Raw genomic sequence first — 531,568 nt, forward strand, 5'->3', positions numbered from 1 at the left:
TTGAGCGATTGAGTAAGCTAACAGCCTAGTTTCGTCATGAAGGAATTCGTTTTTTTGCAGCTCCTCGCGAGAAATATCGAAATGACGGCATTATTCTTATAAGAAGGCGTTATATTCGAGATAAAAACCCAACATGACATAAAAGATTGCTTACTTGCACGTAAACACGGTAGAACTTGTTCTGAATCTAACAACTCTCCTGCTAGCTTCGAATACGTGAACCGACATTGACGAAAATACGTACCACGAAGCACGAGCCAATGCCATGGATCTCGAGTAGATTTGCCACTTGAAATTCGGAACAAATTTGAGCCTCTGAGCCAATCAGATTGCAGAAATTCGGAACAAGCTAGACACTCAATTTGTTCCGAATTTCTGCAATCTGATTGGCTTAGAAGCTCAAATTCGGAACAACTTGTTCCGAATTTAAAGAATGCTTCAATTCGAAGAAGATGACTTTTATACGATGATAGACCAGTCAGAAAAAAGTTCTTCTATGGAAGAAATCTATTGTACAACCGATTGTAATCACCAATCCAAGAAATTTTGAAGTGTTTATATTCCGGATTTATATAATGGAAATATGATGATCAGATGATCAAAGTATGATGGAAATATTATAGTGTAAACCTTTACCTGATATAAAACACTTTATATATTCATAGCACTACAAAGCTTTCTTCGTGAAGTCATTGAAATACAGGAATCATTTCCAGGTACATGATGTGAGGATCATAAAAGAAAATTAATTCTGAATTCATTCATTAACACAGCAAAATAAATTTATGCTACAAATGAGCGAGACAGTTTAAAAAACAAATAATTTTGTAAGTGATGTTTCAGTTCAAAAATTTTAACTAGCTCGACTTCATCAATTGGCAATTCCAGCATAAACATCGACAGGGAATGGAAAGACTTGGCTATGCAACTCAGACGTGCCAAAGCTTGAAAACACCAAATTTTAAAACTAAGTCCTTGACCCGGTGTTTCATACTCTTCAAATATAGGAAGCAACACATACACGCACATGGAATTTAAAGCTTTACTTGTTTTCACTATACAAATTTATCAAAAATGTCTTCTCTTCCAAATTTGAGTTGCTTTTCAAGCACGTTGAGTTGCTGAATTTTGGCATTGCTAGTTATGTTCAACCACTTATTCTTGAGTTTTACACCTTTTCATAAACAGAGTGTCTGTACTTTAATTTGCAGTTTTCCAGTAAGCATAGTTTATTTAGATTAACAGCAACCTGCTATATTATAAATGTTTTATCTATATGCAATGCATTTTCTTCTTCTCAAAACTTTCCTTTTTCAAAATCATTGTTCCAACCTTTTTTCAATATCCGTTTTAGGCAAAAAATCCCCGGGAAGGGGGCATTCCCATACTTGACCTGATGATATGTGCCCCGGGACAGGCAGTTTCCCCATAAAAATTCTGGGAGAGTGTATTATCAAGATTTTATCTTGGTATTATGAATTGCATAAAATTTCATGCACCTGTTCCCATGGTCAAATCTTACTCCAATTATTTATGGGCCTGTGGCAGTTCTTAGAATGGGGAAAATAGTCTGACGGGAAGTGCTCCACTCAGGGTGTCGTTGGTAGTGACCTTCGGGGGGGGGGGGGGGGGGGGCGCAGAGCTTACAAACTTCCCAAAAACGGATTTTAAATTAATGACGCCATCAAATGCATATCTAGCTTTTTGAATGCTTGAAGCAAGGAAAACATTAAGAATCTCTTGCGGCGTTTGTTTAACTTAACCTTCGCTCAATTACTGGTTTCAAAAAGACGGCCAGAGAAAAAGCAACACCAGAATTGGAATTTTGTTTAATAATTATTATCAGCAATAATCGGCATCTGTAATGGATAGTAAAATACGCATTAAAAATCGTAAAAATATAAAGAAATGAACTGGACGATTTCGGTGCAAGAAAACGGTCTTTAGCAATGGTGTGTTGTGTCAGCAAACTTGGCGAATACTTCACAATAACTACCAATACCATATCTAACTGTGTTAGTTAAGTTACGCTCAATATATATATTAATTGAGGTTTAACCATTTTTGGCCGATTATTGATCACAGCCAATGATTTTATACTTCGAAAAGGCGGCTCACAACTAGCGGAGCCAAGTGGCAAGGTTCCAATTATCTTATACAAAATGTACGGATTTGAATAGGCAGACAGTAAATCAAATGAAACCAAATTTGACTGTCGTCAGAGGTTTTCCTGTCCATTTCTCTCTTGGCAACCTCATACTGACTTGTTCCTTAGAAACTGTCATAGTTTTATAAACAACCGTTATTCTTCAGCCAAACAGATACAAAACTTCAACGCTTTCCGAATGGTTGATGGCACAACGCGCCTGGTTTCACTAGAGTCGACCAGTCATTAAAACTTTGCACCAGGATAACTCACTGCAAAAACCGTTTTGAAATAATTTCTAACTAGTAGGTCCAGGTTATCACAAAGTAATTCATAAACCCAAGAAACACAAAATAACAACTGCTTGTCTATTTTCATAGTTCTCTCTAAATCCATTTTTTCTACTTCATGAACTTTGTAAAAAATGTCACTGGTATGAGCCATGTAAGGTATTCCAGCCTGTCAGAAACTCCAAAATTAGAACTAAAACGTAGCCAAGTATAACTAAAAGGATGCACCTACACAAAAAATATATATCTCAAAAACCTGTCTTACTTTTTATAAACATACAAGGGTCCATGGGTCAATGTCAAGGACTAGATTCCTGTTAGGATGCATATTATTTCAGGTTGCAAATCAAGTGCAACTTTAAACTTGAACAAGAGTATTGAATGGGGCCATAAAATTCCAAGTCCTTTCTATGTAATTTAAAGAGAATCAGATTGCTCAATAACAAACATAAAATCTTGGGAACAAGATAAACACATTTTTTGTGCATTAGGATACAATACAACTCAAAGATAAGACTATAAACAACTAATTTAAATATGTACAATAATACAAAACTCAGTTTCTTTTGTTCATTCCCTCCAGAAGACGATCCTCCTGCTCCTGCCTCTTAACATATTTCCCAGTTTCAGGAGGTGGGGCACTTGGATCGTTAGGGCAATACTTGTACCCATAGTATGGGAAATGCCCATCTGAAGCTGTTGCCTGCTTGAAAAATCTGCAGGAGTATGTCTTCTGGTCTTTGATTCTACTTCCTCTTTCCAGGAGTCTATGGTGATGCGAAGCAGAGGTTCAAGGGTCATCTGCAGAGCTCAGGATGAAGACTAGGGAGCTGAAGACATGCTGTGGTTCAGACAAAGGAATGGCTCATTGGGGCACAACTGCTGCTGCTGGAGTAACTATGGCCTACTGGTGCTTGTGAGCTAGGCTTATCTGTTCTTCTACAAATTGTAACCTTTCCTGATTTCTGGGTCAAAATATTCACAAGGTCATGGCACAGGCAGTGGAGTTATGGTTATCATCAGGCTCTAGAACAAAACTCTCCCTTTGAAGAAGCATTGTGACCTCTTTGAGCCAAGTCTTATTTTTGAACCAGTGACTGAGCTAGGCCTCAGATAGATTGAACAGGAGGATCATTTTTGTGATACTGAGCAGGTCATGGCTGCTCAACAAGCAGCTTATAGGTTGATGGACCATTCTCATGGCAGCAGTTTGTGTCAGTGTACGGCACATCGGTTGGGGCAACCCATACTGATCCATTGAATCCTCTGCCTTTGGACAGAGAATGGTGGATGATTCTGAGCAAGTTTTGACTGATTAAGAATCTCTCCTCGTCCATTGCAAGACTGAGAGCAAAAAGTTGCAGAGTATGAATCACTGCTAGCTTTTTACAAACTTTCTTTGTGGCAATTATATTGGGGACAGATCCAGAGATTTTTCTAAGAGTGTAATGACCAATCCAGTTCTGATCTGACAGGGACTTGGTCAAATTGAATCTTTTCGGGAGCAATGAGCATAGGTGTTTTCGTACCTGGCATTAAGTTGGTGACATTGCTTGTTCCTTTCTAAAAAGAAATCAAAATCAACTTAAGCCATATAAGCAAAAACAATGTTAGCTAACACTGCAAAAAAGAACAACTTTTTGTGTTATGTTATTAACATACTTGAAAGAATATTATAATTCATAAGCATACCAGCATGCAAACTAAAACAAAATAAATGAATTAAACTTAATATGATAGAAGAAGAGTTGTCTCAAACAGCTATTGATGGGACACTGGAACTAGGAATCTGAAAAGCTGAAAAAAAATTAGAAAAACTTAAATTGAACTTATAGAAACCTGTCACAACATACTGCACCCTATCATTTTAATGAACGAACAATGGCAAACTAACCCACCTATTTTGAAAACCCTGTCACCAGGCCAATCTATTGCCAACCTTTGTAACTCACATTGCTGGTTTTTGCTGAGGAATACTTACCAAAAAAAGTTTCTAATTTAAACAAAGCAAAACTTAATAAATATAGCACCAAAAACGGAACTTTGAATTTATATAATTACATGTACTATTTATTTGATTCATTCTAGAAATCTCAAAAGAATTTATCTCTTAGTTTTTAATCAATAAGTTTAAAAAAATGCTTTAATTTTGAAAGCCAGAGGAATTCAAAAATCCTTTAATAAATACTCTTTCCAGTAAATTTTACATTTTTTACATCTTTTCATTTCCAATAAATAAAATCTCTAAACAATCATTTTACTATCAATCAGGAAATGCCCTTTGAACAAAAGGGAACGTCCCCAATTAACACCTTGCAAGTGAATAAAAACCCTAATGCTGCTGTTTTGGTTTCTCTGGTTACATATCAATTACAAAATAAAAACATTGATAAATACCAATCTTGACAAAAAGTTAAGGTGCTTTTAGTGCATTGTTTAGCAAGATTACAATGATTAAATTCACTTAGGTTATTTGAAAACAGACTGTGGTCTCCAAATGTAGGCCTACACGACATGACGATGCATACGATGAACTAAAAGAAAGATAACGAAGGAAAGAATAAAAGCGATGACTGTAGTGCATAATTATTCATGAGATGTTCAGAATGTTTTTGAATGAGGGACGTACCTTGAGCGATTGAGTAGGACATCCTAGTTTCGTCATGAAGGAATTCGTTTTTTTGCAGCTCCTCGCGAGAAATATCGAAATGACGGCATTATTCTTAAAAGAAGGCGGTATATTCGAGATACTAATCCAACATGACATAAAAAATTGCTTCCTTGCACGTTAACACGGTAGAACTTGTTCTGGTTATAAGAACTCTCCTGCTAGCTTCGAATACATGAACCGACATTGACGAAAATACGTACCACGAGATACGAGCCAATGCCATGGATCTCGAGTAGTTTGCCACTTGAAATTCGGAACAAATCTGAGCTTCTGAGCCAATCAGATTGCAGAAATTCGGAACAAGCTAGACACTCAATTTGTTCCGAATTTCTGCAATCTGATTGGCTTAGAAGCTCAAATTCGGAACATCTTGTTCCGAATTTAAAGAATGCTTCAACTCGAAGAAGATGACTTTTATACGATGATAGACCAGTCAGAAAAAAGTTCTACGATGGAAGAAATCTATTGTACAACCGATTGTAATCACCAATGAAAGTAATTTTGAAGTGTTTATATTCAGGATTTATTTAATGGAAATATGATGACCAGAGAAATATGTTCAAAATACCATGGAAATATGAAGGAAATATTATAGTGTAAACCTTTACTTGATATAAAACACTTTATGTATTCATAGCAATACAAACAGGGACGGACTTAGCGGGGGGGGGGGGGTGTGTGGGGTGCGACACCCCCAATATTTCTGTTCCCTTAGGTAAATTTGGTTCCATTCGGTAAAAACCATTTTTTGGTAGTCAGCAGTAACATAATTGCCCCCAATCATTGTTGCCTATATCCACCCCTGACTACAAAGCTTTCTTCGTGAAATCATTGAAATACAGGAATCATTTTTACGTACATGAGAAGATCATAAAAGAAAATTAACCTTTTCTTAATTCATTCATTAACATAGCGAATAAAATTTATTCTACAAATGAGCGAGACAGTTTAAAAAACAAATAATCTTTGTAAGTGATGTTTCAGTTCAAAAATTTTAACTAGCTCGACTTCATCAACTGGCAATTCTAGCATACACATTGACAGGGAATGGAAAGACATGGCTAAGAAACACAGACGTGCCGAAGCTTGAAAACACCAAATCTTTTAAAACAAAGTCTTTGACCCGGTGTTTCATACTCTTCATAGATATAGAAAGCAAAACAGACACGCACAATGAATTTAAAGCTTATCTTGTTTTCATTATTCAAATTTATCAAAAATTTCTTGTCTTCAAAATTGAGTAATTTTGGCATTGCTAGTTATGTTCAACCACTGGTTCTTGAGTTTCACACCTTCTTGAGTTAATTTGCAGTTTCCCAGTAAGCATAGTTTATTTAGATTAACAGCAACCTGTTGTTCATATCGTTATCAGAGGGGTTCGCCATCAGAGCTGTTTTTGTAAAGGACCATATATAAATAACATTGTTCAAAACGGGAGTTAAACCCACGACACCACCCTATAAATATTTCAATCCAACATACCCTTTTCCAACGTACTTCAAAAATAATTTTTCAATGTGCAAAAATAGATATTATCCGTTGCAAAAATAATGCTCCACTCTAATTTTGTCAACAAACCTTATTCTCTGGTCTTCCTTCTATCGTCTTTGCCGTCCACTTCATTTCGATAATTCGACTTCGTTCTGAAGGTAGCCTTTCTTCAATACCGAATCCATATTTGAAACAGGCATAGTTATTTGCAGGTGACTTTAAGACCCCTTGCACCTATTCCCATGGGCAAATCTTACTCCAATTATCTATGGGCCTGTGGTAGTTCTTAGAATTAAAATTTTGCACCTAAATAACTCACTGCAAAACCCGTTTCTTAATTAATTTTTAACAAGTAGGTCCAAGTCGTGACAAAGTAATTAATATATCCTATAATTAAAAAAAGCTGTCATAGAAATTGAATGAGCCGTGCATATTGAGACCAGACTGTCAGAAACTCAAAAATTAGAAACGTGCAGCGAAAAAATCTCCAACATTAGCATCTCTTTGGTTATCACAAGATATCATTAATTACAAGACTAATCGATTAAATATTAAATTGAATTTAAAAGAAATAAACATCTCATCAAGAATGAATCTGGAAACGAATCTTTACAGGCTTGTATTGTGTAAATAAATGTAATTCACAAGGAAAAAAATTCCATTGAGAAGTCATAAAGGGCTATTGAAGAAACAAACAGAATAGCAGAATTGTCAATTAAATATAGGGTATTGAACAAGGCTACATTTGGAGTCTATTCCATGCTATCTTAGAAAGCTTCAAAACAGTGATGGGGAGCCAAATCATTCAGCTGATTGCCTAAACAGCAACCAAAGATCTTAGGAACAAGATAAACACATTTTCTGTGCATTGGGATACAATTCAACTAGACATATAAAACTAGAAACAACTAATTTGAATATGTACAAATATACATGGCTCAGTTCATTCTGTTGAGCTGTTCCAGAAGACCGTCCTCCCCCTTCTTTCTTCCTTCGCAGCTTTGCAGACTTCAGGTGGTGGGGCATCTTGGGCATTTGGGCAATATCTAAACCCGTAGTATTGGAAGTGCCCCTCTGAAGCTGTTGGCTGCTTACAAAATCTGCAGGAGTATGTCTTCCAGTCCCTCATTCTTCTTTCCTCTTCCAGGAGTCTTTGATGATGCCAAGCAGTGTTTTGAGGTAGGTCATCTGAAGAGCTCAGGATGAAGACTGGAGAGGTGGAGACTTGCGGCTGTGCAGACACAGCTGTGGCTGAACTAAGGCCTACCCTGGTCCGTCTGTTGGGTCAGGATGTCACTGGTTTGGCAGATGTAAAATGTCGCTTAACAGGTCATGGCACAGGCAGTGGAGTCATGGTAATCACCAAACTACAGGACAAGACTCTCCCTTGCAGAAGCATTGTAACCTCTTTGAGCCAAGTCTCATTTTGAACCAGCAATTAATCTGGGCTTTATTCAGGGTCAGGCTGGAAGGAATTTTAAAATATTTAAAACTAGAAACCATGTTGGAGAAAATTATTTTGAAAAAAGTTATTGTAAAAACTATCAAATTATCAAGCAAATTGTAGAAGGAGCAGTAAAAAATTAATAACCAAATAAAAGATGCCAACAAGATTTCAATGCTTTTGACAGAAATGTAACTGTACAAGGAAAAACATGAAATTAGGCAAAGATAGAAAAAAAGTTGCAGGACTGTAGACATTGACCAGGTTGTCAATGACCTCCTCAGTGGACAAATTACACTGCTTCTACAGAAATTCCATACAAAAAGCCTCTCTCGTTTCTCTGGAAGTTGGGTCTTGGGTCTATAAGAGTATTTCACTACAGAATATTTCAGTAAGCTCTCAGCTGTCATATGGCTGGAACTTGCTCATACATTTTTCGGTAGCCACTTTTCTTGCCATATTTCACCTTGTCACACTATGAAGGAGAAAGGCCTGGAATGGGCTGCGTTTGCAGACTGTGCGGGTGGAAAGATTCCAGTGATCTGATAAAATGGCAGCAACTGGCCTCCTTTACTCACCTGTCTGTTGATTCTACAAAGTCATAACATACTGCATGCTTTTATTATAATGAAGGAAAAATAATTAATCAACTCCCTCTTTTGAGGCGAATCCTTGATAAAGTATCAATCTTGGGAACTCACATTGCTGGTTTTTGCTCAGGAATATTTACCAAACAAAAGTTTCTGATTCAAACAAAGCAAAAGTTATCAAATACAGCATAGAAAATGGCAGAACTTTGAATTTAGTATAACATACAATAATATATTTATATGATTTATTTAATTAATTTAAGAATTTTCATTAGAATTCATCTCTTCAGTTTTTGACGACCTTTAAAAAATGCTTACATTTTGTAAGCAAAAGGAATTCAAAAATGCTTCCAGCAATGTCATCGATGATATTTCTTCCAATAAATCTCTATTTAACAATTGCAACTTCATCTATTATTGCAACAACATTGGATGCTCATGGAGCAAGACAAGACAATTCAGTGGTGGTCTCAGCTAATGTAGGGTTGGTGGTGGGGGCAACAGGGGACAAAACAAAATTGTTTAGGCAATTGCCATTTTACTGTCAGAAAATACCCTACAGTAGAGAATGTTCCCAAATGAATAAATAATAAATATATGTAATAATAAATAAGCAAATGAAAAAGAAACATAGATCCCACCCAATAATGCCCCACCGCTGGTGCTTCCATTGAGATCATGATTTCTGCCATGTAGGCTGTTTTGGTTCCTTTAAAAAAATGTTGCAACATTTTCAGGCAAAGCTATACAAAAATATACAAGGTGCAAATCACTCCAAAAAAATCTCGTACACCTTTTGTGAAAATCTTATTGTTTTATATGAAAATCCCCAGAAATCCTTTTGTTTTAGGGAAAAATCTCATACGCAAGAGGGAATTGCCCCTGGAAAATATAGATACCAGTAAGCCCCCTGCCTCAAATTGGGCAAGTTGTTTGACAAGGGTTTGGCTAGTTCACACATAGGTTGATGTGCCTCTGTTATTTGCTAGGTCTTTGTTACTGTTTTTGTTTTGTTTGAGGATTTACTCATTGGAAACCATAAGCAAATAATTGTTACCAATTTTTCTTGCATCTTCAGGAAAAATCTACTAATACTTTATCTGCAATCCTCGACAAAAGTCCTTGGAACACCCTGCAATGAAAGATCTTGATGAAATAAAGGTTACCAGCCATAAGATACAGAAATATCCCCCCTCCTCCCAAAGCAATGTTGGTTGAAAAGCCTATTATTTACCCTAGCTGATGAAATAAAATTGGATGAATTTCAAACTTTTAAACTGTTGTTTCAAGGGTTTTGGGGCATGCTACTGAAGTTATGCAAAAATATAGCTTAGTGTACCAAGACCTATGGCAAGGATTCCATGTAATTTGTAGAAATGCCTTTTAATTGGTAAATTGTCCTGTGCTAATTCCCTTGTTGATCTAATCAACTTGAAAATGAAAGGAATTTTTGCAGATCTTGCCCACATCATTGAGATTTATATTGGCCAACAATCTAGCAAAGACTCTAAGTCCACTGGCAATGTTCATTTCAGTGTAAACTTGTGACCCACAATGCGTCAATAAACATCAATTATCGGTAATCAAACAATTTACACGCACCACTGATGTCCCATCACTTAGCTGATTTCCCATCACTCAGCTGATTTCAGACAGAATGGGCCTAGACCTTATGCCAGTGTGTTTGTGCTTTTATTTTTAAAAATAAAAATTACAAAACGGCAGAAATATTGTCTGAAAATGTGGCAGCAACAAGAAATTTGTACAAAGAATCACAAACACTTCTGGAAAGACGTCCAAAGGCCTACCGACGTTTCAAACTAATTTCAACGTAAAAATTCACGATTTTTACATAGAAATTTACGAAAAACGAAAAACAGGAAGAATATTCCAGTTAAAATCCCCTTTAGACGCATGCGCTCGTGGAAAAAGAGCACTACAAAAGCCCTTAACGTTGACACGTGTTGGGGTTCAAAGTTATTAGTAGCAAAGGGAGCTACCCATGAATGTGCAAGCTTCGGCTTCACATATAATAAAATTGGAACGATACAGAGAAGATTAGCATGGCCCCTGCGCAAGGATGACACGCAAATTCGTGAAGCGTTCCAAATTTTTGCAACCTTTAAAGAAATGTCGCCATTTTGCAAGAATCAGCATACAATTTTTGAAAATTACGAACGCTTTCAGTCAAATTTCAATGAATTGCCAACTGTTTGCGTGCGAAAATAAATAATGCAATCATTACTTACAATTCAGCTTCGTATGTCTTTTGATTTAGTGGTAAATCTCAAATCTAACCGGCAGTTGTCGTTACTAACTTTTTGAAAACACATCGCAGGATGCCACACTAACCCCCGTCCAAACCACAATACTTTTAATGACACGCTATCGAAATCAAACAATCCAGTATAATCCGCTAGGCTTCCGCGCCCTATGAAGGGTAACCCTGTGCCCATAAGCCGTTGGATGCGGTCAGGGTATAAGAGGAAAAGGTCTTGTAGTTCCAAAAATCATTGAAAAAAGTGAATAAAAATTTTGCTGGGTCGAATTTGAAAACTATTGGTCGCAAAAAACTTTAGAAAAACCCAATCCTAAATTTCAAGCCGCGCTCAATGGTGGGCAAATTTTGGTGACACTTCCGATTTCGCTACTATCACGGTATCCTACATCTGCTTTAACCTGAGGTTAAGAATTACAAAAAATGTTAAGTAAGATATATTCCGATAAAATTTCGATACATTAGGCTATATGCCAAGTAAACAAGCTCAGTAAACAATGGGTGGGAATTAACACGGTTGACAAGGCTCTCGAGGTTTCAGCTAGCTGCATTCCTTTGAACCTGCAACTCGGATCGGAAACTTTATTACACCTAACACTGATTCTTGATAAGTTTAAAGTCCTTCAAAAATGAAGAATTTTATCAAAAACTCAGCTTACCAGTACATGTTCTGGTTGTAGCACTCGCCTTGAAGGGAAAGCGAAAACGGGCGAAAACACATTGCAATACATCACGACACCTCAACCAAAATGTGCAATTAGCTATAGGTGTGACCAAAGTATGTCATACCTCTGGAAGGATTTTCACGTTGCAACTTTTAAAAAAGCAACCAATCAGATTGTAAAGCACATCAAATTGTTGGTGTGCTGATCTCTTGTAATCCAATCAGTTTGAAGCCCCTTTCCCGCAGCCAGGCAGGGATGACACAGAAATCAGATGGCATGCATCCGAAATCCAAATGCGCAATTAACGGCATGTAACCCCAAATGGGACACCTCGGGACATCCACCTATATGGCCGCAACGGGACAAGATGGCCCAACAGCAACCACGACAAAATAAAATATTTGATACAACAATGAACCAAGTTTTCCTCTCTCGACTTGGAGTAATGTTCTTTAAATTTGAAAAAAACGTTTCTTGCTGAGTTTTTTAAACCGCTCAAAGATTTTTTAAATCCTTGAGTCAAGGACAATCTCTATATGCACATTTCCAGATGAAACACATTTTCTCAAAAGTTTTAAAGGTAAAAGCTTTTTTTAAAAAACTGTTCGCAGGCAATCCTTCAAGAAAAGTTTTAAATTTCTAGCGTTTTGGAAAAGGCTACTGGAACTTCTTGTAAACCGTTTCTTATAAAAGATGAGAGTCTCCATAAATAGGAAAAGGTGGAAATTGCTCCTGTCCCTTCCTTCTAAATTCTTTAGTGATTTGACAAACCTAGCACCTTCAATTCAGTGACAAGAGTTTTAGTTAAGGGGGAGTAAGGCGTGTGTTACCCCCCCTTTTTTAAAAAAACGAAAAGTTTTTGCCATCTAAGGTGCATTATCAGCAAATTCATAAACATGTCAGTAAACAATGGTTGAACACCCACTGTTTGTAAAACAGACCTGGAAGTCCCCTTAAGCTGGGCTTATATATTTCCTAGCTTAGAATTTTCCAGCATTTTTTGATGTTTCAAACTCTGAAGAGAATAAGAGGAAAATCTTCAATATTTATTTTTTTAAATGTTTGCTTTTTCAAAGCATTTTTTCAGAATCCACACCACCAAAAATTGTTTGTAAACTATCCCTTAAGCATTTGTAACTTAACCATCTTATTCTTATTTTCTATTCATGTGACCATTTATATTATTTTTATCTTATAATCACAATTGAAATAATTATTTTTTGTCTTTCTTGGGTATTCTCTTTGGTATAAATCCTGTCCTAAAGGTTTGGTTTTCCAAACTTAATTTCAGAATTTCAGACAAGAAGAAAATTGTAATTACAAACCATTGAAATCAAATAAGCATAAATTTCTTTCCTAATAACAGCTTAACAAAGGAGAGCCAAACAATTTCTCAGCAAATTTTATCACTACAAAGGCATATGACGAAGTTACAATACACAGCTAAGTACAACTCGCTAAATTTTGGGCAAGCAAGGCTTTGATCTGTTTGCCACACAGACTAATCTTCTTTGACCAAGTATTTTAGCTTTGGAAGATCCACATGGTCCCCACATAGAATGCTCCTCATTTTTATAGAAATAAATATGGCTATGAAAGTTGTGGCTTTAGCGATTCCAAACTATTGTCATTGATGTTCACTATGATTCATTACATTATGCAATGTTACGGAAAGACCTGTTTATAAAATGTTACATTTATCAACTTCTGAGTCATAAAATTATCCATAAACAAAAACTATCACAGTGGTGTAGGAAGCATAGAATTGTTGGGAGCATAATTGTTCAAAAACAATAGGAACAAAACAGATTGCTCATTGGAAAAAAAGGATTTGTTATCCTTTTTTAAGCGACTGGCACCCCTCCCAAGAGCAAATATAGTTATAGTCTTGCATCATAAAGAGGTACAAAAAATTTTCCTTAACTGATTCTATATTTTATCTTGTTGGCAAAGCAGCTTTTGGGAAATATTTCTTCAAAATTCATTTTAATTGCTAGGGAAAAAGATACTAGGAATCTTTATGAAATGATTGCATAATGCAGAAAAAGACATAACACATTTCTTTTGGAAATATCAAAAAGCAACCATGGATACCTACTTCTGACATACAAGGACAAACCAAAGAGAATACCCAAGAAAGATAAAAAATAATTATTTTAATTATGAATATTAGATAAAAAGAATATAAATAGTAAAATGAAAAGAAAATATTTTGGAAATACCAAAAAGCAACCATGGTTACCTACACTGACATACAAGGACAAACCAAAGAGAATACCCAAGAAAGATAAAAAATAATTATTTTAATTATGAATATTAGATAAAAAGAATATAAATAGTAAAATGAAAAGAAAATATTTTGGAAATACCAAAAAGCAACCATGGTTACCTACACTGACATACAAGGACAAACCAAAGAGAATACCCAAGAAAGATAAAAAATAATTATTTTAATTATGAATATTAGATAAAAAGAAGATAAATAGTAAAATGAAAAGAAAATATTTTGGAAATACCAAAAAGCAACCATGGTTACCTACACTGACATACAAGGACAAACCAAAGAGAATACCCAAGAAAGATAAAAAATAATTATTTTAATTATGAATATTAGATAAAAAGAAGATAAATAGTAAAATGAAAAGAAAATATTTTGGAAATACCAAAAAGCAAATGGTTACCTACACTGACATACAAGGACAAACCAAAGAGAATACCCAAGAAAGATAAAAAATGATTATTTTAATTATGATTATTAAACAAAGTGACAATCTTGATGATAGCACCAAAGAATCAAGCTTGCATTGCATTGATTAGTATTACATGATTATTAGCAAAATATGTTTCCCTTGGTGATATATTTTGTCAGTGTAGTCAGTGTAGATAACCATGGTTGCTTTTTGATATTTCCAAAATATTTTCTATTCATATGACTATTTATATTCTTTTTATCTAATAATTTATTACTTTGATCATCAAGATTGTCACTTTGTTGCTTTGCATTTCCACTATCTTGTGACACAAATTTGAATCATGCTTGGCTTGAATATGATAGAAGGTTTAAAACTCAACTCAAGGAACATATCTGGCTAACTGCTTGACCTTGCAAATAGTTAGGAATTTTAGGCGATAGATAAAACTGACCATCAAAGCAATACTTGAATGATGAAATATTTTTGCCAACCAAAACAAAGCTCAAAACACACAAACAAACAAACAGGATACATGCTTCAGTTTTCTTTGTATATATATATTGGCAGAAAACCCCTATGATTCTACCAAAATGCAATACCTTGTTGCGTGTTGTTAACTTTGTCCACCTGACTTTCAAAAGACCTGAACAAACATTCACATACTATTTACATTTAGGGTTGTTGCGTACTAGATTAATTGTTTGGTAAGCCTAAACGAAAGAAATAATAAAATTTACAAAACAAGGTGGTTAGGTGTACTGGATTGCTAGGAATTCTGGCTCTTGTGTGAATGAAGAAAAGGTCACTGTAGCAGGCTGCTCGACGGGCTCCAAGGAGTTCTTTCGGGGAAAAGTCGATAAAAATGTAGCAAATAAGAAACACCGCAATACGCCGAGAATAAACAATAATAAATACACGTAAATAAGTGAAGGCTAGGAAATTTGGCTCTTCTCTACAGATATTCTCGTTTGGTCCTACCAAAGTTGAAAACTGGTTAGGAGTCCTGGATTGCTAGGAATATTTACTCTATTCTATAAAAATCTTCGTTCGGATTTGGCCTACTTGAAATTTCTTCAACATTGAATAAAATAATATTGTGATAAATTACTTCAAAGAAATATTTGTGCCATCTAATGGCATCATCGTTTTCTTCTACCTAAAATAATTCCTGAATTATGAAAAGTTGACCATAAACTAACCTTGGAGTCTTCTCGCAGCTTTCTCCAATGGACGGCAGCCATCGAAAACACGTACCATTAGAGCAACTGACTGAGTCATGTTTCTCGAGAAGGTTTCAGTGGAAATTCGGAACAAATTCGGAACAAACTAGCCAATCAGATTGCAGCAGATGTTCCGAATTTGATGTTCCAATTTTCTCAAATTCGGAACATCTTCTGCAATCTGATTGGCTGGTTGCTCAAACTTGTTCCATTTCTTTCAATTTTGTTCCGAAACGACGCGGTTGCCATGGTAATTTAATAGGTCTTCTCCGTTACGGGGCAAAAAGGGGCAAAAAGAAGGGGCAAAAGCAAGGCTTGCATCTCCTCCAGATGTATGTTACACCCGTCGCGGATGTCCAAAATTACGTAAGAGCTTCTCCTCGAGCGATATTGAAATTGTTCATCTGCATTCTCTTTTGTTTTTGAATAAAGGACCACCACTTCGAGTCCAGTCCATAAAATATTCCAGTGCATAACAAATATGGCTAACAGGAAAAACAGGAGAAATTTTTCTGTTCTTTTTGCAACAACATGGGGACTGATTTTATGAATATTCACCAAATTCTAATTAAGATAATTTCAAAAAATGAAGATAATTTTGACATGGGAAATAAAAGAGAAAAAGCAGCTCAAGGGAAAATCCCAATTAACAAATTTAGAAGGGTACAAATTTAACATATTTTTTAACTAAAAATGTTATTTTCATTATCAAAATTGTACTTAGAAATACTAACAACATACGCTTAATCCAGTTATGAGATTTATCAAAGCCTTTAAAGGAAATAGGATCAAATCATAGTCATCATAGTCAGTGGCGTCGCGTGACCATTCTCGCTGGGGGGTGTAAGAGGTGCAAAATCATATTTTACCGACAGAAATTATTTTGTTACATTAATATTTTGCTACAAATTCAATTCTACCGACAAGCTCTCTGAAAGTTGGGGGTTGTACACCCCCCACACCCCCCACCCCCGCACGCTACGCCCCTGATCATATTATAAAATAATATATCCAATGCTAGAGTTTGCAATAGTTAGTAAACAGTTTTCAAATATTAACGCCTGCTGGGTTAAAGTTTCAAAATTTCAAATGAGATGTGGAAATTTCTATATGTGGAAAAACAAGCTATATATGCAAATTCAACAGTTACTTGTTGCAGCTATTACAGAAAGTTGCTATGAATAAAACAACTTAATTTTTCTCTAATTGTAATTCTAATAAAACAACTTAATCTCTCTTCTCTAATTCTGTTCTCTTCTGTAAAAATATCATGGCAGCAATGAATGTAATGGGAAACGAAGAAAGACATCATTTCTGGCCATATTCATATCATATAAGAGAAAAAGAATTATACAGTAGTTATGTATGCATGTAAAGCATACAATTAATGACGGTAGCTCTTCAATGTGAGCTGATTTTCGAGGGGCCATCTTAATCTAAAAATGCTTCAATTACCCAATTTCTTGTTTCAGGTATTAAATACAATAAACGAAAATAATTCTAAAATTGAAAGCCTATCACAATTCAAAAATCGTTGCAACATTGAAAGGAATGAAAGCTTTTTACAATGGATAACGAATTAAATCAATAATTTATGAATGTAGATTTTAACGAATAAAAAAGTGAAGGACTGGTTGAACTTCTTTCTTTCAAGGACACATAGAAACATGTATTGTATAACAACGTTGCTTAACAAGAATCTAAAGGTTCGGTTTTACGTCATTTTCAATCAGGTAAATAATGCTTTTATGAAATTAATTTATATCTGTATCATATTAGTTTTAGAATCTTATGTCCTATAATTCATTTTCAGCGCCAGTATTAATCCATCAGAGTACACAGAGCAGGAACTGAATTCGATTAGGGGACCATCTAAAGTATGATCCATTCAGAAAAGGTGGTGGTAGAATAGACTGCTTTTGAATATAGCTTGAATTTTGTTCTAATGTTCTTCTGAATTATTAGATACGTAACTTCGACATTGAGGGTTGGTCCAAAATATAAAGTGGATTAAATTGTTCATTTCCAGCTTATTTTCTATGTAGGTAAAACACGGCACAATATTGACAGAACCAGGGGAGGACTTGCTCCAAATTTAGGGCCCGGGCCAATTCGTCGGGAAAAGGCCCTGAAAATAAAAAATAAGTTTACAGGTATCCCCAAAGTTGTTTGTTGCATCACTCTTTTATACTGGCTTAAAACGTTATTGGAATATTGCTATTAATTCTAATTAGTAACCACTGGAGATTTAATTCTGACGTAGTATAAGAGATGAGAGAAAATGATGACATTGCGGGGGGAGGGAATTATTGTTTTCTAGCTGACGTTTAAAGGAGGGCCTTAGTGATGAAAAACGGCGAATTCGGAGGGGTCACCTTTTTCGATCACTGAAGCTCTGGTACCCAGGTTAGAACTTAATGAAAAATCTATGTTATTCAAGAAATATCTAAATTTTCAAAAAAATCTTGATATGTAATTTTCCAGTCAAAACATAATAGGGGTTGATGTTTTTTTTATCATTGGTTGAGCGGGCAGGTTAATTGATTGTTTGCGCAGCAACTAAGGTGGTAACATCAGTATCATAGGCAGAGTTTGCGAAACGTTAATGAAGTAGGGGAGGAGAGGAGTTCAGGGGTTAAATAAAGGCCACCACCATTTTGATCGAATTCAAGGAAAATTTTCGAAATATGACAGTACAGGGATGGCCAGAAATGCATCTAAAATATTTGCCACATCAAGTTTGTCGAAAGGACGATCTTGGGCAATACATGTAAGCTTTCATTTACAATAATTCCCCATCCCCTAATTCTTTTCAATTACCAACAAGCCAAGATCTTATTCTCAACTTTTAGCGACACACATTACCTTGAAGAAATTTCTAAACGCAATTATAAAAAACCCTATCTTGTCTATGGAAGACAGTAAAAAAATGTTCTCAGTAAGAAACTTTCAAGAGTAACGAGTCATTCCTTTCTATGTTTAGATATTGATTCATGTCTACATTTCTATGAGCATAAAGCTTGTAATGCATCTAAGTCTTCCAGTTGTATCTCGTTTCTTTTTCTTGTTTAGTTTAAAATGGGAAACACTTAAAACTTATTCACTTTTGCAGGCCTGTAGACTGCTAAACTGGAGTGGGGGGGGGGGGGGGGGGGCATGGATAGAAATATAGCTTTTTCTATACCTGCCTTACGAAATACTGTCAGATCAAGATGCGCTTATAAGATCTTCAAACACAATTTTGCAAATTATTGAGAGCATTGCCACGCTGCCCCCAGTGTCCACGGGGCTGTTATTTTGCAAAGTTCGTCAGGGCAAATCTCGCATGGTTTTCGCCACATCAACAAATTCTCGAATTACAAACTAGTACAGTCAGACCACGTCAATTGAGTTGTGCCAAAATTTTGCCGAAGAAATACACAAAAATTTGGCGTAAGTAACACATGTTTTATGCCTAAGATCTTTGGTGAATCATTCATGTTTTATATTGGAGCAAAGTATGGATGTACTGGAACAAAAATTTTGTCAGAGCTGAGGGTGTTGAACCCTCAGCGTACCTTCCGTCACCGTAAAAAGTGTACCTTCCTAGAAATTTAGTCACAACAATTTCATGTCCTGACCACCTTAACCTATGATTAAATGAAAACATTTAAACTGAGGGCCCGAAGAGAAAATTTACCAGATTTTGGAACTTCCAGTTAAGTATCATATTATTGCATTAGGGACAGTGAGCCCTGGGCCAGGGATTCTCCTTGCTTACATGGGGCCCCAAATTTTGGAAAATGCTTTTTCAGTACTTAAATACCGCAAAGTGATCTTTTTATCCATTCTGTATCCACTAATCTGATGTTTCAGGGCACTTCTAGCCCCCTCTGCCCCTCTATGGCGGAGCAGCGAATGTTCAGCAAGACAATTTACATTCTTTTTCTATAAGAACCAGTAAATTTATGTTCAGGCTGGCTGTTTTTAATTATTTTCGTCATAATAAGTCTGAGACTGGATTGTTCTTAATTTCTTCTTAAATTAGTAAGATTTAAGCAGTGCTATTGCTAACTTTTTCGCTCTATGGAGGTGCTCAAGCATCATTTGCCGACAAAGTAAGTCAGACGACCTTCATTTGCCGACAAGTTTGAATATTCACCGAAAAAGCAACCACAGATGCTGCGAAGCTAGGGTCAGGAATTGTTATAGGTAAACCGCGTACACTCGTCACCAATTTCTGAAAATTTTTCAGCACACCCATTACCAGCTGCCCCTTTTTCAAATTTGCTCTGGATCCGTCCTGCAAGAAAACACCATTTTTCAGAGAGATACTGGAACAATTGGACGCTGCAAAGAGAATCATTATTTGAAAAAGGGTGTTCTCTAGAGGAACTCCAATCCTGGTGCCCTTACTCTAATTCTGGTGCCCTTACTCCAATTCTGGTGCCTCAAATTTCAAATGTGATTAAACAAATATTCAATAAACTTTCATGCTATATAACGTTCCAGGTACAAGAAACAAACAAACTGATAATGCATGATCTAGATCACACCATTTTTCATTTTACACCAAAAGGAAAACAGTAAAAAATTTTTGCACGGGGATGACGTATTTTCTTTTTTCTGGCCTCTGACTTGAGATAAAGAATTAAGTTGTAGCTCAGTAAGAATATTTTTGCTGCAACTTAGTTTCAGTAATAATATTTAATATTTATACATGAAAAAAACATTATTTATTGCAATCGTCCTACTGGCTGCAAATTAGCTTTCCTCTCATAGCCTTTTTTCTGTTCCTCGTTTAAAATCGCCAGACCAATATTTACTTGATAATGCACCTTGAGTTTGCTTCTGATCCATTTCAGAATACTCTCGTGAAAAATAAAATGTTTTCTAAGAAAATTGTCGATGGCATGCTTCTCTGTTTACAAATTTAATTCTGAAAAATATAAAATTTTATCCTACTTGGAAGGCTTTTACGAATTTTCATGAAAGAGGATCTGCATTATTTTCAAAATTTTATTCAACCAGGTAGCATTCTGTTTTGCTAAGATCTTTAGAGACAATACGGTGTCTAATTTTCACGATGCAGCGCAAGATCCTCAACACTGTGTGTTGTTAATGTTGTCTGAGTTGTTCTGCTTGTCCTTGACTTTTGTCATACTTTTGGACGACTTGTTCCGATTTCAGATAACGGCGAAGATTATGCCCCTTCCAAGGCGAATCTATTGTTGACATGAAATTCGGAACAAATCCGTAGTTCTGATTGGGTGATTTGTTCCAATTTTAGACAAAGAGAATTTTAGCAAAGCTTGAAGTGTATGAAATTGGCAGTTGACAAAGCATGCCCAGGGAAAGCTCCGTGTTTACAAGCATATCTGTGATATGGTAGATGGCTAAAATCCCATCGAAACGTGAAGCTCATTTGCTTGATGGTAGAGATCAACTTTTTCTCGGTACGCTGTTTGTTAGGCTACCAAGTTATTTGAAGTGATATTTTTTAGGATGCATCGACATTCGAACACTTCTTATCGGCTTGTTATTATTGAAAGTTTGTTTCGACTGTGAAACGCTAGGCCTGTTGCCATTACCTCCATTTCTGATACGTTGTGCCAGATTTTAATAATGCTATTTCATTCTAAATTATTTTCAATAATAATAAAATCGTTGTTTATTGCAATCGTCATTCTGGCTGCAAATTAGCTTTCCTGTCATAGCCTTTTTTCAGTTGCTCATTTAAATCGCTAGATGTATATTTACTTGACAATTTCTGCACCTTGAGTTTGCTTCTGATTCATTTCAGAATACTCTCGTGGAAAATAAAATGTTTTCTAAGAAAATAGCCAATGCCATGCTTCTCTGTTTACAGATTAAATTCAAAAAAATATAAAATTTTATCCTATTTGGAAGGCTTTTACGAATTTTCATGTAAGGGGATCTTGCATTATTTTCAAAATTTTATTCAACTAGGTAGCATTCTGTTTTGATAAGATCTTTAGAGACAATACGGTGTCTAATTTTCACGATGCAGCGCAAGATCCTCAACACTGTGTGTTGTTAATGTTGTCTGAGTTGTTCTGCTTGTCCTTGACTTTTGTCATACTTTTGGACGACTTGTTCCGATTTCAGATAACGGCGAAGATTATGCCCCTTCCAAGGCGAATCTATTGTTGACATGAAATTCGGAACAAATCCGTAGTTCTGATTGGGTGATTTGTTCCAATTTTAGACAAAGAGAATTTTAGCAAAGCTTGAAGTGTATGACATTGGCAGTTGACAAAGCATGCCCAGGGAAAGCTCCGTGCTTACAAGCATATCTGTGATATGGTAGATGGCTAAAATCCCATCGAAACGTGAAGCTCATTTGCTTGATGGTAGAGATCAACTTTTTCTCGGTACGCTGTTTGTTAGGCTACCAAGTTATTTGAAGTGATATTTTTTAGGATGCATCGACATTCGAACACTTCTTATCGGCTTGTTATTATTGAAAGTTTGTTTCGACTGTGAAACGCTAGGCCTGTTGCCATTACCTCCATTTCTGATACGTTGTGCCAGATTTTAATAATGCTATTTCATTCTAAATTATTTTCAATAATAATAAAATCGTTGTTTATTGCAATCGTCATTCTGGCTGCAAATTAACTTTCCTGTCATAGCCTTTTTTCAGTTGCTCATTTAAATCGCTAGATGTATATTTACTTGACAATTTCTGCACCTTGAGTTTGCTTCTGATTCATTTCAGAATACTCTCGTGGAAAATAAAATGTTTTCTAAGAAAATAGCCAATGCCATGCTTCTCTGTTTACAGATTAAATTCAAAAAAATATAAAATTTTATCCTATTTGGAAGGCTTTTACGAATTTTCATGTAAGGGGATCTTGCATTATTTTCAAAATTTTATTCAACTAGGTAGCATTCTGTTTTGATAAGATCTTTAGAGACAATACGGTTCCTTTTTTTCACGATGCAGCGCAAGATCCTCAACACTGTGTGTTGTTAATGTTGTCTGAGTTGTTCTGCTTGTCCTTGACTTTTGTCATACTTTTGGACGACTTGTTCCGATTTCAGATAACGGCGAAGATTATGCCCCTTCCAAGTCGAATCTATTGTTGACATGAAATTCGGAACAAATCCGTAGTTCTGATTGGGTGATTTGTTCCAATTTTAGACATAGAGAATTCTAGCAAAGCTTGAAGTGTATGACATTGGCAGTTGACAAAGCATGCCCAGGGAAAGCTCCGTGTCTACAAGCATTTCTGTGATATGGTAGATGGCTAAAATCCCATCGAAACGTGAAGCTCATTTGCTTGATGGTAGAGATCAACTTTTTCTCGGTACTTGTTTGTTAGGCTACCAAGTTATTTAAAGTGATATTTTTTAGGATGCATCGACATTTGAACATTTCTTATCGGCTTGTTATTATTGAAAGTTTGTTTCGACTGTGAAACGCTAGGCCTGTTGCCATTACCTCAATTTCCGATACGTTGTGCCAGATTTTACAATGCTATTTCATTCTAAATTATTTCCAATAATAATAAAATCGTTGTTTATTGCAATCGTCTTCATGGCTGCAAATTAGCTTTCCTGTCATAGCCTTTTTTCAGTTGCTCATTTAAATCGCCAGATGTATATTTACTTGACAATTTCTGCACCTTGAGTTTGCTTCTGATCCATTTCAGAATACTCTCGTGGAAAATAAAATGTTTTCTAAGAAAATAGCCAATGCCATGCTTCTCTGTTTACAGATTAAATTCAAAAAAATATAAAATTTTATCCTATTTGGAAGGCTTTTACGAATTTTCATGAAAGAGGATCTGCATTATTTTCAAATCTTTATTCAACTAGGTAGCATTCTGTTTTGCCAAGATCTTTAGAGACAATACGGTTCCTAATTTTCACTATGCAGCGCAAGATCCTCAACACTGTGTGTTGTTAATGTTGTCTGAGTTGTTCTGCTTGTCCTTGACTTTTGTCATACTTTTGGACGACTTGTTCCGATTTCAGATAACGGCGAAGATTATGCCCCTTCCAAGGCGAATCTATTGTTGACATGAAATTCGGAACAAATCCGTAGTTCTGATTGGGTGATTTGTTCCAATTTTAGACAAAGATAATTCTAGCAAAGCTTGAAGTGTATGACATTTGTAGTTGACAAAGCATGCCCAGGGGAAGCTCCGTGTTTACAAGAATATCTGTGATATGGTAGATGGCTAAAATCCCATCGAAACGTGAACAGGGGCGCAGTGGCTGGAGGAGCAGGGGGGCAGCCTTCCTCTTAAAATTTTGTCGGATAGTCGGAAAATCCAACGTTTGTCGGAAAATTTGAAATATCAGACAAAATGTAAGGTTTTCATCGATTCTGTCCAAAAGGTCGCATATTTGTTAAACCTATCGTAAAATTGGGCATGCTCTACCCTTCTTACTTTTTTTCATTAGAGTATTTATCGGAATCTTCGCATTGCTTAAATTTGTAAAGGAAATTAACGCTTTGGTCTCAGTTATTTTATAAACTCCCATTTCCGACAGCTAAAGTTCAACTCAGTTCATTTCGAAATGAATTCGCTGGTGTTGTAGAAGACGCAAAAAGTTATTGTTTTCGCCATGACTTAGAAGAGCAAAATTTTGTCGAGCGACGAATACGCAGAAAGAAAAAGATGCCAGGGGAAAATTGCATGGATGAATTAGAAGGAAATAGGGAATCCGTATATCATCGTGATAGTAGATACAGCTATCAGCTCAATGAATACAAGATTCACGTCTCATAAGCAGGGCCGCGGACAGGATTTATAGGCCCCGGGTCAAAACGAACGATAGAAAGCTCGTGGTCCGAGGAAAATTGCGATGGTGGCTATTACTTCTTTGGTAATTTAAAGGGGGCCTATAACAGGGGGGGGGCAAAAGCCGCAAAACCGTGCAAAAATCAACCAAATGCCGCAATCCGCAATGAAGTTAAGAGGTCCTATAAAGGGAAATTGAAATATGAAATAATTAAAGTTTTCGGGGAGAAAATATAACTATTTAGATTTTTTGGCTTTTAAATATGAATTAACTATGGTTCCCAATATTAAATATGAAATAACAAAATAACTGAACGGTTGGTAAAAATGCCAATAGCATAGAATCTACCGCAAATAGTTTTGGCAAATAGATATATTATCTCAACAAAATAAACGAGAACATCAAATGGCATCATAAAAATGTTTTTATCTACATTAATCGTTCCACATCTTTATACTATGAATTCTTTCTAAGACCACTAAACAACAGTTTTGTAAACCATTTAAGTTGCAGGAATAATTTGATGATAAAATCTTTCCTCTAAATCTTCAAATTTCTAAACAGATATTGTTCATTTTTCAATTTTTTTTATTTGAGGCTAGACATGTTTCCCGCGAAGTTATTCTTATCTTAAACAAATTAGACGAAGCACGTAGCACACCAATTCAACTTACAGCCTCATTTCTGCATTAAATCTACAATACAAGCACAAACAATCTGAAAAAATTGTATCCAGCCAATAATGATGATAAAACCAAATCTGAGCATAAAAAGGTCGTACATAATGAAGTCACAGAATAGGAATTAGGCAGAAGGGGAACTCCTGCCTATCAGGTGAAGCCTAAAAAAACTAGCGCATGCGTTAATTTATACGAAGCTTAGCATGTTTCTGTCGGGGAAATTTTAAAAAAGAATGAAAGTAGACAACTTTATTTAAGACGAAATGCCCTATGATAGTAAACAAATTCAGTTATGTATCATAATTCATTTATAGCTGATTAATTAATGTTAATTTATCATGGCTAAGTTCGTCTAATGAAATCGAGGTTAAAGGGGAATTAAGGAATTCTATTGTTGACTCAGGCTTCAAAAACAACAAAGGAACCGACGAGATATACCCTTCTGCTTATTCCCTATTCTGTGATAAAGTTTGGTGAAATTTCCTAAACGAGGCCGTAAGTCGAATTGGTGTATACTTGAGAGAAACAAGTGACCGATATCTCATAATGTCAAAAAAAATTGTTCCTGACCATACTTTTTAATTCAATATGGCGCCAATAAACAATGCTAAAAATTGATAGATATTATGTTTTTGACGCAAGACGAAGTAACTATATTAGATCAAACTATAAGAAAAAATTATGAAAAGCCACGTGAAGGCAACCGTAAAGAGAATTTGGCCCACTACAGCTCCTGCTTTTTCACACTCGATGAGTACCCCTTGAAAAGACACCTAAAATATCTACTCTTTAGAAACATGTAGTCAATCTCTAGTTTTTATAACGATTTCTTCTTGAGAATACCGAAAGGGTGGATTTTGCTTAGTTTTAGCTTTGCATAAACTTTATTTTAACATTTTTTCTTGCTATCTTATGCATCCACGACTGCAAGTGACTAGAAATAATAGTTTGACTGTAGTATGAAGAATTGATTAAACAACTGAATTTACTGGTTATTAGGGCTCTTGGCGGTTAGTAGAGCCAAATCCTTCAGGCACATTGTCTCTCCCAGGCATGTCTATAACTGGCCCCTTCAGGTTGTACCCTCCACGCAAAGGACTTCAGACTATCAGTTCAGTTTTATCTGTGAACAAGCTTAAGCATTTGAATTTGCAACGCTTATTTCCCAATCTTTTCATTGCATTAAGTTTGTTTCTGACTTTGCCTTCTAGTGTTGCATCAGGCGAAATATCGTCCAGGAAGCTCAAATTCATAAAGTATTATCTTCGCTTTACCATTGACCAAAACAGGCTTAGCTCACTGGTTTCAATGTCCATGGAAAATGAAATTGCCGAAAAACTTGACTATAGCTCCATAATTAACCTTTTTATAGATGCAAAGCCTTGAAATTTTTTTGTGAACTATCTAAACAATTATCTAAAGCTACTAGCTCTGTTAGAGTTACATAAATGGGGTTAATACTATTACTGCTTGTTTCTATCATTGAAAGGTTTTGGTAATGTAGAAGCTGAATTGCTACTTATCAACTTTTTACTAAGTTATTATCTGTGGGCCCATAAAGTCATGGGCCCCCGGGTCAATGACCCCCCTGACCCCCCCTCTCCTCAGCACTGCTCATAAGGCAATTTCGACAGATTTTGCCTTGCTCAACCCTGAATGTTTTCAAAAAACAATTGAAAGGCAGTTGTGTGCCGTGTCATTCAAAAAGGTTGCGAAGCACGGCCTGCATGACGAAAAATCAAAAGATGAGTACAGCTCTTTCGTCAATAATAACCGTAAATTTAGGAAAGTTAGAGAGAAGAGCTGCAGGAGAAAGTCTTGATTTAAGCCCCGGCCAAACCATTCGATTTTTCACTCGGTTTTTTTACTCGACAAGAAATCGAGTGAAAAATAGAGTCGTTTGGCCACCTTGTCGAACAAGTCGATTGGCGTCGAGTGATGTCGAGTGAAGTTTGATCTCTATCAAAAAAGTCTAGTGAAAAAGGTGTTGTCGAATGAAAATTGAATCGTTTGGCCACCTTGTCGTGTGAGTCGAGTGAGCGCGTGCGCAGTTGTCATCTCTTATGCTGGGCAGGGAAGCATACTGCCATGGGGCCTTGAGGTCCAGGGGACCTTTTTAAGTGATGAATTTCATTTTAAGAATGGAATTAATCAAAAGAAACAAAATTTTGCCTGAAAATAGTAATTTATTTAAACGAAATAAGTATTTAATGGCGGTTCCTGCATGAAACGGACAAACAGGGTCTTATGTCGTTCGCGTTCTTCAAGAGATTGTAAAAGGATATTTGCACGCAAGATAAACACGGCAGCCGATTTGCGTTTATTTGCCTTCATTTTGTTGTAGTGAGTGAAAAGTCGAATGAAAAATCGAGCGAAAGATCGAATCGTTTGGCCAAGACTTTGAATAGAGAAAACTTCCCATCAGTTTTTCAGTTGATGATAAGTACAACCTGCAAAGTGCCTTTCCACAGCTGGTCCTTCTTTACAAGATTCTCGTCACTTTGCCAATAGGTTCAACAAACTATGAAAGAGCTATTTAAGGTTAAGCATAAATAAGTGCAAAGTAATTATGATGCGATTTAAACTTGCCAAAAAAACTTTTTGCTATAAACAGCTATAAACACTAACGTGACAGTTTATTGTCTAGTATATAGTTCATAGCGATTTATATTTGGTAAGTTTTTTTAGAATAAAGGCGAACAATCCATTCGTTAACGATTTCCAGATCCATTCGTGATATTGTAGTATCAAGTGTTGCAGTATATGCAGCAATGGCTTTCCATGGTCTTAACATGGTCGGATAGCAATCGTTTTATGATGGTCTGAACATGTCCTGTTAGCGATGGTTATATCATGATCTGGACATGATCTGTTAGCAATCGTTTTATGATGGTCTGAACATGTCCTGTTAGCGATGGTTATATCCAGGGCCTTGTTGGGGGGGGGGGGGGGTGAACTACAAATTTACCTGATTAAAATCATGAACTGAAATTCTTTAGTTGCTCTCACGAACCTCTGCAATACATTTTGTCAATCTAACTTTGTGGCATATAATTCACAACTTCCTGTTTTATATGATAGTAACAGACTTTACGTATTTATCATATGAAAGAAATTTCAGACAAATTGTTGTACAAATTAATAAAGGAAATAACGGACAAATTATCGTATATTTTGGAAGTGTTTAAACTTCTTAGCTGGCAATGGCGTCGGATCCTCAATCGCAAGAAAGAAAATCATCAAGAAAACAAACAAATAAATTTATTATTCATGCAGCTGAAAAGATTATAAAATGATAAATGCACACAAGCACATACGTAAGCAAAATGAAGTCAATCTAACAACGTGGGCATGGTTTGTTTTCATCTTCGACATCTCTGGGTCTAAGTTCAAGCAGTTCCAGCTGCTCGGCCTCTCTGTGTTTACGTGCGACGGATTGATCATTGCCACTTTCAAATGAACGCCCACGTGGTGGTATATCTAAATAGCGTCCTGCTACTCCAGGTAAACCTTTACAATTATGTTGTTGTTGCTGTACAATGAAGAAAACGAGCAGAACCACAAAAATCCTGAAGGAAATCATCTCTCTTCTGTTTTTTCTTCAGCACTAGAAAGAAAACAATGAAAAGAAAATCATGATTTGCGTACATTGGCTGTACTGTTACGATTATTGACAATGGCTTTGAAATAAACAAGCATTTGAGTAAACTAAAGGTTTTCCTGTGACACTCTTCAGAGTTTAAAACGCCAGAACATAGATCGAAAACTTTACGCTAGGAAATATATGACTGTTAAGGTATATATTTTTCCGTAAGCGTATATTTTTCGCTCTATGTTCTGACGTTTCAAACTCTAAAGAGTGTCAGACGAAAACCTTTAGTTTACTCAAATGTTTGCTTTTTTAAAGCCATTTTCAGGTTTTGTACCACCAAAAGATTGTTTGCATGCTACAATTCTGTATCAACGTCGAGAAAACTAGTAGCAATGCAAGGTGGTCGAAAGTTTATAAACTTTTTGGATGCAATATGAAATGCATACCCTTAAATATAATTTAAATTTGCAAAAATCAAACTCAATCAAGAAAATTAAAAAATATTACCTTTCCTTTAAAAATAATACCCCAAAATTGAAGGCCATGCTAAAAATAAATCCCAAAATTTATAAGCATATTGGTTTTTTTCCTAAAATTTATTTTCTACTTGCAAAATGTACCCCAAAAATGGTACATTCCGTATCAGGGTGTGTGGAAGCTACCCCCCCCCCTCCGGGCAAAAATATCTATAAAGCAATCGAATTCTCTACCTTCATTTGTAGATATGATTACAGAGATAGATAGGGGGCGGGGGGTAAATCTAATGTGTAGCTGAACGGGATCGTACCGCATATATGGGTGGGTTGGAAGTCTTCCAAATGCCTAGATATAGGTCTTCAGAATGCATTGATGCCAAAAGAAATGGGTCTGCTCTACTGTTGAGAACCTTAATTTTGTGTTTAAATAAAATCCTTCCTGATGAAAGCGATGTTTGCTACGTAATGTAATATGTCAGTTGTAGTTCGCCATTTTTAAGTGAATAATTTTGCTATATTTTTGGCAGCACGCTCCCGTCACTCTTTGGTTCAAGTTACCACAAGGAGAAGGGTGCTGCCAGTAGTAGAGCTATGTCAGACTGTAAAGTCACAAAAGACAGTATTTTCTATTATGCTGTGTCTAAGTCTAGCTCTTTACAGGTCTACCTATGCCAGACTGTGAAGACTGGTCTTCGCGGGGATCGTGTTTTCCACCATTTAAGCTTCTGAAAAAAACAACGAGTACAAAATCTCTTCCAAAGCCTTTGCTGCAAATTCCATGCACGTGTTTTAACGAAACGATTGTTTTCCTGGAAATTAGAGAAGCGTTACAAATTAGGATGGCTGGTCAATAGAAAGTAAGATGCCTCCTTTGTTGCTAAATGAAAGCACACTGAAATGAAAATTTTATTTTTTGTTTCGGTAATGAAGACAGCGACACTGCCTTTAAAGGCAGTCTGTCCCCTCAATGATTGGCTGATAGAGCGATTGTTCTTCCCGCCAAAACGGATTAACGGCTTCTCGCTTTGGCTGGCCTAGCTGCGGTAGTGAAACTGCGAGCAAAAAGCTATCGGAAATGGCAAGAAGATTTACTTACTAGACTTGAATCACTTATTCTTATTCTGTGATTAAATGATGAAAATGTCCAATAGCATACACTACTAACTGCAATGAACCCTGCCGATTAAGAAGCAAGCGAGTAGCTATTTGCTTCAGAATATATGTTATTTTCCACGAGGGTTTTCTAAAATGGGCAACAACCAAATCATTGATGCAGAATTTATTGAAGTACATTTCGTCTGGGGCTGTAAATGAACAACTAAGAAAATTCTTTGGTAGGAAGACTAATTTGCATTCAGAATGACGATAGCAATAAACAATTATTTGCTGTCATTGTCAAAAATTTAAACTTGATTTAAATTTGAAATCTTGCACAACATATTATGATTGAGCTATTTGATAGCAACATTTTACAATCGAAACAGATCTGCACGGTGAAAAAAAGACTGTTATGAATGCGTATAGAGAGAGATGCAGCTTACCACGATTAAATCCTGTCACTGCCTGTAAGCCAATGAGATTCACGTTTCAAGGAAACTTGTGCAATCAACGATATGCTGCTAAATACGGACGGAGCCTTCCCTGTGCATATGTTGTCGTGTTGTCAGAAGTTGATGTCATAATTTAAAGACTCATTGCTAACAATAGGCCTCTGCGGGTGTGACGACGGTCCATTAAATGCATTATGGGATGCTTGCGTGGCGCAATGGCTCATGGTTAGCAATGAGTCTTTGAGCGCTACTAGATTTGACTTTGTACAAATTTGAACAAATTATCCAATCAGAACTGCGGACTTTCTCCGAATTTTGATGTCAAATGTCAACAATCGATTCACTTTGGAAGGGGCATAATCTTCGCCGCCGAGAGAGAGGGGCAAGTGAGGCAAATTGCCCCAGGGCCTCGACGTCTAAAGAGTTAAACATAAAACAATGCATTCCGTTTTGAAATTCCATATCAAAATTAGGCTTGAGAAAAGTAGATCATTTTAAACAAATATATAAATTTGAACTAATTTAAAGGGCGTGGTCGCAACAATTTTATGCTCGCTTCCCTCGCATGGGGCATCGTCTTCCGCTGCTGTCCCAAGGCCTCGAAAACCTCTCGGCGGCAACGGAGCGGTATAAGGAACTCAGCAAAAATGAGCACCGTTCCTTTTTTTCACAGTGCAGCTCATGCCCTGTAAACATCCATGTGTTGCGTTAACTGGTAGTATAGATTGTCCGAATAATGGAGTTTGTCATGAAACATAATGAAACTTTGTAAAAGCTTGCCAAATGGGATTCTATATTTAATGGAATGAACCCTGTTTATGAGAAAGCAAGCAGTTTGCTTCAGGAAATATTTTATTTTTCACGAGGGTTTTCTAAAACGGGTAAGAAGGAAAAACACAAGCTGCAGAAATTGTCAAGTGGCATCTTTTACGAAACATCCTTCATTTGCCGACAGGTTTGAATATTCACCGAAAAAGCACCCTCACATGGCCAAAAGTCCTCGATTTCGAGAGAAAACGTTGTTAAAAATTGCATTTTGCAGAAGCTCAGCCTCAGCTTGTTCTTAATATGTTCTTAACTTTTGACCAATTTTGAGGCTCGTGTTCTTATGAAATTGTTCTTATATGAAAAAAAGAGTGTAAAGGTTTATCTATATAAATACTTAAAGCTGATTTTAGTCTTTTATGTAGCGAAAACTGGGGGTCATAGCCTCTCCTGTGGCATGAGCCCTGATTTAGTAAATTCCAATGTTTTTTTCTAAAAAGTTTCTTTAATGATACGTCATTGATGTTAACAGAAATTTCCTATATCTAATTTCTCACGCTAGAAATTTTCCAACAGAAGCTTGTTTAGAGGGTTTTCATGTCTGTGTTGTTTTCGATTGCACGTGAAATTTCTGTCTAGAGAGGTGCTTCCGTTCTAATGTTGTTCTTAGATGGGAAAAGTATATTTTAATTCTCTGAGACTAATTTTTTATGCCAGCCAGCCGATAAGGTTGAACAATTTTCACAAACTTTCTGTATCATTGCTTTTTTTTACAATGTAATTGTTTCGCAACTTTCTTGTTTCGACAGCTGACGATTCTTAAATTACTTAAAGAGAGATCTTTTAAAAAATGTGTGTAATGTCGTACTTAGCTATGAATAAATGGGAAGAGACAGAACGGGCAATATTGGTGTTGATGCCAAATCATATTATAAACACTTCAGCCGATTGTGTTTAAAAATTTTGCAGACACTTATGTTTAAAGATTGTAGCCTCGCTTCAGTTAATATACATTGCTTTTTTTTCAGACTATGAAATCAAAATTAAGAAATTCTAAAATATATTTTCGATGACGTCACATTTCGGTACGTTATTGTATCATAATTTACATGCGGCTATATTACTGCTGATTGTTGCATTGATACCATCGATGAAGGGGTTGCTATGAACCTGCCTCAATTCCATGTAGCATGTTATAAAGGTTTTTGCCAAACTAGCACGATAGATGTTCATTTCATTTATGAATACTGTAGTTTAATTTGCACCATGACTTGATTTAGGGTTACGTATTGTTTTGTTTATATTGTTTTGTTTTGCTATTTGGCAGTTTAAGTTTCAATGAAATGGCTAACAAAAATGGTTTTAGATGCCACCGTACAAGGACCGCAAACCAGTCAAATGTGGGTGGGCTGAAAAGGGCGTGACTGAAAAATTTTTAGGCCACGCACTCTAGAACGCAGGAAAACGCCCCTTCTAGAAAATACTTGCTTATTTCTACTGAAGTTTTATAACAGGTCTGGTTCTGAGAAGAAATCAATAGCTATAAAAATAGATAAAATTAACTTGGGATAATAAAACAGCAAAAAAACATCTAGAAAATAAACAAAAATGGTTCCTAGTCAAGAAGAACTGCTACTACTTAGGAGTATACGATTCAATGTTGCGTTAGAGCATAGTTAGAGTAAACTTTCCAAAAAGTTTTCTAACATATTATTGCAAAAAAGTGGAGGGGCTATAGCCCCTGCTAGCCTAATGGCAGCGCGGAGACTGCCACGGTATACTTTATGATTCGCACAAATCGTTTCAAATGGATTGCGTCGTACGATGAAATGGTGTTTGGCCTTGAATTTGTTTCTTGTTGTATTGTTAGATGTAACTTTAGATATACTTTTAATTTCGCTTCAATCTTTCCGTTTAAGTTACAATGTTTGGTCAGAGAGGGTTACCGATAACGTATGTTCTTCACCTCTTATCCGTCATGTTAAAATTGAATTTGTGTTTAATTCTATATTTTATTATGATAAAAACTGTCACAAAGTTTGTTTATGAAAAAAAGGAGACAACTTAGTTGGACGAAACGCCCTACGACTGTAGATAAAATCAATTATGAGTTATAATTTGTTTACTGTCTGAATAAATGATTTTTCATAGCTAGATTCATCTATTGAAAAGGAGACTGAAGGGAAAATATTTATTTCTTTACGTGTTTCAGGCTTTAAAAACATCGAAGGAGCCGACAAGAGATACCTGTTCTATTCAGTTTTTACATAAATGAATTATTTCTATTCATAAAACAAGCAACGCTCTATAATTATGCAGACGACAATACGCTTGCTTACTTTTCTAGAAACATGCGTGATCTTGTAAATACTTTGCAAAAAGAAACGGGAATTTCCTTATCATGGTTAGAACAAAATGAAATGATTGCAAACCCTAAAAAATTTCATGCTATAATTCTTAGGAAAAACAAGACAAATACTAGTGGAGAACAAAAAATCATGAATGGTAATAAACTTGAATCTGAGGAGACAGTGGAGCTTTTAGGAGTAACGTTGGATTACAAACTTGATTTCGACCCACAAGAACACGCCCTAAGATTTCTCTATAATGATTATAAAAGTTCGTATAACGATCTGCTTGTGAAGTCATATAAATGCACGATGCTCGTTGTTCGTCAAATAATTCTGTGCATTGAAATATTCAAAACAGTAAAACAGTTTTTTAGTTATTTATTTTTAAGTTACGTTCGTCAAATTATTCATTAAGAAATCCAAATAATTTAGCCCATGTTAGACCTAATCAAACAACATTTGGATCCAAAAGTCCATCGGGCCACAGAATTGGAATGGCCTGCCCAACAATCTGAAATCCGCAGAAAATTTGAAAAGTTTTAAGAATGTAATAAACAACGAGACAGACCGATTTGCAAATGTAGTGCCTGTCAGCTTCTGCCAGTAAATGCAAGATAATCTTTAACTTAGTATCTATAATTACTTTAAAGTACTAATTGGTAGTTATGTTCGATTTTGATTAGCCAACATTGCATATTTATGTATATATTGTTAGCCATTGTTTTTATATCCAATTAAAATAAATTTACAACAACAACAACAGCCCTTCCGCCGAAATCCTTTTCTGTGGTATGGGGGTCACCTTGGTCAGCTTTCAGACCATCCTAACATTTAATTGAATGTTTTAAGGACAGCATGATAATGAAATTAATAACCAGTACGACGAAGAAAAAAGACATCATGTATTCGTCAACTTCTTGTTACATCGTGGACAATTTCAATTAAGACAAATCCATTAAGACATTAAGACAGTTCCAATTTAGACAATTCCATTACGACAAGTCCATAAAATTAGATTAAACGTTTCGACTCTGGCTAGAGTCATCTTCAGTATAATTACAGGCGAGAGAAAATCAACTTAAATACGAAAGAGCTAAACGAAGGGAATCGTAAATCACGTGGTAAAGAAGTACGCTGGAGGAGCAATCAGGATGCGAGAGAAGACACAAGAAATAAACAACCTAGAGAAATAAACAAGGAATAAAGGCCAAACGATGAAAATAATGCGGGAAAGAAAGTCAGAACAAAATCATAGGAATAGAAGACTGTTGGGAATTAAGCGAAGGCCTGTCCCGGTGTATGAGGAGGCTTTCATGAATAAGTAGATCAAAGGGGGGGGGGGGGGGGGTTGCTTGTTTTGGAGAGAATAGAAAAATCTTCAACAGAAGCTACGTGTCCAGTTTTGGAAATATGATCGTGAATGGAGGAAGGGCTAGGGGTTTTGACACCCTGGCCATGTTGGTTGATTCCCAAGTGCTCTCTACATCGAATCATGAGATTTCGAGATGTTTTACCATAATAAATGGCGCTGCAGCCACTATACGTAAACTTGTAAATAACGTTAGAGCACAAAAGGGGAGTGTGATGATCTTTAAAGATGGATAAATGATAAATTAGAGATTGGTTTGGGTGATCTGAACACGAATCTCAGCTGAACATCAGGGTAGCATTTTTCATGAGCTTGTTAATGGTAATGAGAATGATAATGGAAGAAGCCATTTTTTATATCACATCATTACAGAAACTTTACAGACTATAAATTCATCAAAAAACACAATGCAGCCTAGCGAGTGAGCTAGAGAAATATTTCCTTAATTTACCTGTTTTATTTGATTAAAGCATTGGGAATATCGAGAAGGGGTCCCCCAAGGCTCTACTCTGGGTACCAGACTCATTATATAGCTATAAAAGTGAGTCTGGTACCCGGGGTAACGAGGCTCTTGTTTTGGTCCACCTCTTTTTCTAAATAATATCAATGGCCTTTCGTGTTCAGTAAAGAATTTCAAATTAAGGATCCAGAGCAAACTTGAAGGAGGGGCAGTTGGTTGTGGGGGCGCTGAAAATTTTTCAAAAACTGGTTTCGAGAGTTAGCTGTATACAACAATTTAAGATCCATTTTCGGAATAAACAACATAACTTTGAGGTAATCCTTGAAGCAAATTAACCTACCGGTCTCAGAAACATTTTCACCTGATTCTCATTCTTCAAAAGAGGCGCACGATTTCCAGAAAAAGGGGCACCAGATTTGCTGCAACTCGTCGAGGGAGGGACAAGTGCCTCTATCTGCCTCCCTTAAATCCGCCACTGTCTATGCGTGCAGTTGTTTTTGAACGAGGCTATAAACTTTGATCTGAAAAAACTTGACGAATGAAAGGGGAAAATTTATCACTTAAGGTGGATGTATACCTCATGCTATGTTGATAACACCGAACAGAAAAGAATGCATCTCGAAAGTGCCAATTAAGCCCCGCTAAAGCGCTCTCAACATTTCACTGAACATCGTTCAGCATTTGTACAGTGATGTTTAGTGATGTTTAGTGATGTTGAATAGGGGTGTTATAACGCTGTTTAGGTATGGTGTTTTGGAAGATGAACTTCGGATACTCTTTTGGTTTAACAGTAGCTGCCTGATGATTCCTAAAGTCAGGATTTTGGTCTTGCAACATGCTTTGAATTGCTATCTCATCCGATTTGCTTTCACTGCCAACTGTTTTCAAGCGTTCGTCGTGGTTAGCCATTAAGATTTACAAATTCAACTTCTCTCAACCTCTTGGTCTGATCTGAGATCTTGACGCGTTGAAGCCTTTTTTGGCGCGCAAAATCCAAGTCTAGTGCGCCTGCGCCGACTGAACATTGCTGTATGACAGGGGCGGATTTAGACCGGAGCAAACGGAGCAGCTGCTCCAGTCAGAATTTTCTAAATTTATTATAGTGCCTGTTTGATATTAACTTAGCTCTGTTACTTCATAAATCATCAATTAATGCTTCCTGATGCCCCCCAAACAACCCCTTTGGACTAGATAGGTGCCTTAGAGAACTGGTTTACATTTTGTCGTCTGAGTTGCTTATGTGTTGACTGTGGAGGAGATGTTCACAATTTTGCTCCACATGAAATACGTCATGGTCAAATAAACCAATCAGACCACTGGATTTTGCTCCAGTTGATGAAAATTTGCTCCAGGAAGTGCTGGTTAGCCAATCAAACTACTGAGCAACTGGAGCAAAATCCAGCTCTGCGATTGGTTTGAATCCGTTATCGGGAGCAAGTTGGAGCGCACTCTTTCGAATTGAAGCTTTCGTAACGTTCTGTGTGTAACGGGGCTTCGAAAAAAAACTGACGACAAGGATTTGAGTTTTTTGAAAGAGAGACGGCAAAACAGGTATGTTTACTAATGTTAATTATGTATGTCGTTTAAGGGAGCCCTCTTTTTGATGCTGTCGTTGTGGACGTTTATAAACCCAATGAGATAGGGGTTCATTTAGGCCTATAAGCAAGTCATGTTATTTAACAGATTACTTTCTTATCACAAAGTTATTTGGAAGTAATAATGGTACAGATCGTTTTGTCTAATCTAAAAGCGCAAAAGGTCCTTATGCCTTGGCCGCTGGGAATACTTGTGGGAATGTAGCTAGCTGTAATTAATAGAATCAAAGCTCTTGTCAGAGGCGAGGGGCAATTCACTCTTTCAGCTGCCAGTTTCCCTCCAAACAAACAGATTTCTAGGGATTTTTAAAAAGAGCTATAGGGTTTCAATTGTTGATTTGCCCCTCGATCAAGAGTGTTTGTCTCAAGCACGGAGCTCTGCTCTGAATTCAGGAGTTTTATGTAATTTTAATATTATGATTTTCTTTGAATATACGAAGAGAAAGGAATTGGTATCAAACGTTGCTAATCTGGGTGGGTCGCTAATGACTGATATGATATAATCGATTTCAATACTCCATAAATTGTCTTTCAAACTACTGTTTGTCTTCCTTCATCTAAGAGAAAATAAAATCTTCACAAATGCAGCATGTGTTGATTGAATTCAGACCATTAGCATTTTTTAGTATTACGATTATATAGCCGAGTTTTTGAAACTGATAAGGATGACACTTCTACCGACGAACAAACTGCTATTTCCGCGAAAAACCACCGCAAAGGAAACTTTCAAAGGCATCAATTTGATTAAAGGGCACATGTCGCTTTAGTAATCGGCTAATACAACAAAAACGTTTGGTGTGAAATTCCATTCTTTCGTGACTTGTCATTTATACGTCAAGAAATTTTACTGCCGTGAAAAGATAAAAGATTCAGTTTGGTTTATTATTTTAAAATTCTGAGTTAGTTGCGTGTTTCTGTTGAGAAAGAATTCCGTCAACTAAAGTACAGTTTCAAGCAGTTTTTTAACAAAATTTTTTTAACCTCTAAATTGCTACTAGCTTTATTTAAAAGACTGTGCTAGTTAGAAATTTTATCTGAGATTCGCATGAAATTAAAGTCGTTTTCAGAGAATCTAAAGGGCGTGGTCATAAAATTTTTTCGGGGGCTCCGCCCCCCAACCCCCTCAGGTTCTGCTCCACTCAGAATTTTCGCTAGATCCGCCCCCGGATGGGATGTTAAATCGCTCTCAACACCTCTCAGCAACACCTTTAACAATAGAAATGTTGAGTCTGTTCGCTGAACATTTTTGAATCTGTTCAAACTCCACAGCGCTGAACACCGCTCAACACTACTCAACATAACTGAACAGGATGTTAAAATGCTCTCAACATTTGCACTCTACAAATGTTGAGCGATCTTCAGTGAAATGTGGAGAGCGTTTATCTGCAAGTGTTTATCTACCGAGTACATGTTGGCAGCATTTCACTCCGTTAATGCGATCAGAATATTTTAGTATTGTTAATATTTAAATTTCAGCTATTACAAAGCAATTTCAGCTGTAAGACTATTGGTTTTATGAAAGTTCTAAAATAATCTTTTGTGGTCACGTAGTTTATTCAAACTTTAGAAACACTGAATAGAACGGTTGGGTCCGACGCGAATTTTTTTTTTGAAATTAAGCCTTCTAGGATGGCTAGAAATGCATCTCCCAGACTAAAATTGTCTCTGTTTTTGTCAAATATCTTGGGATTAATCTTCTTCTGTGATGTTCCTGAAAATTCTCTTCTGGATCAACTGAAAACTGAACTGCAGAACTTTTTAATATCTTTGAATGTTTTTAAAAATTACATGAAGTACAATTTTCTACAAAAAGTTTATCTTCCCGTCAAAATCCCAATTTTACCTACTCAAACACAAATGCCTATTCTTGGGGGGGGGGGGGGGTGTTACCGGCCCTGATTGTGAATAACTGACAGCACCTTGACGCTTCCAACTTACCCTTAAGGGGGCACTAGACCAGTTGCAAGCTAGAATAGCCTTAGAGCAAAAAAGGTAGATATAGTGTTATATTTGCATTATTGAATAAGAAAAAAGTTACATACTGTAATTGTATAACATTATAATCCCTTTGGTGTATAAAAAATAATTATGATTCTTATCTATGCTAATTTATGCTAATTTCATTCGGCCGTCATTTTTTCAGTAAAGTAAAGATAATTCCTTTATGGTTAAAGATTTTTGGACCGAATTTGGAACAGAAATTTGGAACATTAGTCTGCATGTTTTAAATTGAGCATTTTTGTGTAGGGCATTGCAATTTGAATAAATCTAAGAAAAACACTGTTTCCTTGGAAACAGCTGCCATCTTTGCTTAAATTTAAAAAGCTCAATTCAAATTAAAGAACGTTATTATGTTGATATGCACACCAAATTTCAAGATGATGGGTCATACTGTTGAAGAGCTGTTCTTTCCTGAAATATATTAGTGCCAAAATTGATGTCCTGAGAAAATGGGCTGTAAAGTTGAAGACATAAATCTACATTGTTCTTTGTTAGATAAGAATTGATTGAGTGAGCAAAGATTTGGTTATATCTATTTACATCTAACTTTAAGTTTCTAAAAAGCATTTTCTATCTTCTACTGTCTTTTAAAAGGCTGTATGTAATTTATAACCTGTGGGATGGATATCTCAATGTTTGTAATATTCTCTGTACTTCCTGGACATTCGGTAGCATCAGCTTTTTCCACCCTTGCCTTTTTATATTTTTTCTGACCACCTTTTTCATGCAAATCTCTCTTCCCACTGGTTGATGCAAATGCTTTTCCAGCTTGGTCAAATGCACCTGAAGCATAGTGCTTCCTTGTCTCTTCAATTTGCTTTAAAAAGCTTTTTGATTTCTGCCATCGTTGGAATTTATATTTGTCGCTTACTTTTCTTGAGGCAGACTTTATTCTTCGGCAGTTTTGTCTTTTCACAGCATCAACTGATTTTCTGCCAGAGCCCCTAATTCCTGCTGAAGCCCAGAGTGCTATTTGTGCACCAGCACCAGAGTTAAAGATGCAAACAGCTTCTGATACTGCAAGAGTAATTCTGCGTAGACCACAAAAGTTTTCCTTTGGGCAACGCATCCATATCGTGCTATTAAAGCTTTCATTTTGGTTTTGGGTCAAACCCAGTTGGCATCTTTTCAGCAAATTAGAGTCACTGAGCCTCTTGAAAGTTGGCTCTAAAGCACTAAAAAAGGATGAAGGTAGCCTCTGAGATTCATCGTAAAATGATGTTGTCTTAGCTTTATCGACCCAGAACTTGCACCATGATGATGTTCCTTTTGGGCAATATCTGTGCTGTTGCATGAGAGATGTGCTTTCATCAGATGGCTTAACCGAATGGTGTAAAATAGCTAACACTGCTTGCCTCATCTTCTCCACATTACCAATATTTGCTCTAATTGCTCTTCCATAATACCTCTGGAATTGATTGACCTTAACATCTGTCAACCGTCCTCTTCCTCCAACAGGCTTACCATCCTCTAATTTCTTTCCCCTCAAATCTTTTATCAATTTTCTTAGAGCTGTCCCCATTCTCTTTTGGATATGTCCTATACATTCCTCTTTTTCCACTTTATAACGGCTGCCATAAATGTTATCAATACACTCTTTGACTACTCTAAATGTGTCACTGTCTCCATCTCCCACAAAGGTAGTGTATTTCAATTGTCTTGTATGAATTGATCGTTTAAAAATTGAACTGGCCCCAGCACCCTCCATACTGCCAGATGACCCTTCATAGTTTAATTGACATTTATCCTCATGTGCTTTCTTCCATATCTTATATGATTCAGAGTCTTTGCTTTCTTTTTCATGCATTTTACATTCATGGCAGTAAAGTGATAGTACTTCAAAGTCCAGGACCTCTCCTGTTTCAACACTTATAGCAACAACAACTCCATACTTGGATGAAAAACCCCTTTTGTGCCAAGTCCCATCAATAGTTATAGCTGCAGGGACAGCACCATCTTCATCCTCACTGGCAAGCTCTGGATTCCTCTCTAATATGATATCCCTCACTCTTTTTGCTGCTTGTAGCATATTTTCAGTGGCTTCTGCTTTGGCTGCATCAGAAATAATGTTGAGATGCTTGGCATAAGCTTTATCTGTTACAGGAGCTGATAAATTCATGACAGAGCAGAACTTGGCTAGTGATTCTCTGCCTCCTTTCATCGAATTGCATGCCATGACTGATCTCCTGTTGATGTCAAAACATTCCAATTTTTTTCCTTCTGAGCGTCTGCTTGTCACCAACTCGGTTTCTTTGTGGCAACACGAGCAAACCATTGAAATAAATTCGGCAAGGCCAGACCTTTTGCCATCTTTTACCACCAAAGTAAGTTTTGACTTTGGATTGGTACAAGATTTGCAAATGGCCGAACTGTTCATGGCAGATTGCAATAAAGATATGTCAATTATTGAGTTTCTGGAAAGTTCTGAATCCTTTACTTGCTTCCTCGTGGTTACTTTATCACCAAATGACGATCTTATTTCAATTTCTTTATCTAGCTCTGAAATCTTTCGTGAAGAAGCGGACGAATTTTTTTCGGAAGAATCAGCTGATGTTGTGGGCCTAGCATTACCTCCTTGGGCTTCAGCCGCATTTTGGTCAGAATGTTTCAAAAATTGCTTCTGAATACCTCTGAATCCTTTCTTTTTCTTCCCTTTGCAACCCAATTTATCCTTATTGGAAGGCATTTTGACTTAAAAAGATGATTTAACGATATTCGATTCAACACAGTAATAAAGTACGGCGATGTACGGTCAATCTGAGCTTTCCCGGGTTTTGAGGTTGTCATTGGCAATACAATTTGGAAGCGAGACTAAACAGAGATGGCGTCGTATTCTATTCAGAAGCGATTCAAAGAAAATCAGAGGCAGTTTGGGGGTCTGACGATGGATTATACGTTCTTATTTCACCCCTAGAAACGGTTGCTAAGGAATAAACTCAAGACTGCTCCAACTTTAATTGTGAATTGCCAATAAACCAAGGCAGATACAGTGAAAACAAGTTTACTACAGTAATTCTCATACATTTTAACCCTATATATGACAAAATTGAAAAATATGACTTTTTAGGGGAAATTTGAAAAAATGCTGTATAGTGCCCCCTTAAGTCAACGGTCTGGTTGGCTAACGGATCCAATACGCATAACCATGGTGCTCAAAAGTCCTGCCAATAGAAGCAAAACAGGCAATCTCTTTTCTTACAAAAAGCCTTCCAAAACGCAAAGGTTGATACAATGCAATCTCGTTTACCCGAACAGCTTGGATTGTAAGGAAATGTGAGAGGAGTTGTTCAAATACGCCGAAAGTTCGGATGATCAAGGAAAAGAATTTGGTCCGGAAAAACCACACACAAGAAAAGAGAAAGAGGCAAAAATACCATTTTAGATTTCAGTAATGTCAGGGTATAAAGAATGGCATTAAAATGTTTAGGATGAATTTAAAGATGTTTGCCTTCTCTGGTAGGAAAAGCAAATGAATAGAAAATAATTTTGTGTATGCACCCAAGATGTTCATTCAAACACACAAATACGGTGGCCACGGCTAAATGGCTAATGCCACGTTTTTTGAACACTTCTTCCCCAAACTATGATTTGCCTCGTCTACTCTCACGAAACCTCTATGACGAGTCCTAAGAATGATGCTCCCAGCGTAAGGATTTAAGCATGTGGTTAGGCACAAATATTATTTATGCAATTACATAAGTACGCTTCATGAGTCTAATAGTTGGAAATGTGATTGGATAAATGTTCTGTCAAATAAAACCTATATCTAAAGCCAGGGGCGAAGCGAACAAAATTGGCATTACTGAAATCTAAAATGATATTTTTGCTTCTTTCTCTTTTTTGTGTGTGTGATTTTTCCGGACCAAAATCTTACCCTCAATCATATAAACTTTTTAGTGTGAAGGGCTATCCCCCTTAAATATTTGAAATGAAAAAATGAAAGGAAGGGGATAGATTTGTTTTATTTCATGTTGTACTTTTTAATTGTCTGATAACAGGGTGTTTGTCCTGCCCCCGCTGCTGCACCCATGCCCGGGTCGGGGGTCTACTTTGCCAACAGGGTCTCCAAAGTTAAGAAAACATCCATTTTTCACGACCACTGACCGGGGGAAGGTCGTAGAAACAAATAGAACTTGACGAAAGTGAAAATTTTTAGAAGTCTGAGGCAGTTGAAAGAAATCGTATTGCCTTTATGTTTTCAAAATACACACTTTTTATAAGAATACTTTTTTTGCCGAGCCTCAATGTTCCTAAAAATTTTCAATTTTGAGCCTAACATTTTTCTTAAATAATTCTTGCCCAACACAAGGTGCGAATTCGGCTTAAGATCAAAGAAAAATATTAAATCTTTTTTGATGTGTTGCTTCATCATAAATTTCAGCAAATAGAAAGACAAATGTGATATTAAAATGCAAAATCTAATGATACAAATACATGTATAATACATATCTAATGATACATACATACATATATATCTAGAATATTTATATATATATATTGTAAAATAAAGTATTTTACAGGACAGGTAAAGCTCATAAATCAGACTCCAGTTCGCAATAACGTTTTTAAAAAACCAAGATTCTTCAATAGCGATCGTATAATCAGCAGCAACCAACAACTACAAAATGACGACTTTATTCAACGAAAACTTCGACTAGACTGGACTTGCTCTCAAAGAACATACGCTTTTAACAACATGAGTGACGCACACAAAACCCAAATGACACAAATTAACGGCAAATGGACTAATAATAACTAAAATAGAGATGGCACGATGACAAACAAAATGACTGACGCAAACATCGAAAGACATTCTCATTAACAATAACGAACCACAAACACTATGCACGACAGACAAAACTAGTTGTATAACAATATATCATAGAGTTGAAGAAAGTAAAACTACATGGTTTATCTCTACAAGCCTGTTTCGTGAGTAAATCACTCTTCAGGAGCTCTACGTGCTAACGTATTGAGCACTGTGCTACGGAAGTATCAAAAAACGAATTTCTATATATAAATATATATATATATATATATATATATTTATTAATTATCATATTGCTGTCTAGAGTGCTCAACTTACCGGAGCGATTAGATAGACTAAAATAAACAGACTATTGTGACACAACTCTGAGTTTCATGTGTAAACAATCATCAGGTGTACACAAATATTCGAAATATACGAAACTCGGAGTAACAGAGAACATGTCTCATTTCTAGTATATATTCTATTTTATTATATATAGAAATATATAGATATGTAGAACGTTTCGAGCGAGGTCTTCAGTCACCAGTAAACTATATATATATATATATGGCGTCAAAGTGACAGCTGTTTTGCTTCGGGAGAAAACTCAGATTAAGGAAAAATTTTAGTCTTGATGGAGGTTGAGCCTGGCATTATTCTTAAATTATTCTTAAATTTTAGCAATTTTGAGCCTCAATATTCTTATAGACTTAATTCTTATAAAAAAGTGTGTACAGCAAGATAAAAGTGAAAATAATATTTATAAACCTCCGGCCGGTTTTTTATACAAATGTGTTTGAAGAACTGCTCTGCAATGTAAAACATAGACCTGGACTTTCTGTAATTTATATATTTAAATTGACACACTTTTATTATTAATTGATATAATCATGTAACCTTTCATGTGTCTAAAAATAACAATAACCTAAAAATTGCTGCTTTTTTAAAAAACGGTTTTGAAAAACAGCGTCACAAGGAAAGGGGATAAAGTCTAGTAGAGTACCCCAATTGCCTGACCGCGCTCATTTTAGACCCGTTAAAAACGAGGGAGTTTTTTAGTAAGATCTTCATGGCCCGGGAAGGTTGCCAACGGTTCTGGACTCGGAGTAATATCATTTCAGGCTGAAAATTCCGAGTCAAGGTGTCATTTCAATGTAAGTAACCTGTCTGCCCCAGCTTTTTTAAAAAAGAGTTCGTTTCCTGGATCCTATTGAAAACCGGCATCATGTTTTCAGAATTTAATTCCAGGATAGGGACATTAAGTTTTTATCTTCATGCAAATCCACGTCATTTTCATTCCAGGTTATCACCCGGGCATGGCTGCAAACCGTAACAGTTGCAAATGTCTTCTCGAATAAAATCTTTTCTGAAACGATGCAAAACATTTTTTATAATGTATGATGATGTATGTGAGCGAACCATGAAAACGAGGCTACGACATTGATAGGTGTGGCAAATGGGAACTTATTATTATCTAAACGCTAGCGCACAGACGTATCTACACACTATTGAAAACATTCATTCGAAAAAACTCTTACGAAACGTCGTTGTATTGACATTCTCACGAAGATTAAATCTTATTCGAATCATTCTTGCTGTACTGTTTCTCTGATGATTTTATGGTATTTCTAAAGACAACCAGGTGATTTCTTTCCATATTTCTCTCGTTCGTCAAACTATCAAACTATTTATCTTACATTTATTCTGAATATATACAGTCCTCTAGAACTTAACTCTTGCGAACCACTCTGTGGTACTTTTTACCCTACAGCGTTTACGCTCTTTATGTTTATGTTTACGCTTGAATCTGATTCTAAGTGGGGTTTCTTAAATGGTCCATGAACCTCGACGGATTTCGCTGTTTACTTAGTTTGACGTTCTTTTCTTAGTTACAAATTGTTGTCTTTATCTTTTGGATTTTTATTACTCGTTGCATAAATCTGATGTCATGCCATGAACTATGAACTATGTCGCAAGAGGGTGAAGCAACGGACACTTCCGTACCTGAATTAATTCAACGCCCTAAACGAAGTAGAATTAGAGCTGGTTACCGTGCGCACACTAGTAAACTCTTAAACGATGCCAGGGACGAAATATATAGCGAAAGTCCTTCAATTTTGGTTCTTCAAAAACTATCAGTTTTCTTAAAGGAAAAATCGAACATTCTTAGGAAAATTGACGAAGAGGTGTTTCTTGAAACGAAGGACGATGATATCGAAAACGAAGTGATTCAATGCGAAGAAATTCAATCTGATATCTCCGGTTTATTAGTAGAAATTGAAGATAAACTGTCAGGTCTGAAACTTGAAAATGGAAGCCAATCAAATTCGGAAATATCTCGGCCAAACATATCTACTTCTACCAACTCTTCGTATGTTGATTCTGCAGCGAAATTACCAAAACTAGAGCTTCCTAAATTTTATGGAGATCCGAAGAAATGGATTGAATGGTGGGACTCTTTCGAAATTGTCCATAAAAGTGATGCTCTCTCACCGGCTAACAAATTCAGACATTTAAAGTCGTTGTTAGATGGTCCCGCTGCAAAATCTATATCAGGCATTCAAGTTACTGGCTTAAATTATGGTGAAGCTATTGAAATTCTGCAAAATCGTTTTGCGAACCGACAAATTATCATTAATGCTCACATGGAAAGTTTAATAAATCTGCCCCAAGTTTCATCGGAACGGGATCTCAAAAACTTGCGAAAACTGTATGATGAATTAGAAGTAAACATTCGAAGTTTGAAGTCATTAAAAGTAAATCTTAACGAATACGGAGCTCTTCTTATGCCCATGCTCATGAGTAAAATTCCTGAAAGTATAACTCTATTAGTTACAAAAGCTACCCAAAAAGACGATTGGAAAGTAGAAACAGTCTTAGAAATTTTGAAGTCTGAGCTTGAGGCAAGAGAACAATGTGGTCAATTAACCTCGCAGAAATCCAATGTTGCACAAAAAGAGGGCAGTTCAAGAAGTCGAAATTCTCATTTCTATGGAAATACTCATACAACCTCGGCACTTTTGAATAATGGTGCACAAATTACTTGCTCATTTTGCAAAAGTTCGCATTCTTCTGCTAAATGTAACGTAATTACGGATACCCGAGCGCGAAAGGAAATTCTGAAAAAGCAAGGTCGTTGCTTTGTTTGTCTAAAGAAAGGACATTTGTCCAGATATTGCCCCAGTAACATTCGCTGTTTTAATTGCCAGCAGAGACACCATCTTAGTGTTTGCGAAAACAAAGCACTCTTTCCGCCGCGCGCTAATGAAAGCCAAGGTGCAATATCGGTTAATCCGATAATTCCAACACAATCTAGCGCAGCACATCAGCAAAGAAGAACAGGAGATGTTGGCCAGGCAACAACTACAATGTTTGTTGACTGCAAAAATGCGGTTCTTTTACAGACAGCCAAGGCCTATATTTCAAGGGCCGAAAACCCCGGGCAAAGGACCGTCGCGCGTTTGATTTTTGACTCTGGAAGTCAACGGTCATACATATCGAAGAGGCTGAAGGACTTTCTAGCCCTTCCCAGTATTTCTCAAGAAACTCTCACGATAAATGGGTTTGGGTCCGACAGAGGAAATCTACAAACTTGCGATATTACGCAATTCTGTGTAACAAGTCCTTATAACGACCTTAATATGTATGTCAATGCTTATGTTGTACCCATTGTTTGTTCTCCACTGAAAAGCCAACCAATAAATTTTGCTGCCAGCAATTATCGACATCTTGAGGGGCTACCTCTAGCAGATTTTCCCGCCGAAAACAACGAGCAACTGGAGGTTGACGTGCTTATAGGCTCTGATTTTTATTGGCATTATATGCAAGGTGGTTCGATACGGGGGGAGCCAGGATCTCCAATAGCACTAGAATCTACCCTGGGATGGATTTTGTCAGGACCTGTAGCTCAGTGCCCAGACATTTCGGCAACACACGCCAATTTCGTCCAATCAACTCATGTTCTGAATGTTATGCAAGATCAAACTTCCATTGAGGAGCAAGTTTCCAAATTTTGGACCTTGGAAAGTTTCGGAATATTAAAAAACGAATTGTCTGTTTACGAAGATTTCGAAGACGAAATTGAATTTTCAGAAGGCCGATATCAGGTTAAACTTCCTTGGAAAAAAGACCACCCAACTCTTCCCGACAATTTCGAGCTTTGCCAAAAACGTCTCATTGGGCTTTATTCTAAACTGAAAAAGAATAGAAAACTCTTGAACGATTATGATTCCATTATAAATGATCAAGAAAAGAGGGGTATTATTGAAAGAGTTGATTCTCATTTTGTTGGTGGAGTTGGAAAAACGCACTATATCCCTCATCACCCAGTTATTAGGGAGGATAAAGAAACCACCAAAGTGCGTTTGGTTTATGATGCCTCTGCGAAGGATAAAACTGGTGTTTCGTTAAATCAATGTCTTTACCCTGGACCGTGTTTGCTTAAAACTGTCGCTGAAATTATCGCAAGGTTTCGTCTAAACCCAATCGCTTTAACGTCAGATATTGAAAAAGCGTTCCATATGGTGTCAGTTCACCCATCTGATAGGGACGTTCTTCGTTTTCTCTGGGTAGACAGTTTAGATGACGAGCAGCCAAAAATTATTACTTACAGATTTTCTCGTGTTGTTTTTGGGATTACATGCTCACCGTTTCTGCTAAATGCAACCTTGAAAAAGCACATTGAAAGCTATTCTACAGATTACCCTGAAGTGTGTAATAAACTTCTTAATTCGCTTTATGCTGATGACGTAAACTCCGGAGGACATTCTATCGAAGAAGTTTTAAATCTTTATGAAATATCTAAAAACCTCATGCTTGAAGGAGGTTTTCGACTCCGAAAATGGCAGTCAAACTCTAAAGAAGTTAGGGACAAAATCGAAGATTTTGAATCCAATTCTAGCGAATGTATAGAAAACATTTTACCTACAACAGAAGAAAACCAATCTTTTGCGAAGTCAAGTTTATCTATGGAAGAAATTGATAACAAATCAAAATGTGTAAAGGTCTTAGGGCTAAACTGGGATCTCGAAGAGGATGTCTTTGAGTTCAAGCTGTCAGAACTTGCAAAGTTCGCTGCCGAATTGATTCCTACCAAGCGCAATGTATTGAGGCTAGTTGCAAAGGTATTCGATCCTCAAGGTTTCATTTCACCTGTGACTACTCCTCTGAAGGTGTTTTTACAGAAACTCTTTAAGGCAAAATTGTCTTGGGATGAAACATTACCTGAAGCACTTGACAAAGAATGGAAATTTCTCATCTCCAAATTAGATAAAGTAGAAACTATTTTTGTACCAAGGTACTATTTTGGTTCCATCGATGGGAAACCTGACCTCGTCGAACTTTTCGGCTTTTGCGATAGTTCTGAAAGTGCTTATGTAGCGTCGGTATATGCTAAGATAACTGTCAACGGAAAAAGTCACGTGAGCTTGGTTATGTCTAAATCAAGGGTAGCACCTTTATCTAAAACAACCATTCCAAGACTAGAGCTGCTAGCTTGTCTAACTCTTGCACGATTAATCGATTCTGTGGAAAATTCACTAAGTCCTGTTGTTAAAACTAAAGTGGTCAAATGTTGGACAGATTCGATTTCAGCACTCTATTGGATATTGGGAGAAGGAAAGGAATGGAAGATATTTGTTGAAAACCGTGTCCAAGAAATCAGAAAATTGGTCAATCCTAACCTCTGGTCACACTGCCCAGGAAAGGAAAATCCTGCAGATGTTCCTACTCGCAATTATGACGTCACGAAACTGCAAATGAATGATCTTTGGTGGTCAGGTCCAGAATGGTTAAAAGAAGATCCTGGAAATTGGCCTAACGTTGATCGTCAAGATGAAATGCCGCAGGAATGTCAAGAGGAAATCCGTAAAAATAATGTCTCACAGGAGAAGTCCAGCACGGTTTTGCTAGCTGATGCTGTGCAGAAAAATTCGTTGAGAAATGTAATCAAGTTAGAGAATTTCAGCAGCATTTCACGCCTCTATCGCGTTACTTCATACGTACTGCGTTTCCTTCATAACTGCAGAAAGAAAAGTCAAAAATTCGATGGAGAGCTTTCAGCTGAAGAGATGGCGAAGGCAGAATTGTTTTGGATCAAAGAAGTTCAAAATGATATTTCTAAACACGAGAACAAGCAGTTTGAACGGCAACTAGGTATTTTCAAGGACGAAGTCGGAATTATTCGTTGCGGAGGTCGTCTTAGTAATGCAGACATTCCTTTTGAAAGCAAATTCCCAGCACTACTTCCCAGAGAAAATCATCTTACAAAGTTAGTGATACAGGATTGTCACAAGCATGTCTTTCACGGTGGCGTGAAGGAAACTCTTTTAGAATTACGTAGTCACTTCTGGATAGTAAAGGGACGTCAAGTTGTCAAGAAAGTTATCGGCAAGTGTACTCTCTGTAAAAGGTTACAAGGAATGTCCTATGGAAATCCTAAAACCGCGAACTTACCGAGCTTCAGAGTGGAAGATTCTTTCCCATTTACTTCAGTCGGAGTTGATTTTGCCGGCCCGTTGTATGTTAAGAGTGATCAGAAGCAGATGAAGAAGGTATACATCACGCTCTTCACATGTGCTACTTCTCGCGCTGTACACCTTGAACTAGTCGACGAATTATCAGCTGATGCGTTTCTAATGTGTTTTCGTCGATTTGCTGCACGTAGAGGCATACCGTCTCTAGTCGTATCAGACAACGCTATGACATTTAAATCTGCATCAAAGAGGCTCGTGAAACTATTTCAACTACCAGAATTAAGGAAATTTTTCGCAGAACGAAGAATCAGTTGGATGTATAATCTACCCAAGGCCCCTTGGTGGGGTGGGTTTTTTGAGAGATTGGTCAAAAGTACAAAATCGTGTCTGAAGAAGGTTGTAGGATCTGCAAAGTTAAATCGTAATGAGTTGAACACTGTTCTTGTCGAGATAGAAGCTGTCCTAAATTCGCGTCCTTTGACTCATTTGTATCCTGAAGATATCTCTGAGCCTTTAACACCATCACATCTACTTATGGGTAGACGTCTCATTTCCTTGCCTTATTCGGTAGCGAGAGATTCTGAAGATCAACAAGAATGGGGAACGAAAGAGAACCTAACTAAAAGAATAAAATATCTCTTGTTAACTCTCGAGCACTTTAAAGTACGTTGGAAGAAAGAATATTTATCAGAACTTCGCGAGCATCATCGCAATCTCAAACGCGATGAACATCGATCTTCCATACATCAAGGTGATATAGTCACCGTGCACAACGAAAATAAGCCTAATCGCCTATTCTGGAATCTCGGAAGAATCAAATCGTTGATTTTTGGAAGAGACAATGAAATTCGTGGTGCAAATGTACAACTGTCAAACGGAAACGTTATAGCTCGACCGTTACAGAAATTATTTCCACTCGAAGTGACATGCTCTGAACCTTTAGTTCCGTTACAAAGTCACGACATGAACAATTCTCTAAGGACACGACCCCTTCGAACAGCAGCAGTTGTTGGTGCGGAGAAGAGACGTTTAATTGACCAGTATTTAACTGGCCAAGGGGGGAGTGTGAGCGAACCATGAAAACGAGGCTACGACATTGATAGGTGTGGCAAATGGGAACTTATTATTATCTAAACGCTAGCGCACAGACGTATCTACACACTATTGAAAACATTCATTCGAAAAAACTCTTACGAAACGTCGTTGTATTGACATTCTCACGAAGATTAAATCTTATTCGAATCATTCTTGCTGTACTGTTTCTCTGATGATTTTATGGTATTTCTAAAGACAACCAGGTGATTTCTTTCCATATTTCTCTCGTTCGTCAAACTATCAAACTATTTATCTTACATTTATTCTGAATATATACAGTCCTCTAGAACTTAACTCTTGCGAACCACTCTGTGGTACTTTTTACCCTACAGCGTTTACGCTCTTTATGTTTATGTTTACGCTTGAATCTGATTCTAAGTGGGGTTTCTTAAAATGTATCTTAAACACCATAAAATGAATCTTGTGGGTTCATTCAGGGCTCGAACCGACTTAGCATACATACATTTTACAATACGATGAAGTAAGACAGTGGTTGTTTTTAATATGCTTTTCTTTGTCGCGGTTTCACCTTTAGAAAACACGAAGTTAATTCTACTGCTGTGAACTTCACTTCATTTTCCTTTGTTTATATTTTAATTTCCGCACAAATAACTCGTTTCCCGATTTATCAATCCATCGTAGAACAACTGGGTTCACTTCTCATCTCCGATCTTGAATATCTGAACTTAAATTCTCCTTACTCGTTAACATATTAGGTTTATTCATCAAATCAATTCAAGAATTTTATATTCATCAAAGTTATTTTCTTTTACAAAATTGTAACACGACAAAAAACACACATACCACTATCAGTCAATGATTCAGTAAAAATGCGTTTTTTTAAAGTCGGAAATATCCCCTGTCATTACCAGATGCTTTAACAAAAGAAACATTAAATTGGTAATCCAATGAAATTGAACAATCATTATAAGCAAATGGTTAGAGTCGAGTGTGTTCGCGAATAACCTGCTGTGTAAGAGTTCATTGTTCCGAAACAATCGTCGTTGCTCCGTTGCCAACTTGCAGTCAAACTACCGGTCGCACTTCACATGCATCGTGCTATCTCCGACGTTGTTTAGACAAAGTTTTGGAAAGCTTGAAGAAGTAACCCAGGTTTATAAAATGGAAGAGGAAAGCTATGGAGCTGGCAACAAAGACAAAGAGTCCAACCAAGGACATCTTGTCAACGTGGACATGTTTTTAGAGCACATTGGTGAATTTGGGAAGATGCAAATTATCTTGCAGATTATGTTTTGCATCATGATGCTGCCTGCAACTTATCAAACGCTGTTACTAACCTTCGCAGCAAATAACCCGGATTGGAAGTGCACAGGTCTTTCTGCAGAATGCAACAACACGAACACGATTTTCCACAGCAGCCATGATTTCTACGAACAAAGATGCAAGTTTAAAAATCGTAGTTCTTGGGAGTTTGTTCAACCGAAAAAGTTCTCTATTGTTACCGAGGTATATTTTTTTAATCAAGTTGCTTATGATCGTTTGAAAAGCAAAAATTGTTTATATAGAACAAACCACACAGGCGTCATCGCAGTTGCTTTCTGGGAGGGGGAGGGGCGTTGTGGACAATAACGTGACGAACATCCCGAGCAATTTTATCAGAGTGCGAAAAATAGAAATTAGCCTAATAAGTTTAAGAATTGGGGGTTATAGTTAACTCCTGACCCTGCCCCCACCCAGAATGCCACTACGATAGGCCTGTCAGCTTTAGTATGTAGAGTGATGCTCTAAGGATCAGCATTTTATGTCCGGTCACAACAGGTCTCTTCTCTTGGAGTCTTGCTCGAACTCCAACAGCGTGAATGAATATTCTGATTCTTTCCAAGTTTTGTATTTGAAGAAACACCTGTAAACCTTTGTGGATTCAGCCATGACAAATACTGATTATTCTCACCAACAGATAATATCAAAAACTAGATTTTCAAGAAACCAAAAATAACTTTCCCTCCATCATCATGATTACTCCGATTTGGCCATCCATTTTCTGCGTTAATATATCAAGGGCAATTTGGCAGATCTAATTGATTTTTCATATTTGAAAGCATTCCTTGGTGTGCTTTCAAGCTCTATGTTCAAAATCCAAAAATTTGAAAATGTATTCTTTTGACCTTTTTTTCACGTCAAGAGATTCCCTTCCGTTCTGATGCTGTATTTAGATGTGGGAAGTATATTTTATCCCTTGTGTCTTGAGTTCTAGGCCAACAGGGCAATAATGTTATTGGATTCTATAAAGTTTCGTTGTTCTTAGTTTTATCACGATTTAATAGTTTCTTAATTTTTTTGCTTCGAGTACTGAAGTTTCTTAATTTTTTCTGACTGTCCAGTACCCCCTTTTTTATAGCCAGTTACTTATAAAAAGAATGAGTGTAATCTCACTAAAACTACACACTGGGTGTCAACATTACGGTCTTTTTTCTATTCTTTAAAAGAATACACTTTGACGGAAATTAATTCACCAAACTGCTCAAATGAAAAGTTGTTTTAGAAGTTTATCCCTATATCAACAAACAGAACAAATGTAATCTGCAAATCAACCGTGAAATTTTTATTAAGCGCCCTTAATTCAGTGTTGAAATGAGAAAAACATAAAGAAAAAAAAGGAAAATCCGGACATTCCACGTGTAAAGTTTTTTTAACAGATTCAAAACAGAGGAAATTGCTGTAAAATATGGAAGGTTAAGTAGAACCGATCATAAGTTGAAATCAAAACGGCCAAATGGCAACTCTGTACAGAACGAATTGAATTCAAGTGTTGTCGTGCAAAAAAATCTGATTGTGAAAAGTACAAAACTAATCTGATGAATTTTGAATCAATCAAAGAACATTCTGTGGCGTAGAAGACAACAATAGGGAATGGCTTCGCTTCGTGATCCTTCGAACCTCATGAATTTGTAAATGACTTTCCTTCATCTTTACGCAACAGAAATTTTAGGAAATCAATTTATTTTTGCTAGAGGCATCTTTCGGACTAGCTTTCAGGTTAAACGACAGAGACCTTGTATGCTTTCTTCAGGTTTAGCGTTGGCTGCATTCAGAGGAAATTTCTGCACATCTTTTGTTTTGGACAAATTAAACCAGTAGCCCATTTATCAACATGGAGCGCCAATTTTACCTCAAAGGAAGGCCGATGACCAACTTGTGGTTACCTAAAGGCAGTTTGAATCAACGCATTACCTCTTTAAACGTACGTTGCAAAAAAATTGCCAAGAAATAAAAAATTGATTCTGCCGAGAACTGGGGGGCCCCCAGTTCCCCCATGGCGCCGCTACTGTACCTGTGGCTGAGAAATTGATTTTGCTCGAATTTAGAAACCCAAACAATTTATCAAAAACGAACTTGGTAACAATAAGTCAATGGAATAGCGACTATTTGATTTTGTTTGATGCCATGACAAGCCTTGAACTCTAAAGGTAGCTATTAACGGCACAAAGCCATGTCTTTTCCCCTGTCTATTAAAAGGGGTCTAGACCCCTAGGTAATTCTTCTTTCCCCTAATTTGAGGACACGTTTTCTCCTTGGGAGGGTACCCAATTTTTTCAGGGAAGCGGGGATTTGGCAAATTTTTTTGAACGGGGCTCGGGAATCGATATTACCGGAATTCGGGAATTGATGGTCGGGAATCGGGCCAAAAACGAAGCAGGAATTCGGGATTCAGGGGGCCTATTGACTACCCTCGTTTGGAAAAGATTCCCAAGGGTCCGCTATATTTCTTGCATTGGCAATTTTTAACGAAGTGGTTAAGATAATGGCTTCAATTTGACGTGTATCTCTGTGAAAATGAGGAATATCGAGAGTGAATTAACGGTTTTCGGCATTCAGTCCATAAGTATTTCATTGGTAAAGTATCAAGTTACGAAAAAGTGTCAGTTCATTTGCTGGGAAGCTGATCAATGCGCATTCGTGATCCATGTGATCACTAGAAAAATTGTAGGCTCTGCGTATGTTATGAACGTCGATGATAAAACTATAACCAGAATAAATATGCTTGGGTATTATTAGCAAACGAAAGCCCATGAGCTCGTAATAAGTAAGCACTTATCTTTATCGAGCGCAACAACAAATAGAGTTTAAAGTGCCTTTGCTACATCCCCACCGTGAGTAAAATCCCTCTCACTCGAGAAACTTGTCATTCACAGGTTAATCCACCCTTTCTATGCTACTCAGGGGCTTTGGCTGTTTTCCACAAATCCTACTTTGGTTACTAAAAATGGCAATTAATCGTGTATGGCATGTTGAACTGAGCTCATGTTCCTCTTGTGAACAAACGCTTTTCTAGTTGGATTTTTGGCCTAGAATCCTATTCATGATTGGCAGTCAAGACAGAAGGGGGGTTCTGCCGAAAGGCTAACATTCATTGAGGTGGCCCACGTGGATGATCATTTCTACAAAATTACGTCCGAAGACGTTGTACACATGCCAAAACTCTTTCTAAAAGTTATTTGGTATTCTTTTTTTCATGTTTTCCCTTATCTTTCAAAGTTATGATATGTTCCCTTTACATCTTAGTGGGATTTGATTTGCGAGAAGAACTCACTATCATACCTGGCAAATTCAGCCCTATTTCTTGGATGGGCCGTCGGGGCCCTGGTGCTTAGTGCCATCGCCGATAGGTAAGAACCAACCCAATATGTTGTCTCTAACTTTTGTGAATTTGCACAGCTAGGAAAATCGTTTCGGTGCAGATTTTTAGATATTTCATTACATCAAACCATTTCAAGCTATTCTCAATTATTAAAGAATTTCTACAAACTGTGTTAACTATTTAGTCATAATTATTTTCAACTTTTTGCTGTTAAAACATTTCCCTTAAATAAACGACACTTTTATTGATGATCAAATGTACGGAGACGTCAAAAAAGTTGTTTTTCTGCTACTGTAACGGTACAATAGGCACTTGATTACAAGTAGATATACAAGCTAAAATATGTGGGTTCTTTGAAAAAAATTCTTAAATAAAGGTATGCAATAAGTTTACAGCAAAGGAAAACTGCTACATCATATCTTTTCCATATATATGAATTGATCTGGACCAAGACCCCGAAGCTAGTTTTAGGACAGAGAAGCCACGCTTATCGAGCTTATGTGACAACACGTCGAGATTCTTATGCAGGATAGGGAAGAATTTAGACGATGTAAGATAATGATTGGATTTTGATTACACACCTTTCAGAGGGTTGGAAAATGATGGGAGCGACCATTTTGAAATTTCATATTTATCTTTGCGCGCAGGCTATGTTCCTAGGCCAGGAAAAACAGAGAGCTGGCGACACTCCACATTTCAAGTGAAAGTATGGTCATGTCATTGGCTCGAACCACAGACCCTGAATCTGTAGTCCACGACTCGAACAACTGAGCAATGTTTTAGCTAGATTCTTTTGTTTTTGCAGGTTTGGTCGAAAGTCCGTTCTATTTCCATCTCTTGGCACTGTAATACTTTGTGGATTCATCAGCGCTTTCGTTCATAATTTCTGGCTGTTTTTCGTGTTGAGGCTAATCACCGGATTTGCCCAAGGTGGTGTTGGCCTATCCATCTATGTATTGGCAACAGAGCTCGTTGGTCCTAACTTCAGGGCTTTGTCTGGGACAATAGTTTGGTTTGCGTTCACAGCAGCGTTGTGCCTGATCGGATTAAAAGCTTACTTGGTACCTGACTGGAGAATGTTGGAGATCATCGTGTCAGCTCCTTATGCATTTGTCATAGTATTTTGGAAGTATGTATCTTGAAAACAGTTTTCTTTTCTCATGTTAAATAGAATTTTCATCGGGTTGGATTGCTTGATTTTCCAGCAATACTTGGGTCAGCAGATATGACGCAGAAATGTGATTCAGAAGCAGGGGTGCCGTCCTAAATAGCTTTGCTGTACTGTAGGCAACTTCAGATAGCAAAACCAAAGACCACACCCATGAACACGCCCTATACGCTTGAATTCATCTTTAAGATCTTTTGTTGTTTATTCGAAATAACTGAAACTATTCACCGACTCTAAAATGCTAACGTAAATTCCTATTTCAAGGAAATGTATATTGCATAGCCATAGTTCACATTGCCTAGAAAGTAATTCATCCAACCAAACATATAATGGCTTGTTAAGGAAGTGGGCCTGAGCTACTCTAATATCCCTCCAAAATTTACAGAGGGGGCTGAACCTCACCGAGCCCTCCTTCGCGATCCCTCTGTTGAGAAGTGATTTGCAATCATCCCCAGTGATTTGAAATGATTTTCTATCATCCTCAAATACCGAAAGTGACAAAGCAACGTCAATCCCCTCCAGAATCAATAGAATTAAATCGTAGTCTTTTTCCCAGGAAAAGAAATTTCCAAATCTTACGGTTACTGAGAATTGACTCCACAACATTTCTCCCAAGCCTGTCTCTACACCAAAACGCCCTCATTCCTCTACTCTTGAAACACTCTTGACATTCAAGTTTATCTGCCAAATTGTTCTGAGAAATCTAACAAGGTTAATTTGACCTCTTTTTGCAGTTTATGCTTATTTATCACACTAGGAGTTGACACTGAGCGGGGAGCGAGGGTGAAGCACCACAAGGGTGAAACACCGCAAGGTTGAAGCACTGCACTTTGACTGGGTCGGCTTCGTCTTCGGATTGATCAGCCTCTGCACCGCCCATCGCTTTGATCTCAAGTGATTTGCATTTCGAGATGACGCGTTTGATTAAAATGGCACCAAGGTAAAAGAAACATGAAGAGGATGATTTAGATTTCCACTCATGTTGAAAGTTTTAGAGAGCTTGAATCCTTTCTGATTTTAGTAGCAACACCAGACTTTTTTAATACAAAATCCTGGCTGGGTGAAAATCTGAAATACGGAAGGAAAATATAAAGGCGTTCTTACTGACCTCATCAGTTTCAAATTACTGGGACAGAAATAGTTGAAGAAACTTTATCATATTATCATTGAGCAGATCCACCATGTCATCTCATTTGCTAGAAGAAATACTGAGGTTAAATAAGGGTTAGCAACAAATGAAAATTGAAGGAAGATGTCTCATTAAAGAACGTAACTAGCTGTGCTCAGCAAAGAGAGCCTCGATACGAAGAGGAGACCAAATAGCATTGTGTATCGAAATAGAATTACCCCTTCCCCAAGTAAGGTGGGTTAGCAGTAAAAAAAGCATATTGAGCACGATGTTATGGAAAATTCTTATTCGTCGTTTAATTGCTCTTTGATAATGCATTTATTTTACTTCACATCCTGTGAGAATCGTTAAACTCGGGTTACGTAGAGGGGAGAGGAGAAGAACGAGACTCTCATCAATTTATATTTAACGTAATTGTTTATGGCTGTTCGCTGATTTTCAGGGAACTTTTTTAAATGACAAACATGTTTGCTGATTTTGAAAACTTTGTGAGATGAATTAATTCTTATTCCAGTATTTGACATCTTTCATCTTGGTCTCTCAAGATGTATTCATATCGATGAGTTGTCATATAACTGAAATTTCGCTTAGGTACTGTCACAGAGGCTACTCATCACTATGTTTAGTTAAAACTTTGCATGATTCGTTCATGGTATTCTGTCGTTCGTTACAGCTGTAGAACTTTCTATATCGATTAGAATCCCGTTATATTCACTTTTCAGCCACATATTATGATACATTTCCTGGCCTAGGCCACACCTCCATTTCCATCTTGCAGTCGTTCTAAGCTCAGATGATATCCAATGTTGCAATAGAGGAAATTATTTATTTTTTATGCTTATCTTTTTCTCATCACCTTACTTCACGGTTTGTCTGTAACTCAGTTTAAGGTAATTCATGATTTCTCCTGCAATTACAGATGCGTTCCAGAATCAGTCAGGTGGTTGAGAGTAAATGACAAGGTTGACGAAGCAGAAGTTATTTTGAGAAAAGTTGCTAAGACTAATGGCAAGATCCAACCGACCGTGAAACTTTCCACTGCGGAGAAGGACACTGCGCATGGCACCTACGCTGATTTATTTCGACCGGCGTCAACATGTAGAGACACACTGGTTCAGTCATTCGCTTGGTAAGAGTAATTCTCCCCTCGAACTAAATAATTACTTTAATGTAGAGTTTGAGTATGGAGGAAATTTTGTATAATTTCTGCCGATGAACTTATAAAGGACATATAACATACACCCTACTGTATAGGATTATTTCCACTTTTTTTCTGACCCCCTCCATCGCCTTACTACAGCTATCCTCTTAAAAATTTTGTATATTGCCTCCAACCAAACATTTGCGCTGCGTCGCGTCACACTGCGTTTCGTTGCTATATACCTACATCCCCTCTCTTCTCAGGTTCGTAAATGGCATGGTCTACTATGGTGTTTCCCTGGCATCTGATAATTTAGGTGGCGATATGTACAGGGACTTCGTTTTAACCAGTCTGGTCGAACTTCCGGCAAATATCTTGGTTATTTATCTGGGTAACAAGTAAGTCATTCTAAGCCTTATTAGTATATCTTGGAACCCTTCAATACTAGACACAATGTGCTTGTAATACACTCTTTGATTTATCGAAATATCAACAATATAATAGTGCAAGAGTACTCTCCCAAATTTCTTTAAATCGTCAAAATTAGTCTTTACAAGCAATGAAATATTTTGCCTTCAAATCCATTCACTGTTTGTTTTGTGTCAGGGCCATGTAATTTTTGTACTTCCCTGATAAAATTATCGCAATACCTAAACAGTGAAATTCTTCAGAAACATCAATGCGACGTAAAAGACTTGCAACATATTTTGTACAACAAATTGTGCAACATATTTTGTCTGCTCTTGTTTACAGAATTGGCAGAAAACCAACCACGATATGGTCTATGTTTATCGGAGCATTGTCATGTGGTGCAGTTGCCTTCATACCAAACATAGCAAGCAATTCAGGTATGCTCCTGTTTTTATGGTATATGGCATTGATTTTTATAGGAATTCAAAATTAGATGTGACGTCTAGGTACTTATAGGAGTCAAGCATTTTCCTTTAAGCATATGTGAAGATGCTGGCATTTGCCAAGCGAACTCTTTTCTAATTATAGTTCAAGCATATTATCCAATGGTAGAGCAGTATGATACTCAAAATCTTATCCAATGAGGTAAAGGAAACAACACAATCAAATAAAACATATCTAACAAAGAATGATAAATTATCAACTCCAAACGGCTCTTTATTTTTAGATCGTCTACCTTACCTTTGCACAAACACTTAAATCGTTGGTTGAACACTTGTCCTGTGTTTCCCGTTTATTCTGTGTTTCAAAAATGAAGACGTTGCCGGGATGGCTAGCTGCTTTTAGTTGCATTTTTTGGCTATTTTAATGCAACGTAATTAAGATGAAATTAATAGATGTAATTGATAGAATTAATAGGTTATAGATGTAATTAGGTTTTAGAAGGCAGAAGCAAAATATTTTACCTTCGTTTTCAACGATTCTCAGGTAGGGAATGTTTTTGCCAAAAACGGTTTTATCGTCGTATGCATCATATCTATTTACATTTTGAATCGGGCTTTGCTGAGGAGGAAAAACAAGTTTGAGGAGAGATAAAAAACATGGCATTCCAGCTGTCTCTCACAAACAAAACCGCATTGGTACCAAAAGGAAATGAATTTGTCTTTTGTTCAATATAACCTTAAAGGTCAAACTTAGATTTGTGAAAAAAACCTAGTTACTTACTGAAATATCCTATATTTAAGTACCTTTCAGTTATTCAAGAAGTACATTGATTTAACCATAATTTAAAACATGTGTTATCTAGGGTTGTCTGAGAAATCGACACCTTAATGGTTTCATGATCTTTGATAGGAGCAAATGAACCAGGAATGTCACCTTAGATTCAGTAAATTATGGGAGATTAAGGGCACCTGAAAATTTGATGGGGAAGGGAATGAGAAAAGCTGGCAAGATATTGGATCCTAGTTCTCCACTTTTTACCCATTAATGATAACGAAGAAGGATGGAAAATGCAAAAATGAGACCATTCTTAGGGTTTTTTAGACTGGAATTGTAAGTTACCCGTGTAGAACCTTAATAGGCGATGAGACGAGCACGGTACAAATTAATTTAACGGTTCCAAACAAGACCATGTTTGTGAATTAACCATCTTAATTAGTGCGACCGTCCTTAAAGTGAACGATCAATAGATTCATTTTGGCTCGTTGCTTGAAGTACAGGGTCTCAGGTAACCTTCTCAAAGTTTTACTGACAATCCATAATATAATTATCAAAACGAAGATTAAAAGTTTTTCCATTCGAGTTTTTCAAGTTCTTCTTCTGAATGGCGTGTGTCTGTTTTTAGTTTACATGGGGCTGCGTATTACACTCGGCATGCTGGGAAAATTGTGCATCACCGTATCATTCAATGAGTTGTATGTCTGGTCTGTGGAGCTGAACCCAACTATTGTCAGGTAAGCAATATAGACGTATATGTTGCAGTTAGAGTTAACGGCATCGAGTCATGATAAAATGGATTGGGTATACCCAAAGTGCCAAAATCCGCTGAGTCACGATTTTCATGACTGCGATGCTATTGGCTGACCTAAAACTGGTCACATTACGGATGCCTATATCACGTGAAACAGCAACGATCACTCCGAAACCAAATGACCCCCTATAGAGAAGGCCTATTACCATGACTCAATGCCTTTAGATGTTCGATGTGTGTTCGGTGTCGGTTTTTTCAAAGCAACACTTACGCTTAGGTCCCGAATAAGCGTCCCCTCGCTAATTTTTTTCGAAGAAATTTCAGACTCCCCGCTCTTATTAGGACCCCCCCCCCCCCCCCCCGCTTATTAAATTTTCAATTTTTGTAGGAGAGCCCTTCAAAAAGGGTGAACAACTGTGGTTGAGTTGGTGGGTAAAAATAGTAGGACATTATTGTTCTGTTCTGTTTTGAAACTAACGTCTTGATGTTAACAGATATTTTTCCTTTAACACTGCTTAGTACTCTTTTACACCAAATCCCCCCCCCCCCCCGCTTATTTCCACCCCCCGCTTATTGAATTTTAGGAAATTTTTCAACCAAATTAGCCATCTTTTATGTTAGGGCAGCTAAAGCTGTTAGTGGCCGCTTCTTTTTCTTGATTCAGCCTTTAACAAAATTTTCACGAAACACTTCTTGCTTCAGATATTAGTAGAAATAGTGTGCTTGAATGGATGATTATTCCTTTTGATTTCTTGAATATGCTTTTTGATAACTCTCTATCATTGCGGGTTATCTCAGGCCGAGAAATAGTTGGGCTTTTCATTGTTTATGTCTTCACAGATCTCAAGGCATGGGCCTACTTCAGGTCATCAGCAGAATCGGCGCAGCTACTGCGCCATGGGTTGCGCAGTGGCTGAGGCTCTACGGGGATTACCTACCGTTTCTTTTAATGGGTGGTTTGACAATGGTTGCGACATTTCTGTGCTTCACCTTGAAAGAAACCAAAGGAAAAGAGACTGCTGAAGTTTTCACAAGAAAGTCAAAACCAGCAATAGAAGGTCAGTGATTTCTCAAGTGTCGTTAAAAATTATACAGTAACTATTCAATTATCCGACCCACCGTTTATCCGGACTTCGATTATCCGGTCCGTTAAAAATGTGAAAAACCTTAGGAAGAATTTTCTGCATTTTTGACAAATATGTCGGGTGCGTTTTTCTTGCTTTCCATTTTAAAAATCTTATGAGTATTTTGAGAGGATTTGGTGCATTAGATTGTAATGTGTGCTTAGAAATAAACTTTCAAAACACTCGTCTATTTTATTTACGCTGGTTTCTGCCCTTATTCGTATATTTTCAATTATCCGGAATTTTGGATTATCCGCATGAAATCCCGTGTCCCGAGAAGACCGGATAATTGAATAAGTACTGTTGTGTTATCTTTCGATGCACGATAATTGGATGACTGTTTTTTGGGAGGCGGGAGAGGGGAGGGGGGCTACTAGAGTCAGCGTTAGGGGGAGTATTGAAAGTTCTTCAATGAGGCGCTAGATTAGCTTGGCTTTAAAGTGTCCAAAAACCTACTTGAATATACTTCACCCAATATACGAAAAATATAACCAATAGATACTTAAATAGAAATATCTGTTTTGTAGCCTAGAGTAGTGAGCATCATTCTCTTTTGTTATGTTTTGTTTTATATCCTTGTGTTATCGTGGTATTTATCTGAAATCTTGTTGCTTTTCAGAGGTAACCATGGTGAAGATGGATCATTCTAGGGTTGAACCAAATGTTGAGGTCATGGCTATTAGACGTGAAGATGAAATTGTTTTGTCTAACAAAGATGTCACAGAACCTATAATGGGATGATACATGTATACGAGACAAATTAAAAACAGTTTATAGCTACAGATTAAGTGGCTGCTTCATTTTTTTAACTAGTTGGGTATCATTGGCAACGGTATAGGTAACATCTTTTCGCCTTATGCTGAAAGAAAATAAAATGAGAGATGGCAAAAATTGACCATGTTTAATATGCAGGTTGGGATCGAGACTATAAAATGCAAACGAAGCAACGTTTGTCTTGGCAAACCTCGAAGAGAAACCAAACTCTTTCTGCATACTTAAAGGAGCTGTGTCACGTAAACGTAAACAAACATTATGTGCGGGGCGTCTCTGCGCTGTCCCTTTGGCCAAATACAGCCCGTTACGACGTTCTCTTCTCGTGTTCCCGCTGCAGTACAAACGGCTTCTTTTTCGTCGACTGATCAATGAAATAATGTTATAATAAAATCATATAAAGTCGTTACAGCTTTGGCAGTGGAAAAGCATTATTCACTAACAAAAGAAGTTAAGATCTTCCGGATGCGCTACGATTCTCTGTCCCACCAAATCTCACTTCAGTTGCTATAGTGTATTCGCCCCATTCACAAGCATCAGCACAACAGCATTGTCCCGCAGCCTTACACGTGACCTAATCCCTTCTCCGAAAGTCTTTGTCTAGGAATATTTCATACTTTCTTAAGTGGTAGACAAATGAGCTGAAAAAAAGGAATGACTTCGAACCTCGTTTCTTGTTGCATCAAATTTCTTAAAAGTTTGGGTTTTCAACGTCTTCTCCTACCATACAGGACCACTGCTAGAATTTGTTTCTCCAGTTTTTTTTTATTGCAATCAGTTATGAATCTTCCTCCCTGCCAAATGCAGAGTCATTTCATCCATTCAGATCTGGTTGCTTTTCATATACTGTAGAAAATTTTTTTATCCTAAGCTCACATAGGTGAATCCCACAGCTATTTTCATTCACTAGAATATTAATGGGACTTTTTACTCGTTTTTATCAAGTAAATCTTTTAATTCACGGATTTAGATCAAATGAAATATTTAAATAACCTAAATCCTTTGAGCGCAAAATTAATGTTGATTTAAAGTTTTCATGTTTTCTTCAGAAGATGGTTCACCCTGTGTGATAAAGGGATCTGACTGAAGCCTTTGGATTATCGTAAATATTTATGTAGACAATTCATCACGTTTGCAGAGACAGGAAAAGAGGAAACAGTCCTCCCAGATCCCATTTGCTAAAAAAGTGGGTGAGCCATCCTTTTTTGCCAACATATTTGAAGATTCGCAGATTAAGCATTCCCTATATGGCAAAAAAACTCCAGGTTTTACAATTGTTTTCCAAGGTTGGTGTCACACTTTTCCCAGCGTAGCGAAGGGTCTGGCTTGCACAGGGCAGTCTAGAGTTTTTTGATAGGCCTGGCCAATTAAAATGAATAAACTACGTTGTATTTTTAACTTAAAACATTCCATGGAGCTGCATAAACAGACTTCAATATCTTGCCAGCGCCGATATTCTTTATTTTGATCTTAGTGGTGTCGTAATTGGTCCTAGAGTCATAGTTATAATTGACCATCCTCAAGGTCATCCAAGGTTCTCACGTTGATCATTTTGCTTTAAGATGTCACCCTTTTAGAATGTAATCTAATAATGGTACCAAAACTCCAGTTTGTGTAGGATTATTTTTACGGGACATTTCAAAGTGCTCAGATCTTATTACACCATAAATGCACTGACCTTTATTTCTCCAGGTTTTCTATTCAGGTCAGTGGCGTAGCTTGACCTTCCAGACTAGGGAGTGGAGGGTGATGTGAAGTAAAATTTACTAACGAAGACATATAGATGAAGATAAATTTAGGTGCTCTTTCACCTACCGATAGACGACTACACCGACAAACCAGGGAATTTTTGCACCAACTAAACATTTACCGACAAACTCATGGAGAATGGGGGGGGGGCACTTCCGCCAGCTACGCCCCTGATTCTGGTCTAAAAATTTAACAATACGTCTGGGATTTTTATGAACTCCACACACGAAAAATATTTATGTGGCATAATGCGATTTAATTTACAAAAAAGTCCAATTGTTCGGGATAAGGAGTTTTTCCAATTCTGTATAAAAAGGGGATGTATCCAATTCTATAAAAACGTATTCGATTCTGTCGCAAATCACCATTGTAGCAGAGAAACAAGTATTTTATTCTTGGAATTATTCAGAAAGAAGTAGGTGGTGCACTAACCTTGATTAAGCCACGTTAATGGGTAAATGAGGTTGAATTCGATTTAAGTTTGAAATTTTCTTGATTTTGTAAAAACGTTCTTATATAGAAGTTTTATAGAATTTATGATTCAATTTTGTAAAACTTTCGATAAAGATTGTAACATTTGATGAATTTTACTGCTTGTTGTATTTTTAAATTTTATTGACTCAGATTTCACACTGGGTTTGTAGCAAATCGTTGTATTTATAAACGCTTAGCTTTTGATTCATTTGTTCCAAGTAATGCCCTGGTGCAGGGGCCCAATGGAAGTTGCTGAAAAATTTGGCTTTCTAAGGCTAGCTATAGCCTCCCCTGCCCCAAGGCCAATTCCCACTTGACCTGGTATAGTCGGTACGTTGATAATTAGTGTTCTTGTCAAAAACTGGGGAGAAACCTGTTATACGGTTCTGTCTATTATACATTAAAATATCTCTAGATTTGAAGTTAAGAACGAGAGGAAATTGTATTCTGGTTTGTATTTAAGATGTTAGCTACATTATCCTAGTTTTATCATGTATAGTAGTTAGTATTTGCAACTTTACCTTTTTCAAGGAAAGCCTATTGCAACGACATTCATGAGTTATCTTTTCATTGTGTTATCTTTGGAGAAATGACAAATATAAAGTGTGTTTAGAAAACAAGAATTTGGGCAATAGAATAAGATAGTATAAAAACAAAAATTAAATATGGAGGAAATGCTCACAAAATGAATTTTCCATATACTTTTTCAACATGATATTTTTATAAAATTTGACAAAAAAGAAAAGAAAACGACAAACAATTTTTCACAAGAAGCAGTTATCCATCACTTTAATTTGAGATAGCTCAGTGACAACATGGCGTATGGGTCATCGGTTCAAATTTTGATGCACGTAGAATTGACATTGTGCTTGCGAATGCTATTCAACTGGTCAACTTTTGGTTTTACAAAAACGTCCAACAGAAGCAGAAAACTTTTTTGTTGTAATTCTGAATTTTGGAAGCAACGCAAAGCCACATAGCTCAATGCCACGTGGCTGGGCAAACTATCGTTCCCATCTCTCTTACTTCCATGGACCAGCAGATTCAGAATATTTCATCTGGCTAGCCCAATTCTATTCCTGTCGATTGAGTATGAGAAAGTTTTGAAATGTCGCCTAAAAGCATCAACATTGTTTTCTGAAATAAATTTTTCTCTATTTTGAGAGAACCATGAAAATTTTAATATAGCTATTTTCAGGTTGCATTTTTGAGAGTAATTTATTCTTATAATAATTTTTCAATCTTGTTGTAAACTTTGACATTTAGCTAAGTTTTTATTATTATATTTCAGTTAACAACTGTAATAATTTGCATGAAACTTGTTTTTTGTTATTGTATCTTGTTATTATTCTCTGATAAACTTGTTATATAATTAAACTGAAGTTATGATTTATCAAAACGGCCATCAAAAACTGCAAGTAAATGATGCATGTCAGCTGTAATACACCGAGCATGCGCAGTAATTTGATTTGCAGTATGGTTTGTTTTTGGCGCAGAAATTATGGTGACCATGTGAGGAATGCTGAAGGAGATGAAATCCGTTGTCATCTATGAGAATTATTCGAAGATACCACAGAATTTAGCTAAAATCTTTGTGAGGAATAATTTTTTTGTATTTATTTTGAATCTGTTTTGGTAAATACCACTGTAAGCACAGTTCATGCATGTATTTCTCGTGTTGACTAGGCCTAGTGTAGCACTTATTGCGATGTGAGTTTCATGTGTTATTCTTTTAAAAAAAAACATTCTCATGCATTGTAAAAGTAAAGCAACGATATTTTTGCTTTTTTGCATTGCAGTTGCTTATTTGTGGTAGGCCTACTCCGCGAAATGTGCGGTCTAGCTTGCATAGCATCGCAAATCTTGACACGCGCCAGATTACCTCTGCATGCCAAAATCTGAAATTGCACACCGTATTTACATTATTAAAGAAAACTTCTGTCAACTCGCAAAATTTTAGGTAAAGGAAAGGTTGAACGCGGAAATCATAAGACGGTTTCAGACCTGTAATGGACTTTGAATCGCATTTCCAAGCCATTCTACAAGTCAAAGCATTTTGAATCAAGGGAGCTGTGGCAACTGGGCAAATTGCTCCAGGACCTCTGAAGGCTAGGGGGACCCATTCAAGTGATGAATTAGAATTTGAGAATAGAATTAATGAAGGTCAGAATGAACCTCCAGGTTGATTCATCAACCAATGACCTTTCAGCTGAGCCAAACTGCTCAAAATATGTACAAATGATTCACGATAACTTTTTTGTCATTTTTCTTAGGGGACAATGTCACTTGTTCCAGCTCAAGACATTCACCAGTTTTGCTTAAATGGTGGTTGGGTAATCTTACCCTACTGAAGTACCCAACTGGAACAGTTGTGCAGAATTGCTTTTGATGATGCCAAGGTGCAAATGGCAAATTATCCACAAAGCTTTAGAACAACAAAAAAGATTGAGACTCGCTGTGGTGAGCATGAAATCTGATTGCAGTATTTGATGACTCATAAGGTAATGTAGGATACAGTTATGATTTTCTTCGAATTTCATTTTCCAATTCCAGCCAAGTAAAATCTTAAAACAGTCTGGAAAAACAAGCAGAAAATTGAGACAGGAAACAAACAGAAAACATTTTTACTTGACCTTTATATTTGTTTGATTTTTTATTATTAGTGAGCCCGGGAAGCCCTCCAGCCAATGAGCTGGGGAAGCAATGGTTTTTATTTTTTCTAAGTATTTGTCTCAAGTCACAAACTCTGCATATATTTTGAAACATCAATACTTTCAATTTTTTTCTTGTGTGAAAAAGATTGTTGTTGGTTAAACAGCACCTCCACTGTCAAAAATAGATGCCAACCATAATTTTAAAAATGGGCAAATGGTGCACCTATGGATGAAAATACTTGTAATGAATTTAAAACTTTTCTTTTAAAGCCAAAGCTAGGGAATACAACTTTTAAGAAAGAAACATAGCTTATAAGCGGGTAAGCTAGTCTGGATATAGAAGAGATTGTTATGAAACTCATAAATAGAAGTTGGAAATATCCTCTAGAATTTTGATAATAAAGGTCATGGAAAGAAGTATTTTAGTTTTAAGAAGGGGGCAAGATTTTATTCTATTGATCCTTCAGTTTACAGTTTTGAATAACTATTTTAGGAAATCATTCTAGGAAGCAGGGTATATACTATAAAAATTATTATTTGAGGTTGTGGTAATATTTATCTTGGCCTAAAACTGTGATTAGAATCCTTTTAAAAAACTGAGTTAGTAAAACTCTTGAAAGTGTGTAGCTTATGTGACGATATCGTCTTTTCCATAGTGGCACTTGTCTGAAATAAACTGTGGATCTATCCATCTTATTTTTGAGAACAACTCGCCGTTGTAACCTTCAAACCTCTAGTTGAGTGTCCTTTCTAAGCCTGGGATTACTTGATGCTTCACCTCCTAGACGCTCTCCAAACACTTCTTTGCCGAAAGGGTTGAGCGTTAACTTCTATGGTAAGGTACTAGCGGTTTTCCCAGTACTTTAAAAAATATTCCTACAAATTCTCCTTCATAGCTTACTTTGAATCGGTGCATGTATCTGTCAAGAAACTCTGCATCTGTCCCTATCGCTTTTCTTCGAGCTTGCAAGAGGCTGTTTACATGAAGTGGGCTAACTTACTTGAGTTATCTGGTTAACTTCGGGTAATTTCCCAATCAGGAAAGGAATAAATTGATATTTGTCATTGTTGTGAAAACTGGTGTTCATCATTGTTTCCTGAATAGCTCTATAGGCAACTCAATGATTTATCCTTTCAGCTTAATTGCATTTATCCAGCTTTTTTGGTTTGGCAGAGCTGTAGTGACTGGAAGCTGTTTATATTTGTTTGCTATATACAAAACAAGAGATATCTGCACTTAGTTCTTTCTGTTGAAGTGCTCTCTTTTTTAGCTTTCTTTTTTCTGATGTTGGGGCATTCAGATTGTTTTGGCATTCAGATTGTTTAGGCAATACCTGTAGCCTTTCCAACATCCTAGCTCGAACCACTCTTTTCTAGCTCCAACACTATCTTTTGAAGATAACAGGTCTACCATTTGAAGTCTGTATAGTTTTTGATGAAGGGAATCGATCCAAAAGACCAATTATGATGGTCCTAAGAATCCTGCATTGACCTGCATACAATCAACTTTCTAACGAGAAAAGCATTGAACCATTTTCTAGTCTAGGCCTAATTAAGATTGAACAGTGTAATGCTATTGCTCTTGTTACGGTTTTCAAGAACCTGTCTCGAATCTGATAACAAGGTCACTCCACCAATTGAATAACAGTTTTTAAGTTGACAGACCATTCTCACAACAGCAGTCTCTTTCTGTATAAAGGACAATGGATGGGGCAACCCCTGCTGCATCAAACCTTCTGCCATTGGTCGGAGAGTGGCGGATGTTTCGGAGGATGTGATGACTGATTGGAGAATCTCTCCCCACTCATTGCCAACGTTGACAGCAAAACTTGCAGAGTAGGAATCACTACCAGCGAGCTTCTTGCAGACCTTTTTAGTGGCATCTATCTTCAAGACAGATTCAAAGGTACTCGTCAGCGCGGGCCTGAGAGATTCAAGTCTTTTCCACATATCCCTTGCATAGCAAGCCAGAAACCATTGGGATTTTTGAATCTCTTTGAATCCTTCCTCCTTCTGGTAAATTTGCGTTGTGCCAGCCTAGACTCCTTTTGAGTGAAGATCACACTCTCGCAAGTACTCGGCATACCTTCTTTGCCATTCTTCCGTGTGCAGCTCTGACAACATTGACTGCAAGGAACTAGGACTGTTGCCCAGCTTTCTTGAGTGTAGCATGGAAACAACTGACCTGTCACAGGCATACTGACCCGACAAAACTGAGGGCAAAAGGCAACTGTTGCAAGATCCTCTGGTTGTACTCTGAGGGGAAACGGCAACTGTTACAAGATCCTCTGGTTGTACTCTATAATGTTCATGCCACATCTGCTACATGCAAAATATTCAGAAGTAACATGACGTATCTAAGACTAGACGAACATGATTATAGAGATTCCATTGATGTAGTTCCTCTGGCACAACGATCAACTGGCAGTAACTGGCCTCCTTTAGTCTCCTGTCTGGTGATTGTATAAAGTGGGAAGTCAGGGTCTTCCAGACAGCGGACATGCTTCTTTTCGAGGGCCCAGATATTTGAGATCTCCTCCTTGAAGACTGGCACTAGGACTGTTGCCCAGCTTTCTTGAGTGTAGCATGGAAACAACTGACCTGTCACAGGCATACTGACGCGACAAAACTGAGGGCAAACGGCAACTGTTGCAAGATCCTCTGGTTGTACTCTATAATGTTCATGCCACATCTGCTACATGCAAAATATTCAGAAGTAACATGACATATCTAAGACTAGACGAACATGATTATAGAGATTCCATTGATGTAGTTCCTCTGGCACAACGATAAACTGGCAGTAACTGGCCTCCTTTAGTCTCCTGTCTGGTGATTGTATAAAGTGGGAAGTTAGTGTCTTCCAGACAGCGGACATGCTTCATTTCGAGGGCCCAGATATTTGAGATCTCCTTGAAAACTGGCACCCCAAGTGTATCTGTCATGGCCGTCATGTTCAATATGAGGTCCTCTAACAAGGATTTGATCTCTTTTGGTGTCTGTGTCTGTCTCCTGCAATGTCTCGTTAGCTCAGCAAAGGTTATTGCTTGATCCACTGCCATATCAGAGGGGTCTCTGACTCTAGCAGCAATCAGCTCCTCTTTAAAAGGAAAAGATGCGAGTAATGAAAAAACAAACTAGAATAATTTGATGGTGGTTTTGTGGCAAGCTGAAAGTAAGAAAATTATTCACTCAAGTTAAACTGCACAGAAAAGTCCATTCAATTGTTAAAAAAATTCTTTTGGCATCTATGAGATTGTAGACATTACTAGCATCCCATTCAAAGATACAACCAGACAGCCTTCACATGAAAGTACCATCAAGAGGATGCGACTCCGACGTGCATCCAACTGCCAGTCTTCTCATAAAATGCCAGACGTCTAGTCTGATAACAAGGTCACTCCACCGATTGAATAGCAGTTTGTAACTTGACGGACCATTCTGACAACAGCAGTCTCTGTCTGTATAAAGGACAACGGATGGGGTGACCTCTGCTGCAGCATATCGGTCCATCCAACCTTCTGCTATTGGAAGAAGAATGGCAGATGAGTCTGAGGATGTGATGACTGATTTGAGAATCTCTCCCCGCTCATTGCCAACATTGACAGAAAAACTTGCAGAGTATGAATCACTGCCAGCCAGCTTTGTGCAAACCTTTTTAGTGGCATCTATCTTTAGGACAGATCCAAAGGTGCTTGTCAGAGCGGACCTGCAAGATTTAAGTCTCGTCCACACATCCTCTTACCAGCAAGCAAAAAACCATCGAGGTCACTTGAATCCTCCCTTCTTCTGTTAACTCAATTCTTCAGTTGTGCCCACTAAGACTCCTTTTGAGTGAAGATCACACTTCCGTAAGTGTTCAGCAAACTTCCTAGCCGTTTTTCTAGGTGCTGGTCTGACAATGTCAGCAAGGACTGTTGACTGATTCAATTCTGTTTGGGTAGGGGCGTGGTCATATCCCGTCCTTTTGGAGGGCATTGGGGAAATGTTTTTTCTGCCTTGCGAATACTGGGGTGGTTCTTTTTCATTCTATACATTCTCTGGAGTTGGCACAGTATGCATCCCTACCTCGCTAACATGTGAGACTGATGAAGCAGTTGGCAAGGTTGTAGCCGAAACGGATGCGGCAACATGGCAGAGATATTTGCAGAAATAGACAAAATTCTGCTTGACTGTGTGCATGTTTGTATTGGCCTTGCACTTGCTACAGTCTCTCTGGAAAAGGGAATAGGGTTTTGTTTAGGCCGAGAATGCATTCGATCTCTAATCGCATCAATTTTTGATCGATATTTGAAGCGCCTTGCAAGCTTCATCGAATCGGTGAGGGAAGATGTTTCAGAAGATGTCACCAGCTGTGGCTCGGGTTTCCTTTCCTCAGCAACAGGTGGGTTGATGGCTGGGACGTTCACAGTGCTTGTTCCTTTCTGAAAAGAAAGATCATAAGAAACTTGGGTCATAAGCCTGAACATAGCTGAGACAAGTGTCGCAAAATATCCTTTTTTTCTTTTGTTATCCTTTTCTCTTGTTTACTCTTAGTTCTTTTGTTAATTTCTTCTCCTTGTTTTGTTCTTTTTTCTTATTTAACAATTTTCTCTCTTTTTATATCTTTCTGACTAGAGCATTTGTATGTTTTGCCACTTTATAAAGTGCAGATCAATTGTTCGCGGCATATTATGATAGTTCTGTAACTTCTGGCAGCAAGTCCACCAATGATCTTTTGAGTATGTAATGGATTATTAAGAAGAGAGCCAATAAATGTAACATAATATATTGTTATAATGATATTGTGGATGATGACTTAAAGTGATAAGAGTAATAGAATGACATGCATATACAATCAGGTTATGGCATTTGGAGGAAATCTGATGGTCCTTTTTTATTTTAATATTTTTGATACATCATACTCCATCTTTAGCAACAAGAATGGTGATAAATTAATGGTATACGGTATAATTTATTCATTGAATCGGAAAAAAGAAACAGGACGTTTTTGTTCTTTCAGGAGTTTATGCCTAGGGTTATCTTTGTATCCCTACAATAGTTTTTAATCTAACTTTCAAATTGCAACAGGCTGCTCATTTCTTGTCTTATCTTTGGGACACATTTCACACCTTTGCATCTTCATAGGCCATTTCTTGTGATCTCAAGATCAGTTCTTGATATTTGCAGGTCATTAATTGTCCTAGTTTCATATTTTGAAGTCTAATATCACTTTTGGTTCAGGATTTCAGGACAATTTTTTCTCTTGATATACCATCGCCCCTTGATTAAGCTTTATCAAATGTTTTATCTTAAGTACTGCAGATGGTTTTTTGTACTTGATTGGTGACAGGATAAAAGTAATTGCCCCAGATTTCCTGAGGGGATCAAGACCATCCTTAAATTTTTCCTTTTCTATCTTGTACTGTTGATCCCAATATAGGGTTGCAATATCCTCTGGTCATGCACACTAACCATCATCTTACATTGGCCACAAAGTAGTTACACGACATATCTAAGACTAGACGAACATGATTTTAGAGACCTTTAGAATTCAGGCTCCAATTGCAATTGAAACATTTAAAGTCGTACCTGTATTTCATCCTTGGAGCTCACACCAACAACCCCCTTAGATAAAAAAAACCTGGGGCAGGATTTGTCCTTCGTTGGAAGTCGTTGTCTTTTACAAATAGTAAGGGGGCTTTTTGGTGGATTGTCAAGCAATTTCATTATCTTATTTTCGCTAATTTCATTATCTTATTTTTATCTTGGGCAGGAATCGATCTTAGCCAGTTCGTTCCACCACCGATTTCCTTTAGTTGGCCGCTGCCCAGTTGAGAATTTGAAACGTCTAGGCAACAAGACGCTCCTTCCATTTCCGCATTTTGCTAAAAGGAAACAAATTCAAAAGAATTGAGCTTTCCTTCCATTCGTAAAAAGCATGCTTTATTTGTATTATATAAGTTTTATCAGAGAACAAGTACACACCTTGAAGGAACAGAAAAACACTAACCCAACCAACTGAGAAATAGGCAAAACCCCTTGCCACGAAGATCTGAAAATAGAAACAAAACTTGTAAGCATTCAATAGTTTCATACCATATATCTACAAGAAATAACTACACAAAAAATATCTACCGAGCCTACCTGATTGTCTAGCAAGATAACAGTGATCAAATTCACTTACATTTTTGCCCAAAAAGGCTGCTTTATCGATCTTATCAACAAAAGTTGACAAGATACAAAGAGAGGATGATTTTCTCAAGGCTGAAAAAAAAATAAAAAACATTGATAAATACCAAATCAAGACGAATAGGAAGGGGGCTTCTTAGTGGACTGTCTAGCAAGATAACAGTGATCAAATTCACTTACATTTTTGCCCAAAAAGGCTGCTTTATCGATCTTATCAACAAAAGTTGACAAGATACAAAGAGAGGATGATTTTCTCAAGGCTGAAAAAAAAATAAAAAACATTGATAAATACCAAATCAAGACGAATAGGAAGGGGGCTTCTTAGTGGACTGTCTAGCAAGATAACAGTGATCAAATTCACTTACATTTTTGCCCAAAAAGGCTGCTTTATCGATCTTATCAACAAAAGTTGACAAGATACAAAGAGAGGATGATTTTCTCAAGGCTGAAAAAAAAATAAAAAACATTGATAAATACCAAATCAAGACGAATAGGAAGGGGGCTTCTTAGTGGACTGTCTAGCAAGATAACAGTGATCAAATTCACTCACATTTTTGCCAAAAAAGGCTTCTGTACGAGTCTTGTCAACAAAGGTTGACAAGACACCCCGAACGATGATTTTTTCAAGGCTGAAAAAGAAATTAACTCATTTTTGCCAAAATAGGCTTCTTTACGAATCTTGTCAATAAAAGTTGCCAACTTGGCAAAGAGCGCAGGAGAGTTTGTTGCAATTATTCTTTTGGGTGATGCCCACTTAATGCAGCCTAAACATGGCTGACACAAGTGTAACAAAATATCCCTTCATCTATTTTACATCTTGGTTTACACTTCTCTCTTGTTTACTCTTAGTTTGTTTGTTAATTTCTTTTTCTTGTTTTCTTCTTTTTTCTTATTTAACAATTTTATTTCTTTTTTATATCTTTCTGACTAGAGTATTTGTATGTTTTGCCACTTTATAAAGTGCAGATCGATTGTTCGCGGCATATTATGATAGTTTTTTCAACTTCTGGCAGCAATTCCACCAATGAATTTTTGTATATGAAATGGATTTCTAAGAAGAGAAATAATGAATGTAATGTATGTTATTGTAATGTTGATATTATGGATGATAACTAACAACGATAAGAGTGGTACAATGAAGTGCATACAAATTTAATCAGGTTATGGCATTTGGAGGAAATCTAATGGTTCTTATTTATTTTGATATTTTTGATACATCATACTCCATCTTTAGCAACAAGAATGGTGATAAATTAATGGTATACAGTATATTTTTTTCATTGAATCGGAAAAAAGAAACAGAACGTTTTTGTTCTTTCAGGAGTTTATGCCTAGGGTTATCTTTGTATCCCCCAAAATAATATTTAACCTAATTTTCAAATTGCAGCAGTCTTCTCATTTGGCCTAAGGCCGCCATTGCAGCTCTTCGGGAGAAATATCGAAAAGACTTAGTTATATTCGAGATAAAAACTCCACATGATATACAAGATTGCTTGTTTACACGGTAGAGCTTGTTCTGAATTCATGAACTGACATTGACGAAAATACGTACCACGAGGCACGAGATTTATGCCATGGATCTCGAGTAGATTTTCCACTTGAAATTCGGAACAAATTTGAGCTTCGGAGCCAATCAGATTGCAGAAATTTGGAACAAGCTAAAAACTCAATTTGTTTTCATATAATTCACTTACGTGTCTTTTTACCAAAAAATGCTGCTAGAAGAATCAGTATGGTATGTTATTCCCAGAAGCTGAAAAACATTAAAAAAACTTATAGATACGAAATGATGACAAATAGGTAGGGGGCTTTTTAGTGGATTGTTAAGCAAGATTAAGCATTGGTTCAAGGGAGGTCATCTGCAGAGCTCAGGATGAAGACTGGAGAGCTGGAGACTCGCGGCTGTGTAGACACAGGAATGGCTGATTGGGGCACAACTGCTGCTGCTATTTGAGTGACAGTGGTCACCAACGATTTCGATGCTTGTGAGCTAGATTTATTTGCTGTTCTGCGAATTTTGGCCTCCCCTGCTCTGCTCTGTTTGTCGGATCAGAATACGTCACTGGTTCAGCATGAGTTAGCTGTTGCTTCGTTGGTCGAGGCACCGGTAGAGGAGTTGTGGCAATTGCCACACACTACTGGGCGAAGCTCTCCCTTTTAGAAGCATTTTAACCTCTTCGCACCGAGTCTTATTTTTGAACCAACGACTTATCTGGGCCTCATTCAGATTGTGCAGAAAATGCCACTCGGAAGCTGTTTGCTGCTTGCAAAATCTGCAGGAGTACGTCTTTCGGTCCTTTATTCTTCTTCCCCCTTCCAGGAGTCTTTGGTGACGCCAAGCAGTGTTTTGAGGGAGGTCACCTGCAGAACTCAGGATGAAGACTGGAGAGCTAGAGACTCGCGGCTGTGTAGACACAGGAATGGCTGATTGGGGCACAACTGCTGCTGCTATTTGAGTGACAGTGGTCACCAACGATTTCGATGCTTGTGAGCTAGATTTATTTGCTGTTCTGCGAATTTTGGCCTCCCCTGCTCTGCTCTGTTTGTCGGATCAGAATACGTCACTGGTTCAGCATGAGTTAGCTGTCGCTTCGTTGGTCGAGGCACCGGTAGAGGAGTTGTGGCAATTGCCACACACTACTGGGCGAAGCTCTCCCTTTTAGAAGCATTTTAACCTCTTCGCACCGAGTCTTATTTTTGAACCAACGACTTATCTGGGCCTCATTCAGATTGTGCAGAAAATGCCACTCGGAAGCTGTTTGCTGCTTGCAAAATCTGCAGGAGTACGTCTTTCGGTCCTTTATTCTTCTTCCCCCTTCCAGGAGTCTTTGGTGACGCCAAGCAGTGTTTTGAGGGAGGTCACCTGCAGAACTCAGGATGAAGACTGGAGAGCTAGAGACTCGCGGCTGTGTAGACACAGGAATGGCTGATTGGGGCACAACTGCTGCTGCTATTTGAGTGACAGTGGTCGCCAACGATTTTGATGCTTGTGAGCTAGATTTATTTGCTGTTCTGCGAATTTTGGCCTCCCCTGCTCTGCTCTGTTTGTCGGATCAGAATACGTCACTGGTTCAGCATGAGTTAGCTGTTGCTTCGTTGGTCGAGGCACCGGTAGAGGAGTTGTGGCAATTGCCACACACTACTGGGCGAAGCTCTCCCTTGCAGAAGCATTTTAACCTCTTCGCACCGAGTCTTTTTTTTTGAACCAACGACTTATCTGGGCCTCATTCAGATTGTACAGAAAATGCCACTCTGAAGCTGTTTGCTGCTTGCAAAATCTGCAGGAGTACGTCTTCCGGTCCTTTTTTCATTGGCAACGTCCGGTCCCAGCATCAGCAACATTGTTTGCAGTTTGGCTGTAGGACCACCCGAAACTAATGTTTTTCGTATAAGCACTTTTGCCAGTTCATTCAACTAACTTCACTCACGTACAGAAGTTGCATCACCTTTAATGTATCCCCGCGTGTCTCTTTTCCCCGACACGCTAGATTTTAAAACTTTTCGTGCTTTTTCGCGGCCTTCTACAACATCACGTTAACCACGTGACATTCTGTGCTTTTTTAAACTCGCTTACTTGTCTGATCAGTCCAGATTTTACTTGCTTCGTACAAGATTGGTGAGTCAATTTTCAATAATTGTATTCATTTGTAATTTTCCCTTCTTGCACAGATTCAGTTAGTATATCTAATGTATGTATCGCGTAAAATATTAGCGGAATCATTGATTCTATCAAAAATTGATTACAACGACTATGTTTATTCACCTTTGAGCCAACAGCAGTTGAAAAAACTGCAGCGACTACAGAAGGCTGTGGCAAGCTTCGTACTTAAAAGTTATGCCCATAAAAAAGATATCTTGAAACTTGGTTGGCTACCAATTGCAGAAAGACGGGAATTCAACCTATTAAAACTGACTTTCAAGGCAATTCACAACACTAACTGGCCTACAATTAATAAACTCGAGCTGCAAACTTGTAACAAAGTACTGCGAAGTAGTAACGAAACTCGTATAAGGCCATCACTAATAGCAGATACTTTTGAAGATGCCATTGCAAAGTGCTTTAATGCCTTACCTGGACCTATAAAATCTAAGTCTAGCTTTACGATATTTTGTTCCAACTTAAAGAAGCATTTATTTGAAAAAGCGAGCAACAAATTGGACTAAAAAACATTATTTCTTTTTTTTTTTATAATTATGTAACTGTTGTTAACTTTTGAACCTGTAATTTGACTTTGCTTTTAATTTTAGAGTTGAAGAGCCACACTTGTAGTGGATATGCCCGATTGTACCATTATTATTATTATTATTATTATTATTATTATTATTATTATATTATTATATTTTTATTATTATTATTATTATTATTATTATTATGGCTAATTAAGTGATTCACAGACACCTAGATGTTAATTGGTCCGGATAATATAGGAGGGAGCAGTCAGCAACAAGCTGACAAAGGTCCCATTCTGTCATCTCAAGTTTATATAGACAATGTCTGTCTCAAAATCCTGGCTGTTCCTAGCACTTTACATCCATTACCTGTAACTTTACATCAATTCCGATCTTTTCCATGTGCTCTTCAAAACAATATGATACACACCCTAATGCCCCAATCACAACAATTATTATTATTATTATTATTATTATTATTGTTATTATTATTATTATTATTATTATGTGTGACTCTCTCTCCATCGATCAGCAACAAAAACAGTATCTCATTTCTAAACTTTCCAACATTGCCATCCGTACTACGTACTACATATTTTGTTGCAAAAATAAGCCATGGACAAATCCGGAATTACATCCTTTTTAACTTTAGTTGTTTTATTTTATTTTATTTTTCTCAGTTTTTCCTTTTACCTTACGATTGTTATAGTTTTTTCTTGTAAAACCAGGCTAGCCAATTGCAAATTACCTTGTAATAGTGAGATTTGTAGTTGTAGTTTAAGTTGAATTGAAAATGAAATGTTTCCATTATTATTATTATTATGTCTAGCTTGAGGTTAGCAGCAATCTATTTCTCTTTTAAAAGCACTTTATTTATTTTTTATTTGCAATATACAATTTTCTTTTAACGTTAAACTCCCCATGTATCCTCAGATAGGTCCATAGCCATTAGAGTTGACGGCTGCCTCTCCAAACTCAGTTAATGCGGCTGTTCCACAGGGTTCTGTCATATAGCCTGTTTTATTTTCCCTTTACATCAATGATCCACTAACTTCCACCGCTACAAGTATAAATTCTTTTGCCGATGACACTTTCATTGCTCTGTCCACATAACCACATAACTTTGCTACCAACGCCCCTCTTTAAAGAAATATTTCAGTCTCGTTTCTCACAGATGACTTGGCAGTCATTTAGAGGCGTGGTAAAGACAATCTCGTTACATTTTATCAGACTAAAGCCATGCAGGCTGTCATTTCATTCAAACGCAACCCTGACTTTCCCACTGTTTCAATGAATGGTGCTGATTTTGACATTTCTACTTTTTTCACGACTAGACCTTTCAGTGTCATCCAGCCCTAAGTGAAAATCTCACATTTATTCTGTTGCTTAACATCTAGTCTCATCATCACACATTTTGACAGTTTATAAATCCTAAACGCCAGCCTTCCTTGGAGTACTGTTCTCATGTTTGGGGTCGTGCTTATAAATCTTCCCTGTGCCTACTTGACAAAATCCAATCGAAAGCAATTTGCCTCATCGTTAACTGCAACCTCACAAGGTCTCTTCAACCTCTCTTAATGGCGCAGTGTCGCCAATCTCTCAATTATATTCAAAATACCTTACTATGAATGAAAATAATGTTGACGCTTAAGTAGTCCAGTCAGAGAAAGGAAGCCTAGGTCTGCATCGTATGAGGAAGCAAACGGTTGCGACTCAGAGTTGGAAAAATTATCGAACAATTCAAGAAGATAAATTGTTTTTCTCTCCCCCATTGACCAAGGCTAATAGCCTTGTATAAATTAGCACAATCCATAGCTTTGGGTAGTCTCACAAAACACAGCTCCATGGCAGATCATATTACTTTGAAAATGCATTTGAAAGACACAATTTGGCATTAATGATATAAAGCCTGCAGAGGTTTTATATTGCTCTGGTATTTCAAGTGGAACACTGGCGCTGTGTCACCGTTTCAGGCAGTCAAAAATTCACTGTTGCCTGCAACCAATGCTTTCTCTGATACTGTCTCTGATATTTTTGTTTCGTTTTTTTGCAGCAGAAGCATTTGCAGATGGTTTAATCGGGACAATGATAGATTTTTTGAAGCATCAGTGCCTCAAAGCTGATGTTAATGCTGGTAGGAACATACCACTAACCAATGATATCAGTTCTTATCCAAGCAGGTTATTCAGTGGTTTTACCATCGGTGAAAACCAAGCAAAAGTTCCTATTTCTGACAACAGGCTTAAACCTATTTTGCCTATAACCGTAAGGTCACCCATAATTTTCGAAGCTCATTGGAGGCCTTTTTAACTCCCCTGATTAACATTCGTAGCATAAGGTCAATAGAAAATAATCCCATTTGAGTTACCCCTAGTCGGCCAACAGTATATCTACTTTAGAGAAGCTTACAGAGTTATTATGAATGAATTTCATTATGAATAAAGAAATCTTCAAGGGACCATGTTAGAATCATGCTCAAGAGGACGTATGATTATGTTAATCAGGAACAAAGTTCTGACTGCCATTTTTCAAATATAAGTGGTAATTTGCTTAACAATACCTTGCTAAAGAGGTTAAGCAAAGCTCTTTTTGCTAGTTTTTTGGACTAATATGAAATGTGAGAAAATTCCTGCATAGTTTGCCAACTGTAGAACAAATTTATATTTATATCTAGATTTAGGCACTATTTGTAATATATGCCGTAAAGTATTATTTTGTTAATTGCACTGTATTTTTCGAAAAATGATCTACTGTCATCATTCAAACCTTAGCAATAAGCCAATTTTCCAGGCATGTAGTCATCATTTTAACTGAATATGGTGCAATGCGTTTGGGATTTCTGTACGAATGAGTTGTATGTAGAGTAAAGATGAGGTTTATTAATGTGTTCACATTGAAGAAGAAAGAAGAGAAAGTTCAAGAAGAGCTTCATGACTAGGGAAGAGGCCTTTCATCTGTGACAGGTTGGATGAAGAACACAGAACGCTCCGTTGAACTGCATGCAACCATGAAGTCCCTTCTGTGAAGACTTGCATTACTGTCGTAATCGTCTCTTGGTTGAGAGATGGCTTATGTCATTACACCTCGTGGATCACTTTGCTCTGTTGTCGTTGTTGTTGTCCATCCATATGACTGTAATGAAGACAGCAGGAACCATTTTTGACCTGTCAAGGTATGCTTTGTTATATTCTATTTCATATTGTAAAAGCTGTTTTTCATACTGAGATTGACCTTTGCTAGTTCAAGAAATTTTCATACATTCTTCGAGTTCATTTATCCTCCGTTCATGTATATTCCGTCGTAGGCGTTTTATTAGCAAGATACAAGCTAAAAACAGGATTTATGCTGTGAAATTCTCTATGTTTGAAAAAATAATTTTAGAAACATTGTCTTTTTCAGGTTCTTTCATCATGTCTGAAAAAGGAATATAGCAAGTCAGACCTCAGTTCCATTGGTAAAAGGCATTGTGCCAAGAAAATGCCTTGTCTCGGGAAGCCCGTCTCTTAAATTGAAAGAATCTCAGTAGCAAAATTGTTCATAATTGGCTGCGAACACAGAAGTCAATATTCTGAGGGTAAGTTTAAAAGCATGTTACTCCGCATTCAAATATTTTCGTTTCTTGACTTTTTTGGAAACTATACCATTCAAAATTTTGAAAATAGTAGAAACACTCGACCGTGTTTAGTTGGTTGTTTAAAAGCAATCAAGGCACATTTACTTTAGCATGGGATTTGTTGGTCATTCTGGTGCAAGAGATTGTGGGGGACAGGAACGCAAATCATGCTGGGTGGAAGCAAATTGGACCCTGGCAGTTGCCAAGCCTTCTCTGACATCATAATTTCTTCTTGAATACAAACATTGCTCTTGTTTGAATAATTGCATAAAATATTGGATATTTATTTAGTTTTTATTTTTGGCAGGGTTCTGTTGGTTTTCATATTTACTTGGTTATGAAGATATCATTGCAAGAGCAGCCGACTTTAGATTCAAATAATCCAGAGATTAGACGGGACTCTGTTCTTCAAGCAAGGGTACGAAGTGTTTTGCTTCAAAACAAATCTCCCTTCTGAACACGGATAGCCAATGATTTTGATCAACTATTTCTGTCTCTGTTGAACTTCTTGTCAGAAAACTGGACCATTGAATTTATGCGGACCAACAGCACAACCAAGAGCTTTTTGGCCAAGTTGGTTTTTAAATTGCTCAGAATGCCAGAAGGTTAAGAAACTGCAAAGTTAGTTGATTTATCTGGTTCAAAAGTCTTGATTTTGTTACGGCTGCAGACTCTGTTATTTTGAGAACATTGCTACAAAGGTTTGTTACGCTCTTCATCGAAAATATCGCAGAATCCTGGATATGTTTTTATCCCCGTTTACTCCTGTGTGTGCATGCGTTATCCAGAGCCGTTGCTGTGACTGTAGACCGCAGGCTGAAAGGCAGTTTGTCGCATTCAAGGAAGAACTCGGTTCTAATATCATTGACAAAACTCGGTCCATCAAGCTTCTCATTTTCCGATAGCGTTATGTTTGTATTTTTCGTAAATACTGAATTTTGTAATTAGCTTATATTTTTGCAATTACGATAATATTAAAGACAGGAAACTAAATATCCTACAATCTTGGTCAGACGGTGACGAGATTTTACGCCTCCCCACCCCGCGTAGTTCCGTGATGATATCTTTGCTAATTTATTGCATACCCATCAATCCATCAAATAGGGAAAAGGGCGGCTGCTGGATGCATGATTTCATATGCATGCTGTCTGGAATATTTAGGCGTTTGTCTCGACAGCTGTGGCCATGCCTGTAGGTGCATTTTGGTACAAACAGTATACAGCACTAACTTATTTACTTGGCATCTTCTGTTGATATAGGTTCGCCTTTAGAAATTCTTTTAGCGTAATGCGGTCGTGAGACAGTAAACCCAGGCCTTCATAAGGTTGTATTAAGGTCTTAGTTGAATTTTCTTTTAGCAAATTTCTCTAAGGTAATATATGTATTCTCGTCAAATTTCATTTTAGATTATGATTCTATTTTTGTAATGTCTGACGTTCGATGCTAGAAAGTTGCTAGTGACCTCTAATTTAAACTTAGAAAGCAGAAGCCAGACAAAACCCAGCCAGACTCTCTCTTTTTCTCTAAACATTTTTTTCTATTTAGTCAACAATCATTTAAAAACTATCTAGCTTCACCTTCATTTTTCAACAAATGAGAGAGAGACATGAAAAAGGCGATTGGGGTTTTGAACGGCTTCTCGTTGTCTATGTTTGTATTAGCTATAGTTTATTGCCAATACCTATAAATTTTTGCATTCTGTGCTTAATATTTAGAAATAATATCTTTCTTCGTATTATTAAATTGTATTATTGATGGAGCATACTTGTGTTTTTTCTCCAAACTTTACGACATATAATTGTCCGAGATTGTTGATTCAGATTGATAAAAAACTAGGTTCGTTTCGAGAAGCGATTCTGAACACCAATTCAAATGCAAGTTGTACGGAACTTTGTTAGTTCAAAATTGAAATTAACTGAAGCAATTTAAATAATGTCACGATCAAGTGACTTTTATTTGGGAAGTTTTAAACGGAATGACGAAGTTGTAAAAGATGTTGACATTTACTTTGTCGCCAACTATTAGGGTGAAGACTTTGTTTTGTGATGAAAAAATCCCGTCGCTTTAGATCTTGTAAATTGAATGTGATATCGTTGTGGACAAATTTTTGAGCAAGATTCTAATGAAACCTGATACAACGAAGAAAGAATATAGATAAAAAGCCTTTAAAACAGAGATATGGGTTGTCTTGCAACACATTTTTAGCCGAGTTCACCAGTTAAAGCAGTATAAACACTGTTAAGGAGGCCTCTCCTTCGCAATTTGTCTGGAATGGAATTGGGTTCTAAATCTACAGTTGAGCATTTCAGTCATGTAACCCTGTCCAGGGTATGTCCATACAGAAGGACAAACTTGATCTGGAAGTGCAGAGAAACTGAAATGAAAGTCACTTCGTGAATGAGCAACAAAGTGGAATCGATGACTTTTCTTGCAAATGATTATCCAAGTTTCAAGAAAAGTAAAGTATTCAAGGCGAAAAAATATAAGAACAATTTCAAAACAAACGCATTTTGTGAAAATAGAAGAATTCAAGCTATATACAAAATATGGAAATTACACAAAAAATAAGTTTGAGAAACAACACTTAATGAAATGCTTTACAATAAAGTATGATATTTGGGGATACAATTCTTTTTTTCAGTCTCCATTCTTGTAGCCTTCGAAAATTGCTCAGCAGAATTTGCAAAATTGAATTCGTTTTCCGCAAGCAATTACAAGGGAAACAAAATAATATCAAAGATCAAGAGCTACAATGCATTGTAATTTACGAACCATACTGGGCGGCACTTGGTCGCAAAAACCATCATGATACAGGCTCTTGTCCGTCAACGATTGTAACTTTTCGCAAATAAAATTTATTGTTCGCCAATCATTTATCCTCAGGACTGAATTCAGCAAAACTGACTGAATCTTGTAAATAAGTATACGAAAACTCTGAGATGATATAAATTAATTCTGCGTCCTAAATTCTATATAACTTTTTATACAATGACTAAACTACAAAGAGCTTCAGATCACTCTGGTTATGTCTCTAAATAATAGGCCACAAAGTTATTTAAACAGCGACACTACGGTGTTGTTTTCTTGGGCTGGCATTTGAGTCCTTGCCCCTCTCGTGATTATTGTTTCCATTGCGCACTTTTGGCCTCTGTCTGGAACTCCAAGCTTTGCTGTCGCTGAGCTGGCGGTTCAATACCTCAATCCAGGCAACTCTGTCTTCTTTATTGTCTGCCGACACCCAGTATCTGAAGAAAAGGCATAAATACTTAATATATCATAAAGATAAAATATTGAAACAGTATCACTAGTTTGCTTGCAGAGCAAAATAAAAATAAACTAAACATGAAAAACATTCAATTCCTTTATATCAGCTTGTCAAGAAAATATTTTGGGTAGGTAGCGCATCTGGTCAGTATTGAACAAACGTGGGACAAAGTATGTTTGTAATTTCACGGAGAAAGAGAAAAATGGAAAGAAGTAGACATTTGTCACATTTTGATGACCCAACAGATATGAAAATTTAAATAAGAAAAGAATTGAAAATGGCATAAGATGGTCATAGGCCAAACGTTTGGTTGCCATGGTTCCACGTTAATCGGTCCATCCGTGTTTGGTAGGGCTAATGGTTTGACACAAATAGCTAAATAAAACTTTTAAGCATACTTTGTGTGAAGCTCCTTTCCCTCTACAGTTGATAGCAAAGACGGGACATCATTTTTGGTCAATGGTCTTTTTATCATCAGCTCAAACGTATTAGGTCTGGAGCAATTCATTCGTGGCACAACATCGACTAACTGATTCGAGCAATATTGCAGATTTATTGTGGCTGTCGGTGGCTAAAAAAGACAGTGAATCATATGACAAAACCATCACTATTTAGCTGTTGATCCGTATCTAAGACTTAAATAGTGTTACTACTCATTTGTACATGTGTTTATATGTAAAAATCCAGGAAGAAACATACTTGTTACAAATATCAAGGAAAAAAGATAATTTTAAACCTCCATTCATTATACTAATGAATTAAAATACCTTCTGCTCTTCTTCATCAGGGAATCTCCAGAAAGATATCAGGTCTCCATTCATGACACACCATCGTCTATTCCAAGCTGTGAACCCGCCAACTTCTTCCAATATTGTCTAAAAATGAATAGGTAACGGATTAACTCGTCTGCGATAAAACCTATTGTGTATGAATGGGGACAGCACGAAACAGTGCAGTCAAAGAGTCAATACCAAATATCCTCAGCTAAGTTCCCTGATACTTGATCGGGGCACTTGCAAAAATGCTGATTCTATTGCTAATGAAAAATATAGCTTTGAAATTATATTTTAATGCTATAAGCATTAACAGGATTAATTAAGAAATATCTGGTGCAAATAATGGTGTTTTAACTTTTCATTACTTCAACACTTTGCTCTTAAGACAAAGGTGACACTCTGATATGTTCAATACGTTATCGGATGAGGCGCTTTTTAGACATCAAAAACCCCAAGGATGACTTCAACCCTATGCACACATGATCCAAATCGAATCGGAATCTCTGAGGTAGTATAACTTACCAAAAATCCTCTTGCTGATGCGGTGAATTCAGGGAGGCAATCAACATTCAGCTCTACAAAGCCGTCAAGAGGGCAGTTCTTTGGTACCTTTATAAAAGGATGAGAAAAATTCAAAACAAACGAAGATAAATAAGCATTGGAACATTCTCAATTTCAGTCGTACTGACAAACAGAGCTACAACACTGAATTTTTGCTTAAATTAGCAGCTAAAAGCTATTTGTTTGAGCTTTCGTAGTTTCCGAACATTTGTTATTTGAAGTATATCAAAGGAGACTGCTTTCCACGTCACCAGATGTTGCAAATTATACAATTGTTTAAAGATCGATATAGTCATAACGCTCACATTCCATGTTTGATAACACTTAAGAATCATGGCGCGTGAAATTGTATATATAAGAGTACTTCAGAACAAGTTTTAAGATTTATTATTCAAAAACAGGTATCTATACGGAAAACAAATCACTAAAAATTCTTCAAAGTTTCAAAAATACTCCTAGCTTATATTAACTTTAAATTAAAATCGTTCGAAAAACAAAAGCTTCCATATAGAACAATTTTAGAAAACACGAAATGAATTAGGATTAATTCAAGGAAATGAATAGGAAAAATACAAAGTTTTAAAAAACAAACCTGATTGAGAACAAATCTTCCAGAGCTTATAGTAGAGAGGTTTAGGGATACATTTCCAACTGATGTGAAATTGGTGGATCGGAAAACAGGCTTTGGAGAAGAACCACGCACTAGAAAATATCAGAGTCCTTGTGTAAGAAGGCCATTTATGGTATAATAACGATCAATGTAACTAAATTGTACCAGGAATTTTTTTAAAATAAATAACGACGCTTCGAGCATAGCCTGTTATCAGCCATGTGTCCTTAAATTAACTCAACAATATTTTGAGTAAGAAGGATGTGTGGTTTTAAAATTCAAAAAAATGTATACCTGGTGAGTCATCTCCAGAATTCAACCTTTTCTAAAAAGGGAAAAACAGAAAAAACGTAAGTTAAAACAAATGACAAAAGAACCAAGAAGTCAAGATTTATAAGTCACAAGTAGAAGATTGAAACGAGTTCGTTGAAGCAAAAGTTAAATATAGATAGCTAGATAAACATATCTTAGCAATGCTCGAAAGTCAGAGATTAACACTAATTAAGAAAGAGACTGAGATTTTGCACAACCATCTTCAAACTCATTAAGAAATTGACAAGACCCATTCAGAAACTGAACATACCTTCTATTCTATTGCTATATATCATTCACTGTACCAAAAAATGCTTTCAGAAATATGTCACTATCAGACAGAAATGAAATTGACTTACTTTTGGTGTAAGCGATGAGAACATATTCTTTATCAGCCCAGGGCTTTCTTTGGATTGCTGAAACAAAGAGTAAGTCGCCTAATTAACAGGAACCCTTTTCTTGTTAGGAATTTCATACAGCTTGCAATTGCGTCTAGTTTATCGTGCTAGCTGATTCCTCAAAGATTCATTGTCATGCTCTTTGTGTTCCTTGTGTCTGTGTTGTGTCATCACCAAGAGGATCCCAAGAACTTTAGATCAGTATGGTGCACGTAAGGAGGTTTAAACTAAGCTTCCTTTACAGCAAGTGCATAACGAGGACTCACCTGTGACTTTTTACCACGGCTCACAACATCAGATGCTCGCTTGGTGTGCTGAAATGATAAGCTTGAGTAAAAATTGATCTACATGTGCAAGCATTTATCCTGAGCTAAAGATAGTATACCCAGGGTATATTCACACAAAACAAGTTGTATGAGATGTATATACCGTTAGCTAGTTACAATATTGACTTCATTTTGAGAACGCTATCCGTAAAGCGATCAATGAGACAATGAAAGAACGGGGGAGGGTAATTCCGTTAAATGACTAACATAAGAGAAAGGAACTTTGAACGATGAGTTTGTATTATTTGAAACATTGACAAGGGTAAACAAAACAGACGATTCAAGACAAGGTGATAGTTTGGTTTCAAATTAACATAACTGACAGAAGAAAATTGTTTCATCTTCATATTGTTGGCCAATTGCAGTCAACTATTCCACAGCCTTGATACACTTCAAAGGAGGACAATTCTAGAGTTTGATAAATTGAAAAATTTTAGTTGTTATAATTTTATCAAAAGCCAGTTTTCAGTGGTCCTGAATAAAGGAGTATTCAAATTCTCTAAAGACTGATCAACATTTTACCCACCATTCCAAAAACTTTAATATTCAAAACGAAGTCATGTGGTACATCTTTCCTAGAAATAAATAACGAAGAAAATATTCTAAAATGAAATTTCATTTGAAGTTTAAATCAACTCATAGTTTAAAGAGCTGTGTATTGAAATTGTTAATGGAATTCGACAAAAAATCAAAAGAAGAAGGAAAGAATGTAAAAGGATAAAAGAAAGAAATAAAATTATTTAGCACGAATAAGGGTCTCAGAAGCAGAAAAAGGTGGAAAAATTTGGATTTCAAAGAAAGGTTACGTTTAAGGAACAGACAAAAAATAACACCTATTATCGATACAGAACCAGTAAAAGATTTGAAGCTTTTTGCATTTAACAGCAATTAGGGGTTTTTGAGAAATTTAAAAGAACTTACAAAACAATACGGTCGTTGAAAGTAATGAAATTCCTTGTGAGTTCATCGTAAGTGCAGCGAACTTTCGTCGAATAGATTTGAGTAGGCCCATGTTGGATGAGAACAACAAAATGGAAAACACCAAGATCTTCAAAGGAAAATGAATAACATGGCTTTAATCTATTATTAAGAAAGGTCACATATCATCAAAAAGAACTGAAAGAATAAGTAGCTGAAAACTGCAGGATAACGTAAAGGAGAACTTTAAAATCCAATCCTTTAAAATATGGTGCGTACAAAAGACATGGTAGCTCACCCATTCTTCCACCTCTTAGAGCAACCAAGAAATCAGCATTCAGCGGCAACTTGATATCTAAAAAGTAAGAACCATGTCACTGAGATAAGATTTTGGTCCATTATACTGTCTTCCTTTGTCGATGACTCACTCAACCAATTGAAAATGTTATTCGTTTATTCAATACTTTCTTGATGACAGCTTCTTATGCCGGCAGAAATTAAGCTAACAAAATTTGCAAAATATATTTTCTCATATTTTGTCAAACTAACAAGCTTAATTTGTTTGATATTTGAAAGCGCATCGAGAAATAAGCTACATGCACGAAAATTTTTATATGAAGTTGAGTAGAGAAATTTAGGTACACTACAACAAATTTAGGTACTTTAGGGGCTAAGATCTCAAGTAATTTTCAGTAAATGTGGAATAGACCGGAAACGGACCAGCGAAAGCTCAGCGACGATAGAAATTGACAGAATATACCTGAAATAACGAGAGCTGCCTTGCAAGGTAGGCATGCTTTGTTCGCCGTCTTCTTACTGCGGTGGCTGCCTGGCTGCTTGAGTCTTTCAACTTCGTCGAGACATGCCGTTCTTCTTTGCGCTTTGATAAGATAAACCCGATTAGGAATAACGACTACATAGATACAATATAGGGACAAAAAGCTGTCTCAAACCCTGATGAGATGAAAGTCTATTACAGTTTAGGCAGGATCTATGTTATTAGAACTTCAACCGGAAAATAGAAACCTTAAAATATGGCGCAAATTGACTGGGTAAAAGTTTATAAACTTACAGCATCGCTACCATCAACAGGGTAAATAAATCTATATGAAAACATATATTATGAAAATCCTAAGTTTGCAAAAAAGAATCTAACAAAAAGGCAGAGACAAAAATTAGACGAAAAGACAAGTTGAAACGTTGCACCCAACCATTTAATAAGTTTGCATAATCAAATATCAGAAAAAGCTTCTATCGTTATGACGGCTTTCCCACACTCCTTGGCGCGTCTAATACCGACCGCAAACTTAGAAAATCTGGATTTAGTGCGTCAACAATGAATGTTTTGTAGCCACTTCAACGGCTTCGGAAGAGAAGTGATAGATTAGAAAACCCGTCCTGGATAACTTTGAGAATTAAAGATATTCAAAAATTCCTGTTCGTCCCTAAATACGTATGGTTACGAAGTGTGGTTACGAAGGTACATCTGCTATTTCCTTTTGCAAAACAAGAACAATACTCTTTTCGCCCACTAAACACTCTTGTACAAACCGGTATGCTTTTCTACTATAATTAAAAAAACCGGCCTAATATCTTACTGAATGAAAATACAATAACACAGTAAATTTCTCAAGACAACTGGCACTAAGAATACCGGTTGCGGAAGAACATTTGAGGCATTTATTCACAAGGAAGGTATATAGCATGCAAAACATAAAAAATGACGTCCCATTCTGAAATGTGCCTTAGAGAATAAGCTAGTAATCATCCTTGTATAGTTGATCAAAGTAAACACCCTAAAGAAATATCATCAACATCTCGTTATCGTATAGATTCAGATACATCGAATTATAAAAGATTGATAAGCAAAGAATACAAACAAGAAGGCACAAACAGTAAATACGTCATTCAAAAGGAAATTCAGGTCAGCTGGCTAATTAGCGGCGGCTCAGAGTCTAATTAAAACAGATTTCACCAAAGCTTGGGAAGAAAATATCTGCACAATGTGGCAAGAATTAAACCTTAATAGTCCTGAAATGTAATGTAGTTCTGGCCTTGAATGTCTAGCATTCGTATTGCGATTGCCATAAATTGGGCCTATTTTGTAGCAACTGAACGTTGCTAATGCCAAACGCAGGGACAACACACGATATACTTGGTGAAATTTTACCTTTTGTTCCTATTTCTACTTCTTTTTACAGTTTATTAATTTAAGTCAACAGACCAATTAAAACTTAAGTCAACAGGTCAGTTTTAACAGTACAGAATCAACTTTTTGAATGAAGGTTAGCTACGGAAATATTATTTTGTAAACTTTCTATTTACTTAGCAACAACAAAAGGCATTTAAACTAAGGAGACGTAAGAAGAATAGCTTCAAGCCAAATACCCAACACCAAATACCCTTTGTGCCACAGAAACAAACAAAACCAATCACGTGCACAATACACCAAGATAGGTAAAGGGGGATAAGTTGAGCATGGTACAGCCTCAAGATCTTTTTAACGATCTTCCACGGGGTGTGTATCGTAGAAATAATAAATCTTTTGACTAGAAGTTTTTTGTCAAAGGAGCTTAACTTCAAGCAATAATGAACAGCTCTTTCATACTCTTCGGTGCATGATAAGAGAGGGAATTCTTAATAATAGAAGGGGATTTGTTACATATCTATCATACATACGTCACGGGCACTAATCGAATGAAACAAGTGCCGAAATATTCAAAAGATGAACTCTAATAGTTAGCAGATATCAAGTTTACGGTTAAAACCTGATGAAATGACCTGCTGCAAAAGAGACATTAGCCCTGAAGGGTCGCCTTGATCCAATAATTAAAAAAGAATGAACGAATGAGCCCTAACTCTATCGATATAAAGGCCAGAACTCTTACAAACGGTATTCGAATAAAAATACCTATATCGTTACTTATTACATTACGTTAGATCACCTGAAAGGATCCCCACCGCCCCGCCCTCGTAACGTCAGATTTTTGACCTTCAATTAATTTGGTTATTATTGGGGGAGATGTTTTCAAAATAACGGAGGATGCAAACAGGACAATTCTGTTCCATTAAGAATTAATTGGAGAGGGTGGCATATGCAACATGGTGGAAGTCTCACGTTGTTCATAAAGAAAGTGTGAGACTTCCCCGCAATGACAATCTCAATACAACTCTAGAACAAAAATGTATAAAATAATTCTAATCAAACAGCAGAGATAAAACACAACTTACTAGCTAGAAGAAGAAGGCGCTCTCCCTCGATGATTTCAGGACATCCCTTTCTTTCCTCCCCATTCAATGACAAGTTCAAAGCTTGACTAGTTTGAATGACAATATTTTGCTGGGAAACACCGTAATCTAGCAGGTCCTGAGGAAAAGAAAACACGCGACCATCAGTCAATTATTGAGTCCAAGTTAGGCAGGCTCATTTCCTTACATGGCCTAACAAACTACAAGTCTAAACTAGCATTGAGTGCACTCTTTGACTAGCTAACAGCACACAAGGCCATAGAGTACCAAAACGACGACGTCACATAAATCTATTTTAAGAATTTTTCAGTTTTGACTATATAACCCAAAACAGCATTATATGAAATACAGTATACTTTCGTTAAGTGGGGCACTCAAGGGACCGAGCAAAAGTGTACTTCGTAGCGGGCGTCCTGCTTATCCGAAAGCTTGAAAAGGGTAAGCAAGTTCGAGGAACCGGGAAAATCTGTACTATACAGCGGGCGTCCTACCTATCCGGGGTCTCACTTAATGAGAGTATATTGTAGCTCTAAATGTGCAAAATCAGTTGAATGTTACAAATTTACTGAGATATGGCCACATTAGCACAGGCCCTTTCCTCATCAAATCACTATAACTTTATAAACCAGGCCAGAATAACGGTAATCCATTAGCAAGCCTAAAATCTTTCATTGACAATGCCATGCCCAGCTTTAAACATATTTAACACACTTAGGTACTCTTCAAATGTTAGCATGTGTCAACAACTTCAACTGTGGGGCGTTAAAGATATCCTTGGCGCCTATCCCTAGTAGTGGCTAGAAACCATTCTCAGGCTGGACTTGCTACAAGGCTCTTTCTCTATTTACTAGATAGTGAGACTTGTAGCAAGCAAGTCCACCCTTAGGCACACGTTAGCCGCTTAACATCACCTTACTGTCCCACAGAACAGGAGCTAACCTCTAACATAAGTAAACACCATTTTCAAGTAGCTCAACAGTTGAGACAAACAGGAAACTCAAAAGATGAGAACTGTGGTTGTAAAGACCAACTAAGAATCTTTTTCAGCTAAGAGAAAATTAATAAAATCTGGAGAACAAACCTTGATTTGATCCGATATGCTCTTTTCTTCCCCTTCTCCAGACGGAGTACAACTAGTAACAACATTGTACTTGGAGCTCATCTCTTCGTTATAACCGGATTTGTGTATAACCGGGATGATGGGAGACTGTCCTTCGCTAAAACTCATTGACCTTCTCATCCCCTTTCGTCCTTTGGACACCTTTTTCTCTCTGACGCTCTTATACGCTTGGGAGTTTGGCGAGAAAATCACCTCATTGGCAGATTCGGCACTGGACGAATCTTCTTTAACATCAGGCAGTTGGCAAGAGTATGGGCCACTATCAGAAACGATGGCCTGGAATTGATATGAAAGAAGCTTTACATAGAGAGTCACGATAGTAGGGCTAGAATACGAATGCAAATTTGTCTTTAAAAGCAATTACTTTGAAGTACCAACAGGTACTAGGGAAAGCACATTTGGTGAAGAAACAACAGAGGAGATTCTATGAATGCTGCGGGTCGGACCAAATTAAACCTATCCCATTCCAACTAGAGAAGGATTAAAAGCGGAGGGAGGGAGGAGGAGGAGGAGGAAAGTTTTTAGGCCCCAAGGCAATTGATTTGGAGCCATAGCAGCACCTTGAGAAGTTGAAAGAATCCGATACAGTAGAAACTCGCATAGGAGAACCTGTTTTTATAAGAACCTTGAGGCTGAGGTTTAATCTTTTGAAACCCCATAATTAAGAACCCCCAAGAGGCTGAATTTGGAAAGGTTCTTATATATAAAGAAGAAAAAAAGTTTCCAGAATGGTATTTTACACCCTATTCATACCGGCAAATTAAACCAGCTTAAAGTAAAGCCGGTTATGGCATGTTGCATTTTAATTGGGCAATCTAACAACACAAATTCATTTGATTGGCTTGAAATGTTAGAATTCCTGCGGTGGAAAACATTGTTTATGTGTGCAAGGCCTGTACGTATATAAGAACCTTGTTAAGAACCTTTTAGACTGGATTTTAGAATAGCAGCCTGTTAATTAAGAACCTATTTAGGCGGCCAAAAAAAATCTAGGTTCTTTTATGCGAGTTTCTACTGTATATATTTGCTGTAAGCTCTTAATCAGTAGGTAGCATTGGATTTCACTTTCAATTCACTCAGTACAGGAAATCAACAGCTAAGCCCGACCAGGATCGACAGATAGATTGTTAGAAGACGCCAGGTAAAATCTAATAACTGTTTTTCTTTGTTTCTCTAATAAAAAAATCATGGCAAAAAGTGCCGTCCTGCCGAGATGCGATTAAAAACCTATGATCAAAATGAAACAGTCTGAAAACGCTACGGCCAATGAATTTAATCAAAAACAAGAAAGTAACAAACGCTTTCTGGTGCTACAAGCAATTAAAAAATAAAATAAACTTTATGGTGTAAATGCCAAACAGCCTTCCTAAACAGCTTTGGGTCATTCTTAAAGTGAAAAGAAGGCCAGGATATTATTTCTGGAGCTTGTAGATTCTCTAAGTCATACTTCTCGTTCACAAACCAAAATTTGCGAATCAAATAAATTTTGTATGAACGGTTATCAGAGGTCAAAAAGAAAATGCTTAAATATTTTACATTGTAGACAACTATCATGTAGTTCCCAAAAACATTACGCGAAAGTTCTTGCCTAATAGAAAATTTCTCATTATTAGATACATCTTGATTCACCAACCCTTTGAGATGGACAGATTAAAATGGTAATGATTTTAAATGTTAATCATAATCACATACTTTTCTGCTTTGCTTTAGTTTCTTTGAATCATTTTCTTCATGTTTTTCACGAATCGAATATGCACCATCTCTATGGCCGGAGCTAGCCTTTTCTGTGTCAAGTACCACCGCAGCAATTTCGCCATCTCTTCCCCGTTTTCTTTTATCTTCTCCGCGTACTGATTCATTCGTATTCTGGTGTTCAAAAGTTTCAACACTATCGATCATATTGACGTCTTGCTGATTGTTTTCAAACGAGTCCTTCCCCTTTCTTGGGGGCTTAGGAGGGGCCTCTTTCTGCTCAAGTTGCATTCTTTCTTCCTTGGCATGCCTGTGTTGCTTCTGGCTAGCTTCGCTTTTCAATCGGCTTCCATTTTGAATATTTTGCTGTAATTTTAAGAAATTGGCCATTAATACTTGTGAACCTTCTTTCTTTTATGTGGATTTGCATCAAAAATTGCCAGTTTAACTTAGTAACGGAAGCTATGAGGCAAATAACATCTTCTAAATTCAACTTGGCAAGACAAGAAACTCGGAGTACTTCACTGAAATAGTCCCAGCATTTCCGTTACTAGAACACCTCTCGACTTAACAATTTGGAAAGAAATTTTACTTTTTGTAGTTGAAGATAGAGAGGCTTAGCAGAAAAAGAGTTTGAATGGGACAAAAGCTCTCTACGCGTAATAAAAATCGTTTAAAGTCATAGGGTAGTTAAAATGAAAAATCGGCTGAAACATCAGGCAGTTGGCAAGAGTATGTGCCACTTTCAGAAACGATGGCCTAGAATTAATATGAAAGAAGCTCTACATAGAGTCACGATAGTTGGGCTCAGGGCCGTAAATCTGTCATGTGAATTGGGAGGGTCAGCAGGGCGGATGAATATAAAGTATGCAGTGGGTCATGGCACCACAAGGGATTTATGGTATGTGTTATGGAAACAGTTGAGGGGCAAATTACTTTAAAAACAAAAGTCAATATTTTTGGATTTCTCAAGACTTTCTGCTCTATAGAAGGTATTTACAGATTTTCCTTAGTACATTGACTTGTGTTGATAATTGGATGGATAAAATTTTTCAGAGACGGCCCCAAAAAATTGAACCTTGGGAGCTAAGAATCAAGTTTACTGTCGTAGGAGGACCCACCATGGTTGGGTCTGACGCGAAATTTTACCTTCTAGAAAGGCTAAAAAAGCATCCCCCAGACTAAATTCAATAAAATACTAGAATCGCTCACAATATAAAGTTTGGCGTTTCTCAGAAGAACACAGATTATTGTTAATTGGGTGAAATTTTGGAGGGGAAGAGTCATGCTTAAACCTTAGTGACAGACTTTGGGGAAATATGGGACGCTGTTGTATTGATTGGTAGAAATTTACTTTCTGAACAGAAATGTGCGTCTTCCTTATTTTGACTGATTTCAGTAGGCCATGTTTACACATATAAAATGAATACATTGTAATGATACAGAAAGTGATTTACTAAATAAAAGTAAATAATAGACAAATAATAGAAATGTACGTAAATAAGTTAGTAAATAGGTCAAATAAAATGACAGATTGCTCTCTTTTTATTTCATACTCTGTTTTAAAAAATAAAACGGTAGAAAACAGTAGAAAACGGTAAAAAACGGTAGAAAAAGGTAAGTTTTTATCTTGTAAAAATTTTAAAAACCACTCTGCTTACAAAAATAACCTTTGTGACTGAGGTTTGTTGCAATAACACAGAAAACGTAGTTTGGTTCTAACCCGGCTACCAGGGATTTCTTTCTTTCAAGGAAAATGATGGTAATTTCTCCAAAAAAATCGTTTTGCTCCAGATTTTTGGGGGGGTCCAGTCCCCCCCCGTCCCCCCCCGGGATTTACGGCCCTGGTTGGGCTAGAATAAGAATGCGAATTTGTCTTTAAAAGCGACTACTTTGAAGTACCAACAGGTACTAGGGAAAGCACATTTGGTGGAGAAACAAAAGAGGAGATTCTCTGAATGACAAGAAGAAACACAGTAACCCCTGATAAATTGAACATTTGCTAAGTCGAACCGATATTGGATAGCGCTTACCATGACGCAATTAAGAAAGGTGGAACAAAGTAAGAAATTCACCTTTTGCCCGACAGTCTTTCTGTCCTGTGTCACCTTCTTCTCTTCCCTTGGTCTAACCTCTGCAGCCTTCGCTTCGACATTTTTCGCCTTTGGCAGTTCTTCTCTCACAAGATCACGCGTTTTTGCGTTCAGATTAGAATCGATCTTTTTCAAGCTTTGCTCCTGGTATGGGCTTTTGATAGCCTTCCTTTTCTTGGCTATTTCCTTCGCAAAGCCCGACATGTCTTCGTCCGCACCATAGTTACTGTAAACACTGTCTCTTTTTTGGCCTAAATAACCAAATAAAAAGTAATGTTAAACGGGCAAAAGGAAAAGAAATAGACCATTCAAAGTATAAATATTTAAGTTTAATGTCTAAGGTTTAATGAGACGAGAAATAACTGCACTTAGGGTCCTAAAATTGAGAAACTGCCTAGATTTCATGAAAGTCTTAAGCTGATGGCGGTGTTTCTGGAACATTGGTGAAAATGAAATAGCAATTAACGAATCACAATGATTCGAAATAAGAATACTCAAAAAAATTACGGGTAGGGAGAGAGGGTGAATACAAAGCGGTGTCTGGGGTTTACTGGTCTGGAGTAAATGGGGGGCTGAATAATAAAAAGAGGCCATCTTAAGTAGGCAAAAAATAACAATAAAGCCACTTTCTAGTAGGGTCTTAAACATGAAAACTTTAAAAGCCAGACACGTCAGTTCTCACCAACCCACTGTCTATATAAGGCTCCTCCCTAAATATTTATTAAGTGATTATTCGATGAACCAAATTCATTCTTACGACTTCGACAAAAACTAAGACTGAGAGAATTTGTTTTTTTCGTTGTTTTGATTTAATCTTCGGAAGATCGACCAAAAAACAGCGCAGTTGGGCACTGTATTTCCTGGTCTTTCGGCAAAACAACGCAGGAGATACTTTGAAATGAGCTCGTAATCTCTGCGTCGAGAACAGCGGATCAACAGAGACAGCAAGAATTCTATGCATCCATTAACAGAAAAACGTGCGGAAGCCGAGCAAAGTTCTTAAGTGTGATGTCATAAAAACATGTTTTGAGAATTTTTGACTGTTGTCCATAAGCACATTTACTTACAAGATAACCTTAATTTTTCCGAGCCTCGATATTCTTGCAGATTTGTGATTCTGAGCTCGAAAATAAATAACATAAAAATTCCACGTGCTAAACATTCTTCAAAGCAAGTTGATTACTCAGTCCAATATGATGTTGTTTGCAAAGAATACTTTAACGATCACTAAAGCCAAAAGGTGAAGCAAAAAAGTGATCATTTTTGTAGGTATTTATAACCATGAAGCAAGCAAGTATCTTCATAATGGATATAAGTATTATATCATTTATCAATGTTTAAAGGAAACAACGACGGCTGTATAAACCAATAATAACCTGTAATGTGATGACCGATTTTTTTTTTCCTAAAACTTAAATATCGAATCGCAAGGAAGCTAAAATCGAAATTAGTTTTAGTGTAGAAAGAAAATATCAATGAAACACGTGTGCTCAAAAAGTAAAATGTGTGCTTTTAACGAAAAGATAGATATCATATAAGTGAACGTTCTTTACAAAAATCCTGGCTGTATGTCACGAAAGCGGCTTAAAAACTGAATCAGGTGGTCATAGCCTTGGGTCATCGTAGAAGCTGTCCGATTATCGCAGCGGTGACATCCGCTTATTACGAATAACTAGTGAAAGTCCAGATAATGGCAGACAGCTACTTTAAAGGCATTTGACACAATTAAAAGTGGCTTACAGCCACTCGACCACGAGCAGTTGCCATCAAATTGTGCACAGAGAAAAACACGTGAACAGTTTCTGCCTATCTGCAAATCAGTGAAATCCTAGAGCAGCGCTCAGTGGTCTCATTTGAGCAGTTTCCAATTCCTTTTTTATGTGCGCGTGTTCTGACCAATTTGGCCAAAGTTATTTTTGGATTAACTGCACTTATGCATGTCAAATGCCTTTAAGGATGTTCCTTTTAAGACTCTAGATGACAATGGAGAGTGTTTAGGTGTTGAGAAGAGACAATTGGTCTCCGATCAATTTTTTCAAGAAAACAGTCATTTCATAAAACCTGCATTTTTTAATGTCAAGATATCAGCATTTATTCACCTTGTTTGTTTTCATTGACCTGTGGTGAATCACCAGTTAGATAATCCATAACATCCCATGATGCTTTGTTGTATTCCACAGCATTAGGCACTTGTGCTTCACCCTCATTGGCAGCTCTTAGAATTGAAGAGATGTCAAAAGGGTTCTCGTCGGAATTATAATCAAAGTCACATGATACATCCTCGTTGTTGATTGCTTCCAGTTGTGGGGTCAGTGGAGTTTTCACTTCACTCCTGTTATTACCAGGCTCTTTCATAGTACTTGTCTTCTGCAGCTTTGTTGACAACCTCTTAGATGGACTTGTGTTTGCTGATTTTTCCTCTTCCGATCTATGTGACTTTCGCATGGCTTTTGTGTCACTACTTTTGTTTGGAGAGGCATAGGAACGACTTTCATTTGCCTTTGACGATGTCTCAAATATTGCCAAACGATCACTGATAGAGCCACTCTAGAAATCAGTTTTTAAACATTATTAAGATGAAACTATAGCTAAAAAGACTGTCAAACTTCTGGGGCAATATCAAACGATGACCAAATGAGTCTTGATAACTTGTAGAACATGATAAAGATGACCCATATCATTTTTAAGCTACAAATAAGCCATTTTTGTGGACTTTACATGAGGGTTTGAGTCACAAATGTACAAAAGATAAAAATTCTGCTTTGAAGAACAAAATGGCTTTAATTTGTCTGTAGACTGAGTAAAATATTTAATGACTCTATGCACCAGGAGAACTTACAGACCCTAATGAAACCATCAATTGATATCACAATCAAAATACATCTAAATATGCAAATATAGTGAAATGAGTTAAAATATGGACGAGAAGCGGCCATTGAAAGAATCTATGCATGATAATCTACTTTTATTTTGGACCGGTTCTAAAGCTTATAGCCAAGAGCATCTTGGAGTAGCTAAATGGGAAAAAAGCATGTGGTCATCTCACAGCAAATCTGTAGCAAATTTGAAGATGTGTTACCTTTCCCTTTGAATCTCTACTGGTACTCCCTCTAGATGTAACATCTTTTCGTTCACAAGAATTAGCTCTACTCTGGCTTGAAAACTTAGACATTCTTTCCTATAAACAATCCAAAAAACAAACATGATAGTGTCGTAAATTGTTTACACACACCAGCTAAAAATATTCAAATATATTATATACTTAGGACTCTATGGTAGGAGACAAAATAATTCAAGTTTAACATTGCAAGAACTTATCATTAACTTAAACTGCCTGGGATTTCTAGAAAAGTTTTCAAAGGGTTTTAAAGAAAAAATGACAAAAACATGTAACAACAAAGATAACTTGCTCAAAATTTTACACTTGAATTTTACCTGAACAGATATGTCTTCTACATTGACATCATTATTTTGTTTTCCATGTTTTTTTGCATCACTCATCTCATTTCTTGAAGATGTGAAAATCTGAGATTTTCTTCCACTGTCAAGAATCTCTTCAAGATCTTTCCCTGGGCTTCTTCCTTCTCTATAATTTCGGCTATGAGGAGTGGATTTCTTTTCTGAGCCTCTGTCAGTTCTTGGTTTGGCAACAGGTGGCTAAAATTTACAGAGTTCTATCAACATTTTTCCCAAAACGCATATATTGTACATTGTCAGAAGCAAACAATTGAAAACAAATAGCTGGCACATAACCATATTTTTGGGAAAGAAGCTGCCCTCAATTAGAAGTTACAGTTTTGGTAAATAAAAATAGAAAAATAATATTTTTTTCTTCATATCTGCCTTGTCACAACACAGAAACTGACACAGAATGAAATTTCCAAACACTTCATCCATTTCAAAGCAAATTTGGATGCAATGCAGTGGCTTAAAAGCAATAGAAATTTTCCAAAAAAAGTTAAGGTTACAAATATGGCATAGAAGCTCTGGCTTCTGTTAAACCAAATCTGGTATAAATATATATTTCCCAGAATAAAAATATTTTGATACTCAAATACTCTAGTTACCTACAAATAAGTTAAAGATTTTGTCTAAGTGACATGCAATTTTTTGCCAAAAACCTTTTTTTGATCCAGTGTAAAAAGAACTTGAATATATTAAAAATGGTAAAAAGAAGGTAAACATAAAAATAGGTTATGTGAGTACTGGAAGAAACTTAGCAAATTCTGTTATTTCACTTGCAGTAAAAATCACACCACATTTCTTTCCAGAAGTTCTTTGATATAATATGTCCAAAAGACATAACTATAATTTGTTACAGAAGTACAGAATGTGTTCTAACCTTTATTGTCTTAAATTATTTGAAAAGACTGTCTAAAGTAAACTTTAGATAAAAATATCAATATTTCTATTTCATGAAAATTGTTTACCAGTCCGTCATAAAGTACTCAAAGCCATATGGGCAGAGCTGTATACACGCTATTTGGTGAATAAAACAGGACAGTTCTGGGCTGCTATTCCAATTTGCATGCTTCATGCAATCAGCTTATGTCAGTCATTCATCATAGTTGATCAAAGCATCAAATGTAAAATGCTTTTAATGGAATATGGTCTTATTATTATTATTATTATTTAAGTGGTTGTTACAGAATTATAACTTCAGAAGATAAAATTGGAAATCCATAAAATTCATATCTCAGCTTACCAGTTTTGCACCAACTGGGTCATTGTCATTTTTGGGGGAAAGTGGGTGTCTGTACTTGGTAGGTGACTTCTTTGCATTTGACTGGATGTCAATGCTTCTTAGTGCAGCACTAGCCTCCTCTTGCTTTCGTTTTCTCGCATTCTTTTTCTCAAGAAGTCTCTACAAAGAATAGATGCAAACTCAGGTCAGAGAGGAATATAAACAAACTTCCAAATGAATATGCAAAAGCAGCATATACATGCTTGATTTTCAATATTTTGCTCACAATGAGAACAGGTTAAAAGGCAACATTTTTATAGCCTAAATACTAGAAATATATATATATATATAGTCATTAAAAACCACATGATGTCTCAATCTAAAGAAAAGTTTAAAAAGAAACAATTTGAAGATTAGATGAACTGGTTATCATATTAAACAGCAAGGGGGTTTTGTGAACTCTATAATTCAAAGATACACTATGAATGTAGATTTAGAATGCAGTTTTTAAAGTTACAGCATCAATAACTAAAACTAAAAAGCTTCAAGCAAAAAAAATTAGAATTAATACAACAAATTTAAGAAAACTTTGTAATGAAGATCCTTAACAATATTAGTTGTTTGTTACTAGTATTCTTTAGAAAATTAAAAAAGTATTTAGTTAGTTATCTAATATTTAATTTTCTACCCTTTGAGCCCACTGTGATTTATAGCTCACATCCTCCCTTCCGTGTACCAGCCAAAGATTTTCTTCACTCATCTTTAATTTTTCTTCCTAGATAGTAAAATGTATTTTTTTGGTATGTTTAATTTTCAAATATTTTTGGTATAAAAAAGTAACGACAGCTCCGTCCCAACATCGCTCTGGTTTTGAGAATGCTAAAGGATGTTTCATTTCCGACTGGAGGCTAAAATAACGTATTATGGCTTTTGCAAACCCGAGATTTTAACAAAAATCCACTCAAAAAAACAAACAAAAACTCCAATTATTTTCCCTTGATACATCTAGAGCTAAAACTGTTATCCAAATATAAAAAAGGTGCAATACACTGGGTTGAACAACAGCAAGGCCAAACTTAGGCCGTCTGGTATTTTCTAAGATAAAATAGCTTGATCAAGACTCATTCAGTGATCTGTGGACCAAGTAGATTGTACCATAGACAGATAATTGTCATATTTACAACTTACCTGAGTAAAATCGTCCATTCTAGTCAGATTTCCCTCAGAATGCTTTAAGATATCTCCAACACACGCGCCTCTGATCAAGTTCGTTTGAGTATTGAGCACAACAGTTTCACATTCAAATTGAATTTCAGCGGCTTTGAATTTCGCGTTGATTGATTGGTCAGATTCGAACATTCCGCTGCGCTGATTGGTTGCTTGTTAGGCTGGGCACACGGTCATGCAGTGATCGCCGACATGCGCTGAATTCTTGGCCCAAAGCCCAAAAAATCCCAGCGAATTTCGTGAATATAAATTAAGGCCGAACCAAATTTTTTTTTATAGTTTCCAAAAATTTTAAAAGCTCTTTGCTTTAATGAAGCATCTCTACAGTTCATACAGCCTCAAATTAGAACAAACTACACTAATCTTTATTCTGGTATAAAAATCTGGAATTACATACCATGTAACTGTTACTTCCAAAAAAGCCTTTTGACGTCTTTTTAAACAATTTATATAAGTGATCTAAATTAATACAAATCTAAATCATCTACCACCCCTTTCCCCTTTCTTTTTATACAATTGATTTAATTTATTATTATATTTTTAATTTTTATTCTTATCATTATTATTTTGTTGATCATAAAAATGTTTTCTTAAACATTTCAGTATAAATGTATATTAATTGAACTTGATCCTAAACACGTCATAGGGAACATGTGGCTCTTTCCGTACGTCCTTCGGCAATATTCTGTTAATTCGATGTATGTTGTTCTTCTTGTTTGTGTTGTATGTGACTCTTCTCCTATGAACATTTTTAACTTTAGAAGTATTTGGTAGAGGCATTGATTGTATCTTGGTGCTTTGTCGAGAAATAATCGTGGCAATGGAGATTTCATTTATGAATTTATATAAGTCACATTTTTAATTCATATTGTAAAATGAAACAGCAAATGTCAGAGCAGACGGTACTGTGGGAACGAAATTCATAGTGGGAGGGGAGGGTGTTGGCGACTGCCCATTGTATTTATACCCATTTAGTAAACTGTTATATATTATATAGGATATTTAAATTCAGGAACAAAAACAAGTTGCTAATTTTGGAGGGGCGTGGAAGGATGAAAATTCCGACTTTAAGTGAGAATTTGTTCATTCGACCAGTAAATCTACTGTACCTACCAAATTGATATTTGTAAATAGCCCGAACACCATAGTTCTATTTTCTTTATAATTACCAAAACTTTACTCAATAATTAGCCTAAAGCATAAAAGCCTAAATCATTAAATTTTGATTAACACGAAACAAACATTTAAACTTACTGTAAGAAGTAAAGAAAAACCAGTATTAAATATACTTGATGATTAGTAGTATTCTTTCAGATCAATTTTATCTAAAATACATTTTTTTTCACGATATAGAAGCACCAAGAATTTGAGCCTTTTATTTTTTATCTTGATCGAAAAAAACTACTAACAATTTTCAAAGGGCCAATTGCCTTTTCGTTCTTTACAATTGAAATGATCATTTGAGAGCAAGCTTGTGCATATGCCTGATTTGAAAGATGAAACACCCTTCTTTGATCAAATACTTCTACTGCAGCTTTTGCAATGTGTTCTTGCTTCATAGCAGTTTTGTCATAGGAATTTATGATAAGGAGTCAAGTACGTTAACAAATAACAGGGGGATTTTAGCGTAAACTCGTTTTTTATAAGAGACGTTAAGAACTTTTAGTACTGAAAGATTCTTAATTACTTATTGAATTAAGTACTCGTAGTTTCTTAAAAAACTCCCACTCTAATATTTTCTGATCAATGCGTGTATTATTATTCCAAACTGTAAAGTTTCAAGTTTCTTATCCAGAAATTCACCTTGCCTGTTCGTAATTTGATTCAACTCCCGTCAGAAAGAAAGCAAACGGGGCAATTGTGCAATTTGGATCCAATGGAGACGGGATTCACAGTAGAAAACGATTAGTGGATGGGTCAGCTTATGCCTGTGAATTTTAATGTTTAGAATTTTTACATTTAAAATAAAAAACTTCTTAAAATATAAAATTCACAAGTTGGGTCTTAAGAAAAAAATTCCAAGTCAACCGTTGAGTTTTCCAACTGTAACTGGATTTTCCAAACATTGGGGGGGGGCGTTACGCCCCCCACGCCCCCCTATTATTTACGTGCCTGTTTAAATAAATACGATGTCTTCGGCTCTGCGAACAAAACGATAGAGATTCTGATTCTGTTAATTTACACCTGTAAATGGAATATTATTCATTTCTGAAAACTTTACATACTCCCAGCAGAAATTATATGTTGATGCTCAGCATTTTCCTCAACAGTTTCTTTGCATTTTCGTATATTTGAATGTTTTTATAGCTCACATTAAAAGACGTGGCAAGTGATTCACAGCTCAAATTTCAAAAACAAACAACCATGTCTTATAATGTATATACCACATCAAGTTATATCAAAAACATATTTTACAGGTATTTTCATAACGGATTTCTTTATTTCACAGGCTGGACATATATTCTATTTAGCTAAGCATATAAAATTACGCCAAAAAACAAAGTTCTAGTTTTAAACTTGCATAGTTAAAAAGTTGTAATGCGATAGCTCAGGTGAGGATCCAGACTATTGCGATTGATGCTCGAGCTCAAGTCAGATTTGGTAGATTTTAGGATACTTAAGCCACGTGAATTTCTCCCATAAAATCCAATTTCTTTGATTAAGACATTTCCATTCTTGTTGCTTACAACGAAAAATAAATCTCTTTTTCTTACCGTCAAACGATTTTACCAACCAGCGAAAACTATTTTCTATAAAAACACATAAAAACATAAAAACATGAAGGCTTGATTCTTAGAACGGCGTAAAAACCTGCCAAGTATCAGTCGCAAAATTAGCAGAAAAAACAATATGTTTTTGAAAGATTTTCTCTATCGACAACAAAGCAGAACATATTTTATCAGCTAATAAACTTTGATACTGAAAATGACTTGCAAAGCTGTTATTTCGTTACTCTGGGTTCCAGGGCGTCAAGAGTCAGGGGGCGTTGCCAGGCACCGCGGAGCAGGGGGGCTGGGCCTGCAGTGCCTGGGGCGTTGAGGAAATAGGACGTTGTAGGTGTGTGCGGAGGTGGAGTAGTCTTAGAAACTTAACAATTTAAACTATGTAGATTTAGGAAACCAATGTTGGAATAGGAAAGCATTTGGAACACCCGAGAATCAAATAAGAAATAAAGACATGGAACTCTTTCTGGCTCTCACAGTAGTGTCCCGCATATAAGAAACACAATTTTAAGAAACACAGACACTGGTTTTAAAAAAAGTAACCTCTTTGATAAGAAACTGGTGAAGGTCTGAAAACATGCTTGTTTCTTATTCAAAAATTTTCATATAACCTAATCATTTGAAAACAGAACAAAACATTAATTATTCTAAACTTACTATTTTGTCAGTTATTTTGATAAAAGGATAAGTGAGGGTTTACAATCATTGACCATAAGAACTGTTTGTTTTCAGCTTTCCAGATTAATCAAACTGAGCCTGGTCAAATGAAAAATAATTTTGAAGGCAAAATAAGCAAAAAACACTTTTCTGGAATAATTTTAGCTTTTCCTACGAGTGAAAAATAACATATACAATTCAAAATATTATGGTATTTTTATCACAGTCATTGAGATGGTGATCAACAGTTTAAAATGGTTTTTTGTATAAGAAACATTCTCCTGACTTTAAGTATATATTTTATTTTATAAGAAACACATCAGACCTGAAATCAAAAAAATTGTTTCTTATATGCGGGATAGTACTGTATGAAGAAAAGAGTGTAAAACTTTTACAATTTCTATCATAATAAAAGCTTGTAGGCCATAATGACTTATTGTCAGCATAACCATAAATACAAGTTGACAGCAAATAACTAACACAAAAGTGCGAATAAGAAAGGATATCTTAAGTTATACAAATAACATTATGTAGAAATGCATATAGAGCTCTTCCCAAACGATTCCAGTTATTATAAAGCCAGCGATTGATATTAGCAAATTAGCTATTGATATTACACTGACTTTATTCTCTTGGCTCAACAGTTGAAAAAGCATCCCATAAAAGCCTGTGATCTTGCTGTCTTATGCATCAATGCATAAGCTACAACTAGAATAAAACAAAATAAATTCAAATAGAATTTTCAATCAAGCAGAAAATACAAAACAGTTCTTCGCGGGCAAATTTAGCAGGACGTCTTTATCGACGAGATAGCCCTTAAAAAGACAATGAGTTATGAGCAACAAGATATGAGAGTATGAATATGTTGAAGATTCTGCAGATGTTATCAACTACAATCCTTGACAAAAGTCTTTGAAACACCCTGCGGTCAATGAAAGATTTTGATGAAATAAAGGTTTCCGGCCGTAAGATAAAGAACTATCCCCCTCCCCCCCAAACAATGTTGGTTGTTAAGCCTATTATTTGCCCTAGCTGATAAAGTAACATTGGATGACTTTCAAGCTTTGAAATTGTTGTTATTCAACATTGTTTCAAGGGGGAAAAGAGGGGTGATACTGAAGTTATGCGATATTTAAGCTTAGTGTACCAAGATTTTTGGCACGGATTGTAAACTTTGATTGAGAAACGCTGATTTGCCAATTGTTGCAGGTGCAAGATTACCCCCTGGATGTTTGATGTATATCTGACGTATTTGCGGCCCGCAAAACGAGCTTGACGTCAAGATGTTCATCTCATAAAGTCTTAAAAAAGGGTTATTGCCATCATTCATCTCCATCATGCCGTGAATATCCACTCGCTTTGCTCTTCTTAGAAATCTCCTGCTTTCATACAGACATTTTTATTACTCGTCACACGATGCCGGTTACAGAATTTCGTTCAAGATGTTGCAATACACACCTTGCTTATAAGAATACTTCAATGTTTGCCAAGCCTCAATGTTCTTATAATCTCTTATGGATTTCATATAGAATAGGTTTGAGCCAAAAATGCTCGCGAATTGAGCAACACCATAGGAGAAAATATGAAAAATCGCAATGTAGCAATTTTAAAAGTTGAGATGAGTGCAAATAAAGACATATTTTTCTTCCTTGTCTGGCAGCTGCTTTCACTATACGTTGCTTAGGCCATCTGTCAATCAGTATAAGCCAATCAATAGGCGTGCTTGTAAAATCAAGCACATTGATTGGCTGCTCGTTGTTTGGCAGCCATTCTAAGTATCTTGTCATTGTCATCATTCGTGATCCCAATGGAGATTTCAGGTGATGTGAGGTGATTGGTCATGATCACGATCAAGGCTAGCTGATACTATTCTTCAATTTGATCACCAACGGTCACTGTTGTTTAGTTTAAGAAGTCTTTAGAATATTACACAGTTTAAAGCCATGAAGAAATATGCATAATATTTAACTGCATACAGCAAAATGTCTGTTCTTAGATGAGGTTCGGTAACGATAGAAGCGAGTGCTCAAAAACTGAACAATATTTGCTGCAGTAACGGAGAATGCCGATTTAAGATTGCAAATAATCTTGCTTATCTTGTTAAATTCTAATTAAAAAAATTTGCTTCTTATGCAACGCCGCTGTATTTTGACAGAATGAAATATTAATCGCACACCTTCAGTTTCCGCAAGTGGTTTCAGATATATTGGAAGATTTAATACCTTAACTGTTACATATATTCACTAGTTCTAAGAGTTCATTACGCTTGTAAAAAAAGCACTGGGTAAAGTATAAATGGGGCATTTATTCAAGGCAATTTTAAGGATTTTCAGCCGTGGGGCATTTCTCAAAGGGGCCACGCTCAAGAAATTGTACAGTGCTGCAATTTGTAATATGCTTCTGTTTTCTCTGAAAAAATCCAGGTGTTAATGCAACAGCTAAACGGGATGACTCCCATATATTTCTTGAAGACATCTATTTGGATAAGAATTGCTTTTACCAAAGACATTAGCTGAGGGAAGTTAACAATTTAGCTTGGAATGTGGAATTGTAATCTTGGTGTTTTCATTTTGGAACATGTTCATGATATAACTATCATGCTGTTTTGATACCGAATTATTTTGGATTGACTCTCTTCAAAAAGTTTTTACAGATTGTTAATAAACCAAATGGGAACCTTTGTTTATGAAATGTTTAAGATAAGGGACCAAAGCAGAAAAAAGATTCTACTAAAAAGTTTTCTGTGAGGAATCTGGATGTCCATGAGAAATTCCTAAAAGAGATTCCAGAAAGGTTAAAAATGGTCCTAGGGCAATTTGCTTCCACCCCCGTCCTTTTTGTGGCCCTAGTTGTGAGTTTGTAGTTTGGCGTTTCTAAAAGCAGATCGCATAGAAACATTTTAGATCATGGCCCCAACAGGTCACCCTCACTCTCTTTGTTCATTTCGTATATAGCACACCTAAGTAGTTATAAGGAAATTTTTGCTTATGCAGTTGGCAAAAAAGGGCATCTTGGTAAGCTGCAAAGTACCCAGGGTAACAGAGTCTCCATAATTCAGTCTCAGAAATAAAGTTAGTAATTAGTCACAAAAAGTTGGCAAATCCATTGTTCAAACACAATAGGGATTACGTTTGTCACTATTTTGTCATGTTCCAAGTGTTAGTGCACCCAGGCCCCATTTCACCAAATACCTCGTTGGTATATTGACCAGCACATTTGCCAGTTAGTTCTTTTGAAAGGCCTACAGTGGCCTAGGCATTTGGGGTAAAAGGAGCATTTTGGTCGTCAGTAGTGGGGAAGTCGGATGACCTGGTGGGGCAATCCCCCACCACTGAGTATGTTAAAAAAATGTCCTGTTTTTATTCTTGCTTGTAGTGAATTGCATGGTACAGCTGTGTCGTTCTATACGTTAAATCTCTTAAGCAGCAAATGGTCCGTTAGTAGCTAGGACAATTCATAAATTTTAATGATCGGTGATTGATATTCCAGCTGTATTTAATGGCTCTACTTCACATAGTAAACGCAGGTGATTGTGTCTTGAAGGCGCTCGAGACAGCAAGATGTAAGTATGATAACTTTTAGCAAATTTTCTTTCTAAATGCAACGATTTATTCTGAGCAAATAAGCATCAATAAATTTGAATGAATAGAAACGTTCCATTGTTGAAAATATTTTATGTTTTCTTAAACAGTTTGCTTATTCAATCTTTTTATGAAAAATCTTTTGGCTATTTTTATGCTTGATGAAAAGTAATTTACAATCATTAGCCGCAATTACTAACAAAACTGCCAGAAAACTATTCTTCTAAGGCCAAAAATATATCGTAAAATGCTTTTAAATTTTGTAACTTAATAGTGTAACTTCGTTTACATAAAAGATTCAATAATATCAATAAAAGAGCATCAAACTGTAGGATCCAACAAATCAATGTTACTTACCAGGAAATTGTTTATGAAATAAAGACAAATCTGCTTTTGTGGTAGAGTAAAGACTGAAATACATTATGCATTTAAATGAATTACTATTAAATGAAAAGAATTTTCCTACAGATTTTTCAATAAAAGCATTCAATTATTCACGGCAGGCTTATGTATCATTTTCATATTTTTGAGACAATAGAACCTAAAAATTTTGCGTTCTCTAAGAGCTCATCAAAATTTCCCCAAGAACATTATCAAGAAACTTTGATATTCGCCACTTTGAAGCGAAATTCCTGCTAGAAGGATATTGTCAACTCCAGCTCGTCTCTCTGGATCAACAAGGGCTTAACCAAACGAATCTTTGTTGCCTATTTAGTTTTTTGCGCAAAAATTCTCGTTTTTTATAAAAAAATGCAATAAAAGCAAAGCAGCAGCCCATCCGTCATCGAAGTCCATGATGGTATGAGGAAATGCTTTAAAAGTTTAATATTTTAATTGTTTTATTTATCAAATATAAAAGGAAATGCTAAGCAAAAGATAACAATATAATTATTGTCAATTCTTGTTATACTCAGTGAAATCTGTCAAATTTTGAAAAAAATTAATAAAACTAATTTTTTATTTGAATTATGTCTCCAATGTTTAAAACAATCTCTGGACCTCACATCTGTACCAATATCTTCTGCTAACCTTAAATTTCAATTTTAAAAGCTGGACATTGGGCTAGATTGACATAATAAGTTCTATTCTGAGATTAGCGGTCAGTTTTAAATAAAAAGCAACAACTTTTTTTAAAAATACTTATGTCTTTCATTGATGTTATTATAATTATAGATAAACGATTAGAAAATTGTTGAAAAATGAGAAAATAGAAATCTTTCAGGAATTTTCATATGCTTTCTGTTGATTAACTTGGAGAATTTGTCACACACACAGCCCCGATTTACTTTGCTCTAAACATCAAAATACAATTTTATTTGAAATATGTCAAATAAAGTGAATATCCAAATAAAATGCATTACTGTCTCGAATGATAAACAACATGCATTTAGATTTTTACAGAGTTTTTTTAAAACTTTGAATACTTTCCCTTTGAATAGCAACAATTTCAACAGCGCAAAATCGAATTTCATTACCAAGAACTTTTTATTCTACACATCTTGATCTCGCTAAACTAAGTACAATTTCATTCAAAGCTTGGAGTTAGCTGGCACGCGCTTTGTTTTTATCCAAGGTCCCGCTTCGAAATATACCTTTCCTTTTTATTTCGATAGAATAACAGAACAACAGTACACTTTTGCTTAAAGTTACAATAAGGTGTAAAACACTTTATATATATGTATTCCAGATTGCGTTGTCTATTCTGACTTGACAGTGCTCTATGTGCACATGATGTGCAGTACCACAAAGCAATTGATATAGTAGAAGTAGCCTAAAAATGAGACATGTTCGCGCTTGCGCACTCATCAGACAGACTTAACCTGTCATCAGCATTTATCGCTGATTATTCATCAATATTCTTGTTTGTGAATTCAGGGAATGGTAGTCAAAGACAGTTGTCTGCAACTCTAGATACAATTATAACTGTTTTTGAATAAGAACTGTCATATATAAAGAGAATCAGAGAATCGCTTCCCACGTTGTTTTGACAGAAATTAACTTAATTACTTCTAAAGTTCATTGCTTTTGAAGATTGAACTCTGCATGTTTTCTAATAAAGGTTGAAGTAATCGATACTCTCTCTTCAACTAATTGTTCTTTAAAGCATTTGTTTTATAGTCTATCGATCAATCTTCGCAGTAGAGAGACATTACCAATAGCTCCGTCTTCAAAAATCTTTAAAAATAATCGTATCAAGTGAAAACGAGGCGCACCCAAGATAGCTCAAAGTGAGACTTGGTGAGACGACTACCAAGTGCAACGACGCCAAAGTTGACTTCCAGCGTTGTTTTTGGCTCTCCAGTCGCTTCATATCGGCAGGAGAATCACTACACCCGAACGCAAAACACCAAAACTGCCCGAAATACTTGAAGCGTTCCCACCTGGTGTTCAAAATGATTCCGATGAAATGCTTTCAGAGCTTTATGTTTTTCTAATGATTTTCAACTTGCAGCAAAAGCAACCAGCACTATTCTTTTTGCAATAAGCTTCAAAATTTTCATTTGAAAGTAGAAATATTACCAAATGTCTTAAAAAACTAGAAAATTCTTTTGAGAGCACCAGTGTCCGTGGCTAACGCCGTGGCATTAATCTAGCAGGCTAAGAATTACTAAAAATTTGTTGAAATCTAAAGTGAAAGACAAATGTTATATAAAAATTTGATTTTGCTTGCATGAGAAAAGGACTTAGCTGGAACTATTTCACTAAAAGATGTTTTAATGAACTAGTCTCAAAGAAAAGCGACGACCTTTGAAAGTAAACTTGCAATTGCCCGTGTATTATCAAATTGCCCAATATTTTACTGGGAGCGGTTTGGCCACATTGTATTCATACCAACAGAGCGCCATTTTTGTCGGCAAATCTAGGGATCTGCACCCTCCTAACAATGTTCTTTAGCTTCGCCCCTGGTTTAAGGGGGTCGTTAATTACACATTCAACGCCACACACGTCTTTTCCTTGACAGCGCAGTACAACTCCCAGAATGCAAAGCGTAGGCATTGAACAATGGGAATTGTTAATAAACACATACAGCAAGAAAAGGCCCTTGAATCTCTTGCCAGAATCAACTGTCGTTTTGTGTCGACGGGCGCATCACTCTCTCCTCTTTCTGTATTGTCTTTCTGCTCAAAATCGAGTAAGAAAAAGAAATATCCGAATGGACTTTAGGGCTAATAGAGTATCAGAACGGTGGCCTGGCTTAAAAGGTGCTGGAAAAGCGGTATATAGAATGGTAAACAGTGCATCAACCTTTAGATAGTTCCTGTTGTGATGGAGACTATGCGGATACTAGGATGGTCATATTCTGTCCAAATGAAAACAAAAAATATGATATTTTCTGATATATCATCCTTGCTTTTTGATTGAGCCTTAATGGATTTATGGTAGAGAGCGGAGAGTTCACATACGAGAACGGCCAGCAGCAGACCATGTAGCATTGAATAACAAAAACGCCGACATCATTTGAATAAGCTGGGCCTCCACACATTGTTTCTCAAGTGCTTGATGTACGTGAGAAACCCACAGGTGTAGCCGGCAAACTTGTACCTAATATAGGCTCACTGACCATTTCTAACTCGTCATAACCTTGCAACATTGGGCAATTCAAACTTAACCGGAGTTGAAGTACTAGTTCATGCAGATACAGCTCTCAACAGGCAGATAATCAATTAAGGCTTGCTTTGTTTGCTCTTGTGCGAGCATTCCTATACTGGGTAAGCGCAGAGATAATATCATTGTTTAGCACTAACATTGTTTTCATTAACGAGCAGCCAATTTTGTAACCATTGTTTAGCACTGCGTTGTATGAGAATGCTTGATACTCTTTTTGTGGTTTAAGATCAAGTATGGGTAGAAGTAACATTTCTATGAAAAGATCTGCATTGCTAACATGAGCAGGAAAATTCAGCATTCAAGGAAAGTTGCTTAGGTTTCTTAGCGAAAGAAGTTGTCTAAAACTTAGAGAAAGAACATTTTTGAGCAATTCTATAAGAAATACTCACAAACATTGATTTGTTAATGAATCTAATTGGTGTATTGATTGCATTAAACCTGACTTTTATAAACAGATATATCTGATTTAGCTTGCCCAATTATTCTAATTTTAATATGAATAGAGTTGAGTCTCACCAGATTCAACATCCTCTCATTCAGCATTCAGACCAAATTTTAAAGTTATATTTTTTATCGAAAAACAAGTCCTCATCAATTATGTGAAAATGCAAAATTAGTATTAAAATCAAATTAGAAATGTTTTACATCACTGCCCTGGAGTTCATTTGGCATATTCATATGCTTTATAGTTTTCGATTCTTTCGTTGGATTTTAAGTCAAAACAAAAGCCCTATAGACCACTGATTCAATAAGATTTTTGTAACCAGAATGTATTGAAAGGAAATTAAAAAATATGTGAATCTGCGAAAGCTTGAAGTTATGTAAGTTATTTTCAATGGTAATCCAGCATAACAAGTTTTAAAGAAAAGTAAGTTCATTTTTAATTTTCTTGTAATAAAATGACAGTAAACTAAAGCCACTAGAGAGACAAAAAGTAAACAGAATTGACACATTACCGAGCCTTGCAGTACCCCGTATGTTTGTTGATTTGCCCACACCTCACCATAGAATTTATAGTCGACGCACCTCTATAGGCAATCTAATTGTTTATAGATAGTAATGTCTGCATATATTTCCGTATGTATATCATTTGTGTGTACATGTGCTTATGTATTTTGTATACATATATGTGCATTATTCATGTTGAAGTAATTACGAACAAAACCCAAAGAGCGGGTTTCTGGTTATTGTCATGCAAGCCATTGTTATTGAAATGGTATAAACACGATACCCTCCACAAATGAACCTTCTATTTTAATTTGATTATCAACTTTAGCAATTTCCTTTCAAAGCTTAGGTATACCGTATAACAGGCACGTTGGAGCCGGGATGGCCTGCGGGCTGGAGGCCTGGGGGGCTTTAGTCCCCTCACAAGTATGATAATAATGCCGCGGCATTAAAGAAAATGGTGGAAAAACTATCATAAAAATTTTCAAATCACATCCATGATTGCTTGAAAGGTATCTTGGAAGAATTTTTAATCATCGTTTGTTTGTAAAAGCATTCTGTATTCGCAGAGGTTCTTAATTTTATTTCTCTTGGTGGGTTGGACGATTTTTTAATTGACTTTCGGCAAAACATGCTCAGGTAGCGCCAGGCACTGCTCAGGTAGCGCCATAATTGCAGGTTGTCTGTGCATTGAGCAGGGCTGAACGGAGTCTCGTAAAATAGTTGAGCATTTTTCGTTCCAACCCACGTGTTTGAGAAACGATGTTGTAGTATTTGACGGACAAAGTCGTTGAGAACAATTTGGTTACCAAAACATGGAGTTTTAACCATCAAGGAGTGCTTCGCCAGCAAATTTTCAAACCTTTCGGCAAGTAAAGAATGGTTCACCAATTTTGTCGGCAAAAAGGGTATGCAAACGACCCTTGAGATAACAATTGCTAGCACTGGTCTGGTCAAAAGATTTTTTTATTCCAAATTTTTTGTTTCTTTCTCTTTTTGTAATGGTGTGACAAGTGTAACATAACAAATGACACCAGAATACGTGTAGCTTTGTTTTTGGATCATCTGCTTTGTTAGCTTGACTTTGACATAAACACATTATAGATCCAAAGTAAATTTGAAAAAGAAATTATTTCAAATTCTAAACTATTAAATATGTCTTAGATACATTTAGAAATGCATAACGAGCGGACAAAGTTTAAGAACAAAACTGGTAATGGAAATCTGTCTGGCCAGGAAAACACTTAATTCTTGAAATTTTTCACTTGTATTTCACAACTGATAAACTTTCTAGTATCTAGTTTGTTCAAACAAGATATTTTTGTTTGTGTTTCAGTCTGAAATATCTATGATATGCAGCATGAATGAGAAATAATCGTTTCTTTGTAGAGAAATTGCTTGGGATGCTAGGTAATGAATCTGCACTCATTTCTTAAATGGATCTGCACTGAACATCCAGTAAAAATTGAGAAACTTCACTACTCCAGACATGAAATTAAGAAAAACTCTGAACTTCAAAATTCCGTGAAAATCCTTCAAAATGTTTGGCAAACTTTAGAAACAGAAAAAGTATATCCTTCCCTTGTCTAATTTCAATATTAGAAAAGAAGTTAATCCCTTGACAGAAATGTCACATGCAGTTAAAAACAATGAAAACATTGACGAATTTCCACTGCTGGCAGCTGCGAAAACACTTTCTGTTGGAGCTTCAAAAGTCACTTATCTTCTGTAATAGCTTAAATCGTGAAATGAATTCCTTTCATAGTGTGAAACAATAGATGTTGGACCCCAAACGTTAAAACTGGTGACTTTCTAATTCAGAGACCTTCAAGAAACAACGAGTATTGAAATTTCAATGGGGTTTCATCAGCGGAGCCTCTGGTTCAAGGCTACTAATTATTGTATGAAGAATGTAGCCTGTGCTCCAGACCCCTAACTTGAAAGAGTTAGGGGTCTGGGACACAGGCTAGAAGAATGAAGATGCACTGTTTTTTTAAATGATCCAACATTCTAACCTTCTTTTTCCTCGAACGAATGTTGGTTTCAAATTTTAAATCGTCAGCCTTATTGCACGTGAAGGAGCTTTTTCAGTGAAGCGCTTGCCATTTGTACAACAATCTGTTTAGTTTTCGCCAATACATTTCTAGATGGGTATTTTAGCAAATACAGGTGACATAATAATTTAATAAAGAATATAGTAGCTAGAATCAGTGAACAGCGAGTCATAAGAGTAGAGCCCCAGCAGCATGGTGTCGGTGGCTGTGAAGAAACTGTTTCGACAATAATTTCCTTGCTATTCTATTCTATTGCTTGCTATTTGCAGCAAAACAGTAAATTTTGGAGGATATGAGAAAGAACTTATTAGCAGATTCGTCCTTTGAAAGTATCACAAAGAAAGCTTTAATGTTTTCGATCATTTTTAAGAATTCCTTCAAATTCACCTTTTTTCAAAAGCTTAACTGAGGCTTTTATAATCCAGCTTTTCCTAGCTAAAGAGAAAAAATCATCATTCTTACATCTTGGATTGTGTTTCACAGCTGATGGACTGTGCTTAAAAGCGTTGGATTAGACTCTCTTACAGCTCGTTTAAAGTGGCAACGTCTCAGTTTTTGTTGTTTTTTTGAGATTCTAGCGACTTGTTCACTGCGAAACATACAACTAACTTAACTCTACGTGACGCGTGATAAAAAGTTCTACCTCAGCGATCATTAGAACTTTCTAGAAGCTTCTAATTAGCTAACAATAGAGCAGCAAGCAATCTACTCTAACAACGCGTCCTACACTAGCTACTAATTACGAAGGTCATTAGCTTACTTACAAAATCAGCAATTACGTAACTGTTGACTGCACGTTCCCAACAGTTTTTCCTTAGGCCTCCAGATGCCTCAGTTACGTCACTGGGTTTTGCTTGTTTGGTACCCCCCAAGTTCCCTCTCAACGATGGTTTACGACAAATTTATTCAATTTCCTTGATATCCTTTGCTTTTTTATTCGATTGAGACCATCAAGAAAATATGGGCATAGCAGTCACCTTTAATGGACCCTATTAACGAAAGTAAAGAAATTGAAATATTTTGTAAAGGAAAAGGAAAATTGATAGTAAAGGAAATTGAATTTCAGTATTTAAAGAATATAGTCCAATTTTAATTGAAATTTGCTAGCATTATCAATCTTTCAGAAAATGGTTTTAGGTTTTGAAATTAGCGTTTTGCATAAAATCTCTGAAACAGACTTTACCTTTTTGTCCCGCATGCATACATAAGATGAAATTATCTCACAGCACAGTAGAGAATACACGAACAAATCTTTCGTAGCTGTGATAAAAAATAGCAAGAATTATGTTTATTTTGACAGTGATCTTTCTCAAATGATCTATGACTAAAATCTGACTGTATCGACGACAAGACAAGTTTTTCCATCTTGATTAGTTTTAGTTATTAAAAACCCCTCAGGTTTTTAGCCATCTCCTTTTCCTCAAAAGTTTGCGAAGTGAAGTATGGATTTTGATTTGATTTTGCTTTGTAGTTCTCTACCACGAGCAAATGCAGGTTCCTCTGGTCAATGCTTAACAAGTTATCAGTTTTCAATAGTTTTTTAAAACTTGAAACGATTTATCCTTATGTTTAATTTTCAATCTTGGAAAATACAATAGTTAAAATGGGGCACAATGGCATTGGGACATTTAGTTTAGAATAAAAATTGTAGCTGCTCATGCTTCTTTGAAGAAGTTTTCTTGCTAGTGTATTCGAACAAGCATCCTTTTAGGACGCTTAAAACAAACTATTAGTATCCTGTGGCCGAGGCGCTTACTTGGTCATTTACAGTAACATATTATATTTCTTTTTCACAGCCAAATACAAATTTAGCAAAAATGGAACGTGCAGCAAGTTCTGAAGCTATTGAGGTCTTGACAGACATTTGTAAAGCAGAGGAAATGACAGCCAGTGAACAAGACACGAAGCATATTGCTGAAACACAGAATAACCCGCCGGAAAAGCCACAGATTGTTCCCAATATTGTGCCAAAGAAAGCAATAAATAAAAGCAAATTGTCTGAAAACAAGAGAGGGAAGCGGGCAACGCCAGCACTAAAAGTATTAACAAACAGCTCGAAGTTCTTGGGTTGCCATTCCCAGTTAAACACGCCTGCTACAGATATCACCCCTTTTCACTCGCCCGCAGATCCGTCAAAATTGAATAGCGAAGGGCCTAATTGGCATTTGTTTAACAAGAAAGTGGCTGATTCTCTTGACAAGCTTACACAACTGACAATCCAAGACGACAGAGGCAGTAGTCTTGCAAAGGAATGTTTCAGCGCAGAAGGACATATGACATGAGGAAGAGTGCACATGCAAAAACATTTCTTAAATGGTTTAAAAATTTATGGAGCTAAATGCAACTTTTGATGTATTAATAAGTCATCTTTCTGTAGTTTAAAGTAACTGTTAAAAGTGATGTTAGCTCAATGACATCACATGGCAGAAAACATGTCATAGTGTGCTGGTATTCTAAAATACATGGCATTCTTAAATAACATTTGTTTTAGGAAAAATTACGAAGGAATGCATTACCATGCAGTTCTGATATTTGAATCTTATACAAGCTCAAGTTTGCGAGAACGCTGATAACTTCATCAATATATAACAACTGCTATTTTCAATACTGAATGCCCATCCAAGATTTATTAAAGCTAAATGCAATTTTTTGCTTATATCTGCTTGAAAGCAGACCGTTATAAGCATTTTTCTATTACTGCGGCGTTTAGCATTCTGCAAAACTCTCATATATTTATGCAAATATGCATCATAGATTATAACAAAGAGCTTCAAAAAGCGGAAACCATCTTTGCTTGGCGTTTTTGACAAGACGTTTTTGACCTCATCAGGCGCCATCTTCAATAAACTTTCCTCCTACAAAATCTGCCTTGGGGCTTTTCAGAAGATTTAATTGTAATGATAGGAAACTTTAAACTGGTAACTTATGTAGTTATGACGTGAAAATTAAATTTAATGGGTTAGTTGATAATGGGTTAATAAATGAGTATCATTTAAAGGCAATTAGTGTAGCTATTGTTTAGTGGAAATTAATTGATGTTGCAAACGGTTCACTTTTTTGCGTCAACCTGATACTAGATATCGTTAATATTTGTTATATGCAATGTATTTACAGCGTTCATCTTCAAAAGAACAGAATAACCTTTTGAAGGAATTGTGCCACTTTTTTACCCCTATTGGCCCTCTCCAGTACCAGAATCTATACCCGCAGCTCGCTTGGAATTGAAAATCTAAAGGAAAGGGTATGGTAAAATCATAGAATCTCGATCCCTGTAGACCTCTTCAAAATTTGAAAGTTCGATATCATGAGTATCCACTGTCCTCTTTTATGCACTTTCTTGTCAATTTTCCATATTCTTTCATATTGGTTTACCCTTTGATGTCATCTCAGTGGCAAAACAGACTTAAATCACCTTTAGTTCAGAAACTAAGGGGGTCACATTCATTCACCATTTTTTCTATGTTATTTTACTTTAAAACTGCCATCCAAGATGTGAGTGACGATATTAAAGGGCCTCAAACCTGTATCAAATTTCAATTTGAATAAATATATAAAGTTTGTTGAATAGCATTTTATGATTTTTCTATGATTTTAAGCAATGCTTATAATTTGTGGGCCTCAAACTGAAAAATCCATAGGGACCCCGGTTGCCTCCGTTACACTATTGTGTCATCTTGTGCGGCCATGAACAATCATTTCTCGATTCAAATGTAAAAATTCTTTTATTTTTCTTTTATTTTTTAAACTCGTTCTTGTATTAAACAAGAAGCATTTTGTAGCTGTGTTTTAGGCCCATATTTAAACCAGGGGGTAGTCATGATATTTATCGTCTTCGTAGTGTTGTATAGTAATTTGTTAGGGTAAACTTTTGTATGGGATAACAAAGCATTAGGTAATGTTTCGTTCATTCAGGATGTTCAAGTAGGCATGAACGAAGAAGAGAGGTTTAGGAACATGACCAAGGCATGTGTGATGCAGCAAGTAGCTTTGTTGGGGCTGTGGTTTAAGTAAAGTTGTATCACAAAGCTTGTAACAAAAATTCCCGCTTAATGATACAAGGAAATTTATATGCAGGTGAGTGGTATATAGAAAAAAGAACCAATTTCTGATATTTCTGATATTAAAAAACAAATCAGCGATCTGTGTCAAAATGGGACAGAATTCCAAATGTCGCATTATGTTCAAACTCATAGATGGCCTCCATCAAACATAATTTCCATTAACGACCATTAAGGCTGGTTTTCATATAACGTATTTCGACGTATTTCATCGCAATTCAGAGTCTACGATCAATTAAGATTTTTTCCGTTTTATGAAAACCGACCAAATTTTATGAAAACCACCTATCGTAAAAAATCCTAATAGGACGTAAATCAACGTAATTCATCGGAAGAAATCAAACAAAAGTTTGTTTCTCCCGACAAAATACGTTGAATTACGATGAATTAAGATGAAATACGTTTTTCGGTTTTCATATACCGTGAAAATCGTGGACCCTGAATTGCGATGAAATGCGTCGAAATATCTATATGAAAACCAGCCTTTAGTACGCTCTTTTGAGACAGAAGAAAAGAAACGTAAGCACTCAAATGATAGCAGGACAGGAAACTCGATTTCTTGATTGAAAGCAGAACGGACAATGATATTCACCTTTTGAGTTTTCTTGTATAATATTAATTCATTGATAGAATCCAAAATGGCAATGAAAATACTGGCACATAGCAAAGGTAGAACAAGGGGGCATAAACCTCCATGTTTTAAAAATAAAGATATTTGAATTGATTGACTGAAATGAAAACTAAATGATTTTGTTTTCTTGTTCTTTTCTTGATAGCCTTAAGGAAGAAATCTACTTCAGTATGCTCTGTTTCGGCTAATCTGTGCCATCTTCAAATTTTGCGGTAGTAATTCAATTTAATACATAAAATGATACACCAACAGAAATATAAAACATCTGCTTGCCATTTTCAAATAAATCACTTAGGAACGACTTCTATTGAAACTAAAGGAAATCGCTAAATCTTTTTACGATTGATCGAACTAAACGATCTATTCTCGCTTAAGTGTATACAGATTTAGTTTTGATGCTGATCTTTGAATTATATTTTAAATTGAATATTCTAGAAACTACCAATCTTATTCTTCCGTCGATCTTTACCAACTGATCTGTCAGTTATCTTGTCTATTTTCAACAAGATAAATTATGGGCAAAGTTATTTAGATTCTTGTAAAGTTTCGAAGAAAATCCTTTTTATATTGGACTTAAAGGCTAAAAGTTAAATATAGATGACTTGATAGTTTATCTAATTTGCACAGTATCATCTACAGTATCATCTTTTGCATATGGAATATGTTTCACATTCTCAATTGCTTATACTTGTGGGTTAAAACATGGAGCTCACTCTATATACTGTGACTAGGGCCTAGATAATCAAGCCCAACTACGAAAGACTTTATTGATACCTTACCCAAAGTCCTTCCCTTTGATGCGATATTTTCAATATAAAAGATAAGCAAAAACCACTAATTTTCGGTTGTTTTCAGCCAAAAAATATGAAAGGTAGTGGAAGGTTACGATCTGAAAACTTGGTATAAAACAGGATATTGATCTATTTAACCGATAGGAAACCAGCAATTCGGTTTCAACCAGTCAAGAACCGCAAACCTCTTAGAGGACACAGACGGATTAGAAACCTAGCTACGCTGAAGTTAAAAATATATGAATAATATTTTAGCTTTGCATTCATTGGACACCCTACTTGCCCTGCTCCTTCAAAAAATGGCAAAAACAATGTAATGAGTGATTTCTTAAATAAGATCGATGTACAAGAAGTGTTTTGAAGTAATGGCCAGTAATGCGTGAGTATATGTTTCTTATAGAATATCATCTGTTCAATATTTGCAGCCATGTTTCACAAAAGGTACGATTTACAAACAAATGAATTCTATAAATGTATACTTACATTTATAAACAGCAGGTTCGCCACTCATTGCGTTAGTTTGGCAACTTTTGTGTTCATTTCAAGCAACTATAAGGTTTAGAACGACTTCAGCATTGACGCATAGTGCACCATAAAGACGATTTCAGTGCAATTGGTGCATCAAATTTTAAGCGCAACTGGTGCATCCTGTGGATTTCCTTTGTGTTCTTTTGGGCTCTAAATTTCAGATAATAATCGAGCATGCATTTGTGTTCTTTTGGGCTCTAAATTTAAGATAATCCGGTTGTAGAATATAGTCTTCTCCTTCACAAAAACTGGAATGCTAAAAAGGCCTAAATTTGCCATATCCTGATAGTGTTGTTTTGAAATTCCATGGAAAATTTGCTTACATATTTATGCTCAACAGGCACGAAGGTCGTTTCCTTTGGGAACTTCGATGAACAAATGTGAGTTTCGAGAACAATGGGAGTTTCGTCAGAGCAGTGGTGACCCGATGAAAATAACGAGTTCGAACACCCTCCCCCGTACCCCATACAACATGCAATTGACCTCAACGGGCTGTTCTAGTCGAGACCTTCGACTTAGGGAAAGGAAATTGGGTCTTGGCTGTAAAGAACCAAGGGAATTTTTGACGACGGAAAACTTGCATTTTTACAAGCATCATACAAATTTCATGAAAATCAATCTTAAGGTTGAGCTTCATAAGTGCCACGGAGCAAGTTAATGCCGCAATCAAATTTTATGATTCTTAATTAAGCGTGTGAAAAGTGAGAAAAAACTTTAAAATTTCAATTAGGATCTGAAATTTCATTTTGAATTACTGAGTGCAAGAAATTTTTTTAAACTGTAAAAACTTTGGGCCTGTATATTTTTTTAATTTCTGCAAAAAGATTCGTGTGGCACTAGTTTTAATATGTTTTTAGTAGATGAGAAAACGACAGTTGCTTGCATAATAGATCGACGATATTTTTAGAGAAATCGAAGGAAGCATAAGCTTCTTTAGAGGGAATTAGGACGCAGTTTGAAACATGTTTGCATTTAGCAGACAGTGATAGGTATGCAGATGGTGAAGTAGGTTTTGCATCGTTTTGAAATAGCAGATAAGCCAGGAGAAATTTTCTTTTGACTCTGAATGCACAAAAAGAACAAGTGGAGCTTCTATGGTGATCATTGCAAATTCATTTGTGCCAAAGATTTTTTTGAGGATTAATAATTGAGGAGATTGATATCAAATGCAAGAAATTTTGCTTATAATCCATCTATAGATAACCAATACCTTTCATAGCGTCTTTAAAACAGGGGACTTCAGCACCCTAATTTCTTCTGTTGCCTACGTTTATTAGATTGCTTATACATAACCAAGGGTAGGTTGCTGAGAGGCACGTTGAGTTCTGTATCATGCCAAATTGGATGTTCTTCATGCAAACAGATTTGCGTTTGTCAACAAGAAGGTTGCCAGTTCTTTTTCTGGCCATTCACTCTATCTTCAACTAGTGGTGGAACAGTTTCTTTCACCCTCTATCTTGCATAAATGGAACACACTTACCCCACAGTTTTATACATAACAGCGAGTTCGTCCAGGTACGTGATGTAAAATGCGAAATGTCAACAGCGGCATTAACCGTGAGATCTAACCTGCCTGAGGTACAGTCAAGTCAGCCTGAGCTTATATAAACAACCCCTTGATAAATCAATGCAATAGGCTTAAAACAAAAAAGAATTTTTCTATACTGTCATTTTTCATATATTCTATAGATTACAGCAGAATTAAATTTGAAAATATCTATGCTATGATCTATAGTACATCCATTCAAAAGACAATCTGACACCAATGGCAAGCTAGTATGCCATTATGCTTCAGTCCTCGTCTTCAGTCCTCTGGTAGATTTTAGAAATCGTTTGGATATCACCGAGATTAAGTTGTCTCGAGAGCTGTTCAGTATCATTTGTTGGCTGAAGACCTGAATGGAGCAGATATGTAGAGCCCTTTCAGATAGGCCCTTTATGACTCACTATAATCGAAAATATAGTATCCAACCAGGGATTGTGAAATTGAAAGGTCACAATGAACTCCAAGCCATGATCCGTTCCAGATATAATTCCATTATTTCAAGCATATTTGCATTTTTACGCAGAAGTGAATAGGGTATGATTTGCAAACGCTCACAAGGACATTAAATAAACGATATCACTGTATTGATTTGTGAACCAAATTGGATTGCAAAATACAAGAATCAATGCAATTGCGGTTGTGGTACAGTGATATGGCAGAACCACTGCCTGTTATGAGTCGCTGTATTATGCGTTTTTACTGTAGAAGACCAAGCGAGGATCATAGCAACACTATGTAGGTCTCCACTATATAGGACCCATCCACCATATCTGGGCACATCTGCCTTATATGGAGGCTAGAATCATGTATAGTTATACATCCTATCACACTGGCAGCTTAAAGATGATGTTTTATGGAAAAGGGCCTAGGCTGTTTTTGAATCATCAGATACCAGTTGCTTATATATCTGTTTCTCGGTCCATTTGAGATAAATTCGCGTAATCAAATTTAATATCGGTTGAAATGTTTGGCTTCTCGGGTTCACTTGTGCTAGTTAGCATAGTTTGGTTCAGGTTTTGGTCTATCGTACCATTCAAGCATTTGTAATCTGTTTCTGAGTCCTCCATTGAATCATCTCTGGTCTTTTTTGTTTCGGGTAAGAGAATAGATAACAGTCCGGCAACAGCGGAAAGTCCGCTCATCACTGCGAAAACAACTCCGGGATCGCTTTCAAGGCTGTAGGTGGTGAGCCATGGAGCAGCTGTACCTCCAAGGAGCCGCAAAGAATTCACAACACCGACATGTTGATATCTGCAAAAGGATCAAGCAAAATTGAAGCGAAAAAAAACTAATCCATTAAGGAATTTAAATGTGTGTTGCTATCATTGATGTACCAGCAACAAAAAATTAAGGCCACTACTGGAATCTTGTTTACCCGACACGTTACTCCGAGCGTCGGTGACTTCTTTGCAATGAAACAAATAAACAGGGGAAATTCATAACAGAAGAAAGATGTTCAATGCAATGTTATTGAAAGAGACTATGTAGTTAAATCTTATACAGGAGAAAATGCTTCAAGGCAATGTCTCAAGATTCTGTGACAGTAAATTTGGATGAGGATAAAAATATATAGTAAAAACAATTCTGACACAGTTCAGTGTAGACAGGCATAGATGTGACGTCAAACTAAAGGCAGACTAGATAACTATTTTCTAGTTAGAATTGGTTTTCAGGAAACGGCTAGATTTGAAGCATCTCTTTATATTGCTCATGTTACTAGTACCTGCCACTAAACGTATCCTTTCAATGAAAGATGGACTCAAGTAATTCAAATTGGTGCACTACAAGGATCATTTTTAGGTTCATTACTACTTACAGAAACAGAAACAGCAGCCAACCAAAGAAAAATTACAAGAATTGAATTGTAAAGTCGAATTGTTAATTCAATAGGGGAACAAGACATGAGAACAGAAATACAAAAAGATTGCGGAAAGAAAGTGGAAAAGGATGATTCCTTTTGATAGATCGAGTTTAGAGAAACCTGAAAGGAGACAGATCTACTGTAATGGCATTGACGATAAAGATAATTTATGACATACAAAAACTTTTCATCTGATACTCTTCAGACTATAAAACTTCAGTAGAGTGATTGAAAATGTTAAGTTACGAAGTATATTTACCCAGTAACAAAGTAGCGTTGGATCGGTAGAAATATAATATCATAGGGTATATATTTCCTAAAGTTTCTTCTTGTTCTTAGAGCTTCTGATCATTATTCTGATGGGTTAGGCTTTTAGGAGTTTCAGACAAAAAGCTTAAGAATGTCTTTAAATGTTTGCTGCACCAAAAAATTGTGTGCAGAAAATCGTACGAGTTTTAAGAAGAGTGTCAGCATCATCGAACTATTAATGTCCGCAAAACACAATACTTGGAAATTGAAAGCAAATTGGCAAGCCGATTGGGTTTCAACAATTACGTCTAGAAATCTTTGGAAAAGTTCCTCCATTAAATCAGAAGTTCCTGCTTTACTCCATTAAATCAGAAGCGGCAGACGTTCCATTGAAAAAAAAAGTTTGTAGGCACTCTGACAGGAAAGATGATACAATTCTATGTATTTTTATGAAATTACATGAATTTCAAGGCATCAATTTGGTATGCAAAGAACAGCGACTTATGACTCAATTTCTACATAGACAAAAAATCTTGAAGTGAAAAACTCTGGTTTATCTTATTTGTCCGAGCTGGTTTTTGATTATCTAAGTAGATAACCAAGTTTCATTTTAGAACCATTATGAAAAACCATGCAAGAAAATCATGGTTTTGCAAACTCATTTTTTATAGAAAATTAAGTTGCATGATAAAGTAGGTTTTTTCAAGAGATTTGATCGTGGTTAAGTACAGACTGAGCTTTCAAAAATATTTGGTCAAGACAAGCATTGTTTTCAAAATGAGCTCGATAAAACTTTGAGAATATGGTGTACTTTGGTGCCATGGACAAATATCTCATGCAAATTATCTCATTGGGTCGGCAAGTCTGTAAGAGTTTTTTGACAAAGCTGCCGCATAAATAAAGATATGTAGCGAGATAAGATGTTTTGAAAGCAAACTTAGTGTCAAGTATAATTGGATTCTGTTACCAAAACCACCTGAAAACCACCTGAGCCTTGCTAGAATTTAATATGTTAATGATCGCCAATCTTACCTCCCTTCAGCTTTATGTACTTCGGACGTCCAAATCATTGATGAAAGTGAGGCGACAGTAAGAGCAAATTTGCAGCATAAAGCCACACCGAGGCTAGCATAGCGCCATTCTGAGGAAAACAACATTGATACAACAATGATGCAACATCTAGTGATTTTAAAATTTGACTTTAAACCTGATCTTGTTCAGATTAAAATCTTGCCACTTCTGAACAATTAAAATCGGGGTATGCCTTATAATGAGTTAAATTACAAAACATGTACCTTTGCCTGACAATATGATTTAGTTCTGTCTCACCGAATCTTCAAGATTTAAGTTAGATTAATATGTCGCATTTATCGGCTTTCTGGGAAAGTATCACTTCTCAAGGCAGCTTAACATACAATGATAAAAAACACGAGCTTAGGTGATATGAAGGAAAATATATCAAACCTCGATCACGATCTTTGGTAATCGCAAATAATGCACCCGATATCACGCAGGTGACCAAAAAACTCAACATAACTGTTTTCTTGCGACCAAATCTGGAAAAAATATTACTTCGATAGTAAATGCAACGAACAAGCAAGATTAGGTCCTGGTATAAAATGTAGAATAAAACAAACATATTGAATAAGGTAGAGAATAGGAAGGTGTGTGGTAAAAAAATGTATACGTAATTAAAAGCTCCAAATGTACAAATTGGGAGACAGTAGATCTTACAGTAGACCTCTTCCCGCTCAATTTATCATACCATATAATGCGTAGGCATTAACTTTGATAGATTATTTGAGCTCTACGATACAAACCTTCTTGTTACAAAAATTGCAAGAAAATTGGCAGGGATTTCTACTGCAGCCATTAGAGCGAAATCAGTGTAGAGATTCCCACTGAGGTAATCAGAAACCAAGAAAAGCCCAAAGTAAGAAAAGCCGACGGCCAGTCTGTGGAAGAAATGAAAGGATTACAAAACGACATAGACAGCAACATCAAGCAAATGATGGTTTACGGCGAGGCTTAAAAAATAATGCAGAATAGTAGAAGGAACCGAGGGAGGAACTGGGGTGCAAGGATGAAGAATCACTGCAATAAACCTAAGGTGATTACACTCCAATTTAGTAAGCAAGTAACTATGAGAGGACATGATCTTATATTGATCCTCTTGTCTTATTTGGCCCATTGGGTGCTTACGATTTCCTTCCCATTTTCACAAGACAAACTTTAGAGACATAAATACTGCGAAAATTGATGTAGGTCGAGACAACCATGTATTAATTTAAACATAATGAGGGTCATGTTAAAAACCAAGTTAAACAAAATGTAACTTACGAACTGAATGCCATGGCAACAAAGTGCATCATTAGCCTGGTGCTTCGGAACAAAACAAAGCAGCCGAGCTCGTTGTCATCCGATTCGATTGACAGGACATCGGGGAACATGTTGAGTGCGTCAGACCTCTTGTTCTCGGCAGCTATCTTACTTACAGTCTTGTTCGCTTTTGTGTAGTGCCCAGTGCTCCAAAGCCATCGTAGTGATTCCGGAAAAACCCTGTGAAAGCGAGAGTATAATTTGTGACAAGCATCTTAAATTCGTCTCAAATAGCCTCTATTGTGAGTGTGACACATAAATTCATTGTTGTATAAATATTCCTGTTGACGGAATATTGCCTTCAAGGTGTATGGGCCTAGCTCTAAAGAGTTCTGGCAGAGTGCAGTTAAGGGATAAATTAGCATTTGAAGTATTTGCAATGGATGATAACTTCTGTCTGATTGGGCAGAGCAAACCATTGCTCACACGTCCAAAGGAAAATTATAAAAGAATGCAGAACAGAGGCAGTCAAATCTCTCTGCAACAGGTCAACTCTTACCATTTTTATCACCAGGAAGTATAAAAATAGTTCAGACGAAATTCATACTGGTCACATAAAGCGTGTATTATCTTACAAAACACATCATCTGCCAACGGAACACAGCGTGTTATAAAGCACTACACTTACTTAAAGAAAACACACACTGATAAATATGGCAGTGTGGTGATCAGTTGCAGATTCCTCCAATTCTGAAGAAGATATGCTTTAAGGGCTAGGACCATGAGTCCCACGGAAAAGTAGTTCCATATGAATAGGTCCAAATGAAAACGGTAAGTGGCCCCCGTTATTTCGGATGCAATGACGTATAAAGATACAGCAACGCCAGACAGGAAAAATCCGGTGAGAAATCGAGCCATTATGAGGAACCAAAACGAGTCTGCAAATGCTGACAATGTTGCTATCAGGGAAACAATTGCCAGGCAACAAAACATAACAGATTTTCTCCCTAACCTGAAAAAAATGAGAAAAAACTTACAAAATGAGAAAAAAATGAGAAATAGCTTTACTTTCAGCATTTTCAATTCCTAGAAACTTAACTAAATTATAAATCAAAGCAATTTGAACAATTTCGATGCCTTGCTTCGACAAAGAAGATCAGATAAATGGAAAGCAGTAATAATAAAAAAATGGTTCGCAAAGCGAGATGTTGATCGCATGCTTTCTGTTCTAAAACCTAAAAATGGGTCTCAGTTTACTCTATAACAATATTCAACACAACCTCATTTTGAATATTGCAGCGCCTTCAGGCACAACTTAGGCAGTCAGGAAAATGTTTTAACTTGCAAAGGGTTCGATTTGAAAGAGAGGCTATGTACCAAGCACTGATCTCTGACAAATATCCGAGCCCTTGAAATAACGAGCCTTAAAACCATACAATTAAAAATCCTACACGCACAATACGACGAAAGTTGGTCCTACGCAGTATTATAAAAACACCCACAGCAAAGCTTATAACTTTTGAGCAGGGCTAGCTTCTATAGGCAGGCTGGGCAAATATCTAATTGAAATATTTACTTATAAACTTTATTATCGTCCGGCTGTTTGATAAAGTAACCCAATAACCTTGTTTAAGTCTTGATTGCCCCATGTTAACATTGCTGAAAATAACCAAAAATCAACTTTTAATCACTTAGCGTTTCCAGGTAAAGGCCTTAGCAGGATTTCATTTCAAACCGCATATTTTATTATCTTAGATTAAGTATAGGATGAAACATCAGGTTGGAATTTTTATGAAATTTCATTGGATATTGCTATTTATGTCAATAAAAGGACGCTCTTGGAAGTGAAATATTTCGCCCATGATGGCTGTTTGCTTTAATAAATGACTAACACGAAGTCAAATTTTAAAAGAGGTATGGCAGCAAACTGGTAGCTTAACTCGAACGAAACATAGAGTATTGGAAATCATTCAACAAGTTATAGTTGTTGCATTTAATTAACTGAAATCAACGTATTGTTGAAATCAAATTTCTTTTCAACGATCGTCTCAGAAGAACTCCGCGAATACACACAAACAACATGGAATAGTTTGGCCGATTCAAATGAATATTTCAGCATATCTCAACACTCACTAATGAATAATAAAGTTGAAATGAAGCCTGAGCAGCTGGCTGCTTACAAGGAAAGGCCGCTTCCTTCTATAGGAAAAGAATCGCGGGTTCCCAATGCTCCTCCTCGGTATGAATCATTGATTTTGTTTACTGATAACAAATAATTATTTGATTATTCGTTTATGAACAATCTTGGATTATCTGTTCAACTATTGATCCTATAGAAATATTTAATTTATCATCTTTTTGGTGCAGATTTCGGTTATATTCGGTTAGAATCCTTCTGCACGCATTACACTGGACGGGGGTTTACACTCGATTTTCTTTATTTTTTTATGCTTTTAGCAATGGAAGCTTCTTGCAGGTTTCTTAGTACTAACACTAAAGAGCTACCTCTTGAAACGAAAAAGTAAAATTAGATGAAAATGAAGTGGAACATTTATAATAGTCGAAGACGAAAGTCGCAAGAAGTTTATCTTTTTATAATCTATATGAATTTAAGAGGAAGTAGGTTCCCTATCACCATTAAAGAGTCATTTTCATCTCATCTTTAAAGGAAGAATTTTCGAGCCTATATTAGTCGAAGATAATAATCAGTACTTTTTGGCAATCTTTGGGCTCAAAATCTTATAGATGGTTTGTTATGAAAAAAAATGCGTGCATACACAGCCAGCAAATGCAAAACAATGCGAATAACCCTTGTGTATTGTATCATATAATATCATATCATACTGTATTATATTATATTATATTATATTATATTATATTATATTATATTATATTATATTATATTATATTATATTATATTATATTATATTATATTATATTATATTATATTATATTATATTTTATTATATTATATTATATTATATTATATTATATTATATTATATTATATTATATTATATTATATTATATTATATTATATTTTATTATATTATATTATATTATATTATATTATATTATATTATATTATATTATATTATATTATATTATATTATATTATATTATATCATATTATATTATATTATATTATATTATATTATATTATATTATATTATATTATATTATATTATATTATATTATATTATATTATATTATATTATATTATATTAAATATTATATATTATATCAACAAGGCTGATATATTTCGATAGGGCATTTTGAACGTTAGATACTACATGGATATTGCTATGGCATGGCCCCCGCAACAGGAGGGCAGGGGGGCCATGGCCTCCCCACTTTTTCGCTAAATGAAATAATAAAACCAGCGTTAATTGTTTATATAGATAAACCTTTGGATTTCAACACATACGTCGAACCAAAGTACACAATTAGGGCAAGAGGGGTAAGAGAAAACTTTCTTTACTTTGGTGACCCCTCCAGTTTAGAGTCAGTGACGCGGGCCCAGTATGTTATGGAACTACTTCGTTTTGATTACATACGTCAATCTCTCCCCGCTCAATGTCAATCCAGCAAATAAAGATTAATCCAAAGCACAAAAGAAGCGATACCAGACACAAATATATGAAGCTCGCACAACTCAGATGATGAAGTATTATTTCTCGTTAGCTCAGAGACAATTCCCAAAGTAGCAGAGGTTTAGCTTTTTTTGGATCAAGTGAAAAGAGGCTTTGTTCCTAGTATTAAGTAAAATAAACGTTTTTCAGTGTTTGGATCAGTCTTATTAAACTCAGCATTGGCCAGACGTGTATTTTTTTCACCAGAGACGTACGTGGGCGCTTCAGAATTTGCCAACAAGATAGAGATATTATATATATATACTGATGCACAGGGGCTGCTCAGAGAGACCCTTGGAGGTAAAGATGAGGTTACTGGCGTAAAAGAAAGGGCTCAAGGGGAGAGGTATAAAGAGAACAGCTGAATACAACTAACGGGGGTTTTATTTATTTTACATCGTGGTCTTATCAATAGATGCATTTAGTATAGCATTAAACAGGCGATGTCATTGTATCAAAGCGTGTGCACCTTGATAAATCGTTAACACTTTCTGCAATGAAAGCTATTGCTCTTATGAGAAAAGCAGGCCAACTGACAAGTTATTGATTAAACTGGCAAAGAGATCAAAACTGGCTTCGTTTTTTGCATGTGGCTTTCTCAATTTCCAATGCAAAATACAGAATGGCAAAAAAGATTAAGGCCGTTGTGACAAATATCAGGAATGCTTTTAAATTACCAATTGCACCATTTCCTCTAAGCAGTGCTGCATTTTACTGTGGGCCTAGGGCATCCTGGCCTAAGTTTTCTTAGGGAAACGTACCTATAACGTTAAAAAGAGACGGATCTGCCTTGGGCGCGGTGCATGGGCCCCAGGAACGGGAGTACATATTTACGCTAAGAAAGTTCTTTATTTGATGATTTTGTTACATATTTGACGAATTCGTAGCAAGCCATGTTATGATGTGTTATGGTATGCATGTTTCTGCCTGTCTTTGCAAGAGATGCTTTCAAAATCGTACACAGCATTTTTTAGAGTGTGGTTCAGCCAACTCGATTATTCCTTTCATAAGAATTTGGGATATACTTTTCTGATGGAATTACCAGTATGATAAAACTGGAAACATAAGAACGTTCCTTTTTTACGAATTACGTATTTGAACTTAATAGATAAGAACCAGGTCAGATAATCTTTTGATAGGTTCTTTAGTTTAGAAATTAGTCGAGAAATAAACCTGTGACAATTTTTTTCAAGATTGTAAAAAACATTGCATGCAAAGATACGCGAGGTTGATGACAAATAGAAAGGTGAAGCATCAGTGATCTAACGAAAGACAAGGAACTCTTCAATAAACTTGTACAAAACTTGTTGCCTGAGAAATTTGGATGAAGGAAGAGAGACAACCAAAAAATGTGAAACTTTTGTTTCTCTGGTATTTGCTTTAGATGTAAACCCCATTAGAAGGCTTTGCATCGTCACTACAAGTTTGTTGTTGTGAATTTTTACTTTACAAGATTGTGGAAAAACTCCTATTCTAAGAAATTCGATAACTGGATGTACATAACCTTAGAAGAGCATGAAAAGGCATAGTTCAAAAACCTTAAAATCCGGTACCTTTCTCGAGGGATCGTTAATTATTTGGGGTTAAATCAAATTATACTACTTTTAGGTCTTAAAAACAAACCCCTTTTTGATATATCGTATGTCTAATTGCATCTTTTAGCCTCTGTCCTTTCCTTTCGCATTTTCCTTTACTTATCTTTATTGTTCTTTAGATGTAATATAGCTATCAGCCGCTCATTTAGTACCCCAACTTTAAAATTATTTATATGTATGCTAGAAAAGCATAATTTGACTCTTCCACAAGACAAAACCATTGGTAGACTATTCGACAGCCTCCCGTGACTAGCATAAGGACGGCTTTACATTTGTGAATATTTCACATTTAGAGGTATTTATGTATTTCATTGGGTTTATCTTGCCTAATTCATCCAGTGTGCAACGATAATTGATTTTTAACCACGTTTGAATTTTGTTTGAATAAAGTATCTCTAGTAAATTTATGACATTCCGATGAATGGTTAGTCCCTTTCTTTCTTGCTATCTTAGGCACATCTTTCAACTATTCGTTTCAGTACAACATACATTATATACAGTTTCGGATAAGAAGACCGCATTAGATGGTTTTGTGGTAGAGCAGCGACGGCCATGACCACGATTGATCCGAAATCTATCATTACACGCATGAAGTGAGTAAGTAATGATTAGCTGTCTTCAAGCGCAATTTGATGACCAGGACGAGAGTTTCTTTGGTTACCTTTTATTCCTGGCTTTAGAGGTGACCCTAACGAATCTTAAGGTTGCAAAGTTCACTTGATAAATCGGTGTTATCAGGGAATAAATGAGCTATTGTTGTACCTTGTTCATAAAAACTTGGTATCTCTATAGTGGCAGAATAAAGGTGAAAAGTTTAACTGCTGTCTAAGAGAGTGAAGGGTCAATGGATAGGGAATATTGCATGCGCCATCCAATAAACGAGACACTTGTCAAAAGAACGACACCAAGTTAATGAATCTAAAGAAGCAATATTCTTTAGATGATTTGCGCACTTGAAGATTATTCCTTCTATGTTGGAGACGAGTAATAATGACCAAAACGAGTTGAATGCACATGCTTAGCGAGGTTCGCCGCTCAAAAGGCCCCTCTTTTCCTTGCACAAACTAGAATGAATAACTGAAGAAATTCTCCGGAAATTTCCGCAAAATTAAACAGAAACAGCTAACTAAACTTTGAAATTTTGGCTGATAATCTTTAACTTTTGTATCAAAAAGGGGTTCTCTCAACCTTTTCAGAGCAGCAATTAGATTGTAAACTATTTTTTTGCCTTGCATAAGGCTGTGATTTACCTGGATATTAAGTAGCATTTAATGCGGCAGAAAAATTTAGGTAAGTCGAGAAGAAGTCAGAAAAGGAGGCTGTGTTGGTGGAGAGACTGTACAGTCTCTGGGTGACACCGCGAATTTCGCTTAATCTACTTTAATTATATGGTATTTCTTAAAGCTATATCTGGCAAACCACATGCTAGTGTGTCTTGAAACGTATTAACTACTGTTCAATATTTTAATGGACATCAAAATTTCGCAAAAAGCCTCTAAAAATCTCCCTAAAGTGCACAATCTACTTTAATTATATGGTATTTCTTAAAGCTATATCTGGCAAACCATATACTAATGTGTCTTGAAACGTATTAACTACTGTTCAATATTTTAATGGACATCAAAATTTCGCAATAAGCCACAAAAATCTCCCTAAAATGCACAGTTAAATATTTTTCTGCCTAGCACATAGAAAATACTTCAAATTTGGGTAAAAGGCGTAAATATTAGTGTTGAAATTGCATAAAAAGGCATCTGGAGTTTCTTTTATCACTTATAAGTTCTTTTAATACTTTTCATTAAACCAGAGTCAAGGTAGTCTTGGCTACTGGAAAAAGAATGAGCAACCATAAAGCTAGGATTAATAACAGAAGGTCTTTCGTAAGCCAAAGTATTATTTTCCATAATTTGCCGACCCAATTTCCCTGTTTCGCTAATGCTTTGTTTTCACATTAATATGTAAATTTGTGCACACCAAAAGAAAGTCAAACACGTTTAATAAAAGGAATAACTAACATTTACTTTTCAATATTGACAAAAAAATAGATAAAGCTGATTTATTCAGGGAGTAAACTGGTAGAAAGTTTTTAGTCGTGGAAGTCATAGATTTGATGTGGAATTCGAGAAATATTGATTCCAGAGGTAATTTAAATAACAGAAACTGCACTTTAATAGGGATCAAAATTTGAATAGGTAATTGGAGATGATTTTTAATGTTTGGTAGACTTCCAGTAAATATACTCATTGGCATTCTAGGGACCACAGCCACAGGAAAGTGCAGTCAGTACACAGGTCGAGAGGATAGGTTGGTTGGCCATCACAAAATTCTGAGAGCGTCAGAAAATGCACAGATATAAAGGGGTGTTTCTTTGAAAGGTTGCTCTAAAACATCGTTAAGCGAGAAATTATGTTTGAAATATGAACAACTAGCTCACACGAATACATCTCCTGACTCAATTGTTTTTTGAAAAGGCAAAGAGGTCTGTCAAAATAGTTTAACGTTAAAATAGTTAAAATAGTTGAAATATATTTAACGGGATGAACATTAAAAAGATTTAATGACTTTTATACTGTATCCAAGTGCAAATGAATGGAGTTGTTTAACAGCGGACTTGATTAAATCGATTTGTTTAGTTTTCTCCGTTTTTCGTTATTCCAATTCTATTTTAACAGTTTTCACAGTTTCGTTCTCTAAGGAATTTACTGCACATTAAATTTTCTAGCAGATATGATTGGTCATGGCAAAGGCGATACTGCTTTTATCACTGCTTCCCAGAAACATTTTTTATATTAATTTTGAAACTAAAATACTAATAGTGAAGTTACTAAAATATTGCGGCTTAACTGCCCTTAGTTGCCCTTTAAATCTGCCACTGAAATGGAACTCAATATGTTCTGAAAATTTTTTCTGGACAACCAACATTGCATGATTAATATGTACGTTCCATTTGAGAACAAATGGATGGCATGAGCCTTTGTAGAGGTTTTTTGTTTCCGCTATAATGTTCCTTGTCTCCTGTTTCCTATAACGACTATACAAGACCTTTAAAAAGCCAAACACGGAATGCTATGAACGGCGACTTTAAAGGATCTGCCAGAATTTTCTTCCTAAAACCACAGTGGAAATCCGGGGGACACTGTGTTTGTCAAGAGGGACCTAAAAAATCTTCAGTTTCCAAGAAATGTTTAAACGAGTCTATAGATATTCACTGAAACAAAATGAAACTCTCTTTTACCACAGCTTTATGTTAGAAGTGAAATTTTGAATTCAGTATTAAAAAGGAGATAAAAATTAGTAAAAATTCTCACCGATGTGCTATCCATCCAATTACAATTGTGCCAAGGAAACCACCAGGAAAATACATGGAATGGGCAATTTGCTCAAGGTAGCTCTTGTCGCAGACAAGCTCAAACTGAACGGAGAGAGACACTATCTCAGTAAATGATAAAAATTTGGAAATAATGCTGTAAAAATTTCGATTGTAAATTTGAGGCAATATCGAATCATAACTACCTGACGGTAGGAGAAGTAATTTCTAACTTAACGCTTGACTCAATGAAAATTGCTGTTGGCCTTATTCTAATTGGTGCTACAATGCTAAGAATTGAAAAATATAAAACACAACGCAATTTGCTGAGTGTTCCAAGTACTTTTGGCAACGATTATAGATGCCATGTTGGCGGAGCTGTAGATGCTTTGGTGTATGGAAGAAGATTGTTCTAAGCTAAGTTCAGAGGACTGTTCTAAGCTTATAGTGCTTGATGCCGTTTAGGCAGAGCTGTGTTGCAAGCGCCCCGGTGTATAGAACAACACGACTCAAGGTTGCAACACTGAATTTCACGCCCATCATGGACAACTGAAGAGCTTTCATGAATTTCTGTATCAGATAACATACGGACTTTGACAGCCTTAATCTCTTGGCATCTTTCAAAAGGATATTGTGGCCCCATTTAATGTTTTGTCCTCGCCACCCCCAAAACAACCTGGTGAATATTCTGTTGTCTCAAAATTATAACTTTTGGACCACACTAACTCAAAATGCAAATTTCAGGGAGCAATAAAGCAATGAGGACCAAAATGATTACTTAAAAAGCACAAAGACTTGTTGCTTGAGTAGGTTAAAAATAAAACAACATTTTATATTCTTCGTGGCAATAAAAATGGTCAATCGTAGATTTTGCCTTGGTTCCCATCGATAAGTAGAGGGTAACCACGGCGACATTTCATTTTGTATCATAGAAACGTAAAAGGATAAAAGGAGCTCGTCGTCTTGTCAATGCATCAAGGAAGCTAGAAATTGTAATTCAATAGACATGCTTCAATAGAATGCCTGCAGTTCCACTTTATCGTACGCCTAGGCTTCAAGCCTAATGTTTATTATAATCGCTGTGAAATTTACAAAAGAATTAGCAGGTCCTTGTTGGAAAGAACAAGGCAACTACATCTGCTGTATGGGGCCGCTGAGTTCCTTATCCAATTGCTGGTAAAAGTTGATGCAAAACCAAACCTACAAACAGAGGAAATTACCCGCACCATTTTCTGATCCCTGTGTGAAAGCTAGCGGGAACTGAAAGTTTTGAATTAGAAATTGTTGTTTATGTTGATGCCACATTTTACAGTAGTTGTTGTTGCTGCTTATATTCATTCCAACAAATGATTTGGAGTTTTGTTGACCATGTTAGGTCCTCTAACATGCAAAATCAGAAATAACGCTGCACAGGTAGGAACAAAGCTGTGCCTAGAGGTTACCTTATTTTCATATACCTATGTATTTGGTTAGCCTTGTAATAATATTCAATCGCGATGGTAAGAATCATACGATCACGAACACGACAATCACGATCACGCTCATAATAATAATAATGATCAAATGACGAAGGCTCCTCAAGGCTCTTTTCACTACAACATACTCAAGTGTCTCTAATAGAAGGGGGTGTTCATGTCGACCAGTTTTCAAAAGAAGGGGGTGCTGATAGAAGGGGGTGTCCATGTTGGCAATCCTTCTTTGAAATCGAAGTACCTTTTAGAATATACTGTCAAAATTTGGTTTCAGTTTCTTGCATAGTTTTAGAGAAAATTGCAATCATACAAAGATAAATCAAATTTACAGCTTTTAACTTCCAAGTCAAAAATCATCGGTTTCCTTTGGACGGTTTAGATTTTACAAAAACTTTGAAAAACAACGAATAATGAAAATCAAATGACTTGATTTGTAAAATTTGATAGAAGGGGAGTGCTAATAAGCGACGGGGGGAGGGCAAATTCTTCTGAAATTAATACACGAGGGGCGTCTACACTTGATTTCTCTACCACCAGGTTGTCTTGGACCCCTGAAGATATTTTTAGTCTGTCAAGTCTAGATTATTTGGAAATGTAAAATCTACAAGTTATGATTTTTTTCTCGAAATGAATAATGTGCTTATTCTGCGCTAATTTTGAAATCATCTTTGATCGTGAACCGTCACTCCTACCTAATTTGGTGAATAACACAAAGGGAAAAGTCTAATTAGGGTTTCTTGTTAAGCAAATCATACAAGCAAATTATAAGATATATTGAAAACCGATGCAGCTTTGGTTCATATCTTTGCTAGATTTTCTCGAGCACACTATTGAAATAATGTCAACATACACACCATTGGCCGGACAATCAAATGGCAGGTATTGAAATGACAGAAAGCAGCACATTATTCTCCGGAAGCCGTCCTCCGAAAATTAACATTCAACTTGTTAAAAAAGCGATGCATTGTTTTCTCTAATTTCGTTTTGGACCACGGTTAATTTGATTCTCAGTATGCATTAACAACAGGACTTGCTAGATCCTGGATTGGAACAACAAAACTTCCACTCAAAATAAACTTTTATTATGTCATGCATATTCCTAAAATCTGCCTTGAAAGTTTTGTGCAAAACTGAAGCAGTGCAAAGTGTTGAAAACGTAATTATAAATTTATTATTGTAAAAAAATCAAAATTAACACGTGTTAATGTGCGAAACAAGAACTTACCTCTGTAATTACTGAAAATTTTTCGGGTTGCATAAATAAGTATTGTCTTGAAGAGAATGGGCAATAATCTTCTTTGTGTGTGGTGTCAATTTTTCGACATTCAGACAACCCAATTTCAATGCAAATATCAGGTTTTTGCCCTGCGAAAACCATGAAAAGACTCTGACAAGCAAACGGTATCGATATGAGGAAAAACAAAACATGTCTACGAATTTGATAATGGCTACATCCTCCGATTTCTTTCAATACTTCATCCAAATTGCTGGTTTTTGCTTTGATCACGACCGAGCTTCGCCGGCTAAACCCACGTTGCAAAGGAATCCGGGCTGCCTCACCAGACATGGTGGTCGATCCTTACAAGTTTTGTTTTTTTACAATGCAAGTTTCGCACTAAGTTATGCCGTAGCCCGCCTACTTTTCCGCTCCTCGCTGTTTGACAAATTGTCCAGATTTTTCTCTCAGGCACTTCTCGACAGCTACTAATCGTATTTTGATATCAAAATAATTTGCTAATGTTGTCAACTGTCAAATTGCGAGAGAAGTTCGATTGTCACATAAGATCCATCTTCTTTCTGTTCAAAAGCTCAAATTTGTTTCAAGCATACCAAAGATCATTTGGATTCAAATACTGTATCTATACCACAACTATTTCATTTGAGAAAAAAATTGCTATTGACAAATTCCGCTATTGACCAAACGAAGAAGTAATTTAGAGAAGCATTGCAACTTCTTCGATCGTTGTTTTTACCAGGTCAGTTGAAATTCGCATCATCGAAGATTGTTAAGTTGCGAGTAAAATCTTTTTGGACACCCGTTTTGACTCCAGTTTGCAAGCTCAGCTTTTCCTTGAATTCATGAACGGAGTGTTGTGTGCTGGCGAATAGCTTTTCAGACGTTTTTATCCACTTGTTGCCAACCTCAATTGGGGATTTCAATTTGCGGCTTAGCTAAAAACCTCCTCATGGTTAATTATACTTCGAACGTCTCTGAATGTCGATTGATGGAGCAAATAACTGCTAAAATGGACACCCGTAATCGCAGTTGCAACAAGGCTGCTATATGCTACCTCCGGTTTTACAACTCCTCGGCGTCCAAATTCAAAGATTTGCTAATACTTCCTTCAACTTAACAACATTTTGACCAGAAAGCCTGCAACTTTTTGCAAATATGCCCACAAACTCAAATTTCATCCTGGAGAAATGGAAGCGTCCGGGCATTTCCGCATCTTCGCTTTTGTGTTGCTGCCCAGGAGGTTCAATAAAGAGAGAACGCGCTCACACATTTGCACACGCTAGTATAATAAAAATGTGACTTCGCACAATTAGCTGTGTTTACAATTAACCGTTTAGCAAGGACAGGCTTTTAATGCAAAGGTTTTTTATTATGTCTAGGGGCCGGAGATTATCGCGGTTAGATTCTCGTTTGAAACAAATTCTAAAGAACTGACTCCTGGCTGAGAAAAAATAAAGGCTTTGTCTCTTCTGTGACTAGATGGCGGTGACAGGGAACATTAGAAAAACTGACTGTTTTATAGAGAGAATTATTGTAAAAGCATTGTATTGTAAAAAAATTGAAGATATAATTTTGAAATTTTGACATCAAAATAAAGTTTCTCGCCGGGGGGAGGGGGGAGGGTAGATTTGGCTGGGCAACTCTAATCTAAAATGTCAGGTACTGTAACTTGCTTTCCCTGACGAAATTGCATACAGAAAACAATAAGAACTTTCCCAGAAGAGAAATACCGGGGATGTTTGCAAAATCCAAATTTTACATCAACGAATTTTCAGCACCATTATACTACACACCTTTTTTCAAGAAACTGCTCAACAAGTGAAGAAACAAAATTTTGGCACAGTCATTGTGGTAGAGTATTTTTGCCGTGTTTCTAAATTTCCGTGATTTAGAATCCTGAGAATTTGGCACTTTGTAGACATTCCCTGAACTGACCCTTCAGAAAAATAGTTTTCGGGAAATATTTGTATATAAATATCTGAAAACAACAAAAAAGAATTCTGGAGAAGAAAGAGCAATTAAATTCTTAAATTCTGCATAACCTCTGATCCTCTCTAGAAACTCTGTTTTGTAAGAACCAACTTTTGAGAACACCGGTGCTCAATTTCCCCAAAAAATTACCATAATCGCCAAGCCTCAATACGCACAAGCCAAGCTTCAGATGAAAAGCTAGATGGAAAACAATATGTTTTAGAAGATTTTCGCTCTTTCTGGTAATCAACTACCGCGTGTTAAAAATGTTATTGAAAAAGTTTTTTTGGGGTCTTAGAAACGATTCCTAGAGTGTAGATGTAGAAAATTCAATATTGAAGTAAGAACAACAGCAACAACAACACCACAGCCTCAAATGATCTAAAACATAAGAAAATCAAGCCTCGAACAGTTTGACAAAAATTATCTTGCTCTTATTAAAAAAAGAGGTAGAATTTGAAATTTTTCTGGAATATTCGTAAAAGAAGTTACTTGTGAAGTAATGATTTAAGAAATCTGGTCTAATATCTTCAAACTTGAGTGCTGGAAAGGCTGACTAAATCGAGATTCTATTGGCTGCCGTCAACATGTGATTTGACGAAAAGTGAAAATGGATTATTTAATAGTTGTTATAAAATTATCATATGAAATACAATTCTGGTCTAAATAGTTAAAGCAAAATTATGGTGTATAGGTCAAGAAAAAAAAGAGTGAACATAAAGAACATCAAGACAAATTTTTCCTCTTAGCACTGACAGATCAGAGAAAGTGGTCTGGAATACATTAATCGGCCTACACTTTTCTTTCCTTCCTTACTTACCAAATGATATTACAAATTCACTTCCAAATTTTTTTGGAAGCAAAGGCCTAAATGTCTTTGACTATTCCGCTAACGCTCTAAAACCCGTATTCGAACAGGTATAACAAAAACAAACCGAGTTTATTTCTTTCAAGAGACAGGCAGGTGTTCAAACAATATCGTGCAACAAATGCATCAATAATTTTTTCAAATGCGATTATAAAATAAACACAGCAATGTGATTTTATAGATGCAAAGGATAGCTTGACCAAGATAGCGAGGCTACAAGTCTCGTTTAAATACTACGGAAGGGGTTAGTATAATGTATTGTTGTGAGCAGAGTGGCAGAAGATTAATTTATAAAACTTTCAGATAACCAGATGATAAAAAATGTCAAAAAGAAAATTTCTATAGAGAGGTCTAGTTAATCTTTTAAAGAAAGAGACATATTTTTGGCAATTTCTTGATTTAGGTCATGTATTTTTTCAGTCAAGGTCTGTTTTCTCCTACCACATGAAACATGAAATTGGTTTGAGAATTGCAAGAAAAAATGAAATTTTCCTCGATATTTCGCGCTTCCAACGTATCATTGTGTGAAAAGGTTAAACTAATCAATTTTACAGTGACAAGTTTCAGTGATGAGCAAATTAGAATATAATTCTGCACCATGCTAATCTTTATGAAGCATTTTTAATCCTGTTGGTTTCTACAAGCATTCAAAATCTTTCTACAAAATGCCGCTTTCTGATTGTATTATAAGAACCAGAACCTCAATTTAAAGTAGCAGACTACGCCAATGTCTCAGACTTGAATTCCGATGCTGTCAAACGCAACCCAACCAAACCAATTGGTGTAGGCGACATAGGGGCCGGGGGGGCTGCAACCCAACCAAAATTTATCGAGAGTGCTTTTAACTTCATATAGAGTGTTTCATATAAATAATTGCACGAACTCTTTATTGATTCGTAAACAAAAAAACGGTTGCTAAATCTTTGGTTCATTTGCTCCTTCCTGATCTGAATTATAACCTGAATTTCTCCCGAAGCATAAGTCTATACCTGAAAAAAATGCTGAACGGTAGAATTTGGGGTGTGACCAGGGCTGTCGCGAGGCAAGCCTTGTTGGGGGGAGGGAGGTGAGGACAACAAATTTTCCAGGGTAAAAATGTTTTCCCTTAAACAATTTCGCCGTGGTCTTGAACAATACAATTTGTCAGTTGCTTCTAAAGCAAGGTAAGAGGCAGCACTGGTTGTCAATTTAGATCCCTCTTGCCATCTTAGCATGCCTTCTGGATGTTAAAAAAAATTTGGAGCTGATAGTTAATTGCAGTTGACGTTTCTACCAAGAAACTTTAGGGGGAATAGACACAAGACACAATTTTACCTAAAGAGGGCCTGGATTTCAAGATTTAGTGCCAACAAGAAATCTTCAAATCTTCAAATCATTAGTTTGTTACCTTCATTCATATCAAGGAATATCATATTTAACCAACGGAGCAACTACCTTTGCTTGATCCTTTATTGATTTCATGACATGAAGGTCTCTGAAATACCTAAAGCGCTTCTTCCACTGAGCGGATTTTACCTGAAATTTCCTATTTAGATACTATTGGGAGGGGGGCTGTGATACATCCCACACCCCCCAGGCGGCGACGCACCTGGGTGTAACATCCCCCTCCACCCCCGTTCGGGATCTCCCTGCATACTGGCAATGAATTAATTAATGTACCAAATACTGTTTGTTAAATGTTGTCTTGCAAGTCTGTTAAAAATCTAGCGTGTTCTTAACTGCTGGCTTGAAACTATTACATTCAATTCTTTAGACATTGTGTTTGAAAGGTTCGACGCCACGAGATATGAATCTTGATATCATACCCATAGTTTTAATTGAAAATTCTCTTCTCATTTAAAAGTGTTTACTGAGTTGGCAAATGACGTGCTAAAACAAACATTTCAGAACAATTTTATCAATAAAATACCAGAAATAGCAACTCAGTATTTGCAATTACATCAAATACTCCCAAAAGAATACGGTTCTTGTGGATATTTTAGCAATTCGATTGCCCATTCATGATTCGATGCCTCTCATTGAAGAGTCGCCTCGTTCTCTTTCTAGCCAGCGTGCTTCTACTTTTTTACTTGTTTCTACCTAGCATCCGAGGGTAGCTTTATTGACATTGGAAAACTAAGCTTATCGATCAGAGTCCTGGTCTTTTCTTTCGATGTGACCACACCTCATCATTCCTTTGCCTGTAATTACAGTTCGCTGGCGTCTCCCCTCACTAAAAGTAAAAGTTTGTTCATGTCAAGGATTCAAACCCCAGACTCGTGAGTCTGTTATTCGGGACACTATCTGTTTAGGCACCCTCGCACCTAAAATGATTCTAGATTTTGCAGAGATGGCAAAAAGCGAGATCCATGAAAATCGTGTCTATAGCTCTTCAAATGCAAGCATGTCTTGCTATCAAACTGAGGAAAAGGGTATCTAATAAAACTAGATTTAAAAAGAATAGTTCAACTTCTAAACTTTGTATCTTCCTTTTTAAAACTATGAAAAGCATTTTCCAAGGTTATGTTAAGCATTAACTTAACTTCCCTTCTCAAAAAAAGCAAATAATTAACTTCAAATGCAATATGTTTATCAAAAGGCTTTGATAGATGTTTGAAAGTGGGGACAAGAAGGGCAATTGAGCAACTGAAGACTCAAAACAAATCGTTATACAAAATAGCTCTTTTGGTTCAAGAAAGTGGGGTTGTGACCCATCCCCCGGCACCCAAAGCCCTGTGTACACATGCATACTTATTTTGCAAAGGGACAGTGCAAAATATTGCTGAAAGATAAACTGCAAAATCCCATTGACATTGAAAATTACTTTGGAAAGGTGGTGATGAATGCAATCTAAAATGAAATCTAATCTAATTGTTGAAATGAAATCTAAGAGGAATTTTATGATATTATAGTTAGGTTTGTTAAATAACAAATGAGGGTTTCTAATAACTCCTGTAGACGTTAGGCAGTCATCTCAAGGACCACTCTGTCAACTTTTAGAGATTCATTCTTTAACCTTCTTTGATCTCTAATGTTTTGCTGTTTCTTTTTAAACTAACTTGGCAAGAAATGAAATTCATATTCATGATTCCTTGGACAGCACATATAATCTTACACGCAATAAACTTTGTAAGAAATGTACGTTTTATGGCATACACGCCTGATATATGGCCAATGTTTTACCATAATGTCTCTATCTTTTAAAGATAAACTAGGCCTCTCTATAGAATATTTCTTTTTATTTTCTTTGTCATCTGGTAAGAGCGGCAACTTATTCTTTTGGGGATAAAATAGTAGTACTGTTTGGGATGTAATATCCAGAAAGGGGTATATATCATGTATTGCTGTGAGCAGAGTGACAGAAGACTAATGCCAAATCAAATTTGGCGTGCTGTTGTGACAACATCAGCAATATATATTGTATGACAATGTTGCCCAGTTTGGCCAAAAGGTTTAGACGGCAAAAAATCAACAGAATTTCGAACAACATGGTCGCGCAACAATGTTGCCAGTGTCGCCAAGGCTTAAGTACGTAATGTAGCACTTTAGTCCATGAAACTTTCCATCCATTATATAATTAAAAAAATACCTTGGGAAATTGAACAATTGGGATTCAGAGTAAGCAACATTTTGTTTTATAATTTGTACTAACTATTATAAAGGAGTATAATAAGATCTTCTGAGCGGTAGCTTTTGTAGATATATTCAAAGGAAAAAACCATCGACAAATGCTAAAGTGGCTTAGGCCACCTGTCAATCTTTTAGGTTTCACGGGATAGGTTTATAGAAACGAATACGACGTTCTGTTCTGTTACTTAAATTACGTGTATAGCCAATCAATAAGCGTGTGAGTGGAATCGCACTCACTTATTGGTCAATTCGTGATTGAAAGATGGCTTAAACCCATTTTTTAACTTTCGATTGCCTTTGAAGAACCGCGCTTGTGAAAGTCTTAGCTGACACATTACAAGTGTTAATTTTGGAACTTTGGAACAGTTCTAATACAACCTAAGCGCATACTGGGTGCACCGGCACATTCAAGATTTAATATATCTTGTTTTTATGGAAACTTGAAGCAACCATGGCTGCATCCAACTTTGTACTACATTTAGATCAACCTTTAGAAAAATTGATTTTCAAAAGTTAAATCTAAAAAAAACCTATCATCTAGGTCAAATTCAGATAACTTCTCTTGACCTGAATTTTGGGACCAGAAGGTCGTATGAAGAGATACTCTTTGTCTATTCTTGATAAAAATGAAGAAACAAAGCAGCAAGTTTATTAGTCCCGACTGTGCTTCTTTTCAAAACAATTTCTGTATAAGATAAAAGTGCTGCAGGTGATACCCAGAAGGTGGCTGTCAAAATTGTAAGACAGCTCACAACAAAGAGGCGAATGAAGCTGACAGTTTTAGGGTTGGCTTCAGTAAACTTCTTCATATAGTGTGGCCTTTTATAGTTATATATTAATGCATGAGAGCAAAACAAAGAGAAGTCTCTACCAGCAGTTGCGAAAACTGATTGAAAGTGTTTTATTCCTCATCAAAGTTTGAAGTGCTATTCGCGTTGTATGTAAATATTTGAGATCAACCGGACCATCAAAAAAGAAATAAATCCGCAGTTTGTTTCTTCATCGTCAGTTGTTTCTTCGTCATTATTTGCAAGCTGTTTTGGTAAGTAAAGATGTATCAGTTTTGTTTATTGTTGATTGTCTGTTTAGAATTAGGATATGAAATGTTTTACATGGCATTTCAAAAACCTTGGCTAAAGATCTGTCAGGATACCTTTTCAGCGAAATTGAAGCAGATTGAATTTGACTATTTTCATCATATATTTACTTCCTCTTTTTTATCTTGTTCCTTTTCAATTTTTCGTTTTTTTCCACAATTTTATCGGGTCTCCTGATGCACTATCTATCTTCGTGCTCTATATTCTTGTTCTTCTGTGCAATATCATATTTGATTACTACTTTTTAAGGTTCATTTCTAATCTGAAAAATTAATATTTTTCCGTTACTTTAGAGGTAGGCACGTATCTTAACCCCCGTTAACCCCCAACCTTTCAACACCATCCTGAATGATATTTTAACAATTACGTAATGCAATTTTTCAATAACAATGTAGAAGGGGAGCTTTTCAGCTAGCATTAAAATAGCAATTCTGTAAATTACGTACTAAATCAAGACAAAAGACTGCCTACCAAAACGTTAACTGTTTTATTAATACAGAGAAACACCTCTAGCGCAAAAACTGCAAAATCTCTAAGTGTCTATAACAAATAGCAACAGACTACATAAAATCATTCTATTTTAACAATAGCAGTCTAAAGCAAAATAAAATCAAAAAATTAAGCATTGGCTTATATAATTACGTTTGACAAAAAAAATTGTCTCAGCGATGGGATGGTAGGTAGACAGGCGTGCAAGGCCAGTCGTCAAAAAGAAAATTGAGACAGCCTTTTCTTTAAGAAACTTTCTTTGATATCGCAAAACCTTCTTAATTCAATCATTAAACAAAGCAGGGAACATTTTCACTAAGAGAGATTAAATTTTTGCTTGCTCGCAGATAATTGTGTCACGAACAATAAACAAGCACATGAAATGTACTATGAAGTGAAGGAAAACTTCGAATTTTGATGCGTCCAGTTCACTGGAAAATGCACCCATTGAAGCAATTTTTGCTACATTACAAAATAACCTTACTATTAGAATTAATATCCACAGGCGGAACGCTATTGGATTACTTTATTCGATCTTCTGGTAATCATTCTCGTCATTCGCCCACTCAACCACGAATCATTGTAATGTGGAGTTTGGTTCTCACTGGTTCCAGTTTGCCAATTAACAGTTAAGGTATAAACTTGCCGAAAAGCGAAGAGGATCAAATAGAAATGAGAATGGAAACAATCAAATATACCAGCACCTATTATTATTGATTTTTCAAGCTATGTCACCACAAAGTTTGACGAGTAAGCACAATCTGCTGAATAAAGAACCAACTCAAAACTTTTGCTGGGGTGTCACACCCCCCTCCCAAGCATCCCCGTAGCACCACCCTTTGTCTATCCCACAACTCAGAAAGTTTTATTTCCGCCACTGTAGCAACCTTTAAGGATCTTCAGCCAATCAAATACAAAGAACTGCTTCTCTGAATTTCATGTTTTATGAGAGCATCAGAAATGAGGCTTTTTAAGATATATTTATTCTCGCGATTGTAGTTATATGATTTTTGTTATTGAATGATTAGCTTGCTAGAGGCAAAGGAGGTAGGCCGAGCCCCAGAGGTGAAACCAAAAAACATTTTTGGAAGGGTAAAGTAGTGCTTATTGCCGACAAAAAAGGGCCTGTCGCACTCTTCAAGGGTGTGGTCAAAAGATAAATACTCTTATATGCTGCTTTTAGGCGTTTTTGTTTCCAATTTCACACTTTAGCGCCATATTTTGAAAGTTCAGATACTATGGAAATGTAATACGTTACAACTGTTGCAAGAAGGTTACAGGGTAAGTGCAAAAATTGTTTCTTTGGCCCGGCAAAAACCCTGAATGTGCCGACGGACAAATTGTTGCGGGGGTACCGCACTCCCTCCCCCCGCACCAACTTTGGCGACGACCCTTGCCAACCTCTCGTGGTTAGAGTACTGGCCTCTAAAAAGATTAATGTCAGAAATAAGTTGATCTGAAATAAATTGCATTGTTTGCTATATTTAGCTTGCACAAAGGGTTGTTTTCCAGCATTCTTTAGCGCATGACCATAACATAAAAATATTAGGGCCATAAAGAAGCTCCCTAGGAGAGTTCTACGCTACTGCCCATTATCCTGCCACCTTGGCTACGCTGTTGACGTCTGCCAATTCATTTCTAGCAGCATGGCATCATAGTACCGATTGAATAGTTTATTCGAAAGCAAAGTGAACCTAGTAATATCGAAGATTGTGTTATAAGATAACGTCTTTAGAATTTTTGTCAAAAAAGAACCAGATGTCGTGTTTTGTTGCACAGTAATTAATTGAGAAAAGAAGTCGATTTGTGCCTTTTTTTATTAGAGGAGCTTCTAATTTCTAGTTTTGAATTAATGGTCGCAGTTTTCAAGTAACTAGCACCTGCCAAACTTTACTAAAAGATGCCAATATTACAATATATGCTAATCTATTTAAGTGACTTGTAAATCAAGCAGCCAGTTAAAACAATTCCCAATATCTTCTTTATCTATTGATGCCTGGTTTTTGGCAGATTACAGAAAAATGTTTCTGAATCGAGCTGGTATTTTTATCAGGAAACCTGAAAAAATATAAATTCAGAAAAGCAGACGAATAGAACAAAAGAAATAATACAAAAAGTAAAATGTATGCGGCTATATTCGAATACCAATGTATCATGAAGATGTTCATTTGTGGTGATTAATGCTTGCCAGGCTTTTTAGTTGACAATTAATGGAGCTTTGAAAACTTTGAAAAATGTAAAGATGGAATTTTGCACAATATTATAAGAATGCAATTTAAAAAATCAATATTTCGCTTTTAGAACACCAAAAGGAGATCGTTAAGAAAGCGATAGACTTTCAGCCATATTATTGGCAATTGTATATTTCACATGATGAGAAATTGCAGTTTTATTCTTACAATAGTTTTAAGTTAAACACTTCCCATAATCGGCATTACACAAATAAAAACCTAGTTTGCCTCAAACAGTATCTTTAACCTGACTTGTGGTGTCATCAAAAAGATGACAAGTCAGAATTTCTTCAGCCCATTTTAGTTAGGAATTTAGAAATTAGTCGATTCAGGACAAATCTTTTGCCTTTAGCAATATTTGTTTCAGTATATCTTTCTTTGGAAATGATCATTTGGAGAAAAGCTTTCAGGTTGCAGAATAATCTTGATTGCATTCTAAAAATTTTGTTTTCTGCTTCAGACTAAATTGGTTTTAAGCACTTGGCCTATCAAAAAGCGTTATAACACTTCAAAAGGTTTGTGATTTGCTAATAGTTGATCGACGGATCGCCACTTCTTGTCGATTGACTCTGAGGTAATAAGGGAATGGTCTATTTATTACAAGTCGCATGCTTACTTCAAAAGACCAACTCTGCACGCATTCAGGTTTACTTTCTGCGGCTTTTCTTTCGTTCATAGTTATTTACATAAGCACCTTGACAGAAATCTGTGGAAGTGCGTAATTGTGGAATGAATCCGATTAAAGTATTGCTGATTTTATCTTGCAATTAATATCTTGATTTTATATGTAAATCTTTGACTGAAATTTCGCTTTCAAATACCTGCTAGTTCTTTCTCAATAGATATATTATTTTCATTAGATCGCCATCTGTTTCATCCCGTATAATTTTATCAGAATTGTTTACAGAAATGGGAAATCATACAGGTCAGACAAAGCAAAGCTATCCTAATGCCTCTTTTTATGCAAAAAATAAGACAGAAACTGCAAGAAAAATTGCTTCTGGAACCCAGATAAGGTAATGAAAGATTCTCCTTCTCGTGTAAGCAGCCAGGGGCTTGCAAAAGCTCTCTCTTTAAGCTAAGAAAGATATTATCATTTTTAGGAAACAATTTATGCCAAAGAAAGTGAAACATGGTTCTCTTTTACCAATAGCAAAAATGTAGGCAACGACATGTGTTTTCATTTAACATCACCGCCGACAAATAAAACTTAGAGAAAAATCTTGCAATAACAATCTGCCAAATGTGTCAGAGGTAATCTGTCACCTCTGATAGCGGACCCAAAAGTATACGGATCCAACAGTTCCCGTGTAAACGCAAGGCCTATACGTACTCTTTTGGATCCGATCCGGAAACCCGGATCCACTCTCTTGTAAACGGGGTCTAAAGTTTTTAAAATATTATACATTACATCACTATTTAAAGTTGCTTCACAAACAAAATTTTGTTTTTCAGGATTCCATATAGTTGACTTTGGTTTCTTGTGATTCTATATAACCAAGACTAACAATGGTTGTCATATGCTCGAAAATTCGAAAATTATAATGTACTTTATGATTTTGCTTCCAAGTTGAGTTAGAATCTATATGCTTTTTTGCAAATTGATATGACATGATAGACCTATTTTGGACGATTTTCTATAAAATGGAGTGTCATATATAGGCCTAAATTATATTACCGATGAGCATGGCAATTGAACCTGCTTATTAACAATATCCAAGCCTCTACTTTCAAAGGGAAGGGTCTGAAGCAGTAGCGTAGCAAGGGGAGGGTAAGAGGGCGGCCGCCCTTCATTATTATTATTATTATTATTATCAATTAATTTATAGTAGGCGCTTGAAGTGATAGCAAAATAACTGCTAACTGAAGCCTACTAAAACAAAAGCAAAAAATGAAATATATCTAACAAATCTATCTATTAAAGTATATCTAACATAAAAACGATTTTTATATATACATACATATGTTTCTGAAGAAGCTTACAGCGAAACGTCAAACAAGTTGTTTTTTCATTGAAAATCTACATATGTTACATATATACAGGCGAGTTTCGAATTTAGATGAAAGCAAGGTCAATTTTTTAAAAACACATTGACATCAATGCACAAAAAGTTGGTGTCTGAGAAAAGTGCAAATCTGCAATAAAATTAGCAATTCAAGGGGGGGGGGGGGGTTGATATTTCAGACAAAATTGAAACGTTTTAGAGAATGCAAGCAACCGACAATAAAAAATATTCTGAAATTTCAAGCAAATCTAAAGGGCGTGGTCGCAAAAATTTTCTATTCTCTTCGCTTGCAGTGTACCCTTGTCTGTACCTCTACTAAATGGTTTACAATTTTCCCCCGTTTTAGGGTTTATATAGAAAATCCCTCAAATTCTTTAGAAGTTTCTGATCAAATAGAAATTTTAATGGCAAAGCGGAAAAAACTGGATTCTGAAATGCTTCTCGGGGATTTTGCAGTTTTGCTCAAAGGATAATGAACTTAGTTTGAAACTTATGCATACTCCTTATTATTTTTAGATATTTGCTTACATCTTCGGAAAATCAGTTTTTACACGTAGCGCTTCCTCGTCTTACCCAATTGAGAATATAATCCTCGTCTTACCCAATTGATAATATATTGGAGGAAATGTGAAGGAAATAGACAGTTGAAGAATGGACTCAATCACAAAAAGCTTACATATGACGGTTACTGTGTTTGATCAGTCACTCATTGCCACGTGACAAAGCTATAGCTTTTCCAAACACATTTACAAAATGGGGCGTTTTCAAAAATTCTTAAGGGTGTGGTCAGCAAAAATTTTCCCGGGTTAAAGCCCCGGACCCTCTGTTGTCGGGCTCATCTTTCCCCTCCAATCTTCCAATCCTGGCTACGCCACTGGTCTGTTGCACCTATACCTGCGCATCATGTGGATTTTGTTTATACTTTAAGAGCCAATAATTATTCCTTCAATACAGTACTCCCGAGAAAAAATTGTAACTCTAAAATTTCTTTTATTTTGCGTTAAATCCATAGGATACAACCTGTCGAGACAATTTTTGGCACAAATTACGAAACTATTCTATGAAATTTGAATTTAACTGTTTGCAACGGCATTTATGTTATTTCGAATAAAAACAGTCCGGGATCCTAGATGAAAATTTATAAACACAATTATGTCTCAGCATCTGCTTGACAATCCGAACACAAGCTCCTTGTTAAAAAAATCATTCACAAAGCAAACTTGATTATTTCTAGCTAAAGTGGATCTCGCACCATTAACAAAGATCAAAGACAGAAGAGCTATGGCCTTTCCAAGTCAACCTCCCAGTGTTAGAAAAAATATTATTTCTATTATAAGCATATATGAATATCAGGTTTTAGAAAATATTTGTTTCCATAAGATTCCTATAAAAAATTATTCGAGCCGTAAGCGGTGGCTTTGAACTATACTTTGATATTTACGTCACGTGGATTCTTTTTCGACGCAACACACCCATTCGACTTATGGCCTCGTTTTGAAAATTTCCCCTAACCTAATTATACAACTTTTTAGGGCTCAAATTTGGTTTTATCACCATAAAGTTAGGCCGGCTAAAATTTTTCATATTGTTTGTGCTTGTAGTTTAGATTTTACGGAGAAATGAAGATTTGACCGCAAAAATCATTCGGGGGGGGGGGGGGGGACTTTACCCCCCTAGTCGCAAATCACGGTCAAATCCCTTATAAAATTTTTTATCTTTTTGTCGTTACAAAATTAATATCGTGAGCAATACCATAGTGAAAACTTCCAAGCATACTAAAATCATTGCTCGCAATCCGAATCTGAGGTCAAAAATTCTGTACAAAATAATTTGAAGAATTTTTTAAAATGAGGTCGTAAGTCGAATTGGTCTATGCTTATATTTGTCGCGTTACAAGTCTCTCGTTTGATTCGCGGGTTGACCCGTGCTCTAGCTAAATATTGTAATTCTCTGTAGGTGCGTAGCTAGCGGAGAATGTAGGGGGTGTCTAGCACCCCTCCAATAAATACTTCGTGAATTCGTCAGTTAATCTTCAATTTGTCTACAAAATCCTTAGTTTGTCGGTAAAATCAGCTATCAGTAGGTGAAATGGCACCTAAATTTTTCAATTGATGACCCTCCACCCCCTAGTCTGAACGGTCAAGCGATGCCACTGTTCGAAGTATGTTATTGTCTGAATATGTTATTTGAAGGAAGTATGAATCAATATACTATGAATTGCCATAAAAAGGAATTCACTTGGCACGTATGAGTTATTTATCCATTGGCAACTTCAGGTTCATTGCCTCGACGCAACTTGTATCCACTGCAGGTTCTTTGGTATGCGGTTTGCCAAAATCCGGAACCTTCCTTATTGAGGCATTGTTCCGGATTTTCAAGCAACAGGTAGATTGAGTGAACATTTATCAGTAATACTAGGTTGAAGGGAAGTTCTGTTATGTTACATCTTTACACAAGCTGAAGCATATTACCAGGTATCAACGTTTTTATGCAAACAGATGTGGTATTCAATTTCTAGATTACCGAGCAGAAGAGCAAACAACACCGGAATCAATCACGGTTTCACACATACGATGAATCAAGCAAGGTAATAAACTTAAACTTTACTCTCAACAGTATTATCTACTTTTTTGCAATGCCAATACCATCACTGCAACCAGTGTCGAGGTATTAAATCAAATATTAACTGATTTGATTTAAGTTGCGAGCGAATTGAATAAAAGCTGGACCACTGCAAAAAGCCAGATAAGGTCGTATATATTACAAACAAAATTGTTCCAAGTTCTGACGCAAATATATACGTGGGATTAATTCTTATTAAAGCTGACGAATAACATGAATTGTAAGAATAACAAAGAATTGGATTAGCTGGAGGTGAAATCGTAGTTTGTTAAATTTTGGTAAAGTAACATGTCTTTTAAGGAAACATGGTTTTTTAGATAATTATCTGCTTTTTATTTGATGTCTGCTACTGCCGCTACAACGTTAAACTTGAGTGATATTTAAAATTTTACGATCGGAGACTATCAACAACAGTGGGTTTCTGTCTAGTTGATTTTGTAACAAAATTTGAACCCTTGATACCAACTGTGGAGTATTTTCATATTTGTACCATCTCAAACTTTTTGTCTCAATAAGGTCATTTGGTTATACCGATTTTCAGCCATGAAAATAGCAGGCATTCACACAGTTTTGAGTTTGAGTTCCAAACATTTACCAATGTTTTTGTACTAGCCGAACATTGTTAAATAATCATATCTAGCCAATTCTTTTTTTATATTTTTCACATTATATTTGCTTTTCCGCTATAAAAAGATTTATTACTCTACTTGTGAGTTCAATTTAAATTCATTCATTGATTAATTAACCTATTTAGCTGATATAGATCAAGCAGGTGTGCCTAGCATATTTTCTGATTGTTGGTCCATTATTAGCCTAGTGACACCCTAGCTACCACCAGAGGCGGACTGGCAGCAAATCTCTCGGGTTGCTATATACAGAAAAGGGGCCCGTACTACGTATAATGCAAGCAACAGGGGGGTTGTGGCTCCTAGAAAAGGGCCGGGAGAAAGTTATCATAAGGGGGCCCAATCTTGTGTATGATATCTCCAATCATAAACCCAAGTCGCCAAAAATGATGTGTACCTGGAAACCATGCACCTATGAAATATTAAAAAGATCCCAGTTTTTATCATTTTGAAAGGTTCATCTGCTATCTTTGTTGAGGGTGTAGCTCCTTTTCTCTAACCATAGATACTTTAAGACTGCAGAAAATGAGGAACAAATTCAATGCTGTAATGCACAATTGATACTAACAAAAGTGCAACAGAAGACATATATGCACTGCGAGCGAAGCGAGGGAAAAAATTTTCGGCCACGCCCTTTAAAGTAGCTTGAAACACGATTCAGAATGCTTTTTACAGTCGTTTACCTCGCTTTACAAATTTTTAGGCATACTTTGTTGCGTTTCGTTAAAATTCAGTTCTTAATTTGAAACTCCTTGCTTTAAGAGAACCCCTAGACCTTGAGGCCCTGGGAGAGTTTGCCCCTCCTTGTCCCCCTCTTGGAAGCCCTGCTCATATTCCACTCATCTCTTTCACAGTTGCCTGTTTGTAAATTTTGACCTCCTCTAATTCTGAACTGTGAACTTGAGTATACATGTATGTGCGGCGTTTTCTCACGAAAGATTTTGTTCATATTAGATATTTTCCTGGGTTTTTCAAGCTCACTCGAAAGGGGGCCACCGATAAATTTCCCCGTGTCCCGCCTAGCCACAACGCCCCTGGTAAGCAATACTGAAATGTTTCTTTCTAAGGATTTTATCTTCATTTCTGTGACTTGTATTCTCTTGAACATAGATCCCAGGGGGGGGGGAGCACTCTATACATAGACATACGGGGGGGGGGGAGGGTAAGCCCGATTGTTATGAAGTTGAAAAGGCCCGGGTTGCGATCGCAACCTAGCATCCCTGCCAGTCCGCCACTGGCTACCACTAGTGTTTAACAGCTTCATTTTTCAGGTTTCAGGTGGCCTTTTGTCATTTTGAAGCTCTTTAATTCTGGTAGCTAATGTTTGAATGGATAACCGTTATTTTTTCTTGAAGTATTTTTCAACTTCAGCAAACTCTGAATACAATATTATTCTACGAAGCATAATTGTCACCTTGCTAAAGGCTGGTTTCCTTATAACGTATTTCGACGCATTTCATCTCAATTCATGGTCCACAATTTTCACGAAATATGAAAGTCATAAAGCACATTTCATCTTAACTCAACGTAATTTAGCGAATTTTTTTTGATGAATTACATTTAGTTACGTTCTGTTTGGATCATTTCGAAAGGCAGCTTTCATGAAGTTTGGTCGGTTCTTATTCGACGGAAATAATCTTAATTGATCGTAGATTCAGAAATGCGATGAAATACGTCGAAATTTGTTATATAAAAAAAAGCCTAAGGACTATAATCTCAAAATCAACAAAAAAGCACTATTAATCTTTTAGAAATTAAAAAATGAGCAATAATAGGATATGTTCTGAGAGTTCACTCGAAACGACTTACGCATATGAAATAGTTTGTAAAAATAAATGTAAATATTGCACTTTTGGTACAGAAATCTACGTTTCATAGTTTGGACTAGAGTAAAGTTTCCTGGAATAGTTAATTAATTCGTAATGTGGCTTTGCAGTTCTTTCTGATTTGTTTTTATCGTCTCATTTGTTTGCAGTCTTCTAGAGCATGAGTTATTCAATACAAGTTTTCGTTTGTCGTTGATTGAATTGACAGTTCTTGATCTTTTAAAGACAATTTGGCGATTCTTTTCCAGTATTTCCTTGCTTCTCCTCGTGACAATTTTCATTACAAACACAGAACGTAAGTATGATTTGCATCAAAGCTCATTTTAATTTTTAATACACAAGACGGGGAAGTTTCTACAACAATCGAGCAAAGTGCCTAACCTTGGTTTTTGCTCTTGATTTGGGTACATTCAGCTTTGTTGAATATTTTATGCCTTGGATACATTTTTGTAACACATTAGAAATCACGTGATCAGTTCTTTCATGTGACTCTGTCACTGGTTTCACAAGTATGCAACCACAACTTCTTGTCTGGACGAAGTTATTAGCCTTTATAAGAATAAATATGACAAATAACCTCTATAGCAAAACCATCTCAAAAAAATGGAGATGCACAAGATATCCGTGCTTGAAATCAAAGACAGAGATATAACTTTTTGTTTGAGCGGGGGGGGGGGGCAACCCTGATAAATAAGTGTAACAACAGCTATATTTTACAAACTTAAAATATTTTACTTATGCTACTTAAGCCCCCCAAGCCCCCCCCTCCCCCGGCTCTTCGGACTAATTCAAGGAATTTCAAAGATTTGGGATTTGACACCCCACACCCCTTCGACATTTACGTGCCTGAACAGCATCTACATTACACAGAAAGCTTTAAACTCACCGTATGACCAGCCTAGTATGACCAGCTCAGCTTAAGAATTTGAAGGGAATGTACTCTTCTTACGAATTTTTTTCTTGAGGTATAGCAAGAGTGGTAAAAAAAAATTCTACATTATGATAACTGATTTGTCGTTACAATGTTCAATTGGCCAACAAAGAGACTGATTACTGTCCAAAATGTATTTTTAATTTTCTGATATTAACAATTTTTTGCGGTACAGAATTTGATTTGGCTTTGGATAAAGCAAACATTTTATAACTTACTAAAAGCTTTTTCGTCTGACACTCTGACATTCGTCTGACATAATGGCAGTTTTGTTTCTTATGTTGGAAGGAACATGCTGTTTTATCCTATTCCCCAATCTTTAGATTGTGCGTCCTATGTAGCCCCACAAACTGCCCTTCAAAGAGAACAGCCTCCTCGATCTTGTAGGTCTAGAAACACTGTTAAAACAAGTGATTCTGCCATCAGTCAACATCTTTTAGTTAACCCAGATTGTGCAAAACTCTATAATCACGACATGTTTCGGATAATTGGCAGACCCCGGTCGTCCTTCCATCTAGCAGTTTTGGAGTCGATCTACATACAAACGAAAAACCCGCCATTGTGTAGACAGAAGGAGTTCGTTTACTCTCTTGGCCTCCAGTGGTAATTTTTCACTAGACTCGCGGCACTGATTGGTCAACTATACCGGTCTTGTGCTTGCGTTTTTCTGATCGGCCTATTTTGATCCACAACTGGGTATATATTTTACATCGTGTTCTTTCAGACCCTGATTCTGACGTTTTATGCTCTGAGGAGTGTCAGACAAAAAAGCTTTTAATATGTTGTAAAATGTTTGCTTTCTTCAAAGCCATTTTCAAGTTCTGATATTACTTTATTTTTTTGACTCGGTCCATATTCAAATTATAGGACACTTGGCTCTTGCAAGCAGTGCTGATATCTCTAAACAATTGACTGAAAGGCTGAAGACATATGACAAAAGAGTTAGGCCATATCATAACGGTAAGCATTGACACAGAAAGGCCAAGGGATAAGCAAGGCTAGGCCGAACTAATGTCCTAAATTTGCAGACATTGATTCTTCTTGCTGCTCATTTTGAAGTGTGGAACGGCAGCTTGTTGAGTTTTAAGTTAAGACAAGTTATTTTTAAGTTAAGACAAGTTATTTTTAAGTTAAGACAAGCTAAGTTGACTAAAGTATTTTACAAATACCTTTTTTATGTTTGGTGGCTCGAGATTGTAAGACAGACAGGCAGGACTGGGACACAGTCTCCAATCTTAAACTTTTAAGTAAATCATAACAAGATACAGTTGTTAAAAACGAAATTTATGGCTGACTGAAAATAGGTTGACAGCAGAATTTGAAAACAATTTGCAGATTTGTTTCCAAATTGAAAAACGGTTAGTTCAGATGGGTTGTTAGCTGCTTAGCTCATCCTAACTATCCTTGTCCAACTCAGCAAAGTAGAACAGCGGCTGTTAAATGCAAGTTAGATTTTAAATACCTTAATAACACGGCTAAACTAAATCAGGGCTAGTGCGGAGTGCTTGAATGAGCAGAGTCAATCCTTGTAAGAAATGGGGATGGACGGTATTGATAGCAATGATAACTATGACGTAATGATAGATATGACGTAATAGTGATACCCAGGTCTCTGCCTTGACCGATTCAACAAGACTCGTTTCTCTGTTCTAATTCTCACGACTCAACAACCACTGGGGTTAGGATTTCTGCTAATAGTCCGTAGAAAAATCTTTTTCATTTACCTTTTACTTGACAAAGGGGGATAAATACCTTCAAGATGAAGCTTGGATATCATGTATGGCAAGTAGACTTTTTCAACGTTGCCACCAGTAGAAGAAATTTATAAGGGGATCAAAATCATGATAACAGACAATGTGCGGTGAGCTGCAGGCAATGGTGAAAGAAATATTTATCAAAAATAAAGGAATACGGACGATATATTGTAATCTGTTACAGACTAAAATTTCAATTCATTGAATCAGCCAGTGGGATTTCAATCTGTCCAGCTTTGCTGGGCATTGTCTGAAAATAGTAAACACGATTAATTTGATATGATGACAGTAAAAATCTACTTCAGCATTTTGAAATTGGAATCTTGTGATGATATTGCTCTGTCTCATCTAGTAGACACAATTACAAAAAACTGCAAACTTTTATTGCAAGTACAAGACAGGTCCCATTGACCAGTAAAACGTATTTTTAGGTAAATGCAAACTTTCAATGCAACACAGGAACAAAAGATTGCGGGCCACATTATAAAAAAGATTGAGATTTTAAGCATTAAAACAATTTCTCTACATTACGCTTCTGATTTTATACCCTATACAGGAAGGTCATTAGGAATGTAATTAGGAATTTTTGTGGGTTGGGGAGAGGCTGCGACTTCAAATATGACCATTAGTTGATGAGAATGGACAGGCTTTTCTTAATTCTACCATCAAGCAAAGACATTGTGATGTTGGCCAGAAACAAGACATCAAGTATTTTTTAACTTAGAATGAATTTAGAAATGGTAAATAATAGTTGTAATAAAACAAGGCTTGCTTAGGAATTAGGATACAAAACGAGTGTTAATTAAAAAAAAAGATGATAGAGAACTAGAACTGCAATGTAAAATCCGACCACTGATAGATTAAACTCCTTTGTACTATGCTGTAATAAACTCAAAACTTATACCATGATGTTGCAAGGATATACTTTTAGCTCGCCCCCCCCCCCCAAAACAACTCTACGAGGCCCCCTCAGCAGCTCCCTGTTACCTGAAACTGCAGTATATCGTAACGTAGACAAAGGGTATATAAAAGGCGCAATCAGTTGAAAGTGTTTGGGGAACTGAAAGTTTCTTATTGTTTTGTTTCCAGTGTCAGCAGTAAATGTTTCCGTGAAGTTGGGAGTCATTGGTCTAGGCCCAGTCGACGAAAAAAGCCTGGTAAGTGAAATCTAATATACTTTACAAATTGCCGTTCTGCTTGTTGTTATGGATCTATAAAGCTATACTTGTCAAGCACTGCTAAAAACGCAGAATATTCTTAAGAAATATGACATTTTCAAAACTTTTTACAAGGCTTTGTACAAGTTAATTCAACTGATTTTCTCCCAACCGCGTAAATCTGTTTCCAATCGGCTTCCATAGAATACTGTTGTCCGAACAAAAACAAAAATTTTTCTTTAACTCCAGGAATATCTACTAACAACACGCCAATAAAGCACCTGCTTCCATGCTGAGCTGAAATTATGTTTCTATTCCGAGCATTCCCTTTTATCTTAGATGAAATGAAATAGGCTCAAACAGAAGCCAAAAAACAATAGAGGGTATTACTTGCTTAATCATCTGGGTTTGGACTTTCTAACGTGAAGCTACATAATTTTTTACAGCAAGCATTAGGGTGATCCGTTTTACAAAACGAGGTTCCAAAGGGACAGCAGAAAAGTGTTCCTATTAACCCTTTCCAGCGTTTAGTGTTTACAGGAGAGGGAAAGCAGTATTCTAGATATTCAGAATAACAGGGATCACAATAAATAGGTATAGATATGGAAACAGCTGAACAGTCAAAATCTTGTTTGTAGCATATTAATATCTACAACGTTCAGCATTAACCCAGCTTTTACCCCAGGTTATAGCATTCATTTATATGTTGCTATTTAATGGAAACGAAATCTTTCAGACACTTGGCCTGGACTTTTACTTACGGCATTGGTGGAGAGATGAGAGGCTTGATTTTGGAAATGAGGCATTCAACTTCAATGGTGATCCAAGTGATACAATATGGGTACCGGACACGTTCTTTCCAAATGCCGTTGATATTAAACATCACAAAACTCTTACTCCTAGCGCAAGAACCATAATAGGGCCTAACGGAACGGTTTACACAAGCATAAGGTACGAAAGGGAAGCTTTGTTTTACATATGTAGCAATCACTTATGCCATTCAATGCTAACTATTACGTGCAGATTATTGTCACGACCCAATAATTACACGAAAGCCTCGCAATTAATTTATAAGAGGCATGGTTGAATTTTAGTTGAAGAGGGTAGGAAAAAGTATATTTCTGAGTCTACGGCTTGTTTGATTCTAGAGGAAAGAAACAATAGACTACAAAGGTTTTGTGATTCCCAGTACTATAACGAACGGATTTAATCTTGAAGTCCAGTAATCCGTTTTGTTGGCCTCAACTTGATACTGTTAAATCGATAATGAGGCTGCGTTTCCATTGGAAACAGGGCCTTAACTGCAACTTTTATTATAATATTTCAAATCTGAGTGATAAACTTACTGCAGATTTAGTCTTTTTCAAACTTATTCAGTTATGTCTTGCATCTTTATGTAAATTTGGAATGAATTGAAAAACTGATCAAATAGAGTTCTTGAAATAAAAATGATCAAGCTAACTCTGAAGAAACATTATTATGCAAAGCTCAGTAACGCTTTGTTCCAGTTTAAGCAAACTGATAGAAAGAGTCCAGAAAACATTATTATTCCACGGCTGTTAGCCGGAGGAAGGTTATGCAACGATGCAGTAGTTTTATGAAAGACCAATGCATAACTTGATAAGGGTATACAGAACGAAAGGAATTTACAATTGTGCTTGAACTTTTCTCTTTTCCTGCAAAAGAGCAAAGACCGCCAAACCATTGATAGTTTCACTTATATTATATTTATAAAAAAAACTCATAATTAAAAGATACAAAGAACAAATTTGAGGAAAGCAGGTAGTAGGGCCAATTTCATCCGGAGGAAGGTAATGGTGATTTCTGGACTCTTCTGATTGATGTATTGAAACTGATTATTTCTGTTTAGGCTCACATTGAAGACCTTTTGCAAAATGCATCTCTCAAACTACCCCTTTGACAAGCAGATCTGCAAAGTTGTATTAGAAAGCTGTGAGTCTTCCTCGACTTCTATTTATTTTGTCTTAATTTTCTTTGTCTTTTATCTGATTTCTCTGGTTAAATGCTGCTGTCCAGAAAACCAAGATGTGACCAAGTTCCTTTGCACAAGCAAATCTGTACAATTTTCGTAGAAATTCCTTATTCCGTTCAACTTTTCCGTGAAAATCTGCGTCCGGCAAGTATGAATAACATGAAAATCCGTGCCATTTCTTCGAGAAATAGCCGGAATTCCAAAATCTGCGAATAATTTTGCTCAAATTCCGTTGTTTCGCAAACCCGGATGACCCCCTCGTGAAATAAATCCACGTTAAAAAACCCAGTCATTTTAACTTGCCAAGCTTTTTCAGCAACACTCTTTAACCCTATAACAACGTGACAATGGCTTCTATAGTTTGCGATGTCTTATTTATGAGTTCCATTCATGAAAAAGGGCTGAAGACTAAAACAATTAACCTTAGAAAAGCATGAGTTTGGAAAATTGCTAGACAATCTTTTGGTGGTACAAAACTTGTAAATGGCTTTGAAAAAAACAAACATTTAGTAAACTAAAGCTTTTCGTTTGACACTCTTCAGAGTTCACGCCTTATACAAAAAGGGGCAGAAAACGCTCAAATTGGTTGAAGGGCAGGATGATTTTCTTGACAAAAGCAAGTTGCCAAAAGGTCATAGCATGGGGCCACCATGATGCCTCTGCACCCCCAGACATTACACCAGAAGTAAAATTTTGATAGCGCAACTAACATTTCTTGCAGACGCATTTACTGGGAGAGAGATGTCACTCTCTTGGAAGGATGCAAAAATTCCTGTCGAGTATTTTTCTGAACATGTGCAGCTATCAGGATATGATTTGGTAAGCATTCATGGAGAAACTGACGTGACAATCTTCGATAACGGAGGTATGTACAACTACATACCTGATTTAGACTTCTTTTTCTTTACAAACTGTCTCATCATCTGAGTTTTTAAGCGTTCTTGCAAGTATATGTTGAAATTCCAGTACGACTGCTGCACTTCAAACAGATTCAAACGATAATTTGCCATGCACCAACGAAACATCTCCTGGGCACGTCATCTTTCAATAACTATTGACGCGTTCACGCCAAAATTCCCTACGGTGGCCTGACAACTTTGAAAGATGTAACAAAGATCATGCACATTTACAATCATAGGCATTTGGAAAAGTAGCAAGATTGATACACCTGGGCACAAGTTGGGCTAACTTCGTGGAAAATGATTTACAGCACGCCCCCCCCCCCCAATTTCTATCGCCCCAAATTCACATGCCTAAAGTTTAGCTAGATCAACACTTAGAACGTAAAAACAGCTCTCAAATCCTTACTATAACTAATATTTATATTTGTACAACAAATGCAAATATAAAAAGAATTGGACTAAGCGCATGTCCTTGATAAAAAGGAGTGCCAATCTGCCATTCACATTGTCGAGCCATGTTGCGTTTCTACCCGTTAAAAGAACCCTATAACCTTTTCCCGCTTCCCTCAATAAGGTTTCCGTTGAAAAAGGCCCCTTTGACGAAAAGTTCAACTGCGCTCCAATCCAATGAAGAAATCTCCTTTAAGCAAATATTGTGTACAAAGGACTTACCCTCTCTCTGCTATGCTTCAGTTACAGTGCCCGATTAATTGTAACGATGCTTTTAAAGAAGTGCTGGTGTCAAATAGAAATAATGAGCTTTAGGAAAACCCAGAAAAACAGTTATTTGTGTTAATGTGTCTTATTCTTTAATTTCCCCAGAGAAGTTCGTATCTCTTGTGGCTGCAGTCAACGTCAAACGTACATTTACTTACCATCTGTTCAGTGGGTATATGCCAACAACACTTCTCGTAATACTGACATGGGCCACGTTTTGGATCCCGCCAAAAGCTGTGCCGGCGAGGGTTACGCTGATCGTGACGAACTTCTTGTCTACAATATTTGTAATTCAACAAGAAGGCTTGAAGATAACTCGAGTTGATTATACAACCGCAATTCAGATATTTCTCATGACAAATTTGGTTTTTGTTATGCTGTCAATGGTAGAATACCTCATCGTCCTGAATACCCCTCCCAAAGTCAAGGTAATGTATGGATTTATCAAAGGTACCTTTGTATTAGCATCACCCTGTTACCCTAAAATCAGCCAATACTTCCACCTATTTGATTTTAAATGGCAACATGGCGTAATGTCAACGTGAGCAGATTTTCTTTTGATTGCTTTTACATGTGAGACAGTGAAGTATCAGCCTGTTGTGGTTGTGCATTTGCAATCATAAAAACTTTGCCATGTCTTTGTATTGATTAAAAATGACGAGAAGTTTCCCTTTACAACACATACGTTGCCTGTGGTTCAAAATCCCCATTTCGTATCGAAACTTCTCCTTACCTTGAAGCAATGTCTTATCAAAAGAGCAAGAGTTTATAAAAAAAAAATCAGCTTACGAATGTTCACAAATCTGCTAGAATGTAATTTCAGGTGAAAGATCTAAAATAAAACTTTGGTAAATCAGCCTAACCTCCTTGACAATTTGTTACTAAAAAGTTGAAGAATGATCAACAGTCTTAAAAATTAGTTTTCTTCACAATTCCTATAACCCATCATAAGAACTTTAGGACCTGCTCGTTAAAAAATTTTCTAACAATCTCATGGAAAAGATGTCATACTGAAAGAAATTACCACGCACGCCACAAATGTATTTCCTTCTTAACTGGAATGTGTAGAAAACATTCCAGGACGAATTGCTTCTCAAAAAGATCTTTCTTTTGTCTTTAGAAGAAGAAGAAGGTAATTGTGATTGCGAACGGGCTAGCGGATAGTCTTCCTAATGGAGATCAAGAGCAAAAGGAGGGAAAGCAACTAGAAGCAAGAACTATTGCTCAACGCTGCGATAAAAATTACTACTACGACGACGTGCATTTTGTTGATTATTATTCCAGATTGATAGTTCCTCTGTTATATGCTGCATTTGTAGCTGCATACATAGGATACTTTGTGAATAAAACGTGACAGCCAATATCGTTCAGGAAACACAAGACTATGCGGTGCTATCAACGTTTCAACATTTACAAACAGTTATAGATCTCCTTTTGGAACCAGTTATAGACCTCCTTTTGGAACCAGTTATAGACCTCCTTTTCAATTACTGCAAAGGAGGCTTGCAAACGACACCTGAATATGACTACAGAAGGTTTCGGGGCTATGAAAGCTTCCGTTCTACTTTGCCTCACAAGCGCAAACATTGAAACATAGTCTCGAGAGCAATTAGATTTCCATGGCCTTCCATGCTATTGATATAAATTTATCTCAATTAAACATAAATAAATATATCTTTGGAACTGGCATTATTGCATATATCTACCTATATTAAATTATAAAATACTGAAATATTTATTGGTTGAATGGTATATATACATACTTTATATTTCATATCCGTCCATATTGAAAGGATAGATTAGATCAAACATGTTGTGCTTTAACTAAAGCATTTCATCTCATATAAACAGCCATAAAGATTTTCTCTTCATAGTATTCGAAGGCTTTGTAATATAAGTGACATATTGTTGATGGACTTTGTGGAAGACAAACGATTTACTATACAGACAGACTATCGCAGTAAACAAGCGACAACGCATTCATGAAACCAAAACACCAGGGTGACAAGACAAAAACCTGAAATTACCTATTGAGCAAATGAATCAGTTCTATACAGCCATGAAAAATATTTCTTAATAATACGAGATTGGACCAATTAAACTTGATCAGAAATGTCAACAAAATCTGACTACAACTGCGGCTAAACAGCATTTCTGAATACAAAGCACGGCAGCAAAGCATAATGGATATTGTCGAAAGACAGGAGATTTAATGAATATGATCCATTGAAAAAGATGTTATGATAATCTTTCTGCTTCTTAAGCAGGTTAGAATCGTCAAGCCATTGCAGCTGCTCCTAGCACAAAATATATGATAGAAAGACAATGAAAGAAAAATAGCTTAATGTCAAAGAGTGTCAGACTCGGATAGGTATGTCAACTGTCTTGATTAAATGCTGACTCCGCTGTCTAGCAATGGGAAAAACCAGGCACAATATAATGCCACTGCCAATACAAGGACAGTGAATAGTTGATTTTGAGAATATTTTGGAGAATTGAAATAAATTATAGGAATAAATTAAAAATCATAAAAATGAAAGTAGTTATAGGCCTACAGCCATTGCAGGGAAATGAAGTAACATCCTTATAAAATTCAAAATTTACTTAAGACCAAGAAATTATGTAATTATCTAGCTTCCTTTCATTGAAAATAAAACAAACTACTTTAAAAATTCTCAAGAAACGTTTGATAAAACGAACTTACGTATCATGAAACAGACAAACGTTTTGTGAAACGAACAAACATTTCATTTCTTAACAAAAAGGCGTCTGTCCCATTTTATTCAAAGTGTTTCTTAGATGCATGAAAAATCGCCACAAAATCTGTCCAAAAATTTATTCTGGCTGTTATTCGAGGATCATCATGGGGACGACGAGCACAAGTTACATACGACAAACAAAAGAATTAGCAGCAAGATGCATCTAGACTCTAGCTAAATCTGTAAATAGGTTAAAAAGGAGACAAAAAAAACGATTACTTGGATAAAAGTTTTCCATTACATCATGATAAAAGAACTTAAGAGATATCCTTAAGAATGAATAGACGAATAAGGAAAAATAAAATGCAAAATTTCCTCTAGATGTCTTTCAAAGACCTTCCTGGAAAACAACATTTAAACAATCCTTTGCGGGATTATGGCTTTGTTTAGAAACAAAATATGATATAAAAGATATGAAGCAAAGATATAAAAGAATTCACATAATATCTTAAGGATATAAAAACAAGGACGATAAATTTGCTATATTTCATATCGAAGATGCCGCTCTTCATACAAGGAAACAAGAAAAAATAAACTGGCTACTGAAAAAACATGAGTATTTTACATTAACAAAACAAGCTTAAAAACAAACTGAACAAACTAAAATTTTGCAAATATATTTAACACTAAAGTTAGAAGAATCGATAACGACGGAAAATTCCAGTTCTGTTTGCCTTTGTTAAAAGTACTTAGTTTAACGTAATCAATCTTCGTGTGATCAGGTCTCTGTCCACGTGATCAGGCTCTGTCCACGTGATCAGGTCTTTGTCCACGTGATCAGGTATCTTTTCAAGCGATCAGGTCTTTTTCCTGGGCACAAGTCTTTTTTTCACGTGACCAATCCTTTAGCCTGGGTCTTACTCAAATCATTGTTTTATACAGCGAAAGATTTCTAGTAGATACCATGGTACCAGAACATTAGTGGGCAGCACCCTTTAGAGCTGCTTTGACGAGCTGTCTTAAAACTTTCAATGATTTTATGAATTGGTTACTGGGTTCTGTTTCCTTTAACAAAGTAGTAGCATTGTTGACTTGTATGGAAAGGTTTTCAAGAACCCTTGGCATGTGTTCAGCGGTAATCTCATCTTTCTGATCCAAAGCAGTAATAGCTTCAGATAAATAGCTGAAAAAAAATCAGGTAACAATAGAAAAAACAGGCAATCAACACGACAAACTATTGATCCATACAGACCCCAGGTCGCTTTTGTGAAAGATAAATTAACATAGTCTTTCAGCTAGGGAATAGCTAAAGTTGCAGCGATTTTAGAAACATCAAGCTGCTCTATGGACCTAACCAAGACCGCTGTGAGCGCAAGCTTTTGAATACAATAAGCGAAACTCAACAACCAGTTTCTTTTTCAGAAGACATTCTGGTGAAACATGGCACAAATTGGTTATGCTTTGTTGATATGGTGCGATAGAAGGGCTGTATAACATACTATGGATAACTAGGAAAAACTGCACAAAAAAGGGCCTATTCCGGTTTCAAACTAAAGCTGCAAAAGGTTGTTGAAGATGGCAAATAGACAAACTATAAACGCCTTGCACGACAAAGCGACGTCTTTTGTATTTAAAATTAGATTCTCAGTAAGCTACGGATAATCTATGGCTCTTGCATCTAGACTCTGAAATGCAATGAAATGGAGGACTGGCATGTATAAACAAGTTTGCCTTGGGAAAGTATAAAGAGTGCAAGACAATGTATTCCGATAATATGAATCATTCGCTAATCCTTAGTTGGGAGCAAGAGGCTGCTAAAGTGGCTGAATATATAGACATAGGTGAGGTAGGAAGTTAAGAGTGGATTGAATAATTTCAAAAAAACTGTCGAATTCTGTTTAAGGAAAATATTGCGTGATGTGATTGCTGATTTTTTTGCTGTAAATGACTTATGGAAACAATTAAAAAGGCTTACTTGACTTTAAGGTCAGTCTCAATAGTCAGCTCGGCTGAAAGCTGCTGGATAAGTGACAAAATAACGGGCTGCGACAAAGCATTGCCTTTCTTTGAGAAAAGGTCTTCCGCATCCACTCTTTGGCAAACGTACAATACCATATTGAGATCACCAGCATTCAATGCGATCGTGAAGGCATTATTGTAATCCAAAGATTCGATGTTCTTGTTTAACTGATCCTATAACAAGTTAATTATTTGTTTTGATTAACAAACTATTAGGAGAAATTTTGATGAAAAAGTTGGCTAGTGTAGGTGTATATAAAATTATTCAGCTTATATACAAGTATATTGTAATTGTGAGTATATTGACATCAAAGTTGTACTTATAAAATATGATGGTCTATTTTCAAGTGTTCAGGTGGGAAAGGGTCTTTTCTTTACCAAGAATAGTTTTTCATTCATAAGTAAGTCACATAAGAAGAGGAATAAATGTACAAAGTATTTTACAGAATCAGCCTCCACATTACCATCAAATAGAAACATGGATGCATATAAGAAATAAAATAAAACTGAAAAGCTCACATATAAAGATTGGTCGAAAAATTTAGGGGAAAGAAAAAATGCTGTATTGGATTTTATTGGATAAAAAGGAGGGCTTCAAAACAAGACGTTACAGAAAACAAAGTTCTAAACGGGTTTTGAGCTACCATTTTATGTAACGCAGAAGAATTGAAAACAAATATACATCGAAGAAAAATGAAAGCGAACTAACAAAAGGATCCTCTGAATAGCCACTTGTCTCCTTCGCAGATGCCATTCCACCAATTGAAATGAGTTCTTCTCTCATTTGGTTCATTGATTTGTCAAGATGTGAAACCACGTCTTTTTTAAGTCTAAAACGACAAAAGTAGGATAAAAGTGGTTGCTGCTTATGTATCAAGTAATAGTTTGCATTAATATAACAATATTCGGTTACATAAGATCGACATAAATTTTTGAAAAGTTGATTGAAAATAAAATTGACAAAAATTGAAAATAAATGTTTAAATAGACTTTTATTGCCTCTTTCATTGATCCCCTAGTTCTTTACATTAGATCGCCATTACCAGCTTATCAAGAGTGACTAATTCAATTTGTCTAATCAGGAGTTGCTTAGTTAACATTCATCAAACAAGAAACTACAAGTTTAAAAGAGGGGTATATGACTAAAAATAATGCAAATAATATGTAAAACTTAGGAATAATTTAGTTATAAAATACGAGCAGAGAACTCAACAAGAAATCAAAAGTTGCAAATTCCTTTTGATGTTGCACTGAAAGCAAATCTGATTAGCTTCAGAGGCAAATAAAAAATGGTGAATCTTTATCGGCACATAGGCTGTGGTCCACGAATAGTTCAAAACTAAAGATTTAACTAGAATATAAAAGCTTATCGTGCATTCGCAAAAGATTATCAGGATAAGTCAAAATTGATTAGAATAGTCAATAGCATTTTCAAGAGATGTTCATCTTTCAACCAAAACTGGACGCCTATCATTTTTTGATAAAAAAGCATTACATTATGGCAAAACCTTTTTATTGCTTCATTCGTAATATGGGGATCGCATGATATGGAATTCGCTATCTAGACTATGTGTGCTTCTGAATCTCTTTCCAAATAGCATGAAATTTGGTGAAATAGCATGAAATATGGCATAAATGTAATTTGGTGAAAAACTCGGTTCCTTCGAAGAAGGAGTCATGATCTTTCTCTTCTCATAGACTAAGGTCTGCCAGGAATTTGTCACAAAAACCTAACTGAAGCCGCCTTATAGCGTTTGGTTTTGCCCAGACAGTCCTTTTTAATTTTGGGGTCTTGTTCATTTTGAAATTACAGACAATACTTTATCCACACTACAGCATGCGGTATAACCAGTAATCTTGGATTCTAGATACCTTATGTCATTAATCGTAAAAAAATAGTTTCGACTTACTCATTCACCAAATCCTTTATTTGTTTTTCCATCACAACAAGCAAGTTGTTTTCGATTCCAGTCAGACGATCTGCTGTGTCCTGAAAAGTTTGCCCTAGCCCTTGAAGTTGCTTTAGAACCTGATCACGTGATTGCAGATCCTTTTGTTTTCTACTGTCAAAATAGGACTCCATTCTTTCAAAATCTACGGGGAGGCAAATATCCACTGACATATCAAATCCTCAAGTTTGATTATAAGTCAATGAGCCATGTTAAATTCCGTAACCTTAGCATTAGAAATGCCTCACTGAGGGTTTTTCATTTGTTCCAGACAGCTTTCTTTAAAAGTATACCAAAATGCAGTTCACAATTTTACATGTTTCTTCAAGTTAAAAAGAGTAACAATTAATTTCTAAGCTTGGAATATTGTAATTTAATGCCAACTGATACTTGAATTGACAAGAAATTGAAATTAAAATTGATCAAATAGTTTTTGCCAAAAATTGCCTTGAAACCACTATGTACTTCCCAAGTATATGCATATTTATCGGTGCAACCTACTCAGTGATAAGCTTAACTTAGAAAGCTTAACTTAGACATCATGAAAGCTAAATATTACTTACGGTGCAAAGAAACTAAGAAATTGTTATTGCTGAAAGGTAACAAGCAAAGACTCGAATATCAAGACTCGATCAAGCAAATTGCATTTAAAGACCCTTAGCATTCAAACATCAGTCGAACTGTTATCTTCAGGAATTCGAAAAAATCTTAAGGCAAAAAGAGACGTATGAATACTTTAGACTGCAAATAGTTTTGTCACAAAACGTTGCAAAAGATCTAGAAGCTAACAAGACTTTCTGATAGGCTGAAGTTTAGTCCAATTACATATTTGAATTGATGAAGGCAATATTTAGACCCACATGAAGATTAAGGTTAAATGCATGTCGACAATGACCCTGCGATTTTCAAATGATCTGCTTTGGATGTCTACCTCACACAATTAGCTTACAAAATTGCATTTTGTACAGTATTGTACTGTATTTGTACTGTATTTATATTGTATTGTATTGTATTGTATTGTATTGTATTGTATTGTATTGTATTGTATTGTGCTGTATTGTGCTGTGTTGTTCTGTGTTGTTCTGTATTGTGTATCTATAGTGTATTTATATTATATCATGCAAAGTTCTGGAACATTTGTAATGTCGGGTGTGGAGGTGACTCGATAACGTTATGTTTTTTGCCTCCATCTCAACAATGATCAACTTGAGTTTTTTTGTATTTGTTTTTATTGTGTTAAAAAAACACTACTAGCATGAAAAACACTTACGTGATCTGGTGCCTTTTTCAAATTCTCTGCTAATCTGCAAAAACATTTGGCGGCAGCTATCTTCAAATGAAGGTATCAGCACCTTCTCAAAAGCATTACGGTATGCATTTGGTAGTGTATTCTCCAGTACAGCAGTGGCACTGAATTCGAGCGACTCGACCACAGCCTGCTGAAAGAGATACCATTATATATTTGTCTAAACATATCTATTATTAAACGAAGAGAGGAAGACAGATTTCACGGCTTGAAAGAGAAAACGCAAGGGTCTGTAGATCCTTAGCCTCAAAACAGATGTGAAGTAAGGCAGACGAGGTAAAAATCAAACAAGGAAAATGTGATAAATTAAAAAATTTTGAGAAAAAACAAGAAAAACAGAAAAGGTGTAGTCACTATCACCTGGTTACTACTTTTATTTCCTTTGGTTAGTGAATAGTTAGTTGGTTTCATATAATAGAAAACGACATATGTCGACAAGCGGATCTCCGTCTCTCAATTTTGCCCCGTATCTATTCGCCCTTCGAGACTTGACCAATTCATCAACAACGCAGGTTGTTAAATTGGTAACTGCTGGAAATTAGCCAAAAAGTTAATTCACATTCTACCTCTAGGGCTGGGAACGATATCCCAGCTAATATTAGATGAATCAAAACACTGGTGCTGCAAGAACTGATAGCGCACAAGCTGCATACCCCAAAATACACCGAAACATGACACAATGGAAGGACAACCTATTACTTCTCTCATAGATATCATTTCACTCATTTAATAAGAACACACTGTATCAGGCCTTCACGGAAAATTTTCCACTAAGATGACAAAAGGGAATTCGTGTGTAAATAGAAAAAAATGTATGTGTTTAATGGCTTTTCTAATAGATCGAATCCATTTTAAATCGTCTCAAAAAGTGTGGAAAGGTCTATTTTGTCTACCTGGATCCGATTCTGCGCTACAGTTTAATTAAATCCAGTAAAATGTGCTTTAGCAAAAACTGTTTTCCTTCCCTTAGATAGAAGGGTCTTAACAGATAAAACAAATCCGACCTATCTTTTAACTACTCCATCTTGCGGGTAAGGAAAATTGTTGAGCAGTACCAAAATATTTTTGAGGGTGAGCGCTTAAAGGACAAATAATCAGATCATGTCTGGACAGTTCCTTTGATAATTTCCAAAATAATTCATAAAACATTATAAAGGACATTTGAAACTTCACGAACATAAAAAAATCATAATTTTTTTACATAAAATTAAAATTGAAATATTTTGCACTTCTTTGTGAGATCGCTGCTTGATTCGTCAGAATAAACTTTAGTTTGGAAAGGTTCCAATAAATCAGCAAGACCTAAGCCGAATAATTTACCTTGCTGGCCACCATCGCCTCCACTTCCTCGCGAAACGTCTTTTCCATTGCTGCTAATCGCTGAAATGAAGAAACAAATTTTAAAAATTGCTTTGAGAAAAGCAAACATGTTGAGTCATACTGAAGCTTTCGTCTGACAGTCTTCAGAGTAGATAACGTCAGAACATAGACCGAGAACTCTACGCTAGGAAACATATATACCCAGTTAGGGATCGAAATAGGCCACTCAAAAAGCGGTTCTTGTGTAGACAGGAGGAGTTCGTTTTCTCTCTTGAACTCCATTGGTATTTTCAATAGGCAAGCGGTACTGATTGGGCAACCTCAACAGTCATGTGCTCGCGTTTCTGATTGGCCTTTCTTGATCCACAACTGGGTATATATATTTCTTAGCGTAGATTTTTCGGTCTATGTTCTGACGTTATCTACTCTGAAGAGTGTCAGAAACTCAAATTTTTGCTTTTTTAAAGTCATTTTTAAATTTGTGTACCACCAAAAGATTGTAAACAAATTTCAACTGAATTCTGATCAATTTGAAATACAGGGATGAAATGACTATAAAATATACGTAGATCTATTCCAAACTTTGAAGAAATATTATTTAGAAATTATGAAAAGTTATACTTCTTATGTGACCACAACTCGTGGTTCCTACGCCTGGAATTACAGAGGGCTGGTGACTCTTCTCACTTTGAGGGAAAGATTGGTCACATCAGGGGCGCGATTCGCGGACCTTTGGATCTGTTTTTAACGACCCTAACCACTGAACCACCCTGGTTTGAAAAATCACAATAATTCTAAACGATTTGGGTCGTGCTATGTGTATCACAAGAAGATCAAAATACACTGCAAGAACACAGAACACGCCAAAACAGAGGAAGAGCGAACAAATGTTTCAATCCAGGTTCACTGAGCAGCAGAGAATTTACTTACAGAAGAAACTTGCGAAGTGACTTGCTCCATGGCAAGAGTGATTGGTCTTTGAAAATCTAAACAGGATAAAACAAGAACTCGATAAGAAATTTTTGACGAGACATCTTGAAAGTGACATCTTGACATCTCATATCGCAATGCTTGTCAACAAGTAGTACAGTAGAAACAGCCTTAAATTTCCCGACTTTTTCGTTTTGTACTTCCAATCAGAAATTTTAACTGATTCATAGTCTAGAAAATATAATACACGATTCAAAATAAGTGATTCTGTGATTCCAGTCAGCGATAATGTCTGATTAATGACCAAACATACCAATGAGAAATTTTACCTTATTGATCGCCTAGACAATATCATACACCATTCAAAGTAAGTGATTCTGCGATATAAATCAGCAATGGTAACTGATAAATAGCTTAAAGGCAATCTGTCACGACGTTTATTGGTTATAAGAACAAAGGGATTTTTATTGTTTCCAGTCCCCCTTTAATTTATCGCATTGTAAAAAATATGGCGGAGCGCTGGAATCGTGTTTAGGCTATTGTTCAAGCTATTGTTCTCGTTAACCAATCCACAACGAGACAGATTGCCTTTAAGCCAACCATAAGAAGTGATTCTTAAATTGAAAGCCTGTACTGAAAGCTAAATAAAAACACCAGTATGATCGAATGACAATTCGATTTGACCAAGGCAATACAGTGTTGGACGGATTAGGGCAGCCGTACAGTTTCATTACCTTCCTTGTTGTTTATCCAATGGGTATATGAGGCTGGCGTTCACATCAAATCATCAGGCATAAACATGTGACTTTTTCAGATAACATAATACAATATTCCCAGCAAAATATCCAATTGCTTTTGTATTTATATAAATAATAATTGTGAGAATGACATACCGGTTATTGAAAAGGAAGACTTACTTGGCAGCAAGTTGCTTCTGAATTCAGCTTTCAGGCATTTTTCAATTTTTCCCGTGACAGCAGTGTTGACTCCTTCGAGCAGTGCAAGCATTTGTCTTTCTTGCGCATGCTTCATATCTGTTTGCATTGTAGACGTTAACAAATCGATTCGCTGAGCTAGTTTTGATTGTCAAGGAATTCAAGACCTAACATGGTGATTCTAACAGTGCAGTACATAATTGAATCAATGTAGGCAGGAAAGGTTGAGGCCCAATTTTGGATTGTCTGATATCATTGCAGCATAACGAAACTGCCGAAAATACAACTTTCATTTTTCTCCTGTACTTTCCTAAATCGTACCCCAAACATTACAAATTGATTAAATGTAACAAAGCATTTAACAAATTGCAAATATAAAAGCAAGGAAATCTAAAATTTATCAATGATCGCAAAGAAATGACCTAAATAAAAAGCAACTCTTTTAAATAAAACAGGAAAAAATATTTCAAAAGCAAGAAACAGTTTAAGAATCATCTTTGCAAATGATCAAACCCAACAAAATATTGGGCACCAAATAATCATGAAGTCATAGAGAAGATACAGCAAGCTTTGGTGATTTCTTTTACTGCCTTGTTGAAGTTAGGCGCTGAATTCTTCTGAATTTGCTGCAGTGCAGCCTTCATGCTTTCCTTCTCTGCCAGCCGCTGACTCTCGAGCCGTTCGTTTCGTTTCATTTGTTGCTCCAAAGTTGCTGTCAGTTCCTGTACTCGCCGGGACATTTGCACCATCATTTTTTCTTGATCTTGCAATGTTTTCAAAATTGTTTCCATTTGCTTCGAATTCTATGGATGTAGAGGTTTTAAAGTCTTACTACTTCACAATTGGGCAACAAAGATATTTAATGCAACGTAGTGGAAAGAATCAGCATCTAGAACGAAATATCACAGAAACTTCACTTTACTTTTACTGGTTCATCTTACTCGGTTCAACATCAAAACTGAGCTTGCATCCAACTTATTCACAGATCCGTCAGCATCTGATTCTTGGCAAATTCCTATCTTCTTACAACGAAAACGCACTGAAAAAAGTGTTATTCGTGTCGCGAAGAGAAGAAAAACCTAATTAAGAGAGAGAGAGACAAAAACTTGAACATCTATTTTGATCAAGAAAAGGAGGGAAAACAATCGAGTTTTTGATCGGGTGCATTCTCGTTGCATATTATGCAAACGTTTCGTAAGATTTGATTTCCTTTAACTTGTTGTTGCTGCTGCTATCCATCCATATAAATTACAAACTAGCAAAATACACAGCAAACTTACTCAGCTTGTACTTACTGGGCTTTAAAAATACGATAGGCGACAGTACAAATGTTTTTTAAATGTCTACTGACCTCTTGTGCATCTACAGTGGACATTCTTACATCGGAAGAGGCGTCGCCATTTAAGCCTAGGCCTAACAAATCACCAGTCTTAATTGTCATGGAACTATCTGAGCTCGAGCCAGTTGATTTTTCTGTCACGCTATCTGCCGGCATCCTACTGCTGCCCCTGTTTGACAACACTCTTTTGTTTTCCTTCCCACTTTTTGGTGAACCAGACTTATTTGGTGAGACTATTCCTAAATCCGCCATAAGTTGTCTCCTAGCAAGTTCATTATCAGAAACAGGCTTTATCTCATTCCAGTGTCCAGCGGAGGCATTGCCTGTCATGGCCTTTTCTCCTTCAAGACCCTTAGGCCTTTCCAAAATAGTGATGATCCCCTTGCGCGGCTTTGATGGATTCAGGTCCGATGATGAACTGCTGCTCATCTGGGTAGCTTTCTTCAGCCGTGCCCCATCTTCCGAATCCTTTTCATCACTTGGCATCGCTTCACTAAGTTCAGTTGAAGAACTATCCACGGGAACTGGTTCTTCCTCTTTGCCGGTTTCAACACCCTGCTTGATACTGCTCTTCTGTTCCTCTTCAGGGGAAACGGTATCCTTTTCTTCCCTACTCAACTCCTTCTCCTCTTCCTTTGTACTTTCATCAACCTGTTCCTCTTTGGTGTCTTGTCCTTCACTTTGGTCAACGTGAATTGAGGCATTTTCATAATCTGTTGCTTGTGATATACTGGAAGTACTCTGTGTAACGCCAGTCAGGCTACTCCTACTGCTTTTTATACTTTCTTCTAAGGCTGAGATCTTTAAAGCAGCTGTGGCAAAACTATCGTTGTCCTCTTGGTCTGAAACCACACTACCTTGTTCTCCTGTGATATCTGACATACCGTCACGGATAGCTAAAAAGAACAAACCTCGATCCTTTGAGTCGTACATACAAAAAATCACGAGAACAAATTAATGTTGTTTCAGAAGTTGGAAAAACATTCTACGAACTGCGAATTAAAAAACCTAGAAGAATGGGCCAACGCACTTTTACTTCAAATACGCCCAAAATGATTCTGGGCATTTTGGAACGAGAAATTCTCGTTCTCACGGGGTAAAATTTAAGAACCTCTGCACCAAAATCAACAATTTTTGAAAAAGAGAACTGATGATGATCAATAAAAGAACCGTATCCTTCACACAGTAGTGGATTATTCGATTTGATTTAATCAAGTCATACAAGTCAAATGCACCTCCCCCCCCCCCCCCCCCCGATTTGATCAAATATCATGATACCTTTGAATGGGGTCCTTGTCAAGAAACCTGTCCATATAAATGCATAGTAAGTGAAAAAAGAAAATTGAATATATTATGGAGATATTATGATCACGCAATTACTTACACATGAAATCTTCCGAAGATACAGCCGTACACTCTGAAAGCGCTACAGGCGGCACTGAGCAAGTCGGGGTATATTTGATGTGAAGCTTATCCAACGACCTGACAAAGAAAGAGCCGGCAGTGAGAAAAGGGGGGCGATACGTGCGACACAGGCTTAGAGAAGATATGTTACTCTCCATATGGAGAGTTTCGAAATTTTAACAAGAACGATTGATGGCATCGATAAATTAGTAAACTGACAGCATTTTTCTACATTGGACAATTAAAGTGCAATCACCAAAAAAGGCCAGGGTTTATTTTGAATAAAGGCAGATTTATTTTAAAGGCTTCCTGGACCTCGCTTGCTAACTGTTTGGTACAGATAACTGAATGAACACATCTCTCAAACAGATATCAGACTTACAGTGTTATTAAACCGATAAAGTTATGCATAACCTAAGAATGGAATGGTTTTCATAACACATATAATAACAAAACTTCCGAAGATATAAAGCAAAACCATATAATAAAAATAAGGCAGAATGAGAAATCCCAGCTAATGTCACAGCTGTAACTAAATGAACATTCCCTAGTTGAATTGCATATGGAAGAAACCAAACTTCGGCTAAAAAACACAACTGACATTGGGCCTGGGGTCCCGAATATGAACGCCACTCCCCGGCCGGAGCTATGGCTTGTGTTACTGTTTTCGCATGTCAAAGTCATCAAATTGAAATAACCCTGCTTACTTTACGTGTATCCCGAACATTTTCAATGATACTTGATATGCACTACTGGCAGTGCTCGCGAGTGCATCACTGTTGTTGTAATCATCATCAGCATCTTCTTCAATGCCATTTTCATCTCGATCGTTGTGTTCATTATCATCCTCATCTCCATCTGCATTGTCCACATCTATTTCATCTTCCTGTTTCCTTTTCTTTATTGTCTTTGTATAGTGCACTGAGAAGCACAGAAGGGGTTGCGCAAGGAGGCATTCTGTCAACGAGGTGAAGTGGGCCGCACCCTCCTGACTGTTCTGGTGCAACTGTAGTACATATAAGACCTGGGGTGAGAAAGACAAAGTGTTTTAAAATCTCAACTTAATTACAACAATTTAAAGGTATAGCTACAAGACGAGTTGTTACCACTTTTTCGATGATGATGATGATGATGATGATGATGATGATGATGATGATGATGATGATGATGATGATGATGATGATGATAATGATGATGACGATGATGATGATGATGATGATGATGACGATGATGATGATAATGCTGATGATGATGATGATGATGATAGTGATGATGGTGATGATGATGATAATGATGATGCTGATGATGATGACGATGATGATGATGATAATGATGATGATAATGATGATGATGATGATGATAATGATGACCATTTCCCAAAATTCACGTTCCTTGGTTCCTTTTTCACCCTTGGGATTCCTTGGTTCCTATAAGTTTCAGGCAGAAACTCTGTCAGTTTGTTGGGGGAGAGTAAGAGTACGATGGCAGTGAGAGCAAGAGGAGCGAAAGCGAAGTGTTGGACATTTGTCTACAAGTGTTTTCCAGATGATGTTATGGAGAGACTGGAACAGCGAAGCGAAGACTTCGAGTATCTTATAGCGTCGAAGGTGGACAACGAAGGAGAAGCACAATCCCTCCGTGGATATATCATTTTCAAATGTCAAAAAAGAATGAACAGCGTTGAAACAATACTCAATATTGAGGGGAGACCAGAGCGACTGGAAATAGAAATAGCTAGAGGCTCGTCGAGGAAGCACAAGGCTCAGTGCAAGTGTGGGCAAGGATTCTTTGAAATTGGAGAGAACAAATTCAAAGAAAGAGAGAAAAGTCAATTAGAAATGATGAGAGAAAGACGTATGCAAGAAGCCACCGAAGATGCCATGCTGGAGGAATTTGGGGACACCTGGATACATAGTCAGTCCTCAGTTGACAAAAGTATCAAGCGGCAGCAAAATGAGGAATCTAAGGAACGGATTTTGGACAAGTTTCAAAATGCACTTCTACGACCATGGCAAGAAGAGGTTTTGCGTCTGCTTCGCTGCCAGGGGCCACGTAGAATAACGTTCGTTGTTGACGAAACAGGAAATACCGGCAAGACCTTTCTTGCAAAGTACATTCTGGCAACAAAAAGTTCCTTGTATTTCACCTCTACAACATTGAAAGACACTGCTTATGCCTGGAACGGAGAGCGATACATCGTGTTTGATGTCAGCAGGGAAAAATCGGCAAAGATAAACTATTCAACATTAGAGACTATTAAAAATGGCATTGTCTTTAGTAGCAAATATAAGTCGTCAACTAAAATTTTCCCTATTCCAATTATTATATGTATGATGAACACTAGACCCTACGGTAAAATGATGTCCAATGATAGGTATCACATTGTCGTCTTAGATAAGTCCCCTGACCCCCTTGAACACCACATTTCATTTAAAATTGAAGACTTTAGGTATGCCCAGGAGCGTGTATCTGAATAAAAAACTTTGAAGTAAAATTGTGAATTTTTGTCGTTCTCTCCTTTAAAAGAATCATAAACGCCAGTGGAATGCTTACACGCCAGTAGCTTCAATTCTTAAAGCAAATATTACAATGCAGAGACTAGCCCGAGGAAGATTTGTAACCAGATGATATATTCAACCTTTTAAATTGCTTCAGTGGATAGGTTTCAGACAAAGGTTCGTCTTCCAGCCTTGAAATGAAACGGTCTTATAACCTCATTGTCATTTCATTGATAGATACAAAACCTTTCTTTTGGCTGGGCTTGCATTCATAAGTTTGCAAGGATATCCAAGGCTTTTGGCCTCGTTCCCATGTTGATGGGCCGGTGTTCTCGATATCGTTGTAACAACTGTTAATATAGAATGTAGATATATCATTGGGCTGGGCTTCTATCCATAAGTTTGCAAGGAAATCCAAGGCTTCTGACCTCGTTCCCATGTTGATGGGCTGGTGGTCTCGATATCGTTGTAACAACTGTTAATATAGAATGTACATATATCATTGGGCTGGGCTTCTATCCATAAGTTTGCAAGGAAATCCAAGGCTTCTGACCTCGTTCCCATGTTGATGGGCTGGTGGTCTCGATATCGTTGTAACAACTGTTAATATAGAATGTACATATATCATTGGGCTGGGCTTCCATCCATAAGTTTGCAAGGAAATCCAAGGCTTCTGACCTCGTTCTCATGTTGATGGGCCGGTGTTCTCGATATCGTTGTAACAACTGTTAATATAGAATGTAGATATATCATTGGGCTGGGCTTCTATCCATAAGTTTGCAAGGAAATCCAAGGCTTCTGACCTCGTTCCCATGTTGATGGGCTGGTGGTCTCGATATCGTTGTAACAACTGTTAATATAGAATGTACATATATCATTGGGCTGGGCTTCTATCCATAAGTTTGCAAGGAAATCCAAGGCTTCTGACCTCGTTCCCATGTTGATGGGCTGGTGGTCTCGATATCGTTGTAACAACTGTTAATATAGAATGTACATATATCATTGGGCTGGGCTTCCATCCATAAGTTTGCAAGGAAATCCAAGGCTTCTGACCTCGTTCTCATGTTGATGGGCCGGTGTTCTCGATATCGTTGTAACAACTGTTAATATAGAATGTAGATATATCATTGGGCTGGGCTTCCATCCATAAGTTTGCAAGGAAATCCAAGGCTTCTGACCTCGTTCCCATCTTGATGGGCTGGTGGTCTCGATGTCATTATCAAAGGCCACTGCCTTGTCAAACTTTATAAGGAAAAGCCCAGCCCAACATTTTATAATGTATAGTATGGCACACCCATTCGAGATTAGAAGCCAACATCATTGCGAGGACGGAAGACCACTCACTGCCTTGTTAAACTTTATAGGAAAAAGCCCAGCCCAACATTTTATAATGTATAGTATAGCACATCCATCCGAGATTAGAAGCCAACATCATTGCGAGGACGGAAGACCACTCATTGCCTTGTTAAACTTTATAGGAAAAAGCCCAGCCCAACATTTTATAATGTATAGTATAGCACATCCATCCGAGATTAGAAGCCAACATCATTGCGAGGACGGAAGACCACTCATTGCCTTGTCAAACTTTATAGGAAAAAGCCCAGCCCAACATTTTATAATGTATAGTATGGCACACCCATTCGAGATTAGAAGCCAACATCATTGCGAGGACGGAAGACCACTCACTGCCTTGTTAAACTTTATAGGAAAAAGCCCAGCCCAACATTTTATAATGTATAGTATAGCACATCCATCCGAGATTAGAAGCCAACATCATTGCGAGGACGGAAGACCACTCATTGCCTTGTTAAACTTTATAGGAAAAAGCCCAGCCCAACATTTTATAATGTATAGTATGGCACACCCATTCGAGATTAGAAGCCAACATCATTGCGAGGACGGAAGACCACTCACTGCCTTGTTAAACTTTATAGGAAAAAGCCCAGCCCAACATTTTATAATGTATAGTATAGCACATCCATCCGAGATTAGAAGCCAACATCATTGCGAGGACGGAAGACCACTCATTGCCTTGTCAAACTTTATAGGAAAAAGCCCAGCCCAACATTTTATAATGTATAGTATAGCACATCCATCCGAGATTAGAAGCCAACATCATTGCGAGGACGGAAGACCACTCATTGCCTTGTCAAACTTTATAGGAAAAAGCCCAGCCCAACATTTTATAATGTATAGTATGGCACACCCATCCGAGATTAGAAGCCAACATCATTACGAGGACGGAAGACCACTCATTGCCTTGTTAAACTTTATAGGGAAAAGCCCAGCCCAACATTTTATAATGTATAGTATGGCACACCCATCCGAGATTACAAGCAAAGATCACTACGAGATTATAAGGCCAGAACGTCTACAAAACTGTAGGAATAAGAGCTAGTCAAAAATCAACTTATATCATTGTTAGGCGTCTGGCACATGCGTATATACGAATCGAACAGAAAAACAACTTTGTAAAAGAAATATTCAAACATTCTTCCCATCATGTATTATGATTCCTAAACGATTTCTACGACATAACTTTTCCACACAGCTTTTCATACATACAACGAAATTGATTACTTCTAACGTGTCTTAACAAAGAGTTACGTGCTCTTCCCTCTGCGAAGCACAAGCTCGGGTCCGAAAGTATTTTGCCCCATTTGCCATAACCATGTTTGTTTATTCCCTTTATCAAATTCAAGTCCTCCTTCTCAGTGAATGGTGTTATACGCTTTCGAATTGACGTCATCTGGCAGTCGCTGTCTGTCTTTGCTACAGGTTTGGTACTGCTCTGTGTAATGAAAATGTCCGAGTCCGACTCAGAGTCTTCTGCACCCGTCGAAACATTGACGAGTTTTTTCAAAGAGCTGTCTAGTTGTTCTCCAGTTTCTCCCCTCAGCTTCTTAATGCAGTGATTCCCCTTTTCGGCAACGACTCTCGAACGCTTTTTGCGATAATGAATCCTTGCAACATTTGAAGTATGTTTTTGATCTTGCGAGATCAGCTCTTGTTCTTCAAGGGATAGAACATCAGCACTCTCTGTTTCGATTATTTGTCGGTAACGTGTTGGGTGCACATACTTGCCAATAGCTTCATAGACAAGCAAACACATAGCTTGACTCAGCTTCGTAAATTGGGTTCCATTGCGCGTAAGTAACAGATATTCGCATTTTGGAAGAAACCTCGGCCTAACGTGTCTCACATAGTCGTCCAAAACATGCATGCAGACGTCATCTATGACCATGGAATCAAAGCCATACTTGTCAGCTGTTTTGAATTTCTTCTGGTCGACGTATCCGCCATTTTTTGCTGCACTACGTAGCATGCCAATTGTCAGGAATTGGTATGTCATTGGCCGAGAACCCTTGACACGTAAGAAGAGAAATGTCGTTATAAATCTCGTTGAAAAAGTTAGATCAGACGCTGAAACTTCTGCTGAATGCTCTCGACATTTGGCCACTATTTTCTTGTATCGTCCCATGTGAAACGGTATGACCTTTTGTAAGTCTTTTAGTGATGCCCAATGTCCTTTTCTCTCCAAGGTATCAACATCCAATTCTACAGTCCACTGTACACGCATCTTACGAGCAATACATCTTCTGGCGCGCTTCAAAAATACCTCTGCAACACTAAAGTTTGATAAGATGGAAGCTGACACTCCTTTAAACTTTCTATACTCCATTGTTTCCAACAAAGCATTGATGTAACTAACGCTCCCAGCAAATCCAATAGATTTCTCATCCTCCAAATGTTGTAAAAAAGCTGACAAGCATGCCATTGAAGCCAGATAGTAGTCAATTTTAGGCCCCTCTATCCCTTCGAGCATAAGATCGTCCTGAGAGTACTGAATAAACTTGAGGACACGAGAGCAAATCTGATTTGCGTGTGCCTTCGTGCGAGCACCACCGGTAGAGCTGCACATCCATTTGGCAAACGTTTCACTAAAAATGACGTCATCTGGAATGATATTCAAACTGCCATCCTTTGACTCGTTGGTCTTCTCGTCACATGTGTTTTGTGGCGCAGCTTTATCATCCATAATATCTTTTGGGTATTCGTCAAAATAGAAGAACCAAGGATGCGAATTTGTAACGTGCTTTCTGCAACCTCTTTGACTGCGGAAGCCTTCATGCTCGCAATCACCAATAGGGCACTGAAATATTCCGTGCACGTTAGCTATTAACATCAGCCTTTTCTTCAGCTTTGCAGCTCCTGGGACGTCTTTCCAACGTATTACCATCGAAGACATCTTCTAGTTTTGTGGCCAAGCTGAAAACTTGCAGCGCCTTATATAGGTTGAAACTTCTCAAGAGACATGTGAATTTCGTCTTGCTGTTTTCCGGAGAAACGTGACTAAACTCAAATGAGCAAAAGAAAATCGGCCCAAAAGTACTTAGCGCACGCAGAACGAAGGAACTTGAGAACGTATATTCAAATTTATGTTAGAATGTATAGGAAAAGCGAGCGACCAAAGGTCCGTAATTCCCATAACGGCACGTTAGCAGCATATCCTAAAATTGACGAGACGTTCCTAACACAAAGGAACAAAGGAACAGTTCCCATGGTCCAAAAGACCTATCTTAGTACCTTTGTTCTTTTATGGGGATCTATGGAACATTAACCAAATGCCAGCAATTTTTACATATGAATTTTTAAGATGCTTAAGGGCACTCTTTTCGGGAAAAAAACATCAGATGGTTGCATGAGTATGAGAGACATCTGAAAATAGCATAATGGGACTTGATAGAATTCACTCTTCTGAATAAACTAAAATATAAAACTTCAATGAAGTATCTCCAAATTTGGCAAATACTGATGACCATTTCCCAAAATTCACGTTCCTTGGTTCCTTTTTCACCCTTGGGATTCCTTGGTTCCTATAAGTTTCAGGCAGAAACTCTGTCAGTTTGTTGGGGGAGAGTAAGAGTACGATGGCAGTGAGAGCAAGAGGAGCGAAAGCGAAGTGTTGGACATTTGTCTACAAGTGTTTTCCAGATGATGTTATGGAGAGACTGGAACAGCGAAGCGAAGACTTCGAGTATCTTATAGCGTCGAAGGTGGACAACGAAGGAGAAGCACAATCCCTCCGTGGATATATCATTTTCAAATGTCAAAAAAGAATGAACAGCGTTGAAACAATACTCAATATTGAGGGGAGACCAGAGCGACTGGAAATAGAAATAGCTAGAGGCTCGTCGAGGAAGCACAAGGCTCAGTGCAAGTGTGGGCAAGGATTCTTTGAAATTGGAGAGAACAAATTCAAAGAAAGAGAGAAAAGTCAATTAGAAATGATGAGAGAAAGACGTATGCAAGAAGCCACCGAAGATGCCATGCTGGAGGAATTTGGGGACACCTGGATACATAGTCAGTCCTCAGTTGACAAAAGTATCAAGCGGCAGCAAAATGAGGAATCTAAGGAACGGATTTTGGACAAGTTTCAAAATGCACTTCTACGACCATGGCAAGAAGAGGTTTTGCGTCTGCTTCGCTGCCAGGGGCCACGTAGAATAACGTTCGTTGTTGACGAAACAGGAAATACCGGCAAGACCTTTCTTGCAAAGTACATTCTGGCAACAAAAAGTTCCTTGTATTTCACCTCTACAACATTGAAAGACACTGCTTATGCCTGGAACGGAGAGCGATACATCGTGTTTGATGTCAGCAGGGAAAAATCGGCAAAGATAAACTATTCAACATTAGAGACTATTAAAAATGGCATTGTCTTTAGTAGCAAATATAAGTCGTCAACTAAAATTTTCCCTATTCCAATTATTATATGTATGATGAACACTAGACCCTACGGTAAAATGATGTCCAATGATAGGTATCACATTGTCGTCTTAGATAAGTCCCCTGACCCCCTTGAACACCACATTTCATTTAAAATTGAAGACTTTAGGTATGCCCAGGAGCGTGTATCTGAATAAAAAACTTTGAAGTAAAATTGTGAATTTTTGTCGTTCTCTCCTTTAAAAGAATCATAAACGCCAGTGGAATGCTTACACGCCAGTAGCTTCAATTCTTAAAGCAAATATTACAATGCAGAGACTAGCCCGAGGAAGATTTGTAACCAGATGATATATTCAACCTTTTAAATTGCTTCAGTGGATAGGTTTCAGACAAAGGTTCGTCTTCCAGCCTTGAAATGAAACGGTCTTATAACCTCATTGTCATTTCATTGATAGATACAAAACCTTTCTTTTGGCTGGGCTTGCATTCATAAGTTTGCAAGGATATCCAAGGCTTTTGGCCTCGTTCCCATGTTGATGGGCCGGTGTTCTCGATATCGTTGTAACAACTGTTAATATAGAATGTAGATATATCATTGGGCTGGGCTTCTATCCATAAGTTTGCAAGGAAATCCAAGGCTTCTGACCTCGTTCCCATGTTGATGGGCTGGTGGTCTCGATATCGTTGTAACAACTGTTAATATAGAATGTACATATATCATTGGGCTGGGCTTCTATCCATAAGTTTGCAAGGAAATCCAAGGCTTCTGACCTCGTTCCCATGTTGATGGGCTGGTGGTCTCGATATCGTTGTAACAACTGTTAATATAGAATGTACATATATCATTGGGCTGGGCTTCCATCCATAAGTTTGCAAGGAAATCCAAGGCTTCTGACCTCGTTCTCATGTTGATGGGCCGGTGTTCTCGATATCGTTGTAACAACTGTTAATATAGAATGTAGATATATCATTGGGCTGGGCTTCTATCCATAAGTTTGCAAGGAAATCCAAGGCTTCTGACCTCGTTCCCATGTTGATGGGCTGGTGGTCTCGATATCGTTGTAACAACTGTTAATATAGAATGTACATATATCATTGGGCTGGGCTTCTATCCATAAGTTTGCAAGGAAATCCAAGGCTTCTGACCTCGTTCCCATGTTGATGGGCCGGTGTTCTCGATATCGTTGTAACAACTGTTAATATAGAATGTAGATATATCATTGGGCTGGGCTTCTATCCATAAGTTTGCAAGGAAATCCAAGGCTTCTGACCTCGTTCCCATGTTGATGGGCTGGTGGTCTCGATATCGTTGTAACAACTGTTAATATAGAATGTACATATATCATTGGGCTGGGCTTCTATCCATAAGTTTGCAAGGAAATCCAAGGCTTCTGACCTCGTTCCCATGTTGATGGGCTGGTGGTCTCGATATCGTTGTAACAACTGTTAATATAGAATGTACATATATCATTGGGCTGGGCTTCCATCCATAAGTTTGCAAGGAAATCCAAGGCTTCTGACCTCGTTCTCATGTTGATGGGCCGGTGTTCTCGATATCGTTGTAACAACTGTTAATATAGAATGTAGATATATCATTGGGCTGGGCTTCCATCCATAAGTTTGCAAGGAAATCCAAGGCTTCTGACCTCGTTCCCATCTTGATGGGCTGGTGGTCTCGATGTCATTATCAAAGGCCACTGCCTTGTCAAACTTTATAAGGAAAAGCCCAGCCCAACATTTTATAATGTATAGTATGGCACACCCATTCGAGATTAGAAGCCAACATCATTGCGAGGACGGAAGACCACTCACTGCCTTGTTAAACTTTATAGGAAAAAGCCCAGCCCAACATTTTATAATGTATAGTATAGCACATCCATCCGAGATTAGAAGCCAACATCATTGCGAGGACGGAAGACCACTCATTGCCTTGTTAAACTTTATAGGAAAAAGCCCAGCCCAACATTTTATAATGTATAGTATAGCACATCCATCCGAGATTAGAAGCCAACATCATTGCGAGGACGGAAGACCACTCATTGCCTTGTCAAACTTTATAGGAAAAAGCCCAGCCCAACATTTTATAATGTATAGTATGGCACACCCATTCGAGATTAGAAGCCAACATCATTGCGAGGACGGAAGACCACTCACTGCCTTGTTAAACTTTATAGGAAAAAGCCCAGCCCAACATTTTATAATGTATAGTATAGCACATCCATCCGAGATTAGAAGCCAACATCATTGCGAGGACGGAAGACCACTCATTGCCTTGTTAAACTTTATAGGAAAAAGCCCAGCCCAACATTTTATAATGTATAGTATGGCACACCCATTCGAGATTAGAAGCCAACATCATTGCGAGGACGGAAGACCACTCACTGCCTTGTTAAACTTTATAGGAAAAAGCCCAGCCCAACATTTTATAATGTATAGTATAGCACATCCATCCGAGATTAGAAGCCAACATCATTGCGAGGACGGAAGACCACTCATTGCCTTGTCAAACTTTATAGGAAAAAGCCCAGCCCAACATTTTATAATGTATAGTATAGCACATCCATCCGAGATTAGAAGCCAACATCATTGCGAGGACGGAAGACCACTCATTGCCTTGTCAAACTTTATAGGAAAAAGCCCAGCCCAACATTTTATAATGTATAGTATGGCACACCCATCCGAGATTAGAAGCCAACATCATTACGAGGACGGAAGACCACTCATTGCCTTGTTAAACTTTATAGGGAAAAGCCCAGCCCAACATTTTATAATGTATAGTATGGCACACCCATCCGAGATTACAAGCAAAGATCACTACGAGATTATAAGGCCAGAACGTCTACAAAACTGTAGGAATAAGAGCTAGTCAAAAATCAACTTATATCATTGTTAGGCGTCTGGCACATGCGTATATACGAATCGAACAGAAAAACAACTTTGTAAAAGAAATATTCAAACATTCTTCCCATCATGTATTATGATTCCTAAACGATTTCTACGACATAACTTTTCCACACAGCTTTTCATACATACAACGAAATTGATTACTTCTAACGTGTCTTAACAAAGAGTTACGTGCTCTTCCCTCTGCGAAGCACAAGCTCGGGTCCGAAAGTATTTTGCCCCATTTGCCATAACCATGTTTGTTTATTCCCTTTATCAAATTCAAGTCCTCCTTCTCAGTGAATGGTGTTATACGCTTTCGAATTGACGTCATCTGGCAGTCGCTGTCTGTCTTTGCTACAGGTTTGGTACTGCTCTGTGTAATGAAAATGTCCGAGTCCGACTCAGAGTCTTCTGCACCCGTCGAAACATTGACGAGTTTTTTCAAAGAGCTGTCTAGTTGTTCTCCAGTTTCTCCCCTCAGCTTCTTAATGCAGTGATTCCCCTTTTCGGCAACGACTCTCGAACGCTTTTTGCGATAATGAATCCTTGCAACATTTGAAGTATGTTTTTGATCTTGCGAGATCAGCTCTTGTTCTTCAAGGGATAGAACATCAGCACTCTCTGTTTCGATTATTTGTCGGTAACGTGTTGGGTGCACATACTTGCCAATAGCTTCATAGACAAGCAAACACATAGCTTGACTCAGCTTCGTAAATTGGGTTCCATTGCGCGTAAGTAACAGATATTCGCATTTTGGAAGAAACCTCGGCCTAACGTGTCTCACATAGTCGTCCAAAACATGCATGCAGACGTCATCTATGACCATGGAATCAAAGCCATACTTGTCAGCTGTTTTGAATTTCTTCTGGTCGACGTATCCGCCATTTTTTGCTGCACTACGTAGCATGCCAATTGTCAGGAATTGGTATGTCATTGGCCGAGAACCCTTGACACGTAAGAAGAGAAATGTCGTTATAAATCTCGTTGAAAAAGTTAGATCAGACGCTGAAACTTCTGCTGAATGCTCTCGACATTTGGCCACTATTTTCTTGTATCGTCCCATGTGAAACGGTATGACCTTTTGTAAGTCTTTTAGTGATGCCCAATGTCCTTTTCTCTCCAAGGTATCAACATCCAATTCTACAGTCCACTGTACACGCATCTTACGAGCAATACATCTTCTGGCGCGCTTCAAAAATACCTCTGCAACACTAAAGTTTGATAAGATGGAAGCTGACACTCCTTTAAACTTTCTATACTCCATTGTTTCCAACAAAGCATTGATGTAACTAACGCTCCCAGCAAATCCAATAGATTTCTCATCCTCCAAATGTTGTAAAAAAGCTGACAAGCATGCCATTGAAGCCAGATAGTAGTCAATTTTAGGCCCCTCTATCCCTTCGAGCATAAGATCGTCCTGAGAGTACTGAATAAACTTGAGGACACGAGAGCAAATCTGATTTGCGTGTGCCTTCGTGCGAGCACCACCGGTAGAGCTGCACATCCATTTGGCAAACGTTTCACTAAAAATGACGTCATCTGGAATGATATTCAAACTGCCATCCTTTGACTCGTTGGTCTTCTCGTCACATGTGTTTTGTGGCGCAGCTTTATCATCCATAATATCTTTTGGGTATTCGTCAAAATAGAAGAACCAAGGATGCGAATTTGTAACGTGCTTTCTGCAACCTCTTTGACTGCGGAAGCCTTCATGCTCGCAATCACCAATAGGGCACTGAAATATTCCGTGCACGTTAGCTATTAACATCAGCCTTTTCTTCAGCTTTGCAGCTCCTGGGACGTCTTTCCAACGTATTACCATCGAAGACATCTTCTAGTTTTGTGGCCAAGCTGAAAACTTGCAGCGCCTTATATAGGTTGAAACTTCTCAAGAGACATGTGAATTTCGTCTTGCTGTTTTCCGGAGAAACGTGACTAAACTCAAATGAGCAAAAGAAAATCGGCCCAAAAGTACTTAGCGCACGCAGAACGAAGGAACTTGAGAACGTATATTCAAATTTATGTTAGAATGTATAGGAAAAGCGAGCGACCAAAGGTCCGTAATTCCCATAACGGCACGTTAGCAGCATATCCTAAAATTGACGAGACGTTCCTAACACAAAGGAACAAAGGAACAGTTCCCATGGTCCAAAAGACCTATCTTAGTACCTTTGTTCTTTTATGGGGATCTATGGAACATTAACCAAATGCCAGCAATTTTTACATATGAATTTTTAAGATGCTTAAGGGCACTCTTTTCGGGAAAAAAACATCAGATGGTTGCATGAGTATGAGAGACATCTGAAAATAGCATAATGGGACTTGATAGAATTCACTCTTCTGAATAAACTAAAATATAAAACTTCAATGAAGTATCTCCAAATTTGGCAAATACTGATGACCATTTCCCAAAATTCACGTTCCTTGGTTCCTTTTTCACCCTTGGGATTCCTTGGTTCCTATAAGTTTCAGGCAGAAACTCTGTCAGTTTGTTGGGGGAGAGTAAGAGTACGATGGCAGTGAGAGCAAGAGGAGCGAAAGCGAAGTGTTGGACATTTGTCTACAAGTGTTTTCCAGATGATGTTATGGAGAGACTGGAACAGCGAAGCGAAGACTTCGAGTATCTTATAGCGTCGAAGGTGGACAACGAAGGAGAAGCACAATCCCTCCGTGGATATATCATTTTCAAATGTCAAAAAAGAATGAACAGCGTTGAAACAATACTCAATATTGAGGGGAGACCAGAGCGACTGGAAATAGAAATAGCTAGAGGCTCGTCGAGGAAGCACAAGGCTCAGTGCAAGTGTGGGCAAGGATTCTTTGAAATTGGAGAGAACAAATTCAAAGAAAGAGAGAAAAGTCAATTAGAAATGATGAGAGAAAGACGTATGCAAGAAGCCACCGAAGATGCCATGCTGGAGGAATTTGGGGACACCTGGATACATAGTCAGTCCTCAGTTGACAAAAGTATCAAGCGGCAGCAAAATGAGGAATCTAAGGAACGGATTTTGGACAAGTTTCAAAATGCACTTCTACGACCATGGCAAGAAGAGGTTTTGCGTCTGCTTCGCTGCCAGGGGCCACGTAGAATAACGTTCGTTGTTGACGAAACAGGAAATACCGGCAAGACCTTTCTTGCAAAGTACATTCTGGCAACAAAAAGTTCCTTGTATTTCACCTCTACAACATTGAAAGACACTGCTTATGCCTGGAACGGAGAGCGATACATCGTGTTTGATGTCAGCAGGGAAAAATCGGCAAAGATAAACTATTCAACATTAGAGACTATTAAAAATGGCATTGTCTTTAGTAGCAAATATAAGTCGTCAACTAAAATTTTCCCTATTCCAATTATTATATGTATGATGAACACTAGACCCTACGGTAAAATGATGTCCAATGATAGGTATCACATTGTCGTCTTAGATAAGTCCCCTGACCCCCTTGAACACCACATTTCATTTAAAATTGAAGACTTTAGGTATGCCCAGGAGCGTGTATCTGAATAAAAAACTTTGAAGTAAAATTGTGAATTTTTGTCGTTCTCTCCTTTAAAAGAATCATAAACGCCAGTGGAATGCTTACACGCCAGTAGCTTCAATTCTTAAAGCAAATATTACAATGCAGAGACTAGCCCGAGGAAGATTTGTAACCAGATGATATATTCAACCTTTTAAATTGCTTCAGTGGATAGGTTTCAGACAAAGGTTCGTCTTCCAGCCTTGAAATGAAACGGTCTTATAACCTCATTGTCATTTCATTGATAGATACAAAACCTTTCTTTTGGCTGGGCTTGCATTCATAAGTTTGCAAGGATATCCAAGGCTTTTGGCCTCGTTCCCATGTTGATGGGCCGGTGTTCTCGATATCGTTGTAACAACTGTTAATATAGAATGTAGATATATCATTGGGCTGGGCTTCTATCCATAAGTTTGCAAGGAAATCCAAGGCTTCTGACCTCGTTCCCATGTTGATGGGCTGGTGGTCTCGATATCGTTGTAACAACTGTTAATATAGAATGTACATATATCATTGGGCTGGGCTTCTATCCATAAGTTTGCAAGGAAATCCAAGGCTTCTGACCTCGTTCCCATGTTGATGGGCTGGTGGTCTCGATATCGTTGTAACAACTGTTAATATAGAATGTACATATATCATTGGGCTGGGCTTCCATCCATAAGTTTGCAAGGAAATCCAAGGCTTCTGACCTCGTTCTCATGTTGATGGGCCGGTGTTCTCGATATCGTTGTAACAACTGTTAATATAGAATGTAGATATATCATTGGGCTGGGCTTCTATCCATAAGTTTGCAAGGAAATCCAAGGCTTCTGACCTCGTTCCCATGTTGATGGGCTGGTGGTCTCGATATCGTTGTAACAACTGTTAATATAGAATGTACATATATCATTGGGCTGGGCTTCTATCCATAAGTTTGCAAGGAAATCCAAGGCTTCTGACCTCGTTCCCATGTTGATGGGCCGGTGTTCTCGATATCGTTGTAACAACTGTTAATATAGAATGTAGATATATCATTGGGCTGGGCTTCTATCCATAAGTTTGCAAGGAAATCCAAGGCTTCTGACCTCGTTCCCATGTTGATGGGCTGGTGGTCTCGATATCGTTGTAACAACTGTTAATATAGAATGTACATATATCATTGGGCTGGGCTTCTATCCATAAGTTTGCAAGGAAATCCAAGGCTTCTGACCTCGTTCCCATGTTGATGGGCTGGTGGTCTCGATATCGTTGTAACAACTGTTAATATAGAATGTACATATATCATTGGGCTGGGCTTCCATCCATAAGTTTGCAAGGAAATCCAAGGCTTCTGACCTCGTTCTCATGTTGATGGGCCGGTGTTCTCGATATCGTTGTAACAACTGTTAATATAGAATGTAGATATATCATTGGGCTGGGCTTCCATCCATAAGTTTGCAAGGAAATCCAAGGCTTCTGACCTCGTTCCCATCTTGATGGGCTGGTGGTCTCGATGTCATTATCAAAGGCCACTGCCTTGTCAAACTTTATAAGGAAAAGCCCAGCCCAACATTTTATAATGTATAGTATGGCACACCCATTCGAGATTAGAAGCCAACATCATTGCGAGGACGGAAGACCACTCACTGCCTTGTTAAACTTTATAGGAAAAAGCCCAGCCCAACATTTTATAATGTATAGTATAGCACATCCATCCGAGATTAGAAGCCAACATCATTGCGAGGACGGAAGACCACTCATTGCCTTGTTAAACTTTATAGGAAAAAGCCCAGCCCAACATTTTATAATGTATAGTATAGCACATCCATCCGAGATTAGAAGCCAACATCATTGCGAGGACGGAAGACCACTCATTGCCTTGTCAAACTTTATAGGAAAAAGCCCAGCCCAACATTTTATAATGTATAGTATGGCACACCCATTCGAGATTAGAAGCCAACATCATTGCGAGGACGGAAGACCACTCACTGCCTTGTTAAACTTTATAGGAAAAAGCCCAGCCCAACATTTTATAATGTATAGTATAGCACATCCATCCGAGATTAGAAGCCAACATCATTGCGAGGACGGAAGACCACTCATTGCCTTGTTAAACTTTATAGGAAAAAGCCCAGCCCAACATTTTATAATGTATAGTATGGCACACCCATTCGAGATTAGAAGCCAACATCATTGCGAGGACGGAAGACCACTCACTGCCTTGTTAAACTTTATAGGAAAAAGCCCAGCCCAACATTTTATAATGTATAGTATAGCACATCCATCCGAGATTAGAAGCCAACATCATTGCGAGGACGGAAGACCACTCATTGCCTTGTCAAACTTTATAGGAAAAAGCCCAGCCCAACATTTTATAATGTATAGTATAGCACATCCATCCGAGATTAGAAGCCAACATCATTGCGAGGACGGAAGACCACTCATTGCCTTGTCAAACTTTATAGGAAAAAGCCCAGCCCAACATTTTATAATGTATAGTATGGCACACCCATCCGAGATTAGAAGCCAACATCATTACGAGGACGGAAGACCACTCATTGCCTTGTTAAACTTTATAGGGAAAAGCCCAGCCCAACATTTTATAATGTATAGTATGGCACACCCATCCGAGATTACAAGCAAAGATCACTACGAGATTATAAGGCCAGAACGTCTACAAAACTGTAGGAATAAGAGCTAGTCAAAAATCAACTTATATCATTGTTAGGCGTCTGGCACATGCGTATATACGAATCGAACAGAAAAACAACTTTGTAAAAGAAATATTCAAACATTCTTCCCATCATGTATTATGATTCCTAAACGATTTCTACGACATAACTTTTCCACACAGCTTTTCATACATACAACGAAATTGATTACTTCTAACGTGTCTTAACAAAGAGTTACGTGCTCTTCCCTCTGCGAAGCACAAGCTCGGGTCCGAAAGTATTTTGCCCCATTTGCCATAACCATGTTTGTTTATTCCCTTTATCAAATTCAAGTCCTCCTTCTCAGTGAATGGTGTTATACGCTTTCGAATTGACGTCATCTGGCAGTCGCTGTCTGTCTTTGCTACAGGTTTGGTACTGCTCTGTGTAATGAAAATGTCCGAGTCCGACTCAGAGTCTTCTGCACCCGTCGAAACATTGACGAGTTTTTTCAAAGAGCTGTCTAGTTGTTCTCCAGTTTCTCCCCTCAGCTTCTTAATGCAGTGATTCCCCTTTTCGGCAACGACTCTCGAACGCTTTTTGCGATAATGAATCCTTGCAACATTTGAAGTATGTTTTTGATCTTGCGAGATCAGCTCTTGTTCTTCAAGGGATAGAACATCAGCACTCTCTGTTTCGATTATTTGTCGGTAACGTGTTGGGTGCACATACTTGCCAATAGCTTCATAGACAAGCAAACACATAGCTTGACTCAGCTTCGTAAATTGGGTTCCATTGCGCGTAAGTAACAGATATTCGCATTTTGGAAGAAACCTCGGCCTAACGTGTCTCACATAGTCGTCCAAAACATGCATGCAGACGTCATCTATGACCATGGAATCAAAGCCATACTTGTCAGCTGTTTTGAATTTCTTCTGGTCGACGTATCCGCCATTTTTTGCTGCACTACGTAGCATGCCAATTGTCAGGAATTGGTATGTCATTGGCCGAGAACCCTTGACACGTAAGAAGAGAAATGTCGTTATAAATCTCGTTGAAAAAGTTAGATCAGACGCTGAAACTTCTGCTGAATGCTCTCGACATTTGGCCACTATTTTCTTGTATCGTCCCATGTGAAACGGTATGACCTTTTGTAAGTCTTTTAGTGATGCCCAATGTCCTTTTCTCTCCAAGGTATCAACATCCAATTCTACAGTCCACTGTACACGCATCTTACGAGCAATACATCTTCTGGCGCGCTTCAAAAATACCTCTGCAACACTAAAGTTTGATAAGATGGAAGCTGACACTCCTTTAAACTTTCTATACTCCATTGTTTCCAACAAAGCATTGATGTAACTAACGCTCCCAGCAAATCCAATAGATTTCTCATCCTCCAAATGTTGTAAAAAAGCTGACAAGCATGCCATTGAAGCCAGATAGTAGTCAATTTTAGGCCCCTCTATCCCTTCGAGCATAAGATCGTCCTGAGAGTACTGAATAAACTTGAGGACACGAGAGCAAATCTGATTTGCGTGTGCCTTCGTGCGAGCACCACCGGTAGAGCTGCACATCCATTTGGCAAACGTTTCACTAAAAATGACGTCATCTGGAATGATATTCAAACTGCCATCCTTTGACTCGTTGGTCTTCTCGTCACATGTGTTTTGTGGCGCAGCTTTATCATCCATAATATCTTTTGGGTATTCGTCAAAATAGAAGAACCAAGGATGCGAATTTGTAACGTGCTTTCTGCAACCTCTTTGACTGCGGAAGCCTTCATGCTCGCAATCACCAATAGGGCACTGAAATATTCCGTGCACGTTAGCTATTAACATCAGCCTTTTCTTCAGCTTTGCAGCTCCTGGGACGTCTTTCCAACGTATTACCATCGAAGACATCTTCTAGTTTTGTGGCCAAGCTGAAAACTTGCAGCGCCTTATATAGGTTGAAACTTCTCAAGAGACATGTGAATTTCGTCTTGCTGTTTTCCGGAGAAACGTGACTAAACTCAAATGAGCAAAAGAAAATCGGCCCAAAAGTACTTAGCGCACGCAGAACGAAGGAACTTGAGAACGTATATTCAAATTTATGTTAGAATGTATAGGAAAAGCGAGCGACCAAAGGTCCGTAATTCCCATAACGGCACGTTAGCAGCATATCCTAAAATTGACGAGACGTTCCTAACACAAAGGAACAAAGGAACAGTTCCCATGGTCCAAAAGACCTATCTTAGTACCTTTGTTCTTTTATGGGGATCTATGGAACATTAACCAAATGCCAGCAATTTTTACATATGAATTTTTAAGATGCTTAAGGGCACTCTTTTCGGGAAAAAAACATCAGATGGTTGCATGAGTATGAGAGACATCTGAAAATAGCATAATGGGACTTGATAGAATTCACTCTTCTGAATAAACTAAAATATAAAACTTCAATGAAGTATCTCCAAATTTGGCAAATACTGATGATGATGATGGTGATGACATACGACGATGACGTCATGGTGGTGTCATTTTTGCAGATGTTCAGGGAAAGTTTAGAGTTAAAAGTTGACACCGCTTAAATATATTATTTGAATTTATTTTTACCTGTCGTCTAATGTCCGAAAGTATGAAGAAAACAGCTGATTTATCCAAAACAGCTTTTAGTCTTGGGTGCGGGTTCTTGCTGCTAAAAAAGAAAAGCGCAAATTGAAATTTTGATATAAACCTTTGATTTATTCTTTCATAGTTCTATAAGCCTCATTTTGAGGCAACAATGGAGAATACAAATTTTTGAGCCTTTCTCCATTTCAAATGAAGCTTCACGCCCTGATCGCAACAGCAAATGTATGTCTTTAGAGCTTTACTTGTTAATTCTGGAGTTTTTAGGATGACTCCTCTTCCAGCAGAAGTTACATTTGCTATGACTACGCGCTTGATCATTTCTCGGAAATCTCAACCCCTTTCCTCAACTACGTACTGCCCAATATTCCCTGTTGCCATCAAAAACTGGTTTACTAGAATACTACTAAGAAAATCATATTAAACTTCAATAGCTTGGTAAATACCTTTAAAGTTGTGTCTACATATGAAAGGGGTTGAAAACGATAGCAGTGTAAATTGACCTTACCTGTCAGAAGGACTTGATGAAGGATGAGGAGAAAACCTGGCAATACAAGAAATGAAACTTACAAATGTCTACAAAACGTGGACTATGGCACAGAAGATTTTCAATATTTTATCTCCAATTAACCTCATGTCATAAGTACTTATTGAAAATTGCAGCTACTCCGTTCCTTTAAATTTAAAGTACATACTAAACTTCGGATAGACCAAACTCCTAAAAAGATATGACATATAACATTCAACCATAAGCTAAGTTATATAAAATTCCTTCTAGTCATATCAGGCCTTTTGGTAAAGGAAAAACTTCCGAAAATATCAACCAAAGCTATACAATAACAGCAAGGCACAAGAAATCCTAGCCAACAGCAGAGCACAAAATAAGCAAAATTCTCTTACTTAACAGTTTGTAGGCATTTCCATGACACAGAGCACCAAACTTTTATTTCAGAATTGAATTCTGCCCCAGTTATCAGGAATCTCCATGATAACATATTTTCCTCTTGTGATAGAAGATTGTCGCAAAAGAATAGACCGGTAACTGGTTTCCCATCGTGTGGTAGCCATTCATGAACACAACTGCAAAAATAGGCACGTGCTGAACATACCAAATTACGGGGAAATTATTGTGAATATCTAACACAGAGCGCATAGTAAACACAATGAGATTCCATAACAATCATATACCAAACGTACAAACAATTTAAATAGCTGTTTTTCTCCAAGATTATATGAACAATCTTTCCATAGAATGATACTCAGAGTATTAGAGAGTTACCCACAGTTACTAACGATTACTATACTAAGTTAAGTTACTAGCAGGGAAATAATCTTTCTAAAAATTATTATGTAGTTATTACATGGTTCCTATATTTTCACAGCTAAAACATTTTAATGTTGATCTAGAAAATTATCACGGATTCCAGCAAATATCAGCTTGTTTCCTTGTTGTGCGATAAAATATAACTCACTGCCTTATTACCTTGGATCGGCTTCTGATTCAAAATTGATGTTCCACATTTTAACATATCCATCCAGACTACTTGTAGCAAGTACTTCATAGTTCGGTGAAATAGCAAGCTGTGTTATCGGCTGTAACACGAAGGAAAATTACTATTAGGGCATGACATACTTTCCTTAAAAATGTTAATATCAAATTATGATAAATTCGATATCAAATGCTACTCATAATTTGTGATACTACACGTCGGATATGACGTCACAAATTGAGCCCATTCATTCGAATTTTGGTGAAAAAATCCGAAGCAATTGAACCAGCAACAGGCGAAAAACTTCCAAACTACCCAATTTCCATGTCATAAACAAAACTTGAATTTTCGCATCCAATCAAAATGTTAAAGGGATTTTAAACTTCATTTTTAATATGCTCTAAATATGTTATAGTACATATGAGCGCGAGTGATCTTGTAAATACCCAATTTGGCGATGTAGTTTCTTGATCTTGATGGGGATAAGTCCATTTTACCGTTCAAAACATAAAACTGCATAGCCTGCTAACAGTCTTGGCACATAGCATTACAAAATGGCATCGTTGCAGTACTACCCCTTACTCCCTTGAGAAATGCTGAAAAACCAGATTTGCAAGAACCCCCTTGAAATCAGAACTTAAAGGCAATCTGTCTCGTTGTGGATTGGTTAACGAGAACAATAGCTGGAACAATGGCCTAAACACGATTCCATCGCTCCGCCATATTTTTTACAATGCGATAAATTAAAGGGGGACTGGAAACAATAAAAATCCCTTTGTTCTTATAACCAATCAACGTCGTGACAGATTGCCTTTAAAACTCATGCGACGAGGTGCATTCGGATAGTTTAAGTAATAGGATTTTCAGCCATAATTATTATGAGGGTGGTGGGCGCGGAATCTTTCAATTTTTAGAAAATTTTCAGTGACTACAGACTTTTCCAAGGACGTCTGGAAGAAATCGCTGGTTGACAAAAAGAAACATACTTCTTTATGTCCATCATGAATACTTTGTCTTCCATTCTTGATATCTTGCAGAGAGCAACTGCTTCCATAAATCTTCTTGATAGTGGTCACATTCAAAACATCAGTTTTCTCTCTGTAGGTGATAGCTACGACAAGTTCACTTTCACCCTCATCTTCACTATCATCTTCAGGTAGGTTCGGTGCCCATGAAACGAAGCTGTATTCTGTCAGTTGGGTTTCGTTTCTTAGTACCTCAAGTACCAACTCCGAGCTTTTCAAGATTAAGGTATCTTAACATTTTTCTTTTATAGCAGAAGAATACGCATTGTAGGATTGCAGCAGAACAAAATATGATTGAATACTATATAAGTAAATTTTACTACGCAACTGCTTCCAAATTACAGACAGAGATTAAACGAAGATCATGGCTAATGGAAAAATAGATATGGACAAAAACTAAGTGCCAAGGAGGCAACAACAAAACGCTAAACACTACCTCACTGAGTGCTGGAAAGCAGTTACTCGTAGAATATAGCTCCAGAATACTGTTATTGATGCAACGTCGACCACGAATAAGCAATCAAGATAGAAAAAATATGAACTTTATATGACAGTATTAACGGAGTTATTTTGCATATTTTGGCAAGTCAACCACTAAATTGGGGTTTACTTGCATCATATCTTGAAACTTTCTTCTAAAGTGCCACCAATACTGGCCAGTCTCTGGGTTCATTGTTAACAATAATAACCTGCCTACAGCAATAGGAAACGTGGCCAATCAGTGGTTTGCAATGGTTAATAAAACACTCATTTTATTGAGCTTCTTTTTCAATCTGCCGTCTTTACACTCTTATGAACCTGAATTCAAATAAGAAAGGATACTCCAAGCCTTGGCTACCTTCTGAGATCAGGAAGATTCGCAAATTACCCACTATGTCCATACAAGCAATATGATCCTCAGTTGGGCCTCCAAACGCCAAACACATCACCTTGCCTTCGAAACCTTTCAACAGAACCCTCGATGACGTAATGTGGTTTATCACACGAACATGCTCGTTTTCAGTCTTCCCTGTCATCGTGAGAGAGAAGTCAAAACTATTGACAACTGAACGAATATACAAATACAATAAGGAAAACACAAACAATTATGGCGAATCTGAAAAACAGCATTCTCAAGAGATTATGTTAGCTGCGTGTGGTTCTTTATCCAAATAACGACAACGAATACCTCCAAATATGTCCAAATAAATCAGATACTAAAATGAAACAGTCTATGATTTAACAGTTAATTTCATTTTGATACTTACTTCTTTCTTTCGCCGTATTTTTGATAGTATTCAAAGGACACTGTGATTTACTCTGAAATTTTCCTCGTTAAAATGACCCTTTCCTTATAACTATTATTACAACAAAGTGATTTTGCAGTGGTACTTGAATGCTTGCGTGTTGGTTGCTTTAAGTTAGTACCTCGTGTGTGGATAAAAATACAGTTGGAGAATAAGGTTGCTCTTATTTTGAGGAATTATGCAAGCTCTTGTAAATTTTAAGAACCATTGAAACAGTTGTTGTAAGATATGACTGGCTTTGAAGTAGTATAGACTTTTACTTCCCACTATATTTTGATAAGTCAAATGAGATGGAGTCTCTTTTTAAACATGTTGCTTAATAACTGTGTTCCTGAATTGTTCACACATTGAAGATACAACTTCTTTTCAAGATACAACAACTTTTTGGAAATAGAACTTCTTTTCAAGTAGCATAGATGTCTTATTATTTGCCAACCACTGCATTATATAAGCTCAATCAGACTGAGTCTCTTTTTAAACATGTTGCGTAATAATTGTCTTTCTGGATTGTTCAAACACATTCCGTTAAAAATTCCTCATTTAAGTCCTTGCCATCAGATCGACAATAAATCAACAAAAGTAAAAGCTGTTAATGAGGAAATTAGTAATCAGTGTTAATAGTGTTCAGTCGACTAGTGACTCCTTGTCAGTAAATAGTGAACTTGATATTTTCTTACTTACCTCCAACTACATAGGCCACATACTTTGTGGTGCTGGCTATAAGGTTCCCAAAATAATACCTCTGCTCCCAGTCATACTTGCACACTTGACTAAACTTAATCTACAAGAAGAGCAATATATAACTAACAAAGTTACAACTCTAAAATTATACATTATAGAACTTAATGGAAAATGATTATGCCATACTACACCAGATCAGCAAACATGGAAATATAGTTAGAAAAAATGATATTAATTAGTGTTAATATAAAATGTTCATACACCTCTTCATTTGACAAACCTTTAATCCTTGGGGCAGTGAACCTGATACAAAATAATCTACCATTCATATGAACAACAGGGCTTTAGCATCAAAGCCATATTCCCACAATACTGTTATCAGTCATCATTTTCAAGAAACTTTGGATTACTCTAAATTTGCATTTCAAAGTATTAGAGCAAAATTACATATCGGTCATTACATGGAAACCTATATCAATCACTTATTCAAATATCATTTGGAAATTGCATTATCATTAAAAAATCCACAAATAATATGTTGTAATACCTACAATTAACACAAGGTAGTGAGTTCAAAGTTTGCTATACAAATTAAACATATCAACTGTTAGATAGTTCTACTTTGCCAATATATCTATACTTGAAAAGTTTTTCTTAGCTTGAGATAGTCTATTTGTCAAAGTACAGTAAAAGGAATTTAGCTCCACTTTTTGCATTAATTTTGAAAGTTTAGTTTCATCATGAAATTGTTAGCGACTTTGAGTTTATGCATATTGGCTCTCTGAATGCCTGCATCCCTACCAGGCTGGAAAGTGACAAATAGGAATGAGACGTACCTTACTGCTGGCTACTGTCTGAGATGAATCATTCTCACAAGGATAAACAGTAACATTGTTGCCATAAATAGAAAATGCAGATTCTCTATCATTCCCAGTGCAATGTCTAAAGTAGAATAAAAATGAAAATAAAACAAAATTGATCAAAATTTCAATGCTGAACAGTGCTTATGAAAAATTGTGCTATAGACTAAGAATAAAAAATAGACAGTCAATGTCTGAATTCCAACTAAAAGACCTGTTAACAGAAATTAAACAACTTTCCAAAAAATAACTTTCTAAAACTAGCATGCAAAAAAAATTGCTCTGTAACAAATCCATTATATACTGTGTGAACTTCATTGAAAAAATTAAGTTTCAACATCTCAAAAATATTTAAACTTTCTCATCTAACTAGGTTAGTAAATCTAAGACAAAAAGAGTGAAAAGAATTTGGAAGTGCAGGGGCAATTTTCATAAAATTAACATTCTTGAGCTCAAATTTTGCAAAGTAATCATCACAGAAAACATTTAAAATTTCATTAAATAGGACCAAGAGAGAAACTGCATCTACATATGTTCAATAAATAAAATAAATAATTAAAGAGTAGCAGTCTCATGCATACATACATTGTTTGCTGCACTGGCTTGAGCAGGCTGAGTGGGTCTAGAGATTGTAATGACTGACTCACAGCCATCATAAGGTTCTAGGAAATGAAGATTGTTTACTAGTGAACTACAAAAATGTTAGAGAAATTTGTCCCACTTTACACAATACAACAAGAATGCTCTTAATTCAGTCAAACAACTTAGCAAAATAATTTTCGATTGAGATTTACAACTGGAAAAATAGCAGCTAATGCCCTTAAGTGGATGTGCTCTCACAAAAAAATACAGTTGAGTAACTGTGAAAAGCAGCCAATGGGAGTGCCTGCCTGCTAAGTTGTTGTCCTTCCTTGTCACTTAAACTCTATGTCTGCTTAGGGATAGCTAATCTTATGCTTATATGCTTAATTTCAAAAACTATTTCAAAACAATCAGATGACACAAATAAGTTATGCTACCTTGCAATGAATATAAACATGGTGAGAAAATATCTAATTCTTAAATGACTTACTCGTCTTCCAGGGGATGATAGCATTGTGCTTGTGGATGCAGTGAGACTACAAAAAGGAATACAAGGTGGGCTTGATACTTCTTCTTTAACAGTTAATATCAAGTTAATATCTTATGAGAGAATATCATGATATTATCTTCAGGCATTTTCTAACTTAAACTTTACCTTTCTATGAATTCATGATATATCAAACTCACAGTAATTTTCATTTATGAATAAACAGATCCAAAGCTAGAGTGAGCCATCAACTATAAATACCAAGTGATAACATGAACACCTGCAAACAGTCTGAACTAAAATACAATTAACAGGCCAATTATTAACTCCCAACTAATAAAAGGAACAATATTATGTACAAAGACTACCATACCACATAAATTAGAGACCAAAACAACCTTTCACCCAAAAGACAAAAAACTAAAGTGCTAGCATTATTTTCCAGCCATTGCCTTTTTGGTGATATCATATTTATCTTTATACAATATGGATTAAATAAAATAGTGTACATATCAGAACCATTAACATGCAAAACATACCACTATTTATATACTAACAATATATATGAAGTAACTATTATCATAAATTGATAAAACATTATTAGATAATTATTGATTGTGGCACTTTAATATTTTACGGCCAAATTTCTTGATATGAAGGGATAAAATCCATGATTAGTCATAAATTAAACAAGAGAAATTTCAAAATTCTATGACAGGTAAATGCAATACTGTAATATAATCTGGTTATAAACTATTTAAAGGGAACCAGAGATTAATTATGCAGTCCTGGTAATATGAAATTTGACGGCCTGCTGGTAATCGCACGCCTGCGATGCGTTTAGGCGTGCGATGGGGTGCGATGACGTGCGATCCACAAAATGGAGACCTTACAATTTTTATGAAGACCTGATGTCATTGTTGTATTAAAAGGTGTGTTTTAAAAAGCATATGTGGTTTTCATAAAGCCAAAAAGTTTAAATGGAATTTTAGAAGAATTTTCTTGAAAACAAAATAATTTAACAAGAAGGATATAAGTTTTTTAGGCCCTGTTGCCATTACTCCGTTTCTGTATGAGAACAAATTCGAGTGAATCTGTTTTAGATTTTGAAATTCATTCAAAAACGCTGTTCAGAATGGAGTCATCCGAAAACGGAATCATTTGAATACGCGTTGTTTTATTGGGAACAGCCAAGACAAAACGGAGTCATTCAATCTCAGTTTCAAAAAGAGCTCGAGCAAAGGATATGAACGGACAATTTTGGAGTAATGGAAACACCCACGTTATCCCTTTGACCAAGACAGAGAGGCCCGAGGTAATGTGTTCAAGAAAATACGAAAAAAACAGAGAGAGAACGGAGACACACCAAAACAGAGTAATGGAAACCGGGCCTAATGGAAATGAAACAAAAGGTTAAATGCCTCCGGGAATGCCATCAATATAACCCACGCAAAAGAAATTAAAAATTACTTTAGAGAAAATAAACAAGAAATTAAAAGAAACAAAAGAGAAAAAGAATAGTAATTCAAAACGTTGCGCATGCAATAGAAAGCACATCTCGGGAGTTTTATTTGGTGTGGAGGCTTGCGTGTGTGATCACATGCCTAATATTACCAGGACTGATTATGTTATATCTGTAGTGTCTTGTAAATAGGATACGTAAAAAATGTAAATGTATATTTAAAAAAATAGCCTTTCAACTTTTCATTGGCTACATGGATTGAAGAAAATATATTTATGGATTGTAGAAGCCTGTGAAACCGTTCTGAATAGCGTTTCTCATCCAAATACTGTTGGCTGCTGCATTAGTTTGACCAACACCTTCAATGTTTTATCCCCATTTTGGCAAATCCAGCGAACTCAAAAAAAATTGTTGTGGAACTTTGGTGCCAATTGAATTGATAAAGGAAACAATAAAACTATGTATGTTATAAACATATGTTATAATTGAGTACCTTATAAAGAGTACCTTCCTAAATGTTTTGTGTGTATCTTTTGCAGGGACTATATACAACAGTATTTTATATCTGAAAGTTTGTTATAACTGAGTATGTTATAATGGAATTATATAGTATAAAATGACAAACTGAAAAATAATTTAAATCACCTGAGGCTTTCGTCTACACTCTCTGTACCCCCTGTACCAAGATCTATGAGAAGAATATATCATCAGAAAATCAAATCATAGTTGGAAATAAAAGTTGGAAATAAGTGTTTTTTCAATTTGCCAATAACATAGTAAATGTTCAGGCTTTCTATATAACAATTAACATTTATAAACGTAACCCTCTGGATATCAGCCTGAGCTTCAACAGCAAACTTCAATGTGACTTTTTGAACATTTTAACAGAATATGTGAAAAGTCTGTCTCAGCTCTGTAAACTACCGTAAAAGCTCTATTAAGCCCCCCTCTCTCTATTAAGCCCTCCTTTCTATTAAGCCCCTTCTTATCAAGCCAAACCTTGAAATAAGCTCCCGCTCTCTATTAAGCCTCCCCCCCCCCCCTCTTTAGACTTTGTTGTCAAACATGGAAAAGGTGTGCATTTACTGGGTCTCTTAACAAGTGTGATGATAATAAAATCATGTGCATTAAATACAGCCATTTAAAGACTTACTTGTGAACCTAAAAAGTCAGTTGAAATTTGTTTAGAACATTTCCCAGGGTGATGAATTGGTCCTAGTGATTTTGATGAAGATGAGGACCTTATAATTTGCTTTATTAGACTTTTGAAGCTGCCAGCAAAGTTTTCTGAGAACATTTGTAAGACATTTTTATAACAAAATAATATACAAGGATATTTTTATAATATTTTCTATTTACCTTACGTTGATATTCAGTGTCTAAATTTTGTCAATCAAATTATCCATCCAAAGGCATTGCTAGCAAAAGTACAGCTACATTAATTGTAAATTCAGAAAGTTAATTTCCAACATGTTTTTTCTCTGTCCACCCTCACTTCCACTGACAGTGGCCCTCATAGTATTAGAAATGAAAAACTAATATCTTACTCCTGTTCACCCGTTCTTCTATCCTGGCTCATCAAAAGAAATTTAGGTCATGCAGGCCACAACAGACAAAGGAATTTTGGGGCAGTTATATTAGTTTTTGGAGGCTAATACCATGGCCAGGGCTGCTGATTATGGCATAGATTACACTTTTCAAAGATTTCAATGAGGATTAGGAAAGCTTTCATTCAACAAACAGAAAAGCAAATATAGCTTGGCTATATGAATAGAGCTGGTCGCATCGATAAAATTGTTGTGAAAAAGTGCCAACGTACAAAAAGCAAAATAGATTCCCTGCAATCTCAGAGAACCGAAGTCCCCTTCCTTTGAAAATAAAAATGTATAAAACTAATACCACCCCACAGCGCCCCTGTAAATAAGCCCCCCAAGGGGCTTAATAGAGCTTTTACGCTATCACAAGTTGTTTGTAAAAGTAATGAAAAATCTTCAAGATGATTTAATTAGACAACGTAATGGATCCAGATTAATAATACATTCCACAGTGAATTGATTAAGAAAGTGCTATAAAACTTTGCTCAATAATCTGACAACTGAATTTAAATATTTGATTACTTTGTTTAGAGTACAATCACTAGGCTGTGTGTGTGTTTGCTCAGTATTTCCAAAATATCCAAGCCGGTACTTTGCCATCACAATTTTTCACGTTAATATCCTTCGCAGTAATCATCCTTGAGATTAGATAACACTTAGCCCTTGATGACAGCAAAATGTTGTTTTTTTAAAAAATCCCATATTCCTTGAAGACATTGTAATGGGTGCGAATAAATTGTACACACTTTGTTGGCTGGTAAAAGTATACATTATTAGACCAATTTTATTATAAGGTTAGACCTTCCTGGAAAAATCAATTAATTTGATCAACCAGCAGAATTATTCATCTCATCATATATCTATCTATAAAAATAGTGTACAAAACCTATGAAATAGGTATCCTGCACAGAAGATTTAGTTACTGGTTTATGAGTTACAAAGTAAATTAGTAAAGTATAAATTGATAAATGAATAAATAAAGTTTGTGCCAAAACACTTTAAGCAGACAGTATGGGCAGGGCCTATGGTATGAAACAGCTGTGACAGGGCCTTGGGTGGAGCAAAATGTACATTTTCGATGACTTCTAAAGTGAAAGTCACTTTCAACATCAGTATAAAATATCAAAATCCTTTTTCTGAAACGGTGTATTATAAAACTTGGTCCGTACCAATTAAGTTTAGTTTTTAAAAGGCTTATGGCACAATTATTACAGTGAGATATTTCCAAAAGTCACAATTATATATATCAAAAACGCCATGGTTGTCACCCAGCCTACAGTGCAAAAATGAATTGGCCTAGGCTAGCCATATTCCATTCCATGGTACTGATGCGTTTTAAAACGGTTTTGAGAGAAAGCTTGAAACACAAGGAAAAATTGTTTATCATAAATAAATGAATATCCGTGATATTTATCTCATATGTGCTCATTTACCTTGAACAACATTGCTATCTTCGTCATGTCGATCCATTGCCTGTCTTGCTGGTACCTTCAACTTCACATGCAGTCTCACTTCCTTGAAATAAAGTATCTAAGCCTCGATTCTGTGACGGTGCCTTCACGGCGCCTTTCAAACTTCGCATTAAAGCTGTACGCACTACCGGCCACCAAAACCTAGCCTGCGTGCAGTTCTCGATAAACTTATTTTTCAAAGCAATCCTTTCCAGCATTATGTATGGCATAGCAGTTTAGGGAAACTGTGCTCCCTGAATGATCTTGAGAAATCCCATTAGAGGACTGGAAGAATCACAAAGAAGATCCAAAGAAATTTCAGAAATGAAAATGTCCTCAAGTCAGTAAACTGAAAAGACTTACCGTGTATGTAAAAGAGGAGACTGATCTGTATAGCATACAAAGCCCATTAAAATCAATGCCCAGACCCAACCAGAGTCTTGTTTATAAAGAAAGAGTACCGTCGTAAAATGAAAGACAACAAGCAAGCATAGGAAGGACAGCCTTTCAGTTTCACCCGGCTATTCTTTGGGATGAATTGCAAAAGACCTTCAAAAGTAATAGGAGATAAGAACTCTTGAGGACAAGCCTGTCTAAGAGCAGTAATCAGTAATCTAACAGAATTCTATGCATTTGACAATTTAGCAATGATCGTCAAAAAGTATTTGGATCATTTGTCTTACTGGACATGAAAATGGACAATTATTTTTCTTACTCTATATTTTATAGAGCTCGTCAAGCTCTGTAAGTTTTAATGTCATTTTTAAAACATTAAGTTGCAGGTCTACATGTGCTTTTCGTGTGCTGGGTTAATGATCTGCTGTAGCAAATGATCTGTGCATATGTATGTATTTTTCGATCGTATCGTTAAATTGTCCGTTTGGTCGAATTGTTGAATTGTGTGTGAAGTCATCTGTCGCCTGTGTTCCAGGCCCTCTACATTCAAGTTAGGGGTCTGGAGCACAGGCTAGAACAATGTGGCTGTATCGGTAGGGTCTGTGAACCAGCAAACCACACTTTCTAAAGTTCCAAAAGAGATACTGTAGATTCAGGGAATCTGCTGTTTGGCGTCTTTAGCTAATTGGTAAGTTGTGTTGTTATGCGATTGTTCATTTTGAGAGTTGTTGCGATTCAACTGCCTGATGGCGGTCATTTTAGCATTGTTTCTTAAAATTTGACAAGCAAGGACCAATCTCTGAATTGTATAAAGTTAAAAAAGACACCTGGAATGAATTTCATTAGGTTTTTGGTGGTAGTATGTTTATTAGGGAGCTAAGTATCAGCTATAAATTAGATCAGCCAAACAGCCTAGCCATTTTTCATTTCTCATTAGCCTTTTATTTCCAGTATACACAGATGACCCAAATGATGCCTATCGTTGGTTACAAGGATGGCTGCAAACCCTTTGCTACTTTAAGGAAAAGAGAAACAACATGAATTATCCAACTTTGTTAATAAGATGTTTTGATCAATTAAAGTTTTTGTATAACTGGAAAATTATTACTTACATGCCTATTTTCAAATATTCTAAAATACAATGCAAAAGTGAATATTTTTATCGATCAAAAGACATACTCACATCTTTACAAGCTCTTACCATCTGAGTTTATTTACTAATTAGCACTACCAGGGTTGTACTACGGCAAACTTGTCATCAACATAAAAACACAACCAGCGTATACAACAAATGTGATGCATAAGGACATATATCAGGCAAAACGCCAGAGTAATTTCTAGTTAAAAAGCTTTAACAGATATCGACTTCCACTCAATTTAAAATTTTAAGGATGAGACTTCAACTTGTGTAGGTTTTCAGGGTTACTTTTTTCTTGACTGTGTTGTTTGGCTATGTTTAGCTAGTGTTATTACTTTCTTAACTGTGTTAAAGGGGCAATGTTTAGTTAGTGTAAGTAACCTACAATAAGGATTGAGAATGAATAGCACAAGGATCGTGAAACATTGCCTCGTTGCCAGCTCTTTCAAGTCATGAATGCAAGGCTATCAGTTATTCCTTTGTGTCCAATTTAGTGTGTGACGTCATCTTTATGTGGATTACGACTCCACTTGCTGTAACCAGGTATAATTCCATTATGATACAAGACATCATTGAGGATTGCTTCCTGAAAGATGGATGAATGCAAAAATCATACCCTGTCAGTTATTATACAAATTGGCGAATGAATGATAGAACTTCGTAAGTATCCATTGCTTTTTTATATTAGGACGTTTAAGTATAAGAAGCATCAAAAATCAATTACTATTTTCAAAAACCATCCAACGTTTCTAGTGTAATCAAAGAGAGTTAGTCATCTCAACTGGACTCCACAGTGAATCAGCAAAAAAGACACATCTCCCTCTCTAGTCTCTATTTTCGATCCGATCCGCTCATGACTTCCACTTTATACTGTATAAATCTTACTCTGAGTGGTCTCGGACAACAAGTGCTGTAGTATGGCACAAAAATTTCCTACTTCTTCATGCAAACATAACACTTTTCAATGACAAACTTAATTCTTCGAAACTTTCCTTAAAATTGGAATTATTGATTGAAATTGATCTCGATCAGTTATGATTAAACAATGATAAGGGTGTAGAGCACGAATCTTGATTCTAAATGTTGTCTTTGAATGTTTTCTTTCAAGAATAATTCTTCATCATTACCTTCTTGGACTTCCACTCAAGTTCAGCTTGCTTTTCGACGTACTTCTTTTTTATACTCGCCTACCAAAAGAACGTTGAAGTACCGTTAATGTTTTCATATATCTATATGGAAGCCTAACAAGCAAATGGAGCACAAGATACTTTCAAACTGTTTCCTTGTACACACCTCAGCAGTTGCGGTTCCCGACGCCTCACATGTCTGTAGAAATAAAGCTCGCGTAACCTCATCCAGACCTGAAAACGATAAAATGCAAAACAAATTGGCAAATTGTTTCAGCAATTGGCTTTCTAAAATTAGCAACAGTTTCCTGCTATATGCAGCCTGGTGCAGCCTCTATCACTTCGTCAAGAATGTAGAGGCTGCACAAACGCTATGCCATATGTGGAAAAGCAGTAAACACCCTTGCATGACCTGTCTTCATAATAGTTCATAATTGGTCTTGCATGAATTGTCAATTTAAAGATAATAACGTTGGTTGTAAAGAAATGATTCTAAAAAATATTGCAGAACCTAGGATTCTTTGAACGAAAATTTTAACAACAATAGATGATGCGAAGAGGTAAACTCAAAAATCCATTTTGATTCAACTAGCATTCCACAAGGTTTAGCCCTAGGGTCTCAGCTATTCCATGCACTCTAATCACCTATAAAATGGTTAATATACGACATTTACAAAGTAATCTATACAAAAGACGACAAACCTTGGACATCCTCTAGTTCGATAGTGGCAACAAGCAATGCTGTTTCTGAAACAACAGATTGTTCTATTGGTTGGTTGAGCATCAAACTTTTCTCTCCAAAAGAATCCCCTGCTTCCAAGGTTCCAGTTACCACCTCTTTTCTTCTTTTTACCTTAAAAAAGGGGGGTTTGTGAAAATGCTACGTCATATAGGCCAGCTTATTGAATAATACTTTTCCATCAACACAAATCCGTCAAATCGTATCAAAAACCTTTCACACACGTGACATTTTACATTCTTTAAAATTGCTTTCCGAAAAATTTTCTCGATAGCTCAATATCTTATTAAATAATTTTGAAACCACGTCTTAATACAAAAAAGCTTGCTTTTTGGAAGTTATTTGCCTTGGATAGTCTAACAATCTTTGTAACAAAAGAAGAAAAGATCAAAGAAACAAAGATTCAATGATAACAGCAATTAAAACACAAGGTATTTTCAAGCCACCTATGAGAAGATCTGATAAAGGCTAAGCTCACAAAATCACAAAATCTAATGTGGTCATAACATGGTCTACTCAACGAGCTTGAATTCAAAAACCAATTTGTCTAGGACGAATTTACCTTCCTTCCATCCGGGGTAGTAAAAGCAACCGACAACGTCTTTTTCAGTTGACAGACGCCAGATTTTATAAAGTAAATGGTTGATGAGACATTCCCTTCTATGGCAAGAGCTAAAAAATTGAAGCAAGTCGTAACCAGCAAGGTGTATAGCCAAAAAGCACGAGGGTATTAAATTGAATACAAAGAAATATCGAAGATCTATTTGAGCATTGCCTTTAGCTATTTCATCGAAAAATGAATTTTGAAAACGAAAAGGAAATTGAATGCATTGTTTGGGGTTTTAGATTATAAATGCAGTAAGATGTGGATCGGTATTTTTAGAGCGTTCCTCTGTCGACTTGATAAATCTGAATTAAAAAAATTGACTTATCGTTTATTTAGAGCTAGACAACACTCAATGGTATCAACAAAATGTTTTAAAAATATTATTGCAGAAATTTGAAGGATTTACAAACGCTTTCATCTTTTTTAAGGCGCTACAGCTGTTCATAATTATGCCATGAAATAACCTGCCTAGATCATGTTTGTAAGCTTTAGCCTTTTTGTGAAGAACAGGACGGTTCTAAGTTGCTACTCCGAGTTTCACGCTTAATACGATCACCAGGCAAGGTACAGCGCTACTTAAACAGCATCGAGTACTCTATGACAGTAAACAGCTATTTTCATAAGACTTTGCATGAATGGTATTCCAACTCTGTTACAATTTAATGTTTATGAAAACTCACTTTCACCAGCAGGGACCTCAGCCCAACGTAATATTTCAGATATTCTTTTAAGCGATAGATTAGGCCAGTCTTTGAAAAGCGTACAACTTTGAGCAAGCTGCACTTTGTCGTTGTACTCTGCATCCTTAACTTGCTGTAAGACAAGAGAAAACTCACTTAAATCCATTTTTGTTCACCGATAATTTTATTAGGAATATATCACGCAATATAGGAAACACCATAAAAAATTTTTGAACATGTGTACCAACATATCTAAAATAACATTTCCCCATCACTGCAAGACGATAAATCCTTCCTTTCCAGTAAAAAAAAATTCGTAAACGGAGCTTATAAACCATGCGATGCTTTCATATTAAAATGTTTTCAAAAAATGAGGGTGCTTTTACAGGAATGCATGACAATTAATGTATATTTATATCAAAGTTTGCTACCATACGTATACTTAAAAATAAAATTAATGATAAGCAAATTCATATTTTTGCTTTACTCTCAAATTGTAGATACAATTTACATGCGAAGCTCATACTTGCTAAGGAAACACGATACATTATGAGCCGCTCAATCATATGTATGAAGAAATGACACTAAAAACATTGACCCCCTGAAACGAGGGTATGAATGGGAACAACGTTTACCTTTGCAACCCTTTCGTAAGATGTGCTTGCAAACCGTAGCAGTTCACAGTTCTCAAGCGTCGTTACGGAAAGAATCCTTCAACAGAAAACGATCAAAGCAGTGAGATGAGTATCATAAAACAGAGAAGAGGTTAAGTGGCTGAAATTTTAAACTAGATTCAAGATGGCCAACTTCGCAAAAATGGCCGTACAAAATATTTACAGCAGTTGCAGAAGTGTAGAACTTTCCAATTTTACAGCAGTAACAAAAATTTTTGCTGTAACTGTAAACCAGTTTCCAATTTGAAAAATCCAAGCTTTTTATGTTAAACCGAAATATCTTACCAGTAAACTAACCACCATAACTGTTTGTCATGCTGTTTTACAACACTCGATGTCGTGTAGGAAGTGTTGTACATGCTTTTAGTGTAGAACAGGCGGGATCCAACACAAAATAGAGTTGCAACTCTACGTTTCACGCTAAATGCAATCACCTGGCAGCATAACAGGTGAATTTTCTTTAACACGGAAAATAATATATGCTATAAAGGGGTAAATATTTTGAAGCTGTTTGGTTTCATCTGATTTATGCAAACTTAAGCTTAGATAGCAGTAAGCTTCTTTTGATTTGCTAGAATCTTTAGTCTTCAGAAAAACAACTTAGAATCTTAATGCTTAAAAACCTCAAAATAAGGGCATCAGGAGATACTGTCCGTTGTCCGGAAAGTACATAAAAAAGACTTCTGTTTGATGATCGTGATAAAAGTCGAAACTTTTGGTCCGCTTTTTGGAGCTAGAATGCCTTCCAAAACTACTAGAAATGACAAGCTTTTGGCATTGCATTTTTATATATTTCGTTTTTCCCAAAAAATTGTTGATTTCATTACCCTTCCTTACAAATTTGTTAATATTTTGAGAAATAACGTACAAATCACGCGAAAACACGATTGCCAATATTCTACGTTGTCATAAGGCTGATTTCCACGAGGCGAATTTCGCAGCGAATTCGCTGATGAAGGCATCAAGGCATGCGCAGTTGTGATTTTTGATTTCGCAGCGAATTCGCAAGAAAGTAGAAAAGAGTTCGACTTTCTCTCGGCGAAATATTTCGCAGCACCTAATAACCATTCAAAGCATGGTAAATTTGCTTAATTTGCAAGAAAACAATCTTGGAACATTCGCCATGCGTGCAATTCTGAAAATGGGCGCTTTATTATATAATTTCGCAGCGAATTCGCAGTCTCGTGGAAATCAAAGACAATTTCGAAGCGAATTTGCAGCCAATTCGGTGCGAAATTCGCCTCGTGGAAATCAGCCTATATAGCAACTTTTTCAAGGGAGAGTGGAAGACGTCTGAAATTTGTCATTGAAAACTGACATTGGTGTTACAAGACTTCTGGAAGGGGTCGTACTTACTATTACTGCGTTTCCATAAATGAATGTTACACTATATTAACAACAAAAATAAAATTTCTGAATCTTGACATACCCGGAAGCAAATTCTTCTGAATCATCAGTGTGCTCGAGTCTTCCAAAATTATCGCCAACAGTAAGCTAAAAAAGTTCAAATGAGACTTTTCAATAAGCAGTTGATTTTGAAGAAGCGGAATAACGTGCGACAGAAGCTGCACAAAGTAGGAGAAATCAAAATAAGCAAATATGACTTGAAAAAGATGGTCCTTTAGTGCACCATAACTGATAGCCATTGGTTAGTGAATTGATGTTTATATATAGAAAAGTTGTTAGCTTTAGTCTTTTGATCTTTAAAGTTAAGATGCACCCTGGTGTGGTGTTACGAAACGAATCATGAAATAGCCCTCGACATGGTTCTAAGGAAAGTTATATTGACAAACGTTTAAAAGCTTTGCTTCAGATCCCATTGGCAAAGGAGTTTTACAGCAAACCTCGAAATGTCAGCCGTTTAGTTTGGCACTTCGTTTGGAAAAGTCACCAGTGGCTAAATTTTTGCTTAATTCGATGAGTGTAAGCGCATCAAATGTTTGACATAAGTAAACCTAAATCCAATCCTTTAAGTGCTGTCAGAAGAAGCTGGGAAAAGAAAAATCGGTATTGTGCGATCAAAATTTCAATAATATTTAAATATATATGTCATTGAACACTTACTTCCCCCTCGCCTTAAATTCAAATAAAATTCGCCCTTACCGTATACATTCTTTTTGAAGAAGGACTTTCCATAGTGACATCATCAAAAAGTATCTCGGAATCTTCACGTTGTATTGCAGGGACTTTGGGGGTTTCCGCTGCTGGATATGGGGCACAGGATCCTTTGATAATCAGATAGAGTCCAGAATCTCCAAAAACTGGAATAACATAAATATTGCCATTAATACATTGATACGTGCTATTAGCAGCAATGTTTGCAATTTATAATGCTTAAACAAAAATTAATTGACAAACATTTAGAAAGCAAAAGACTATGTTAAAATAGATCTTCGATGTTTCTTTGTAGATTTAGTTACCCTCGTACTTTTTGGCTATGCATCATGTATCACTAGCAAAATCTAATAAAGTTTTTGTCAAAGTTCTTGAAGTGCAAACAGTATCGTTACAGAGAAAGGAGCCAAGAATAAGTGATTCTAGAAACACAATCTTTTAGCTGACGTAATACAATCGCAGTAAAAACAGTTGATCAAACTTTTAGGGGAGAGTGTAGAAACTTGTGACTGCTGGGTGCACGTGTTAACAATACTTAAAATCCAGCTAGATTTTCAAATCCAAATGTGTGTTCTCAGGAGCGATTCTGACGAGGGGATGGGATAGGGGTGACGCCCAACATTGTAAGCGCTGGGCGGGTAAGCCATTAAAACAAGGAGTTGATGAAGGGGTCGAGAGGGCTTAAGCTCTAAATAATATAACATCATGCATAATTCAACATGCCCCTGGTTTAGCCCCACCAAAGTTTTCAGGCCCCGCCATTGCGTAATATGCTCCGTGTTGTTTTCTAGGGAACATATTGTCTTCCTGAATGTCTCCATCACTAGATTTTCCCCCTCGTAAGCAGTCAAGGATCGCCATTGCGTATTCAGCAGTGAGCATTGCGCAAACATATCTTTAAACTCTCTTTTCTTCTATGTACTTACCAGTAAAATTAGCTTCCCACTTTTCTAAATAAGCTGTGGTGACCAGTTTTTGGAGAACTTTCCTCGATATGTGAGAAAAACAGTTGACATTTGCAAGGCATTTGAAAAGCAGATGATTATCTTTTGATGTCCGATCAAATGGTCTGTTGAAAATATAGACAAACAATTAAGTTTAAAATACTTAAAGGAATTTTAAATTGAAATTATATAAAATAATAATTATATAATATCTTAGTTTGTATTGAGGAATGAGCTGTAGAACTGAATCGTATTTTCGTATTATCGTGAAACATTAACACTTTCACGAATATCAAACACGATTGAGCATAATTTGGGATGGGGGAGTTAACAACCAATTATGCATTAAACTAATCGTATTATCAAATATGATGATTAGGGAACAATTTCATTGTCATGAATAGATAAAACTTTTTGATTGATTATTTTGAAACACTGGTATAAATATCAAATACCTAAGCCTTATTCATTGTAAACAGATTTTCACATAGAAAGAACATTTTCTAAGAAAACTCACGGTTTCCTGCACAGTTTCCTAATCTTTCTCATCAGCTCTTCTGACCTTGCTTCTTTGGTAGGGCTTGCTCTGTGTCTGTGTAGCTTAGCTAAATGCTCTGTTATGTTGTGGCTTTCAACTTTATCTACAAACATAATACATCTCTCAAATAATATTTAAATAATGCAAGACTGGTGAATGACAGATTTTAAAAAGCAAGACAAAAATCGCTATCCACATTGGTGATACAACTTCTTTCGATGACACATCGAGGTTTCCGGAAAAACCAAAGTTGAAAATTTGTCACCGATTACGGATTTCTGGTAATGTCTATGAGCAATGACGGAATGTTCCACACAGGCTGGGCACAAATATTGCCTCCATCTATTGTCTTGTAAAAAAGAACCTGGTTACTAACATCTATCAGGAATTAGGGGACGCTGAATTTTGACTAAAAGTGATCCAAGCGGCTGATTTCAACTAAAATTTGCGTGGAATGGTGGATACCCACTATGTGATGGCCCCAACAATAACAGATTTAACTAAAACGGAAAGAAGGCTGCATGCAGAGGAAAATATTACTTTGGTACCTCAACACTTGGTGGGGCAGCAAGGTTTTAATTGACAGGTCAACTGGATCTAATCAAGCTATCAAGATGCATCTACATAAGCATCTTGATGGAAACTATTTGTGAATTGGAAATATCCCTGTCATTCTAAGCTGCTTCAAAAGCAGCTCATATTTTTATAAAAAAAGGCATTTCTCATATTACAGATAAAAAAAATTCTCTTGTGTAAAACACAATTTGAAATTTGTCTTACCAAGTTCTTTGGGACTTCTTTTAGGCTTTTCAGCTAGGCTAGAAATATATTGCAAATTAAACATATTAGCATAATATTGAAGAGAGATGGAAGTCGAATAGTTTGACAGAAGCAATTCATTTTTCCCAGAAATTATAATATATTATAAAAGAATTGGTTTAGGTGTGCTGTCTTGTAATAGATAGAGCCAGGGGTGCAATGAGTGTTGAATTTTCTTTTGGGGGGAGATGAAGGCAAGATCTGTTTAAAAATTCCAAAAAAAGTAGAAAAATATCTCAAATTCTCTAACAAATTTTGTTATCTAGGGAGGTAGGCTATAGCCCCCTGCCCCTCGCCACTGCACCCTGAATAGAACTGACATTGCCATACTCATTCTCGGTTAGGCCATTCTCTATTAAGTGCAAATCATCAGAATTTTGAACTTTTAAAAATATGAAAGCATTGCAACCATTTTTGACCCAATTAGCCTTTATTTTACTGGTATTTCAATTATCTGTGAAAAATATTTTGCTTTGATGTGGCCAATATCAGCCCCAATGACATCCTTTTGCCAGAATCAGGTACTTGTAATGCAAACAGTATATGCTTAATTTTTCAAAACATTTCCTCGCATATATTTTAGTGCTCAATTTATTTCCTACCTTTCATTTGGAGCTTTGGTGATATCAGGCTTTTCATCAAATATCATATGATAATTTTCCATAAATGTCTTATGGGCTGCTTCTCTTGACAATTTTTCTCTGATAAAGATTGAATGAAACTATTACTATTTCGTGGCGGTCATTTTTCTGAATAAGATCTAGAGTAATACATTTATAAACAAGAGGTTGTAATAAATAAATGTATTTTCTACATTGCTTGTTTAAATCTTTACAAGGTACACGAATGAAAGTACATAACAAAGATTAAACATTGTATAATTGTGTCATGTGAATAAACAGGCTACCAACCTATCTCTAATTTGCTGGTCAAAGAGAATAAGATTCTCGTAATTGATTTTTCTTTCATTCTTTATTGGTGGAACTGAAATGAACAAAATATATGGGCCTGATTTTTCTATAGATGGAGCAAATAAAAATGATTTCCACTTGATGGCTTGTAAAGAAGCCACCAACATCAGCATCAATAAATGTAGATATCATATTACGCTCTGTTAATTGTTATGCCTTAATTTCTATTGATGTTAAAGCATTCAAAATAAAGAATGTAACATTTAGAATTTCGCTTTAGAATTTTTGCAGTCTATGTTGTTGCTATTTTCGTCAAAAAAATTCTGGTTCAAGCAACTGAAGATTGCAAAAAATTACATATGATACATCATAAAATACATTGTAGCAAACAGTTGAATGACTGCAATTTCTAAGCAGAAAATAAAAGTACTTATGATAGTAAGAAGGCCACTAAGGCCTTAGCTAGCAATCCCTATTACTCACGTTTTTTAAGCATGAAACCAACTTTTCGGTCACTTTCATCAAGCTTTGCTAAAGAATTACACTGAGCCTGTTTTGTATCCATCACTTTTTAGCAATGCAAGGTTATACTTCTCTGATATATTCAAATAAGCTCTTGTCACAATACAGGAAAGTAGGCTCCCATTTTATCTCCAAGGTAAACAATAAAGAAGCACAACAGCAACGACAACAATACGGACACCAACAACAGCATTGTATAAAATATCTTTAAAATGGCGGCTAATTTGGATGAAAAGGCGGCGCTAGCCCAGGCAGATGTCAGTATATTATCTTTTCTATGATTAAGTTTGTTTTAAATTAGTTCATTGGTTATTGATAGTTATGAAGGAATTTAGCTATGTAAAAGAAATCCAAGGATCTCTTACTATTGACTACCCTCATAAAATTATATTACTTATCGTTTACGTTTTCATCAATTTTATTTATTCTACAAGATATATTTAGATGTTTCTAGATATTAGCTTTAATCCAGATAATATAATCATTCATAATAGATATTTTTTGGAACTGTCATATTAATGTAATCATCTCAGTATTTTTGTTTTTTGATGTTAATTTCAATGCATGCATCATTTTCAGTGCATTTTCATGTTCCTTTTTTAAATGTACTTATTGACTTTTCGTCCCATTACAGGATGCAGTCAAATCACTTTTCCAGTTCAGAGATCACTATTTTGAAACACACGGGCTAGAAAATGCAAGGCAAAAAGCATCAGATTTGGATAAGACCCTAAAAGAGACATTAACAAAACTAGATAAACTTCAATGCAAGTCTTGTTTTATTGCATATTGTTTATGTTGTTACAGCCTGTATTATTTTCTGAAGTAATGATAAGTAGCATGCAATTGTTAGAAAGTATTATCAAACCTCTTGAACAATGAGTCTGATTGCTTTGGGATGAATTTCATTTGGAAGTTACTGTAATTATCTGTAAATATAAACTATGTTATACTTGAAAGCAATTTCAAAGGCTGAGCAGGCAAAACCAAGGACACTTATTAATTTGATTTAGAAAAAATTAGTTCAATCATATTGATCAATCCTCACATTTTGCTGCAATAAAATGAAGATAATTTTGATAGTTACCTTGTCTGAAATTTTACAATCATTCTTTTTTAATAGTCTGTATTGACAACAAGGCCTCGTACTTTAGCCTTAGAGGGAAAGCTTTAAATGTTGTTGCTGAGTATGACTCACAAGCAGTAGACTTCTTATCAAAAGCAGTCAAGCTTGATCCATCGTTAACAGAAGCCTGGAACAACCTTGGTGAGTGCTACTGGAAAAACAAAGACATTGATGCTGCAAGAAATTGCTTTATGTGTGCTTTAGCTAAGGTAATTATCATTCAGGTATTTAAATATCGAAAATGTATGTACAATGTTGACAACTCAGAGAACTTAACCAATGATAATTTTGCAATACTTATGGACACAATCAGAAATGAAGAAACAATCAGAAATAAATAAATCAGGATCAAAACAAGACATTTAGAATGGCTTTTTTATGGAGTGTCCATTCTCCTGGAATGGCTCGCCAAAGACAAAAGTTCAGGCTCATGATTTTGACATACTCAAAAAAGGTTGGACAAGCACTTAAATGATCAGCATTTAAGAATGGATTTTCAAACTAAAACTGACTTTTGTGATAATTTCATTTATTTAGTTTTTTATTGGATAAAATAAACATGAATGATAGCTACAGCATAAATAAGTATATTAAGCAAAATTGCAATAAAGATAAACTTTCTTTCCTCGTTTTAATTTCTAACAATGCCACTATAGAAGTGACCAAATTCACCTGAATATAAACTAAAATGGCAATTCTTGCAGATGATAAAGATGTCTTTGCTATATTTTGTAAATAGGATTATTAAAAGTAACTTCTTTAAGAAACAATCCTTTATGAAACATATATACAGAAAGTGAGAAACCCCTTTAGAGAAAAAAATTTGAGATTTAATGGATTTTAGACATAATTTCATTGGATCTTTGATTAAAATTGAACTTCATATTTGAAAGTCTCCTTTTGTCCTCAATAGTCTGTATACAAGTTTTAATTTTTATAGCAGCTGAACAATCCCATTGATTTTGCTTTATCAAATCTCTTTGACTTTTTTCAGAAAAGAGACAAAGTAACTCTTAGAAATTTGTCTATGGTGCTGAGACAAATTGGAAAAGGTAATTTCAAATATTCATGAAAGCTGAATTACAAATTTCATTTGTGTTAGGATGTAGTTGGAGCTTGTTAGGATGAGTAAAAAGTGAACTCTTCCTGTTCTATCCTTATAATATTGTCTGTGTATCTCCAAGTTAGAAACTTGATAGTCAGGAGCAATTTTTACTTGATTATGATATAACAATATGTTCATTGAAGGACACAATGAATAGTACAATGTATTAGAGGCATCATATTAATATAATTGTATTTTTGATAATGCTCAGATTTTTCTATCCATTTTTATCATATTTTGATCAAGATAATTTTTCTTTGAATCTAGACTCAACAGAGATTTTAGAAAATGTGAAAGAAAGTGTGAAAATTGCCAAAGAGGCAGTGGGTCAAGATTTTTCAGATGGAAGGTCATGGTGTGAGTAGCCTTTAAACTTGCTGCATACTTCATTATGAATATTCTTACAATGCAAAAAAACAAATCTTATGTCATGTCTTGCTCATATCCTCCTCTGATGCTCATGGTGCAAAACGTCTTGACTACAAAAGAAGGCTAAATCTTTTATACTTACAAAATTTATTTCTCTAGCTAAAATATTAAGAGGGCGACTGGCCTGTTGAGGAAGACAACTTAACTTGAAAAAAAAACCAGTATTCCTGCTAGACAGGAAAGCAAGTAAAAAACTGTCATATTACCAAGTCAAATTTCCTTAGAATATTTTTTAATTCAGTTGTAATGCCCAATCCTGGTCTAATTTTCAATGCAATCTCAAAGGTGTTTTAACTTCACAACTGCATGAAATTTTTACTGTAATTTGTACTGGAATTTTCTTATGCCCTGGTAGTTTCTCACACAATGACAGCTATCTGCTAATATGAACTCACCAACTTTGTTTTTTCAGTTGTTCTAGGAAATGCCTACTTGTCATTGTTCTTTGCTGGTGGACAGAGCCCGAGTTCCTTGAAACAGTCAATGGCAGCATATACAAAAGCTGTAAGTAATATTGATATTACTCTACATTTTTGTTGTCTCAACAAGAAAGGTTAATTTTGAACCCTGGGTGAGTGTACACATTGGTTGATACCAAAGACATCAAAACATCCATCCACACACTGTCAACAGGACTGAAAATGATGCTACTGGCTAATGAAGGCTTTTGAATGGCTTATGACTTAGAAGGTACAACCAGGTTTTTGATGGTGCTGTATTGATTATTTGTTACTTCTCTCTTATGCATGGACCTCCACCTTACAGTACTGATTGCATTGCCTACCTAACACACTCAAGTTACCTTTTTTCATAGGAGAAAGATACAATTGAACGAAATAATCCAGATTTACATTTCAACCGAGCAATGGTAGGGAACATTTTTATAGAAGCAACATTATTCTTTTCAACTACAACTTTTCAACTATATCTTATTATGAGAAAATCTGAGTGATGCTTTGCCAAGAAAAAATATTACAATGATGCTTACTTTGAAACAGAGTTGGTAGCCTTCCACTGAAGAATTGCTTAGCCTTCCACTGAAGAATTGCTATGCTATGCTTTTGTAGGCATATAGATACCAAGAAGAGTATGCCTTGGCTTTGGGTGGTTTTGAGAGAGCAGCACTCTTGGACCCACAATGGGAAGACCCCAGAGATGAAAAAAGGAAACTAGAAAGCTATTTGCGCAATACACTTGAGTACATAGAGGGAAAAGTAAGCATGTATCAAGTTTTCTATCATCCTGCCATAGATTTAAAATTAATATGTACGTAGTCTCAACTAGTGATATTAAGAGAGAAAAGTCATGGCCAAACAATTGAACTTTTAATTGTCAGTACTAAAAACATACAATATTTTGCTGTTTTTATGTCTTTGCCAGGGCAAATAGCCATGAAAATAAAAACAAAACTGAACAATTTTCACTGTGAACAAATACAATGATCCACTGAGTTTGTTTAGTAAAGACAGAGCAGTGACCACCATCTTTGAATATATTTTTTTGGGGTGGCCAATGAAATCCCCCAGTACACTGGACAAGCATGTTGGGAGTTGTGCAATAAAAAGTTAAATTAAATAGGCAGGGACTGAACTGACAAATGACCTGGTAAAGCTTCAGGGTTTTGGGGTGTCTAGATTTCTTGCTAGAGAATTGACACATAGCCATATGACAAGTACAAATGAATAACTGGCAATTATGTCTTGGATCAAAGAATATTTCCAAGATGAAATTTCGAAATTTCCTCTTAACTTCATGTTTTTCTTTCATGTTTTTCTTTCATGTTAAATGTCAAAAGCTCTGTGTTCTACCACATTTTTGTGGATGTTTTATTAATACATAAAGCTGTTCTAGCCTCCATACAAATCTCACAGAAAATGCTGTGATGCTTTTTCAGTGAGAATACATTTGCTTCTGTAGAAAAACAAGCAAAAATAATTCTTGTATCCATTACAGGGAAAACTCAAAGCAAAAAAGCTGCAGAACCTAGTTCGTTCTCTCAAACCATCTGATGCTGGTCCTTACAGTGGTAGTGAGTACACAAGTCCTGCTGGTAAAACCACCTCAATCACACAAGTAACGATAAAAAATTTGGAGAGAGAAGTAAACACAGGAAAAGTCATTATAGGCAAAGTGGCAGCTGTAATACCATTTGAAAATCCAGTACCTTTGTAAGTTTGTGGCTTTTTATTAAGCACCAGACAAATCATCAAAGATTTCACCAAGCAACAAACAGCGTTTAACTTTCATGTTCTGTGGACAGTTTAGCAAACATGTTTTGTGAAAATAGTCGTGGTTGATAATTTTCAGTTTTTCCAAAGTTTGGTAAAATGTTTGATGCCTTTGATCTCTCTAACTAACAAATTGGCAAAGTATTTTGTTCCCATTGTATGTCCCCTTTGCCAAAATATGTTAAATAATTTCTACTAACTGATTATCCAATTGGGCACGCCAGTTATCACATGGTGTGCATTTCTTTCTCCCATTCAGGCACTTGCTATATAATTATTTTTGTGGGGAAATTTCAAATACCTTATGCAGCCCCTCGCAATACTTAAGAGGAACAATGGTCTTTTGTTTTAAAACAATGGGGAATGTGATGTCATCTCATTAAAATAATATTTGACCAAGTGTCTGCCCCTGGCTATGAGCCATATTTGACTGACAACCTGGCACCCGTATGACTTTTAGTTCTTTTTCTCATCTAAAGCCCATTTGTGCTTGTTGATGCTGACATGGAGTGCATTGGTGTTACTGTCTTCAACTTGGTTGCTGGCAAAGGTTTCAATGTTGGGGATTCTATAGCAATACCTGAACCATACGTGCAAGAAACTGAAATCAAACTTGAGAGTGGTGAGGTAAGTTAAAGCCATTATCAAATTTGCCTTGATATAAAACTTCAAGATTTAAAGAAGATTTAACAGTGTCTGTAGTATTTTGTGGTTGATGAATATGGAAAATGTCATTTTTTCACACTCTCGCATGTATTGATCAATTGCTCAATATTCACTTTGTTGTGCTATTTTGAATGATTTTGGTAAATAATGTGTGTGATTATGTTAAGCATTTTGCTGGAACAAACATCCAATTAGGTCAGACTTTCTTTCTTGCAGATGCTCAAATTCAAAAGTATAAGAGTTGACAACCCAGTAGTAATGGCGGTTAACAAGAGAAAAATTGGAGCAGATAAGTTGGCCTTTAGCGTCCTCTCTGTGACAAACAAAAGCGACTGATGTTTCTGGTCCATCACTTAAAGAATATCACCATGCTGGAAGGGTCATTCAGCCCTTTAAATGCTCGGCAATAAATTTGTCAGAATTGGAAAGCAAGCTACCTCCTGCAGGTTAATTGATAATCATCCGTTCCCAGTGATACCCAGTTAGGAATTTATTTTAGACATTCAGTTTTTCACGAGAAAAACTTTTTTATCACAGTTTGCTTCATGGAACTATAAAAAACATTTCTTACCTGTTGTTAAGATAGATTATTTATTTGTTAAGATTTTCCTTCTATAGAAGCTAGTTCATATAGTTAAAGATGAGAATAACTAATGTAAAATTATGGTCTTTGTGCTTTGTCAGGAAAAAGAAAAGTTCAAGAGCACAACGGTAAATACCTTTCATTTTATGTACTCTGTGGTCAAGTTCAGCATTGGACTTTCTACTGCATCATTTGATAACCTCCCTCCAACTCATAGCTGTGGAGTCATGATATTTTTAGACTTTAATGCTTTTGGAATCAAACAACTCAAGTTAGAATCGTGTAACTAGTGTCAGTTTGTTATTCTTTGCTTGACAAACATTAATGTTGACATCAATGTTGGGGTAGACAATCTTTTATGGGTTATCAGTTTAGCTTTTATGAGTAAGTTTTCGATCAAAATCAGTTGTCATAAAATGTAGATAACATATTATATTTATTCGTGTCATTGTACATAAAATTGTTTGCTCGTAGTTTAAGGTTCTCTTTTCATTGTCTTCTATTGTTTACAATTTTAAAAACCTTTAGCAGGTTTAGGCCACGTCATGGTACCATCCTTCGAAGAAACCCACATTTGCATGATGATTGCTACATGATAATGGAACTCTGAGTAGCAACTTAGATCCCTTTTTGTACACATCAAAGCATATGCTGCCCTGTGCATTATTCTGCAATAGAACTGTCTATATAATGACAAATTTGTTTCATAAAAATTACTCGTGTGGTAATACCTCAAAAAACTGAAGAAGCAGATCTATCAGAGATCCCAACATGTAGATAAATTTTAGATGCAAGGGTCGTATTTGAGAATGGTACCGAGCTGCACAGAAAGCTTGTGTTTTATCAAAATAAGATAATAGAACAGTTCTATTGTGTTATCTTTGTTTTATACATATCATGAACATTAATTGATCGGCCAAATAGACAAATGACTTGGAAAGTTTTACAATCAATGCAAAATGTGCAGAGCTCAACATAACATTTCCTTCCTCTCTCTTGTTAAATAAGAGATGTTTTTCGTGTGACTTGTCTGATATTTAAGCAAACCATCAACATTATTTTCTTGTGAGGGAACAGAAATGAGAAATGACAATACAAAAACAGGCGCAACATTATTTTTCAGAGTGAGCTTCGGTCAGCATTTCAAGTCAATTTAAAATTGCATATTTGGTAAAAAGAGCTGTTCTGTTTTTCATTAGCATTGTTAAGAGTTTCATAAATGATGTTTAGTGCTTTGATGCAACGACCCAACAAACTATTTGTCTGTTAAAGAATTCTTTAAACGAAACATCATTCAGTTATAATCAAACATAACAAGTAAAGCTAAAACCTTTTTATTTGAAACATACATTTGAAAAACATACCAAAACACACCAAAACATATCACGCACAAGAAAATTTTTTCTTCAACTTTCATAATGAGATTAAGCTACTTTCACAAAACAAATTTTTTGCTTTGAAGAGGCTTTTGGCGAAAAATGAAGTGGAAAAGAATTGAAATAAAGTTAAAGAGTGGTTTTGGAGGTTTAAAATGTGGCTGGGAGAGTCGATTATAGAGTCTAATACTCGCTGAAAGCAAAATGTTGGTACAGATGGTGACAATTAGTGCAAAACTCCGTGAATTAGAAAATTACAGATAATTTTTGCACAGGGACATGTTTTTTGTCATCCCTGAATTCCTCTGGCTACGGGAAACGAAAGCAAATTCTACATTCTAGAAAGATACGACTCTAGTAAGCTATTTCTTACCAAGAAAATGACCATGAAAAGTCAAAGGAAAGTGGAAAGTGAGGCTGTTTAAAAGTATCCAATTGAATGACTTCAAGCCAACAGAAAATGCACTAATTCTATATGACATTGTCAGCTTAGGCTGCTGTGAATTTTATTTCCTTGACGCATGGATACCTAACAGTATTACGAAGCACCAAATTCAAAGCAAATATAGCCTAAGACATGCTAAATTGGCACGTAAACTGCTTCAATCACGTTTGCAGTTTCTTATAAGAAACATATCTATTGATTCTAAAACATAACATACCCTATGAGTTTTTACCGCCTTTAAACATTTTTTCAGCTTCTTTTAGTCTAGGGTTGTATTCATAAGTAACTTCGCTGGACTCTTTCAACTGTTTTTTATATCTAGCCTCCTTCTCTTTTTCCTGATACTTGATCAAAGCTTGCGCCTGTGCATTCTTGTAACCTGTAATGATGATAATGAGCTTTCACTTTCTGTGAAATAAAGGGGCTAGATGGGTAGAGGGGCTGGATGGATAGAGGGGCTGGATGGATGAAGAGCAGGTCTGGCCGTCGGAGGCGAGCGATAGCTCGCGCTCGCCTCCACACTCCCCTCGCAACCTAAGGTGAGCTATGAACTGCTCTCCTATACAGAACATGAAGGGAGAATCGCTCCCCTAAAATTTCCATTCGTTTGCCATGTTCCTATCCAGAGAACCCTGAAAACGTACAAGGGTTAATTGGTTTATTTTTGTAACAGCCATTTCTCCCGTCATTGCATTTTTTGCGATTGACTTTTTGCTTGTTGGGCAGTTTTTGTCATGATAGGCATGAACTTCGATCTATTTGGAAAAGGATAGTTAAGAGAAAGGTAGGTTTGTAGCGATTAGAACCTTTCAATCTTAAGAAAACAGGCATATTTTTGGAAGGAAAGTCGAAGAAATTGGTAGGAACTGTAGATTGGGGGATATAATAAGATGGCAGGTCCCTTCCAGCAATAGAAACAAAACTATCCCTTTAAAGAGAACAGGGTAGTCTGTCTTGCAGATCAAAAACGACAACCAAAACATGGAATTCCACTTTCTAGTGGCATTTACTGAAAAAGCCAGATTGGGTGAAAAACTATAAAGGCGACATGTTTCACATTATTGGCAAAGCCTGATGATCGTCCCATCTAGCAGTTTGTGAATCTATCTACTATATAAACACGACAGACCGCTTTTGTATAGACAGAAGGAGTTTGTTTCACCTTAGGATTCCGTGGGTAACATTTTCAATAGGAAAGCAGCACTGATTGGACAACCCCAACAGTCATATGCTTACGTTTTCTGATTGGCCTATTTCGATCCAAAACTGGGTATTTTAGCGAAGAAGTTTTCCATCTATGTTCTGACGTTTTATACTCTGAACAGTGCTAGACGTTTAACTTAAGTTTGTTTCAAAATTTGCTCTTCAAAGCCATTTTCAAATTCTGTACAACAAAATGATTGTTTGGCAAGAGAATTTTTGTTTTTGTGTTGTACCAGCTTTACATGAAACTGAAAGAGTCTGTTCTTTTAAATACTTCAAATAAAGGGGGTGCCTAAGTCACGGTTAAAGCAAATACAAATTGAAAGAAGTAAAACAGCACACTCCTGACTGAGGCTATTAAAGGCAACCGACAGATACTAAAGGGGCTTATTAAGTCATCTGTTAATTGTCTTTAAAGTACATTCTATGTGTTACTGATTTAGCTCGCCTCAGCAAATGAGGGGAGCGATTCACAGCTCACCTATAAGAATACAAACGGCCAGGCCTGATGAAGAGGCTGGGTGGAATGGCAGGACAATAGTGGGCTTGGATGCAGTAGTGGTGTGAAGAGGACTGAGTGGGTGTAGGGGCGGGATGTGCAGGAAGAATTACCAGGGATGGGGTGAAATTGGTAGAAAGGAGTAGAATTTGTAGGAGGTAGGAGATAAATAACCGATTAAATGGTAAGGGTGGAACAAGTAGAATGGTTGGGGAGGGTAAATGAGCAAAATGTAGACAGGGCCAGAATAAGTGAAAGGGCTGGATGTTGTAGATGGGCTGCAGGGGGTAAAGGATATGATAGGGGTAGAGGAGGCAGGGGGCTAGAGAAGAGGCTATTACAGGTACTAGCAGACATGGTGATGTGTTTTAGATAATTGTTCAGTAAAAGCTGTCCTTTATTGAGATATTTTCAAGTCTACCCTCAAACGGACAAATGGTCCCATCTTGTGTTGACAGGAACAGCCTTTCAAATACAGAAAAGTTGTGAGGAGTTCGATTGGTTCACAGTAACCTCATTTCAATATGCCAGTTGGTCTAAAACTTATCCCCACGTTTTCATCATTTCAAAAGTTAATCCATCCAGGGAACGTGTTGTAAAAATACATCTTGATTAGTCATCAGACTAGAAAATTTGAAAAATAAATTTTAATTACCTTTTCTCTTTTACATTTAGTCACATTCATATTAAATACAGTTATCCCTAACGAAAATTCAAAAATTTCCTATGCATGTAGCTAGCTGCTATCAATTTTCTTATTCGATATTTTTTTATAAATCTTCCACTTACCAGCCTTGAAATTATCCAAAAAGCTTCCAGAAGGCGTTTTCTCTTTCGCAATTTCTGGCTCAAGATCAGGAAGATCAACCATTTTACGGATAGTGGGATGCCTCAGGGCGAGTATTTGACCAACGGAATAGACATTTGACGTCATCCAATAAATAAAAACAGCCTAGGACGAAGGATGATCAAACTTTACTTATTCCTCCGAGACTGGCGTGCTTTGCTTGAATTCCTTTCCCATCATTACAACTGAGTCTATCGCAATTTCATTTGAAACTGGTGTTAATATATAATTAATATAGTATACTTGAATAACGAAAACATACCAATCAGAAACTGCGATGAAAAATTTTAAAATTGATAATACAAAGGTGAGTGATAGTGGTAGCTGGTGACAATGTTTAAAGGGTTTTATGATAAACTGTAAAACAAGTTAAAAGAGAGGAAAACAAACTGCTGGGAATTTTGCTGTAAGAGGAATCAGCATGAAGGCCATAAATCTCATCAAATATTTTGTCTTCTGCATTTGCTCGGAAGAAATGCCCATTTCAGTACCAAGCTGTGGGAAAAAGCAACACAAATTGTCAAGAATATAACGAGATGCCTTGAGGACTAACAAATTAATGTATTTGAAGATAAAATGGAAATAAGAAAAAAAGCATACTATGATACTCTTCATATGGCAATACTCAGAGAATACATAAAAGATAATGACTACAGGTAACAGAAAATTATATCCAAGCATAGATCGACAGTGACTAGCCGAGACTCTTTTTACTCTTGGATTCTTCAACAAGGTCTTGGATTCAACAACGAGAGGTTAGCGGCCGCTGATTGGTCACAAAAACAAAGGACCAATCAAAAGCGCTAATTTTCCTCTTGCGTTACTTTCGATGCACATCCGGATATAAACCTTATTAAAACGACAATATCGGTTAGCACATTTAGAATCATGAAAATTACTGTTTACTAGTCTGTCATAAAGTGATCGGTGCCATATCGGCAGAGCTGTACACACAGTTGGCTGTTGATAGCATTAAGCGTGAAAGTCGGAGTAACAACTTTCATATATAAACAACCCTCATATAAACATGAACATATAACAACAACGCTTTAAGATGCAGTGTATGCAATATGATACTTCAAAATATCGGAATAGAAATGCCCAGTATGATTTATAGCAGCTGTGGACAGCATACTGCTGGGTGCCTTGTTGATGAAAGAGATCATTGATCAAAAGCTAATGCATATAGATGTTAAACACTCACCTCAATTGTCAATAACATTGTAGTTGATGTCAAAATTGGTAGGACAAAGTAGGGGTCATAAGCAGTAAGGTTGGTGAACCATAACAAGCCTCCGGTGCTCATAGACTCTACAGGGAGCTGAGCCATCTTCCGCAATGCAATGAAGAAAGACAGGAACAAGGGAAGTTGAACAAGAGGAGCAATCAGTCCCTGAAAAAAGAAAGAAATAATTAATAAACAGCACCAATTTGTTTACAGTATTATCCTGGGTAAACAATAGGCATTTGGTATTGACATAATATTCACATTACACAGAAGGTATCAATCTCCTAAAAATCTTACTATTATCAAGGTTTTTGATTCTACAACTAATAGATATCGAAAATGACATATTTTTGACCATAATTCTGGCCTTTTATACCCTGAGAGTGTCAGGCAAAAAGCTCAAGTATGCTGTAAAATGTGTGCTTTTTCAAAGCCATTTTCAAATTTTGTACACTAAAAAATTGCATGTCAAATTTGGCACAACCATTTTATGGATTTTACAGATTTAATTGCAACTTTTGTCACATCAAAATTTGAAATTATGCCTTTTAAAAATTTGTGAAAAATGTGCAACAGAATCAATAAAAATTGAAATAACCTTTGCTACAACTAATTAAAACTTTATGTGAAATATCTAGCCACTTGAAGATACAACATCATTTTGATTTGCTTGTCACTCCTCACTCTGTTCTACACGTCAAGAGGTATAAGTAGTTAAAGGGAAGACAGGAAGTTGCTTATGGATACCTAAATATTCCTTTTAATATATACATAATTTCAGTATTTTAATTATGCTTGATGATCACAAAAAGCATGAAACTTGGAGTTGCAACCTAGTACCGTCTGGTTCTAAACATTGTATCAATCAATTGATAAAGCTGCTGAAATGAGGCATTGTATATAGAAGTACCTTGTGCAAATTCCCTAACACTCTGAAACCAAATACGTTGTAACACAAATCAAATTCATACACAATTCAAAAATAACAATGTCACGAAAGAAAGGAACATTGAATGGTTACAAAAACATATGCAATTTGAATAGAAGACAGCAACTGATAAGACTAAGATTTTTCACTGAAGTTTATTTGCAAACCTTCAAAGGGTGACAGTTGTTGTCCTTCAGCAGTTTTTGCATTTTCATAGCAGCCAATGACTTTTTCATTGTATCTTGGGTGTTAGCCAACTCACGCATCTCAGCCTGGATAACATCAAGCTCTGGTTTAACCTTATTTAACCGTGCTGTATTTACTTGTCCTTTCAATAACAGCGGCAACATGAGGGTTCGAAATACAACAGTACATATTGCGATAGAGCCCCACCATGGCATTCCTAGGTTAACATGAAGAACCTCTAGGATTGACTGAAGGAGTCCTACTGGGGTGTATGCACATAGGCCTAAACTTGACAATGAAGGTTCTGCTGCAGCAATTATGTCTTGTGTAGTCTGTGCTGCACTTGCTAATGTTTCAGGACTAAGAAGTTCTGGTATTTGCTGCATGCCTGTTGGTAATACCTCATCTAGAGTCGCAGATGACGTTAGCGGGTCTAAAGCACTTTCACTTGCTTCACCAGCAGATCCAACATCTACAATACCAATTCATTCTAGTTAGATTAACAAGAAAACTTGTCACCTTCAAATGCAATTTTGCACTTTAGCTACTGAAAGAAGATAATGAAAAATAAATATTAAGATTTTTTAAAACAGAAAAGACAAATCAAGTTCAGAGAAGAATATGACAACATAGGCTAACCGGTGCTGACTCCTCCTCCACTTGAAACTGATGATGAGTTCAGACGTGCCCCACCCAACTCCAATTTTGCAACTAGCAAAGCACAGACAGCAGAATTGTACGGTGGAAACGCTGTGATGCGAACATGGTCAAATACTGTTTTCTTCTGTTGGTTGAAGACATTCTGAAACACTCTTGGTTTCCCAGTTTCTGTATGAAACTAAAAGTAAAAGAATTCTGGTAATTTGTTATTCATTGATACTGACACAAAATTCACTTTGCAAGCAAGCTACTGAGAACCTTACACTTCTTGATTAAATCTTCGAAAATTTTTGGAGCTGACAATGAGTGCTTACTTCACTAAGCCAAACTGAATAACCAGGGAGAGGTTTAAGTTAGACTGAGGCATTAAAACAAATAGGCGTTTAAGAGAGGGTTGGACTCAACTATTTCACCCCCTTGTTCTGTGCAAGTCTTCTGACTAAAGCCATCATATTCTTTGGTCTTTTTATATAGTCCACATCGCAATTGAATCCAGGGCTGCATTTCTGTCTGTTTAGGCTCTGGGCCCAAAGTTTTTTGGGGCATCTTAAAATATGCCAAAAAACATGTGTCACCTGTATAATTTGGCATCCTGCTAGCATGGACTTTTATGATCAAGGCCACAATATTCAGTCAAAACCAAACAGATAAATATTACCTAAATAGTTTTATGGGTAAAAACATTAAAACGCATCTAAATTTGTCCAAACATATGCATTTTGGTACAATCCCAATAAATCTACCCTTGCCCTTATGATCCATGATGCAAATGTCTTTTGTCTTTACTCAACTGCTCCAAACTTGCGAGTAATTTGATTGGGGTCTAAAACTCTCAGAAAATCCAAATTCGCTGCCTTTTAAGGCAACAACATGCTCTTGTGACATTGAGGACTTTAGTACACACTTTTCCTTCACGCTGGAGAAACTTCTTTCACCAGAGAACTACACAAGGCAAATTGCACAAAAATTCCAAAAAGGGGGCTGGGCCATAGAAGCCACACCCATGGTTGCATTCTGCATTTGTGTTAAAGATTATCTGTTATGTACAAAAATTATTCACTGACCTTTAAAGACTAATAGAAATTGCTCATAGGAAAATCAATAGCATGCTTAAAGGCCAGTCTGCAAAGTAGGCAGAAGAATGCGCAAGGTCAGGATAGTGCTGCTTGCCAAAATTTTCTGATTGAACACCAATTTTTCTAAAGCACTATTAAAAAAAACTTATATTTGCCTGCCAAATAGATAGTAAAGAGAGGTTTTCATGCAGAATGTGGCATGAATGAGCACTGCATGCACGAGACCTTTTCAAGATTTGTCATACTCTGCAGACTCTGCAGACTGACTAAAGGGTTAATTCACCATGTTCCAAGTTAATTATTTGCTCAAACATACCAAACCAAACATATACTGGCCCTTGCTGAAGGGGTTGAGCCCCCCCCCCAAAATATATCTTTATTTCAGCAAGGGCTCTGAGCTGAGCCACCCCTCCATGGCACCACTGATTGAAAACTAATTCCCAGGCCTTCCCCTTCCCCCTTGATTCGTGAAGCAATTTACTGGCCTTTTGCAAAATAGACTAAGGACAGGCACCTTCTGCTAGAGGGTTTTATGCTGAACCAGCTGATAAAAACAACATCCACAATAGTTTCAATGGAAACTATACCCTGACCTGAATGAAGAAATTACCCATTCCAAAAAATCAAAAAATTTTAATGAACTGATTTACTTGAGAGTTTTCAGAGTGCATTGCTATGTAGATTTGTGTGATTTTTTGACGGCATAAACCCCCTTCAACTCTATTCTAACAATCTCAAAAATTCAAAACCGACTCATGTTAGGTCTAACTCTTCACGTTCAAAATTGCCCCGCGAATAATTTGAAGTTTGGCCTGGAACTCTTCCATGCAAAAATTGAAAATAAATCCAAAGTTAGATTCAGCATACCTTTTTATGAGAGCCATTTTTGGAGCCATTGAATGAAAACTTTGCTTGTGAGGTTCTAAATCTTGTGAAATTGGACCGGCATCCGCCGAATGCACGTGAAAATGATCCCACCATCTTGATAGTGTTCTATGATCAACAGCAGCAACATCAAAAAGTACTCCATGTAACGAACACTCTGTGATCATAACCTCCTTTCAAAAAATTTCTTCCCTTCTTTTCGTGGCTAAAAAGCGCGGGGCGAAACCAACATGCCGATTGTTGACAACGAAATAAAATTGGACTTTAAAGATGTCCTCATCCGTCCAAAGAGAAGTACTATAAAGAGCCGTGCAGATGTAATTTTATTTCTTCCTCGAAATCCTGTCCGCAAGGTTTAAATCGTAGACGAAACTTCGTTTAATATTTGTTAGCGGCTAAGAAAACCGGCACAAGAAGTCAGATGTTTTTTTTTGATTACACGTGTTGTATCAGTTTACTTAAGAGAATTGAAAGTAGCTCAGATCGAAGCTTTATCTAGACCTTAGATGGGCCTTAATTTCTAGAAATAGGCTGAATGTGTTTTAAATTTAATTGAAAGTAACTCTTGTCACTTCTATTTTAGGTTGATCTTGCCAGGAAATTTGCTTTCAGGCATGCAAAAAAGAATTTTCCAGAAGATGTTATACCTGTTATTGCAGCAAATATGGATACTGTTGGCACATTTGAAATGGCCGCTGTTCTTGCAAAGGTTTGTTCTTAAAGAGCAAGTTTTTTAATTAAGTTTAAAAGTTTTGTAGTCATCTACTGTGACGCTTAGTGTGTCAAAGCTTCTTTTTAGCAAGTTTGATTGTGCAAGAGGCTTCAATTATTTCTTCTAGGTTAATTTCCTATGTGAGCTTTTAAGCGTGATGTGCCAAAAACCTCATTATCATTCAACTACCATGTTTAAATTGTGCTTGATAATTGCACACAGTGTTCACAGACAGGTCAAAGGATTGCCTTTAATGTATTTTAGATTTGTTTGTCTGTTTGTAAGATACGATATAGTAAGCATTCAATTCTAACATGTAAATTTTAACATTAATTTGTACCTGTACTAATTCAAAGATGCCACTGACCAATCCATTACCACAATGCCCCTTCAATGTTCCCTTTAATTTTCAGTCCCTTTTTAATTTGGTCTTGACGACAAACAAAATTACAGCTTCTCATTTGACATGTAAATGTTCAATTTAATCATTGATCAGTGGCATCTTCTAGCACTTTTTATCCATCAATCTATGATTTCTTGCACTCTGAGCATTATACGGATACTGGGTCCTGCTCAGTATCAATGTAGATGTAGATGTAGAAAATAGATCAGCCAGACCAATAAGACTAGGAACAGGAAGGAAAAACATTCTAATGCACAAGTTGGTAATTTCCATCCTTGTGAGTTTCTTGGTGCCATAAAGTTGTATTTAAGTACCATAAGGTTTTCATTTTACAAAATGGGAAAAAAGCTGCAAACAGCACATATGCTAAGCAATTTCCATCTGGCATTCACAAAAGAGGTTTTTTGTCTGACTCTTTGGAAACTATTGGGCAAGAAGTGCCTCAATGTATGTGTTAAGTTTTAAACTTTAATAAACAATTTTGAAATTTTGTGATGTGGAAAATTCCTTTTTTTACCAGCACCTTGCTTTTTCAATGATGCAGAAAACAATCCAAGGAAAATTTTTTTTTAGAATATTGAATTTGTTAATAGTAGAAACTTTCCGAGTTATTATGTTATTCTATAGCAAACATTGTTATTCTGTCAACATAGTAAGAATCTCTTTGTTTTTGTTTACAAAAGAGTTCTAAAGTGTGACGTCACCAAAAACCTATTTTTAGAATTTTTGAATTTTAGCAACATAACAAAAGATCACCACAAAATACTTTCAACTATGCCAAATTGGCCAAATTTGTCTAAAATCGGTTGAGATATGGCCAATGAAAGATTTGAAGCTTGATAACAAATCACTGTTTTTTGGCTCTGTTAATGAAGTTATGAACAGAGACCAAAATACTGAGGTTTGAGGGGGAAAGAGCCAATATTTCATGATACTCTTTCATGTTATGGGATTCAAATTCAAAAATCCTAAAAATAGATTTTTGTGATGTCATCAGTTTAGAACTCTATGGTCCTCTTTCATTGACTAGAATTCAGTTCATTTTACTGACATGCTTCCAATTTTTTTTACAAAATTTGATAATACTTGTTTAAATGAAATACTCAATCTCGAGCCTCAGTTTTCAAGGTTTTATTAATTTTGCTCTTCCAGATCTTTTTGATATTTTTTTACCAGTAACCTACCATTTTTATCCACAAAATGCAGCTTAAACATCCGAGTTTCGTGGTAGTTTCAAAACTTTTATCAATTATTATTCTCTTGTTTCTTTTTTTTAAATAAAAAAACTACGCCTGTAATAAATGCTTTGTATTATTGTTCAGTATTATTTGAATTCTAGCACAAGCTTTTAACTGCAATACACAAACATTACTCTGTCGAGGAATGGAGGAAATTTGCAACTGCTCACGAGAGCTACCTGCCAGTAAGTTAATACAGTTTTTTAAAACCCAAATAATCTTATTGTTAATAAAACAGTAATGAATTACCTTTAGACATGGAACTTCTTAAATTCCTGCACCTATTAGTTTGTTCAACTTTGGTTTATAAACATCAATTTTTTACAATGATTTGTAAATGAAATTGGCAGAGTGCTAGATAAAAATTCCATAGGCCTAATGAACAAATGTAAGATGAAACTTGATCCATTCTGTTCTCCACACCACTGCTTTTACAGCTTATTCTATAGGACATAAAGCACTATACAATAGAAATGGAAACAGCAACCTATATAATTATCCAACATATTTGCACAAGATTATTAGCAAAGTTGTTGAGCAACATATTGGCATAACTTCACAACCAAAGTCTTGCTTTCTCATTCACAATTGAGCTGTATAAGATGTACATCAGACATTTTACACTGGGACCACTTTTGTTTTCAGTATTTGGCTGTAAGTGCAGGAATGGTGAAGAAAGATAGTGAAACAATGGATCAAATCCTTCAAGAATTCCCACAAATACCTGCAATATGTCTTGATGTGGCTAATGGTTATTCTGAACATTTTGTTGAATTTGTCAAGGAAATAAGAGAGAAACACCCAGAGCACATTATTATTGTGAGTACATAGTGATATTCAATAAATACATTATGATCAGTTTATGTTGTTAAAGACGACACAGTATTTTCTCTATTGTAAAGAATTTTCACCACCAAAAATAGAAAAAACAGCCTCTATCCACCATGAATTTGTTGCTGGTCTGCCCCACCCAAAAGATTTGAATGATTAGAACAAAAGAATTCCATCATGGCACTGCCAACTTCCAGACGGTCTATGCCACACTTGTGCTAATTTATTCCCAGGAAGCCCTGTTGTTTAAATTCCAATTTTTTTAACCATGTAGTAATCAAATTTGTAGGTGAGTCTCTTAAATCCATATCAAGTTCATAAATTGACTTCTAGGCTGGGAACGTAGTGACTGGTGAAATGGTCGAGCAGCTCATTTTATGTGGTGCTGACATAATCAAAGTTGGCATTGGTCCAGGTAAATATTTTTTTTAAATTAAGTTCATAAAAGATGAAACTAAAAGCCGGAAATTACACAACATTTTTCCCTTCTTTGAAAGATGTTTTGTCATTTATTTAATGAAAGATGCTTCGTCACCTTCTGCCTAGTACATGAACCAAGGTCTAAGTCTGTTCTGAGAGACTCCAAAACTTTACACAAACAAGTTATGATTTTTAGTGTATCAAAAAGGAGAAATAGCTGTTTGTGATCAAGACAAGCATGTTGTCAAAAGTTATCAGAATTATAAATCTTGAATATGTTCATAGTACTTTGACTTTTTCAATTTTCAAGGGTCTGTATGCACAACAAGATCAAAAACAGGAGTTGGTTATCCACAAGTAAGCGCTGTTTTGGAATGTGCAGATGCTGCCCATGGTCTGAAGGGACATATCATATCTGTATGTCTAAATTTTATTTCCATTTTCTTTTTCTTTTTTAGCTAAAAGATCTTTAATAATATTATGTTTATTTTTATATTATTTTGTTGGTACTCAGATTCATTTTGGTTTAAATTAGCTGTATTTAGTTCTTTTTTGACCGCAAACACTTTTTGTGATACAGGATGGTGGCTGCACTTGTCCAGGGGATATTGCCAAGGCTTTTGGTAAGTACCATACTTTATATTTAAAAATGTTTCATTAATTAAAATCACTATTTCAGCCACAATTTATGTGGTGTTGTCAAATCTATTTCTTCACGACCCAGCAGCCTGGACCAAAAATTTGCTTTGAAGCACACACTTTCTTAAGACTAAATGTCATTTATGTATGGTATCTGCAGGTATTAAAAACCTAATTTCAAACAAAAACTTTTTGTTAGAAGCAAAACTTTTTTGACCTTTTCTTATATTTCCAAAAAGGGTAAAATTTGCACATTTGATTTTGTTGGTGGTAAATAGGTAAAACACTCATGCCCGACAGATTTTTCTAAAACAGAGCTTTTTGCTTGATATTGGACATAATATTAAATTGGGCTCTGTACGGTTAATCCTTAAAAAGGCCAACTGCAGGCTTCTTAATATTTGGCAGTTTTGCATGGGGCTAATTCAAGGGAAGTCTTAAATGGGGAGAAGGCAATTCGTGCTAATTAGGGGTGGGAGCTAATTTGAGAGGGCTTGCATGTGAGGGGAGGAGTGCAATTCAAGGATTTACAGTATAAGGGTTTGTAAGAAATAAACAAACTTTCTCCACAGCTCTCCAACATCCAACAGCTCTCCTGATTTTATAGTGTCTTTTGTCAGCAAGCCTTGATCCATAATGGTACATAACCATACACAATTTGAAATAGAAGGTTTGAAAAAAACCTTACTTTATAAAAATCACCAAGTTCTGCTACCATCAATAGTTACTATAATTATAAAAGACCTTTTCTAACCAGTGGAAAAAGATGCCTTTCGTTTTTTAAACTGGATGTTGTTTGTTTCTAGGTGCTGGGGCAGATTTTGTCATGCTCGGGGGCATGTTTGCTGGGCATGATGAATCTGGTAAGTAAACAGTTTTGGTTTTTACAGTCATGTTGACAATAAATGTTTCTTATTTGTTTAGATTTTGTGACTTACTGTTGTAAAAAAGAACAGTTATAAGGTGATATATGCAAGAGAAGATGATTAAAAGCAAATTTTTTCTAGGGGGTGAGTTGGTGGAACGAGATGGAAGAATGATGAAAATATTTTATGGCATGAGCTCATCCACTGCTATGAAGAAGCATGTTGGAGGTGTGGCAGAATATAGGTAAGTTTGAAGCTAGATTTTTTTTGAAAATGTAATTGACTATGTTATTAGTGCTGTTATGTATGATCACTAGTAAGAAATGCCCTGTAATCAAAAGGCCCTGTAATGTTCTCTTCATTTGTCACCATGCTCTGAGCCACTGCTCAAAATATGTGATAGGTCACATAATATTAACATTCATTTGTAGACTAATGTATCAAAAGAAATAGCCAAGAGATATTACAAGCTATTTAGAAAGATGATCTTAAACAACGCATTTTATTAAATAGCAAAGAAATTGATATTCCATTGCAGCACCAACATGGATTTTTCTGTTTCAGATCTTCAGAAGGGAAGACGGTAGAGATCCCTTACAGAGGAAAAGCAAAAGACACGATTCTAGACATTCTTGGGGGCCTAAGGTCGGCCTGCACATATGTTGGAGCTGAAAAACTGAAAGAGTTGCCCAGGAGAACAACCTTCATCAGAGTCACCCAGCAGCTCAACCCTGTATTCAGTAAAAGCTAAAGTTCCAAATTGATGTCTCCTAGAACTGAGTTTTTTAAAAATGAAAACAAATTGCATTTAAAACATTATTTAATAGGTTTTTGTTGATGACTGTTCCTTTTTCCTTATTTAAGTATTACTTCAAAATTAAAAGGCCAAGGAAAAGAAAGACTTTGCATATACAGCAGCAAAAGACATTTTATCAGTATCTTCTCGTGATATTTTTGTTGACATATGTGCAGTTTCTTAGGTCACCAGTTGCTCGTTCTTTGCCATATTTATAAACCCATGTGGCAGTAATTTCAACAATGTAGCTCCACACCTCCTTTTTGATCTCACTATGCTCCTTTTACTAATAAAGTACCATTAGTATTTTTTCAGTTTTCAAGTCTAATAAAAGGCTTCTTTAGTATATAAGTATTTATCATTTCAATTTCTTAAACATATTCTAATTTCATCAACATATCTTCAACTATGGGCAAATATTTTAGCGTCATTGTTATTTGATGTCACAAAGGAGGGCAACTCCGCGAAGAATCCAATGATCTGGACTTTGCACCGTTTTCAAGTACAGATTCGTGACGTAGGTTAGATCTGTGCGTCTCGGTTTCTTGTAAACAGGACACTGATAGAGGCGGGGATCTTTTGGACCCGTGTTGTTTACAGCATAGATATGTACTACGGGGAGTGTTGTGAAGAGAACCTTTGGCGAAGGCTCGGTCAGTTTGCATCCACGCTTGTCCCAACCAGCTCCATCCAGATATAAGCCATGCACGTAGACTCCCTCCTATTGACAGTTTTATAATGTCATGCAAGCAGTCTTTAAAAACGTTTAATGAAAGAAGCTAATTCGATTACTCCTAAATCATAAACTGCTAACATATCTTCCCAAACTAAAACCAGCAAAGTTTCTTCACAAATCTCCTGCACAGTCTATTGAGCTAACGCAAATTAACATATGGGCAATCGTTTACATATTTAGGAAGAATGTTTGTTACTTTCCATTAGAGTTTATCGTTATTAATGAAAATGACTGCCTGAAAATCTTTTGAATACCGTGCTATCTTATGCTGAATTCACAGCCTCTTACCTGGGGTGGACTTGTAATATCTTCCTTCATTTGCTTAATGACGTCATTATGCAGAACAACCGAGTCTAGTGCCCAGCCCTTGTGCGCCCTGGTTACCTCCTGTCGCATGGCTGTTAAAAAGCCTTGTGGGTTGAAGAATCCAGTCATCCAAAATACATTGGGGCGCCCGTGGAATATCCATGTCGAAAACTGGCTGTTCCTCTCGATCAGCTCGGTAAACCAAAAACCAAGCGTGGCTGACTCCCATGAAACCTATTGAAAAAAGTCCGTATTTTTCTACAGTCTTTTGTATGGCTGCATATGCTATGCTATGCTATGCTACACTTGAATGCATTTGCGATGGTCATTAAACCAGTGAATTGCTTCAGAAGTAGAAGTTGAGCATATAACAAATTCATATCAATAGAGCATCCATGCAGCTGTAAAGAACTTCCCTCAAAAATTTATCCCCCTCTTAACTAGCGTACTAGATATCCCCTTTCTTGGATTAGAATGACAAGCCTGGACACACAAGCTGTGCAGCCGCTTAGATGAAATAATCTAAGCACGAACATTAAGATTTGCCGGTTAAATAAGAAATTCGATAAATAATAAACGGCGTCTTCAATTTTGAAATGGAGGAGCAATAAAGGCGAAAATTGGTTATTGGTTGCCCCAGCGTGTGCAAAGGCCCGTCCCCCTCAGAATGATAATATATCAAAATAATCGAGAGAAAGTAGTACCTTTTGCCAAAGATGTGGAACTCGGGCGTCGTACATGTTATCCAATGCATCTCTCAGATTCTGCAATGCGATAAAGGCATTAAATACTAACTACAGACTGATGCAAATCAAACTTTGAGAGGTATTTTTTATTATCTCTGATGCATACAAAACTCATTTCCCAATGGAATTGGGGTTGGGCCCCTTCCATTATAGCCCTCATAGTGGTGGAACTGTTTTCAAAGGACATTACATTAAGATTGTAAGGCGTTAGTTCACACGAACAAAAATTAGAAAGTTTTTCAATTTGCAATGATGATTTGTTTATGATCTATGGAACTATTTCAGAAAAAACTAAATTTTGACATCCTTATTGCTTTAAAAAACAACCTTGGTAACAGGAAGAAAGCACCTTGTGCCTAATTGTAAGCGCCTAACACCTCTTGGTGCTTATCTTCGATTGTTTGTGTATGTTTCTATGGCGCAGACATATATCTCAAGGTTCAAAATACCTCGCTCATAATGATGGTTCCTTCAATAGCAAGTTGCAGATCAGTCAATGTATTACGAACAACGGTTATCACACGCTGCATTCGATCGATTTCTTGTCGAAGGAAGATGTTCATTGATGAAAGTGCTCCCATCTTTTGCAGTCGTCCCTTTACCTAAATGAAGCAAGATTGAAATAAAAAATAAGAACCTCTTCCTTTCAAAAGACAAATTTGTCCGGAAAGAGTCAAATAAGAAACTCGAGAAAAAATCTCTTACTATCTAAAAACAGTAAAGATGTGTTTGTTTAGGTATCTAAAGTAATGACCCTGGAGACCGTCCCATACCTCGTGAGGCACATAATCCGGGGGCAGTTTGCTAAGCATGTCAGAAGCCAAGCGCATCACGATGCTTTCGCGTGTTTCTCCGCTTCCTCCTCCGCTGTCCTTTGGCTGGATGTTGAGGATGGTGTCGAGTATGTCTTTGGTTCTGTTGCTCTGGTAGCTAACAAACGAAAACAGACGAAATGTTGGCAATAGCGAAATTTGCATTACATAAATACTGTAACGGTTTAGGGTTTGTCAAGTTTCATAGCTTATCAATCAATAAAAAGTATTCAGAAGAACATAAGTTCTAAGCATCTTATGTCGATAATATGAACGAAACAAGCTAATAAACTCCAACACTATCGTGCTGTTAAGATAATTAAGAAATTTCTTCTGCTTTATCCTGAAATCAATCATCTTCAAAAAGATGTCATTCCCCTTCTGCTTCTGCAAATGTGAATTCAGAAATGGCAATTTTCAAGCTAAAAGTCAAGATGCTCCAAATCAATATTCAGCCACACGACGAATTCATATTATTTTTCTATGACACTGCAGACTGATCTCACTGAGGAATCAACTTTAAAAGGAGTTACGCTACGCTCACATCATGCTGTCTTTATAAATGTATTACCTTTATAAATGATCTATCAAGAGAAACATACTTCATTCGGACAAAAGTTAACTATAAACTATACTCGGACCAAAGCGTCTTGTTGCCTTAAAAGTATCATTCTTATATGCTAACGCGAATAATCGCATGATAATATCATCATGTTTTGTCCTGTAATTGTGCTGGCAATATTTATATTTCAATAATATCTAACATGACTTCCGTATGTGTCGATTATATGTGAATGCATTAGCAATGTTGATATTTCAGTTATATCTTACGCAATATCAGGGCCTCAGCAATATTTAAATTTTGATGATATCTTACGTGATATCAGCATTCGAATGCAGTCCAAACACTTCCGGTGTATCCATTGGAGGTAGATCTTGTATTGCCTCGCGGAACTGGTCAATCAGCTTCACGTTTGGTATGATATAGCCTTTGTAGAAGTTGAAGTCAGAAAGGAACATATGGTCACCGAACCAAACCTTGAAAGTAACCATCGTATGATAAGTTGGGAGAGATTCATCAGTTTAGATACCTAACAAGTCATATATATATTTAATTTATAAACATATTTAAAAGTTCTAAACTATTACAGCTTTAGCTATGATGATTTTTAACTAAAATAGAAATTAATTTTTCCTTCTTGATTCATAGATAGACCAAGATATTCATAGAATAGCCAGTGAGCTGTGAGAAACTTTAATCTGAACGAGATTTGAGGAAAGTAAGATTCAAGAAAATTTTAACACGTGATAGCTTAGAAAACCACTTGTCTTTCGATGTTTCTCAAAGATGTGTGGTACAGCCTGGCCAAAACGGAGAACAATCAGATATATTTTCTTATAGCTATCTTGAGATGATCTTAATCTGCATAAAGTTTCAGATAATCTCTCTACTGATTTCACATCATACCCTAGCATAAGTATTCAACAATCTTTTGTCAAAATCATCTGTGACACGTCCACCATATTGAACTTCTCCGATCATGTATCTTACTGTGTTCCATGAGACTCCCTGCAAGAGACAGAAGTAGGTTTAATTGAAAAAAGACCATTTTTATTGGTTGGTACTGTAACTGTGTCAGTTAGAAAATTTAGCAGGAAAGGGGTATAATCATTTTCTGTAACTCCAGCATTTCTAAGTGATAAACAACTTTTTGGCTTATGAGTCTGCACCTCAAACTTTAAGCCTTAATACTTATTTTTTGGTCATTACAGCGTCCTTTATCTTAATCAAAAGTAATGTAAACATCTTAAACTATAGGTCTGGAACAGTGCAAGATGGATATTTTATCGTTGGTCAGTAAATTCAAATGTAACTTTTGCTTTAGTTTTCACACTGCAATAGGCCTGCCATTTTACCGTAATCTTTACATTTACAGGCATGAAAATACGGAACAAAGTCTGCTAAGTATGGGCTGATCCCGAGTCGACAGCTTCAGGAGAAGTAAGCAACTTGACTTTGAAAACCTGATATTTTCTTTCTCTTCTGTCGAAATTAGCTGTTAATAGGTGTTTAGTTCACATAGTTACGTCATCTAATAGAACCCAGACTCTGATTATTCATGAAATGCCAGGAGGAAATCAATAGCGTATTTTTCTAGTAAATATAAAAACTGCAAAATATCAGCTGTGCCAATTACTGGGAAAACAGACACATGGTCATAAAGTTTCCATTATGACTGGTACTTCCAACTTCTTATAGTTTTACAAAACAATACAAATTAGTTTCAAATTAACACAAGACTTAGCTGTTGACACACAAAGCTTAAGCCACAATTAGCTATTAAGCAACTGATACACACAGCTATTGATTCACACGAGCAAAAGATATAAGCTACAAAAAATCTACAAATGATGCAGGACAAAACTGGTCAAAGCAGCAAGAGATCAAGTAACAAAATAGAAATACCATTTTAGGATCTAAGTCATCAAGATGGTTTTGAACAAACTGCACTGTTGCAGTCATATCCGCTTGGTTAAATTCGTATGGGATGTTCCATCCAAGCGGGCCAAATTTTCTTCGTTCCTGTAAAGAAGAGATTGTAAACAATGGCAATAATAAACATTTATTACAATTAACGTTGCAGTTTATCCGTAAAACTGGTCGACTTGCTTAAGATCGTCCCTAACTTGTCACATGCCACCACCTGATATTTTATACTGCTTTAGTACACATGTATGTAGTTAGATGTATGTCTAAGTTTCATGAAACCTTTCTTTTATTTCTTATGTTTAATGGCCCCGGGTAGACATAGTTTTTTGTTCTCCGGGGTATCGTTCTTAGTAGTGTTGCTGAGTAATTTCCTGTATGCAAAGTATTTTGTAATATGTACTGGTAAAATTTTGATTGGATTATACATAAAGAAGAAGAGACTTCATAATTCTTACGAAAAAATGTACTTGATTAATAGAAAGGTTTTGTGAAAGAGAACTTGATTTAAGAATATCTAAGATATCTATGATAAAAAAGAACTTGATTTAAGAAAATTTTAATTAATTTTTTTCGTCGATGTTCAATTCTTAAGTCTGTTATCAAACAAATCAATTTCAGTTATATTTCATTGCATATACATTTAAATACCATTTCTATTTGTTGCTCTACTGACTCTATTGATATAATTTCATTTGCTCTCTATTTGAGAAATAGACAGGTAAATCGTAGTTACTTGGTTTGCAGTTATCTTACAGGCAATTGACTGATACTAAAGGGCTTTAGCTATCTCTCATTTAAAGATTGACCAATCATTGAGTGTGATTCCACTCGCACGCTCATCGATTGGCTAATATTGATTGACAGTTGTTTTAAGCCACTTTTACATCTGTCAATTGCCTTCAACTACAAAACGATATCAACAGTATCAGTTACCTGGACAACAGTGTGCAGCATAGCAACCGCGTATAGTATTGGCTTCCATTGGGGCATGTTGCAGATATCGAGCTGATCTTGGCTGACTCCAGCATAAGTGCGCTTAAGACCAGCTTTCACACCCTGAGGCGGTTCATTCGTAAACTTTATTGAAGCCTACATTGACAAAATATGCCCAGTTACTTGTCGAATGAAGTTGAATATCTCAATGCACATCATCAATTAGAGGGAAAATTATGGACACAATATAATATTTTTCGAGAATATTACGAGATATTAATACCAATCCAAGAAGAAAGAGATATTACGCATCTGGCGAAATGGGCGAAATTTTGTGACAATCAATCGCAAAAACAATTCGAGGTGATGGGTTTAGTAGCTTCACTCGTTGAATGGATTTTTTTTAGAATCTTCATTGCGAGAAAATAAATTTTTACATTGCAACAACTTGACTGTAGAGTAATTTTCAACTTTCACCTTTGACTATTTCCTTTATAGAAATAGGGTGAAGTTGATACTGTATTCTGAATGAGGTTACCTGAAGGAGGCCTATTGGAAACTTTGGGTGTTCTTCAGTTGTGATCCATATGCGGAATGTGTCATGCGCAGTTTCCATCGCTAAAACTGTCTCTAGCAGCTCATCCATGAAATCAAGCCCCAAGTGGCAATTCTGTAGCAGCACCCAGCCACCCTAGTGAAAAAGGAATAACGTTTATCTTTTCCCAATAGAAAAAATACTCGCCTTGCAATAAGAGTATTGTTACCTTTAGAATTCGAAATATTTCCAACCGAATTATATTTTACTTAAAGGCCTTCAATTTCACTCACATTTGCCGTGCTTTGTTGGACCAGTCTCCTTGCGTGGACTTCTTGTCCCTGTCCCATTGATATGGCTCTACATTCTACAAACAGAAAAACAGGGTTGCTAGAAATTAATGGATAAAAATGTCATTGAGAGTTGCAGTAGAATTGTCTCTTTCGAGTCTCTAGAATGAATTATGAAGATTAAAAACAAAATCAAGGAAATGTCTTTTGTAATTTAGCATGTCTTCTTTTTTATTGATACCATAATCTTGAAATCAAAACTTTTATTTCTCTTACCAACATCCTTCCTTTTAGCCAATGCTTCGATTGCACTAGTTGGATCAGATCCCATAGACAACAAACCAATCAAAGGGGTGTTAATACTGCTTTCCTCCCACGTTGCTTCCAAATTCAAAATTACACCTTCAGCAAATCTTTCTCCAGCTGATTCTGCTATATAAGCTCTTGCTTGCGACAGTGTTCGATCTGGGCACCATGATCTACATAAGATGATTTCAGATAGACATTAATACTTATGATTTAAAAAAGTCGCTTTAATTAAACTTTCACGACCATTTTGAAACTTAAGGCCTCAAGCTTTTACATCATGATTTGAGAATCGCTGTTTTGATAGAAAAAAGTACAAAGAGAAAAGAGTAGGATTTTAAAATGTTTTAAACTGTGGAGGATGAACTACCGTTAAATCGGAAAGAAGAAGTGCGATAAGACTCAAAAGCTAAAAATCATATGGTGACTTATAAGAGGGAATGCAGAGAATCTAGTGGCAATGGCTACTACAGCATTGAGTGCACAGCAAGATCCTGATACCAAAACAGCTGGTCAATAGCTTACCTAATTAGCAAAAGCTTTTTAAAGGTATCAAGAGACGTTTGGTATCCATCAGGTATTGGATGCTCTTCTGGGGCATCTTTGTCACACCAGCTTCTCCACGCAGTTTCATTTCTGGTTACCTAGAAATTTTCATATTAATGTACCAGTAGCAGAGAAAATGGGGTCCTGTGTTTAGTCACTTGTGCAAATTTCATGCCACTACCTACATGACGCATAAAGACCAATGGCAGTAATACTCCGTCTCGTAACGTTAAGTATATAAAACCAAAACTATAGGTAATAACACTGATCACTGAACATTTACTGTAGGCTATATATCCAGAACTAGTAGTACTTTTTCCAGTCTGTTAATTACAGTGAAAATTTTTTACTAATGACAAGTTATTTTGAGTCGTTTCTGACCAACTACATCTGAGAAACTGGCAAAATATACTTTTTTGCTCATAGCTGAAACTTTTGCTCAAATATTTGCGAAAATATGAAAAGAAGTGAAATTATTACTGGGCTAATTGCTGCAGGCTGAAACTAAACGACTCTAACAACTAGAATAATGTAATCTTCTGACATATAAAAACTATATAAAGCTAACCTGCTCTAAAATCCCTTTGAATGTACCTAGTTTACTAAGCTGCACTAGATTCAACCATGTCATATCCGAGATCCATCTGTAAGGCTTAGGGTCGACGGCCTTCAAATCCAGTGCAGCGCCACCTTGGTATATCAACAGCGCATTGCATTAGAAAGGTGCATATTGTCCTAACTTACTGAAAGAAGTATTACTTAAGCCAGAAAGAGTTTGCCGATAGATGCAGTTACTTGGTAGCGAACATTTGAAGTTAGATATCGGATATTATGTATATGAAGGGATGGCTTAAAAATATTTGATGGATTTACTGTCGGAAATTTGATGATTGGAAAAGTTGCACAGTAATGACATATTTATTTCATGCTTTTCTACCATTCTGAGAATATTTACTGCACTGCTTAAAACTACCTTGCATTTGTTATATTTTACAGAAGCTGAAAATGTATGCCTTTTTTACCTAGAAATCACACAAAAACGTAAAAAATCCATTGGTCATAGTGAACACAGCAAGCTAATAAGTTCGCTGCCAATTATTGTGATTCTCGTTCTCGACACAACATATCAACAGAGATTCCAATTTTTAAAAGAAATAAACAATGCAAAACCTATAAGAAAATAAAAATATCATAGATTTAAGGAATTGCAAAAAAAACAAACCTTTGATCAGGGTTTGGAACTCTTCATGGCGAACAGATCCCTTCTGCAAGTCGATCTTTAAACAAGTGAGAAGTGTAAACATGAGCTTGTCTCTTTCATACAGACCACGTGCTGCATACTTGAATGCATCAAATGTCAAATAATCAATGATATTCTGGATTCTCTTTGAGGGTATTGGAGACCTTTCAGAGCTGCAATTGAAAAAAGTTGTGATATTCAGTTTCAAATTCAGTGGCATATTCTTTTAGACTAAACAAACTTCATTGTTATCCAGAGTCATAGTCCAGAAAAAGCTGTCCCAGGAGCATTATTAAACAAACTGGGAAAAACGGTTGTCAAGGCTACATTTGTCATTGAAACCTACCCAGTAACATACGTAAGTCTGAAACATCGCAATACAAATTTGAAAAAACAACTAATTGAACTCATCCCTTACATGTAACAATTAATAGTTGATTTGCCCATAATATTTCTTTAGATAACTCGAATTCTTCGACTTTCAAAGAAGCACCATGATAAAATTACAGTGATACTTACTTGGCCATAGAATTATCAAAAATAGAAAGGAACTGCTGCAGCGAAGTTTGGTACATGACATTCACCATGCTCATTTCAACGATCAGGAAGTACAAAATACTTCCACGAGTTGCCACTGGCCTAAACTCTTCTCTTGCTTCGTTGATTTTCACTTCAGTTTCACTGGCAACAAACAGTTTTTCACTAACTTCCTCGGCCGTCAACTTTGTTGTCTTTAGCACAGCAACGAGTGATTCGTCTTCTACTAATGAACCCTATGAAGGTCACAGAAAATTCTACATTAGAAAATTCACCATGAAAATGTCATGTTACATTATGATCTCTTGAACAATCGATTTCAATAAAGATCCATTGAAAGAAGATCTTATTTTCAACTATATAAATTCTAGGAAACACTAATTGCTTAGAGGAACAGAGGTCTGTTGCCTATTTTATCAACTTGTTTGGATCCTTCTCGTCATACAAAATCTAATGCTCTTAGCAACTACTCTTTGAGTTTCAATCAAGTAAAGCAAAGAAAAAAAATGCGAAAATGCGGCAAAATGCAACAAATGATAAATTCAAACCAGTAACAAATCATTACATGCTCTTCTACTAAAAATGACAAAATGTTTTTTAAAAATACTAGTACATTTATATACCTGTGTACTAGTCAATCTAAACAACAAATTATCCTCTAGCTCTTTCATCTTTCTTTTGTTTGCTGTAACATCCTCCATGAGCTTGACTCGTTCTGCTTCTAATTCCTAGGGAAAGATTTCATGGTCAAATTATCCTGAGTAAAATATTATCTAAAGAAAAACTTTTGGCTACAGAAATAACAGCTGTTGAACTCCTTGATCGGGGCACTCATTGAAACAAACAACACAATAAATGTCTTGCAATGACCATAGGGAAAACATTCTGGGCAAAAAAACAGAATTTAATGTCACCTGTTTCTCTGTGTTTATAACTCTACCGAGCAACTGGTCTTCCAATCCTTTGATTGTAACAGTAAAATCTATGATGGCACATTTTGCACTGATCTGAAACAATAGCAGGACATATTTAGCAAAAAGTGTACTTTTGCAAAGGATACTAAAGTATGCTTGCGAGCTAAAATCTGTCTCTAATTCAAAAGTCATTTAGGATGCATAGACAAAAAATAGCATCATCTTAAAATCGACAAGCCCAGCTGAATTCTTTAACGCATGAAATTCAAAGAAAAACGTACCTCTGGTGTGTAGGCTGGGTTTCCTAGCTTGGTTGTAATGTAAAGTGTGAAACCTTTCATGACATCAACCTCTTTATCCCCAACTTTAACCTAAATTTATAAAAGCAATGTTATGACTTTTGAAAAACTTAAATCTTAGGATAATTTAGTATAGTATATTGCTTTTTACAGTCTCGGAAAAACAGTATTTTTGACCAACGTCAAACGAAAGGAGCTTTATACTAGTCAACAATATACGTCATAACTGTCAGACAAGAATCACGTAGAGATTACAGGTACATATTACTTTAGTGCAATGGAGTATTCTAGCATAAAAAGGCATCTGGTAGTGAGAAGAGTATCTTTACAATGTGATGACGTAACACAATTTTATTGTTGAATATCTTTTGGTGGTACAAGACTCAACAATGGCTTTGAGAAAAGCAAATATTTAAGTATACTAAAGGTGGAGTTCGTTTTCACCTTAGGACTCCATTAGTAACTTTTTCAATAGGCAAGTGGCACTGATTGGGCAACCTCAGCAGTCACGTGCTCGAGTTTCTGATTGGCCTATTTCGATCCACAACTGGGTATATATGCTTTCTAGTGTAGAGTTTTCGGTCTATGTTCTGACGTTTTGTACTCTGAAGAGTGTTAGACAAAAAGCCTTAGTATTCTCAAATTTTTAGTTTTTTCAAAGCCAATTTCATTGTTCATATTTTTTGAAGATATAACCTGAAAGTGTCAGATGCAACGTTAGTGTTACATGCCAAATAATATTCTAAAGTCGGTCAAGACAGGCCAAATCAAAACATTATCAGTCAAGACACAACTTAAGCGCCAACAACCGCCATTATCCGCAATAATCATACCTTGAAGGTTGATCCTGACTTGATGAAATTCTTCTCAAGCACATTGTCAAGGGCAGGGTCGAGCTCTTCACCGACATCTTCTAACAACAGGGGTCTTCCGAGAGATAGAGCATCTTCAAGGTGCGTTCTGAAGTATTTGTGGTTCAAAGACGTTGCCTATGGTGGAAAAATAAGTCAAAGTTAGTGTTAGAAGTTGTAAAGATTTTGGTACATTGCTCAACGAGGTATTTTGTTAAAAAACACAGGCTTGTATTTTAACGTTTTTACTAACACACTGACAGATAAAAGCAATTAAACAGGACTTTAGTCTGTAATGAAGAATGATCAAGAGGAAGGAAATTTTTTTCCCCATGAGTTCTGGGCCACATCAGATTTTTATGTAAATGATTATCAGTCAAAGTTTTCCCCTAAATGGCCTCATTCGCAATTATTTAATTAGAAATGAGGATTCATATCGAGTTTTTTGTTTGTCAAATCTATTCACAATCACAAAAGCATTCTATTTTCTGAATAGCTTAAATCCATTATGAAAAATCTGAACGTCAAAACATACAGAACGTTTCAACAAATAAGATAAAAGCTATGCTCAATTTTATATTTCTCTTCTGTTGCTGATCTACAGCGTAAAATCATTCTTTTTCTATTATAGTTATACATACAAAATTGAGTAAAATACATTCGGCATACCTGCAGGTCATTATCTTTCTCTTTGTTTTTTATCCAATTTTTACCTTGTGTTTGTGGATCAATCAAGAGAGGATAGCGAGTAGCCTTTGTCACTATGATTCCATTTTGCACAGAAAGATCGTCATTGGGCAAGCCTTGCAAATTCCACTCTCCAATCTAGGGCGGAAGAGTTTCTTTCTTCGTTTGGTGTATCATTCACAATTCGCTAAAAAGACTAGCAGATCTTCAGGGAAATTTGTACCATAATTGAAACCTAGAATGTCTACCAGACTTTTAAAAATATGATATGAAATGAAAAAGAGGATGTATAAAGATTGATCCTTGCCAGTCATGTACTCGCGTTTCTGATTGCTTTCTTTCGATCTACAGCTTGTTATTTATATTTCTTACCAATGAAAATTTTCGATCATTTTTCTGTGAATTTACTCTCTCAAGAGTTTCATGGGACAAGGTTAAGTTTGTCCTGAAACGTTAAGTTTTCGCAATTTCAGAATTTTGTACCATAAAAAAAGCCCTGGGAACTTATCTATTTTTAGAAAAAAATGCCCGGAAGCATCACAAGGTAGGGAGAATTCTTCTCTAAATTAGGAAGTATTGGCTGCAAGAGATGCCTACCGTTGCATTGTCAACAAGCATCGATGTGATATTAAGGCCCTCACTGTATGGAATCTTTTTCTGAAACAACACTCTCTCCCAGCTTTCTCTCAACTTAGTTCGGAAAGTCTGATTAAAGGGACCAGAGTATGACAGAAAGCCGGTTGCAAGCAGTACATCGCCCACGAGCCTGTTGAGCAAAATAATTCCAAAATATTATCTTGAAGTCAGACAAGTGTCTAGAAAACAGTTCATGACATAAGAAAATGGACTAACGCTAAAGTATTTGGTTGAATCTAACATGTTGGCCTGGTAATTGTAAAGGTAACATATTTGTAACCTGGTTGAGGGCCCACTGAGAAAACCAATTTTTGACAGGCCACTTTCTTTATTATGAAAAATCAAATGAAACCAAATGAAATAAAATAAAACTTAAATTCGGAAAACCAAAGTCTCAAAAAGCTTCCCAAGGGCAGAGAGGGGGGCCGTTGTCGACTATTTAGGTACACAAATATAAATACTGGTAATTCTCGAGTATCGCTTTTGGGTGACATATATAATCGAGCAGTCCCTTTAGAACCAAGTAAAAAAAATGTTTTAGTTCTATTTAAGAAAGCATCATTTTTTTAGCTCTGTTGCTCCAACGTTTTAAGTGGATCTCCATTCAGAATAGATTGCTTATGATAGTTAAAGCTGGTATACAAATAAGAGGAAAACTATACTTTAATCTTACCGTCCAATTTGCTCTTGAAATTCACGACTCTGCTGGGTCCATCGCTCCTTTTCACCACTTAGGCCCTCAATCAAGGCAGAAGCGGCCTGCATCTTATTCTTGCACGACTCTGCATCGTCTAACAAATCCTGTATTAACAGAAAAAACACTCGTGAATTAATCATGATTTCATACATATGAAAGTTAACCAACTGCTTCCAAAACAGATCATTTCCTGACATAATTACATTTTGTACACCGCGATTGCTTTGAAATAATGTATCTAGCTTAGTTAGTAAAATAGTCTAATAGCTTAGAAAATAATGCTGCCATTTATCGGTAGCAACAATGCTGCAAATTTGATAGCAAGCTACTTATCGACAGCAACAATGATCAATGACGGTAAGAAAAGGAATAAGCAATCCTTCCTTGTCGTGATGTTTCCTCTTACGAATCGTTAACAGGATACACTTGTAACCATCTCTTGTGGCTCAGCAACATACACTAAAACGCTTTAGCAATGATGACATCCCTCTGCGGCTGGCAGTGCATGACCGTACCTACTTTAATCAATTCTTTGTGGAATAAAAGTTGGTCTTCCGTTAAAAATCCCCAGTAGGCAAACGGCTCGTGCGATTTCATTTAGTTCTTATAATACCAACAAAACATGCAGAATAGTTTTCTCAATTGTTATCACAACATACCTGCTTCTCTTTCATAGCAGAGTCATACATAGCTTGCACAACATCGAGTTCACTCTGCTTTTCATCAAGAATCGCCTGGGCTTTATCTAAGTCACCCTGAGCTGCGTTCAGACGAGCCTCTTGGATAACCAGATTGGCCTAAAAAGTAATGGCATAGTTACTTGAATAAAATACCCTAGAACGTAAATTTCTTTCAGTTATCCTAATGTGAATTCACTTAATTCATATCCATCTTTGTGCAAAACAAACTTTCAAGAAACAAGAGCTGCAACTGTCAAATCATTCGTGTTCCTACTCGCGTAGATTTGTCGTGAAACAGTGAAAAAACTTTCACTCAATTTTTGTTTCTACAATGCCTGAAGGTGATCTAAGTGATCAAACGTTTCTGGCGGCTTGAAAGGCAAGAGGAAGCCAGTCTTACCTTAAGTGGCAGTACTTCTTTGTTCACACCGTAAAATGTAGCCATTGCTTTAGTCCATTGCAATAGGCCAGCTACATCACCGCAACTCTAAAATAAAAGAGAACTGATAAGAGTTTGAATTGAACCTTGGCAAATCATTGTCTGGTTTGAAGACCATACTTTGCAGTAAGATAGTTTCATATAGAGACACATACGAAGATTAAACGAATAGAGATGTATTACATAGGACCAAACTTTTGTATAAATCTTGCTTAAAGCAAAAAATACTTACTATAATTTAAGTGCTTTAAGAAGCAACGCTATTGGCATGCTAAATCAGCTTTTATCAAATCAGAACTCATAGAGTAAATTTTTACTAAAAACAAATATATTGAAAAAATGTCTAGCATAGAAGAGTGGCAAACGGAGCCAATTGGAGAACGATGTTTATACCTTTTTCGCAGCCTCTAATACATAATCTTCCATCTGCAAGTAAGGTTGGAGAAGCTCCACCATCTCTCCGTTTATAGAATCTTTTGGGAAATTTTGCAATCCTTGCAGGAAGCCACCAGAGCTCATTAGCTGAAACAATGTAACCAGGATTTAGGTTTGTTAACATGATCATATAAAGTTGACACTGACAGACAGCCTGGGCAAGAACCTGAAATCCAACCAGCATATTAAATATATGGATCAAAGAAGATGAAAAGTGGCCTATCCAACTAGAGCTTAAAGGACACAAACTTAAAAGTTCTTGTAGCAATTTGTGTACAAAATGTACCTGGTTTCCTATGTTATCAGAAATTCTTGCAGTGCATTACTCGTTTTCTTTGTTACAGCTGATTACGCAAAGCTGTCTGTATTATCACACATAATGCATTGAATACAGCTTACCTTGAGTGATTCAGACCACGATGGTGTTGGACAAAGCTTTTCAGGATCCTGGGTGACAGCATTAAGCTTCATTCTGAAGAGCAGCAACACGCAGTCCATAATTCTCATGATGAGATGTGGTGGTTTGGCCAGCTTCCTTACTGTGGAAATGTGAGCTGGTTTGATCGTCTACGACATAAAAAGAACTCTTGAATACTAGCCAAACATTATTTCGACTGCATTCTAAGAAGAATCCAAATGTATAATTACTTTTTGAATATATAACAGAGAAGTTTTCGTTAGCCCCAAAGGATACAATTCTACTTGAAATAAAAGCTCTTTATATCTAATACTATAGTGGCAATTTGCAGAGCATACCAAACTCAACGATTAATGGTTAAAAGCTTAATTTGCAGAGCATAGCTTAATTCAACGATCAAAGCTTAATCCAGCTCAAGCCGCATGTACTGGAGATAAATCTATAACCAACAACGTGCAGTTCTCGCAATAACAAGAAATCGCTTTGTCTACGTAATTGCAAGGCGCTGTAAATTCTCATGTTTGATGTAACACTTCTGGGTAAATGGAATTTTCTAAAAGCAGCACACCTGTAAGGCAGCCTCAGCCTCTTCGAGAGCTGGTTTGGCAAGTGCCAGTTTCTTCTCTGCAACTGCTTTGTCTGCCTACAAAGAAAGAAAACCTTACAGCTCATCACTTTGATATTACATAATGCACTCAAACTGCATTGAAGGTTTTACCAGATAATTTCTAAAAGTGGTAAAGCCAATATTCATTAACTAGCTAATTTTTAACGTAGTTGTTAGATTTTAGGTATAAAAAACTAAGAAAACGAGGCAATCCTGTATTGACGTGATATCGAATATCCCTCAAAAATAAGCCATACCTCAATTTCAACAACAATAGCCTGAGCTTTGTCCTTCACTTTCTGCACTTCACTTTTCACTTTCTCTGCTGCTTGTGCTTTTACTGTCACGTCCTTCAAAACCTGTGATGCAGAAAGTTAATAACAATAGATGATATCTTGAGTGATTTATATATCAGAATCGCATATTAACATTCTCTAGGTTTCTGTCTTTCCATCTAAGTGAATCTTATGAAAAACCTGATATTGCAGGACCTAGGCCATAATTAACAAGGAGGGAAAATGCAGCAATGTAAAAACAATTCCCCTTCCATTTCTAGCCCCCATTGTGGAAAACGTTTTGCTAGCTCTGATGTACTTGTGGGTTTTTGTTCAATGTATTTTTTGTGATCTCCAGGTTTATCTGTATGAAAATCTGAGGCGGTTGAAATATTTTCTTCAGCAGAAAAATGGGTGGAAAATGATCCACTGTCCCCCCTGTGGTATTAGCTCTGTATTGCTAATCAGTAACTGCTATTCTGTCAATAGTATTTTTGCCTTCACGCTCTGTGTTATCATGAGCCCACATTCTGATTGCTTTATATGCTTTGAAAAACCCCAAAGTGACCATTTCACAAGCCAAGGGTCTTGTTAGGCTGATTTTATTGAAAAGTAGAAAAATTGAATGATACCGTGTCAGCTCTGATTGATGCAACAGCAAGATCCTTCTCCTTCACAACCAATTCCTTAGATAATTGAGCTACCGACTCGCTCGCCTCAATCAACTTGTCCAAACCTGTTTTCATTCTGTTTGCCAGTTCACCAATTTCTGCTCGTTTCTCTGAGTAAATAGTTTCGTATCCATTGATAAACGACAAGTATGATTTTGGTGTGACATGCGTTTGCCTTCGGAATCTGCGTAGTTGGAAGTTAGAAAAATGCATTACATGCTTCATAGATAATAAATGCGTCTTTATTTATCAAGAAACATGATTTTCATATTGAAATAGTCAAAGTAGATATAGCTTTATATGTTACAGTATTCTTACGCAAACCTGAATACCAGTCCTTATTAAGGACCCATATGATGTATAGTTTGAAAGAAAAGAGACAGAGGGAAACAAAAGGCATGGACGAGCCAAATAGTACCAGCTGCATAAGTCATTAAGCAAAGAAAGATTCCTTAACTTAAGTGAGCCTTAAAATGCTAGAGATCCACGTGAAGAGAACCAGCAATTTGCCTTACGAACACGTCAAGTCAGAAGATGAGATGCTTGTTACTTATGATATTACCGTTCAAAGTAATCGGCACAGGACTCGGCAACACCATCATGGAATATTCCCATTGCCTGTACCAGGTTGTGCTTAGTTTCTGGAGTGCATGTGATTTCGAATTTGGATAGGAAGTGATCAGCCACCGAAATAAGAGCATCTCTTGGCCATCGGCTGAACCAGTCCATCGTGCAGCCACTGATCAGTCCAGGGAATTTGAGAGCACGAGTGCGAAATTTGTCTCCAACCTGCAGTAGCAAAATATTCTAATGTCAAGAAAGGACATTCCAATAGCCTGCCTCGATAGATAAAAAATATATTTGACAGTTTTTAAAATAAAACTAACATATCCAAATATCTATTCCCATATCTTCACTTGATTACAAATATAATTTATAAAGATTTACACCGTTGCCAAATCCAAGTGAACATAAAATCAAATAAAACTACGTTACTTGGCATATAAAACTTATTGCACTTTTTAACAGCTGCTGTCTTACTCTAACTTTTCATATACATCTCTGTTTTCCAGAACCTAAAAATATTTTTCAATTGATTCACTTGCAATGTTAACTTACAGGTGAGAAACATAAAACCACGTGTAAATTATTTCGTGCGCGTGAAATGAAGTAATTGTATAAATTGTCTTGAGTTGGTGGCAATCTCGGGAACTCTTTCTTCATTACAGGAATCAATTCTTGGGTGATTTCGTCTAATTCGTCTTTTGCAAAAAGATTTGAGACCTGTAAATAACGTCGGTAACTTTAAAACATTTTAAAGCTATATACCATATTAAAAAATCGTTTGGAAACAACTCGGTTTTTAACAGAGTCCGTAAAAGTTAGAAGAGGCCTCAACGAGTAGCAAGACTTGATTCGTATATTTATCTGATCGTGATATATTAGAAAATATTTTATCTGCATATGATGAAGAGTCTAATCTGCAGAAAATTAAATCTTTAAGCAAACAAATCATTCATCATTTTCGATAACATGTTAAATATTGATATCACAGACATTTTGAAAATAGGAAAAAGTTGTACGCATTGATTTCCTAGAACAAAAAAAGTGGGAAAAGGGCTTTTGCTTTGATAACCTAACAGTTAATAAGAAGTTTCCGGTGATTACTCATTGCTCATTGTCTCACAAAACACATCTGAGATGAAAGGAAGTAGCTAACCTCCCAAAACACAAGTGTCAAGTAAGAACAACCTAGATTATATACAGCAAAGCAGCCTTACACTAATGAGTTGTTATTGAAAAAACCATCTAATTGTGAAGCATTTGCTACAGAGAGATAAGCTTCAAAATTCCATGGAGAAATATCTGCGAAGAGTCAAATGCAAATACTTACTTCCCCAGACGACAGGACGTTGTTAACATACTCCAAGAATCCCTCATCTTTGATCTCATTATCAGTGAAAATGAAAGTCATTCCATGACCTTTTCCCCCGGCTGCTCGGTACAAAAACTTTAGATCGTCCATTAAATTACTCTGGTTGTAAGTTCTAGAGTAAGACAGACATGAATGTAACTTACTATTGGTTCTAAAAATGTCAATTCCTCATGGAAGCAGGGATATTAGGCAGGGATACAGAGCAAGGTGTTCAAAGGGCTAGGCCCCGTTGTTAATACGAGAAATAGCCCTTATCTATTTTTGCTATTGTCATTGAAATGATTTAATGTAAGGACTCTTCTTGATCTCTTTATAACACTACACCCCTGTATGAAGATATCGCCATGTTCTCCAGATAAAGACTTGTTTTTAAGATAATTTTTAACTGGAATAATATTGGGTTCGGAATTTTACTTGAGGGTGCTTTTAATCGTCATCGACCAGCCTATGAAAGTGCTAGTTACCAAAGGAAACTAGAGTTGGGTAGGGTAACAATGCTCGTCTTAATTACAAATGTATAGAGCCAAGGTACAAAGAAAGATACCTGGTGAGAGTGATTTGAAATGTTTCATATCCAGCAATAAAAGACGCAAGCCGTGTAAGGCTTTGTTTGCCTGAACCACCGACTCCCACAAGCAGTGCATTGCCTCGGGGGGTTCGAAGAATACGGGAGACCTAAAAAAGGCCTAGCATTAAATCCAAGGAACTTATCAAATAAATAAAAGCTATGTCTGCAAGACTTAGCCCAAAAGAACATTTAAAGTACTTCTTGAGATTCGAACGGTAAATTAATTCATTGAAATTAAAATGAAAGCCTTGCCTTGACCAAATGTGTCATTGCATCTTTGAAAAACACTAGGTCCAAAGTGCCTCCTCGAATAACTTCGTTATAGTTCTGCATATACATGTTCAGTTTTTCTCGCAACTCTTCAATCGATGGTATCTATAAAGAAATAAGGTGCTGTTTCGATGATAACCGAATTAGAAAAAACTATAAATTTTTCATAGACAAAGCATTACTGACCTATATAAAGATCATGCCAAAAAAGGGATGGTTAACAAAAAATCCTAAAACAATAACTGATGTTCTACTGGTGAAGTGAATAGATTTACTGAGATTTACAGCCATTAAGTGGTGCATGTGTGCCTTGAGTCATAGATCTTGTGTATAAATCCTTACTCACATATTTCAAGATTACTTGATCCGAAATTCAATGAAAGATTACTTGCAAGGCAAATAAAAGTGAATTTTGAGAACAAATAATATGACAAAAGTATTTTCGCCAAAAAATTCCTTGTTTATGAGTGATTTGGTGTGAATCAGTTTGCGTCACAACTTCCCTAGTTCCAGGCTCTTTTCATTGCGCGTCTTTTTTGGTGAGTGCTCATTTTCCCCCAACTCCTAACTTTATGGCCCCAGAATTCGAAATAGAATTTACCATGAAATTTGCCATACTTAAAGTACATTATATGTAAATATCAGAAATGGCTGGATATGACCTTTTAGGTTTTCGTCCTCAAATGTGTCAGAAACAATTACAAACCCGTTCATAAACTTTGGGAGCATCCAGCTCTGCATCTTCAGCCTCGTCACCTGTCGGCTCAGGGGCATCTCTAAGAAGAAAAGTAATTTACGCAAACTTGTTTAAAGGCACCTGTACGAAAAAAATCAATAAAAGCATTTCAATATGTAATTTCTATGAATTCAGTAACTTTGATTCATTTTCTTATTAGCTTAATCTTTGTTGTTATAATAGCCATTTTCTAAATTTTTGTTAATAGACCAAAGAAATTGATAAGTTTTACCACCATATTTGCAAAATGTTACAAAAACATTAACATGATGGTATACACAGCGATTCTGTTCAAGTCACCCCATCAAACCATCCAGTTTTGTAAACAACAAACAGAGGGCGAGCCCATGCACCCTACCCACAAAATCTAACCTTAGGAAGTCAACAAAATATGGTTCCTCGTGAATCATTTTCGAAGTTTCTTCATTGATTTCTTCTTCAATAACTTGATGCAACGTCTTCTGGAACCAGTCAATATCCTTCTCGCTAGTGAATCTATCTGCTATGACTCGTGTGCATTCATTCTTCCACAAGGCAAGAATTTCCGGTTGGTCTTGAATTTCGTGACCAGTTACATTGAGCATTCCTTCCCAGATTCGAGACAAATCTCTCAAGTTGAAAACATAGTGGAATTTGGCCGGTGTGGGAAGCATCTTTACCTAGGGAAAAAATAACAGGTTTGAAATTTTGTCTGCTTGGTATGGCAGCATACAAGGTAAAAAAATGGATTCTTCGCAGTAGCTTCAAACTTCATAGGATAGCGACTGTATCTCTCCAAACCTTTTTCAAGAACAGCAAAAAACATGCCATAAGTATGGCAGCTAAAACTCTTTTTCCATTTATTTTTCTCAGAGTTGTGAGCCGTGCTAACGCCACCTTGCCGGATCATGTATAAGATACACTACACGAGGCTATGGTTGAGTTTTTGAGGAACATTTGCTAAATCGGCATTTTTGTCAAAGTGTATGCGTTACAAAAATTCTTATGCTTGTAAAATATTTGACTTGCAATTAAAAATACAAAAATATTTTTGTCCTTAAGTATGCTTTGGACTTTGATAAAAAAATTGCGATTCGTTGATGAACAAATGGCAAAAACACAGTAGCAGATTGGAGATATAACTAGAAGTGTGAAGCTGCCAACAAAATTTCTTACCTTCCAATTTGGGCAAAAGGCAAATCAAAATTAACATTTAGTCATCAAAATTGTTTGCCTCTATATGCTTCACGCACGTTAATCTTTCCGAGCAATAGTGTGAGGTGGCTAGACGAAGGAGCCAATGTGCTATTTCCAAAATTTTGCTACTTTGTCGGAGCTTTTTAAAACTATTTTCTTTAGATGTCCGGATTGTAAAATGACTATTTTCTTAAGGCTAAATACACATTTATCGTCCATCAATACTCCAGCGCTAAGTTGCTAGCATCACCTGAGCTATAAAAGTTATAATCTGCCTTTTCCAAGCTGAGTCAGTTAAAAGTGAAGAAGGCATGCAAATCTAGGCTGACAATTTTTAAAAGTACCTTCCCTTCAACTATAACCATTAGTAGTTTTGATAGTGTTTGAAAAAGTACCTTGGTTTTCTGCCATAAGATTCGAGTGCAGGAGACGAGCTTTTCCACAATACTACAGACTTCGTCATTGAACCTTGTTTCACAGAAGTATCCAGAGCCAATAACACCTGGATGAAAATTCAAAATGTTCTTTTATGTTTTGAAAGGAAAATGTTATTCAAGGTGCATATAACATAGTACTGGCCATTATGATGTTATCTGAATTTTATTAGACAGTTGAACAACCATATCAATCTGCAGGAATGCTGACAAAAACCAAAATTACCACTGCGTATATTCCTTTGATACTAAATTCCTAAATTCTAACGATACCAAAGAAAAAAGGCAGGCTGAGTTACATTGAAAAGATTTCTTGTAATAAGTTACACTTAAAAGTAAACACTGTATCTTACCAAATAGCGGAAATACCTAAAGTCCTAACTATGCTGGCTGTGCAAAAGTTCAATTATTTTAATAAGAGCTAAACCTGAGAGTTTTGATTGCCTAACCAGTTTACGAAATACAAATGAGCTATACAATTTTTGACAGCAATGATAATTTGCATTTATAAAGAGGGTATAACCTTGTCAGTACTATAAAGTAATGTCACCAACTACACATATGGTATAGGTTTCCGAGCTAACAATGTTTGTAAAAAGGGTCCTTTGCTAAAGCTTTGCTAATCTGTACCTTTAGGTTTTGGCAATAAATAAGACTGTGCTCACCAAAAATCTTGTCAATCGAATTATTTGATGGTAATGTGCAGTTGAATATAGAGAACTGCCTTTTCAGTCTGCTTGGAATATCATTTCGGCCTCCTCCAGGGTGGATCATGGCCGCAATGAACTGAATATCAACTATGTTTGTAAACTCTCCCGGTTTTTCTAAATTGTAGAATCCACTCATTTCCATCAGCTGACGCACTATCTCGTTTGTTATCTATACAAATACGAAAACCCTATGTTTATATATAGCAATCTGATTTGTTCACAATCCCATTAAAATATGAAGGCACTGAGTTCCAAAACGAATTCAAAAAAGGAAGAACTCAAGTATAAAAAATCAATGCTTGCATCTTAATGATGTACTAGCCACAGTTTATTTCATAAAACTGTTTTTCTTGAGATAAGAGTTGTAACGGAGAGAATATGTTCAAAACTAGGGGTAATGCAACAAGGTAATGTAAGGTAATTTCTTTTAAATAGACCTCCCTATACAAAAGTATTCACTTGAAATTAATATTCTCTAGTTTGAAATCAAGTTAGTGTGGTTGAATTTAGGCTCGAGCTAAACTTTACTTCGGTAGGAAAGATGTGCTGAAGAAATTTTTTTCTGCAATTAGATTTTGTCTATTTAAACAATTCTTGAACGAAAAAATGCTAGTGCAGAAATTGTTATAAAAAATATTTAGAATCATTTCTGGAAAAAAACTACAAAACTCTCAAATTAATTTGGCACAGCTTGTTGAAAGTGAAGCTGCTTTTTAAATTGTAGTAGTTTCAAGAATATCTAAGCTGAATTTAACGATTACCCACTCGTGTCAAACGAGCGACTTGAGAACAATGACACATATAATACCTGATCGCCCCATTCATTGATAATGGGCATATTGATATCATCAATAAATATGGTCATTTTCCTTCCTGCTGGTGGACCATACGTCGTCCCTACCCTCTTGTCAACATAGCTCTCGACGGTTCTCTTCAATTAAAAAGATACTTTATTAAGTGTTGGGATAAAACAAAGGCTAGTCTTTTAGCGGGGTATTTACAAAAGGAAAGAGAGAGATAAAAGTAACAAGGCGATACTACCAAGATAAAAGATTGTCAACAGAACAGACAATGCAAAACATCACCAGCAATTTTTCTGGATTCTTTATCCTAAAATTATCTTAAAAATAATATTTGTCATTATAACAGTGAAATGTACTCAAATCCTCAGAAAGATCTACTAGCAAATTAAGCCCCTTTTATTTATTCTGTAGCAAACCGAAACGTTTCTTGTCTAAATAGGCAAAAATTAAAAAGAAATGCCAGCAACATATTCAATTTAGCAAATCAACGATACTTTAAAATAGAAATGAATCAAAATTTGCCTTCACAACTTCTGCAGGCTATTCAAATTATCTTTTAGCTACAATAAAACCTTTACTTTCTTCATAGATTTTCTTTAAACAGAAACATAATTTATCATAAGCAGAGAAACTCTTTCCTTTACCAAACTCCAGTAGAAATAATGGCCAAACCTGAACTAAGAGTGGAGTTGTAGCGGATGAGAAACTGAACCCTTTGCTCATGTGCCTTTCTACATCGTACTTTGCTGTGTAGCCTTTCACCATTACTGTTTTGGCAGTGCCTTGCTCGCCAATCAGCAGAACAGCCTGTGAAAAGTGTTGGTTGGTATACAACTCGAGAGATATAGGTTTTACGGCAAAACACAGCTAAGAGCATTAATTTGAAAGTGATTGAGAGGGAATGGGGCAATGAGAATTTAAGATGGATCTCAAAATAAGTCCTTAATGGATACAGTGTTTCAAGATATTAAGCCATATATTTTTAAAGAAGTTGGCTGCTCTGTAGAGAATGCAAAGTTTAGTATGCATTATATTTCAAAGCGTTTGCACGAAAAATTTGATACAAATTTTGTCACTGAGAACATCATTTGAGTTCAGTTACCTTCATTGGAATAAATAAATACCCATTGTGAAGGTTTTCTTAAAATCTATAAAAGTATAAAAATAATTTAAAGAGGACTCCAAGAACAAAAAACCGCTAAGAGGAAAGGTAGGAAAGCCATTTGGCATGAAAACATTACTCAATAATTGTAACGAACTACAAAGAAACTTTCAACCCAACTTGAATAAAAAACGCTAGGCTCTAACTAAATCTAGCCAAAACTCTCAACGTGCCTTTTGTTGTTTGGCAATGCAATCAATAAGATAATCAGTGCGAACATTGTCAACATTTGGCACCAATATCGAAGAATACTCAGGCTTGCTGTCAGATGGATACTCATATGCTTGTACTCTGTTCTTCCAATGTTCCCAGTTGCCTGAAAATAAAGAAAAATGAAGCATGAACAATATTCAGTCCTGGAGGCATTGCCAATGAGGGTAGAAGTTAGAATTAAGACAGTAAATGCTTCTTAGTCTTCTGATACACATTAAAGGCTCTTGCGCAACCGGCATGCTTAGCGGCAGCTGTCTTGAGAAATTGATTGTGTTTTGTATTTTCATACAGTAGGATATTAGGCTGGTTTTAAAAAATATAGTCGCAAAGCATGCCGGTTGCGCAAGAGCCTTTAAAGTGATAATCTTGCTTTTGAGATAATCATTTTTTAAGGTTTTATTCAATGATTTTCTTAATGGTTGAATTGGAAACTGCATCGATTCGATTTGATCGACATATCGCATTGTCATAATATACCACTGTTAGGCAACGTGCATTTAGGGTTGTACTCCCTTTTTGTATCTCAACTCTCTCTTATTATGCTCCATTAAAGCTTAATGGCAATAAGATGTTGCAATTTTACTGTAAAAAGCAAACATTTTGGAACATAATAGAGTTTTTCGTTTGACTTTCTTCAAAGTACGTCAGAATAAAGATCGAAAACAATCAGCTAGGAAATATCTACACCCAGTTGTGAATTGAAATAGGCCAATCACACGAAAAGCCTTAAAATGTTCCAAAATGCTTGCTTTTTTAAGCCATTTCTTATTTTCTTTACGCTAAAAAATTTAACATTTGTTGTGTTGAACCTTTCTTTCTCGCTATCCATGTGATATGAGTAAATTTCCTCATCATATCCTATAAATGTAGTTCCAGCATTGTGATACTAGTCGATAAAAATAAGGAAAAGGTCTTCAGAGTCTCAAGAAAGCAGCTGTAAATGTGAGACGCTCTTCGTCGCAATCCCGCTTGGGTTCCACATTTCTTCTTCTTGTTAATACTTAACTACCGAAATTTGGTTTCAGCAGAAGAATCTCAAAATGAAACGCAAGTATTAAACAATACATACCCTCATTATCAACTGCAAACTCAAATATTGTATCACCAGAACCGTCCTCGGTCATAGGCAGACTTAGTTTGCAACTTTTTTTCATATAATCTTCCATTTTACTTCGGTCGGCAAGCTCCAACAACGCTCCTACACTCCACATCAGTGCAAAGACGACAAGTTTTTCAAGATGAGGCTTTGCAAGAATTCCAGCCTCTTCTTTGTTCGGTATAAGTCCTTCCATCAAATCAATAAACTAAGGAATGAACAAATTATATCATGGAAATCAGCAGAATACTTTTTAATTAAATGTAAGCTGGAGCAAACCCAACTTTTGCTACTGGCTCTATACGGCTACGGTTGCTCCAAAGTAAGGATCTCATTAACTGTATTCCGACACAGTTAGATAATGGCCGAGTGGCTAGGCCCTACGGTGGGAGCTGTAAATGTCACGCCAAAGATCTCTTCTAGAGCACTTTCTTCAATCATGGATGTTTTTAAGCGAAAGCAACTTGGTCCCAGGCAGCAAATAGGCCCCCCGTGCAATACAGGAGACTTCATAGTGAATGGGAAAGAGTCTTCTCTACCTCAGCCAAGGCCCATAACCTTCTCTAGTAGGAATTTTCCCTTACGAACGGGCAATATTATGTGTCAAAAGCAGCTTTAGAAATACTTAGAACTCTTGTAGCTTAGAACTTTGCATCGTCACCAGCTAACATTTTTGGATGGACACAACAGAGGCAGCAAATATAAAGATCTAATGACTTCGTAATAAAATGACTTGTTCATTTTGCCATACATAAAATTTAACTGACAGAGTTGACGAAATCAGAAAGAAGAAAAAAACTGAAATCCGTACCTGTTTAATAATATTGCACTCTAAAACATCCATCTTTGGAAAGAGATTCTGATGAACGAACGTCAACAGGCCGTCTAGTGACTCTTCTAGTAAAGCAAGAATGATTTCGCTCTCTTGTGGGACTCTAGACTTGAGCCAACCCTTGAAAAAAATCAATTATAGCAGTTAGGTTAACTCATCGATCCTGTGCAGAAAATAATTGAAGCTAAGATAGAGGCAAGAAAAATAGCAAAAATTGTTCAATTTTGCAAGATTAGCATATCGTTTGCAGAAAGGGAATGGAATTGTTCAAAGCTTTTGCAAAATATTTATGAAAAAGAACAATGCAGCCTGTCAAATGTGTATATGCGATCAAATTTCTAAGAAGGTTTAGACCGAAATTTACGAGAAGGAAATAAGGTTGAGATAGTATAAGCCTTCGAAAAAGAGTAATGTTAGCAAAGAACCTCTAGGATTGGTCTCCATTCCAGGACAGACGAGCTCATATAGACCATTCCATTCCTTGACACAGTTGCAGGTGAGGCATTGTCAATGTTGTGCACCTCAAACACGACCTTGCAGTAGGGAGACATGGGTATACGATCACCATTGGCCAGTGTTAGGGTCTTGTTATCATCCAGAACAGAGTTCAAGTTCTCAATCCAGATGGCATCAACAGGACCATCTAGCACTATCCACACACTTTCACCTATATTTTCAAGGAATTTCAGTGAAAAATATCATTTCATGAAGCAAAAAGGCAGACTTTTGAGAAAAATTTGAAAAAGCAAAGTTGTTCATCTAGAGGAGATTCTGTTTACAATTTTATACTGCAACAGTTAAAAACCACTGCCTAATTACGATTTCTGCACTTTGTTTTTAATAAATGCCAAAATAAAAAAATTGAATGACTGCTAAAATTTGTATGCCATAATTTTTTTACCGTTGTTGAACATTTAAAACTAGACGGCTTTTTACAGGTTTTGAAAACTGAAGGCATGTTATTGATTGTCACTGACGTACCTTTCTTTGTTTTCAGAGATTTTCTCCACAATGTTGAGAATATTCCGTCTGTCCAGTCATTGGTTGCTGCATCTAATCTACCAAACATCTGTGGTGCAGTAATGGCTTTTGGATTCATTCTCATTTCACGGTGTGGCTGCCCACAATCACCCATTGCTTTCATTAGCACGTTGATGCAGGCTGTTTTGCCAGCACCGCTAGGCCCAAGGGCCATCATACCATGGCGAACCCGTTGAGTTTCGTACAACTGCAAATAGATATTCCTCGAATGAAGTTACTTAAAAAGGACAAGTATTTCTACCGCCCAGTTTGTTAAACAGGACAAAAACTTGATATGTAATAGGGTACATCATGTTTACACCCTATTAAGGGTGTATAAAATATAACCAGGTGTTAAAAGATGTTGGGGTAAAAGCAGTCTACATCGTAAATATGAGTTTCTATAGTGACAGGCAAATCAAATAATACTTTTAAACGTTATTCTAAAAGGATCAATATTGCTGAAAATAATTGCTGCTTTAATTGCAAACATGCCATGAAAAGATATTTCTCTCTACTAAAATTCGACATAAGGAACTAACTATTGAGAAACAAAAATTGAGAATTAAGATAAGAGAATTCCTCTAAGCGTTGGCTCACCTGGATCAGTTTGAGAACCCAAGGAGGATGATTAACCAGACCGGCTGCCTCTGTGTTCACCTGTATAGCTGCCTCTAGATCGGGATAGCCAGCTTTATCCAGCACAATGCCAGGGAATAAATCATTGATCAAACTCATGAACAGAGGCTCATCTTCATCAACCTTACAGAAAAGAAACACGTTGTACGATTTATATAAACAAGCATATAATTTATGCAAGGAAATAAAAAAACATTTTATTTAGATAGATGGTATGGCAAATATTGATAAATTGCATCATCAACATAACTAGACTTATGACCAAGTCACACCAAGAACACGATCATGTTGTGATTCATAAGAATTGCTTGTCTTTGTTGACTAGCTTTATCATTTTTAAGAATCCAATAAACATATATCTCTAAGTAACGAATTTATTTGGCATTGCTAATACTTTTTGTGTCTGTTTGGCTACAAACTTTCTGTTATCAAAATCACACATTTGGATGTGCTTTTGATAATAGAATTTTCGTCAGTCACAATCTCAAAGCTGCTTTTATTAACTTTATGTATCTGGTCGCAATCTAACACTGAGACCATTAGATTTAGAACTTGAGTTTCATTTTAGAATTAGCAACTTAGATAAGAGCATGCATGTTCTGCATACCAAATCTCATACAGTTTTGTTAATAAACGACCAGTCACGTGATGTTCATTAAGAGGCCAAATACATATTTATCATTACTTTTGAGTAACGAGTCATAAAGCAGGTTTGTATTCATTTCATTCAAAGTAATCATTGCTAAAAGCTCAGAAGTAAATAAAATGACATTGTGTTCGACATACCAGTTTGGACAAGTTCATATCCCTCAAAACTCTCATGACTGTTGTGCTTTCACTGTCTTGTGGATTGGCTCTCTTGTTGGCGCCAAGTGTACGCAACACCGATAGAATATTACGAAGCCCAAAATCATAATGCACCTTGAAGATATACGGAAAATATTCACAAAAAAGATAAAGAATTCAATATCCACTAACCACTAAAATTCCAATAACTAAGTACTTGCAACAACACAATTCACCATTACTTATGAATTTCCGGTGAATTAATAACCAATGTAGACTAGTACTACAGCGCAAATTTTAAGAAGCTACAACTTTCTTAATGAACGAAAATTGGGAGCTAAAACTTCCATAATACACAAAAAATCGAGTTAAAATTTACCGTAAAAAATATACAACTTTGATGGACCATATACCTGTTTGGTGAGTTGTTCCTCGCAAAGTTTGTAAAGAGTGTAGAATTTCTGGGCTAGCAATACGTTCTCCAAAAACCCGCAGCTTGCAAGTTTCACTCTCATAATAATCTAAGAGAATATAGAATTGATCTTAGTTTATTTGACAAAGGAAAGGGCAAAAATATCTGCAAGAAGAGGTGATTAATAGATCTATATCTAAGCGGTCGTGATTATATTTGTTTGTCGAATAAATCAGCCCCAAGTTTACATTTTTCTTTGAAAAATACCACATTTTATTAAAGTGGTTTATGTGAATTCTGATAGCACAGTGGAAAGGTTAGAGAGCTTTAGCTAGATCAACTAGCCTTAAAAGTCTCAATACCTTTGATTTGATATTCAATAAACACAGGAATAGGAAATGAATTTTTGATAGAAAGAGAGTTTGTAGAGCATACCTGTCTGTCTGGGACCATCATAGCAACTGTTCTGAACTGGACTTTAAGATTTTCTGGCAATTCCTGTCTTCCAGCGTAACCAGGATTCTAACAAAAAATGCAACATTAGAGCAATAGCTTAACAAGAAAGAATGAACAAGAGAACTGCGCTTCTGAAAATAACAAAAACCTTATTCATAAAATCAAAGTATTTTTCTTCCGATACTTGTCCGACAATGATAAGGGTTGGATAATGTCCAAAGGTAAGAAGAAAATTTATACACAGTTCCGGGGCGAAGGCAACGTGAATAGAAGGTTAGCGCGTTTGATTGGGTTTTTTACCAATCGTAGCCATTTATCTCTACCCTAGTTGAAGAGTCGAAGAGAGAAAACGATCTCTTTCTGACTTCACTAGTCATAACCCTCTGTTTTGCTTTAGATAGAATCCAAAACGCAAATGGAGGATCCAGAGAAAAGATCGAAGAAAATCTTTGACAGACGTAGTGAAATACTATAGCATGATCATGCCTGACTTACCATGGTCAAGAAAATACCAAATTCTGGGTTCAGATCAACAATATCACCATCGGTAAACACAAATTGTTTCTTGCGTTCCTTCTTAGCTGTCAAAACAATGTAAATCTGCTGCGCAGCTACAGACAAAACTGGCAACTCGATTCGATTAAATTCATCAAAGCATCCCCAGCTTCCGGACTGGGCTAGGCCTGCAATGACACCAAAGAAAAGTCTGTAGTCCATTAACAAAGTAACAAGCGTGCAAATAGCAAAGCTGGTAAAAAAAATTCGATACACAGTTGTGTTATATACCGGATCGAAGTGCTTGGCTTGCAAAACTGACATACACTAACATTAAAAACAAACCTTTGTAGATCCTTCCAAGACCTCTGAAGTCCATTTGATCCGAGCAGTTGAAGACCACAACGTATTTTCCAAGACAGCGACCCATGTCTTTTGTAGTTTCTGAAAGACACAGAATAGACAAGTCATGGATACGTGTAAAGGAGTATTGGCGAAGGAGGACTCAGCTGGTCGACAGTGAAAAATAGAAGAATTAGAAGAAGAAGAAAATAATGAGAAGAAGAAGAAAAGAATGAGAAGAAGAAGATGGAAAAGAAGAAAAGAATGAAAAGAAGAAGATGAAAGGGGAGAAAAGAAGGGAAGAAGAAGAAAAATAAGTTGGGAAGAAGAGCAGAGAAAAGAAAAAGAGAGAACCAGAAGAAAAAGAAGAAAAAAGAAAATGAAGAAGTATAAGAGAATCGGAAGAATAAAAGAAAAAAAGAATATCGAGAATAAGTAGATGCAGTGCAGGAATCTTCAGAGTCTAATCGATTACGAAATGTATGTAACAACAGCCGAAGCATCTTTCCCTATTTCACACAGTATGCAAAAATGACAGCTGCCTTTGACATTATTTTCTTGCAATTTTAATTATAAATTCAGATCCGCTATTTGGTAATGGCGCATTGAAAAGCAATCGAGTTCTTCCTCTTTTAAATGAATTCTAGCTAATATTATTAACTAGTGTATCTTTTTATCAAAATCCTCATTAACTCCAGTTTTAGAAATATTGGGTAGTGGGCATTCGACAATGTATAGAATTGTAATTTGCCAAAAGATAGTAGAATGAAATGAAGATGCATGAAGCTAACCTGTTTTTCCTGTACCAGCAGGCCCAGCGGGAGCACCTCCCATTGACATACCAAGGGCCTGGGCAAGAGTGATGTAGCACCTGTCAGTCAAAGGGGTGATGACCAGCCTCTCAGTACACCCGAGAAACTCGTTCTGGTAGCTGAAATTGACGTCAGTGATTGACACAACGCAGTCATCAATTTCATCTTTGAAATAGAATCTGCTTTGTTTCAGCCATTCAAAGTCGGTTGAGCTGCGAATGTGCATTTTCACCTGTGTGGAAACTCAAAATAGTAAGCTGTCTTTAAAACACAAGTATAGCGCCTAAAGGACGAGGCGTGCGAAATCTTGAAGAAACGAAGACATGAGCAAAAAAATAAAGAAACCAATATAAGAAAAATATTTCCACACAATTTTGAACATGCATAGCCAAGGACAGCCTTGATATCGTTTATAAAAGGTGAAAAATTGCTTCCCCACTTTAAAGAATCTCTGCTATACTAGAATACTAGAATGCTTTCAGGGCTAATGTTTAAACTTTGCCCTCGAGATATTGAATAAGTCAGTAAATGAAAAAAACAGGATTCACGACAACATAAAACTTAATTTTTAAATTTCATAACTGATTGTTCAAGAGAACGATTTATTAAAGAACGAAGATAGGTTTATTAATATTTTAAATCGAACCTACCAGATCATCAAAAATATCGCGCTGGTGAACATGGATTGTGACAAGAGTCTCAAACTTAGTCCTTTCCATTTTGGTGAGATCTTTGGTTGTGACGTCAATAAGCGTGTTCAGCAGTGCTAAAAAGCTCTGATTCGTTTGGTGCATGATTTTCTTATCTGTCTTTGCGTTGTTCAATGCCTCCTCGGCATCTCTTGTCCATATCATTTGAATTCCCAGAATGCCAACCTGCACAAAGATAATATCAACAACGGTGCTAGGAAATGTTATAGAGTTAAAAAGAGTGTCTTTGTTTGTGAGCATCGAGAGTATGAAAAAATACAATGCAGTCGATCAAGGATGCTGAGCTATGGAATGTATAGGGTTCTTAATAGTATGGCTCAAAACTTTAAAAAGTTTTATTTATTTTCCAATAACTTTTACATTGGCAAGACATGATGGTATTTTGTATGTGCTTTAAGATTGAAAAGAAGAGAGGTTAAAGTGATGGCTAGACATTTTGGTCATTAATAAAGTTTTGAATTTGCAGCATTGAATTAAGTAAACAAAGTTTCTGTCCAAAATATCGTAAGAACTATTTAATATAGGTGAAAAAGCTTTGGCAGTTTGCAAACTAAAATACCGGTCTGGAATATATACAGAGCGTTACCTGAGCCGGAAAGCTATTGAGAAAATCCATGAGATTAAATGACGGGTCTTTAATGATAACCGACGCATCTCGAATCACAACGTGCAAAGACCACTGGGCCTGAACAAGTAAATCCATCAGCCAAACCTCCACATTGCCAGAAGCATGCAACGGCTTCTCCAGCTGTTTCAAGGAAAAATATTGCGTTTAAGTTTGCAAATGCATATATAGTTGAATCTCGTTAAGTCTGACCTTCAAGGGGTGTAAGGAAATGGTATGACTTAATGAATGTTCGACTTACTGGAGTACGACGTTATAAGGCACGGTTTTTAAATAAGGCAGGAAAATTATTTGGGAATTGAAAGTCAGTCCGACTTGTTGAATGCTCGCCTTATCGCCTTATCGTACGACTTTGGGATAGCTTGAATAAGTCATGAATGTTCAATGGAAATTGAACATCAATCTGACTTAGTGAAAGTCCGACTTACTGGGTACTTTTTGCTTGCATAAGGCTAGAAGATCCGATGGGACTTCAAATTTAGTTCGACTTTGTGAAAGTTCAGTTATCCGATGTAAAACTTACGGGGATTCAACTGTATTTAAATTGAATATTTATTACCAGGAAAATCAAAAAATGACATTTGTCATTCGTACAGGACATGCAGGCTTGTTATGTAGAGGAGATTCGATTTGTTACCATCACTTATCTTTCAATGTCTTGTATGTACGCATGTTGGTTTACCTGTGATTTTTACAGTTAAAAGATACAAACTTTATTGACAAGGTAAACAATGGCATCTTTACTTACAACTTGCTGTATCACCCTTAAAAAAACCTTCAGATGTTTATATCTGCCATTCAAGACATTTTACTGCAGATGTTTATATCTGCCATTCGCCTAACTTCTGTTGCAAAACTTCAAGTGTTCCTTTACACGCCTAGTGTTCTTTTGCGACAATAACTTGTATAAAAAAACTGACAAATAAAACTTAAGAATGTCACGCCAACATTCATTATAATTTTACGCATCAAAATACTGAAGTGCCAAATGTCACAGGCACATGTTGGTTACCTGGACTGTTTCTCCTTCGCTTGAAATGATTGATAATATCTTGCTGTAATCCTTCTCATCGAATGCCACCGACTTGGTGTTGTCAAATATCCCTAGCAAATGTGCCTGAAAGATACAATCACAACAAATTCTTTTTTGAAGCTAGCTGACAGAGTCTAAAAGCGTTATCAAGTTAATTACGTAGCCATGAGCTTTCAAAGATTACTCAGAATCAGGCTGAGTTTTAATAACTCTATTAAAAAATTTTAACAGTATCACTTAAATACCTTATTATTATATAAGCTTTACTTCATTCTATTGTTGTTTTTTGTTCTTTTTTCGATCTTTATTGATATCTTATTCTTAATATCAAAGAGATCTTGCTTTGGTAAAAGGTTAAAAATTTATTAAGATGATAATCTTAGTAGCACCAATTAAGGCTCGATAGCTTGTTGTATCTATTAGCCTAAAATTCAATTCATGCTAAGACTAACGAATCAAAATTATGTGGAAAACTAAGCACATTGGTACGTGAATCTGGCCAAAAACCAAGCCATTCTCACAGTGCCTAAATGAAACGCAAATTCAGTCTGCAGAAAATCCTTTAAAATAACTTTGTATTGATTAGAGTATCTTGGACTGCTTCTTACTTGAATAGTGTGTGGGTCACTTGCTTGGCCAAGAATCTCCAGCAATGCAGGGTCGGAGACAAAGAAGAAGCGGGGAAACATCAATCGCTTCTTTTCTAAATATCTGTAAAATAAAGTTACTTTAATGTTTGCAAAAATGCATTTTAAGTTAATTCTTAGCATAGGATCTTGCGTAACGAGTTTATTAACACAATCATTCATAAACAATTTACTATTTTAATAAAGTCTTTAATAATCCCACCATAAATACTTCTGTAATTTCAAATGTTGTATCAATTTGCCTGTGGTAATATAGAACTGTCACAGGGCACTGCGGAGCAGCATGTCTCCGTGGCGCAATCGGTTAGCGCGTTCGGCTGTTAACCGAAAGGTTGGTGGTTCGAGCCCACCCGGGGACGCAAATTTTTTACTTTGGTTGAAGTAAACATTTTTAAATAAAAAGGCAATCGGGTTCATTCCGCAATTAGTCTCCAAGCAAATCAAAAGTCTTTATGTACCATTGACCATATGATTCAAATACCAACATATTCGGTATTTCAATTCAAACTGCTGTTATTCCCAAGACATAAATAAAAAAATTAAAAAAATTAATCTCTGACGTCTTTTATTTGTGTCGAAACAACATTCTAGAGAGAGCTAAGATTAAAAGCCTTTTTTATTAACCTTAACATGACGAAAATTATTTTAGATGGAAATAGTTGCACTATGTAAAACGAGAATAATTCTTTCAACTGAACGGTATTGCATATAAAAATCCATTATTGCACACTCAACCCACCCACTAAGTGATTTCTGACAAAGTTCAAGCTGTTCTAACAGATGAGGAAGCAACTGACTCAATGTCTCATCTCCAACACAGCATTCAACGACATTGGTCGTCTCGTGTGCTCTGGTCATAATCTTCACCCATGACTTGTCAATGTTTTGGAATCTCTTCGCTTCCTACATGAACAAGTCGAAAATTAGGAAATGTTTAGCCATCGTTCAGTTTGTACTTGCAAGTTTAAATATTTTTTGAATTTTACATATCTGTTACAGTTAGCAGAACGTGTACTGTTTGAAAATATTTAAGTTACATGAAAAATTACTCTGTGAATACGAAACCATCAAGAACTACGAAACATCGTACGCGGGAAGTTCTTTCTCTGCATGTCAAAAGCCTCTTTAAAGTTGCAATACAACCTTACCTTTGGAAGTTGCTTTGCTATATCACCGCCAACAAACACAGCCTCTAGGTAAACCCAAAGATTTTGCACAACCAACCAGTTTTCGATGATATCAGAGGTGTTCGATAATTTGTGCACCCATGCTTGAATGTCTTTTTTAAACGGAGCATTGTATCTTGAGGAAGAGAAAAAATAATTTAACAGTTAAAGTTTAAAATGGCAGTAAATTTTTCAAACTGGATCTGAAGAAGCTAAATAAAATTGCTTATTTCTATAGGAAATGTATTTATTTAAAAGAATTTATATTCGATTTTACATTGCTACAGCTAAAGAAAAGTTTCTTGGAGCTAGAAAAGCAATATAAGTTTTCAAGAAGGTGCAATACGACTCTTAGAGAATAAGATAAATTATCAATATTCCTAAAAAAGGACTTGAATTAGAACTTGAATCAGAGTGGAGTAGAACTTGACTTTACAGTAAGTTCGTGTATCTCAGATTGACTCTTTTTTAAACGGTTAGAAATAATAGAGATTGCCAAATCTTTGCTTTGCGAAGAAATTTTCAAATCAAACATCGGAATGATAAAAATGATAAGTAAATCTAAGAATGCTGCATTTTGCTTAAAATACGCTGGCTGTAGCAAATAAAATATGCTGTTACGCGAAACTCAGGCAATGTAAATGTTTCATAAGCATCAGAGTTTTAATAAATACAAACATACCTGTTACTCATGAGTGATCCAAGAATCATCAGACTGTCTTCTAAAAATGCAACGATTTCCGTTGTTTCGTTTCCTTTTAGCAGCAGTTCTCCTCTGTTCTTGAACGGGGTAAAAGAGAATTCCTGTGCTCTCCAGTCAACAACAACTTGGTGAAGTTTGGCTTCAATATCCTTTTCTTTTACAGCTGATATGCAAATATCCTTCAAGAGACATTTCGTGACATTGAAATTTGAGATTAAGCTTAAATGTAATGGCAAAAATTTTATGCACCTGAAAACTTAAAATTTCTACCCGAAGCAAGATATAAAAAGCTCAAAGATCAGGGTTTCTATCCATTACTCCACAAGCCAATGTACAAATTCATGGTCCCTTATGACAACGTAATCATCAAAATGTAAAAAATAGAAAAATTCCTGTATGATATGACGATCTTTTATCGTCTCCACCACAAAAACAACTTTCATCCTTCACCAAATTACCTCGATATCCTCCTTTGAATGCAAAAGATCTGCTTCCATTATATTACGCAGTGCAAAATTCTCATTATCCACGTCAAAATGGTGACCAGTGAGTTCTCCAATGCGATTCCAATGTCGCTCTTTCATGGCCTTGTTTGACATCAACTCAAGCAAAGGGCAGCACTCGCTGAAGTCATCAATCTTTTTCTTGAGATCGTTGAATGCTTGCCAATCTTTCAAGGCTTTTGGCAATCTACGGCATCTGTAAAACCAAAATTTCGTTTTTAAACAATTTCCTTATATATTTATTATTTCCTTTCGAGGTTCTTATTCTTAGAAAACAGTAATTGCTTTTTGTATTCCTACAAACAGTTTATAGATAATAAACTTACAATCGGAACTAGCTGAAATAGAATGATTTGAAGTGAAATGTGAAGCTAGCCTTTTAGCAATAGCTCGTACATGTACCGGTAGTGGTGATAGACTGCATATCATTGCTAAAACATATAAAATAAAAGAACCTAGAGTGATAGAGCCTCACATAACTTGACAAAACCTGCATCACAAATATGCTCAAAAAACACGTTCTTGTATCGCTGGAATAAGGGCTGGTCTCCTACCTGTTCTGATAATCCAACAAATCTTGATTGATCTTTTCAATATCTACATCATGCCATAAAATATCATAGTATCCGTTCACTGTTGTAATAACTGAGTTATACAACCCGTATAGCTTCTGAAGCAGACCAAGTTCTTTCTTAATTCTCATCAGTTCTGGATAGTCTGTGATAGGTAAGCCAAAAAGATCTTCCCCACCGTTGTATGTCTGATATTGACGCCATAGTGTGTCGAATTTGGTCTAAAAAAATTAAACACATAGCATAAAAAAATAATCATTAAAATTAATTCATCAATTATATTCAAGTTAATGTTTCCGATGCTGGCCATGAGCATCCAAGGAAAAATGCTAATGAAGGCAGGGTGGAAGGCAAGGATAACACAATTTGTCACATCTCCCCCTTTTCCGCGAGTCCCCATCGCCCATCCCCTATTTTTTGTTCGGACATAGCAACATGAATCTCAAGAATATTACTACTTAGATGGGAGTAGAGAGGCACAATCGTAACCACTTCCCTGCATAATTGTGCCACTTGAAAAAACAGAGATAGTTATACTGATAAAACTGAAAATTATGCGGTTGGAATCAATAGAGGAGATACCTGGAAGGCACTTAGGCGATCGCTAGCTTCCTGTGGATGAAGACCATTGGCCATTGGTCCATTCTGAAATAAGAAAACAAAAGCATGCTACAAGAATCATGCGTGTTATAAAGAACATAATTTTCGTCTCATTTATAAATTTATAAGTCGAGGAATTCTAATCAAAATATATGTTTGACCAAGCCTATTTGAAGATTAAGAAGTTCATTACCCAGGAATAGACAGATAAATTGTATAAAATGTAGTATACAAGACGTTGCAATATCTTTGATCATGTCCAAATTGAAATGACTACGCTTGCCACGATCTTTTGTTTTTGAAGTCTGAAAAAAGATACCCTGTTCTATACTTACTGCACAACTCATCAAAAGATACAGTTTCTAACTTTCATGTGTCTGGGATTCAACCATAGATCCAATCATAATCTTGCACTATTATTTTAAACATATCGAATAGACTTTTGATGCATTACGTCTTTCTGAAAGTGTCATACACGGAATTTCCCGTTAGCAATCCCTTATAATGTCACATTAAAAAATCATGCTTGGAATCGCAAGATTATAATACACTTCCTTACAGCCTTGATAGATGTTGTTGAATTGTAGATTTGATCCAGAAAGAAAAAATCAAAGTGAGAACAATATATAAAGAAAGTAGATTTTGATTGGTTTACATACTTCATCATAATCTCCATAGAAACTGCCAGATTCTGACTTAAACGTCTCCACCCGGTCTAACAAATCTTTCTTGAATGTCGGTTGGATCTCAACAAGCTCGGACTGGACAGAATTCTTTAAGATGAAGACAAAGTAGTTAGAGAATTTTCAAATGCAATCCTGATCAAAACGAAGATTCAAGGTTTTCCCATTGATTGAAATAACTTGCAATGCATTACTAAGCGTATTTACATGATATGCTCAGAGGATATCATCCCTCCTTTTGAAAGATGAAAGACAGGCATTCTAAGATTAAATTTTACCAGCATGGGAGAAGAAGTATGTTAACAGGCACAAAATCATAATCACAAAATATAGCATACAGCATATGCACTTAAGAGTATCAAAAGCAAGATAACAGCAACAAAGTGAATTGTTTACGTACGGCTTGCTGAAGAAGTTTCTGAACAGAGTAACGCAGGGAATCAACTTTGTTTGATTCTTCTTGCGGGTAGGCAATTCCAAATGAGTTGAGAAGACTGTACGATTCCTTAAGAATTAAAATCAACAGTGATTAGAAAATTCAAAACAATGAAACAAACTCTATAAGCTAAAAGAAACAAAATTTTCTTAAAGTCAAAAAGGTCATTTAAAAATCATAGAACGCTGTCAAAAGCTTACTTGGAAAAGTACCAATAACATGTTGTCTTCGATCTGATAGTTCATCGTATAGATGCAGATTTAAATTTTGGGGTGTTACCACAAATCATTGATTTAACCTGCAATCTAGTTATTTTAAGAAAACATCTGGATAGCATATGAAGCTTGGTGAAAAAAACGGACATGCTTTTTCTATTCTGCAAGAAAGAAATTATTTAAAAGACTGGTTTATAAAACCGTTTATACCTCGATTGGACCGATTTCGGTATCAATGCGAATTTCATTATTCCGGATCTCTGTCAACGCCGCCATAGCAAACCGGACATCATCCAAATCCTTAATCGGATGGGATAGTCTTCTGGAGTAGTCAGCAATAAACTGAACGATTTCGTCTAGCTTTTCCTTGTACTTGGCATTCATGCCGCGACCTAAAGCCACTTTCCAATTTTCTGCTTCTACACTTAGTGCATACTTCAAAGGCCCTGTTCAGAAAAAGTCATTACTAACAAATAAACTGTGCGATTCTTAAAATATTGAGTATATTTTTAAATGGACTATTTACGGGTTTATTTTTAGATGCATTCTCTAAAGCATGAGAATAAGGAGATTGAGTATTCTCAAAGGTAAAGGATCGTGGGAAGCTGATTCCCAAGATGAAGACGCCAAATCACTTATCTTATTCCCATGAAACGGATATCTCCTGAATTGTCACATTTATAAATCTACAAGGAATAGCATTAACAATCTTGGGAGATTAAAAGAATAGTTCCCAAATAAGAGTATAACCTGTAAGCTTTGGCTACTTGCTCCAAGACAAATTGCTCCAGGCAAAATTTGGCAACACAGCAGCCATAAAATTATCCGTGTATCCACTATCAACAACTAGAAACAGCCAATCTGTATGCAAGACGTTTGCCAAAGGTGACCTTGTTCTCAATAGATTCTATATCCTGTATTTTACCTGTGTTGAGCTGCAGTGTTCTCTGTCCAATGACGTATTTTTCTGGCAACAGTTTGATTTCACGCTCAATATCTCGATAACGCAGTATTTCGGCTTTGAACTCAGAGAGAATGGGATCAGACTCAATGAATTCCTGGTAATAAAAAAAGATGCGTTTGGCAATACATTATTCGTGATCAATCACTTCATTTTAATTTCCTTTACGGATTGAAATACGGGAAAAGTTCTATCAAAGATTCATAAACATTTAATATTGAATCTAGAAAAAAATAATACCAACCCTAGTTATCTATATAATAGCTGATATTTGTCAGCATCAAGTGCTTTTTAGAAAATGCTGATCAAAAAGAGAAAAATTTATAAAAATTTTACAATTGCTAAAAGCAAAATTATAGATTTACTTAACCTACGACTAGACTATAATTGTTCTTACAGTTTCCTCAAACGAATAGTACCTTGATTTTCAGCTCTCGATCTTCCTTCCATAAGAACATATACTTTGCAAACGCATCCAGGTAATTGACAACTTCCCCTTTGGTAGAGCTGACAGCAGATGACAACATCATCGTGATTTTGGTTGTGTCTTTGTGCTCCGCAATGTATTTGTAATAATTCTTTTGCTTCTGAGATTGTGATTCTGAAAGAAGATGACAAAAAAATTATCATTCACAAAAGTATTAAAGAAAGTTCAATTTTTTGTATTCAAGTAATTTGAAACAGGGTTAACAGGTTTTTAATTTCAATGTCTGCTAAATCAGGAACATTTAACACAAAGTGACAAAATTATCTATGGTTCAAAGGAATGAGTTTCATATTAAGCATTTTAAAGAACCAGTAAACCAGATTAAGTCGCTAGATCTGACTTTTCTGAAGAAAAGAATTTCCAATGAACAGCATCCTAACGCAATTCTCTAGAAGTGTGAAAAACAGTTGACTATTATCATTGTTCAGGCTTAAAAAATTTTGCATCTTCAAGGAATCGTTCAACAAAACGATTATACTTTATGTAATGAGACAAGTTGCAGAATTATACAAGCATTATTTCAAGTGCTAGGTTAGGCAATTTATTCCAATGATGTGATCGGGACATTAGAAGCTACACGCAGGCTAAAACCAGGCAGAAGGTTAAATGGCAACATTTGTTAAATTAGCCGCTATATGAGATTAGATAGTTGTAAAGACAGGCCTAGCTCTACTCCGTACCAAATGGAAATCGTAAATACAACGATCTTCCGTTATAGCAATGAAATTCAGCACACAAATCAATCGCAAATTAGCAAACAAAAAAAGCTTGCATTAAATGGATTTACGGTGGACTGACAATGAGAGTGCGAAAGAGCCTCACCATTCTCCTTCTGTGACCATGAAGCAACATTCTTGCTCACATTCAGAATCAGCTTAATACCCTCATTCAAAGAATGCTGAACATCTTCAATAGTAGGTTGCACTACCTACGCGATAGATATAAATGTTGTCATATCAAACCTTTTTCTATAAAATTTCAAACAGACGCATCAATAAATGGAATAAAAGTAAGATTTGAAAGAAACTGGCGTGCTTTAGATGTAATATGAGAAGAGAGGAGAAATGATGTGGATACTGACGCGAGTTTGCTAGGGATATTCTATCAAGTTTGCAGTACTGAACAAGCTATTTATAAAATCACATGAAAACGTTGAACTAGTGCCATAGCCTGTACCAAACAAGGTCTTACTTACGATGAAAAACATATCAGGAACTCGCCACCAAAAACTTCTGGTGTCTTGGCAGCTGGATTTGAGTAAAATACATATAGCCAGATTTGTAAAAAAGCAAAAAATTCATATTTTAAATGAAGAGTAATAACTCACTACGTTGGGAATAACAAGCGTCATGTCAGCTGTGAAGCAGGCCATTTCTTTTGCAGTTAGTCCCGATACTGAGCTTGATGAGGATAGATTCCTTCCGTAGTTTCGATTCGAAGACCTAAAACACGACATGAGATTCGTATGAGCAAATGTACGTTAGCTGATCAGGTTCTAGTTACTTTTGAGTCAAGAGAAGATCAGTACCCTTATAAATGTTACTTGTAACAGCATTGGATCAATGTTTTAGTAAAAAATGAATGTCAATGGTTACGTCAAGATTGAACGAACTGGATTATAGAGCCAACAGTTTGTGAGTTCTAGATCTTATTTCTAAACCTAGTATTGTCGCTGGATATATTAATGTTGTTTGCGACTATGAAGTTAGAACTTGAAATTTCAATGACAAAAAAATGAAAATATGACATCCTCACTCTTGTTGTGGGAGTCAAAACTATCCAGACGGTGTATAGAATGGAGGTAGAAAAATCAAGTGCTCAGAGTTAAACGAAATTCAGAATTAAAGTTTTATTAAAACATTTAGCATAACTACAAAACATACGCGGGAAAGACCCTGCGTTTGATTGCGTCAAGAGAGTTTCGGATGCATCTAAGCAGACTATCGACTAGTTTGTTGTTGAAATAATTAGCAAGCTCCTTTGTCTCCTCTTCTAAGTCGTGCTCTCTATGTAGCATCTTCTCTCTAGCAACTTTGTGTTCGTGGGACTCGTTACAAGGAACAACAGATGGATCTTTGATTTGTGATTGGGCTTTTAACGTGACATGCGTGGATTTTAAGGTATCCAGCACATCACATACTGCTTCTTCAACACGATTACTGATCGCCTGAATTTTCTTTGAAGCTTGATCACATATTTCCTTCAAAAAAGATTTTGGTAACAGTTTCATTAAATAATCAAAAAGCATTTGAGAAAATGTTATTTTTCTAGGATGAGATTTTAGATAAAAATGTTATGAATATTGACATGGTTAGACAGTTGGAGACCACTTTCCTGACACAGCTTGTACTACAATAGGTAGCTGTATAAAAATGATGGCAAGCTGCCTTCAAATAACCTGAAATATAATTTACACGAAACAATTTCGGTTGGCTTATTTGATCTTATCAACATGTCACAAGATTGAAGCTGAAAAGACCCTTTCTATTATATAATCTGGCCTGACACACAAACCGAATTCAACAATAAAGACTGAATTGTGTCTAAACTCGCCACTTATTACTACTCGTTGCAAACAATCCTTCGTAGATCTGAAGTAACAACGATCTAAACCAATTAATTAGCAAATATATCGAAATTTAATCAGGCAAACCCCTTTTTCTTAATTTAAAATTATTCAGCAGAAAATGCAGCTTCAGATCCTTTTTCTCGTAAATAGAGGTTACTAAAAAATCTTGAAATTGAAGTTTATACTTTTGTGCGAGAGAGAAATTGGCCAACGGGCCAAGCTTCGTCTTCTGGCAGTTCACATAAGATAATGTCACTGATCTGTTGAAGGCCATTATCAATTCTGGCATCTTTAACGTCCAGTATCTGATAAACAAATTGAATGTTATGCAAAAATATGTCTGAAGGAGACAAGGACTGTGACAAGGATCTACAAAGAATCTGTGACCTTGGTTATATTCTAAAATTTTAATGAAAAAAAATGAATGGAAGCCTGTTCGATTGTAAAATTCATTTAGAGTGGCACTGAATCTATACACAGAAGACAATCATTAGAGTTCTATATCGTTTATAACTTTCCATTATTTACCACTGCAGAAAAAGGCTCCCTATTAAATACAATCTAAATTACTGAACAAAAAATAAAATAAAGCTGTGTTTAACAACAAAATGATCGTTTCCTTTTGAGGAAAACCATTTACAGTACAGTTTCCAATATTCATAGTTGTTGTGCAAATATTGAAAATTATAATATCTAATTTTTTCTTACTTGTTTCATCAGACGACCGACATTTCTAAGCTCTTCGTGGACACATTCGATATATCTGTTGATGTTGAGTGAATTCCAGTTTAGCAATGTCAACCCAGGACTTATCGTTGCTTCAACCTAGAATTGGAATGTCACCATAGCTTAAAACATCTGCAAAATCCACAACAATTTAGAGGCTGCTCCGAAGGCATTTAATCACATCTTCAAACAGAAAGAAAACGCGAGGGAGTGACATAACAAGGACAGGACACGGACCCACAACAACACGACACGACAAGGACACGACACAAACCCACAACGACACGATAAAGACAAGAACCCACAACAACACGACACGACAAGGACACGACACTGTACACCACTGCTCTTCCAAAGGGTCAACATATTTCCTCAAAACCTCCTCTGCACTCGATTACATCTTTGGCCCTGTTCCATAGCAGCACAACGAACCATTTTTCTTAAGCAGTCTATAGACAAAAATATGGTGCAGCCACAGAATAGAGGGTTGACATAGATACTTCTGTTACCTATAAATCTTAAGACAGTTGTACATATAACACGAAAAAAATCTGTTGAACATGAATAAACCAACAAATAGAGATAGAAGCTTCGGTAAAAGAAGTAAATGGACACCAATTTCGAAACATTTGCGGTGATCGAGATAAATTGCAGAGATTGCCTTCACTCTAAAAAAAATAGTGGCTTTATAGTAAACAGGACTTGGCAACATAGTAAAAATGAGACTAGATGCATTGGGTAGTTTTCAGCAATGACATAAAGTAACGATTCAGTAAAGAAACAGGTTCAAACTCCATGATGCTTTGAAAACTTGACTCACCTTGTTCATTGACGGCTTCATCAACCCGACAAATATGGCTGGAACGGAGTCCTTCAACTTTTCATATTCTTCAATCATTACCTACGAGTTAGTATCAAAATTCAAGTTAGTATTCAAGGAAATTTACGACTAAACAAATTTGCATTACTTAACCTCTGGTACGATACAGATAAGAATTAGTAGCTTAGAAAATTTTCTATTCATCACTTAATTACAAACTACATTCAGACAATACTTAAAGTAGCTGCCCTAGATTAAATACATATTTTGCATAGGTTTTATAACAATCAACAGACAAAATATGAGACCCTAATGAAAATATTCATGAATGGTATTTCCAGATAGATAAAAAGATGCTCACTTAAGGATGTTGATATGAGAATATAGAAATCTCTTTATCTATTCTGGCGTGCAAAGAGTGAACGCTGCAGCAAAATCAACCTATTCACACATTATACTCTCTTAATTCTCTTAATGTAACTTTTGCAGTGAGAGGTAGCCTTTCTGTAATCAGAAAACAAAATTGTGCTAACCTTCAGACGGTTCTCGGTCTTTTTCAGCCCTTCTTTCCTTAAAATAAGGTCTTTGGCCGCTTTAGGGACATCTAGGTTCATTTTGATCATACAATCAGTTTCCCTTATCAGCTCTATGATCATTGGATCAAAGTTAACGTAAAGCTTTCCAGTTTCTGGATGTCGCACCAATAGAGTTGCTTGAAGGCCTATAAAAACATGTTGGAGAAATTAGCGAGGTAAAATTTATAGCAGAGTTTGCTACCAATGGGCCGGGATGAAGATGAGACATACCCAGCAAAACTAAGAAAATATTCAAATTTCATAGACATAGACTCAGAGTGACGAGAGAGACTAAATTATCCAGGAAAGATTCGGTTCTATTTTTTGTACAGATAACAAGAATCCAAGAGATGTTTACAGAACATGTTTCCTTTGACATGTATCACGTAAGATTTGTTTTTTCGGTTATTGGAAACATGCTTAAAATTCTGTCTAGAGATGTCTTGAGGAGGGGGGGGGGGTGGCAATGGCGGAAAGGTCAATAGGTTACATTATTTAACATAAAAGTGATAAAATAAAAAAAGAAAGGAAGAAAACCGCTTTGTTATAAACCCACCACTTCTTACTCTATCAATTTGGCGCTTCCATGCTTCAACATAGACAATTTCGAATTGTAACAACGTTGCTGCAATATTGTTGAAAGTCTTAATTGTTTTTAGAGAATCAGGTTTCTTCAGAAGCTCATCGCGCTTTTCAAAATAGTTCATCGGATCTCTGATTCGCTTAGTAAGTTGCTTTGACCAAGAAATCTTCCCTGAAATTGGCGGCAAATCTCGGGCTACAGGAGGGTCTTGCTTGAATTCTTCATAAACCTAAAGAAAATGATTGTGCATAAATGTGTATGAAAGAAATAGCTTCGAATTTATTAAAGAATATTTATAAAAAACATATATTTACCTTTGATAATAGCGAAAAAACTCAATCAAGTAGCGACAAAAGAAGTATGTAGCAATGCAAGGGAAGGGAAGTAACCGGTAATAAAGCAAGTTTGGTTGCATTTAAATATTCAATTAATCTTTTAGGATAGTACAAAGAAAATTTTGAAATTACAATCTCCCGTATTGCATTAGATATAATGTTGGTCAAAATTACCTTCCCCACAATTTCGATTTCTTTTCCAAAATGATGAAACAGCTTTTCATACTTTTCATCAATCGTTTGCAATAACGTGCCAATATTGAGTTGCTCGAATCTACAAAATTTTGAGACGTCATTAAAATCAAACAATTTCTAATTTTTTTTCATACGATATTGAAAGTGCTGTGACAAAACAGCAAACCGAGATGGACAATCAAAAGATGAGATTTTCATTATAAAAAATCTTCTTTTAACTAAATATGTTGGAAAATACCTAAGCATGCACAACAAAAAGCTCAAAAACAGAACATTATCACTCTAAGATTCAAAATTCGTAATACTTAAAATCGCATCCAGTATATTTTAAAATGGGTCGAAGAAATGTGTACGAAAACGACAGGTTGAAAACACCATTTGAAAAAAATGATGCCATCGGGTAAAGATTGTAATGCAAGTATATAATTTTAGTTTTCAAATAAAATGCCTGATTCTCGCAATTGAAGTGAATCTCGCAGAAGCAACGTAAAACTGCTCTGTTCTACATCCCAAAAGCACGCATCGCTGCCTAAGTAGCACCAAACACTTTGCAAAAGACGGTTAAAAGGCATCTTTGGTCCCAGTACAAATTAAACAGCTTATGAATACATCGATTTTGCTATGTTGCCTTATATCCTTACCGTTGTAAAAGCTGCAAAGCTTGGGTAGTCGACATCTTCCTTGAGAAGACGTGGTCAATGAAATGGTGCATTTGTATCTTAAAGGAAAGGTGATATCAATAAAATGGAACGAATAGATTTAAATATTGAATTTGATATTGAAATTGTGATATTGAAATCCCATTTTTGACGTCATCTCTTTCACAGGTTATCAATAATGAAACGGTGCAAAGATATTTTTTTATTTCATAATTTTATTTATATCAAATCAGGTTTTTATTAGCAATGAAGAAACTTTCGTTACTACAAAGCTTATGTTACCGAAAGGTTGAAAGTTTAAAAGGACACATTTTTAAACACATAAAAAGTCGTAGATTTAATGGGAAATTTATCTTCTTTAGGAAACATTTGTGATGATGAAAATTTAGCTAAAGAAGCTGTCACCAACACAACGCAATTTAAAAGTTCATTAGAAAAATCATGAACAAAAAAAAATTTAATTTCAATTTACCACGTACTACAACATCAACCTCTTCGAGCAACTTAGCACCAATACAACTCCCTCTTTAATTCAAATCTCAATTTTCATACATTTAAAACTTCTTACCTCGAGTTCAGAAATTTGCCTTTTAAACTCTTCATAATCATAGTCAAAATCGATTTTTCTGTGATCAAGAATATCGTATGGCTTTTTCTGCATACTTTTGAATATGGTGGAAAATTTCTGTGCGATCCCTTCTATTCCCTCGATATTTGATCTTGCCAAAACACTGTATGTGTCCAATGTTGTCATCAGCTCAATTATCTATATTTTAAAAACAGGAAAGATAAAAAAATAAGAATATACAAGAAAATATACAGTTAATATTTTGAGGACTTTAAATTTACTACTATAAGGGACACCAGCATAAAAGAGCCAAGCTTCAAGTAAAAAAATTTTAATTTTCAGATGGGTGAAATTGAAATGCAGCAATGGTGTATATCATTAATTATTCGTTAATGTAAGCATCCTAAAAATCTACGTTGCATTTAGCAACTACATGATTGTTGATTGTTGATCGTTGCGTGGCATTTATACTCATGCATACCTTTTGAAGCCTTCTGCTAAATGTATCAAACTTTCCAAAGATGTACATCTCCGAAAATTCAAAGGGCCTCTCACTCGAATGTTCCCTGCTCTTTTTCTTCGTTCTCTGATAGCTGGCTTGGTATTCCTCATTTAGGCGTATACACTGCTTCATTTTCAGTATCAATTCTGGTCTGTTTTGGTCCCAAACACGGTATTTTCCACCGTCAGTGATATGCTGGCGACACGCTGTTACCATCTGGTTTGTTACCTGGATGCAAATTAATTCCAAGGCATTTATTTGGTATCTTACAAATAAGAAGAAGCATCATCTATATAGATATTTATTGATATAGCAAAGTCATTTAGGCCGATGCCAATTGGTAGCAAAGTAATGGACTTTAACAAGTGGCTTGGAAACTTGTCATCGATCATACAAATGCCAAAATAAAAGCAATATTTGCCTATTGGTAAGAATCGTTAAAAAAACCACTCTTTAAAGATATGACTTACCTTGATAAAGAGTGACGTCATCCTTTGAGACGTATTGTAATATTGAGAAACAGTGTGAATCATCTGGATAGCGTTGATAAGTTTCGGTATGCTATCGACCATGTTGACCTAAAGCAGGCAACGAGTATTAATAGTCTTGAGAACTCTAAATGTTGATGTTATAACACGCTCATCATAGCAAAGGAACTGACCTGCACCAGAATATCAATTCAACGTTATATACCCAGGGGAATGACAGGCAAAATTTACTGTAAATGGTAGTTTTCTGTCTCTCCATGCTTTTGTCAAACTCATAATGATTTCCACGTCAAGGGATCAACGAAAAAATACAGGGATGCATGAAAAAACACGCAAATTTAAAACACAATTGAATTTTGCAGAATAATTCCTAGCCTGCGTGCAGCCTCTACGCTCCTGACAAAGAGGTAGAGGAGCGTAGAGGCTGCATGTAGGCTTAATAATTCCCTTATTTCTATCATTCTTTCAAATTGCAAGTAAAGAATTCGCTCACCGGGTCACTCTGGTAGAGCGGTTCACAGATCTTCTCCAATGTATAGAGGTATTTCACATTGTCCTTAGCTTCGTTTGCAGCATCGGTTATTCTGTTATCTAGCACTCTCCATGTCTGTAGGAACGAATTAAAACATTGCCAAGAATAAGCTTTTGAAAGCGTACGGACCTGGTTTTACACTGATTAAAGCAAACTTTGTTAGCGATTAGGATAGGAACACCTCCCAACAACATACCTTCAAGACTTTCGATTTGGCAATTACCAATATTCCAATGGCAGTCTTGCACTGCTTAGCCTTGATCTGCTCCAGAAGGGAATTAAACTTAGCCATTCGCTGTCTCCAGTGCTGTAGTTCAGCCATAGGACCAGCATCGTCTGCTTCTTTCCGCATCTGTTCGCTTTCAACGAGTACCTGGGAGATGAGATAAAAAAATGTTGTCATAAGGTAATCAGCGATAATAAACCTGACCCACAACATATCAAAGATGAAACAATACTATAATTTGAAAGCAAAACAGCAGAAATGCTACTGAAATAATAACAGACTCATTATCTAAAAAATTTAATTTCAATCTGTATCACATCATCAACTGCTACACCAGAAAATGTCAATCCACTCACTTATCAATATGAAATTTCAAATGAAAGAAAAATTGTACGAATATGAAGTTTATTTTCTCAATGATAGCCAATAAGGTAATCTCCTATCAGGTATAAAAACACATATGCTTTCTGCTATCATTGTTTCAAAAACACTAGAGATATGTAACACATGTTGATTTTTCGTACTTGCTCAATCTGTTTGCTCCAAACATGTACAAGATCTTCTATTCCAGCCAAAAGCTCAGGGTTATTCGCAACTATCATGTAATCAGACGGTGACTGATAATCCTCAACACAGATTACTTCACATTTCTGCAATGTCACCCTATCAGTAACTCCTTTGTGTGCAACTTGAAGAGGAAAAATAATTTTACTAAAGTTACAAAAATAAGACAAAATTTCTTAAAAGTGCTGCTTATTAAAGCTCTCAAACATCACCTAGCAGTATTTGTGCAGATAAAGGGGAAAAATTCGCTAAAATAGGCCTACTTCTGGCTATGTTTATTATCATCCTATATATTGATTTTTAAACAGCGCAGAAAGAAACAGAAGTGATCAGAGGTCTCAATCATTCAAAGATTTAACTGCGCTGCTGGCCAAGTTCAGAGCAGCATGTTCATGACTGCCTTGGAAGTTTGAAAAGCTACCTACTGATTCGCAACATAAAACCTACAGCCCGAAAACAGCCAAGTACAATTTTTACACCATTCCGCACCAACGCAACAGCTAATTGTTTGCAAATTTTTATACTGAAATTAGCAGTAGGCTATTTCTTGGAGGTACTTAACAAATGTCAACCTGAACCATAATAGCATCAATTAACGAGAAATATTGAATCCCCTTTGCAGATTGTCTTCCCTTTTGTTCAAATTTCAATTTGGCAATACAGGTTTTACTTAAATTATTTTCGTTTTCTTTGCATAATTTTGCATAAGTTGAATAATTCTAAATAAAAGCTAATTAATATCTAATATAACTCACAGTCAAGATAGCTGACAAATCCGTCAGCAAACTTGAGGAATTCTTCTTTTGCTGCGATACCCTGCGGACTTTTGTTCAAGTCTCCCCATTCCGTGTAGCATTTAAGAGTTGGCACAAAAACTGATGATAGCGACTTGGCTAAAGCATGGAACAGGCTGATGTCCCCAGTACAGTCGATGCTACCAAAGCATACAACCTAAAATACATCGAGTTAATAAACAAACGGTAAAGCAAACAATATATGAAATTAATAAAGTGCGATGCAAGTACAGTAAGCAAGGAAACTTTAGCCAGAAGGACGGATGAGCAAAATCTAAATCCACAAAAGTTTCTATTTGGCGATGTTTGGCAAAGAAGTGTGAGACGAGGAATTTTTTTAAGGGTTGAAGAGTTTCACACTGAAAATGGAAAATATGTGTGACGTCATGCAATGCAATGTTCTGCGCAGAAAACTATTCACCTCATGCATGTTTCTCATTTTGATTTCCTTATTCGGCTCTGTTCGGATAAAGTACATTAATAAGCCGGTTAGCTTATCAGAGAGGCAGTCTGTCACAATCAAATGGTTCGGCTTCCCGTCTTTTGGCAAATTTTGGAGCGTGCGAGCTCTTACTTCAGTGACTGAAATGTAAAAATACAGTAGTAATAGTGATGTCATGTTTAAAAAGACCGCGAAATCCGATTTGAAAGCTAGGCATGCCTAAATTTTTTAAAACATTAACTTAACGTCACAACATTGAAAATGATTGAATTTAAAGAAAAAATTACGGACAAAAAGTCTAGGAAAACAAGTAAACTGTGATCAGTAATTTAATCTTCAAAAGTCCAACTTCTAGATTGAATCAAATTCAGGTAAAAGCAATCCCAGCATAAGATATAAAAGTTCAAGTAAATTATCATGAAACTGATTAAAGCAACCAATTTTTTAGAAATTGAAAATAGCTTTTACAAAAGCTGGGATCTCAAACTTCCTATTCAATGAAACGAAATATTTTTCATGGCACTACTATACAATATCTTAAAATCTGCAATGCCTTACCACTGCCATAGCCTTCACAACTTTGATAGAAAAATACCAGCGTTCTACGCCCATTTTCCCTTGTAAAATCTTCCATTAACTCAATTCCCTAAATAAATACATAACACCGAATTCATTTATCAATTTTCCAGTCAAGCAAACAAATGGATTTCATTAAGATAAAGAGAATTTGAAAGATGAAGAATAAAGCAAAGAAACATATAGACAGGAATAATACACTTGCCTAAACATCACATAAAGCTTTTAAGTCGGAGAAACAACTTGGAACCACCCTGTTCTATAGCATACAATGATGAAAAGGGCAGGAAAATGAAAGATGCATCATTTACGAAAAATTACTTTGCTATAATAAAAAATTCATTTTCTTGCATTTTCTCTGATCGGGGATCCATTTGAATCTTTTTCAGACAACCAGAACATTTTTTATGCAAATTTCAAATTTCCGTAGTATCAGAAAATTTCCGTAGATGAACGTATTTTCATTTTCCCGCCCTTTTCATCGTTGACGAATTGCGTCAGCTTTTACAAGGCTGTAGCAGCGAACATCGGTGAATGTGAGGTTCTCATCGGTCTTCAAGCCATTAAAATGAATATTCAAAGTACATGAGCACAAAAGAAATTTTACAATTGTAGTTATTTTAAGAGAAAGGTGAACTGCGTTTTCTCTCAGTGGAATTTAGCGATTTATTTTGTCGTTAACACAAACATCAATGCCGACAAAAAAAGATTTTAACATTGGCTTGTAAAGGTAAGTTCATAATTGTTAATAACGTGGATAAAACAACTTTTAAGGATCAAAAACTGTAATTTTTCTGTGCTCCCTCCCCCTAATTATTACAGTTTCAAGCCTTCGTAACTAACGATCGCGGAAAAATATATTTACTGAGTACAACGACAGCTTTTTCATAAATTTATTAAAGATTCAATTTTCTAAAAAAAATTAGGTTATCTTTCAGCACATTTTACACGTTTATTTTTTTTGTGGGTAGTGGTAAAAACTTTCAAAATAGGCCTAAATCTAGCTGCGAGGCACATTGATTGTCATATTCTTGAACTCTGATTGGCTAACGGACAATCGAGAATTTTGGTCGCTCAGCCAATCAAAGATTTGGAATCTATGTTCATAATAACTAGAACAAATTGTGATTAACCGTATATAAGTGAAACCTTTTAAAACATTTGAGATTATTACACCGTAAAATGTCTCACTTAATCATTCATACAATTTCACTGAATACCAAAACTAGATTCAACAACACCAAACAAGTTGTTTAGAAAAATTAACAGAATAGAAAATCTAACTGACTACGTAAATGAGTTGGAAGATATTATGAGACACTGAAATGCAAATAGGTAAAGTAAATGGGCACACCTGATCGCAGTCCAGCACAAACTCTTCGACGACTGTTGGCTCCACATTGAGTTTAAAAGCGACAATTGACATTAAATGTCGATATTCAGATGTTATCAGAGCTTTCTTAGCATCTCTTGACATCTTCTCCCTTTGCTAAAACAAAGAAAAAGAAATATTGTCGCCAATAAATTGTAAACTTGCTGTAAAAGATATGAATGCTCTCCGAGGGAGCATATAAAATACACAAATTTTTCCAATTTGATAATAGTACACTTAAATTTACAAAAACAACAATTGGTTGTATTAAAATAAACCGTAAACCTATCTATAGCTTCGGTAAACCAAGTTATTTCATCAAAGGTAGTGAAAAGAACGGCCTATAGCCTCGTTCTTTCGTCTACCACTGTCGGCTACAAAAGCTTTTGTTTCCTCTAACCTTTCAAGTTACATCGTAAAATAGTTAAATCAAAAGCTTGATACCTTCTTCTCTTTGACAGATTCAGAGCATACAGGGTGCACAGGCATCTGGGCTGAAGGGGGCTTTCTTTTAGCACCTTTTCCTCTATTGTTATCTTTTGCTGACATTGTGCTGAAAATAAACCGAAATTTAGACCAAAAATGCGATATCTAGATTAACAATTTTTCCTCTGTTCATTTTCTTATAAAGCGGCATATCCAAGGTGTTATTTCAGGTTTAAGAAATATGACAACATATATTCAAAATAATTATTTAGCTATCAAGTATTCAGAGGTGGGTAGCACACCAGAAAGTTCTTATTACCACTTAATTCAATTCCCAAGGGAAATGCTGCAAATGCACTGTCTATGAAAAACCAAACTGTATGGGACAAAAAGAAATCTTTGAGGACACAGAAGATATCTTTCTTGAAAAACCTAGCAAAAGCAAAACTGAGAAATGCTTTATTTAAGAAAGTACGAGAAATAAAATTACCTTGCTCAAAAAATCATTTGTGATATAGCTTGGAAGTTTATCAAGTTAAGATTGGTTCTCCCTCCAACATTTTGGAAAAAACTTCTGTTACATTGACTGGGTTTCCATGGTGAATAAAACGCCATCGAATACGCGTCAGCAATTCGAAGCGAATGCGCGGGAAAATTTGACGAATCCCAATAATAATAGAATACAACATCCCCTGCGGCAATTATAATAGGGAAGTTTATACTCTAGCTATAAACGAACTTACTTTTCAAGTAAAAATTATTATTTACAGAACTGAGATATTTCCACATACCTCAAGCACTGGTTGGCAATAACCACATAAATTTTAGGGATATCAAATTTTTATGCTCATAGCTCTGAACTTTGCATATTTTATAGCTGTGAACGACAGACCAAATAAGTTTATAATGAGAAAAAATTGATGGCAAAAATCTCGAAAATATCTAGAGCGGCTTTCCGTCTCTTAGAGACATGCTAGTCCAGAGTCGAGAAAACGTCTCAGCTTTCCTCCAACCATAATTTTAGCTCTCTTTGCCTTCCTCAAATTTTCCTTGCTTCTTTTGTATTTAAAGCATTTATTATTCACTCTTTACGATTTATTGGCTTTATCAAGAATTTGCCTGACTTTATCTTCGTAGCATACGTCTTTTACATCTCAATGCCGTGTAGACCTAATCTGCTGTCATCTGTGGACCAACCTTTTTGCGTTCTCAGCTAATTCTTAGGAGACGGCTGAGTGACGGCAACCCCTACTTTTTCCTCTTTTTTCTTTGTCTTGATTTAGCATGTTTATGTATTTTACCTTTTCTTTTATTGTTAATTTACCGTTGTTATTTCTTAGAACATTGTAAGGGGCATTTGCATTAACCTTGTTGTTGTTTTTTAAACTTTTGATTGAGCCTTGGAAGACTTCTGATGAACAGTGAATGCATCCGAATTATTTTCTCCAATAAATATTCAAGCTGTTACGTAATGGTACCGTTGAATTCATAACGAGAACAAAAAGGAATTAGAATGATAAAGATATAAATTGAAATACTTGTTTCAATTAGGCTTTGCCTCTTAACAAAGGCAGACAGGGGTCAATTCCCAAGGGAAATGCTGCAAATGCACTGTCTATGAAAAACCAAACTGTATGGGACAAAAAGAAATCTTTGAGGACACAGAAGATACGTTTAGAAAGAGACAAAACTTAAGGAACAATACTGGCAGCAGTATTAGTTAATGGCATAATTTCATCTACACATTATTTAAAAACTAAAAACATAGTTTTAGAACGAAAATTATTTGAATTATCCATTTACAAGGAAAAAGACTTGAATATGTACAACAAACAGCAAAAACCTAAGCTCAAAATTGCAAAAAAACTTGCCAATAACTAAGGCTTTTCAAAATAAACAAACTGATTAGAGGGTTTAGTCAGGTGGTTATCATAGGAAAATCTTCAAGATAGCAAAAAAGGGTAGGTAAGATTTATGGATATACATTAAAACCCTTGCATTAAAACCAGTTGCCTTGACATAATAACTAGTTTCCCTCACATTATAACCTGAATGAACTAAACGATTTTAAAATTAGTATAATTCTAGCCAAAAAGGACAGGGTTATCTTAAATGCTGAAAATAAAATTTATTAACTGTGACTGCTGGAAAACCTTTATCATAGAACTTTATATTCTTATGATACAATCCTATCCCCTGTTTTCTACAAAAATTTCTTTGGTTATCTGCGTCACATTTCTCTTTTTAAAAACTAAACATTGTCTACAAAGTTGTGACTTTCCATCAATAAAGGGGAGCAAATACTTTCATCGCACAAATGGTCAAAGAAGTGACACATAAAATTAAAGGTGATGCTAAAAGTTTTGGTTACTGGAGAATATGAAAATGGCACAAAATAGCAGAAACATAACTCACTACAATACTAAAAGGTGATGATATAGAATTTCATGGCTTAAGTCTTAAATTAAAATATAGTTATGACAAATCATATACAAGGATAAGAGCAAACAGAAAGATAACTAACATACAGAGACAAACTGTTAAAACCAGTTTGAGTAGAATATTGGAAGAGGAAGTTTTCTTTTCTTTGCTTGATTGTTTGAAAGCAGATTTAGCTGGACTGTTTTTCAGAGATGGTATTTGTTGTTCCTTAATTCTTTTATTGTCTTGGTCTGGTTCTTCCTTCTTGCTCTCTTCATCTTTATATAACTGACGTGCTATCAGTTGAAAAACTTGTGTTAAAATATTAAATATTTTTGGTTTGCCATATAAAAAAACAAAACAGGTTGATCAATTCGATTAAAAACTTAAATGTTAAAGTAAATGTTAAAGTATTTTCTAGTGCAACATTGACTTTAGTTAAAGCTTCACATTCCAAATTTACAAAATATTTTTTACATGACATTACATTACAAACTTTATACTTTATATTTCAAAAACTACCATTTGCACCAATTATAGAAAATACTTGTTGGTTTTCAGAATCATCTTTACATCAAACACTGAATAACAAATTTTGTACACATATAACCTGGCAGATATATAGATAAGTATAGAGCATTACAGAAACCAACCTCTGAATTTGTTGATCTGCTCTAAAATGTAATCATGGCGCTCGGGAGTCATTCTCAGTTTTGTGTAGGAGGGTGGCACGTCTTCCAGCAAGTTTGATGATTTTCTAAGCACTTTTTCTTCTGAGACAGATCCCTTCATTTCAGAGTTTGAAAGCATAGTTCTCCTTGTTTTTAATAACCGAAGGCTCCTTTTTCGTGGAGTACTATGACTGCTGTTTGATAATTTCCATGCAGTTGGAGAGCTTTCTTTAAGGTGAAGAATATTGTATCTTTTCTGTCAGAAAAAAATCAAGCAAAATATTTTCCAGAAATTCTGACAAATATTAACCACAGAACATCTTCTGTGAAATATATGTATCAAGCAATAACAATTATGAAATAAAGCAAAACTTTAGGCAGATCCTTACTCTTCTTTCTGCATGAGCATCCCTCTTATCAAAAAATGTCAAGATTGCATCTCTGCATCCACGAAGGTTTTCTTCTGGCTCCCATGTGTCATCACTTTCATCATAACCCTTCCAACGCACCAAGTATGACAAGGTTCCATTTTTAGCCAATCTACACGATATAATCTTCTCAATCTAAAAAGAATATTATGGTGGTTTCGTTGTTTACAAATAGGAATGTTTGGAGTTTAATCTCATTAAATATCACCAGTCAGGAAGCAGGCTAGTATCGCAACATTGATTTTTTTATCATTATGCACTTACCAATTAACAGTAATTTTCATTTACATTTGTATTAGACCAGATGGAAATGGCAGGGAGTACCACTTTGGTTCTTTATCAACTGGGGGCATTGAATTGTGATGGTAAATGGGGATTTGCCACTGTTTTCAGGGTAAAATGGGGGTTAGATCACGAGAAGTTCCTGTTTATCTTTAAGGGTCTAAGCAGTTGAATATATGCAGGATAATTTATCTTTTTTGGTAGAAATGAGCTTTAATTTTTCACATGATGTCTAATTACCCCCATGTTCTTATATGATTATCTTATTGAAAATAGGCTAAGCCAAATCATCTTTTCACATCGGAAATTCATTTTAGCGTGCAATTAACTATCAAAACTAAACGAAGGGACTGTCGTGGTACTCAAACTACAAAAAGGGACTTTTTATCGTTTTTGTCAATGATAGTATTTATTGGTCTTAAAGAGTATTACTATGCTAATACAGATATGATAGACGTGGAATCTTACTGCGGAAATCAAGAGCTAGAGCTACAAGTATGAATGATAGGTAGGAACAGCACAAACGACGAAAAGCAATTCACTACAAATGAGTACATTATAATAAACCAAAATTTAGCAATAAATAATAATTTTGATAGGACTTAATGCAATTTATTGTCTTTTTTGACTCATAAGGTAAAAACCTTGACTTTTACAGTCACCAACTGAAATAACTTGCATTTTTTCTTCAGCATATAGTGGACGGATCTATTGCAGACACTCTTTGTTCTCTAAGTTGCATATACAGGGCCTAAGTCATTCAGGAAAAGCATTCTACGAATTATAAGATGAATGGAACATTTGTGAATTCAATCCATAAAATCTAACCTTAAAATACAAGGCCAGATAACAAAACTTTTAACAAATGTTTACCTCGTACTCTTCAGATTCAGAATCACCGTCAGAAACCCGCGCCATTTTTCTCCACAAAAGCAACACAGGGATAAAGAGAGATGTCGCTGACCATCGTCAGACGGTGTTTACGGGCTCAAGCTATCAAGGCCAGATTGGGCCGACTCAAAAATAGAAAGAAAAATATCTTTCGAGCTAAAAATAACCCACAGGAATACAATATATTTTGCCTTGAGGTTATTGAAAAGAAGAAACAATTTCTTTAATTTTACACAGAATACCTCTATTTATATGAATACGAATATTAATCTATTAATATAAATAAGTTCTGGAACACGCCTGTTAAACTCTCATTCAGAAAGGTACCACAACTTGATTCAATATAATATTTGGAAAAACACTTTTGTATGTACAAGTCCATTTGCAACTTATAATAGAAGTGTTGGCAGGTTGGTTTCACAATGTGGTCTTTTGTCACTTATCACCATTCTAGACAAATCTATGAACCTATAAAAGTATCAATCTGACTATCTGACTAGAACTTCAGCATTTTCCAAAAATTGCAGTTTTGACAGAATCATAGCAGAGCAGGAGCTCCTGTTCACTTTGGTTTTTTTGTAAACATTTAAATCTCAGTGAAAAGGGTATAAAAAAGTTTTATATAAGTCAGAGAAAATGAGACTTTTTTAGATCCTCGGGGGGACCTCGGTTATACTGCTCAATGAGAGTGAGCACACCGGGCTGTTAATATGAATATCAACGTAACAGGGCTTTTCAATTATTGGAAGATTCGAAAGCGCGAAATCAAACAATCGTGGATTATTAGTTGGCTAATCTTTGATCCGACATCTGGTGTTGGATGAATATAGAAATCGTAGAAAAAGTTCGAGACGTAAGAAACATTTATCAATTTTTCCAGAATAAAGAATTAAACAAAAGAAAACAAGGTCAATGTTGAGTAGATATATAATGTTCTTATCCATACGAATTATGATAAATATATTTCTTTATTTAAAAGCGTTTGATTTATAGAACTGTACTTAAAGAATTGTGGCACCACCAAATGACAATAACCAAAGGAGAAACCCTCCAAACCAACTTTTTTGAGACGAAGGAAAAGCCCTTAAATGCGAATCAGGATGATTTTCAAACAATAGTGTGATTTTTCTTGAAATAAGAGCTTCAAACGGTGACAGCCAACGTCCGTGGGGTATCCAACAAAGGAGGGGGGTTCTCAAAAAAATTTAAGCTGAATGCGGCGCTGTTGCCCAAAGTCTTTTGTAATTTGGAATGTTACAGCTTTCTCCTTTCCCAATAATCTCCAAAACAGAAAATATCACGTTTTTAAAAATGTGGCTTTTTCTGTATGAGCTGGAAAATCTTTAAACGAGCAATCATTTGAAGGTGCATCAAAAGTTGAGACAAATAAAGGCTCTAGAAAATATTCCAAGCTTATGACCCTTTAACCCCTATTTAAAGTAACCAGTGTCTGTACTTAAATTGACTTTTTACAAATGGCAAATGCAAGTTTTTGCTTGCAACCTGCAGCAATCAAGTTCCTCTCTGCATCGAGATAGACACACGTGTTCTTTGAAAAACCTTGTGCTTTAATCACAAGAAGCCTTTGAAGGAAACTTCTGTAGGAAGCCGGGATATTCCACTTCAAACGACCTCTCTTGTTGATTCGAATACCTTGAGGGAAAAAGGAGGAAATTTTCATCATTTTTTTACAAACTGATTGGTGCTATGGCAAGAAATTCAGATAAGCGACCAAACTTAATCTTGTTAGTTAAGATGATTGATACAGCTAAGCTCGTTCGTTGGCCACAAACGTAATAATCTTTCTTCTGCAATGTACACACTTGCCTTTGATTACAATGCGGATCTCAACATGAATCGTTTTATTAGCGTTACTTGAAAATGCTCATATGCTGAACATTATTTTCTCTTTCGATATATTAAAATTTTCACTTTTGGATGTGCGTAAACAACTTACCAATCCAAATTGGACTCCTCCCACTTAAGTGTTTGACTGTTTGTTCTTCCGCAATCGAAACAGGAGTGTACATCGAGGAATTTCTGCGTAAAAGGCATAATATTTATGCAATACTCGTAACAAAAAGATACATGAACGAAATTCGAACTAGAAACAGCTATAGCTTATAATCAGGCCCCGCACTGTGAATTTCTAAATAAATAATAACTTGCAGATGCGATAACAAACCTTTTCTTGCAAAATTTTGTAGCTTTCCTCCAATTAATTTTTCGCTTGATCAAAGTATAACAGGTGGTACCAAAGTTGACCCAACCTTTGAAAATAATCAAACTTAACATCAATTCTGAAGGTTTTAATTATAAAAAATAATTTAGATATTATTGTACATTTGATAAATTTCATAAATCGGTTTCAGAATAACAGTTGTGTTTACAATATTTGTATTTATTTAAATAACAGCTTGCTAAATCAATATTTCAGAATAACAGTTGTGTTTACAATATTTGTATTTATTTAAATAACAGCTTGCTAAATCAATATTTCTTTAATTGTGTTCCAAAGAGCACATTAACTTTAAGTTTTTTCTCTTAATTAATACTACCAATACAGTATCCTAAAATTTTGGCAAAACGCTTATAAAAACAGAGAGTTTTCTCTGTTCCTGCATCATTGCTAATTTCCCATTACTCTCGAATTTGACGAAACATATTTATCAAGTGATGATGTCTTTATAAACAGTAAAATTGGTTGTGTTATCTAAATACTGACTCTAAATAATGAATAAAACAATACTATACATGGCTTAATAATACGTGAAAATGAGCATACCTTTTCCACAATGTTTAGTTCCAGCTTCGGTATGTTTAGTAAGGTCCTAAAGCAAAGCAGATTTCTTCGAGATGAGAGTATAAGTTGATTTTCATTAGAAGGTCAATATTAAAGAAGACCTCAGTAGCCTGCTGTAGCTTCTAGCAACGTGTGAATAGCATCACGGTTTAAAAATATGTTGATATGTTTCTTTTATGAAATCTTAGTTCTTTCTTATCATAAACTAACGCCATAGGCACATGGGAGTGGCAGACGCAAAACGTTTATGGATGCCAAGTATGGGTCTTACTTGAATATAAATACTCGTAAATTTCGTCTGATTAGGAGAGAGGGGTTTAGCCCTCCCAGCCACTATGTCTCCTACACCTCTGCATAGGCATTAATTAACTTTTAATCGTAAATTTGACCTCTTCCTTAAGACTCCCGGCACGTCTTTGGACAAATGGGTGAAAGGATAACTAAGTGCGAGGATGACTCAGTTGTTAGAGGCGCTGAGTAAAGAATCAGTTGTCAGAGAGCACACACGTTGGAGATTGCCCCATAGCCAAACTATACAATGTGACATATCTTGCAAAAATCTCGCTTTCTTTTCGTCGTAACAGACAATATCATTAGTAACCTCCAAATATGGCCATTTTACTAGAACCTTCTCCGCCAAAAAGGACATTTTTCTGCTTTCACATGAGAAACTTCCCCTCAAAGGACGAAATCTTTGGCCCCAAGGTTGTCGATTTAGTATAAATTCATTAGCTACTAAAATCTTGTCGTCAATTTACTAAATTCCGAATGGTCTCCTTAATGAGGTTCAGTCCAGCCTCTCCATTTGTTGGTTTGATGTAGGTTCGTTAGGTTGTAAGTAGGTAAGTAGATTAGTAATAGTGTTACCACATGTGCAGCCTTGAATCTCATCTTGTGTTTGTTGGGTGCAGTCCTAACAAAACTTAATGCGTGGAACTAAAATGAAACATTATATTTAGTGGTAACCAAAGTTGCTGTTAGTAGCTCAGATAAAAATCTTAGTGGAATATATTTACAAGGGAATGGAAATAAATAATTGCCAGAGATTTTGATTACATATCCAGATTTCGCTGTAGTCTCGACCAACGTCTACAAAGTGTTGCATTAGAAGTCATTAAGGTTAGAGCTAGAATGTGCAAAGGCTCCAAGAGGAGAACAAAGACTAAATTTTACGAAGAATAATTCCTCCGCTTCTTTTTTATTCTCTTTTCGGTTAAACACTAGAGATAATATCCTATAGATATTTGTAGATGGTAACTTTCGATCTTATAAAAATGTGGAAAAGACCAAAGACGAAGGAAGCATTTTTAAAGTGGGGGGACCTGCAACAACAAGGGGGCATTTCCACGAGTAAGAAACAGGAACTTTACTTCTGTGTCTAAAACGTTGGAGAAACACGTGATCCCTGTGCTCCTCCTAGTTCCTACATCTATAAAATGCCCATGTTAAAGTTTTCATAACTTATTGGAAATGGTTATTTTCGATCCACTCTATGAGATTTGTTCTAAAAACAAAGTTGAAATAAGAAAGGCGAAGACTTTGCCTTCAATACTTATAAATTAGTCATCTTTGAAAATCAGTTACTTATCAAAAAGTTATCTTTGCAAATATTAGCAAAAACCCTGTATGAAAGCAAAGATCAAAATTCCTTGTAATCAGAATGATGTTAAAAGCATTTTTTTTTCATTTTTATTTTTAATTTGAGCTAATCAAGCCTATGTCGCTCACAATCTTACCATATTGCAATAGCATTCAGTCTAAAGAGTCTGAAATGATTATAAAATTATAACATTCAAGATTTCATTGCTATATGTTATTAATCAGGGACCACGCATTGAACACCGAAGTGACGGGGACATAGAGTAGAAAATATTTGCTATTCAAATGGTAACAATACATCTTACTGAAAAGTATAGAGCAATTGCCTTGCCCACTCTCTCTGGCCTCATTTAAGACGATGCTAAAAGCAGGTGGCAATACATACCTGTTTAGGGGTTTTTTTACCAGATTTCACCGAAGTTGTTGCTTTTACTTTCGTCAAGTCTCCCTCATCCGTCTTCTTCATGGTTAAACAAGCGTCTGAAAATAAATCAAGGTTGACTAACTTCCCATAAAACATATCATAAACCCATCATATCATTATCTTCATCATCGACAAACATATCATATCGTTCAAAGAGGTCAAAAACTGAACGAACACTCTAACCTTTCAATAGAAGTTGCTTTAAACACTGTTACCAACAATCAACCAAAATTAATGGCGCATTTCCACTTGAAGAACTTTTGACCTAGAAACATACAACAATATACTTACCTTGTAATTTCGATATCTCAAATTGAACCTTGTTTCTTCCAAGCAGCGTATTAAACTCCTTGTCAATATTAACTTCAACAGTCTCATATTCCAACGCTTCATCCGCTATCTTCCAGCTCTTGGTTCTCTCGCCTGGATAAAACCAAATTCTTGTAGGAGGCAATGACTGGCTTGAGTCTGTTAACGACTTTACATAGAGCTCTACAACTGAGCCTTGACTCAAGTACCCAAGCCTTGTCAGATTCACAAATATTTCAGTCTGGCCATTCCTGCAGTCAACTGTGACGTCATCAGATAAGCTTACTATCGACCAGTTGATGTTAAATTTCACGTCTGTTTGTTTGTGGCAGTTTTTGGCTTCTATATCGAGAAGCAACGAATCAGAGAATTCTTTGTGCGAATAGTCTGTTAGCATATAGACAATCCGTTCTTTATTTATGTCTTCTTGAGTAAAATTTGTAGCCTGATGGCGTGAGTCTTTAAAGATCAATTCGCCATGAACAGGAGGCTCGATGACAGTGTATCTGAGGCTCGGGTCAAGTTTTGATGAACAGTTATAAGACAGTAAGTTTCTGTTTGTAATGACAGCACCTTTGCCGTGTCTTCTCATGCTTTCTAGTGACGTCACACCTTGATTTGTGATTACATGAACATTGCTTATGCTGGGGATTTTGATATTGATTGAAAAGGGAAACGCTTCTTGCTTCGTGCTTAGGCCTAAACTATAGTAATCTTTGACAGAAACTTCAATTAAAGCCTGATCTACGTTGGCCTTATCTCTCAACAATCTATATGCTATACGAAGCTCGTTGACTTCTGTTTGAGTGAATTTGTTTATTCCTTCCCCATCCCTTACGATCACCCCATTTTCGGGCAACTTTCTAATAGTATATACCACTTTCTTAGGGTTAAAAGTGTCCAATGCTCTTATTTCAAGGGGGGTTATCATTGTTTGGCCTCTCTCAGTAACATGCAATGTTGAAATTTTTTTCATAGTCTTCACAGTCGCATTAAGGCTTTTTGCTATGAAATGCAGGCGTCCCCTTTGCATACATTTACCGTCAGTTGCAAAGAACTTGAATGAATCATTCTTTGACAGTGGATATTCATACGGTCTGTAAGTGAGCCGCTTTTCTACCAAATCTGACAGAGAAATAGCCGTCGCCATTACATCTTTTGAGTTTGAAGTCAAAGCCAGTACTCCATGTAAGGGTTGCTTGACGATGTGAAGCACTATCTGGTCATTGCTTGCTTTCTTTCGCTTCCTTTCCACTTTTATATTCGATGACGAGATGAAGACCCTTGGTCCATCCACAGTCACGTTTCTTGTCTTTAATTTAAACTTCTTGCGGCAACTCAGACGTATCCTCATAGTGAATGTTTGATTCTTGATCACGTGCACTCCGTCACTTAGAGAAAACTTGAATGTATCTGTTAGGCCTTGTACTGGCATAATGTGATTGATGTAACTTATGCGCCTAGTGTTTACGTCATCCTGTGTAAATGTGTCGTTCACTGCCAATTTTACTGGGTTTCCCTGTACGTTGAGCCTAAAACTCCCATACTTTGGCAACTTTGTTATCCAATACGATAGGAACTGGTCTCGGGTGTCTAAGTCTTGGGCTATCAAATAGCTACTCGTTATGTTTTTTATTCCCCCAAAACGAACAGTCATGACAATGTTATTCAAAATTTTTGGCCATTGATCGTTTACCGGGATCACCTCAATATCCACTCTCGATTGTGAAGTCATTTTCCCATCAGTAGCTTCTATATAGAATGCATCAGCAAGATTCTCGGAGTCGTCGTGAATATAGATCAAAGCACACTTTTTGTAATCCAAAATTTGTAAATGATTTAATTTCTGCAACCTTGGAGAACCGGCACCATTACATTTGTAAAAAATCTGGCCATGTTCGGGTTGCTTTATCACGTAGTATTTCAAAATGTCCTTCGGTATGTCTTTGTCTTTGATTGACACATACCTCTTGTCTATAAGCTTCCATCCACCTTCTTGAACCTTGGCAATTTTTATCTGCTTTACAATGGGCTTCTCGTCATTTACAGGTTTTATATCCACATGTAGTTCGATTAGAGTAGAGTTAAATCGCCCATCAAATGCAACCAACTGTATCATATCTGATTTGGGCTCAAAACCTGTATGATTACTTTGAACGTAAAAAATGCTTTGTTTTCTTAAATCTGAACACTTGAATTCTGATATCTTCTTTCCTGCATTGCTTTTTTCTGACCCTTCCGAAGGCGAAGTATTTTCAAGGAACCCAATCTTCGGGAAAGAAATAACTCTGACGCTAATCTCATTTTTGACTGTGTCTTTATCTCCACACATAATGATTTTATCGTCGATAAACGACGATTTGCCTTCTTCAACTATCATTTTTCCTTTTGGATAGAGTATAGGGGGAATAGAGTTGACGGGTACGATTTCTACCTTGATAATTATAGAAGAGGGACAGTCCTTTAATGCTCGTATATCATCACAAACCATGATAGTGAAATTATCATGCTGTATAGAGGGACCGATTTCTTCCTTATTATGAATGTAGATCAAGAGATCGTTGCTTAATTGCGTTTGGGAAAAATTCATTACTTTTGCCCCAATCACATCCAGATGGCCCTTTGTCGGTTTGCTGATGACGTAGTATTTGAAAATCGAGCTGTCCGAATCCTTATCAACGGCTGCCAGTAACTCGGTGTCGATAACAACAGAAGAATTTTCCATCACCTTAATCGAAGCAAATTCCTTAACAAATTCTGGTCGCTCATCATTTACAGGAGTAATGCTTATGATGACGTCACCATTTCTGTTGTTTATGCCATCTGATGCCACGATGGAGAAAACATCTTGAAGTGTTTCGCTACCACTGTGATAGTACCACAGGCAATTTTGTTTAAGCTCTACATACCGTATGCTTTCATCTTCGCTGATATTCCTGCCATTGTAAACCATAACGCCATGCTTTGGCTTGGAGCTCAGTGCTATACTAAGAGATTCTATTGTAGTGTCTACGTCGGATAATGCAACTTTTGGCCAATTGATACACACCACACCACCTTCCAGTGCATTGAACGTGTCATTTATAAATATTAATGGTGCTTTGTTGTCAATAGGCAGAATGACAATTGTGCAACTTTGCAGTGGTGTTGTATTGTTGTCTCTGTCTGATACCACAAAGTCAATCTGCAAACTTTTAGAGTGTTTCCCAACTTCGCTGTCCCTATTCAAAAGCAAAACTTTGTTATGAAACAGTTGCTGCTGCGTGAAATTTGCGACGGGAACTTTTTTGTATCCAACTAAACTGACTATGTCTTCACTTTTGACGTAGTTCATATCAACCTTTTTTCCTTGCTGTATTTGGATAACGATATCTGAAGATGGAGAATGGTCGTCGACGTAATCTATGAAATTCAATGATATAGATGCCTCAGTCTCATTTATGTGTACGAGGCAGTCTCCTGCGTGTCGTTTGTACGGCGGCATGATATCAGCAGCTAATAATGTAATCCTTGCGATGTATTCTTTAGACAGATTTGGTATTGTTCCACCATCAGATAAAACAAATGCGAATTCATCTTTTGAAGGCTCCTTCGAAACAGATTCGTAATAAATCCTCCCATTCTCAATGTCAGTCTCCTTGAATTCGTCGACTAAAACGAAACTACCACCATCACTTCTCTTTACAATATTACCTTTCCTCGGTTTCGCAGTCAACTTAAACACAATCATTGTTACGTCACTATCCGGGTCGGATGCTTGTAGAACAGCAGACTCTATCTTCGAAAACCGCCCACTCTTTGCTAGTATATCTTTATGTACACTTAGAAAAGGAGGTGAATCGTCGATAGGCTCTACAACCACGTTTATGGTTGCGAATGCCAACTGACTTCGATGTGTCACCGAAATGATGATGTTGTCAATGAGATTTTCACTGTTGTCGTGTTTGTAGTTGATTCTTCCAGATGTTAGATCATCAAAAGTAAACCTGTTGACTTTTTTCCAATCTTCAAATATTCCCCCGTGTTTGGGTTCTTCAATGACAGAAAAAACCGCTGCATTACAGTTAGAGCCGGGGCACGCTACTTCAAGAATTTTTTCTGAAAGCACACACGAGTTTCCTTCCAGCACGTGCATTGGCTGGTTCTTAACGACTGACAGATAGTGTGCAACAAATTTCCGAACGAAAAACAACAGACGCAGCGTCCTTTTTGACATTCCTCCGTAGGGGTCTATCGCCTGGACTTTAAATTGTTGTAAGGAGAACATTCTTCTTTTCTTAATGGCGCTGTTTTTTGGTGCAATAAACAAAACCTTACCATTTTCAATCATCTCCTGGGTAATGCCTTCTAAAGGTTCGCTGGGGTTTTCGATAGAACCGAAGTGGCCATCAAAATTCTGTGTTAGCGTAGATACCTTTAAAATAAGGTCGGTTGGGGCTGTTTTGTAATCATATGCACGGACGTGAAATGTTTGGATTTGGGTCACAGAGTATTGCTTCACAATCAAACGTGATCTTCTGCTGTAAATGGATGGCTGCTCGTTTGCTTGAGCTCCTTGAATTCTGACTCTGAGGTGATATCTTGTTTCCTGTAATGCCAATTACTCGTTAAGACCAGGAACTAGAATCAATCAAGTCATAACATGCATTTGCTTTTCTAATGTCTATCAGAACTATGATATAAACCTTAGGCCTGGGTATACACCTCCGGACTTATGGTCTCGTTTTTATTTTTTTTTGAAAGACGGTTTTGCTCTTGAATGTTAAAATTGATACAAGATTGCAATTTGAAATCTGCAATAAATTCGAATACACTGAATTTAAAGGTTTGATATAGTTTGTCAATGTTAGCCTTGGCATTAAAATGACATTACCTTATCGCCTTCCGAAGTGTCTCTCCAGCGTATTTTCAACGGAATAAAGTCCTCGTTTGGGATATATGAGCCATCATGAAGATAGGTTGCCTTGAAATCAAGGCATTTCCAAGATGTCATGTTGGTAACTGTTGAAACTTTGCCGTTTGCCGGCCATTTTTGACCTGCAAAAATGCTGATTTTGCACGATGCTTGATGTTTCTTTGCGTTGATTGGAAGAATTTCTGACCCGAAGGACTTCATGCCACCAATCTGATTGACAATTAGCAATGGTTTTGTCAGATTTTCGTTTGGCACTAAATTTTTCACCACAACTTTTACCTTGACTGTCTGCAATGCAAATTGAAACTGATGAGTCAAACTTATCTAACTTTTTAGAAAGAGTTTCAAAACAAAAGGAGTTTATTGAAAAAGAAGTTACTATACATATACAGAAATTGTTTCCAAAAAGAATCTAAGAATTTTTAGGAACTTATCTGCTGCGTTTATAAGGTTTTATATTGAAGGGCCATTTCAATGAGCCATCCATTAGAACCCAACCCCCCCCCTCCAATTCTAGGCATCACTGGCTTCATAATGCAAATACACCTTTTAGGGGAGGATATAATGCTGCATGATACATTGATCTTGAAATTCCTTCATGCCCATTTGATAAAAAAACCCAAAATAGCTTAGAACATTTCTTTCTTTTCGACAACAAAAAATTGACAACTGCTACTTGTAATCTTAAAACTCCAAAAGGAACAACTTATTACCATTTAAGCAAGAGGTGCTTTCTCACCATTAGCTAAATATAAATATTAGTTAGCTTGATTTTTGCAGTATTGACTCAAGTCAACGATCAGTTTAATATATGCTACAAAAAATTGAATATAATATGACCGACAATGGCTTCGCTGCCAAAAGATAATTATCCAATGCTGGGATGTGATATTAAGTTATTTAAGAACTTGATAAATAAGTAAAACATTCAGTACTTTTCAACACAGAACCTATTGTTACGTTGAAATCGTTTGCACAAATCTTGGTAAGGACGTTGATGGGAAGTATCAATGGGGAAAAGCTATCTGAGCAAAACCTAAGGCCAGTGTTTCAAAGCTACATTTACAAGCAAGAAACAAGTTGTTATCAGTACGATCAAATGTTTCAGTCGATGCAGTCATTGAGTGACCAGCACATGAGACAAGAAATAAGAGCGGTGCAAAGCACAGAACATTCTTAAATCCTTTTGACAGCAAGAAAATAGGCGCATTAGGGAATGCTGCAGGCGAGTCCTTTAAGAAACTATATACCTTTGGGAGGAACCTTAGAACCTTCTTTCTAGTATTGGAGGTTCAGTCAGAAACTTTTTGTTACAACAAACAGCAAAATGCAATTAGAATTGACGATTTGTGAAGGTTTTATGAAATTTTGATTTACTCTTAAATTAACAAACATCTCCCCGCAAAGGGAGAATAACTCTACAAATTTAGCGTAGTTTTGGGTCAATGGAAGTAAATAAGGATATTTGTCATCCAAATTCCTGATATACTTTACCCCAAAACTTATCTAGGGAATTACCGCAAAAAAGTCTCTTTCTCTTTTGATTTATTGTGGTTCAATCACAGTAAACAAAGTCTTTTTCTCTTTTGATTTATTGTGGTTCAATTACAGTAAATATAATTAAGATTAATTTTATTATTTCACATGGTTTCTTCTGAAGGAACGTTCTGACTAATCCACTTGTCAAACAAATGAGTATCTGACAACTCAGCTAAAACCCAAAACAACAAATCTTTTGAGTAGAAACATATTCAAAGTAGCATTATTGTTATTCAACCACCTTAATACTGTCAAATGTAAACAATGCACACAACACAAGCTGCGAGGACAGCTAATGCCATCGCAGTGGTAAGTAGTCCTTTTAAGAAGTCAAAAGCATTTGGCAGCTATCGTTCATGATTTTGCCTCGAGTGATTGACTCCAACTCTGCTGAGGTAAAGCGAATAATGCATTTAATTTGGCTAATGCTATTAGTAATAATCACATGTGATTGTGTGACAAATTCTCCATGACCTCATTTGCCATGAGAAGAATTGCGAAGTTCGTGATCAGCATTGACATTCATTCAGAATGTTATAAGCTGCTTTAAGTAAATCCTAAGAGCGAGAGAGTGCCGAATCGTCCATTGTGATAGAATGGCAGAAAACAAACTCAAAGCATCCCTCATATCGGCAGTTGAGTTCCCTTAAGAGTTAAGTTGACTTAGCTATCAAATAATAAGTTTGACAGAAGTGGAGACTTGCAGGAGTAAGGTTTATTTCAAAAGAGGTCGTTTTACTCATAAATGTTTCTACCTTTGCAAGAACATCGACGAGTTTGATCAATCTTAAAACTGCTAGAGACTCCATAAACGACTTATCACCCAAAACTTCCTTTTTTAGTCTATACCTTTGTTTAAAAGTGTACAATTTAAATGATTAAATACCACTAAGACAATTATTTTCTAGCACCCAATCCTTAGCCTAACATATTGCTAATTAGATCATACCTTTGAAGGTAGCTTTAAGAAATTCTGCATTGTTTTTTATCAACTTAAAGGTTAGCCTCAATTTCAAAAGGGGATCTTATGTTGATCATTATTTCATGGTATCCATAATCACGGAGGTTGGAGAAATAAGAACCTGTTTGAAAGCTAATAATGTTAAAATAAATAATAAATAAATAAATAATGTCGAAACTAAAAACTTTATCTGCCTTAAATCTAATATTACTTCTTTCTATTCTTATTCAACGCCCTACAAGGTAGCAGTCAAAGTTTGAGGGACATGTTCTCAAAACAACAAGATTATAGAATTATGACGTCATAATTTATCAAATAACGATATTGGCTACTATTAAGAAACGGTGGTGCTTAAAATTAATTTTTTGTTTTTGACAAATTTTGAGACTCCTGTTTTTCATAAAAACATCTTCTATGGATAAGAAATAATATACAGAAATAGATGTAGACACAGGTGTATTCCTAAACTGTACTTGCTGGGGATTCGGGAAAAGGAGTTCTTAGATTGTTCAGGTTGTATTTGCATGAACGCCATTTGAAAACTTATATCGAATTCAAAAAGGTTTGTGACAATATCATGAACTTATAAAGAAGATCTGGTGGCAGTTACGGGGATGGGGAGCCATTGTCCCCCAATTTTTATGCACAAAAATGGAGTTTTCCACAAAACCTATTGTTCTGGGTCTAAAAATTGCCCTTGGGCCCCCTACTTTCCGATTTGTGTCGGGGTCCCTGAGATTTTGTTGTTTATCATCGCAACAAGAGGAAATAAATAGAGCTCGCTTGTGGTGTACGTAAATACATTAAGTTGATTGATGGCTGTTTACTGAGGTTCTGATCAAACTATCATTGTATCGCAATGTAGCACTTCAGCAATAAGAAGAGGAATTGAGAGGGCGATGTAACAAGGTCTTTGCTTGGGACCATGAATCGCGGTTAATGTTGAACAGTCAAAATGCGATCAATAAGAGCTTTTATGCAGAAAAAAGTCAATTAAAAAATGATTAAAAGCGAGTCACAAGAAGAGACGAAATTATATGATTATATTATGAAACCGTATGCAGTTTGTCGATTAAAAACCATCCGTTACGATTAAAAACCATCCGTTACGTTATCATCCAAAACTTAAGTTTTTTGATGACTTCTCTTCCTAGTCGTGAATTCCCAGTATGTTAATTTTTCGCAAAAAACATCCTTTTATTAGAGATCCAAATAAGACTTCTCGATAAAAAATTTCGTAGAAAAGTCAAAGCTCTCAAAACATGGCCACAAAATATTTGAAAACTGTCTGAAGATGTTGCTAAACATTTCTGAAATCCTTCAGCTCCGTTCCTTTGCACTGATTTGATTAAGGATATAGACTGTGAATGAGTCAGTCAGACTACATTATCTGTCATTGTATCTTTGCTATCTTGAAGGTCCATTGTGCGATATGCCACCTTGGAACCAGTTGTATATCAATGGGCTGATCGTTATAATTTAGCAAGTAGCTACCATAGACATTCTGTGCCATAGATGTGGATCAGGGTCATTTTCAGTTTAACTAGCAAACCAATAACCCAAACATAGCGTCGATTGGACTTTCAGGACTTTTATGAAAGCATTATGATGATGAGGGCTACAGCGAGGAGGGCCGCAGTACAATGTTGCAATCTTTCTAAACTTCATTCATTTTCGTATTGTTTAAAAGTAAAACTGTAACGTGGTATAGATCTTGCTATTCGCACTATCTTACCTGGTAAATATGACATTGCAATAATACAACTGACAGAAATAATATGGCAATGATAATGGCAACGATGGTGGTCATCATCATCATCATAATCATCATCATCATTTATCAATGTCATCATCATCATCATCATCATCATCATCATCATCATCATCATCATCATCATCATCATCATCATAATCATCATCATCATTTATCAATGTCATCATCATCATCATCATCATCATCACCATCATCATCATCATCATCATCATCATCATCATCATCATCATCATCATCATCATCATCATCATCATCATCATCATCATCATTTAAAAGTTACGTCTACCTTTCTCTATGTTCGGGATAAGCTTGTCTTTAAACAAAACTATTCCTCAATATTTTGCTTGTGACAAAAGAATTACCCTTATGCTGCAATTTGGACCGTCGTGAAATTTTGAGATCTATATCAATATGTATAGTAAAAACAGCGATTTGAATGGGTGGAAAAACAGTTTTACCTTCAATTGGAAGAAATTCATTTCTCAACACATTTTCAATAAAAGTAAAATATTACTAAATATTTAAACATTTGCTGTTGTGACACAATTTTCTAATCGAGAAATTTGCATCTGCATGGATGCCACCTACCTCAAAACCGTTCAAATATTAACGATAGCTCTAAAACTTTGACCAAATTTTTCTTGAACAACTTGTAAACGCTCTAAAATCTTACCAGATGTGTGAAAGAGACACGAAAGTCAAGTTTAATATTGATAGCGTAATAAATATATTGAATATTGAATATGATAAGCATATGGAATACTCCAGGTTAGCAAAATTATCTGCTTTAAAACAGCTTTTGAGATGATCAGAAGTGCAAATCAGGTTGATAGCCTAGCAATGTAGTTTCACTCACCTCTTTTTCTGTTCTGTTTTTATAAAACAAAAGCAGTTTCAGCTTTATGCAATCTTCATCCGATGTTAATGATCCCGAATGCAAATAGTGAACCGACTCAGAACTCAAGTCGCATGAAAATTTGTTTGCAGACAACTTTCCAAAACGAAGGCAGATCGGATCGAAAACGACCTCAATTCTGCAAACAATCGAACCATTGGCAAAAATCTCCAAGTTATTCGTTGTAATAACGGCATTAGACCCTCGTTGCACACCAAGAGTTTTTGCTTGAGCAATTTTGGCATGATTTTTAGTCGTATCAGCGACTACTGAATCTTGCCCGGCAATAATTGCAAAACAAATGATAAATAAATAACAGAGTTGCATGTTTAATAAACTGCCCAGAAACATGAAGCAAATTCACAAAGAGTGCCTCTCACGCTACGCGTTTCTGTCCGATTATACGCTGAAAATAGCGAGTAATGTTGCCAGATCATCATTATCTGCAAACTAGCCCTCCTTCTGCGTTGGTTATGCACAACTGTTCATCTCTTGACACCGCGCAACTTGAACGCCACTGCGAGAAGTCTTTACACAACCGTTTCTTCTTTAATTCGTTTGAATGCCATAACATCCGCCCATTCAAATCGCTGTTTTTACTATACATATTAACGGACAAAGCTATTGTAAACTAACGTGTACATGATATCTTCTGCAAGCCGCATCTACTCACTCGGGCGATTTCATCTCAACCCAACCGCAGGATTCCACGATACCACCTCACAATTCCAAATATATCTCACATATAACGTTGTTAAATTAAGAAAATTGAGTTGTAGGGACCTTTTTTGATAGGAAGCCTGGTTTTGATATGTATATGTAGGTGGAGATTAAATAAAGTTTTTCTCTCTTCTTTGAAAAGCTTAAGATCAATCGGACGACTTGCGTCAAAGAATTATTTCCTTTATCGGAGAAACCGTCTTAGTAAGTGGGCGGCTATGGATACTTCATTGAACGTATTTTTTTGGTGGGTGAAAATAACCTGTTTAGCAATTTGCTGCAAAATCAGGCACTTTGTGTCTTTTTCCAAATAAAAGGGGTCGCAATCAGTTCTTTATTGGTATGAAATTAAATCATTTGTTGGAACCGTTAAGCATGTATTTGTAATTTTACAATGTCATACTGAGCTACATGTTTTTTATAAGACTCTAACGAGAAACACCAGGCTGAGATTGCCCAAAAATAAGAATAATATAAAAAATAAGACAGGCTGAGATTCAACCAAACTCACGTATAAAATACAGCAAAAATACCAGAAAGACAAAAGAATAGCAACAGAGGGACAGAAAACGGTAAGCAAAATAGCATTGAAACAACAATTAAACAAACTTATTGTGATAAGATCAGTTCAACACACACAGGCTAAAACGGGGGCCAAATGTTATTATAAAATGAGCAAACGTCTATTAATAAATTCGTTGAAACAAAGATTATTTAGAATCTTTATTGAATAGGAACACATGGGTTTGACATGTTTTGTAACCCTGTTCTCTATGTACGTAAAAAACAGCAAAAAGGTGCAAAAGGGCTATGATTAACCGTGAAGCTGGCATTTTCCCCTACACTTTTCCCTACTTCCTTCCTTTTTTTATCTTTCGTTACCTCTTGCCTGTTCTTCGTCTATCTTCCCCTACCTCCTTTCCAGCTTCCGTCCTATTCTATCGCCCCTGTTTGCTTGGGTAGAGCGTGCATTCTCTCCATTGATTGACAACAAACACTGTAGTGAATTATACCTAAAGTTACACTTGAATTTACTGAGTTATTGATAGCCTGTTCCTTCAAGGAAACTATACATGAACAATTTTTATTTTGAAAGAGCCAATCAGAGTGAAAGATTCTGCACAAGCATCAGCATGGAAGACATTCACGTGTATATTTATACAAGGAGCAATTAAGTGGAAACAGACTGCCTTAAAACAAATTAGACAGTTCCAGTTTAGTGTTTTTAGGTATTTTGCATGCATCGAGATAAGCAACACATTTCAATATCGCATTTATGATGCAAACTTAACAAATTTTTATCCAGTGGTACAAAAATTTCACCCTTTTTGCCAAAGGTCAGCTTCTGCTCACTACAAAGAATACAAATTTGACTGTGTGACATACAGGGACTGCATACATGGGGGGGGGGGGGGGGGTTCTGAGGTCTTTCTATGCGTTCATTGCATGCTGGTCTGTTGTAGGTGTAATTGTGGAGATTTTAGAATGAGTCTATAATAAGTCAAACCAAGCAAGCAGATAAGATTGATATGCCATGCATCAAAATTTGAGATTTTTCCTTTTGAGAGAGCCTCTTTTGGATTCATGAAACACGAGAGAGTTTATAGTGCAAGGGCTCTCTGGCTTAGATCGAGATTACTAGTTTGACAGCTCAGCGAACTAGGTTGGTTATAGCGATTGTGTTATTTATTGGCAGGGTCTTTAGATGAGTTAAATTTGGTTCATTATACCTTGATCGATGATGAGTAAGAAATATGGCATTGTTAAGCGAATGTACCTCAGGCAGTGCAACACAATTTTGCGCCTGTAAATAGGTTTTTAAATCTTCCTTGCGTGCACTGCTCTGCACTGGATCAAAATAGATAAAGCGCTTAAAGAGATCACCAATCTTCGGAAGAATCGCAACGGAAACGACGCATTTGTAGTGGATAGCGCATTTGCATTAAACTTGAATAATTCATGGATAAGAAATGCGTTGGCCTAAAACGATTTACATCGAATGGCGCTGTATTAACGTCAGAGCGGTACCAAACAAAGTTTGTCACGGAAAGACAAAGATGGAGACAATTTTATACCAACTTTCGACTTTTCATTACGCTTTTAAATTCTGACACAACTTGAATATCGCTCTTTCACGAAAATTCTTGATATTGTGATCGAACGAACGTTTTTTCATTTCACTCAATCATGCCAGTTTCATCAAATAATTCTGAAGAAATTTTACTTATTTTTTCATCAAAGAAAAAGATTTGAGAAATTTAAAACAGGTTGTTGAAATTGTCAAGAAGGGGAACCACTCATGTCGACTTGGGGTCTATTAGGCAAAAGTCCCCAAAAGGCAAAAGTCCTCCCAGTGGTTAAGCCTGAACAATCTCAATTTTCGAGCCCCTTAAGGGCCCAGCAGTGTTTTGACTTTCATGAACTTTTAAACAAGACCACATAAAGGAATTGCCCCCGAACTTTGCCCTTGTAAGCTAAATAATTAACATACAAAAGTTTCATTATCTTGGAATCTTTTATTTTATCTTGGAATCATTTACAGTCTCAGCCTTTTTCTGGTAGATTTAAATGATAATGATTAAAGTTAGTGTTGATGTGGAGTCAAAGGTTTCCACATATCTCTTGATGGCAAATATAAAAAGTTATCCTTCATTGTTACTTTATTCATCTCCTGATAAATGGTATTCTGGTTCACATTTAAGCATTCTAAAACAGGTTTTCACAATTGAATCTTTTCAAACTACCTTGCATTTGAAGACAACAAGGTAAGAAAACGATCAAAATATGAAAACCAGCCATCGACTCGTATGAAATGAAAAGGACCAAGACTAGTACATGATAGAACTTGGAGTGCCATCGACCGCCGCTTCCCCCAATTTCCTTGCAATTACATTAAAATTCGCTGCTATAATTGTTTGACTTAACATGATTATCATTTTTGAGATTTTTTTTCGGTATTTTGGAAAAATTATCTGTTTTTTTCGGCGAACAGGGCTGACTTCGTCTTGTGGCTTTGTCGTGACGTCATCTGCCTTAAGTTCTCCTTCGCAGATCTGTCCTGTTCGTGTTCGTGCTGATGTTGTTCCGCATGCCTGGCATGGCACGATTTGATCGGTATTGGAGAAAATAAATGGATGTAAGATGACAGATGAGTATTCAACTGCTGAGAGATTGGCATTTGAACACTCAAAGGTACACTCAGAGTAACTTTGCGAAAGTCCTATTCCTTTTCAGGAACGAAACTTACGGATTTAGGTCTGGCCTCTCATTAGGCCCATTTGAATTTCGCGCCAATGATGTCTGTTTCAATCATATGTTTTAACCACGATGAAAATGGGTTTTGTATTGACATTAACGTCCTATTTTTCATGGAAATGAATCACTTAATCAATTTGATTAACGATGAACTAAATGATACAGCCTGCATATGTTGGGCCTAGGTTAGTCATGGCTCAAGAACAACGTGTTCAACCGTATATTCTCACTTAAACATGATGTCCAATCCTTTGGGTTAGAATTTGTGGTACTCTTAAGAATTTTATCTCCATGAATCAATTTTACAACATATTCTAAATATTATTATTACATATTTTTATTTAACAGTGACATTTTATTTTGTATTCCATGTAATATTTACCTATTTGATTTTTCACTGGACCTATGGAAACACTCTAGTGAGAAAAACTTTCCTTTATGAATATTGTTGTCATGATTATTATTGTTGATTGCTGTTTTCTGCTCTGATACTATACTGATTAAAATATGTACTTGTCATGATGTAAATTTATTGTGATGAGTGCCTGTCCATTTCGATGAGGGGTAAACCCACTGAATGGTCTTCCTCATTGGGAAATTACTATGTGTTGTGGTAAAACACTTGCATACCATATTTGATCAGTTTGATCCACACTTGTCTATTTGGCTTTCTTTAAAAAAACCAGGACACTTCGCTTTTATGTCAGGACATCAGTGAATGAAAATTTTTAAATTTTTCTTAAATTTGTTTCACCATTCAAGCTTGGTGCAAATTGCAAATTATAGTAAATAAATGATAGAAATGCATTAAAAACGTTAAAAAAAACATCTTTTTGTACCAATTTTAAGATTTTTGTTACTCTTTTAAAAAAGTTCAAATTAATTTATAAATACCTATTGTTACCCTGGTTCTGGAAACAATGCTTGTTGTTGTATTTTGGTTTAGATATTTTATCACAGAAGAGAATTCTAGAAGTGTAAGAAACAATGATCAAATATCTTATATATATATGCAAACAATGTCTTTATGTCTAAGATGTACTAAGACAATTATTTTGAGGCCAAGCCATTGGGAATCTTGTTGTTCTGTTTAGTCGCATCACAATTTGTCCTTCATTGCCATATTTACTGGTATTCACAAAAATGTCCTGCCCCCGAGCCCTTACCTGTTGGGTTCTCTAAATTATTCTGCTTCTATTACAGGCTATCTATGAGCTGAATCTGAAAAGAGAAAAATGGTAATTTTGTATTGAATTCTTAATTACAAAGTTTCAACTAAGAATTCTTTAGTTCTTTACACCAAATCATGTAGAACTCTGATTTTACAGCATAGGCCACTTCATGTCAGACCAATAAAGCAATAATTTTTCCTGCAGTTTCTGAATAATTTTCCTTAATCTATGGCAAAAGAGAGATGTGTTTTAACACTGAACTCAGTTCCATATTTTTTGTTAATAAATGCATACAGGTCCTAAAATTATCACAGACATTAGCTCTCAAATTAAATTACATTTGACTTTTTTGATACCAGAAGTAAACAAGCATGTTTCTTTCAAGGGTGCAGTTAAAAAAGGAATACACAGAATTGAAAGAGACTGTTACAAGTCTACCAACAAAGTTAACACATGATGTTATGGTAAGTGTTATTTACAACCTCATCTTCTTGAATTTCACTAAATTTTGATCTAGTGTTGTTGTTCATTTCTTAATTTAAATAATTTTGATCATTGCAGCAGAAGCTGGCTAACAAAGTAAGCTAGAAATACCTTTTGCAACTATAATGGTTTTATTATATAGCAACTTTTAACAGAACCAGAATGATTGTTCATCAAGCCATAAACTCATTAAGCCATTGGTTCATTAAGCCATTGGCAGCATGAGAAAAGCAGATGTCTTGAGTATTTTTCCAGGAAGTTTGCTATAGGGTTAATTGACTAGATCAGGACTCCATTATGTTTGAGAATCACTACTCAATGCATTATGGCACTCTTAATTTTGTGCCGAAAGAAAGTAGCTTTAAGGGATGCCATAGACTGAGAGAGAAGGAAGAGGTAGAAAAAGATCCATACCATTTGAAGTTTTGTAATAATGATTGAAAAAGTCTCTTTCTCTCCTTTAATTCTAAAGAGTCTCTTGCTCGTTGATGTCTTACAATCTGGAGACAACTATCTAATAGTTCAATAGCCCGAGCCTTATTTACTACCGATACTTATAGTCAGGGGTCTGGAACTCAGGCTAATAGCCTAACAAACTGAAAAATAGCCAGTAGAAAAGAAGTTATTCAAAAGAACGTCGACTGTAGCACATGAAACGTAGGGGTTAACGAACTGGAGTCATGGGAGGTACGTCCTCTTTTTAGTAAAGCGCTCATTGTTTTACTGGTTCCCTCTTAAGAACTTGTAGAGGTGACCCCATTTTTCTAGGAACCAGTTTCCCTCTTTAGCTCTCCCCTGCCTGGCTTTGCAAACTTCAACTTCCCGAGCTGGGAGTTTTGCCCGAGTCTATGCTCGAGAAAAATACAAAGCAATAAGATAAATTTCATCATTGACTCCAGACGGACCTGTCGATGAAGAAATTCACTGCATCTCTTTTATTTTTGCAACAAATAAATGATTTTTGTTCTACTTCTGTCAACTGTGACCTTATTCCTTCTGGGATAGCATCTTGAAAGCCTCTGCTGTGATCTCCATGCCCCCCCCATTACAGAGATAATTATTTGACTTGCTCAAGCTGTACATTGGTAAAAGATTTTAATCCCAAGGCTGTGATAACTTCAGTAGTCCATTGGGTAATTGCTTACATGCAAATTTTGGATCTTCATTTTGTACAGAGGATTGAAACCCTACCAGCACCATGTTTTCAGACAGCACTAGAGAACTTAGCGTTTCATTTTTAGGTAATTACTTTCTAATTGCATGGTTTTAGTTTTTTCTGGGGATTTACCGAAATTTTAATTCTAGGTTTCCAACAGGGGCAGACACTTAGTCAAATATTGGGGAGGGAGGGGAGCAAGCCTATTGTTTGGATTAGATGATGTCACATTTCCCTATTGGTTTAGAACAAAAGACCATTTCCCATCAAAATATTTGGTGGGGGGGGGGGGGGGGGGGCTGACTGCCACTGGTTTCCAATTACAGCATTTTTACACAAATAATTGTCAATTTGAAGTATTCCACAGCACATTTTTTCTCACCCTTTCCATGTCAATACAAACAGAGTGTTTACATCTCATCTACAGGCAGGTTGATCTACTTCTCTATTTAGGCAATCTTTCATTGGCAAAATATATCACTTACATTGCCTTCCTTTTTGCAGCACATTTCTCCTTTTTACTCCTACTGTTGTGCCACGTCTTTCAAAGTCTTCCTTTCACTGAAATAACTGCATCCTCCTGAGCACTCCATGTCCAAACCTCTTCCACAAATTTTTCTGTGGAATTCATCTTTCAGAAATAGCCACAGGTATTAGTTATACCAGTCTTTTTAACCAAATATAACTTGCAATCACGCCCAGTTTGATTCCTTTCCAGAAGCTTTTCAGATAGTCTTCTGAATTTCCTTTTAGCTTCCACATGCGAACTTGATACTTAGAAGAAAGAGTTCTAGAGCTTTACAGAATGTGCTTAAGCAACTGACAATGAATGTGTGCTTGGTTGTATATTTTCCCCTGCAAATCGTTGTTGATAATCTTTAATACTTGCACATATTTAGTCTAGGGAACCATCGCGTTTAGTTCTAACCAGGAAAGATGGTTTTTTATGGATTCTGTAAGTTTTTGTAGATACAAAAATTGCAATAAAAGACAAGAAAATGAGAAAGTTTTTTTCCATAGTTGTTATGATTACAATTGCATCATGACTAAGATACCAAAGTAACTATTTCTGCGAATTCTGTTTAAGAACAATAACCAATCATGCAGCAAAATCTGTGCCATTTATGGCTTTAACTTAAGCTTGTTAGCACTCTCTTGATTGAAGAGGATCAATATGGCTCAAGAACCACTAAGAAATGGCTTTTATGCTAATAATTGGTTAAGATGAAAAAGCAGTGCCAAATACATAATGCCAGACAGCAAAACCTTCCGAGCGAGTTAATGCCCTTACCATTCTAGCAGGATGTTTAAATTTATGACTTAAAGTGGATCCGCATTATGATTTTGTTGCGTAAAAGGATTACTGACGATAGTATACGGTCGTAATTTCCACGACTTGCAAGGTAGACAGAGCATAGCAAGTTAAATTGCAAAGGCATTATGGTGATGAACCATTTTTGACAGTCTTTCGAATCATTTTTTCCAAGGCTTTTGGATTTTAAAACTGGCTCAATTTTCTTACTCGCGTTTCATTGTTTTAATCGATATAGGAGGTTTTCGTAATGCTGACAAAAAGATTAAAACTGTTATGTTTATAACAAAACAAGCAAGTGTTTGTATAAGGAAGCAAATTGAGGGTGGGTGGGTTTTGAAAAAGCGAACAAAATTATATAAAAAGTTTCACCAAGCAAAGTGCGACCAACGCTATGTCATGGCCTAATATCGACTTAGAGCGAAGCAATTAAAGGACGAACGCTGATTAAATCAACTCAGAATAATTTCATTTAATCATCATTTTGCATCCTTCAAAGTTAATATACTTAGTGTTTGACCACCCCATGTTAGCATGGCCCCATAAACCTGCCTATGGTGCCCGATACCAATAAAAGTAAAAATATTTGCACACAATATGCCACAAGACACAATAGTTTATGTTTGACACGCAAGAATTCAGCTAGTGTTTAAAAGAATCCAAGAACTTGTGAAAAGGCCTATCTAAAATGCTGCTCCTCTGTTGAATGTTTTTTTTAATCTTTGACGTGTTATGAGAAGTTAAAAAGCTGCATAAGCTACCGTGCTAGCAATTTTTCTTAGACCAAATATAATTCAGGATAGATGTCTTTTGGCTCCACGAGTTTACTCCTTGAACCATATTTCCTCAGCTTTTCTCTTTTGAAGCGTAAAGTTTTTCTTCTGTCACTCTACTTTTTAAAAGTGAAGTTGTTGAGAACTTTGCCTTTTAGGTCCCAATTGGTTCCGTTGGCATGTTCCAGGGTAAACTGGTTCATACAAATGAGATCATGGTTCTTCTTGGTGAAAACTGGTTCGCGCAATGTACGACACACCAAGCTACAGAGATCATAGAGCGGCGGATCAAAAGTAAGTTGTAACCGTTTGTACAAGACCGTAACAAATATTGTACAGATACGGATAATCTAAAAAAAGAGCAAAGATGTCGCCACAATTTTACCGGCAAGAGGATTAGCTTCCTTGAAAATGGCGCTAGTAAGGCCCGTAGTTAGAATAATCTTCGGCAAATATTTAGTTTTTTCCGGCAGTATGGGAGGTGGAGGAAGGGGGGAGTGAAGCAGTCCACACCTCTTCTGGCGGCACCAGTGTTGAGAACTAGTACATAAATGGAAAACCGGGTACTCCACCAATTTTTGTAGCGGGATCTTTATCGAAACAGTAAGACGAGGAGAAAAGAACTTCGTTTATGTTTTCTGCTTCATCATCCAAATCAAAAGTCCTATTACTAACTACGTGCTGAAATATATATCCTTAAGTTAAGTGCGTCATAAGTAATATGATAACGAGGTTAATACTGAAAAGGAGAATATTCCTATTACAGAAGAAGGGGGGGAGTGAAGCAGTCCACACCTCTTCTGGCGGCACCAGTGTTGAGAACGAAAACTTTGATCCAACAAATATTTCCTTGAAAAAAACATCCAACAAATGTGTTTTTTACCGAGAGCGGGTTTTGTACCGGGAATTGAAGCTGAAAGTTACCGGACAAAACTTTTCCAGATTAAGCTGAAGGGGGAATCTCCCATTTTAAACGTCTATGTTTACTTTTTCCATTTTCAATAAAGTGGTTTTCTTTGCATGCTTGCAAAAATTAAATTTTATGAAACTAGGAAAAGCGAAACGAAATAATAAGCTGGATTTGTTTAATAAGTAGAGGCTTAACGGCTGTGATAGTAAAACGAATGTCAATTTTCGAAAGGCGCGTGGCGAAGCTTTTTAATATCTTGAATGAAAGAAGCCCTTGTTTTTTAAGATTCCTCTTGACTTCTAGGTCCAGAAACATGAATTAAAATGCTTATTAAGTTCATTTTTTGACTGAATGTCGCGGTGCTATAATGGTTTTTGAATCTGGGTTGGTATCTACATTCAAAATTTGCGGTTTCTTTATCTGTTGCAGGCGACTCAAAAATACCCTAATCCAATTATGTCTACGAATTCCCAGTCAGTTAAGTTCAGTTAAGTTATTGAAGTCAAGTTTTTGAATCCTCTCAAGGTAGCAGGCATATTTTCTGAACGACAAACATTTCTAACCTCGCTGATTTTATTTGATACAGTACAGACCAATAATCTTTTCAAAATGGTAGTGTAATTTTCCCACGAAAACCAAACGAGAAATATTCATGTAAACTGAAAGAACAAAATTAAAACCAAATCGTTCAAAAGTTTAATTTGGTGCATTCAGCAGGACTGTTTTAATTTGCAATCCCGAGATTCACATTTGATTCGATCAACTGGCAACATCATGACATCACCTTCACGATCCCAATAACCGTGAACCACCCAGGCAGGGTCCGCGCCACAGGGGGTGGCCATGCCCCCACTTTTCTTGCGAACTATAGATATTAAATCGCCCTTTTAGGTATTAAATAGATAACCCCCCTTTTTGGCCCCCTCTTTAGAATTGGTGGCGCGGGCCCTGACACCCCGTTGCAATTTAGAACCGCCCTGTTCTACGTCCAAAGCGTGTACACCTTTGCCTACTTGAGCACTATATGACAGGCCGGTAAAATCACAATTTTTACTTTGCTTCTGAAATTCTATTATTATCATAAAATTTAATTCTGTACCACATGATAGATGCCTGTGTGATAGAAATCTTCAGAAAAGTGTATATTGTTTTCGGTTCGTTTTTACGAGGCTGTGGCTTCAAAAAAGATATTTCTAGACAAAATGTTTCTCCGTCGTTTTGAGGTCTCCGCTATAATGAAATGTTCGTTTCTTGAGGTTCAACTGTAAAATCAAGCACCAAATGCGTTATTTATACTAGAGCAATCAACACCACATCAGTTTTGAAATAAAGAGGATAATTTTGCAACCTTTGTGGTTTTTGATTAACTGTTTGTTTTTCTATTGTCAAAAATGCCTGATGGTAATTTGCACTGAAGTTGTTGCCATGGCATTTTGCCTGCTGCCGGTCCAGGTTTCTCCTTGATGGTTCTTCAAGGAAAAACCTTAACATGAAATCAGAATACTTTTCGATTTTTCTATAATTTTTCACCCGGTGTAAAGTTTCTTCGATATATTCAAACGAACAAGCAACATGAGTCAAGCATACCTAATGAAGAATGTATTTCTTCCTCATGGCCATCTCACCTTGCCTAGCTTAGCATAACCTGCACAATACATTTAATGTCATGTAAGCATAACTTGTGCTAATTCACTGCAAGATCATTTTTTAACGTTGATAATTTTTGTATTTCAACAGAAATTTCCTTATGCTATTAGGGTTTACTAATAGCGTATTTTTTATTTCCGTGTGTTGACAGTCTGGATAAAGTAGATAAATATAAATTACTTCCGTGTCTGCAGAATCAAATTCAGATTCATATTCGGGTTCGCGAGTAGGTTGAAGATTTGAAGAACCGCCCAGTCGTCTCAAATATAACTGAAAACAGAATCTAATTCCTATTACAGATATCACTACACTAGTAGCTACTATTTACAACCTAATCAGTTTAATATCTTTTCCCGTTTTTCTGGAAAACGGGGTTTATACTGACCCTTAGCTGCTCTGCGTAAAGTGGAAAACTGAAAACTTGCCCCAGAGTTCAGTAATTCCTTTTGCAAAGTAACACACTTTCCAGATCATACCTAGGGAATTAAACAAAAGATATAAGCATTTCTTTCATAATGAAAAGATGTTCCTGTGGGATAAAGGGAATACTCATGACATTTACCCTGGATCCCTCAAGAGGATATTTTTCTTAAATATAGGATTTGTTCATAACTTCCTTACTGGCTGGTTTAAAAGAAAAAATCTAGTTTCTTTCAGCAAGCGTTGGTTTGTTGGAAAAACAGTTATTTTTTGATAGGAATTAAGAAAAGAAAGCATTTTTTGTAGCATGTCAGATCATTTTTGGAAGTTATTGATTGGAATCCCACTAAACAGCCCTTAAAATCTTTCAGGTTCAATAGTGGAAGAGCTTTGATTAGCCTATCATCGATTGCGTTTTGATGAAGAAATTTTCAAGTCATGGCCATTGTGAAATTCATTCATTATTTTCATTGTAAAATTCCAATTGTCATGTTGATGTACACTGGGGTCGCAAAAGTATGGAAACGGCAGGGCAAAATGGCGGCTCACGTTGACCACAGGACTAAGCCGACCAACTTCAAAATCAGAATTATGAGGCGAAGGGGCTTGGAAACGATAAGTTATGGCGGCAAAATGCTTTCCCCATTCCTTCGACTTTCGGTTTAGATAAAATTTAATGATTGGTTTGCTGTTTTGAGAGGAAAAGTCCGGCAAAACTTTGAAGCACTGCTTCAAAACAATTTTGTTAAAGATTCTCTGATTATTCATGAAAGATGACCATGAAATGTCACTTTATTGAAAAAAGATGAACGAAAAATGTTAAAATTTGAAGCAAACTGCTTAAAGCTTCTTTTGCATGAAAAATTACAACTGAAAAAGTTATGTTAGCAGTGCACTTTAATTTTAAAGTTTCAATAATGACACGAAATGAGTTGCTCTGCATTTGATGTTAGTGACTTGTTTATCTCAAACTCTGATTTGCTCATTATCTAAGCACATGACAATCAAAAAATTAAAGCGAAACGTTCAACGTTTAGTCTGCTTTTGAAATTATTGAAAAGAATCATGTACATCCAAAGCGTCTATGTTATTCAGCAAGCAAACTATTTTGATCACTAAACGCCATTTTTAGAAATTGTTCACCTGACATCACTTTTGATAACCTAAAGCCTGACATCTTAGCCAAAATGATCTTCTTGATAATATATTTAAAGCCAGAACAAAAGTGCACGTATTTAGTTTCAATTGTAATTAAATCGTCTTGTACTTTTCAAGTATTGTCTGTACTTTGAGGCATTTTTTCTATGAATCCTTCGAAAATATTTTCCAGAAATTTTCTGAAGCACCGGTCCGACGTTTCCCTAACTTTTCACCCACAAAACAGTAAGGTAATCTTTCAAATTTATTTTCATTCGAAAGCCATTGGAATTAGGCAAACAATTTCGTGGCGAGCGTTCGTTACAAAATCCACTTAGCGTTGAACTTCTGTTTCAAAAACCTGTCAGCTTACGCTTTTTCCTTCTGTGAGCCGCCATTTTTTAAGCACCATTTCCATATTTTTATCACCCTAGTGTATGCAAAATCCTAACGCTTTTCCAATTTAGTTTTTCCGATTCGTCCATCGCTATTTTTTTTGCGAAAACTACCTGCATCTACTTTATTATTTATTATTTTTTTTGTTATTTATTTCACATCAGTCATTACTTTGTCTTTTTTATCTTCACTTTCAATATATTTCTTTAGGTTCCATTGCAGTGACAGCTGGTTTTAAAAAATAAAATCTTTTAAACTCTCTGTCGATTTTGATGCACGGTTTAAGATTCAAAGCTATGTGCGAAAATACGAAAAACAGAAGCCTATGCGCAAACAGATTGCAGCTGTTCGTCTCAATTGCTTTTAATTGGGCTAGCAATAAAATTTATGATGATCGGCCACCTCAGAATTATTCTCCTTTATGCGCACGAAACTCGAGCTTTAGTTGACAAATATCGTAATTAAGACAACTGTCAATCGCTAAAGGTTTAGTTTGAAAGTTCACTGTCTTGTGTGAAAGGTTTAGTTCAGCTTATGCAGTTTTTCTCTAATCCAGCAATCGTAAGTTTATCTAATCGTTTTTCTTCGAAATTATGTTGTAAAATTTAAATCTCATACTAAACCTCATTTTTAGTAAACTCAGTTGTGAGTTTTGGAATCGATGGCGACATTGATTGTAAAATGTTGCGTATTATTGTTAAATCTGCAAATTTGTACAGCATTTTTTTCGTCATATCATTTGCTCAAAGTTGGTCCTTTTCTTTCAGTGGTAGAGAGTAACTTGGAGGAGATAATCAAGGAAATCGGTTTCCTAGAATCGCGAAAAAAAGTTACAGAAGACCTTTCAACCATGGACAAGGTAAGAAGTTCATTACCTTTTTTTATTCATCGCTCTCGAAAAGCTGTTGTAACGTTTGGCGAATTTTTATCTGAGATGAAAAATGGGCGCTTTCCACAAATTATTGTTTTTTTTGCAAAGTTTATTAAGCTTAAACGTTTTGTTACCGGAATGAGAAACAAGTACTTCTTGATACTTCATTTGCAAAAATCACTTTGCAATTGAAATCATCCATGACGATCATATTCTAAGGCCACGTGTTCTAAACCCCGTGCACAAAGTATCATAAGGCTACATTGACTCAATGCCAATAGCTAAGAGACGACTTAAACATAAACACATTGATATCAATCAATATATCGTTTTATAATTTTATTATCAGTTTAGCTGCCTACAAGGTGCTTGATTAGGTTCGTTAGTCCTGAGTCCACCTGTTAGCTACTAGGCTTCAAAGGAGATCACATGACAGTTTCTCCTGAAAGTGTTGTTGGGACATCGATGTTAAGCGTACTGGAAAGCTTTGTTTTGCCCAGAGCAGTTTCATGTTTGCTCGTTATTCTATAAATTATTCATAAATGAAAGGTGCACTGATACATTGAATAGGCTGAAATTTGTTTGAGACTTAAAATAAATTTTTTAAGTGCTAGTGTCATAAAGATATCCCTAATTAATAAGTGAATTTCTTAATTTGAACCAAATTACTTAAATGATTTATGAAATACAGCTAGATGTGTGAAATTAGTTAAATATGTGACAAATTCGTCGAGCTATGAATACTTGACCATATGCTCTTTTCCCTTCAAATCACTGTTGCTTTTTCTTACTTCTAAACTTAATGAACTAAATCAAAACAACATCATGTCGGTAGCAAACTTTTCATTTGGCATCATCTCATCTGACTTTTAAAATTTTTAACTGATTTTGCGCTTTTAAAAACGTATTTTCTGGTGATCTGTCAAGCTACTTAGCAAAGCAAAAAATTTTATATATTGAAGTATTCTTTGTGACGTCACCCTTAAGAACTCTGCTAAGTACATATGAAAACTCTCGAATTGTTTCTATGGTTTTCGTCTGTTTGGTTAACATCTCAAAACCTTTGTCCGTACCTTGGCTTACCTTGTCTTACCTTACCTTGCCTTACTTTACCTTACCTTACCCTGCCTTGCCTTACCTTACCTTACCTTGCGTTACCTTACTTTACCTTACCTTACCTTACCTTACCTTACCTTAACTTACCTTAACTTACCTTACCTTTGTCCGATATTTCAATTTTCTTTTCTTTTACAAGAGTTGTCTTATCATCTAGATAGTTTGTTAGCCTTATAGTTAAGTTGAAATGCATTTTTACTCTTCGATTTACGTTGATGGTAAGCTGTTTCCACTGAACATTTTTTAAATATTTTTAAACATTTCACAGGAGCAAGATATAGTGGAGATAAAAGAAGAAAGCAAGGAAGAAGCATCGAAGCCTGCTGGTATGTTCATTAACAGCGGTATTAATCTGTATCTATGGGTAACTAGCTTGTATACGGTAATTTCCTTGGTAATTACTCACAAGAAAGGGTATGAAACCTGAAAAATTTGTGTGATGAAGGAAAAAAGTGCCAATCTATAGGATGGATTCTCTAGAGAATACGTGTGTGGACATCTTGCAAAACGGCATAGCACTGATAAAATTTAACGATTGCTAATAATTCGTAATATTGAATCTCTATAAAATGTTTTTTCGGAGCTAAAAGGTCTGTTTCCACTATTCTTTGCTAATTATTGATATAAATATTTCAAGATATCTGTTTACCGGCCTTCCGCAGAATATCTGATACCAAGTTAGCTGACCCATACATGTTTAACTTGTAGCACACTTCCTAGAATCATCTTGTTCTATACATTTTTTTCATTTTTTCATTTTATATTCTTTATACACAAAAATCCCTTCAGCTTACAACTAAATACCAAATAAGAAAATAAATACCCTAGTTACATTAATATAATTTATCTACAGTTAAAGCTAAATTATGTACAGTAATCTATCTTATAGCAGCTGCTCTTCCAGGGAGTCGTGTTTTATGTTGCGTTCAGCTCGTAAAATAACTTTTCAATTGCTTTTTGAATTGACTAAGTGTAGAGAGCTCTCTGATATTGATAGGAATCTCGTTCCAGGCTTTCAGAGCCGAATAGTGAAAGCCTTTCTTGACGTATTCAAGGTTATTTCTTGGGATTTGTAGGTCCCTGCAATTCCTTGTTCTGTAGTTGGAGTGCTGGGTCCTATGATGATATTTATCCCAAAGGCTTTCAGGACATTGTCTGCTGATTATTTTGTATGTCATAACTGATCGATCGAACTTCGTTGTTAGTTGCTCAACGGTCAGCCAGTTATGAGACCAGTTGTCTTTTAGTCTGGCCTTATCAATAATCGAGCGTGCTCTGTCCTGCAGACGTTGGAGTGTATTCAATTTTGATTTAGGAAGACTTCCCCAAATAACATTAGCGTATATCAGATGGCTTTCGATAAGTGCACGGTACACATGGCCAAGCTGGGATTGTGAAATAAGATTTTTCAGTTTTTTAGCGACTTCAGACCGCCGTTAATCTTTCCTTTCACTTTGCTGAATTGGTCATCCCAGTTTAGCCCTTCGTCCACCATAACTCCCAATGATCTGGTCTTCGCAACTCGCTTTATTTCTGAATCATTAAGGTGCAGTGGTTTTGAGATTTCAACTTGATTTGTCCTCCGTGGATGGCCAATAATCATGTATTCAGCTTTGTCGGGTTCGCGCTTAGTTTGTTTATCCGCATCCATTCCGAGATGTTTCTAAATTCTTTGTGGGCATTTGTAAGTAGATCCTCAATGTTACTAGATGTTAATGTAACATGTGTGTCATCTGCATACATACTAGCCTTGGAGAATTCTAAGCACTTTTCAAAGTCATTTAGGTAGATGATAAACAGGAGTGGTCCCAAGCATGATCCTTGAGGTATACCACATGTTACCAATCTAGCCCCCGACTGTTGTCCATTAACTGAGCAGAATTGTTTTCTATTACTCAAGCTCCCGATATTCCCCTCATACCGAGTGCATTTAACTTTTTTATCAGTATTGCATGATCTATGGTATCAAATGCCTTTTTCAAATCCAGAAATATGGCCAAGTTGAGCTGTTTTTTGTCCATGTTGTCATACCAATAGTCAATACCATTTATCAGGGATGTTATAGTAGAATACAGTTTTCGAAAAGCAGATCGATTTGGGGTCAATACTTTGTTCGCTATGAGATATTTAACAAGCTGATCGTGAAGTATTTTTTCCAACATCCGAGAGAAAACTGAGATGACAGAGATAGGTCTATAATTGCTTCCATCCCTTTTTAAGCCTGATTTAAAAATCGATGTGACTTTTGCTAATTTCCAGATATCTGGGAAAGCACCACACTTTAATGACGAGTTGAAAATCATGGTTAGTGGTTTCCAAATGAAGTCTGCGGCCTCTCTAATTAGCGTAGTGGAGATCTTGTCCGGGCCCGGTGCCTTACCTTTTTTTAATTGTTTGATGGCATTTAGCACATATGTTTCATCAATATGTACAAATATCATTTTGTTTTGCTGAACATTGATATGGTTGAGAGAATCGTCATCAGGCCTAGACTCTAACTTGATAGCAAGTTTCGGTCCTATGGAGGTAAAATGATGATTAAGTGCTTCAGCTATATCTTTTTCTTTTCTAATTATTTTCCCCTCTACATCTAAGCTCGAAATTTCTGTTGAAGGGATTGCTTTGTCTAGCACCTTATTGATAACTTGCCACTTTCTTTTAGGATCTCCCTTATTTTCTTCGATTAAATCAAGATAATGTGATTGTATTGAACGTACACATACACGATATAACATACACGATATTTTTTCTAGATTTTGCTATTCTATCGGGCAATAGATGCAAAAATTTTCAGATATTATGTTTTCTTTGGATCGTGTTATGTCTTGAAACGTTCATCTTTGCGATCTAACAATTCGAGAATACTCATTTCATTTTCCAGAGAAACGACGTATTGCTCACAACGCTTCCCACAATGTCATACAAAGAAGTGTTAAAGATTTAGATAAAGCATCTGCAGACCAAATTAAACCCGAGAATGCTGCTAGCAAGAAAGATGATGCTGTAGAAAAGCTGTTTGCTCGTCTCAGTGAACTCGAGCTTGAAGAAACTGCTAACGAATTACAAGAGAACAGCATGAAAATCGAGAGCCTAAATTTGGGCCATGAAACACGTGTACGCTTTGAAGAGGATATTGTGGAGGGCACATCAAATGGTCACAAAAGCATGCAATCAAGTAGGGGGAAAGAAAACAATTGTATAAGGTTCAGGCATACAAGTGATGAGGAGAGAAATTCGGTGGGTTCTGTGCCCGAAAGCAAGGTATTTAGTGTAAATTTCTTCTTTTTGGATACACCAAGCTCCTGTTAAAGCCAGGTTTTTGTTGTGCTTATAAAATTAGCAGTTACAAAGTATATATAAAGTGTTCTTGCAAAGGGTGCATTTATCGATGCCAAACATGGTTTTTTAAGTAATGGCTCAGGGCACAGCAGAGAACCATGGCTATTGAACAAATTTTAATTTATGTTAACTTATGCAATTACTGTCTTGGTTAGTTTTAGCTAGAAGAGATCCCGTTTTTTAGAAAATGCAAGATTTTAGTTATCTCCTGGCAATCAATTTTCACATGGAATAATTATGAGTTTTACGTTTTTGAAGGCGATTGATCTTTTCCAATGTTGATATTTCCAATCTGTAAGTATTTTGAATCTAGAACCAAGAGAATGATCCTGGTGAGGGTAATGGCGTGCCTCAGAAATTCGTATCGCCAGCTGATATATACAATCATTTTGCAAAGCCACTGGTCGCTGATATGGAGGAGAAGCCGCTGAAATCGATACTGAAGAAGGAACGGAAATATTCTTCAGAGGGGGTGATGCCAAAGCCGATTTTAAAACACTCCCCTGAACACAAATCGGATGGATCAAGCGGAGATGAACTCGCTACCAGTGCAGCTGTCGAAGATCCAAAACCAATTCTTAAAAGTGGATCAGATGTACGTATCTTAATTCCATGAGAAGGGCTGTCAAATATCAACTTTGTATTGAAGCGTGCTGCACAAGAAAATTTTATTATACTGTACCATAGTCAATAGAAAAACCCCTTTATATTGACCAGTACTGTACCAAAGAATGAGAAATAATCGAAACAAATTCTATTCCAAGTCTTTTCCATTTGTCTCCAAACCAACCATATTTGATTTACTTAGTTTACAGTCGCCTCGTTGGAACAAAAATAGGTCCAAATCTCACGATAGCTTGTAAATTTGAGTTAACATTGACCCTTTTTGCTAAGCCTGTCCCCGTACAGAAAGAGCTTTACATAATGAGAGTTAATGGCTGTCAGTTTATGCCTCGATTTAATTGATACAAATTGTTAGTCTGCAATCAACAAAGATTTTACTCAGCCAATTAAACATATTTTGTTATTAGAATGAAACATAACTGATTTTTTCTCTATTCTTTTTTTATTTTATTGTGTGGGAATATTTTGAGTGAAAAATTTATGCATAATTTTAACATATACTTCGTTTGATATTCATTCATGTTTGGTGCAAGAAATTATGAATGACTCCAAGATTCCTTTACGAAATTTTAGAGACAGCTCCACGTAGCGAGATAACCAGTATTAATTTCAGATGACAAGGTATGCTTTTCACAGTATTAACTTTATCTTCTCCTTAACACTCCTTTGATGATACTTTGATGAATCGTTCTACTTCTCCTTAGGCCTTTTCTGATACAGTCGTGGAACGGAACACCAGTGTTATATCTGAAAAATCTGAAACTGCAGTAAGTTAATATCCTTTCCTATGTTGTATCTTTCATATTTCATGGGTAATTTTAGTATTTAATTTATATCAACTAATTTATATTGCAGCTTGATTGGTAAGGTTGATGCTGTTTTGGACTCGAAAAGGCTTGATTTTCATTTCTTTGACATCAATTCGTCAGGGAGAATCGTGTGTTCGTTTTTTGTGGCTTTCACCATTGCTTGCTTATTCGATACTTTCACCGTCTTACAACATGTACAATTGCATTAACGTCTTTCATTGTTGGTATTTTGAGACTGTATTTGTGGAAAGTATACCTTCCTGGCATGTCTGGGTTTTTTCCTGGGTGAATTCTCTTTTCAATATACCACGAACGCTCCCTTATTTCTAACGATCTTCTTAGGTAACAAAATATAGCCAAAGGTATTTGTTAAAGTATTTTTTTAGAGAAATACCTCCATTTAAAGACATTTTTCAGCCAGTGAAAAACTTCCTGTTGATAGAAAAATTCTCGCTGCTATTTGAATGCTGAATTATTTAAAACAACGATCTAAAGATCTGGTGTCTTCTTTAGAAATAGCAATTGTTTGATGTTTTTGGATTCTTTTAATAGAATGTAAAAGGTCGCCTAACTTGTCTTGGCTATCCAGTTGTGTATTTAAATGTCATTTCATTATGAACAAGGGCAAGAGTTCTTCCAATCTTTGGTGAAATTATTAATCTCTTTCTTGTGTTATATGATGTTGAAGTTATCTTGTGGTCCAGTTTGCAGAGAGACATAACTCTTTTTAGAGAGTAAGTTACTAGCCACTCCCATTAAGAAATAGTACCCCCCCCCCTCCGTTAAGAAAAAACCCGGAAGGGTCTTCATCAGTATGTCTTTATTTTGCCGTGTTTTTGTTTAAATTTGTTTAAATTAAGTTTTTGCACCATCTACTGAATATTTACTTGTCAATGCAATTATTTGGCACCAACTTAAATTTCACCATACCCAAACGTATCATCTTATTGCAGCCGGCACCCAAAAAGCAGTTGTCACGATTTAAGGCATCCAGAATGCGAAAGTAAGATTTGTTTACTCGTGTGATGGGTACTAGAAGAGTTTGCTCACTGGTGAAGGTGAATTTTGTCCATGCTCGCTGCTGAAAAGTTCCTAACAAGATTTGACAAACAGTCATCAATCTTATGACATTTTGGAGATTCCTTTAATTACAACTAGAGAATTCAGTTTGAATTTCCTTGATAGTGCTTGTGGATAATGTTTCAAAACATAAAATATGACGAGGAAGCTGATAATTTTCAGGTTGCCATCACAAACTTTAACATTTCATTACCAAGTTGTTATCTAAAGTAGATATGTTGTAATCTTGGTTTTATTTTAAAGATATGCCTAAGTGGTAAATCTATGCAGACATTTGGGACTTGAATTTGTTTTGTTTTTTAAGCCATTTCTGACATCTTTACAGCTTTCTATAAGATACAAGATTTCAATTAAATGGTATTTTATATCCCTCAAAGACAAAGCAATTCACTATGGCCTTTATGAAAGAAACAAAGTATCTGAAATGACCTCTGATAGAGATATAAAGATAGAGAACTATAAAGAAACATCTGTTCTGTTTTTTTCTTACAAAAAATATTTCCAAGATGCCCTCCTCCGCCGACAACTTAGTAAATAACAAAAATTGTATTTAGAAGGAAATGCAAATTAATGACAAGCCAGAATTTTATTGTTAGAATCTTTCAATCGTCTTTAAATGGTTTCATTTATCTATATCGAAAATTTGGTACCTCAAAGATGAAGTCAAATTTACAGACAAAATTTACATACGCACAGTACATTGCAAAGTGAATTTACAATTATGATCCTCAACCCAATGGTTTGTGCCATCATAGGCCACCATTTGAATACCATAAACGTCTTTGCATGTTGGGATTTCATCAATAGAAGATAGTGTACTTTCAGAGTCCCATTGATGTGTTTAGTTTGTTGATAAATCGATTATTTGTAAAAATATACATTTATGCTTTTCACAGGGTCGTCGGAAGCAGGGGGCTGGGGCTTGGGGCTGGAGCCCCTTAATAATTGTTAAGCTGTACTACATTTCCTTTAAAATAGTGTACTGAAGGGGAAGCAATGGAATAGACAGCCCCCCTCCCCCAATATGAATTCGTTCCGACAGCACTGTTTCATCTATTTTGTTGAAGTGTCATTATCGCTGCTTGTATTTTAATACACGACGTATTTAATGCAGAATATTCTCTTATAATGAATTTTAATGTATTCAAGTAGCTATCATTATTTTGTTTATTTTGGTGAATATGAAAAAACAATGATGAAATAATGAGAATTCGTAACGTATTGAAAATGCGAATTAGCATTCAAGTATAATATATTTTTAATTGAAACATCACTTGTTATCGTTAGTAAGAACATAAACTTGATCTTTCTTTATTGTTTTTCTTAAATCGTATTGGCAAGCATGTGGTTGAAGCATGAATGATATTACGGAACCATAGCTGTAGACTAAAAGCCATTTTAAAGCTTAAAGTCAACAGGATTAGACCCAGCTCTGATCGTTGAGGAATTTCTGATATTTTACTCTACTGCTAAAGAAGATGTAGCTGAATTATAGCCATGGAGTTTAGCGAAATTGATTACACAGCATTAAGCATTGTTGTTCATTTTCGAATTTTCTTGTCTCTGACGCCTTGTTTGGCCGATCGATAAAAACCAGCTCCTAAGCCAAAACCCTAAAGAAAATGACCCGGGAGTTGGGATAAGATCCGTGGGCCCTTTGTAGCTGCCCTCGAGCTTGGACCATGAAAAGTGTTTTTTCAAATTGAATGAACTTTTGCTTCAACTACTGATAAAAGTTAAGAGCTTTTTGAATTTTGCCTGAACGCTCTGTAATTTGATGAGTGTGAGTGCGCAGTGAACATTTTTTTGCAGTAACCCAACCTCTTCTTGAAAAAACCCAACCTCTTTTTGCATTCTCAGCCAAAATGGTGGACAGAGAAGGCACTGATCAGTGCAGAGAAGGGCCCAGTCTAGATTTTACAGTTCAAATTCTGATAACTGTTGCAACATGAGACACTCTCGTCGTGAGCATGGAATTTCAGAGCGAAATACAGTGCACAATGAAGAATCTCTTGAAATGCAAAGATCAGTGAAATGGAGTGCAGTAGACAACAATCGTGCAAAAGTTCAGGTTGGAATCTTTGAAAGATGCGCGGGGGATCTGTTTCATGTCCATGAAAATTGCGCATTTGCAAATAGCACAGATAAAGATTTTGTGCGGCTGAGATAATTTACCAAAAAAACACAGTATGTAACTTTTGGGTATACATTTCAGAGAAAAACATTAGTAACATCACCAGTGGTGATGGTATTAACAGTGGCCCAAAAAAGAGGGGATTGGTCTTCCCAAAATTTTCTCTGAGTTTCCTATGAAACCCAGACTGAAAACTATGTTTCTTGTGAGGACAAGTTTACTTTGAACATTTGAGACGGCGTGCCTAAAATCGTATATTCTTGGCTATTTAAAGAGTTAATATTGGTAAATGTTATTATCTTTGGATTTTGCGTGGCCAATATGCATAAGTGGGCAGCAAATATTGATTCTATGGCAGCCACACTTGCAAGAAATTTTTGTGAAAATTACAAGTGTGCTCTTGTACATCCGAATATGGGCATAGTTTGGGCCTGGTTTTTGCTGTGGCTCAATTAAGAACTTTCTGGCTTAACGACTTTCTTAATTTGTTCGCAACTTGGTTTGAAAAAGTGTGTCATTCTAAATTGAACGACCCCCTTGAGATCAGGGCTGCCAAAAAGTTGTTGACCTTGTTTACACTGTCCTGTTAAAAAATGGAACCACAACGGTACAAAATTTGTTCACTTTCATAGCAGGGCAAAACTGTGCAGAGCCAAATCGTCTCTGTTCCACAACAGTTTTGTCACAGTTCCAAACTTGGAAGGAGCAGTGTAAACAGAGTCTCTGTGGCCCTTGGACAAAACCGAAAAACAAGGCCTCTTGCAAGCGAAGAGAGCAGAAAATCGCTCTGACTTTTTTAAGCTATACATTAGAATATTTTTTGCAATCATTTTCTTGCGATTGTTTAAAGGTTTTTTTATTTCATTAGGCTGAGTTTCAGACCCAAAACTAAAAGTATTAGGTCAAATGTGCACATTTATCACAAATGCATTCTCGTAATCCCAGCTAGTAGTTTGTGCACTCCCAAAATCTCGTAAAAAAATGCCATGAAATCCAGACCGGTGCAGATGTGTGTGCAGGCAATATATTGCAACAAAGTTTTCAGTTTGTTACGAAACATCAAAATGGCCATACAATTCAGAATGTAGTTGGTAGAAGACCATAAATTTGTCTTAAGTACCTTTCAACTTCCCAGGGTCTGAAAATTTCATTCTTGTTTTAAGGAACATTGACAAGAAATTGTCAGCAAAAATTGACATTAAGAACTTGGATAACTTTCAACTAAGGAAAAATGGGTCATTTGCCAAGAGCTGGTTTAAAAACAGGCAATTGTGCATCTAATTCCTTGAAATATGTTACCATCATGAGTGGAAGTTTGGAGCAGCATCTGAAACGAGATTCAAGAGCTGTTGCAACTTAGAATTGGTATTGGAATTGGCCAAAAAGCTAGCTGCAACAGGCATGTTCTGTGTACCTGGTATGGTATGTCAGAGTGGTTGGCTGGGAGGATGACAAAAAGGATAATTTTTCAGGGCACACCTTTCCACTAGAGCTAAATAGAAAACAGCTTATTAAACTTTCCTTTGCCTCATGAAAGAAGAACTCATGCTATCAAAACCTTATATAGAACTTTCAATAGCAAAAAAGTTTCTCCTTGTTTTATGCATTGTATGTTTATATCTCTGTTAACCAAGCAATGCTATATTGTGGTGCATGATGCATAACACTGATAGAAAGCCGGTGGTTTTAAAACACCATTTGTACCAATGTTTTGGTACAAAAATGTTTGACAATGTTTTACAGATGTTTTATTTGTTTGGCCAGGCCTATAAGGATTTAAACATGATAAGTTTGCTCAAGGTATTCAGAATGAAAAATAATTACCCTCGCTGCTCTGTGCCTGCCTGTTTAAGAAGCAGTAACACAATAGAACCAGGAGACATCTGAGGAAATGTGATAGTTCAGAAGCATACTTGTATACCTTGATATTGCATTTCAGACAGACATAGAACAACAGATTCTGAATTTGAATGTAGATTAGCATGCACCTCAGCAGACCCTCCTTAACTGCGTGAGAAGGGCAGTCAATGGCCCACCTTTTCATAAATTTCAAGTTAACCCCCTGCCTTCAATTTTCATTGGTATTTTAACTTCAAAATTCAGGATACTGAAAATTGTTGATGTTAATCACAAATAAATATCTAAAATGTTCTCAGCTTTTTGTGTTTTTTGGACAAGTAGGAGATTTGTCTTTTCTGTAGCTTTTCAAGGCCTTGTCTACTTGCATTCAAACTATTTTTGCAGTGCAGATATTTTTGCGATTCTTGGAAAGTACACCCGCATATCATTCACTTTTAAACTACTTACATTGAAAATAAATACAAAGTGCAAAGTATAAAATACAAAGAAACACCTGTTTGATCTTCAATTACAGTGACATTTGGTTGCTTTGATAAAACTGTTGAACATATTTTGCCTTTACATCTTTTTACACTACCTCCCAGATAGAGCAAAAACATATCACAAAATTAAGATATAACACAATGTCAAAGACTTAACCAAGGCAAGTTTCACTTTGGTCTGCATCATTAATGTTCAAAGAGAAAATGTTAAATCAAACAAGACTAGCATTTTCAAAATCCCTTTTTCACTTATTCGACTTAAAAGGTATATAAGTGTTTAGATGTGAAATCCATAATAGAAAGGGTTTTCAGAAAATGGTGTTTTTGGGAAATCTTTCTGAGTCTCAAGTTTTCAATTTCATGCTTATCTTGTCTTTGGCTATTTAACATGGATCATTATAAATAAGCTTGGAGCATGGCTAAATTTTATAATTATGAAGAACAGTAGAAAAACTTGTATTTAATTTTGATTTTGTTCAGTTGCAGGAAGTACTTGATTTCGGATTTCTGTTTTTGTTTTTAAGACCAATTTGCCTTTGATATTTTCTTTCTAACTTGTGTGGTTCTCCTAACTTGGCTAATTGATTTTGACAACAATATCAACAGGTGATTTTATTTGTCTTTCCTTTGTTAATTAGTGTTGTTCATTTAAAAGTGTTGTTTTGATAATTAAACTTATCATTACTTTTCTGTGTTTCATAGGCCCTTCCGATGAATCAGTGGTGCAATTAGAAGATGGATGGTTGTGTCTCACCAACTCCAACTTTGCGACTGACCATTTCCAAAGAGAGTCTTGGAGATGAAGACTTATATGGTAAATACCAATCAAAAGAGGTCTATTCCCAAAGAAAATTAAGATGTAAACCAAGAAATTAACATTGAAGTAAATGGATAATCAGTAATGGAGCAGAGTAGGTGTTTCTTTGAGTTGATTTACTATTTTTTTTTAAATTTTATAAAATTAATGAAAAGGACATTCAAAACGATTTGAGCATCTGTTTGATATGTTGAAAAACTTTACAGTCAAGAGCTTTATAGTTATTTGTTTATTCATGTATATGAAATTAGTAAAGCCTCAACCGGTTTTTCCAAAAAGTCAGAAGGCAAAAGGTTATTCAATTAGAATAATAGGACCACCCACCTCTGAATATAAGAAGAAACTAGCTTTATCAAATAGTGTCAAGGACAATGCAAATCAAAGAAGAATCTTTCAGTATGAAAAGGAATGATTTGTTTTGCGAGATGTTATACAACTATTGAAAATAAGTTGACAATGCTTCAAAAAGAGTGGATGTGAAAATTCTTATCAACTGTGATTTATGCTACACCCATTGTCTGCTGGAATAGTTCCAGGTCAATTTGTTTTAGTAAACTTACATTTCCTTTGTTTTTATAAATATAGACGACTTCACTTGATGCAACTTTTCCCCCAACAATATTGCAAAGCAGAAATTTTAAGCTCGATAGCCTATCCTGTTGTTTTATCTAATGAAGCATGTAGCTCTCTAGAACCTAACTGCAGTGCGGTTATTTACTGCAATTTTATTAATAGGTGTCTTTAATAGCTAGATTAGAAAACAGCACTTTGGTTGAATTTGGGGGTAGGACGTTGCTTAATATAGCAGGTGGGGAAGCCCTAAAAGCACCACTTTCTCTTGTACAGGCTCCATAGTTGTGCCAAGCAATTCATATGCAGCGAACCCGAAATCTAGATAAGCTGCTTAACAACCGCAAGATGGAGTGGAAATAACACCTTGGCTGAACAAGAAGTATACTTCTTATACTGGTTAGTTATGATGGCCTTTTTCTATGAAATCTTGACACGTGCATTTTGCCTCCTGGGTGCTATTCCTCTTCAATGGTATTCATAAACTAAAGTTTACTCACAATTACTGTGAGTAAACTGTGCAGTAGTTATGTTTATATCTTGAAATCTGCACAAAGATTTCATGACAACTTGGTCGCATAAAAAAGAAGTGTATTCAACGCCTATGCTGCTTTTGCTACGAGTTTCCAAGCATTATTTCATAAAAAGCAATTGTTATTTAGGAACATGAATACAGCGTAGTGGAAAGATTCTTTGCTTTAGTGTCTAGACAACTATTAGCTTAAAATAAAATGTCAGCAAGATAACCACTAAAGCGTTGAAATATTTTGCTCCGATGATAGTAAGTTTGACGTTCACGCCATCAAAATTAAGTGTTATCTTTCTGAAGTTTTATGTGAGATGATCCAGTTGACGCAAGCCACGTTTTGCTATCAATTACATTTTGTTTTTACAAGACACAAAGATATGGACATTTTAGTCTATTTTCTTGCCCGGTTTCGCCAATAATTCCATTCACATACAGGTTGATTCAGGGGCTTTAGATTTTTCCCAAAATGACCATTTAGTTTCCAAGAAAATAATTTTCATCATAGCTAGCAATGACACCACAAATCGACCAATAACGACATTATACAAAGGCAAATTGTGGTAAGAAAATATGTTTAACTATTATTCCAAGTAGGGGCGATATATTAGTTAAATTAGTTTTTGTATAGTTAAAGATATTTTCCTACCACAAGTCATTCCTTGTTGATCTGTGATGTTCCTTCTTCCATTCGATCGTTATTTTTTATCCATGATTCAGCGAATCATGCGTAAGGCCTATCAACTGATTTCTTTTTCTACAGCAAATCTTTTGGCTGTAAGCATTTTGTATATCCAGTATAAATAAAAAAAATTTTATTAAGTGTTTTGCGTCATGAAATTTTTGCGCTGCAGTAGGCAATTCCTGTCTTTATACGGAGCGAATCGAATCCACCGACAGTGAGAAGCAGGTCTAATTTAGGGAATTTGATATCCTACTAACCGCGCTTTTTCGCTCCGATATCCTCCTAACCGCGCTTTTTCGCGCCGATTTCCGCCTAACCGCGCTTTTTCGCTCCGATATCCTCCTAACCGCGCTTTTTCGCGCCGATTTCCGCCTAACCGCGCTTTTTCGCGCCGATTTCCGCCTAACCGCGCTTTTTTGCTCCGATTTCCGCCTAACCGCGCTTTTTCGCGCCGATTTCCGCCTAACCGCGCTTTTTCGCTCCGATATCCGCCTAACCGCGCTTTTTCGCGCCGATTTCCGCCTAACCGCGCTTTTTTGCTCCGATATCTGTCTAACCGCGCTTTTTCGCTCCGATATCCGTCTAAATGTTTTTAGCTCCCGTATTTCTTGACCTTGATATTTTCTGGCGATACCCGTAATCGCAGCGATGCTATTGATCGTTAATCGCTCTGAGATTTAGGCCAATCCCGCGTTATCAGATAAACATAATGGATCCACTGATCGGGCCAGAGGTTAAAGAGCCCTCCAAGAATCGCAGAGTCTTTTGTTTTCAGTCTCTGACGTCATAACCTAGACTGTTTTTATTGGTTTGAAGTCGTTATCAATGACCCAGGATTCAATAGTGATCCTTCCAAACAATCGAAGTTTCTGCTGCGCACCCTTCTTCATTTTAAAAACTTTTTTAGGTATTTCTAAACTTACTCCAAACTTCAAAACCGTTTCGTATTTTGATACCTTGGGTTCTAGATCATTTCGTTGCATTTACGCGATTGTTAAGCTAAGAATCGAGTTACAGAAGGGAATTAGATATTGCAGCTTAATATCGACAAAAAGGCCTATTTCACTAACACCCTAAGGTATGTGTTCTGGGAGTGAGCTCCTAGTAACGCAGCTTACTGGACACGTGTCTTCTTACCCTTCCCCCTATTTACCTTGGTTTAGGATTGTATGTTATTTGAGCTTTCATAAAAGCCTGTGTATTTTCAAAACGTTATATGTTGCTAGGTCTTGGAATGAAACGCAAAGAATCCATTTGATATTGCTACAAGGGGCGACTGAGTGTGAGAAACTAACGTTTGCTATCTAGTTCTTGCTTCTTCGGCTTCTCACTCGTTAGGTGAGTTATCTTTGTTTTTCTGGCTGTTAAAGATTGATTGCACTGTACACCAGTACCGTCTTCACCGCTATCGCAGTTATAACCCTATTTGCCTGATTTTGTTTCACCGAAGCACCATCAGAAATATCGATTTTGAAATTCATCTAGATTTCTGTCTACACCTCGTTTTTGTTGCCAGTCAGAGCCCAGATGTGTAATCTTTCTTTTTCACAGTTCTGTCTGATTCTCAGCTGAACATCTTTATCAATATCCATCGACTGATGAGCCGTGGAAAAGACAAGTCCTTCAAATGTAGCCGTGTCAATTCACAATCGCTTTTTCACCAAAGATTGAAGTATCTTACCATTGAAGATCCAAGTAGTTTCCCAACAAAGACCCAAATACGAGGTAATGTTCCATATTGCTTAATTACCTCAAATTATTGATCTTTATTTTTTAATTTTCGTCCATTTTCATATAAAGTAACATTTGAACTGTTGTGAGCACTTTGCGATCTTTGGCGACTTTGAAGAATTTCCCATGATTCCATGTTGTCATCATGGTTTCCTAACATATTTGCAAACGACGTGGCTTAAGAAATAATTGAGGGAGCATTGGTTGTGTTTCTTTGCTATTTTATCGTTTAAACCTTGAAATTGTGATTATATGCGTGTGACTTGTTGGATTTAAAACAGACTAAACTCAAGCTACTACATGAAAAATTTCTTTGTTCCACACAAAAATGCTGGTTTTAGTTCAAATCGCTGTAGGAGAACATTTGATATTCAAGCAGTACCCTTAGTGGCGCCGAGATACAGTACAGTAGCCCCTTCGCACCCTCGTCATCTTAGTGGGCCTAACGATAATAACCTTTGCAATAGTTAAAAAGTTTATTTTTGGGCTGTAAACAAGGGCGAAGAGTTTCTATCGCAACAGGGTGAACCAATTCCTTTAGGAATATTTATTTTTAGACGAGGAATGATGAAGTTCTCTTTTTGCACCAAATTTTTGCATCTTGATGTGTACCAAAGTGAGAGAAAGTAATGATTTTGATAATGATCTGAGAAACTGCCTGTTGTTTTTCTCTTTTTTTAATGCTGACTTTGTATACGTATAAGCAAATGTTTGGTGCACAAACTGATATGTTTGAACAGATCACTATGTGCAGTGTTGGAGCCTTTGAAGTTCACAACATCAAACGGGCCAGCTCATGTCTATGGTCTGTTGCACGTGAAAAGTGAGCTGCTATTACATGGAAGTATGCCAGGCCGGCAAGCGAGCTGGCTTGCTTTGGTGTAAGCGGTCTGGCTCGCCAAAATGGCTGGCTCGTTTCCATGTAATCGCATCAAGCCGAGCCACCCTGGCAAACGGGCTGAAAAACACACTGGAGCATGCACAGTTTCTTTTCATCGACGGGTCACAAGAATCAAAATGGCCGACAAAGTCAGTAAATCTGCTGCTGCTGCTGCTGCTACAAAACCTAACGAAAAAGCCTCGGAAGATGAGTCTGTGTCAACAGCAGCAAAGTTTAAATGGAATAATGAAATGGTTAGAGAATTGCTCGAAAGCTTGAAGGAGTTTAAAGCGACGATGGAATTCAAAAATTTCGATTTTAACGCCGACAAACCAGGCAATACGAAGATATGAGGAGAATTTTGAGCAGAAATTTGTTTTGTTTTACTTCCACCACGATGATGCCGCTTCATTTTACTTCTACATTTCCCGCCTTTTCGCATGCAATGCGCAGAACTGTAATGCGCAGGCAAATACAGCCGAGCTGGCCCGCTTGCTGAGACAGCTCTTTTTACATATAATACCAACGTAAATTCCGTCTCGGTAAACGAGCCAGCCCGCTTACCGGGCCAGCCCACTTCCATATAATCAGGTCCTTAGAAGTACAAAAACTTTACATGAGATCATTTGTTATGTCACTGGGAGCTCTTCTTGCTATTTATCTGTGGCATCCAATCAAGAAATGGGTGTCTAATCGTCGAAAAGACTCATTTCTACCCTATCTTCAAAGAGGATTTCTGAGCAGTTGAAGTGATCAGTACTATGGCCTCTCAACTTTTTGGTTATCCTAACGCTGTTTTTCTCATAGAGAATTTCCTATAAAAAATGATTATATGTAATAACGCGAGTATCTGCCATCTGAAAAGAATTGAATAGAAGCTATGTTTTTAAATTTTGAGTTTGTTCAACGGAAAATCGACGCAGCCTCTAAATTCATACAATGGTCGCCATTTAGTCGAAGGGCGCGAGAGACAGGACCATACATTAGGGCTGCAAAGATATGGGGCTAAGTCCCAGTCCACAATTGTTTTCATTACGTCAAACACCTTATTATTTGTATTTGTTGCTACCTAGCATCCGAAGGTAGTTTTTAGGATACTGAAAGGCTTATGCTTATCGAGCAGTGTCTTGGTCCTTCCTTTCGATGTGATCACACCTCGTGATTCCTATGCCTGGAATTATAGAGAGCTGGCAACTCTCCTCACTCTAGGTGAAAGTTTGGTCATCCCAGGGACTCGAACCACGGACTCTTGCGTCGGTATAAAAAATTATTAAGGACTAATCATAAAGGAAAGTTTCATCTTGGGGCAGTTTCAGATACCTTATTTCAAACTGCAGTTGTTCATTGCATTTTGAATTCTTTTATGCTGAATAATCATCATTTGCTCTTCCATTTTGACACATCATGTTGCTATTAAAAGATTCTTCATTACTCCAAAAATTTTTTGAAGGTGAAAGAAAGTTTTTTACTATTTGGGAACACTGTTCGTAGAATTAAACTTTCTACCACGATTCCTTCTATTATTCTTGTGATATAAAATAACAATATGAAAATATATATTGTGAAATCAGTCATGAATCTTTCTTTAATAGGTTGAATCATTCTGTTTTGTGCAGAAGCTAAAATTACAGAAAGTGTCCAAGCTTAACCTTAAAACTGACACTGTGATCGACTTTAAAACGATTGAATCACACAGTGACTTTTCGTCTATCACCGGTGTCTATTGACGCGATAAAAAGCACTTGAATTTCCTGGAAGGTGATGAGAAAATGTTCCATAGTTAAGATAATAACAAAATAAAACACTTTGTATTTGGCTGATGTTTGAGATCTTTTTCAAATAAGGTACCAAAGTTTGGTTTTTCTTCCCTATGTTTACAAATACTTGAATGAAATTTACAATAAATGATTTTTCACCTGTGCCCGTGAAATCACAAGTGTGCATTAAATCCACGATCCCGTTGGAAGCTCCCATAGTAAGATCTCAAGGGTTTCCAACACAATAGCCAAAAAGCTATATCCGAAGGAGAATCAGCGGGAGGTGGATTCCATGTTCTCGGGTACTGTTTTCTGGGACATTTTTTCTGATTATTTTGAAGTGAGAATTCGCCACTGGCAGGCAAGTGGATGCAATTTCCCAATCAAAGGAAAATCTGTAGATTGCTGAATCGATCTGTGTCAAGCGATTTGAAAATGGCATATGGCAAGTGAATTTCATGTCTTCTTGTCCATTTAAACGGGAAAAAGAGCAACAGAAATGTCACTTACAGAAGATGCGGCACCTGAGAATGACCGCACTACTGAGCTTTTATCTGACAGCGCCAAAGATAATGTGGAAGAACTTCTGCAAACATGGTCCGCATATTCAGCCACTTTGCCATCAAACGATGCGACTTTGCTTGGAATCGCAGTCGAGATATGCAAGATCTTATCAAGGCGGAACAGCTTTAATGCTTTAGAAGTCTTCCTAGAAAGATTGCCGAAAATTTCTGAATACGATAGAAATGAAGACATTCTTCGCTCTAAAGTTGCACTTGCTGTACGCAAGCGACAGTCCAGGGTTGTCGTCGAAATCATCAAGGTACGTCAAATTCTTCTTATAAACATCAGGAGGCCTTGATTTCGACGAGATTTTCTATTGCGTTAATATTGAGAATCTTGAGGCAGGTTTTCCTGTTTTACGTTACGCGATCTGAAATTTATAAGGTGATCTTGAGGCTTGTATTTTTGATGGGATTTTTTATTCTTTGCGGTGAATTCTGGTGCAAGGTTCATGAGAGGATCAAACAAATATGGATGTCTAAAACTTGACATCTGTAGGTTCTCATCGTATTCGACATTTTCAATTTCCCGAGAAGCCTGGATGAAAATTGTGATATCATGTATTACAATCGTTATGAAAAGTTGTTTTTTTAAGAGCAAGTTTGAAACAACGATTGACAAAATTAACATATATAGAAATGATTTGGCCGTCTTATAGAATATTTTTGAAAAACACGACTTGGTGACATACATAAAAGAACGGTTACTTGTCAAACAACCTCGTATAAGAAGTTCGCTTTAAATTTTCTTTTGATTTTAGTACTGAAAATCAAACCAGTTTGATATTTCCGAAATTTAAATATTAGTTATTATTTAAATATTAGGAAATTAGAATAGTTTTTGAAACCATTTCAAATTTATCGCAAGCTACTTTGGGCGATCATTCCAAACTTCAAGTTGGAAATTCGAATGAGATAATGAAACCACTTAATGAAATAGTTGTCAGTTTCATACCTTCGTTGTCGATTTCCCCTTTTCTTTCCTTTGCCTCATCAACTCGGTGAGTCTGACCATTTCGTAAAATGCGTAAACTGGCCATTTTGGAAATAAATTCTTCCTTTGCGAAGAACAGCTTTATAAGTCTTCTTCGTTCTTGCGTTTCGCTAGTGTGCGAGTGCAGCGAATTTTATAGGGTAAGGATCGGTTGATAAGTCACATGACTTTTTTGTGAAGTTGTGTAGTCATCATAATGATCATGATTATTTCAGTATCAGAGATATATCTTCGCAATTTTTTGAAGCTTTGCTGTATGTCAAAGTTAGACTTTTAAAAATGCGATTTAAATAGGACCAATATAACTTGCTTGAAACAATAACTTCAGTTTTATTTGGAGAAGGGTTTTTTCATAATACTTTTGTCACCCACAGCTGCTGTGCTAAGAAAATTTCAGAATTGTATTGAATTACTATCGCAAGGATGTATTGCTTTGATCTGTCACTTTTTCATGCACCCGTCGCATAGGTTAAGGACATTGATAAGAATTAAATCGAGTATTCTAGAATCGAACCAAGGGTGACATTTTAATGTATTGCATATCGTTAAGAAGGTCAATGAATTAAGCCATGTTTTAAGATAATTTTTAGCGGATTATACGATCCAAGGTCTAGATCTAAGACGCTCTACTTTGAGTAGATAGGTTTTTGTATGCATGTCAAAGCCTTTTGTTTATATCAAAGACTTTTTTGGCTTTTTATAGTTATCGAAGTTGAATTTAGTCTTACTTGCAAAATTTTGTCTTTATATCTTGGCTAATTAATGCCAGGTTATTGTAGTATTTTTTAATGATTTGTGAAAGAAAGGTTAGGCTCAAAGTGTACCAGCACCAAGTTATTTCACACTACACCTCCCAGACTGTGGGTACTCTGGGGTGAAGGGATGTGTCACCATTCTCCTCTCTTAACACAATCGCTGGTTTAGTTTGATCTTGTGGGTAACATAATCATCATTTGCAGTGGGGCCACTTGACATTTTTGGAGGGTGCCATTGTTCAGAAGGCAGGGAGGAGACTGAGAAAGGGGAGAAGTAATACACATGGGAGGATGCGGGCCAAAAACTTGTGAGAATCTCGTCGTTTTAAAGACCTACCAAGCGTCTTTTGAATATACAGCACTCAATTTAGATTGAGAGAAAGAATAGGCATTTCTATTGCTTTCTCTAACTCCTGGCTATTACTGCTATTCTTGCTCAAAAGCTAAATCACTTGTGACTGAGGGAGAGCTAATCTAGTAGATATATAATAATATAAATAATAAATAATTTGTTTAAAGTTGGCGTACTAAATGAACGGCTGATAGCTATAAAGAAATGGTAAATGAACGGCTGATAGCTATAAAGAACTAGATTTGTAGTTAGGATGTGTTGACGAGATTTGTAGTCAATTCATGAGACAATCTTTTGTATTTGTTAACAGAACAATGACTTCGAAGATGGCGAAGACCTGATAAAGGCCTGGGACGAGGCTCATTATATTATGGAAGAAGACAGGCTTCAAAAACCTTTAACACCACTTGCGCGATTCAGGGTGAGAAAGAGACACCCTCCACCGCAGACAATTTGCCCAACTGGAGTTAGAAAAATGGCTTCATTGCCAAAAGGAGCCACAAGGGTTCTGAAGCAATGGCTGATGGAGCATTATCACGACCCATATCCGACCGGTGAGGAAAAAGTAGCTCTTGCAAAGTTATCTGGGCTATCGTCCAATCAGGTTGGTTTGCCTGCATATGTTTGTATGGTCTCATTGTGAAGCATATATTTGTTATGATTATTATTATAACCATCGCCATACGTCGCTTATCATACAAGCACTCCTTGAAAAGAGTTATTTAAGTGGTATAAGCCACTTGTCAACCAATCTTCGCCAATCAAAAGCCACGTGAGTCGAATCTGACTCAATGATTGGCTAACTATTGATTGACAGTTATGTTGAGCCGCTTCAGTATAAGTTGATTGCCTTTAATATCGTTATCAATACACAATACACATTTCAATTCCTAAAGTGATTACAGAAGTAATGACGCAGCGTTGGCGCTGTTATAGAGTTCTAAGTATGACATCATAAAAACATATTGATTTTTTTCGACCAGATTAAAAAACACAATGAAATTTCCTTAAATATGGAAAAATCAAATAAATATGTCCATGATTTGGTGAGATATGGCAACGAATGACTGCAAGTTTGCTAACGGATTGGATGGGGACGAGCCTGTGCTTTCGTCACCAAATCTTACTCAATTTTAGCCCATATCTCAACCAAATAAACACAATTAGCTGATTTCGCACAGTTAGAGATTTGTCAAGATGCTCTTATGCTCCAAATTCAAAAAATTTTAAAAAAAATATTTAAAAATAAGATTTCTGTGAAGCTGTTACTTTGAAGCTCTATTCCGAGTTGACTAGATCCGACAGGAATCAAAGCTCACAAAATTGACTTATTGTAGCCGTAATGAAAACTGGAGTTTCGTGGCAATTCTACATTAAATTACATATTCGATACCATTTCAAAGCAGCAGGAAAGTAACACTTGCTCTTAAAGGATTTTCTTCTACCTACAACATAAATATCTTGCCACACATTGTCAGCTTTTTCCGAGAAAGAACGTGCTCCTTCAACACATTTGCCAAAGGCTTGATTTGAAGCAGTGAGAACATAGACAACTTCTTTATCAATTAGATTTGTGTCATCTATGGTAGACTGATCATATATAGCCAAAATCATGAACGTTTATACTTTAAAAATGTATTTAAAGACGTTAGCATAGCTACTGAAAACGAGCTTCAACTATTGAATTCAAATTGAAAGCTACACGGTCGCTCAGCCTAAATCTATGACTACCTATCTGAAAGTACCTTCTCTAGCGAGCATGATTATTTGAATCACACAAACAATTCAAATGGATAACATCCACAACTTGATGTCAGTCATTACAAATGTAAAACACATCAAATCAGAGTCCAGAAAGGTTATGAACCTTCCTCAAGACAAAAAAAATCCCAGAAGACAGACCTTCGTTACAAAACAATAGAAAAAGGGCGTGGTTTGGGTGTGTCGTAGGAGGTTCTATTGTTTTTCGTGGACCTTCCTCCGGTCAGTGACCGTGCAACTGTAATGTTTTCCTTAGTAAGGGTTTGGCTTCTTTCTTTAAACTAATTATGGACAATCACTACCCTTTAGAAAGGGTTAGGCTCTTGCCTTTTAATTGACTGTTTCTTGTTTCTTGTATAAGATTCATCCTACAACTGTCTAAATTGCCATTTCAGGTGAAGACGTGGTTTGCTAATGCAAGAAGACGCATCCACAAAGGTGGTGGCTCTCTACCTGGTAAAGGAAGCCACAGTGCCTTTGAGATTAAGGATCACGGAAGAAAGCCGTTGATGAATCGGAGCGATGCCCTTGATTCGTATGCAAGTTTGAACTTACCTTCAGATGCAGTGAGTAGCTGTATGACTGTATTTTATCATGCCTTTCAGATAGGAAATGCAGTTTTCTTCAAACTGCCTTTACATCTTGTATCAGCTATGTTTATTTCGCTTTCTCTGTCTGGTTTACATTCATCCCGTTTTTTTTTAAGTCATCCTGACTGGTTTGAGGAAAGGCATTTTATTGTATCGTCATAAGCGTTTGCATTGAATAAATCATCTTGATAGCTGTATCCAGAACTTGTTTATCGGCTCCTTTCACCTAAGCTTGTCAGCAACAAAAGTTTAATATCGCATCTTACCTTCGCAACAAATTCATCAATGTATACAAAGAAAAGAAGTGGTCCCAGAACTGATCCCTGGGTAACTGTCCTTCTGAAACTTTCATTTAATCATTGGCACTCCTCGTATTTTCAGAGCTCTGCGTTCTCAAACTGTTTACAGTCACGATTTGAGCACACTTGCGACGTCACTGATCATGCAAAGATGACAAATTTTAGTTACCGTTGCTTGCACTCAGTGTTTAATTCCCATGCATGTTTGCATTGCAAAGGAATGCCTCAAGTTACCCCGAATTATGACGAATACGGATTAGCTGACAGGTAAGTGATTTCGTCATTATACAATTAACGTGCATTTATATAAAACCGTCTGTAAGACACTTAAGTATTAAGAAGCCATCTTACTAATCACCCTTGACCTCGATAAAATGTTCAAAGGTCCATCTTTAGCGGATAGGGCGGAAAGGGTTCGACGATTAGGGACCTGTGTCTTGTAAGATTAAAATAGAAAGAAAATCTCCTTGCAACAGATAGGGTGTTGTACTTCATATCTATCTTATGTAATGTTTTTTATTTCTAGAAATGACAGCTCTTTTGTGATTGGTATTTAAAGGCTCTTGCGCAACCGGGACGCTTTGCGACGATGATTCAAAAGACCAGGCCTAGTATCGAACTGCATGAAAATACAAAACACATTCAATTTCTCAAGACAACGTCCGCTATGCATGCCGGTTGACCAAGAGCCTTTAAGAAGCCTTTAAGAACCTCTAGTGCAAACGTCAACAATAAAAATTTAGAAAAAGTGAGTACTGATATCGAGCTTGGTTTCTTACGAGTATGCGCTTATGAAAGTATATTAAAATATGTAGTAGGATATATGTTATAGCTCCCTCGATTAATATGCTATATTTTTTGGTTGTCGAAACTTAAGAATTGTGCCTTTGCTTTTGCCAAGCAAGCCTGTGCATTTGTCTTACATTACCAAAAAAAGGTTCTTTCAGTAAACAATGTAAAATTAAACTATGTAAAGTAACTTTAAACATTTCATAAAAAGCTTCATATGCTTCGGGGCTAAAGGAAAACTTTCAGGGTGAAGTATTTTCGCAAGTACTCACTTTGGGCTCATGTTTGTTATGAGTGTTAACAAAGCCTTTTTGTTGGTATGCACAGAAAATATTGAATGTTTTTTTAATCCTTGGTAATCAATTTTTAAAACCATGATACTTATTGTTGTATTTAATCCAAATAGGTATACACCACATACCACTAACTCTGGCATTAATCTCCCAGTCTACCCAACACCTGGATATTCATTCCCACGATGGCCGTACTACGCACCTGTTCAATACAGACACGAAGGTTACAACAATCTTACTCCTTTATATAATTCATATTTTCATATTTGTATTTTGATGTTTTTCATAACATGACCAAACTGATACGAAAGCAAACATGATCTTTAGCTATTTACTGTCATTGTTATATACTGATGTAACGACCGTAGCTCTTTATAACTGTTTTTCTAAGTTTTAATTGCCTTTTAATTGCATCCTAAGTTTTGAAAAATTTTCATTTAAATGTTATAAGTCAACAGAAAACAACCTTTATAACGCTGATCAAGCAAGATCTTTTCTGCCCACTCTCTTTTTCAAAATTTCACCTGCCTTGTATAAACAAGCCAAATTGACCGCTAAAATCTGTTTCATTGCATGTGTTGAGTTTTTCTCCTCTCAGACAATTTTTTGACTGTTATATTTTCCCGATTGCTCTTTAGCTTCTGATTTCGCAATTTCGATTGATTTTCTTTCTGCAAAGAAAGACGAATTTTTGTCTACGTTTTCAGCAAATTTGACTTTTATCAATTTATTTCCCTTCACCTTCATGAATAAAAAGCTCTTTCTTAGATTTAAATGTTTGTTTTCAAGTCAAGGTATGAAAATTTATTTTTTGCGTTTATTATTGAATTTTTGAGACATTTTCCTCTTGCAAATCTTTTGTTATTCACCAGATTTTGACCCTTGGTACCGAGGCCAAAGCAACCAGAGCGATTTCCACACGCACTACCAAGATTTTGACCCAACAACGATGCCTGTTGAAAGGTTTATTCTTTATTATCTACATCCATCTCTTACTACGTTTTGCACCACTTTACCTTTAATGGCGCTGATTTCCTTATTTTCCAGAAAATCTTGATCTGCAGATTTTATTCTTTGAGGTCTCATATATTGTTGAAAATATAGGGATTTGGTCTAGCTCAAGCAAATGCCAGTCGTTCAACGTATGCATTTACAGATAATAACGAGAGATCCTTCAATACCCCATTCATAATTAATTGTTTCAATGTAAGCAAAGCCAGGCTAATTCAATATTGGTTTTCATGCTTCAGAAACTTATGACTTGAATGTGCGAGCTTTTTCATTTGTTTATTTCCAAAAAGCTGAATCCAAATTGATGTATAACTGTCTATTTTCTGTTAAGGTTACATGGTATTGGGATCGGCTATTTATAATAATTCTAATTTAATTTATATTTCGAGGTTAAGAGACTAAGTGATATTGATCTTGCTGTAGTCAAGGTATTGGGATTTGCGCCATGCATTCCTGTCAATTGTAAAAATCTTGTTATTGCCAATGGTTAGTTTCGTAGAGCGGCTTAATTATTGTTATTGTTATACAAAGCATTTATAATGGTTTGAGGCTTCAGTTAATATATACTTTATATGAAAGTAACTGATATCAATGCCTGGTCGGTAGAATTCACTTTGAAACATTCATGTGCTTTCCGTTTTAGAAATTTCCCTTCCTAATGTGGATAATGGATATCCTAACATCTTCCCTTGCTAGAGTCCAAAAGTTCTTGTGGAAGAATAGTGCCTGCTAACCCCTGTCTTACATTTTCATTCGTGTGTATATGTGTGTTTATTTTTCCCAGTTTTATCTATGACAATTTTATCATAAAACAATTAAAAACATGTCTTATTCAGGGGCGGTCAAATATTGGGGGGGGGGGGGGATACTTATTGTTTTGATAATATGACGTCACATTTGTTTTAGAACAAAAGAAGGTTGTCCTCTGAAATTCCTGCTAAAAAATCCCCTCCCCCCTCCCCCCAGGTGTCCGCCACTGGGGTTATTGCTATAAGAAAGTGTAGTTAGCACTGAAAAATAGCTTTTAAAAAGTTAGGTTATTATATCGAACTGTGAAAAGATTTTTATGTTAGGTTTAGTTTTATTACAGAGAGTTTGCGATAATTTGTAGCTTTTGAACCACCGTTCAAAGGCCTAATCTTCATTTTGACAAAATACTCGTGGCCCGATGTAGCCAAGGTCTCGTATAGTTGTTATGTTATTTCAAATATTTGGCGCTTCTTTCAAATATCGAATCTCATCAAAGAAGTAAATATTTTAACTTCACGGTGATACCCTTTCTTAAATATATCCATCAATTGGAATTTAGAACACCAACGAATCATTATTTGGAAAATTTCTTTTATTCTGTGCGTTCATAAAACTTATTTGAGCTTAGTGGAAGCTTAACAGATTAATTTCTTATTTTCAGGCGATCTTCTTACTAATCCCAAATCATTGCCTATCCCAAAATATTGATTGTTTTACGTAGCAACAAAGAACGAAATTTATTCGCTTAAAAATGTTTTGGTTGCAGAAAACCCACAATGGCTCTACCTATATTTTAATTTATGCCATTACTTTTCTTGGTCAAACACTTTTGTGTTAAGCTGTTAAACGCTGACCTACCTAGGAATTTTCTAGCAGATTTCGTGAACGTCTTTTCTTGAAAAATGTGAACAATTTTTTTTGCGGTACAGAATTTGAAAATGGCTTTGAAAAAAGGAAACATTTTACAACATACTAAAACCTACAAGATCGAGACCTACAATACTTTTGCTGTCAATCCTCGTATTGTTTACAGCACTAGGAGAGCCCTTCCATCCATTCAAAAGGATTGCGTTTTTACCAACCAAAAAAGTTCCGTCATTTATGAATTTACGTGCCAGTGTGATTCTGGCTACGTAGGACGCACAACCCAAAGATTGGGGGATAGGATAAAACAGCACGTTCTTTCCAACATAAGAAACAAAACTGCCCCTCAAAGAGAACAGTCTCCTCGATCTTGTAGGTCTAGAAATACTGTTAAAACAAGTGATTCTGCCATAGGTCAACATCTTTTAGACAACCCAGATTGTGCAAAACTCTATAATGACGACATGTTTCGGATAATTGGCAGAGCCCGGTCGTCCTTCCATCTAGCAGTTTTGGAGTCGATCTACATACCAACGAAAAAGCCGCCATTGTGTAAACAGAAGGAGTTCGTTTTCTCTTTTGGACTCCAGTGGTAATTTTTCTTTAGGCTCACGGCACTGATTGGACAACTATACCGGTCTTGTGCTTGCGTTTTTCTGATTGGCCTATTTCGATCCACAACTGGGTATATATTTTTCATTGTGTTCTTTCGGACCCTGATTCTGACGTTTTATGCTCTGAGGAGTGTCAGACGAAGAAGCTTTTAGTATGTTGTAAAATGTTTGTTTTTTCCAACCCATTTTCGAACGTCTTTTCATTTAGAATATACACGATAGACTATAACTAGATAAAGTTTTGTTTCTGCCATATTTTTCATTCCTTTTTACTGTTCTTTCTTATCCAATATTCTGTTTCGTTTCTGTATTGTAGCAAGGTAACATTAGGTTGCTGTATTTGATCTTCTTTTTCATGCTGTCTTTTTCCTAGAATCGGGTCACTGGATAACACCACGTTGATTGATTCCTGCCTTCAGAACAGCAATAATGATCATGGCAAGACCCACAGTATCGAGATAGGCAAAGATGAGTTGACAGACGTCGGCGCTGCTCGAATATTGGCCGATCTCTCCACTAAACCAAATTTCAGCCTTCAGTACGATGACACGGATAATATCATATCTCATGGGAATCATATATAGAGAGGATCAAGCCAAGGGCAATCCTAAGATGACGAAGAAATAAGAGATAATCATGATTTTAAATGGCAATGAACCGTTTTCGATTCTTTAAGAATTCAATAACTGTTAAGTGATTTTGATATTTTTTATCCCTTGTAATGACTGTGGATTCAATCCGTTTTGCCAAGCAAAAAAAGATTTTTGACTTCATGGTGATGTCAACTTATTTGTTGTTTTTGTTGTTGAGATTCAGAATTCGTATGTACTAGAATTTGTTTTGACGCTATAAAAATAAATATTTGTGTTTTGAAAGTTTTTTAGAAAACGGTTATTATTTAGCTGAGAAACGTTAGCGGAGTTTGAATTTGTCCTTTGAAGTTTATTTTAGTTTCTTATCCTTCCATTTTTTTTCTTATATTCTTCGAAATAGCAAGAAAAGCAGAAGCTTTTTAACAAGACATCCATAAGTTTCGTAGTGTCTTATTCAAAATGGCAAGAGACAGCAGAATAGGGCATTCTAAAATACTTTTTATACGATGCTTCTCAGGGTAAAAACATTAGATAATTACCAAAAGGTTAAAAAAGGTTCATTTCAACATTTCAATGTCTGAGAAATTTCTAATGAAAAATGCTTTACTATGTTATAATTGCACTTTTCTGTGCTATTTTAAGTTTTGCAGTACAAGAAACTTCTCACCCCACTTCTTCTAAAGGGCTAAAAGGGTGTTTTGAAACAAGTCCATAGTACTATAGGCTTTATTTTCATTTTTTATTGTTTAATGCTTACACTTCTATGGAATTCCATTGTATTATTGATTGTTACCTATCACTTTTGATATTTTTGTTATTCAACATCTCTATCTTGATATTTTGTTTCCAGTAGTTACGTCACTGAACTAACAGACTGTTAGAAAAAGCTGTGTAAATTGGTCATACACTAAAAGAAAGCAATGTAATCCTATATGTGTATAAGTGATTGTGGATATGAATTGCCTGTCAAAAACATATTCCGAGCAAACGTGTTTTTCAAGTGTCAGATCTTCCGCATTTGTTCAAATTGTATTTGAGGGTCACGGTACCAATTTTTTATTACATGTTGAAGACACTAGGTTAGATTGTTTAGAAAGTCGTAATTATTGACATCGGTAGTGAAGAAAAATATTACCTTGCATTCTATGTTATTACAGCCCGTAGTTATTTTTGTTTTACTTGAAAGAGCTTGCTTCACATTAAAAGAGGCGTTCAGGACATTAGATTCAGTTAAACTATAATAATATTTTTAAAAGCACATCCGGAATTAAAATTCAAATATATTTTAAAAATATTTTAATGTAATTTAAGCTTTAAATCATCCTCTAGGAAAATATCAATATCTGATTTTATTATATAGAATCAAAAATGGATTACATTAAGCATGTGACACGAATGTATGTCAGTTTTCGAAACAGCCTTAGAAACCGTTGTAGGGGGTCCAATTTGTTTTAAACGTTTGTACCTGTCTTCAAGTAAGCAATGAAATCTAGAATAAGTACCATATATAGTCTTTGTTCAAGTGTTCAAAAAATTCAAATGCAATATAACCTAGTAAAGGGCGCTTGCAAGGGTCACAAAGAAGATTTTGTGGAATACTCGCTTTTAGGCACCGTCAGTTTTAATATTCATCAGTTCCCAGGATCACATCCTTTGCTGAACTAAATTTCTGATATGCAACTGTTTATAATGTTTGCTACAACTAAAGGTACTATAGGAAATTAAAACAGGCTTTAGAGTGATTTCCAGACACCTGAAATGTCAACAAGTAAGATTTGATGTAGAGTCTCAAAATGAGGAAGAAAGCTTTTAGAATCGAAGCAAGAAAACATCAGGGTAAAACTGCTTTAAAACAATCCATTATATTCATTATATTCATTTTTTTAATACATTAAGTAAAAAATGGAACGCAGACAGGAAATTGTAACTGCATATCATGAACGAAACAAAACACTTCCTAGCACTATTAGCCATTAAAATGCTAACAATTAATGTTAGGAAGTAAAATTCAATCGCTTTAAAAATTGATCTAAATACGATCAATTGACAAAAGTTTAATTTATTATACAAACATATAGCGATCATTGTACGATGTTCATTTTCGTCGTCAATAAACTGAGAAATTTTAAAAATCAATTTTGTCGTTAATCTATGATAAATAACAGTTTAAAAACTTTCTGTACCTAAGTTCTCCTTCAAACTCTAGAATATATGTTAATATTTGGGGCTCATGAAGTAACATTTTGATAAAAAAGGTGAATTTACTTTCAGAGTCAGGTGACGGCACTTTGTTCTATTGTTACTCTACTATTATGAACACGTAATGCCATGAATTTATTTTTTGAATATGCAAAAGCAGAATTTCAATCGCAAGAATATGTACATGCTAGTCTTTTGGATCTAGTAATTTGTTATAGGTCGAACTTTTCTTAGAGCTAAAAAACTTTATTGGCTTAAAAGCATCACATTGGCTCTTTATAAAAGCTCTTTCTCAACTCTGGGAGAAATTATTTTGTTTCTTGAAATCAAAGAGATTCATATTCTTCATTGCAAAATAAAACATTTTTTATTCAGAATTCTAGTTGTATAGTTGATCTATTTATACATCGTGGGAACATAAGAGTCAAAGATAAAAATATTTATGAAAAACACGGGAACCACTATAGATAACTCGACAGTGAAAAATTCTGTGAAAGATAATAATTTTCTTTTTCACCTGTCAATTATGTAATTGATAACAAATTCAATTGTATATAAAGGGATAAGGTAAAATGTATTTTATTTTTAAAATCTAGTTCGTAAACAGTTTATAAACGCTCTTTTCTGTTGCCCAAAATATTTTATTTCAATCAACATATTTCTTATTTTCTCTTGTTTTTGAACTTTTCGTGTTTTTCTTCCTGTTGTTTTAATCAAATGGTAAATCAATTTTTAATAACTTGAAATAGTTGTTTGTATGTTGGTGAGAAAAGTCACGAGTGATATCTGTGATAAAAGATATCGCGAATCATTTTTAATTAGCATTTAATCACGATGCATGTATTTATTGCATCAGTTATTCAATCATCGCAGTTTTGATCACATTATACAACTCTAGCATTTTGCGTTTGCACAAATCTTGCATCCAATGCTAGCTCTCTCCTGCCCCCCCCCCCCCTCTATGTTTGAATGATGCAAAGTCACATGCAACATCTGAGTGATTATGCGATAATTTATGTCATGGCAGCTTTGCATAATGTCATAATTTATGTCTGGGGGCTTGTGCGATAATTTATGTCATGGCAGCTTCGAATAATGTCCTAATTTGTGTCTGAGGGCTTGTGCGATGATTGATGTCATGGCAGCTTTGAATTATGTCCTAATAAATATCTGGGGGCTTGGGCGATAATTGATGTCATGACAGCTTTGCATAATGTCATAATTTATGTCTGGGGGCTTGTGCGATAATTTATGTCATGGCAGCTTCGAATAATGTCCTAATTTGTGTCTGAGGGCTTGTGCGATGATTGATGTCATGGCAGCTTTGAATTATGTCCTAATAAATATCTGGGGGCTTGGGCGATAATTGATGTCATGCCTACTTTGCATAATATCACAAGTTAAGTCTGAGGGCTAAATTAGATTCCACAAATCCTGACATTATTATGCTTCATTGTTATACCATATCCTGCGCGTTAAAGTCACGTAGTTGATCCAAAGCATCTGCTGATATGTATATGCGACTAAGAAAAAATGATTTATAAACAAAATCAAATTATGTGTTACCTAATCTGGACACAAATAATGCACAACCTGCTCAGTTTATAAATTTTAATAAAGAAAATTAAATATGCTTGTTGTGTTGTTTTGTACATGCAGCGTAATCAATTTTAAGTATTTATGAACCTACCTTTACATTTTACGTTTTATTCCTAATCTTTTCGGATGTAATTCTGAATACTTTTTATAAAACTAAACTAGGCATTTTTTGTAACTTGTCTGGATAAGCAATTATGATGGATTATTTTATCAGCTTGCTTTTTAAGTTGATAAGCAAAGCCATTCGTTGCTAAACTGGACATATTTTGTGAGCATGAGAATCTCCATTTTTGACATGAAGCAAATATTTCAAATGAAACAGAAATGAATACAGGTTGTTATCGCATTGATTTTAGAACTACAATTATCTAAACAGTCAGTCCCTATACACAATATAAATGAAAAGTAATAATTTTAAAAAGCCTAGCTGTACAATTGGTGCTTTACGTGAACGAGACGTAAACAACATGGTTACAGCATGAGACTGTAAATGCCTGCTTTGTCTGATTTCAAAAGCTGCTTTTTTGTGATTTATGTTTTTTTCTATATCACGTGATTGACAAAAAATAATATCGGGTATTGATATCTTTCCAGAGGATGTTTTTAAGATAAAAGTTGATTAAAAGTATTTTCAAAATGTAATTTATTGGAGTTCAACTGAATCTTAATTCTTGAATGCCTCCATTTATTTGAAACACGTGTTTAAAAATTAAATAATATTTTTTGAAATTGTACATGAACATGAATAATTAGAATATTTTCACTTTTCATCATAGAAATTGATGTATCATTTAAATTATGCCTATACGAAATCCAATACATTGGATTCACAAAATCCGCATTCAAACAACGATTCACACAGCACAAATCATCACTTATCCAAAACACAAACAACCATGAACAAGCTAAACTCATCTGGCAGTTAAAAGATAAAAAACAAATAAAAAGTCTTCTGGTCGGTCATGTCAAAAACAGGAGTATACACGAACAAAACGAAACGATGCAACTTTTGTCCAGTTAAAAAACCAAATATTGAGGCCAGAAAGCTTATCTGTTGGATACAAAAGGTAGAACAGGGCCTACGCCACGAATTTGAAAGTGGGGGGGGGGGAGGCTTTTCTCCTTTTACTGCAGCTTTAAAACTACTTGCTTTGCAAAAAAGTTGGGGGAGTCATGGCCCCTCCGGCCCCCCGGTGGCGTGGGCCCTGGTTGTTATCTTATATTGAAATGCTGCGAAGAGGTTTTTGCCTAACAAACTTCAAAATATATGTATAAAATAAGGGGAAGCTACGACAGCGAGGCCTCCGTACAGCCTCGATTCTTCCTCAAGGCGAGTACCCTTTCAGGAATAGTTGAGGCTGAGAGCAGGCAATAAAAGTGCGAATCATGAGTGACTGTGGATACGATGACAATGCGAGGTGTAAATTACAGTGACAGGAAGTGGAGGACATGTTTTTGCCGGGTGCACGCAGATCATGAATTACAGATCTAGACATCTCTTAGGTTTCACGTCAGCATTGTAGCCCTGTTCAAAGTTCTGTTTATATATTTTATCAGGTCAAGTTATCAAAAAATTGATTGAATTTAGAGGTTGTGTTAGATAAGAGGCTTGCAAGTCTCTGTTTGCTAGATCTTGCTTCAAACAAAGTCAACATATTGCACGATGCAAAAATCCAAAAACGTTATGATGTACAAAGAAAATATTGATACCCACATATCAAAATAAAATAATTTTCCATTTTGCGTTTATCAATGTTGACCAGAAGACCCACACCCCAATAAAGGTTACGGGACCCCACCCCCCAGATTAAGAACATTAAGAACCTCACTTTAGTGCTGCCTCTATCCTGTAAATGTCATGGAATTTCAAGAATCCGTATCTATGTTGACAATGTCCCTAATGACCCATTCCGTTGTCATTTTCGAGTCTCTTGACATTAGCACGACCGCCTTCCGCCTTTCATTAAGAAACTTTCCCAAAGCGGCGTATTCCAGGAACACGATTTTGGACAGAGAACACGGACAGGCATGATAACATAGGTAATTCTCAATTTTTCAACTTAATTCGTTTACAATTGCTACTTTGTTTACAACCAATGTCAGTCGTTATTTTCTTCTAAGTGACACTTTCATAACAGCTAATAAACTGAGATTCTTTAGGTAAAAAATTATGTGAAACTTTCAATATGTATAGTGAAATCAGCAAAAGGTATATTCTTAAATTAGTTTGTGTTAGTCTTTAATACCCGTAGCTAAATTGCGTATGTAAACGAACTTTCGCAAAATGACATTTACTGTACCTCAGTTTCAGCTTGTTCTTAATTTTTGACCAGTAGAGCTTTGAGGCTCGTTCCTTTATAAAATTGTCCTTTTAAAAAAGTGTGTCCTTATAAAGTGCAAATCAGGCTCGGTTTGAGTTTGGTTGAATTGATCAAGGTATCCTCAATTTTTACGATAGAAGATGGGGGGCGTATCCATCTTGACAGGTCATTGCCTGTAATTCTTTTGCAATTATACCCCACACGTGCAAGGGAGGTAATTTTTTGTAACAACGAGCAAGGAGGACAATACACCGTATCCTTTCGAGGTGTTAAGTGGAACGCCTTTTCAGTGCGAACAATATTATGTCTTGAATGCAACACACATTTCAAGCAACACGAGAAACTGAATGAGAAACTCTCTTGATCCTTTCGTTTTTGGACTGCAAACATTCTTAGTTTTACGAAATCCCCTGGACAAGGAGATCAAATCACTGCTTGCTATGTGGATTAAGCAAGGTTTTTATGGTGCCTTTCACAAAAGATGTAAGTAAACTAGAATACTCATTGGAAGGGTTAAACAGTCTTCGGTTCATTGAGAGACTTCATTCAGCACCCATACGGCTGTTCTGGTTATTGGTGGTAACAATTCGACGATATTTCTGTTTGCTGACGAAGAGTTGGTATCTTTGCAATTCATGAATCTTATTTGTTTTATGATTCTATTCTATGTAACACAACTTTGCAGTTGCAAACATACAAGAATAAGTGCATTGTTTGCACCCTAGTATACGTACCTTTACAACTTCTCTCCAGTTCAGTTGGACGCTGCTGAATGGTCGATTATTTTATCTCCATGAACAATAACAAGTGAAATACTTTTGCTATTATAGCTGTTATGGAAATCATATATAGAGAAAAGCTATTTCAAGTTGACAGAAACCCATTTAAAAATAAGGTTGCTATTTCTTTGGCAGCAGCTTAGATTCTGCCGGGCCGTGGGAACAAGATTTAAATTTGTTGGTAAGTGGCAAAAAGACAATTGATGTATCGGTTAGTACCCATTTCGACTCCGGTACTGAAATTGTGGCAGAAAAAATGGGGAAGAGGTGCAACAATTCTTCAATCCCTCGTTTAGCAGACGAGATTTCTAACAAAACAAAAGATCTTTTATAGAGTGATTTGTCCCTCGGTTTTGAGTTGGGCAGGCAGAAGTAAATAAGCATTAGCAGAAAAATGACCGAAAAAGTTCGCAAATGTCCACAAGAAAGTGGCAGTGTAAACAATGCATGGCTCTGGAAAACCTGATGTCTGTGGTTCTAGCAGTGTCAGCACGAGCATGAGAATTATCACTGAACAATATCTGGTAGTGATGTATAATAATATAGGATGTAATTCAAAGCAAACATTTTAATCAACCTATTGCATGATCTGTAGATCAAGAATAAGCAGGAAATAGCGGGTATGCAGGGTCACATTACAGCGCACTATATCTCGCTGAGCAAACACGCTAGATAGAACTGATTTCGCGCGGAGGTTGGGGAGAGTAGAATTATCAGCAGGGTTGTAGTGGTCAGGACACAGAGCCGCGCTCCTTGCTGGTGCCAAAAAAAACAATTTGCTACAGTGAAATCACCTAATATACTATAAAGCGGACATACTATAAGGCAGACTAGTCCAGTCGCTTAACTCCCATCTTGGTCAGATTGTGACAGACTGGAACAAAGCACCAAGCGGACTTCCTTTAAAACAAACATCAAATCCAGGAAGTCAGATGTTCCTATTTCTGATTTCATTTTCAAAAAATATTTTCTCTCGGGTGATATTAATATGTTTAAATTTTGAAAAATATTCATACTTCCAAAGTGTTTTGTGAAATTTTTAGAAACTAATCTTTTTTTTACAGAAAAAAACATATTTTGCCATGTTCGTTTTTTTCTTTGCGTTCCAAGTGCACTTCAAATCAGTGTACGTGCAAATCTCTTTTAAAGGACTTCTTGTAAAGTGGACAGATACAAAGCGGACACTTCGTAAAGCGGACACTTCGTGAAGCGGACACTTCGTGAAGCGGACACATTTTTCTAAAAAAATTATACTTTCCTTTGAAATTGCTTACTCTAAACCATGCATTAATAGCAATCACTCACAGTTTGATCCTTTAACCTTTGTTTTTCAATCACAAAAGGTATTTCATGCTATGTTCTGTTAGTTTCATAACTTTATCCACGACAATGTTTAATCTTACCTTGATCCAACTGACTTCTTTCTGAGGACTGACACTTTTATTTTTTTCACAGGAATTCCCAACCCATATAGACCTTATCAAAAATAGTGTGCAGTTCTTAGCTTTTACCGAACGTGCTGCACTCCAAAATTTATCCATTAACCGCAGGGTTCTGAATCTTTTTAGATAACCTCTGCGTAATATATTTTATTGTCGAATCGTGACCTTAGAGTCCTAATCTATTCGTTGATGTCATAGTTCCTGTACTGCTCGAAGCCATACAAAAATTATTATGATGCGTTTTATTGAATTGGTTGCATTACAATAGTAAATCCATTTATACAGGCCAGTGCACCCGTATCAACAACGGCCAGGCGTCTTTAATTTCCCGTTCCAAGGGGGATTAGGCTTCAAATAAGTGCATGCGGATAGAATCACAAAGCCCGCCGTAAAAGCTGCTTCGATATTTTGCAAGGTGCATTGAGCATCAAAGCAGGTAGAGTTATCCAGATAAGAAAAGATGGCAGACGTGCTCAGCACTAAGGATTTGATGATTTCAGTCCCCAAAATGGATCCTGTTTTTCGACCAAGTATTCGACGGATACAGTCATCGCCATCAATAAGTAAGTAGAGAGTTTTTACTTAACATTAGATTTGTTCTTGCTTGTCAAGCTTGGGAACTGAACTTCCACCCGTTTCAAACTAATGCAATCTTCACCAATAAGCTAATGTTTTAAAGAAAGAAAATAGTTCAAATTTCTTACATAAAATTGTAAACGAAACATTGGAATTTGAAACTTTTCATTTGAAAATGGATTGAGTGCTTATTCAGTAGCAATGAGTCTTTTCTTGAATTTCTTATCAAAACGGCTGAAATTCAGACCCAACCAATTTCATTCGAATTTAATTTTCTTTCTCATCGATAACTTGACTTATGAGCTCTGATTTCGCAGCAAATCTTTGCCGGTTCCTGGCTAGTTGTTGATCAATTAATTTTATATCTAGTCATCAATGACCTATGAAAAATCAAGCTTATGGTTCCACTGATGAAAAATTACACAAAGGCTATTTATCCTCAGTAATATTCCATCACTGAAAATTTTTTGTCAACATTTGGCCTAATAATTAGCTTACTACGGTTTCTTTCGCGGTTTTTTCCAAGGAAACGCCAGATGTTTGATATTAAGGATTCCACGTGAATGGAATCTTCTAACCGTTAGTTGACAGCTTTGCCGTGTTGCAAGATTGATCTCTTGATAATTTTCATATGTATTGCGAATCAGGGTATATCTCATTGACATAACATGGCTTATTTCAACCTGTATCTTGTAACTATGTTCTTGGATCGCAGTCATTATATTTGAATTTAGAATTTCAATTAAATGTAGAACAAAAACTTTTCCTCAGAACACGTTGCTAAATGGGTATATTGCACTGACGCCCCTACCTTCACCAAACTTGTATATATATATGTTCTTTTCTTCATATTCTTTAATATTTTTGGTTTTGGTCCATTGCCTTCAAGGGCTGCTCTTGACCATAGTTTTTATTAGGATTAAGCAGCTTCTTCTTTGAGATATTCCTTGTGACTTTTCAGAGCAAAGGGCCTGCCATTAGGTGTGGCAAGAGTGTTTAAGGTGTTTTTAAACAAATTCTAAATAAATAAGAGCCCGTGGTTTTTTGGGTGGCTCTGTGCTAAGTTTCTAATAGCATACGCGGTACATCGTATTTTGAGAAAGCAAGTTAATGACTGGACAATAAAAACTGAATTTTTTTACCTTCATATTATCTTTGGAAAGCGAAGATACTGATGTTGGCTATGATGAAAGTATGGCGATGTGTCGATGTGGGCTCTTATATCGCTAGAAAATTCGTTTGTTTAGTTGACTTGTTCCGATTATTGTGTCACTGTTGTTATGAGTCCCGCTTCATTAAAAAGAGTAAAAACTTACTGAAATAGATATAGACGATTCACGATAAACGTACGCGTGTAAAACTAGCTTTACGAATTTTTTTCAAATAGATTAACTCGTGGATAACTGCGAAATTATATATTGGCTACATATTGGCTTCTGATGGCTACATATTTCAGATTTTTGATTGGGAAAGGCACATACCTCTGGGGATCATTGTCAAATGTTTGCATCAATGGATTGTTTTTTGGTGAGCCTGACCCTGGGTAATGAATTCTGTAGAGCCTGGTAATAGTATTGACTGACAATAACCTCGAATGCAATGAAAACAGTCAAAATCAGTCTCGTTTAGATGGGCCATGTAATTTTGGTAGAAAAAATGCGAACCTATTGGACCCTCAGTTCTATCTGAACAATCCGTAAATGTGATAATCCTTCGTATCGGAAAGACCTTTTAAGATTCAATCTAGTTTGGGGTTTTCTTCAAATAGTTACTCAACCCAGGAATAGCAATTATAAAGTAAGCTTAGTTTTTCCAGAATGTATATCCAATAAATAGATGGTTTTTCTGGGATACACTTAATGATGTCTAACTGATTTTGTCCTAAACAGAGCTTGAGGAGGATCAGAAATCACCACGGGAAAGTAAAAGGCCACTCGTACGAAAGAAGAGTGGATCAGGATCAAAATCTTTTGCCTTCATGGGTGAGTCACTTTCATGTTTATACTTCTTCTAATAATGGACGCACATTTACATATAGCGGGCAAAATTTCATACTTGATCCAGAGAGAACGTTTAAAAGAGATTTTGCTGCACATCTTAAAAAAAATTGTTCGGGCTGTCAGAGAATCGTTTAGTTTTGGAAAAGACATTCCCAAACATCTTAAACCGATGCAAAGAAGGACCAAGTGAATCTGGGCTGGGTTTTTTAAAGATGTATCAGAGATGGTAAACCCCTAGCCAGACTGGAAATAGGCCTGCAGGTGTTGTACGTCACTGTGCTCAAGAGGCTACTTGAAATAATCACCCACAGTTAAAATAAAACGCTAAATGATAAAAAACAATTAATTGTGACCATTGGTGACCAAACAAATAAGAGACATTATAGAAACAACAAAACCAGTTTATAGAAACAACAACAAAACAATAAAACTCAGATATCAATCAGCATTTAATCTGACAAAACAACGCCTAAAATTATTAAAAGACATTCCTTACAAACATAACTTTGATAGTGAGCGGTTCCTGGACTCTATTTGCAGTCAATGTTCTGCAAGTAGCTGCAAAGTACCGCTGGAGGTTCTTTAGTCCGATTTCTTATGGGTTCCTTAGGGTTGCTTTTGATACACAGAAAATGAAGCGTCGGACATCCAATCGTGATACTTCAGGTTTACCCATAGAAATATCGTGTAGGAAGGTAATTTTTCACGTAAAAGGTGAAAGGAAGGTAATTTTTCACCTAAAAGTAGAAATTTCCTTGTCGAGCCTGTACAACAAGAGTGAATTTTCACAACGTAGCCCGGTACGCAATTCAAACCAATTGCACCCTAACCTTTTTTTATACCACTTCTCTCTCTATAAGAGTCTTTCAACTTTTCTTTAGCACGTCAGTATACCAGCTTAAGCTCCCCTTGCATCGTTTTTGCAAAACCCACTTTGAAAAGACGATTATCAAAGCTGATACGATTCCAGGTTTGAGGAGTTATTTTGGGTGGGTGAAGGGATTGAATAAGAAGAGGCCTAAAATTCGAAAACAAATTAAAGGCCTCTGGTAATATCCTTATAGCCAATTTATATATTGACAAATTTTATTACAATCTGTCTTTTTGTTGAAAAGGCACGAAATCCGCTCAACATTATCAATACTTTTCGAGCTCATCATCTAAGCTATAATTAGCTTTTGCAAAATCAGTTTTTATCTGACAGGCGCTGTTCTTTTGATTCGATTAGGCCTCTATTGATGAGATATCACCTAGACTAAAATCACCCATGGCAGTTTGAAAAGAATAGTTAACTAACAGTGTTTGCCTTCGCTGAAAACAGTTGCAAGCTCTTTTTACTATGTTTTTCAGTCTCGTGCATGAATTCGCATGCTTTTAATCCATTCATGATAAAATATATTTCCTAGCTAATTAAACAAGTAGTCTTAACTCGTTGATACAGCAGATTTGGAGAGAAATTTCTTCCTTATTATGCCTAACTTTGATGAAAAATCCCCTACAGCTGCAAGCTGCGTCGCATCCAAAGAGAGGATCTTAGCTATAATGAGAAGGAAGTCTTTTCTTGTGGCTTTTTGAGGCTAATTTAGATTGCTTTTCCTTTAGCCAATGAATACTCTTCTGATCAAGCCATTTGACACACCCTTCCCAAAATGTCTCCATTCAAGCAAAGAAATCTTTTAAATCCAGAAGTTGAAAGACCACCTAGGAAACTCCCTTAGGCCAGTATAAATCACAAAGAAATGAATGATTGTCGCTAGAATTTGATAATTGTCTTAGCGATATTAGTTCATGCATATATTCAGATATGTTTCTATGTGAAGAGGAAGAATGGCCTGAAATGCGACAAGAAACTTCATTTTTAAAAATAGGTACCATTGGAAGTAAAACCTTCTAACCTTGCAGTTATATGAAAGGAAATCTATTTGAGTGACTCCAATACATACAACATTTTACATCTTGAATAATTCAAAACATTTAGGCCAAATATTTTATCTGGCCATCGAATCAAACAAAAAGTAGCTTCTCACATTGCAAACGGAATTTTGTTAAGTTTTGTCTGAAATTTATTATATGTTTACATCAATATTGGCACTTGCTTTATGCATACAATTTTCAACATCAGTGCCTCATAAGAATCTTTTCGTATGATCGTAGGTAGGGGCTTGGACCAAAAGGTAGAAATCTTGCGAGAGTCTCCGTGTTTGGTGCTCAGTAAATTTAACATATGCCATATGATTTTCTTCAGCATAGATAAAACCTCACTACTAGATACCATGTCCCGCTTTTAATGGAATATTTTGCTTCAAAATTGCCCAGACCTGTCTAATAACTGGCTATATTTGTGCGCAATAAGGAATCAGATAACATTAATGCTCATCTTTTCGTCAAATGATGGCGCGTGTTCCTTTTTACTTGGAACCAAGGATTTCAGTGGTCTTTTGAAAAAACTCCTCCCTTCAAAGAATTCGCTTTTTTCATTCAGCGTATGCTTTTCTTCCTTTGTAATGCAGTCAATGTTTTTTGCAGTTCCAATTAACGAGGAAGAAAATAGCCCTAAATACCCTGTTGCATCTCCAAAGATTGTCAGAAGATCAAGCCTACAAGGTAAGTTCTCTTGTTTGAAATGTCAGGACAGAGCTGTCAAATAAAGATGACCTGAAGTAGAAATTTTCTAACAGAAAACTTCTGCAAGAGATAAATAAAATAAAATATCCTGAGAAGGGTTGGGGGGGGGGGGTGCTGTCTCGCTTTCATGTTGCAATAAAAGTCTCCTAAATAGAAAAATTTCCTGAATATATAATTATATTTAAAAGAGGCTTTGTTGTTTAAAAACGCATTAAATTGCATGTAAAAAAGTTCCTAAAACTATACACTGAATTTTGACTGCAAGATAAGAGGTTGGGAGCAAGGCCTTGTATCTTATCAAATGATCTCTTTGGTACAGAGCACAATAGTATCAAGAAACTAAGTTATAACATGTAAAGGAGGTATTGTGTAGATATGATGCAACTTTGAAAACTTGTTTAATCAACCTGTTTATCTTATTTCTTTGTTTGGTAGATTTTTTACGTTTGATCAGACAGATAAAAGCACAATGAATTATGAACTTGAAAAGTGTCACTCAATATCCTTACATTCCTTTCAAACACAACAAGAATTACCTCGAGATATTTTCCGTTGCACGATTGGTGCGCAGCTTCCTACCCTAGGGGCCAAAGCCACAGTAAAAGAGTGGGTTAGTAAAAGAGCGGGTATCTCTTTCACAAAACAAATTAACCTGTATAGATTTTGTCACCATGGGCTCAAATATCTGTAGAACAAGTCAACTCATTATGAACTCGCATGTTCCTGTCCTTCGAAAATTAATGTTTCTGAATCCTCTTACACTCAGCTTTTGTTTGCCTCGCACAAATAAAGTTCATGTTCCATTTACACACAATTTCTCTTTTCATGTTAAATTTTATTCATTTGGCGAATCGCGGGTTTCTTGAAAATGATTTTAGTAATACAGTATTCTCTCCAATCAGCGGACACCGTCGGAGCCAGAGCAGGGTATCCGCTAATTGGAAGTGTCTGCCTTTTGGAAAGTTTTGCAATATAAGTCCCAAAGTTGAAAATAGACCCTAGTTTTGTATTTAAAAGGTGTAATCAGTGGTGGCGCCAGGGGAGGGCTAGGGGGCTGCAGCCCTTCCGTCGAAAGCACCTAGCCCCCCCCCATCGGAGAAAATTTTAGGTTTTTGTGGGAGCAAATTTGACAAAGTAACGTACGAAAACAAAGCATTTTAGCCCCCCTGTCGGAAGCTCTAACCCCTCTGTCGGAAAATTTCTGGCGCCACCTGTGGGTGTAGTCTGGGTAATTAGTGGCTATCGGGTTGAACTTAGACACTAAAAAAATAACCAAATGGAGCGTAACACAACACTTTCATGGATAAAAAAGTTTGTCAATTGTCAAAGTGTTTGAAGTAAATATTCAATTGTCTCATTTTTTGTTCGCTTGCTCCTAAATTTTTTTTGAACTGTCCGCTAATTGGAAAGAAAAATAAGCAAATTGACTATCTTGAGCAAACAATATTGCTTGTTAGTTAGAGCGTCCGCTAATTAAGTGTCCGCTTTTTAGAAAGTTTTTTATGAGACTTTGACCAGAAAACGATCGGGGAAAAAATTTGTCCGCTAATCAGAGGTGTCCGCCTTTTAGTGTGTCCGTTAATTGGAAAGAATTCTGTAATAGAAGGACTGACAGAGGACTAGCGATAATCAGTTTCGTTTTAGTTGTTAAACCAAATAAGTCAAGCGTTTCTTCATAATTGTTTTGGCCACGTGGCAGTATCAGCAAAAAGAAAGCAGAAATGATGTTATCAAATTGGTCTTGAAAAAATATTCTATGCCTCTCAATTGCAAAAAGCATCATGCGGCATTATTCATTGGAAAATGGCATAGTGTATTGCAACAAACAATCGCATAGAAATTGTCTTATATTTGCGCGGTTGGTTTATATTCAGAAAGAAGTGATATTGTAGTGACGTACGTTTCGTCATCGTTGGTGGAAAGGGAACGTTTTTATAAGAGATAAACTTTATCAGGGGAGTCATTTGTTGTAATTAAGAGGCTGCTTATAGGAATGGGTGAAAAAGAGGGAGGATGAAAGGGAGGCACGGTTTTATAGCCAGATGCGTTTATAATAGCAACATAAAATCAGGAAGGTTATTTTATAGATTAGGTGCCGTTCGTCATGCAGGCTGGCTGTATTATTTAGACAAAGATCTAGGCCAAAAGCTCAACTTCAGCATTTCGTCATTAGCCATAAGTGTGAATGGAGAGCCTTGAAGCAGCCTTTTGTAGCTAAGGTACTTTATTGAAAAATGCGTATAGGCACCTTTGAGAATATCTTTCGCATTGACTATAGAAAAATGTAAAACAAAATTGAAATCAAAAAGCAAAATTTTTGGCATAGTTTTTCCTTCAACTTCTCTTGTATTCTGCAAAATAAGATTTTTCAATATTTCTTCCTTTTGTTTTTTTACGTCCCAAGCTGTATGGGGATTACTGAATCGAAACAGCTTTTTGTGCTTTTTAGGCCCATTGGTAATGTTATTCTCTTATCCTATCCCGGGGAGATTGGACCACAATGGCCTAATTGTGTGCTTGTTAATTTATTTTGCTTTGGATTATTTTTGCTTTGTTTTCTGATGAAATAACTGTGCATTCTTGCATGGATTGATAATAGTACGTGAGGACTGCGTCATGCTCCAAGTCTGTATTTATCTGTGTAGGATTATAATTGCTTGTTAATAATCAAGTATGGTTGACTCTCAAAAAGGCAAGTCTTTTCTTATGTTTAAATTTAAATTCATTAAGCCTGATAAGCTTTTATTTCAAGAGGTCTCGATCTTGACAGACGCACGACCACACAGATCAATACCTGTACAATTTTCAGTTTACCTACATACATTCCTAAACCAATTGCATCATATTTATCTTAATGCATAAATACATGTATTAAACGCATCACTTTCAAGTTATCTTTTTCTTTCTTCTTTTCTGAACTAATTATATTTTGAGAAATGTTGCACGTTTAATTTTGCACTGATTATGGGCAAAAAGGAGTTAAAACTTCCGTGTGGGCTCAAAGTGCCAAGAAAAGCAAGGCCACGCGATATATTTTCTATCATGCTTGCGTGCAAAATAAGCTTGTTGACAAAAGCCTTTATCTTGTACTTGGCTTTTAGTACGCATGTTCTCATTGGCAGCCTGGTGTTATTGTGAATGATTTTAACACCATCTTACAATGTTTATCTACACTGTGTCCTTCCAGTTTCAATAAGATTTGTCATTTTCTTTGTCAATTTAACATGTTGTTGACCTGTTGTGTTAGTCCTAGTTGTTATCCTCATCCACGTTGCCACGAGAAAATTGTGTTTGAACAGGAATTCGAGAGGGCTTTCTCCGAGGGGCAAATCACTCTAAGAAAATCTCGTACACCTTTGTGAAAATCGTATTGTTTTATCAGAAAATCCCCAGAAATTCTTTTGTTTTAGGCAAAATCTTGTACGCTATTTGCAAGAGTGAATCGCCCCTCGGCTTTCTCCAGTAGCCTTCAATAGATTTTACTTTTTGTTGCATATCAATAAATATTTTATCGATAAGATCTTTATTTTATCTAAAATCAGTTTTATTGACTAGTATCATATCTCTGATTTTACATCAGGCGTCTTAAAAATGGAAGTTTCGCTTGCTAAATAATAATAATAATAATAAAGTAATAATACAAATATTTACAGAGGAAGGCCTCAGTCACTTGAGGGTGCTTTTCATGAGAGTCCTCTAAAACCTGTCTCTTGCCCCTCTTAGATTAAACTAGAAATCTTTATTCGTAAAAAGGATGCGATGTTTCCCCTGAATTCATGTCAATTGTCAGTAGATGCTCATTATAATTCCGCAATTCATCATCTACATGAAATCTAGAATTAATCAGCAAGCTTAATTGAAGTAAATTTACTCTCAAAATATTTACTGTTTTAACAGGTTGCTCTTTTCATCACACAATTTTTATTTTGCGCATGCGCTAGAATTGGTTCTTTCCCGCATAATTTCCTTATCCACTGCTGCCTTAAACACGAAAAATTTACACATTAATTTGCTAAGCATTAATATTTGATGGTTTCTAATTAAGTAATTTTCCAAACTGAACGCACTTTTTCAACACCAAAATATCTGTTTATTTGCTCTTCGATTAATATTTGTTGAACATGGAACTGCGCAGGAGAAAAGCTTATCTTAATTCAACTTGGCGCGGCTTGTCCAAACTGTTTGAAATTTGAGTGCAAAGAAGCTTGTTTGTTCAGCAAACGTCCAAGTCTTATCTTTGTTATGCGAATTAGTTGTCAATTGAGGAGAAAGGTCAGCGAGTTTGTTACGGAGTCAAGTTTCACTGTTCATTTCGTAAATGTTTTGGCGGCACAGGCGAAGAAGTTGCGTGCAAATTGTTTAGGCCTTTGTAGCTTGCTGGAGAAACCGGAACCCTGTCAGCATGGCAGCACCAGGTAAATGTTTCGCAATAACCGTTAACGGTAGATGGCGGCAAGCCGAGATGCTGAATCAACACGACTCTCTAACCTGGAAGGCAACGAATAAATTATTTTAAGGCCACTCTCCCATGTGCTTGTTATTGAAGTTGTAATTTATCAGAGAAGAGAATGAAAAAATTTTCAACCGTCATGAACTTGGGTGAATTTATGTTTTCCAAAATTTTGATGAATTTCTAACGTGACCGCAGCTTATCGTAGGTCTTCAACGAAAGTTATATGATACCTCCAACTTATCAGCCGCCAAAAAGGGCAAGCGCTTCACGAAAGCAAAAGTAATTGTTGTCTAATGTAATATTTTTGTAACCTCGTCTTAAAGTTATGCTCGTCTGTCGACTAATTTTCAGTTCAAAATTTGTCGATAATCAAGACTTTGCTTTACTTTTTTCTAGAAAATGTAAACAATGGCGGTTATGAGAGGTAAGCTCTTTCCACAAAATTTTCTTATATGATAACAGTGTAATCCACTTTTCACATGCTAAAGAACCCAGTACCTAAATTCTGACAGGATTTGTTGTAACAAACTATGCTATTTCATGTAATCATTTCAACGGTGAAATGTAAAATACAATTTGATAACTGCAGTTGGTTTAATTCCAATATATAACCTTTTTCCCTTCCTTTTGAAAAATAATTAGATTGTTTTGATATGGGATTGGAAGTAATCTGAGTAAGGGAACGAATGTAGTTTTTTTGGTTTTAACCTGTCTTAACAGCATAGTAAAAAGCTTGCAAGATTAGAATGAAGCATATGTCTTTCATATATGAGCAGTAAAGTGGAGATCGACCAACAGAAACCTCACCAGTACCAGATTTTTTATATTCCTATAGTTTATAAGGTTTTGTGTAATGGCAGTTTCATGACTTTTTCAAAGGTTTAAGCTAGGCTTCAGGAGGTTGGCATTCCTGAAAAATTTGTGGGGAGATGTGCTGCCCTTTGAACTTACATCTAACACCAAAAATTCTTAGGTGATGAAAATGGATTTGTGGATTATTAAAAAGGATATGCTTTGTTGCCCAAAAAAGGTATCAAATTTTCAGAGCTCTGTTGTGACTCTAGATATGAAAACATGTTTTAACTTGCTCTTCCTGCTCTAGTCAAGTTTATTGCCATTTTAGCATGGAAGGTGATAGCATCAAAGTATTTGTAAGGGTGAGACCACCTGCAAAAACTCTTGAGCAAGATGTGGACCATAGTCTTTGTCTGGAAGTCACATCGTCTAAGTCACTGGTGCTATTTTCCAAGCCAGAGCCAAAGCAGTTCAGCTATGATCATGTCGCAGACATGAATACAACCCAAGTAAGCCATTGCATTTTATTCATTTGCCATATTTCAAGATACTTAAGTAGGGCTTTGTGAAGTGGGAGGGATGTGGCTCCCCCTTGGAAAATGCAGATTAAAAAAGGGGTTTTTGCCACCAATGGGTGCTTTGTTGGAAAATTGTTAAGTTGTTGACAAATGAAGGATCTTTGTCAGCCCTTGAGCACAATAGCTAGTGATTGCTCTGCACACAACTAGCATTTTTCTATCACTCATAACCAAAGAATGGATTCTATGGGTTGCAGATGTAGACCCCTTTGCGCTTGAATATTGAATGATCTCATATGACTACAAAATGTCATAAACAGTACTTCTGATATTGACATAAGCAGGTTGCTATTTGCTGAGCAAAGATTCCTTTAGGAAATCCTATCACTTGTTTTATGATCCAATGACTGTCTAGTTTTTTTCTATAAGATCATTCTTTTGTGAAAATGTTTTTGAATTGAATTCAAGGACCTCGACACAAAGTTTTTGCTACTATTTCTGATTGAAATTGTGACAGATAAAAAAAAGAACAATAAGGGAATTATTTCTTTAGAGAAAAAGGTGTCTGAAAAGGAATTATATTTAGCATAAATTGTTGCATATGATGTACAAGTTTTCATGTGGAATATGAAAAAGGACTATTTTGTTAGCAAACTAAATTATATTTGTTATTATTGTTACTTGAAAAAAGCTGAAAAAATAATTTTGCTAATTTATAAACAATTAACTGTAGTTTAAATTCAAGTAGTGTTGTGGGTTTAAGAAGTTTTGAAAGGGGCTATGGATAGTAAATAAGTCAATACTGAATTTTACTTAAGTGCTATACATCTAGCCCTAGATGGGTTTTAAAATTAATCCAAGCCTACTGAACAGTAACTTGAATTATTCCTGAAAGTGTTATTTTAAAGAAATGATTGGAGCTTTGAGAATCTAACTACCGTGAGTGAAATATGAAATGTAAGGATAACATTCAAGTTAATTTTTCATTAACTTTGTTAGACAACTGTAATTCAAAGATAAAGTTTGTTTATTTTATCTATAAAGGAAAATATTAATATTTTAAAAGTATTTTTTAATAATGTTTAGCTTGTTTATCTTTTCAAATGTAATGTTTAGAAAGAGCTCTCGTCCAATTACCTTATTTGCTATTTTAAGAGCTTAAAACCCGTAGGCAAACAGCCAAACACTGCTTTTCAGTTACAAGCTGAAACTGTTATAGTCTCTGCCAAAGCGGATGCTTGACGAATTTGACGTTATGTCCTTAATCCAAGCTGAGCATAACTGCATTCTTTCTCGAATTTTTAGATTACATCATGTGCTAGGAGAAAATCGTTTTAAGCCTGTTCTTGTCAAAGATTTCCTTTGTCCTATTCAATAGCCTTATATGCCTGCAACCGATTGATCACATTTAATCACTGGATGCAAAGGACTGCTTTGTTATGTTGTATTAATATTGACACAGTTTGTGTGGGCACTTCTCAGACACTCGCCTCTTCAATGACTGAAAAACAATTTACAGATTTAAGCCTGTTATTTTGCATCTTTGCACGTTTTTGCTTGACCTGGCTTTTTGCAGGAATGTTTAATTTTTGGATTGGAAAACATTCGGATTTGCTAGGGGTTCTAAAAGCCAAGTGCCTTGGGTCTTTCTATCGTGCACGAGACTCTTTCAATTTCTTCAACAAACATATAAGCAAAATTTTGAAATAATTTTTCTAAATCTAAAAATACAACTAATTCTTCAAAGAACTGCTGGTGCACGATTTGCTTTCATTCTCATAGGTTCACAAAGCTGTTGCAAACATAATCTGCCACAAAGTATTTTGATTTTTTCGGAAATAATCATTTAATTTAATAGGTAAATAAGTTTTTCGGAGATTTTCTTCATCAACAGGCCAAAGAGATCAATCTTTAAGAATAAGAGCCTTGAGAGGAGAACGTTATTTTACAATAAGAGAACTGGAATTGTCAGCCAATTTGTTATCACTTTCGTTGCTGTGAAGGGGTCAAATACTTTAGATTCTAACACTCACGACCTCATTCATAACGAAGTGCAAACCGCACGTATTTTAGGACGTGCGACCGCAGTTGACAGTTGCCATGAAACAAGGGATTTTATCGTGTTTATGATGACAATGGCGGGGGCAGGCAGGGTTTACTCCTTGTTATAGCAAGCGATTAACACACTCATCAGCAATTTTATCGATGTATTCCCGGGCTCAAACATCTCTATGGGTTCAAAATAGCGCCCTAGGAGCTTTTAAAATTTGGCTAATTATCTTCTTCGGTCTGCACAGATTCCCACTGTTGCACAAACAACCTTCCTTTGCTTAAAACTTTGAAGGACCAGTTTCATAGGTTAAATTTACGAAGGACCAATTTCATAGGTTAAATTTACGAAGGACCAATTTCATAGGTTAAATTTACGAAGGACCAATTTCATAGGTTAAATTTACGAAGGACCAATTTCATAGGTTAAATTTACGAAGGACCAATTTCATAGGTTAAATTTACGAAGGACCAATTTCATAGGTTAAATTTACGAAGGACCAATTTCATAGGTTAAATTTACGAAGGACCAATTTCATAGGTTAAATTTACGAAGGACCAATTTCATAGGTAAAATTTACGATATTTTGCAAGTTCAGCCAAGCAGATGCAATTGCTGTCTGACCCCGTGTCGAAAGCTGTTTTGCTGTTTTCCGAAGAAAGCAACTTGCGACTTTCATGGCGGATAATGATAAAATGAATATCATATATTGTTCTTTCTTATCAGATCTATATTGCATTTTCTCTTTGGAATTTAAAGCTCGATCGTATCTGATCTTGTCTCGGGTCATGCCATTTTACAAAGCCAGCGCGAGATTTAGTTCTCAAGGATAAGGTCTTCCCAAAGCAGATGCTGAAATTTAAGTATGTCTCACAAGAACCGAAAAGATCAATTTGGGAATTGAGAGTATTTTTGAAAGCCTCAAGAGATAAAGCGATTGGTTAAGGAACGTTCTCATGGGAAATATCGAAAAACTAACTGTTGTTACCTTGGTCAGGTGGCATATCCAGGAACAGGTCTATTAGGGGCCATTTTTACTCTTAAAAAGCTTGAACCAAAGATTCCAGCATACCAAACCCTTGCTTTTTGTAACAAGACACTTCTCCTTTATTCCCCCTCTCTCTTCTGTCAGGTACCCAGAGTAATAGCCATGTTAAACCATAGAAATCCATTTGTTTAACCATAGAAATCCATTTGTTGCCAGAACGAATGAGCTGGTGACCAGGATGGCTCTAAGCGTGGGTTTATTATTTTGACGGGATGAAGGCTTTAGTACCCTCTTTGGCTATTTAGCTTTTTAAGAATCTCATTTCTTCGCTGAAATTTACGATCTCATAAAATTCATGTACTACATCTTGATTGAATTATGTTGTTTGAAACTCCTACGACTTTGCAGTTTTATGTATTTTTCTGAAAGGTCCCCAATTCTTGTTATAATTCTATTTTTTTTATTTACTATTAAGTAATTGACAAACTGTTATGTTTAGTGCTAAGGTGTTTCAGTTTTCAAACTTTTGCGAGTTTCCTGATCTCATTAGTAAACCCATGAAGCCACGTAACTGTCTTGTGTGGCTCAGTATTAGTCCAAAGTTAGCAATTCATTGGGTGGTCGTACGACGACACAGCTTTGTAAACAAAAGAAAATCTCAAGAAACTTCAAGAAGAAAGTTGATCTTGCAGTCGTGTTATTCATATACCCATATTTCCCTACATTTGCAATAATTTCATTCCACCTGCTAAATATTATTTCTATTATGTTGAATTTATCGAATTTTGTAGCCTAACAGCACCGTTTGTTTCGTTTGCAGGAAGAGGTTTTTTCTACCGTTGGAAAGAAGATAATCGAAGGTTGTGTTTATGGTTACAATGGCACCATTTTTGCATAGTAAGTCGTCTTATCACATTATATTTGGGCAGCTGCTGTCTGTTATCTCATACCCAACACTTTGCTAATCTTGCTCTTTACTCTCTATGAATGCAATTCTGTAATCAAGTTACTCCTCCTATTGATAATTCTTCACCCGTATAATGTTTATATAATTGGGAATAAAGATTTTTTGGTAAGTTTTGTAATATCTCCAATATAAATTTGTTTCCTACAAAAGTTCTTCCCTGTATTTAAGCGTGTCCTTATAATTGTGAAGGGGTGTAGTCCAAAAGAAATATCAACGAGGTATGGCCTTGGTGAATTTCCACTTCGCTACAAATGAGGTAATTATGTAGGAATGAGGAGTGTTATTCTATTCCAATTCATAATTATAGTAACAATTTAAGGATTCATAGTAACAGTAGACTTCGCGGCATGTCTACTCATTTATTCAAACGTTGGAAAACACCGTATGAGATTTGTGAGATTTCAAGACCGTTTCCAAGTTTATCTTTCCGTACCCCTAACTGATCACCTGATTCCCGAATGACTCGGCTAGTCTTTTTCACTGCCAGTTTAACTGCCGAGAGATTGTATTGAGGTGTCCCGGGGGATTAATGTATGAAATTAGGCAGCCTATGTTGCTGCGGCATCCTTTGTTGTCGTCTTATTACCAGTTAGAGACTGCTTAAATGTTTCATTCCACATGCCAGCGAAACACTCGCCGAATTCGTAATACCCATATTCTTACTGACCTGGCGTATCTTAGTCCCATATTGAACAGTTTTATTAGCATTTGTTTCGTATAAACCGTGAATGAAACTCTAAACATTGGATTAGTCTGTGTGAATGAATGGCTCTGAGGAAAATTGTTTATGAAAATCATTGACCGTAATCTCAGCGGCTTTGATTTTTTAAATATCCATTAACGCGGGATAATGGCGTTTAAAATAGAATCAAAAACAGCCTATGCGAGATCATAACACCCAAACCAGATTTGTTTTCTGCCGGAAAAAACACACAATTCAAGGATTTGTAGTTTTTAGGTAAATAATAAACAAAAGATGTGTTTGTATATGATATGTCAGCATTGCCTTTTTTAAAATGCGAAGGTTTAGTTGTTTAAAGTTCTTTGTTCTATATTACTTATTTTCATCTCAGTTCTAGGAGGCTAAAAACATGATTATTAAGGGGTCATCGTTTGTCTGCAGGATTTGTTTTGACTTACATAACTTTACAAATTTCTTAGGCCTTGAAATCAGCTATGTTTCTTCTTGGTCTAGATATGTGAAGTTTTGTCACTGGTATATCATGGTCACCAATTATTGCGTCACGAATCTATGTTCTTCCCAGGACTGGATTATGGACAAAATTCTTGAATCGGCCTGAAAAGCCTGGATTAAATCTTTAAAGCTCATCAGTTTGTTATTCTCGACACTCAATAAAGTCCCTTGCCCGCATTGGCTGTTTTTAATGCTTCAGGAATTTTCAACTCTGTAAGCTCCAGTGATTTCCCAATCTAGTCAATGAAACAGGCTTCCTTTCTCGAAAACTTTGCTCTAGCCGCTTTGCTACTGAATGAAAATGCACTATCAGAATCTCTACACTGTTTTGAAGTTCGAAGAAAAAAAATACATTGATGTTACCGTAATTCTGTTTTTGCTATGGTGTCTGAAGCACCCCCATATACCTTTCTTTATAATCAAAGACTGAAATTTCTGTCTCTTTTCATCCTTTTAGCGGGCAAACTGGCTCTGGTAAAACATTTACAATGCTAGGTTGGTCTTTGGTACATTTTTTTGAATCTCTAATTAATCCTGATATTCATTACCTTTTAACGCTGTTTAGAAACCAATATTAAGTATAGGCCTATTTAAATTGTTAGATGTAAATAGAAATTTCGTTTCAAGATTTGCCCTTACGAATTTTGCATTAACCTCATTGTCAATTGTGCCTGCAACCATTGTCTGCTGTTTCGCATTTTTATACTCTATGAAACTACTCTAAACAGGCTGAAACCGTTAACACGATAGACTACTTTCACAGTTCATGCAAGAGTTGAACTTTTTAAACACAATTCCGTCATTGTTGTCCGTTCCGGACTACAGTCTTACAATCCTTCATTATCAACCATCGATCATCACCTTGTCTTCCATTATTTCATTTTTATGTAACCTTCCTTAAAGGACCTCCCGATGATTCAGACAATTTTTCACACGAGCTGCGTGGTGTAATTCCTAGAGGATTCGAGTATATGTTCAGTCTTATAAATCGGGAACAAGAAAAGGTGTGTGTGGATCTTTTGCTCTACCGATTCTTTTTGTTCATAAAGCTAAGAGTCAGGAAGCGAAGAGTAAATGAATAAAAATGCAGAAATTCTAGGCTGTTTCTAAATACATCACATTAAGTATTGTTATATCGTTTAATTCATTTTTAGTTCAATTCAGTTTAGTTTCTATCTTGTTTAAGAGTTAGTGAGAAGAATAGGTAATTTTGTTTAACTTCAGACTAGCTTTATATCTAAATAAAATTTGTACTTCTTATTTATAGCAATGTTTAGTGGAGCTAGTCTCCTTGGAATCTGAAATGGAGAACAGTCCACGCCCAGTCTTACACGATGCATCTCGTACAGGTCGTGTTTTAGATAGAAGAAAATTTGAAGAAAAAACAGTCATCTATAGCTTTTGCTTATGTTTTTAGCACGGAGATCGCAAAGAATTCATCTGTAAGTGTTCTTTTCTGGAGATCTACAATGAACAAATATTCGACCTTTTGGATCCAGCCTCTGTTGGCTTGCACCTAAGAGAAGACATCAAAAAGGGCGTTTTTGTTGAAGGACTGCAAGAAAGAGATATTATCTCAGCAAAAGATGCATATAAAGTGAGTATTTAAATCTCTTTGATATTTATTTATGAAATCTGGAATATTTGAATTGTTAGAATTGATCACTGTATTGTGCACAAAATTCTTAACCTTTGTACTTATTTGGTAGCTTTTTTTACGTTCTTAACTTATTTATCAATGCTGTCCGTGCCAATTTAATAAACTGTGGTGATTGTAATTTTGAGTATAGTTTAGTAATTTTTCTTTTTTTAAGCACTCTTGAATAAACTTTTAAATTCGAAAAAAGTGAACGGGGTTTTCAGATACCAAACAAATGCTTGCCTTTGCGTTAAGACTGTTTTCATGTCCACCAAGCATTCTATGGCACCTTATGTTTATCCAATATCGACTTTCTATAGATGTTCCTTACAGGCATCACCTTTGTAGAAATATATTCTATAGGGTCACGTTTTTCATCTTGTGTTCTTGAAACGAGTATATTTTTCAGAGAATTTAATTGATTCACGAATTTTTGTGTAGGTACTGACATCAGGATGGATGAACCGACGAGTGGCGTCGACATCGATGAACAGGGAGAGCAGTCGAAGCCATGCTGTCTTCACTGTCTCAATACAATCGAAGGAGAAAAAGGGAGGCATTGCAAATATCAAGGTCTCACGGCTTCATTTGGTCGACCTTGCTGGATCGGAAAGACAAAAAGATACTCGTACGGAGGGTGTGCGATTAAAAGAAGCAGGCAACATCAACCGATCGTTATCTGCTCTTGGTAATGTCATAATGGCCCTTGTGGACATAGCACATGGGAAAACTAGACACGTGCATTATCGAGATTCCAAACTGACTTTCATTCTCAGGGTGAGTTTGTCTTTAATATGTGCTGTAGACTTCCATGTTCCTTGTACTTTTCGATCAATGCATATACGATGTTTGCGTTTTAAGATCTAGAAGGCTCGTAGAGGTTGTTTTCTTCTACATTTTCAGCCACGTGGCCAATTTTCAGCCAGCCAATATATTGGTGATTTCTGTACTTCGATGTTGCTTTAGTGAACGATGTAGAGTTTGTATCGAACAAAACGGAAAAATAGCGGAAACATGAATGTCTTGATTTAAATTTTGTATCTTTTTGCAACATCAGATGCTAATTAAAGATTTCATAAGCTTAGATTGAAATTTTCGACTTCATTTTGTAATATTTGACTTGATCAAATTTTAGCTCTTGATATTAGCTATTTTTGTTCTTGACATTGTTCAAAATTGTATCTTGTTCATTCTTCAGGATTCACTTGGCGGCAATGCGAAAACTTACATTATTGCAAATATTCATCCGTCTGCAAAGTACGTTTAAACATTTTTCAAGCAGCTTCTCACAGATCTTGCTTTATCACTCCTGTTTATACTTTGCTCTTTTTGCTTTAGTTTCAGCTATGATCTGTAGTGGTTAAACATTCTGGTTTATACAGACTTCTGTTAATATATAAACTTTTGATATGTAAACTAGGGCTGAATGTTTCTTTTGTAAAAATTGCTATGGACTTTTATTTTCATGGGGTTTTCCCTACTTTTATACAACGGGTTGATTTTTTTGCCATACCACGCAAAATGCTATTGATCCTGACTTGCCACTGGATTTGCTTGTGCTTTTCTTTTCAACCATTTTGTCATCATGATATAAATCCAAATGTAATGAACTTTTATTTTCTTTTTCCGTTTATGGTTTAAAAGATAAGTTTTTCCGAAGCATGTTTAATATTAAGAAGTCCTCTCCCTTGTTCTTTTATAATTCAGTCTGGAAAAACTTGTTTTCGATTTCCTTTGCATTTTAATCTTTTATCATTCCTTCGCACAAAAGGTGTTTTGGAGAAACTTTATCGACTTTAAATTTTGCAAGAAGAGCCAAGATGATAAAGAACAAGGTATTTTTAAGTTATATGGTCATTTTAAATCCCACAGATTCAACCTTTTGTAAATCATATCATAGGATAATCGTCATCTCCTATCTTTTTTATACATTTTATTTGATTTATTATCTCTCTGCCTTTTCTCATTAATTTTCAATTTGTTTCAATGTTCCAATATAATTATCAACCATGGTAGATTGAACATATACCGAAAACTGTTCTTTTCAAAGTATATATAGAAAGTTCAATGTTCTTGAGAACAAGTATTTACAGCTTATATGTTATCCTTCTATTAGGCTATCATCAATGAAGATATAACAGGAAATGTCACTGAATTACAAATGGAGATAAAAAAGTTGAAAGATATTATTTCTCAACTAAAAGGTATTTGCTTCATTTTACTTTTTACCTTTTGTTATTAAAAGCCAAAGATCGAAACTATTTCACAATCAAGTTCATTTTGTTTTTCATAACCATTTTTCATTTTTCAGCTGGCGTTGTACCAGAAGGCGGCCTAAAAGAAGGTAGATATTAGATAAATATTTCTCTTTGTCTTTTCAATTTCCAAAAGTTTCTTTACTCATAGTTTTGGAAGGATATAAAAGATTTTTATTGAATTTCACGTGTGAATATATTTGCCGTGATTCTGCATCTTTTGTGAATTTAAAGCAGAAATAATTCAATTTGTTATGTTTTAAAGAATTTGTAAAAAATGATGACTTGAATCGATATTGAAATATTAATTAAAAAAATGGAAGTAATTTCCAAGACTCATACACTTTTTTTAAGAAACCATATCCGGAATTCGGGTCCCTCTTTTATGAAATATTAGGTCAAAATAGAAGTTGTTGGTCAAATAAACTTCCTATGCGATGTACCCCACTAATCGAATGAGTGAACAGGGTCTGCTCGTGTGAAATAAGAGTTCTCTTTTGGATCAAGAAGCATGTGTTGTTAATTCGAACCCTAAACATGATTATGTGATGATATTCATAAAAGTAAACGTCATTTTTTATTGTATTTGTTTTTTTCAAACCAAAGATTCAGAAGAGGCTGAAACCCAAGAAGGGAAACCTTATGCAGAGAAGAGGAAAACTGGCTCAGACGAAAAGGCACAGCAGTGGAAGGAACTGATGCTGAATGCTGTCTCGGAGAGGGAGAAGGCTGAACAAGAAAAACAGGTTGGTCTGAAGTGCTTCTGCTGGCCCTATTTATGAGTGAGGGAATCTGTTTCCGGCCATGTATTGGAAGCAATGTTTAGGAACTTTTTGTTGTGCATATCCAACTAATCTATGTTTAAAAAGATCCATTTTGTTACTGGTTTATGTTTAACAACTCACAGAAATTAAAAATTCAATAAGATTTTAGACCGAGTGCCTCAACAGTTTTTTCTCACTTTTTGATTTTGTTGTTTTTTTAATCACCAGGTTTTACAAGATAAAGTCCAGAAACTTGAAGAAATGTGCAGTAGAAAAGATAAATTTCTTCAAGTAAGTTCTCAAGCTTAGATGTAATCACAGTATTTCTAAATAAAATAATTCAATTCACTAATGATTGAATTTAAAGGTGTACTAAATTTTTACATAAATCATGAAATTTTTAACAATACGGGTTTTATACAGCGCTCCCCCTTTCTTTGTGTATGTTTGTGTTTCTTCATGTTGCTGAACTGTAATGTAGCATGGTAAGTGCCGTATGTAGTGAGACCAGATGACGTATGTATTTTCGTGCTGCATGCGGCATAAAAAGATGTATTATTTTTCTTGTGGTAGTTATATTTTATTTCTATAGATAAAAGGTTTATGTGAATTTAAATAGTACAATTTATTCTTTAAAGTGGGTACTTGAAATATGACCCTTTATACGAATTCATTGAAATTTTCTCTAGGAATGATAAAAAATGAATAAATATATTTTTTGAAGCAGCAAAAACTCTTGAAACTTGTTTCTAGCCCCTTCATGTTTCATTTAGTTTCAGAACTTAACAGTTATATCACAGTTGTCTTGAAGTTAATCCTAGTATCTTGATTGCAGTCGACCAAAATGATTGTAAAATTGAGAGAAAGCTATATCGCCAAGTTAGAAAGAATGAGAAAAAAAGAAAAGGGTGCCGAGGGAGAAGAAGAGGACACTAAAGATCGGGAAATGGTTTGTCATGATTTGATTTTTAATCATTTTTATTGCTTTTATAAATGGATTTGAATAACTATTTTACATTTTGCCTGGTTCTTGTTAAAAATATTGGGCTATTTATTTGGGTTATTAAGAGTTGAAAGAATTTTAGGGGAGCCGAGATGTTTGTGAAAGTTGGCGAGACATATAAAGACTGGAGGATTGAATCGCCTTACTACATTGCACATTTGTTTATACGACGAAGCTGTTGCTTTCTGTTGCTTATTCTAGTCACATTAAGTCTTTAAGCACATTAAGAGTGAAAATGCGATTTTTTGTAGAAATTACTAAGAGAGGAAATCAAGATATTGCAGGATAAGATCGAACACCATCCTGAAGTGACAAGATTTGCGTTAGAAAACCTAGAGCTTCGAGGTGAGGTTTCTTGTTGCACTGTTACCTTAACCACCTAGTGTTTACGAATAATTAGGATTGAATTGGTGGGGAGAATTACATCCAAGCCAATAAATGGGGGCTGCATTGAGTTATACGGGCGAGATTGATTTGTCGTGTGTTTATCCGGCATGTTATATTTGTGGTTAACATGGATTAGGTGGTTGTAGAAATTAAGAAAGGAACTAATGGCCATAAATCTGCAGAGCTCCTTAACTTTTTGCAGACTTCTTTTAATTCACCTTCAAGATTTCTTTCAGATCACATATACAGAACAAATAATTGTGGGCGGGGATGGTTGCAACTAGGGGGTTAAAGTTTTTCAGCAACTTTTTACTTGGGGTTGACACCTTTTCTATATTGGTTTGAACGGAGCACAGTAACAAAACATTTTATTCAGTTTCAACTTTTTGAGGTCGCCAGAACCCATTAGTGGTGATAGAAATTCTTTGTAAGAAGAGTTTTTTGAAAAAGATTCAGTTGCCATTTTTAGATTTTTATGGTGCAGGTGGGGGTATTGTTATTGTCAAAAGACTGAAGTTCACATGACATACAAAGTTAGCGCAGTTGTTTTGAGAAAAAATGTCATAAATTTTTTTAACTTTTTTTAAAGCATATTTTATAGCACAAATTATTCAAGAATGCTGATTGCTTTTAGTAAAAATAATTATTATTTGAATTAAGATGATCGGGTCGCTCCAAAAATTTTTTTGTTTTGATATGATTTTAAAAAGAGAAGGAAGAAAACTTTTCTGCCATTGGTATTTGATACAATTCACTTCATTTTCAGCTGAATTAAAAAAGCTAAAAACGATGGCTGCCGACAATGCTTTTAATGATAGCAACAACAACGAGATGGTGAAAGCCCATCGATATACTCTGCAGTTAGAAAGGCAAATTCGAGATCTCATGGCTTCATCGCACGGAAATGGTAAGCCTGGAAACATGTGCGATTGGTGCCAGGGAAATACTTCTCGCACATTTTACCTTTGAATAAGTCATCAAAATTCTTCATACATCATAGATTAAAGCCACTGCTCAAGACTGCTAGAAAGTTGTTAACCTCTCTCCTGTCAATGAGCTAAAACTTGAAACCCATCTTAAAAAACCAATGGACATAACACATCATCAACAATAATAGCCATGCCATGTAAGAGCTTATGACAGTTGACCGGCAGAAATTGATTTTTGGTAGCCCTAGAAAGGCGAAGGGGGGGGGGGGGCTAGAACCGAGGATTATTGGTTGAACGATCGCCACTTTCTCTATCTTAACTATTTATTTCTGGAATATCAATTAAAGATTGATTGCAGGAAAAGATATATCAATTAAAGGGTCAGTGCTACGTAGCCTTCAGTGTCATATACAGCGGGGGCGTATCAGCGGGGGGGGAGGGGTAAGCTCTTTAGAGTCCCCATGGCTGGTATGTTTAAGGGCTTTTGGGTAATCTACTCCTTTAAAGTATAATTCATATCTGCTATCCATCTCAAATCTAAACCTGGGTCCCGAGCTGATCCCTTACGGTTCCCTAACATATACAGTGGGTGCATCAACGCTGAATGAAATTACTTTTTTAAGGAAACATTTTTATTGATTATATTGAGCTGAAACTACCGAAAATGTTTCGTTGCAGATTCCGAGAAAAGTTTATCAAGTTCTTTGCAAAGTCTAGAAGCTTCAAACGCAGAAGTAGATCGACTGAAGGCGTCTTGTACACAATTCCAAACAAAGTATGAAGCATCTCAGCAGGATTTGGCCCAAAGCCGTCAGGAAATTCAACAGGCGCGAGAAGAACTCATTGAGCAATCGGAAAAGGCGAGGCGGAAAGAATTAGAGCTTCAGTCAGATCTGGTTGCTGCAAAAAAGTCCATTTCAGAATTAGAGGTACTTAATTGAAAATAGATTATTGATTGAAATCTGTTAGCAAGAATTTGCGAAGATGCTCTTATACTGTATTTTTAATTTAAATAAAGGCGAAAAGCAATAAGGAAAAACATTAGAGTTGTTTATTCAATTTTTTTATGTTATTATTATTTATGCCTTGCTAAATGTTCTTAAACAGAGTTCTAAATTTTGATCATTTTTACTATCAGCTGTCTCTGTGTTGTTAAGACATATGATTCTCTTGAGTAGCTTTGAGATTTTCCTTTCGATTACTTTGAGAGCCAGAGCATATCATTGTTACAGGATCCTGAGTACCCTGCGTTTTATCTTCATTTAGAGAGCACTAGAATCCTTCCAGCTGAAGACCGCCGTTGAAAGAACAACGATGAACGACATCCATATGCAAACGATTAAGGTATAATTTTGTATGCCAGACCAGGCTTGCTTTGTATGTTGCGGAGGTTGCTGTTGTTGTTGACATTGTTGTGTTGTTGTAACTGTTGTTTTTGTTGTTGCTGTTGCTCTTGTTGGTGTTGTTGCTGTTATAGTTACTATTGTTGGACAAAGAAAATCATTTTTAGTTTCTGATAATAGGTTCGGAATTCATTCTAAAACATTTGTATGTAAGTAATTCGAAATATAGAAGCTAACTAATGTTTTTTGACTGCTAAATAGTTTTTATTATTTGTCAAATGTATTTAGAAATTAACAAAAAAAATGCTTGTTGTATTCATATCAGCATTATAAACTATTGTATATTTCTTTTTGCTTTGGTTTGATTTTGTTTTTCATTTGTTTAAGACTCTAACCTCGCCCCAAAGACTTGGAACACCGATTAGATTTGGCAGTACACACAAATCCACGCCCTTGAGGACCAAAGACCTAAAGAATGCGAGCATGAATGGAACGCCTAAAAAGACATTATTTAACAACGATTCAACCGAAAATACTGATTCAAATATTATTGACACATCAAAATCTACAACGTGTCAGTCAGGGACGAAGCAAAATGGCACACTTCCTCGGCGTGATAGCCTTAATGATATAGAAGACGAGGATGAAGAAAACCCTTTTTTTGATTTTCATTCTGAGTCGAAAGATGCGGAGGAGATCTATACAGAAGCTATGATGGAAGAGTTGAAACAGTTGCAGGTTAGTATAACTTGTGAGCTTGGAAAGGTTGACTGGTAAGAGACTTATATTTGCCATCCATTGTTGCGATTGCTTGCTGTTATCAATGCGTTTGGTTTTATAAAAAGGAAATGGTGCTCTACGGAATATTCGTGAAGAGTTGAAAAGTGATGACGTCATGGAGATCTATTTTTAGAATTACGGAATTTTGATCATGTGATCTGAAAGAAAATTATAAAATAATCCTTTAGATGATAAAGTAAGTCGAATATTACTAATTGTTGACCGAGAAATAGTCCAAAGGACTCATTCGCTTTCCAGTGGAATCAGCAAGGAATACTACAAAACCCTTGAGTTAACTTAAGCTCTTTCAATTGTCATATCTCCAACAATCTCAAACATATTTGACTGATTTTTCATATTCAATAACATTTCTTCGTTTTGTATTGTCCAAATTTAATGTTTCCAAAAAAAATTTTTCATGGAATCTTCAGTTTTAAACTCTGTAGTTCTTAAATCCTACTATGTGTATAAGGGGTACTGTGTGGGTAAATGAGCTATAGCAAAACAGTCAGAGTTTCACAAGCTAAAAACCAAAGCGATTCTCTAGGAAACAGAGAGGTTAAAGCTGTGTATCTTTCAAGAATGTTGAAGTCAAAAACCTTAGTTATTCACCTGTGAGAAGGGTAACATCAGAATTTGTAAGTTAACTTACAATAAAACACACCACAAATGGGTATAATCTTACTACGGGATCTGAATCTCACTTCCCCTTTAAAATTTTGCAATTTGTCAGATCACTGTGCAATCAATAAAAGAAGCTGTAACCCAGCTGATTATTGATCGACTATCTAGTACTCGGAACACCACGAGCAATTCTTCCTCTTGTAATTTCAGGCAGTTATTGATGAGCATCACGAAAACCTGAAGAACGAGAAATCAAAAGTTGTCAAAGTTAATCAAATAAACGCTAAATTGCAGCATCAAGTCAACGAATTAAACGAGGTACGTTGATTGTTTTTTTTAAAAATGGCTTCATCAACACTAGTTACTAGTACTCCCCTCAATCAAGGTAGATGTCTACTTGAGACTTTTATTAATCGTTCCTTGAAAAATACCATGATTTTTTTATCTAATTTCAGAACATGTTAGAGTTGTATAATTGCATTTCTAGGTTCCTATTTACGCATTACGACTTAATTAAGTATGTGTATTTTCAGCCATTAGTTGCTCCCTCAAACTACAATTGATAGAAGAGGGAGCCCAGTAGTATTTTGCAAGGCCCAGTAGTTTTTGCAAAGCCCAGTAGTACGTTGCTTTTCAAATGTTTCTTCTTGCTAGTTAGTTTAAACTTGTCCAATGACCTAAGCTGAAACAAATTCTGCTTGACAGCTGTTATCAAAAGAACGATCTTCATGGAATACCAAAGAGTTTGAAATCAATTCACAAATCACAGGTTTATCGAGACAGTTTAAAGAAGAACAGGATGAGAAACAATGTGAGTGTCTTCTTCATGCGTCGTTCGCAATATCTTCCAGTCTTCATTGTGAACAAGGGCACGAATAGACCGATTCTTGTAGCATTTGTTCGTCTTTCTTCTCCATATTGTCTGATTAAGAGGAACATTTAGCCGAATGGTTATGCCAAACGGTGTTCACCTGATATGTACTTTAGATGAGACATTATAATACACGGGCGTGTTTGGACTCATCTTCCCTGTCTAAAAAGAGCCTTACTAACGCGCAAGTACTTTAGGTAGCTTGTGCAAGGCTGTTTAATTGCATCTTCAAGAGAATTAGCCCATGTTTGTATAAAGCCGAAATGAGTGTTTTTCAAGTGAATTTTCCGCACTTTTAAATCCCAGAGATATTATGGTTTTAAGGGCAATAGGCCGCTCTTTGATGATATTAGGACTTGATACTAGTGATAAGGGCACATATCCTATTGCTTTCTTTATGGGTCACCGTTAAAGCAGGGAATTAACGATTAACATTGGGATCTACATAGCTTACAAGGATCCTTTTACATCTGTGATTTCTCTTGTTTCCAAGGAATGTTAAGGGTTGCCAAAGGGTTTATAAGGCCTTGGGGTAGGAGTTAATATTCGCTAACTTGGTTTTAATGTCATTCTCAAAAAGCCACATTCTCACAATGTAGCCAACTCAAACCTTCTGTAGTAAGCATCTTTGGTCGCAATATATGTTGACATATTTAACTCCTAACTCGTTCATCTCCTTCATAACCCTCCCTCTACTTTGAACTCGGTAGCATCGACAATTTTTTGTAGGCTAGTTATTAAAACTATCTGATAAATAATTGCTGTTATTTGATTTAGTGCTGAAGAGCGAAGTGGAAGATTTGAGGATTCTGATACAGGCTGCCGACAAAGAAGTCGATTCTTTAAAACGAGCACGAAATAATGACGCAATCGAAGGCGGTAGGAGATATGCAGGTCTGGAAAGCAAGGTAAATACGCCAAACTAGTTATAAACATTTTCTTAAAATAGGCCTTGTTACGAAAATTATTTTAAGATATTAGCTTATTTTGGGCACAAGTTTTACTATCAAATATAAGTTTTGAATTATGCCTCATTATTATGGTAATAAGAAACAAATGAGTTTGGTTTATTTTTTATGATCCCTCATGTCTCATGTTTGAGTTTTACCCCTGCAGAGGAAAGTGAATTTTTTGTTCTCATATTAAGATTCGTCTGATCAATGGACTTGTTTTGTTTTGCAGTTGGTGAAAATAGAGTCAAATTATTATAACTTACAAAATGAGCTCGATGAAACTGCTCAACTAAACCAACAATTACAGGTAAATTACGTTCTAGAATTTGATTTGTGCGGAGCTGATTTTTCTTTGAATTTTAAAACTAAATTCCAGTTCTGACTTGATGGAGCTATTTTCATGGGACTACCGTCATTTTATCAATGGCTTCTTTTTCGTGAACCTTTTGACGTCTCCTATGCATTATAAGTAAATTTCTGCAGTTTCACCCTGTTTCTAATGAAGGACATTGCATTTTTTAAACAGAGTGATTTGGAAACCTGCAGAGAAGAGCTACAGTTTACGAATCATAAGAACAGAGAACTGGAAATAATTGTTTCTGTTGAAAGAGAAAAAGTTAAAAATCTAGATGGCAAGCTAAAGGTACAGTCTTTCCTCTTTTCCTTGTCATCAGAATTTCGATTTCTTGCTTGGTTTTTTCCATTTTAAAGTTGATGCAGTTTATCCATTTAAGATTTAGTATATGATGTGTCTTTGGCAATTGAAGAGTTGCTCGACAACTTTGGTGGGATTTAGCCAGTTCGCGCGATTCATCATCCACCCTCGCGTGTTTTGCGCTTTAATGAAAAGCAATAAGGACGCCAGGAGTTTTTATTTATTAAAAAGGTCGACAAGTAAGAAATATAGAAATACATCTATGTACCTACAATATGAAGAGAAGGCAAAAAAATGTTTTATTTCTCTTATTTAATTTCTGATCGTCTGTTCCACGTTGTTTATGATAACTAATATTTATTTACAGAATGCACTGGAAAAGTTGGAAATTGAAATTGAGACAAACTTAAAACTAACACAAGAAGATAAGCAAACGGTACGATCCTAATTTTGAAATTTTTTCTTGCCACAAAGAATTTGTTTCTGATTGCCAATTTCAGATGTTTTTCGATTTGATGCAATGTCGATCGTATGGCTCAGCATTTTTCAAAGCTGTAAGGTCAACAACAGCAATTAGAGATACCAAGAGTATGGATATAACTTTGGATACAATGGTATTTTTAGTTTGCCAAAGATATTCCCACCTTGGAAGGGCTAATAAAGTTATAATTGTGAGATAGGAAATTTTGCTGCTTAGGGCCCAACAGAAAAGTTTTGAATTGATCAAAAAAAATTGCTATAAAGGTAACGTAAGTCTTCGAATAAGCTTTCACCTTAGAATAAGCCTCCCCCTCAAATAAGCCCCAAACCCTAAAGTAATTTTTGTGAGAAAAGTCCCCACCTCGAAAAACCCCTGAGATATTGTCTCGACAACAATGGGTTTATCTGCATTTTAAGCAGCCTCAAATACAACGAGAACATTTACCCTGGTAATATTTTTGGCTGATGCTCAATAAACCCCCTCTTTCGAATTGGCCCCCCTCAAATATGCCCCCACTCCAAAATAGTTTTTTGCGAAAAAATCCCCCGGAGGCTTATTCGAAGACTTACAGTACATAATTCCTGAATAATTGGTTTTTTAAGCTAGGGACATCGTTTGAATGGTTAAGTTGGAAGGGCCAAGCTTAATTTGCAACCTGAGTTTGCAGTGGAAAACTTAAATGGAAATCTTATGATTGAATTATAGGGCGTAGTTTCGTGACAAATTTAGCGTTTCTTTTAACAATGTCTTTTCTTGGTTTAGGAAGTAATGCGAGCTCTTGAAGAATCTAAAGAACTGAGGGACCAACTGGATCAACTGAACAGTAAATGTAAATTGCAGGTAAGAACATGACTATAAAGAGCCAATCGAGATTGCAGCTTTCCTTGTTTCTTTGATTCTCCATCTAAAATGCTTTCTGTTGCAAGAAAATTTCACCTTTCTGATTTGCATTTCAGGAAACAACAATGGCGAAGATTGGTAAAGAGCGTGACGAGCAGATTGCGGAGGTCGTGCGTCTAAGTAGAGTCAATGAATCTGAAAACGAGGCTGTTAGCAACTTACGTAAATGCGTGCAAGACCTTCGAGGCTCGTTATCGGCAAAAGAAAACGAACTAGAACAAATGTCGAGCCAGCTAGACGAATCGAAACGAATGTTTAACGAGTTAACCGCAGCATATGACGAAAAGGTGTTGTTTTATCTCCCAATAATCTTTGGTTTTGTTAGCTGTATCCACAGAGTACAAAGAAATAAGTTTCCTTGTAGCCCATGAAGCAGGGTCTTTTTATATTTGCTTTAAGTCTCCCAGACTTTGAAAATACGTCGATAGTAACAAGCTACGTTTATACTAAATAAATAAAGAAGGGGAAATTTTTATTGTTATCAATATTGATTGTGTAATATCAGCCTTAGTTAATATTTAATATATAGTGATGAGCCAAGAAAAGTACTTTGAAGAGTTCTCATCCCCATTTCCCGGCATCTCTACTCCCACTTCATACCCTTCAGCTCACTTTTAGTGCCTATTCTCGTACCAGGATGCACCACTTTTGTTTTCTTTATTTTGTAAACAATTGAAATCCCAACGCAAGCAATATTATTTATGTATTTCACTCTATGCAAAAAATGTACGGGCATGTATAACGATGACTTGAAAATTTTGAATCAGAATAGTTTAATGTAGCATACCAGTTCCCTATTCTTTAGAGAACTATCTTATCCTAACTGGATAGTGTCCTTCATTGGGCAATCGATCAGAATCTTAGAAACTGTCCTAAATCGACAGTTTTCTAAGGATGAGGTCAGGATGTCTTACTTTTTCCAATTTCTCATTCATTGTTCCAACTTGTTGAATGCTACAGCTCTGGGTCTCGATTGTGGGTTACGCGCCCGTGTTTGCAATAATTTCTAGTGTTTCATATGAATGCAAACACTAGCCAAGTTATAAGAGTGTTAGGTCAAAATTATGATTTATCAGAGGTTTTATCTGAAGTAGGTTATAATTACATTTTGGCCTAGTTGCCATGACATGTACCCGCCCACCTCCTTGATCTTTAGTTTTTAAACAGAAAATAATTTGGTTTACTCATAGACACTTTTAGACTGGAATGCCCACGTCTCGCTGTTAGGAAATTGCATATAAGCTGTGGGTGTTTAACAAGATTACTCTAGGATTCAAGTTACGGTTATCTTAGACTAATGGATTTGATAATCTGAATCAGGTCGTAGGCAGGAACCGCAATATTATCAAATGCTTATTTCTTGTTTGGTGAAGAATTCTAGCTTCTTATGCTTTTGGATTGATTTAATCTTCAAAAATAGTTGATCTTGTACGCTTCGTAGTACCTTTTATTGTTTATGCAGAGATACCTTTATGCAATGACAAGGTACAGCGCCATGCCTATTTCTTGTAGAATTAATGCTTTTCTCAATGTCTTTTACTTTTCTTGCAGAAAAAGAAAATCTCTAGATTAAATGAAGCCTTAAAACAAGAATCAAATATGTTAGAAAAAGAGAGGTCGGAAAAAGATGTTGAGGTAAATTTATACTTTTTACTTGCATTCAACATTGAGTAGAAACCTCGCATTATATTTTAGAAATTTTGCTGTTATGAGCCATAGATTCATTAGCTTAGAATTCCATTGAATGTAAAAATGGATTTGCATTAAAAGATATTCTAGAAAGGGACTCAGTTGACGAGCAATCATGTCGAAAAGGGCGTCTAAAGAAGACTGGATTCCTTCCTAGTTGAAAACAGTTTCAAATAGAGGTTAACAGTTTCAAATAGAGGTTGACAGTTTCAAATAGAGGTTGACAGTTTCAAATAAGAGGTTAACGACTATGGACCTATTATGTAAATATATATTAATATCTGCCTCATTTTCCCATTTTTTTTAGCCAGGAAGCATTTGAATAGATTTTCATTTGAAATGAGTAATTCCAGATTTGTTGTTACATGGATGCTACTGACCCGATTCAGCTTATACAAACATATGCTTTGTAACCGTTCCAAAATAAAACTATTAATATTTCTAAGCTTTCCTTTTATGAGTTTTATAGGAAGTTGTCGTATTCAAGATTAATAACTTCATATAAAGCCTATTTTTGTTTTCATTGTAAATATCCTTATAGGAATTATATATTTAGATTATATTTGTTTCAGCTTAAACTTCTAAGGGAAGAGCTGCAAGTAGCAAATGATCAGTACAAAGAGCTGTCTGTTGCTCTAGAACAACAGCAGTCCCAACTTACACCGATACAGGTAAATCCCTTTTCTTAATTCATCCATTTGTGAATTAGCTTTGTACATGAAATAAGGCTTGTGTTATGATGAAAACATATCCTCTAGAAGAACTTTCGATGTGATGTGTGCGCAAAATAGACGATGGCATGTACCACGAAATCAATTGAAGTACATTGTCACTTGATTAAACTTTGAGTTTTATATTGCATTCATTTGCACGTCAAATTGTCAATTTGCAGTCCATGTATCAGAAAGATTTAGGTCAGCATCAGCTCTATGGGTGAATATTTTTAACCTAATTAACTAAATTTGTGAACTTCCGTGAAATCCTGGTGTTTACTCTCCAGAAACTGTGGATGGAGTTTCTTTATGGGTTGGTTGTGGGAAGAGAAATTCCAAAAAAATCCTTAAGATTGAGAACTCGAAAAGGTCGTTTATATGATTTGACCCCCAGTACCCGACGCCTACTACCAGAAATGTAATTTATTGGGCCAGATAACGACTTTTTTAATTGGTTGGATTTTTTATTGACATGCGACCAGTCCTTATCAGCTTAATCACATTTTCGCATTATTCAGAATTTTTAGTTGACATGTTCTACTTTAAGGCGGGTGTGATAGTTGCTTTCTGTTAAGTTAATATCCTTAAAGATAATTGATTATCAACTGGTTAACGCTGCTTTCGGGAAAAGAAGCAAAAGAAATAAATATCAAGAAAAATCATGTCATATCAAAATATCCAATGCCGTGTTGTTCACAAGATCCGATTTTTTGTCATGGCAAGCCTTACTGATGTTTGTACGGTCTTCTAGAGATTCGCGATATTACGAGATAGATTTCACAAGGAAAATTTGCTATCATCATGTTTATGTTTCTGGATATATGGATTCTTCCGTATAACCAATCATTTTATGTATAGAAATTGCAATTGAATCCTGTTAAGTCGTACCTTCAAGGGGGGGGGGGGGGGGGATGAGGAAATGAACCGACTTAGTGAATGTCCGGCTCATTCGGGCTACCATTTTTACTTCATTAAGGTAGAAATATCTTATTAAACCTAATTTAACCGAATTAGAGAATTAAACCTAAACTTAAACCTAGGTTGAACAGAATTTTGCCCGTCATGTCTGTCCTCTTCTTAGATTTTGGCCCTCACACGGCCTCGCTAATACGAAGGGTGTTTTTCAACACCAGACGTCTTCGTAATTCGTTCACAAATGCCTTTATTTAAAGGCCCAAATATGCGAAGAGTGTTTATCAACGCTTATTGACTTTGCATAAACTTCACTGCCGCAGTAACTTGTTGTCAGGCTATGAACATTAAGTCAGGGGTAGTAATTGATTCCCCGAATCTTTAATGTCTATATTGGCTAACTTTTGCAAGGGTTAACTCATGCTACGTTGAAACATCTCAGAATCGCTTGCCATTTCGGAGCTTTTGTTTGGTTGCAGAGAGCCATTTGTAAACCTTGAAAATTATTCAATCAAGATCACAATAATTCTAAGTTCTCCGTTTGTGTTTTTCATAAGTAATGGTCTTTTCAATTTAGTTGAAGTTTAAAAGCCAGTAGATCGATGCCCTCTTCCTTGTAAAACGTGTGCCAATAGTTAAAGCCTGCCAACAAGTTGCACGCAGTTTTGCTCAAAGCATCTTCATGAATCTCTTTGTCTGTTTCTTTTTAAGGCCATTTCATGACGCAACGAATTCGGCGTAACAGTTTCTTCGCATCTCGGATTCACACAGACTCCTTCTCTATATTTATTTCTACTCTGCACGGCAATATATAATCGTACGCATAATTGTAAATTTGTTTCAGAAAGGGTTTGTAAATAGCCAATATATTTAATATGTATTCCATACTTCTTATAACTTTTTACATGTAAATATTAAGGAAAGGTTTTGCATTTTACCGAATTATGGGTTTTGTAGTCCCACTATGAAATATTTTACGAGAAGCTCCTTTATAACCATTGTAGTAGTTTTAATGTAATTTATTTGATTACGATGGAATGTTTATAGACAAGTTTTATATGAAATGAAATTTTATGATGATGTAACAACCAAGTCTCGGTTTTTCTTCATTCTTTGGGAGGACTGGGAACTAGGGTTATTGTCTGTCGCCAAGATAAACTTATATGATTGGGACCGTAGCTTTTGTCAATGGTCTTTTGGTGGTTTTGGGGAGGCCTAAGGCCGTCTTAGATAAGAATGGCTGGGCTGGTTTTGCTGTGATACTGTGAGTGTGTCTAAAATGTGTTAAGGGGCTTGCATATTTAAACCAAGCCTCTTGTTAAAAGTTAGTTTGTTTTCTTTTTTCAAGTACAGGATTATTTCTGTGGCAGAATACTACGAGAGGTCTGCAGTCATGAATTTGATAAACCAGAACTTTCTCTGTGACTGTTTCATAAGCTTTGGACTGCTTAGATCTGTATAACTAATGCACATAAAAGAAGAAGCTGTTTTATAGAAGAAATTTTATGAGGAACCATTTTTATGTTCATCAAACAGACACATAAGGTAGCATTAAAGGAAATAGTCTAATTATCCATGTTTGCTGGCCTTAAACTACCTAAGTCGCGTTATAGTGTTTCAAATAGTGACCAGTGTTGGTATGTTTAAGGAATAGTGCCCTTATACCTGAGACAGTTGACGTTTACAAAGGCTAAATATATTGCCAGGATTTGTTTTAGAGCAGCACACAGCTTGGCAATGACTTGCCAATGTCCTCCAATAATTTTATTATCAAAAGATCACGTACAATAATTTTATCCTCAAAGATCTTACAATAATTGTGTTGTCATAAAATCTGTGTTCGTTTGTACTGAATCAGAGTCTGAAATGGAATATTTTAAAGACCATATCAATAATTTCAACCTTAGACAATTTTTATACTGTATGCTGCAGATTCTAGTTTGTACAGAAAGATTTTGAAACAGTTGGTTGGGCGTTAACGAGATAATAGGCGTTATTTCAAAAGAATATTTGCTGAATGATGTTTCTTGTACTTTTTTATTCCAAACTTTAAATCAACACTGTCATAGATAGAAACTCTGAAGTTATTAGAAATTTAAAGTTCATCTGAAAGATATTAAAACATATTCCCCTTAAAACATATTCCTGCTTTCTTTGCTCAAAATTCTCCTGAAAGCATTAAAATGACGCAGTTTTCTTCTTTGTTTTGTTTTTTGCTACCTTTTTTTTTTCTCAACACATTTTGACTCTCACTTTAATTTATCAAGACCGAGTTAGCTGAGGAAAGACAGCGTGTGAAGAACTTAGAGGAACAGGTAAGAAACCCTCTATTTCTTTGTTATTCTTTATCTTAAGAAAACTGTTGCATTTTCCCAAAATGTTTCTGCTTGGTTTAATTTTTATTGTTTGTTTATAAATGGTAAGAAAATTGGAAAATGTTATATACTGGCAATAATTCTTAATCTTCGATTTACTCACCCGGTATTCCTTCGAAAAAAATTGAACTTTTGATCAAGCTATTCAATCCTCTCTTGTCCATTCCCAATAAATGTTTTTGAACTGTCCTTTTTTGCAAAAAGGGTATTTTCTCTTCCATTCCATTAATCGCAATTTAGAAACATTGCAGTTGATATCATGACGTTTTGTACCGTATATCTTTCTTTGCCTACCATTCTCTTGAATCTATGAAGTAGTATAGGGTTGCAATAAAATCAAACTAAATCACCGTTAAATTGAGTTAATCCAGAAAATGTAGGATGCTCTTACTGTGACAAACATATCCTCATATTTGGCTGTTATTTTTTTATATTTAAGAATGTTAATTATTGAATATCCTTCTTGTATTTGGAGTGATTTCGGGTAAAACGTTTTTTTTAATTAGTTCATGCTAAATGTTTTGATGCTTTCACCATTTTGGCGTTCTGTAATAATAATCATGATGTTTAGATTTTAGATGGAAATATTTTCTTTTGCTAAATATATTGCAGATTCAAGAATTTAATGAGATGCACAAAGAATCGATTGTGCAGTATGAGAAGCGTCTAACAGACATTCATGACCTAGTCGATCCTAAGGACTTGTCAGTTGTCGATTCACAAGCTGAAGAGATGGGACGCATGAAAGTCAAATTAACAGAATTCGTCAAGCTGTCTGAGAACTGGGAGAATGACAGACAGGATAAAAATGTCATTATTGCGGAGCTCAAAGAACAGATCGTTGGGTATGAAGACTGGAAAAGTGAGAAACTGCTTTACGAAGAGAAGCACAAATTGCTGGAAGATGAGATAGAAATGGAGAAGAAGGCACGAAGTGAAAGGTGCAATTTACTTAATTATAAATCCTTTTGTCAGTAGAGTGGGTGTAGGGGTAAATATTGAAGCTTTCACTAGAATTAAAGGGGGTGGATGAACATGGAAATGATGAAGAGACCATGTGAAAGAAGGGAATGGGTTAAGCGAAATGGAGGAGATAGGAAAAGCGCTGTACACAGGGAAGGATAGTGAGAGTTTGCAAATAAGAGAGGAACCATGATCTTTCCGCCCTAGTAAATAATGATATGATATTTTTTGAAAACAATTTTTTGGTGGTACTAAACTTGAAAATGGAATCTATTAGAATCTATCTACATAAGCACGAAAAACCGCTACTGTGTAGACAAAAGGAGTTCGTTTTCACCTTAGGACTCCATTGGTCAATTATCAATAGGCAAGCGGCACTGATTGGTCAACCTCAACAGTCATGTGCTCGTGTTTCTGATTGGCCCATTTCGATCCACAACTGGGTATATATATTTCCTAGCGTAGAGTTTTCGATCTATGTTCTGACGTTTTAAACTCTGAAGAGTGTCAGACGAAAAGCGTTAGTTTACAAAATGTTTGCTTTTTTCAAAGCCATTTTCGATATCTTATGAAGTTGTTTGGACACTACGCCCCGGTAAGCATATGCTAGCTAGCATGCATTGCAATACGAGGCATCGCCTCCTTCCCAATTCAAGGTATGCATTTAAATAGAAATAGGGATTTGAATAGAATACTGGATAATGTAAGAAAATTATAAAAAAGTTTACTTTTAGCTACTCTTCTCGCTATGATTAATCAACGTATTTGAATATGAGTAATGACCATAAACCATTTTGTTGAAATTATTTTGGTTACAGAGAGGCAAGCCTTAACGCTGAACTTGGCATCTTGAAGAAAAATGTTGAAGCTAAGAATGAACAGTACATGATCGCTGCGGCCGAGTTAGTAAGTAAAAGCATATTGATTCAACAACCAATTACGTCACAAGATACTCAGTTTAGAAAATAACTGTTTACCGGTCTGTCATAAAGTGCTCGATACCGTATAGGCAGAGCTGTACACGCTATTTTTGGTGTATAGAACTGGGCGGTATTAAGTTGCTACTCCGAGTTTTACGCTTAAAGCGATCATCAGGCGACTGAGAGTGAAACTCGGAGTAGCAACCGTCCAGTTCTATACACCAAATGTCATAACATAATGACACAAAAATTGGTTTTCTTTGATTGACTTGTCGCTTTTTTAAGGTTGATTCGTGTAGCTTTTTGTTTTACTTTGTTTGTACTGTGTTGATGATAATGTTTGGCGAAGTGGGAGCGTCCGACGTATGAACAGTCGCTTAAAGAATTGAGAGTGCTAACGCTTGATTTATACTCCCCCCTACCCTATCGAATAATTAATCCTTCACGTAAAAATCCGCTTTTGTTCATATGTCAGCTCTATGAGTGATCTGTATTATATATCATCATATGTTATTTTGACAGCAGCTTACAAGAGTCGGAACTCACTGTCAATAGCTTTTGGATGTTGTACAATCTAGTGCTGCAGTATTTTGAATTCAACCGTCATTCTATAAATCTTTATAACCATAGCTTTTCTTGTAAGATAGGCTTATAGCTTATTTTATCCCGCCAATTCCTGAAAGCTGAGACACCCTTCCTTCAGAGTTCGCTTTTACGGATGGATGCTTTTTTAGGGGACATTAAAGGAATCTAGGCATAGGAACATCGTAGGAATTCTTCTAATATGTATTACTTGATGACATCAGCTATCAACGGAGTTTCTATCTTCTTTAGGAGCAGTGCAAGGAAATGAAGAAGAAGGTGGATATAGAGTACGTATCTCATGTTCGTTACCCACGAGAAATTCGCAAGAATACTTGCACAAGAGGGTTGTTTAGGACTTGCCTGTATTGTTATGCATCAAGGCTATAGTTTGTAAGTACAAAAGCACAATCTGATGGTCATCGTGAACAGTGTACTGGTCCTTCCTCTCGATGTGACCACACCTCGTGATACCTATGCCTGGGATTGCAGAGAGCTGGTGACTCTCTTCACTCTAGATAAAAATTCGTTCATGTCAGGGGCTCGATTCCCAGACCCCTGGATCTGTTGTCTGCAACCCTAACAACTGGCTCCTAGGCTTCACGATCTCGGACCTTGTTTCTTTTTAATTAATAGTGGAAAACTCTGATACCCTACTTTATATTCTACTCCAAGTCTATTTCTATCGCCTTAGTATTTTGAACAATTAACCTAGATTATTTAAACTACATTTCAGACTAGCAATGTTAAAAGGAAACTTGGATAACGCACAGGAAGACATTGATTACATGCAAGGGGAGCTCGAGCGGTAAGAAGTCTGCTTATTAAAAATTATATTTAAGTTGAAAAATATGTATAAGGTCATCTGAACGCTATGGTTTGTTTCCAAAAAAAATGCTATCTTCTACTGTTCTTTTCCAACTACATTTGCTAGTTTTTGAATTGTGTTTTGAATGACAATCAATTTAGGCCATTCTAGCCCTGTCCATTATATAAGCATAGTTTAAGCATATCTTAATTGACAATACTATTTACGCGATGTAGTTATGGTGAAGATTTTGTTTTTTTCTCCATTTCGACGATCTCAAATTATGCCGTCTCGAGACAATTTCAAAAGGGAAATATCGTTAAACATAAATATCTAGTTTCAAATGCATGAAAATACGTATAAGTGACATGGAATGTTATTTTTTCATTGTTTTTTTTATAGCACTAGGAAACACGAGGAAAAAGTGTTTGAAGAAAAAGAGGAGTTGAAATCACAGCTTTCTGTGGTGATGGAAGAAAAGACGAAATTGTCTCAGGTGCGCTTTTTTAAGAGGACAATGGGAATTAATCGCTTAATTCGAGTTAATACCCGCGGGGAAAGTGCGCAGATCCCCCTTTTCTAGAATCGGGTGGTCCCACACGAATATCCTTATTAGGCTGTGAGTATAAAGTTACCTTAGCTATTTGCTAATCAGCTTGTGGTGTTTTCTAGGTGGTTTGCCCTAGCATATTTGTTTAAGTACAGTGATGCAGCTCGAGTCACGCCATATTTTGCAGCACGACTCACGCGTTGTTTTTACGCGTTTTCCCCTCCCATCTCTGTCCCCTTGTACTCGCTTCTCCTCCTGCCTATACCCCGTTACACACTTCCTTCTGCCTTCTCCTGTCTCACTTCTTCTCACACAGTCATATGATTGTGTGACAGGAGTATCAGTCTGATTGTCGGGGTAAAAAACTAAAGCAGTTTTTTTCCCTGGAATCAAACACCGACCATAAAATTGCGTCATTGCTCAGGCAAGACAAGGGCTGATGCACCAAAAGCCCAAATTGTTTTTCCTGAGATTGGGGTGTTGTTTATCATAACTAAGGGGCCCCCGCGATGGAATTAATTTTAATTCTTTACGAATGGTGATAATTTTGATCACATATTATATTGCTTGGGATATCATATTGCTCATTACTATTGCTTTTTATATGTTCACAGACCAATGATGAACTGACGGAAAGAGCCAAGACTTTAGAAGCAGAAAATGCGAAGCTTGCCAGTCACCAGAACCTAAATCAAAAGATAAAACATCATTTGAATCTAAAGAAGGAAAATAATCAGCTGAAAGAGGTTTGCGTCTACCAAGCTTAATCGATCCGTCTTTCTTAATATCTGGTACTTTCCTAGGCATTTTTCTATTTGATATTTTAAAGTCATAAATCATGGTGATTCTACGGACTCTTTTCTTTGCTGAATTTGTTTTGTTTGTCGAAAATCTCTCTTTTACTTAGATTTGCTGAAAAACATTTCATGAATTGTGTCACGCACTTCTTGCTTTAAAATATGGGAATATTTTTGCATGAATCTCACCTTGCTGTTTGTAATGATTTTTCCCTTTTCTGGTGTCATATTTGAAGTTTGCCTTTATTTTTGAGCCGTCTACAATTTTTTGCTGTCTCATCAAACATAATAATCTGAATTGTCTTTCAGCAAATTTCAAAACTCAGCATCGAAGTGGTGCATTGGAAGAATAAAGCTCCGAAGACCTGATTCTGCCTTCAGATTTGTAACATAGTTTATGTCCGTGGGAACAATTTTTTTGTGGAGTAAAAGAAGAATAAAATCACATATTGTTATCGATTTTGACAACCAGCCCGACAACAATGTACAGAAATTCTCACTTGTATCTTGAGTGATTACTCTTTTCCCATATAGGACATTTGAAACCCGTAAATCTATTCAACTTTCTGCTGGCTATAGCCGTAAATTTTATGCATTTAAATGGTTTTTAAGTTATCTGATACGTATCATGTTCTCTAAAAATTTTATGTTTTCATATAAGCAGTTTATAGCCGTTACTCTATGTTGGATTTTCTGCTTGAATCTCTATGTATTTTACCACTGGGAGAGAAACTCTTAAGTTTCCATTCAACTAAATTAATTTCTGGGAAAACCAGTCAAGTCTGTGCACAGGCTATTATGTATAAGCGTCAGCTGTTGGCCCTGTTGATTGGCCTGCATAGACAAGATTGTCACTCTCCTTCACAGCGCATTTTACATGCAAAGCTGATGAAACTGAGATTATGACATGCTTATCACGTCGCAGGCAATCGTCACGGGAGTACAAGAATGATTTGAGCTAAACAGACCAGATGTGTGACCGGGGCATGCAAAATAGGCCCAACATAATGCCTATATTTGTTAATTTCCATAATTGTAACTTATATATGAAACACTTTCTCGTATTTGTGTGGTTATGTTATTTGATAAGATATTTCGAACATAATTTTGTTGAATCCAATAGCAATAATCATTTTTTTTAAATTCTTGAAAAATAAAATGCTTAAAGAAAAAACTTGATGCGATGCAAAGGTGCTTTTTGAAATTTGAACAAATTTTTATACAAGTTTAGCACAGCCAAACGTATTTTTGTTGAAAAAGGAAAAATAAAGTTTGAAGCCTGATCTACAAGCGTTGTTATCTTTAATAAAGTAAGGTATTATAAACAAGGGTGGTTGGCTGCTGACTAGAGAAGGAAGCTGCTCAAATGATCGAATCCAACCAAAAGAATATCGGTGAAGATTGCCACTTCAAGAAGGCCGTGCAATATCAGAAACATTTTAAACATCTCATTTTTATTTATGCAGATATCAGCCCTGTACAAACAGCTAAAGAATATGCATTCACTTTTTCGAGCATTTGAAACGATTAAAACTTTTTTTGAGCAAAATTGTTTCAGTTTATTCAGAAACAACGATCATTGTAGGAACGATCAGTCGATTTCTATCTTTTGAAAGAATTCAAACTTGCATATTTTTTATCTCTTAAAGTGCTAAATGTTCTTTGATTAGTTTGTGAAAAAAAAGAGATGAAGGCAACTGCTATGATGAATTTGTACAAACACTAATTTGTAGGGTATAATATTCTATTTTTTCCGTTTTACGTTGGTTAGGGGGCCCCTTAGTTATGATAAACAACACCCTAATCTCAGGAAAACATTTTGGGCTTTTGGTGCATCAGCCCTTGTCTTTCCTGAGCAATGACGCAATTTTATGATCGGTGTTTGATTCCAGGGAAAAAATTGCCTCAGTTTTTTACCCCGATAATCAGACTGATACACCTGTCACACAATCGAATGACTGTGTGAGAAGAAGTGAGACAGGAGAAGGCAGGAGGAAGTGTGTAACGGGATATAGGCAGGAGGAGAAACGAGTACCAGGGGACAGAGATGGGAGGGGAAAACGCATGCAACAACGCGTGAGTCGTGCTGCAAAATATGGCGTGACCCTAGCTGCATCACTGTACTTAAACAAATATGCTACAGCAAAACCACCTAGAAAACACCACAAGGTGATTAGCAAATAGCTAAGGTAACTTTATACTCACAGCCTACTAAGGATATTCGTGTGGGACCACCCGATTCTAGAAAAGGGGGATCTGCGCACTTTCCCCGCGGGTATTAACTCGAATTAAGCGATTAATTCCCATTTTATTTCTTTGATGGTGAAATTTTTCCAAAAAAATGAATTTACATCCCATCCACTGCATTGCTACCAATGTTGCCTCGTTTTGGATCTCTAGGGAGAAGTTTTATGGTTGTGATCAAACAGCAAGCAAGATTTGCAGCTGGTGGCCCATGAAGAAGAGGAAATAGCACATCTGAGGATGGAAACTTGTCTACTGGGGTTGTTAATTATTGTCTTTTAGGTTTTCCATATCTACTTGCAAAATCTGTGTACGGGGGAGATGATTTCTTCACGTTTGAGCCGCCTGTCAAAGTTACGGTCGCCTTTGCTGCACAGTCGACCGTGGTCTGGGAAGGCTTTTGCAGATGGCTTTGTAAACAAAGGTTGGCAAGCGAAAGTGGCTGGGGCAGTAGTTGGCGCAAGTGGGATTCTTATTGCTGTGTTTGGGCTCAAAAATGCTTTTGCAAAAGAAGAGAAGAAGAAAAGAGTGGTTGTTCTTGGATCTGGGTGGGGAGCTGTCAGTTTTTTGAAAAATCTCAAACCTGGTTTATATGAAGTTGTTGTGGTCTCACCCACCAATTATTTCATATTTACGCCTTTCCTGGCCAGTGTCACAGTAGGGACAGTAGAAGCAAGGACAATATGTGAGCCTATCCGAAAAATTCTCTGCAGAAGGCACCACAACAATTCACAGTTTTATGAAGCTGAATGCACAGATATTGAAGTGGAGAAAAAGCAAATTGTTTGTGTGAAAGAGAATGAAGGTATCTTTTTAATTAAAAGGGCAACTGTTGAATAGCTTCGAGTATTTTTGATAGATAGGAAAGTCTCTTGAATGCACCAAGACGTTTTCTTTTAAAGGTCACTGGGACAGTTTATTGCTGATACGTACTGTGCACAACATTTACTGGGAAATGTTTTGGTTTGTTCCAAAATGGAATTGCATCAGTGATCTTTTGTGCAGATCATCTGCACAGACATTCAAGAATTTTTAGAAAAATTTACATGAAACTTTGAAAATTATGACAAATTCTCAACATATTACATGCAAAATGCTCAAAAGTGACACACATCACAAAGCTTTATTTAAAACATCACCTTCTGCAATGTAGCTAAAATTTTATCACTCACTTTAGTCAAAACCAGTTACCAACAAGATTACCAACAACTTAAAATGTTATAGTAAGAGTTTTTACAGCTTAGCTGCTACCTCTGCATTTTGTTAGGACTTAACTGACTTTATGGTATAAAGATGTTATAAAAAACAAGAAATATTTGTTTTGGGTGATTCTTGAAACTTACCATGTACAGTTTTTCCACCACATGCATACTAGATAATCTTACATTCAAACCCTTGATGTCAAATACTGAGTCAAGGTAGTAGTCACTGCAGGGTGATGTGGGGTAGTGACATTTTCCCATAAACAGTTCTGTTTTCAAAAACAAGTGGCTGTTTACAATCTAAGTTTGTTTCTTTGACAAATCTTAAGATGTGTTTGCAAATAAAAAACAGATCATCCACTTTGGCAGCCAATGGAACCTGTACACCCCTCTTGAGCACTAAATCAAGCAAGCTTGATCAGAGTTGACATCTTGCATGTTCATACATCTCGCAAATGCTTTCTAGAAAGCTGATCAGTCAAGTTGAACTGTGTATAAACCTCTTTAACTCTTAGTTCTGGTGTTTTTATTTGGAAATGCTAAAATATCAAACACCTCTGCAATAAATGTCTAAGAATCTGTCTCAAATCGATAAGGGTTCATCATTAAATATGAAACCAGGATTAACCTTCAAAATTTCATCACATCAAACCACCTCTTTGTCCTTCCATTTTCAGGTTGTGCTAAAACAATCTTTCTTCCACAATATTCTGCCATTTAGCTTCCAAAAATGTATCATGTATTTAGTTTTTCACCAAAATTTGCAGCTCGTTATTGCCACTTGATACTGATCTTTCATGTCACCAATCTTTATCAACGTTCTTCTGATAACTTATATATGTTTTAGTATTATGAAAATCCTGGAGAAAAAATCTCTACTTTGGTGTTTTAGATGAAAAGTCCACATTTACGATTGATTATGATGCCCTCATTATTGCTGTTGGAGCTGAAACAAGCACATTCAATATCAAAGGAGTAAAGGAGCATACACATGCATTGAAGGAAATATTTGATGCCCAGATGATAAGAAGAAATATTATAAATTCGTTTGAGAATGCTTCATACCCAGGAAGAACTGAGGAAGAAATAAAGAAACTTTTGCATTTTGTTGTGGTTGGGGGAGGACCAACTGGTAAGTTTCAATATTTCATAAAGTGGCAAAATTTGCAAAAATTATAATATGTTAGTAACAGTTTAAGTTGAGGATAAGTTCTGGTCACTTTTTGTCAATTTCATTTTAGAATCATACCTTTCACTGAAAATTAGTTTGGAATAAAATTGTATAATTGGAATACCATAATTTCTTTAGTGTAATGATTAGCAACAGAATAAGAAAGACTGTACCCACGATATCTTAGGAAAAAGGCAGCAAGTAAATATGATCAAGATTAACATGGTTATGCTTTGAGTAGATGGTACAATATTTGTTAAGAGATTGTTGTCAACTCAATTTTAATGGAGGAAAGGGGGCATTTTGAAACTCATCTGGAATCATCACAAAATGGGTTTGTTGATAATTTTTGTTTTTAAATTGTTTCTCTGTTAGGTGTTGAGTTTGCAGCAGAATTATCAGATTTTGTGAGGCATGATCTGGATAAGCTGTACCCAGAATTACATGACAAAGTCAGCATCACACTTATTGATGGGTACAACAAGTTGCTATCAACCTATGATGAGGAGGTTTGTGTTCACTCATTCAACCTTTTTGTAATTTAGTGATTCTTTACTGCCATGCAAAACATTATCTGGTAGGTGGTATGCAATATGTAAGGGTTATATAATTATTTTGATATTTTAAATCATTTAAAAGCCATGGGATTGATAATGTGAATCAAAAGGCTGGATATACTCTTGCAAAGCCTCAGAGTACTCTGAATATTAAGATTCTTACCAGCAAGGCAGGGAACTGTTATGATTCCTGTACGTATGAAATTGGCTCTGTTCATCATTAGAAATTTAGTTTTCCTATCCAGGCTTGGATTTTAAAGGTTGCTATGATATTGATGTTGTAGAACCAAATCATGAGACACATGACTAAAAATTGCCTCAGCAACCATCTGTTTACATATCAACATATCAAACGATGAACATTTCAAAACCAAACACCTTAGTTGTTAAGTCACTCGTGCTCGACTAATCAGAGGCTTATGCAAGGAGACTTTTTGATGGAAAGGGCCTCTTGATTCCCCCCTTCAAGATTGTTTCTTGTTTTAGAAGATCATGAAAACAGTACAGAAATTCTCACTGTAAATAGGCTAAAAATTATGAGAGCTTAAGGGATTTAACCCTCTGGGTCCAATTGGTGGGTTTTAACAGCCTGTCAGAGCAGATCCTGTGGGCGTTTTAAGTTGTACCTTAAGTGCTGTCTTTCTTGATGAATTTCTGAAACTCCTCCCTTTGAAACACATACTGTTGTCTCTGTATATTTTCATACAAAAAAATCAACCCAACTTGTAAGTAAGATTGTCTTTATGGGTAGTTGTCCAGTAAGAGAAACAGGCCAAAAACCGAAAGAGTAGCTTGATAAGGTCCACCCATGGTCTGGATTTGCCTTTTTCCCAAACTTATTTGTTAGTCATCAGTCTTTTCAGGGACACATATTAAATGTTGATGCACAATCTGCAGCAAGCTGAAAAGAGACAGACGATAATATAGTTGATAAAATCCTTAGTCATTTAGGTTTTCTATCATTATGAATTTAATGATGTGGACTTTTCAAGTATTCTTTTTTCTAGATCAGCCATTATGTTGAAAGTCGTTTTAACAAAGACCGCATCAACTGTGTAACAAGTACATTTGTGACAGAAGTGGAGGATGGAAATTTGCACATCATGGATGCCAAAACGAAAGAAAAGAATCAAATGCCATTTGGCATGTGTGTTTGGGCCGCTGGGATCGGACCTAGGCCAATAACAAGATCTTTTATAGATAAGGTCCCTGGACAGACAAACAGGTAAATTATGCCGTAACGTGTGCATATTTTGTAAGGCTGTTACATGCTGCATGAATTTCATCCACGTTGCTTATTCCGGAAAAAAGCTATAACATTAAAGTGATTATTTGCCTTGTCAAGGAAAGCTGCCCGCACCATTAATTTGCCTTTGGAAAATTGTAACCCATAGCTTTTTCCTATAAGACAGTTTTTTATGAAGTAAATAAAAGGTACTGCTTTTTAAAACGGGACTTAAGTAATGTGTTTCAAATGCGTTTTAGACATGGAGAAGGATTCATTATTTCGAATCTCTAATAATCCGTTGTCTTCTTTCCTTCAAGACGTTTATGCATTTTCCCCCTAGAAACGCGATATTGACTGATAATCACCTCCATGTCGACAACACAGAAGGCGTGTATGCCCTGGGTGACTGTGCCACAATCGAGTTGCATAGGCTGGCTGATGAGGTGCACCATCTCTTCCACTTAGCTGACAAGAATAAAGATGGTAGCCTTAGTCTCGATGAATTCGAAGGTATTTTCATAGTCATCTTTTGAGCATTAACCATAAAATTGTCACTAGTTGGTGAAAGGCTCCAGGAGAGATTTAATGGGATGTTGATATTTAAGTAGAATGATGTTTGCAATGGTGTGTTGTTAGTATGAAGTGACATATGCGGTTCTGAATTGTAAAACGATGGGATAGGAGAGGGAAGGGCTTGAGACAAATAATGTTTTCAAAATTTCATGTGGAACATCGGCCCTCTGAATCCCCCAATCCCCCCAGCTCTGCATTTCTGTTTGGGACAAATAGAAAGCCTTTTGTTTCTGCTAAAATTTTTCTGTGTCTACTTGCCCTTCTTCTCAGAGAACATACCCATAGTTGTATCTGGACTAAATAATTAATGGAAATGCAGACACACCTCCAAGAATTCGCATTAATCAGAGGACCCGACTTGGCAAGCTTCTCCAAATCATTTTTCTAAAAGCAATCTTGTTGTTGGTAGTAAAGAAAAAGAATTGCTTTTTCAACCTAATCTTCGTAATAAAAAGCATTGCAATGCTGGTAGCAAAGAATTATTAATGATGTTATGGTTTTCGATGACACCTCCAACTCTATTTCTCACGAGTTGATGGTGAGGCCGTTAGTTGATCGCAAGAAGCGCTCGACATTAGGCAGGTTAGGAACAAAACTTTATTCAACTCTGATAACTTTGAAGGGAACTTCGCTGGAATGCAAAGAAGAAAAAGGATAAGACCTATCAGAGTCGATGCAAGGTAGACAAGGATCCATTGAAACAGAAAGGGCTAAATATATTATCAAGATAAAAAATTGAGATGATTTTGACTCAATATAGAATCGAGCTGCTTGGCTATCATTTAAGGTTTGTGCGTTTAAGCGTTCAAATTATACAGGTATTTCACAAACGCTTTGCTTTAAATAACTGATCTCCATTTTCAATTTCGTATCCTTTAGCAATAATCGACAAAGCAAGAGAAGACTTCCCTCAAGTCTCCATTCACTTTTCAAAGGCATACGATGAATCAAGAGCAAGGTAAAAATTCTTAAAGAATGTGCTATTATTAGTGTACCGTAAGTCCTCGAATAAGCCCCTATCTTTGAATAGGATCCACCCCCCTCTGAAAAGCCCTCACCCTAAAAGTATTTTTTGTATAATGTGCACACACTCTCTTATAAGCCTCCATGGGCTGGGGTGTTGCTCCGATAGGTTTTCTCAGTTTATCTGCATTTTTAAGCATACTGACCAGCCGCAAGTACGGGAAGAAAATTTAAAAGGAAAGATATACAGGAACAAAGCAATACGACGACGAGAATCCAATGTCACGAAATAAAATTTTCAAAATAAATTAAATTTAAAGAGTATACTAATATTTCGCCCCGGTATACAGGGCTTCATTAGAGTAAATGAAACGAACGAGTGAATGAATTTAAAATGTGAGATGGTGGTGCCGGATTGGTGGGTGTTGAATGGTGTGAATGCAGCGCAGTGGAGAAAAAATGGGATGATGGAAGTGGGGGAGGGAAAGGTGGTGGGTGATGTAAGGGGATATGGGTGGTGCTATGGAGATTGATGCAATGAGATGATAATGATGACTGTGAATTTTTTTTTTTGATGGAACTGAGAATAATGGAATGTTGATGGTAGTAAAAGTGGTGTTGATGATTACAATGGGTAGGGAAAATATGGTGTGGGTTGTGAGGGCGGCGTGATAGGTGATAAGTTGTTTTGTAAAGTTAACGGTCGGTAGTTCTGTTCATGCCGTTGGGGGTGAGGGTGTTCGCCAGGCCAATGAGATATTTCTCCTTAGCTCGACGAACACTATCTCGTTTGTCATTAAGTCTAAGTAGTGGTGTGATGGCAAGGTCGTGGATTGTGTGTGATGGGCTGCAGAAATGTTCTGCAACACCAGACTTGTCTTCTTTTTTGTTGATAATGTCTCTTCGGTGTTCGTTAAATCTGTCTTTAAGTCGTCTGCTAGTTTGTCCGATGTATTGGCAGTTTTTGTTTCCGTTATGTAGACAGCATTTGCATTGTAATGCGTATATGGACGTTGGTGGAGTTGCAGTCCAGTCGTTGTTTTATGTCATAGTTTTTGTCAGTGTTAGAAAAATTAAATGTTGCAGTCCCGTCTGTGATATGTTGGCATGTTAAACAGTTACGTCGCGAGTGGCATTTGTACGAACCTATGGGATCACTGGGAGTGGCATTTTTAGTTTAAGCACGAACTAGTAAATCCCGGAGGTTTTTTGGTATGCGGTAACTAAGTATGAATGCGTCGGGGAAGGCTTCTTTACATGTGTTAGAGTTTTGTAGTATGTCAAGGTTCTGTTTGAGTATGGTGGATAGTTGTGGCAAAGCTGGGTGGTAGGTGACAACAAATGGCGTGCGATGATTAGTGCGTGGTTTGGTGGTCCTGAGGCAGTCTTGTCTGGTTTTTTAGCAGCCTTCTGTATTTGTTTGTTTGTCTGTTTGGGTTTGTAACCCCGTTTTGTCAAGTATTCCAGTAGTTGTCTCGTAAGAAAATTTACCCTGGTAGCCTTTTGGCTTCTGCTAACATGCCTCTGCCTCCAAACAAGCCCTCCTTCGAATAAGCCCCCAGCTCGACTCGACATACTTTTGCGAAATAAGCCCCCGGGGGGAAATATGCTTATTCGAGGACTTCCGGTAGATTATGTATTCTAAACGATTGGCACCGGTTTTAAAGATTCTTACTGCTCAAATTCTTCTCATTTCATTTTGTGGTTACGAAGCCAGAAACCACCAGCAAGGGTTTTGATCGAGAATAAAATAAAAACTGGTGGAATTAATTTTGCTATTCCAAAAGCACGCCTATTACTTACACAAACTGAGAAAAGTTGGCCTACACACCTTTCGTCTGGAAGGAAGCGGATAATTTTTTGCACTTTTTTGCATTGCATGTCTAAAACTGCTATTTTCATTCATTCGTAAGATTACCCACTGCCTGCTGTATGTAGTCATGGCGTGACTCGAAAATTACTCGCACTATTCTAAAGCTCAAATCAGGTTATAATCAAGTTTAATGAATTGCATGGAACTTCGAGATAAAAGCATCTTTATTCGCACATGATGCATTTATGTGTAGCAACGTACAGGAACTTCAGCCGGTAAAAAAGTCCAAAAATTGTTTTGATTTTGTCCGATCTCTTTTGGATTCTTTTGAGACTTGCTCGTGACGGTATACCAAAATTGTGAATGAAAATCATCTGACAACAGAAATCCTCTGAAGATGTGTGTTTGGGCTGAAGTTTGTACGAAGTGTTTAGGCCCGAAGAGGCAAAAAAATACTTGTTTTGAATATTCAAGTTTACTTTTTATTGATTTCATTAGTTGATTTTTGTCGTCATATTGTCTTTTTTTCAATTCAAGTAAAAGAAATAGTTTCTTTAAGCAAAACAAAGTCGTTAAAGAAACTTTTGAATGCAGTACTTATTACATATTTATAAAAGCCTATTGATTATGTTTGAAAACATGAAACTGTTTGTTTTTAGGGCTTTTGCTGAGGCTGATGTAGACAAGGACCACAGTCTCTCTGTCAAAGAATTTCAAGATTTTCTCACACTTATTGATAAAGAACTGAAATCATTGCCTGCAACCGCCCAGGTGGCTGCTCAACAAGGCAAATATCTTGGTAAACTATTTACAAAGCATCCAAATGACATTTTCGACAAAGAAGGCATTCCAGACGGCATCAAGCCTTTCGTCTATCACCATTTAGGCTCATTTGCCTACATTGGTAGCAACCGAGCTGTACTCCAGATGCCTGGCTTCGGAATCTTCAAAGGTTTAACAACGATGTGGCTGTGGCGAGCCTCGTATACAAGTGAGTGCGTTGGTATGAGAATGAAGGCTCTTGTCCTGGGAGACTGGATCAAGTCAGCGACTGTTGGTCGTGATACATCGAGAATTTGATCTTCATTTGCAATGGTGTACAGACAGCTCTTCCGGCAAAGTTGGCTGATGAAAATGGTGTATTGTCACCATGGTTCTGTTCTTGCAAATATATACAAATAAGCTGTCACGCAGCTCATGTTATGCTCCATAATCAATCGTTATTGTAAGCAATAATGCGAACTGAATTTTTGTATATATTTTCTTTGTAAGCTTTTAAATGTATTCACATGTGTATTCACGCTGGAATGCATTGAGGAAGGCTGGTATTGAATGGTGATGCAATGAACATTTCTACTCGTCTTTATTTGTTTGTAGTACAATATGTAGTTTTATGTGAATTACCTATACGATAAAAGAGTTTTATGTTTTTTGTTTCATTTGAATTATCTCTTATTGTTATTTTTACGCTATAAGAGTTTTTCACTATTTTTACGTGTGCAAGAATGAATGAAAACACAGAAATATTTTACCCTATTCTGACCCAGCCATTGTTGATAACACTAGCAACTAGCCGACAAAGCCGCTCCTGGCCTAACTTGAAATGCATACCCACATTTTCTGCCAAATTTTCTTTGAACGCTTTTCAAAATTTGTGGCAGCGATTATAGATGTATCGTAACATAGTTTTCATCTTTGTGACTCCTGAATATGCTCTCTCACATAGATTTTACTTTGGCCAGAAGTTGTACATTAAGTAATCTGAGAAAACTAGAGGTATCTGTTTAAGAAAGAAATTGATATTATAGTTTTATAGTATATGAAATTCCTTAATTATTGGACACTCGTATTTGAAATACTTGACATATCATAGATGAATTACTTGAGTCGTATCCAAACAAAGTGTAACCACATAATAGGAATTAGGCAGAACTCCTGCCTATCAGGTGAAGCCTGAAAAAACTTGCGCATGCGTTAACTTATACGAGGCTCAACATGTATCCGTCGGGGAAATTTTAAAAAAGAATGAAAGTAGACAACTTTATTTGAAACGAAATGCCCCATGATAGTGAACAAATTCAATTATGTATCATGATTCGTTTATATCTGAATAATGAATGATAATTTGTTATGGTTAAGTTCGTTTAATGAAATCGAGGTTAAAGGGGAATTAAGGAATTCTATTGTTGACTCAGGCTTCAAAAACATTAAAGGAACCGACAAGAGTTACCCTTCTGCCTATTTCCTATTCTGTGGTGTAACCCGAACGTCAAATAGAGTCCACTGTCTTGATTAGGGACAATAGCCCTGATGCGATTGCCCCTACAACACTCCCACCTAATAAAAACATTGCAAAAAGTCAAAAAATTTCTTTCAATACATATACATTTCACAAACCAAGTCAATTCTGTCTACCACTTTCTTATCAAGTACGAATTTCGTATCAAGGGTGTTAGATGGAGGGAAATTGTAGAGGCAGTTTAGGGCATCTTTCACTTTTTTAACTGGTTTTTTTGGAACCCAAACCCCGGGACATTGAAATGGTTGTCATATTTTTCCACTGGCGTACAACAAGATGGTGATATGGTTGACTGAATGAAAAAATCTTGATTAGCGATTAACATTTAAAGCAATTTTAACAGCAGAGATAAACAAGATTCCTGTTGCAACCAGCTTTTCAAATAAATTGTTTGTAAATAATGTTTGCAAATGGCGATACTCTTGTTTGTTGCTTTGAGGACTTCTCTTAACATGTCAACAATCTCTTAACATCAATTGAATGAATTGAATTACGAGAAATTCCATTTTAAACGCAAAGAATGCTTTTCTAGCCATGGTTCAGCAGAGGTTCCTCGTTTGACAGCATTTCTCACCGTTGTCGCAGTTCTGTCAATTCCCAGCAAGTCATTCTGCTTTTATGCATAGAAAGTCAACTCTGTAATCCCTAGCAAAGGTTTTGGTGAGAATTCTGACGGAATCCATCATGAATAACAGATGTCTTGAACATCATGTTTTTGTTTTTGGTATACCTGCCAATCGAAAGAAGGTACAGTCACAGTCAGCTGTCAAAGAAGGGAACTTTCTTTTTTGCTGAAGTTAGCTTATAGCCTCATAGCTAGGGTAAAAAATTTATAGGGGTGTAGGAGCACACTCGTTCGGTACGAGTAATAAGAACATTTAATTCAAATGTAGGATTGTTTGGCCTTGTTTGTTGAAGAGAAAAATTCCAATTTCTCTTGCCGCTGAAACACCAATTTCTGGAAATTCACTCGGCTTCTTTACTTTATTAAGTGTTGCATACATGTTTTGTTTGGGGGGAGGCGTTTTCTTTTTTGATTGGTGAAACCTGAAGAACCTTGGCGTCGTTAAATGTAAAATCATTTCCAAGGATAATATTGGAGATGCACCGCCCTACGCGCACCCCAAGATGCCGTTTCCATGTTGTAAATGCTATGTCCAGTTTCTTGTGAAGAAGAAGCTGTATGAAGCGCCTGTAAAGTGCTGATTCATTGTCGCGTAGCAACAAAGATGGCGTGTTCAAAGAAATTATGAATGTACCTTGGCGAAGCGGAAGAATCTTTCCAGACTTTTAGCCTAATTTTCAAATTTGCATTCTAGAGTGTGCTAAGAAAACTATAGAGAACAAGCATTTCTCCACATCAGAAAACGAAATTTTGGATGCATTGTAAGTTTACTGAGTGACCTGGCCCTAGATAAAGTTGACATGCACCTGTAGATTACTTAAATCAATGGTAGGTACTCGTTTATCTGTTTCAAATCAGTTGTTAGGCGATCTGATAATAGATCTGGTATACAGAAGGCTTGACAGTGGCCTGCGAACATATGTTTTTGTAAAAGATTCGAGCATTGTTCTTGCCTTATTCACCATTTCAATAGAAATAATAAAAACAAGAAACAATTGAAACTTTAATATTTTACTTTTCTTGATTAAATTTTCAGTGGCACCACTGTTTGAAAATATTTCTTTTATCGCTGTTTTCATTCTTATTTATATGCTAGTGCAAGGCTTAATCTAAAGGCTTGATATTAAATCTGAAATCTAAGGCCGTTTTTTTATGACTCGGGAATTGTTTGGATTTGAAGATGAAGTTGTTCGAAGTATTTGATATTAGGCAATGTTACGAAAATTTTTGTAGAATGGACAATGTTTTTGAATTTTGAATGTTTCTTTTTGCCTTAGCTCAGTCCATTGATTTCTAAAGAATTTTGTATGGGCTTCCTTACGTTCTATTTCTATCGTTTAGACAGGAACAGATGGTAAATATTTGTGTTTTGAAAAAAAAGTTTGCTTCCAAATTGCAGGCATGTGGATTGAGAAGCGAAGAATTGCTAATGTGTTTTGACCTCCTGTTATGTACCAAGGTAAGATTTTCAAGTAGAAACAGCGGATGATGCCGTAGCTTGAAATCTGTTTTTGTTGGAGATTAAAAAATCACATTGAAAAGTATGAAAAAGGATAAAGCCCAGAGTCACATTTCCACTCGAAAGGGCAGGCACATAATGTGATTTGCCACGACTCCTGTGAACTTCGTAAATCATTATGGCTGCTTTAATCTGGCAACAATCACGTAAGAAATACTTAAAAATGATTTTGAATTACTGAAGTTTATATCGAAGTTTCTAAAAAAGTCGGCCTAATATAAGTTCGGAAATGTTTGTGGTTGGAGCTTTTAAAATTATGCTCTGACGTTTACGTCATTGCTTCACTGTAAAATTGTGCAAATGAAACCTGTTCAAAATGAAATTATAAACACATTATTTGTAATCTAATATACATTATTAATGCACAATAAACTTTAACATTGTTTATCGAAGATGACCACTTTTTATGCGGATTCCGATGTAGATGTTTTACTGATAGCAAATTAAATACGGTAAGTCAAATGTTTGCTTATTGTACATGAAAGACAGCGATTTCAAGCTAGTTGCCGGCCTCATACTTTGAATTCTGCAATTTAACGTGACAGAAACCTTTCCTCCAATCCTATTGCTAAATTATTAAATTTGAATTTATTCCTGAGCCATTTTTTCTTTGGCAGAAACAAGCGTCCAAGTAAACCTCAAAATCTAACCTACCTCCAGTTTAGTTTAATTATGCATAGGGTATAAATCCATTCAGAAAGTTCATAATGCGATGAGTTCAAAGAGGTAATTTTATCTGTGTCCGAAAACTCTTAATAGACTCGAAACATCTAAACATAATTTGGTGGAAGCCTTTCATTCCGCGTGGTGTTGGAATCACTTTGGTAAAATTGTGTTACGAAAGTTTGTTGTCCTTACTTCGCTGTTTCAATGTTTACATTTTACCGCGTGGATTACTTTACCAAACCAAATAAGATACGAGAGCGCTCAGAGGAGCATCAAGTTGAGATAAACTGATTGCTTTTCTTTGGTACTTACATGACTGGTGAGTTCTTGTTATGATGATAGAACATACTTTATTTCGCTAAACGTTAGTTATATGCTCCGGAATTTAAAGTTTTGCGGATGACTTTCACGTTGATAATGCGGTTGAAATAGCATTGCATAACACTCGGTGTTTCTGGAAGCCCGTGGCTGGCCTCCAATCACGTTTATTGACCAATATTCATAACAAAGTTCATTAATACTAAAGCTCTAAGTTTTGATATAAAATCAGCCAGGACAGTTTTAGCGAGCAGATGTTGCGTTCATCATACTCTCTGGAATAAAAAAAATACTAAGTTTAGGTTTTCGAATTGCATATTGCAGAGAACAGCATGGTTCCCAGTCGAACAATTTTTCAGTTTGGACCGAAATAAAAATGTGGTAACATCGCTCAAAATTATCCAAAGTTTTTATGTTACAAATGTAAACATAAGCTAAATTATATCTGCTGTGCCTAAAGCAGGAAATTTTTTGAAGTTTAGGATTACACCGGCCTACTGGCGGTGCCATGTTTCATTGTTATTATTCTAGCATTTTAGCGAGTATCATGTTTTTAGGCTACAAAACAAACTCGCACAAGACTAGGACTTAGCCAGAACAAAATCCACACATGCTTTATAGTTCAAAGCATTTTTTCGTTAATCTTTGTAGCATAAAATTTGCATTTTTCAGTCTGAGTTTTCATGACCTATTACCACATGATGTTGGAACGAGGGAGCAAACCTATTTGAATGGCCTCCCTTTCTTGAACGCTGCTACACAAATATACGTAGCTTTAACTCAAGCAAATCACACAGTAGAATTTATGAAATCTCAGTCATGGAGTTAAGTTTACAAATAAAATATACCAGACTCGAAATTCGTGTACTATTTAATGGAAATTTTCTTTGGGATGCCTGGATGTAATGGCGTAGGTTGAATGAATCGTTAAAGAATCGATAAATTGTTAGGATTCATAGGTTTACATTCTCAACCCCCTGAAATGAAAAATGAGTTTCCAGAAGGGAAACTATGTCCTCCAAGGCACTGCTTCGTGCTTTGATGTCAGTATCTAAATATTGGCGACCCTGAAATTAAAAAATCTAAGACTACCATCATCTAGGACCCCAAAAGTAAGTTGTACCAAGTTACAAGGATGGCTCAGTGGTTACACCGTTAACACTGTCAAGCCAAATGGATCTACTTCAACTGGATTGTTTGTATGAAAAGAACAAGGGGGGGGGGCGGGGTTTCTAAAAAAAGCAATTGATTCTTGTATTTTATATGGTGCTCGTTGCTGTTGGAAACGTCAACTGACCTGAGAAGCTGCTCAGTTCAGTACTACTAATAACCAAATGTCGCTGGTAACGAATATTTGCAGAACATATGTGCAGTATTTGCAGAATAGCTTCCTTACAGGTTGAACTGGGCCGAAATCTCTCAACCAAACTGCACACCTGTTTAATTTACATCATTTACTGAGTGCTCAAAACGGGAACCGTGACTTTAACTGCGTATCTGAACACATCGCAGCATTAATAATTAAAATTTTTGTTACAGTAAAACATAAGCAAAGCGTTCCCTGGGTCTGTAGACGGGACTGATTTTCCAGGGCTCAAGGATTTATTTGACAGACTGTTCGTATTTTAGCAGGACACCATAAACGCCTTGATGTAGCAATGGAAGACGTTTGTATCTCAGCAAAATAGATTTACCATTAAGGTCTGATATCTCTAATGCAGTGCAGTTTGTAACGACAGAAACTAAACATTGTGTCGTATTGTTCAACTCCTGAACTTATTACATCAGATTTTTATTTAAATTCACCTTATTATCTATAGGTTTGGAATTTGCTATACACAACATGGAGTTCGGCGGAGAGCTCTCCTTTTTAAGTCGTTGCAGAGGACTTTTATAATAAATTGTAAAAATGCGAAAAAGCTACGTGGCATTTCACTATCACCTCTGAATCACACTGACAAACTCTATTATAAATGGGTCTGGGTTGCAGCTCTGCGAAGTCTGTACAAGCGCCAACGAAACACGAGCAAAGAAGCGGGAATTCCGTTGTAGCCAATAGTAGTATCATCAAAACAGAGACAACACCACAATGCAATGCAGCTATAGAGGTGGCGCAACAACAACCGCTTGAAGATTTAGCTAGAAGGAGTTCTTACGAAGCTTGCGACAGGAGTAACAGCAACAGCAATCATACGAGGAGCTGCAACAACAGCCCTGAGAGAGATTCTTTAACCATCATCCACTTCAACGATGTATACAACATAGAGCCACGTGACAGTGAACCAATGGGTGGGGCAGCAAGATTTGTTACCATGGTGAAGGAGCTTTCGGACAAGGATCCATTAATTTTATTCAGCGGAGACTGTCTAAATCCTTCTTTAAGTATACATGTTATTGTTGGATTATTCTTGTACAGTTAAGCTCTTTAGCACGTCTTAGAAATCCAGTTCACTGATCGAACTATTTGGTCTAGACTTTGCTTTTCTAATCCTGTTTCAACAGATGATCTCAGTTGAGTTGTTAGAGTATTCTAACATATTGATTTTTTTCGGGCTCTGATGTCTATCAAAGTTTGATCTATCCAGGGAGAATGTAGCGAAACCAAAATTCATCATTTTCCTTTAGCTTGCTCCATTTTTTAAAGAAGATAAAACGGAGATTTTGCAATTTGACAATTTTCCATTTCACTGTTTCCACGATCCCTTCTAAATGTTTAGCATCTGCTACGCCCTTGAGTTTTACATACATTCTTTCTATATCCAAAACCAGTGGCGGAAATTCAGTTTTCAAGTTGGGAGGGGGGGGGGGGGGGGGGTTCAATGATTTAGTTTGTCTTTCTTTCTCACATTGTCCATTTTTATGGCATTAGAAAAATTTGCTCTTTTTGCAGTGAGTACCGTGACGAAGGGAAGACAAATGATTCCAATACTAAACAAGATTGGCGTGCATGCAGCTCTTTATGGAAACCATGACTTTGGTATGTACTGTATCAATATTTATCTACGTTCCAATCCAATTTTGACTTGTATTCAAGATTTAGGGCTCTATCAAAACATTTGCATGAAAAGTGGCTCTTAAAATTCGTGATAATGAAATTCTCCTCTTGAAACTATTTTCGCTATTTTGCGAAAACAGAAAGCTTGAATCTGAAGACTATCCTTGCAGTGGTGATCTTTAACATTTGCGGAGTAACTGTATCCTTAAAGTCAGAAATGAAGCATGCTACAAAGTACATATCACTGCTAGAGAAATCAACCTATTTTCCACCTTTTGTCCCACTTGATATTCAATACAAAAACTTTATGTCACATTAAAGCCAAAATCTTCTCTAAATTGCAATAAAGACCGTTTCTCTTCCTGTTTCTTCTGATGATATCGATCTTGCTGTATGCAGAACGGAGTTATAGTACAGGTACATGAACATATTTTCGGGAGTCTAGTCAAAAATAGTACAAGAGAATAGATTTAGATCGAGGGTGTCTTAGCTTTATCTTTAGAGAAAGATCAGAACCTCTTGCTTCGGCAGCTTACTATTTTTATTATTATTTTAAAGCATCGGCATAGCTTTGAAAAGTAAGGGCTGTAGCGTGACGAGAATTATTGGAGGGGACGATAATGGGGGACTACAGGAAGTCTACGCATACAACCCCTTCTGGATGATCTTAGAATGCTGTATTCTACATTCATATCACAAATCCATTATCATCACACAAAACCCGCAGAATACTTTGAAAATGTACACCATGTTCCAGGGGCAGATCCAGAGCAAACTTGAAGGAGGGGTTGCTGGTAGTGGGGACGCTGAAAAATTTTCGAAAATTGATGACGAGAGTATGCTGTATAAAACAATTTCAGCTCTATTTTCGGAATAAACAACATAACTTTGAGGAAATCCTTGAAGCAAATTAACCTGTCGGTCCCATAAACTTTTTCACCCGATTCTCATTCTTCAAAAGGGGCGCACAATTTCCAAAAAAGGGGCGCCAGACTTGCTTCAACTCGTCGAGGGAGGGGCAACTGCCCCTAGTTGCCCCCCTAAATCCGCCACTGCCATGATTCATGATACTAATTCACCATAGCCGCTGTGACCTTGAGAGTTCCAAAATAGCTTTCCAGTTTCCATAGATGCATTCAATTCTCCAATTTATGTTGTTTGTACATTTCAAATTTATAGATTTTGGCGTTGATGAGCTGATACAGTTCAAAAAGCAAACAAAGTTTCCCTGGCTATTGAGCAACGTGGCGGACGATCTAACAGATGATTTTCTAGCTGAAGGGGTCGAGAAACTGCTACTGGATTGGCACGGAAGGAAGGTACGTTTGAAAGATGTTATATCTTATTTTATAAATGAAGAAACAGAAGGCACCAGCCTTAGAATAAGGCATATTCTAATATCAAGCTTAAAGATATGCATATTGTTTTGATCATCAGTTTGAAATCCTCTAATAAACATTATACTTCTTGCCTACAAGTCTAAAGCTGTTGGTTGCGCACAATATCTTTTAGGGATTAGGTGAAATTTATCAAACCTTCGAATTGGGTACGGTTTTTACCTTTCCTGGTTTTGAAAAACCAATATAATCCATAACCAATCAATCAGGCGAACTTTTATTTCAAATAATATAACTCCTTTGATAAAATGGGAAGAATATCATAAGATGACTCATTGAATTATTGATTGATATGAATTAAGCAACTTCAACAAATTCATAGGAACTTTATAAAACTTTTATTATTCTTTATGAATATATGTTTTAAGATTTAATGAAGATTACTGTTTACCAGTCTATTACATAGTCCTTGATGCCGTATAGATCGAGCTGTACACACTTCGATGTAGAGCAGGCCCATCCTACCAAATGCAATTACCTAAAATGTGTTTAATATGAATTTTAATTGCATTTAATTCTCTTTATTTCTTTTTGATTTATATTCGTAAAGCATTGTTACACTTTCCCATTACAGTTATAATTTGCAAGTACCATAATTTTAAGGGTCATATTTTAAATAGAGACAGCTTAATTACTTGGCCCCTCCTTGTTTACAGGCCCAGGGGGGCAGTTGTCCACCCCTTACACACACTCTCGGCTGGCCTTGTTTTACTCTTAATGTGATCATGAAACAACTCAATTTTGCGAATGATAGGGGAAGAAGCTCTATCAGAAATTCACAGAAGTTGATAGCATTTTAGTTTTTGCAACCTTGCGGGTTCTAGGGGAAAGTTACAAAAAATTAATATGCATGAATTGATAGAAATACCCAACAACAAATGCATTGCATACAAACTATGACAAATGGTTCAACCGAATCTTCAATTTCATGACGGATTTCATTTCAAGACATCCCTATCTTGAATTTTAATTATCTAGCGTAAGAAAATTGGAAGTCAAATACCGTTGATGACAAATCAAAAATCTTAATAGCACAACTCTTCACTTAATTGAAGGTTTAAAACAATTGCTTGAAGCAATAAAATTTGTAGCGTTTTGATGTCGGGCACTATAAACTTCTAATTTTGAAATCTTGACCACCTAACCTGAAAGAATAAAGTGAACTACCGTCGACTCCACTTATAGTCACTTCCTTAAGTCATACCCAAATACACAATACTCCCTGATAAATTTAGTACAAATTCTAGAAATAGAGCTTTATGACGTCATCATTTAAAAACACTACTATTGGCTAATTGTTTGGATAATGAATAAGTGTTGGGGCACGGTGAGCAGAATGAAGAATCACAATTCTCTATAAGCTATTGTGGGTATCGCTTGATGTCAGTGGTGATTTCTATCCAAAGGTTGGCATTATTGGGCTGATCGAAGAAGAATGGCTAGTGACGTTGGCAAGTGTGGATCCTCGTGACGTCACATATGAAGATTTTGTTGAATGCGGTAGAAGATTAGCAGATACATTACGAAAAGAGGTAATAAAGAATTTACCTTGTTGGTAGAGACAGGCTAGCTGTGATCAGCGTTGCAAGTAAGAATAATCTATGACCCAAGTTCAAACAATATAAAATATGACCTCAGAGCCATGACTTCACATCATTTGGCGAAAAAGTTTCTTTTTCTGAGATTTTCAAAATTACTTGTATTGCTAAGAAAATATTTTCCCCCTAAAAAAATGATTGACAATGAATCTTTTATTTCCTTTCTTTTTTGTCTGGCCGCTCGCAAGATAAATTCGAAAAACAACCGTTGAATGGAAAATTCTAATTAGCTAGATTTTAGAAATGTGAACAAATTCTCTGATTGTAACTTAGCAATGATATGGAGGAGAAAGAAGAAGCTTCTTCAAAACTATGTTATTGCTACTTTACTTTGTAGTAAATTAGTTGAGATACCTAAAATGTGATTTTGAAAACATTATTGCAGGGAGCAGATCTCATAATCGCACTGACTCACATGAGAGTGCCAAACGATGTGAGGCTACTGGAAAGTGATGCAGATATAGATTTGATACTAGGAGGCCATGATCACCATTACGAGGTCAAAAAGGTATGGCAGCAGAGTAAAGCGCTTACTCTAATTTATATTCGCTAAAATAGGCACAAGCGACTCAAAAAAGACGCATCATGTTTGTTTCACGGAAACATTAAACGGCCCTCATAGCGTGCACATGCTTACTTTTTTAACTCCAAGCCCTAGCAAATTCTTAATAAAGAAAACGATTTATGTGCCGACCCAAGAAATGCTTTCACGCAATGCTAGTATATATTGATTGATCATGTAACTGCTACTGCCGAGCTGACTTCAAGACAAAAGTTCTTCGACAGAGCTTGCCTTTGGTTTCAGTTTCAGTCTTGACTTGCTGAACAGATTACCATAGGTATTAAGATCAACCTTCAGCTATTAAAGCAGTGCTCTTTTACTGAACATTGTTTGTTTTCTTAATTAAAATATCTGCAGCCCGATAAATTTCTGCAGCGATAGAATTATGGCGCTCAGAAATAACTAATGGAAATAGGTCAGTAGATATTTTCCTTCATTTATTGCTGTCAAGAGCGAGTTCGAACGAATAGGCAATGAGAATACATCTCGTGTCAGGACGAATTGAGCTTTGTCGTGCACAGTGAGCCACGAGCTGCAATTTTTTCTTTCGTTTTTCTTTAGGTGCTTCCGATATGATAAATTTCATTCGACGACATATCAGTTTATCAATCTGTTTCTCTCAGTAAACTGTTGCCTGTATTCTATTCAAGGTACTTTAAAAACCTGTTAGGTTGAAAGCATTTCCCTCCTGAAATGTACTTTAGCGTGTAGTTTCCTTTAGCATGATGTCTTCTTCAAGCAATGTCTTGTATTTTTGCTTCTTCAAAAGGCAAATGAAAAGATTTTGGTAAAAAGTGGCTCCGATTTTAAAGAATTTTCAAGGATTTCCGTTCTCTTTGACGAGAACTCCAACAGACATGAGTTTGACGTCGTTAAGGTCACACTTGACAGTTCTGTAAAAGAAGACGAAGAAATCAATGCAATTACAGATGAATTTTTAGGTAAGTAAGCTCCTGATTAATAAACTCACTGCTAGCCCTGCTAAAATTTATATTCATAGTACCAGTATCAATAACAAGCTCTTTGATTATAAAACTGGTTCTTAAGAATAAGCAGAAATATATCGAACCTTAGGTCAATATAAAATACTGTTTCCATGCCAGCAAGTCACTACAGTCAGAGAAAAAGACTCTAAGATTTATTGCATTTTTTATATTTTTATCTCCTTGTTTCATAGTAGTGTAAATTCGTTTATAAATCAAATGTGCGCATATCATTATAGCTTTGATCGAAGGCAAAATGGAATCTGTGCTTGGAAACGTACCTGTAGATCTAGATGGACGATTTTCTATCGTCAGAACACAAGAATCAAACCTTGGTGAGTATAGGAAGTACCGGAGTTAAGTACTTATGCTTCACCAAGAACTTTCTAAAGCAATTAATTGGATTTACTCTTTCCAACTGCCTCTTCCTGATTCACCTGGTAGTTTTTACTCTTTCTACGTTTATTTGCCACGGGGTTGTCATGGTCTATTGCTCCCCGTGGTATCAACGTCCCTGTAGTGTTTGTGAAGTAATTAGTAGGTAGCGTAATAGGTAACTTGTCTTGTAAATTTTTAGTGGTATATAAAAAAAATTAATTGGAGTTGTAAAGAATGGCTGCGCCCATGGGGGACTGGGGTACGATAAATTTTGTGCTTCACCGATAAGAATACTGTATGTGAGGGAGAGGTAATATTTTGACAATGTGTTATTTTTGACGTGATTTTGTGCTAGCCATGGTTGTGTTGTTCAATATTGGTAACAGTTGGCGGTACCTGTTTGTAAAAAGGCGTTTTTCTGCGGTTAAAAGGGCGTGGCCTGAATCTCTCTTTTTCTCCCCCAAAGCCTAATGGCTGGCACCGCCACTGATTGTTAGAGTAAATTTCTAGTTTCGATAACGTTGATTGAGGCTGGGATGCCAGAGAAAATATCCTTGAAAGTTTCAGTGAAAAGAGAGAAGTGAAATTCCCTGACCGATGAACTCCCTTTTGAAAGATCGAATGACGTGGCATGACAAGAGTTTCTTCTTGGCACGACATCTCATCCAAAGCCAGTCCAAGTCAATGTGCTATAACGAATACGAAGTTTTATATAATTCTATGTAGATTCTTTTGGAAATTCGGACACACACAGGTCTTCACGATATCGATAAATCATTGGTACATCAACCAATATTTTCTATATCTCACTTAGTTTAGTTTTTTAGTAAATTCTCCTCTCTCTATCATTGATCCAATTTTCTTCTCTTTTCTTTCTTCCATCTCTTTTTAAGCCCATCTCCTCTTTACCTATACACTCAAATTGACAACATTATATATAATCTTTTCTAGGGAACTTCATTGCTGATATCATGCGAATGGCAATGCAGACGGACGTGGCAATTTTAAACGGGGGAAGTCTAAGGTCAGATCGAATTCACCAAGCTGGCTGCTTTACGCTCAAGGTGAACTTGCCTAATCTCATTGGCTTGGGGGAGACGGTGGATTGGAGGAAGGGAGAGGGATTACCGCGGGTGTTAATGTGGCTACTTTCATATAAGTTGTTTAGTGTCTGATTTATATTTTCAATCGTTGCTTCAAGTCAAGTAGATTTTCCTCACAGTCTTATCACTGCATTTAATGTTTATGAAACCATAACTGAACTTGTATATGTCCAAACCATGCTTCATATCTAAGAGTATTATAAGAAGTTTGAATATTCAATTGACACTATCTACGCATTTTGTTATAAGTTTTCGTTGCAAAAGAAACAAATTATTCTTAACCTCTTTTTGCCAGGACCTCGTCTCCATTCTGCCAATGATGGACATCTTGGTAGTAATAGCAGTTACAGGTATGATTACGTCATCATGTAACAGCAATTCATTTTGATGAGTGGTATTATTTGGTTTATGTTTTGACCAACACCATTGGTAGTAAGCTTAAGTGTTTATAAAGCAGAATTCGACTTGCATAGAAATTGGAAAGAAGAGTTATCAACATGCGCAAAATTCATAGAATTTCCTGCCTTTTAAAGCAAGCATTTGTAAATTCTTTGACAGAATTTTTTCCCCTTTTAATGGATTTGTCTCATGGGCTGACTGGCTAAACGATTTGGGAGAACCGCTAAAGAAACAGACCAACTTTTAGAATTTTTTACTAGGAATGGATTGCCTATCTTGAAAGATCTGCTAAAGATAAACATGTCTGTCTATGCAATTTTAAACGATGCTGATAAGCAAAGAGGTGGTATGGAAAAACGTGTGACCAAGGAAGCAAGAAGAAAATTTGGTAAATTTGGCAAAATCCCCAGGCAAAATTTGGAATTCTCAAAGGGAAGTTTCTTTCACTCTGGGGCCAAAACATGGAATGAGATTCCAAGAAACATCAGAATGAGCCCCACAATTTCCATGTTTAAAAGAAACTTGAAAGGATTCCTGCAAAGTTAATAAATTCCCTAAACAAAACACGATCCCTAGGTAGAACAGCAACATCTTTATTTTATATATATTAAAGAAGTAATTGTAATAGAAGTAGTTTATTTTATTTGTATTATAACTGAAAGGGAATTAGTGTGTAAAGATTTTTGAAATGAAAAAAAAATGAAAAAAGAAATCGTAATTTAGAAGATCGTAGGGAAAAGGATGAAAGAAGGAATCGATATGACAGGTATTCTTTAGAAAGAAAACAATAAGAACAAGGAAATACTGATACTACAATACTTTACTTGGAAAGGTTCTGGGATAGAAAGAGTAAATGATTAGCATATCATAAGAGTGATTTATATCTTTGAAACGGAACGGTGAAAGTAGAATTAAGTAGCGAAAACAGAAGGATTAGTAAGCCAAATCTCTGGAGTCGAGATTAAAAAGTAGCTGAGAATAAAGACAGCAGGAGAAACCACAATTAGATCTGAGATGGATTTTGAGAGCTATTAAGAAGCTGAGCCGAAAGAGCGTCTTATGAAGGTTATAGAGCGAGTGGGAGATGCAGTTTTAACATACGAAGGAAATTCAAGGTATCACAACGTACGGAATAGAGTCAGCTCTTTGCGTATTGCTGTAACAAATGAAACCTTAGGAAGATTACATGCAAAAGACTGATGTATACCGAACTGATGATGCACTATAGCAAGAGGTAAGGAAGAGCCACTGAGGAATGGGATTTTAGAAGAACATGTTGAAAGGAATGCGAATGTAAAGTCACAAGAACAACTTATTATGAGACAACTAGTTGAGAGAATGATGAGTTCAAAATAACATGAGAGTACGTAGATGAAAGTAGGTATTGAAGAGGGTTAGCGAATAGAACAGATCTTAATGCTTGACAATGTATAGGGAGATACAAAGAACCGCAATTTGAAAGCAAAGTAGAGGAAGTGCACATGCATGGCTCTTAAACGTGTACTCCTCATTAAGGAGAGGTGGAAAAGAGTTGTACGAATTGTACGAAATTGCCAAAAGTATTTATTAAACCCAAAACAATTGATTTTCTCAGCAACTAGAATTTTATCTCAACTGACAGAGGAGTGCCGCGGTTTTTAAAGGCAGAATAGCGATAGAGGGACATAGTGAAACAATCTGGAGAAACAAGCTACACGATGTTAGGGACTGCATGATTTTGTGCCAAGGTTTTGCAGAAGAAGGGGAAAGAGAATGCGGTATTCTGAAAAATCTGCTCTTTTTTGTACGAAGACCCTTTTGCAAGAGGTTTTGCAGAAGAAGAAAGTAAGCAGGCAGCACCTGAGAGTTAACATGTTCCTTGCTGATTATGAGGATATTATACGATATCATGCCAAATGTTAACGTGCCAAATGTTACCACACTTTCGATGTAACAAATCTTGACATTTTTACACATCAGTTTATGCAAAGTGGAAGGCTTTTTATTAAAACACAGACAGTGTCTGTGGAGAGCCATTAACAAATATGAGTAATATAGGTCGCATCAGAATGTTTTAGTACATGTTATCAATTTGATGCTGCTTTCTGATCTATGTCATAGTTATTGCCTATACTTTTATAAAATGTGTACATTATCGCCAGAATCTAATTGATACTGGGAGAGTTACCTCTTCAACTGCCTGTCATTCAGAACTCTAGTTTTAAGGGAAAACAACATGGTTTGGAAATTGTTTAGGAGCTGCTATCTCCAAGCTTTCCCGTTAAAATTCATATGAAGGATTTTTGGATTTTGTCCACGTGACCTAAAAGAACACCATGAAATACTTTCAAATATACAAAATCAGTTAAATATGTCAAAAGTCGAGTATGAAGTTTGTTAATTTGTGTTATGGCCTAGTTTGAAGTTTATTAACACATTACTTTAATTTTTTATTTTGCTGGTTTTGCAGATTTAAAGATATTTCATGATGCACTTTCAGGTTATGGGATCCAAATTCAAAAATTCTTAAAAAAAGGTTTTTGTAAAAATTAAAAGTGGAAAATTTATTTTGGTCACTGATAGCATTGTGACAGCTTGATCATTAATTCAATGCAGGCGAGAACTTGATAGAGGCATTAGAGAACGGAGTCAGTCAGTATCCAAGACACGAGGGAAGATTTCCACAGGTGAGGATAAACTATTTTACAACTTTTTATCTAAGATCTCATCCTCAATGTCCTCCTAGCATGCGATGTTTAATCTCAAAATTTTGAGTGATTGGACGGATTGAAATAGATGTTAGAAGCTATATCAATATTGTTGAGAGCTTGTGTTCCAAGGATGGTCAAATCTGTATATAACATAATCTAAATATAATCTAATATAATCTAATATAATCTAATATAATCTAATATAACCTAATATAATCTAATATAATCTAATATAATCTAATCTAATCTAATCTAATCTAATCTAATATAATCTAATATAATCTAATCTAATGTTTATAGTACAGTCCACAGCAATATTGGGTAAGAAAAATGATTCTTTTGACACCAATTAGAATAAGGTAGACATGATTCGAATTAGATGAAATGTAAAAAATGATGCTTTTGAAATACGGAAAGGTAACCTAGCTTGCTTTATGTTCCCAACAAGAGCACGTGTAAGCTGAAACAACGTGTAATGTAAAGGTTCTGTGATTAAAGGTTTAGTATTATTATAGTGAAAATTAAAATTTGTTTATTGTATCAAATTTTTCAAATTTTATCGAATCAAATTTACATTGTATCAAATTTTTACCTTCTGTTACTTTTCCTCAAGGCTTACACCAGTTCTGCTACTTCTTTTCGACATTTCCGCAAACCAACAAAACTATCTCATTCTAAAAATGTCATTTGCGCACCAGTTAAATGGCGCATGCGCATAACCTGTGTATCATATCCGGATCTGATCCCTTGCAAATGTTGATGGTTTTGGCTAGGATCCCATGTAAACGCCTTGGATACTCTTTGATCCGATCTGGGATCTGGTCCATGTCTCGTGTACACAAGGTTTTAATATATAAGAAAACCCAATATTTCATGTTGAATCTATTAAATCAGATCCGGGCACCTTACGGCCCGCGGGCTTTATCCGGCCTCTTCGATGTTTCTGTCCGGCCTGCGTGTCATAACATGAACTTCTGTAGGTGTAATTTCCTACTTGATCAACACCAAAGTCTCAGATATTTATAAAAACATTTACGTAATACCATTATCATTCTGATAACTAGTAGCAGTTAAAATATAATATAATTTATTGATTTTTACATTGGGAGAAAATAAAGTAATTATTGGTTCGGCCCTCCAATTTATTTCAGGTTTATCATGTGGCTCTTTATTAAAATTTATTGTCCATCTCCGTTTCAAATGCCATGAATGAAAAAAACGCCATAGTATCTGATGAGTGTCGTCAAAAATTTGCCTTATTTCATTTCGCAACATTTTTTTTCTTCCTTTATTTAAAGTTGGTACAATTTCTAGCAATGCATACAAGCTAATTGAAACCAACTAATTTAAATTACCAACGCTAAATATAATATAAATCAAATGTAACCGATGTTGCTAACATATTCCTTGCAAAGATTACAAGTACAATTAAACGATGTAAATTCTGAGGTTTTTTTCTTGAATATTGATAAAGTAGGGGAGTACTTTATCTCATTTGGAATTGAGTTCCATATGAGAACATGATAACAAGAATCCTAGAAAAATAAAAAGAATTGTCTCTCTTTGGAAAGCGGAAGGTTTTTGTAAAAATTTTGGTTTTTATTTTCTTTAATTTGTCACTGTCTCAGTTAATTGTTTACAAATTCATATCTTTGTCACAAAAAATTACAAATTCATGTCTTTGACAAGAATTCACAACAAAATTGAATAATATTCAAGTAAGCTACATGTAAGCTAGACAAACAGTTAATATAGTATCAAGTTTCCAACATTACCTCACTTTTTCTCAATTTCTTTTCTTAGTTTTTCACATAGTTTTTACAAAGTTTTCACAAAATTTTTAGGTATCTGGCGTACAGTTCAGCTTCAATCCTGATCTTCCTGCAGGACAACGAATTTTAAGGAATTCGGTAAAAGTAAATGGGCAGAGTTTGGATTGGAAGCTGGTGAGTAAAGATTTTTTGTCGGGCCTTAGTTGGACTTGAATAATATGTGATGGATAAGAAGTAGCATAATCGCTTTCTGTCATATTTTTTATAACAACAATTGCTCTAGTGTCCTATATGAAATGCCAAATTCAATTTTGATACATGAAGTGTCGCTATTAAGAACTCTTAGATGGTTAACAATTACAACGTTTGGCAAAACCTACATGCTTGGCTCTTGATAAGGTTTCAGGATTTACTTCTAAATAATTTTTAGATCTATAGTCACTTTAATGTCAAGATAAAATGTTCTGTAGATCAGATTATGAAATTTGTCAGTAGAACAGGAAGTGGAATTTAATTAGTAGGTCACTGAACTAGTCAGTAAAGGATGTCGAGCATAGCTCAGTTTAAAAGATACCCTCTTCCATATTATTAGAGTTAATACAGTCTGAGAATTTGAAAATATAGATTTAAGCCTTCCTTCTAAAAATCATAAGATTCTAGATATCGTGAGAAATTTCAAAGAAAGGTAGACGAGAACGCCTGGAAGAGAAAAGGACAAGGGTGTCAAACTTTTGCCTCATATTTTATGTTGCAATGAAAGCAATCTTAAAATTGCTATTCTATAATAAACAACGTTTCCATGTAATGTACTTAGTTTGTATTTGTTAACACAGTGAATCAAAAATACCATCTTTGAAAGGGCACAATTACTCATGAAAAGAATGAAACAGTTTCATGCATATGATTTCGTCTGACGACCTTCCAGAAAACTTAAACAACTTTGGCCCTAAAGCAAGAAGTAACTGATTGCGGTACCAATTTATTATCAATGCACCTCCTGGCTGGTACATTAACAGCAAACAATTTTAGCTTCTTTTTTATACTTACAGGAATACAGAGTTTGTGTCAAGTCATATTTAGCTAAGGGAAAAGACGGATATGATATTTTTAAGTCGTGCAAACAATTGGTAGGTTGACTCATTCTGACCTCCTAGCTATAAATCTAAGAGCAAAGTGTTTAAGTGATAGTATGATGAAACCACATTGATCTTTTTATTTTGAGTGAAAATATAATCTACTTTATCATCATAGGATGCAATTAAATTTGCAAAGTCATTTACATTTGTTGCCAGCTTGTAAGGATGTCATAAGACTAGAAGTTTACTAACAATTGCTGTCGCTTTCGCTTGGTTCATAATTTTAATATTAATGACAGATTGCCAGTGAGTTGATTGGGAATGAGTCTATGCTCATGTGCAGGGATGCCTGCATCGGGGGAAAGGTAGCGGGGGCAGTGGCCCCCATTGCTCTCGCAAAATTTGACAATTTATTTCATTTTTCTACTGGCTTGCCTATCTTTTTGGCCTTTTGCTCCTTCACCCATTTTGAGTGCAGGCTTCACTGCTCATGTTGAGACATACTTAATGGACACATGGCCGGACATACATCAGCCAATTCTGAATATGTCAAACTGCATCGAAGAATGTTTGACTATTCTTTAATATTTTTAGGTCAATATGATCAAAGTTGAAAGTTTCTCTAAACAGATTTTGTGAAGTTATTTTTGGGAACTTCTGGAAACATTTCACTCCCTTCTGATAGTCGAATCAAAGTTTGATGAGGCATCTAAATAGGAGGAATACATTTGATTTCTTCTTTTGAATAATTGCTAGAGCACTCCCAACTGACAGTTGGTATTTTAATTTGAAGGTAAACGAGGAGAACGGCCAGATCTTACCAACCATCGTCCAAAATCATTTCGAGTCATTGAAGATCATCTCAGGCTTGAGAAAAAGCGTATCTGGGCATAGACAAAGCGTTACCTTGTAAGTCATATAACTAACAATTGTGATTTATCTGAATTGCAGTCTGGCATCCTTATTTAATGGTGTCTATCAGGCCGTAAGGGCCCGCCTGAGGGTGTGACCACAGAAAAAGACATTTAGCTTCCTTCCAAGTGATAGCAAGTTATCTGCCGATAGTACTTTTAGATTTTATATTGTCGTTTGTGCACAATTTGTACTTTGCGTGATTCAGTTTTGCGGCCTAGTTGTGTTTTATGTGCTTCAAATTACCGTGTATTTTATCAATCAGAAAGTTTACCAGCATTTAATACTCCCTTTGATCACCCAAACCGTTTAGCGTCCGAGAAGTGCTGTCAATTGATTTAAAAGGCGTTGTAGAATAGCCAGGTCGAGCTACAGAGAAACAGCATTATTGACGGACGTAGGCAGTGTAATTGAAGGCTTAATTTAGGTGAATTTCGTGAAAAAAGACTTGTAAACTTGCAGTCGAGCATTTTTCCCGTATTGCGAGTGTGTGTTGATAATTTAATCTAAGCTTCAAAAACTGTATACCATGTAGAATTCCAGAAGGCATTTGACGTGTTAGTTTTAGAATTCTTAAAATGTAAAAGGCTGAAGGGCGACCCATTAAAATACTCGTGTGTTGTATTTCAAAAGTGCGAGGGGTACAGTCCGCCACCAAAAAGCTTCAACAGAATTGTAGTTAACTGTTAATGGCCACAGGATTGTGAAAACTTCCAATGCCCCTGGTGGTATCGCTCTGTACATTGTGTCTAGGTTGGTAATTTGTCATGAGCATAAATAAAAAAACAAAAAGGAAAGGGGGCAGTTTTTGTTTATCGTTAGCCAATGTTTACTTCTCTTCTCCCCCTCCTAATATTAGAAAACTCTAATCTGTCTTAGCCACGCTGAATTTTTGATTCTAACAAAACTGGAATAAACAAATTTTCAGCATACTCTTGGAGGATTTGACCTTATACTTCAGTATTTCTGGCGCTACCCTTGCATTTTGTCACTTTTACGATGCTAATCGGGTCGTGCCAACAAAAATATTAGATAAAATTAGTAGAACTACAAAACTGCACCAACAATAACACCTCCTTTCAGAGGATAAGAACTTTTTTTGGTCCAGCAGGTACCCGCTATGTGGGTTTATCGGTATATAGCGGGACTGCATGACGCTTAAAAACAAAAAAGTGCCATTATATGTAAAAAATGAACTATATTTGGTCTCTTTGTAGAAATGAGGATGTTGGAATATCTACAATCATCGAAAGAGAAAGATGCAGACTGGAACCCAAAGTAAGTATCATAATGGGGTCGATTCGTGATTATGCAGATTATTCTTCGACTCTGATCTTTTTTGATACTTAAAAACATGCATCCGCTTGTTTCCCAATCTTCAACTTAGCAAATAGGAAAAAACTGGATTTCTGCAAGGAGAAATGAGTTAATTTGAGTTTTTTGGGAAGCTTACAATGCTTATCGGACATATTCTTCATGAATATTGCATTTGTAAATTTGCTTGCAACAGAGATCCACATTTTTTAACATTCTTTACTGCAGTCCAAACCTCTTGAATAGAGAAACTTCTTGGAATGTTTCATGCATAAAAGGTGTTAAGCAATATCTAAATTACCTGTTATTAGAATATTTGAAGAAAAACGACATGGCCAGGGTGGATAACGTTGTCCAATTGGGGTAAGGGACCCTGGAACGATGCCCCCAGAAGTGATTTTTATATCTGGGGCTAAAATGGTATCCCCGAATAGCGTTAGCGAACAAGTATCGATTCTTTTTGCACTCTACACCTGAGATGAACTATTTTTGATACGTTGAATAAAACTAGTTGGGGGGAGGGGGAGGGGGGTTGGTGGTGATTGGGCTAGAAAAATCCAATTGGCAATAAAGATGTATTTATGTTTGGTCATATTGATGAAGGCCAATACTATAATTCAGCTTCACTGCCCAGCTTAGATGAATTCTGGGTCATAACAGAAACATCTTGAAATCTGCGTTGAGCAATTATGCTGCTACTGTCGAAGTGAAAAAAATAGTTGCTAAACATTTTCTGGTAATGGCAGATAATTATGAACTGTTGGTGATTGTAATATTTATTAATATAATGAAACATTCAGCGAAAAATCTTTGCTTTTATTTCATAAGACGTCGAGGCATTCTTGAATTATTTATCATTATTTTGAATATTCATAATCTAAGCAAATTTTCAGCATTAAGAGTCTTTTTTAGGTTGAAGGAAGAATAAGAATCGCTGGTTTGGGAGTGGAAAAACAGGTTAGTCTAATGAAACAGTAACATCTGCACGAATTGTTGCTCAATACCAAAGCAGTGACTGCGTTACAATTCTCGTGTTGATACGCAGGAAAATCCTTAAAATTCCGTCAACAAATTTAACTTAGAAGTATAAGGGGCTTGGGGCTTTGCAGGAAATGCATCGAAATTTCTGACAAGGATAGAAACTACATCAAAACCTTGTAAAGGAAAGTTTTTGTTTCATACAAGTGAAGTTTGTACAGGTGAAAACGCTTTGTACAAGCATACGGTCCTGGAAGCGCCATTCATTTGTTGAATTTTGTATACATGAGTACTAGAGCAAAGAACACATAAACAAGGTATATCGAGTCCTATCATATGTCCTAGCTAAAAAAGAATCAAAGAAATGGAGAAAAGGTAATGAATTAAAGGAATTTGAACTTTATTAAAAAAGAATAAATTGTCTCTTTAAAAACTATGCACCGTGCATAAAGAAATAAGAAAAATTGCAGCAAATTAACAGAAAATCTCGTATTGACTCATTTATAGCCTCAATCTGATGAAACCATGGTCTTATTGTTCATCTCAACCAGTCCAATATCTGAATGCACCAAAAATTACAACGTCAAATTTTTAAACTCTTATTTAATTTGTCCTTTAACACGATTTACTAGAAATACTTCAAGGCACTCATGCTCTAAAATCGAATTATATTGTTCAAAAATATGATTTCATTTTATTTGACTTTGAAAATTCAATCTATATTGGCACAGTGCTTCGACATTTTTTGGCTTTCTTATAATTGGTGCGTAGTGCTACAAGCTTTCTGACTGTTTACTAGCACTACAGACGGGCATTTACTTTTTTAAATAGGCTTACTCTTATCTACCACCTCAAACATGCTTGAACTTCAGATACTCAAGTGTGGTGACTGGATTAGCGTCTTGACAACCCTACAGATTGATTGGTTTAGGAAAACAAGATAAATGTGTTATCATGTAGTTGTATGCTGTTTGCTCAGTAACAAATGCACCAAATGGCTAACATGTCATTCGAACTTATATCCTGTCTTATTTTACGTAGAAAGAGTACAAGGCAAAAAAGACTCTCATGCGTATGCTAAATTTGACTAAACTACAAACCAACATTCAAAGGCTTTTAAACAAAATGAATATGTAGAATTAGCGCTACAATTGTAGGCAAACACAAATGGTAGGAGGGACTAGACAGCTGATGATAATGTGATGAATAGCTGATAAGAAAGACATTGTTGTTGTGAAACACTGGAGTGTGGCAAGATATCTATTTGAATTGTTTCGGAGCTGAGGAAAAGTATGGCAAGCCGTAGTGGACAAAAGGTGGTTGAAAAGGAAACCATACGTTGAGATTTATATCATAAGGGTCCAGAATTATTGACATGTGGTTGAAATCATGATTGTTAGTGATCAGTTCTTAAAGTGTTGCTTCAGTTCTTCTCCATTAGCCTTGTGTTTCAAATCATGGTGTCTGACTTCGTCAAATTTGTAGTGTCCGAGTTTTCTTCGAATTTTTAGTGTCCGACTTTTTCGAAATTGAACTGTGCGAGATTTTTCAAATTTGTAGTGTCCGAGTGTTTTTCGAAATTGAAGTGTCCGAGTTTTTTCGAATTTGTAGAAAAGCGCGCACTCGAAGCCCTGGCGGGAAAGTTGTGTGATCCCAGATATCACAGCTGTGCGAATACTGTTTTTAACACTGACTGACTGGTTCAAGACGGTATTGTTTCGAAACAAAGGACTGAAGGTTTCGTCTCCCGAACAAGTAAATGGAGAGTAACTGGGATGAATGAATGGACTAGCAAAAGAAACAATTTTATACTACGCTATTTCTTTGAATTATTGGTTTCATCTTAGTCGCATGACAGAAGCAAAGTTGTCTAATCCTTCATAATAACGTTTTCACAAAGGTTTGCTCTAGATTGGGTTATTTCTTCCTGACTGGACCTTTGTGATCAAATCATCCAGATACAAAATATTGATCAACGAATGTTTTGATCAGGAGATACCTTTTTGTAAATGCATGAATAGTCTGCCTGATTTTTAATAAGTTTTAAAGGTACCACTGATTTTCCAGTTCATGCTTTGAGACTCTAGAATTTACGGTGGCCCACAAGTGTCACGGCTAAAAAAACTGCTCACGGCTAAAATGAATTGCTCTCTGGGCAGAGTTTCCTTGAACTGTATCATGGGAAGAATATGGTCAGCGGTTCTCAGCGAGCGCCACCTCCTTTCTTCTTCGTAAAAACATGTTCTGCTATACCTTGGTCAATGTATTGGTAGCTGGATTAGCGTCTTGATATCCAAACAGATTTCTTGTTTTAAGAAAACTGTGTTAATGTGTAATTATATGCTTTGCTTTTTGTTTATTATATGCTTGTTATGTGCTGTTTGAGTTCTTTTAACACATACAGATGCTTTAAATCCAACATTGGGACTTTTTCTGAATATTTTAATAAAAATATTGTAAAACTTTGTAAAACGCATTCAAAAGCGGACACAGAATCTCTATTTGGCCTAAGCCAAAAACCGTAGCTTAACCAACCCTATCTGCTTTAATTCAATATGCGTTCAATTGCTTATTGTTTGTCATGATTCCACAGCTTTTACTTTATTTCTTTGTAATATGTCACTTTCATATATATTTAAGTAAAAAGCAGTACAAAATTTCTTAATATTTGTAGTTAAGTGAGAACTGCACAGAAAAAGTTCAGCTTTTAGAAAACAACTTTAAAAAGTGAAATATTTAATAGGTGAAGTATTTCTCAATTTTTGCATAGGATGAAAGTGATGCCAAGGCAAGACCTGCGTCTCCAAAGCCAAGAGGACGGACTACAAGACTTAAAAGTGTTTCTGCTCCAAGTGCCTCATTAATGGGGCTGTTGGAAAGCTCTGAAGAAATTAATACGTCCACAAACTTTAAAAATGTTAGTACAGAAGATAATGTAACATAAGGATAGATTCACAATAAACAATTAAATAATTTGCAAAATTTGATTTTGTTATATACCAGTTTTGCTTGATGCAATTTTGACTTAGAAACTCTTGACACAAATGTCTTATGAAAAATGTATTTATCAATTAGTGTTGTAGAGGTTTATCACCGTTGTAAGTATTAGAATACTATTTATTGCATTTATTTGAGATTTTTTATACCAATTTGAACTTTATTTGCTAATGTTTTACTTAAAGACGTGCTACAATTTTGCCCTTCCTGGGAACAACCCTCTGACACAAACAATGAATTTTTTATCGATAATTCTTAGTCACAAAGTTTTTAAGATGCTGCAAATCTCTTTGCCCTCACTGGGTCTCTGTGATCACGCGTTTTCATATAAATTGATGCTTCTGCTCAAATTGTTGGACTTTGACAGGCCATTTCTCCTTAGTCAATATCGTTCAAGATGTGATTTGCTAAGCTATTTTTTCGCATATGGACTATGTAAAAATCAAACAAAATTCAGGTCTCTTGAATGCTGCCCCCTCCCCCATTTGCCCTTTGATTTAAATGTAAAAACGAAATAGGTTTTACAAAATCTTTAAGGTTGCAGACAGGAAGTTTTAGGTGCGGGGGCAGTAGACTTGGGCTGCAGCTGCATGAAAAAGCTCACCAATGTCAGGAGTAAAAAAGGTAGGCAATCAATTCTGAAGTGTAAACCTTTTTGAACCAGTATAATTTTATGCACTGTGTTTGTTTTTAAACTGATATAAAGCTAAAGTTGTGTCACTTGGAGAAAATGTTATGTAAACACAAATTCAGAGCAGAATTAATCAATAATTAATTTAACAAAGCCATAAAATTATCGCAATCACAAGCTTTTTAATGAAATGAAATCTTTTTCACACAACGTCTCAATAAATCAACATCCTTTGTTATGGTAACTGCACATTTGAGTATAATTTCACAAGACGACATTTACTGACACTACCCCAATTTCAACAGTTAATCGAAACCAGATTTCGGGGATCTGATGAACCACACCAAATTTTAAACTTCTTCAGTCACAGATGAACGCACAGTGCCGTGACTAACGTTTGTCAGCGGTGGGGCATGGCTTGATGATGTAGGCAAATTGACGTGAATACCGCGAAAGCTCTATTAAGCCCCCCCCCCGGGTGGGCTTATTTATTCATTTCAGTCCTATAGAGAGGGCTTAAAAAGGAAAGGAGCTTATTAGAAAGAGGAAGTTTAATAAGAACTTTAGCTAAAAAATGTTTTAAAAAAGCCCTTGTCTATTTGTTATAAAAATGCCATACAAATGTTCTCAGCTTCGAAAGTCTAATATTATCTTCATCAGAATCACCAGCATCAATTGATAACCCTGAGATATCCTCTAAACAAATTTCGATTGACTTCTTAGGTGCACAAGAAAGTCTTTACATGGGCCGTATTTAATGCACACAAGGACATCGTCACACCCGTCAAGAAACCTACTAAATACCCATATTTACCTTGTTTGACAACAAAGGCCAAGAGGGGGCTTGATAGAGAGGGGGGCTTATTTTAAGTTTTTGCTTGATAAGGAGGGGCTTAATAGAGAGGGGGCTTAATAGAAAGAGGGCGCTTGATAGAGCTTTTACGGTAAAACAAAAACAAAAATATACATAGTTAATGTTTCTCTTTGAGAAGACATTTTCTTCTCAAAACTCAACATAACCGACAAAACCAAGAATATACCCATCTGCTCAAACCATAGAGATTGGTCTCTGACAATATTAAAACAACAAAAATTATTGCGCCTACTTTGTGTCAACTTTCGAAATCAGCCTCTGTTTCACAAGCGCATGCTCATTCATCTCGGCGGGAAAAGAGATTGTCCATGGTTTTCGATAGGCCATATATTTCGCTATTTTGACACAGAAAATGCTGCAAAGAAATCAAAATTAATTATACCTTGATGATTTTGGGAGAAGTATTCAAATAAATTACAAGATAAAATGGATTCAATGTTCGGGGATTTGCTGCAGCGTGCAGAACAGCTAACTGCCGACATGGACACTGGCGGAGATCTTCCCAGAGTGGAAAGAAATTTGCCACAGTTAGCTGAAGCTGGGCAAAGATTATGGTCAAAGACTGCTAGCTCGTTATCAGAAGGCAGTGATGTAAAAGCGTGAGTTTCTATTCACTGAGAGCTTCTGATAAAATCTGTTTTGCCGTAAGCACCAGGTGAAACTAAATTTGAAAGTCTCCCTTCCCTAATTTCTTGCCACAAAATAGGTGTAGAATGAAAGTACAAAAGACTTACTGACCAGCTGGGAAAATCAGACATGAACCAAGGGTCTGTGAGCTTTGTTTGTCTAGTCCTTTGTCATCCTAACAGTGTTTGTGAAGCTCACTGCCCAATTCCGTCAGGCAGTATGTCCCCTGCCATATCAGGAGGAAGGACCAAGTCATTCAATAAGCATCTGTCTCTCTTAAAATTCTCTTAGATCGTATGTGAAAAAGCTGACCGAAAAAAACTGATTTAACTTCTGAGAAATTACATTTTCTTGGCTGAAATCCTTTTAGCTTTATACTCTAATGATATCCTGAATGATGCAATTGACACATTCTTAAACTATTTTTGTAATGTTATGCAGAAATTCACCTCTTTTGCATAAAATAGACTTCAATTGATTTTAGTCGATGTTCCAATTTTTTTATTACCCAATCTATAAGGTAAGGGCTGTATAATTTACCATACATCTGCAAAATTTCTATTAAGGCCTACTATGTTTGTAGATTCTCTATTACCCTAGAAATATAAGGCAAATGATTTAAAAATTTCTTAAGACAAATGATTAGCAATTTTATGCTTTTGGAAGTTACATGGAACAAACTTTTGTAAACAAACAGTTGCACAGGGAAAAGGGGTATGTACTTGCTTTGCTGGAAGAAAAATTTTTAAAAATTGGTGGCAACATTTCTAACATCCAGAAATCCTCTCTATCCACTAGAATAACAGGCAAAACAAGGACGGCTAAGTTTTTTTGGTCACAAACTACAGATCCAAGGGCCTGGAGTTTGATTCCCTGACAAGACCAAACTTTTAACCAGGGTAGAAACTTCCTTCAGAGGCTAAATACAAATAAATACAAAACACAACAAGGCATGCTTTTTTATTTTGCATGGCATGAGCCCAGAATGGGATACCTCCTGTAGTGCTCTTGCTTGTTTTTTCTGCCTTTGTTTAAAGAAATTTATGTTTTGAAGCTTTTTATTGATAGGTCCTTGCTCCTCAGCTCCAAAGGAGTAGAGCTTCCAAAGCTATCCCAGAGGCTTGAATCTCTTAATGCTGCAAAAAGTTTTGATCCAATTGAACCTGTTAGTGATACTGACATTCAGGTGGGCTTGATGTTATAATATGATTCATTATGTACAATTAATTTTTCTTAATGATGATCAGTTTTCATTGGCAAGCCCTTTATTTTTCTCATAAGCCCATTTGTGCTCTGGTTTATCACTACTAAGCAGAATAAGGACTCATTTAGTAGTTCTTGTGCTTGACCTGGGCTTTTAGCCAAAAATTGCAAAAATGCAAAATGTCCTGAATTATTTACCATAACATAGAATTAACTTACAAACTTAATGTGATTGAGGTAGATTATTGATCATTCCTGCAGTTTTTGGCTTTCATATTGCAGATGAGGCAAAGGACTATTTACCGTCATGGTTGTAAACATTTCATCAACCAGGTGCACTGAGAGGGGGCAGGGGGCAAATCTCTCCAGGTGCTGAGCTGAGAGGGGAAATATAATGCTAACTCAAACAGATAATGCTAGCTCAGATTTATGCCAAGGCCTTAATCTACTCTGCCAATCTGCAAGCTGAAAAAAATTCAATTTTTGCTTTTTGCTAGAAATAAGAAGAAGATTCTGGAACTTTTGTCTTTAAAGTGCCACATACAGAGATATAGGAACTAGAATGCACAAGGGTTTTATCTGTCCTTAGTTTTTGCAAGTTACTTTTCAGGAAGAGTAAGGCATCAGGTCAGGGCTAAAAAACAGGTGCTTGATGGTGCCTAAAGATGAAGTTGTCATACATTAATATATAGTAACAAATTATGTGACTTCGTAAGGTAAATGACATCATACCTCCTCCAAAGAAATGTTGAAGTCCTGCACTAGTGACCATCATAAGGGCCCTTATAAACATTTTGCCCTCCCTCCACAATTAAATTGAAAATTTTTATCAAGAGATATTGCTAATTTCATGGTTTCATTTGTAATTTATGACTTGATTAGGTAAGTTATGATTATTTTCTTATGTGAATATATCACATTAATAAAGAATAGCAATCAGCAATTGGGTATGATAGTTAGCAACAGATAATAACCCTTTTGATTTTCTCATCATAAATAATATTTGTTTACTTGTTTATTCATTTTTAGGGCTTCTTGAAAAATGAGAGGGAGAATGCCATTTTGTCTGTTATTGAGAATAACAAAAAAGCTGTAAGTTTATGTTATTTCATATCTAGTGATTAATATTTTTTAACTCATACCATTTTGTCGAATAACACAATATTTCAAGTCATTTCACCAGCAAAATATATTGCCATTTTTTTGGGAATTATAAAGGAGAACATTGTGAGTTTTGAATATTGCTGATAATATTGTTTGAATTTTTATGGTGCTTAACTATATGATAAAATCCTGTTTACATATATACCAAAGTGTCTCTTAGTTTTGCCAGTATAAATTCTGTGAAATTTGTAATTTATGTATGTTTTGACAAAAACCCTAAAAAATTTCTTTTTTACAGACTTTTGCTGAAGCTGACAGAAAATTTTGGGAAAGCATAACTGATGAATGGGAAGTTGAAAAGCAGAAGATTTTGAATTCTTTGCTAAGCGTTGGCAAAGAAGCAATGACATTCCCTGTGGAAACTGAGGTTTTTATTACATTCTATTGCATTTTCGTCAGAAAAAAGGGTTTTAAAACATCATCAAATAGGATGGGAAAGATCTGCTGGTTTGTTTTGGACAAAATAATGTCACAGTGTAATATACGTATTATAATCAAAGTCATAATGAGCCTGTTATTATCTTGTTAATTGATTATGCTGTTATGCCTATATAATATATTATATATAATAAAATTATAAGGCATTTTACATATAAGAGGTTTAATCATAGATGTGACTAGTTTCCTGTAACAGTTTCTCAGAGGCATAATCCAGTTGTTTTTTATCTCATTGCATTGAGCAATGTTATGTCAGAGTAGACAATATATTCAAAGAAATAATTGTAATGATACATATATATTTATATTTATATACATACAACTCTAGCTGTATCAGAAATGATGATAAGGAGAAATGTGCAAACAATACTATATTGACGCAAAACACTTTCATAAGACATATTACGTCTTTAATACATAATATGCTTTATTTTTTTGAATAATGTTTTGATGAATTATTGCTATTGCTGGTTTCTCATTTTTTTGTTCTATTGGTTGTATTTGATATTTGACAATCACCCTACTTTGCTTCAAACTTTTCTTGAATTATATTGGTTTCCTTTTTGTAGGTTGTAGATGAACTTGAATTAGGAAGAGGAAGGAGTCCTATGACAATGATTGAAATGGCCTATGCAAGGCAGGTAAGTAAGCAAATCATTATTATAAACCCTGTTAAACTCGCTAGTAGCATTGATATGGCAAGTAGCATGCCTTATGATGATGACAATTTAGATATGATATAGTGCTTCTACCTAGCAAAAACATTGATTGAACAACGTCTGATTTGCTTATCATTCATTGCTGCCCATTTACTATTAACACATTCTTAACAATTCAAAAATCAACATAGCCCAGATTGCAATTTTTCAGACTTCTAATACATGACTTTCTTTCCTCAAGGTCTATATTTGCAATGAATGTTTAATCCAGGGAAGAGATTGTAACTATTTAGAAGCATTAAAACAAGTAGTGACCAAGGTAAATGACAAGGTAGGCAATGCTTTTTGTCTCTCTCTGTGGTCACTCTGTATATTCTCATTTTTCACAGGCCATGAAATGAGCAATGTAAGGTAATTTGTTGATTTAACCCCCTCATTTAATTAAGGTGCTTGATCAAGCTCCTAGATGGTTTTTGTTTCTAAGCAAAGTAAATCTAAGCGAAGTAAATTTGTTTCTAAGCAAAGAAAATTCTGAACCATTTTCGAATTATGCACTCTTCAAGCTCACATTGGGACAATCTATACAGAACAGATCCGGCTTTATAGGGGACATATGATATGAATGGGCATTGAGTTTTTTGATCTGCTATAAATTTCTTTGTTATTTTGAAAAATACGAGCAAAAATATAGTTTATCGTTATGTTAGAGCCATGGAAAAGGCTATGTCAGAATGGTGATGTCTATTTCTTTTACAAACACTAGATGCAGTTCTTAAATAAAAAATGGTGCTCAAATTCGAGCCAGGTGCTCAGATAACTGAGCTAGAGTTTTCAATGGGGATGTAGAGGTTGTCTTGCTCGATCAAGTACCTTTCGTTGTTTGATGGCCTGATTTCTCACTTCTGATGTTTTGGCACATTTATGCAAAGCTAAGAATTTATCTTTGCTTCATTTATGGCTGGGCCTATACGGCACCAAGCACTTGATGTCAGAAAGAATGCTGACAGAAAACAGTAGTTTTTTAGTAGATAAGATCCTAGATATTTTTACAATCTTCTGACACTTCTGAGCATGTTATTCTGTGACTTATTTTCATGATCAAAATTCTTTCATCCTTTTTCATAGCTGATTTTTTAATTTTAATAAGCTTTACCAGCTTTCATTTTTAAACCTGAAATACTCTTTTGAAACAGTGAATATGTTTTTACCATTCTAGAACCTTGAAGATACTTGGGAATTGTTGAAGCATGTAATATTGGACTTGCCATCAATTGCACGAAGCCCATTGCAAAACAGGTGAAGAAACTTTGAGTCAAACAGCTCTCTTCTTTTTTTATAAATATATACTTTGATTTTGACATTGTGTATTCCTCTATCAGCAACCTATATTTTCGTTTTAACTGTAGTGTGCGTTGTACAGTAGAAGTTACAAGTTAGACTGTGATTTTGGCCTCATCTTTTTTCGGCCCAGCAATAGCCTTCAGAAATTTTAAATAACTTGACATGATGTGCCATATTATTGCTTAAATTAATCATCATGATATGAGTGTTCCTGTCTCCTGCATTTCTTACAGGCAATCACGAGAAGTTCAGGCTGCCATGGTCAAGAATGCAAAATCCTTCCTTGAAGATAGGTTAGTTTGAAAACATTTCCCTTATATAGCTTAATAGTACTTGATTTAAAGACCAAAGGTTGGTTGTGCAGACGAACTCTTAACAAAAACCATTTAGAATGAAGAATATACAGTATGGAAGCTAGGTGACTGTACACAATACTATATTATTTATTCCTACTTTGCAACTTCAGTTTTTATCAAGTATCTAAGTGGTTAAAATAACTAGCAATTCTCTTGTCATCGAAAAAGGCTCTTAAAGAGTGATGGTATCTTTAATTTGATTGGACTTTGATCAAACCTATTTGTAAAATATTTCAAACTGTTCATATATGATCATTAACTACAATCTTGTGTCAATTAAATGACAACTTAAGAAGGATTACTTTTTTCATTCAGATGTTGAATATAATTTGCTTTTTTCAATCAAACATCTTCCAATTTTTTTTAGATATTTACGCTATGTCGAAAAGACAGTTCACGACAATACACAGCAAGCAAGACTTGGTGGTATTCCAGGAACATTAAATCTTGTTAAGAGTTTTCTCAAAATCAAGTTACACCCTGCTACTCCAGGTCTTGAGGTAGGTTGCGAGTTTTTTTCGAAAATATTTCAAAGCTCATGACAAAGTTTCAATATACTTTCAGATTAATATAAAATGTGATGAATTCAAAAAGATAAGCTCTTTATGTTGAAAAGATACCTTTTTGAATAAGCAAAATTTTCAATTTTTCTATGTTTTAAAAGCCTACTCTGGTGTCATTGATACTTTCTGAGAACCACACAGCTGCACGATTTTATATTTTCTGACAGAAATATCGTGAATTTGATCAGACCTAATGATGATAAACAAGATAAGACCCCATGAAATATAAAGATTTCTTGTACTGTATTTTGTATATATTAATACCTCAGAGGGTGAATCTAATGAAACAGAGAAACTATGCCTACCGGGCAGTGCAGTGTCCTTTATCTCGATGTGATCATGCCTCATGATTCCTACGCCTAGAATTACAGGGAGCTAATGACTGCCCCTACTCTAAGTAACAGATTGGCCATGTCAGTTATTCGAGCCCCTGGTTCTGTAGTCCGCTACCCTAACCACAGAGCCATCCTCTTTATTGGCTGACAGTGGGTCTTAAAGTAAAGATATAATTGCATATACAAAAGTATAAAGGTCTCCTTGTTTGAATTTGCAACATCCGTTTTGATCATTTTCTTCACAGGATGGCAAGGTTGATGGTATCCCAATCTGGGCGTTGATTTATTACTGTTTACGATGCGGCGACGGCAATGCTGCACTTCAAGCTGCTGAAGGACTCCCGTATGTACTATACAAATCTTTATGAAATTTGTCGATAATCATCTAATAAGTGTGTAGCTAGATCTAAAATGACAGAAAGAACTTTTATAGATTACTAGCAGGAAAGTGAAAGGTTGAATTTCAGCTTATACAAAAAATTGTCTTTGTCAAAGAAAACTCATTTTAGCAGTTGCATTACCCAAGTGTGAATAATCCAAGTTAGTTTACTTTAACAAGTTTTAGACCAACTTCAGATTCTTCACACCCCTACCCGATGACCATCTACTCTTTTTAAAAACAAATATTTCCTTTTTATATTTAAAAGAGCTAAGCCACACAGATTGAATAAATTCTAAAATGAATGAATATGTCCTCCGTTAGTATTTGTATTTTAAAGTAGAAAAGGTAGTTAACAAAATGAAATGAAGATGAATAACTGAAAAATTGTTTTCCTTTTCGTTTTTTCAGACCACAGTTTTCAGAATTTCGGGAGACTCTTAAGGAGTACTTTGCAGATGGAAACTGCAGGTATCATTCTCTTAAGAACTGTTTAATTTGTTTGTTTATTTGTAGCATTTGAAAATGTTAAAGGGATCGTTTTCTTATCTTCATGGAATTTGATTCTTTCCAACTTTTGCAGCGAATAACGTCATAAGAACCAGGTGTTGTGTTGCTTTGCAGTGCATCACATGTAAACATCTTACCTTTAATATGTTTTCATTTATTACTTTCTGATAATTAATGCCAAAATGTCTCCTAGGTTAATGCCGAGTTCAGAGACCAAGCTGCGAATGCAATACAAAAGAAGCATCCGATCAAGCACAGATCATTTCAAAAGGTATGAAATCGAGAAGAACTATTTGTTATTGATAACACGTTTGCAGTAGCAGAAAACAGAACGGTTTTAAAGCTTCATATTTAATGCAATCAACAGGTAGCATTTTGATAGGCCATGTTTGTCATTCTTAATCATGATGATGATGATGCTAGATGATGAGATTTTATGTTACTAATCTCTTCGTTTGTTCTCCTTGGCAACAGTACATCCAATTATGAGAAATTTAGCTAGAGTTTTAACCAAAAAACCAACACCTAGGTCAACCAACTGTTTTTTGTAAAGCATACGATAATTCAGCAGAAACCAAGGCAATGTTTTTAAACGGTTGTTACATTGGCTTTAAGGATTGTCTTTTCGGTGATTGGCTGCTGCGATACAACGGATAACCACTCAGAGGTCGCGTCCAAGAGTGATGATTACATCTGGCTCAAAGTAAGTGGACTAATAAGGATTCTGTTATGAAGCATCAAATTTAACTCGAGACGTCACATCCATGTTTAAGTTGTGATTATTTTCCTGATTTATTCAACTACAATAGTATCTTATTGATAAATGATTGTTAATATGCATCCTTACTTTCATCTCAGTAACCACAGGGGGTTGCTACGTTTTTTAATATCCTCTTCAGTTGCAGCAAATTGGTTTCAATGACCACGAAATAAACACCCAGGACAAAGTCAGCTTAGCAAAATTACAGTCCTTGTTGCTTGAGGAATTCGGTCAGTATCATCTTTAACCTGGAGCATTTTTTAATTTGATTTTCTTTTCAAATGGCAAGTTTTATTATATATAGTTATAGATAATTTATTATTAGATCCATTTCTGCGCAATATTTTGTAATCGAAAATTGAATACTCCACTTTGGCGGTGATCGTCTTTGATGACGATAATGCTAAAACAATTTAGGACAAGTGGCCTTTTTCTTTACTATATCAGAAGTAAGATTTTTAGAGCTTTTATGGAGTGAAATATTTTTATGACGTCACAATAAGAGCTTTCTGTCATTTTGTAGGGCCGAGTCATTTCAAGGCTTATCAACAGCCGTTCCTCTACTGCCAAGTTCTCTTTCTAACTGCCCAATTCGAAGCTGTGAGTTATTTAGAGTTGTCTTTCAATTACACGTTATAGCAACTAGCTCCTATCATTCTCAGTATATTTTAGGGGTGTACCGGATCAGGATTTTCAGAATCCGGCCGGAACCGGATTTACCGGATTTCTTCGTGGAATATCCGGCCGGATTCTACCGGATAATCTGACCATTTATAGAATTTTCAGTAATAAAAAGTTTTGAGCCACTTTGCGAAAAAATGTATAGCGAGAAGATCAAAGAGACCTATTCAGGGTTGCCAGATTGAATTTACAAACGAAGGCTAGACTGGTGAGCAATTTAAGCCAAAATGCTCATAAAAAGGCCAAATCAAAAACTCTCTCAAGAATCCATCGAGCAGGCACTGGTTATATTTCTACGCTTGTGCCTGTTAGATAATTTCTTAGCTTTGATAAGAATCTTACTTTTTTCCAAAACCCTTTGCTAATATCAAGATAATATTTAGGTTAGGTGATAAAATTTGAAATTTGGTTAACACTTTGTAGTTAACTACTAATTATTCTATGAATGTAGTAATTACTTATTAATTTTGGACGTCTGCTGAAAAGGCCAACAAGGTCATATTTAAGTAGTAAGCAAAAAACAATTTTTCCAGGCAATCTAAATCTAAAAACCAAAAATTAAAAAATTTGGCCTAAAAAGCCGATCTGGCAACCCTGGACCAAATTTGTGAATTATATCATCCAGTCTTCCTGTTTCGTGATGACGAGCACTTTCATTTCAAATCTGTTTTCAAGGCGCTTGTTTTATCGTCGATATTGTTTAGTTCTGGAAAGTCCATTTTTAATCACTGTATGAAGGGAGTCTGACTTGGTTTTCCAAATTTTCTTAGTTATGATTAAAGTTCTGGAAAATCCGGCAACTGGCCGGATTTCGGAAACAAATCCGGCCGGAACCGGATTTTAAAAAAATCAGCGATCCGGCGCCGGATTATCCGGCCTACCGGATATCCGGTACATCCCTAGTATATTTGTTATCTGCTGGTCTCTAGTTTTAATTGTTTGCCCTTCTTTGCTTTTGTTTCGACTTAACTTCAAGCATTGAGCAAGCCCTGTAATTTCTGACTTGTTGTTTTGACTAGAGTTGAATTAGAATAGATGTTTTCAGATATCAAGAGGTTTCATTTAACTTTTGAACCTCACTGGTTGCAAACTGTATATGATTCTTTATTGACTTGAAAAGCTTTGGCCGAAAAATTCATTACTGTTTAACAGCAACTGATGTCATTCCTGGAGCCTATCAGATCTAAATGAATATGAACTCACCGTATCAAAATACCATTAAAGACACGTAACCTTGTTCGTTCTCTGCAACAACCGTGAGTTACAAAACAGAGTGGAAAACATTTAGCAGTTTACAGTCCAAGCTCCCATGAATGTATATCCTACACTAACAAAGTTTTTATTTCAACAGGGAATTGAATTTCTCTCGACAATAGAGCGCCTTCGCTGCCATGCTGTTCATTTCGCCTTGGTGTTGCGTGAAGCTGGCCTCCTTTTAATGCCTGACGTCATCTACTCAGGGCTGTGTAAGTATTTTCTTTAGGCTGGTTTTTAAAATCTTTTGAGTTATCGCGATTGATGATATGTGAAATATCACCATGACATTTAATCATGTGATCGGTTAGAAGACAAAATAAAGACAAAATAAAGACCTATGTTCTGCATTGTACTTTCCACTTTAAGAAAGGTTGCCATTATTGTCATCGGTGGCGTACCCAGGGCTGTAGCAGTTGGGGGGGGGGGGGGAGGTGGTTGAAGGGCGTGGTCCAGGATTTTTTGGACCACACCCTTTAAACACTCGCAAATGCGGGGAAACGCCCTTTTTGCAAATTTTTCCCCATTACTTGATTCATGTTAGCTACGGTAAATAGCAAAGCATTTTACAATTGTTATTGACACAAGCATACCGTATACTACACTCCCCCTGAGTTTTACATCGTTTTTGGACAAATCTCGAGGACCATATATTGGAAAAGTGGGGGGTCTGGACCTCTCTATTCCCCCCCTTGGGTACGCCACTGATTGTCATGAAATGTTTCATTAGCGTTAAACCATTGAATGGAAATGACCAATGCTTATCTCATCGACTTTTTCATAAATCAAGTGGCATTGCAACAGTGTAGTGCCAAGTTAATTCGTTATAGGTTTTTTCAGTACGTTTATCATAGTTTTCTTCGGATGTTTCTCTTGCCATTGAAAAATTCCTAACTCTCTGCTTACAAGCAGCTATCTTTTTGGCTATTCAATTGTCAAATAAAGAGAGGTTTTCTAAACATAAGTTCTGATAATAAAAAGTAAGCTCTTTTTTACTCTTCATTTAAATGTTTGATTTCTGACATTTGCCAGTATCCGTGAAGCCATCTGACCCGAAGCCAATGAGAAGGCTCAACTTCGCAAGACTTGTGATGACGTACACGAAGAAATTCCAAACGACGGACCCACGTGAAGCCCTTGAGTATTTTTATTTGCTCAGGTATGGAATCTAACATCCAATGGTTTTTTAAACAAGCCTATTGAATTCAATACTCCAGTTTCTTAAGCTGCAAAACACGTTTTTTTAATGTCGTTCAGTTGCCCAGATTCATAAGATGATGTTTTAGTGTACATGATTTATTGGGATTACATCATGGTGTATATGATGTATTGTTTTTCCAATCGACATGCCTAGCTAACGGGATCATCAGACACATTCATTTATTATGTACGAGTTTATACTTCTCCTAGGAATGTTGATAGTAATATTAAGCCTTTAAGCTCATTGAGAATCGTACTGTGATACACGAAAATTGTTCTCTTGTTGAATTGTTACTTGGTAAACAATGTTGTTACTTGATACCAAAGTTTTTTCAACATCGAAATTGATTTTAGATCAATAAAAATTATATATTTTAACAATCAACCATATTTTATCCCTACTTATTATTTGCTATTTATTCCAATAACCAAAGTCCTCTTTGCATTATTTTGTACAATTACGGTTTTTCTGAATGAGAATATTAATTTTCTTAGTAGCACTGCGATATCAGGCTACTTCTGGTTTCCTCATTGCTTTCATCGGATAAGCTGACAACTGGCCTATTATGTTTTTGCAATCCTTTTAATCTAACTATCGCCTAGGAACATAACTGGAGCCAACAATGAGAACGTTTTTGCGAGTTGCGTCAGTGAATTGGTGCTGGAAACTAGAGAGGTTCGTATTGTTTGCCTTTACGTCGTAAACACATGACTCAATGGACGTTTTGTAGCTGTTTACATTTAAGCGTGTTATTAGTATTTCAGCAGATCTTCATTCTAAGGCCACTAGCTGCCAAGCAGAGTGCTTTCTTAACGTAAGACAATTCTTATCAAGATTTTGCTAATTTAAGCAACACAAAACAATATTGAAGGTATCAGAAGTCCAGAAAGTTGAATGCAATTTCCGTTGAATGCTGGGTTTCTTTTTATGGCTTTGAATGCTAACAGCAACTTCTTTATGTTTATATAAGCTTTTTGTGAAGTATTTGATCATTTTAAGCTTTTATGATTTTGTTCAGGATTGATAAAAACAAAATTACCACTTGTTTTTCACAAGAATTACTTTAAAGTCTGATTATTATTTCATTGAAAATCTTCACTAAAATGTACCAAGATTGTTTCTTATAGTTTTTGTTTTTCGTTTCATTCTCCACATAAATTTATGCTAAGTCATCAACAACTGCAGTTTACACATTCTAGCCACTTGCCTTGCGACTTTGTTAGATTTTTAGAGGCGGTCCTTTATGTAATTACTTATTGATTTATGTAATGCCAGACTGGTGCTTGTTGCTCACATTCTATAGGAATATTTCGCTCCTTTAATTTCAGTTCGAAATGTTGCTTGGTCGTTTGAATGAAGATGGGTCAAGAAAGGTTCGTAAATAATTTTTAGACATCTTTCATCTTCATTATCTGTTCAATGAAATATGACTTGAAATGAGACATAATATGCAAGAAATGTTGCTTTCTAAATGTAAATCCTATCCGACTTGCTTCTCGCGTTTTTCTAATACCATTTTCGCAATATTTTCGATTCGTCTTTCAGCCTGGCTGCGTGGAAAAGTTCAATCTCGACACATCAACAATCATTTCCCAAGTAGCTCAGGATGCAGAAGCTAAAGGTCAATTCGAAGACGCATCCAGTTTGTATGACCTTGCTGAGGTAGGTGACCTCTGGATGACCTTTGCTTGCATGACTTTTAACCTTCCTTATTGCCAGCTCTTAAACTGTCTGTTAAACATGTTTGTTAAGACATTTGTATTAGCATATGGAAATGTAATTTTATCAGATTGGTTATATTCATTTAATGATATGATAACGTTTTGAGTCTTCAACATTACCTGCATCGAATTATTTTAATTTATTTGCAGAATTTTGTGAACCTATCCGTCGCTCAAGATATTATGCTAGATTTCGCTTGTAGATTGTTTTCGTTTTATCTCTTGGCTTTTGAGCTTGATCAAACATAATGGACAAATATAATTTCCTCCAAATCATCCTTTGAAATGTTTTCCATTTACTTTCAGAACCACGAGAAGGTACTCGAAATTCTTAACGGACGCCTCAGTCAGGTGAGTATCAACTTTCCACATTCACATTCTGAATTGATCGGTATTAAGTAGTTAATCTTTAGTCTTGTACTGTTTCGTGATTTCTCTTATATTTGTTTTTCAGTGAATTTTATCAATGAATCACGCAATTTTCATTTCAACTGACTTGAGCTTCTATTTTTGCTTGTTGTTTTTTAGAACAGATCGATTTTAAGTTGCAATATAGATTCCATCTAATGCTTACATTTTTATGGTTTTTAATATGAGACCGTAAGACCCTTTTTATAAAATTCTCAGTGGTTGTCGACCGACTTTGCAAAAATTTCCCGTTTATTTGATAGGGGAGCTTCTGTTTTGTTGACTGCCATTGCTTTAAGTTCTAGTTCTATATCTTAATCTAGATGTTGAAAAAAGCTTGAAAATTTTCCTTTGCTTCTTGACACCAGGTTGTGTCTCTATCAAGTGGTCCACATTCTGCGAGGGAGCGATTACATACTCTTGGTGTATCAATTGCCTCCAGGTTTGTGTTTTCAAATTAATCTCTAGTTAATCTCAGCTTATCTCAATTTCTTTACTGTTGAAGTATTATCCATTCCGGTTTCTCGCCATTCGAGATAAGTGTAGTATGCTTATGTTCAGTGGCCTTCTCGCCCACGCCCTTCAGACTCTTGGAAAATCCTTTTTTAGTATTTCTATCTATTTTGAAATTTTTGGACAAGCAACTTTCTCAAGCAGCATTTTCCGTAGCGGTGGCTTTCTTGCCAATGCGAATATCAAAATCGATCTGATCAACCCAACTCTCCCTCCCAAGGTTTTTCAACGGATTTCGAGAAATTAGATAATCGACTTCTGGGAAAACTGGGGTGGACTTACCCACCCCAGTCCACCCCGTGGTGACCCACTGCTTATGTGGTAAAATTTAATGTTTGATCATTTTATATTAACTTTGTTTGGCACATCCGGTTATTGAACAAGTGCATTGCCAGGCTCGGTTGGAGTCAGGACAAGTTTTGATACTGCATTGAAAAAAATATTCATGAGAGCATTTTTCAAATAAGCTGTGCCTTTTCATTGCCTTGGGGATAACGCAAACAAGCTTTAGATTTGTTTTGTCTGTGGTTTTCAAACACCAAGCAATTATCACCGGCTATATTAAGTGTGTGGGGATAGAAAGGTTAGTAGCGTAGCTTATCAAATCGATGAATGTGTCATGTCTATAACCCCACTCAGAGTTTGGGACAATGTCCCTTTGACTTCGCAATTTCAAAACTTGTTTACATGCTGGAATCTTATGAGAAGAAACCTTGCTTGACTTGTAATTTCTTAAATGTTATTTTGTGATTTGTGACCAGGCTAGTTATTGTTACTTTAAACCATTCGTTGTGACTTGTGGCTTTCTTTTTTATTTGAATAATAGCTCTCAATGCTTAGCATCTCGACGATTTTTGTATAATCGAAATCATGAACTGATGGTCATTATTTTAAGGCTCCTCCTTGTTCTCACTCCAAAGAAAGGAGAGGTGGGGACGGGTTATGGTTATGGTGCTCCCAGCCATACGTATTAATACCCTACAAGTTGTGCACCAAATAACGAGAAATCGTATCTTCATTAGGTACAAAAGCCGTGGCTGCCAGGCATCGAAGCTGAGGAGCAGTACGTTCTATTTGCTGCTCGATCTGATGTATTTTTTCGATCTGTACCACGCCCAAGAACACGAGCAGGCGCTTGACGTGAGTCTTCGATGTTACTCATTTGGCTTATGCATTGATCCATATCCCTGACATCTTATTATCTGGATGTTACGCTGTAGAGTCTCAAACTCTCCAAGCCAGCATTAGTAGGCCCCACCAATTCTAACCTACTTTAGATATGCCAAGATCAATTTACAACCAAGACTTCATTAGCAAGGTGAAGTTAAAACAACTATAACTTTAGCGACTGCTGTAAAAGGCTCCTTTTCTTATATAATTTTTAAATTTAGCTAGTCAATAATCGAATACACGGTTGATACAAATTATTTCATAAACTTCATGGAATTTTGTAGATCTCTGCTTGTCATCTTATTTTCTTTGTAATAAATAAAACATTCAATTTCCATTTACAATTATTGGCTAACGTTTTTTTCTTTTTTAATTTGTAATTGACAACCCTTTAAGCTTAGAAGGTACTTAAGTAAACATTAATCGCATCGCTTGTTCATTCTTCTTTCAGACTATGAAGAAAATAAAACTTCTACCTTTCACCATGGAAAGCGTTGAACAAAAAGTAACAGCATTCCGGCAATATTCGGATGAGGTGCGTAATAAGAATATATTTTGAACTCAGTTAGTATGCCCACAATCCATTCATTGTATCGTATTTTCCTTTTATCGTAAAGCAAATATCAAAACCTCTTGAATAAGTAGCTAAAAGGAAGATACAGCGTATAGAAATGTAATTGATTGATCTCAAACGAATGTTTAAACTAAATGAGATGTTATGACGTTAATGGGTTTTCTATCGCAGTCTTTTATTTCAATTTGAAAATATGACATGAAGCAAGGGATTTGTTTTCCATATTAGAGCTGAAGCAAATTGAAATTTTTCCTGCAATTTGTCCGTAGATCAAGCAATGTATACCGGATTTGCTGTTGGCAACTATGAATATTTTGTATGCAAAATACTGCAAAATGAGGTAAGTTGACTTTGATATCCCATTAACATCTGCTTTGCCTCACAATACCAGTCTTTCATAAAAAGTTATTTCCTTGCCACTGAACAAGTATTTCCTCCTGAGAAAAGAAAATAAATTCAAACAACAATAACAAAGAATAGGAATGAAAAATTGTCAAAAAAATAGGTCCATGCAAAAATTTCCTATCTGCTTTAGTAACTGGACATTTAAAAAAATAAAATATTCAGTTATAAAAATTCACTGTACTCGTTGAGGCCAGTCAAGATTTTTTCAGTGTAATCTCGTGCAAGAAGGCTCTTTGTTCTTAAAGCTGTGTTAAACGAAAGACTGTGCTGTATTGCGTAGATTTGCCAAATAAGTTATATGTTTTGTAGCACCAGGACATATTTATCTATTTTATGAAAGTGTAGACCTACTCACACAACTGCATGTATGTATATTTCATGTATGGCAAAGGTATTTATTTAAGGAGAGAATGTATGTGTCATTTTCGTACCTCAAGATTGCGTAGTGAATTCACTCTTGTATCTCCTCTGACGTCATCTGTTTAGGTCTGAAGAAGATGTCACAAATAGATCGTTTAGAAAGCGAGTTGAATCCGAGAAGCAAAGTGTGAGTAAAATTTCTGCCTCAAATGATATTTTGTTCTATAACATAATTATGGGGATTATTTCTACAACAGAAGATGGCGATTAATTCTATGACAGTGGTTTTCGCAATGGGAGGGTAATTAAAAGCAATTTGTCATTGGTATTTTCATTTCTTCCAAAAGTAATGTTTTTGGTATTACTTCAACATGAATTTTACGTTTTTAAGATGACAGCCTAATGTGCTGCACTTCTTTTTAAAGAACATTTTTACATTAGAAGATTAAAACTAGAATTAATATGAAAGTATTAACAGTGTTTTGATACCAGAGTCTGCCAGGCTCACCTAATTGACGCCTTTTATTTGTGCAGTACCTGAACAGTCTTCGTGCTGATGCAAGGTCAGTGGTTACATTTGCTGGTTTGTTGCCATATCGTCTACCTGGGGACACCAATGCAAGACTGGTGCAGTTGGAAGTGCTCATGAACTAAGTGGCAAAAAGATGTTGACAATTAAAATTGACTTGTAATTAAAAAGCGTTAGGGTCGCAGGGTCACCATCCCTTACCACTTTGGCGAAAACATGAAAGAAGTCTCATAAGGTAGCGAATACCCTGCCCCTCTTGGCTTCTTGTCAGCTCATTTCGATAACCTAAGATCTGTATTTATTTCACTCGATAAAGTTTTTATATTTGCCGGTCTTTGTGAGTTGATATCACTTCCTATTTTAAGATAGACATCACTTTGCGGTCATCCTAATGTCAACGTTTGCCATTATCATTTCTTTGAAGTGCAACACATACACCTGGTGTAAAATAGAGCTCTATTTTATGAAAAGATCTTTCCTATCAAAATTGTACTTTCCTAAAAAGCCAATTCTGTCATTTTACCAAAAAAACATTTGTCCAATTTCGAGTTATAGCTATTATGTCTCCAAGAAGTTCCATTTAGTGCAAATTTAATTACTTTTTGTTGAGGTCTTCATTCGATTATCTCTGCCTTGCTTTTATTCATTATTCACGTTTAGATCTTTAAATGTAGTGAATAAAACTTCCATTTTCCGCCTAGGGCAAATAACAAAGCCAGGACAAAGTTTTTATTGGTGATTTTTGTACTTAAAACATCAAGTATTTGATCAACAAAGTTTCTTTGTTCTTCTCAAATTAACTTTTTAGCGTCAGTATGAAAATATTATCAGCAAAACGATCTGTTTTGGTGACAACATATATGATTCGAAAATTAGGCTTAAACCTTGCCGACTTTTCTTGGAAAGTTTTCCAAAAATTATCCAAAATAAAGCTATAGGCTTCCCAACATCTATTGAGAAAACTCCAGCCGTATCTAAATATAAATTTTCTTCTTACCTTTGGTCATTCTCCGACGTTAATCTTCTGAGGTCTGTCGAACAAAAACTACTTTATTTTGTCATGCTTCAGCGTCACCGTGGTATTTTCAAAGTTTGCGATACCAAGACATTACGGTAGACATACTCAGGAGACAGGACCATTTAAGAGAAACTTGTAAATTGATTGATATTTTGTGAAATTTCTACTGTACAAGAAGCAGAGAGATAACCTTATATGAGTCCAATTTACTGTTCCGGTCTTCTCGAGGGTGTCTATAAATAGATTTGTTGCAAGCAGGGGTCAGTTTAGGGAAAAAAATTTCATGAAATAGTAACTTATATAGCCTTTGCAAAATAATAGATATTTTCTAAATTTTTTTGTTATAAAACCAAAGAATTCGCCTTATATGAGCGAGCTCAGAGTTTCTTTCGACTCGTAGTTGACAAGAAAGAGATTCTATTGAAGAAGGATCTGTTTAGAGAAACACAATTTTTTAATGACAAAGGCAAAGTTATAGGCTTAGCAAAATGGTCGACTTTGAGTAAATTTCTCAGGGAACAAAAGATGTAAAATAAAACCTTCTCTGACGTCTCTAGTATGTCTACAGAGAAATTTATTAGCAGCAAGAGTCAGTAATAAGAAGGAAAATCATTCATGAAATGTTCTAAATCGTCTAATAGTGATATTTCCCGTTAGTGTCGTCTCTAGTATGTCTACAGAGAGATTTATTAGCAGCAGGATACAGGAAAGAGAAGCAAAATTATTAATGAAAGAGTCAAGGCTATAGTCTTAGCAAAAGGGCCAATATTTTGTGAACTTTTTAAGGACCAAAAATAATTAAAACTATCGTCTAATAGTGATATTTCTCGTTAGTGTCGTCTCTAGTATGTCTACAGAGAGATTTATTATTAGCAGGATTCAGGAAAGAGAGGCAAAATTATTAATGAAAAAGTCAAGGCTATAGTCTTAGCAAAAGGGCCAATATTTTGTGAACTTTTTAAGGACCAAAAACAATTAAAACTATCGTCTAATAGTGATATTTCCCGTTAGTGTCGTTTCTAGTATGTTTACAGAGAGATTTATTAGTAGCAGGAGTCAAGAAAGAGAGGCAAAATTATTAACGAAAAAGTCAAGGCTATAGTCTTAGCAAAATGGCCAATATTTTGTGAACTTTTTAAGAACAAAAAACAATTAAAACTATCGTCTAAGAGTGATATTTCCCGTTAGTGTCGTCTCTGGAATGTCTACAGAGAGATTTATTAGCAGCAGGAGTCAGGAAAGAGAGGCAAAATTATTAATGAAAAAGTCAAGGCTATAGTCTTAGCAAAAGGGCCAATATTTTGTGAACTTTTTAAGAACCAAAAACAATTAAAACTATCGTCTAATAGTGATATTTCCCGTTAGTGTCGTCTCTAGAATGTCTACAGAGAGATTTATTAGCAGCAGGAGTCAGGAAAGAGAGGCAAAATTATTATTAAAAAAGTCAAGGCTATAGTCTTAGCAAAAGGGCCAATATTTTGAGAACTTTTTAAGGACCAAAAACAATTAAAACTATCGTCTAATAGTGATATTTCCCGTTAGTGACGTCTCTGGAATGTCTACAGAGAGATTTATTAGCAGCAGGAGTCAGGAAAGAAAGGCAAAATTATTAATGAAAAAGTCAAGGCTATAGTCTTAGCAAAAGGGCCAATATTTTGTGAACTTTTTAAGAAACAAAAACAATTAAAACTATCGTCTAATAGTGATATTTCCCGTTAGTGTCGTCTGTACTATGTCTAAAGAGAGAATTATTAGCAGCAGGAGTCAGGAAAGAGAGGCAAAATTATTAAGAAAAAAGTCAAGGCTATAGTCTTAGCAAAAAGGCCAATATTTTGTGAACTTTTTAAGAACCAAAAACAATTAAAACTATCGTCTAAGAGTGATATTTCCCGTTAGTGTCGTCTGTAGTATGTCTAAAGACAGAATTATTAGCAGCAGGAGTCAGGAAAGACAGACGAAATTATTATTAAAAAAATCAAGGCTATAGTCTTAGCAAAAGGGCCAATATTTTGTGAACTTTTTAAGGACCAAAAACAATTAAAACTATCGTCTAATAGTGATATTTCCCGTTAGTGTCGTCTGTACTATGTCTAAAGAGAGAATTATTAGCAGCAGGTGTCAGGAAAGAGAGGCAAAATTATTAAGAAAAAAGTCAAGGCTATAGTCTTAGCAAAAGGGCCAATATTTTGTGAACATTTTAAGAACCAAAAACAATTAAAACTATCGTGTAATAGTGATATTTCCCGTTAGTGTCGTCTGTAGTATGTCTAAAGAGAGAATTATTAGCAGCAGGAGTCAGGAAAGAGAGGCAAAATTATTAAGAAAAAAGTCAAGGCTAAAGTTTTAGCAAAAGGGCCAATATTTTGTGAACTTTTTAAGAACCAAAAACAATTAAAACTATCGTCTAATAGTGATATTTCCCGTTAGTGTCGTCTGTAGCATGTCTAAAGAGAGAATTATTAGCAGCAGGAGTCAGGAAAGAGAGGCAAAATTATTAAGAAAAAAGTCAAGGCTATAGTCTTAGGAAAAGGGCCAAAATTTTGTGAACTTTTTAAGAACCAAAAACAATTAAAACTATCGTCTAATAGTGATATTTCCCGTTAGTGTCGTCTCTAGTATGTCTACAGAGAGATTTATTACCAGCAAGAGTCAGGAAAGACAGACAAAATTATTATTAAAAAAGTCAAGGCTATAGTCTTAGCAAAAGGGCCAATATTTTGTGAACTTTTTAAGAACCAAAAACAATTAAAACTATCGTCTAATAGTGATATTTCCCGTTAGTGTCGTCTCTAGAATGTCTACAGAGAGATTTATTAGCAGAAGGAGTCAGGAAAGAGAGGCAAAATTATTAAAAAAAAAGTCAAGGCTATAGTCTTAGCAAAAGGGCCAATATTTTGTGAACTTTTTAAGAACCAAAAACAATTAAAACTATCGTGTAATAGTGATATTTCCCGTTAGTGTCGTCTGTAGCATGTCTAAAGAGAGAATTATTAGCAGCAGGAGTCAGGAAAGAGAGACAAAATTATTATTAAAAAAGTCAAGGCTATAGTCTTAGGAAAAGGGCCAATATTTTGTGAACTTTTTAAGAACCAAAAACAATTAAAACTATCGTGTAATAGTGATATTTCCCGTTAGTGTCGTCTGTAGTATGTCTAAAGAGAGAATTATTAGCAGCAGGAGTCAGGAAAGAGAGGCAAAATTATTAAGAAAAAAGTCAAGGCTAAAGTTTTAGCAAAAGGGCCAATATTTTGCGAACTTTTTAAGAACCAAAAACAATTAAAACTATCGTCTAATAGTGATATTTCCCGTTAGTGTCGTCTGTACTATGTCTAAAGAGAGAATTATTAGCAGCAGGAGTCAGGAAAGAGAGGCAAAATTATTAAGAAAAAAGTCAAGGCTATAGTCTTAGCAAAAAGGCCAATATTTTGTGAACTTTTTAAGAACCAAAAACAATTAAAACTATCGTCTAAGAGTGATATTTCCCGTTAGTGTCGTCTGTAGTATGTCTAAAGACAAAATGATTAGCAGCAGGAGTCAGGAAAGACAGACGAAATTATTATTAAAAAAATCAAGGCTATAGTCTTAGCAAAAGGGCCAATATTTTGTGAACTTTTTAAGGACCAAAAACAATTAAAACTATCGTCTAATAGTGATATTTCCCGTTAGTGTCGTCTGTACTATGTCTAAAGAGAGAATTATTAGCAGCAGGTGTCAGGAAAGAGAGGCAAAATTATTAAGAAAAAAGTCAAGGCTATAGTCTTAGCAAAAGGGCCAATATTTTGTGAACATTTTAAGAACCAAAAACAATTAAAACTATCGTGTAATAGTGATATTTCCCGTTAGTGTCGTCTGTAGTATGTCTAAAGAGAGAATTATTAGCAGCAGGAGTCAGGAAAGAGAGGCAAAATTATTAAGAAAAAAGTCAAGGCTAAAGTTTTAGCAAAAGGGCCAATATTTTGTGAACTTTTTAAGAACCAAAAACAATTAAAACTATCGTCTAATAGTGATATTTCCCGTTAGTGTCGTCTGTAGCATGTCTAAAGAGAGAATTATTAGCAGCAGGAGTCAGGAAAGAGAGGCAAAATTATTAAGAAAAAAGTCAAGGCTATAGTCTTAGCAAAAGGGCCAATATTTTGTGAACTTTTTAAGAACCAAAAACAATTAAAACTATCGTCCAATAGTGATATTTCCCGTTAGTGTCGTCTTTAGTATGTCTATAGAGAGATTTATTACCAGCAGGAGTCAGGAAAGAGAGGCAAAATTATTAAGAAAAAAGTCAAGGCTATAGTCTTAGCAAAAGGGCCAATATTTTGTGAACTTTTTAAGAACCAAAAACAATTAAAACTATCGTCTAATAGTGATATTTCCAGTTAGTGTCGTCTCTAGTATGTCTACAGAGAGATTTATTACCAGCAAGAGTCAGGAAAGAGAGGCAAAATTATTAATAAAAAAGTCAAGGCTATAGTCTTAGCAAAAGGGCCAATATTTTGTGAACTTTTTAAGAACCAAAAACAATTAAAACTATCGTCTAATAGTGATATTTCCCGTTAGTGTCGTCTCTAGTATGTCTAAAGAAAGATTTATTTACAGCAAGAGTCAGGAAAGAGAGGCAAAATTATTAATAAAAAAGTCAAGGCCAAAGTCTTAGCAAAAAGGCCAATATTTTGTGAACTTTTTAAGAACCAAAAACAATTAAAACTATCGTCTAATAGTGATATTTCCCGTTAGTGTCGTCTCTAGAATGTCTACAGAGAGATTTATTACCAGCAGGAGTCAGGAAAGAGAGGCAAAATTATTAATGAAAAAGTCATGGCTATAGGCTTAGCAAAAGGGCCAATATTTTGTGAACTTTTAAAGAACCAAAAACAATTAAAACTATCGTCTAATAGTGATATTTCCCGTTAGTGTCGTCTCTAGAATGTCTACAGAGAGATTCATTACCAGCAAGAGTCAGGAAAGAGAGGCAAAATTATTATTAAAAAAGTCAAGGCTATAGTCTTAGCAAAAGGGCCAATATTTTGTGAACTTTTTAAGAACCAAAAACAATTAAAACTATCGTCTAATAGTGATATTTCCCGTTAGTGTCGTCTTTAGTATGTCTATAGAGAGATTTATTACCAGCAGGAGTCAGGAAAGAGCGGCAAAATTATTAATGAAAAAGTCAAGGCTATAGTCTTAGCAAAAGGGCCAATATTTTGTGAACTTTTTAAGAACCAAAAAGAATTAAAACTATCGTCTAATAGTGATATTTCCCGTTAGTGTCGTCTTTAGTATGTCTACAGAGTGATTTATTACCAGCAGGAGTCAGGAAAGAGAGGCAAAATTATTAATGAAAAAGTCAAGGCTATAGTCTTAGCAAAAAGGCCAATATTTTGTGAACTTTTTAAGAACAAAAAAGAATTAAAACTATCGTCTAATAGTGATATTTCCCGTTAGTGTCGTCTTTAGTATGTCTATAGAGAGATTTATTACCAGCAGGAGTCAGGAAAGAGAGGCAAAATTATTAATGAAAAAGTCAAGGCTATAGTCTTAGCAAAAGGGCCAATATTTTGTGAACTTTTTAAGAACCAAAAAGAATTAAAACTATCGTCTTATAGTGATATTTCCCGTTAGTGTCGTCTTTAGTATGTCTACAGAGTGATTTATTACCAGCAGGAGTCAGGAAAGAGAGGCAAAATTATTAATGAAAAAGTCAAGGCTATAGTCTTAGCAAAAAGGCCAATATTTTGTGAACTTTTTAAGAACAAAAAAGAATTAAAACTATCGTCTAATAGTGATATTTCCCGTTAGTGTCGTCTTTAGTATGTCTACAGAGTGATTTATTACCAGCAGGAGTCAGGAAAGAGAGGCAAAATTATTAATGAAAAAGTCATGGCTATAGGCTTAGCAAAAGGGCCAATATTTTGTGAACTTTTTAAGAACCAAAAATACTTAAAACTATCGTCTAATAGTGATATTTCCCGTTAGTGTCGTCTCTAGAATGTCTACAGAGAGATTTATTACCAGCAGGAGTCAGGAAAGAGAGGCGAAATTATTAATGAAAAAATCAAGGCCAAAATCTTAGCAAAAAGGCCAATATTTTGTGAACTTTTTAAGGACCAAAAACAAGTAAAACTATCGTCTAATAGTGAAATTTCCCGTTAGTGTCGTCTCTAGTATGTCTACAGAGAGATTTATTACCAGCAGGAGTCAGGAAAGACAGACAAAATTATTATTAAAAAAGTCAAGGCTATAGTCTTAGCAAAAGGGCCAATATTTTGTGAACTTTTTAAGAACCAAAAACAATTAAAACTATCGTCTAATAGTGATATTTCCCGTTAGTGTTGTCTCTAGTATGTCTAAAGAAAGATTTATTTACAGCAAGAGTCAGGAAAGAGAGGCAAAATTATTAATAAAAAAGTCAAGGCCAAAGTCTTAGCAAAAAGGCCAATATTTTGTGAACTTTTTAAGAACCAAAAACAATTAAAACTATCGTCTAATAGTGATATTTCCCGTTAGTGTCGTCTCTAGAATGTCTACAGAGAGATTTATTACCAGCAGGAGTCGGGAAAGAGAGGCAAAATTATTAATGAAAAAGTCATGGCTATAGGCTTAGGAAAAGGGCCAATATTTTGTGAACTTTTTAAGAACCAAAAACAATTAAAACTATCGTCTAATAGTGATATTTCCCGTTAGTGTCGTCTCTAGTATGTCTACAGAGAGATTTATTACAAGCAAGAGTCAGGAAAGATAGGCAAAATTATTAATGAAAAAGTCAAGGCTATAGTCTTAGCAAAAGGGCCAATATTTTGTGAACTTTTTAAGAACCAAAAACAATTAAAACTATCGTCTAATAGTGATATTTCCCGTTTGTGTCGTCTCTAGTATGTCTAAAGAAAGATTTATTTACAGCAAGAGTCAGGAAAGAGAGGCAAAATTATTAATAAAAAAGTCAAGGCCAAAGTCTTAGCAAAAAGGCCAATATTTTGTGAACTTTTTAAGAACCAAAAACAATTAAAACTATCGTCTAATAGTGATATTTCCCGTTAGTGTCGTCTCTAGTATGTCTACAGAGAGATTTATTTACAGCAAGAGTCAGGAAAGAGAGGCAAAATTATTAATAAAAAAGTCAAGGCCAAAGTCATAGCAAAAAGGCCAATATTTTGTGAACTTTTTAAGAACCAAAAACAATTAAAACTATCGTCTAATAGTGATATTTCCCGTTAGTGTCGTCTCTAGTATGTCTACAGAGAGATTTATTACCAGCAAGAGTCAGGAAGGAGAGGAAAAATTATTAATCAAAAAGTCAAGGCCAAAGTCTTAGCAAAAAGGCCAATATTTTGTGAACTTTTTAAGAACCAAAAACAATCAAAACTATCGTCTAATAGTGATATTTCCCGTTAGTGTCATCTCTAGTATGTCTACAGAGAGATTTATTACAAGCAAGAGTCAGGAAAGAGAGGCAAAATTATTAAGAAAAAAGTCAAGGCCAAAGTCTTAGCAAAAAGGCCAATATTTTGTGAACTTTTTAAGAACCAAAAACAATTAAAACTATCGTCTAATAGTGATATTTTCCGTTAGTGTCGTCTCTAGTATGTCTACAGAGAGATTTATTACCAGCAAGAGTCAGGAAAGAGAGGCAAAATTATTAATAAAAAAGTCAAGGCCAAAGTCTTAGCAAAAAGGCCAATATTTTGTGAACTTTTTAAGAACCAAAAACAATTAAAACTATCGTCTAATAGTGATATTTCCCGTTAGTGTCGTCTCTAGTATGTCTACAGAGAGATTTATTAAAAGCAAGAGTCAGGAAAGAGAGGCAAAATTATTAAGAAAAAAGTCAAGGCCAAAGTCTTAGCAAAAAGGCCAATATTTTGTGAACTTTTTAAGAACCAAAAACAATTAAAACTATCGTCTAATAGTGATATTTCCCGTTTGTGTCGTCTCTAGTATGTCTACAGAGAGATTTATTACAAGCAAGAGTCAGGAAAGATAGGCAAAATTATTAATGAAAAAGTCAAGGCTATAGTCTTAGCAAAAGGGCCAATATTTTGTGAACTTTTTAAGAACCAAAAACAATTAAAACTATCGTCTAATAGTGATATTTCCCGTTTGTGTCGTCTCTAGTATGTCTAAAGAAAGATTTATTTACAGCAAGAGTCAGGAAAGAGAGGCAAAATTATTAATAAAAAAGTCAAGGCCAAAGTCTTAGCAAAAAGGCCAATATTTTGTGAACTTTTTAAGAACCAAAAACAATTAAAACTATCGTCTAATAGTGATATTTCCCGTTAGTGTCGTCTCTAGTATGTCTACAGAGAGATTTATTTACAGCAAGAGTCAGGAAAGAGAGGCAAAATTATTAATAAAAAAGTCAAGGCCAAAGTCTTAGCAAAAAGGCCAATATTTTGTGAACTTTTTAAGAACCAAAAACAATTAAAACTATCGTCTAATAGTGATATTTCCCGTTAGTGTCGTCTCTAGAATGTCTACAGAGAGATTTATTACCAGCAGGAGTCAGGAAAGAGAGGCAAAATTATTAATGAAAAAGTCATGGCTATAGGCTTAGCAAAAGGGCCAATATTTTGTGAACTTTTAAAGAACCAAAAACAATTAAAACTATCGTCTAATAGTGATATTTCCCGTTAGTGTCGTCTCTAGTATGTCTACAGAGAGATTTATTACAAGCAAGAGTCAGGAAAGAGAGGCAAAATTATTAATGAAAAAGTCAAGGCTATAGTCTTAGCAAAAGGGCCAATATTTTGTGAACTTTTTAAGAACCAAAAACAATTAAAACTATCGTCTAATAGTGATATTTCCCGTTTGTGTCGTCTCTAGTATGTCTAAAGAAAGATTTATTTACAGCAAGAGTCAGGAAAGAGAGGCAAAATTATTAATAAAAAAGTCAAGGCCAAAGTCTTAGCAAAAAGGCCAATATTTTGTGAACTTTTTAAGAACAAAAAACAATTAAAACTATCGTCTAATAGTGATATTTCCCGTTAGTGTCGTCTCTAGTATGTCTTCAGAGAGATTTATTTACAGCAAGAGTCAGGAAAGAGAGGCAAAATTATTAATAAAAAAGTCAAGGCCAAAGTCTTAGCAAAAAGGCCAATATTTTGTGAACTTTTTAAGAACCAAAAACAATTAAAACTATCGTCTAATAGTGATATTTCCCGTTAGTGTCGTCTCTAGTATGTCTACAGAGAGATTTATTACCAGCAAGAGTCAGGAAGGAGAGGAAAAATTATTAATCAAAAAGTCAAGGCCAAAGTCTTAGCAAAAAGGCCAATATTTTGTGAACTTTTTAAGAACCAAAAACAATTAAAACTATCGTCTAATAGTGATATTTCCCGTTAGTGTCGTCTCTAGTATGTCTACAGAGAGATTTATTACAAGCAAGAGTCAGGAAAGAGAGGCAAAATTATTAAGAAAAAAGTCAAGGCCAAAGTCTTAGCAAAAAGGCCAATATTTTGTGAACTTTTTAAGAACCAAAAACAATTAAAACTATCGTCTAATAGTGATATTTCCCGTTAGTGTCGTCTCTAGTATGTCTACAGAGAGATTTATTACCAGCAAGAGTCAGGAAAGAGAGGCAAAATTATTAATAAAAAAGTCAAGGCCAAAGTCTTAGCAAGGCCAATATTTTGTGAACTTTTTAAGAACCAAAAACAATTAAAACTATCGTCTAATAGTGATATTTCCCGTTAGTGTCGTCTCTAGTATGTCTACAGAGAGATTTATTACCAGCAAGAGTCAGGAAAGAGAGGCAAAATTATTAATAAAAAAGTCAAGGCCAAAGTCTTAGCAAAAAGGCCAATATTTTGTGAACTTTTTAAGAACCAAAAACAATTAAAACTATCGTCTAATAGTGATATTTCCCGTTAGTGTCGTCTCTAGTATGTCTACAGAGAGATTTATTACAAGCAAGAGTCAGGAAAGAGAGGCAAAATTATTAATAAAAAAGTCAAGGCCAAAGTCTTAGCAAAAAGGCCAATATTTTGTGAACTTTTTAAGAACCAAAAACAATTAAATTTATCGTCTAATAGTGATATTTCCCGTTAGTGTCGTCTCTAGTATGTCTACAGAGAGATTTATTACCAGCAAGAGTCAGGAAAGAGAGGCAAAATTATTAATAAAAAAATCAAGGCCAAGTCTTAGCAAAAAGGCCAATATTTTGTGACCTTTTTAAGAACCAAAAACAATTAAGACTATCGTCTAATGGTGATATTTCCCGTTAGTGTCGTCTCTAGTATGTCTACAGAGAGAATTATTACCAGCAAGAGTCAGGAAAGAGAGGCAAAATTATTAATGAAAAAGTCAAGGCCAAAGTTTTAGCAAAAAGGCCAATATTTTGTGAACTTTTTAAGAACCAAAAACAATTAAAACTATCGTCTAATAGTGATATTTCCCGTTAGTGTCGTCTCTAGTATGTCTACAGAGAGATTTATTACCAGCAAGAGTCAGGAAAGAGAGGCAAAATTATTAATAAAAAAGTCAAGGCCAAAATCTTAGCAAAAAGGCCAATATTTTGTGAACTTTTTAAGAACCAAAAACAATTAAAACTATCGTCTAATAGTGATATTTCCCGTTAGTGTCGTCTCTAGTATGTCTACAGAGAGATTTATTACAAGCAAGAGTCAGGAAAGAGAGGCAAAATTATTAAGAAAAAAGTCAAGGCCAAAGTCTTAGCAAAAAGGCCAATATTTTGTGAACTTTTTAAGAACCAAAAACAATTAAAACTATCGTCTAATAGTGATATTTCCCGTTAGTGTCGTCTCTAGTATGTCTACAGAGAGATTTATTACCAGCAAGAGTCAGGAAAGAGAGGCAAAATTATTAATAAAAAAGTCAAGGCCAAAGTCTTAGCAAGGCCAATATTTTGTGAACTTTTTAAGAACCAAAAACAATTAAAACTATCGTCTAATAGTGATATTTCCCGTTAGTGTCGTCTCTAGTATGTCTACAGAGAGATTTATTACCAGCAAGAGTGAGGAAAGAGAGGCAAAATTATTAATAAAAAAGTCAAGGCCAAAGTCTTAGCAAAAAGGCCAATATTTTGTGAACTTTTTAAGAACCAAAAACAATTAAAACTATCGTCTAATAGTGATATTTCCCGTTTGTGTCGTCTCTAGTATGTCTAAAGAAAGATTTATTTACAGCAAGAGTCAGGAAAGAGAGGCAAAATTATTAATAAAAAAGTCAAGGCCAAAGTCTTAGCAAAAAGGCCAATATTTTATGAACTTTTTAAGAACAAAAAACAATTAAAACTATCGTCTAATAGTGATATTTCCCGTTAGTGTCGTCTCTAGTATGTCTTCAGAGAGATTTATTTACAGCAAGAGTCAGGAAAGAGAGGCAAAATTATTAATAAAAAAGTCAAGGCCAAAGTCTTAGCAAAAAGGCCAATATTTTGTGAACTTTTTAAGAACCAAAAACAATTAAAACTATCGTCTAATAGTGATATTTCCCGTTAGTGTCGTCTCTAGTATGTCTACAGAGAGATTTATTACCAGCAAGAGTCAGGAAGGAGAGGAAAAATTATTAATCAAAAAGTCAAGGCCAAAGTCTTAGCAAAAAGGCCAATATTTTGTGAACTTTTTAAGAACCAAAAACAATTAACACTATCGTCTAATAGTGATATTTCCCGTTAGTGTCGTCTCTAGTATGTCTACAGAGAGATTTATTACAAGCAAGAGTCAGGAAAGAGAGGCAAAATTATTAAGAAAAAAGTCAAGGCCAAAGTCTTAGCAAAAAGGCCAATATTTTGTGAACTTTTTAAGAACCAAAAACAATTAAAACTATCGTCTAATAGTGATATTTCCCGTTAGTGTCGTCTCTAGTATGTCTACAGAGAGATTTATTACCAGCAAGAGTCAGGAAAGAGAGGCAAAATTATTAATAAAAATGTCAAGGCCAAAGTCTTAGCAAGGCCAATATTTTGTGAACTTTTTAAGAACCAAAAACAATTAAAACTATCGTCTAATAGTGATATTTCCCGTTAGTGTCGTCTCTAGTATGTCTACAGAGAGATTTATTACCAGCAAGAGTCAGGAAAGAGAGGCAAAATTATTAATAAAAAAGTCAAGGCCAAAGTCTTAGCAAAAAGGCCAATATTTTGTGAACTTTTTAAGAACCAAAAACAATTAAAACTATCGTCTAATAGTGATATTTCCCGTTAGTGTCGTCTCTAGTATGTCTACAGAGAGATTTATTACAAGCAAGAGTCAGGAAAGAGAGGCAAAATTATTAATAAAAAAGTCAAGGCCAAAGTCTTAGCAAAAAGGCCAATATTTTGTGAACTTTTTAAGAACCAAAAACAATTAAATTTATCGTCTAATAGTGATATTTCCCGTTAGTGTCGTCTCTAGTATGTCTACAGAGAGATTTATTACCAGCAAGAGTCAGGAAAGAGAGGCAAAATTATTAATAAAAAAATCAAGGCCAAGTCTTAGCAAAAAGGCCAATATTTTGTGACCTTTTTAAGAACCAAAAACAATTAAGACTATCGTCTAATGGTGATATTTCCCGTTAGTGTCGTCTCTAGTATGTCTACAGAGAGAATTATTACCAGCAAGAGTCAGGAAAGAGAGGCAAAATTATTAATGAAAAAGTCAAGGCCAAAGTTTTAGCAAAAAGGCCAATATTTTGTGAACTTTTTAAGAACCAAAAACAATTAAAACTATCGTCTAATAGTGATATTTCCCGTTAGTGTCGTCTCTAGTATGTCTACAGAGAGATTTATTACCAGCAAGAGTCAGGAAAGAGAGGCAAAATTATTAATAAAAAAGTCAAGGCCAAAATCTTAGCAAAAAGGCCAATATTTTGTGAACTTTTTAAGAACCAAAAACAATTAAAACTATCGTCTAATAGTGATATTTCCCGTTAGTGTCGTCTCTAGTATGTCTACAGAGAGATTTATTACAAGCAAGAGTCAGGAAAGAGAGGCAAAATTATTAAGAAAAAAGTCAAGGCCAAAGTCTTAGCAAAAAGGCCAATATTTTGTGAACTTTTTAAGAACCAAAAACAATTAAAACTATCGTCTAATAGTGATATTTCCCGTTAGTGTCGTCTCTAGTATGTCTACAGAGAGATTTATTACCAGCAAGAGTCAGGAAAGAGAGGCAAAATTATTAATAAAAAAGTCAAGGCCAAAGTCTTAGCAAGGCCAATATTTTGTGAACTTTTTAAGAACCAAAAACAATTAAAACTATCGTCTAATAGTGATATTTCCCGTTAGTGTCGTCTCTAGTATGTCTACAGAGAGATTTATTACCAGCAAGAGTGAGGAAAGAGAGGCAAAATTATTAATAAAAAAGTCAAGGCCAAAGTCTTAGCAAAAAGGCCAATATTTTGTGAACTTTTTAAGAACCAAAAACAATTAAAACTATCGTCTAATAGTGATATTTCCCGTTAGTGTCGTCTCTAGTATGTCTATAGAGAGATTTATTACCAGCAAGAGTCAGGAAAGAGAGGCAAAATTATTAATGAAAAAGTCAAGGCCAAAGTCTTAGCAAAAAGGCCAATATTTTGTGAACTTTTAAAGAACCAAAAACAATTAAAACTATCGTTTAATAGTGATATTTCCCGTTAGTGTCGTCTCTAGTATGTCTATAGAGAGATTTATTACCAGCAAGAGTGAGGAAAGAGAGGCAAAATTATTAATGAAAAAGTCAAGGCCAAAGTCTTAGCAAAAAGGCCAATATTTTGTGAACTTTTAAAGAACCAAAAACAATTAAAACTATCGTCTAATAGTGATATTTCCCGTTAGTGTCGTCTCTAGTATGTCTATAGAGAGATTTATTACCAGCAAGAGTCAGGAAAGAGAGGCAAAATTATTAATGAAAAAGTCAAGGCCAAAGTCTTAGCAAAAAGGCCAATATTTTGTGAACTTTTTAAGAACCAAAAACAATTAAAACTATCGTCTAATAGTGATATTTCCCGTTAGTGTCGTCTCTAGTATGTCTACAGAGAGATTTATTACCAGCAGGAGTCAGGAAAGAGAGCCAAAATTATTAATAAAAAAATCAAGGCTAAAGTCTTAGCAAAAGGGCCAATATTTTGTGAACTTTTGATAGAGCAAAAACAAGTAAAACTAAAATCTAGTGGTTATATTTCCCGTTAGTGTCCTTTCTAGTATGTTTACAGAGAAATTTTTTAGCTGCAGGATTCAGGAAAGAGAAGCAAAATTTTTAATGAAAAATTCTTGGCTATAGACTTAGCAAAAGTGCCAATATTTTGTGAACTTTTTAAGGAACAAAAATAATTAAAACTATCGTCTAATAGTGATATTTCCCGTTAGTGTCGTCTCTAGTATGTCTACAGAGAGATTTATTACCAGCAAGAGTGAGGAAAGAGAGGCAAAATTATTAATAAAAAAGTCAAGGCCAAAGTCTTAGCAAAAAGGCCAATATTTTGTGAACTTTTTAAGAACCAAAAACAATTAAAACTATCGTCTAATAGTGATATTTCCCGTTAGTGTCGTCTCTAGTATGTCTATAGAGAGATTTATTACCAGCAAGAGTCAGGAAAGAGAGGCAAAATTATTAATGAAAAAGTCAAGGCCAAAGTCTTAGCAAAAAGGCCAATATTTTGTGAACTTTTAAAGAACCAAAAACAATTAAAACTATCGTCTAATAGTGATATTTCCCGTTAGTGTCGTCTCTAGTATGTCTATAGAGAGATTTATTACCAGCAAGAGTGAGGAAAGAGAGGCAAAATTATTAATGAAAAAGTCAAGGCCAAAGTCTTAGCAAAAAGGCCAATATTTTGTGAACTTTTAAAGAACCAAAAACAATTAAAACTATCGTCTAATAGTGATATTTCCCGTTAGTGTCGTCTCTAGTATGTCTATAGAGAGATTTATTACCAGCAAGAGTCAGGAAAGAGAGGCAAAATTATTAATGAAAAAGTCAAGGCCAAAGTCTTAGCAAAAAGGCCAATATTTTGTGAACTTTTTAAGAACCAAAAACAATTAAAACTATCGTCTAATAGTGATATTTCCCGTTAGTGTCGTCTCTAGTATGTCTACAGAGAGATTTATTACCAGCAGGAGTCAGGAAAGAGAGCCAAAATTATTAATAAAAAAATCAAGGCTAAAGTCTTAGCAAAAGGGCCAATATTTTGTGAACTTTTGATAGAGCAAAAACAAGTAAAACTAAAATCTAGTGGTTATATTTCCCGTTAGTGTCCTTTCTAGTATGTCTATAGAGAGATTTATTACCAGCAAGAGTCAGGAAAGAGAGGCAAAATTATTAATGAAAAAGTCAAGGCCAAAGTCTTAGCAAAAAGGCCAATATTTTGTGAACTTTTAAAGAACCAAAAACAATTAAAACTATCGTTTAATAGTGATATTTCCCGTTAGTGTCGTCTCTAGTATGTCTAAAGAGAGATTTATTAGCAGCAGGAGTCAGGAAAGAGAGGCAAAATTATTATTAATAAAGTCAAGGCTATAGTCTTAGCAAAAGGGCCAATATTTTGTGAACTTTTTAAGAACCAAAAACAATTAAAACTATCGTGTAATAGTGATATTTCCCGTTAGTGTCGTCTGTAGTACGTTTAAAGAGAGAATTATTAGCAGCAGGAGTCAGGAAAGACAGACAAAATTCTTATTAAAAAAGTCAAGGCTGTATATAATTAGCAACTATTTTATTTCATACGATAATAACCGGCTTTCGTAATAATTTTGTCAAATCTCTATATCGGAACGGGCAAAGGATTTAGCTACTAGAGGAAATTTTCGAACTTTGATGCTTCTATTTTCCTTGAAAAAGCACTCTTTTAAGCACATTTAATTAAAAAAATCCTCCTAATCCCATTGAAAATTATTTTTTTGCAAACAAATTGAACAGCAGATAAAAATAACTGGTACAATTTCGCCGCGGTCTTGAAAAATACCATGTTGTCAGTTACTTCTAGAGCGAGGTAACAAGAAGCAGTGGTTGTCAATTAAGATGCCTCTTTCCATCTTAGTATGCCTTTAAACTGGAGCTCATAGTGAATTTTACCTAGACACAATTTTACCTAAAGAGGGCCTAGATTTTTAAATTTAGTGCCAACAAGAAATCTTCAAATCCTCAAACCAATAGTTTGTTTACCTTGATTCATATCAAGAAATATCATGATCTTTGCATGATCCTTTATTGATTTCATGACATGAAGGTCTCTGAAATACCTAAAGCGTTTCTTCCACCGAGCGGATTTTACCTGAAATTTACTATTGAGATACTATTGGGTGACACCCCCACACCCCCTGAAAATAGCCTTATATATGGATCTATTTTGGAGGCTCTTATGGCTCTAGGTTGATAAGAAACAGATTCAATTAGAAGCAGGACTTAGTCTAGAGAGTCAAGTAGCCCGCAGGAAAGGCGGATGGCCTCTTAAAGTAATAGCAAGATTTTCCTTGGAAAGAGAAGAGTGCTCGATTTCAAATTGAGGAGAAGTCACATGAAAAAAGATTGCTTGCATTCCTGTGCGAGTGAAATTCGCACTCTTGTGACTATCGCTATTCAAATGGTCGCCTGAGTTAGAAAGGGGGTAAAGACTCCCTCTTTCGTCACTAGGCCTTAATGAAATGTAATTCAAAATAAACACGAGGGCCCCAAGGAACGCCCCAAACAATATTGAAGCGAGCTTCACGAGTTAACGAGCGCTAAGAATATACGGAGCCCCATGAGTCAACAAGTGCTGGAAAGTACATTGTTAAAATACCTGTATGTTTGAATTTTGATTAAAAAGGAGAACTTCTGGGAGTAGCCCATGAATGTGTCAACGAGGAACATGAATAGGTAAGGGACATCAGAAATATATTGCTGCCAAACTTTAACGTGTAATTGAGAACAAAAGCGTGAATAAAAAACAAAGCTTTTAGAAAAGCCTGCGAAATATTCAAACGAGCCCCATGATCAAAAGATGAAATGAAGGTAGATGAAATTTAGAGATTAAAAAACAAATCGATAACGTGTGAAAATATTTAAACACGGACCATGAACACACAGGGGCTTTCAAAATGTATTTAAATGAGCGGAAGAGTAGCCCCCATTTAATGTATTTCATTGCTTTACGGACAGAGCAAAACGAAAGAAGAATGTCACCCTTGGTCAAGAGTGAATTTCAGACACAGAGAGTCGGGGGCGCGATATAACAAAATACGTTGACAATGCTTTCTCAATATGATATGAAAATAATCATGCTGAAAAAATAAAGGCAGTCACAAACAGAAAAAAGTTGCTTTAAGGTTGAAGCAATCATATTTCATTGCATGTTTTAAATGGCAATCCCATTCATGGCAGTGGCAGGATCGCCTCGCCTGCTCCCAACAAAACAACGCGCAAAAGTTTAGGCAAAATGTATACGCGATTAATGCTAGTCCATATGACAGCAACTTGAAACAAACATTAATTCAACAGCAACTCATGATGCCAAAACTTTACTTACATGCAACATTTTGTGGCAGCAGAGAAGGGAGCAAGCAAGCAAACCATCAGCAATAACATCGCAAGCTGGTTGGTCGTTGCAATCCCTAAAAGTGTTTGAAAAGCAGGAAAGCGTTCATTATAAAACATGTCGAAAGATGCAGCCTAACTTCGAACAACGTTTCGTCATGCATTTATTAATTACTCGATAAGGATAAGAAAGAAGAAAAAACATTACGCCGCAAACTCACCCGTCATCAAAAACCCACTCAATCGAAGCTCCCTTGCTTTCTTGCTTCAGCAATATCACGCATTATCAAATCGACAATCGCGCCGTTCGATTAGGTCGTGGAGTCGTGTTCCCTTTAATTCATTGTAAATTTTGGCAAATCAAACAGCAAGATTTCTTGTAATGCAGAACGTTTTTCAGACCCGTTTCGCCCCAGAAAACGCCAAATATATCGAGAACCAATCTTCCTTCCAGCTTCATTTTCAAGCCTTCCCAGGAAATCTGCCCTGCTCTTCGGACAGGGGAGAATTGTCTCTGACTGCCCCTGTAAATTGGTGCCTCATTTGCATATCCGAATTTTAATATTTGTAGAAAATAGTCGTGATAGAGTAAAGCTATAAGCTTTGCAAAACGATCGAAATTTCGAGAAGATTAACTGTACAAAAAACATTAAATAGTCTTATAAAAGTCATATTCCCAGATTCTGTTTTCTCCAAGACATCTACCTAAAAAGAGGTTTAAAAGCAGCAGGGGTCAGTTTTCACAGTGATTTCATGAAAATACTATAGCATATGTACGTTTCTCATAAGCATATGTAGCTACGTTGCGTGTGGTACTTCCAATATCCAATGAAAAACCAAGAAGTGGCCCTATATGATCCATATATGATCTTAGGGTTTATTACGATTATAGATTGATTAAGGAAGATAATGTATTAGAAGCAGGAGTTTGTTTAGAGAGACAAATATTGCTATTAAATAGTAAGGCTATAGGCTTAGCAGAATGGTCGATATTTTGTGATTTTTTAAAGAACAAAAACAGGTAGAAAGAACCTTCTAGGAGTGATATTTCCCATTTCTGTTGTCTCTGGGATGTCTACAGAGAGATTTATTAGCAGCAGGAGTCAATTTAGCAAAAAAAAAATTCATGAAAAAGAAAGGCTATAGGCTTTGCCAAATGAAAGATATTTAGAGGAGCTTTAAATGTATAAATGACTGAAAAATATTTTTATTTAAGTCATATCTTCAGTTCTTCTCGTCTCTGGCAAAGCTAAAAAGAGAATTTTATTAGCAGCAGGAGTCTGTTCAGGGACACAAAATTTTTCATGAAAATGAAAGGTGTCTGCATAGAGATCTTATCTTATTACCATTTCGAGACAAAGATAAGTCGTTGGGTTTTTGAAATTGATAGATTTCTTGTAAACATGTCTATGAGAGATAACTCAAGGATTTAAAAGAATCTACCTGCTACTTACACCATTTTCACCATTTTCACCATTTTCACCATTTTCACCATTTTCACCATTTTCACCATTTCAATATATATATGTTTAGTTTATACATCAGTAAAAGGCATGCTTGAAACGAGATAATGTCTCTATCTTAACACTATGAGAACTTTTTCGTAGAAAAGAAAGAGTAAAGCCTTATCAATATTTTTCTTGTGAAGGTTTTTGACTCAAAACTATAATTTTTCACCTTGATAAGGTTCGAGTTGCTAAAGCCTAGTTCAAACGTCGCGCTTCTCATGTGCCGAACCTAACTCGAGAATTAAGTACATGAGAGGCGCGACGTTTGAAACAATTTGGTACGGTAAATTTAGTTAGGAGCGGCAGAGCTTGCCGAGCTGCACCAGGCCTAAATAGATCAATTTTTGGGGTAAAGTGAAGTGATCTCATAATAAAATCAGATTGGTTTTCTCTAATTAACTGATTCTTTTCAAATGGATTCATAGTGTTGCAAAATAGGTTCACAGTGTTGCAAACGTTTTAATTTTTTGTGAATAATTATCTTTTTCCAGGGGTGGACTGGCTCCAAATTCAGGGCCCGGGCAAATTCGTCGAGAAAGGGCCCTGAAATTCAAAGTAAGTTTACGGGTATCTTTTGTGGAAACATTTCTAAGGCTTCCTTTAAAGTCTATTGGAATATTGCTATTAGTTCTCATTAGTTACCACCATAATAGTTAAGAAACTCATAGACCGCCAAATATGAAAGTTAGTTATAAACGAAATTTGGCGTTGGGAATTTAAATTGGGGGTACTACAATCCTTTAATCGGATCCACGTCATTTTCACTGTATTTTCAAGGGTTTTATTCTGACGTAGGATAAAGCCCTGGCAAAACGACTAAACATTTTACTAAACATTTCACTCGACTTTTGTTTAGTGAAGTTGAGCGAAGTTTAGCGAGGGTGGCAAAACGTGACTAAACTTTCAATAAACTTCACTCAACTTTTTTGAACTTTGAGCTGTCTATGACGCTGTTGGGTTGTAGGGGATCTTGCATAGAAATTTGCTTTTGGTTCATTTTGTTGCATGCACAAGCAGTGGATAAAAATAAGAATTGGATGAAGCGACGCGGAAAGAAAAGATTTTTTAGCACATTGACAACAAAGTTGACTGTTGAAGAAGACACAGTGGCGTACAACGAGATATGCAGATGTCTCATAAAGGCTTTTTAAGTCACGTAGAGACAGGAAAATCAACGAAAACAGACGAATACCTTTGGATTTCCATGGCTAGAGCGCCTGCGCGATCACAACAAATGTTTAATTGGTGGCAAAACGACTAAACATTTGCTAAACAACACTAAACAAGGCTAAACATTTTTTACCAGGATCAAACTTTGCTCGACAACACTCAACACGACTAAACAACACTAAACAGGGTGGCAAAACGACTAAACTTTTCACCAAATTTTTGGCTAAACAAAAGTTGAGTGAAATGTTTAGTGAAATGTTTAGTCGTTTTTCCAGTGAAATTTTGTTCCAGTCATTTAGTGAAATTTTCGCCGAATTCAAGAAATAGTTTGAAAATATGACATTATAGGGATGGCCAGAAAATGCATTAAAAACATCAAGTTTGACCAAAGGAGGGTCCTAGGCAATGCCTGTTAGCTTTCTTTTACAATAATTTCCATGGTTCAAAGAGGCTTGATTTTGACATAACAATGGGAAAGAAGTTGGAGTTGGTTTTATAGTAAACCTTTAAGCGTCAGAATAGGAACAACGCTTACCAACGAGGAATGAGTTGGAAAAGGTGCAAGCGATGCGAATGTGGCGAGTCAGAATCATAGGCGAGTCAGAATCTGGACTGAAACAAGACCAAGCTGGGTAAAAATAGAAGGAAATAGAAAGAGATCTGAAGTGCAACAAAAGTAAGCAACGTCTTCAAAATGTTCTGCGAAGATTTCTTTCTCGAATGAGCATGTAGAAAAGGCTAGGGCTTTAGCTTTCTCTTCCTTGCACAGTTATTTGTGGCTAAAGATGACAGTTTTTGACCGGTGAAATATGTTCAAGAAAAGCCAATCACCTCAAACTTTCTCAGTAATTCCAAAAAAGGCCTTCCTGGTGATACTTTGTTCACAATTACCGACAACCAAGATCATAACCTCAACTTTTAGCGACAAATGGAACATTTCCGACACACATAACTTTAAACAAATTTCTAAATGCAACAATAAAAAACCCTGTCTTGCATGTAGAAGACAGTAACTAATTGTTCTCAATAAGAAATCTTCAAAAGTAGGGTGTTAAACTGTGTCTACATTTCAATGAGCATAAAGCTTGCAATGCATTTTAGACTTCCAGTTGCATCTTTTCTCCTTTTCTTGTTCAGTTTACAATGGCAGACCTGTGCTGGAGCAAAAATTTTGTTCCAGCTTTCTATGCGTTAAACGATTCTTGTCTGATCGAAGCACAAACAAGGATGGGGGCTGAGCCCTCCGCTGTTTTGATGTTTATTCTAAAATCTATCTGGTTAGCATTAAAGTATTCTACTTTTCTAGAAAATGATTCAAAAATCTGCCATATCCTTGCAAACATTGAAACTGAGGGCCCGATGTGTAATGACAAGAAAAGAGGGCCCCTACTAAACAATCCATGTTGCCATTTCATAGCAAAATGAAGAAAAATTGCAACAATTTTTGGAGGGCCCGGTAGCCCGACCGGCCAGTCCGCCCCTGTCTTTTGCTAAGCCATTGATATTTATGAACAATTAAAATTTTCTTTAACTAAACATTGCAACATTAAATTGCCTGTATATCTAGCATGAACAAGACTAGTGGTTTTTAGTAACTCAAGTCTTAAAGATAAATTTTAGAATATCAATTCAACATACTTTATGCCTTTTTAAAGATTATTGTGAATTGATGACTTCTTTCACAAATGATGCCGTTGCAAACTTGCTTCACACAAGAATGCCGATTCAAACTTTAAAATGGTGATATATTTTAAAAAGTAACTGTTTTAGTAGAACAAAAGGTGGTCGGTGATAAAGCCACAAACTGTAGCATAGTATATGATCCAACAACAGTAATTTTCTCCAACTTGCCTTAGCCTCTATTCCAATCCCCTACTAGCCTCGGGTCTGTTATTGTATACCATAAATTTTCTTTTAAGCCCTCCTCTCAATTAACCCCCACATTAGTCCCCCTCTTTCAGAAGGAAAACTTAATAGGCCCCATCTCGATTTAGCCTCCATCCCAAAGTAATTTTCACTGATGCCAAAATATGTTAACTTGACAAAAAACGGAGATTTTCATTTTATTCATTGGTCGTTCAATATCATCTCATCAAAGCAAAATTCACGTCATGTTTACCACTACAAATGGTTTTTTATTACAAAATATTTATTAAGTCCTCTCTTTCAATTTAGGCCCCTTCTATTATAAGGCCCTCTTTCAAATGCTGAAAACAATATTTTCTCATGTGTTACTTGGGTTGTGTATCACATTTCGATAACATCTTAATTTGCAACTTGGAGGGAAAAATTTTAAGTGTAATGGCAACAGTTTATAAAATGACTGAAAACAATCCAGGCGTAATTTGATCCATCAAAGATCTACCAAGAAAAGATAACAGATTCATATGAGCTTCATCATGGGTATTAAAATTTAAGATTAGAAATACTTTTTTACAATATCAAAGCAAATAAAACACGAATTATGAAAAGTTTATAAGAGTTGCTCATTCGTCTAACTAGGCCCTTTGAAACAAATACCTGACTAAAAGTTATTTCCTTATTTCTTATTAATTTATTACTAAAGTCATTTGATTGTGAAATTTCGGTATAACTCTCATTTTTCTTTCTTCCAGCATGTTTCTTTTTTTCTAGACGGCTTGCAAATTTTCTACAAAAAACCATCTACAACTTAATATCAACTACCTTTTTTGGCGAAATTTGGGTTAGAGGATTTTTTAGATATCTCATTATTATATTACATTAAATAGCTATTAATGTTGATATCGCGATCAAAACAAATCTGAATAAAGGTAACTGAACTAGTTTTAGTTCGACACGAATATTGAATTTGCAAATTCTTTTGGGATTGTCAAGATAAATTTAAACGTCAAATATAAGCACAGATATTTGTGAATTTTTCGGTTATTTTGAGTTTTTCGATATTGATTTACTGACATTCAGCCTCTTATTGCAACACACTTAATCACAAAACTTTTGGCTGTACAAAATGCAGTGAAAAGCCATCTCTTGTTCTTTTTATCATTCGATCACGCAATAAGTTTTTTCACAGCTCATCGATCGTTCAGAATTGCTATTTTTCTCCTGGATAAACAAGGACATAACTCTTAAGTAAATGATTTGACCTGCAAGATGTTCTTAAATTGACATTTCCTAGGAATTACAAACAATGTTTATCTCCGGCCGGCTGTAAAGCTGTTATTAAATTCACGATAGCAAGACAGGGCCTTTGCAAACTAATATGGCGCAGAAGGACCCGATTTACTGGCAGCAAAATACTTTATCAATAAAACTGATATCATTTTAGGGTTATTTATCAAAGACAATACAATACCTATATTCTAAAAAGAGCATTTGTATCAATGATTTTTTGATGCACTGTAAAAAGACTTACAAACGAAATCTACTTACATTATCTAATGATTTATGTCTTTGCAAAATCGATTCGGAAAAGCAACTCTTGCTAAAACCACTATCTGCCTCTTTACTACAATACTTTTCAATAAGTCCAAAGATTGCAAAGTAAAACATTTGAAAAGTTTTTACTTTGCTTGGATTTTCAGTCCATAGGCATTCATTTATTTGTTATTGAAATTTCCTCAAACTTTCGTTTGATACAACAGTCTGCTGCCACTTCTGTTTGATATTTTCAATAGAAGTGGAAATCATTTGCAGTTATATATATATATATATATATAGCATTATGGCATTTAATGTTGTTGCGGTTTGTTATTTATTGAACTAAAGAAGACTGTATATCAATAGACAATTAATGTTTTGCTAAGCTTGAGAAAGTCAAAGAGTCTTCTTATTTACCATCAAGGGTTAATTTAGTATAAAATAATCTCAAAAGGGCGTTTTCAAGAGAAAAGTAGGGTACCCCCCCATCTTTCAAGAGAATGATGTTTTTAGTTTCTAGCTGTCAAAACTATCTAAAAAGTATCAACCAACTTTTCTACAGTTGTTTGATTTATAATGAGAACTAGGTCATTATACTAAGGAACATAATTTTACCTATCATATGGAAGGGCGCCCATTTGTTAAAAAGCCAACTAACGATAACTTTTCTCATAAGTATCTCACTCTAAGACGCTAACATTTTGTACTTCTTAGCGGAAGTTTTATCTTAAAATGCCTTTGGATCAGAGGTGCCCATAACAATCGGTTGGTTCACATAGCGATTTACCAAGTCAAGAGATTGCACTCGAACATAGTTACACTCGTGGAAAAGGCTTTTTAGGCCACTATAATCAGTGTTGAAAGAGGCGGTAATATCGAAGCACCGATCTATGGCATCCCTAGTTTGGTATCAGTACGTTATACAACCTTGACACATTAAATATCATTATAGTAAAAGCGTTTCTGAGATGTTACGGTGTAATTCAAAGTGTCATGTTATTATTAAGAACTACAATCGAGCCCTTCGGGTAGGGCTTGTTTGAAGACTTGAGGTAAGTGCTTAAACCCTTTGAGGGTTGGTTAATTTCGTTCTAACGGTTGACATATTTCTAAACGTTATGAAATTCATTAGGCAAATTCTATAAATGAGCAAGCTTGTTCATGTAACATCGACTGTGAATTTTGTAATTTTGCTTAGGCCATAAATACCTCCACTGAACGACTGTTAGAGGATTCCTTTTCTTTCTCTTGGTATATTTTGTGCCGATCTTCTGGAATTTGATAATTCAGACTGTATGTCATCCCAGTTGGTTTGCAATATGGGCTTGTAGAGAAGTTCATGTTCTCGTGAGGAATCTGGCGAAGCGAATTGATACAAAGAACCAGCATCAGAACATATTCAGTAAAATAAATATAGAATGTAGACCCAATGGATAAATAAAAAATAAGACGAAAGCAAAAAGGAAATGATCCGACAGAGATACATCTTTGTTTACTAAAAAAAACAAGGCTGCAGAGGTTAATCCTAAAAAAGGTCTTCGGCAATATTAGTTCTATTGGAGGGAGAGAGGTCGAGGGGGAGATTAAAAGACTTTTCGCGTGGAATTTTTTCGAAAAACAATTTTAGCCGGGGTATATCGAGTGAAAGATAGCAAAGAATGTTTTGAATAATTCAAGGCCTCTTTTGAGAGTGGAACAGCCTACAGTGAGGTTTTATTGTTGTAGTAAGGGACTGTTCTTTCTCTGCAGGCTTCGAGCGTGGTTTAAGAAGCAGATCCTAGACAAATAACATAATTTTTTGCTTTAGGCAGCCTTTACACCAACCCGAGTTAAACAAAAACACGTTAAAATGTATTCGTTTTGGAAACAGGTCAATGGAGTCGCCAGTTTACTTTCAACTTGTTTCAGTCCGTTTTTGACCTTTTCCACAAAGATCAATTAAGTGAACATAGTTTGAAAATATATCATTAGCCTTCACATCTTGTAGTGAATCAGATTTCGAGTGTTAAAGACAGAAACCTTAGCACGCAGGCTATGGGAAATATCAGTATTTGCAACGATAGTACTTGAATTTTCTTGTAAAATGATATCCAAAATTATCCAGGTTTGGCATTTTCACTCCGGGATAAAAACTGGTCTACTCTGAGACCCGTTTTTTCAACTAAGTTAGTAGAAAAGCAACCCACAAACTGAAAACTTTAAACCCATCTGTGTTTAATCTCAGGCTGGTGGAAAGGCAGACTTAGAAATTAGTGCGATGATGAGTGGAAAATAAATTATGTTTGGCAATCCACGCTCGGGGCTAATAAAACCCTGATGCAAAACAACCCATGGAATGATTCGCAAAAAGTTCATCAGCACAGCGCTTTAAATAATCCTCAGTATTGACTTCCTCCCATTAGCATTACCTAATTATTAATTTCACATCGAAGGGTTTAAGGACGTGTTCCTAGTTAATTAAACAGTTCATTTGGTTAGTGATAGAAAGTTAGTGGGCCTAGTTCTATCTCAGGGGCTGATAATTCTATCCCGGAGACCAATCAGTCTGATTGTCGTTATTGGCTACGAAGGGCTTTCGAGATAAAGAAAGCAATGCATATTTGATATTCATCAAACTGTATCTAACCCAGAAATTCACTTATTTTATATTGGAGCAAGATTACTGGGAAACTTGGCGCTTTGCCATGCCTGAGACAAAGCAAAACAAGATTGTTGCAACCACTGTAATTTGAACAAGTCACCGTAGGATTCGCTTGAATTGCAACCTTCAGTGTGATGTGAGACTTGTTTGCTCGCCAAAGATGGACCTTTGTCTTTCACTAACATCTTTCCTAGCCAGAAAAACCTTCTGGGAGGGGGGGGGGGGGTTGGTTGGTTGGGTGTTAAAGCCTCAAACTGTAACAGTATATAACATAGCCCACACATAACATAACATACCGGGGGGGGGGGGGGGGGGCGGAGGGTTAGTTTTTGGTAAGAAAAGTATTTCCAAAAAGGCTCTGTTTTGAAGCCCTGAATTCAAATAGAACTTAGCCCCTCCACCTTGAAATTCGTGGCGTGGACCCTACATGACCCAACAATGGTATTTTTTTCAAACTTGGGGAGTCTTAGCAACCTGTCCCCTTCCGGACGTGGGCCTGCATCTTTCGCTAGCTTAATCAATGCTGGGTCCTTGGTTAAAACGTTTTCACTTCCTGGATGTCAAATGCTTTTGCTTTCATCAGGCTTAAATCACATGGTGTTGAGCCCCCTAACGTCTTAAAATAACAATAAGTTCTTTTTTATTATTCATATACGTTTTATCAAAGGCAATATATCGTATTGTAACTTTAATTAAAGGGTTTTAATTAGCTTGCATTTAGCTTTAGCTCTTAATGTGTAACGTGAATCAATCAAGACACTTTAAACTATAAACACACCTATGGATGGCCTGAATTGCAAAAACTAGCAAACAATTGATGCGTTGGACTGTAATGAATGTAAAAAAAATATTTTATTGGATACAGCAATGTTTTCTTTATTGAGGATGCACTGAGATAAGAAATACAAGTTAGACATTCATATCTGCTAGCCTTCGTTCGTGAGCAAAGTTTAATAATTTTCTAAAAATGAAAAATCTTACCATTGGGCTAACATATGGAAATGGATGTGCTTGAAAGAATTCTCCATGAGGGACTGTCGGCGATAAGTGAGGGTAGTGCCCGTTTACGACAGTCGGTATTGCGGGGATAATAGGCAGGACCATGCTATTTGAGCCTGTCGGCGACAATAATCGATGCCCTTGCTGAATTGGAAGAGGGCTAGTAGGAATAAAGTTGTTGCTGTTATTGTTGTTGTTGTTTGTGCTGACTCCGTTGCTTGTACATGTGTTATTGTTATTGACTCGGTTTAAATGTTGGGCTGCCATTTGATTGGCCTGACTCGTTGCAAGCATCAGGCTCATGTCATGAATGGAGCATTGGAATACTTCTATGTACCTTTCACCCATGTGTTTCAAATGCAATTCATTTGCAGCTTTATGTGCACTTTCAGCTGACTTTAACTGAACAAACGACTCTCCAGATGGTCTTCCCTAAAAAACACGTGAATCAATCAATTAGTGATGTCTACAAATCATTTTAAAACAGTCTTGCAAAACCTAAAAGCTTTTGCCAAGTAATGCATCGTTAAGTGTACAGTACAGGTACAAAGTATCGAGGAGTCAATAATTTGAATTTAACCACTGCGGTAGAATCAACGATTCTGTGGTTTGAGGGCATTGAGCCAACGTTTCACGATAATTGCAAAAACTACATGGTAAAAGTAAGCGCTTAAAGTACCAGATCAGCGTCATATCTCCCGAAGTATTCAAGCACCAAGCAGTCATTTCTTTCTTTTCATGAGCACAAGTATTGAAGGCCTACCGACCTTCGACCCTGTGACGAAATTTATGTGTTGTTTAAAGATAGAGTCTCCCTAAAAGTTTCAAAACCACCCCTGACTTTCAGCGACTTGGCCCCATTCCAATAGCGACCTGGCCCCATCCCGTGGGGAAAACAATAGCCTTCAAAAATAACTAAGGCCCTGGACATTAAAGGAGAGCCTCCTTGTCAGACAATATTGATACTTTAAACAAGTGACAGGCTGAAAATCGCAAATTTTGTCTAATTGTTTTCCTTGAAGCCAAAACCGGGAAGACCCACCTCAAGCCTGTGGCCAAGTAAAACATTATTTTCATGAGTAAGGCGAAGTATTCGGCTACAAGTCGTTCATGCAAAGCAAATGGTTTCAAAGCTGCAAGAAAAAGGTGAAGGAAGCCTTGATTCCCCCATGTTAAGGAAACCTTTGTGGCTTGGGCCCTGATAAACTGGAAATTAGAAAGATTGCACTTGTTTTTGAAAAAATACTTAGCTATATTTACTTGGTATATGGATGGCCTAGGAGTTTGCAAAGTATGTTTTTAAAGAAAATCATTTGAATGTTTTAGTGATTATGGTAAAAAGTTTCAAGAAATAGCTTTAACTGGACTTGGAAAAAAAGTGGAGAAGGTTGTTTTTCAGAGTAAAGAATGGAGAGATCATAATTAAACGGATATGCGGTTGAAAATAGTGTCACCTCGTATGCGGGTGAATGATGACGCCAGTGAATTTTAAAGAAAAAAAAATCAGAAGAAGGGCAAAATATGAAGAAGTTGCTGTATTTAAGTTAATACTGGAAATATAAATGAATATATAGGGAGAATAAAACTAAAATTGGGTTTGTTTATGGGCATGCCCCTGAGCCATCACCCCCGTCGGCTACCGACTTGATATATAACCTAAGCAAAGCCTTGAAGGGAATTAAATCGGATTAAAACTATCCTCAAGTGACATAACATTTTATCCTTGCAAGATTGTTGTTTTGTTTTGATGAACTGATGGGTTAGCAAACTGGGACAGTAATATACCCAAAGATACCCATGGTGACAAACATGGGTATTGGTTTCAAAAGCATAAGGATTTGACAACCAAAACATTAACGACGCCTTCAAAAAAATTAAAACTGTACCTAACTTCCAGACTAGTTGCAGAAGGGAAGGAATTACGACAGATTATACCACTTACCTGCAGGTTGTAAATGATGTGAACAGTGCCAATAACTCCTTGAGAATGATGTCCAAGAAATGTAACGATGTCATCTTTGGTGGCTGAGAAAGGCAAGCCCCGTAATCTAAGGCAGGACATAGTCATCAGGGATTGGGCTCTTTGATTTGCTCCACCACGGTCCAATAGTCCAAAAGAAAATGTCCCAGGCAAGGGTGACAAAGGCGGCATCAGGGGCGAAACCAGTCCAACAGGGCTGACAAACTGGTAGCCGACGTTGTACATAGTTAAAACCTGCAATATTCACAGAAAGTTTCGAAATTAGGCTGCGTCCAGCACCAAAATCATGTAGAATACATTGCTTTTTGGGTTGATTATTGTAGATAATGATATTCTGCAGCTCGCTTAGAAATAAAACCTTAGCTAAGACAAGGGCTGTGGTCGTCGTTATGGTTTTGACGTGGCTAGTAGCCTGGAGTTAAAAAAGGAATTTTGGTCGTTGGTTATTTGGGACGATAAGCAACAGAGCAGTTTGTTCTCCCAAACAGATAAATAATAGCTATCACGTGACAAATTTTAGATTTAGGATAAACCAATGAACGACAACAAAGTATCATTAAGTTGATTAAAAACAACGATTTAGGGGAGGAGATTGAAGGGAAATAGCTTTGATAAATAGAAAACCGACAGTCAATTCGCACAGGCAACATTCAACAGAAATAATGGCATATTGAAAGTTTGCAGAAGAAGGCCAAAATAAACCATCGCAAACATAGAAAAATTATGGCGAAAAGTTAACCGATGACTCGGGCTTTTCTGTTTGGCCCACAGACGTTTCATGTGCAGTGAAATCTCAATTATTTGAAAGAAACTTTATAATAAAAGAGACATCTAAACAGAGAAAAACAAATTTATCACAAATTTCTCGTTACAAAGATGGAACTACAAGGAAACTTCTAGGCAAAAAAAATCGCTACAACCAGATAGTAATTCACAAGGAACGGTTAAGTCTTTGCTACTGCTGATAGTTCCAGGAGCTGAAGAGGAAACGTAAGAGCATCTCAATAACATAAGAAAATTCCTTCCATGGCCCCAAATAATTTCCAAAGGAAAATTATAAGCATCCTTTTCGAGTGAGATTAACATAACTTCTTTTAATTTGCCCTGAAATAATTTTAACTGTGCTACGGCCCTACTTTTTCCTGTGGAAATGGGAAACTTTCTGGACAGAAAATGGATAAAAGTGATAATTCGTTGTCTCAGCTCATCACTTTAATCTATAGAATATCTTTGTCACTTAATGCTTCAAAAATTGCTAACATGAAATAAAGGGTTTGAGTGACTTGCCATAAATTATCCAATAAATTCGTTGAATTTTAGAACTCTTCTTTTGACACAAAGTCTTAATTTACTTGATAACATAATATTTTTGCCAATGTTCTGTCGGGGAGCAAATTGTAAAAATAAAGAAAGATAACGAATATTGGAAGTACCTACCCCCGTCCCCCTAAGCTTATGACGCTTTAATGTATTTGTGTCATTCTTGTCGTGTGACAGTCAGATCAAATGACAAACGAGTATCTTTAGAAAGCCAAGTAGAACTAACAAGATCAGACAATCCAATAAATGCTTAAATATGACCAAATACTCATGTGGCGGAATATTATGCAAGTTTAGCAGAAATTTTTAAGTCAGTGACTGGAAGGTGATTCGTTTTCACATTCAGCGAATTCAAACACCATTCAAGGTCATATTAAAATACAATTCATGACTGTAGCCTATCAAGATTTTCAATTCGTTAACGCCAGGAACTGATTTCTTTCAGGAGTATCAAATAACCTTTTCGAAACAAAAAATTTGACAATACTTTGATCCTTTTAGATAAAACATTTTGTAACAGATAACCTTTTCGAAATAAAACTTGGATAATACTTTGATCCTTTTAAATAAAACATTTTATAACAGATACAGTTTTTTATGTACAAATCAAAAACTAACAAAATATTTTTGATAAAGCATGTTATTCATAGCCAAAAAAGGCGCAGGGTCACCGAGTTCTGACTGTGGATGGCACTTACAATATACAGCACTTGGTTACACTTACCAACGAGGGAAACGAACACAATAATTTTTAAAAGATTAAAACGTACCAAAGGTGTGTCTTAAGATAAACGTCAGAAGCAATAAATTATAATTGAATTGATCAGTGAGTCAAGTCAATTCTACAGACCTTTCCAACGTCTAGCCCTAGCAGACCTTTAAGGAGAAAGATAATTTGAAATCAAAAGGAAAAATAAAATAAGATTAAATGAAGGACACATAAGGCTGCTGCTGTTTTGATTCCATTTATCCCTTATCAAACCGGGGATAAGGGGCTATTTTCTATCACATTACAACGGGGATTTCCAAATAAAAGAAGATGTACAGTTGGTTGAAGCTGTAGAATAATAAAAAACCAAGTTTTAAGAAAAATTAGTGGGATGAAAAATAGCTTGAGGATCACCACAACAAGATACTACATGCTAAATCTATTTGTGTATTGCTATGTCATGAGATTTTTTTTAAAATTTCTTTATCGATTCCTACATTTTTTTAAGAGTTTGTCACCTGAAAAAGCTCACTAGATTTGCAATATATCTTTTGGACAAGGAACTAATTTTCACCTTGCAAATAAATCTGCTAGAGTACTAAAAACAAATTTGGTACGCAGTTGAAGGAAAATGATTCTTGTAAGTAAATAAAAAATTTTTAACATCAACGGGGAGGAATATGAATGCTCTTGAGCGTGACAAAACTAGGGTGAAAAAATAACACATTGGCTGAAATCGTTGACTACAGACTTGTTAGACTTTGTATTTCATTAGAGCGAGAATCGAATATTTTACGTTGATTTAACTTTGATTTAGCTGAAGATTTAATCTAAAGAAACCAATGAAAGGTCTTATGGAGATAATATATCACGCTGGATGCATTTTTGTTAAGAGAGTAGGAAGTTCAAAATATTTAGACAATCTAGGGCTGTCCCAAACAATATCTGATACAACTATGAAATACGGCTTTATTTGATTCTGCTATTTTGATAAATGCTATTTCTGTGGCTTATGGAAACGCTTTGACCTACATTAGAGTAGCTATGAATGAAAAACTGGTTCTTGGAAGAAAGCTTACGATGATCAGTCTTAGGGCCCATTTTATTTAAGATTTATGTACAGTTTTCCAAGTTACGGTTATTGCACCTGAGCCAATGATTGGAGAAAGATTCTTTTGATCAGAAATTATAATTTCTTCGGTGCGAGGATGGCTCAGTTGTTAGTGGCGCTGACTGCAGACCCGAGAGTTCGTGGTTCGAGTTCTGGCATGACCAAACTTTAACCCAGAGTGAGGAGAGTCGCCAGCTCTCTATAATTCCAGACAGAGGAATCACGAGGTGTGGTCACATCGATAGGAAGGACCAGGGCACTGCTCAATAAGCATAAGCTTCTCAGTGTCCTAAATAACTACCTTCGGATGCTAGGTAGAAACAAATACAAATTATTGTTTCTGAAAATTTCATGAAAAATAAATTGATGAAGTCTAAAATGTGTTTCAATACCAAGAGGTTTTGGTACAAACGGATCAATCTACGTCTGCGATGCTCAGACACGGAAAAGCTGTTAAAATAAGCATTCCTTGGAGTAATACTGACAATAACATCACCCTGAACAGAGCAAGGCATAAATTGTGTATAAAAATCTGTACATCTTGGTTCATTTTGACACAGAAATAAATAAGTGGGAACAGTGATGTCGCTAGCATAACTGGATATATCCACCCCAGTTTTTCCACAGGTCGATTTTCTAATTTATCGAAATACCCTTTTGGGAAGGGGCTGGTCAAATCAATTTCCATTTTCTGTTCTTGAAACAAAGCTTCCGTTACGAAAAATGCTGCTTGGAAAAGCTGATTTGCGTGATTATGAAGGGCGTGGTCGAGAAATCTATTCTTCTACCCCAGATTTTTCGGGCTGGTGATGGCAATGAATGGAAAAACAATGTTCATTTTTGTACAGTTAAATTTTCTCAGAATAATTCAAGTATCTATCAATAGAATTTACTGAGAAAATCTTCTTCATACTTAAGGTGGCAGTCTACCTTGAAAGCAGCAATATGGAAAACTGGCCAAAACTTGATAATGGCTTGAGCTTGAAGCTTGAAACTTTCAGGTTATAAACAATGTAAGATTTAAAAAGCAAAAATAGATGTCTGGAAGGGTGTGGCAATGACGTTGCCATAGAAACATAAAAACAAAGGCCGAACTTCTGCAAATTGTGGAAATGATATCTCATGAATGCTTAAGGCTATGGTGAAAATTTTTTAGCAACATGTTTCTACTTACATAATCTATGCAATGAACACACAGTTTTATGATACCAAGTCAGCTAGATATTTTATTGTGAAAAGTTGAGTTTTCTAAAATATTTTGTGAAATATTTCTTCTATCAAAAATCTATGTATTTATTGCATAGAGCATTAAAAGATACATATTATTTGAAAATTTCACCTTCATATCTTATACAGAGCCAAAGATATCTTAATCACAAGCTTAATAGATGTCCGTATTTGAGATTTGAGAAAAGTGCGTTTGAAGTTTTGAGATGTACTGAATAACTAATTTTTCTTATCTTTTGCAACTTGACTAAATTTTGGTTGTGTATCATACATAATGTACCCATAGATACAACCAAAAATGTTAAAAGAAGTCAATAATAATGTTTAGAGGCATCATAAAGGTAACTGGGGGTTCAAACTGGTTGAAATATCCATGTTCATTACTTGACAGGTCCGTTGACTTTCTAGGTCTCTTTTTCTTTCCTTCCTTATTTCCTCTTTTTCTTTTTAGACTTGCATCAACTACCTTTTTAGAAATGTTTTCAGGCTCTGCAGAAAGACCAAAAGCCCTTGATAAATAGCTATTCCTAGCTACATCAAGTCTTCGCTTCTTTATTGTTTGTAATTTTTGTCTCCGATCTTTGTATTTCTGTGATGTTTTTAAGGTGGCAGCTTGTAATTTTTGTCTCCGATCTTTGTACTTCTGTGAAACCTTCCTTGCAGCATCTTTCAGCCTTCTATTGTCAACAGTTTTCAAATAATTTAAAGTTTGTTTGGCCACATTTAAGTTTTAATGCCTTCAAAACATCTGCAATTGATGATGGCCCAATATTGAAATTTCCAACAGAATGGCAAACAGCGATTGTAACTTTTCGTTTTCCACTAAATCACTGATCTCTAACCACTAAACCTGACAGGTTTTTGGACATCATGCCCATACCATTCCATGCAAGGACTCATTCCAGTGGATGGTTTATCAAATTCAATCATTGTATGCTCTTCTCTTTCAATGATCTCTATAAGCCTAGCAGCTGCTTCATTCATAATGTTTTCACATACATTTACTGCCACTTCCTCAAGATTTTTTAAATGTTTGCTGTAAGGTGACTTTGAGACAGTGTTTGAAAGACTCATAAGCCAAAAGATCTCTCCAACCCAGCACATTCAGTTTCTAGTAAAGCAACAACTGATCTTCAGTTTATTTCATATGTGGTCTGTCCCCCTTTCTTGTCTGCCCTCTGAGATCCACTGAGCTTTTCACTGGTCTCAAGTGGTGAACTTGTATGACAATGGCTACATACAAGATAATATTTCTCTGCAAGGCCAAACTTATTGCTAAACTAGAGGCCAAACTAAGCAGCAGGCTTAACTGTGCCTTTGGATTCCTACATGTACGACAAACAGCAATTTTGTTGATTGCATTCATCAAAAGTTTCTTATCTATAAGGCTGTAGCCATCGTCAGCACTGCCAATATTGCCAGCAGCAGCATCCTTCGTTTCTTTTATCCGGAAATTGGTCTTTTTATGGGACTAAGGTTTTCTGAACCAAAGAAAGAGTTCATAAGTTTATAAAGTGAAGCACTGTGTTCCTCTAATTCTTTGCTTTGATCCGTTGTTGCTTGTGAAGACGAGGTAGGCAGTACATCTTCATCACCTTTTCGCTTTGGCCTAAGTAATCCAAATCCTTGTCATTGCTTCGAATACATAGTTTTTTCTACTTCCAGCAGATCTTTTTCTTTTCTTCGCTTTACCGACCTAAATTTTCGATTAAAAACTCTCTTTTCAGGGCGTTCATTGTCGGATAAGAGTCATAAACAGAAGGACTCTTCGAACAACTTTCGTCGGCCAGGCCAAACAGAAACTATGCTTCATTCGTTCCCTGTGCTTTTTAAAGTGGTATAAATGCATTTTGGGATAGGGTAGAAGATCAGAGATTACGTAATATAATTTTTTTTCAAAAACGTTGTCCCATGGGTGTCAACAGACCCCTAGCAACCGATAGAAACTTGGTTGCTAAGGAAAGATGATCAACCCAGGGGATAAATAAATCAAATTTTCGCAAAAACTACAACAGTTACGGGAAAACTTCCTTCAAAATCAAATTTTGCAGTAATTTTCCTGATCATATCCAAGGAAAAAGGAATTTTGACAAAATTTTCATAACTGACCATTTTCATGGTAGACTGCTACCTTAAATAACTGCCTACTTCTTTGAATGTTTGACAGTGTGCAATGCTGAGTTTAATGATAATGAAAAAGTTAGTTCCATTATAGGTAAAAACTTTGACCAAAATTGTGCAAGTTAAAAACGACGATTTAGTAAAATAAAAAAGAAATGGAATGACATACTTAAAATTGCCAAACAAGATCTAAAATGTTCGCCTGTCTTTAGAAATTTACAAGTCAAAGGGCTCTTCAGAAATATGTACGGGGGCTCCTAATGAGCATCTGCAGACAAACCTCAAAGCCTCTCTCTTTGTTCCATTTCGCTCTGCCTCACTGCCTCAAAGCGTAAGACTAATTTTAAATAACAATTTTCCTCAAGAAAATGTTTCATCGACTTTTACCACCCTAGTTCTCTGTATTCTACCCATTTTGTGATAAAAAATTCACGGATCTGATAGAATAAATCAATTCTTTTATAAACAAAGATAGATTAAGATTGGTTTTCGAAATTGGACCGTGAAATGTCCGTTCGCTGGTGACTTATCTCGCTGCGGGGGAAGTTACGTCAATTGTGGCTTGATAACAACGCATGTTTACAGAGCTTTAACTGTATATCAAGCAATCTTTTTAAAGAGATGGAGAAAGAATTTCAGTAGACACAGGGAGCAAACCGCTATTCGCCAGGTCAGAAATAGGGTGTCTTTATTTCTAAATTTTCAAGGCTACAAATCCGATGGAAGACAATAGCCCTGGTTGTCAGAAATGCACGACGTAGTGATAGAAAAATTACAGCTGTAACCTTTATTTCTATTTTTAAACTGTTATCCCTACAGAAAAAATGTTTCTACTGCCAACTTGCCATGTCTTAAAAGATGTGAATCCAGAATCAAAGTTTAGTAACAATGGACGGTCTTGATAGTAATCTTCTTTGCAGACTCCATACAAAGCTTTCAATTTTCTTTTTCCAAGACTTATGCAGTACTGTTTGCTCTTCGCACCAGTGACTTCAGTCGTCAGTGCTTGAAACCAACTGGCCAAAATTTGAGAGGTGCTTCACGCAAAGCCTAGCTATTCTTCCAAGAGGGGGACACGTAGCATAGTATATTTGTCCGACGGGAATGTATCGCTTTTCAGGGTATTGTCTTCACGTACCATTCCGGTGCTCGTTTTCTTTATGCTAATTTCTATATATCTGCTCTTTTGCCGCAATTTTGACTACCTCCATAAACTCGGGAGACCATCTTTACAACCTGATTGCTATCAAATATGGCAATCAACTTCTTTTTTCATGCAACCTTCGTAAAAGTTGAATAACAATAGCGAGAGCGGGCATCCTTGAGGTACTCCCCTCCCTTTCGACAGCTCTGAATTCTGATTCACTCTCTGCTTTGTGAGAGAAAGTTTGGTTTTTTCAGTACAGACACCTGGTAGGTATTGTTTATTGCCTAAGATCGAAATGGGTCAAGATCTCTGTGTTCAATTCAAAAGATTATTTCCCTACGAGCCCTCTACACAAAAGCGAATAATGAAGCAATTCTCATAACGATGAATAAGTTGAACAAAAGCTTGATCTATAGCAAAAAAGAAGGCTCCCATATAGCTTGACAGATCCTTTAAAACTTATGCTACGACTAAAGAAATGCAAAATCCTGAGTAGCAAATAAATCGTTTACGCTTGGTTTTCTAAACAGAATCAAACTAAAAATGGAGTATTTCAGAAAACATTTTGCGGCAAATGTCAAGCAAATGACTTCCAGTGGTCTTGTTTCGCAAACGTCATATGATCAACCTAACATAGATGTTTTCAAATGTTGATGATATCTTCCAATGCTGGGAAAATGGCTTATGGTTTATCACAAGGAATTGGTTGTTTTCTGCTTATCAGCAAAACCTTTTCATTACGGCTTAGTCCTGTTCTTGCTTGCCTAGCTCAAATTTATTCTTCAAAAGTCCCGGTTTGTATGTCATGACTTATTCAAGAATTCAGACAACGAGGCCACTTCTTAGAAACTGTGCCTTCCTCTTTTAAGACCGTTATCTCTGATGTTTAGTCTGTGTCTTGTAGTGAAAACGATCTCTTCATTTCTGCCAATTCGGGGGACCTTGTTCACGGTGCACATGAGGACAAATTCTTTCAGTTTGGGACACTGGCCCCTACTTTTGATTTCACATAAGAAATCGCAAATCTTTTTCCTGTTTATTCCAAGGCCTTTGGAAGCTGGGCCAATGGAAGGAGGGGGTCTGCAGCCCCTCAAGGATTGTTAAACTACATTTTATTTCCTTTATAACAGTATACTGAATGGACAGGAAGAGAACGACCCTCTATAATTCTACTTACTTCTTGCCTTTTTTCTGACAACCACTGGATTTGGGGATGAAAAGTTGGTACATAGTAGATTCTTGCAATGTATTTGCTAGGACAACTTCCCTTCCTAAAACTTCGTAATAGGGGACCGCCTGGTACAAATTATAAGAACCCGCTAATAGAAGCATGTTGTTATCATCATTTCCAAGCTTGAGGCACCTAATTAGGAAAAATCATAATTTCCAACGAGCTCTTAACAGAGTATTGTCTCGACGTTTGCTCAAACAACGTTTTTTGAGTTAGCAATTTCCAGAACTGCCCAATTTGCGTGAACCAACCTTCATCCATTCCTTCTAGTGGCAGATTTAAGGGATAAAACTAAAGACTGTCACCTTGATGATCTGACTCTGCTGCTTTACCCTTTTTGCGACAATTGCTCGTTTCTGATTTAGGGTAGAAACGGCTGCCTAACCCTCTCCCTCCTATAAGGACATGCTCTATATTTTCCCTGCTTCTTTTGAGATTCACCTAAGGTTAAACTTGTCTTCTGAAAATAGGCTTATGAAATTCAATAGAATCTTCGAAGAAATAAAAACCTAGGATCACAGGAATGGATTTTGACTGGGCTGCGGTTCTCTAAGGGCCACTTTTACGCGTGACCTCTTTACGTAAAACTACTTGAGGAGTAGATAGTGTCACTGCAATGAATGGCAATTGCAAAAGCTCGATTTCTTTTAGGAAAATACATTTAGCAAAACATTAGGCCTATGGTGAAGCCAGGAAGCAGATATATAAGTTGGCACCACGATACGACTACGCAATCTCGCACTTGTTCAATGAACTACAGATTTTAGAAAAATCAACATATGCATCTGAATGGTAAGAGTTAATTAAACATCGAAGGGGGACGCGAAAAATCCTCATTTCTAGAAACATTTAGTCAATTTCATCCTTTCGGCCATTTTCGAAACTAAACACAAATATTTGACTTTGAAGCTGCCTGAATTTCGTCTCATACTGATAGGTTTCTCAACATTGTTTGTTTATTGCTTAAAATATATACTTCTCCTTACCGAGGCTATTCATGGGTCTTCCTGTACGTTTTTTCGTATTTAATGGCAAAGCCTGTCACAGCTGGTTTAGTTTCATTGTTTTAGTAACCAAAAAAAGTCTGGAGCATCTCGATAAGGCTAGACGGTTTTTATGGCTGCCAGGAGGTTTCTAAACAACAATGTAACAATCACCCATTGGGCGTGTCTCGTAATAACGCTATACACTCTTCTTTTATAAGAACAATTTTATAAGAACACGAGCCTCAAAATTGGTCAAAAGTTAATAACAAATTAAGAACAAGCTGAGGCTGAGCTTCTGTAAAATGCAATTTTGAACAACATTTTTCTCAAAATCGAGGATTTCTAGATGTGTGGGTGCTTTTTCGGTAAATATTCAAATTTGTCAGCAAATTAAGGCTGTCTCACTCACTTTGTTAGCAAATGAGGCCTGTACACCACCCTAGAGCGAAAAAGCTAGCACTCGCACTGCTTACATCTATTAGATTAAGAACAAATTAAGAACAATCCAGCCTCAGATTTTCGAAAAAATTAAGAACAGTCAGCCTGAACTTAAATTTCCTGGTTCTTATAAAAAAGAGTGTATTTGATGCATCGAAAAGGGGTACGCAATCATGACCTGTGGTACCCCAAAATAGTTTGTTTACATTCTCTAAAGATGATTATGCAGACTTTGAGGAGTTTGAAATTCATGTCATGTCAGTCTAAACAATTAAATAACATATCGGTCATAAAAGCATAATATTTGTGTCGAAAAAGGCCGAAGAGGGAAGGCGACTAAATGCTTCCTAAAGCGAGAAATTTGCTTCTATTAAAAGATTCAAAGTTTTTCCTTCTTCTAAAACCAGTACAAAATCAACACGCATATACTCGTGATATCTTAGATTGAAAAGTACTATTTGATGCAGATTTTGTTGAGCTAGGAGAAGTCTACACTAAAATCTACGAATAAAGACCTTGCGTTTTATTTCTAGAGAAATACGATTGCTTGTGTATGTACTTTACCTGTTGCATGAGATCACTTGCCAGACGAATCGCACTGGAGTCAGATTTGTACTCTGTCGCAATAGCGGAAGACTGCTTGTAATTGTTAACAAGGAATTCTTCCTGTCTGAACCGTTTTACAAAAGCAATGTTAATTCTGCCTCAGTTGCAACTTAATGTCGAAGTAAAGAGTGACTTTTATCGACATCTTAGAAGACAATGATAAGCTAAAGTTGTTCTAGCAACTCCTTGTGAAAGTAAGCTCACTCGAGAGTACACACAATCGACCTTGCTTACAATTGGATTCCTAGGACGCGTAACCAAATGTATGTATCGATTTGTTGCTACGTATGGCTAACAACACCCTTTCTCTCCACAATTCTTTTCATTTCAATGTATATTATGTCGTGTTTACAAATTATTTAGTCATTTCAATCGCTTTCTTTCGCGTCAACTTCGGGCTTTTATTTACAAAAGCTCAACAACAAAGCCACAAACAACCGACATTACCGAGGGAAGCTAACTTGATCTCTTCCAAACACCCAAAGTACCCAAGGGGTCGGCCATTCGACGGGGGTTATTCAAAACACTTGATCTTAAAATTTGCTAGCCAAGATGGCTTGGCACCGAAAACCCAATGAGAAATGTTTCCGGGCAACAAGCAGTGGCGTTGAACAACTAATTATAAATCTAGAAGCCACAGTTGCGACACTGGCGAGATAAAGATGTTCTCAATACTGATAAGGATTTTCGATTTATTTTAGGAAACTTTGGGTTGAGATCAACTGTTTTCATTGGACAGAAACCGTCTTGCTATTCTTAGTAGCAGACAGACCGAGAACTTGAACAAGATAACTGAACAAGATGAAAACTGGCTTCACCCCAGCCTTTACAGCCCTGGAAATCGAAGTAAGGGTCATGACCCTGACGGGTGCAATGAACCCCGAACATTACCCTTCCTCGTGATAATATAAATGACGCCGTTTTCTCTGACTTGCCTTTAAAAATTCGCCCCTTCACTCTGAGAGCTGGATAAATTTTGACCCCTTATTTTGAAATCCCGGACATGAAAACCTTCGTAACCAAATCCAAATTTGAGCTAAGCAAACGCGGATAGAACATAGAATTGGCTAGCTATTTTGAATTTTTTGCTATTATGTATTGGTGGCGTCTTCGAAAGTTTTAAACTCCAAAATCATAGAATAAAAATATCATATATATGGTCAAAACTGCATTCCTACTAGCAGTTACTTAATATGCTCTTGAAAAGGAATTTCATTAAGAATTATTCAGATACCGAAAAATAACGGACAGTTTCATTGCATTGGATTAAAGCTCATTTGTCCCACAGAAAACCCACAGGGAATTCCTGAAAGAAAGGATTTCCCACAGGGCTTTCAGTGATTTTGCTAAAAACAAAGGACTGCAGATACTGCTATCTCGGGGCGTGGTTTTGTAACCAGAAACACTCAGAAAGAGGCACATAAGGAGGGGTACATTTCAGTCAGCGAGAAGGAACTTCCACGCAAATCTGCAAATTTGGACCGCAGTTGCTTTTATTTACGATATGCAATGTTTGAAAATTGCTTTGAAAAGAGCAAAAATTTTACAGCACACCAAAGTTTATTCTCCTGACACCCCTCAGAGTATATAACATCAGAATAAGGTTCCTGAAGAAGAATATGGAATTTATTAGGACAATCAGAAAAACGAGAGCACATGATCGGTGTAGTTATCCAATCAGTACCGCATGCCTGTTGAAACTCATGTTTTAAGGCCCCCATTTCAATCGAATTATATAAATACCCCGCTTTTATAATGGCCTTCAGTTAGAGGGGGTGTTAGTGCCAGCTCATTACGTAACTTGAGGACAGACTCGCATATAAAGATTATTTAAAAATGGCATTGAAAAAAGCAAACATTTGAGTATATTTAAGCTTTTCGTCTGACACTCTTCAGAGTATAAAACGTCAGAAGATCATTTCCTACGCTAGAAAATGTATATACTCAGTTGTGGATCGAAATAGGCCAATCAGAGACGCGAGCACATGACTGTTGAGGTTGCCCAATCAGTGCCGCTTGCCTAAAAAGCATTTACGTATTTTATCATATCTCAATACTAAAGCTTCGTTTACACGATGCCGGATAACTTTTGATAGGGAAAGACTTCCCGTTTACACGAGTACGGATAAACCAGATTTTTCTTAACGAACGGCTTCAGTTCAAACTCTCCTTGCACATTCGAATGTTTTCAATCCATTCTTTTGATACAGCAATTTCTTTGATAGAATTTTCCCACCAAGTGCATATTCTGCCAGAACTTTGCTGAAATTATCGCACACTTTTTGTCCTAGATGCCATTCTAAGAATTTATCTGGAACTTGAAGTGCTTTAATCAACAACAGATAATAATATGCTATCAAGCGAAGTGAATTCTATTGTCAAAGCGAAGCTTTGCGCTGAAATTTTACTTCCGTAACGAAACTTATTTCAATTAGAGTGAATATAAGCGGAGTCCAGTGGCGGCGCCAGGGGGTGGTATGGGGGGTAATTACCCCCCTCACTTTTGTCGAAACATGGTCTACATATTTTGTCTAAAAACGAGTTAAAAAGCACTAGGTAGGGGTAGATCATATTTCCTAAGGAAATTTGTACAAAGCACTGAAACGAGGCGATTAGGGCGTGGTCTCACTGGCCACGCCCATTACCCTCCCACTCTGCAGTAGCTGGCGCCGCCACTGGCGGATTCCACTGTACAATACTTAATGAACAATATTCAGTCATCAAAAATGAAGGTCAATGAAGCTTATAAAGTATTAGCGGTTTGCGGAAAGGCCTGTGTAGAGACACCTGGCAGAAGCTCCTTGTTTTTGGCTAATTAATACTACCAACAATAAACACCGATATATTGCTGTATTCATGAATTAAAAAAAAGCAAACAAAAACAATATTTTGAGAAATATCATTTTAACGGTTAGGGAACGAGGGAACTATGCACAGTGCACCATTGATGCAAGAGCTTCCCTCAGGCATGTTCATTTACGAATCAATCTTTGTACAAGCAACTGTGAATACAAACCCAAAAGTAGTTTTATTAGATTTTTAAGACCACGTTTTCTCTAAGTCGAAAAAGGATGCTTTTCTGAAGTCTGAATGCTCTACCAAATCGTCAATGGAACCACTCCCAATTTTCTGAATCCTGTGTCACTGCACCTCCCCGCCCTTTCCTGGATTATGCTCTAAGTCTTCCCGGCCAAAATTAAGCTGTATTGAATTCGGTTCATAGTTATATTTTGATTTCTTTCGGAAGCTAAAACAACAATGACTTATGATTTGCAGGTAAATACGATTTTTTATATTTGGAGGAAAGAGTACAAAACATGCTTTATTAGGTAAGTGAAAATTGATGCAACGATGGAAAATTCGAGAAAATTGGACAGACACTGATAATTTTTAACGGATTCTTAGATTAACTTGCAAGTGAGAAAGGCAAGGTAAGGAATCGGGATATGGGGCTTGTTTTAAGTCGGGGAAAAACTTTCTCGGGTTAAAATTGTTCTATACTGAGGGTCCCTGAAGAAGAAAATTCGTAGGGCACTATGTAACAAAAGGGCCGGACAATTTGATCACGGATTGATCATTTAAAAACTTTCTTAACAAACGTAGAGCTAGAGTGGTAGAAAAAAAACACTCCTGTTGGAGAAACACGAATTTTTTTCTATTGTTGGTTATAATGCGTCAGCAAAATAGCGACGTAAGTTGTAACGGGTAACCATCACCACTGGAATTCAGTTACTGAGACTTGGAAAATGTAAAGAGGACACACCCTGGATTATATGGATACCACTACAATGCGGTGGACTTGAGTCATAGTAACCACAGGGTGACCATTTCAGAAAAGTTGTGAATAGGAAAAATTTCAGGGTCATGGATTTAGTGAGTCGGGTTAAATGCGCGGTTCTATATCTGCTGAGAGCAAAAGTAAAAACAAATACAAATTGCAGAATAACTGTCAGGCAAATATTTCTATATTGTTGTTCAAAACAAACTAAAAAGGTACAGTTGAATTTAGCACCAGCAAAGAAGAATTTGTCTGCTATCGAACTGCAATTTTTTTTCCTAGAATTATGGCTCCAGACATTTAGTCACTGGTCGGCAGAAGCTATGGGCACGGCCTAAACAATGTTACGCAAAGAAATGTTGTTCTGACTTCAAATTGTCCTTTTAACCAATTAGCGTGAAAAGATGCCCGTGCAATTTTTAAAGGTCCTTTGGAAATCCCCCCCCCCCCCCCCTGCACATGAGTACTAGTCATGTTCCTTAGCAGTACTCTGAGATAGTATTTTAAAAATAGCACGGGGTAGTTGAAATGAATAAAGTATATTCGAGCACTTTTCGTTCGAATCAACGTCAGATGGTGACCATAAAGATAAACGTTGAACCAAATCTAGGTGCGGGTAAAAAATTACGCTAGATGAAGAATCACAGATATTTGAAAAAACTCTACCAAAACTGTACAAATATAATTTGGAGTTTGTCGAAAAAATTACAAACTATCCTAATATTATGATATTTGAGCAAATGACTCCTGTTATCTGTACGCCAAAGCTGGGGAGCTAGGGGGCTATAGCTTCCTTACCTTTTTGCTGAACTGTGATATACAGGTGATATGCTGAACAGTGACGTTTTCCATATAGGTTTTCCAATTTGTCTAGAGCCACCCCGCCCCCTAGCCCCCCACTCCAAAATGAGCTGCAGCGTCCCTGCCTACCCCTTCCAATGATGCCAAAGGCTGAAGATGAGATCTTATGATGATGATGGATGGAGCAGTCTCTCTATCAAGAAGTCTTTGACTGCATCCAGCAGGAGAAGACTAATTATTGAATTGGAACATACATCTTTACCGAGAAGGTCTCAAAAGATGCGTGGATCAAGTAGTTAAAACATATATATATATTCATGGGCGTAGTGGACCGGGAGAAAGGATGGGTGAATGGCGACTTTTGGAAACTGAAGAATATCTTGATCATTTGGGCCTGATTTTACTCTTTTTAAAGGAATATTGTCTTAAAACTCGAACTACTTAGTATATGGTCCCACTGCTCCCCTGCGAAACATGACTGGCTCTGACATAAGGTTTGTTCAAGACTGGAGAAATTTCCACAAAGTGGGCCACTAGGATGATTGAAATCTAGTTGATGTGTCAGTGCTTGCATGTTATCAAAATCTTATTTGCATTAAATGATAAATATAAAGTTTTCCTATGCATAAATTGTTTATATGACGCAAGAAAACGACCCAGTTTGTGTTAGAAAACGTTTCAATTCGTTTATTACGTCACAGGATTAAAGCGGTCCAACAACCACTCCATGCCAAATAAGCTTTAACTTCCAGAAATCCGAGTGTTCGCGGCTGCAGCCCTCAGGATCACTTAAAAAGTTTGCCGGGCTCATATTTCAAGAGTGAATAAAGCAAAAGCAAGATGGGTTTGGCGAAAAAAGAATCAGTCTACCCCTCTTGCAACAAATCATTTTAATGGCGTCAAACCACTTTCTCCTTAATTATACGATGAAACGGTAGAAAAGCACAAAGGAGAGTTTCTGTATGTTTGCACATACTACCCTGATGCCCCTCCCTCCTATCCTTCTGTACCCTGGGTACCAGACTCATTTATACATAGTGAGTCTGGTACCCAGGGTAATCCTCCTGCTGTTCGCTTCAGTAAATAGGAATTGTCTAGTTTCCATACTGCTCGACCTGATAGTCATAAATAAGCATGATTAATAGTCATAAATTAGTATGATTAATTATTTCAAGTAAAGGGTTACGGTTAGGGTAAGGGTTAGGGTTAGGGTTAGGTTTAGGGCTAGGGTTAGGTTTAGGGTTAGGGTTAGGATTAGGGTAAACTAATTACGTCATCAGGTTGAGCAGTATGGAAACTAGACAGCTCACAATAGATAATACTAAGCCAAGCTTATTTGGAACACTATAGCCTCCATCCATCCAATTGCCAAACTGATCTATTTCTAGCTTTGAGATTTTCTGCTTACTTTAAAGAATTACTGCCTAAATGCATCTAAAGAATAACTGCATGAACAAACCTGTTGCAGCTCGGCCTGTGTGCTTCGAAACAGCTCAACATAGCGCTGTCCAATCTTTCCTCTGTGTTTCTTCAGTGCTACCTTGGCGTCATTTTCATCACTGAATATCACGAATGCGTCCCCGGTGGAAGTGCCGTCCGGATGATCAACCAACAGTACACCGCTCTCACCATTCTGGATCGACAGGTCCTTGCCAAAAAAGGCTACCTACATGAAGAAAGTAAATCGTTAAATGTCTAGATCTGAGAACGAATTCACTAAGAAGTCCTGTGCTGTAAAGAATATCAAGTGAAAGAAATTTTCGCATTGCAAGATGTGTTGATCCTTTCTTCTCTTTTTCCATCCACTGTTCAAGCTCACAGATTTCATATGTCGATGATCTATGTGCTGGGTTTCAAAATACGATATATTTATTTATTCGGTAAACGTCAAGTTACCAAGTCCAAGATTTCACACACCAAAATTCCGGTATTCGGATTAATGTTTTGCGGACAGACAGAAAATTAGAGTAACTGAACTGCTCTGGTACTTTTTTGAGCTCAATGTAAAACGCTTTGAAAATAATCTGAGGCTCGCTATACTTGACACGGATTCCTTCTCTGATTTAGCAACGTTTTTCTAACACAATTGATTTGCTGTTCAGTCAGTTCAGGGTAGTTCACTTAACGGTAGCAGAAGATATCATGCTATCACCTTCTTAATAGTAAAGAATTCACGGTTAAGCCTGATCTAATGGTAATAATGGTAATAAGGCGTACATTTTTAGCCATCACAGAGATGATGAGATCTGGAAGCTCAAGAATTCGTGGTTGTATAAAAAAATTTTATATATGGGCATTTATGTCACCAGACTGTACGATAGATAAGGAAAGCCAGTACAAAAAGACTGTGTAACAGATGAGAAGACCAGAGCCGCATCTCATTCATCAAATGAAGAGACATTAATGCAAACACTAGAATCCAGGAGTTCTATATCAGAGAAGTGATATGTGTGGGGCTGTGTTAACATCTGTTTGGTGGATCTGAGTCATATGAGCTACCCTGGATGGCTCATCTCTTTAGAGAGTTTTCAGTCCGTTATAAAACATGATGAAAGACACACTGAAAGGTAGGAATACACAAAACATGACAAATAAGGGCAATTGCCTCACTTAAATGGCGAAACAATCGACAGGGACAGGAGAGAACATTCGTGACAGATAAAGTATGATGAAACGAAAAATTATTGATCGAGAATTATGATTGAGAAATAATGGAAAATGAGTCCTACGTCGCAGATTGGATACAATACACCAATTCGACTTACGGCCTCATTTTGAAAAATTCTTTTGTACAAAATTTTTGACCTCAGATTCGGATTGACAGCAATGATGTTAGTCTACTTGTAAGTTTTCATTATGATATTGCTCACGATATTGATTTTATGACGACATAAAGATAAAAACTTTATAAGGGATTTGACCGTGATTGGCGACTAGGGGGGTAAAGTTTCCCCCCGAAACGATTTTTGCGGTCAAATCCCTTACAAGTTTTCAAACTTCATTTCTCGGTAAAATCTAAAATACAAGCTCAAACAATATGAAAAATGGTATCCCGCCTAAAATTATGACGATAAAACTAAATCTGAGCTTAAAAAAGTCGTATAATTAAGTTTGGAGAAATTTCAAAAACGAGGTCGTAAGTCGAATTGGTGTATAGGATCATTGTATAGCTCAACCAATGGAAGATTTAAATGACCATCGAAATGCTTCGACTCACAGTGCCTTTAAAGTGTTTTTTATTGTGATCTTCTTGTCGATGGATGACTAAAGAAATCCAATCTGGTAATTCTGTCCATCGGATGCAAGATCAAAGAATTGCACATTGCTAAACCTGTTCTATTCTGTTTCAGAGGGTTTTTATTCCAAATTTCGGATGCTGCACCATTCGAAACCAAAGACGGTGCATTGCCCTTGATCCACATTGGGGAGAGAATCTCACGACTCATAAGACTGTCATGTCGGCTTTTCTTTTCTATCGGTCTTGATTTTCTGTCGCTTCACAGCCATGATTTTAACATGCAACCTTTTCTCTCATCATTACGGGGGCGGTCTTGATGCTAATAGATGTCCTCGCACACTCATTAACAAGACAATCATTCGCGGAAAATTATAACCGCAGATCTATGTATATGTATATCACAATTCCCAAGAATTGTGCATTGGAAAAAGGATGCAGGCACAGAAGAAATGTACATAATTATCGGCCTTTAACAAATGTATATCATATATCTACCATACACGCTTTTTTATAAGGAATAATTTTATAAGGAACGTACATGTAATAGGCGGGAAAAATAAAAGAGTTAGTACTATAGTCAAAGTCCTTCAGGAACTTTTCAATTTTGAGTTTGTTTGTTTGGAGTTAAAAATCAAATAAATTGTGTGTTATGAAGGTACTAATCGAGTGTTTCGTTGTCTAATGTCTTTTTGAAACATTGGCGTAGCGAGAAGGAGGCAAGAGGGGGCGAACGTCCCTACCCCTCAAGTGGGAAAAAACATCTTTGAAAAAGGGTGATTTCTGGCGTTGAAAAAGGTGTGGGCTCCAAATTTTCCCTTGCCCCAAAGTCTTACCACTCTGGCTACGCTACTGGTTGGGAGCCAAACAAAAAAGACAAGTTCAGTTTTCATGGCACTTAATATTCAGGTAAATTAAAGAACTATTGAAGAACTTTTAGTAATACATTTCGATCAAAAGAGGTCCAAAAGTAAGGAACTAGGCACAAGATATAAAAATAGTGTGCAACACAAGAAAAGCCTTTCTTGATTTCAACTGCCCTTAATGTTTTGACCAGGATGTCCTTAATGCTATTACTATTAGAAAAGTTCACCACACAAGTCGATAATGCATAAACTGCACAATACAGTAATCTGCATGTTTTTTTGTAAAGAAAATCATTCAAGTTAAAAAGAGGCATCTTGAACATATGAAAGTCAAAAATTTGTACTTGTTCAATACGACAGCTCTGTCTTACGGATTCACTCGTCGAAATACGAACCCTAGCATAGTCCAAGGTACGTAATTTTCCATTCAATAACAAACTTAAAAACTTCGAATAGATATTAACATTTGAAAATATTTCGAAAAAAGTTGTTCAGCTGAATACTTGAGTAAAAATTTTCACAAATATAATTTTTGCTAGGGACCAAGGCCAAATTGTCTTCCGTTCAACAAGCTCTGTTTTCCATTGCAACTTTACAAGATGTGGGAAATATTGAGAATTTTCTTCGCGCTGCTGTTAGTGATTTTTTCAGACATTGTTGCAGTAATGCTGGTTTATTAACGTAAACATTTAAGAAATACTTGGCTTAATTGACAGTATGAATTTTAAAAAGTTACTTACAATGTCTTTGGCAGTAGCTGTATAGGGTAAGCCTCGCATTCGTATTATGACATCCCCGCCCAAACTGAGAAAACTCGCGGCAACATTCATAGCTCCAACTGGACCTGAAAGAAAACACATGTTAAACACTGTAGCGGGACAATTACTTTGCAGCAAAAGATTATTATATTCTTTTCGATGCACTTCGGTCGCGCGGTACTCCTGAGCTCGTTCGCTGCGGATGAGCGAGCATTCTCTGATCATTCAAACCCAGGTGAACTATTTGCAAAACAGAGTAACATCCAAACCGGCCCTTAATTCATAAGAATCTGTTATGTTTTGGCACAATTTATAAGGAATGGCATCGTTTGAATTGCAAATGGTGTTGTAGAATGCATTTGCTGTAAGTTTAAGGAAAAGTATGAATGCATATTACATAGATTGTTATCATTTGAGCAATAAAGCAGTTTGCTTCTTCCAACATTGGAAGTAAGGAATATAAGATTGTAAAGGAATATGAAATTTCCAGTCTTTTACAGAACTAAAAATATTTGGCAGATGACTTAAACGACATTTGTCTTCCTATCAACCAAAGCTGGCCAGTTCTCAGTATTGTATCGAAGGTTTCTTTTGAATTCTAGATTTAGGAATTTATAATGATTTTTTTCTCCAAAATACTATCTATCAATTGTAACTTTTATGGATGATCCTAGAACTTCAAATAGGATTCTACTGACCTGGCTTTATTTATATTAACTTGTTCAATGGGATAATTTTTGCCAAGAATCCATTTGTTAATCACATGCATTTAAGAATATTTTGACTTATAATAGCAATACAAAAGTGTCTAATTGCTAATGGTATGATTCAATAATTATTTAGAAAGCCGTCCAAGAACAAATAGCAACGGCCAAATTGCAAAGCAAACGCTATCAGTATAGAACATTACCTCGTGCAATTTTTATAAAATCTTGGCGACTTCCTTTGTAAACCTATAAATTAATTAAATATGATATTTGTAAGCTTGAAAACGAATAAATACAAACGCTATCAGAATTGAACATTACCTCGTGCAATTTTTATAAAATCTTGGCGATTTCCTTTGTAAACCTATAAATCAATTAAATATAATATTTGTAGCTTGAAAACGAATAACAAAAATTTGAACCTAATAGAGCTGGATTCTGAAATTTGCTGCAATAATTCAACCTCGACGGACAGTTTGCATTCGAGGTAGTGACATTATGATATTTCAACTAAAAATGGTAGTTACCACCATAACAATAGCAAGTATAAGTAATAATAACATTTTCAAAAAAATTGCAAAACAATTAAAATTTTTGGCTGTTCTTCCTCTCATATGATCCGCCTTTATAACAATCATCCTAGGTCCAACACGGAATATTTACAAATTAGACGGTCGTAGTGGGAAGAAGCAGAGACGAGAGAACAGGGGGCACAGGGGGGCACAGGGGACATTAGGAACACTGGGGGGTACAAGGGCACTAATGGCAAGTGCCCTCCTTATTGTAGAAACAGTTTCTATCTGCAGCTTCCTAAGTTTCCCATCTCTTGCTTACATGCTCCCATTTCAAAATGCTCCCTGCGTCTACGAGCTCTAAAAACGTTGATGCCAGCCAATGCATTTAGAATGAACCCCTGTGTCATTGCCTCACCTCGATGTACCTTCCGGAGAGGTGATGCTTATGCCTTTTCATTGCTAGATCACGGTGCTCCGCAGTTTCAAACCGCACCAGTGCCTCACCATTCCTCCTACCCTTCAAATTCAGACACAGAGCAACACCGCCCCTATAAACAAAATTTACTTCACATTAGCAAGAAATAACATCAGAAACATCTATTAAAGGATTGCAATTTGTTGCCATCAACTGGCTTACATGTTAGATTGTGTTCAGTCAGTTTGGTAAAGTTATCGCCAAGAAGACCGCATGAAGCAAAAACTCCTTCCAATATTGTAACCATTACAGTTAACAAGTCAATTCTCTACCTCTTATCACTTAACTTCTGATTTTATCATTATTTGACATTACCATTTATTGACAATAACAGTCAAAAAAAATTCTATCAAATAAAAGAAATATGAAACACGGATAATAATGTAATTAGATAGTTGAAATAATTCATTCGACTCTGATATTGCGTACGTCAAAACACGTTTTCAATTAAATTTTTTGCATAAAAGTGACAACCTGGTAATATTTAGGCCTTTGAAGAAAGATGCAACATCGTGATCGGAAACCTGCCAGGGTAAACCACGGACTCGGACTACTGTTTCATCCAGAACATGGCCAGTACTCATTCCAGGTGGCAAAATATTCATAATTACCTCAGGGTCGTCAAAGGAATGTTCTGCGGAAAGGAAAACAAACTTATAAAGATAAAAGCACTTTACTGACTGAAAATCAAGATCTGTTGGAGCAAGCTGACTTGACATTTTGAAGCTACGCATGCGTCGTTATCAAACTAACCCGGGTTTGCCCCTGATCCCATTTAGACTACAAAATCGACAGTACCCAGTGTAAACGCTTGTTTGACCTGGGTTACTTTTAACCTTAGGAGAGCCCATGTTAGTTTTTATGGTGTAAGTACAATTTTATTTTGACCTTATACAAGCATGTTGATTTTCCTTTAATGAAATAGCAAGAACGCAGTCAACTAACCCAAAACAATAGGTCACAAATGCTGAAGATATGCTTGAAAATATCGTACATCGTAGAAAAAGAAAAGCTGAAGTAAAAATTCCAAAAACCTCAAATGAACTCGTAACAACGCCATATGTCTTAAATAAGGTAATACATAATTAACATCTATCTCACGGTATTTCCATATGCTGTGAAAAATGAGTCACTCTGAACGTTCCAAATTGCTGTTATTATATATGCATATTATATCTTACTGTTTTAAACCGATGATTATCGATCGAAAAACTAGACAATGTTAATTCATATTTGGTAGGGTAGATTATTTTGCTACTTTATCTTCACTGATTTCATGATGAAAATTAGATTTCATTAGTCATATAATTGGTCAATTGAGCGTGTCCTCTTCCCTTTTTTTTGAATATTACATATCTGTGGAAAATTTTCCAGTCAGCCAAAATAAGGCTCAGTAGAAAATCTTTATACAAAGACAAAATTCAGAGCGGTCAGGCGGCAAGATAGATAAAAAATTTATTAGGACCCTGAGATATGCGCAGAGGAGACGAGTCGCTACATGACCTTATCTAATACGTAATTCACAAACGCCGCTGTTGATTTCAACATATTTTTTCAGCCACTCTCACGTAATAGACCAGGCGGAGAATAGGGGAATGGTCGCCCGAGAGCGAAATTTATGGAACCAAGTGATTTTGGTCAATTGAAGGTTATACGGGGATTTTGGAGGCCATCAGCCTCTTGTTTGTGTTTGAGGTCTCGTTTCTGCGTATATGAAGGTAATCAATGAGAAAACAGTTCAAAAGGAAATAAATTACAATTTTAAAGTTGATTTAGCATATTTCTTGCGCATGAATGACATTGTGCATACCACTATGATATTATGACATTCTTCAGATAGCTATGATATTCAAAAGGCTGCAATGATATTCTACAGACTGTTGTGATAGTCGACAGACAGCAATGACATTGTGCATACCACTATGATATTATGACATTCTTCAGATAGCTATGATATTCAAAAGGATGCAATGATATTCTACAGACTGTTGTGATAGTCGACAGACAGCAATGACATTGTGCATACCACTATGATATTATGACATTCTTCAGATAGCTATGATATTCAAAAGGATGCAATGATATTCTACAGACTGTTGTGATAGTCGACAGACAGCAATGACATTGTGCATACCACTATGATATTATGACATTCTTCAGATAGCTATGATATTCAAAAGGATGCAATGATATTCTACAGACTGTTGTGATAGTCGACAGACAGCAATGACATTGTGCATACCACTATGATATTATGGCATTCTTCAGATAGCTATGATATTCAAAAGGATGCAATGATATTCTACAGACTGTTGTGATAGTCGACAGACAGCAAGGACATTGTGCATACCACTATGATATTATGACATTCTTCAGATAGCTATGATATTCAAAAGGCTGCAATGATATTCTACAGACTGTTGTGATAGTCGACAGACAGCAATGACATTGTGCATACCACTATGATATTATGACATTCTTCAGATAGCTATGATATTCAAAAGGATGCAATGATATTCTACAGACTGTTGTGATAGTCGACAGACAGCAATGACATTGTGCATACCACTATGATATTATGACATTCTTCAGATAGCTATGATATTCAAAAGGCTACAATGATATTCTACAGACTGTTGTGATAGTCGACAGACAGCAATGACATTGTGCATACCACTATGATATTATGACATTCTTCAGATAGCTATGATATTCAAAAGGATGCAATGATATTCTACACACTGTTATGATAGTCGACAGACAGCAATGACATTGTGCATACCACTATGATATTATGATATTCTTCAGACAGCTATGATATTCTGCAGATCGTTATTATATTCAACAGACTACTATCGTATTCTGCAAAATATAATTCTTTCGATTTGCTAACATGGGTAATGGATATTCCAATACCAGCCTAAGATCACTTAGCAGAAATGTACATGCACAAAACAGCAGGTACTTTGATGCTAGGAATTCTTCGTGAATTTCCTACTGTGTAGCCAGCCGTCTGCAGTGAGCCGGTGACTCACAATTAAATTATATCTTCATCATGCTGCATTTTTCCCATGTCAAAGGAGATTTTTCCTTGGAAGAGTTAGCAGGGAGTATTGTTATAATGAGACCCATGAGAACCAATGCTTAAAAAAGATTCTGGTGTCACGTGCGGTTCTGCAAGTGCCGAACAATAGCAGACAAGTTGGGCCTAGCTGTGGGTGGCCTGAAGGGCATATGTGTTGGGCACAAGCCAGCCTTTAGACGCCTTTAAGATAAAAACCTTATGTTTCACCTCTTTCAAATAATATCATGACATAGAACATCAATCGCACCATCGATAGGATTGAAGAACTACCACGCATTTCGGTTAGGTCCGAGTTAAAATTCAATTAATCATAAATGTTCTTGCATGTATTTTTTTGAAGAACATGTATGTATCTGGTCGTAACAATTGCCTCACAATTGTCAATATGCTTTTAAAAGAAATGCGGTGAAATTCTGAATTTAGCTGCCCCATGCAGAAAAGCATAAGTGTAAAATCCATGCATTTCTGCATGGATTTAAGGAAAACTTTAAGGAAAAATGAAAAAAATGAAAAATGCTACTTGTGTCTTATAACTTCAGGTCCATCAGGTTTAAACGTGTAACATTAAAATTATCTAAGCACCTGCATCTTGGCCCATGCAGAAACGCATTATACAGGCAGCCAACTTTTGAGATTACAAAAAAGGCTGCGTCAAGGCCGTTTAAAAGTCGAAAAGTTTAACTTGAATCATGACGCGTTTATAGAATATGCTGGCTGGTAATTTACCAAATCTAACAAAAGAGTAAAATGCTAATTGGACAGAGCAGCACAGTATGTTTTTTGCAAAGTGGAGTATTGATAAAGCTTCAGTTGAAGGAAATGCAAAATCACTTTAATGTAAAGTCCTTAAATATATCTTTGGATGCCAAGTTTTTTAGCAAAATGTTCTCGATTGCATAATTCAAACTAATCTATCATTTATCGCAGAATATGCTAGCTGTCTCCTAAAAGAGCTTGCATAAAAGAGCTAGCAAATATGCTAGCTGTCTACTTACGTAAATAGTAAAAAGAAGAAGCTTGACCTCCATACTTTTTCATTTTGCCAAGAAGACAGTCAAGAACTAATGCACACAGACCTAAATCCCTAGTTAAAATGGATCGAATCTGTGTACAGCCGATAAAACCAAGGAATCTTTATTATAGATTATTTTGATACAAGTGAAATACGTGTTATTGAATAGAAAGATAAAATATATTGGTGTTACCTTTGTTGATCAAGTCAATGACTATTTCCGAACATAGACGACTCTTGCCATCCTTAACTATCAAGTCATAGTCCAGACCAGCATCTAAAATGACAAAATTGCTGCTCAATCTCAAACAATGTGATCCCGAATGCAATTTCATGCACTTCACAATTGCAAAATGAGACATAAAATGATTGAAGATATAACAGCAACACCGAGTTTTTATACGTTCAAGAAAAGTTCAACAAAAAGGTGAGATAAGCTTCTTGCAAATACACTACTCTGCGAGTCCTCCATCTTTACTTTATGCGAATAATGTTTACTTGAAGCATCTCCGCTTTTGCAAATTAACAGCCAGTCAGACTCATCAATGATTGAACATTGCCAACAATTCTCCATTTTTTTCATTTGTTCTGATATGATAACAATGGATTCAAACGTTTGAGCAAAGCAAAAACCAGAGAGCCATGACAATTATTTACAGATCTTAGCATTTCAAGAGAAAAATTCAAGCAATTAAAAAATCATAGCATTTCCAGAGAAACACCAAAAAGTAAATACCGGACAGCAATGACATTTAACTATCGAGCTTAGCATTTCCATAGAAGCACTAAAGTAAATACCGGACAGCGATGACATTTAACTATCGATCTTAGCATTTCCATATAAGCACTAAAGTAAATACTGGACAGCGATGACATTTAACTATCGATCTTAGCATTTCCAGGTAAAAACTTGATAGAACCAACCCCAGAGAGCGATGATTTTATTTAAAAATTTTAGTACTGCACTTGGTGGCTACTGCCATCAAAAGGAGCACATGCATTTCGAATCTTTAACATACCTTCGGCTATTTGTTTCAATGACGTAAAGCTTTTTCCCGACCATTTAGTGTACTCGTGACAGACATTGTGATACTTATGCAGCTCCATGCTTAGCTTGATGCCGTTCCTAATGGCTTGTGGATGCAAACACTGGCGAAATTGTAGGTTGTCACAGGCTGTCAAGGAAATGGTCTTGCTGCCTTTATCTGTGTACGTAGCGATTGTCAAATCAATCTGAAAAATAAGTATTCCTTTGTAATCAACGCAGTATTATATTTAATAGTTGCGAACGACATCAAAACCAGAGGGGTCGGTAGTAACACAAACAAATATGATCTACAATTTAGAAAGAATTGAAATGACTTTGAGTGCCAGAGCCAAGAAAAATCTTTATGAACAGCAAATGTTTTATTTCAAACGAAAAAGCAAAATTTTAGTGACTCCAAATATTAGACGTTAAGATGCTGGTCGTTCTTGCAGGTGGAACGTCGAGATTCATCTTCCACTCGGGGCGGGGCTACATGCATCGAAGAGAGGTCTATAGCTAATGGCTCCTACCAATGGCTAAGCGAAGCCCCTGATCCAGAACCAATTTGGATGCCAGCCAAAGATATTTCCAACACGATCTCATCAAGATATAGCTATCTTGAATATCTCGGAACGGGATACAAGCTGAGTACAGAGTCGAATGGAGGCAAAGCTGGAGAGCGCCGTTTAGTTTAAGCCGCTGAGCAGTCTTTACGAAAAGAGGTCAGGAAAAGAGGCTCTCTTATGATTTGAATTTGCCCTTTTCTAAAAAATGAGATGATATGAAAAAAAAATTTTCTCTTTAATTCACAACGGTTTTTTTAAAAATATTTTACAACGGTTTTTAACGGTTTGTTTTGATAAGAATACTATAAGCTTTGTCAAGCTTCGAAATTTTTATAAAGTTTTCGTTTTGGGCTTTAATATATCTATATTTTTCAAAATCTGATGTGGTTTCAGGTAAAAATCACCCGCCCTCGAAAATAACCCACGCCTATTAAAATAGGAGATATGTCAGTTGCGCAATTGTCAGTGATGAACGTCGCAAAACAACTGGTCAAAAATAAGACAGAACATGCGAGGTAAGGCTGGGCAATATCGTTAAAAATTTGATGATTCTGAGCCTAAATATTCTTATAAAAATAGTGCATATGCATATAAAAATTATCCCATAGTATTAAAAAGTGGCATAGAACAAATAGAAAATCTCATATTTGATAAGCTAGACTAAAAACTCTACATAAATTTCCAAAAATTCTCTAAAGACAAGTTTTTCATTAAATAAATAATTCTTCTAGCATTCGTTACCAATTGTTGCAAAGGTGTTTTGAGTCGAACAATATCTTGCAGCTTTAATCGACTGTGCTAACAATACCACTTTACATTCAGACTAAAAAGAGCAATCGAAGCTGTTAAAAATCTCGCTTTTAAACGACCTCGTTTCCTTGCATGCAACCCACCTGTTCTACAGATTCTTTGAAACTCATCAGTTTGCCGCTTCCTGTGAACGAATTCTTTGTCGGTTGCCGTTTTTCATCCTTGGCTAGAGCTGTTTCAGGCCTAATTGTCATCTTGTCGCTCTGCAGCACCTAAAATTGAGTTTTCAAGGTCAGTATTTAATGTCTCAACTCTGTGATGCAAAACCACCCATTGATTAAAACAATCCTGTGGAGCTAACTACGAAGGGGGCACACTAAAGCTTGAATACTGGTTCAGGCTCCACTAGATGCATTGACTTTTATTTATCAGCTAATCTCATCCCTCTTGCTTCTATAATGGTTAGATTACTATAGCAATTAATTGGTTTTGTTGTGTCATTCCATTACAATATGTGGCATACTCAACGATGTATATTATCAATCTTTCTTTCTCAATCTAAAATGTCAATTGTTGCCTGTTTTTGTTATGCAAAGAGTAACAAAAATAGCCTTGCTTAGGATCAAGCCACTTAAAGTAAAAATTGCTTATGTTGAAAATTCATAGTCTGGTAATTTCTACTAGTAAGTCGAAACATTAAGTTGAATGTTTGGCATCTCAAACGAAAATCCAGAGTCTTTCTAGCAGAGTTTAATTGTGTCATTGAAATCTCTAGCGCTTTAAGGCAAAATAATACCATTTCACTTTTGATGCAGTTTGAAAATATCTATATGCTTGCTGAAATTTGAGAGAAACAAAAAAGTGTTGAGGACAGTAACATAAAAATCTGCGTATCCAAGACCCAATCGATGCCGAAGTTGGAATTCGCAGTCAAATGTTTACCGAATGACGATGTGAAAATGAAATCCAGCTCTAGATTAATCTACAATCGTGTCCAAAACTCCTTGATTCTGTCTTAAAAATTTGGCATGCTATCAATTTTTCCCAAAAAAGCGGCATATCAATTTCTCCACTCCCCCCCCCCCCCCCATATAAATGTTGCTGTCTTATGAGAGCTAAATGATCCAGCATTCGATTTTAGCCCATAAAATCACCCCAACATTGATATAGGTAGAGGGGGTCATGCTGAATAAGAAATGGACATGAAGATCTATCGATGTCTTTATTAGACAACAAAAGAAGCTTATAGTAACTGTTATGCAAGGGATAGAAATATGAACAAATGAAAAACAGGAAACAAGTTTTCGCTTCTTGGTTTACCAGAGGTTTCCTAAATAGACTGGCATTTAAGTAACTGCAACAGAAACTGCTGTTAAAGAAATGCATTCGCCATGAAAAGTTTGAAATCCAAGACCTCCTCATGTTGCAACAAACCTCTTTGATCTATGCATCTTCCATGCGTCAAAAAATATCAAAACTACTATAGATTATTTTGTACTAGGACGAGATAAATTTAAATTTCAAAAAACCTCAGGATAGGCAACTAGGCGTTTCATGTGCAAGATGGTGTTAGTAAAAAATTGTTCAAATATGATTATTCAGGTAAACTTTCCAACGATCTAATCGGGCTCAACATTACCTGTTACCGGATACGGCGTTTAACTCTTGAGCGATGATAGCAAACAGTAACTTTGCGTAGCGGTAATATATTTGAAATACGATCGATCGTGTAATCTCAAAAGCGTGTTAAGCTCTTGTCAAAAACAGTCGAAATGTGCAGATTTGCAATATTGAATATTTAGCATAACATGCTTTACATTTAATTATGAAAAAATCTTCTAAAAGTTCCAGCTTTAATTCAGATTAATTGTGCCTTTTTGATAGCAATAATCATAATGCAAAATTGGGCAACGAAGTTATAAACTTATGATATTTTCAGGCTCCGAAAATTATCATTGAATTATAAATTCTGGCAAAAAGGCCAAAAAAAGTATCTGTGCTTTCATAACTTCTAAGCTTATTATAGCAAAGAAGACTTTGGAGACGTTTCTTGTTACAAGGATCCTTGATGAAGAATACGTAACAGTGAAACATACCTTTTTAAGCTCTGAGTCGATAACAACAATTTCCATTGTAGACAGTTCGGATTCGTCTGTCCCAAGCATTTCATCATTTTTGCCATTAACTGTCAAGTGAAGAGCGACAAAATAATCTGGAATCGGCATATCCAACTGTAGTCTTCAGACTTAGTTCCGAGCGAAACGGTTGTCCGCTTTATGCTCTATTTACTATTTCTCTATCATCAGTTGTGTATTCGATGCAATCAAACGAGCAGGTGACGAGACGCGTTGATCACTCAAGACCTTCTGTCACAGCGAACAAACTCCGTTCTGGAAATGATTAACAGAAAAAAATCCGCCTGCTATTTGCAAAGGTGTACAGGCGCTATTTGCAAAGCAAATAGTAAATATCTAAAACAAACAGAAAAGTGTTGTCAAACAGACAGAATAAAAGTAACCAAATATATAGGAAATTGTGGCAACCTAAGAACTGTAATATAATATAATATAATAAATATAATATAATATAATATAATATAATATAATATAATATAATATAATATAATATAATATAATATAATATAATATAATATAATATAATATAATATAATATAATATAATATAATATAATATAATATAATATAATATAATATAATATAATATAATATAATATAATATAATATAATATAATATAATATAATATAATATAATATAATATAATATAATATAATATAATATAATATAATATAATATAATATAATATAATATAATATAATATAATATAATATAATATAATATAATATAATATAATATAATATAATATAATATAATATAATATAATATAATATAATATAATACCAATCACATCACATCACATCACATCACATCACATCACATCACATCACATCACATCACATCACATCACATCATATCATATCATATCATATCATATCAAATCATATCATATCATATCATATCATATCATATCATATCATATCAAATCAAATCAAATCAAATCAAATCAAATCAAATCATATCATATAATTCTCCAAAGCTTATTACTTCCTTTTTTTCGTTTTAACGACTATATTTCTGCCATTTCACTAAAAATTTCCAAGCAAAGATGACTTTTATTTACATTCTTATGAAAGTGACTGGACCCAGAACTGTGAAGATTAGCAGAAGAAATTACGGAAGAAAATTTTCGCAACGCAATGACTCTAAATCTGGAGTACCTCAAGGTGACATTCTGGTACCCTGCCTCTTCACCATTGCACTAAATTATGCCCTAAATCAAAGGTATCAGACCTTATTCAACCACCAACTACCCATGCTCCTAGACTTGGAATATTCCGTTTATGAGGTTTTTCTGTATAACGGTGGGGCTGGCGAATAGCTTTAATGGTCAAAAGGTAACCTGGTTCTAAACAAGGAGATAGCCAATGGAATGTACATTAGTTAATCTCCATCACAGCAGACAAACACCAAAATTTCATGATTTTGAGTTTGTTCTTGAATCAAATTAAACTGGAGTAGTCTTTAAGCAGCGTCAAACAGCTGCCTAGAACGGATTTCGAAAACTAGCGTCATCTTTTGATCATATGAAGGCCGGGGCTTATTAATATCTTCAGTAATTTTTTTAGGCTTTTATTCATGGACGTTCAGCAGCGACAGGGACTCATTTTCTGTCGTTGGGAAATGCGTAAATCGTTTAATATTATTTTCTGGTTGAAAAAACTAAATCATTTTCATTTCATTTGTTCTGGTTTAGAAATACATCATTCGTTTTTTATCTCAAGATATAGATTCGTCAAAACTACATCTAGTGAAGATCCAGCAAAGATTTCTCGTCTTGTCTGGACTGGAGCAAGTACTGATGAATCAGATGGCGATAATGGGCAGAATATAAAGGCTAATTTTGACTGTGATGAGATAGAAGATCAGAGGATTACTTTTTGCATATGTATCATACAGTTGCCTGATCGTATTAAGCGTGAAACTCGGAGTTGCCATTTTCTGGTCTGCAAACCGAAACGTGTTTTAGCTCTGTCTATAGGGCATTGAGCAGAAGATAAGGCCAGTTTCAAACGTCGAGCTTCTCATGTGTCGAACTTAAATCGAAAATTAAGTGGAGTGCGACGTTTGAATCGATTAGATATGGGAGATTTAATTAAGAGCGGCAGAAAAATTTGGATCGGCAAATCTTGGCGTGCTACCCAAGAAAAGCGCGGCTGGGTTTCAAACGACGAACTTTTCATGTACCGAACTCGATGTATAATATATTTTCAATCCCACAATTCCCTTTCTTGGCAGAGAGCGCATGCCTATAATTGAATTTCGGCGCGAATCGACCTGGAAAGAAAAAAGCCAACATGGAGTCTGCACATGCGAAGGTTCGACCGGTGAATAGTAATTCGTATTAAAAAGCGACTTCTATTTTCTACTGAGGTTTATTTTTTGCGGCTTATAGCGGATGGCTGCTTGCTGAAAACAGCGACTTAGAATCAAAGAAATGCGGTATTCAGCCTGTGGAGAGCAGCAAATGTCTCAAGAGCCAAGATTACATAAGTCGCAATTCAATTATTTCTTATTTCAATTGCTATCCCATCATACTGAGTACGCCCTAAACATAAAAAGACGAAGGTACAACAGCTGAGAGTGACGCAGGACTGACGTCTGAAAACGCGACTGATTAATGCAAAACTGGGCAGCAGACCATGTACCGAGAACAAGAATGATTTAAAACATTTCTTATTTCCATAAAATTTCGGGGACATTTTTGAAATTGGTCTTGTTTGCGAAGATAGTTTTTGTTGTGTTAATATATTCGTATATTCGTTAAGTAACATGCTCAAAAATCGCCAGTTAGATGCAAAGATATATACAAGACAAATAACAAAAAGACCTCAAAGAAAGAAAAAATGTGAAAAAATTGTTATGGAAGAGCAAAAATGATTAGGCAGCAAGCTAAAGGGACAAGGGGAACTTGTCAAAACTTCAAGGGATCAACATCTTTCTATTTTTAGGATTGTTGTTTCCCGTTTTAGCATCTTTCCATCATGCTGTGAACGGAAACCCTGTGTCAATATTGTAGAAGTCATTAGGCAGCAAGCGAAGGACCTTGCCAGCCAAATTTTCTATAAAGATGCCTCAGGGCAATTTTACTTCTAGGTAGGATCACTTCTCCTTTTACTGGAAGTTAACACATTTTGTGTTAGTTGAAACAGCGGGAAGCTTGTAGGTTTGATAATAGAAACCTTGCTTACTGCATATTCCGTATAAACAAGATTATTTTATCTTTGTTTTAATCATGTTGTTGACCGGAATCCGATTCATTTGATAAATGTCTATCTAAAGTTCATTTAAAAATTCGCTAGTTTCATAACAACGATTGGCTGGTGTTGTGTGCTGGCTTTGAAACATTTTCAAGCGGTTGATATTTAAAAGTACTGCGATGCACAAAGCATGCAAATAAAAGCTGGGTTCATTCAATGACAGCTCTTTCTCGAATTAAATAAGCTTCAAAAAGTATTGCAAAAAGTGAGTTGCTGTTTCTTTTTCAATCACTACTTTGATTAAAGTTACAGATAAGAGCATTGTTCTTCAGATTAGTGATGCCAGAAGGAACAAACCGAAACTGGAAATGAGCAACATAAATCAACTGAACTGAGGTTAACGCAGAAATAAAGCCGAAGATACTGAAGAAGAACTAGTGAACCAACATAGTTCATTGTCTGCGCTTCTTGACTAAAAAGAATAATAAACGAGTTTCCTGTTTTAACATCGCGTTCGTGCTGTTCATTGTATTCAAGCTGTTTCTCGTCAACCGCTTTAAGAAAAAAGCTAATGAATGGCAGGTGAAATTAAAAATTATTTTCATGTTATTGCATTGAAGATGAACACTCATGACCAAACGAAGTCGTGTGAAACAAACACGGTACAGCAACGCAATACACGTGTCAGCCGTCCTTCCAAATTCAGTATTTGATTTATATGAACTTCGGAAAGAAAATGATCAATCAAAATCCTAATTAGATAACAGTTGGCCAGCTAAAGCATTGTACAGCTCAAGAAAGGAAATATAGTGTAAATGCATGAAGAAGAATTGGGTAACTTACCAAATCTCTACAGAGCTCACCAATAACGCACAACCGATTGAGGCAGTTGAAACCTTCAACTGAATACCGAGGGGAGAGTTCTCTCGTATCAAGTTGAAACTGAACAACTCATTAAATATGTATATGCACTCTCTTTTCGACAGATATCATCAAAAGCCATTATTAACGAGCTGTACAGGAAAGCATTGGCCGTCGAAAGCTCCGTACTTAGTTCTAAGCCTGAGCTTGTTTCAAAAAAATCGCGCCCTAATTGTTTCTAGATCAACCATAACGAGCGCATACGAGCAAAATAGACTGAAACAAGTGGCTTCTTCTGTTTGTTTACCGAAGCTATTATTGGCAGCAGGTTGCAACGTACAAGTGTGAGTTTGTTAAAGATGTATATAGCACCTGTCCTTTTATTTTGCTTTCATCTCAAATATTGAGCTCGATCTTGCTGTTTCACTCAGATTGTTCACTTTTTTATGCCAAGCCTGCAGTCAAAAAAGACTTTCCATTCGCCAGTGAATAAGCAATTCCAAATTTCAACTGACGGTTTTTCAGTCTCGTTCTTTCATCAAAAAGATGAATAAAATATGAAGGAAATTAGAACAAGTGCTTGGCAGGAAATGGGGTAGGTTGCTTTTTATCAAGGGATGATTGACTACATAATTAATGACAACAAAAGAAGGTAACAAGAAAAAACACTTGCGAAATCATCAGACTTTAAACATCTGTTCGCAAGGAGAAATACCCCCCACAAGGTACTTAGGTACATAGCATTTGAAAATGTTAACATACAATCCACACCACTTTCTGCACACATAGGAAGCCAAAGCAGACTTGGTATCACCAATCCCATAATCCAGTTCCCTAATAGATAATTCAGCGAAATCATACACTGATGATTTTAAACACAAAAGTAAAATCATTTTCAAAATATCCCCAGGCACATTCCCTACAAAAATATACAATCACGCATCATGCATACAGTATTTGTCATGTGTGATATAGTTTTTTTCCTTTACTCTCTACTTTGCCTTTCCCTTTCGGAGCTAAAATCACTAACTTCAACGTTAGAAGAACATTCGAGAAACTTAATATCTAGTAAAATCAAACCTTTCATAAGCTCCCTTTTTTGTTGGTTCTATACGCAGAGGCACATTATATGAACAGCTCTAGGGCTGAAATGAAAATAGCATTTAAGCAAGCATTGCTGCATCATTCTACCATCAGTTCTAGTATATACGCTTCACAGATTAGCAATAAGGTCTTCGGAAAGCAGTGGGCTAAAGTTCATTGCACTGGCAGCCAAATTTGTATGGCAAAATTCAATGCGAGGCATTGCATGCATATCGAGAAACAGTTTATCTCAACTTGGCAAAAATGTATGCCAGATAGAAATTGAAACTAGTAGAAAAACATTACTGACGATAAATACATTAAAAATGGCTTCATAACATAAATGAAAACTGAGGGCCTATCTGTAACAAAATGAATAGCAGTGTTGATAGGGCAATATATCTTGCACAAAGAAGCATACCAACCTTGGGTGAAAAAGGAATATGCATTCGACAATTTGACGCAACATAATACGATGACTTTAAGATGCATAGTAAAAATGCTGTGAAGATAAGAGATTTTTTTTAGAAATAGAGAATTTCTTTAAAGTAGCAACGATTCTTTGAATTTTGACCAGATGCAGGTCGGTACAAATTTAAAGTTACAAAACTTAGAACTAAAAGTAATTTGTAGATTGCTTCGCACTTACATGTGCTGGCTCTGCACTTTACAGTATTGTTTCGAGGCAAACTTCAATCGATTCTTCAACAGCTACGTATTTTATCTTTTCCAAATAAATTGTTCGTACTTACCCAATGGTGTGGCACATCATGATGACATCTGTGGACGTAATGCAACTGAGTATTGCAATTTTTTACCATTTAGGCCACTACCAGCCAATATCCTCAAAGCTCTTGAGCTTGTTGTCTGAACAAAGAGCAGGGCTTATGCCAAAAAGAGCAACGAAGGCCTGTCTGCCAATCTAAACCTTTACAATGAGCTTTCTAGTTCAACTGGACTTTTTTCAAAAGTGAACCTTGGTAGGCACAGGCTATGTACAAGAGGCTTCTTTCTCTTCTTCGCTAAGAAAAGAAACTTTAACGACAGAACTTTTGCATCTGGTGGAGCATGTCATCACTGCCTAAGCTAAGTGAAATTCAAATCTATTTAATCTCGATTTTGCCTTTACAAGAAACCGCAATCTCTTACTTTTTGCACGCTTTTATCCTTCTTTCTATACTTTGTTTCCTTCTTTCTTGGTCCGAATACCTAGGGTGTCATTCTATTGCTGAACTTTGAAAGTAGGGCCAGGGTCCTTGTCCAACTGTCTTTTCCAACTGAGATTGTACAGCGATCTCATCCACTTGCTTTGCTCCTTCAACATCGTTTGCAGGCCCAAATGCAACTATTCCCATTTTGATCGCAAGGATCTTCTGTTGCAAATACTTTTTCACAGTGAACCACGGCCTACAGCTTTGAAAAAACTAGAGAAGTGCTGGGCGACAAAATTAGCAAGATTTTCTGTGGTTTTACGGCAGATGGTAAAAAGTGCTACTTTTGAGCAGCAAAGTACGACTTGCTTTAGGCAAGAGTTTGCCGCGAAGCGAAATGCAGGCTTAAAGGCACATGACGTCATAATGGGAAGAGTCTATATTGTAAATGTATAGATGCTTCCTGAAAGTGAACACAAATTTTTTACCTATCCCTTTCCAATGATAGGAATGAAACAATAAAACAAACAAGTAAGGAAATGTCGTTACGACTTGAAAGTCTTGGTTTGCATTTTGTAGATCGCTTCACCAAAGAAATCACGGTTGGTAATAAGAATTGGCAGACCTAATTCCAGTTCTCAATTGTGAAGCAGAATAGCAATAGTTTTGCTCTGTTTTTTGAGCATGGCAATCAAAAACATGCCACGGAAGCATTTTAATCCACATCAAAGTTGAATACTTAAGATATTCATTGGCGTTTGATATTCAAAAGCAGCGCTTAACTCTTTATAATTTGTAAAGCAGGTGCCAAGAGTATGAAAAACATATTGGTCGTTCACTAGTTTTTCTTGACGGATTCTGACAGGAAAGTGAATTCAAGTCAAGGGGAAAGGTCTATACAGCAGAGACCGTTGCGTGACGTCATTCTCATTCTTGGGTATATCATAGTTGATATAGTTATAGTTGATATAGTTGACATAGTTGATATGGGTCAATGATAGTGGTACTGCCATAGTTGACCCACTATATCAACTATGGGTCAATTAACGAACAACAAGGCAGTACCATTGTTGATATACCATTCACTATATCAACTATGGCAGTGCCAAATTGGATGTGATTAAAACTGCTAGCTAGCGCGTTAAAATTTTTAATCAATGTATCAGATTAAAAAAGCAGTTCTTAAAGAAGTATCGCGTGGCCACAATAAGAAAGATTCTTCAACCTCTTAAAGATTTTCTAATAAAATGTTCTCAGCACGAACGAAAAAAAGTTTCAAGTACACATCTAAAGGTCCTACCCCCACTTAGCTAGAAGGCTTCCAGTTTATTTTCAAAGGTCACTTCCTTCACCAATTGGTAGAATGAATTTCAAACGAACTGTGGTATACATCACTAGTTCAAGTCTGCATAAAACAAGATTAAAGCCCGTAGAAAAATG

General features: G+C 36.1%; 22 protein-coding genes, 4 long non-coding RNA genes and 2 other non-coding genes across 48 annotated transcripts; 15 read left to right on the top strand and 13 right to left on the bottom strand.

Annotated features, from left to right (window-relative positions):
- Positions 1-2,892: 2,892 nt before the first annotated feature.
- LOC135691139 (uncharacterized) lies at positions 2,893-5,352 on the bottom strand. Its single transcript, XR_010516733.2, has 2 exons — positions 5,066-5,352; positions 2,893-3,999 (listed from the first exon to the last, which is right to left on the bottom strand). It is a non-coding gene; the product is annotated as an uncharacterized LOC135691139 (long non-coding RNA).
- Positions 5,353-7,091: 1,739 nt separating this feature from the next.
- LOC135690924 (uncharacterized) lies at positions 7,092-16,058 on the bottom strand. The gene is made up of 2 exons (XR_016145213.1): positions 9,274-16,058; positions 7,092-8,063 (listed from the first exon to the last, which is right to left on the bottom strand). It is a non-coding gene; the product is annotated as an uncharacterized LOC135690924 (long non-coding RNA).
- LOC135691451 (U6 spliceosomal RNA) lies at positions 10,641-10,747 on the top strand. The gene has a single exon (XR_010516749.2). It is a non-coding gene; the product is annotated as a U6 spliceosomal RNA (small nuclear RNA).
- Positions 16,059-20,487: 4,429 nt separating the features above from the next.
- Positions 20,488-28,053, top strand: LOC135690619 (uncharacterized). Its single transcript, XR_016145308.1, has 3 exons — positions 20,488-20,923; positions 21,697-22,801; positions 23,572-28,053. It is a non-coding gene; the product is annotated as an uncharacterized LOC135690619 (long non-coding RNA).
- A 128-nt stretch (positions 28,054-28,181) lies between these two features.
- LOC135690618 (uncharacterized) lies at positions 28,182-30,779 on the bottom strand. Its single transcript, XR_010516663.2, has 2 exons — positions 30,535-30,779; positions 28,182-28,532 (listed from the first exon to the last, which is right to left on the bottom strand). It is a non-coding gene; the product is annotated as an uncharacterized LOC135690618 (long non-coding RNA).
- An 8,303-nt stretch (positions 30,780-39,082) lies between these two features.
- Positions 39,083-42,177, bottom strand: LOC148960298 (uncharacterized). The gene has a single exon (XM_089116120.1). It carries the CDS (start codon positions 41,768-41,770, stop codon positions 39,662-39,664), a length of 2,109 nt encoding a protein of 702 aa, XP_088972246.1. The 5' UTR covers positions 41,771-42,177; the 3' UTR covers positions 39,083-39,661.
- A 3,624-nt stretch (positions 42,178-45,801) lies between these two features.
- Positions 45,802-51,387, top strand: LOC135684713 (uncharacterized). Its single transcript, XM_065200350.2, has one exon. It carries the CDS (start codon positions 45,802-45,804, stop codon positions 51,385-51,387), a length of 5,586 nt encoding a protein of 1,861 aa, XP_065056422.2.
- A 987-nt stretch (positions 51,388-52,374) lies between these two features.
- Positions 52,375-66,492, top strand: LOC135690620 (organic cation transporter protein). Its single transcript, XM_065208221.2, has 9 exons — positions 52,375-52,869; positions 55,927-56,030; positions 56,808-57,131; positions 59,219-59,428; positions 59,704-59,838; positions 60,194-60,288; positions 61,698-61,806; positions 62,664-62,881; positions 63,567-66,492. The coding sequence occupies exons 1-9, from the start codon at positions 52,525-52,527 to the stop codon at positions 63,686-63,688; spliced, it is 1,662 nt and encodes a 553-aa protein (XP_065064293.2). The 5' UTR covers positions 52,375-52,524; the 3' UTR covers positions 63,689-66,492.
- Positions 66,493-85,038: 18,546 nt separating this feature from the next.
- Positions 85,039-103,924, bottom strand: LOC135690700 (uncharacterized). Of its 2 annotated transcripts, XM_089116117.1 has the most exons (22): positions 103,739-103,924; positions 103,239-103,325; positions 102,572-102,730; positions 101,302-101,523; positions 100,946-101,044; positions 99,966-100,413; positions 97,849-98,117; positions 95,774-96,139; positions 94,043-94,357; positions 92,944-93,079; positions 90,473-90,592; positions 90,011-90,067; positions 89,716-89,842; positions 89,321-89,369; positions 88,735-88,782; positions 88,430-88,486; positions 88,053-88,083; positions 87,741-87,850; positions 87,110-87,196; positions 86,579-86,686; positions 86,210-86,382; positions 85,039-85,791 (listed from the first exon to the last, which is right to left on the bottom strand). In XM_089116117.1, the coding sequence occupies exons 1-22, from the start codon at positions 103,907-103,909 to the stop codon at positions 85,602-85,604; spliced, it is 3,429 nt and encodes a 1,142-aa protein (XP_088972243.1). In that variant the 5' UTR covers positions 103,910-103,924; the 3' UTR covers positions 85,039-85,601. The 2 variants fall into 2 exon arrangements, with proteins under 2 accessions (XP_088972243.1, XP_088972244.1); XM_089116118.1 differs by lacking the exon at positions 103,239-103,325.
- A 6,728-nt stretch (positions 103,925-110,652) lies between these two features.
- On the top strand, positions 110,653-120,615 carry LOC148960299 (uncharacterized). 2 transcript variants are annotated; one of them, XM_089115983.1, is made up of 2 exons: positions 110,653-110,719; positions 119,146-120,615. In XM_089115983.1, the coding sequence occupies exon 2, from the start codon at positions 119,167-119,169 to the stop codon at positions 119,629-119,631; it is 465 nt and encodes a 154-aa protein (XP_088972109.1). In that variant the 5' UTR covers positions 110,653-110,719; positions 119,146-119,166; the 3' UTR covers positions 119,632-120,615. The 2 variants fall into 2 exon arrangements, with proteins under 2 accessions (XP_088972109.1, XP_088972108.1); XM_089115982.1 differs by lacking the exon at positions 110,653-110,719 and adding an exon at positions 113,783-114,448.
- A 1,334-nt stretch (positions 120,616-121,949) lies between these two features.
- On the bottom strand, positions 121,950-142,020 carry LOC135690848 (organic cation transporter protein). The gene is made up of 8 exons (XM_065208527.2): positions 140,563-142,020; positions 137,867-137,970; positions 130,021-130,344; positions 129,354-129,572; positions 128,834-128,968; positions 128,478-128,569; positions 128,046-128,154; positions 121,950-126,154 (listed from the first exon to the last, which is right to left on the bottom strand). The coding sequence occupies exons 1-8, from the start codon at positions 140,902-140,904 to the stop codon at positions 125,803-125,805; spliced, it is 1,677 nt and encodes a 558-aa protein (XP_065064599.2). The 5' UTR covers positions 140,905-142,020; the 3' UTR covers positions 121,950-125,802.
- Positions 142,021-147,645: 5,625 nt separating this feature from the next.
- LOC135691285 (gamma-aminobutyric acid receptor subunit rho-1) lies at positions 147,646-170,255 on the top strand. Of its 3 annotated transcripts, none has more exons than XM_065209103.2 (10): positions 147,646-148,064; positions 155,364-155,432; positions 158,168-158,214; positions 159,718-159,810; positions 161,694-161,761; positions 162,498-162,712; positions 163,632-163,714; positions 164,476-164,619; positions 165,479-165,801; positions 166,494-170,255. In XM_065209103.2, exons 2-10 carry the CDS (start codon positions 155,419-155,421, stop codon positions 166,725-166,727), a joined length of 1,221 nt encoding a protein of 406 aa, XP_065065175.2. In that variant the 5' UTR covers positions 147,646-148,064; positions 155,364-155,418; the 3' UTR covers positions 166,728-170,255. The 3 variants fall into 3 exon arrangements, 2 of the variants coding, with proteins under 2 accessions (XP_065065175.2, XP_065065173.2); XR_016145300.1 differs by lacking the exon at positions 147,646-148,064 and having other exon boundaries at positions 154,580-155,432; positions 166,494-168,854; positions 168,894-170,255; XM_065209101.2 differs by lacking the exon at positions 147,646-148,064 and having other exon boundaries at positions 154,580-155,432.
- Positions 168,352-210,140, bottom strand: LOC135691280 (enhancer of mRNA-decapping protein 4). 3 transcript variants are annotated; one of them, XM_065209097.2, is made up of 24 exons: positions 210,024-210,140; positions 207,641-207,683; positions 205,537-205,582; positions 205,050-205,126; positions 204,441-204,546; positions 203,605-203,704; positions 202,460-202,646; positions 201,599-201,848; positions 200,606-200,715; positions 200,023-200,202; positions 199,631-199,666; positions 199,108-199,186; positions 179,982-180,298; positions 179,255-179,352; positions 177,883-178,766; positions 177,094-177,334; positions 176,514-176,669; positions 175,597-175,652; positions 174,667-174,726; positions 173,311-173,479; positions 172,002-172,185; positions 170,801-170,921; positions 170,048-170,265; positions 168,352-169,255 (listed from the first exon to the last, which is right to left on the bottom strand). In XM_065209097.2, the coding sequence occupies exons 1-24, from the start codon at positions 210,058-210,060 to the stop codon at positions 169,051-169,053; spliced, it is 3,960 nt and encodes a 1,319-aa protein (XP_065065169.2). In that variant the 5' UTR covers positions 210,061-210,140; the 3' UTR covers positions 168,352-169,050. The 3 variants fall into 3 exon arrangements, with proteins under 3 accessions (XP_065065169.2, XP_065065167.2, XP_065065168.2); XM_065209095.2 differs by having other exon boundaries at positions 199,108-199,189; positions 210,024-210,139; XM_065209096.2 differs by having other exon boundaries at positions 173,311-173,476; positions 199,108-199,189; positions 210,024-210,138.
- A 144-nt stretch (positions 210,141-210,284) lies between these two features.
- Positions 210,285-221,411, bottom strand: LOC135691281 (cyclic nucleotide-binding domain-containing protein 1). Its single transcript, XM_065209098.2, has 15 exons — positions 221,213-221,411; positions 220,730-220,802; positions 220,421-220,519; positions 219,780-219,817; positions 218,979-219,102; positions 218,444-218,586; positions 217,506-217,663; positions 216,832-216,896; positions 215,364-215,439; positions 214,729-214,861; positions 214,004-214,113; positions 213,405-213,555; positions 212,869-212,936; positions 212,703-212,762; positions 210,285-212,161 (listed from the first exon to the last, which is right to left on the bottom strand). The coding sequence occupies exons 1-15, from the start codon at positions 221,292-221,294 to the stop codon at positions 212,066-212,068; spliced, it is 1,476 nt and encodes a 491-aa protein (XP_065065170.2). The 5' UTR covers positions 221,295-221,411; the 3' UTR covers positions 210,285-212,065.
- Positions 221,412-221,435: 24 nt separating this feature from the next.
- On the top strand, positions 221,436-229,245 carry LOC135691284 (tetratricopeptide repeat protein 5). Its single transcript, XM_065209100.2, has 11 exons — positions 221,436-221,508; positions 221,886-222,018; positions 222,375-222,586; positions 223,372-223,429; positions 223,750-223,839; positions 224,324-224,415; positions 224,726-224,779; positions 224,979-225,125; positions 225,865-226,079; positions 226,619-226,766; positions 227,022-229,245. Exons 1-11 carry the CDS (start codon positions 221,464-221,466, stop codon positions 227,139-227,141), a joined length of 1,314 nt encoding a protein of 437 aa, XP_065065172.2. The 5' UTR covers positions 221,436-221,463; the 3' UTR covers positions 227,142-229,245.
- On the bottom strand, positions 228,501-236,864 carry LOC135691283 (mitochondrial inner membrane protein OXA1L). Its single transcript, XM_065209099.2, has 7 exons — positions 236,704-236,864; positions 234,740-234,938; positions 234,082-234,572; positions 232,963-233,151; positions 232,149-232,253; positions 231,701-231,863; positions 228,501-229,588 (listed from the first exon to the last, which is right to left on the bottom strand). The coding sequence occupies exons 1-7, from the start codon at positions 236,815-236,817 to the stop codon at positions 229,428-229,430; spliced, it is 1,422 nt and encodes a 473-aa protein (XP_065065171.2). The 5' UTR covers positions 236,818-236,864; the 3' UTR covers positions 228,501-229,427.
- Positions 236,865-236,881: 17 nt separating this feature from the next.
- On the top strand, positions 236,882-242,649 carry LOC135691286 (GMP reductase 1). The gene is made up of 10 exons (XM_065209104.2): positions 236,882-237,038; positions 237,305-237,430; positions 239,176-239,259; positions 239,720-239,893; positions 240,239-240,320; positions 240,636-240,742; positions 240,906-240,948; positions 241,771-241,827; positions 241,972-242,074; positions 242,395-242,649. The coding sequence occupies exons 1-10, from the start codon at positions 236,952-236,954 to the stop codon at positions 242,579-242,581; spliced, it is 1,050 nt and encodes a 349-aa protein (XP_065065176.2). The 5' UTR covers positions 236,882-236,951; the 3' UTR covers positions 242,582-242,649.
- Positions 242,650-243,059: 410 nt separating this feature from the next.
- LOC135691288 (dynein axonemal heavy chain 8) lies at positions 243,060-297,229 on the bottom strand. The gene is made up of 89 exons (XM_065209106.2): positions 296,923-297,229; positions 296,461-296,595; positions 295,089-295,176; positions 294,510-294,670; positions 294,050-294,245; positions 293,255-293,418; positions 292,701-292,877; positions 292,466-292,579; positions 291,955-292,062; positions 291,464-291,712; positions 290,983-291,180; positions 290,397-290,473; positions 289,735-289,834; positions 289,199-289,454; positions 288,601-288,788; positions 288,068-288,148; positions 287,230-287,346; positions 286,707-286,826; positions 285,836-286,152; positions 285,280-285,394; positions 284,775-284,880; positions 283,885-284,066; positions 283,430-283,562; positions 282,715-282,950; positions 282,254-282,358; positions 281,830-281,943; positions 281,153-281,215; positions 280,553-280,791; positions 279,954-280,194; positions 279,475-279,674; positions 278,775-278,928; positions 278,366-278,529; positions 277,588-277,690; positions 276,959-277,063; positions 275,908-276,069; positions 275,262-275,486; positions 274,591-274,843; positions 273,803-273,901; positions 273,458-273,645; positions 272,942-273,028; positions 272,508-272,615; positions 272,095-272,229; positions 271,270-271,431; positions 270,631-270,877; positions 270,075-270,316; positions 269,629-269,769; positions 268,791-269,025; positions 267,682-267,824; positions 267,019-267,153; positions 266,352-266,474; positions 265,499-265,712; positions 264,795-264,901; positions 263,596-263,882; positions 263,194-263,263; positions 262,470-262,592; positions 262,194-262,324; positions 261,608-261,761; positions 260,833-260,997; positions 260,276-260,502; positions 259,675-259,897; positions 259,025-259,126; positions 258,729-258,803; positions 258,142-258,309; positions 257,701-257,829; positions 257,269-257,355; positions 256,848-256,985; positions 256,165-256,292; positions 255,453-255,621; positions 254,838-254,993; positions 254,151-254,306; positions 253,300-253,389; positions 253,019-253,111; positions 252,728-252,832; positions 252,087-252,340; positions 251,550-251,740; positions 250,896-251,017; positions 250,307-250,425; positions 249,752-249,954; positions 249,479-249,552; positions 249,189-249,341; positions 248,651-248,806; positions 247,694-247,810; positions 246,695-246,796; positions 246,104-246,264; positions 245,188-245,344; positions 244,864-245,016; positions 244,373-244,432; positions 243,651-243,902; positions 243,060-243,347 (listed from the first exon to the last, which is right to left on the bottom strand). Exons 1-89 carry the CDS (start codon positions 297,025-297,027, stop codon positions 243,060-243,062), a joined length of 13,755 nt encoding a protein of 4,584 aa, XP_065065178.2. The 5' UTR covers positions 297,028-297,229.
- Trnan-guu (transfer RNA asparagine (anticodon GUU)) lies at positions 277,912-277,985 on the top strand. Its single transcript has one exon. It is a non-coding gene; the product is annotated as a tRNA-Asn (tRNA).
- Positions 297,230-298,595: 1,366 nt separating the features above from the next.
- LOC135691287 (uncharacterized) lies at positions 298,596-301,685 on the bottom strand. Its single transcript, XM_065209105.2, has 4 exons — positions 301,580-301,685; positions 300,386-300,559; positions 299,979-300,252; positions 298,596-299,621 (listed from the first exon to the last, which is right to left on the bottom strand). Exons 1-4 carry the CDS (start codon positions 301,622-301,624, stop codon positions 299,380-299,382), a joined length of 735 nt encoding a protein of 244 aa, XP_065065177.2. The 5' UTR covers positions 301,625-301,685; the 3' UTR covers positions 298,596-299,379.
- Positions 301,686-302,512: 827 nt separating this feature from the next.
- LOC135691279 (extracellular matrix protein 3) lies at positions 302,513-317,609 on the bottom strand. 2 transcript variants are annotated; one of them, XM_065209093.2, is made up of 9 exons: positions 316,778-317,609; positions 311,606-311,935; positions 306,715-311,320; positions 306,385-306,479; positions 305,268-305,336; positions 304,383-304,428; positions 303,783-303,867; positions 303,555-303,637; positions 302,513-303,250 (listed from the first exon to the last, which is right to left on the bottom strand). In XM_065209093.2, exons 1-9 carry the CDS (start codon positions 317,165-317,167, stop codon positions 303,054-303,056), a joined length of 5,901 nt encoding a protein of 1,966 aa, XP_065065165.2. In that variant the 5' UTR covers positions 317,168-317,609; the 3' UTR covers positions 302,513-303,053. The 2 variants fall into 2 exon arrangements, with proteins under 2 accessions (XP_065065165.2, XP_065065166.2); XM_065209094.2 differs by lacking the exon at positions 305,268-305,336.
- A 2,943-nt stretch (positions 317,610-320,552) lies between these two features.
- LOC135690709 (unconventional prefoldin RPB5 interactor) lies at positions 320,553-339,335 on the top strand. The gene is made up of 10 exons (XM_065208345.2): positions 320,553-320,728; positions 321,995-322,029; positions 322,349-322,427; positions 325,846-325,981; positions 330,965-331,056; positions 332,453-332,510; positions 335,066-335,445; positions 335,837-336,118; positions 336,852-336,914; positions 337,910-339,335. The coding sequence occupies exons 1-10, from the start codon at positions 320,678-320,680 to the stop codon at positions 337,961-337,963; spliced, it is 1,230 nt and encodes a 409-aa protein (XP_065064417.2). The 5' UTR covers positions 320,553-320,677; the 3' UTR covers positions 337,964-339,335.
- A 556-nt stretch (positions 339,336-339,891) lies between these two features.
- LOC135690707 (uncharacterized) lies at positions 339,892-360,681 on the top strand. 8 transcript variants are annotated; one of them, XM_089114523.1, is made up of 11 exons: positions 339,892-340,223; positions 343,215-343,423; positions 344,176-344,298; positions 346,337-346,835; positions 349,820-350,301; positions 352,453-352,746; positions 354,299-354,469; positions 354,875-355,059; positions 355,988-356,097; positions 356,747-356,837; positions 359,487-360,681. In XM_089114523.1, the coding sequence occupies exons 5-11, from the start codon at positions 349,978-349,980 to the stop codon at positions 359,695-359,697; spliced, it is 1,386 nt and encodes a 461-aa protein (XP_088970649.1). In that variant the 5' UTR covers positions 339,892-340,223; positions 343,215-343,423; positions 344,176-344,298; positions 346,337-346,835; positions 349,820-349,977; the 3' UTR covers positions 359,698-360,681. The 8 variants fall into 8 exon arrangements, with proteins under 8 accessions (XP_088970649.1, XP_088970633.1, XP_088970682.1 ...); XM_089114507.1 differs by having other exon boundaries at positions 346,337-346,448; positions 346,662-350,301; XM_089114556.1 differs by having other exon boundaries at positions 346,337-346,448; positions 346,679-350,301.
- Positions 360,682-367,701: 7,020 nt separating this feature from the next.
- Positions 367,702-408,838, top strand: LOC135690719 (kinesin-like protein KIF15). Of its 3 annotated transcripts, XM_065208357.2 has the most exons (40): positions 367,702-368,609; positions 370,512-370,604; positions 373,149-373,226; positions 378,097-378,124; positions 378,824-379,004; positions 382,872-382,948; positions 384,671-384,708; positions 385,117-385,217; positions 385,631-385,810; positions 386,294-386,629; positions 387,051-387,109; positions 387,624-387,687; positions 387,969-388,056; positions 388,164-388,196; positions 388,714-388,853; positions 389,100-389,162; positions 389,707-389,820; positions 390,126-390,219; positions 391,028-391,168; positions 391,869-392,119; positions 392,457-392,534; positions 392,921-393,271; positions 394,148-394,255; positions 394,643-394,748; positions 395,586-395,716; positions 395,991-396,068; positions 396,288-396,404; positions 396,784-396,852; positions 397,660-397,737; positions 397,854-398,084; positions 399,349-399,432; positions 400,059-400,157; positions 403,379-403,426; positions 404,099-404,427; positions 405,268-405,355; positions 406,204-406,241; positions 406,688-406,759; positions 407,162-407,255; positions 407,924-408,055; positions 408,416-408,838. In XM_065208357.2, the coding sequence occupies exons 1-40, from the start codon at positions 368,507-368,509 to the stop codon at positions 408,473-408,475; spliced, it is 4,653 nt and encodes a 1,550-aa protein (XP_065064429.2). In that variant the 5' UTR covers positions 367,702-368,506; the 3' UTR covers positions 408,476-408,838. The 3 variants fall into 3 exon arrangements, with proteins under 3 accessions (XP_065064429.2, XP_065064431.2, XP_065064430.2); XM_065208358.2 differs by lacking the exons at positions 367,702-368,609; positions 370,512-370,604; positions 373,149-373,226 and adding an exon at positions 373,346-377,662 and having other exon boundaries at positions 408,416-408,837; XM_065208359.2 differs by lacking the exons at positions 403,379-403,426; positions 404,099-404,427; positions 405,268-405,355; ... (3 more) ...; positions 407,924-408,055; positions 408,416-408,838 and adding an exon at positions 401,823-403,323 and having other exon boundaries at positions 367,794-368,609.
- A 1,652-nt stretch (positions 408,839-410,490) lies between these two features.
- On the top strand, positions 410,491-419,282 carry LOC135690654 (uncharacterized). Its single transcript, XM_065208268.2, has 7 exons — positions 410,491-411,155; positions 412,445-412,684; positions 413,099-413,232; positions 414,288-414,505; positions 414,849-415,018; positions 415,961-416,039; positions 418,517-419,282. The coding sequence occupies exons 1-7, from the start codon at positions 410,672-410,674 to the stop codon at positions 418,935-418,937; spliced, it is 1,746 nt and encodes a 581-aa protein (XP_065064340.2). The 5' UTR covers positions 410,491-410,671; the 3' UTR covers positions 418,938-419,282.
- A 2,180-nt stretch (positions 419,283-421,462) lies between these two features.
- LOC135690653 (uncharacterized) lies at positions 421,463-445,299 on the top strand. Of its 4 annotated transcripts, none has more exons than XM_065208267.2 (17): positions 421,463-422,240; positions 425,105-425,666; positions 426,175-426,261; positions 427,459-427,598; positions 429,083-429,208; positions 429,660-429,782; positions 430,606-430,777; positions 431,059-431,154; positions 432,149-432,261; positions 432,596-432,650; positions 435,295-435,365; positions 437,234-437,335; positions 438,211-438,288; positions 439,031-439,146; positions 440,367-440,427; positions 441,376-441,420; positions 444,212-445,299. In XM_065208267.2, exons 2-17 carry the CDS (start codon positions 425,258-425,260, stop codon positions 444,383-444,385), a joined length of 1,968 nt encoding a protein of 655 aa, XP_065064339.2. In that variant the 5' UTR covers positions 421,463-422,240; positions 425,105-425,257; the 3' UTR covers positions 444,386-445,299. The 4 variants fall into 4 exon arrangements, with proteins under 4 accessions (XP_065064339.2, XP_065064337.2, XP_065064338.2 ...); XM_065208265.2 differs by lacking the exon at positions 421,463-422,240 and adding an exon at positions 422,291-422,446; XM_065208266.2 differs by lacking the exon at positions 421,463-422,240 and adding an exon at positions 422,516-422,752.
- A 916-nt stretch (positions 445,300-446,215) lies between these two features.
- LOC135690652 (nuclear pore complex protein Nup93) lies at positions 446,216-464,306 on the top strand. The gene is made up of 27 exons (XM_065208262.2): positions 446,216-446,542; positions 447,639-447,756; positions 448,803-448,865; positions 449,176-449,304; positions 449,945-450,016; positions 450,276-450,365; positions 451,251-451,330; positions 451,609-451,668; positions 452,099-452,231; positions 452,875-452,972; positions 453,420-453,479; positions 453,712-453,789; positions 454,134-454,221; positions 454,418-454,508; positions 454,802-454,878; positions 456,311-456,425; positions 457,246-457,372; positions 458,017-458,089; positions 458,743-458,787; positions 458,960-459,076; positions 459,442-459,486; positions 459,912-459,985; positions 461,079-461,196; positions 461,678-461,761; positions 462,070-462,140; positions 462,692-462,752; positions 463,100-464,306. Exons 1-27 carry the CDS (start codon positions 446,370-446,372, stop codon positions 463,217-463,219), a joined length of 2,460 nt encoding a protein of 819 aa, XP_065064334.2. The 5' UTR covers positions 446,216-446,369; the 3' UTR covers positions 463,220-464,306.
- A 22,283-nt stretch (positions 464,307-486,589) lies between these two features.
- LOC135690728 (epithelial splicing regulatory protein 1) lies at positions 486,590-528,929 on the bottom strand. 2 transcript variants are annotated; one of them, XM_089115026.1, is made up of 14 exons: positions 527,877-528,929; positions 523,795-524,169; positions 521,842-521,970; positions 520,375-520,588; positions 519,549-519,632; positions 515,733-515,892; positions 515,199-515,331; positions 514,472-514,514; positions 513,544-513,647; positions 510,162-510,368; positions 493,189-493,461; positions 491,229-491,678; positions 488,816-488,962; positions 486,590-486,857 (listed from the first exon to the last, which is right to left on the bottom strand). In XM_089115026.1, exons 2-14 carry the CDS (start codon positions 523,921-523,923, stop codon positions 486,804-486,806), a joined length of 2,127 nt encoding a protein of 708 aa, XP_088971152.1. In that variant the 5' UTR covers positions 523,924-524,169; positions 527,877-528,929; the 3' UTR covers positions 486,590-486,803. The 2 variants fall into 2 exon arrangements, with proteins under 2 accessions (XP_088971152.1, XP_065064441.2); XM_065208369.2 differs by lacking the exon at positions 514,472-514,514 and adding an exon at positions 514,590-514,632.
- Positions 528,930-531,568: the final 2,639 nt, after the last annotated feature.

Source organism: Rhopilema esculentum, chromosome 4 (genome assembly GCF_057945365.1).
Source record: "Rhopilema esculentum isolate cy_ngs chromosome 4, ASM5794536v1, whole genome shotgun sequence".
NCBI classification, from domain to species: Eukaryota; Metazoa; Cnidaria; class Scyphozoa; order Rhizostomeae; family Rhizostomatidae; genus Rhopilema; species Rhopilema esculentum.

Coding starts and splice junctions, on each gene's coding strand:
- LOC135690652 (XM_065208262.2), top strand. CDS start 446,370: ATGGATTCAATGTTCGGGGATTTGCTGCAGCGTGCAGAACAGCTAACT. Junction 453,790..454,133: donor AGCACAGATCATTTCAAAAG/GTATGAAATCGA, acceptor ATTGGCTTTAAG/GATTGTCTTTTCGGTGATTG. Junction 454,222..454,417: donor ATGATTACATCTGGCTCAAA/GTAAGTGGACTA, acceptor TATCCTCTTCAG/TTGCAGCAAATTGGTTTCAA.
- LOC148960299 (XM_089115983.1), top strand. CDS start 119,167: ATGGAACGTGCAGCAAGTTCTGAAGCTATTGAGGTCTTGACAGACATT.
- LOC135691281 (XM_065209098.2), bottom strand. CDS start 221,294: ATGGATACAAAACAGGCTCAGTGTAATTCTTTAGCAAAGCTTGATGAA. Junction 218,587..218,978: donor AGGAAACTGTGCAGGAAACC/GTGAGTTTTCTT, acceptor TATTTTCAACAG/ACCATTTGATCGGACATCAA. Junction 215,440..216,831: donor TCAGAAGAATTTGCTTCCGG/GTATGTCAAGAT, acceptor TTTCTGTTGAAG/GATTCTTTCCGTAACGACGC.
- LOC148960298 (XM_089116120.1), bottom strand. CDS start 41,770: ATGCCTTCCAATAAGGATAAATTGGGTTGCAAAGGGAAGAAAAAGAAA.
- LOC135691285 (XM_065209101.2), top strand. CDS start 155,344: ATGTGGTATTCAATTTCTAGATTACCGAGCAGAAGAGCAAACAACACC. Junction 155,433..158,167: donor CATACGATGAATCAAGCAAG/GTAATAAACTTA, acceptor ATTCTTTTCCAG/TATTTCCTTGCTTCTCCTCG. Junction 164,620..165,478: donor GACAATCTTCGATAACGGAG/GTATGTACAACT, acceptor TAATTTCCCCAG/AGAAGTTCGTATCTCTTGTG.
- LOC135690707 (XM_089114523.1), top strand. CDS start 349,978: ATGTCACTTACAGAAGATGCGGCACCTGAGAATGACCGCACTACTGAG. Junction 350,302..352,452: donor TTGTCGTCGAAATCATCAAG/GTACGTCAAATT, acceptor ATTTGTTAACAG/AACAATGACTTCGAAGATGG. Junction 356,098..356,746: donor TGTTCAATACAGACACGAAG/GTTACAACAATC, acceptor GTTATTCACCAG/ATTTTGACCCTTGGTACCGA.
- LOC135690728 (XM_089115026.1), bottom strand. CDS start 523,923: ATGCCGATTCCAGATTATTTTGTCGCTCTTCACTTGACAGTTAATGGC. Junction 520,589..521,841: donor TCAAAGAATCTGTAGAACAG/GTGGGTTGCATG, acceptor CTTATTTTTCAG/ATTGATTTGACAATCGCTAC. Junction 515,893..519,548: donor CATTGACTTGATCAACAAAG/GTAACACCAATA, acceptor TCCTTTCCGCAG/AACATTCCTTTGACGACCCT.
- LOC135690848 (XM_065208527.2), bottom strand. CDS start 140,904: ATGTCTGGTGAGGCAGCCCGGATTCCTTTGCAACGTGGGTTTAGCCGG. Junction 128,570..128,833: donor GCAATTTTTGTAACAAGAAG/GTTTGTATCGTA, acceptor TATTTTTTCCAG/ATTTGGTCGCAAGAAAACAG. Junction 128,155..128,477: donor TACCAAAGATCGTGATCGAG/GTTTGATATATT, acceptor TGTTTTCCTCAG/AATGGCGCTATGCTAGCCTC.
- LOC135691283 (XM_065209099.2), bottom strand. CDS start 236,817: ATGGTGGGATCATTTTCACGTGCATTCGGCGGATGCCGGTCCAATTTC. Junction 234,939..236,703: donor AAAATGGCTCTCATAAAAAG/GTATGCTGAATC, acceptor TTTTACTTTTAG/TTTCATACAGAAACTGGGAA. Junction 232,254..232,962: donor CAATGTTATTGACAATTGAG/GTGAGTGTTTAA, acceptor TTTTTCCCACAG/CTTGGTACTGAAATGGGCAT.
- LOC135691286 (XM_065209104.2), top strand. CDS start 236,952: ATGCCGATTGTTGACAACGAAATAAAATTGGACTTTAAAGATGTCCTC. Junction 237,039..237,304: donor CTATAAAGAGCCGTGCAGAT/GTAATTTTATTT, acceptor CTTCTATTTTAG/GTTGATCTTGCCAGGAAATT. Junction 240,743..240,905: donor TGAAGGGACATATCATATCT/GTATGTCTAAAT, acceptor TTTGTGATACAG/GATGGTGGCTGCACTTGTCC.
- LOC135691279 (XM_065209093.2), bottom strand. CDS start 317,167: ATGTTTCTGGGCAGTTTATTAAACATGCAACTCTGTTATTTATTTATC. Junction 311,936..316,777: donor AAAACAGAACAGAAAAAGAG/GTGAGTGAAACT, acceptor TTTGCATTGCAG/ACAGTCAAGGTAAAAGTTGT. Junction 306,480..306,714: donor TGAGATATCGAAATTACAAG/GTAAGTATATTG, acceptor ATTTATTTTCAG/ACGCTTGTTTAACCATGAAG.
- LOC135691287 (XM_065209105.2), bottom strand. CDS start 301,624: ATGGCGCGGGTTTCTGACGGTGATTCTGAATCTGAAGAGTACGAG. Junction 300,560..301,579: donor CTGAATCTGAAGAGTACGAG/GTAAACATTTGT, acceptor TATTCTTTTTAG/ATTGAGAAGATTATATCGTG. Junction 299,622..299,978: donor GCAGATCAACAAATTCAGAG/GTTGGTTTCTGT, acceptor TTCAACTGATAG/CACGTCAGTTATATAAAGAT.
- LOC135690653 (XM_065208267.2), top strand. CDS start 425,258: ATGGGTCTGGGTTGCAGCTCTGCGAAGTCTGTACAAGCGCCAACGAAA. Junction 426,262..427,458: donor TTATGGAAACCATGACTTTG/GTATGTACTGTA, acceptor TCAAATTTATAG/ATTTTGGCGTTGATGAGCTG. Junction 430,778..431,058: donor AATTACAGATGAATTTTTAG/GTAAGTAAGCTC, acceptor ATATCATTATAG/CTTTGATCGAAGGCAAAATG.
- LOC135691284 (XM_065209100.2), top strand. CDS start 221,464: ATGGCGGCTAATTTGGATGAAAAGGCGGCGCTAGCCCAGGCAGAT. Junction 221,509..221,885: donor CGGCGCTAGCCCAGGCAGAT/GTCAGTATATTA, acceptor GTCCCATTACAG/GATGCAGTCAAATCACTTTT. Junction 223,430..223,749: donor GCTGAGACAAATTGGAAAAG/GTAATTTCAAAT, acceptor CTTTGAATCTAG/ACTCAACAGAGATTTTAGAA.
- LOC135690719 (XM_065208357.2), top strand. CDS start 368,507: ATGGCAGACGTGCTCAGCACTAAGGATTTGATGATTTCAGTCCCCAAA. Junction 385,218..385,630: donor TAAATCGGGAACAAGAAAAG/GTGTGTGTGGAT, acceptor TTATGTTTTTAG/CACGGAGATCGCAAAGAATT. Junction 387,688..387,968: donor CCAAGATGATAAAGAACAAG/GTATTTTTAAGT, acceptor TCCTTCTATTAG/GCTATCATCAATGAAGATAT.
- LOC135684713 (XM_065200350.2), top strand. CDS start 45,802: ATGTCGCAAGAGGGTGAAGCAACGGACACTTCCGTACCTGAATTAATT.
- LOC135690700 (XM_089116117.1), bottom strand. CDS start 103,909: ATGTTCGAATCTGACCAATCAATCAACGCGAAATTCAAAGCCGCTGAA. Junction 94,358..95,773: donor AACTAAAGCAAAGCAGAAAA/GTATGTGATTAT, acceptor TATCAATTCCAG/GCCATCGTTTCTGATAGTGG. Junction 88,783..89,320: donor ATATTAAAGTTTTTGGAATG/GTGGGTAAAATG, acceptor TTATCATTTCAG/CACACCAAGCGAGCATCTGA.
- LOC135690709 (XM_065208345.2), top strand. CDS start 320,678: ATGACAGATGAGTATTCAACTGCTGAGAGATTGGCATTTGAACACTCA. Junction 325,982..330,964: donor CATAGAGCGGCGGATCAAAA/GTAAGTTGTAAC, acceptor CTTTTCTTTCAG/TGGTAGAGAGTAACTTGGAG. Junction 336,915..337,909: donor CTGAAAAATCTGAAACTGCA/GTAAGTTAATAT, acceptor ATCTTATTGCAG/CCGGCACCCAAAAAGCAGTT.
- LOC135691288 (XM_065209106.2), bottom strand. CDS start 297,027: ATGTCAGCAAAAGATAACAATAGAGGAAAAGGTGCTAAAAGAAAGCCC. Junction 293,419..294,049: donor ATTTGTCAGCTATCTTGACT/GTGAGTTATATT, acceptor TTCCTCTTCAAG/TTGCACACAAAGGAGTTACT. Junction 254,307..254,837: donor AGAAAGATAATGACCTGCAG/GTATGCCGAATG, acceptor TTTCCACCATAG/GCAACGTCTTTGAACCACAA.
- LOC135690654 (XM_065208268.2), top strand. CDS start 410,672: ATGATTTCTTCACGTTTGAGCCGCCTGTCAAAGTTACGGTCGCCTTTG. Junction 411,156..412,444: donor TTGTGTGAAAGAGAATGAAG/GTATCTTTTTAA, acceptor TTGGTGTTTTAG/ATGAAAAGTCCACATTTACG. Junction 416,040..418,516: donor TACGATGAATCAAGAGCAAG/GTAAAAATTCTT, acceptor GTTTGTTTTTAG/GGCTTTTGCTGAGGCTGATG.
- LOC135690620 (XM_065208221.2), top strand. CDS start 52,525: ATGGAAGAGGAAAGCTATGGAGCTGGCAACAAAGACAAAGAGTCCAAC. Junction 57,132..59,218: donor TTTGTCATAGTATTTTGGAA/GTATGTATCTTG, acceptor CTGCAATTACAG/ATGCGTTCCAGAATCAGTCA. Junction 60,289..61,697: donor AAACATAGCAAGCAATTCAG/GTATGCTCCTGT, acceptor GTCTGTTTTTAG/TTTACATGGGGCTGCGTATT.
- LOC135691280 (XM_065209095.2), bottom strand. CDS start 210,060: ATGGATCGACATGACGAAGATAGCAATGTTGTTCAAG. Junction 199,190..199,630: donor TCATCAAGTCCTTCTGACAG/GTAAGGTCAATT, acceptor TTTCTTTTTTAG/CAGCAAGAACCCGCACCCAA. Junction 180,299..199,107: donor TTTCGGACATTAGACGACAG/GTAAAAATAAAT, acceptor TTCTCACCCCAG/GTCTTATATGTACTACAGTT.